This window comes from Mus musculus, chromosome 1 (assembly GCF_000001635.26).
Source record: "Mus musculus strain C57BL/6J chromosome 1, GRCm38.p6 C57BL/6J".
Taxonomy (NCBI): Eukaryota; Metazoa; Chordata; class Mammalia; order Rodentia; family Muridae; genus Mus; species Mus musculus.
The window spans coordinates 82,303,241-82,805,253 of record NC_000067.6 but is presented as its reverse complement, the minus strand read 5'-3'; the positions used below and the strand labels follow the sequence as shown (position 1 = coordinate 82,805,253).

The 502,013-nt window shown below is 42.5% G+C and overlaps 5 protein-coding genes, 3 long non-coding RNA genes and 1 pseudogene across 39 annotated transcripts; 5 read left to right on the top strand and 4 right to left on the bottom strand.

Moving 5' to 3' along the window:
- Nucleotides 27,899-29,043, top strand: Gm19257 (predicted gene, 19257; annotated as a pseudogene).
- Tm4sf20 (transmembrane 4 L six family member 20) lies at nucleotides 36,793-48,607 on the top strand. 2 transcript variants are annotated; one of them, NM_025453.4, is made up of 4 exons: nucleotides 36,793-37,019; nucleotides 41,262-41,327; nucleotides 44,935-45,086; nucleotides 47,543-48,607. In NM_025453.4, the coding sequence occupies exons 1-4, from the start codon at nucleotides 36,837-36,839 to the stop codon at nucleotides 47,820-47,822; spliced, it is 681 nt and encodes a 226-aa protein (NP_079729.1). In that variant the 5' UTR covers nucleotides 36,793-36,836; the 3' UTR covers nucleotides 47,823-48,607. The 2 variants fall into 2 exon arrangements, with proteins under 2 accessions (NP_079729.1, NP_001355181.1); NM_001368252.1 differs by lacking the exon at nucleotides 44,935-45,086.
- A 4,256-nt stretch (nucleotides 48,608-52,863) lies between these two features.
- Nucleotides 52,864-80,364, bottom strand: Mff (mitochondrial fission factor). 24 transcript variants are annotated; one of them, XM_006496557.4, is made up of 11 exons: nucleotides 80,170-80,336; nucleotides 77,918-78,026; nucleotides 77,016-77,187; nucleotides 75,818-76,038; nucleotides 73,972-74,141; nucleotides 69,747-69,835; nucleotides 63,278-63,436; nucleotides 59,698-59,730; nucleotides 58,112-58,171; nucleotides 54,650-54,734; nucleotides 52,864-53,669 (listed from the first exon to the last, which is right to left on the bottom strand). In XM_006496557.4, the coding sequence occupies exons 3-11, from the start codon at nucleotides 77,051-77,053 to the stop codon at nucleotides 53,538-53,540; spliced, it is 987 nt and encodes a 328-aa protein (XP_006496620.1). In that variant the 5' UTR covers nucleotides 77,054-77,187; nucleotides 77,918-78,026; nucleotides 80,170-80,336; the 3' UTR covers nucleotides 52,864-53,537. The 24 variants fall into 24 exon arrangements, with proteins under 24 accessions (XP_006496620.1, XP_006496619.1, NP_001359334.1 ...); XM_006496556.3 differs by having other exon boundaries at nucleotides 69,747-69,838; nucleotides 80,170-80,320; NM_001372405.1 differs by lacking the exon at nucleotides 59,698-59,730.
- On the bottom strand, nucleotides 60,466-63,271 carry Gm39668. The gene is made up of 2 exons (XR_865575.2): nucleotides 62,543-63,271; nucleotides 60,466-62,413 (listed from the first exon to the last, which is right to left on the bottom strand). It is a non-coding gene; the product is annotated as a predicted gene, 39668 (long non-coding RNA).
- On the top strand, nucleotides 79,333-113,727 carry C430014B12Rik. Its single transcript, XR_865578.3, has 4 exons — nucleotides 79,333-80,467; nucleotides 106,912-106,964; nucleotides 109,495-109,620; nucleotides 112,836-113,727. It is a non-coding gene; the product is annotated as an RIKEN cDNA C430014B12 gene (long non-coding RNA).
- Nucleotides 83,195-218,333, bottom strand: Col4a3 (collagen, type IV, alpha 3). Its single transcript, NM_007734.2, has 52 exons — nucleotides 217,823-218,333; nucleotides 163,759-163,815; nucleotides 161,956-162,045; nucleotides 156,632-156,676; nucleotides 155,454-155,498; nucleotides 154,631-154,693; nucleotides 153,947-154,000; nucleotides 153,067-153,093; nucleotides 151,876-151,953; nucleotides 150,238-150,300; nucleotides 150,093-150,128; nucleotides 148,362-148,403; nucleotides 148,031-148,108; nucleotides 144,968-145,030; nucleotides 144,369-144,428; nucleotides 143,008-143,052; nucleotides 142,305-142,358; nucleotides 140,636-140,677; nucleotides 138,649-138,733; nucleotides 138,324-138,359; nucleotides 136,170-136,334; nucleotides 135,493-135,582; nucleotides 134,984-135,079; nucleotides 133,877-133,947; nucleotides 132,475-132,657; nucleotides 131,107-131,275; nucleotides 129,253-129,345; nucleotides 128,487-128,588; nucleotides 126,590-126,687; nucleotides 126,025-126,175; nucleotides 125,592-125,705; nucleotides 124,407-124,574; nucleotides 122,879-122,968; nucleotides 122,417-122,551; nucleotides 116,049-116,147; nucleotides 115,179-115,268; nucleotides 114,594-114,733; nucleotides 111,709-111,835; nucleotides 108,918-108,998; nucleotides 108,476-108,574; nucleotides 107,467-107,514; nucleotides 104,831-105,016; nucleotides 104,367-104,497; nucleotides 96,592-96,664; nucleotides 94,383-94,454; nucleotides 94,170-94,295; nucleotides 93,316-93,414; nucleotides 89,800-90,012; nucleotides 89,065-89,242; nucleotides 88,842-88,956; nucleotides 87,249-87,421; nucleotides 83,195-86,454 (listed from the first exon to the last, which is right to left on the bottom strand). The coding sequence occupies exons 1-52, from the start codon at nucleotides 217,907-217,909 to the stop codon at nucleotides 86,370-86,372; spliced, it is 5,010 nt and encodes a 1,669-aa protein (NP_031760.2). The 5' UTR covers nucleotides 217,910-218,333; the 3' UTR covers nucleotides 83,195-86,369.
- Col4a4 (collagen, type IV, alpha 4) lies at nucleotides 218,220-356,835 on the top strand. 4 transcript variants are annotated; one of them, NM_007735.2, is made up of 48 exons: nucleotides 218,405-218,635; nucleotides 233,719-233,885; nucleotides 235,408-235,450; nucleotides 241,774-241,851; nucleotides 263,950-264,084; nucleotides 265,256-265,300; nucleotides 266,107-266,223; nucleotides 269,445-269,513; nucleotides 270,624-270,659; nucleotides 272,275-272,337; nucleotides 273,619-273,654; nucleotides 273,855-273,896; nucleotides 275,609-275,689; nucleotides 276,449-276,502; nucleotides 276,743-276,802; nucleotides 277,681-277,725; nucleotides 279,336-279,389; nucleotides 280,198-280,267; nucleotides 281,299-281,403; nucleotides 286,161-286,325; nucleotides 295,997-296,086; nucleotides 298,145-298,308; nucleotides 306,247-306,319; nucleotides 307,320-307,426; nucleotides 307,917-308,100; nucleotides 309,415-309,483; nucleotides 311,654-311,761; nucleotides 312,588-312,806; nucleotides 313,568-313,729; nucleotides 315,384-315,554; nucleotides 316,100-316,243; nucleotides 317,638-317,742; nucleotides 318,590-318,771; nucleotides 319,610-319,673; nucleotides 320,789-320,863; nucleotides 324,665-324,772; nucleotides 325,289-325,396; nucleotides 332,705-332,776; nucleotides 333,937-334,065; nucleotides 334,158-334,271; nucleotides 335,620-335,775; nucleotides 338,659-338,766; nucleotides 339,789-339,797; nucleotides 343,078-343,203; nucleotides 348,359-348,475; nucleotides 349,343-349,531; nucleotides 351,191-351,477; nucleotides 351,860-354,531. In NM_007735.2, the coding sequence occupies exons 2-48, from the start codon at nucleotides 233,839-233,841 to the stop codon at nucleotides 352,121-352,123; spliced, it is 5,049 nt and encodes a 1,682-aa protein (NP_031761.1). In that variant the 5' UTR covers nucleotides 218,405-218,635; nucleotides 233,719-233,838; the 3' UTR covers nucleotides 352,124-354,531. The 4 variants fall into 4 exon arrangements, with proteins under 4 accessions (XP_011236955.1, XP_030101290.1, NP_031761.1 ...); XM_011238653.3 differs by lacking the exons at nucleotides 349,343-349,531; nucleotides 351,191-351,477; nucleotides 351,860-354,531 and adding an exon at nucleotides 348,858-349,336 and having other exon boundaries at nucleotides 218,220-218,635; XM_011238652.1 differs by lacking the exons at nucleotides 218,405-218,635; nucleotides 233,719-233,885; nucleotides 235,408-235,450; nucleotides 241,774-241,851; nucleotides 263,950-264,084 and adding an exon at nucleotides 264,280-264,306 and having other exon boundaries at nucleotides 351,860-356,835.
- A 3,052-nt stretch (nucleotides 356,836-359,887) lies between these two features.
- Nucleotides 359,888-488,797, bottom strand: Rhbdd1 (rhomboid domain containing 1). Of its 5 annotated transcripts, none has more exons than XM_006496574.4 (7): nucleotides 488,578-488,725; nucleotides 464,424-464,935; nucleotides 462,392-462,524; nucleotides 436,874-436,962; nucleotides 434,864-434,920; nucleotides 427,550-427,693; nucleotides 359,888-362,391 (listed from the first exon to the last, which is right to left on the bottom strand). In XM_006496574.4, the coding sequence occupies exons 2-7, from the start codon at nucleotides 464,854-464,856 to the stop codon at nucleotides 362,300-362,302; spliced, it is 948 nt and encodes a 315-aa protein (XP_006496637.1). In that variant the 5' UTR covers nucleotides 464,857-464,935; nucleotides 488,578-488,725; the 3' UTR covers nucleotides 359,888-362,299. The 5 variants fall into 5 exon arrangements, with proteins under 5 accessions (XP_006496637.1, NP_084053.3, NP_001116157.1 ...); NM_029777.3 differs by having other exon boundaries at nucleotides 488,606-488,675; NM_001122685.1 differs by lacking the exon at nucleotides 488,578-488,725 and adding an exon at nucleotides 465,958-466,205.
- On the top strand, nucleotides 433,259-443,553 carry Gm46095. Its single transcript, XR_003947899.1, has 2 exons — nucleotides 433,259-433,536; nucleotides 440,470-443,553. It is a non-coding gene; the product is annotated as a predicted gene, 46095 (long non-coding RNA).
- Nucleotides 488,798-502,013: the final 13,216 nt, after the last annotated feature.

The window sequence follows — 502,013 nt, the reverse complement described above, 5'->3', positions numbered from 1 at the left end:
CCAGACCCATCATCAACTTTTCGACTGATGAAAACATTCTATATCTCCATAAGTACATCTCAAAAAACAAGGCTGAGCTTTTAAAATAGGTGTCTTATTTTTATTTATGTATGTGTTTCTGGGTGTGAGTATATGTACACACCATATATACACAAACACACATGTTTCCTTGAAGACAAGGAAAAAAAGTTATATTCCCCAGGCACTGGGAATAAAACTGGGGTTCTCTGTGCAAGAGAAACAAGGGTCTTAATCTCTGAGTCATCTCTTCCACCTCACAAGATTTGTATTTAACGTTCAGTTTGACATTGTGTATCTTGGTCTGTGAAATACAGGCACCACTCCAGTGCAAAACAACATAAGAGAACACCACAGTTTTTATAAATGGTGTTTAATATTGCTTATCGATTGGCTGATTGCCTGGCTGACACTTGGATTCAATGGATTATCGCTGAACTGTTACAAACCCTTGTTTCCCAAGATGCATCATTTTATCGCATCTATTTTAAGCAGGCTGATGCATGTCTCATTGAGTCTCCTGTACATCTTGCTTGTTTTTTTAAACAGATGCAGGAAGGGAAGACCCTTCAGGCCAGCAAGATGGCTCAGTGCTAAAAGATATTTGCTACCCATGACAAGCTATGCCCCCAGCCTACACCGGGTGACTTTTGGGATCTTGAGGTCTGTGATACGCATACATAGGTCTTTTCTAGTCCACAGTTTCTGACAGTTCTCCCCCCACCCAACCCCTGGTGTTTCCAAATGTCCTAGTATTATGGTGTTCGGTTGTCTAGAGTGCTCCATGGGACATTCTTTGTCTATGAGGAAATATGTAAATTATTTCCACTGTGAGTCTTGCTTACTGGGAGACACAAATGTCTCTCTATTTCTACCTTATTTCTTGGAGCATCCCAGAACTCCCCACAGCATGTCCAATAATAGACACAGAAACATCTAGTAGATAAAAATACTGACTGGGCTGGGAAGATGACTCAGGCGGTGAAGTATTTGCTATGCAAGTATGAGGAGATAGGTTTGGATCCACAGCACCCAAGTAAAGAGCTGGGCCCAATGGTGAGTTCTCCACTCCCAGCACCAGGGTTGCAGAACAGTGGCTTTCTGCTCAGCAAGTCTAGTTAAAAGAGCAAGCTCAAAGTTCAGTAAGAGACCCTGCCTCAGGGCTGGAGAGCTAGCTCAGAAGCTAAGAACATAGTCTGCTTTTCCAGAGAATCCAGCTTCAAGGTCATTTAACACTTTATTCTGGCTTCCAAGGGTACTCTTATGCACACATACACACACGTAACTGCGTGCACACACAGAAAGATACACATAAATAAAAATAAAATACATGTTTTAAAAATCAGCACTCATACAATCAGTGACAGGATGCATATATCAACAACACAACCCTTTGCAAGCCCATTCTCCGGGGATCTGTCGCCCCCTGCTGGCCAGTATGGACACTTCGCACACATGATGCACAGACCTGAATGAAGGCACCCCCACACACACACACACATACATAAGATCGAATGAGAAAAACACATCAATAATTTTAAAAGTGAGGACCCCCCCCCCCAAATATCACGGAGAGAAATTGGTGAGGGCACCCAACATCAGTGTTTGTCACACACATACACATAGACACACAAATGCATGTATGCACACACATACAATACACTGGTTTCTCACTGGTCTGTCTTTGAGGAACTTCTCAATGATCTAGTGGACAGTGGTCGGTGGAAAACTCTGCATAAAGAAGCCAAGACAAGATTCTCTTGTCACCATTTACAAATTATTAAGGATTTTAAAATGACTTGCTCGATAGGCAAACTTTCTTTGCTAGTTTGTAATCAGGAATGAGCAGAAAGAACCAGCCCAGCAGACAGCTAGTTCAAGCTCCGGCTTCAAAGCACACTTCCCTTCACGTGACGAGAAAAGCGGTTGTTTTAAGGCCAACCTGAGCTCCAAAGCTGGAAAGTGCTTGGCTTGAACTAAGGCCCGAAAACTAAGAAAGAAGAAAGAATCAGACCGAGGACATGGATCAGTCATTTAAGTGCAAAGCATGAAGCCTGAGGATCTGAGTTCAAGCCTTCGGAGCCCACAGCGGTAGAGGAAACAACTGGGCAGAGGCTGGTGAGATGGCTTAGTGGATGAAGGTGCTTCCCAACAAACCTGGGTTCACTCTCTAGGTCCTACATGATAGAAGGAAGGGGTGAGATGACTTCAGCAACTCTGAGCTCTCCACACTCATGGTGACATGCTCTCTCTCTCTCTCTCTCTCTCTCTCCCTCTCCCTCCCTCTCTCTCATGAATATAAAGAAACCTGTAAAATAAGAATCAATTTTTTTCTTTATCTTTTACAATTAGGTCTTTGCCCACGCCTAATTTAACAGCATTGTTGAAAAGCAAGCTGTAATTATCAAATCTCTCAAAGCGTGTAATTTAGTTGCTTTCCTTTTTAAAAACAACCATCGTATTTTGGTGTAATTTTAGAGTCACACATAAGCTGCAGAGCTAGTGTTGAGCTCTGGATACCCCCACCCAGCTTTTGGATGTTGCCATAGGCTTTCCTAGGGCCCTGTTGTCAAGACTGCACAATCAACAGTGGCCCACAGTCATTTACTAAACCCCAAACTTCATTTGGATTTTGTCGTTTTTCTGTTGTCCCATTTCTGTCTCGGGACCCAATTCAGGTGCTTCTCTGCATTTAGTTGCCCTGTCTTCTAAGAACCCTCTGGCCAATGACAAGTTTTCTTGTCAATTTTTTAAACAGCTTTGAAAGTCTTGAGGAACACCGACCACATGTCCTATAGGATGTCTTCCAAGCAGGGCTATCCCACACTTTCGTCTTGATCAGACTCAAGTTACAACTTTGAGAGAGGATATGACAGAGACAAAGCACACAACGACTACTGTGTCACTGTTAATAATGATCTTCCTATAACTGGGATTTTAAGGAAACCATCCTCACCCTTTCAACGACTAATGTAGTCAGAGATATAAATGGTGTGCACAGGATTGGGACACAGTGGGTTTCTGATCAGTTTGGGCTGGGGCATCAGCCAACCAGGCATGGATCAATGGTTTCCACGAGGGTACTGAAGAGCTTCATGTTTCGGTGATGGGAAGCTGCTGCGATGTTGGATGAGAGAGTTAGCGGTTGACATTAGAGCCCCTGTGCAGGAGTCTCTCTCTGTGCTCAGTGGAGGGGAGGCTGAGACTTCCCTCTCCTTGTTTACTCTTTTCTTCCTCACTGGGGGAACCTGGAGTCGGTCTGCCATAGTCATCACTGTGTCTCAGCACTCAGCAGGAATCTTGGCACTCAATAAACTGGTTCCACAGTCGGATGAACGTACAGTGCCAGCTTTAAATGTGCATCTGGCAGGGTCCAGTCCATAGATAGACGCTGCTGCATCAGTTGCTTCAGTAGAGAGGACTAAAGTCACAATAGCAGTCCTAAAGACAGAGTCAGCTATTATAGAAAGCAGCCTTCCATCTCCTCCGCTCACCTCGAGGGCTTGGGAACAAAAAGAACGAGCCGAGACAGAAAACGTGATACCAGGAAGAGATATTACAGAGGGCTTGGAACCAGTCTCAAGAGCGGAGCGCCAGACATCAGAGCTGATGCTCCAAAGGAGGTGTGCTGAGGCTTCTTCTGTACATGAGGAGTGCCGTACACTTGACTCACCGGGGCCACAGGGAGGAAGTATGGCAAGGTGCCATGAGCCAAAAGCAAGAAGACAGGATTGGGACTTTCTCCTCTTTAACCTTCCACTCTACTGTCCCTTACTCTCTGGGTATCTCTCTGTAGACAGAGCCTTACAGGGAGCCAATTGAGCTGCAGAGCTTGGATTGCCGGTCTTCCAGCCACAGAGTCTCAAAGCAGAATATAGAATACTGTAGTTGGGGCTGAAACAACTGCCTGGTGGTTGGCCCTGACTGGGATCAGATCCAAACGTGTTAATGCAGCGTTTAAGCACCCACAACCCCCTTCCTACCCACAGTCCTGTGGAGCTTTAGCCTGCCTGCCTGCCTGCCTGCCTGCCTGCCTGCCTGCCTTCCTTCCTTCCTTCCTTCCTTCCTTCCTTCCTTCCTTCCTTCCTTCCTTCCTTCCTTCCTTCCTCCCTTTCTCCCTCCCTCCCTCCCTCCCTCCCTCCCTCCTTCCCTTCCTTCCTTCCTCCCTTCCTTCCTTCTTTTTCACATATATATTTTGTTGTTGTTTGTTTGCTGTTTGCTTGGTTTGTGTTGTTTTCCTGGACACAGAGTCACATGTAGCCCTGAATTCCTGATTTCCTGCCTTTACATCACTAGTGCTTGGAGTAGAGATGTGTATCATTGAATCTGGACTTAGCCCCCATTTCTTGACTTGTTCCCTTTGTAATAGTTTGGGGGAGTCCCTGGAGGCATGTTGGGTACAGCAGGAATATCTTTGGGGTGTAGTTTTCAACACCAACTTGTTTCCTGGCCATTGAGCCAGGCACGATTGGGGGAGAGCTTGGGGTGGGGGTGGGGCTCATCTCACTCCCACCCATTAGGGAACAGCCCCACCTTCTCTTGAATCTCTTAAGGGTCTCCACACTTTGAGCTACTGACACACAATGAAAAGCATAATATATTTCTGACCCACTTGCCCAATTTCTCTCTTCCCTTTAAGATATTGGAATTCTTGGGGCTATTGAAGTCACTGTTGCCAGAAGTGCCAAGTGTGAAAATGTAATTCCAGCTAGGATCTGGTGCATGAGCTGGGTCAGCAGGAGGACAGACAGCCATACTTATAACTCTTCCTAAGCCTAGCCTGAGGTCTCTTGACCCAGGTCCCTTAAGATTGCCTGGGAACAGAAGAGCAGAGATATTAAGACCGACTTTAGGGGGACATCTCAGTGGTTAAAGCGTTTGCCCCACACATGTGAGAATTGGAATTCAGATCCCCAGAATGTACCCAAGTACCAGGTGGGTCTTGGCAGCCTGCCTGTAATTCCAGCCACAGAAAGCAGAAAGTGGACATTCCCCCCCGAGCAAGCTGGCAAGGGAGATTAACCGAATCATCAAGCTCTTGGTTTGACCGAGAGAGCCTGCCTCAAATGGTCAATGAATTATGTGGAAGGACATTGGAAGATGGCTCCCTCAGGCATGTGAGCTCACAAGTGCATGTGCAACTACACACATGAAAACACGAACACACATACATAAACCTCACAACAAACATACATGCACACACACTCATAAACACACAAATGAGGAAGGAGGAGGAGAAAGGAGGAGGAGAAGAAGAAAGAGGGGGAGAGGAAGGAAGAAGAGAAGGATAAGAAGAAAGATGAGGAGGGGGAGAAGGAGGAAGAGGAGGAAGAAGAGAAGGAGGAGGAAGAAGGAGAAGAAGGAGGAGAAGAAGAAGGAGGAGGAGGAGGAGGAGGAGGAGGAGGAGGAGGAGGAGGAGGAGAAGAAGAAGAAGAAGAAGAAGAAGAAGAAGAAGAAGAAGAAGAAGAAGAAGAAGAAGAAGAAGAAGAAGAAGAAGAAGAAGAGAAGAAGATTGTTATAGTATCAGCCATATCAGTAAACACAATGGAGCATATTATATCTGTAAACTTAGCATTTGGCAAATAGAGGCAAGAAGATCAGAAAGAGTCTCAAAATGTATGTGTGAAGACCACACAGGGAAGAGAAATCTTACGGTGCTTGTTTAATAATAAGCACACTTCCCTTCAGATCCTTTGAGCCTTCAACTTGGCAGTGTGGCCTGACCAGAGCAGGAGTCACCACAGGGGGCCCATGGCTCAAACCATTTCTCATACAAAGTATTTTCTACCCTAGCTGTACTTTATTTTTAAGGTTGAATCAAATTGGGTGGACGATGTAGCTCAGTTGGTAGAGTGCTTGCCTAGCACGCATGATACCCTGGGTTTGATCCCCAGTACAGTATAAACTAGGAATGGTCATCTATGGCAGGGACAGGATAATCAGAAATCCAGGTCATCTCCCTACTGCACAATGAGTTCGAGGTCGGACCAGGCTACATAAAACCCGATCTCAGAAAAATAAAAAATTGAATTAGTTGCTAAGATTTAGTGATTGGGAAATCTCTGATGCAATCTGGATTTCTGGCTTCCTGTGAAAAAGCAGAAGGCTTAGGGACAGCTGCTCACAATAGGCAGACTAGGGCTAGGGGGTTGGGACAGCAGCAGAAGCTTGCTCCACCTAATAGACTTTAAACTATCAGTCTGGATAATTGCTACACCCAGAAGGGGCCTTGCTGGGAAAGATGCTGGTGTTGAGAACGGCCCTGTGTGACAGAATTACACTAATGAACATTCCAGTTAGCTGGGACCAAGTGCCCTGGAGCCTAGGTATTATAAGCTGCAACAGGGTGTCACAATACCATAACTGTGTTGGGTGACTTCAAGATACAAGTGTCCATTCTAATAAGTAAGACTGATTGTTCCTCTCCTTGCTATGGTCTATTTGTCCAACTCTAGAAGGCAATGGAATGGCTTCATTTTCCTATCACATTTATCTCTGGGCCAAATGTCCAAGCAATAGTACATGTCTCCCACATTTATGAGTGATGACCAGTTTACCATAAACCCAAACTAAGGAAATATCATTATGAGAAATGGCTAAATTATGAAATCTGTACTTATTTGAAATACCATTTCCTAGTGACATTTCCCTTTCGGCTGCCTTGCTCGGCATTAATGTAAGAATTATTTATGACTTGGCATTTCCTCGCAGCAGCTGCCCACAGGTCAGAGCAGAACGGAAGGAAATAAAAGAGCCTTGCTGGCTGTACCCAGTGCACATCAGCACTCGTGGCCAAGGCCAGGCAGCAAGCTCCTGGGGAAGGGCAGGGTACAGGATGCTCTGGTGTCCTTGGAGTTCAAACCCTGACTTTGGAGTATACCAGCTGTATGACCTGAGATAGTCATTTTACCCAGAAGTCAGCCCATGATGTGAAGGGCCATCTGGGGAACACTTATAGCTTTGCTCACCATATAGCCTATCACCACTCTTCAGTCACAAAAATGCCACTAGCCTTCATGAGCATCCCCTTCCCCTTACACTGCTTATTCTGTGGTCCAGGTCCCCCTGCCTACCAAACAAGTACTCCAACACTAAGCTACACCCCCAGCCCACTAATCTCTTTTTATAAAGTGCAAAGTCTATGGGATCCGATCTCACCAGATGACTTTAATTACTTACTTGTCTAAACAACAACAACAAAACCCTACCATGGGGTAATGGTGGTCTATGCCTTTAATTCCAGCTCTCAGGAGGCAGAGGCAGGTGTATCTCTGAGTTCGAGACCGGCCTCATCTTCAGAGGAGTTTCAGGACAGCCAGGACTACACAGAGAAACTCGTTTTGAAAACAAAAGCAAAAGAAACAACAACAACAACAAAACTGTACCAAAGCTAGACATTGGGGACACATGCCTGTAATCCCAGCACTTTGGAGATAGAGGCAGGAATATCAGGAGTTCAAGGCCATCCTAAGCTATGCAATGTATTTATGGCTATATGAAACCCGGTCTCAATCGCCTGCCCCATCTCCTCAGAGTTCCTGAAGTAAGGATTTCAACTTATTAACTAGTAAATAACTAGAGTTAGTGATATATATTACGATTTGACTATTTTTATATAGACATTTTTATATATGCATATGTGTGTATACACATAATACACACATGCTTTACACATAAACTTGTTCTGCGGTGATTCAAGCTCAGAGCACGTTAGGGAAGGACTCTAGCACTGACATTATCACCTCAACTCACCTTTATGTTTCATGTGTGAGAAACCTCACCACCCAAATTCATGTTAGTTCTTTCTGGAGATGGGGGGCATTTGCTCAGATTGATCAGGTCTGCCCTCCTAAATGGATTAGCATGTTTGTGGGTCAATGGATCATTGGAGGAGTGACTTGTGTAACACTACCCAATATGTTTGCTGTGTCACCCTTGTGCAAAGCTTTCTGCTGTGTCATACTGCTGACATAAGAGGAAGGCCCTTCTTACCGGAAGCCCCGTGGATGCCGAGCCTCTGACATCGAACTTCCCAGCCTCCACCACCACAAAGTGATCTGAACCTCTTTTCTTAGTAAATTCCCAAGCTTTAAACATTTTGTTACAGTGTCAGAAAGCAGACCAAGACAACACAGAACATTTGCTAAGGGGACAGACAATAGGTCCTTCTACCATGCTCTAGCCTCTGTGAGATAATGGATGTGCTAGCTCAACTGACTCTGAAAACCATTTCGCCTGGGTAGATGTGAGAGGGAGCAAAGACATAACTCAGCTTCTTGCATAGCATGTACTCGCGAGTGCGTAAAACTTGCTCCTGTGAAGCTTGACAAAGGCAGACCCCCCATGGGAGCCGGGGCAACAAACCTGGATGCTTCCGCCATGCAGGCCCTGGGGTATGGACTGCAGGCCAACAACCTCCCTTCCCCTCCTTCCCACCCCCGTTTACCTTGCTCACACCTGATTTTTTTTTCAGATTTATTTTAATGTATTTGTATATACATATGGCGGGAGTGGTGGATGCGTACATGGGAGAGAGCACTTTGTGGAGACCAGAAGAAGGTAATACCCTTAAGGCTGGAGTTACAGGCAGTTTGTGCATCTGAGTTACAAGCATTGGGTGCATCTGTTGCGGATGCTCAGAGTTGAAGCCGAGACCTTTGAAGACCAGTACACACTCTTCACCACTGAGCCGTATCTTTGGAGCCTGACTGTTGGCTTTGGTTTCCTATACAGATGGAGTTTCACTATGCTGTAGGCTGGTCTCAAACTTCTGAGCTTAAACATTCCTCTCACCTCTGCACCCTCCCATCGGTCTTCCCAAGCCATACGCTGGGATTCCAGCTGTAGGCCACCACATCTCGAGTTTGCACAGGAGACTTCCTCCTGCACGAGCATTTCCTCCCTGGGCTGCGTCGTGGCCATGTGGCAACGTTTCTTCCTTTGCTTCGCCTGTCTCTGCTTGCTCCTTCCCTCTCCTTGTTGCTGGCACCGGCTCTTCTGAGTCAGACAGTGCTGGGCTTCTTCAGGCTTGGCAGATAATTCTTCCTAACGCTATCTCACCTCTGGCTCGGGTCTTGACACTCATGCCTGCTGAACACACGGTTCCTCCCATGAGCTCCTGGTTGAGACATCTTCCTGGACTGAGTACTTTCTGAAATTCCTATTTCGAGTCCTGGCGGTTTACTGTTTCCTTGGCTACTAAAATCTCCTAAGGTAAACTGCTCTTTCCTGTTTCTGCCCACAGACTAGGGGATTCTCTTATAAAGGACTCTCTAAACATACCATGTTCTCATTGTTTTGAATTAAAACAAAACAAAAACCTAAAATAGCACCTTAAGGAAGGAAGGGTTTATTCTGGCTCGAGGTTTGAGGGCCCGTCTATCCCAGCAGGGAAGTCACAGCTGCGGAATGCGAGGCAGGTCACACCTCATCTACAGTCAGGAAGTAGAGAGATGGTCCCTGACTCTCAGATTGCTTTCTGTTTCAGCATCTGGTCTAGGGTCTCAGTCTATAAGACAGTGCTTCCCACATCTGGGGTGAGTGTCTCCTGTACATTTTTTTTTTCACCTGAGCACACCATGGATTCTGCTACGCAGGAGGATTCCAACAAATGTGTACTAAATGGAAGACCCTTGGTTAATTGGACCCTCCAGGAGACTATGCATTGCTTCAGTTCAGTTCTGAGCACTTTGAACTGGGCTCTGGTTACTTACAAATGTCAAGGCGGCCTCCTCTCAAAGTTCAGCTGCTTCTCAAGTTTCCATTTCCCCATAACTGTCATCAGTTGACAAAACTGTAAGTCTAAAGCATAGTTATTTGATGAGTCATGAACCCCACCTAGAGTGTTGTTGTGGACACTGGGCCTCACATAGGTAGAGGTTTCCTAAGCTTTTAATAAATATTTTTAATACCTGCAAGTGAGGTCATGTTTTAGTAATCGGATATCTCTATGCTCAGGGAGCTCAGACCATTCATAGTCTGGGTTGGGTAGTTAGTGACACATATAAAAGATGGTAAAGATAAATTAATCCAGGAGCTGGCAAGGTGGCTCAGTGGTTAAGAGCACTGACTGCTCTTCCTGAGGTCCTGAGTTCAAATCCCAGCAACCACATGGTGGCTCACAACCATCAGTAATGAGATCTGACGCCCTCTTCTGGTGCATCTGAAGACAGCTACAGTGTACTTAGATATAATAATAAATAAATCTTCTGACCAGGGTGAGTGGGACAGACCGGAGCGAGCAACCTTCATTCCTAGCAATCACATGATGGCTCACAACCATCGGTACAGCTACAGTGTACCCATATACATTAAATAAACAAACAAATAAATAAATAAACAAATAGATCTTTTAAAAAAAGATAAACTAATCCAGGTGAGAGCATTGAGAGAAAGGGCAGGTCACATGACTGTTGAGCTATGGGGGTGAGGGAAGCTTCTATAGAAGACAACAGGAAGTAGGACCTGCAGTGTCTGGGAAGCAATAGGAAAAAAATGAAACTCTAGGAAATCCCCATTCTCTCCGATGGGCTTGAGAGAGGAGTCATTGAATTGGTTTTTACTTGGCCTGCCTATAGGGGTGGGAGAACTGATCAAAAGACAACCAACTTGGAATAACCAGAAGCAAACGAGCATATGTGGAAACTTCAAGGATCACACAGACACTGCATGGCAGACCTGTGCCCACAGGCCAAGGAACTACGCAGATAGGGTAACGGACCGATCTGTGTCCCAGCGACAGCTCCTTCCTTTCTGTACTGTGTCTTCTCTGTAAATATCAGGAGTGGTTGCTTGGAGTTCTTGCCCTCATAGGCTGGACTTCAGGAAAACTCTAAAGGCAGTATCTTCAGACTCAATAATACCTGCCCAGCAAAATTCTAAACACGATACCTTGGGCTCAATAGTATCTGCCTAGCAAGCTCATGTACCCCCTCATGGGAAGGAAGGAGCAGGCAAGAGGCACCGGTCTCCCACAGAGAATCCAGACAGCCTGCAGAGTCCATAAGCCCAAACACACGGGCTCCCCATCCCTTCCCACAAGCCCTCCAAGTAGAACAGCTTGCTGAAGGAGGAGGTGGGTCCCTGCTGTTACAAAAGACACTCTAAGCTGCCTGAGGCTACCAAGAATTGTCAACCTATAAATAAAGTGTTCAGACAAATGGCTCAACTGTGAAACGCAGTTGAAAAATTAGTGAGGGTGTCATACTAAGATTTAGGAAGCTGAGTTGGTTTTGTTGTTGTTAGTTGTTTTTTTTTTTTTTCAAAGCTTTTAATTGTTCATTAGACCCCAAGTTAACAGTTAGCTGCTGCCAGCACAGCAGGGGACATGCACACAAGAGTGGATCCCATTCTGTAAGCCAAGATGAGAAATTACACACTGTTATTCATGAACCAAGGCAGGTCCCTTACCAAAGGAATGAGACTCTTCTCTCAGACACCCAAGGGTGTCAGATTTGCACAGTCTAGTTTCCACTAAGCTAGTAAAACTAATCAAAGCAATTTTTCAATGCAGAAACTTTGCATTGTTTGGTGAACTTTTATTTACTTACTCATTTATTTGATATGTTCATTATGTAGTATAGACTAGCCTTAAACTCTAGCGCCTCCTGCCTCAGCTTTACACCATACCTTTCTTTGTAAAAACATCTAGGAAATCTCACAAGCTGTTGTGGGTCCAGTCAGCTCCTAGCTGCAGGAACAGAACACATGTGTTGTCTTCCTAGATCCAGCCAATGTCTTGATTGCCCAATGTGTCCTTGACTGTATTGTGCTATATGTCCAGTTGCATCTTCAACTTTTTTTTTTTTTTGAGTCTTCATAAGCAAAAATCTTGCATACAAAGGTCTCTGTCCTCTCATTTTCAGGACTGAGGCCCTTCTCAGTGTGAAAGGGAAAGGACTAGTGACTAATTGATATGATTCATGGAAGAGGAACTAGACAGTAAGGGACAAGAAATATGCTGTATCAGACTCTAGAGAACCGAATCACAGTGCAAACATGGTTCTCTTAGTCAGACTGATCTTCAGCAAATCCCTACAGAACCAGGGCTTTCCTTTCGTTGGGCCTAACAAGCTAATACACTTCGTACAAACTGATGTATATTTGATATATTGCTTTTAAGAATTCATTTGGATTTAAACAGGAAGATGGTCTCAAAGACGCAGACATCTCTGTAATCCTGGCACTGGGAGAATTGTGAGTTCAAGGCCAGTCTGAGCTGACTGTTGAGTTCGAGGGTGGAACGCTCACTTAACATTGTTCCCTAACTTATTTAGAGACAATCTTTAAAAAGGACTTGAGACCTAGCTATGCATGGTTGACACCTTTGGTAGAAATCAGGTGACTGATGAAAAGGGACAACAGAGCATCTTCACTGTACATTTAAACCTATGCGAAAACAAGTTTACAGGCAGTTGTGAGCTGCCTCATGTAGGTGCTGGGAACTGAACTCAGGTCCTCTGAAAGAACAGTGTAAACTTAACCACTGAGCCACCTTTCCACCCTGGTGGATTTTTATGTATGTGTTTGTATGAATGTGAGTGTATGATATATGTGTTTGGGGGTTCGCAGAGGCCAGAAGATGCCATTAGATCCCCTGGAGCTGGAGTTACAGGCAGTGATGCTGGGAACCAAACCCAGGTCCTTTGGAGAAGCGGTACTGGACCTTAACCACTGAGCCATCACTCCAGCTCAGTTTGAAGTCTTTGACATTTGTAGGAAGTGTGTGATCTACTCACAAATAAGGGACATTAGAAGTGTATAGAAGGCTGAGGAGATGACTCAGCAGCTGAGAGCAGTGTATAGAAGCCTGAGGAGATGACTCAGCAACTGAGAGCACTTGCAGCACAAGTATGAAGACCTAAGTTCGAGTCCCCAGAACCTATGAGAAAAGCTGAACGTAGCTGCCTGCTGTAATCCTGCACTGTGGAGAAGGTGGGCGGAAGATGCGAGGACCCATGGGCTTACTAGTCACGTGACCTAGCCCCAGGCTCAGTGAGAGACCCTGCATCAAGGGAGTAAGATAGAATGTAATAGAATAGGACACTCAAAATTTTCCACTGGTCTTAGTACATGCAAGCTCAGGCACATATACTGGTACATAGGTGAACATACAGCCACATACACATATACCTGTACACATACATACCTACATATATCACACATACACACCATCACCACCACCACCATCACACATAAGTGCACAAGGACAAAAAACCCCAAAACCCAAAACCCAAACAACCAGAACAGCTACTCATAGGATACATGAAGAATGATTTTAGTGTTTGAGGTCTGTAACCACAGCTACTGAGGAGGCCAGGACAAGAGGATGACAAGTTTAAGGCCTGCTTATTTGGTAGTGAGGCCAGTCTGGGTGAGTAAGTGAGACCTCTTCTCAAAATAAATGAGTAAGGGCTGGAGGGATGGCTCAGGGGTTGAGAGCACCGACTGTTCTTCCAGAGCAGTCCTGAGTTCAAATCCCAGCAATCACATGGTGGCTCACAACCATCTGTAATGAGGTCTGATGCTCTCTTCTGGTGTGTCTGAAGACAGCTACAGTGTACTCGTCTACATAAAATAAATCTTTTTAAAAAGGAAATATCTATTTTTTAAAAATCAGTGATAAAAAGAGAATAGAGGGTAGGTTCCGGGATAGGGATGCTTACAAATAATGTGTGAAGCCCGAGGTCCCCCAAATAAATCCGAAATCTTTACTTTTTTTTCTATTATAACTACCCTCCCTTCCCTCTAAAGTAAGAAATTCTTTGAAGGCCTGAAGAAAATGAAGAATTAAACTCTTCCTGACAGGGAAGAGGGAGTCTGGAAATTATGCTTGATGGGTAGAATGAGAAATCCTGGCAAGGGGCTGGGCGCTGACAGGCGAAGAGATGCATGTCTGACAGGATTTGGACTGTTCGCAGAAACTGAGACGGAGCAATTATGCAAAGCACGCTGAGAGAGCTGTCTTCCTCACTGTCAGCTTTCCGACGATCCCAAGCAAGGACTAGTCGTCACATCCAGCTTCCATCCCCATCCTGTGTGCGGTAGGGCCTTTTCTCATTTCTTTGGAATCAGCTGACACAACAGTCGAAAGTTCACTTACTCCGAAGAATATGGCAATGCCTGGGTTCATTTTCCTGATGCACTTTGGGTCCCTTGTGCATCAATGAGCTGACACATGGCCGAGGCAGGGCAGAACGAGGCAGTAGAGATTACCAGAGTGAGTCAGGATGGGTACTGAGGACTGAGACATGTGGCCACCTCAGTGGTTGAGAGCTTACTGTGCCTGCCTGTTAGGCATCTGCCTCAACTAGAACCAGCCATACCGACTTAAGAGGACAATCAGATACTCTGCAGGGCAAGGCTCAGGAGAGAGAGACTGGTGTTGAGGCAGGGTAATGGGAAGAATGAGGAAAGTTTCACAAAAATCAACATAATGAAAAAGAAAGTTGACAAACAGGAAGACTGTAAAATGCCTTCAGGTTCCAGGAGAGGGACTACATCCTACCTCTGGTGCCAGTGCACAGTCACCCCAGAGTGCAGAAATGTGACACACAGCTTAAATGCATAGCTCGAGATGGAGGCAGGAGGATCAGGAGTTCAAGGATATCCTCTGCTAATAGTAAGCTCAAAGCCTACCTAGGCTACGAGAGACCCTGTCTCAAACAAAGCAAAGCAAAGCAGCAAAGCAACACACACCCAACGTACAAACGCCCCAGCTGTGCCCCACAAATGCCCTGTCCTGTGTTCCGTGGGACCATTGAGCTAATACACTCTTTGCTCTAGCCTACTCCTCCCTTGAAACAGCACATTTTTTATGTGCTCTTAACTCATGTTTAATACTAGTTTCTGTCCTTCTAGGCTTTTCACACAATTCATTGTGTTTTAACATATCTATTAGCATATATTAATTGTACATAATAATGGGTTTCATATTTCCATACACATGCACAGTGTGGTTCGATCATACTCAGCCCCGTTTCTGTTTCTTTCCTTCCTCCCATTCATCTTTCCTCTTCCAACTATCTCTCCTTTTACTTTGATGCCTTGCCTTTATGTGTGTCTGACCCAACCAGTTTCAATAGGATTGCTTGCAGTAGGAGCAACGTCACCGTAGCAGGGGCTACACCATCCAGGAAAAAGTCTTTTCCTCCCCCAGCAACTGTCAACTGCCTATAGATCCTCAGGGAGGGGAGGGTCCTCATGAGCACTCTTCCCCGCTGCCTCAGGATGGGAGGTTGATTGGTCCAGTCTTCTGCCAATCTTGTTCAGGTATTCATACTTACTATGAATTCAAGATCAGAACAGACAGATTGTACTTAGAGGACAGGGTCCCCAACATCCCACCCCCTCCTCTGGCATTTAAATTGTTTTCTCCCTTGTTTTCATCATGTCCCCCGAACCTTGGAGGAGTTCATTCAAGCTATGGGTCACGTCAAGACACTCTGGAGTGACTGTACACCACCAGCACAGGGTGGGATTTAATTGCCCTCAAGGAACCTGGAGGCATTTAATTATCACCCACGCTCATTATCTTTATCAACAGTAAGTGTGCTGGTTGGCTTGTTTTTGTTTTTGTTTTTGTTTTGTTTTGTTTGTCAGTTTGACACAAACCCAGACATATGTGAGAATATTGTCTCAGTTGAGACTATCCCGCTATAAGATTGCCTTATAGGCAAGTCGGTGGGGCATTTTCATCACTGATGGAGCATGTAGGAGGATTCACCTCAGTGTAGATGGCGCCACCCTCCGGCAGGTAGCCCTCAGTTGTATAAAAACAGCAGGCCGAGCAATTCATGAGGAGCAAGCCAATAAGCAACTCCTTTGTGGTTTCTGCTTCAGTTCCTGCCTTGAGTTCCTGCCCTGACTTTCTTTCTTCAGTAATGAACTGTGATATGACCGTGTAAGCAAAGCAAACCTTTTCCTTCCCGAGCTGCCTTTAGTCATGGTGTTTTTATGTCAGCAGGAGAAACCCTAACTAAGATCATAAGGCTCTGTAGCAGTAGCTCTCAACCTTCCTAGTGCTGCAACCCTTTAACACAGTCTTCCTGTCGTGACTCCCAATCATGAAAGTATTTCTTTGCTACTTGAGAATTATAATTTTGCTACTGTTCTGAATCGTACTGTAAAGTCCTGATAGGCAACCCCTGTGGAAGGGTCGTCCCATCCCAAAGGGATCCTGACCCACAGGTTGACAGCCACTACTCTACAGTTACTGCTGCTCATTGCAGAAAGAAGTTGCTTTGACCAAAGCTGACAGCAGTCTATGAATATAAGCCTGATTCAGAAAACAATGCTCTCGGCTGCCAACAATTCATGTATCTTTGTCCAGTTCTTTGTTTCCAGGATATAAGGACCTTGAACTCCTCTGGAGATGCTCATTAAACATTGATATTCACCAATGTTAGTGATATATTTACAACCAAAAGAAAGTGTCCTTTTATGAGATGGGCACATATGTGTCACCATCTCATAGTGTGTGTGTGCATTCATGCATGTGGTGTGTGTGTGTATGTGTGTGTGTGTGTGTGTGTGTGTGTGTGTGTGTGTGTGTATACATGTGTGTGGTGAGGCTTGCTTGCTAAACAGTTGTTTCTGTTCTTTCTTGAATTTCCATTAAAAAAATAGTACTAGAATATTGAAAATCTGAGAGTGAAATAAAACACAGTGATATGGTCCAGTACTTAGGCCATTTGTGGTTCCTGCAACTGGGAGATGGGTTGGGGGATTAAAAGGAGCCAGAGCTTGCTTCTGGCTGAAGAGACTGAGGAGGGCTCCAATGGGCAGGGCTGTGCATTGTTTGCTGGGAACCCCAAATCAGTGAGTGAGACGAGGCCAAGTTAGAGGTATCAGATGGCCTGCACAGCCCTCTCTTCAGCTACACACCCTCGATGGGGGTGTTGGAACCACGACTCCCCACTCGATAGTCAGATAAACGGAAAGCAGATGGTACCTTTGAGAAGAAACATGGCTGGCAGCCATGATTAGAGAGCCGACCATATGATTCACATTTCCTCTCTAAGTAAGAATAGATGATGGTTCCTGCTGTCTGGGAAGGCTCACACAGAAAGGGAGAGGGCAAGGAAATGTGCCGGAGGTTGTGGATTTACACCCCAGGAGGGGCTCAGCCTTTGACTTTGCATGGGACTACATTCTGTGCCCTGGCCTAGCACACAACACGTGCATGGTCAGGTCCTCTCTAGTGGTCAGGGCAGTCTGTGATACTTCCCTTCCAGTGGTAGAGGATGGAATGTCAGAAGTTCAAGGACAGCCTGGTTAACATAGTGAGTTCAAGACTAGCCTGGTCTACAGGAAACTTTTCAAAAAACACAAAAGCCAATCCATCCAACCAAACAAGAAACCAATTCCCCTCCAGTGAATGATCAACTTTCTTTAAATGGAGGTTTTAGAGTCCAAGATCAAATGGCATCAGATTCTCTGTGGCTCAAAAGCTACCTTTTAGAACACCTTGGCACAGGGCAATCTCAGTGATGACTCCTGGGCTGGATCTGAGTGTCCACATTCCTCCCCATTCCTGGCAAGCCGTCTCTACATGCTGACTTCACACTGTGCCTCAGTGACTAGACTAGGGGGCTAACCACGCCTGTCCCAAAAGCTCTTTATCAATTCCTGTTAGGTCTGGGAGAGCAGCCAGACATTCCAGGAAGAGTGAAAAGCCTGAGCCACAGTGGTGACTGGTTAGCACACACTGCCCTCTTGTGTCTATAACACAGTTCACAGGATACTTTCCTGCAGGCTCAAGTTCAGTGAGAATCAATAGGATTGCTTTGCTTTATAGAGAAAGTCCCACAGTTGCCATAATGGTAATCCTCCCGCCTCAGGTTCCCAAGAGCTAAAACGACAAATTGGAGGGTCCATCTACAGTTTGGAATGAATCCTTATCTTTTCTTGTCTCTTTTTGGTTTCATTCTGAAGTTTTTCATAGTCCTAAGCCTGTAAGCCTCAGAAGCAGAGAAAGAAATGGAAGAGGGAGAGGGAGGGGGAGGGGGAGGGGAACTGGAAGGGGGAGAGGAGAGGAGAGGGTGGGAGAGAGGAGAGGGTGGAAGGGAGAGAGAGAATGAGAATGTGTGTGTGGAGTGCACATACACACTCACATGCCAGTTTCTCAGTTCAGGGTTAGTGAAGTTAGTTGATAGAGACTGATTCCAAAAAGTAGGTGCTGACCACAATGGGACCCAAGACTAGAATGAATACTCTGTTCTCCAGATGAAAGAAAACCACCATGGGGATCAGGGTCTGAGGTCTGTATCCAAACACCAGAGTATCAGAAAGCCTTAGGGGAGCTCCTAGAAAGTGCTGGGCTTCTGAACTGAGCTGCTAATTTCATCCTCATTTTCTGAAAGCTTTGGAAGGTGGTACTGGGGACATTCAAATGGCTGCCTCCTGCTCCACAAACATCTTCAATAAAGACCACTTATTTTTTTCTATCTAGTATCACTCAGACATGGGCTGTCCCTTTGGCAAGCTCAAGCCTGAACCTATACCTATGTTAGGTAGCAAGTGTTCTGCCTCTGCCTCTATCTATCTATCTATCTATCTATCTATCTATCTATCTATCTATCTATCTATCTATCTACCTACCTACCTACCTACCAATCATCTCTCTCTCTTCTCTCTCTCTCCCTTCTCTCTTCTCTCTCTCTTCCTTTCTTTCTTTTTTTCTCTCTCTTCAGCTTGCTTTGAGGAAGATGTAAGCTGTGCTCTAAGTTTGCGTACATCATAGTTAGTGACCCAGATGTGGCTTTGATGAATCAGATGGCCCAAGCCTGTATGCTTCACTTCTTAAAGTACAGAAACCAGAGTCAAAATTACTTTCACACGGCCTTCTAACACCACAACTGAGCATTCAACTATGCATCATATGAGGCTAGGGAGAACAAATAAGGGGTGGAAAAGATGCACTTTGCTTGGCAGGGAGGGCTATCCTCCTTGGATGTTTTTCACATCTGTGTCTCAGCCAGGTGTTCTGCCCCCGTAGGGAACGGCCATCAGGAGGCCCCCACACTGATAGAACTTTTTGTGCTCCTGTAAGTGTGTGGTGTACAACCTGGACAGCCTTTCCAAGCAGCTGGGAAGCACAGCTTCGTAAATAAAGGCACCGATGCCCTAATTATGGTTTTTGAATCTTGTGTAGGATTACTTTTCAATCTTTTTATCCCATCAGTGGCATTTTCCCTTAATGACATCAACGCTTTCTCTGCCTTGTGTTCTTGTGTGAACCTTGACATGATGGGGTCCAGTTTCTTGCCTCAAACACACAGAGACAGGTCAGCAAATTTACAGACCATGTTCACAATCACAAGATGAGGGGCTCTCGCTAGCCTGGCTTTGTTTTGTTTGAGACGGGGTCTCTTGTAGCCCAGGCCGATCTCAAAATTGCTGTGCAGCCAAAGATGACTCTGGGCCTCTGATCTCCCTGCCCCCACTGCCTGAGTGCTGGAATTACAGGCCTGCACCGCCACACCCAGTTTACGTAGTGCTGGGCGTGGAACTTGGGCATCAGGCATGCTTGGCTGTTTACCAAGTGGCTATGGCTCCAGCCCATAACCATGCTCTCTTTAGTTTTTTTTCAGAATTACATGATTTTTTATTTTGTGTGTATGCATGTGGAGTTCAGAGAACAACTTTGGGCTGTTGGCTCTCTTCTTCCAGCATATGGGGTCTGGGGACCACACTCAGGTTGCCAGGTTTGGTGGCAGCTACATTTACCCACTGAGCTATGTTATCAGCCCCATAAACATGCTTTCTGTCTGTCATTTATATTAGAAAAGTTTCTCTGTTTGCTTTTCCTGGTCCCCAGATCAAAGAACACAAGATACAACATCAGGAAATAAGTCTGGCTTGCGAAAGCATTACGCAGAGTTGTGATTTGCATAGTGATAAATGATTTGGCTACCTTTTTATTTTTATTTTTTTTTCTGGTTTTCTCTTAAGGTGAGGCCAAAGGTAAAGATTGGAGGAGCTAAGTTTGCTTGCTTTCCATTGTCAGAGATTAGTTTCAAACTCATCTCCAGCTTGGAGACCTTCCAGGTCAATTCCTGAGTGTCTCTTTGTGATCCCGTTCAGTGGTTCCATGCTCTGTCTTAGCATGGCAGGGACTCTTGGTAGAAAAAGTTCTCTTCCCATCTCACGCACTTATGTCTGCTGTTCAGCCCACTGTGACCTGGGTCAGTCACAGCAAATCCATCTCACTACAAACCCAAAGGCTCAGGGCACCCTGGTTGGCTACAGTCACTGCCTCCTCTCTTTTATACCCTGTCCTCATATTCTGTTTACTTAGTACCAGCGGGATAGTTCTACATTTGTCCTCCCTGTCAAGCTCGTTTGTGTGAGGGGTCCTCACCTAGACCCTTTCCTGAGCTCTGGATCCATCTTCCTAATGGCCTACGGGCATCTCCATGGGCGTGCTCACAAGTATCTCCAATTGAAGCCGTAGACTCTGACGTCACCATCTTGCTTTGCCACAAACAATCCTAGCAGCCAAAGGTTCTCTATCACCTGTGCACTCAGACCAGAGTCTGGAGTACTTCCTGACTGTCACTCTCCTCATGACCTCTCTAATCTAATCAGCCAGTAAGTCCTTCCTCAGCATATACCCAGGGGCTGGGGAGATGGTAAATGGACTGCTGCGTAATTGTGAGGATTTGAGTTCAAATCTTTAACACCCAAATGAAAGCTGGACACAGCTATAATCCCAAGTACTAGAGAACCAGAGACAGATATCTGGAGCCAGTTACTTTAGCTGAATTGGTGAAGCTCAGGTTCAGTGAAAGGATTGTTCTCAGAAAACAAATAAGGTGGAGAGTGATTGAGGAAGATGCTCAGCATCCTACAGGACCCACATCCACAGGCACACATATACATACACCATAGATAAAATGAATGTTTAATAAATAAATCAACATCCACCAAGTCCGTTGACTCCATGCAACTCTGCAGTTGCACCTGAATGTACTCTTCAGCAGCAGCATCTCTGTCCACTCTAGGAGCCTCTTCGGGGGGGGGGGCAGGGTCTCCATCTCCATTATTAACCCTTTCATCTCTTGGTCCTGACAGAGAATGCCTGTCCATCCCAGATAGAGTTACTACAATGTTGGAACTTCATAAGTCTTAGTAGCCATCCTTCCCTTTTTTCCCCTTGTAATTTACTCCTTTCTTCCTCAGCATCTCAGAGTTTGTTCTTGCCTTTGACCAAAATGCTCTTGTGTGCCTACATTTGCATCTGCTAGGTCTTGTGTAGCTCTCAGTTGTGTTTTCAAGAACACCTTCCTTGACCCAATGTAATGCAATCAAATATACAGCCAGGCTGGCCTTCTCCCCTCGATCCCTCTCCCTCCCTCTCCTCCTCCTCCCTCCCCCTCCTCCTCTCTCTCTTCTTCCCCCTCTCTCTGTTCCCCCCAACCCCCAGCATAAGTATCTTCCAAAAACAGTGGAAACTATTCAACTGAAGGACCATTTAGTCTCAAGAACCGTCTTAAGGAGCCTTTGAGTGGATGCTTACAGGAGGACCACAGTGTTCTTTCAAACAGAGAGCTTAGGAATTAACAGCAACAACATCAACTTAGTTTTCACCTAGACAGACCAGCAAAGGAGGAAAAGGAGATTGATGGGTGGCGTGAGACAGAAAGGTACAAAAAGGGTTTATGTGTACTGATTGAGGCATCTTTGTAGAACAGAATTGGCATTTCAAATGATGAGTTTTAGGGATGGGATGCTGCTCGATTGGTAGAGTGCTTGCTGCACAAGCATGGGAACCTGGGTTCAGTTCCTAGCAGCACGTAAAAGCAGCCCTTCACTATGGCATAAGCCTGTAATCCCAGCTCTTGGAAGGTATTGGCTGGAAGTTCAAGTCACTCTTGGCTACAGAATCTTTTCCAAGCCAGCCTAGGATATACAGAACCATGTCTCTTTAAACAAACAAACAAACAAACAAACAAATAAATAAATAGAATGACTTGTATTTGGGTATGGTGGAGGAAGCCTGTTATCCCAGCATTTGGATGGCTGAGGCAGGAGGATTATTGTGATTTTGATGGCAGTGTGGGCTACATAGAGGATTTCTAGGACAACAGGACCCCATCTCAAAACAACAGAAAACACCACCAAAAGCTGGGCTGGAGGAATGGCTCAGCAGTTCAGAGCACTTGCTGCTCTTACAGAGGACCTGGGTTCATGTGGTCACACACAGCTATCTGTAACTCAAGTTCCAGGGGATCCAGCACCCACTTCTGACCTCCTCAGTCATCAGGCATGCAGGCAGCATGCCCACCAACAAAACACTCACACTCATAAAATAAAAAATAATAAACCTTTAGAAAGTGTCACTGATAAGAAACACACCTGTCTGTACAAAAAGACTTCTCTTTTTGCTAATTCAGTTCCTCTCAAACTCCAGGCCAGGAAGGTCTTTCCCCTTCAAGTGCTGGGACCTTGTTGGGAAATGAAGGGTTTGTAGGAGTTGATTAGATCGAGAACTGTAGCTGACTGCCCCACCTGCAAGAGAGTTACCTCATCACTGTAGATCTGGAGAGGAAGGAAGTGCAGAGTAAGACAGGATTCCAAGGAAAAGAGTAGGGGAGGTTGCAGTGGCTGATGGAAATTGGGAGGGTGGGGGGGAGTCCCTCCTGGAATACTTCAGAATGGACTGGAGCCCAGGGCATTAGCAAAAGCTATAAATACCATCTTGGAAATTCCCCAGAATTGATCACCAGTTGGAAGTCCGTTCAATGTTCCTTATAAAGGGTATTTATAATCTCATCGACGTATTCTCAGCCACACCCAAGTAGGAACGCACCCCCAAGCACACACCACAGGAGCAGGGAAATAAGGACCCCAGCGGTCACAGGGCTCCCTGGGTTAGAGATGCCTGCGTTTTACAGGTTTTGGGAATTATTCCTGATCAACAACAGTCAATCTTTGTTTAGTTAAGAAGAAGAAGTCAAGCCTGATGACACATGCCTGGAATCCTAGCCTGGGTCACATGAGCTCCTGTCGCAGGAAAAAAAAAAGGTTTGGAGTCCATCAGCCATGTAACCATCAAGCCATAAACATTTGGGAAAGAGCCAGGCCATGAATCTCTCATGCCCGGCAGCCAGCCACCTACTGTGTCTACTAGATATATACACCCCCTTCCTCTCTATTTTCTTTTTCTTTGCCTTTCCTTTCTTCCTCTTCCTCACTCCTTCTCCTTCCCTCTAACAATATAACTCACCATGAGTTCAAGGACAGAAATGCTGACTTTAAAATAGGGAGGAATAGTAACTTAAAATGTATCTTTCATGTTTAAGGTATAAAACATGCTAGAAGATGCATACATATATAGTAAAGTGATTGCCGTAATGGAGCACGAGAACACACCTGTCACCTAGTACAGTCACCCATTTTCTCTCTGTGGAAGGATCGTCTACTCCCATTTAGTTAACGTCCGAAACACAGTGCACTGTTAGCTGAAGTCTTCGTGCAATGGGAGATCATTAAACGTTTCACTCTATACCGTTGTGTCTTCTGACTTACAGCTCTCTATCTCCACTCTTCTATTGCTGTCTTTATGTGTCCCCCTTGTTACAGTTAGCATAGAGACTCCCGTGTCCATCTGCGTCCTGGATAATGCTAGGGCTTTCATTGTTACTGTTTAGTTTTTCTGAGATAGGGTCTCATGTAGCCCAGGCTAATCTTGAATTTGCTGTGAATCTTCTACCTCTCAAGTGCTGAGATTACAGGTATATAAACCAGTAGGGCTTTCTTTTTCAGGAATTATCTCCTCCCCTCTGTGTGTGTGTGTGTGTGTGTGTGTGTGTGTGTGTGTGTGTGTGCACACGTGTGCATGCACAAATTCAGGTGCTCAGGAAGACGGTGTTAGATCCCATGGAGTTGGAGATGCAAATAGTAGTGAGCAGTCCTATGTGGCTTGGAACAAAACTCCAGTCCTCTTGCAAGAATATCAAGTGTTCATATCTCCATATTTCCAGTCACCTAAAATAGAATTCTATGTGTTTCTTAATACCATCATACATATGGGCAACATTCCTGGGGAGCTGCTATTGCAACGAAGACCTTTTGAAGACATACAGAGAAAAACTGATTTCAATGTAGCTGTGGGTGCAGAGACCATGACTGCATGTAGAGACCATGGCTTGGGGTACAGGGTCCAGTAGCCACAGCTGTGAGAAATTTCCTATTACTACGATTGTATTTAGTGAATGAAGGCAGAAATAAAGAATAAGAAGAACTGTGGCTGCTGGTCCTAGTAAAGATGTAGTATATGAGACCCAGGTATACTTTCCAGGGAAAGGCAGGGTAGGACACGTTAAGGCATCTGGGAAGGAAAGTAGATGTTGAACTAGAAACACCAGACGAGTTTTGTTTTTGTTTTTTCTTTGCAGGGTCAGGGGCTGTTGAGACAGTCTCCTTGTAACAGTCAAAGAAATAGCATTATATCAACTTGACACAAGCTAAAGTCATCTGAGAATGATGATCTAATTAAGAACCTTAGTTAAGAAAATGTCTTCATGCTGGGCGTGGTGGCGCACACCTTTAATCCCAGCACTCGGGAGGCAGAGGCAGGCGGATTTCTGAGTTTGAGGCCAGTCTGGTCTACAGAGTGAGTTCCAGGACAGCCAGGGCTACACAGAGAAACCTTGTCTCAGAAAAAAAAAAAAAAAAAAAAAAAAAAAAAAGAAAAGAAAAGAAAAGAAAGGAAGGAAGGAAGAGAAAAGAAGAGGAAAGAAAAGAAAAGATCTTCACAAGATGGGTAATAGGCAAGCCTGTAGGGCACTTTCTTAATTAGCCCACTGTGGGTGGTGCTATCCCTGGGCTGGTGGTCTAAGGTGCTATAAGAAAGCCAGATTAGTGCCTTTCCATGGCCTTTGCATCAGCTCTGACCTCCACTTCTTGTTCTGATGTCCCTCAGTGATGCTAGATAGCTAGATGTTTTTCGTGTTTTTTTTAAACCTTCCTGCTTTTCTGAGCCCTTGCTAAAGTGAACTGCCTTTCTGAGCCCTTGCTAAAGTGAACAGCCATCATCTTGTCCTAGTCATTAACTTGGTTTTCATCAAAGTCTCTGCATCTGGTCCTCTCTTTCAAAACCAGTCACTAGCCAGGCATTGTGGCACATGACTGTAGTCACAACACTTGGTAATCTGAGGCAGGGTCACTAGGAGCCAAGACAGACCGGGGTGCATAGCAAAACACTGTCTTCTCTCAAAAAGCATACAGACAGCATGCAGAAACACACACACACACACACACAATGTTACGTGTCCCTAAAATCAGATATAGCTGTTTATGGGTAATTTCACCTTATGTCAGTATGAAATTTTACCTTGCTTCTAATGCTATTTGTCAGTTACCCTCTGTGTTTTCAGATAGTCTAATATTCTCAAAGGGTGTAATAGCCAATCTTCAGTGCAAGGAAGTACAAAGTACACTCTATAAATACTCTGTATAACACGTCATAAGCCCATTAAACTTGAGCTTCCAGTGACAAGGCTATACATGATCTGTCATCATTATATTTAAAAGCTCACTTAGTGAACATGTGATGTATGTGTGATATAGGACGTGATCAAGAAAGCGGAGTGGCTCGGGAGATACCCATGGTTTACTGCTCCACTAACTCAGGCTCTAAGCTCGCCAGACCCAAGTCTCTATGTCAGGACAGTCAGTGTTATCATGAGGATGGATATGAGGCATTAGCTCTAAGGCCTGTTACCCATTGGCTGTGAGCCTAGAGGGAAAAGACTGGTCTTTTGAAACAGGTCTCATATCTGGAGGTGGGTTCAGGGGAACCTTAGAGGTCTGCCCTCTAAGTGGAAGTCCATAAAGCAAACCTGGAGTGCTACTTCAGGTCCTCAGCTGAACACAGTCAGAGGCCAAGATGGAGAGACAAGAAGGAGACATATAAAGGAGAGGTGGTTTGGAGCAACAGGGTAGATAGAAGAGTCTTTCCCCTGACTTCATGGGGGAAATAGACAAAGCCAGTCCCCTGGGGCCACCTAGACCTGGCTGAGAGTCTCAGTTTTCAGTCACTTGGGAGGCCTGAAGCAAAGTGCTGAAACTCAGACTCAGTATCATCATTTTTATCCCTTCCTTCTCTCATCCCTTCCTCTATCTCCCTCCCTCCTTTTCTTTGGTAGCCCTGGGTGATCTTGAATCACTATGTAGCCCAGGATGGCCTTGAGTTATCCTCAAGCAATCTTCCTGCCTTAGCTTCCTCAGGGATAGAACTGCAGGTGTGAGCCACTACACACCAGCAATAAGATCCCCAGTTTCAAAATTGAATCCTGGGTGTCATCAGTCCCAAGGAAAATGGGCGCAGGTAAACAAATGACCAAATTGTTAAAAAAACAGAAGTGATTCCAATTTAGACAGGATTTAAAGTTTCACAGCATATCATTTAGCAACATCTGACTAAAATCCTATCTTTAAACATTAGACAAGAACATAAGGATTTTCTTTTATAGTTGATAAAACATGGGTTATGATGGCAACTATGGTTTGTCCATTTTTAGAAGGCAGAATGACTCAGATCTGTGGCAGAGTATGTAGCCAGTGTTTGACAGCAGGCTCCATGCTGGGGGGCTTTGTCAGCTCGCCTAAGGTCTTGACTCACAGTTGACAGGCAAAGACAACTTTCCATTCTTAGCATCCCACTATCAATAGATTTCTTACAAGAACAGCCAGGGGATGGACAAAACCAATCGTTTCCAACTCTGATTTAATTCTGACTTTATGTAACACACACACACACACACACACACACACACACACACACACACACACACACACACACACACTTCTATCCAGGGAATGTGGTAAACATTTCTTCTCTCTCTGTAAAGACTTTAGAAATCCAGGTTAAAATGGAAGAAAACCTTCTTAAGGCAGAGACAGCTCAGAGGACAAAGGTGGCCATTGCAGAAGAAATGGAAAAAGGTTGTCCTTGTACTACAACTGTGCTCGTTGGATACAGGCACAAAGGACTAAGGAACAGACAGACACCTTCCTAGAAGGTCTATGGCTTCAGAGGGCATTGGAATTAGGTGAAGGGTGGACTTGCAGGCAAATCTTCTGGGACAAAATGGGATGCTCAGACTATTTGTAATGGTTCCATGGTTTTGGGTGTTCTCTGCAATCGGAAGCCTGGCTTGCAGGACCTTGGCACGGGGTGTGCAGATTATACCTCCTTCAGAAGCTCCCCCTTGCAAATGCCATCTTGTTCTGTAATTTGTCTTTCTACAACTAATCACTTGTATATTCTATGCCTTTGTCTCATTTTTCAAAAGCTACATATGAGTACATATTAAAGATGAGATTTTCATTCGAAGTTGAAAAACTACCCAAAGCCTTCTGTTTTCCTGATACTGCTTTGCACTGAAGTGTCTCTCTTCAGCATTCAAGATAACAGTATTTCCTGTTTTCTCCGGTGGGTAGAGAATCTTCAGAGACAGCCATGTTTTCAGTGGACTGAAATCTCACCAATTAAAATGAGCAGTGTTTGTTTTCTGTGAGCAGCGTCCACAGGCAATGAGATGCAGAAGCTTCAGGTACAGAATTTGCTCACTGATATCAAGTGCCTACGACACAGTAGATGCTCGATAAACGTTCACTGGGTGAAGTAAACCAACCTAGGAGCCTTGCTTTGTTCTTTGATGACGTAGAAATGTTCCCAGTTAGTCCTGAGCACTATTGTGGGAAGTTTTGGACATGTTCCCTCATTCACAGGGCAAACCTTCCACGTCAGCAGATTAGAAGTCGCATGGAAAGCCATCTCTTGAGCGATGGTCAAGTCAACTGGCTGTTATTTTACTCATTATTGTTCACTGTAGTTAGGTAAAAAGTGGCTCGTAGAATCGGTACTCTCCAGTGCCTGCGTGGAGCTTCCACGTTGCTACTCAGCCAACCTTATTCCTTACTCCTGTGAGCAGCCTTCTCCCGACTCTTCCTCCTGAGGATCTAGCAGCAGAAAGCAGCTCTATGTCCCTGCAAAGGAGCTGGGCACCATCGCCATGAAGTCCATGCTGAACTTCTATGTGCTGGGGGTCATGTTGACCCTGCTTTCCATCTTTGTTAGACTGATAGTGTCACTGGGAGGCTTATTAGAGAGCCCATTGCCCAGGAGTTCCTGGATCACAGGGGGTCAGCTAGCCAACATACAGCTTCTCAAGGGTCTTCCAGACCATCTATCCAGACCTGAGGAGTGCAGTAAACCTCCCTCCAGGCATCAGCCATACTTTGACACACTAGCATGGACAACATGTTCCATTTCCCAAGAGGCAGCATCAAGTGTCTCCAAAGGACTGTTACTAGGCCTAGCAGGACATTTTTTTTGGGGGGAGGGGGTCCCTTACCCTGAAAGAGAGCCTATTTACTGTAGAGCTGTGAGTGGGTTTTCTGCGGCTCTGGGATGGAGGTGTACCAGTTCCAGCTGTTGGGAGAATGGTTTTTGGTTGAGCTTGTTTCAGTTCTCTGTCCTAAAGGATTCCTTTGGACCTAAGTATCTTCTGTTGGTTTACTATTGAGTCTCTTCCACAGAGTTGTATGGACAGCATCTAAGGGGTTGTGCATTGGCTATGAAGACAGAGGGAGGACTATCCAGTGTCCAGGTCAAGTTGTACATTAAGTTCTTTCTCCAGTGTAATGCACATATGTTTGCATATAATGTCTAAAGGGCTATGGTATGATCAGGCCTGCTCAGGGTATGGGTGTTCCAGCCACTGTGTGGCTTATAGACATTTTTTCCCTTTTAGAAAAATTATTATTATTATTATAACTTCTATTTTTCTTCTCGCTCCAGCCTCAAGATTTATTTATTATATGTAAGTACACCGTAGCTGTCTTCAGAGACTCCAGAAGAGGGCATCAGATCTCATTATGGATGGTTGTGAGCCACCATGTGGTTGCTGGGACTTGAACTCAGGACCTTCAGAAGAGCAGTCAGTGCTCTTACCTGCTGAGCCACCTCTCCAGCCCTCTACATAAATTTTTCTAATACAATAAATGTGAATACACACACACACACACACACACACACACACACACACCCCACATACATATATGAATCACTACTCGGACACACTCCTTCGCTGCCTCAAAGTTTTCATCCTGCTGTACCATAAGAGGCCAAATGACTGATCTTCATTTGGCTTTTCCTTTGATTCTAATACAGTTATATTTTTGTTTCCCAGTGTATGTGTGTATGTGTGTTTGGGGGCTTCCATTATCATATATGGTATATATGATATATATCATGAGAGAGAAAAGTGTTTTTTTTTTTCCTTAAGGAAATGTTTAATGTTGAGCCTGAAAGACAAGATATGATGAAATGCAAGGTTTGCACTGAATATAGACTGAAATCTCATAAATTAAAATGAGTCATGTTTGTTTTCTATAAGCAATGTCTACAGAAAAGGAAATCTAGAACGTCACACAGTATCATGGGACAGGTTCTGGGGAGCTGTGTGCTCTTTTAACCCTTGTCCTCGGGCACCGGTCCCATGAGTACCTGTTCCACGATCCTGTGTGTTACTGTGGATTGAATCCCAGGCCTGCTGCATGCTAGGCAAGTGCTCTAACCACTGAGATACACACTCCTAGCCCCTCAAGGAACCATTAGTGAGAAAGACATACGAAGTCAAAAGGATTCACGTAAGCTGAATGTGTGTGTGGTGTGTGTGTGTCTCCCCTTGTGTGCACCACACACTATATATTTAAAAAGCAACATGTCATCCCTCTCGATGTCACATTCAATAACACCTCCCCAAATGGTATTCTATCTATAGCATCCTAGAAACAAGAGCAAAAAGAGTCTACACATTGCATTTTAAAGAACTCATTCTCCATCCTCTTAGTCTGTTCTTGCCTTGGATGTTTCAGGGAAGAACCATTTCCAGGACTCCGTTTCTAAGGCAGGGGCAAATTCTATGATGGTGAGGTTTGATCTGGATCTACCCAGACCACACCTTCCATTCCTCCGCAGAAGGGTAGCATCTTGGGGTTGCCTTCATAGAAGAGGCACTTTTAAGTGTGGTAGCTCAATACCCTGTTGACGTATATTTTCCATAACTTACTTTAATAAGAGTTCAACCTCCCAGCCCGGCAGTGGTGGCTCATGCCTTTAACCCCAGCACTTGGGAGGCAAAGGCAAGTGAATTTCTGAGTTCAAGGTCAGCCTGGTTTACATAGTGAGTTCCAGGACAGCCAGGGCTACACAGAGAAACCCTATCTCGAAAAAGCAAAAAAAAAAAAAAAAAAAAAAAAAAAAAAAAGAGTTCAACCTTCCCTCTAGTGCACCACCCACCAGAGGAGGTGGAAAAGAAAGGTTATTAGGATGCTGGGACAATGGACCTGCTAGAACTAGTTCTTTGGGTCAATTCCAATCTTCTTTGTTCTCAGTCCAGTCCACTAGCAAACACCAAACATGAATCAGAAGCTTTAGTCCAGTCAACTCGGCAGACACCACACACGAACCAGCAGCCCCTGCAATCCAGTCCACTTGGCGGACACCACACATGAATCAGCAACTGCAGTTCAATCCAGAAGAAACCATTAGGCTCCCAAAATCGGCTGGAATCCTTGGAAGTGGCAGAAGCTGCAGGGACCTCAGGAGAAGTTCTCTGGCGAGTTTCTCTCTATGAAGTCACCACAACCAAAGCTCAGCAATGCAATCTAAAATGAACCAATGCATGTGTGTTATCAGTGAAGGCTAGCAAGGCAGAGCAAAGCAAACCAACGCTTGAGCTCCCACTGTCTGCGGGGTCATATTTATATTCCTTCTAAACATTATGCATCCTTTCACAACATAGTTTGCTATAGCAAAACCTTTCGCTGTGTCTGCTCTAAGCAAAGTGTCCTTTAGCCTACATGCCCCAACAAAACAATACTTGCCATAATTGATGAAACCAAGTTAATATTTAAACTGTATAAAGTTTGCATCTATTTTCAAGAGGACAAGGGAAAGTGTTGGTCACATGCTTCAAAGTTACCTTCTTTAGGCTTGGCATGGCTGTGTGTACTTCTATTCCTGGCTGAGAGCAGAGGGTAGCCTGAACTCAAGAGTGTGGGAATGGTACAGGTAGTGGAATGAGGTCGACCCCATTTTACAAAGAGAGAAGGAAAAAAAAACACATAGAAGAAGTCCCCACTATTATGTACAAAGTTAAAAATCAAAGGTTCAAATTACTATTGGTGAGCTCCTAATTTTTTTGAGTACACATATACATGGTGTATGTGTGTGCACATATGTGTACGGGCACACCTGCCTACGTGGGCATGTGTGGAGGCCAGAAGCTGACATCAGAATGTCTTCCTCTCCATGAGAGAGATGGGGTCCCTCATACTGTTCACTGGTTTAGGTTTGGCTTCCTTGCACGGTTAGCCCCTGGTTTCTGCCTCCCCGGTGCTGAGATTACTGTGTGGAATTTCTTGTGTGGGTATTAGGGATCCCAATTCAGGTCTTTAGGCTTATATGGCAAGCACTTTACCCACCGAGCTGTCTCCCCATCCTCTGAACATCCAGTCTTTAAATAAAATAAAAATTGCTTAAGTGTATCCATAATATTTATTCACTCTTTAAAAATATACATTTTTCCCAAAATGTTATAAAGGCAAAAATATTCACACGTTTAGTGTCCATTTCCTGCTAAGAAAAGAATCAATGACCTGCTTTGTAGTGCCATATTTAGAATTCAATGTGAGCAAACCTAAGAAAAACCTAAGCTTGTTTCATATTCAAGACATTGTTCAGTGCTGGTATGCAGCAGCTCTGGTTTCTACATAAACACTGCAGCACCCCAGAACCACAGAGAAAATGTCAGCAGGCAGCAGGCAGGTGGATGGATGGATGGATGGATGTGCTCTGGCCACTGCTTACTGCAAACAGCCAGATACTACTCTTGCTTTAGGAAGGACTTGACAGCGCCCCCTGTCTCTCCTCACCTTTAAATATTTCTGTCACGCAGCGGGCTTGGCTCTGTAGCCGAGCCAGTGTGAGTGGTCTCTTGGGCTGTGCTCTGAGTGTCTGTGCAGGGAGCTTTGAGGAGAGCAAGCGTGGACGAGCTTGGAAAGCCACGACCTGAGGTGGATGGACAGCAGACACAGAGGTGCCCCTGTGATAAGTAGAGATGGGAGAGGAAGAGAAGGGAACGGTGTGTGTGCTCTGAAGAGAGGTAGAACTGGAGACAAGAGAGGGTGGTGACAGCCTGATGTGAGTAGCCCGTGCGGCCACCTGAGGCCATGGTTAGGTCCTGGCCAGGTCTGGTTACCACCGTGGTAGTAACAGGGGTCTGTATCAATGTTATCACCAGAGGCTATGCAGATGTCCCCGGTCAGGTCTTCCTCCTGGAGCCATCTCGATGTCCAAGGGCTAAGAGTTGTCTTGAACCTCACCAGCTTTGGTACTCAGGCGCTCCAGAGAGCAGGCCCACTCCTTATCTGGGCAACTTGAGAGAGCTGGCCCTCAGGGCATGAGTTAGGGAGCAGACCCTGTCCCTCACTGGCTGCACCACTTGGGAGAGCTGACCCTGGTAATATGGGAGAGCTGGCCCTCAGCCCTGAGGGTGTGAGAGCAGAAGAGCTGGCCCCACCCCTAGCTGGGCAGTGCTGGAGATCAGGCTCTGGTAGCATGGGTGCAGGCGAGCTAACCCTGACTGTATAGGAGTGGGAGAGCCAGCCCTTCCTCTTGCCAGCTGCCACAAGCAGAAATGGCCGTGGTTGTTTTCACAAAGAAGAACTGGCAAGCCGAACAACTCAGCTACCACCTAATCTCAGATTATTAAGAATCATAACACAGGCGTGGTGGCGCACACCTTTAATCCCAGCACTCGGGAGGCAGAGGTAGGTGGATTTCTGAGTTCGAGGCCAGCCTGTTCTACAAAGTGAGTTCCTGGACAGCCAGGGCTATACAGAGAAACCCTGTCTCGACCCCACCCCCCACCCCCACCCCCCAAAAAAAATCATAACACGTGGACACACCTGCTATTGCCTTGGTGACAGATGTCTCTAAGGTAGGGCTTAGTACTGGGCATAGAAGTTATCCGCTGACACAAATCCTGTGGCTATAGTGTAGGTTTCTGCAGGGGCGGGGACTAAGCTTTCCTTGTTCTTCACTCTTGGGTGTACTGCAAAGATCTTCTAACACTGTTTTGTTTTCTTATTATTCCCACTCTCCCACTTATGATCCCATAGAAAGGCACTGCACCATAGGGGATGACTGTCACTTACAACCCAGAGCCACAGGACCAAGGGCTGTCTATATGCATCATTTGTTCAGGTAGATGTCACATGGCAGATAGGACAACAGCAGCCATGTGTCATGGTGAAATTCTGGAAGAGCCCTCTTTCTATTAACTTTTGAGGAGGATATTCACTATCTCTCTTTAAAAAACAAAGCCAAGAAACCTTGCCTATTTATTCTTTGCCGGGCTGGGATCAAACCCAAGCTACTGCACATGTGGGCCAAGTGCACATAGATCCTGGAGATGTTAGTTGTGAGGACTCTGGCTGTCAGGCCCTCAAAAAGTATTACTTTGCATCATCTCTGCTGGGACCAGTGACGGCACAGAGAGGACTTGGAAAAGGGTTGGTCTCACGAGTCCAGTCATGCTAGGCTCAAATAAAAACTTCCTCCAGTGAGACTCTCCTTGGTTGTGCAGACAATAGTATGTTGGCAAACTATTCCAGAACCCAACTGTAAATATGTTTTCAGAACAAATAAACCCAGAGCTAAAAATAAGCTCTTTGTAAGGTTAAAGGTCCCTAAGAAGGAAGTGAACCTGAAGTGCTGAACAATGCTCTCAAGGAAGCTGAGATAAACAATAGAAACCATGTGGGAGATAAACAATAGAAACCACGTGCTAGGGTCATGCCGGCCCCAAGACGGTATATAAACCCCGCCCTCAGCAGAAGGCATCAGATCATCCTCTCCTCTCTCAAGTTGCTCTTCTGTTCATTTGATCCGAGTCCTCTCTACTGACACCATGGGTTGCTGTGGTTGTGGAGGTTGTGGTGGCTGCGGCGGCTGCGGCGGTTGTGGCAGCTGTGGCGGCTGTGGCTGTGGAGGCTGTGGCTGTGGTGGCTGTGGAGGCTGCGGTGGCTGTGGAGGCTGCGGTGGCTGTGGTGGCTGTGGAGGCTGCGGTGGCTGTGGCGGCTGTGGAGGCTGCAACAGCTGTACCACCTACAGGTGCTACCGGGTTCCCTGCTGTGGCTGCTGTGGTGGCTGCTGCGGTTGCTGTGGCTGCTGCAAGCCTGTGGTAGTCTGCTGCTGCCGCCGCTCCTGCTGCCGCTCCTGTGGCTGTGGCTCCTGTGGCTGTGGCTGCGGCTGTGGCTGTGGGAAGGGCTGTTGCCAGCAGAAGTGCTGCTGCCAGCAGAAGTGTGGATGCAAGAAGTGCTGTTGCTAGCATGGCTGCTGGCCCCCTGGCCTCGGGGCCGGTGATGGTTGGACCCAGGCTCATATACTTAGACTTTTAGACTGTATGCCCTATAATCCCTCCCAGTTCACCTATCAAGCTGTAAGGCTTAATAAACATAGCTGAGTAGAACGCGGAAGACTAAAATACGTCTGTGCTGTGCTGAAGATGCCTAGCCATGGATAAATAAGTCAGCCTCCCTGAATTTGCTCATTCATTGATGAAATAATGAAGCTGAACTCAGAATCTCTAAGGACCTCTTCTTCTTTAATAGCATATGCATCTTCGAGTCCTTAAAACTGAACTCAGGGCCCTTCCACCTTTACCCATGGAAGATTTCGCTTCTATTTCTGATATTCATAGTGCATGTATAATGTGAATACAGGGAGCATTATAATGTGTTTATATTTTAGAATCCACCCTCAGCCCACTATGAACGGCCAGTGATAATCTGCAGAAGACTCCCATTAAAGACCTCAGCTGAGTGAAAGCAATGTGAATATATTCTATTATTTTGAAGCACTTGCCTTTCAAGAGATGCATGTATTATATGTCTGCTTACATTGGCTGTATACACCACGTGTTTTAACTTTAAAGTGTTCCCTCCTTCCCCAATGTAATTTATGAATAAAACAATGGAAAATACTGTGTTTCACTGTCTTTGAATTTTTTTTTCAGACTATTGGAACTGATGTTTTGGCAACACAGGTTGCGAACTCCAGGAAAGTTTAAAAATTGAGTTAAAGTTTGACACTGAATATAAGGAAACGAAAGCTACTGAGATTGAGTCAATAGACTCCTGGGTTGTTTTACGTGGGCTAAGGGCTCTCTCCATTTAGTTATTCAGGAGATGGGCTGAAGAAGCTATTGACATGGTCAATGCATGACTTCTTAGATAGTTTAGTTGTTTCCGGTCTATGTGGAAAACAAGGTAGACATAGCCTAGTGCTTGCAAAGCAATGTGGCTTGAAAGTGACATTGTTTTCTTTCCCTCTCTTTCTACTGGTTTGAAGTAGTCACATGGTCTTACTTAGCTGTAAGTGGATAAGTGTGAATAAGTATGGAGATGAATTAATATGAGAGAAAATTCATATATCTTTATATATGTATACCAATATATCAGTGGCTACCTATGCACTATGTGACTCATGATTTTTCAAGACAGCTAAGGCAGCTTTACTACCTATTTATATGCCTTGGATTCTTGCTGGGGTAGTTCAACCAGTCAGGCAGCAGACTGCATGGTTAAGACCTGGCTTGTCATCATGTGAACCCTTTGCATGGGATGGAACTGCAGTGACAGAGGGTTGAGAAGATAGCAGGAGCTGGAGAGTCCTGACTTATCTTACAAATATTACCTGTCCTTCTAGATACAAACATACACATGGTTCAAACTGTTTTCAAACGATCTAATGATGGAACCTAGATACTCTAAAGAGTTTTCTCCAAACATTTGAATAAGACAGCAATAACTGTTTTGTTTGTTATTCATTTCAGTGTCTTTTCAGTTGTCCTCTCTGTAAACAAAGTGGTATTTTCCCCAGAGCCGCCTGCCTTTGAAATCTGGATATGCAGTGACAGGATGGACCTTTATGAGATACACAAAGCAGCACAAACTAAAGGCTTGTTCCTCTGTCTGCTATAGTTGAGGAGGACCATGGCAGACATGGAACCTTCGTCTCCCGTCTAGCCTCTCTGCCATTGCTTTTATCATAGTGTCCATATTTGATCACTTTCCTTCTGGTGCCATTAGTCAAACCTCCCACAGGTTGTAGGTGGGATGTGTACAAAGGATCTACTTTACAAGACTGGGAAAATTAAGGATTAAAAATGCTGCATGTGAGACAATAGCCTGAAATGAAACACTAATATTTAGAGTAATCAGGAATACTTGCAGAGAAGATTGCTTTCCCTAATCTTATACAATGTTCATATTCTTACTGAATAACTCCAAAATAAGGATACTTTATATATAATATCCTTGTATCGTCCAATAATATAAAACTATGAAAAGTAGTTTATTCTAATTGGATATACTTTTTGTCTTCTTAGATTTTTACAAGGCACATCAGTAGAGGAATATTTTAGGAGTTATGCCACACAAGCTTTTTTTTTTTTAAATCAGTTTTTACTTACCTGTATTCATGTGTAAGTTCATCACACAGCAACATTAGATTTTTTTTTCTATCTGTTTCCCTTCATCCTATCATAATATGATTATTGGTTCCCGTCATAATCCTCACAATAACATCCTGCCCTACTGGACTCTGAACTGCTTTCCACAACTCATTTTTCATAAGTGCTAAACTTTAACCAGAACGTTGGGATAAAAGGCCAGGCAGAGAGCTACACGAGCCCAGCCACCCTGAGGAGGTTTCTAACTGAACCAGGAAAACCATGACGTGCTGTGAAGGGTGGACATCCTGCAATGGCTTCAGCCTGCTCATTCTGATCCTGCTAGGAGTGGTTATCAATTGTATACCCCTGGGAATCAGCTTAGTGGAGGCAGACTCGACTTCTCAAAACCCCATCTCCTGCTATGAGTGGTGGTTTCCAGGAATTATAGGAGCAGGTCTGATGGTGAGTAATACCTACATGAACAGACTTGGAGAAGGGTGTCTGATGCCTTTAACTATGACTTTCAGCCTTGCACAGTTAGGAATGTGATTACCATCAATTTATAATGTTACATTGTGAAGAATGATAATTTATGTACAGAAAGCGATGGTCCATCTTAGGGACCTTAAGGCAAAAAGCAGGTTAAGTCGTTACCTATAGCATTTCTTCACAGGTGGGATGATACCTCTGAACTTTATTATTTAACATTAAGGAACTTCAGTTTTTCTTTTTTAAAACATGGTGCTGGCGATGGAACTCGGGGCCTTAACCACTCTGTGGGATATTGTTTAAATCTATTGCCTCTTTTTCTCTGCCCCATCCTGATTTCTAGGTATAGGGAACGTGGCAGCAGTGGGAACTTGCTCTACGGGAATGAGAAGCACCCCTGCGCATGGGTAGCCTTGGAGATGGCATAGTGAGGCTTAGCCTGCTTCTCAAGGGAGCTGGCCTAAGACATAGAGTTCGAAATCCTGGGTCTCTTTTATAAGATGCTTGGCCATGGTCATGGTGTTTTATCACAGCAATAGGGAAGCAACTAAGCCAGTTTCTGACCTCAACAACTTTTGGTTTTGAGTATTACATAGATCCCAGAAAGCTTCAGAGTTCTATAGTCTGATGATGGTGAATGGGTGTTCCTTGTTGAAATCTGATGCAAGGTGGGACAACACAGATTTCATGCGTTCTTAACAGTGAACTATCAGAGTCAGGTTCTCATTGTCTCCTAGAAATTGTGATGCAGCCAGTCTGGGTAGAACACATTTGTAGAATCCAATTTTCAGATCTGGAAGATGCACTCCTAGCAGTGCCCCAGCTGAGACAGGCCATTTAGAAAAACTCAGCTATCTCTAGATATGAATTTGCATTGCTGAAAACACAGGAGAGAATATTTTAAAGCTTTGCTACAAGTAGTAAAGAGCACGAGGTAGTGATGGTACCCATCTACATCTCTTGGGCTTTTTTTTTTTTTTTTTTTTTTTTTTTGAGAAACCAAGGAGCCAGAGACTAAACAGACCAGAAAGGACAGGAGGCATAGAACATTCATTTGTTGACATCTTGCTGGAAAGCCTAGTTTAGCGTACATCCTGCCTAGTTTCCACTCTACAATCATCTGGGCTGCAATTATCACTTGTACTTTATATACCAGAAAACAGAAGGCTGAGAATGTTAGCCAGGTCACACAATGGGTGTGAAACCCAGTGCTAGATTTATCTAATGCCAAAGCTAGTTAAAATACTGTCGTCCTCAATCTCTGCCTCAGGCTCACAGAGGTCAAAGATAAAATCCACAAAGTAAAAGGACCAGGAAGCTGAGTCACACAAAGGCCTACACACCTGGGAAACACTTGAGAGAATCTGGACTCCTTGTCTTGCCTATCTTGCTTCCCTCAATAAATATTAACCAAAGGTCATTAGAGCATCAAACTCATGGAGAAGTCTGATGCTCTCCATACGCAGACCCTCAAGCTGGAGGTTAGCCCGACTAGTAAACAGGTGCTAACAGCAGTGCTCGGAAGGCAAGCATACTTTCATGATCCTTGGCTTCACATAAAAGGATGAATCACATTTTTTTTCCGAGGGGAGTTATGTCCCTTGTGACATCTGTCAACTCACTTCTGCAGACACTTTGTAAAGAAGAATTCACTAAGTGTGTTGAGCATTTGTTTAGTCCTTAAAACTTTTGGCCAGTTGTTACATTTCAAGTTAGCCTCCCTTCAGAAATGGGAATTTTACAGGAAACTGCATATAACACAACCTCAGGGCTCATTACTGATTACTTTATGAAGTCATTTGTTTTATGATTTTATGACCAACCCCAATCAGAGGTGAACCTTTTTATCTTTTGAAACTGTAACCAAGTAAAACATTATGTAGTTAATCTTTAAGATTATCTACTAAGGGGAAGGGGATTGTCAATATAAATGTTACTTGATCAAGCATTAAAAGCATTTTAAAATGTTTGTTGTAAAATATAATCAGAAAGGCTCTTTTACTTTATATAAAGTTAACTATAAGCCTGGTCTTACTCATTCTTTTTATTGATTTTTACCCATTACATAAGGGTACTTTTCCAAAGCCAGTTATTAAAATCTTAGTGGAAAACAAATGGCTGTAAGTCAAACTGATTAGAAGACTGCATGCAAACCCTTTACAAAGCAGAGCTTCTGCACTCATGCTGAGCTATGGCTTTAAGTGTTGTTCTCATGTTCAAGAGGACTCCCCAGAGTTAGGCTTCTATCACAGTTTTTAACTAAGGTTCTTGTGTGCTTCCTTTATGAAAATGTACACTTTCTAGAACTGGAGGAAAGCCTGGGTTCCTGCCAGGAAAACAAACTGTAATTATTTATAAAAAGAAGAGAAGGAAGACTGAATTTCACAAAATCTTATGCATTCAAATATGTTTAGGAATACTCAACCCTACCATTTTAGTGCAAAAGTAGCCATAGATAATATGCAAATGGATTAGGGTTCCAATAAAACTTTATTTATAAAAATGAGGTGACAGGGTGGGGAGTGCATCCTTACCAGTTCTTGTCCTACTTCACTTGTTATATAAGATCAGAAAGCAGTGTCTTCTGGGAACAACCAAAAAAGCTTAGTGTATACATGATGACAAAGATTTCTTTTCCCTTTCCTTCTGGTCTTTCAGCTATGCACAGGGGTAGCTGGACATCCATACGTATGTGTGGCTTCTGAATTGGAAAGGGATCAGTGTTCAGTGTATAAACAAAGCTTAGCAACAACACGAAGTGACATGAAGTCAGCATGCGATTAGATGGGGTGATGTGTGCTGGGAAAGCTGCCTTGTGAGAGACATGAATCTCTTCTAGAAAAACCAGGCAGATGTGGCTTTGGAAGACAACGGGGGAAGGAACAATTAGAGGCAAATTGACATGAGCAAGGGTGCTGGGGTTCCAGGACCCAAGAGTGAGTGGCTTTATGAACTGTAGGTCAATGTGACACAGTGGCTTAGAGACCACATGTCTAGAATGGCTCTGAACTTTCCCTTCTTAGGCAAGTTACACCACCTGTGGTTTGACAGTGGCACAATAGGCCATACACCAATGCTCCATTCAAGGATTGTTACAAGGCTGGCACAGACCAAATCATGTCACGTTCTAACACCTGGTATGTAGTTACAGAGCCTGCTCATGTTAGCAGAGCAGAAGAGTGGGAGAACCATTCCAGGGTACCTAGGATGCACTGCCAAGCACCCATCACAGCTAAAAAGTCGTAAGTGGAAGGAAGCAACTGATATTCTATGTTCAACGATACAAAACTCTTAGTTAAGCGTTCTAGTCATAGCTGATAGATGTCTTTTTAAAAATAGAAAACTAACTCTTAATAATGTGATACCATTTACAGCCCTCCTCAGCAGTACAGAATGCACTATACACCAAGCTTTTGCCTGCCTTTAATCCCAGCACTCAGGAGGCATTAGGCAGACAGATCTCTGTGAGTTTGAGGCCAGCTTGGTCTACACAGTGAGTTCTAGGACAGCCAAGGCCTTATCTTGTTTGTACAAACAAACAAACAAACCAAAGACTCCTACTAAACATCAGAGTAAAGTATGGTCAGTACATATTAGGGATCCAGGAGCAGAGAAGGGCATGGGGGACCAATGGTCATTCTCAAATGTAGGCTTGGGAACTCTGGCAAGCTGATGGTTGTCTGGGATGTCGAATTAAGAGCAATTAACCAGCAGGAGTGGTGGTGAATTGGTCCCTGCCAAAGGCAGGCAAACAAAAACACGAATTTCCTTCTTCCCAGATTGACTTGCTTAATTTACAGGAAATAGATAAGGCTGAAGGAGAGGGAAGGGAGAGAACAGGGGAGGGAAAGGTGGAGGGAGTGGGAGATAGCATTAAAGGTAAATTTGGGTGATAGAACAAATTCTTTTAAGATTCTTTCCAAAACTCATGCACTAATAAGCCACCCTACTCTAAAATCCAGGAGGCTGCAGCCCACAGGGTAAACAGGAACGTGGACAGAAGGCTTCATAGCTGCTATCGACTCTTGCCCTCTCAGTCTTTACGGGTGAAACTGATGTTAAGGTTCACGATACAGCGATGTCAGATTAGATTTCCTCTTTCGTTCTCCTGGGCTCTGAATTCCCCCAACGGGCAATAAATGGAAGGTGGCGATGATTGAGTTTTTATCTGATGAGAAGAGATAATACTCATCTTTCCTGAAACTTCCATTCCAGGCCATCCCAGCAACAACAATGTCCTTGGCAGCAAGAAAAAGAGCGTGCTGCAACAATAAGACTGGGGTGAGTACCGTGCAGCGGGCTTGGAAGTGGAGGGACTGCCTCAGCAGCTCCTGCTGGGCCTCAGGCTTGGGTGACACTGTCGGGGTTGGTTAAACAGTCATGTAAAGAGTGACAAGAGAGCTTCTCTTCTCTCTAGAAGTTTAGCTTTGGAGCTAGCCTTTGATCCTTTCCTCAACCTTTGGTTCATCTAAAGTATAGGAAGTTTTGTTTTTGTTTTGTTTTTGTTTTTGGTTTGTTTTTTTTGAGACAGGGTTTTTCTGTGTAGCCCTGGCTGTGTTGGAGCTCACTCTGTAGACCAGGCTGGCCTTGATCTTAGAGATCTGCTTTCCCCTGCCTCCCAAGTGATGGGATTAAAGGCATATGCCACCATGCCTGGCAGATCTTGTTATTGACCAAAACGCTGATGGTTTAAAACAAAACAAAACAAAACAAAACAAAACAAAACAAATCACTAGAGTAGGATATTGAGTATTTTCTAAACCCAGCAGACGCCTCTGATTTTCCAGTCCTTACACAATGTAAGTCAAGAACTTGACACCGAGGGTCTAATTCTCTAAGGCCGGGATAGACCACTGACAAGCACCCAACCATCATCAATACATGGGACTGAGTTCAGCATAAAGGTTTTAAATCAATGGTTCCCAATCAGATGGGAACACACAGGTTATCTCAGGAGATTTCAAAAACACAAGTGCCTGCCTGCATGGTTCCCAAGATTCTGCATGTACAATCTTCCAAAGCACCGGGTGATTCCAACGTGGGGTGGGGTAAGACCCACTGTCCTAAAGGGAATAAGGAGGTAGGTTGTGGGCTTCCTTTTTAAATCATTACTTTATGTAATGGGTGTTTTGCCTGCATTTGTGTCCATGCCTGTGGAAGTCAGAAGAGGGTGTCGGATTCCACTGAGCTGGAGTTGTGGAGGGTTGTGAGCTGATGCGTGAGTGCTGGGGACTGCATCTGTGTCCTCTGGAAGAACAGCAACTACTCTTAACTGTTGAGCCATTTCTCTAGCCCCAGAAAATAAGTTTGTTCTTAACAGAGCCTGCTTCTGGCATTCTGTTTATTTAGGATTACAATAATCACTTTAGCCACAGTGTTTGTAGTCTTTGTTCCTAGTACTTTGGTTTCTACTGTCAGTCACTTTTGTTCCTAAACTACCATACCTTGGTGCAGTTTGACTTGACCTCACTTCTACGTGATACTCACAGGATCTCAAGACCTCCTGGTTTATTTCTGACTCTCTTAACTGGAAAAGTATCTGAATACTTAAACGTTTCTCAAATCTACTTTCTATTAAAATGTTTTTGAATATACCCTTTCAAGAAAATTGGTCCCTTTTGTCTCCCTTGAGGATACAAGCAGGTGGGAAGAAGCAAGCTATTTGTTATTTTTCAATGATGTTGTCTCTCTGTGCATATATGCATGTGAGTGCAGTGCCCAGGGATGCCAGAAGAGGGCACTGGACCCCCTGGAGCTGGAGTTACAGGATGTGGAACTGTGGATGCTAGGAACTAAATTTGGGTCCTCTGAAGAGCAGCATATACCCTTAACCACTGAGCTGTCTTTCCAATCCTTAACAGAGGAACTTTTCATGTAGATCCTGGCTTTAAATTAGGTTGTTTTGCTCACACCAGTTTTGAAAATAATTTGTGCATGCTTCAGCAAAATCATGGGTTGTTCAAAGCTGAGGGTCTTCCAGGGCTGCTGTGGAGAGGGGGTGGGGCACAGAGGCACTCTATATTATCTATGCCGTTAGCAATAGTTCTAGTCATTTAAATAGTGACTGCCTGCCTATATCAATGTCATAAAACCCCCTTACAATAGCTTTTCATTTGCTGGCAACCAGGTGTTCAGGTTACAGTTGGTGCCTTCTGGGTCAAGATAAGGCCAAGGTGGCATAAAATTCTCCTCCCTTCTCAGCAGGGCAGGAAGGGGGCAGCAGGGCCTTCCCGGTTTCATCCTTTCTTCCTTCCCCTTTTCTTTGTTTCCCAACATGGTAAGATTTTGCTCAACCACTTGAATGACTGGTCACTCAGGAAGTAACAGGTCCGGGGTAACAGCGGCTCTTCTTGATGAGAAAATTCGGTAACTTGTATAAATCACAGTAGTGCTGGAGAACCAGGATTGACAGCTGATCCTAGCTCCCATTTCTGTGTGCTTCCAGCTGAGGACACTAAGTGACAAGAATGGGAGCATGAGTATTTCCGAGATGAGTTTCCCAACAAGCTGTCAACCTTCCTTCCCCTTTCTCTCCGAAATGAGAATACCAGTAGATCTCTTTTAGGGTTGTTCGAAGGATTACATGAGATGCCACACATGAGGTCACAATCCTCTAAGGAGCTAATAAGGGAAGAAAAATGCTTTCCTATTTTCACTTTTGATTTTGAAATAATCATAATCACTAACAGCTTTGTAAAACACGGAAATTATTCTTGGGGGGGGGCACATTCAACCTTTTTGTTTTCTATGCCAAATTTCACAGAGTTTGTGTGACTAGGGTTCAGACAAGGCACACCCTTTCCCTCCATCATGGTCTTCTCAACTCTGGGCATATTTAGACCCTCCACCCGTATTCCAAATGGACTGTGGCACTGTTGAGATAGCTTTTAGTTGTCATTCTGGACTGGGAGAATATAAAGTGATCCTTGCATCTGATGGGCAGAGACCAAGGTTGCTGACACATCCCACTCTGCCTTGGAAGGGCCCAATAGCAACAAGTCCCTCCAGTGGGCCCAGCTGAGTTAAGCTCTCAACTCTGCTGCTTACTGATTACTTCAGGATGCTGGCCACTGTCCGCATACAACATCAGCCAAAAATGCGAAAGAGTTGGAAGCCAAGAGCCCAGAAATAAAAATTTAGGCAGACAAGGTCTAATAGAGGTTCAATGTAGGTAGAACCATATACCATAGGAAGAGGGAACCAGGTTTCAGTGGCCAGGAGGAATTCGTAAACCCAGGAATACACAAGTTGAGAATTTTCAGAGACATTAACAAGTGTAATTATCTTTTGGCAACTGTAATTCAACAGTGAACTTTGATCTCCGCCTCTTTAAAAAAATCCACACCTAATTAAACTGCACTTTCATGTCTCAGGACCACACAGGGCAAGGGAGATGGCTAAGTCAGTAAAGTGTCTGTCATACAAGCATTCGGATCTGAGTTTGGATCCCTAGGGCTCACATAAAAGCTGGGTCAGGTGGCACCTGCCTAAAAGGCTAGTGTTAGAGGTGCATCAAGGTAGATGCCGGAGCTCAGGGGCCAGCCAGCTTAGGGAAATGGTTCACTCAGTTCCAGGCCCAGTGACAGACAATGTCTCAAAGATAAGTTGGAGAATGAAAAGCGCTATGGGGAGACACTCCACATCAACCTCTGGTTTACACCCCTCATACACACGAACACACATGCACATACAGAATACACTCACACACACATGTACAAATACCATGCATGTATATACATCAACAAATAAGGGGGAAAAAGATCTAGGAGCACAGACTGACTGGAGAACTGCAGTCAGTAACTAAGACTGCTAAGTGCTACACACTGCTGCTGCTGGAAAACTTGAAACATACAATGACGCGTGCAAACGTTGCTGCTTTGTTTTCCAGATGTTTCTTTCATCACTCTTCAGTGTGATCACAGTTGTTGGTGCTGTGTATTGCATGTTGGTATCACTCCAGGCTCTCTTGGAAGGACCTCTAATTTGTAATACTCAGGCCAACAGTACTGTCACTTGTGAATTTTCATTGAAAAACTTAAGGTGAGTTGAGTTTTGTCACACAGTCTCCCATAGCTGTGGCTAACTGTGGTGTATAATGCTAAGCTTTTCTCCGTTCTGACTACTGGGACAAACATTCGTAGGGACTTGGTGAGCTGATACCAATATCTAATGTCTCACCAAGAAGTGGTGGGGCTGCTTCAGGTATGGTCTCATCTAAATGGTCTAGTTGATCTCAGGTGGCTTATACATGCCTGGTAAACATTCATGGATATATGCCTATGCCTCTTTAAAAGTTCTGGGAATATATACTTAATTTAAACCCTTGGGGTACAGTAGTGGGTGAGGGGAACATTTACTTTCTACAAATCTGCATTATTTTTGTTTAAATTTTAAGCAAAGGAGTGTTTTGCCTGCATGCAAGTGCACCACTCATGTGCAGTATCCAAGGAAGCCAGAAGAGGGCACTGTACCCATGGGACTAGAGTTATGAATAGTTTATGAGCCACCATGTAAATGCTGGGATCTGGACCCAGGTCCTCTGCAAGAGCAATAACAGCTCTTTTAACTGCTGAGCTACTTCTCTAGGCCCTTATTTTTTATCATGTGTGTGTGTGTGTGTGTGTCTCGAGTGTGTTTGTACTGTGAATGTAGAGTCCATTGAGGCCACAGGTGATGGATCCCTGTACAACTGGGGTCAAAGGCAGTTGTGAGCTGCTCCTAGTGGGTGTTAAGAACTGAACTTGGGTCCTCTGGAATAAAAGTATGTTCTCGGGACAGATGAACCTTCTGATCATCTGATATGAACCTATCCTATCAGTTATAAACCATAGATGGCTTACATTTTTTGTGTATGGTGTTCCTGTCTTTGTAATGTTTGCTGGTGCTGTGTGGATAGGCATGCATGTGTGCCAACATATAAGGAGGTGTCCTCCTCAATTTCTCTCCTTTATTTACTGAATTAGGAGCCTGACAATTCAGCTAACCGGCTAGGTTCAGGAATCCCCTTGTTTCTGCCCCATCTGATCCCCCTGTCCTGGGCTTCCAGGTGGCCACCCTGTCTCCTTCCTGCCCTCCCCCCCCCCCCAAGACAGGGTTTTTTTTTTTCTGTGTAGCCCTGACTGTCCTTAAACTCAGAAATCTGCCTGCCTCTGCCTCCCAAGTGTTGGGCTTAAAGGCATGCGTCACCACTGCTGGACTGTCTCCTTGGTTTTTATAAGGGTGCTGGGGATCTAAAGTCTGGCCCTCCCACTTTCATGGCAAGTGCTTTGTTCATGGAGGCACCACTCCACCCTTTGTACTTTCGAAATATCAATCAATCAATCAATCAATCAATCAATCAATCAATCAATCAATCGAAAGAGCAGCTAGTAGATTCATGTGGTCATGCTATATACTTATAGACAGCGATAAAAATATTTAAGCCATGCATTGGAAGTTACATACAAATGGTCCATTGAGAAAATTCTATGCCTGAATTTAGGCATACTTTTCAAAAACAGGAAGACCAATCTAATTTACTAGCTATCTTTAATTAGCCACTTAGTTTCGGAAAGCTACCAGATTTAACTTTTTTATTAAAAAAACTGTTTTCTCCTCCATTACCTACAGTAAAAAAAAAGGTCTTTCAAAATGTGCATGGTAGTTATTATTGTGGACTAAACAAAACCCAAAGAAATTCCTTTAATAGTAAGGAAAATTTGAACTCCCAGCCACAGTTACTGCACACATTTCACCCTCAAGGAAGCACCAGAGCTCACTGACGTAGTGGGCAGCAGGCGAAGCTTCGAGGGCAGCAGCACTGACATCCCCTCCTAGTCTAGTTGGGGAGGCCAAGGCAGCAGGGTCATTAATCCTGTGGTCTCAAGGAAACCAATAGGCTCATAGGCCATGTGCTGCAAATACTGTTATTCTCTCAGGTCCAAAGTCAGTTATTGGGATCTAGAAATGTGTTCTTCCTAAGAGTATTCCATTTTATTGGTATCCCCCCCCCCCCAAATCATCTTGAGATAGATGTGTTAGGACTAAAAGCTTCTTATTTTATGCTACAGGCATGCATCATTTTAATCATGTATTTGAAATGTTGTGAGTAAAAACTATCCACCTGGCCAAAGAGCAGATCTATGTTAGAAACTGCTCCTCCCCCCCATCTCTCTCTCTCTCTCTCTCTGTGTGTGTGTGTGTGAACTCATCTGCTTTCCTACCTTTGGCAAGTAGAAAGGCTACACAAACAGGTTCACACCTCTGAGGCTTTTGATATTTATTTCCATCCTGACATGAGAGAGCATCAGTTTATCTTAAGATCAGCTGTCCTATGGAGAATGACACAATGTGTTCAAATAGGGTTTTAAGCATTAGTGCTGTGCAAATGTGCTCAGCAAACCAGATCTTAGCTATGGTTTCTGTGTACAATCTTTAAGAATGTACATTGGGTTTTACTATACTGGGGCTCTTACTGTCTTAGTAGGCACATTTAACCCTTTTCTTTTTCCCTCCAGTAAATTTGATCCTGAATCCTTCAATCTGCTGTGGTTCTTCAATGGCACTTGTGTTTCTCCTACTGATTTTAAAAACCCCACCATCAATAACATGGTCAGTAACTGGAAAATACCCAACTCCAACTCTGAAGAAGACAGACACAGGATTTTCCACTTCTCAGTATTTATGAGTCTCCTGCTTGTTGGAATCCTGGAGCTCCTGTTTGGGCTCAGTCAGATACTCATTGGTTTCCTTGGCTGTCTGTGTGGCGTCTCTCAGCGACGGAGTCAAATTGTATAAAGGGCAATAAACTAGAATATCAGTACTTTGAATAATTTGAAAATTGCATTTAAAATATATACTTTTGTAAGTTCAATAATGAAGCATCTTCTAGAACACAGAGTCATTTTAGTGCAAACAGATGTTTTTAGAATCATCTCTGAAGCAACTTTCAAAAAAAAAATTAACCTATCAAGCTGGGCAGGGCTGGTACAGGCCTTCGATCCCAGCACTCAGGAGCAGAGGCTGGAGGATTCAGAGTTTGAGGCCTGCCTAGTTTACAAATGCCAAGACAGCCAGGACTATACAGAGAAGCTAAAGCAGAGGACTGGCATGAACTCGCACTAGCGCGTCCTGTATGTGCAGTGCACCTCCACTCCGGGGGGAGAAGTTACCAGTGGGTGACACAGGGGAGAAGCATAGGAAAGCTTTTAGGTTTCTTTTTTCCTATGTATGCCAAAAGAACAATTGTCCACCTCATGGTTACAGAAGTATGTGTCTTAGTTTTAAGAAATATATATTATGTGTTTTGGGAGGAAGACCATGTTTTAAAAATACTTTACCCTCAAAGCCAAAGTGATGGAAAAATGCTGTGTTTAACTGACAGGCACATGGCAATTCATCATACTCTATTTTTTTATGTTTGTATCTCTTCATGATATCTGCTAAGACTTTGGGGAAAAAAAATCAGCCTTTTAGAAGCTGGTTTTTATGTATGCTGATCTTTAAAAGATAGGTAACAAAATGTATTTATTGTATTAAAATGTTATGAAATAGAAAAAACTAAAAATCTACAATTTTCTGAATGTTCTCTCTCCTACAATTGATTTCAATCTCCATTTTATGGGGTGTCTTAGTCAGGGTTTCTATTCCTGCACAAAGCATCATGACGAAGAAGCAAGTTGGGGAGGAAAGGGTTTATTCGGCTTACACTTCCATACTGCTGTTCATCACCAAGGAAGTCAGGACTGGAACTCAAGCAGGTCAGGAAGCAGGAGCTGATGCAGAGACCATGGAGGGATGTTACTTACTGGCTTGCTTTCCCTGGCTTGCTCAGCTTGCTTTCTTATAGAACCCAAGGCGGTATACCAGCCCAGGGATGGTCCCACCCACAAGGGGCCTCCTCACTTGATCACTAATTGAGAAAATGCCTTACAGCTGGATCTCTGGAGGCATTTCCTCAAGGCAGGCTCTGTGTCAAGTTGACACACAAAACCAGCCAGTACGTGGGGCTTATGATTTGAAAGTGGGCTGGAGAGATGGCTCACTGGTTAAGCACTTGCTGTTCCTGCAGAGAACTGGACTTTGGTTCCCAGCACCCACACTAGCATCTCACAGCAGCCTGTAACTCCAGCTTCCAGGGAGCCAGTCCCTTCTTCTAGACTGCAGGGCAACTGTGCACACACAAATACGAAATAAACAAATCTTAGAAAGTGTGTTTTTTTGTTTTTTTCTTTAAGTGAACTGGACAGATGGTTCGGCATTTAAGAGCACTTGCTGTTCTTGCAGAGTTCCCGGCATCTACATGGTGGCTTGGTGGCTTGCAACTGTAACCTGAATCCCAGGGGATCCAGAACCCTATTCTGGCCTCTTTGAGCACTAGGCTCACTCACATGGCGGGACAAACAGACAAATACATAACATAAAAATAAATCTTAAAAACAAAACAAAACAACAACACAGTCATGATGGTAACTACACCACCAATTATAACTGACCAAGTAAATGAGTACATTAAGAACTTGCAAGTCTCTTTCTAGCCCAAACTGCACGAAGACATTTTCCCTAAACCACCCCTCCCCACACACCCACCAACACTTAAGGCTTATCTTTAGGATCTATTTAATAGTCTACATACAAGAGCACAACTCAGAGAACACTCACCAGAACAATACATTTCTCCTCAAACATGAAGGTCCTTCTGTCTGTCCTTCTGCGTGTCCATCCGTCCATCCATCCATCACAGACTGTAAAGATCAGGGACCGTCCCCTCCCACTCATCAGCCTTTCTCCACTTCTGCTCCTTAGTAAGAGCTCTCCCCCACCCTCATCAGATACGCCAACCTGCCTTACCTCTGGCTGAGCCGTTTTCGTCCCTAAGTATGTCGTGGCTCTTAAAGAATTTGACACTGACTTTGTCAAGCCATCTACTGTTGAGTAGGATTCCTTTTGCACTCTTGTCTGAGTTTCTCTTTCTGTTGCTGTGAGGAAAGTATCTTGACAAACGCTCCTTTAAGAAGAAAGGGTTACTGTGGCACACAGTAGCTTCCAGCTCAAGAGCCAGCCCATCACTGCGGAGATCAAGGCAGCAGGAGCTGGTGCTGGTGCAGCAGCTGCTCACACTGCATCCATCTGCAAGAAGCAGGTGGATGAATGCCCCTGCTCAGCCCCTTCTCCCACTTTATACAATCCAGGGCACCATGCTGAAGGCTGGGGGTGGAGGATGGTTCCTGCCCACAATTAGGAAAAGTTTTCCCACAATCACTTAACACAACCAAGATAATCCCCCACAGGCCCATCTCCCAAGTGGTTCTAGCTTCAGTCAAGCTGATAATTAACATTAATCACCATGACTCTGGTGTTAGTATTCCACAGGCCCATCTCTCAAGTGGTTCTGGCTTTGGTCAAGGTCAAGCTCATAAACACTGTCATGACTCTTCTCTGTAGAATGTAGCAAAACACTGTTAGCATTTTTCCTTCTTTTTAATTTAGTATGTATGTGTGTTTTGCCTGGGTGTGCCTGTGCACTGTGTGCATGCACTGCCAGAGAAGGCCATCAGCCTCCCAGGACTAAGACTACAGATGGTTGTGAGCCATCATGTGGGAGCTGGGAAATGAGCCTGGGTCTTCAAGCAGAGCGGCCATGCTCTTAACTAGTGAGCCATCTCTCCATTCCTGGTGCTAGCATTTCCTTCTGTGATTCTTACGCTGCTACATGGCACTGTCCTACACCAGAGCAGAAGCTCCGTGGGTGCCAAGGCACATGCATTTTACTTTCTCCTGGTGTAACCAGTGCATAGCACAGTACCTCATGCAGGAAGGGCCAAGGTATTGGTCTGCTGAATAAATGCTACCTTCAGCACTCAGACATGAGTGGCAACAATGCTTACTAAATTAATATGAAACTGCTAAAAGACATGAAATAGAAACAAGTTTAAAAAAAAAAAAGAATGCCAGCTCACTGTACTTGACTGAACAAATAAGAGAGCTAGCTAGCTAGGGATATCTGGGATAGATAGAACTTAAGACTTTTCTCATCGCCCTGGAAAGAGGTGACATTGTCCAGGTCTCTGCTCAGTCAGAAAAAAGGAGACCTAAGTTTCAAAAAGAAACAGCCTTTGACAGTACCACCACTGGTGCAAACAGACGGCAGATTATTTCTATGCTCTTTAGTCTTTAGGAGACTGCAGGCCACCTGAAGTTATCCTCTTTTGAGGGCATGCAACCTTTGATCTGGTATCCAAAGTAGCAAATGCTCGTCTGTATACACGCAATTGATGCACCAGGTCCCACCTAACACTAAAACACTACAAGGAGTCATTTGCAAAATCCGATGTTTCTCTCTTCCTCCCCACCCCACCCCTTTGGCCTTTTTTTTTTTTTTTCAGGACAGGGTTTCTCTATGTAGCCTTCGCTGTCCTAGAACTCACTCTGTAGACCAGGCTAACCTCTCAAACTCAGAGGATCTGCTTGCCTCTGCCTCCCAAGTGCTGGGATTAAAGGTGTGCATCACTCCAGCCTGACTTCCAATGTTTCTTCACTCTCACTCCTATCTCCAAGACCAATATCATTTTAGCACGCATCTGGACAGCTTCTGCCGTCTAGAACGCATCTCTCACATGCATCTGAAGCTTCTTTCCCTCAGGGAAACGTTTCATAATCCTCAGTCTTTAAGAGTTTTTACACTTACACACTTACTTGTGTGTTTATCATGTGTGTGGTTGTGCGTGTACCACCACAGTGCTTGTGGAAGTCAGAAGACAACTTCTGGGAGTTAGTTCTCTCCTTCAAACCCCAGTCCCAGGGCCTGATAATAGCACCTTTACCTGGTAGGTCATCTTACAACTCGCAGTCCTCATTAGTGTGCTTCATTCTCTCCCACACCACTGCCCTTAATCTGTCAATTCCTTAGGAACAGAAAATGCGTCTAAAATATTTCCAGAACTAGAAAGACAAATGTCAGAATTCTGGAAGTAGTGTGGTAAAATCTGCTGTTCTTAGTTCTTTGATGCTCGTTAGCCCTAATGCTATCTTTCTGATCCTCCAGGACCCAGATTTGCTGTTGTTGTTGTTCTTTGTTTAATGAAAAATCTGTGTCTGTTCAAGTACCTACAAAATATTTCTTGATTATCCTGATTAGGATTGAATTTGTTAATACTCATTCCCATGTCCGGCCCCCACACCTGTGCCTAATCAATATAGGACATTCTATCTAAGAATATTCAAGTCTTTGTATAACACTCATTAGGGAAAATAACAGCTTCTGTACTAACCTCTTAGGAGTTCCTTTTATTTCCACCCTTTTTATGAAATCTTTTCTATGCCTGCTCAGCAAAAGAAGTTATACATTTAATTTATCAAAGTCACATACTCAAAGTACAAGAAGGAACCCTCCCCCTGGATTAATGGAGACTCAAGAACAGTAATGTGAAATCTACTAAGCCTTGGAACTTTCCTCACCCTCTTAGTAAAAAGGAAACTGATGATGTGCAAAGAATATTGTAGCTGAAGTCTAACTGTTCTTGAAAAAAATACACTTTTGAATACTAAAGGCTCGATATTAGCAAGGAAGTATTACAATAGAAAAAAGGTACATAGGCTTATAAAGGTTTTGTTTTTGCTTTTTTAAAAATAAACCTGAATCATTCTCATAGATACAATAAATGAGCAAACCATTTACAGTGCTAGCAAGCCCTGTGCTGGGGTGGAGATCTGAGAAACCCAGGTGGCTCTTGTGACCCACAAGTCACTAATTCACTACTTGCCCCTGGGACAGGAGACTTGGATAAGATATTCAGTCCACAGCCCCATAGGATGAAATAAATCTTTCCATAGACATTGCTTTGGTTGACAGTTTATTAAATACACTACATTTATACCTTATTTTTTAGGTTTTTAAATCATTCACACATGGACTTGGTAAAAACATACTTGATAGAAAACTAAGATGAAAGTCAAAACAGCATTGCACACAGACAGACTGCTGAACTGTTAGGAGTTTTTAGCCCCGCCTGTGCAGGTAGGCGATGAAGCAGAGTCAGGTGGTTTGACTTCAGTCCTGCACAGCACTGTGACTTAGAAAGCATTACAGTTGAGATGTAGATACAAAAAGCATCTATCAAAGAAATCGCTTCATCATCTGAAAACAGGACAAAACACTTTTCTTTCACAGACAGTTTTCTAAACTCACTCTTTATGACTGCCATTTCTGTTTAGAGAATTAGCTGTACAGACTGGTGAGGCCACAAAAATTATTTTCTTTAAAAACAAAACAAACCTAGAGCCTATTTACAAGACATGCAAAAGGAGAGTGTATAGGTGCCACTGCACAACTGGCTGAACGCCCATCAGCAGCACCACAGGCCTTCACTCTACAGATACAGGGCCTTCCCTGCACTCTGGAGAAATACATTTTCAGGGCCGTCATACGATGATGCAAAGACAGAAACAATGAAGTTTGCAAATCCTTTATATTTCCAGGTGTTGAGACAATATATGTGAATGCTGAGGTTACCTCTAGCGTCGAAACCAGAGCCAGCTGTTAAGCAGCCAGAACGCTACAGTGATTGAATACATGACCATTTCTCTTTTAGCACGCTCTTTATTCTCCTCTTCCAGAAGTTGGAGACGTCTATTTAATTTGATTATCTAAGTGAAAGACAAATACAAAATACAAAATGGTACTATTGCATGCATACAGCAATCAGATTTTTAAAAAAGTCGTATATAAACTTGTCAAAGAAATCATTACATATAAAGTTCCATTCTGGATCAAAATGAACAAAATTATAAAAGAAAACAAAATACTACCCACAATGGCTTAAACTGATTTAAATACACTTCTTCATTTCCACTCTGTAAGTCTGAATTAGGGAGTGTGTGTAAGGACACTGTTGCACTAGGCTTTTCTGGTGGGAAACAGGACCTGTGTCTGATGGGTCTATCACAGAAGAAGGAGCACAGGATGCCTGCTCCTCTTTGGGCCTCCTCCATGAGCCTCAGTTGTGCATCCTTGGACCTGCACAACTTGTGATCTCAGTCCACTCTGATACCCGAGAGCCCCATATTACCTACGATAGTGGGCCCTCTGATATGCCACTCAGACACATTGCTATATGTTTGGTACACATAATCAGAATACTAAGCATGCCTTCTCCACATGGCAATACCTCTTTGTAAAGATAGACAAAAAGCATATTAAAAATAAGCACAAGAAGTGTTCAGACTGGGTTTACGGGTAGGGTCATGCAATATACTGCAGAGGTAGGGGGAAAATTCAAAGCAGTGTTTTCCAAAGTAAAGAAATTATAAACAGTAATAAAGGTTCCCAAAGTAACCACATATCAAAACCAAAACACAAAATTTGGAACTGGATTCATTTGTAAGTATATCAAGATTCTTTGATACTGTTGAGATTATATCAATCATTTTGGTAGCAATGTTCTATGCTGATCAAAATCATTTGAATGGTAGTTCAAAAATCTTTAAATCTGAGAAAAATCAATTAGGGTTTATTAGATAATCTGAATTCACGGAATCCACAGGAGAAAAAATAATGCAAACTATTAATCTGAACTATTTTGTAGAAATAGCTACAGGTTACTTTTTTTATTTGGGGCAGTAATTACCTGACGTCTTAATGAAGCTGCATCTACCACAGTCATGTCATCTGAAGCTCCTTCAATGGCTGCATCTAGGTTTGAAATGCCATACCTAGCAGATAAGATATTGAAACACAAGTTAAAACTAAGAGTAACTGTCGAGTCATGTGTTGTGTTGTATACTACTTAAAAGACTCATACCCAACAATATAAATTAGCATTTTTCCATTTGAATTCATACAAATAAGGAAAAGCAGCTTAAGATGACTATCTGCAATACTGGGAAAGCTGAGGAAAAACCTCTTACTATGTGCTTTTTTTCAAGCCAGAAAATGCAACAATGATAACGGGCCCTGTCTGAAAGAGGCAGAACTGCTACTATCTGACATACTGACACACAGCAATTATATATGAACCATGTCCATATGTCGTTCTGTAGGCAGAGACTCAATGGCAGGAAATGCACAGTAAACTACAAACAAAAACTGATCATTTATTACTCTTTCACTTCTGCCTTTCTTTTACTATTTTTTTTTTACTTTACTTCTGATTTCTAGTTGTCTCTGCTCTCCCACAAAAGTGAATACATGATCTTCTAAATCTTTTGCAACTACACTTAACTACAGAACTGTCTCAATAATATACCAACAAGAAGCTGCATATAAAACAGTACTGCTGGAAAACCACCAAGACAATGTAGAGAAAGTACATTCAATAGTACTTTTTGTTAAAATGCACTCACTCTTCTAAAAGGGCACGGACTCAGGAATATAGTGGCATTTTAGAGATGGGAGTCTTACATGACTGGTCTCAAACTTGCTATGTGGCAGTGCATGGCCATCTACTCTCGATCCTCCTACCTTAGCACCCCCCACACCCCGCACAAGTGTTGGGATTATTAGCATGTACTACCAAGCCTGCATGCAGACATAAAAATTTAAAAAGAAAAACAGAGAAATGTTCTGTCTTCCATTTGTCTAGGTTTCTACATTTTTAAGAAAAGAACCTGAAACGTTATGTGTCTGTGAGTGTGTATCTCAGTGTATTCTACACTTGTCAACAGGAAGCCAGGAAAGTGCACTAGATTAAGAGCTGCTCACATGGTGTTGAACTTGAGAACTGTGGATGAGCCATAAGAAGTCTTAACTGCTAAGCCATCTCTCCAGCACCAGGTTTCTACATTTTAAAATTCATTTTAATGAAGAACACTTTTACCTAGATATAGTTTATACATAATACAATTTATTTACACGTATATCTACTTTATGTTTTATATGGTTATTTTAGTGAAATGACATGGTAACCTTTCTACATGAGCAGAATGTAAATAAAATTCCTTTTATGTAAGCTACACAGGGTTGGTACATGAATCATCATTCTAATACTCCCAGTAACTCCACATTAGAAAACCTACATAACCTGACATAAAGGGATATGAAGGAGAATATATACTCCCTCACGCTTGCTAATATGCTGATTCACAAAGTTCTACTGTTTCAAATGTTAAAACTACCTCAAAACACTTTTAAAAAGCATGTCAAGTAGACTTTAAATACTAGAGGGCATGTACCCATTGTAGATAATCCACAGCAATCTCTGACTTGCAGTTTCTATTATGGCTAGGTCAGATGGCTTACACTAACCATGCCTTCCTCTTAAGAAACAATGTGTCTTGAACTACTCAAAATAAAATTTATAAGTTAGGAGAAATAAACTCAGTTCATAAGTAAATGCTGGAACTGTGAGTTTGTAAACCGAGCAAATTACTCTTATAAACACTAAAATAGAACGTTTAGGTCTAAGGGTGTAGCTCAGTGGCAGAACGCTTGCTTACCTGTGCAAGTCCCTGGGTTTGTCCCCTGAACCATAATAATTCAGCCTGCACTCCAAATTATTAAATGTTTAGTGAGGAAACTATGGGTCAATGCATTTTCTTTTCTATGTTTTATCTTCAAAATAATAAACAATTTCTACTTTCCCAAGATTACACATGAGATGAATAGTTGGAGGAAGGGGTTATCAAAGAATACCAGCAATTGCCTCAAAGGTAAACGGAAGGCTGGTGTGATACTCAGCCAGAAAATGCTTTCCGTCCAAAGCTGAGCACCTAAATTTAATCCCCAGAATCCATGTTAAAAATAGAAAAGCTGGGCATGCTGGAGCATTCTTGTAATCCCAGTACTGGGGAGGCAGAGACAGGAGGATTCCTGTGGCTTGCTGACAAGCCGACTTAGTGCAACCAGCAAGTTCCAGGCAAAGTGAGAGATGTCTCAAAAACCAAGGTGGCTAACACTGGAGGACTATCAAGGATAACTATTGGGTTTTCATGTATATGCACTTGTACCCACACAGGCAACCCCACCCCATCCCATCATATACAAAAGTAAAGGAACAGGGATGATCATACACACCAACACACAAACATGCACAGAGATAACTAGCTTTAACAAAGAAATAAAGCATACATGAAAAAAATTACCATTTAAATACTGAATCACCCTGTTTCAAAAACCTAAAGATAATCTTCACTTGTCATATACATATGACAAGATTTTATCATCAATTTAAAACAAAAAATATGAAATTAGTTTAAAAAATTTCTATTTCTCAGAACTAAAAACTCTTACAAATGCTATCATATCACTACAAACACATTCACAGTAAGTTAAGAGATAAAAAAAAAAAAACTCAAGGGAAACTAGTGTGGACTAAATGAAGATGCAGAAGAAACGAGTAAGCAGTGTTCAGGGCCACCAATGCAACATGGATAAGATTAACAAGAAATGGGTGGCTCCCTTTTCTCTTACTTAAGAATGTGTCTGCCTCTTCTGAAGAAGAGAAACAAGGCTGCCAATTTAAATCCTGCTGGGACAGTTAGCACAATTCTCTAAGCATATCTGATAGTATGAAAAGGGCAAATACAAGAGCAAAGGCTCAAATCAACAGGTGATAAAAAAATAGTTAATGGACATAAACAAGATTTAAGACTCTATACTTTGTTTTAGCATGATCCTCTATAAAGCTACTAAAATACTGCTATAAAGTATACTGGATGCTCTTACCACACCACAGCAGTTTTGTTTTGTTTTTTTTTTTTTTTTTTGGGGTGGGGTGGGGTGGGGTGGGGTGTATTGAGACGGGGTAGCTCTGGCTAGTCTGGAACTCACTATGTAGATCAGGCTGGCTTCAAAAATCTTAGCGATCCACCTGTTTCTGTCTCTTCAGTGCTAGGATTAAAGTCATGTGCCACAATACCCAAGCATAATTTTTATTATTATACAATGTTCTCATACTTTGGTGGATTTATGTCAGGACTAATTATCATCCCTGTTCTTAGCAAAGCACATCATTTCTTCTAAGGGAAAGCTACAGAGGCCTAAGTCGTATACATAAATATAATCACGGCTATGACATGCATCATGATGTCCTGCACAATACAAGCTCCATCAAGTCTGCGTGTTCTTTGGTAATCAAAGTCTCCAAAGTTACCTGACGTTGTCATGATGAGGATTAGAAGTGGCGGCAGCTGACCCACCACGCAACACAGGTCTAGGGCAGGTTTTTGCAGAAGACACAAGACAGAATCAGGAAACAGAGAAATACGAAAATAAAGCAAAAACAAGACAAATAAATGTCAGATAGGATTATATTGTATGCTTTAGTACAATATAATATCCCTCAAATGCTTTGAAAATCCTTATTTTCTTATGTCTTCCCCATTTTAAATAATTTTAACACTTCATAATTTTAAAAAGAGAGAAAAACATGACGGAATAGCACCAACATATCTATATGGTGCTATTTAAAAAATGTAATTCCTCTTTTCCAATTGAAAAATAAAACCACTAGCAACTTTAACAGCATATCCAGACCTGTTAGTAGCACCTGCATGATCATGGTTGCTCATAAATATAAACTAGGCATTTAAAGGAATACCCACTGCCCACAATCCCTTCCCTCTAGCTTCATTAATCTGATTAGTCAGATAAGCTTTAATGTCTTAAAGCAGCTGTGTCTCATCCCAACACTGAGCTGCAAACAGATGGTGAGACTACAGACATGCAGTCACTCTGTGAGTGCGTGTGTGGAGCCTGAGACAACCAGGAGTGACATACAGGGCTGCTGCATGAGGGCCAAGGTGCACTGGAAAACTTTGTGGGGCTCGTCATTTCGTCTCAGTACACGCACTGCTGAGAGAGGACATCAGCTCTACCTGAGTCAGCTGGAACCCTTCCAATTAAATTTGCTAAAAATCAACAGATTCTAAATCAATGTTTACTAATCAGAAAGATGAGAAGGTCCATGGATTAGGGATATTCTCTAAGTACCTGATCAGGTTGCCTCAATCTAAGTATAATGACAATCATCACAGGATCTAGAAACACATTCCTGTCTCTTTCTGACATAGTTACAGCTGTAGAATATAAACTATTTTCCTTTCTGTTTTTAATTCTTTCTTTTTCTTCTTCTTTTTCTTTTTTGACACAAGGTCAAATTTAGCACAGTTTGGTCTTAAGTTCTGTGGAACTGAGGAAGCCTCGGGCAGTTCTGACCCTCCCGCCTCTATAACCCTACTTCCTGTGGTGCCGGGGATCAAAGCGAGGGCCTGTTCACTCCTAATCAAGCACTTCACCTAATTTACAAATCTAAAATGACTTCAAAACAAACCAACTCAGTTAATAAAGGAAACATTTAACATTGAGTTTCTATATGCTCTGGAGTGACTACCATTACTTCGGGATATTTCTGGAGCCCAGAATACAAGGGATTAAGAAACCCGAGGGGGAGAAAGGCTTGGCTCATCCTGCTTGCTATAGACCATGGATGAATTGCATATCTTTTTTAAGATAGGTTTTAAAGTCTTACTAATGTCTAGTTTGCGAAATAAGGAAAACTATTACACTGCAGTTAAGTTATAAAAATATAAGAATGGCCAATGAAATGAAGCCATTTCTGTGTGCTTCAAGTTTTTTTAAAAGTATGTCTTAATAGGGCCAAAATGATCTGTCATATTGACTGTACTCCACCACAGAGATTTCCTTTACAAATGCAGAGCGAGAAAACAATACAGTTACCTTTCATAACGTATCTCATTTTGTCTTCTCACACTGGCAATTGATACATATAATATAAAAGTAAATTAGACAGATATTTGGAAAAATTAGAAACTTCATTCAAGCACCAGTTTCTACCATAAGAGTGATTCAATGTTAAAAGAAATTGTTCAATAGTGTATCTTGTAATTAGAATCACAAGGGAAGAAAATCTAAGGCTACCCAATTTTTTTTTAAGGCTATACAATTTAATTTGTATACTGACATTTCTGATTAAGTAAATGATCTAAATTAAAGGAATGCAATTCTTTTCTACAAAATTATCAACTATTACAGTAATTAAACAGGTTTATTGGAGGATCAAGAATTAAACATTTCTAAGAAGTTATAGCAGACACTGTATGAACTGTAGTCTTCCATGTTACAAATTTTATGGATACTTGCCAAAAATATAAACCATTCACACACTGGTTTCTTATTCCACTCATTCAAAAACTAGTATACCTTGTTAATGAAAATCTAAAAATAATCAAGCCACTGTCTCTCCAAATAAAGCCTCTGCACAACTCATACATTAACGCTTAGTAATGTTTTACACGTAACAGACCAAGCACCTCTAGAAGATGGTAGTATTTTACACTGGATATGAGATGTGCAGCTCTAACAACTGTAGAAGAGATGGGCAATATTTGCCCAGCAAAGGACGAATCTTAACAGTGCGTCACTGCTGCCAACTGACAAAGAACACCTGCTACTCCTTCCTGATGTTTTTTTGGTCAGTTTTCTTAATGTGCAGCACTAAATTGTATGTATGAGCTTTGTAACATCACCTAGAAGTCACTTGATTTTCATGCCTAACTCTGTTTAGATCACCTACACCAAGTTACCAGAGAATCAGAAAATCCAGTGCACTGTACAGTGCTCCTTGACCTATATACTAAAAGTTGTTCTTATGCTGAGAAACTAGGAATCTGTCATTTTACAATAAAAAAACAAACAGAAAACTCTTGCTTTTTCTGGCAAATAGTTTTGGCTTAAACTTGCTGTAATAATGTACAGTCCCCAAGTGCAAAGATATTGCATTAGCATGACAGCCAAGAGCAATAAAACAGAAAAGAAAAAAAGATGAAGAGCAAGGAACATAAATGCACTGTATAAGCGGTATTATTTTATAATCATGCAAGAACATTATCCAAATTTCACATTCCAATTTCCTTGAAAAATCAAGTCAAACTTTTCCATAGTAAAAACAAAAACTGGTTAGGCATTTAAGATTCTGATAAAGCTCTGTACAATTAAAACAAAACAAAACAAAAACCAAACTTTTTCAGTAATGAAAGCACTGGCCAGGCCAAGGAGAAACTCCCTCTTAGAATCCAAGGTCATGGACTGTATGTAGAAGCTACGTAGCCCTGGGTGGCCTGGCGCTCACACACATATGCGACTCTTTCTCCTGAGTGCTGCTGGGATTAAAGGCATGTGCTACCATGCCCAGCTCTTCCTTGCTTTTTTGACTCAAAGTTTTACTCTATACTCCAGGTTGGCCTTGAGTTCAAAGCAAGTCTCCTGTCTCAGATTTCCAAGTGTTGGGCATAAGGTGTGAGCCACCACACTCAGCTCTTTCTTGGATTTCAGAAAGTTTATTTGGGTTAATATGATAAATTCAAAGTCATTGAGATACTATAATGTAAAATTAAAAAAAAAAAATTCTACCTAGTATTCCAAATAGTTTTTCATAGTAAAAGCATACAAATTTTATATCAGTAATATTTCAGAATTTGAATGCTTGAACTTTAGACAACTTTTCCCCCCCATACAGAAAAAAACAAAAACAAAAACCCTCCACTTCTGCAAGTTCTACATCCCTGTCTCTGAGCCGTGGATGTGCTGGCAGGAGACGGGACAGTAACAATGGACTGCACCTGTCATCTGCCCAGGAGACTGCACCTACAGAGCACATGGAAATTGTTTTTCCTTCAGATGTTTTCACTACAATAACATCGGACATGATCTCTCCTAAGGAGTTGTCATAACAAAAAAGTTAAACTTCTTTAACTTTTATCCGGTGGGGGAAAAAATGTTTGAAAGAGAAAGGTGGAAACAGTCTTTACCGATTTTCGCTCCTAGGGCCAGGTGCTTTCTGCTCATTGCCTCCAAGGATTTCTTACTATATCAAGAAAATAACCTGAAACATCAGCCCACATCTGAAATAATAGTGAAGGGCAGAAGACTTGTCACAAGAATCTAACCAGCCAATTTACAACCTCCTTCTCATCTTCCTAACAGATTAGGAAAAGGAGGCCCGGAGAAGAGACACAGTTTATATACTTAAGGCCAACATGCAGTTAGCTGTTTAGTGGAGGAGTTAAGAATGAATCTGGAAGACTTCCTATGTCTGCACTGTTTCTTCTGAGCTCTGTTCCTGCTTACTGTTCTCAAACAGCCAGGGTTCATGAAGCTTCAGAGAGCAAAAACAGGACTCTAAACCCTTGGAGGAAAAGAAATAAACCACAACTATAAAAGGATTATCTATGAATACATGCATACATAAACGTGTCCAGTATTTAATATTCCCTTTTGATCCACAGGCCTCAAAGCCTTTCTCACTATAGTGTGATGTTCAATGGCCCAAATATACAGCGTTATATTCACCTAAGGAGACAGAGAAGGCCCTGGATTCAACAACGTGAGTAGTCCAGACACTCGTGGTGCAGGTGAAGAGCTGGGTCTGCCAGGACTAAAAGCACAAGGACAAATTTGTTTTGAGTGAGCCAGAGACACACCAAGTTAAGAATTATTGGGATTGCATGAAAAATGCAAACACTAACAGTCTAGTAAGAAGAAAACAAAACGCGAAGCCACTGACCACTGTGTAGAGCTGGCGTGAAGCTTATTTAACTTTCCCACAGATTCCAACAAAGTTCTGGGACTCTGTCTTTTTAAAACACTGTAAGGTAATGAAGCAAAGAACAAAAGTATTTCAAGTGATTGGAAAAAAAATTGCTTGTTGAGACAAGTTGAAGTGTAATTCTAATGATACTACTTGAAGATGTTCAAAAGTGAGGAATTATCTATGAAAATACTAAAAAACAGCATTATCATCCAAAAACGGTCACAGAACACAGAGTTCCTCACACGGCCGAGAATGCACAGTGGACGGGGAAGTGTGTTGGGAGCTACTGCAACATTGTCTACCTGCTCTGTTAGTTCACTCCTGTCACTAGTGTAGGTAGTTAACTGAGACTGAAGACTAGTAGTATGCTTCAGTTCCAGATGCCACACTCAGTCCAGCAATCCCTTTAACATATTTCCAAGTGCAACCAAGCACTTAGAATAGGTCAGCAAAGCCTTTGAAAAAAAGTTGTTACATTTCCTATGTACAGATCAAGTATCTTCCACAACTGAGGGAAAGTTATAATTTTGTGAAATGTGAATTTTGGACAATAATTACAAATTAAAAGAAAGCAAGCAAGCCATTTCAAACCATTGCAACCTTAGAAAGAGACTAAAAGGAGCAAAGAAAAAAGACAACACCACAGTCCACTAAATAAGGAGCCAAAACATATGCAACAAAGTGGCAAGGCCACTGCTGACCAATCACCTGCGGTTTTCATCCAGCACATCCAAGATCTGCTGGTAAGCCCTACGAGTAGAAGACTGGATAAGCGACAAAATGCCACGGGCAGAGGAAAGATTAGCTCCATCTTCAGGTAGCATATGGGGAGGACAGACCCGAGCCTGTGGTGGTGATGGTGTCACACTGTTCACATAAGCACAGCAAATGAAGAGAAAAACACTCAAGTCAGATTTCCATGAAACTTCAGCAGAGCAGTTTGTCATCTCTTTTCTTGCCCACATTTCCCACCCTTAATCTATCCCAAGAGAACAAACAGGAGGTGTTAAAAAATTCTGTTTTTAGAAAGCAGCTATGACGTAGGTAAGAAATTCTAAGTATCAATCCGAGCAGAGGGAAAACTTGGAGGGAAAGGACCCAGCAATGAGTGTGCTCAGGGCTTGGTATGGCGAGAGGAGGCAGTCTTTAGTCAGGGTTATACATACATGGCAATTCAGTAAAGCAAACACCTATCCATCACATGACTTACGGATGACACAGTGACATACTGAGTTCTGTTATGTAGACCTAAACACATGAATCCAGCATGATTCCATAGAGACACCATTTCAAATACTTCACAAAGACAACGAGGCAAGCTAACTTTATGAGAAATAATGATAAACTAAAACCTCAGAAAACTGTAGTTACATTTTGACTGTTTAACTTAATTTCTGAAACATGAAACTTCCCAGGTCTGAGAATACCGTGAAGGGACACAAGGGCATTTAAGTTACCATGGTGGCAGATGAGCACCTATTTCTTGGCTTCTGAGTGACAATAATCGAATTATTCCTTCACATGAGAGCGGAGATTCTTTCTTGTTCTTTTGGTACGCTGACCACATTTAGATAAAGCTATTTGTACAGTTCTGGCCTAAACACTTGGCATCTGTGTTGGTATCTTCAGAGAGCTGTTCATAGTGGAGCCTGAGATACTGACTGGCACATGGACGTGAGATGCATCCTTACTACAGAAAGAAGGCCATGACTCTGAGATGATGGCTCAGTAATTCCAAGGAGCAAAGCACGAGGCTAATAGTTTTTAATTTTTGTTTTGCTTTTGAGAAGGGTCTCATTATGTAACCCTGGCTGGCCTCAAACTCACAGAGATTTACCTACCTCTGCTTCAGCAGGAACTGAAAGCATGGGCCACCATGGCTAGACTAATCTTACATTCTGTGTAAAATATTCAAAAGAAAAAAGCAGAACCTTGGTGAATAGCTGTATACATGAAAAATTTTCTACGTAATATTTCCCCCCCTAACACACACTAGTCTGGAAACTAAAATTTTAAAAAGTAGGAATTTTTTTGAGAGGATAGTTACTGTCACTTAATACCTTCAGTTTCAAAAATGAAACAAAATCTCTAACTTTATGAGTAACTTTTAGTATCTTCATGATCTAAAGAGAAAGGTACAATAAATATAAAAACTGTGCTTTCCATAGACTACTTAGAAGAGAAAAATCTAAGCCAAATCTTGGCACATACAGAAATACTAAAACAAAGACTAATGATGTCAAGACAAACTAAAGTTTTTAGGTATCAGTGTGTGTGTGTGTGTGTGTGTGTGTGTGTGTGTGTATGTATATGTATATGTATATATATATATATATATATATATTTTCCAGACACACATGCACACACATCAATGTATAATCATACATGCATACAAAAATATATACATACATACATACATATATGAAAAAGTTAGTGTATAATCTGATCCATAGGACTTGGCAAATTCCATAATAAACACCCTAAATAAACTAGCTGGGGGCAGGGCCCAAGAACAGCCAACAGTGAAAACCAGAGAGGCTAGAGTGCAGTCCAGTGTGGGCCTGCACGTACACATCCTTTAGACACAACAATGAAGATCTGAAGTGTCTGCGTGCAAGAAGCCAGGCTGAGCTCATACTTGTTAGATGTCACCAGGGACAGGATTGTAAACTTAAGTTCTGGGTCACCACTATTCACTAGCATCCTGGAGATACTGGGGAGTGGGATGAGGGGGTGAGGTGAGGCTCATAGGGGAGAAAACCCTAATCAAGTCACCCTTCCCCTTTGGAGCTGAAACAAAGGGACAGATAGTCTGACAAAGATGGAAAGAGGCCAAGTCTATAACAAAGGAGGAAGGAAATTCCAATGCACAACACCTCCACTGGGTTACAGGTTTGGAAAAAACACACTTTTTATTAAAGCTACCAGCAAAACTGGCTAAATTTCATTAAGCAAGTTTTAAATTAGTACTGTTTCTTTGATTCTAGGGTTAACAAAGAACATTTTTGTGTATCATATTAACAAGTAACCTAGTTGTAGAATGAGCAAATTATTCATTTTTAGTATTTTGAATCTTCAAGCAACAATATCAATGGATGGATTCCGAATTTATACTAAAGTTTAATGGATTTTTGTCCATTAAAATAGAAAGAAGTTATTTATTATTTAAATTCAGAAGTAGGCCAAGGACACTGGTAGAGTACTTACTCAGCATGCCTGAGGTGAGCAGGTGGAAGGAATGGAAGGAGGGAGGGAAGGACAAAGCAAGAAATGAAAGAAGGAGAAAGAAGCTCAAAGCACACAGGAAATGAAGTGGTCACCTTATAAAATAACATAAACTAGCTTCAGATAAATGGCAAAGAATGCTCAAGATAGAATGAACAGAAGGTTTGATTCTAAAATAATCTACAGGTACTCATTATATTCCTAATGATGAACTTTAATGCATATCAGGAAAAGCAATAAATAAAAAAATAAATCGAAAATTTAAAAAAATCTACATATCTCTTCAAATTCTAAGATTCTATGATCATATGAAATGTTGATTCAGTGATAAACAAGAAAAAACTTCTATGATCCTCAACCCTTAACTTAATAGCACTATTTATATAGAATACTGAAGAAATGACATTAAGTCCTGCAAAACAAGAATACCTTTAAAAAGTTTCTCCCAGTGCCAGGGGTAAAACCCAGGGGACTAAACATGCCAAGCAAGTCCATCTTCAACTGAGCTACAGCCCACAGATCAAGTCATTATCAGTGTCAATACTATTAAAGATATTTGAACAAATAAAAAATGAAAGTTTCAAAGATTGGTAGGAAATTTAACTTTTTTTTCCGTCTACATAGCAGTCATCTAGACACAGCAAACACAGAACAGGGTTACCTGTAAGCTGATTAATTTATATTGTAAGGTGACAAAATTATCTTAATTAGAGACAATAATTTAGTTATTTTTATCTAAATTGGGAAAATAATTTAACAACGTTAGTACTCCTGCATACATTTTAACCAATAAATTTCATTGAAGAAACAACAAAGAAAAACAATGTAGCACTCTAACAGAAGTCAGGTCCTCTGTTGGAGTCAACAGTAGAGGGAGAGTGAGTCTGGGTATTCACCTCTGTCTACTCACGAGCAAACCAAGGCCTAGTTACCTACTTGTTTCCATTGTTTAATTTGGACAAGTCAACTATTGTAAAATATAAAAACATAATGCAAGGCACGGAGAGCAGGTGTTTAATTAGAGATGGTCTTATATATAACTTAATAAAAAGGCACTGATAAAACCTGTTATAAAACAGCAAACTGTCAGGTTTAGTGTTTAAATAGTTTAACAGCATCTGCAGAAGCACTTGTGCTTACATGGCATTTCATTAGTAACAGTTCTGCCTCATGCTCAGACTCCTCCACATAAGGCTTAAGTAAACAATGGCTGGTTAGAACTCAATGAAAATCAGTGACTGGCACAAACTATTAAGAGAAAAGTTCAAAGGAGGAGATCTTGCTCTCCCTAGGCTTTCATAAGAATGACAGTTCTCAAACTGTGTGCCTTTGCTGAGAACTAGCCTCTGAAAAGCAGTAAACAAACAAAACAAAAAGCCAAAAAAAAACCAAAAAACATTTTTGTTGAAAAACAAACTTTCTCTGGGACACTTATGTATGTATGTATATTTGCCCCTGGAACAATGTCTCAGCATACAATCCTGGCTAACCTGAAACTAGCTATGTATATCAAGGTTGGCCTTCAAGTGATCTACTTTCCTCTGCTGGATTGAATGTGTGTTCAGCACCCCTGGCCTCTTTGGGATTCTAAATATTAGAGAGAACTGTAACTTGCCGTCCTACAACTGAGGCAATTTATTGCGTCCTAGTAGCACATTAATGGACCAGAGCAAGGCAGGAGTCACTGGCCACTAGTGTGGTTTCATGCTGTCTGGGGACAGTACTCACTCTTCGCTTGCATGTGTGTGTACTGTGGAGGCTGAGTGCTGAAGCTAGAGGCTTGCATATGTTGCTTCAATTATTACACTTCATACCAAAATGTTCCACAGTCAGGAGTGGGCAGTCATTTTCATACTCTGTCATTTTTATAGAAAACAAGGGTTTAGTGATCTCAGAAGATGGCTCCAAACATAATTTTCTACAGAGGAACCAAACCAAACCAAATCAAACCAAACCAACTTCAATGACAATCCACACTTAAGACTCCATTATTCTCTGGGTTAAAATTAAACCAGAAAAGATGCTGAATGCAAAAACAAGATCTGGATTGCTGACCCTTGCTAAGTGTAATCTGCAAAGAACTCATAGGCCAAGCAAAGCAAAATACAGAAAATGAAAAAGATTTGGTTTTTGTGTGCAGAAATGATTTCATTTTCCTCTCATCTATATTCAAACCATATAAAACTTCTTTAGTTGTTGCACCAGCCCCATTTACTAAGTATATCCTGATAGTCTGAGAAATCCTGAGGAAGTTCTAGAACAGGCTGTTAGGGTATACATGTCAGTTACACGGTAACGTGGGTTAGTACTAACGTAAGCCTGCAGAATTAAAGCAGCTCTACTTGGGAAAAGTAGAGCAGATAAAATCTCACGTGTACTCCGGTGCAGAAATCAATGACTGGAACCTTGAAATTTTATTTCTTGGGGCAGAATCTGATCTGTGCCACCTTAAATAATAATTATGCTTCTTTTAAATATTCAGCTCTTTAAATAACAAATAAAATGTTACACGATTCTACTGTCACAACTCATTTTTGTGCCAACAGGCAACAACAATCAACCTCATTGCCTCTTTAAAGTAATTAAGAAAGCAAAGGCCCAGGTCCCTGCTCATTCGCACTTCTCTTCTTGAGCTGTGGAGTAAACCAGAGTGGAAGCAGACAACAGTTCATGCATAGTGGTCCATAATCAGTCTAAGTCAGAACGCTTTAAATAGAAACAATTAATAATGGCAGGAGAAGAATGGGCAAACCTTTATTAATATCAAGATCTTTCTTATTAGACATCTAGAAACCACCATGAAGGCAATTTAAACAAAACAAAGGAAAATCACGTGTTCATCAACCGCTGGTGTTAGGAACTCACACAGCCTTTTCCATTACCTACATCCAGACTCAGCCATCAACAGTATCTACTTTGTGAAAAGGTGATACAATTCTGAAGTAACCATGCTTTCATTTTAATGATATAAAAAGTCAATTATGGCCCTATACAGCAAATCACAACTTAAACAGCAGGAAAGCCTACTAAAAGATTCTGCTGCCTCAAAAACTACATAGTACAAGTAGAAAATATTGAATTAGAGCTGTTTTTTAACCCACATTAGCCATAAGCCTACATTGTGGAGTCTTTTTTACTGTTTGCATGCCTGGAAACAGTTTTAGAAAATCGAGTTTTATAGGTTGGTTGATATCTGAAACCTTAGGAAAACACACATTCAATCATTAAAAAAAATCAGGTTAATAATGGTTGAGCCTTCAGACAGTCTTTCATGTAGGAGACATTATTTATTTTAACCCAATTTCTCCTTATGTGATTGTTTAGAATAACTACAGCCACTGTGAGAGACTCTCTGCGCAATCAAAGCCCTCACAGCTTTCCCTTGCACCCAACATAAGAGAATGGAGTTTCAACAAAGCAAGCAAAAATTTACATTTGAGATAGAACCTCGATGACAGTTACAGACGCCAGGGAATGCGCTCATTAGGCCTCTTCCATCTCTGACTATTTACGCTCTGCTGCCATAAGAGCACATCCCACACCACTGTACCCTACAGTACCATGGTACCTGTAAGAATGGTAGTGATGCTGTCTGCGCTCTTGTTACTTTGTAAACTCTCAAAGGAGGTTGTCATCTCCTGATGCTTTTGAATTCCCAGAGAAGCTAACATGATGTTTGACATCACAGAGAGTTTCCAATGAATTCATGAAAACTGACCAAAAGTGGATGAGAAAGAATATTCACTTTACATAAATAAAAGTGCCAGACACACAGAAGAGAAACACAGGACTAAAAACTCTCACAATGAAGAGAATTGCCAGATTTTATGACTAATACAAAGTGATTTCCAGCACTGTAAACACATTTTAAAAACTATAAGAATTATTTAGAAGAGATACGTACAGACAAGATACAGAAGATCTATAATGATACAATGCCAGTTCTACTCACATGGAATCGTTTCTGACCAACTGTCCATTTTGGCGAACAGCATTTTCACTCATAGAACGCTCTCTTTTTAGCCTGCCAACTGCTCGGCTCTGCTAAGGTGCAAGCAAAGGGAAGGAACAGGATTAAATCGCTTAGAGGCCATTCTGCATAAAAAACACAAAGGACCCACCCCATCCAAGGCTACTCACAAAACTATAAGGAGCTAAGGAAAGCAAACCTAGAAGCAAAGCCTGGTCATTATGGACAGGTAAGACTTGTCAATTTTTCTCCCTCCACAGTATATGTGTGTGTGTGTGTGTGTGTGTGTGTGTGTGTGTGTGTGTGTGTAGATCAGTCTTGTGGCTCAAACCCAGGTGCTCATGCATACACAGCAAGCTCTTTACTAAGGAGTCATCTCCCCAGTCACATGTCCCATACTCATTATAATGCTCATAAACTTAGGAGTGTCTGCTTCTAAATAAAACCTTTTCTAGTTTCTTTTCAAGTAAATGTCAATCTTGGTTAGTAAAACTGTCCTTTCCTCTCTATAGAAACTTTTCTGTAAAAAATTATAGAAAAAAAACTGTAGAAAACTATAGAAATCCATAGAAGACTTTTCCAGGATACAGTTAATTATGGGATGTTCATCAAGTACCTTACACAGATCGGTATAATATTTTGCATATCTTTCTCTACATCTCTATACTTATGGTATATACTATTGGTATATACCGATGTAAATGGTGTGTAAATAGATTATGACACCTTACTGTTTAAGGAATAATGACAAGAAAAACATCTGTACCTACTTAGGTACAGACATAGCCATTCAAGGTCGGACTACATAGTACACACAGTCAGGGCACAAGTAAACAACAAGGAAGGACTGGGTGCTAAAGCAATATTGAGGGGAAGCCTGTCTGATAACACAGACATCAGTCTGGGGCCTCCTGCAAAAACCTTTTAAAGTTAACCCAAGAGTATGAAAAATGTAACACCCCATGAGCAAGTCTACTTTATTTATATATAGTGAGTAGTAGTACTACTATGTTGGTGGGTAAGGATCTGACTGGTGCCTGCCTGCCTGCCTGCCTGCCTGCCTGTCTGCCTGTCTGCCTGCTGTAGCAGTCATGGCTTTCTTTTCCACATGGCAGCATGGAAAGGAAAAGTTCCTTAGCTCCAGGCTACTTCCAGGAAGCTGGGCCACAAGTTTTTTTGTGTCTCACTATGTATCAGACAGGACCAGACAGAAGATGCACACATGCATTATTAGTCCCCTATAGTGTATTTAAACTCAGTTATACATGATTATTCACAAATAATAATTCAGGCTGCTGATCCTGAATACTACAAGAAAGCAGGCTAAGTGAGCCTTAGTAGTAAGTCAGTTCTCAGCATACCTCCATGGCCTTTGTATCAGCTCCTGTCAAATCCTGATCGGATCTCTTTGATGATGGACTACTATATGGAATTGTGAATGACAAAGCCCTTTACTCACCAAGTTGGTTTTGATCATGGTGTTTTATTATAGCAAGAGAAATTCTTGGACCAGGGCATCATATGGTAACTAAACAACAAATGTGTGTGTACTCCAATGCATCATCCATATTTATATGTGTACAGTATAAAACTACAAAGACTGTTCTTTTTAAAATTTGCTCTTTTCTGCTTCTGTACTCCCAGCTCCTCTTTCCATGGAGAGAAACTCATATTTGTGAGTTTTCTGATTTTGTATAAGCCACTGCAGGACATACTGGAGCATTTACAGAGTACCTGGGAGTCTTTATCATCAGTAAGTTCAGGGATATACTAGAGTGGCTTGTTATATTTCAGGTCAACTATGGTCTTCTGTTTCTCATTCTCAAAATGGTTTTATCAATTATATTGGGCCCTTCCAGGATACTGATAACCACCTGCTGCTTTGAATTACTGCTTGCTAGGTTACCTTTCTGACAGACATCCATAGCCTTCTGTGCTATCTTCAACCTCCAGGGCCACTACTTTCTATGTGTAATCCATGTCTGCTTTAGCTGGATACAGTTTCTCCTCATCTTCATCTCGCTGCTGTACATCTGAACAAAACTGATGTAGAACTTGGCACCTGTGGATGCCACTTGACAGCTGAGGTTTAAGCTGGTTGAACAAAAGTTCCCTTTCTGAAAACATTAATTCTTTTCTTGTCTTCCAAAATTGGGACATGGCTTACATAGGCCAACTGACATTGCTCCTTCTAGATCACCTGGCACTTCTGGCTATATTTGGGGTTCAGTCCTCTTCTGGTTTACTACAGATAGTTGACATTATAGTACTCTTCTTTGAGGTAGGAATAGCTAATTTCAGCAAAAGCTATATTGCAACCTGTCCTAGAGAGTCTGGTCTCTCTTTGTACTTCAGTGAAGTTTTCAAAAAGCTTTTTAGTAATTATAGCTAATCTTTTTGAAGCATACTACTGCTTGACAGATAGGATATGATGGGTTCCAAATCTCTCGCTTGAACATATTTTTTGTGGTATAAAATTGTACAGACATAACCTCTAACTGTTCTTTTCCTACCCTCTGAAAGCGCTTACACTGGCCTGAGCTGCCTAGGGAAAGCTCCTTTTCAGATATAGCCTCCGTGTGAAAGCCTCTGCCTCCGTAACCACACAGCCAGCTCTACTCTAAGAACCCTCAGAAGAGCCGTGACTCAGGCATGAAGTTTCAGGCCCTGTTCATGTGGCTTATTATACAGCTCTTTATTAATTTTAGTATGAAGAATTATCAAAGCAATGTTTTTGTTAGGGCTACTACTGCTGTAATGGAACACCATGAGCAAAGTCAAGTTGGGGAAGAAAGAGTTTGTTCATCTCATGCTTCCACATCACAATTCACTAAAGGAAGTCAGGACAGGAACTCAGGCAGGCAAGAACCTGGAAGCTGATGCAGAGGCCATGGAGGGATGCTGCTTACTGGCGTGTTCCTCATGGCTTTCACAGCCTGCTTGTTATAGAACCCATGACCACCAGTCCAGGGGTGGTCCCACTCATAATGGGCTGGGCCCTCCCCATCAATCATTAATTAAGAAAATGCCCTACAGTCTTGCCTTAAGAAGGTTATGAAGGCATTTCCTCAACTGGGGTTCCTCCCTCTCAGAAGACTCTAACCGTGTCTGATATAAAATTAGCAAGCACACATATTGAAAGAGTCCACTCATTTCATCCTGTGTGGAACAATGTCTACTCATCACCTCACCCCACTGTCCTTCTGAGACTATGCAGATGGAAAACTTCCAGAGGGCAGGGTATTATTATTTTTTTCTTGCAATGTAGAATCTCAAAAAATGGTTGCAAGTAAAAAAAAATTTACAAGTTACTTGACAATTTTTGACCATAATTAACATTCAAATGTAGTTAGTGCTTTTATATAAGCAAATACTCAGGATTTTTGTATTGGCACCTATGAACACATCACTTCAATTACCTAAGCAGAAACTAAACTTAAAAAACTGGCATGACCCAATACTAGGAATCACACCAACCCTGTTTACATGCCTACTCTTTGGAAAGGACTACATGGAAAAATCAAGGCAGACAGAGGAGTGCCAATTTTGATAAAAATGTATGCTTGCATATTGTCTTCAAGAACAGAAATTTCAATACTGGTCTCGAATCAATGGCACTGGCGAGACTTTAATTCCACTGGTAATACCTTTTACATCCATTTTCCCACCCAATTTACATCAATAGTGACATCAATGTTACCAATTCAGTAGAAACCTGTCATCAAGCAGCAGGACTAGGTGGTGTCAGGAGAAAACAGTTTTCTTAGCCTTGTCAGATAATTTTATAATAGAAAGACACATTCATTATTTCCTAGTACAAAATTTCCTTTCCAAGGAACATAGTGGTAAAGCATTAGCCTAGCATGTTCAAGTGCTGGTTCAATCTTCAGCACTACAGAGATCAAAAACACAACAGAAACTTTGAGGCTCTGTCTGCATAACTATAGGCGTGACAGTTACAGCTGTTCTCCCTTTAAGTCTACATGAATGGTAGCAATTCTTGCTCCAAGATTTTCACTTTCCTACCACATAACTGTTGAATTAGGAAAACAAACAAGCAAACAAACAAACCCATAAGACCTTACTTGGGGAATTGTAAAATCAACTAATAATTGCCATATGGAAAGCTTCCGTCATCTTAGGTTAATGTATGCTTAATCACTGAATTCTTTAACTTTCTAATGCAAGCAGTGGTAATTCTATTCACCTCTTCGCTTTGAGGAGTTGGAAGTGGTCTTTCTAAATCCAGGAAATCTAGTGGTCTCTCACTCAGTGTGAGCACGCGTGGTGGTGTTTTCAGTGCCAGAGGTTTAAAGGGAGTGGACTGGATAAGGTCAAGATCTGCTGGTCTTGAAAATGAAATGTCTTCATTATTTCCTAGGAAAAGAAAAGAAAAAAGGGTGTGTGTGTGGGACTTCACAATGATGTTTTTTAATCCTGCCAGATTTGCATTACAACCTACTGACAGCAATAGTTTCTTTTTGACATTTTTCATAAATATCTAATACCATGGTACAAAAATTATCATGTGTGTCCAAAACAAGCAACTCAAAAAACTAAGCCTATAAAAAATTCTCACAACACTGAACATTTCAAATTGGCAAAACATTTGAATAGATGCTTCAAAATGTGAAGGTTTGAATGACAAGTGTCTCCTGTAGTCTTGGTCACTTGAACACCTGTTCCCCAGCTGATGATGCTATTTGGGAAGTTCTGGATGCAGGGGTGTTGGAGGTGGAAGGATGGGGTGGGGGCTCTGAGATAAAAAGCCTTATTAGATTCCCAGTGTTCATTCTCAGTCTCTCTCTCCCTCGCCGTCGCTCTCTGTCCCTGTCTCTTTGTCACTCTGCCTCTGTTTGCAGCTTGCAGGTCAAGTTGTGTGTGCTCAGCTTGCTGCTTCAGCCACCATGCCTGTCCAGTACCATGCCTCCCCACAATGACAGTGATGGACTCCTTAGCCCTCTGGAACCATAGTCTAACTAAACCGTGCCTTTTCTAAGTTGCCTGGACAAGTAACAGAAAAATAACTAAACAGAAAAACACATGCACACATGTTCAAAACTATCAATTAGCAGGGAAATGGATATAAAGCAACTAAAACTCTCAAATGTCACAGACAGAAAAGAAACATGGCACACCATTTGTAATCTGTCAACATCTGAAAAAGTTAAATGTAACTCATCAGACAGCCGTTTCCCTTCTAGAGACATGAAGGTATATGTCCTCCTAAAAGTTTGTACATGAATAGTCATATGCACTCCATTCTATGAATCTCAGGACGTAAACAACACAAATGTCCACTATGTGAATGGATAAACCAATGATAATGTACCCACACAGGTTATTATTATTTAGCAATTAGCTGGAATGAATAGATAATACTTGCAACAATGTGGAATAATTTCAAAAATCATCACACTAGCCAAACAAGCAAGCTCAGCCTGCAACTGCAGCACTCAGGAGCCAAGGTGGGAAGATCCTGAGTACGTCCTGAGTGCACTAAGTCTCCGTCCAGCATAAAAGCAAGGTGAAGAGTTAACCTGGGTTTGGTGGGGCAGGCCTGTACCCTGAGCAGATCAGAAGGCTGGAGCAGAAGGACAGCAGGTATGGACAGGTGTGCAGGCTCTGCAGGGCAAATTCAAGGGCAGTGTGGGAAACTTAATCCCTGGCTCATGAATGAAAAATGCAGAGAGGGCTGCAAATAGAGCTCAGTGGGACAGCATTCTCCTAGAATGCACATGAAAAGACATAGAAGGAAAAATTACTCTTAGCAAAAGAAGGCAGGCAGAGCAGAGCCGAGTGTAGGGCTCCATTTAGAGGCGATTCTGAGACAGATCTATCTATTGTCTAGGTACAGAAAGGAGATCCATCTGGCTACTAGGAGAAGTCTTCCAAGGTGACAACAATGTTCTGTATTGGACTGTGGGGGTTACATACATTTGTTTAAACTTGTGAGAATACCTTTTTAAATAATATTTTGAAAAACCTAAAATGTTTATAAAAATAGACAACACAAAGATACATTGTGAGACTTTGACTCAAGTGTGAGATACCTGTAACCACGATCCTCTCTGGGACTTGCATTATCACACTGGCATTTGGAACTCCATCTTGGAACTCTTGCTCCAGGTCAGCATTTGGTGGTGCTACTTTTAATTTTTCCGGGACCCTCATTCGCTGACTAATACCTTCGGTGTATTCCATTTCATACTGAATTCGACTAATTTCTGCCATCTCAGCAGCAGTGGGAGAAGGAAATGCTGCCCCACTCACCCTACAGGAGGAAAATGTTAAGGTCAGGATAACCGAGTGTTGATGTCAGTCTCCTCTATGCAGTGATGTCAGAATACCTTACAGCAGAAAGAGCAAAAGGAACCCTCTCATCACTTGTGAGTAGAGGGAAAATAAAAGATCAAACAAAGCACTTTTCTCAACAAGAAGCTTCAGACTCATCATCTGAAAACGAACCCTGAAGATATCGGTAAGGAGCAAGTTTCTAAAGTATTCTACAATTGCAATACAAATGCACACACAAACATTCTCTGTGTGCAAGCACACATGCATGCTCCTTATAATTCAAAAATGCCTAAAATAAAATTAAAAATTCCCACTCAGGAGGCTAAGAGCATAGTTCAGAGGTAGAGTGCGTCCCTAACATGCATGAAGCCCTGGCTTAATCTCTAAAACTGCAAAGAAAAAAAACCCTTAATTATGAGGGAGAACCTTGCCTGGACTTAATAACAATGCAGTCAATCAGACTCCAAAGGTAAGTAAGGCTAAGGCTTAATTTACAAAAAAACAAAACAAACAAAACAAAACAAAACAAAAAAGGATAGCTCCCTCAAAAATCACAAAATGCAAATCAAAACTTCTTATTGAACATGAATTTGATGGAGATCCAATGAATACCAAATACATGGATTATATCAATAAGCCCTTAATGTACACATTCATTTTATGTGGTTAAATGTTCATATTCTTAACCCATATTTAATTTTGTATTTATTATACACATAGTTTTGAGAAGCATCAAATATCTTTTGAGGGAAAAAATAGTACAATTGCACTGAGTGAGCTTTTAAATTGGAGAGGGATCCATGACTCCAGGGAGATGTAGTTGAAAGCATGATTGCCCCCAAATAAAAAAATGCCAAGAAAAGCATTAAAAAGTATGGCTAGCTTATGGCAAGCAGCTTTGACGCTGTCTGTCAAACCTATGATACCAGCTCAACTGAAAAAAATGTCACTGACCTTCCTAGTGATGTCTCACTGCCCGTTTTCATACTCATTTTAACAGAGCAGACACACGTCTACAATAGCTACGGACACTGCTACCCTGCTGGTGTTTACTTTACACAACACTTCCCTACAGAGCTCAACTGTTTTTGGAGGTGTACATAACAACACGGGCACTGCTTTCCAGCTGTAAAAAAGAAAGAATAAAAATCAGTATTTCAACAATCATTTCATAAGAGAACTATGAATAAAGGTAGTGATTGACTTAAAATGGCTCCGTTTGAGAAACCATATTTTAAATGTTTCAACTGTCACTCCACGATACCTCATAGTCAGAAAGACAGTTTGAAGGACAGTCCCCATTTCATGATTCTGCAATCAGGGTAAATGAAAGTTCCATCATTCCATAGACAAATGTGTTGTCAGATGGGGAGAAGGATGGCTACCAGGAGACACCTTTAGCCATATTCCAATAGGTTATAAAAATACAAGGGTAAAAGGAAACCTGTTTGAGGCTGCCTAAAAATTTGATGTGTAAGTGATGGTTTCCTGAAAAGGAGGACAAATTACACCAAATTCCCAGAGAAGCATATTCTAAGTCAAGAGCAATACAGCACCACACACAGTACAAATGCCACTGTGCTGAGACAGAGGTATTCTGTAAACTTAAGGTTAAAGCAATATAGATGTCTTCATCATCGATTTAAAAAACAAACAAACAAATAAAACCAGAAACATACTCTATACCTTATGAGTATACTCCTTGGGGACTGCTTAGTGCGCTAAGCATAGTTGGACTATGACTCTCAACTAGTTTATTTCATTCTTTTTGCCCAAATGTCTGCTTTTTGAGGAACTGACACATACAGATGGCTTAAAGACTAAGAAAACAGAGACAAAGAGAAAATTTTACTTACAAATGTGAAACAACAGGCTTGCTATTTGGCACTATCTGCTTCTGTGCTTCATATTAACTCCTTAAATTGCTCCGATGCACATGTGCTAGGGTGAGAGCCACTTTTATCCCTGCGGGAGGAGAACAGCGACTGAGAAACTAGATGATACCGTTGTTAGGGACTTAGCTAGAAAATCTTTAAATAAAAGCCACAAAGATTTACAACTTTACACTAATAAACAAAGAATTTCAAAAGTACCAAATTTTGATGTCTTAGAACAGACAGTCACCATGTAAGGCAGCAGCTCTCAACCCGAGGGTCTCGACCCCTATGGTTGTTGAGTGACTACCACAGTGGTTGGACACTTTTGTGATATTTATAATACAATTCATGACAATAGCAAAATTGCAGTTATGAACTAACAACAGTAATAATTTTATAGTTGGTTACCACAAAATGAGGACTGTATTAAGACAATACTACTGCCTCAGTTTTTAGATTGTATGTTTCAATAAAACAGAGGAGGACCTAATTATTTTTTCTTTCTCATTAAAACTATGGTACTTTGGGTATTCTTTGGTAACAAATAAACTTAATTTGGGGCTAAGGTTTTACTCCCACGTCTTTGGTCATTACATGCTTGTTGTATACCTTGAGATAAATCTCCTTCAGACTCCTATCTGATACCACAGCTCCACTTTCTAGGCCACACCCAAACATCCGCAATGTTTTCCAATTTCATCGGGGTCCCGTACATTACACTCAATTTCTTCTTTAGGTTGGCTTTCATTTTTAAAAACACAAATCTATTTTTAAGGGACTATTTACCCTTAATTAATATTCACTACCTTTGAACCATAAACTTGCTGTACGCATATAAACATATGTAACAAAACCAAAACTATTTAAAAAAATTAAGTCGCAGTGAATCAAAGGTCTAATCTAAGAACTGCTGAAGCTCTGAGTCAAAACCTTGAAGATACACAGGCACAGGCAAGGACTTTCTGCAAAGGGCTCCGAGAGGCTGAGGAAACACCAGCAAGAACTGGCATCATGTAACATACAAACTTTCTGTAGAAATTAAGAGTAGAGAGATTCTACGGGATCTTTGTTGGGTAGTCATATGGCAGGGGGCTCACATCTAGAATTATATAAACAACCCAAAAACCTACTAAAGGGACCCCCCCCCCCCGTATCTATTAACAACAAAAATGTCACAACAGCAAGGAGAGAGTAACAGAAGAAACTTTGTAAATCTAAAATGAGGCAGCCCTATCAGACAGGAAGAGAGCTAACACAGTTCCTTCCAGTAGTTCAGTAAAAAAACATGTACTCAGAGACACCACTGAGGAGCTATCTCAATTCACAGGTCCTCGAAACCAAAAATTAGACAACCCGTTATCCACATATAAACACACATACACACCCCTCCTCAAGCAATCTAGTTGCGCTCAGAATACTAAATAGGGCTCAATGGTCCTACTTTCCCTAAAGGTTTTTCTTTGGGGAATCTCATTAGTAGCCAAAGCGACTGAGGGAGAAAGGAATGTTTCTCACCTGGGAAAAAGGGCATCCCCATTCACTGGCTCCCCGTGGGAGGCCTGCTTAGCATTATTGGGCACAAGTTTTAGTCTTCTGGAATTAGAGAGCACCACCAATTCAGAGACAGCGTTGCTCTTCCCAGAAAATGCGTCCTGCTCCTGAGCTAGTGGGACTGGGACGCTGGTTTGTTTGTTTGTTTCTTGTTTTTGTTTGCTTGTTTGTTTTGCAATGACAAGTTTTTAGCAAATGGAGGTCAGGGGCTATGGGGGACCTGGACCCCAGCTTAGCGTGGGGTGCGGGGGTATAGCCCGCAACGCCTCCAGCGAGCAAGGATGCTATGGCCAGCCCGGGGTCTCCCAAAGGCCTTTAGTTATACGGATTTTACACAAAACAAAGAGTTACTTTTAAACGCGACAGACTCAAGGTCAAACTGCGAGGTGCTTGGGCCCGTGGAAGAGATGCCCGAAAAAGCCCAGATCCAAACTCACAGGCTTCCTTCCGTTTCCTAACCCCAAACTAATAGGTGTTTTTCGTTTTGTCAGTAAAATTCGATTTTTGTTTCACAGAACAAGATGCGGAGGTAGAAACGGTGAAGAAGCCGGTCCCAAATATTTACAGGGCAGGGACCTGATGACGGGCCAAGGCCGGGGCCGCTCCGCCCAGTCTGGAGAGGGGTGTCACTGCCGCGGCGCTAGGCCCGGAGTCCTGCTTGGGGAGACTAGAGCACTCACCCTGGGCCTGCTGGAGAGTCCCCGGAGAGAGGGTCGCCGCCCGCCGGCTCCGGGGCACTCGGGTGAGCGCTCGCAGAGGCCGTTGACCGAGCGCACCGAGGCGCCCGGGCAAAGAAGCGGCGGAGCGGCCGCGACGGGCCGGGACAGACGCGAGAACGGCCAGGACTGACCCCTTCCAGGAGCCGTAGCGGAAGTAGGTTTCTGGTCATGTGACGAGAGAAGGGCGGATGTTGCATGCAGGCTCCTGAGACGTCGACGCGGAGCCATTTTTGTCGTGGGCAAAGTACTTCCGTCTCAGGTGATTCCTGTTGAGGGGGTTTCTAGACTTTGCGATCTTTAAGAACCTTGCGTTTGCAGGTAAACTGGTAACCTGTTTTAAAGGAACGCCTGAATAAAAATTCTTATGGTGGCCCGCGAATTTGCATATATAACTAAATATTGGAAGTAATTCTTCAGCAGTCTAATTGTGATTTCCCTAAAACTTACAAATTAAGAATCCGAGAAAAGGGGAAGCTGAATTGGGTTTCAAGATAGTAGGGGTCAGAAATCTCTTTCAAATCTAAACACCCAACTTGTGGCTCCCCTCTGGAAGGCAAGAACCATACTTGCTCATAGAAGGATAGACGGGAAGCCAAATCAGGAAATACGACGTGTGCCTCTATTTTCATAACCTAGCAACTTCACCCACTGTTTCTCATCCTTGGTGACAACCAACCAGGGTTAAAGAATTTTTTTTTTTACAATCTGTTCCATATTATAGTTGAGCCTGGTGCCACACTCTTGAAATCCCAGTATTAGGGACTTAGGAGCTAGAAGCTATAGGATCAAGAGTTCCAGACCAGCCTCAGCTAAGTATTGAGTGGAAGGCCTGTGTCATTATCTATATCAAACATACACACTCTTTTTTTTTTAAACAGTAAACACCTTGATACTTTAAAAAAAAAGATTAATTTATTATTATATGTAAGTACACTGTAGCTTTCTTTGGACACACCAGATGAGGGCGTCAGATCTCATTACGGATGGTTGTGAGCCACCACGTGATTGCTGGGATTTGAACTCAGGACCTTTGGAAGAACTCTTAACCACTGAGCCATCTCTCCAGGCCCATACATGCTCTTTTTCTTGTGGTTATTTCCTACTAATAGAGTCTAACATGTTTATATTGGTTTAAATATATGTAATCTAGAAACAGTTTTAAGTGTTTGTGAGGATGTGCATAGGTTATCTGCAACCATCAATTTTATATAAGAGACATAAGCTTGTGGATATGAGCTGTGATTCTAGAACAAATTTCTCACTCCCTTGTGCAAAGGAAGAGTATTTACTCAAGTGATATAGTCTTGAATCTAAAAATACTTCCAAAGTCAATCTTTGGCTCATTCTTATAACTACAGTTCTAAGGAACCAGAAGTAAGAGGGTGGGAGGATTGCCAGCACTACACAATGAACCCTGACTCAAAACAACAACAAAAACCCAAACAAAGAAAATCTCAGATGATCCCCCAGAAGTGTTATTTTCCTTCAAAATAATGTGTCAAACTTTCTGAATTTCATTCTTGTGTGTCCTTCCTAATATTGGTTTAAGATAAGCAAAATTTCCCTTTACCTTCTGAAGGTCTCAGTGAGACCCCAATTAAATTGGCATAAAACAGCAGGTGAACAGAATGGAAGCATACACTTTTAATTAGTAATTTTTGCTTGTATGTTGGAATATTGAAAAATGAAGACACAAAGAAGTTCTTAGGATCTATAATCTGTATCAGAAGCTGACCATTGTAGTAAATTGTAAAAATGTGAGAAGACACTTTTTAAGTGTCTTTGTCTCAAAATAATCTTTATTTCAAAGGGGCCTACTGTGGGTGGTGTGTCCTGCTAATTTATAGTGACAAGTAATCCTCCTTTACGGACAGATTAAATAACATTATCCTGTCATTCCAAGTCAAGGCCTTTGGGGGTAAGTATGGATAAGCTAGGTAAGCCATACATTATCAAGACTTTTAAATGTGTTCTCTCCCTCTCACTCATCCCTCTTTCTCACCCCTCTTCCTCTCCCTCTCCTTTTTTCCCCTTCTCTCTCCTTTCTCTCTCTTATCCCTCCCTTTCCCCATGGCAACTTCCTTGTCCTCAGTCCTTGGCACCAGTGAACTCACCCATTTGCCGGACAGCATCTTCCCAATAAACCTGTCTTTAATCTAATCTAATCTGGTTTAAATGGGTTGATTTCAGCAGCAGCAGAGAAATAACCTATCAAGGGTCTTATTGCTCCCTTACACTTCTTAAATGTTGCAGACTTCTTTTTCTTTTGTCCCTAGCCCTTTCTTTTCAAAGTTTTGAAATGACTTTTAAATAAAGATCCATAATTCAGTTATCAAACCCAGGTCTTCTTCTGTAACCCTGATTTATCATTTATCTTTGGGCATCATGTGAGTCTATTAAACAAGACAGTGTTTCATAGAATGTCAGAGCACCTAATAGTGTGTGATACAGTCTTAAATGAAAAGTTATGTGGCATGAATGGTGCTTCTTCCATGCACATGGAAGTCTATTCCTTCTTGTGTCCTGTATTATAGATTCATGATGGGTCTTCCTTTTCTTCTCTCACTCATGTGTACATTTCTGTTTGTGACTTAATGCCATTGGCTTTTTCTATAACCTCATAATATATAAAACCAAATAATCTCATCCACTTAGTTTAGCTTCATCCTGATGCATGACTTCTAGCCATTGCTACTTAGGTTTCCCATTAGGGATTAAACCCTGATAGGTTTTACCTTATTTCCCCTTTTCAACTCAGACATTCTTCAGTTACTGTTTCTCGTTTATGGCAAGGTTACTTTTTTAGGCATCAAGATTCAGAATACTATAGTTATCTCTTACTATCTTAATTTGATGGTTATTTTCGGTGAAAATTAGTATTCTTTGATATTCTTCTTAATTTCAAAGTTGTGTATTGCTTTATAGTGACTATTATTTTTACAGTCCAAAATAAACTATCTTCCACTAGAAAAAAAACCCAAAATATGATAGAATTGTTCCTTTTCTTTTATTTTGACAAAACAATAGAACTTTAGTTATATTTACAGAAATATTAGTACATTGTAATACATTATAATTTTGTCAGGATATAACAATATAAAATATTTGATATATTTTAAATAAATTTCAAGTGGTTATTGAGAAGAATATTAAATTAAGTTTAGTGGTAGCAAGCTACATTTGAAATATAGAAAACCTTTGTAAAATTAACAATAAAATTCAAATTTAAACATTTTTAATACTTTTATAAATAAATTAATAATGTGTTATCTTGCAAAAAAAGAACAATTGACAAGTTGGTTGTTTTAGCACACTGTGAAACTCCAAAGTTGAAGCACCAAAATTGAAACAAACGTTTTGTTAATCAGTTAAAAATGTTGAAAGATTTATTTGTATTTATGTGGCAGTGCCTGTGCTAGTGAATGCCACCTATATGTGGGTATCCTTGAATGCCACCTATATGTGGGTATCCTTGGAGGCCAGCGGGGTCCCTTTGAGCAGTCCTGAGCTGCATGACCTGGGTATTGAGAACTATACTTGGGTTCTCTGCAGAGAAACCAGCACTCTGAACTACTGAACCATTTCTCCAGCCACATAGGAAATTGAATTTTAAATGTATAATTTACTCATAAACATCTGGGAAGTACTATGCACGGGCTGTATTTTATTGCTCACTCTTAGAAGTACAAATGACTGACTGTTGATATGGCTTCTTTGGGCATTAAGGTGTCCAGTATTACCTGTTTTAAATACTGATAAGAGGACAGAAGAAGAAAGGGGCCTATGAGCAAATGAAGGGTAGCTGTTGTGACATCAGCACCAGTCTAGTAGTGAAATAGATTACCCTGAAAGTCACCAGTGAGTTTTAAAGAGAGACAAAGGTGAAAAGGATTGTGGCCAGTTTCTTGGGTGTGTGCCTATTGAGTGGAGAACATGAGAGGATGATGAAAACTTTGAAAACAAAATTCTGGGTGGCTGAGGCAGAAAACTTGTGGTGATTTGGGGGTCATCCTGGGTTGTACAATGAGATGCTTCTCATCAAGACAAGACACAGATTTCTGTTTGCTAGTTACAGTTTCAAACTTTGCAGGTTTAGAATGATCTACAATGGGCAATTAGGACAAGCTCCTGAATGCCACAGCTGCTACTCCTACACTGGCCAAGGAGATTAGTCCTTGTTTTCACTACTGGAATGTATGTGGGACAACAGGATATTTTTCAAACAAAAATGTTAGCTGAAATACATACTTGTAATGAGATGTTGCATGTCTCAGCTCAGGTGTAAAATGTCTTGTAGTGGTCACACGAATGGTAAAGAATGACAACCCTTGTCTGTGCTCTTGGGTCACATTTTCCAAATACAAAGCAGTTGAGTTTACAGCACCAGCCTGAACTTAAGTATCAGCACCATCACGTCCACTTCCGTGGGTCAAGAAATACACTCAAAGGTTTGCCTCACAATGCCTGGCCTCTTTGAGTCTTCAAATAGTACGACACTATCTGATTATTAAAAAGTTCCCGATTTCTTAATATTTTTCAGACATTAGCTTCTGGCATGCCTAAGAGAAGTTAGAGGTTTTGAACTTAGCCTGGACATAGATCTTATTTTAAAAGTTTTAAAACTTTTGTATATCTAGCTGAGCGTGGGTGCAGAGTCCAGAAGTGGATGTTGGGTCATCTGGAAGAGGCTACTGTGAAACAGTACCAGTGTGGGTACTAGGAACTAAACTAGGGGCTTCTGCAGAGCAACAAGTGCTCTTATTTTTAAATCTTCTCTCAGGCCTGCTGAACTGTGAAATAGAAGTAAGGGAAAACTAAAACAGCAACCATAGCTGAGACTCTTTGTTTGTTTTCCGTGTAGGGAAGGGGGTGAAGCAGCAGAGGATGGGCTTCCTGCCTGCGTGAGAGTCTCCACACACGGGGTTTGTTATCTCCTTTGAGGGTAGATCAGAAGCAAGTCTCTCTCACTACCCCCTGCACCGCCGGTCCAGTCCAGTATATGGGAAATAGTTTGGAACTGAAGAAAACAACTTGTTAAGCTCAATTAAGTAACTGTGGAATGTATCTGTATACTTAAGAACATGTTTTAAGACATATAGCAGCTGTGTACAGTACAGTAAGGTTTTACCCAGTGGTCTCTTTCCACATGGTTGCGAAGAATCTATAACATAAAAATCATGGCGTACGTGTGTGTTTTCCAAAGGAAAAGTTATAAAACTAACAAAGGAACAAATCTGTAAATCCATGTTATGTACTGTTTAGAGCAAAGAAAAAAATGTTTGCGTCGGATAAACCTGATTATTTCCTGGTGAAATTATTTAAGGTCGGCGTTGATAGGAGTGGGGATAAAGTGCACATTTAGTAAGCAGTGTCCTTGTTACTTGTGAAAACAATAAAGAGAAATGTTTCAATGTATGTGTATGCCATCCTAGTAAAACCTAGTTCCCCAAGGGTAAACGTTTTACCAGCTTTGAATCTATTGACATAGTAAAAAGAGCTCAGTGAATAAGCAAATAGACATCGTCAACAAAACAGAAAACAAAACTACACTTTATATACAAGCCTGTTATGATTCGCTTCAGGAAGTTTCCTTTGGTCCTAGCCTTGTGCATATTTAAATGAGTCCTGAAACATCATGGGGCCTCATTTATTCTGTGTTCTAGCCCTTACACCACTCAGCAGCTCTGACCCTCCAGTTCTCTTCACGGTGTGCTTGATGGTATACTCCCTTCTCCTTCTGTAGTTGAAGTCTAAGGTGTCAGGGAGGAGATGGAAGGAACCGCACTCCTTTGCTCAGGAGTGGGAGACAAGGAACACACCGTGCATCCACAGGACAGACCTCTCTTAGCTTGTAGTTCAAGTTCCACACAATCAACATTTAGTCAGCTCTTTGGGTACAACTGGAATGTGATTTCAGCGATATTCTGTGGCAAGCTGTTGCCTTTCCACAGGGAACTTTGAAACCTACAGGTTTAGAGACCCACATCACAGACTAACGAATGAAATGCTTTCTTGTGTAGTGAAACTTTGCACTACTACATCTTTAAGGTTAGAGAGAAAGACCTAAGTAAATTCATGTTCTAAGTCATGACTTTGTTACTTAAGAAGGAACAAAAAAAAAAAAAAAAAAAAAAAAAACGGTTCTGGTTTCTTTGATTTCGTCAATGTCTTTTCTTCATGCACACCTGACAGCGGCTTATGATTTTCTCTAAGTCTCCAGCTTTCACAGTTGATGGAATAGGTTTTCTGAAATAAATACAAATGAAAGGACTCATTGATTGTGGATAAAATAGAATACTTACTTGCTTTGGGATTTTTAAATAAACATTGTAGATGACTTTATTCCAGAAACACCCCTCCTTGTAGAAGAGGAGAATTTCTAGAAAGACAATTTTATGTTTGTATATATAAACATTTATTGGTATTTTACATTTTCAGTGTGTTTCATCAGAATTCATAGAACATAGGCTTTCCTGCAAACTTACAGTTAATTTTTAACTATTTCTTCCCTTTAAATACTCCTTTTTTATTTTATTTTTAATTAGGTATTTATTTCATTTACATTTCCAATGCTATCCCAAAAGTCCCCCACCCGCTCCCCCACCCACTCCCCCACCGACCCACTCCCACTTCTTGGCCCTGGCGTTCCCCTGTACTGAGGCAGATAAAGTTTGCATGACCAATGGGCCTCTCTTTCCACTCCTAAGTCTTCAAAGATAAGACTTAAGTCCTTAAGATCAGCAGGTCAGCTAGTATTTATTTTCAGTACTTTACTATAAATCTATACATGTGTTGAATATGTTTAGTGATAACAAAATCACGTGGACATTTGGTTTTTACTGACACAGTGAGAAACAGACTCTACTTCTTGACTCCAAAATACCTCTATCCTGGGAGGATGAAGGTAAATAGGATTTTATTGTCAGGACCGAGAGAGTTAAGTATATTCATACAGAAGTACAAATAAAAAGCACTTGTAGGCAGCCTTTCAACAGCTCTAGAGTTGAGTCATCAGATTAAGGCCAACATGGCATAATTACCTGAACATTCTTTCTGGGTTCAGCGAAGCCAGCCAGAAACTGTAGGAGTTTGAGTAGTAGTTACATGTCCCTCGTCCATGGCATTCTATAAATGGACTGGCTCGGAATTCTTCCAGGCAGGAGCCAGGCGAGGCAAGTGCTTGTCCAGCACCCTCAGAGCCTGCACTTGTGAACTATCACAACAAAAAGATCTCAATGAAAACGCTGCCTGTTGGGGCTCAAATACAAGTTTCCCACATTTTGGCATGGGTAGGAAGCAGTAATAGAAAGCAACAGAAAAAAGAAAAGCCAAGAAAACACAGATGTCTTCTCTTCTATCTAGATGTAACACTCGGGGCATCTTCTAGGAAGAGATACAGCCATCCGACATCTATTGCCTATGTTTACCACTGGGATATGAGCTCCATGAGAAGAATGTGATTCCTGCTAGCCATCCTACCCTGACTGGTTGGAGCTCATGATTGCTGTTTTAAAATTAATTAATAATTGAGTGGACAGCTGTGTGTAAAGAGGGGGAATAATATGTCACAACAAGGCCTAAGTATGCAGCGTGTAAGTAGTGACATGCAGAGCAGCCTGCACTGTAGATGGCCAGTCTCTCCCCCGAATTTAGCATTAATGCCAGAACTTTTTAAAAGAGATTCTTCCTCATAAGAATATCAGAGGGGCACAGTACAAGGCACATTTTGTCACTTCATAAATGTGATACTTTAAGATAATTCGGTTTTTATTTATGAATCCACAGATGCATAAAAATATTCCTGTGGTTATCATAATAAGCATTACAGACAATATAAGAAAAGAAGTCATCACAGAAATGAGCAAAGGGGCATCCAATCTCTGTCATAGAGTGGCTACTTCTCTCTTGAATGCTAGTCAGGGATTTGTGGGAAATCTGAGGAGTATTTCTAATTTTTAAATTATATTTACTTATTTATTTGTTTGGTGTGTGTGTGAGATATTGTGTGTGTGTGTGTGATATTGTGTGTGTGTGATATTGTGTGTGATTATGTGTGTGATTGTGTGTGTGAGTGTGTGTGTGTACATGCATGCCATAGCAAAGGTATGGAGGTCAGAGGACAACTTGCGGAAGCTGGTTCCCTTTCTACCATGTCAGTCTTAGGGACTGAGCTCATCAGGCTTGGTGTCAGGGCTTTTGCCCACTGAGTCATCTTGCTGTCTTTTATTCAGTGCTTCATTACTTATCAACAGCATCAAAGTCGTCAGTCTTTTTTAGTGTATTTATTTATTTACTTATATATTAAGACTAGGGTTCTTATAGCCCAAGTTGGCCACAAACTTGTTATGGAGCAAAGGATGATCATGCACATCCGACCCTTCTGCCCCTACCTCCTGAATGTTGGGATCACTCTTTCTATGCACTGCTGGGGAATGGAACCTAGGATGTTGTGCATGCTACGTAAACACTACTGAGCAGATGTCCATCCTCAATGTTTCTCTTTAGGTGTATTTTCAGATCGCCAAGCATCTATATATTAACAGGTAGGGGACCACATTGTTTCAACACAGCCCAAGATTCTATAGGCATTATTCATAACTTGAAATGGGCTGAGGATTTTTTTTTCTTCTTACCATAATGAAAGAAAAACCTTTCCAGAGAGAAACCCAGTCCTGGGGACACGGAGGGATAGCAGTAGTTTGACTGTGAACAGCTATGGCCATTGCTGGACCTTCACAGACGGTGCATCTGTAAAATGAGACCAATAGCATGACAGCCACTTTCTACTGTTGCATTCCTTACAAGTTAAGTGATTCACTTGACTCTCTTGTAAAACACAGGGATTGAGTTTTTTACCTGCTAATATAGGGTTCGAGAGCTCTGCCACTAATTGGAGCCATGTCCATTGGCATCAGAGCTGGTGTTGACAGCCAGTATGAATAATCATTTCGTGATGCAAAGTTACATACATTATTGATGTTACAGAATAAGAACGGCATTGTGGTGAATCGCTGCAGGCAGCTGCCCAGAGTACCTAATAAAACATGAAGCTGAGTATCACGTCAGGTAAATTTTAGTTACTCTATCATTATTTAGAAACAGGTTAATTATCACATGACCTGTGGCAAACCTGGACCAAGAAACAAAACAAAACAACAAACCAGAAGAATTCTGTGGTAATGTAAAGCTTTAGGATGGAAGCCAAAGTCTCAAATGGGTATGCCAACCCTCCCCCCTAAGAATGCATTCAGTGGCTCTTTCTTCCTTCTTGGATAGAACTTGGGACCCGATATTGTTCTGCTGGGACAATGTCTTTGCTTTAGCTACTTCCAGGTATGCATAATAGCAAATAGCCAGGGGGAAGCTTTAGAAAAGATGAATGTGAGGATTAACAAGAGATAGATGGTGAATCTAGCTGCATTTCCTCTAGCAGTTTATACATCAGGATGAAAACTAAACCTTGGACCACAGTTGCTCTCTCAAATGCACCAGAAGATGCTAACATTGTTTACAGTGACCTTCAGGGGAAGCTCGAATCCTATAAATAGTGTACACTCAGCATCGTAAACTGCCTAGAAATTAGAACCTTACCTAGGTCTTGTCCATGTGCACGTTTGTTTCCTTGTACAAAAAGAAGAGAAAACCCACTATAGAGTGGCTGTGTTCCTTCAGGGCATGAAGGAATGGCCGTGGTTTGACTGTGTCGGGTGAAGATGAAGCCTCGCATTCTTGTACCAGTGGCCGGCGTTCCCCTGTCACCAGGATTTCCCTTTAAGCCTGGCAATCCATCCAGACCAGGTGGGCCTTTGAAAAACAAATTATACAGGTTGCAACATGACCAGACTCTCAAACATGTTTTCTAAAGTACTAATTTAAGTGTGTTTATGTGGCTGGTAAGCCTCAAATATGAAAAAGGAATCTTAGAGACGAGTGGGCTATAAAATGACTATGATGTTTTATTTTAATTGTCAAGTGGATTAAGAAACACTTAGGAGACTAGTAAGACATACCTAGGCGTGTCTGTGAAGGCGTTTCCAGAGATGATTAGATCATGGGGTTCTGTCCTAATGAATGGACTAATTCCTTAATGGATTTGTAGATAATGACTTTATTGTAAGGTAGTGAGAGGTAGGAAGTAGGGGTTTGTTCTTGGATACTCTATCTTGCCCTGACCCTTTTATATGACCTGCTTTCTGTCCTCTATGTAGTGAGCAGTGCTCTTTTACATCACAGCATCCAAATATAGAGCCAAACAACAATGGACTGAATCCTCTGAATCCAGGAGCCAAATAAAATTTTCCTCTTGGGCATTATTTATATCAGGTTTTTTATCACACAAACATAACTGATACAATGGAAAATTAATATTAAATATTAACCAGTTTATTACAGGATACTTCTTCTTCTTATTATTATTATTGTTATTGTTATTATTTTGAGATCAAGTCTTTCCTCATATTTGAATTCCCCTGAGATGCCTGGCATAATGTCCTGCATTTGATTTGTTGTGCTTCATGTATAGTTTTTATGAGTGAATGAATGGCTTGGCTTACGTATGTGTGTATACAGGGGGCCTAGAATCAAATAAACTATGTACAACTTATAAAGCTGTTCAGATAGGTAATAAAAATTGCTAAGCTTTGGTAAATCAGAAAACAATCATGTAAAACTTTGAAAGCGTTTCCTAGAGGTACAAACTTTGAAGAAAGTTTTGGATCCATGAGCAAGGCAAAGACTTCTTCTAGTTTAACAAAGGTCGTTTCCTTTATCTATAGGAGTTGCAAACAAAGTGGCATTTATGCTTTGCCTTTTCTGTGCAGTTGGAGAAGACTGATTCTCTTTTGTCACTTCCTAACTAAGACTCACTGAGTTATCTCTTTCCCCCTTCTTTCCTGTCCCTTCCTCTCTTCTTCGGAGTCTCAAAAGTCCACATTTGCCTTGGCTTTAATACATAAGAGGCAGACATTACTTTTTCCATCCTCTCCCTTTAATGCACAGAGGCTGTAATCCACCCTGTTAAGGCCTGAACAAGAATGCTCCCTAGAGGCGTATGCCTTGAATGCTCAGTCCTTCCTTGGCTCATGGCAAAATGTTAAAGGCTGTGGGTCCTTAGGAGATGGGGCCTGACTGGTAGAAGTAGTCACAAGGGGTCATCGGCCTTGGAAGATTTTACCTGCCAGTAATTCTAGTTTTCCCTGCTTGCTGACTCACCAAGAGGTGAAATCTGCTTCTCTTGTCACAAACTGAGCCCTTGTCACTGCTGGGCCTTTCCTGTTGGTAACAAAGCTTTCCTCCCTTACGTTGCTCCATTTGAGGATGTTTATCCTTTTGAGGATGATGCAAAAATAACAAATATGGACCTTAAGCAACAGATGCTTTCTGGTCTCTCCATGGCAATTAAAAAAGGATTAGCTGATCAGGGTAGGAACTGGAAACAAGTGAAACTCATGCTCATGTGAAACTACGGGGCATTGCTGTGGATCTAAGCTTGAATCCTCGTATCATTCTCATGAAGCCTCCATAGCATTTGACTACTTGCTAATCAGTTCCCAACACAATTTGTATTATAGTATCCTGTGCTTGCTATCACCTGCATTTTAATATCCAGCCATGGTCATTAGAGTGTATAAATTAATAGAGCCATTAACAAAAGCACATTAGGAATGAAGCCAAATGGGTAGTCATTCTCTAACGTAGGTTTCTTGCCACACTAAATCAAAAGTGATCCCATGGATAATATTACAGTTAATAATATAGTACCATATTTGAACTGACATGTCTAACCTAGTTGGGAAATGATACTTGGAAGTTAGACTTTTTTCTTCTTATTATTTTAACAAAGTCTGTAACCTCAGGCAGTTACCATCTCAGTGTTTTCCAGAGGGGTGCTTTGAGACTTTTGCATTTGCATAAGCTAGATTTAGATCCAGGCTATCAAACTGACATGCATAGTTTATATTTCAAGTAGAGCATTATATTTTAAAGGCCTTGTTGTAGACCGTACACCCGAGTTGTTGACTTGTATGCAAACATACTATAGTTCATAGACAGCTGTCCTAAGTAAGGAAGCAAACTTGTTCTGTTCAATCCAGGGTAGTATTGAAAAAGCAAAACAAAACCAGAATAGCAAAAGACTCACTCATGAGGTACCACTGTTGAGAGCTAGACCAAGCCAAAGCATTCCCTGAAACTCTAATGTGTACAGAAAGGACAAGCTCCTTTTCTAAACTAGAAAAGGGCTTGGCAGAGACTCTAATAGCCTGGGGCCAGGGCTCTACCCAGACTCACCCCACCTTATATGTGCCCCTACCATCCATATGGAGAAGGAACACAGTTCTTTCTCTAAAACCGGATACATGCTTGCCAGAACCATAATGGCCTGAAACTGGGGCCTTAGGGGAGCTGTGTCTTAGGATCTTGAGACCCCAACACTTCCCACTCTAAGGGGCAATGGCTATCAGTCTGAAGGCAGCCCTGTGCTCAGTCCCTGATGCCCCTGAGATACCTCATGTTCTCTTTGTACTACATTGGTTGGTTAGCTTCCCACTCTCACTGACACTGTCCCATCTCTCCCTAGAAGTATTACGTTAGATGCTGTACTTCTTAAGAAGCTTGCCTGTCATAAGACATAGCTTACACCAGATCTCCGGATCCCAAATTTTCTATCTTCTTATCTTCTGATCTCCTGGCCCTCCCACTTAGTACCCTGTCATTGAAGAACCACTTGCTGATCCAGGTCATACTGTTCCTATAAGAGATTTTTAGCCAACATAATTGCTGTGGGTGATTAAAACACAATTTGCCTTTCTGAAAAATAGAATAGTAACTGGAGCTCTATTAGTCCTTCATCAAAGATTTTTGCCTTGATTAAAAATTAAGAATCTATCCTTAAAAACAGAATGAACAGTGCATTCCAGTCATTTGTGACTCCTCCTCCTTCCAAGTGAACATCTGGCACCCTGACTTTGTTCTAATTGAACAGTAGAACTAACTGGAAAACCCAGAGTACTTACTCTTCCTTGCGGCATAAGATCACATGTATAAACAAGTCCCCTTTGGATGCTGAAACAATATTGCTTCAAACAGGGAGGCAAGCTGGGTGTTTACCTTGCTGTCCTTTCAAGCCCTTGTTGCCCTTTGTACCAGCTGGTCCTGGAGTTCCTGGTTTCCCATCCTTGCCTGGTTTACCTCTTGGCCCACAGGGTCCTAGGCAAGAGGTACTGTTGTATTATATGCCATCATATTAGAAGAAAAGGTCACGCTGCCACCCATCTAAGTAAGCTCAGGACTTCTGCAGTTTCACCAGCCAAAATAGACATCCCAGAAAGGTTAACTGGCATGTTTGTCTACTAAATTCCCCCAAAGGCCTTAAGAAACCAGGACTATATGAAAGTGTGTGTTGTTGTATTTTATTCCAGAATTCATGATGCCCATGAAGTGATCAAACCAGGAAGTAATACCTCTCTTATCTCTCATGTGATTCAGACAAAGAACAAGAGTTGTATTCATAATTCTATTGCAATATGCTAAAACTATGTGAAGGGTTAGGTTCATTTCCAATTATCAGCAGTCTAGAAAGACTTTAAAAATCATTTTCCCCTAACGCTTCGGTGTACAAATTGCTTGAAGAGTCCACATTTATAGAAGTCAGTTATAACCAGACATTCATTTAAAAATTGAGCCCCAAAGCTGATGTTTGTCAAAGGAGATAGATAAGACACTTTTCTCCTAATAAAAATGAAATGCAGCACGTATTTTCCCTACTCTGTACTATGTCCAGATGGTTTTACAAGAGTCTAAGCTCTTGTTTGTTTGTTTGTTTGTTTGTTACTGGTCAGGGTAAATGAACCTAATCCCAAATTGGCCATTTTATGTGGAGTTCTATCAGGTGCTTCCAAACGCTTTATAGATTTTCTTCATTCACCCTTTATTAAAGATCTAGGTTAATGGTGTTACCATACCTGGGATTCCTGGCAGTCCCAGGGGTCCAGGGTCTCCTTTCATTCCTGGCTGTCCAGGTACACCAGGTGGCCCTGGGCTTCCCGGAAGAGAGATGACCTTAAGAGTGCCAGGTTTTCCACGTGGACCTATTGATATAAACACAATGCAAAGATGACTTCATGAAACTACTCTTTCTTTATAGAGAACAGCAATTGAGAAATAGATCTATTTACCTGGTGGTCCTTTGGGCCCAACTGGTCCTGGATGTCCAATTGGCCCAAGAAATCCAGGGTTACCCTTTTCTCCTAAGAAGGAGGAGGAAGAGTAAGAAAGAAACAAAGAAAATAAGCTTATATTTTAACATACACAGGGACATGTTTCTGAGAGATTACCTTTTGAGTTTGGGAACCAATGAAGTATTTTGGGAGAATTATGAGGCCCTACTGAACCCAGTACTAATACCTTTTGATGAGCTGTTACATTTAGTTATCTCAGTTAACTACATTCTTATTTTGTTGTTCCATGTGTACAAATAGCCCAGAGTTTATGTCAGGAATTTTCATATATTTATTTATGTAACAAAGTGGCAAACATTTCACTTTTATTCATAATGTTTTGTACAGATGATAAAAAGGCTACCAAGAAATAGCCAATGATTTAGACAATACTCATTCAAAGAGTATTAAGATTGCATAGACATGGCTGGGCCTGGTGGTGCACGCCTTTAGTCCCAGCACTCAGGAGGCTGAGGCGGGTGGATCTCTGTGATTTGGAGTATAGCCTGGTCTGCATAGTGAGTTCCAAGACATTCAGGACTACATAGAAAGTCCCTGTCTCAACAATAACAACAAAAATTGCATAGACACTAGATATAATTACTTAAAATACTTGAATATTAAACAGGGTATCAATAGATGAAATACAGTAAGGTTGAGCTTAGTGATGCAGGGCTGTAATGCCAACACTTAAGAGACAGAAGCAAGGGGATGGCAAAGTTCAAGGCTGTCTCAAAAAAGCAAAACAGAGAAGAAATAAAAAAAAACAGAACAAAATAATTACTGCACCAAAAGTTAATTGCCAACTACTCTAGAAACTACTCTGAGGACCAGAAAGAAGTATGACCGTTTACCTATGAGTATGAGAATATTCACCTAAATGTTTTGGTGATGGAAATTTTCCCAACTAAAGTGAGATCACCATCCAAGACAAGGATTTTTTTTGGAAGTCTAACTGATTGTGTCCCATTGGGCATATTTGTAGGGCTTGGTTGTGAAAATCCCCTCCCTGTTTACCTGTCAATACTCGGAAGCATTAATTGTTTGTCTTTACGGCAGCCTTTAGATGCTTTTCACATTGTTAATGTTTTTATTCTGAGACTTGGGAAGATGGTGTCATTAATCCAGGACAGCCTGCCTATATTCGCTGTCCCCAAGTCCAGTGAGAGTCCTCAGAATTACTCACAATGGTCTATCTTCAGCTAACTGCTCCTTAAAAGGCTGATGTTTGAAGAAATTGAAAATGTTGTTTTAAAGTCCACCTGGTCCACCTTTGAAGGTAGAAAGTTTTCCTTCATGGAAAACTTGGTTTTGTTCACATTGGATACAATTGTTATTCAGTATCTCTGCAGGCTGTGAGAAGAGATTCTGGCCCTTCTAAAACTCAGAATAGGGTAGTGACCAGTTAAACGACAAATCTAATAAAAATCTGTTTCTATTACATTATTACCTACACCCCCAGCCCAACAGAATCTCACCAAGTAGCTTTGAAAGGCCTAGAATTCACAATATAGAGCAGACTGGCCTTGAACTTCTATTGATCTTTTTGCCTCTGCCTCCCAAGTGCTAGAATTACAGGCATGTTCTACTAAACCTGATATATCACACTACATTCAATATTAAGAATATAATGGCATATATTTCAACCTTAGAACACTTGCCCAGTATCTATGAAGCTTTGAGTTCAGTCCCTACCACTACAAATAAATAAACCCTACAAAACACAAATGTATAAATCTGTGCATAAAAATCCACTTTACCTGAACTAATGGGCTGGAGACTGTTCTTTAAGATTTTTTTTAGCTTCCCAAATTATGAAGTTAAATGTACATGACCAAAACTTAAAAATAATTCCATCAGTATTGATGTCATTTGCTGTCCTCTATTCTCAAACATTTAAAAATCCCAAGGTAAACTTTCAATGGTCTCTAATCATCCTATAATTTCCATTCTTCCATTGCAGTTACCATCTGAACCCACAGGGCTTGCTGCTCTAGCCCTACACTGAAACCTGGTAGTAGGTCCTCACACTGAGGTCCTGTTTTTTTTGCTTCTACCATCTCTGGTGGCCATAGGAGTTCATCAAATGTGATATGAGGTTTTACAAATATGATTGGAGCAGCAGTTACTGTATTTGTATATAAGAACAGTGGTGTCAAAACAGTACCTTTTATGCCTGGAAATCCAGGGAATCCTGGATCACCTCTGACACCGGGAAGACCGGGGGTACCTGGTGCTCCCTATATTTTGAGTACAGGGGAAAAAGCAGAACCACAAAGTTTGAAAAATGTAAAACTCATGACAGATTATTTTTTAATAAAAAATATGACTTCATAGTGGATAAGAATAAGGTGAAATTGACATCATTTTTACATGTTAGTTCAGCATTCTGCCTACCTTTAGCTTTTATGCTCCCTAAAGCTCTTCCTAGGACCATTTAAAGCATGCCCCGCCCCCATCATGTGAATAAGCAAACTTGCCATCTGATGTTAATGGATACTGCTTGGGCTCTAAATGCGTTTAAATGGAACTGCCATGAATTTGGGGTCATTTCTGGAAGAATTAACCTGTAATTATTGCAAAGACCATAGAGCTATTGTTGAATCCAAGTGTCATTCTGCTAAGCTAGCAGAGTTCTAAAATACTCCTGATGAGGGTGGTGGGAGATCTACAGTCTAGAGATGGGACCAGAAAGAGCAGTAGGGAAGAGATTGTGCCTAATGAGTAGGAGGTGCTCACATTAACTGCTGCTGAAGCCTTGAGGCACTCAAGGACAGCCATGAGAGATGAGAGGGATCAGGGCTTCCAAAAAGATCAATACCTCAGATCCACTTTCACACTGTTCCTAGGAATTGAGACAGAAAGCTATTGAGAATAATGAACTAAAACTCATGAAAAAGTTGCCAAGAATTACAGGTTGCTTTAGAGCCAGTTGCCTCCAGAAGGAAAAACACAATAATTCAATTGGTGGGATGAACTGGTATGTAGTTAAAAGAAGAGGGAAAGGAAAGGGAGCCAGCCATCTGATCAGGGACTGTCTGGCTTCTGGTAATCGTCTGTTCTCTAGCAAAAGGCAGCTAAGGAGAGTCAGACACTAGGTTCAGCTCTTGGGTGGGAAGGGAGGTATTTTCTGCAGAAAGAGAGGACATTCATCAAGAAGAATCATCTTTCCATTGGAAATGACCACGAAAGCACCTGAAGGAGTAAGGGCAGTCTTGTTTACAGACCAGACTTTCTATCTGCTGGTGTCCTTGGAAGAACTTTAGGTGCAATCACTAGGTCAGTAACGACAACTTTCAAAGCACCAGCGAGTTACAAGGGTGACATCTACAGATTGGATGGAGGTGCACAGTATCTCAATGAGTAGATTCTATAAATCAAATCACAGAAGAGTTGAAAAGAACTAACATGCTTCCTAATATGCAGCCCACAGAACGCCATATGAGGGTGAGAAGTGGACTCGTGGGCTGGGTGATAGAGAGTCTGTATTTTCATGTGATCTCTCCACCCTTTGTCTTTGTGGTCACAGTGACTGCTACATAGGGCAATCAGAATAGGTTTTAAGCTTTGGTGAGTGGTCAAAACAAAGGTAAGTTATATAAAGGATTGATTTCAACTTGTAGAGGAGACTTGACATGCACTCATGAATGAAGAATCGATATACTGACTCTTTGGGTTTAACTTTTAAGTGTGTGTGTGTGTGTGTGTGTGTGTGTGTGTGTGTGTGTGTGTGTGTGTGTGTGTATGCACTCACACACACAAGAGCCTAGGTGTTGCCAGAAATGGGAAGTGTTAGATAACTTTGGAGCTAGAATTACAGGTGATTATGAGCTGTCTGGTGTGGATGCTGGGAACTGAGTCTAGGTCCTCTGGAAGGTGCTCTGAGACATGGAGCCATCTCTCCAGCGGTAATGTATTGCTTCTTTTTTTTTCCATTTTTATTAGGTATTTAGCTCATTTACATTTCCAATGCTATACCAAAAGTCCCCCATACCCACCCACCCCCACTCCCCTACCCACCAACTCCCCCTTTTTGGCCCTGGCGTTACCCTGTACTGGGGCATATAAAGTTTGCATGTCCAATGGGCCTCTCTTTCCAGTGATGGCCGACTAGGCCATCTTTTGATACATATGCAGCTAGAGTCAAGAGCTCCAGGATACTGGTTAGTTCATTATGTTGTTCCGCCTATAGGGTTGCAGATTCCTTTAGCTCCTTGGGTACTTTCTCTAGCTCCTCCATTGGGAGCCCTGTGATCCACTATTAGCTGACTGTGAGCATCCACTTCTGTGTTTGCTAGGCCCCAGCATAGTCTCACAAGAGACAGCTACATCTGGGTCCTTTCGATAAAATCTTGCTAGTGTATGCAATGGTGTCAGCATTTGGATGCTGATTATGGGGTGGATCCCTGGATATGGCAGTCTCTACATGGACCATCCTTTCATCTCAGCTCCAAACTTTGTCTCTGTAACTCCTTCCAAGAGTGTTTTGTTCCCACTTCTAAGGAGGGGCATAGTGTCCACACTTCAGTCTTCATTTTTCTTGAGTTTCATGTGTTTAGGAAATTGTATCTTATATCTTGGGTATCCTAGGTTTTGGGCTAATATCCACTTATCAGTGAGTACATATTGTGTGAGTTCCTTTGTGAATGTGTTACCTCACTCAGAATGATGCCCTCCAGGTCCATCCATTTGGCTAGGAATTTCATAAATTCATTCTTTTTAATAGCTGAGTAGTACTCCATTGTGTAGATGTACCACATTTTCTGTATACATTCCTCTGTTGAGGGGCATCTGGGTTCTTTCCAGCTTCTGGCTATTATAAATAAGGCTGCTATGAACATAGTGGAGCATGTGTCATTCTTACCAGTTGGGGCTTCTTCTGGATATATGCCCAGGAGAGGTATTGCTGGATCCTCCGGTAGTACTATGTCCAATTTTCTGAGGAACCGCCAGACTGATTTCCAGAGTGGTTGTACAAGCCTGCAATCCCACCAACAATGGAGGAGTGTTCCTCTTTCTCCACATCCACGCCGGCATCTGCTGTCACCTGAATTTTTGATCTTAGCCATTCTGACTGGTGTGAGGTGGAATCTCAGGGTTGTTTTGATTTGCATTTCCCTGATGATTAAGGATGTTGAACATTTTTTCAGGTGCTTCTCTGCCATTCGGTATCCCTCAGGTGAGAATTCTTTGTTCAGTTCTGAGCCCCATTTTTTAATGGGGTTATTTGATTTTCTGAAGTCCACCTTCTTGAGTTCTTTATATATGTTGGATATTAGTCCCCTATCTGATTTAGGATAGGTAAAGATCCTTTCCCAATCTGTTGGTGGTCTTTTTGTCTTATTGACGGTGTCTTTTGCCTTGCAGAAACTTTGGAGTTTCATTAGGTCCCATTTGTCAATTCTCGATCTTACAGCACAAGCCATTGCTGTTCTGTTCAGGAATTTTTCCCCTGTGCCCATATCTTCAAGGCTTTTCCCCACTTTCTCCTCTATAAGTTTCAGTGTCTCTGGTTTTATGTGAAGTTCCTTGATCCACTTAGATTTGACCTTAGTACAAGGAGATAAGTATGGATCGATTCGCATTCTTCTACATGATAACAACCAGTTGTGCCAGCACCAATTGTTGAAAATGCAGTCTTTCTTCCACTGGATGGTTTTAGCTCCCTTGTCGAAGATCAAGTGACCATAGGTGTGTGGGTTCATTTCTGGGTCTTCAATTCTATTCCATTGGTCTACTGGTCTGTCTCTATACCAGTACCATGCAGTTTTTATCACAGTTGCTCTGTAGTAAAGCTTTAGATCAGGCATGGTGATTCCACCAGAGGTTCTTTTATCCTTGAGAAGACTTTTTGCTATCCTAGGTTTTTTGTTATTCCAGATGAATTTGCAAATTGCTCCTTCTAATTCGTTGAAGAATTGAGTTGCAATTTTGATGGGGATTGCATTGAATCTGTAGATTGCTTTTGGCAAGATAGCCATTTTTACAATGTTGATCCTGCCAATCCATGAGCATGGGAGATCTTTCCATCTTCTGAGATCTTCTTTAATTTCTTTCTTCAGAGATTTGAAGTTTTTATCATATAGATCTTTCACGTCTTTAGTTAGAGTCATGCCAAGATATTTTATATTATTTGTGACTATTGAGAAGGGTGTTGTTTCCCTAATTTCTTTCTCAGCCTGTTTATTCTTTGTATAGAGAAAGGCCATTGACTTGTTTGAGTTTATTTTATATCCAGCTACTTCACCGAAGCTGTTTATCAGGTTTAGGAGTTCTCTGGTAGAATTTTTAGGGTCACTTATATATACTATCATATCATCTGCAAAAAGTGATATTTTGACTTCCTCTTTTCCAATTTGTATCCCCTTGATCTCCTTTTGTTGTCGAGGAATTTCTTTTCTGGTCCAGTCTATTTGGAGTTCTGTAGGCTTCTTGTATGTTCATGGGTATCTCTTTCTTTAGATTTGGGAAGTTTTCTTCAATAATCTTGTTGAAGATGTTTGCTGGTCCTTTGAGTTGAAAATCTTCATTCTCATCCACTCCTATTATCTGTAGGTTCGGTCTTCTCATTGTGTCCTGGATTTCCTGGATGTTTTGAGTTAGGATCTTTTTGCATTTTCCATTTTCTTTGATTGTTGTGCCGATGTTGTCTATGGAATCTTCTGCACCTGAGATTCTCTCTTCCATTTCTTGTATTCTGTTGCTGATGCTCGCATCTATGGTTCCAGATTTCTTTCCTAGTGTTTCTATCTCCACTGTTGCCTCACTTTGGGTTTTCTTTATTGTGTCTACTTCCCTTTTTAGGTCTTGGATGGTTTTATTCAATTCCATCACCTGTTTGGTTGTGTTTTCCTGCAATTCTTTAAGTGATTTTTGTGTTTCCTCTTTAATGTCTTCTACCTGTTTGGTTATGTTTTACTGTAATTCTTTAAGGGATTTTTGTGTTTCCTCTTTAGTGTCTTCTACTTGTTTAGCAGTGTTCTCCTGTATTTCTTTAAGTGAGTTATTTAAGTCCTTCTTGATGTCCTCTACCATCATCATGAGATATGCTTTTAAATCCAGGTCTAGCTTTTCAGGTGTGTTAGGGTGCCCTGGACTGGGCGAAGTGTGAGTGCTGGGTTCTGATGATGGTGAGTAGTCCTGGTTTCTGTTAGTAAGATTCTTAAGTTTACCTTTCGCCATCTGGTAATCTCTGGAGTTAGTTGTTATAGTTGTCTCTGTTTAGAGATTGTTCCTCTGGTGATTTTGTTACACTATATCAGCAGACCAGGGAGGCTAGCTCTCTTCCCTGAGTTTCAGTGGTCAGAGCAGTCTCTGCAGGCAAGCTCTCCTCTTTCACGGAGGTGCACAGTTATCTGGTGTTTGGACCTCCTCCTGGCCGAAGATGAAGGCCCAAAACAGGATCTTTCCCAGAAGCTGTGTTGCTTTGGCCTGCAGACTGCCCGCTGCGGAGTCCCAGAATCAAGGTGGCCCCCACGGAACGTGAGGCAGAAGCCTCCCGGGCTGTGCAGACACCTGTGCTCTGACCAGGAAGGTGGCCGGTTGTCTGGAGCCGGAAATGGCGCCGCCTCAGAGGCTCTGTGGCTCTCGCCCGTTCCAGAAGCTGCTGGCCTCTGTGTTCCACACTCTCACCCGCAGACCGCCCGCCGCGGGGTCTCGAAACCAAGGTGGCCCCCGCAGAACGTGAGGCAGAAGCCTCCTGGGCTGTGCGGACACCTGTGCTCTGACCAGGAAGGTGGCCGGTTGTCTGTAGCCCGTATTGCTTCTTTAGAGAATGAGACCTTTGTGACCTGAACTCTTCAGTCCTCTGGTCTCCTCTGGATGGGTTCTTATGCATCCTCAGCCTGCAGTTGTCCTCCTCACACACACACACAGTGAGCCTTTAGGCTCTGGAGAACTCCTCTCGGCATCCACTCCTCTCTCAGCCTCCACCTTGCCTCCCTTGTTTCCCTGGATAACTGATGTTTCTCTTTTCTGACTCAGGCCCTGAGCACATCCCACAGAGAAAAACAGGAGCCCTTGCTGTGTTTCTTCAGCCACCTCCCCATCTTTCCTTGTAGTACACAGCATAAGGACGAATTTCAGTATCTGTCTCCTTCATTTTAGACTAGGCTCTTTGAGAGTAAAGGACTGTGTTGCTTGGAACAGTGTGGATACCCTAGAATGAGTTTTGAACCACATCAATCTATTCACATCTGCTTCCAAGAGAATTCAGGTGAAGTGGTAGAGGGTAAGGGAGGGACTCAGAAATGAGAGGTCTTGGGCTGGGATCCTGGGAGTCTGGACCTACAAGAATAGCATCCTTGGAGGTAATCGTGAAAGTTCCACACTTAACATCTCAGACACCAACAGCACAATGGCTAGGCAAGGAAAATATGGAAGAAATACTGGTGTAAGAGAAACTCAAAGTAATAGAACTGGTGTTATGAAGGATTTATTAATAGATTTGCTTAGGAGACATTAATCACACAAAGTGGAATTTAGCTGGGGAAGTGCTGCCTCCAAAATACTCCAAAGATAAGTAGCTAGTCAGGCCTGACAGAGATAGCAAAGTTTATAATTTGAGGATGTAATTGTTCACCAGGACTGACCAGCTATCAGGCCTGTCCCCAAAGAAGGTGCCGCCAACAGGATGCTCACAGGGGAATACAGGGTCACAGCAGTGTAAGTCCTGGCCTGCCATAAAGCCCCTGGTTCTCTTCCTGAGAAAAACATAACTCTGCCAGCTGGACAAGATGAACCTGGGAGACAACTACTTAGAAAGAGGACACTGGTGTGCTTAAAATCATTCTAGCGATATCTTTGTTGTGAAAATCTCCCATTTGCCTAACTGGCTAGATTTATAGTCCCTCTGTCTCTGTTTTAAGTTGTTCAAAATGTAACCCGGAGTCGGGTCCTAAGAGGTTTACTTGGGGGGAAGGCAGGTGATAGCTTCTGTGACATGTATAAGCCTAAGGTATATGTAAAATAATAAAACATTCTACTAGAGGCTGGCTTCTCTTGGGTATTAGCCAGGGCTGCATGTGTGCTCTTAAAGAGTTCTCTCCTCTTCTTACTGGGAAGGCATGTGATTTCTACAATAACAAAGTTGAATTTTATGAAGAAAAGGCTCATGAGCACAGCTGACTCTAAGCACAGTGTGTCATTACCATTGTGGTCATGAGTCAGCTGAGTGGCCCAAGGGAAACTTAGGTTGAAGTCCCAAAATGGCAATGTTCAGTTCAGTTAGATACTTCCTTCTCTTAGACACTTGCTGGGGGACTTAGCTCTTATTTCTGTAAGTTGTAATGCTGGCTTTGTTTTAAAGGGAAATAGTGTCAGAATGGGGTATATTCACGGTAGAGGTAAGGCTGATGAACAAGGAAACTAAATCTGCCAGAACCAGGTACATAATAATAGGAATAAATTCAAGTTACATTTAAATATTAGATGATGATGATGTATGTGTGTGTGTGTGTGTGTGTGTGTGTGTGTGTGTGTGTGTGTATACACATTTACAGATAGCAAAGGTTGTTTTGAAAGCAAATTAATAGAGGGACACAATGACTATCATTTGAGGCTATTGGAGGACATTTATCAACTAATAGGTACTTAGATTTTTCCCTACAAGCTCAAAGTTTAAATAAGCAAGAGTCAGAGGTTTGTACCCATATACCCATATGTTAGAGGTGTTATAGAGGTGAAATCTTTGCAGCCCTTAAGTGTCTTTGATTTCCTGGGCTCTGTGGGACCTTGGATGTATCACAACAGTACACAGATGCATCATACAGAGTGAATGTGTGCTGCATTCAGGTGCAGCTGATCATGCACACCAGTCAGTTTGCCAGAGTTAATAGTACAGTTCACAAACAGTGAGCACGTGTGACCAGTGCTGATATATACAATATGACTGCAGCATAACAACAGCAAGGCAGAACTGTATTAATAACATTCCACACTCACCGGGAAACCTGGTGGGCCCATGTCCCCTACAGTTCCAGGCAGGCCTTTGGGGCCAGGTGGGCCCATAAATCCTTTGTCACCTTTTATGCCTTTTCCGATAGGTCCTGGAGGTCCAGGGGGACCTGGCTCACCTGGATTCACAAAGAGTGCATCAGAGTTGCCAGTAAGGGATTCTCGAGAGTTCTGTCATAGATTCTTTCAAAATGGAACACAAGCTCCACAGCTTGTTATTGCCCCAAACACCCTTTCCTTTGCTGCTGTGAGGTGAGGCTGTGGTAAGGATGGAAGGAGAGCATGCCAGGGAAGCACGGGGAGAAGCAGGAAGGAACGACATCTCCCTGAGGACAGTCAGGGGTATGAGAGAAGTGAAGAAGGACAGGGGCAACACAAGAAGCCATGAGGTAATGCAGAAAGAACACATGTGATGCCACTTCCATTCCAACTTGTGGAAGGAAGCGCTCTACCTGGATTTCCTCTTAAGCCAGGAAGACCTCTGTCTCCTTTGGGGCCAGGGATAATTGCCCCAGGTAGACCTGGTGGCCCTGGGAGTCCAGCAGTGCCTGGGGGTCCTTGGGGTCCAACATCCCCCATAACCCCCTTCCTGCCGGGAAGGCCAGACAAGCCTGGAACTCCCCTGTCTCCTTTGGCACCTGTAAAGAAGAAAGCTCAGCTGGGTTTACAGCAATATAGGCACTTTCTTTGAAAATGTTAAGATTAATAATGTATTTTCTTTAAAAAAAAAACAGCTAGAGAACAAAAATATAGATCTATAGGTCTTCCTCTGACTAGGTGTTGATCTAGGCAAAAATCACTACATTTTTTACAAATATGTTGTCTGATTTTATTTGGGATGTGTGTGTGTGTGTGCTCCTGTGTCTTATTTATTGAAAAATGCTCACTCAGTGAACTTGGAGACCATTGATTTGCCTGGTATGGCTGATTATCAAATTCCAGGGATCTGCATGTCTCAGCTTTCCCAGCCCTGATATTACAGATAGTGTATATTTCATACCATGGAGCCATCTCCCCAGCTCTTTCATTGTCTTATTTTATTTTAAAAGTAAAAATACTCCTGCCCCAGCTCAGCTATTTGAAAAACATTTATCTGACATTTAGCCAAATGGCATGCTATTTTAAGATCTAAAGTGTTGTGTGTATGTAAGCCACAGTTCCTATTTGGTGGACTTTAGAGTGACATTATTTATTTACAGATAATTCAACAGAGCAGAGAGAAGCTAAACTTCAGGGTAGTGATGTGGGCTTGGAATTGTTGCCCAGTTAGACACAGAGGAAGTTGTAATCCTGTTTAGTCTCCTGGCTGAATCTTTCCCACATCCGTGATACCGAGTCAAAGGGGGATCAGCCTGCAAGAGGTCTGAAAAGAGAGCCCAGATGTCACAGTGTAGTACCAGGTATTATTAGTCCTTTCAGAAAACCTTCAAGAAACTGTGCTTTGAAATTCCTGGATGAAAGCTGTCATATGGATTGGAAACAATCTCCCCTCTTCTTTCCCATGTGTGTGTGACTTGTTGATTTTATTTTATAAGTATGAGTGTGTTTTACATCCTCAACTGGTGTTATTCATGAGAGTAAGTGGCTTCAGTATAGGAGAGAGAAGAGTGAGGCTGCTGGCTGGGGAATGTTGTGGGTGGGTCACTGTTAGGTAGGTAGTAAAGGCCTAGGGTGAGAAAGAGAACCAAAGTATTGAGTGTTCCGGTGTTGTCCTCAGTGCATTCACATTCCTTAGTCTTATGGTGCCTGTAATTCCTGCTGTTAAAGGAAGTGCTCAGAGGATGTCAGCTTGTGTCGGTGCCTCAGTAGCACTTTGTCCACCAATAACCTCATGTACTCATGTCATGGGTTTTATATTACATTTTTGTTAAACTTTTATTTCTTGTTTTCTAATATGAGTTCTCTTAAGGATCTGGGAGAATAAACTAAGCAAACCAATCCACATCTTCCACGTTCTGATGAACTCTTCATGGTTTATTATCCCAGAAGCATCGAGATGTGCAATTACTTGCATAAGTGGACTATTTGTTATTTTTAAAGCTTTTGTTGTTGTTGTTGATGATGATGATGATTTTGATCTAAGGTGTGATTTTTTTCCCTTTGAAATGTTATTTGCAGTCAAATGCAGAGTAATGTAAAGACAGCATTTCCCTTCCAGGGACTTTCGAGCTTAGTCTAACGATACGAACTGAAGCTTTTCTTCTGTATATAATTCTACAACTAGACACTGGGATAGGGAAAGGCTCCATGCTCATCGGGGACAGAAGGCTCAGCGTATAAACACTGAGACTGACTAAAAGGACCATCAAGTCTTTAAGAAAGGACGGGAAAGAGCAGCTCCTGTCTGCTTTACACTCCAGCTCCAGTGTTGTTCAGTTCCAACATCAACTCATCTTCTGCAGGGTCTCATGTCATCATTCGTTATGAATAAAGCATAATTACTACCTTGAAAAACTCCTATTCATGCCAGGATAATAAAGATTGCTAAAAGGTGCAAACAATCAGCTGTTTCTCTTGGTGTCTTTCTCTACAGAAAAGAAAAGTGTTCAAGGGCTCTGCTTCTCCTATGACACTGGCTTGAGAAAGGTGGGTCAAGAAACATGCATAGACTTTGAGGAACATACTAGATAAGTTGTCGTGTCTCAGATGTTGATAGAGGTTCAGGGTAGCCCTTGACAATCAACATGAACTACAAACTCGGTGCAAGGGCTGGAGTCAAAGTGGGGAATGGCAAAACCCTTGTACTTCACCAGCAGAAAAGGGTGCCTACAGGGAAGCCACCTCTACCTGTATTCTTTCAGGAGCTGTGACACTGCAATAACAAACTAACAACAGCAGCAACAACACAAATACATATGAATATCTTCAAAGACTTGCATAAAAGAAAATCTGGTAGGCTAGGACACAGCTTTGAAAATGTTTCCTTCATTGTGATTATAGTTTAATTAACTATTAAGACTACATTTAGTCTTATCATTGGAGCATCTTTCACTTTGCCAAGTTACATTGCTTGACAAATCAAATCAAGAGAAGTATCTACTGCTCTTGGAAACATGCATTTTATGATCAGGGAAGAAGAAATGCCTACCTGGTACACCAGGGCTCCCTTTTGGGCCTGGGTAGGCCCCCAGCAAGCCTGTAAGATGTAATTTTGATATGTTAACATTTGATTAATCTCCTTACATCCTATATGTGAAGGAAATACAATTGATACATGCTGAGAATGTGTCAGAGACCATGCGTTCTATCAGTGATGACTTATTAGAGCCACATGGAATTAAATGTTATTCATAAATCAGTGGGTGAAACAATATCAAAGGCAACCAGTGATGTAGCTCTGTGGATAAAGGCTCATACATCTCCACTAGTGACGTGACCTCAGTCCCCCAGGACCCATGTGGGGTAAAGGGAAAATCAACCCCTGTAGATCATCCTCTTGCCTTCCACAAAATGGCTATGGCATGAATGACTCCATAAACATTTGCACACACACTATATTATATATATAATTATATATATAATTATTGTATATTTATATGTATCATATATAATAATTACATATCATACACATACATATCCTATGATAATTATTATATTCTATGATAATATAATAACATATAATATACACAATATATTATAATTATAATATACATATACAATAATATATGATATATTTATAATTTATATTATATTATATATTGTAGTTTATAAATTTATATATTATAAATAAATATATAATAAATATAAATTTAATTTATTATATTAAATATTAATTTAATTTATTTATAATATTTTATAATATATTATATATAATTATCTAGAATTTTATGTTATATATTTATATATTAAATTATATATAATATAAATTACATAATCTATATATACTTATACATGCTACATATTATATAATATATAAATAATATATCCTATATCATATACAATTAAAATATAATATATAGTGTATGCATATGTATATAGATTCACACACACATATGTGTATACACACACACACACACACACACACACACACACATATATATATATATATATATATATGATTCATTAATTTGGATATATAGATGAAGAGCAGGCTGTACCTGTTTCTCCTTTTTCTCCTGGAGGACCAGGAATTCCATCACGTCCTTGGTCACCTCTCATACCCATTGGCCCAGGAAGTCCTGGGAGTCCTGGAGGGCCTGAAACAAACAGAAACCTAAATCATGCCACTCAAAGACAGGGCCCACTTCTGATGGCCTACTGTGAATACCAGTGAGAGAGGTGGAAAGTGCTCAAAGATACTGATTTTTCAGAACTGTAGTTATGTGGAACTACATTCATAGTAAAACAAAACAAAACACCCAAAAACCTATCATAGATTAGTACTATCCTGAGATGACCATGATACTGACAGATACTTCAATTAGGGAGTGTTACCAATGTCACTATTCTGCAAGAGACAGAACAGTAAACTTGGTTGAATCTCAAGGAGAAAGTGTGTTTTCTCTAGACAGAGGAGTAGAATAAATTTTAAAACGGTACCTGGAGGGCCAGTGCTTCCTGGAGGGCCTGGGAAGCCTTTCTGTCCTTTCAGACCCAAATCACCAGCAGGACCTGGTTTTCCTAAAGATGCAGAGAGAGGAGAGCAAAAGAACACCAAGATAATAAGTAATTAGTTACATTGGCTACTCAGTCAGTTCCTCTGTCAGCCGTGCTCAGGCTGCCCTTAAGGAAATTCCTGACAGGTCACCTCAGACACTCGTTCTGAAAAGCATTCTCCTGGAAACCACACAGCTGTGATTTCCCTTCTATGTTGGAGTTCTAACACCCAGCTATTCAGAATGCCATTGTATTTAGCAATGTGTTTTTTTTTTTTTTTTTAATTAGGGCTGACAACATGGCTCAGTGGCTAAAGTTGCTTGTAGCCAAGCCCAACAACTTAGGTTCGATCCTTATACAAATTGCTCAATATATGACTAACTGCTAAAATCAGGAGCTAACTGCAAACCTATCAAATCCCTCACTTAAATGCTATATTCATGTAACCTGTAGCTGTAACTTAATAGTTTAGCAAGTTTTTGTGTGTGTTTTAGATTTATTAAATACATTTTTTTTTCAGGGCTGGAGAAGATGATGAGTGGTTAAAAGCACTGACTGACTGCTCTTCCAGAGATCCTGAGTTCAATTCCCAGTAACCACATGGTGGCTCACAACCACCTGTAATGGGATCTGATGCTCTCTTCTGGTGAGTCTGAAGACAGCTTCAGTGTATTCATATATATAAAATAAACAAACAAACAAATAAATATTTTTTAAAAATACATTTTTTTCTTTCCCTCCTCCTGCCAGGGCTGGGAATTGAACCTAGGACCATGTGTATGTAAGGAAATACTACACTACTGAGTTTCATCTCCAGTCAAGCAATTGTTTTTAATAAAACAAAACAAACACTTGTTATAAGTTAACACGGATAGCAAGAACCAGATCAGAATTATGTCATGGAAAAAAAAAGAATTGAAATAGCACTACAGGTGGAATTATATTCATCATAAATTTATAGACTAAAGTCCTAATCCCCAGTGCGTCAGAAAACCATTGTGTTTAGCGATATGGTTGTCAAAAATTGGGGCTGACAAGATGGCTAAGTGGGTAGTGGTGCTTGCAGCCAAGCCTGACAACCTGAATTTGATCCCTAGGATCCACACGATGGAAGGAGTGCACTGATTCCCACAAGTTCTTGCACGATGCCCCTGGATCTCCACATGGATGCTACTCACCACCCCCACATACAATGAATAAATAAATAAATGAATAAATAAATAAAGCTAAAAATGTATTTTAAATATTTTGTAAAGTTAAATGAAAGTGAGAACTCTAAACCAACACTAGTGGCATCTTTGTAAGAGATCAGAATGCAAAAACAAGGGGAGACAGGAAGAGGCGGCTCTAGCCAAGCCCAGAGGTCTCACAGGAACCAAGTCTTACCAGCACTTTGGTCTCAGTGTTCTGGTTTCCAGACTCTGAGAAAGCAGGCATCACTGAAGTCACCCCATCTATGTTTTTGTTAGAAGCTTGGCTATGTCGTTCTAACCTAAGATTTTGCAAGAAGTACTGTTTCACGTCTCTAGGCTGAATTTGTTGAGGCAGAACTTCAGACTTCTTGGTTACAAGAGCAGGTGCTTAGAATTCAGTTTGCTAAACAGTAAAATGAGGCCCTCTTAACTAATTCACCATTTTTTTTAGTGCTCTAGATTTTGAAGTTCAAAGTTGAATCAAAACAACTGTTGCACACACACTGGAAATTGTAGCTTTCTGTTCACGAAGGCGAGTCTAAAATGTAAGGGCCATCTGACACACTGCTGCCACCTTTCAGAGCTGAAAAGCTGGGGCTCACCTGTTGCAGGATAGTTGGTAACACTGTGAACCCTTGGATTGTGTTATTTACTGGGAAAACCTGTTTCTAGTTGTGGTGTGGCTCAGTATTTAGCACACACCTTTAATCCGTCTGGCTGGAAAAGCAGGCACGCCCTTAGTGCACACCTTCAATCCCAAACAACGAAGGTAAAGGTAGTTTGTAGAAGGAAGCCCCTGTGCTTAAAAGTGATGTCAGAGTGGCAGAAAAAGTAATGCTAGGCTATGCCCAACTGTCAGAAGAGAGAGAAAAGAGAGGCTATTTAAAAGAGGGCAGAGGGGGCTGGAGAGATGGCTCAGCAGCTAAGAGCACTGACTGTTCTTTCATAAGTCCTGAGTTCAATTCCCAGAAATCACATGGTGGCTCACAACCATCTGTAATGGGATCCAATGCCCTCTTCTGGTGTGTCTGAAGACAGTGACGATATACTCACATACATAAAATAAACAAATATTTGAAAACAAAAGTAAAAGAGGGAAGAGAGAGAGAGAGAGAGAGAGAGAGAGAGAGAGAGAGAGAGAGAGAGAGAGAGAGAGGATGAGGCAGCTGTATAGGGTAAGTTGTACAGGGGAGAGTTTTACAGAGACAAGTTGAAGACAGAATGAGCCAGAGAAGGAAAAGGATCCACATTGAGGCCACACAGAGCAAAAGTCAGAGGCCAATGGAGGAGCCAGCTTGTAGAGGAGTCAGAGGCTTTGAGCCAGAACAGTTAAGTTGAACCAGCCAGTCAGAGATCACAAAGAGCCAGGAATGGGTGAGCTTACTCAGCAGCAGGTCTCAGAGGCTGAAAACAATAGATTGCTTAGATTACATTCTATAGAGCCTAGAAGCTTCCAGCGCTAGGCCTAGGTTGGCAGACGGAAGCAGTAAGCCCTTGGAGGCAACAATTATATCAGGCAAATAAAAGTTATTCTCACTGACCTGGGTGACCAGGACTCCCAGGACTCCCAGGGGCTCCATCAGGTCCGGCAGGCCCCGATTGTCCAGGTGGCCCAGGTACGCCTCTTTCTCCTTTCTTTCCTTTGTCACCTGGCAATCCTGGATCGCCCTTAAATTCAGTCAAACACCTTTAAAGTTCTCATATAAGCAGGATATGTGGTTAGAATTAAGTTAAAACTAAATAACTAAATAAACAAACCAAAAAAACATGAAATGACTTATTGACTTATCAATCCCTGCTGTGTCTTTGCTACAGGTTAGCACCATGAAATGTGGGAGGAATAGATGAGCCTTGTGCTTTGTGAGGTCCAATGCAGAATGAAAACACAGCTCTCTCTCTTAAAACACACTGGAAGGGTTTCAAGAGAACAAGAATGGAACATTTAGCCAAGAAAGGATCCAGAACAGCCCCTGACCTATATAAAAACAGGCTGAATAGCATATACAATGCACACAGCCCCTGCTTTCATGGACTTCAGAGTCCAGCTGGGAGAGAGTTGTCAAACAATCACACAAGTAGAAAAATCTCAAACATTGTGACTGACAGGGAATAAGAAGTAGGCTAAACCGATTAAGTGTCCTGCAGTTACAACACTAAAAAAAAAAGTGTCTGTCAATCACGTTAAAAGAAAAGTTTTGGCTGACTTACTATTCATCACATCTGTATCTCAGATTAATGACAATTCGGATCATGCCTGGTTGATGGTGACTTATGCAATTTCCATCAGGGCTGATTGGAATATATTATTCTCATACGAGGACTCCCTATCCTGAGAAAAATCAGCCTGTGGCCAATGCAGAGCTCTAAACATGTCCTGTGGTTATTACCTGTAAACACCCGAATCTAGACAGAGCTGGCAATGGACTGAATAAGAATCCGATCAAATGGGGTTGCCCTGGAGAAGATCCCTCCCTCAGTGGAAGGTGTTTCCCTGGCTCTCTGAAAAAAACAATCTAAAGTTGTGCTTCAAGTAATGAAATCTTGTTTTCTCAGGTCTTTGCAGTTTCTAAAATTTTTCCTTCTTATTCTGATGACTACTGCAGAAAATGAAAATAATAATAATAGCAATTTTTTTTTGTTTATTTGTTTTGTTGCTGTCTTGAGACAGGATCTCATGGCTGGCTTCCATTTTGTGTGCTCAATGGTGACTGACACTCACGGCTGCTCATCTCACCTCCATCTCCCAGGTGCTGGAACTACAAGTGTGAGAGAAGATGCTACTCAACTGCCTCCAAAGGGACAGTTTCTGAAGCAACAACTACATATCTTGGATCCTTAAATCCTTGAATATCTGATAGAAAAATATCTTTTCCCTTTACAAAAACATGCACCCAAGGACTTTACATACAACTTAGGTTAGTGGGTCACTCGGGATGCTACAGATTTCTCCAGGAAGGGCCATGAAATCCCTCACTTAAAAGCTCTGCTTCTGGGGCTGGAGAGATGGCTTGGCAGTTAATAGGCTCTTGCAGGGGTCCAGAATTCAATCCCCAGCAACCACATGCTGGCTCACAGCCATCCATAGTGAGATCTGTTATGCAGGTGTAGATGCAGGCAGAATACTGTGTACATAGTAAATAAATAAATAAATCTTAAAAGAAAAAAAAAAGCCCTGCTTCCTAGAATGTCTGTTAATGACTATACTTGCACATCTCTGATTCTTAGGGTAAGTGCAGAAACAAAGGTTTGTAGGAAATGAACCTAGAAGAGGAGCCAACTCCACTGAAATGTCATGTGATTGCTACACCTGTAAAGATTTTTGATAGCCACCCTCAGTCTGAGGGAACACAGGCTCAGAGGGAGAACACTGCTACAAGGTAAAAATGAAGTGAAGACATTTCTAAATCTTCTAACACAAGGAGACATACAGGCAGCTTAGGAGTTTGTTTCGTTGCTAATGATGCTGACGAGCTCTTTTATTCTATGCCTTTTATTTTATCTTAATCAGACAAAGAGTTTTGCATGTACCATAATCAGCTTCCAAACGCTGACACCATTGTATACACTAGCAAGATTTTGCTGTAAGGACCCAGGTATAGCTGTCTCTTGTGAGACTATGCCGGGGCCTAGCAAACACAGAAGTGGATGTTCACAGTCAGCTATTGGATGGATCACCGGGCCCCCAATGGAGGAGCTAGAGAAAGTACCCAAGGAGTTAAAGGGATCTGCAACCCTATATGTGGAACAACAATATGAACTAACCAGTAGCCCGGAGCTCTTGTCTCTAGCTGATCTATGTATCAAAGGATGGCCTAGTCAACCATCACTGGAAAGAGAGGCCCTTTGGACTTGCAAACTTTATATGCCCCAGTACAGGGGAACACCAGGGCCAAAAAGGGGGAGTGGGTAGGTAGGGGATTGGGGGGGGTGGGTATGGGAGACTTTTGGGATAGCATTGGAAATGTAAACGAGGAAAATACCTAATTAAAAAAAAACAATGCAAAATCTCTGAATGAGAAACAGCAAGAACAAAATACTTTATATCTGGAGGAAAGAAACCTTGCCCTATCAGTTTTGGGGCCTGTCACCTCTGCCCCCTGGGCGAGCACACTTAAGCGGTAGGAATAGAGACATTTCTTAGTGGCTGAAATAGATTTTCCAAATTGAGAGCATGAGAAAGCTTCAATTGTGGAAATAAATAGGAATGTGTTTAAAACAAACAAGCAAACAAACAAGCAAACACATACCACCACCACCACCACCACCACCACCACCACCACCAAAACCAAAAACCATAGCTGCCTGAATGTACAGAAATTTCTTTTTTTTTCCTTTTTCTTTTCTTCCTGCACTGAATCTGGTCTTTGTTGATATTTTAAGGCTCCCCACCTTTGCCAAAATGTAAGTGTTTCAGTGGTCTATATACCTTTGGTCCTGGTGGTCCTGGTCTTGCACCTTCTGAATAACCCGGCTCCCCCTTATCTCCTTGGGGACCATGGATCCCTGTCAGGCCTGGTCTTCCAGCTAGACCTGGAAGCCCTGAAGTTCCTTTTCTCCCTTTAGGGCCTGTAACGAGGACAGATATCAGGTCAGAGAAGAGAAGCAGGGATCTGGAAGCATCTCATCTCCATGCTTGTATGAATCATTCTCCAAGAAGATGGTTTTCCAGAATCAGAAATATTGGGCTATATAACGTGTGATTGTTATACAACATATGTATCTCGTTACCACTCATGTTCAGGTTCCACATAGAACCTTTTTCTGAAAGCAAAGCTTGTTGACATAAACTTTTTACTAAATGAAAAAGAAAGAGAGAGAGAGAGAGAGAGAGAGAGAGAGAGAGAGAGAGAGAGAGAGAGAGAAAGGAAGGGAGAGAGAGAAAGGAAGGAAGGAAGGAAGGAAGGAAGGAAGGAAGGAAGGAAGGAAGGAAGGAAGGAAGACAGGAAGACAGGAAATCTACAGTTCTGACTTGTGGGCTCGCTGGCTTATAATAACAGGACGATAGCGTTACCTGGCACCCCCATGATCCCCATGCTTCCTGGCATGCCGTGTGGTCCTGGTCTTCCAGGATTTCCTCTGCTTCCCGTATCTCCTCTAGGGCCTTGAGAAGAGATAGAGTCACATAAACCCAGTCCCAACACATACCTTCTGCTTGCATGGGTAGATAGGTACAGAACTTTCTATTAAATGAAAAACCAAAACAATCCAAAGCACAGAACATCTACAGTTGTGATTTTGAGGGCTTATAATAACAGGAAGCCATTCGCTGGCTCACACGTGTTCCCTGTACGTAGGTAAGTCCAGAACTCCTAGGCTAGCTGGTTAAGGGTTAACTATTCTTTTGCCTTCGGCTTGGGCTCATTACATGACTGGGGACTTATGATGTAACTGGATAAGGTGAGAGTTCTATTATTAGGCCTGTTCAAAGCCACCCTAAAGCCAGCATCAGCAGAAAAGAGCGGCTCCTCTGCAGTACTCTCTGTCAGCATCCTGAAGGTTAATTACCATGTAAGTTACTCTGCTATTGAGGTGGCCTGGGATAGGAGACTACTGTAATAGCTTAAAATTGCTTTGGGAATAACTTGTTAACAAAAGGAAGACACAAAAGCAAAAATGACTAGGACATTAATTTTTTTTTAATATCTGACATGTTAAAAATAAAAGGTTTGAATATACAAATGGAATCACGTGTAGGATGTTTATCAGTCAATCGATGCCAGCTACCGAACACATTTCCTTTGCTGAATTTAGAACATATTTCTCCTGGAACACTTTCTGGGCAGATTTTATGTTTGACCTAATGAATCTAGAAGTAAACTTTATGATGTTTAGGTCTAGGGAAGCTTAGACCATGGAGTTTCTATTGGAGAGTTAGCCATACCTGGAGGACCTGGTAGCCCAGGCAATCCCTCGAGGCCTTTCGGACCTGGTAACCCTGGGTTGCCTCTGTTTCCTTTCTCACCTGGATTCCCAACAAATCCTAAAGGTAGAGAGCAGATTTTAAAGACAGATGTCAGGAAGTTGGAGGTAATGGCTCTGTGGTAAAGTGCGTGACTAACATTCCTGGGGCCGTGAGCTTCACCAGCACTGAAACAGACTGAAAACTCATCTGACTCATCCACACTCTGGTCTAAACTGATGCATTATTGCCAAACTACAGCATCAAGTGCTTATTAAGGGCACGGAGAGGTGCAGGCTTCTGCTTTTGTTAGAGGAATTGAATGAACCGAGGTCTAGAAACCATTAGCACAGTGTGCGGCTTGAGTCAGGCAACTATTGTCATGAGATGCATTCAAGCAATATTCGAAAGATTGCACTGTAGTTCAGTAGTAGATCCCTTCCCTAGCATGTGCAAAGCACTGAGCTCAATCCCTGAGACTGCAAACAAGCACAAGATATTTTAAGATTTAGCGGCTTAAATACCTCTTCTTTTTTTTTTTGTAGTAAAGCAGTGTATGACACAATTCTTACATAAACAATTCTACTCTCAATCCATTTGTTAAGATTTACTAGGCATTGGATAAGTCAAAGACCCAGTCTAGAACCATACTGCCAACCAGCAATAGCACTGGGATTTCAAAGTAGTTGTGCATGGCTAGGAAGTTCACTAACATCACAGGACACCCTTTTATCCCTAAAACTTGACTTTGATTGCGTTATTCTCCTGCTTACTTAAATTCACTAATGCTCCTTTACCAGCAATCAATGACAAACTTCCCTAACTACATGGAACATTCTGCCGTCTGTCCTTGGCCCCCGGTTTTTGCCTTTTCTTGTTTATACGCCTATTTACATATGCATTAAGCGTCTAATTAACAGACAGGTCTGGTGCTGTGCTCTGGAAACAAAAATAAGCCTTGTTCCCCTTCCCAAGTTTTCCATGCTTAATTAAGGAGACAGTGGAGCAATGAACAATTGCCACCCAGTGAGATAAGTTCTGTAATACAGTTGGGCACAATAGGTGACACAAGGGAGACCTTCTGGAAGAGAGATTGTTTTGTGGCTAAGCATTGAGATCATGTGGCTAATTGGATGAAGAAAGCCTAGGATGAGACCCGATTTCCAGACTAGACAATAGCCTGTGCAGAGGAAGGGTTGGTAAACGAGTTAGACCGTTCTTCACCTTTGCTTTCCATTTGTCAGCATCTAAGCATGTGTATTGTTCAGTGCGCACATTCGCTCTAGCCTGCAGGCTATGTATAGCGTGATTTCATCCATTCATTCAGGTTTATACTTAGTTGAGTCTTTCTTCCTTCACATGGACCAAATGATGAACTGAGGTCACTAGGTTTACATGGCAAGAATTTTTACTTTATCCATGGCATCATCTTACAGGCCCTGGGTTGATTTTATAAGGCTCTAGAGCAAAGGATGTTGTGAAAAAAATGTAACAGTATAACAATGTAAATTGTTAAAGGGTTACAAAGACAAACAAAGTCAAAGAAAAATATACAACAGAGACCTCATATGGCCTACAAAGCTTAACATTTACTGCTTGGATGGAAACAGGGTTTAGGTCCCACTACTGCTTCCTCCCCACTCCCAAACTCTTAAGTTTCACTGTGACCAGTAAGTGATGCATATGTATTCAGGACATAAAATGCCTAACCCACAGACATTAAAAAGTGTTGAACACATACGTGACACATGGCTGGAAACATGTATTCAGTCTAAGGAGGTTCAGTTTTTCCTAACACTTCATTATTTCTTAATTTCATGTATGAATACTATGTATTTAGATACTATCTCTTCTCCTTCACTTCAACTTCTCTTGGATATACCTACCCTTCCCTCCATAGTTCTTTCCCAATTTCCTCTTCTTTTTCCTCCGTTTCTTCCTTTTAAAACAATCCCTTGAGTCTAATTAGTGTTGTCCATACATACATGGGTGTATAGTTCCATGCCCTGGAACATGGGCAAGCTATCGTGGGCCCCACCATTGGGGGAAAAAAACTGTACTTCTGTCTTGGTTGTGTCAATTTGATAAAACTAGAATCACTTAAGAAGGGGAACCTTAACTGAAGAGCTGCCTTGATCAGGTTGGTCTGTGGCCAAGTCTGTCAGAGATTATGGTTGAGGGGGGAGGGCTCAGCCTACTGTGGGTAACACCAACCATAGACAGGTGGGCCTGGGTTATGTAAGCCAGGGAGGAACCAGCAACCACCATTCCTCCATGTTTTCTGCTTCAGGTTCCTCTTGAGTTTCTGCTCTAACTTCCCACAATGATAGACTGTAAACTGGAAGTGTAAGCAAAATAAGCCCTTTCCTCCCCAAGTTGCCTTTCTTCAGAGTAAACTAGAACACTCTCCTCCAGTGGCCACCAACTGCCAGTAGGAATGGGAGCCTCAGAAAGCCTTGGATCCAAGGGGCTTTTCTGAACCCTACTCACAAAGCCAACTCCTGGAGTCTCCTCTGCCTATCATGTTTGCCGAGTTCTCTGCTTCTGGGAATTATTGCCTCCAGGAGTTGTGGTCCAGACACCTGGCAGCATATCAAAGGAAGGACAAGTGTGACCACTGGAGCCAGATGCTTCCTCTCACAGTTACACTGTGTGAGTGACTTGATCTCTCAACACCTCTGTGGGAAATGAGATTAGCAAACGCAGGCCCAGCATCTTGGCTTGTGAGATTGAGTTGATATTCATCAAACGTACAATATTACTGGAACATGGTGCTACATAAGCCTTCGTGAAGTAGTATACTGTTTCGAATTTCTACCTTACATTTGATCATATTTTTTTTTGTAGAATTATCTGTTTTCCATTCAGATATTTCAAAGTAATGACGATTACTACTGACTTTTACCCTTAATGTCTCTTCCAAATTTGGAGTGAATTTCTCTGTGTGAAAAATTTGAATTCTCAAAAAACAGGTGTGTCATGGCACCCTAGCATTCAAGAGGTTAAGTCAGGAGAACATTGAATTTGAAACCAGACTGGCTACATAATGAAGTCAAGGCCAGCATGGATTATATAGTGAGATCCTGTCTCAAAAAATACTTTAAAAATGGATCATGCAGGTATTTGAAAGGCTTAGATAACACGTTCCCTTTTGTTGTTCAATCTGTGATCCTCAACTATGTGTCAAAAACACTAAGTGGCAACATATACCTTCACTTAAGTAGATTTTTTTTTCCCCTTAAGTAGACGATAGCTACTACTTCCTAGCTTTCCTGTATCAAAAGTAAGTATGTCCTATAAATTATCTTTTTCCCAAAGATCATTTTCTCTGTTGGCAAAATTCTGAGATTTGGTCTGCTTTCAGAGCTTGTCAGATGGTAATTCCAGGAAGCTCTTTGGTAGGCCTGGAGAGACTATTCTGTCTTTCTAACAATGGGCTTTGCGGAATTCGTTTTTCTTTGTTTTGGGATGGGGTTTTACTATGTTGTCTTGGCTGGCCTGGAACTTGCTGTGTAGAGCAGGCTGGCCTTAAACTCAGAGGTTTGGTAGCCTTTTTGTACCGAGTTAATGCTTGTGTGCCAAGCACAAATGTATACACACACACACACACACACACACACACACACACACACACATATTACAGTTTGAGAATTCGTAATTTTAATCCCATTTCCAAATTCATTATTGTAAATACTGCATAATATCATATTGTCTACCAGAATAAACTTTTACAGAAACACAACAATATTATTGATGAATAGCTGATTTCTTAAGTCACATGAGATCTTTCTCCACTATAATGTGGGTCTGCAGCCACAATCTTTTTTTTTAATGCTTTTTTTTGGTAAGAGTTTATCCTCAAAGGTAATTTTTACTCAGAAATTCTGTTTGTTTAATGTTGCTTGAGGTCCAATCTGATCAAGAGGATTAGATTTGAGCCTCTTAAGAATTGGCTTGAGCTAGCAACCCTATAGGTGGAACAACAATATGAACTAACCAGTACCCCCCGGAGCTCGTGTCTCTAACTGCATATGTATCAGAAGATGGCCTAGTCGGCCATCAGTGGAAAGAGAGGCCCATTGGTCGTGCAAACTTTATCTGCCTCAGTACAGGGGAATGCCAGGGCCAAGAAGTGCGAGTGGGGGGGGGGGGTTGGGGGGGAGCGTGGGGGGGACTTTTGGGATAGCATTGGAAACGTAAATGAAATAAATACCTAATTAAAAAAAAACCCACATGATCATCTCGTTAGATGCTGAGAAAGCATTTGACAAAATCCAACACCCCTTCATGATAAAAGTCTTGGAAAGATCAGGAATTCAAGGCCCATACCTAAACATAATAAAAAGCAATATACAGCAAACCAGTAGCCGACATCAAACTAAATGGAGAGAAAATTGAAGCAATCCCACTAAAATCAGGGACTAGACAAGGCTGCCCACATTCTCCCTACCTATTCAATACAGTACTTGAAGTCCTAGCCAGAGCAATTAGACAACAAAAGGAGGTCAATGTGATATAAATTGGAAAGAAAGAAGTTAAAATATCAGTATTTGCAGATGATATGATTGTATATATAAGTGACCAAAAAAAAAAAAAAAAAGAATTGGCTTGATACTGGTCGTATAAACTGTATAACAAAAACACCTGCAAGAGCCAGTGATTTGTAATAATTTGAATGGATTTGACTTTTAGTCCAATAGTCACACCTAACAAGTAACCATATGCTGAGAGACTAAAGCTCAGGACAAGAGATGTTTTCCCGACTGTTATTCTCCAAGGACTTTGAACGTGAGAAGATGTTTTTCGATGCAAGCAGAAAAAAAATCTATCCTGATAGTTAATAGAATAAAACAGAATTTGGAACAGAGGTTTCCATTTCCACCAGAGACACTGTTTTTGTTGCGGTTAATTTGGCTTTTCCTCCCTCTACTACAAGATCTTACTCTGTAGTCCAGGTTACCTTAGAACTTACAATCCTCCTGCCTCGGCCTCCTGAGTACTGAAATTACAGGCTTATGCCATTATATCTAGTTACCTGGCTGGCTCAGAGAATGTTAAAAAAGAAAATAATATTATTTATTCACTTTACTATAATGATTTACAGGAGGCCATTTCCATCCAAGAATATAATTACTTTGAGCAGAGTCCCCTTCAGACCCCTTTCCTTTTTTATCCCCCTGCTCCTATCGGTCTTCTGTGTTTCTTCAGACAGCTTTGCGTGTACTTCAATTTCATATACACTATATGATAGTGTTTATAAGCATAAAACTAGAATACACACATGGGAGAAAACATATGGTATGAAATACTAACTACTGTCCCCCGAGGCCTGGTTGCCCCCAGAGATGAGAGAATCTGCACATAGACCCAAGTGACACTATGTAACCTCTTCCCCTGCCCCCAAGTTATCCCTGATTGGTAAATAAAAATGCCTATAGTTCATAGCTGGGTAGAATTGAGAAATGTGGAATTTTTCATTCCTAGGCTTGGGGTCTGAGGAGAGACCACAAGGAACAGGAACAGGAAGAAGGATAGGAAGACACCATGGGGTAAGAGAATCCTAAGAACTGGCCAATGGTCAGTTGGAGTCAAGAGCGGTGCAAGCAGAACATGGCGAGCCATAGCTCGGAGTTATTGATAAGGGAGGTCAAAAACTAATAGCTTAGAGGGTAAACATCTGTCCAGCTCTAGTGCTGATTAAGGCTTATTAAATACAAAAGTTGTGTGTGTTTTATCTGGAAACTGAATGATCAAAGGCGGAGTAGAACCCCTGGTCTGAGATTAAGTAATTTCAACAACAATGCTATTCATCTGAGTCTGAATTAGTTAACTTTTTAGTTATCGTTGGTTGAATCCATTTTCCTGCAAGCATCCTAACTTTGTTCTTTCTCATCTTCTGAAAATAAGTCCACTGTGCACATGCACCAATTTTTGTCTGTCCATCCTTCTCTTGAAGGAAACACAGGCTGCCTCTGTAACTTTGGTGTCATTGTAACTAGTGCTGCAGTGAACATCACTGTGTGCATGTCAGAGAAACAGATGTACGTTTCAAACACTTCTCAAAAAATGGGGTGTTGAGGCTTATGATAAAATAATCAGTGACTATTTAAATTCAGCAACTAGGATATAAAACTAATTAGTTTTATATAAAACTAAATTATTATTTAAAAAACAGAAACAAAACAACAACAACAACAACAATAACAACAACAACAACAACAAAACGAATGTGTGCAGCTTCCAGATGGCTGTGTGACTGAGCAGGTGACTCAACCCAGTCAACTAAAAGGTTCTACTCTGATAGTCTTAGTCTCAGAATCGGCCGACTTTAAACAGGAACAGTTCTTTACCTTTAAGTCCAGGCTCTCCTTTGTCTCCCTTTAAGAGTGTTGTTTGAGAAGGCCCTGGTTTTCCTTTCTCTCCTCGTTCGCCTTTGGCTCCTGGGCGTCCTTTTTCCCCTTTCATTCCTGGGATTCCGAGGCTACCTGACAGACAGGAGTAACCACAGCAGGTCCTCATAGTGCAGCAGAATTCAAAGGTTAGTAGCATGCATATGCTATAGAACAAAAGTGTGAACAGATCTTTGAATCTGTGTGTTCCCGAGCGCACAGCACTCAACAGTGCTGGCATAAGTTTGCAGGGTGAAAATAAGATCAGGTCAAATGGGGGAAGGGAATACAGAACACAGAAAAAGCAAATGCATTCTTCACTGACAACCATTTTTTCTTAAAGAACAAACGCCATTTCTTTTGTGATTAAGTAAGTGAACGCTATCCATACCTCATACCACCGAGAAAGACATCCCCACTCACCTCGCTGCCCCTGTGAGCCTGGTTTCCCAGGAAGCCCCGGAGGGCCAGTGGTTCCAGGATAGCCCATCATTCCAACCTCTCCTTTCTCGCCTATGGCAACAAATCAACACAAAGCACTTCATGATGTATAAAATACAAAAAAACCAAAATATTCCAGAAAATAAAATAATGTAGACAGAGAAACTGGGAATGGATAGTCTTTTGTAAATAGGAAAATAACCAGGTTTGTGTAAGAGGTGGGTTGGTGTCTTTTAAAATTTCTTCTGTCTGAATGTCATTGTAACAAATAACACTGTGGTTGACAACAGAGTGCCCCGAATCCCTATGACATTTGTCCTCTTTGCTTCTTCTGGGTCCATCTTCTGTTTATTCTTTTGTAGACCTTAGTAGAATTTAGTTTTTATTTCCTTTTCTTTTTCTTTTTTTTTTTAAATGTGGCATACTGAGTGATAAGGTTTTAGTCTGACATTTTCAAGTATGGATGTCATCAGACTTTGTTCTTATCCACCCTAAAGCTGGTTTTAACATGCAGTTTTGATTGTTTTCTTATTGTGGGAGAAGTGCCATAGATTCTAGTATCAGGACTAGAGCGGACACACGAGAGAAGCCTACTAAGAGGAACCAGAGCATAATGCATCAGTTAAGCAGTTATCCTGGTCTCCTCCCCAGAGGACTGTTTTTAAGCATTATAAATTTACATTGAACTGATAATTATGTGTATGGGTGTCGGAAGAGGCTAGAAGAGGATGTCAGATCCATAGAGCTGGAGTTAATACAGGTGGTTATGAGCCACCTGATGCTGGTCCCTTGGGAGAACAGCAAGTGATCTTAACTGCTGAGCTATCTCTCCAGCCCCTGAACTGATAAACTTAAGGATTTTCACACACAAAAAAGGAATCTAGGTCCAGATGACTTTGCTGGGGAGTTCTATCAAGTAGCTATATTTTTCATAGATTGTTTCTGGAAATACTACAGGAGGACCCATCCCCAGCCTATTCTCTTATAAGGCCAGCACTGATCCAAGCAGGACTGAGCCATCACAAGAAAACTACTGACCAATGTACCTTGTGAAATTAAACGTGAGAACCTCAACAAAATACTAGTTGGTATCTCATACAACAATTACTCTACAGCCAAAATAGCCATAACCTAGGTAATTATAAAATGTAATGGTTCTACTTTTCCACCCTCCTGTCCCTTGATTCCTACTCTCTTAAAATTAATTTAGGAAGAAAAATATACTAGCTAAAAGAAAAGGCAGGGCCGGGAGTGGTGGCGCACGCCTTTAATCCCAGCACTCAGGAGGCAGAGGCAGGCGGATTTCTGAGTTCGAGGCCAGCCTGGTCTACAAAGTGAGTTCCAGGACAGCCAGGGCTACACAGAGAAACCCTGTCTCAAAAAACAAACAAACAAACAAAAAAACAAAAAAAAAAAAAAAAAGAAAAGAAAAGGCATACAGTGTGCAGAGTCGCCTGGAAGGAGCAATGTAGAAGGAGACTTAAGAAGACACTGGCAGAAGGAAGGCTACCTGGTGGTCCTGGGAATCCTGGAGCTCCCGGATATCCTTTTTGTCCAGGTGGTCCCATCTCACCAGGACAACCTGGTGTTCCTGGTGGTCCAGGATCTCCGGGGACCCCAGACCTGTCCATGCCTGGGATGCCAGGGTCTCCCTTTGGCCCGGTATCACCTCTTCGACCTATGTATGAATAGACAGATAAATGATTGTTTTAACAAATGCCTTCTCCCAACTGAAACTGATATATGCAATATTTTAGTGTTAACTGTTTTCTACATAGTGTTGGGTTAAACAGAACACTCATCATTATGTTTGTTTATTGTCTCCCTCTAGACATTTGTCTAGACATATTGTCTCCCAAATCCCCATTGCTCTAGTGTTATCCATTTCATAGGTCCTGCAGTGATGAAGGTAGGGCACTTATGTCTATTTCTCGGTGCTGCAAGTGCATTCTGGGACTGTGCTTTATGCCTGTTTCCCAGTCTTTCGCCTTAAACCTACATAGCAGCCCCTGAGAAGTGAGCTGCTATATGCTCTGGAAACAGTGTCACTGCAATGATTAAGATGTTGGCCAAGAGTTTATTTATGATAAATAATCAGGATGCTACTCTACAGACACTAATGGATGTCTAAAGAACTTTTCCCAGGAAACCAGGTCAAGTTGAAAGGGTCCTGGTGTTTCACAGCAGGCTGGCTCACTTAGGTCTATTTTCATAAACTTTAGTTTCATGTTGCTTATGAAGTAATCAACTACACATTTGAGTTTACAACTTGTTAAAGTGGAAACTTTCTGTACATCATCTCCATTTTAATCATTACAAAGTTACTATTTCCTTATCTTATGGAAGTTTTAAAAGTAAAATACTTATTGAAAGTTTATTCATATTGATGTATATTATTAACTCATATATTTGTCAATCTACCTTTATCTTCTAAACTGTTGATGGAGTTCATATTTCCTTACTTAAAATGAACAAATCAACTCACTATATTAAGTTTGAGTCTCTTCCTATAGCCATTACATACCGCTGTTTGGACCAGCCATAAAAGCCAGGCTTACATTTCCAAAAGAACATGTCTTGCTGAATAGTAGTCAAGACTCGTTGCTGGACAGTTGCCACTTTAAACAGCAAAATACAGAGCCAGAGGACTCATCACCTGCCTACCTAGTTCCTAGATGGGAAGACTTCCTCCTACCTGGTTGCCCTTTCAATCCATTCAAGCCGGGAAGTCCTTGGGTGCCCCTGGGTCCTGGTATGCACCTTCCTGGGGATCCTTTTGCTCCAGGTGATCCAGGCTGTCCTGGGTCTCCTGCAGTAGAGAATCCAGGAGTTTGCTTGGTTGCCAAAGCCCAAGCAAAGCCCAAGATAGAGCTGCTATCTGTTCATTTTCTATAACGTCACCTTCTCAAAGCAGCCTTACAGTCAATACCATGGGCATGCCTGTATAGAGGACACCCATGAAAAGGAAAGACAGAAGACAGAAGGAACATAGAACAGTCATACTGAATAAAAAAAAGAATTAGGCATTTTTACTGATTTATTCACTGAGACACAAATGCTTAGAGCCCCCCTAGAGCACCCACAGTGGAGTTCACTAAGGAGAAAGGTAATCACACTTGGTGTTGTACCTGGAGGCCCGTCAAGCCCGCCTCTTCCTGGAGTTCCAGGGAGGCCTGGAAGCCCAGGGAGTCCAATATCTCCATTTTCCCCAGCATTGCCTCTTTCTCCTGGAAAGCCTGGTTTCCCTGGTTTCCCAGGCCTGCCTACGGATGGTTCTCCCTGTAGCAGAGACATTAGGTTAGTAGTGTCTCCAGCACAAGGCTTCCCAGTTCTACTTGTTAGGGGTGCTCTACATTTGTCTGCTTAGACACTACAGTTCAACAAACATTTTCCTTTCAAGTTTGGTCAATGTTTTGGTACAAAATTCTGCTTAATGTTGCGTCAGGATATGCAGTCCACATCCATTGAAGAGAGTGCCCCAATATACTCTGAATGTTCATGCAGTCATTAATAAAGGGGTGGAATATGCAACTTTCCACAGGAACTTAAAAATTAGTATCTACAAGTAAACTAAAAAATTAATATCTTATTAACAAATATACTGACAATCTCTAGCTCTCAAGTATCTTGTCTGATAAGGGCCTTGCAGCTGCTGACTGCAACTGCCCCTCCCTGAGATTTTAGTCTGCTTACCTTGGCTCCTGGGATGCCTGGTTCTCCAGGACGGCCAGGCTTTCCCATTTCCCCAGGACAACCAGGTGATCCTTTTGTCCCTGGGAAACCTTGATTTCCTACAGAAAAGCAACAAGCACTAGAGATTAGTCTCAAAGGAAGTTTCTGAGCAATATTTTCTTCATTGATTACATTTATGAGGCATCCAGGTAGACAGATACTTGTATACAAGTTTGGATGATGATTAAAACCAACTGATAAATTAGCAGTTAAAAACAAAAAACTTCAACCAAGTTGAGTTTCAAGTCAAATTATATTGGCTTTGAAATTTGGTTCAATTGCAAAAGAAAAAGAAAAAGAAAAAAGAAAAAAGAAAAAAAGACAAACCTCAACCAATCAAAATGTAAGTTATGAAGCCCAGTCCCATGGATAAATCTATAACACAGTGTCCTGGTCCTCTAGCTCCTAAGCTAGTTCTGCTTCCCATACATTGGTGCCTTTGTCCAGTAAGTGAATCCAGAGTTGCAAAAGTAACATGCAAGTTATTGGTGGATGGTCCAGGAAGGACTAGGCAAAATATGAGCCAGGATCCATTACTTCATGGAGGAAGAAAACCAGAAAGTTAATATCAAAGCTGTTCTTGGGATTATATTTTCATTTACTAAGTATTTGCTCACATGAGCAGAACTGATGTGCACAAAATAGCCAACAACCGCTTATTAACAAGAGATAAAACATCAAAATGTTGATTATATGCTAACAATGAAAGCAATCACAAAACAAATGCAACAGTATCATAAAGCTCACAGTGTTCTATGTTATAGTCCATGCCCTGAGTTTTGTTTTGTTTTTTAATATGAATCTTGGACAGAATTTTGTTTGGTGTGCAGGATTTTGTTGGCTGCTCAGAGGAGCAGCTCTAGTTATTACTCAATATCTGCAGCTGGGATTTTTGGAATCTTTCATTTTTAAGAAAGACAGCATCTTTTATTTTTCTTACTTGTCAAAAATATTTGTTTTATTATTTAAAAGTTGTGTGTATGTATGTCAATGTGTGCATGTGAGTGTCAATGTCCACAGAGACCAGAGGCACCAGATCTCACTGGAGCTAGAGTTACAGGCAGGTGTGAGATGCTTGACACTTGTTCTAGGTATAAAACTCCCATCTTCTGTAAGAGCAATGTATGCTTTTTCTGCTCAGCCATCTCTACTGTCTCCCACCCTCAGCATCTTTTACTAAAGAAAAATAACTTTTCTCATTCATATCCAAACTCACATGGAAGTCTATATTTTTGTTTTGTTTGATGCTATGTAATGAATCTTAGCTTTTGTTCATGTTAAACACACTCTCTACTCCTATACTATATCCTCAGGCAAAATTGTGATTTAATAGTCAATTTCTTATTTAAAAATATGTGAAGTCCAGAAATATATAAACCTAAGAAGTATAGGATTAAATAAAAATTTCTTATGAGCAGAAAGAATTGCTATTACCTTTTGGTGAATTTCCTTCCAGGTGGGCCAGGTATTTTATTATTTTTTTTTAAAGCATGATTGATGTGCCTATGTGGTGCCTCAGTATATAAAGTTTCCTGCTATGAAGCCTGATGACCTGAGTTCGATCCCTGGGACTCACATGATAGAAAGAGAGAATGGTCTTTTGCAATTGTCCTCTGACTGCCACAACCCCATCCTTGATGGTACACAAAATAAATGAGTTAAAAAGTATGACTGAGACATTATCTCACAGATCAATGTGAATTCTGTCTCTTCACCTGGTATTGTCCCACGACTTCTGGAGATTCTCGGAAAGCATCATTTGGCAGCGTATCCTAGGTATTCCCTATTTTATTCACTATTCATAATCATAGCTTGAAATATCCACAGTGAACCTTATGTTGTATAGTCGTTAATTTACCCTTAGGTCCTGGAGGCCCTGGGCATCCAGCTTCTGGAATTCCTGGCTCACCATCAGGTCCAGGAAGACCAGGATCACATTTTCCCACCGGTCCAGGCAAACCTTAAAGACACATACATGCACACATCAGTGACTTTCCTTCATTTGTTTCCAAAAGAAATGTCTGTGTGCTCCGTGTCCTTCCAGTGCTTTCTGGAAATTATGAAATAATGTTAACATAACCTCAGCGTTTTTTTCCCATTCCTATGCAGTGGACCAGAGGTTAGTTAGGAGTTGCTACGACTTTTAAAAATATAACTTCGTTCTTTAAGAAGGATCCTAGATATCTTGAACTCTATGCCTTCCTCTGTAAATACAAAATTAAGTTTCAAATCACTTTAACAAAAAAAAAAAAAAAAAAAAAAAAAAAAAAAAACAAGTTTGAAATGAAGTTGCTGAGGGAAACACCCTGATTCAGGACGGGAGCCATTGCTTTCTCTTCCAGGAGAAGCCACGGGGCTCATTCTGCTCCACAACCCCTGTAAGGAACGGTAGCAGCTCGCTTTCGGAACTGTTAGACCCGCAGCACCAGGGGAGTGTGTGGGTAACCTCCAAGGACAGCGGAAAGCCCCCTGCCAGCTGGATATTTCAGGATGGTGCCCACTTGTACTCTTTTTTCCAGATCCAACAAATGTAATCTTTTCCTTATAAGGGGAGTCGTATTCTCTCAGGGAAGTACGAGCGCCATCTGATGTCATGGACTCTATTTCACAACAGGGATACTCACCAGGTAGACCTCTGGGGCCAGCCTGACCAGGGGGCCCTGGAGGGCCTGGGGGACCTAGATCTGGAGTTGATGTACTGGGTTCTCCTTTAAGACCTTAAAAAGAAAACATGATTGTATGGTTGGGTTGAGCATCACCGTGTTTTCACAGCAACAGGAAGTATTGTGAGGGAGTTATAAACACAGCACAAGGAAAAGGAAACAACCCCTGTTTTTATGGAATGCAAAAGTAGCTTGGGGTAACCCGTCTGCAGAGACATTTCTCATTGGTCTGCAAATATTTACAAGCATCTGTTTAAGCCCTGCTTTAGTCCATAACCCAGAAGACTGGCATATTGAATCAAATATTGTTCCATAAATAGACACTAGGCATGGAGTTGGGGAATGGTAGTAGGGTACCAGTGGGTATTTTTGGGTCATTGCTAACATGGAGAGCTAGTGTGGCTTATTGAACAAAATGGCAAGTGTGATTCAGCACACTGGGCCTGGGTTCAAGTTTGGCTCTGCTGTTTGCAAGTTTCATGAGTTTGGGCCTATTTCTTAGCCTCTTTGAGAAGTTCCTTATCTGTCACTGTGGAAATAACGATTGCCTGGCAGACACATACTGAAGGCAATATCAACACATGGCCAATATTAAGCCATGTTTGTGATTAGTCACCTTGCAGTCATGCGTCATATATAAACTTTATGCTTCACAGTGTGTTATGGGAAATTTGATAATGTATTTTATGATAATGAGCTCCCTCATTTAGGTTCATATTTAGAGAGAAGTAAGAAGGTTGGATGAAAGATTAAACGAAGTCAGATAAGCCACATAAAGGGCCAGACAGTAAATAATTTGGGTTCTGTAGCTATGATATGTTACAACTACTTAACTCTGCCATTGTGGAGCTGACAGAGAGAACACAGAGCACGGCTACATTCCAATAACCTCACTGATGGACACTTTAATTAGGAGGTCATACATTGTAATGTATAGCAGAATGTTGTTAAAATTGTTTAAAACACGTTAAAAATTGTTAAAAATGTTGTCTGTTGTTTAAAAATATCAGGACCATTCTTAACTTTTGGACCACATAAAATGCACTGATGGGCTAGGTCTGAACTTCTGTCCAGTGTGCTAAGTCCCTGGATTAAAGCAACAGCCTTCAAAGTCATGTGCTGGGAGAAATAAGACCAGTAAGTATCATAAATAAGCTTTACATACATGTGGATAAAAGGATGCATTCGCTTGATGACAGATATGAATACTATGGAATGGTACCGAATCTTGGTATAAACTGATAATATGGCAGCCTGCTAACCATTGTATAAAGTGATTTTCTGAGAGATAAATGACCACACCGGCATTGCTTGTTGAAAACTCTCTAAAATATGGACCTATTTCTCCTAGACAGAGAATTACTTTCAGTAGTTGTAGGTCCCAAAAGTCACGTGGACTTTAAAACTATTATCAATGATTGTTCATATAGCTTAGATATTTTCGAGTTTTGTCGGTACCCTGGAGTCACATGTGCAAGGGAAGACACTTCTTCAGATCAAACTGTTGGCTTTTGCCTCCCTCGAGTGTCTTGTATCTGAGTTCTACTCAACCCCTGGCATGGGCTCATTTTGGGTACTGATATCAGTCAGAGATATCGGTGGTTGCAGGAAGTTTCAGATGAGCTGCCTGTGATGTGGGAGATGGATTTTTTTTTTCCTGTCACGTCTTTACTTGCCCTTTCCCAGTCTCTGGGAAGACATATTTGCCAGGAACACATTTGCGTATGCATTCCTAAGCTCTGAAGAAGCTTTGTTGACTGTGAGAACTGTCCCCCCACTTCACAGAAAAGCTAGACTGGGAAAAAACTAACCAACCGGCTTCTCCAGGTGGTCCCAGGACGCCGGGGACTCCTTGGGCTCCCTTTGGACCTGGCTCTCCTTGAGGTCCATAGCCTGGTGGTCCAGCTGGTCCTGCAGGTCCTGGGGGTCCAGGGAATCCAGGAGGTCCTGGAGGTCCTTGGTCCCCTTTCCTTCCACTCAGGGCCTGTGACAACAGGGACATGTTTGCTGATGCCTCAGTGCAGTATCTCCTTACTACAGTTAATACTAACTCAAACAGGGGGACCAGAGAAGCTGCCTGGGAACCCCTGGTTCTGTAGATGGACCAGGAACAACTGTCTACTATATCTCCATGCAGAGAAGCCACGCTCATCTTGTTAGAGAGTCTGTAAATAAGTGTGTGTGTGTGTGTGTGTGTGTGTGTGTGTGTCCGTGTCCGTGGGTCTTCAACTTGCTTATCAACCTTCCCCAAGCTGTCCTGGGTGAGATCCCTCTTATCAGATAAATCTGATCAATCTTTGGGAAATGTGAGGAAACTGGCATTTTGTAAATCCATTTGGACAACCTTCTCCCAGGTTCATCGTGGAGAAGCTTGGTTTGTCACTCTGTGACGTTTTCGGGTGGATGTGTGAGAAAGTCTGTCTCATAAGAAGAATAAGACTCGAATAACCTGAAATGTCTTGAACATTTTATCTTTTTACATGACTACCACAGTCTTAAATATTGTATCTTTTATGCATTTGCTAGGAGAATAGGAATGACCCCAGAAACATTTACTAAAAATTTCCCTTGCTAGTCATATTCTGTTCTTTCCTTTTCCTTTCTTCCTTTTCAGCCCTATTCCTCTCTCCTTCTCTCTCTCTCTCTCTCTCTCTCTCTCTCTCTCTCTCTCTCTCTCTCTTTCTTTCTTTCTTTCTTTCTTTTTTGAGACAGGCTCACACATACCCCATGTTGGCCTAGAGCTTCCTATGTAGCTGAGAATGACCGTGAGCTACTGCTATCACAACCTTGGTGCTTGAATTACAAGCAGGCTCAATCATGGCCAGTTTGTTCACTGTTGATCAAATCCAGGCTTCCTCTGTGCTAGGAAGGATGCAGCCAACTGACTCATATGCAACTCTGATTTTTTTTTGTCTCTTTTCTTCAGATGTACTTGATCCACATATTGAGATAGGAGCTGTAAGCCAGAGTCAGGGTAGAGTCTCCACTGGGCTAAGCCACTAAAAGGAGCTTATTTATTTGGTCAAAATACTGTTGATATTTGCTTGGGTTATTACTGTTATTTTGAAGATGCCTTGTGTTGTCTAGAGTGGAAAACCATGTATTTTAGGCAATCACATTATCTCCTAATTTCTGAGGACTTATGACAGGGTGGGAAATGGGAAAGAAATCTTAAATACAAACCGGTTCGCCCTGAGGTCCTGGTGGTCCTTTCGCTCCTGGACCTCCAGGAGTTCCATCGAAGCCCTTTCTCCCGGGCAGGCCTCTGAGTCCAGGATCACCTGGATTACCCACTTGCCCCCAGGGTAGAGGTGTATCCCCTTTGTCCCCTTTAAGTCCTGGATGCCCTTGGTCACCTGGGAATCCCTATGGTGATACAAAAGTGAATCAGTCCACTGTTTTTCTAGAACTCTCCTTGGTCAGTCTTAAAAACATTATTAATAAGACCTTTTTAATCTTAATAAACATAGATTCCCCCCTAAATGCATTTAATATTTATATGTTGATAGACATATGTAATTGTATGTTTATATAAAATATAAATATAAAATATATACATACTATTAAATACATGTTAGCGATTGATTAGTTACTGTAACTCTGGCTGAGTAGACAGCTCAGTACCTATTCCACAGAGACTGCCCATGTGCCTTCCTTAGTCTCTAAGTCTTTCTTCTGCTCTAGAGGTTAATGCTAGAACATAAATATCTTTTAGCATATATTAATTTTGGTAGAGGGAGCTGCTTTTCAAAACAGGGTCTCAAACTGTAGACCAAACTGACATTGAAGACACAGAAATCTTGTCTAAGTATCCGGTGTTAGGATTACAGGCCTAAGCCACCAACCTTAAGTATTAATATAAACGTTTTGTCCCACAGATATCATGTCAAACATCTTATTTATTTTATTTTTTTAACTTCCCAAACTGAAAAAGAAGCCAGCTAGACAGTCCAAGTCAATACAATACAAATAATAATTACTTCAATGTAAGATATTAATAGAAATTCTACATGCCATACCATCATCATGATTCAGACTGTGTTTGAGGGTTAGTCAGTTCTAACATGCATCTCTTAGTTATTAAAATAACTTTCTAATTCACTATACTATTAGAACTAATAGCAGGATTATATATGATATAGTATAACAGCATGATTAGTAATTTTAATAGCTATATAGAGCTATAAACTACATACCATAAAATTGATCATATATCTATATCTGTATATATATTTACATCTATATATATATCAGTAAACTTCAATGATATTAACCATAATCAGCATGAAAACATCTTCACTGCTCCCCAAATTACCTCTAATTCATCTAATGTCAATTCTTGTTTTCACAGTCAGCCAGGGCAACAATCTAGTTTCTACCTCTGCTACCATTAAAAATGATGTATGGATACATAAATTTACTAATTTGCTCAGTGAATTGGCAAATACCTATGAAGCACCTTTCAACTTCTAAATTAAAGACCTACACTTTGCCACAGACTACAGACTTATGTGTGATGCAGTCACATTTCCAGAGTGCTCAGCTTTCCAAGGTGAAGCTAAAATTTAGAACCATGAAATCTTACTGCAAATCCTGGGAGACCTGCACTTCCTGGGGACCCTGGGTTTCCCTTCAGACCAGGCACACCTCGTCCTCCTGCAAAGCAATTTATTATGTGCTATTGAACAGAGCAGTGCAGTGTATGGAGAAAATATATTTTCTTGTGAGGATGAAAGACAATTTCCACCCTAAAACATCCATGCAGTCAAAATTTGTCAACTGGAACACTTAGGTCCTGGCTTCCTAGCCTCCTCCCATCCTTGTAATTTTAAGGACATATATACTGATTTTTCCTATATATGCTCATTGAAAGAAAATTACACAGAAGATGACGAAAACTGCAAATCCACCATCAGAAAGATAATAGTCACTAAATTCTGGACACTATTTTATATAAACACTATTTTAGAGTCATTCAATATACATGCAAATAAATGTAGATGTATAGATTCACTTCAAAGTCTCTTTGACTATTATCCAGCTAGCCTATCCATTGTGTTTTAGCTAACTGTGGCTTTTAGACTTCTAGGTTGTGTTTCCAACTTTTAGGTATTGTCATCAATGCTAGGCAAGTATCTCTAGATATTTAGCTCTCCAAATGTGCAAGTCTCCTATCTGTCTTAGATATGGAAAGCTAACATGGCTGATGATGTGTTTCTCATGAAAAAGGGCATATAATTCTGAAGAGTACAATAGGCTAGAAGAGACGGCCTAGCAGGCTCTTGAATGTGCCCTTCTGGCTTCCTTAGCACTGTCTCTCTCAGTGCTGCGGACATACATGGCTGCTAATTTTTCATTGCACTGGAATACTGTATATGTCCCCGAGTCTCTCAGATGTGGGACTGGAAGAGCTGTGTCCTTGGCAAGGTCATTTCCTTATTCTATCTGCAAGTCCGTGTAGGACTCTCTTTTCCAGCCCCAGCGGGTAAGAGTCTTGCAAGAATTCAGCTACCCAAATAAACATGGAAACAATAGCAGGCTTATGAGATTTTGGGCGACTTCATGGTAACACACTTCTTCAGAACTCTTTAAATTCATTATGATAGCTAGGCAACCTAATACTCTCTTAAATGTCTCAGTACACTTATTTTCTGTCCTTACAATGCTACCTTTTCATGCAAGTTGTCCATACCTGGGATTCCTTTGATACCATCTAATCCTGGAAATCCTGGGACTCCAGGGGGCCCTGGGAAGCAGTGACACTCGGTGCATGGACTGCCTGGTTCTCCTGCAGTGGGACAGTGCATGTGTTGCTTGCCAGCCATACAGAGTAGTCAGGAAGGGCAGGCACTCCCCACCCACCAGCCGTTATTTAAACAGTTTTGTTGTTGTTGTTGTTGATATTGTGAAACTAATCATTGTTTGCGTCAATTCACAATCTCATATATGATATGCTCTTGTGAGCTGAAACTTTCTGAGAGAGAAAAGTCCAAGAATCTTCATGAAGCATCCACTGTCTCAGTTTTTCCCTATGCAAGTAGGATAGACTCTCACTTTAGGCTTAGCCAGCAATTCACTGCAGGTTAAATGGACTGCCAATTGACAGATAGGTGAATACTTCTAGGTAATTTGTTTGGAAAAGAAGTCATTTTCTGACTGGGGGCTAAATGCTGAGAAGCAGTGATGGGCATGGGCTTTTACCTTTGGGTCCATCAAGTCCTGGAACTCCTGGAGGTCCTGTGTCACCTGGCATTCCATGCTCACCAGGGGAACATTTAAAAACAATGTCACCTAGGAAAAGACACCATCAGAGATCAGGGTTTTTGTTTTTGTTTTGTTTTGTTTGTTGTTTTGTTTTTTCTTTGTTTGTGTGTGTGTATGTGTGTGTGTTTGTGGATTCCTAGGGGGAGGTCTGGGGATGTAGCTCAATGGTTAGAGTGCATGTCTGATTCACACAAGATGCATGAGGTCCTGGATTCAATTATCAACAGTGATAAAACACAAAGCAAACAAACAGTAAAACCCACACCACCACCACCACACATACACAGGTGCGCATGCAGACACCCTCCATTAATTTTTATTTGAGCTTTTCCAAAAAGCACATTTTAAATACACATATAATTTTACATGCATCTCCTCCATCCTTCTGGTGGAAGATGAGCCTTTAGAAGTTTATCTACAACTGAGAAGACACAGGCTGGCCAGCTCTTACAAAGATGCATTGTTGTTTTATGTTCTATTTTCTAGGACTGTACTACAGGCCCATGCTCCTATGCCTGAGTATAGATGAGCTGGATGTAGTTGTTCATTGGAAGTTCTATTGCGCTGCTAACACAGGGAAACAGAAAGCTAACCAGCCCATTTTATATCTTTACCTGGACATCCTGGAGGTCCTGGAGGGCCTGGTGGACCTGGTGAGCCAGGACATCCCAGGGGTCCAGGAGGGCCCACAGTGTCTTTTCCAGGGGGTCCTCTCTCTCCTTTACTCCCTTTCAAGCCTGGCCATCCAATGGGTCCTCTGAGGCCAGGCCTTGACAGTCCTTGGAAGAAAGAGCCATTTGTAAGGTTTTAATTTTTCTTCTGATGAATATGTTTATTTTTCAGTTCAAAATAGAATGATAAATTCTTATTTACAAGAGTTGAAAACTACATAAAAACATATAAATCCAAACCATGTATATCCTTTCTTTCTCGGTGGCCTTGTTATGTTTTATTATATTAAGACAAAGTGTAAAAGCAGTCCCACAAGATGACTTATGTGAGTTATTACAAGGAGCCAAGACTGAGTCTGAGCTGTGATGTAAGCTTTATATACAAGGACTTGTGAAAAGTTCTTGCATGGGTGCTATTCTGTAGATTTATTATTTTAATTCGAGATTAGAGGATGCTTAATTTTGGTGCTCCCAAATGAGAAAGAACAAGTTGTAATTAAAATGTATTCCCACCATGAAAGGATGGGGAAGGCAGGCATATCTGCATACAGATGCTAAGTTAGACGGTATGGACCCAACTCTAAGTCAGCACTGCTTCAATTTTGAACTTCTGCCTCATAAACAGTTAAACTATTAAAAAGAGCGCTATCACTGCCATACCAGCTGAGACTCCAGCTGGGGTTGTTAGTGGAGCCTAAAGCCAAATCCTTCTGATGCTTATCTGCTTCAGAATCTTGTGATTTTCTGTTCACTGTCTTCTTTTATTTATTTTTAATTTTTTATTAGGTATTTTCCTCATTTACATTTCCAATGCTATCCCAAAAGTCCCCCATTCCCTCCCCCCCCGCCCTCTCCCCTACCCACCCACTCCCACTTCTTGGCCCTGGTGTTCCCCTGTACTGAGGCATATAAAGTTTGCACGACCAATGGGCCTCCCTTTCCACTGGTGGCTGGCTAGGCCATCTTCTGATACATATGCAGCTAGAGACACGAGCTCTGGGGGTACTGGTTAGTTCATATTGTTGTTCCACCTATAGGGTTGCAGATCCCTTTAGCTCCTTGGGTACTTTCTCTAGCTTCTCCATTGGGGGCCCTGTGATCCATCCATTAGCTGACTGTGAGCATCCACTTCTGTGTTTGCTAGGTCCGGGCCTAGTCTCACAAGAGACAGCTATATCAGGGTCCTTTCAGCAAAATCTTGCTGGTGTATGCAATGGTGTCATCATTGCATACACTTCACTATCTTCTTAAAGGAGGCTATGCTTTCCTTAGGGGTCTAGAATGGAGAAGGAAGTCTTGAATCTTTATCCAGATGTCTAAAACAATGCTCTGTTGCTCATTCCATCTTTGGGAGATGCCCACCGTTACAGTGTCTATGTGGGTGTATATACATGTGTGTATGTAGTGGGTATATATAGGCACAATACTTATCGATTTCTGTATCTATTACATTTTCTTCCTTTAAAAAGAACATGGCACAGTTACTGGGGATGGGCTCTTAAGAATCCACGTCTAATGCTATTCTTTATCTTCTGGAAGGTAAACATTCAAATGGCTCAGAGACAAAAATGTAAAACTTTACAAAAATAGTACCAGGTATGGTGGCACACACCAATAATCCCAGCACTCAGGAGGCAGAGACAGGTGTATTTTTGAGCTCTGGGACAGTCTGATCTACAGAGTGAGTTCCAGGACATCCAGGGCTACACAGGGAAACTCTTTTTTGAAAAACCAAACCAAATCAAACAACAACAACAACTTTACAGGAAAAGTATAATTTAAGTATCTTTGTACCTTGTATTATATAATGAAAATAATTACTTTCAACCAGTCTACTTGCTGTGACATCAGTGTTCTGTATCTTTGTACCACCTTTGAGGATCAGGGCTCGGCTCATACCCAACAATTATATGCTTGCACTTAAACCATTGAGAGTTACTTCATCAGTTTGTTTCAATACCTGCAACTTTTCCAACGTAGGCCACAAATATAACCAGCAAGAAGCTAGAAACTCTGTTTAGTTTCAATCAATGAAAATTTTTCTTTGATAAGTAACATGAACGTACAAGGACAGTATTCAAAGAAACACAGACATACCAGGACTTCCAGGGACTCCAGGGGGACCACTTGGACCTGGGAACACATCGTATCAGTTAATTGCTTGCAAAATTATAGATGTTCCCCTGTTCACTTTAAAATTCAAAGGCGATATCATTGTAGTTATTATTCAACTTTTTAGGTGTACCACTTACAAAATTCTCATGTAAAATATAAAAATTAGAAACACAAAAAATATCTCCACTGATGTAAAGAAAGACTTCCTCTTCCCTCCTCACCTGGAAACTGTCATAGTTCTGTAAACACTACTCATCATCTTGAAAGAACCATGATGGTAAAGGCTTTAGGAAGAAATATGTCTTACCCTGTGGGCCACGGGCTCCTTTGGGCCCAGGAAGGCCTGGCATTCCTCTCTCTCCCTTTTCCAGGTATGCGTCATAATATTCTGTCTTAAAGGAGAAGGCAAAGAATAAATAGGAAGGAGAGCTATGGGTGGAATGCTCGCCAACTCCACTTACTTCAGTCTTTTTATTTTGGCCGAAAAGAGAATTTCCTTGTTTATCTAAGTTCAAAGGTTTTTATATTAGCAGTTATTCGGAAGTCATTCCCATACCAGTGAATAGATGTATAGACAAAGGTGACCTTTCTGATAGTACCATATAGTTTATGGGCTTTCAGGTAGAAACTATATTTAATTTAATTACATTAAAAAATGGTTTTTTTTTTCTGGTTGAGACTCAAACTCAGGGCCTTATGCCTAAAAAGCACTGGACCACTGAGCTATGTTCTTAGCCCCTAAAAGTATATTTTAAACATGATGTGACTAAACTAACACATTTGTATATTTGTTGACTTAAAAAGCAAAGTAACAAGAACCTTTATTTAATCCTCATTTATCACAAACGTTATCAGTGAAGGCAGGTAGGGTACTTCACCAACGTTATCAGTGACAAGGCCATAATAGTGATCATCATAAATTCTACAATGTTATGTGTGCACTGGTGGGGTATTTGACTCTGCTCTAATTTATGATGTCATAGAAGAAAAGTAGCCATTCAAAATTTCCTAGCAGTTCCATGAAAGCTCTTTTTGGGGAGGGGGTGAGTTGCCTCTGAAATAGAAAGATACAGATTTTTGGGACCCACCTTCATTCAGTTATGTAGAGTGAAGTTATGTAGCTTGGTGAAGGGGGTCTGAGAACTGCCTTTAAAAAAAGACTTATTTTATGTATATGAGTATTTGCTTGCATATATGTATGTGTACCACTCATGTGCCTGATCCTCAGAGGTTTGAAGAGAACATTGGATAACCTGGAACTGGAGTAACCAATGGTTAGGAACCACCATGTTTGTGCTGGGAGACAAACCCAGGTTCTTTGCAAGGATAAGTACTTTTAACTGTTAAGTCATCTCTTCAGCAGACCACTGTGTGTGTGTGTGTGTGTGTGTGTGTGTGTGTGTGTGTGTGTGTTTGTATATGTGTGTGTGTACATGCGAGTGTAGATTCCCAAAGTGTTCAAAGCTTCAGAACCTCTGACACTGGGGTCACAAATGATTATGTTCTGTCCAGTGTGGGTGCTAAGAACTGAACTCTGGTCTCCTGAATGAGCAGTAGACACTCTTAACTTCTGAACCCTCTCTCCAGCCTTGAGAACTACACTTTTAACAAAATGAACCCCATGACATCCTAGGCCATTTTTACAGGCTGTACAACCAGACACAGAAACTCTGCTCAGCACATTGGATATGAGACCAACTGCTTTGGAGAAGTGAGAAGATGTCAGACCTGAGAGCCAGCAGTCACTCTCATCCTTCTTGTGAGTATCATCATACTCATGTCTGCATCGGGCCAGGCAGTGCTCTCTGGGTATGGAGCATGGGTTGTAGGGACTGGTCCTTGACGACCTGCACTAAACCTATGGCTGAGTTCTGGCTGCCTGCTGTGAAAAGTGGGCCATGCAAAGAGAAGGAACAAGCTCTTTAATTCCTCAGTACCCTACCTGCCTTCAGCAGCAGCCTTTTTATTCCACCCTGAGGACACAGGGTCACCTTGGGTAAACTGAGACTAGGCCATATTTTGTTGTTGTTGTTTTGCTTTTTGTTTTGTTTGCTTATTTTTCTTGTTCAGAGTTCAAGACAGACTATTAGTGCATTTTAAGGGCCAAACATAACAAAAACAAAATATTTATCCATTGTCAAATAGGTAAATAATGACCATAACTAATTTTTGCTTTGCCAAGATGTAAATGTAAATCTTTCATATTAATTATAACAGTTAATGAGAAATAGTGACTTAAAATTTGCTCAGAACTTGGAAGAACTTTTGATATCATTATCTCTCGTTACACTTACTGGACCAGGAAATCCTGGGGGGCCAATGTCTCCTTTCCTTCCCTAAATTGAAAGAGAGTTACAGGTGAGTATACAGGATCAGAATAGCATAGGTAAAGAACCAAATGCAAGGTTGCACAGTAAATTACTAGTAAGGTAGTGCTCTTTAGGTGTAATATTCACACCAGATTCCCCGGTTTGTAATTGCCTTGAAATCATCTTCCTGGAGAGCCATCGTCTACGAGTTTTGTCTTTCAAGTCTGGGAAGAAGTGAAAGTTAGCCAGCCTGTTCTACAGCTCTCCTTTAACTGCCACCCATGGTCACATGCCTCCCACGTCCGTCCACATTGTCACACAGATTGTAGTTATAGGGTAGCCAGGCTAGGGTTTCAGTTAAAGCCCAGTGTACCCGACCTCCTTTGTTTCAAGAGGGCAATCCAAAATTCTCCCAGGGATATTATTTAAAGACAAACTTTGAACCTGAACATCTATCTTGGCATATGTGAGTTATTTGTGAACATCTACAGCATATCAGAAGCAGGTGGTATAAACTATACAACTAGTTGACTGTGACTTTTTAGGGACACATGACCCAGATGGATTCCTGTTAAGGATGAGCCTTTTCTGAAAACCCCCTCACAGGGAGCGATTCTGCACTAGAGAGTCCTGAGCCAGCCAACCTTAGGTTCAAATAACAGCTAAGATTTTTTTTTTTTAATTCTCATTATTGTTTTACTTTCCAGCATTTCCACATAAAGAAATGTGATATTTAAAAAGACTACAAAGGTCTGTCACTTCTTTTCAGACTACTATCAATTATCAGCAAAGTAAATTTATATTACTCCATGGGGAAATCTGTTTAACATAACAGTCCCCAAGCTTGCTTTACAAATGCACAGACGTCACCATGGTAACCAGCAATGATAGAGGCAGAGGAAAGGACCCACGAAGAGGAAGCTTTTCCCCAGGACTCTCAGAATGTCTGGTCCCTATCAATAATTCTTGCTTCACATATTTATTGAGTCATTGCCTGAAACTGAGAACATCTCATTTGGTGATCTTCTTGGATTCCTCACCAATTAGTCACAGCTTTTACTCTCAATACTTGGTTAATAAAAACACGGTAAATTTTTTTAAAGCAATATATATGGGCAGGTGAGATGGCTCAGTTGGGTAAAGGGGCTTGCCACCAAGCCTAATTATCCAAGTTTGGTTCCTCAAACCCACATGGTCGAAGAGAGAAGCAACCACCACAAGTTGTCTTCCGACCTCCACAAGTGGACTCTGGTTCGTGTGCCTTCCCGCAATAAATAAACAAAAGTGATATGAAAAGCAACAACAACAAAAAAAATCTACAGGAAACTGAAATTTGCAGGAATGAATCAGACAGCCTGGAAGGGATCGGTGAGGAAGGAGGAGCACCTGCAAAAGCAGGTGATAGGTACCCCTCATAAGACAACCTTCTCGTCTGTGAAGTGGGACTTGCACCTGTTTTCCAGGAGTGACTTTGGGATCAAGTAGGAATATCTGAGCAGCATCCAGCTGGGCAGATGACAAGCTTAGCAATGCCGACAGCTTTCATTATATGTGCAAACCTCAGAAGACAGACTTGAAACTTTTACTCCAACTCAATGTCAACTAACATAGGCACTGCCCAACCAGTTGGGAAAGGCTAAAGGTGGGATGTTACCTTAATGCCAGCTTCACCCCTCAACCCAGGAAAGCCCCTGTTGCCTTTGGCTCCCTGTAGAAAAAGATAAAAAGGACAGCAGACCAGAAGACATGAGTCAGTTGTGTTTGCACTGAAGTATGTGCAGTCGGAACTTATTTAGCTCTTAAATATTTAAAGGTTATTTTCAAAGTCAACATGTAATAGCTGTACAAACATCTGGTATATAATGGATGTTTCCAGATCACACTGGTGGTGATAGATACAACCATACTGTATCTATTAGATTGTGTTCTTGGTGTATTGATCAGGGCAGGGGACTAGCATATCCATCCCTGCAATTGTTTATGATTTCATTACAGAGTTAAAAACCCTCTTAGCTATTTTCAAGTAGACAGTACACCAGTGCTGATTATAGTTGCCTTACTGTGAGACTGTGCCTGGAAGTAAATGTAACATCTGTACTCATAAACTAACCACTTCCTGTCCCTCCAACTAACCACACCTCTCAGCTTGGGGCATTCACACCGTCTCTGAGAGATCAGCTTCTGTGGCCACCATGTCTGAGAAGACCATGCAGTACTGGTCTTGCTGATTTAAGTGAGTTCAGTTTATCTTTCCACAGTGGGTCTATAGAAGCAAGTATAGTTTTTAAAAGCTGAAACTTCCTGATGACTCTCAGCTAACCTTCTTTGGCTATCGCTGCTACCGAGGCATGTCTTACCTCAGTGCCAGGGAAGCCAGGGGCACCATCTTTTCCAGGTTTGCCCTAAAACAAAAACACTTAAATTAACAAACATATCAAATTCAATAGACATAGAAAACATCTATGGTATAGTCTCCTTTAAACACAGGACAAGAAAGCCTTAGGGAGCTCCCTCACTGTTGGATTTTATAAGGTAAGACTTCCAATCATTGAACAGCAATGGGTGTCTTCTACCGAGGAAGGTAGAAGGTGGAAGGCAGGCAGGATCAGTGGTTAGAGTCAAAACGAGGAGAGAGAGAGAGAGAGATAGAGAGAGAGAGAGAGAGAGAGAGAGAGAGGGAGAGAGAGAGAGAGAGAGAGAGGATGTTAATTAAACCTTGAGTGGAGTTTATGTCTATGGGAGCCAGGGAAGCATCAAGCAGAGAGGTAAATAAAGAATTTAGAAAGAAGGAAGCGTTTGAACTGTATTGCTTTAAATGTAATTTCTTAAATCCTAGATAAATATTTAAATATATATGTATCTATATGTATCTAAAACATTGTGGTATCTCAGCAGACATGATTTTTAGATGAAATCCTATGCTATGAACCCTTTCTGATAGGAGTAAAAATCAGGCAGACGGAATCATTTTCCTTGAATATCTCCACTCTACTTTCTCCTCCTGAACGCATGCTTTTTAGAGTTTCTATATGCTATATCTGTGTAAGTTTTGCCAAATGGAGCTGAGCGGCAGAACTGGGCCCCATTTGCCCAGTTCTGTGTTCTGTGTTCTCATCATCCCACTTATAGACAGACTTTCCCCTATTTCCCGTGGGAGTGTTCTGTCTTCACTCTGACTGGTTCTGATGAGCTGTCACTCACAGGAGTTCACTGCCTAGGCAATCAAGGACCTTTCCCCTGTGGCCATAGATATGCTACAGAGCGAGACCAATGAGCAAGCTAGGTCAATCTGATCTTGAATCTCTGCGTACGTGTGTGTGTGTGTGTGTGTGTGTGTGTGTGTGTGTGTTGTGCGCACGGGATCATGATTGTAATTTTTTTCTTAAATGTCATTAGCCTAAAGTTGGCTGACGTTCTACCTCATTCCTCCCCCCTTTCACTGACGAGCATCATTTGCTCGTGTCCAGAGAAGATCAGAAGAAAGCTGAAGAGAGTCCTGCCCCAAGTTTCAGTTTCTGAAGTCCCTGGAGCCTGTTTTAGTCTTTCCAGATTAAAAAATAAATTGCACCTACCAAAACTTAAATGCATTAAAACAAACAAACAAACAAACAAACAAACAAACAGTCCCACAGCTAGTTGGAACACCTTACTCTGTAACCCAAAGAGCCCCAAGCTCTGCCTTTCCTGGGCTGCACACGCTGCTGAATTGCCACCTTACCCGAGGACCAGGCTCTCCAGGCGCACCCTTTTCTGATCCATAGGAGTCTCCAGGTGGCCCCTGTATAATTAGAGTTATGAAATGCTTTAGAAATGACTAATTTTTAAATTGATTAAGAATATGTCCCTTCTATTGGCCATATTTAAAACTAAATAATCTAAAAGAGAAATTTATTATAAGAATTACTTTAAAATGGATATTCAAAAGCCAGTGCGATAGGTAGGTCACACATACAAAATAGTGCAGAGGTTTCACCTAGAATTGGCTGCAAAATAGTTCTATAACATTCCTGGGCTTTGTGTTTTAGTGAATATCAATATTTAAAGGTGGAACATTCATTAAAATAAAGACGAGGATTGACCTAGCTGAACTCAGTGTGTTATTGATAAAGAATAAGGCATGCAGGTGGAAGAGGTGTGGTCAGAAGGGCGGGGACATGGTCAGAGGAGGGGCAGGAGTGGAGAGGGAAGTCATGGGTGGATATAACCAAGATACAATGTAGCCATGTATGAAATTGTCAAAGAATAACAATATCCTTAACATATGAAATAAAGTTCTGTTTTATGTCTCATGGGAACAAAAGGACGGAAATGACCTACCGAGGGTCCAGGAGGTCCGGGTTCACCCCTCTCTCCCTCATCTCCTTTCTCTCCCTTGAAGTCCTGCCATAAATACAGTTCAAGGCCGTTATCACAAACCAACCAAGTAAGATGAGACCAGTCCCATTTAGAAATACCTTCTGTCCAGTGAAATGAGGCCTGAAAACCAGCACTGGGCCTCATGACAACAGCCCAGTGGTTCTTCTTGTTTCCCATCATTCTGATTTTTATACATGATCTCACATTAATACTGTTGTACCCTTTAACCGAAGAAGTATCCTTTATGTATCCCCTATAGGAATCTACTTTGTCAGTTACTGTCACATCTGCCAGCCAATAAAGGTGTTAGGCCAGTGTTCTTCTAAACCCTGCCCCTAATCATCCGCTAGGGTAAATTGAAATGGATAACACAGGAAAAACCAAACATCATCTGGTATTTGTTAGAGCTCAGACTTCTAAACTTTATAAGGTCAGGATGTAGTTATGACTAGTTTTGATTTTCAAACATTTTCATCACCTTTGGGGAAGCTGTGCTATATATATATATATATATATATATATATATATATATATATATATATATATATATATATATAGCTGTGCGATATCCTTAATTAAAATGTGGTTTTGTGCTTGTGAGGTAGCTCTGGAGAGGCCCTGGGCCCTGGATCTGATCCCTGGCACCAGCACCCCCATCCCAAAGATCAGACAAGTATTCTTTCCATATGTAGTCAACCCTTAGACAACAGTACTAGTCTGGGAACTAACCTTAAATCCACCCCTTATGGAATGAAAAAGATCAAGAATATTCAAATAATCTACTTGATAGCCTGTTTCCTGTCTTTCAAGGGCAGAGTTGCTGTTGGTTGCTTTTCTGTGTACCTTCTGTGGTGTCACTGGTGCCAAAAGTGTACAAGATGATGTTCAAAGAATGTCACTGAGTATTTGAAGCACTCCAAAAGGCAGCTTCTTAATCTATGCATCTTGGGGGAGCAGGGAAGACATTTGATCCCTTGGGAAAGAAACTGTTATGTGAGTTGGATCTCTATACCTGTGTGTATATGTTTTTAACAATAAAGCGTGGGCTGGGAATGCAAAAAAAAAAAGTATCCCAGTGGTAAAATTACATAATATTTATTTACATTATTATTATATTTATTTACCTACTGAACCAACTTTCTATTACAGAACATTCATTTCTATTATAGCACATTCATGTCTAACACATTAAAATTGCTTTTATTGGAATAACACTTTCTTGTTCGGATGCTGTCATGATGACTTGACGCAGGTGCATGTGAGTCATTATTCCACTTAGTTGGTCACCTTCTACCTCCCCCAGTATCTGTATCCTTTTGAGGACACTAGTTTTTCCAACTCATTTTCCCACCAGGTCAAGTATTTAAGATATAGATTTTGTAAACATAAAAAGTATCATTTTTTTTAAAGATCTATTTTATTTGTATGAGTACACTGTAGCTGTCTTCAGACACACCAGAAGAGAGCATCAATCAGATCTCATTACAGATGGTTGTGAGCCACCATGTGGTTGCTGGGAATTGAACTCAGGACCTCTGGAAGAGAAGCCTGCACTCTTAGCCACTGAGCCATCTCTCCAGCCCAAAAGTATCAATTTTAAAATAATGATAGTTTAGATCTCATTAATTTACTTTACACTAATGGTCTCCGAAGAATTAAATTATTTTCTTCAGACCATTTGTTCCAGTTTTCAATTTGAATTTTTTTTCATATTACATCCCACCATGTTTTCTCTGAACTCCCTTTAGTTTTATTCTGGTCATTTAGACTATGTACAGTTGGATGGTGGTTATAGGGCTTCTTCTTAGTAGAAAGATAATATTCTAAGATTGGCAGAGGTGGTGGTTGTCCAACTAAGTGAACATTGAAAAGCCACCCAGTTGATCATAAATGAAGAAATATTATGGCCTATATATCATTCTACAAAAATTGTTAAAGACTAGTTATAATTAAAACCCATGGGGTATACTTTTTAAAAAGCATATTTTATATTTAAATCATGTCTCAACTAAATTATTATCCGAAGCAATTAAGTATAATTTTCAAAGAGGGGAGTTTGAGCTTCTCCATTAATTCAATACTATTTGAATTCTTTCCTTCCCCTTCCAGACTTTCCAAGTACAGGCTGGTGTGGTACTGTGTACTCATTTCCTAAGCACTCAGTTCAGCTCCATATCCTGGTCCTCCTAGCCATCCCAGTACAGGAACAAAAAGCAATCCATGTCCAAAAGGACATGGAGTAGTGTTCTTAGTGAAGACTAGGTGAGGTTACAGTGGCCATGCAAAGGGTCCCATTAGATTGTAGTGCTCCTCTACTCTGCCTGTGGGTCACTGCCATCCTATTGGATCAGAGCCACACATACTGTGTAAGGGACAATGAGAGACCACCCCACCTAGAGATCCATCCCTTCTGCAGAGACCAAACCCAGACACTATTGTGGATGCCAAGAAGCACTTGCTGACAGGAGCCTAGTATGGCTGTCCCCTGAGAGGCCCTGACAGAGACTGACCAATACAGATGTGGATGCTTGCAGCCAACTATCAGTCTGAATGCAGGGACCCCATTGGAAGAGTTAGGGGAAGGACTGAAGGAGCTGAAGGGGATCGCAACCCCATAGGAAGACCAACAATATCAACCAACCAGACCCCCCCCCCCCCAGAGCTCCCAGGGACTAAACCACCAACCAAAGAGTACACACGGCATGACCCATGGTTTTAGCCACATATATAACAGAAGATGGGAGGGGAGGCCCTTGGTTCTGTGGAGGCTCGATACTCCCGCTTAGGGTGATGCTAGAGTCATAAAGTAGGAGTGAGTGGGTGGGTGGGGAAGTACCCTCATAGAGGCAGAGGGAGGGGGGATCGGGTGGGGGATTTGCAGAGGGGAAACCGGGAAGGGGGACAGCATTTGAAATGTAAATAAATAAAATAACCAATAAAAAATTTGAAAAAAAAAAGAAAGGTTCAACTAGACGTCTTTCCAGAAACAAAGGCACAATCACAGTCACAGAACTACAACCTTACCGATTTGTTGTATGGCTGGGTGAGTGTAAAAATCACTGTTCCTGGTGGCCCAGGAGGTCCTGTTAATCCTTTCATACCCTAAAGACATGCATAGCAGAGAATGAGAGATACCAGGAATCCTACCCAGCATCACCCCCAGCATCATCCCCAGCATCATCAGCTCCACTCTCTCAAAGGTCTGTTTTCTCTTCTGCCCCATACACGGTAAAACAGCAAATGAAAGTGCTCATTCCAACATGGCCAGTGAATGAGCCAGAGGCAAATGCACTGGGTGGGGGTGGGGAGCTCACACTTTCTGACCCACTCACACATACTGCCGTGTGTCCATTACCCTTTCTCCTTTTTGTCCTATCACGCTATCGCCCATGTGGCCCTGAAAGAAAACATGAGATGCTATTGTTAGGTCTCAGGAAGCGAAGCTGTACTACAGAAGGATCTCTGGAAGTTAGACAGAAGCCAGAATCTCTCAGATACGTGTGAAATGTCTCCCAAAGGAGTCATTTCCCCAGAAGGGGACATATGGCTCCACTGACATGCAGCACTGGTTTCCTATTAGAGCCATCCCTCAGGCTCCCTCAGTCCCTTCTCATAAGTGCTTACTATTTCCAGCCCCCCACAATAGCCCTGGCCCTGCTCACCGCCCAAGGCTTTCCTCTTCCCAGATACCTGTTTGTTCTCTCTATAAAGACAAAGTGTACTGTGTCTTCCTCCTTTCCTCCCTCCCTCCCTTCCTCCCAGCTATCTCTTGCTATCTTCTTTCTTCTTTTTCTTTCTCTTTCTCTCTCTCTTTCTTTCTTTCTTGCTTTTTTTTTGTTTTGTTTTTGTTTTTGTTTTTGTTTTTTTTTCAAGACAGGATTTCTCTGTGTAGCCCTGGCTGTCTTGGAACTCACTCTGTAGACCAGGCTGGACTTGAACTCAGAAATCTACCTGCCTCTGCCTCCCAAGTGTTGGGATTAAAGGCATGTGCCACCACTGCCTGGCAATCTTACTGTGTCCACTATTCTCTCCAGAGCTCTCTGGTTTGCTATCTTTTTTTTCTCCACTCTGGGCTATTTCAGATGCCTCTGGATATTTTGTTTCTGTTATGCAAAAGAAACGCTCCCCCCCTGCACACAACCACTATGCTTAAAAAATATGAATAATTGGAGCTCATTAAAGTTCCAGTCCTTGTAAGGGAAGTCTTGTAGTTTCGTCTTAGTTTTGACATCATAAAGTTATCTTACTATTTTTACAGAAAGGCGATGTGTTTCTTTCAAAAGTGGTGGTTTTGAGGTACAGGAAACTGGAGACTTACTGAGGATAACAGATGACAGAGGTGTTGGGGATGAGGAGTGGAAGCCAGCCCAGAGAGAAGTTTCCCAACTAAGCCATTGTCTGCTTTTGATCTTATTGGCTGGCTACTTCCTGGTGAGCCTTAGCTTCCTAGCTACCTAACTTCCTGTGCTGCTTCACTTCCTGATGCCCTAATTTGTCATGCTAAAAATAAGCAAGATGAGTAATTGAATGTCAAAATTCTGAAATTAACATCAGAAAAGCTAAGTATGGAATACAAGGGAGGGACAGAGAGACTGCTTGTGTGCATCTGATGATGAAGTAATAACCGTGAAAGCCCACTGGGAAGTTTACATCAGGTCAGTAATATTAGTAAGGAACACTGTGCTTAGTAATAGTTCCTTGGCCAGGTGAGGCTCCACTCAATATTTTTTATCCTGAAACAACAGCTTGAATTTTGAGTAGAAACACCTGAAGCATTCAGATTAAAGATTACAAGGAAGTCAACGTTCATCTAGTCACGTAGATTGCATGGATCTTGCAAAGCAGCCCATTGCAAGAATTGGGATAAAGCAGGGTTACCAGAATTGGAAACCCATGCTTTAGAAACTCTTGCTGTCTTCTATTGTTTTGAGTCAGGGATTAAGTTACTGCTGGTCCTGTCCCCTTTCCTGTGGGTGCTCCTGTTTTCCCAAGGAGGTACTCACTGTGCTCTGCTCAAAGAAGTAAGCTAGACTTTTTGGACTGGCTAGGGTGCTCTGACTGTTACAAATTAGGAAGTTAGACTTACTTTGGGTCCTCTGGGTCCCATTGCTCCTGGTAAACCCTAGAAAAAGCAATAAATAAAAGTTACAGCAGGACTCTCAGCTAACCAGAGAATGCTCAAAACCATCTGCTATCACCAATGTGCGTAACAGCCTTGACTTCATACTCACAAAAAATCCCGGAGGTCCTGGTGGACCGGCAGGCCCTGGAAAACCTGGGAGTCCCGGAAAACCCTTGAAGTTACAAAAGAAAGAGAAAGAGTGAATTTAACGTACTTGTCAATTAATGCCAAAGTTAGACACAGTGATGTATTAAGGAAATCACAAGAGCAAATTGCCTCCCCTCTAAGTGACTGCAAACGACTACAGTATGTTCCAAACATACTGCTATCAGATACAGATGCCTGGGACATCTGATGCTACTGCATACAGGGGCATGGCCAGTAATTCTTCTTTATTGGGACAATTTTCAGGGATTTTTCTCTCTTTCTCCTCCCTGTCTTTCCCTCCCTTTCTGTATTGGACAGTTGTGTTTCTTTAGAGCTGTCCCCTCCTGCAGTTCTCTTGCCTAGTTTTCCTTCTACCTATATGACCCACTTCTTTCTGCCTCCTATCTCTGTGCCTGACCCTCTCAGAAGGATGCTCTCTCTGCTGGACCAGTGTCTCAGCTAACTGACTATGCCACGGTAGCCCTAGGCTTCCTCTCAGTCTACCCAAAGGTTTTTCTTCCAGGTTGATATTTCTATCCCCCTTCGCTGCATTATTTTTCTCAGCATTTGCTACTATACCTAGAAATAACCCTGTCATATAACTAGCATTTAAGAAACCTTTCTTACATAAATACATCGTGCTGTCTTCAGCGCTGCCCAGTAAATAGCTTACAGAAGTTGTGACAGGAGACCCCTATGTTTCTGGGTCACCACTCTCGTTTCTGCATGATTGATTCCTAAGCAAAGGATCAAGACCCATCCCTTTCCATGCCGCTCAGAAGCCTATCCCAGCCCCTGGCCACATTCCTACGACTGTTCTGCCCCTAGCCAGACGTCACAGTTTACCATCAGTTAGCCTAGGTCACCATATGAGTACATCCATAGGTCCAACTCCAACTCTGATTCACTGAGGCAAATATACAGTCTTTTCTCCGAGATCTCCACCATTAACTCTGAACTAAGTTAAGTTACCTCTGGTTAATCAGCCTGAAAATTTGCAATTAGAGAGTTTATCTACCCAAGGGGCCTTCTGAATCACAAAATATACACAACCCCCAAAAAGCTGTGTCTCGCTGAATCTATGATGGAATACCTCCAGGACAGCTACAGATGAGCTAGTGAAGCAAACTGGTTAGTGTTCAAGAGGAGGGAAGCTACGCTTCAATAAAGCTCTTTAAAATAATGTGTAAATATTGAAACCAGGGTGTTCTTTAACACTCCAGTTTTAAGTGGTAGTTGATGTATGGTGTATGCCCACCCATGGTTTCAGTGAGTACAGAACAAGTAGAACTCTTTTCTGAGGATTCTTAGGTTTAGGAGCTGAGTGACAGAGACTTCCAAAGAAGTTAAAACACACACATAATGTCATTTTTGCATAACAACATGTTCCTTCTCCTAATGAGGTCAATGTTAGAATAACACCCAAGGGGGAAAGACTGTGGATTGGGAGAGAAGAGAGAAAAACAGGCAGGCAGGTAAGAGGGAGGAAGGGAAGAAAGGAGAGGGGATGGGAGGGAGGGAGGGAGGGAGGGAGGGAGGGAGGGGTAATCTGAGGATGAAGATGAAGATGACTGACCACTCCTTTTGAGTACAACAGTACCTGGAAGCCTGGAACCCCTGGAGGCCCAGGGTCACCTTTTCCATTGAATCCCCTGTCTTCTCCTTGAGCAGGCTCACCCTTAATAGCAGAGACAGTAATCAACACCAATCAACATTATATTTTCAACCCCTCCCCCGTAAACACTTATTGAAGGTTAAACTTCCTCAAAGATGAGAGGGTTTGGGAGGTATGAACTTGGAGAAGTGTTTTAAAAAATGCACTTTGAAGAATTAAAAAAAACTTTAAAAATGTATAAATGATGCATAACGAGTTTCATTATTATGTTTATGTGCTTGTATATATAATGCAGATAAAACTCATCTTTACTTCTCACTACTCCTGTCCCCCTCTCACCTCTGCCACTGATTAAATCTCCCCCATAGCTTACTTTCATGTCTTTCTCTTCTTTTCCCTTTGTGTGTGTGTGAGTGTGTGTGTGTGTGTGTGTGTGTGTGTGTGTGTGTGTGTGTGTGTGTGGTGAGCCGGTGAATGTAATTAAGGTTTCTTAGAGGACCATGACTGAATGCTGTTTATAGAAGCATGAGCTACTACTACTGAGGAAAATGCCTCTCCTTCCTCAGCCACCGTTAGCAGCTTGCAGATTCTTAGGTAGGGGTGGGACATCACAAGCCCCTTCTCCATCGTTTGTACTAATTTTTACAACTAACAATTTATTAGGAATAATAAAGCATTTCCCGCTGGGCAGTGGTGGCACACGCTTTAATCCCAGCACTCAGGAGGCAGAGCCAGGCAGATCTCTGAGTTCTAGGCCAGCCTGGTCTACAGAGTGAATTCCAGGACAGCCAGGGCTACACAGAGAAACCCTGTCTCAAAAAAACAAAACAAAACAAAACCAAAACAACAACAACAACAACAACAACAAAGCATTTCCCAAGACACCCAAATTGGTAGCAATTCTTGACCTAGAACATGGAGTCTGGAACATGAGAATAATTCCCTTCCCCTAGACCCCCCTTCCTTAAAAGATGACATAATTGGCCCTCAGACCTATCTATGACAACAGCCAGAGGAGAAAGTGCTGTGTTTTAATTTCTGTGGCATCTGAATTACTATACCAACGACCTGGTTTATGATGTCTGTTTGTAATGTTTATATTTCATGAATTAATTGGAGTCCTTTTTATATGTGTGGTTAGAGACCTTCCATCACAGTAGTTGAAAAAGGACTCACCTTTTGTCCTTTCAAGCCATCAGGACCCTAGGAAAGAGGCAACATATCAGCCATTAGAGGTTGAACAATCCATATACTTGACCTTGTTTCTACTCTGTTTCCTGGCCCCATAATATTCTTGTGAGTCACTTTTAAGATGCTCCAGTCTGCACATCCGAGCATTCCAATGGTTTCTTCATCATCTCTGCCTTCATCCAAAACAACCAGTCTCTCTCTCATCCTGCCTGCAAGTTTGCATCCTATTCTCCCACCCATTCCTCACTTCCAGATAGGCCTCCCTGTTCTTTCCTGCCATGGAAACATTGCTTTCCAAGGTCAGCAATGACTTCATGATGCCAAGACCAAGACACCATTCCTTGTGTTATTAGACTTTCTTGGCAGCATCGGGCTGTCCCATTCTTCACTGAAGTACATCTTCCTCAGGAGTTCCACACCACACTCTTTCTGGTTTTCTCTCTGCCATTGGGGCTTTTTCTCCTTTTTCTGTTCATTCCCCTTGACTTAGAAGTTGCCTGCTGGAGTAAAGTCTGACATCTAAATCCCTGTTCTCTTTGCTCTCACTCTGAAGTGCTAGAATCTTGACCTCATGTCCTCTCCTCCAGCCGGCATGCTTACTCTACATCTTTATGTGAAAAGATCAAATGTAAAACAAAATCTTCATTTCTAAATTTGATCTTATAATTCATTTCCTCTTCCTTCCTCTCTCTCTCTCTCTCTCTCTCTCTCTCTCTCTCTCTCTCTCTCTTTCTTTGTTTTTCTTCGGTGTCTGATAAAATTTCAGCCTTTCCAATATCCTGAGAGGCATGTTCATAGCACATGGAATGGACTACTTTCATTCGTAATCTACGTCTGTGATATGGAGTTAGAGATGCAGACTTACTGGGAGCCCTGCATAGCCTGGTGTGCCGGGAAAGCCCGGGAATCCTTGTTCACCCTAGAAGACATGAGAAGTTTGTCAGCACTCTTAGTTGTGCTAGAATGGCTCATGACAATCCCAGTGTCTTCCCCCAACCCTGTAGTGACAAATCTAGGCAAACCAATTCAAATTCCTGATGGCTACTGATCACAGAAGGCAGAGGGCCAGAAACCCGTTATCTTAATTGCGAATAAGATCAGGGTCTACTGCTTCTCAAATTGTGCATAAACGGCAGCCTAATTGCGCCAAGAACTTTTTAATTGCTGCTTCTTGGAGCTTTAGTAATTCATTCACTTGTCCCACTGTTCTAGGGGAGAGGAGGGCTCAGTTAGGACAAAAAAAGTGGGGAGTGGGCCCTGCAATCTCAGACTTTCCTTTCCAGACACCAACTTTGTACTCAATGCTTTAGTCTCTGATTTTGATATCTACAACCTCTGATGCAAGTAGTTGAGAGTCTGTGGGAGCTGACTGGAAAACTCCCTTAAAAGGATATGGAAGGAGAAAGGAAGTAATTTCTACTCAAAACCATGCCGTGGATCCTGACTAAATGAATGTTCCCGGAAAGTCGACTTCCATTTCAGTCTGGTTTCACCTTGACTTAGTCATTCAGCAACACTCTCATTGGCCATCTGTGCAAGCAGGACATACCTTAGATCCGTTGCATCCTGGTAAACCAGCCAGCCCACGAGGCCCAGGGTGGCCTGGGAGGCCCTAGAAAAAGAGCAAGACTCACTGACAAAGACAGAGGCAGCATCACAAGGCTCAGGATCTGGCAAAAACATCAGGACTCAAGGGAAATGATGGATGATTTGAAAAAGCCATTAGCTAGAAATGGTGGCCTAAATGCTCACATAACAAGTTTAAATGGTAGATTTTTAGATATAGTTTAAATAAAACACATTAGCTAGGAGAAAGATTGTTGGATAAGGTGTGGGTATTTTAGATAAAACAAAAATATAGAAAACAGAAAATGGAATTGTGGGACATGTTCCTCTGAGCAAGAGATTGGCGGGTGGGATGGGGGAAGATAGACACAGAGGTTAGATGCGTTGCTTGTTCTTTAATCTATTGCTTCAACTCAGTTCTGCTCATATATCATACAGAGCCACACTCTGCCATGGCCAGTCCTGGAGTGTAGCTTCTTCTTGTAAAGAGTGTATCAAAACTGGTTCCTTGGGTGAGTATCTTAATGTCTTTATTACATAAGCATGAGTGAGAGTACACATACATATTACACACTTATACACATTACACCCATATACATATACACAATACACATATACATATACATACAATTACACACACATACTCATATGCATACATAAAGACAAACATGCACACATAGAAATATGCAAACACACAGACACACAGACAGAAACACAGACACATGCACACACACACACACACACAGACACACACACACACACACACACACACACACACAGACACACATACACTTCTCATTACTTACTGGAAGTCCAGGAGGACCTGCAAACCCTGGTAATCCAGTTATTCCCTAAATATAAGCAAAATAAGAAGGGGATGGCGAGAAAAACAATTAAAATAATCATCCTATAAACATAAAATTATTTGTCATGTCAGTGATCATTTGTTTGCAAGTATGGACTGAGTATATAAAACCGGTTAGGAAAACAAACAAAACAGGCTTGACAAATCTTTGTAGAACTTGCTTTTACACAACTTTTAAAGTTTTTATTTTATTTTGTGAGAGTCAGCCTTGCTATGTATATTGCCTAGACTGGCTCAAATGCACTGCATACATATCCTAGGCTGGCTTGGAGCTTATGGCTTTTGTGCCCCTGCTTTCCACTTCTAGAACTGGGGAGTGTGTGTGTGTGTGTCTGTATGATGTATCTGTGTGTGTGTGTGTGCATATGTGTGCTGTTTGACATGCATGCCACAGTATACTTGTGGAGGTCAGAGAACAACTTTTTGGAAGTTTGTTCTATTTCTTCACCTTGTTGAAGCAGGGCATCTCTTGATATTTCTGCCATGCAGCACACTCCAAGCTACCAGCACATCTCACCCCCCTTTCTAATATATATATCCATATATCTCCTAATATATAAATATTAGGTTCCTAGTATTGCACTCAGGTAATCAGACTAGCATCTCAAGCACTTTACCCTGTGGGAAGTTTTTCTTTATAAAACCTTTAAAAAGGGGATTGCTTTGGTTGTGAGAGATTCTTTATTATTTGTTCTTTCAGACAAGGTCTCACTCTATAGCCCAGGCTAGACAGCCCACCTTTGAGCTTATAGCAATTCTCCTGCCTCAGCCTCTTGAGTGCTAAGGTTGCAGGAGTGAGTCACCACACCTGCTGCATTGTCACTGCATTGTTGGGATGCTACCAGTGCGACTGGCATACTTACGTCACTTCTTAAGTACCCCCACGCCGATGAGGATCAGCACCCTCCTCTCCCTACAGTTCTCATGCACCTTTCCCCCATCCATTCACATCTGTCTCTAAGGTAGCGAGCATTATTGTGGCCACAGCCAGTGGGTTGGCATCCCTGTTCTCAGACTCTATCTGTGGAGCAGACACGAGGCACCTGATGTTTGAATGGTGTTTACCGTTAGAAGAAGAGCACTCAGCCAACAATTGGAATGGATGGGTTGAATACTTACCCTGATGCCTTTGGGGCCAGTGAGTCCCGGAAGTCCTGGGGAGCCCTAGATCCAAGTGCAAAGAGGAAAAGTCAGTACCGCAAAAACCATTTGGACTTTGTCTAATCTCCACGCGGAACAGCTTTGCTATCGTGGTTATTTTGGTGTCGATAAAGTTTGATGATCGCTGGCTGCTTCTAATCAAGGGACAAACAAAACTGCATGGAAAACTTTGCTACTCAAAGTGGGATCAGGAACCAGTGAGCAGTGCCTTCCGCATCAACCTGGGAGCTTGCTGCAAGTAAGAAAGTCTCAAACAGTCCCACCCGTTATCCTCCTCCCAGGCATACTGATTCACAAGCTACGTTTTAACAGGATTCTGTTGGGGTTCTCCTGCACTGGAAAAGTGCTGTGAGCCTGTAAAAGACCCACGTTTGCCAAGCAGCTGCTGAGTTCTGATAAGGAAGAATACCAGAGTTACGATAGCAAAGGAGACTGGAGATCCTGTGCCGCAGAGGCACTTCATAACGAGATGTGCCAGGCACATAAGAGTAAATAACTAACAGTGAGGACTGCGTGCACCAGAGACGATACTGCTTCCAGCACGTAGTGAATCTTGGGTTGAGGCCCCCTTTTATAGCAAATAACCTTAAATGGAGAATATTTTAACTAAGCTGCTTGTTGTGAAAGCGCCATTGTTCAGGAGCTATTTTTGTCGTCATTGCAGTTTCAGGTTTTTCTTTTCTCTTCTTTTCTTTTCTTTTCTTTTCTTTTCTTTTCTTTTCTTTTCTTTTCTTTTCTTTTCTTTTCTTTTCTTTTCTCTTCTCTTCTCTCCTCTCCTCTCCTCTCCTCTCCTCTCCTCTCCTCTCCTCTCCTCTCCTCTCCTCTCCTCTTCTTTTTTCTTTTCTTTTCTTTTTCCTTTCCTTTTCCTTTCCTCTTTCCTTTTCCCTCTTTTCTTTCCTTTCCTCTTTTCTTTCCTTTCCTCTTTTCTTTCCTCTCCTCCTCTTTCCTCTCCTCTTTCCTCTCCTCCTCTTTCCTCTCCTCCTCTTTCCTCTCCTCTCCTCTTTCCTCTCCTCTCCTCTCCTCTTTCCTCTCCTCTCCTCTCCTCTCCTCTCCTCTCCTCTCCTCTCCTCTCCTCTTCTTTTCTTTTCTTTTCAAAAGGCTGTTACAGAGTCTTCTGAGATTGGACTGTCAGGGCCAAAGTGAGCCATTCCCTTCTGAGGTGGAATTCCTGGGTGCAAGATCATGTCTTCCCCCTCCTCCCGTCCCCCGATGGGAGCTGTTTTGTGTTATGCAGAGGGCAGACAAGAAGACAGGGTTTCAGGATTTACTTCCCAGTTGTAAATCTTCTCATGCAGAAAATATCACGTAGAACGGAAGCTTAGAAATCTGAAAAATATTTTGTCAAGTTTTGAATGGTTTCTGTGTCAGATACTCCTTTGGAGCTGTATCCATAAGCTCTGCTTGAAAATAAGATTTCATGACATAACAGGTGTTTTCTGCGTTGGTTTTATGGGATATTTGCACATCATGCAATCCACATGAAGCACTACGGTGATGACAATTACCATTGCAACTGAGGAATTTAGGAATTCCTAAATTCCTAAAGAGTATTCCTAAAGAGGCACTGAGGGCAAGCGAGCAGAGTAAAGTATAGAAAATAATATGGAAGAGGAGTCCTTGCTGGGCTTTGGTGGTGCACACCTTTAGTCCTAGCACTCTGGAGGCAGGCAGATCTCTGTGAGTTCAAGGCCAATCTGGACTACACAGAGAAACCCTGTCTTAAAAGTAAAATAATGTTCAACATCCTTAATCATCAGGGAAATGCAAATCAAAACAACCTTGAGATTCCACCTCACACCAGTCAGAATGGCTAAGATCAAAAATTCAGGTGACAGCAGATGCTGGCAAGGATGTGGAGAAAGAGGAACACTCCTCCATTGCTGGTGGGATTGCAAGCTTGTACAACCACTCTGGAAGTCAATCTGGCGGTTCCTCAGAAAATTGGACATTGTTCTACCGGAAGATCCAGCAATACCTCTCCTGGGCATATATCCAGAAGATGTTCTAACTGGTAATAAGAATACATGCTCCACTATGTTCACAGCAGCCTTATTTATAATAGCCAGAAGCTGGAAAGAACCCAGATGTCCCTCAACAGAGGAATGGATACAGAAAATGTGGTACATTTACACAATGGAGTACTACTCTGCTATTAAAAACAATCAATTTATGAAATTCTTGGGCAAATAGATGTATCTGGAGGATATCATCCTGAGTGAGGTAGCCCAATCACAAAAGAAGTCACTTGATATGCACTCACTGATAAGTGGATATTAGCCAAGAAACTTAGAATATCCAAGATACAATTTGCAAAACACAAGAAAATCAAGAAGAAGGAAGACCAATGTGTGGATACTTCATTCCTCTTTAGAATAGGGAATAAAATACCCATGGAAGGAGTAATAGAGACAAAGTTTGGAGCTGAGTCGAAAGGATGGACCATCCAGAGACTACCCCACCCAGGGATCCATCCCATAATCAGCCACCAAACGCAGACACTATTGCATACACCAGCAAGATTTTGCTGAAAGGACCCTGATATAGCTGTCTTGTTTGAGACTATGCCAGTGCATGGCAAATACGGAAGTAGATGCTCACAGTCATCTATTGGATGGAACACAGGGCCCCCAATGGAGGAGCTAGAGAAAGCACCCAAGGAGCTAAAGGGATCTGCAACCCTATAAGTGGAACATCAATATGAACTAACCAGTATACCCAGATCTCATGTCTCTAGCTGCATATGTAGCAGAAGATGGCCTAGTCGGCCATCATTGGGAAGAGAGGCCCTTGGTCTTACAAACTTTATATGCCCCAGTACAGGGGAACGCCAGGGCCAAGAAGTGGGAGTGGGTGGGTAGGGGAGCAGGGCAGGGGGAGGGTATAGGGAACTTTTGGGATAGCATTTGAAATGTAAATAAAGAAAATGTCTAATAATAATAATAATAATAATAATAATAATAATAATAATAATAATAATAATAAAGAGTTCTCAGTTAATCTACCTGCAGGTTTCCCATGCCAGAGATCCATTACCAGTGAAGTAAAGCCCAATTCTTCAAAGTAGTCAACGGAAAATTCAGACTCAGCCCACAATCTGAGTTTTAAAAGTGTGCACAGTGTTGTGTGTGTGTGTTTTATACATGTGTGCATGTGGAAGCCAGATTTGGCGGCAGGGTGTCTCCCTCTATCGCTCTCCACCTTATGTTTTCAGAGTCTTTTACTGAATTAGGAGTTTATTGACTCAGGCTGGCCAGCCATGAGCTCCAGGACTTGTCTGTCTCCCTGCTCCCATCCCAGGGGTTGCAGAGGCTCAGTGCTGTGCCTGATTTTCACACAGGTGCTTGGGATCTGAACTCAGGCCTTCATGCCTGTGCCATCTCCCTATCCTAGCATCAGAAGAAGAGAAGGAGAGAAGGGCCCTGCCATGGGTGAGATAAAGATGGAGAATGCCAGGGAATCAGACTTGTTTCGCAAACCCCAAGTATACGTTTAGTTACTGTGGTGTAGCAAACAGATTCTTGGTTCTGTCTTCAGAGCTTCATTTATTCCCCCTAAGCGCCTTCACTCTTCCAGAGAGATAAGGGCACAAAGATTTTCTCTCGCCCGAATATTTGACTCCTATAGAGTTCCCAAATCCCTTGGAATCCCTCATCACACCAAGAGACACATTGTTTTTTTGTTTTTTGTTTTTTTTTTGTTTGTTTTGTTTTGTTTCGTTTTTCGAGACAGGGTTTCTCTGTATAGCCCTGGCTGTCCTGGAATTCACTTTGTAGACCAGGCTGGCCTTGAACTCAGAAATCTGCCTGCCTCTGCCTCCCAAGTGCTGGGATTAAAGGCATTCACCACCACCGCCTGTTGATGAAGGGGTTTTTGATGGGCTCTTGGCTGGGGTGGGGAGCTGGTCACTCCCCCCCCCCCAGAAGCTTAAAACTCCAGCCGCAACCCCATTGTCTAAGGAGCAGGGGGAGCAGAGGCCGGCTTAGGAATGGATCCTGTTTCCTAGAGGAAAGCTCTGCAAGCATTCCAGCCTTAAGGTGATTGCAGAGAGCTTTGGGCTGATGGGTATGTATGTGCCTGGAGAGTGAGGTGCTTCAGTTCCAGGGGATGGAGGTGTCTGCCAGAGCACCTTCAGTGCATCCTGTGACCTTGCCTGTCTGTTCATGTGCATCCTTTACAATAAAGTGTTAAACACAAAGGTCCTCTTGAGTTCTGTGTACTGGCATCGTGGGGCCGAAGTGAGGAGAAAATGAAAAGCAGGGAAGGATGACTGGGCCAGCGCTTGGCAGGTAGAAAATACATCGTTTAAGTGTTGTGTGTATTATTCTAATGTGCATGTCAATACAGCATGGGATTTTAAAAGACTCCACAGAGATCAATTATAATTATTTTTTATAGCTTATTAGTTCACAGCTTGTTGGAGGTCAGTAGTCAGGGGAGTGAGTTTGTGTGCCTGACAGCCCAGGTGTCTGGCTAGCTAATGTCCCCAGTTGGAAGGAACAGTATGCCGACCTAGTGGTTCACAGTTATTTAGTAAATCCTCTTGTGGAGCCCGGCAGGCCCTGCTATAAACCATAGTTGCCCGGTGCTCAACAGACCCCACAAAGGAATGGGTGGATGGGGAGACAGGAATAGAATCAGGGATAGGGGACTTCCAAAAACAAAGGCAGACAGATCCACACAATCTGAAGTAAAGCAGAGGTTTATATCAGGTAAGGACCCCAAAGCACACTTCACAGTGGTCATTTGGAGGTCACCAGTGAAGTTCGCAGGATTGTTTTCAGGGAAGAAAGCCAAAGGCAAAGTGGCTCTGGCTGAGGGGAGAGAAGCAGGAGAGCCACAGGTATCACACGAACTACTCTTTCAAGAACCCGATGAAAAGAAAAGACAAGGAGAGGATGAAAATCCTTTGGTTTGGGGACCTAAAAAATCTAGATGGAGTTGTGTGCCAGCAAACCTTGTATGTTTCAACACTAAGATAGGTAAGCCAACACCAAAGGGGTTCCAAGACCGGGGTGGGGGAGTGTAAAGGGCAGAGGTGAAAGGGCAAAAGACCGCCTCCCCCCCCCCCCCCATGTAAGAGGTGTTTGGATAGACTCCTAGGCAGAAACTACACAGGGCCTGGGTGGGTGAGCTGGGTGAATGCTTAGCTAGGACAGGAAACCAAGAATTTGTTTTATATCTGCCAGATGGGAGATTCTCTGTACGGTCTCAGTGGCCTATGTGGTGGGCATGGAGATGGGTTAGGTGGACAGAGGGTTTGTCAAGCTTGCAGGCCCACATACCTTGGGTCCCTGTGGTCCAGGCAAGCCTTCAGGACCTGGAAATCCTTTCTGGCCAGGAAATCCAGGGGAACCAGGAACCCCTTTCTCCCCCTGTTAAAACCAAAAAGAATCCAGAATTAAGCGGCAGTTATCCAGCACCACTCACTACCACAGCACAGCCTTCTCCTTTCAATGATGCTCTTCCCTTGCATCAAGGGGTCACTAGTTAGCACTCAGCTCCAAGGGTAGCCACTGTCTACTAATATATGTCCATAGGTTTCAGAGTGATGCCCATATCCTTTAGAGACTTTTGCCAGACAGTAGACCTACTCAGGATAGATGTTAGAAGGACAGGGACCGAGAATTGAAAGAGCAGTTTTGATAGAAAGTTAAGATTAGTGGAATGTGTTTATTGAAGGATAGAGATGGTGAGGATGAGGAGTAAGCTGTATTTTGAGATTTTAGTAATGATGGAAGGAAAATAGAATACCATGGAGGCGTGGACTCAAAAGCGTTCTTGTTATAAGGGAATGAGTCCCTCAACCAGCTGTTTTCATAGGAGTTTCAGGAGAGGCACCAAGGGCAACATAGCAGAAAGTCTGAGCGGAATGACCGTAGATGATGCTGTGGGGAAGCGCCTGGTAGAAGTGAGTGAAATAGAGTTTCACCAACAAAAAACATCCTCTTGAACCAGAATACTGGAAACAATCCTCAACACTCAAGGCCATTAGTTAGTTTGATCAAGTTTGTTACAGTGGGCAAGTACAATAAATAAATAGATAGGTAAACAGATAAGAAGGATGGATAGATAGATAGACAGACAGATAATAAATAATAAACCAACAGAAAAGATCAGAAGTCTGCTACTTTACGCTTATATAAGTCAAGCACAGCCAATAAACAGAAAATAAAGAGATTTACTAGAGCTTTCTTACCATTTAGTTACTCTCATGTTTTAAATTGGATCATGCATACAACTGGGACTCAACATATGCCTGGATACAAGTTCAAGTACAAAGAGAGACATTCCAGAGTAAATATGAACATGCTACATTCATTCACAGCTTAGGTGGAGAGGGGCGGACCCTAGTGCAAGTGAGTTATACATATATTACCTATAGATAAAATAAGTATTGAAATTATCCTATAAGTATATATATATATATGTATATATATATATAAATGTCTTATTTAGATAGCTCAAAATGTGCTTTCTTTGAAGTAATTTTAAGAGTTACTTTTCATATTGTTGAACGATTAATTAATACCTCCGAGGAAGAAGAGGTTTGTAAACAAAAAAATACTTTAGCTCTGCCTCTGCCTTAATTGTCATAAATTGTGAGTTAATGGAGCGAACTGATGAGATTTCACAGCCTTCTTTTTCCTTGAATTCTGCAATGGAGCTTTGAATTTTTGTTTCAACAGGGCTGCTGCCAATTTCGCCACCAGGGGGCGGTCTTGTTCCAGTGCAGCGGCACAGCGTTGCGGGTTTCAATGTTTACATCGAAGCGAGAGAATCAAGTTGTTTTAATTTCTTCTCTCATGTTTAGCAACATTATAAATATAGAGTATGCTAGGGAGGCTTTCATAGAAATGTTCTTTTTCTGCCAACTTGCTACTTATTCAGCCAAGAGAGTTACAGTCTGGCTGCCAGTATTTACACAAGGTAGCCGGAGGAGCTTTCAACATTGTTTAAGGTTAATGTTTATATACAATTACTTTAAAGGTGGATTTAGGGGACTGGATGATGATCTCCACTACAGAAGGGCGAAGTGTGACCGACTCAGGCATCTGTGAAGAGGCGGCGAGAAGTTCTCTTCTTACCTTCTCCCCTTTGGTCCCCGCGCAGAGGCATTGTCCTTTGCCTTTGCAGACACAGCCCTGGGAAGAGCAGAAGAGGACAGTTGGTGGATAGCGAACTGTTTTCTGTGCTTTGAACCTTGGACACCAAAATCATGATCCGCATGACATTATGGCAATACTTCAACGAAAATGAATAGAGAAAAACATCACAGAAGAAATGTCAAATGACATAAAAGTGTCACTTTTTAAAAATCAGACTTAGGAAGTTAGGCAGTTTAGTTGTGGGAAAGGTGAAGTTGGTCAACCCTCTCCCTTTTCCATGATAACAAAAAGATGAACTATATGAAACTGCCATTGTTGTAGGTGAGAAGTGGCTTAACGTTGGCATATTTTTAGATTCAGCAGAATGTGTGTGTGTGTATGTGTGTGTGTGTGTGAGATAGATAGAGAGAGAGATAGATAGATAGATAGAGAGAGAGAGAGAGAGAGAGAGAGAGAGAGGCAGGCAGGCAGATAGATTTGGATTCAATACCTGGCTTTCCTGTGTGCACCATATCTCATATGTGACAGTTGAATGCATACCATTTTCTACATGTGGTTCTAAGCTTTGCTTCCCTGAAATAGCATTCAAGATTTGTATAAGAATATTAATGTCCAGATGCCGGGCAATGGTGGTGCACACCTTTAATCCCAGCACTTGGGAGGCAGAGGCAGGAAGATCTCTGAGTTCAAGGCCAGCCTGGTCTACAGAGTGAGTTCCAAGAGAACCAAGGCTACACAGAGAAAGCAAAAGCAAAAGATGTTGATGTCCACTGTATGTCTTTATGATGGTATCAGAATGATGTTTCTTTTATAGAAAATGAGGCACATCACTGAGTTAGGGAACTTCTATCTAGTTACTTTGACACATACAAATCAACTCTAAAAAATATTAGCCATCTACAGAAAAGCAAGGAGAAAAATAATTGTAAGTAGTAGATTTAATATGTACTTTAATACACCTGATATATTCTAAGGTCATACATGAATCTTTATCAATATTAACTACCAATTAGTTTGCTCCTATAGAAAAATATAATTGGTAATTGACAATATCAACTGGTAATTGATGAGCTATTGAGGAGAATGGTAGGGAAATTTGAAAGAAAACAGGGAATTCTACTTGTGCAACTTAAAGGAAAAAAGGTCTCAAAATCTAATGAACTGAATGTATTTGCTTAGGTTAGGACAGGAGGCTTTTCTGCCATTCACAGAAGAGGGTGAGAAATGATTTCCACACTTCCTGCCCTTACCCCATTCATGCATTGTGATCTCTTGGATGAAAAGTACCTGGCTGAGACACCCACAGTCTCCAGGTCACAGGCGTCTGTAGTGATAAGAACCGATTCTAATTATTTCAACCTTGCCTTCCTAGTGTTTTAACTGTCTATATTCCTATCAGTCAAGTATTCAACTGCACTCTTCTTAGGAATGGGTTGCCTGAACGCCCTTGTCATCTGGCAAGCTGTCAGGACGGCAGATTCCCATCTCTGCCCCATGACCAGCTGAATCAGAAACCTTGGGACTAGGTCTCAGGAGTCTCTTTCATCAAGACCTCTTCGTTGCTAGTGATTTCTTTCTCACGGCTGAGAACCCTGTCTCTGAATGAACTTGACATCATAGGCTTGGAGTTTCCAAGCCACTGTCCTCAAGTAGAGTATGCCAGGGGGCCCTGGCCCCTGTCCTCAAGCGATAGCAAGAAGTTCTGCCTCTCTCAAGCCACAGATGCCTCAATCCTCATCTCATTTAGGGAAAGGGGAGGGGACATGTTGGCCCTCCTCTAAACCTGAGACTATTAAATGGGGCCACAAGGCAGGCTTAATTCAATCTTATTTTGTCTATCTATCTATCTATCTATCTATCTATCTATCTATCTATCTATCTATCTATCTATCTATCTATCTATCTATCATCTATCTATTATCTGTCTGTCTGTATATCTACCTATTATCTATCTATCTATCTATCTATCTATCTATCTATCTATCTATCTATCTATCTATCTATCTATCTACCTATCTACCTATCTACCTATCCATCATCATCATCTATTTGTTTTGAGTAAGAGTTGTTCAGCCTTCACTCTGGAAACCTTTCGACTCCAGCTTGAGCATGAGTGTCCATGCTGAACTCCCTTGGTCTAGGCTACAACTCCTCTTGTATCCACTCTCATAAAGCTTCTATAGTTTCCTGTCGTGTTTAATGTATCTTTTTCTGATGGCTCAGTGTTCCAGGAGAGAAGGAACTTCCCAGTGTCATTCATGTCAATGTCCTAATCGTGCCACATATTCTGAACAAATGCTGGGCTCATTGGATGGAAGTTTATGGTTTCTGCTGTGACCGAGGTGCTTGCTCTAGGTCTCTGTGGTTCATGGACAATTATGATTACGGTGAAGACAAAGCCGTTGGCAACTCTAACGTGTTAAGACCGACACAAACTGAATTATTTGTTACTTGCTTGGACTGAGAGATTTTTATCAAAGCAGTAAGACCTCTTGAGAGTTGAAAGGCAGTCCAGTAAGCAGTCTTACATTGTCCCATTTAAGTTTAACTGCTGTTGATGCAATCTCCACATACCCTTCATTTTCCTTTGGCTCTGTTGATCTCCCCCTCTTTCTGTCTTTACCTCTACACACAACAGACAGACAGACAGACAGACAGACAGACAGACATCACTCAAAACCAAATGAGCATATATTTATTTTTATCTAATTCCAGCATTAAAAGTAGGAAACCGAAATGAATCCTTGCTTATTAGGAGATTGTTGCTTTATTTAAGGTTCTTTTCTTTTTTTAAAAAAGTCTTATTAATTTATTTTATGGGTAGGGTACTCCATCTGCACGTACACTTGCAGGCCAGAAGAGGGTGTCAGATCCCATTACAGATGGTTGTGAGCCACCATGTGGTTACTGGAAATTGAACTCAGGACCTCTGGAAGAGCAACAGCCAGTGGTCTTAACCACTGAGCCATCTCTCCAGCCTCTCTTTAAGGTTCTTAATGATGGCAGAAGTTAAAAGCTGTCTAATATCTAGGAGATCTTTGATTTTATAGTAGAGCTATCATCACTTAAAAAAAGACATTTCTATGTGTGTATATATGGACACGTATATGTATATATGTGTATGTAAATGTATGCTACATGTGTGCAGGTACCTTCAGAGGCCAGAAATATACTCCCTAAAGTTAGAGTTACAGGTGGCTATGAAGTCCAAACATGAGTGCCAGGAGCTGAACTTGGGTCTCCTGGGAGAACAAAATGTGCTCTGGACTGCTGAGACATCTCTTCAGGCTTATGATTTAATCTCAATTGATATGTTTTTTTTTTTTTTACTTTAAAAAAGCTGTTTCAGACACATCTTTTGGAAGAAAAACTTTCTTTCAACTACAAAATTATTACAAAAATAATATTATATAAACATTATTAATGGTAACTATTATTGTGTTGCTATGTTGTAGATGGTACTGGAGTCTTGAGTTCTAGGACTGAGCCACTCTTCTAGCCTTCAATTTTATTTTCATTCTTTTTTTCTATACTGTTTTCATAGAAATATATATTTTATCCACTTATTTAACCAAATTGTTCCGCACCATCTACTTCATTACATCCCTGCATGCTACAGGCAGAAATTAGAGTAGGAATAATGGACTCTTGGTAATCCTAACACTCATAGATGGACACAGAGTCTCAATTGACTTGCTGACTAGAAGGTGTGGAGAGAATTTCTAGGAGCCAACGCAATGGACAGGCCTTTTACGTGAGCCCACCGCAGCCTCGCTTCATGTGTCTGCCCTATTCTTGTCTGCTTGTGGCTGTGCCTCCACAGCTGGGCCAACAGCTGTCTCTCTGTGCCTGGGTTATCAGAACTACTCCAGAATCAGCCACACAGTTAGGGTGTGTCCTGCCTGTGTCTGTACGCTCATGCTGGCTGGGACTTCAGAGTACGTGATCGTCTGCAGACTACTGGATTCTCCACCTGACTGGATGAACTCAACATTACAGTAAGGGCAGCTCTGTGGCAGCTTTTCAGGAGCCTGTGATGATGGAGAGGGCCTGGCATGGGGCCCCCCAGAGGTGATCTTGCATGCAAGCTACAGTCTTTTCACTTTTGGCATTTTTCTTTAAATACAATTTAAAATTTGCAAGTATGTTTCAATCAATGGATCACTAGATTATTGGACTAAAGGGTGCCGAGGCCATAGTTTCTTTGAGTATTTTGAACCTATTGTCGAAACACCATGACCACATTAATGATACAACCTATTAATTATTATTCAGAAGTTAAGTCCTTAAAAAGCCCTATGGCCAGAGGCCATCATTAAACCAACACAAGCGATGGTTATTTCTCAAACAACGTTTTTATGATTTTTCCTTTTCGACAGCAAAGTACTCCTCAGTGGCCTCATATTGAGCCTCCAGGAGGTTAAGAATAGGAAGGTCTCAGTAATACTCTCTCTCCCTTGGAATCAGAAAGCTGCCAGAATTATGTTGTAGCATGTTGAATATTAAATCGTTCACCTGGAAGAATCATTCTTTTGAGGGCCTCAGAAAGCAAGAGAAGCATTCCCAGTGGAGAATCCAGATGATTTAGAACTTCATTGGCCACATGTATGTCCTGCGGGTTATCAATTCAGGTTCTAACCGGAGCTCTGGGTCAGTTGGCAAGGGCTTCCTAGTTGCCTCACTCGAAAGCATCAGGATTTGTCTTGGGGCATGTAGCAATTAGTGAACAGAGAGGCCATGAATTTGTAAGAGAGCAAGGAAAGGTATATGGAATGGTTTGGAGAGAGGACACTGAAGCGGGAGATGATGTAGTTATGTTACGACCTCAAAGAATAAAAGAAAGAAGATCTGCCTTGTGGTGGTTTGCATAGAGGAAGAGGGATCAGTCAAAGGTGGCCTGTAGAAGGCTGTGCACTCAGTAAAGCCTCAGGCATTGGGGACTTCCCCTCTCTCTGTTCTACACAAGACTGTGTGCCAAAGGACAGCCATGTGACTGTCTGGTCTTATCCTCAGTCGGTCTAAACTGGCCATGTCCTCCCCCCCCCCCCCCCCGACATTTCCTCCCAAGTTTATCCAGTGCCAGAGAACTGGCCTTGACTTCTAGAATAAAGATGAGACTGGAAATTCTTTGTTAATTCCACAACTGAATTATAACATCTGTTACCAGTATCCTTAGAGAGCACCATGTATGTTAGTTGATTAACCGACTGTTATTTGCACACAAGTGCAGATACTATACAATTTTATTTATTTAATAAAATGCTGGCTAGACATCTCTGTGGTAATATATGTAACAGATGGACAGCTTGGTCCTCATGTGGGACCTCTAACAGCAGGAGCTGGGGCTCTCTCTGACTCTGTTGCCTGCCTTTGGATCCCTTTCCCCTAACTGGACAGCTTTGTCTAGCCTCAATAGGAGAAGATGCCCAGTCCTGCTACAACTTGATATGCCAAGCAAGAATTTTGATATCCATGGGAGGTCTCCCCTTCTCTGAGGAGAAAGGGAGGGGGGCATAGGGTAAGGGCTGATGAGAGAGAGGGTTTAGAAGGAGAAAGGGAGGGGAAGCTCTGATTGGAATGTAAAATAAACAAATTAATCAATAAGAAGAAATCTCTGTGATATTTGACGCTCATACTGATAGGTGGCAAAGTGCACGAACAAGTGTCAATTACTTCTCGGCCGTTGCCTAGGTGGCACGGATGGTCTCTGCTTCAACTTCCACAGTATTGACATCTGCACTGCAGATCGGCTTCCGAACCCAATGACATCACACATCGGTACAGGAACCCCTGCCACCCCCCCCCCACCCCGCACATCTGTTGCCAAGGCAACCACCCACATTCCCAGAATCCACTAGGCTCACCTCTCACCTTTACCTGCAAGCAGCTACGCCAGTATCCAAACAAAAGGCAGATCCCCTTTGACGCCCCCCCCCCCCGCCCCCGATCTCTCTCTTCTCTCCTTCTGAAACCTCATGTGGAACTGTTTGGCCTGGTGTAGGTCCATCTGGACGTGAGCCGCGCTTCTAACACAACACACAGTCCACCTATACATTGTTAAAATGAGCAAGTATTTGGGGATGGAGAGATGGCTGAGAGGTTAAGAGTCCATGCTGCTCTGCTAGAGGATTTGAGTTCTGTCCCCTGCATCCATGCTGGACAGCTTACAACCACTCGGAACTCTAGCTCCAGGACATCCGATACTCTCTTCTGTCCTCTGCCAGTACAGCATACATGGGTCATCCACCCACACAATCATACACGTAAGGGACAAAATAATAAACAAGAGATCTAACGAGAATGTGCATACATTCTTACCGTTTATTGAAAGGCCTTTTTTTTTTTTTTTTTTTTTTACCTTACAGCATGGGGTATTCCCAGGCTGTCTCCCATCCAAGTTCTAACCAGGCCCGACCCTACTTAGCTTCAAAGATCAGATGAGATCGGGCGCGTTCAGGACGGACATTTTTCCTTTTCATTAACAGAAAAGAAATTTCAGATCCTCCTCCTCCTCGTCTCTGACCATGGCATGCCTCATTTCTGCTGGCTCATGATATGGAGGTGGCCTCCTGACCCCTCTGTCTCTCTGAGCATCCAGCTAGCCTGGGTCAGTGGGAGGGGAAGTTGGCATCTTCGAAGCTGGTTCACACTCTACTGAGCAGGGCTGTTGATTTTGCATTAAAATGATTGACCGTGCCAGTCTCTGTGCCCGGCCAGTGGCCCGAGGCAATGGTTTTTGTATGTGAAAAGAAGAGCTGAGCAAGTCCAAGCCGAGCGGTGCCAGACAGGCCCTACCAGCTGTTCTCCGCAGCCTGGCCTCCACCCAGTGACCCGCAGCCTTGGCAGCTTGCCCTCGGGCAAGGAAGGACCTAGCGAGTGGCTGTCTGCCTCACCCACAGCCATTACCACTGAAGCTGCCACACTTCCCATCCTTCAGCTCCTGCCTGGGGAGATAGCTCTCGTCTAGACAGCTAACCCAGGCACCCGCTTTGGATTTTCTGGTTGACAGCAAGCATGCAGATGACTGATTCTGACAAAGAAGGTAGCAATCTGAATTCGCCCACACTTTGGTAAAAACGCGTTGGTCCTGCCCTGTGTTACTGCAAGGGGTGAGGTGTATGTTGTTACTGTGGGCTCCAGCTTCTCTTTCCCCTAAAACATTTTTAAGATTTTTTTTTAATTTTAATTTTTTAAAATTTCTTTTAAAAAATGGATATTTTCTTTATTTAAGTTTCAAATGTTTTCCCCTTTCCAGGTTTCCCCTTCAGAAATCCCCTATCCCATCTCTCATCCCCGTGCCTCTATGAGGGTACTCCTCACCCTCTCCTGCCTTCCTGCCCTGGCATTCCCCTACACTGGGGCATCAAACACCATCAGGCCCAAGGGTTGCTCCTCCCACTAATGTTCAACATATGCGGCTGGAGCCATGGGTCCTTCCATGTGAACTCTTTGGTTGGTGGTCCAGTCCCCGGGAGTTCTGGTGGGGGGTGGGGAACTCAACTCCCCCCATGAAGGTGCAAACCTCCTCAGATCCTTCAGTCTCTTCTCCAAATCCTCCATCAGCAGCCCCCCCCCCCCCCCAAGCTCAGTCCAATGGTTGGCTGCAAACATCTGCCTCTGTATTTGTCAGGCTCTGGCAGAGCCTCTCAGGAGACAGCCATATCAGGCTCCTGTCAGCAAGCACTTTCTGGTATCCACAATAGTGTCCGGGTTTGGTGACTGTCTATGGGATGGACCCCAGGTGGGGCAGTCTCTGGATGGTCTTTCCTTCAGTCTCTGCTCCACACTGTCTCCATATTTCCTCCTGTGAGTATTTTGTCCGCCCTTCTAACTAACTGGCATGCTTTTAACTATGGACTTTTCAATCAAATGTTGTTTTGTTGATTCTGTGTCCCTTCTTCCTCAACCTCTGTCACCTCCATCTCCCTGTACTCCTCTGTCTGCTCCCACCCATTCCCCACTTCCTGCTCTCACATCTCCTGTGTCCTCTAGGTCTTTCCATTTCCCCCAAATCTCTCCTCTTCTCCTTCCTAGTTTCATGGTCTATACCATATGCACTCCCCTACACACACATGCATATAGGCTTATAAGCTGGGGTCCATATATGAGAGAAAACATTACATGTTTTTCTTTTTGAGCCTGTTGCTTTGGTTAAGAGAACACTTTCTAGATCCATCTGTTCTCTGCCATTTTCATGACTTTAGTTTTCCTCACAGTTGACCATAATGCCTGTGTGCACATGCGATATGGTTCCAACGTGCACCGCATTGTCAGGATCCACCCATCTTTTCCATTTCCTTAGTCTCTCGAACCATGCAGCAGTAGATGTGCATCTGCAAGCCCATGTGTGGTAGGACATGCAATCTTTGGGGTATACTATTCTCATAAATGGTACAGCTGGGTCTTACAGTAGTTCTGTTTTTAATTGTTGACAAATCTCCGTACCTACCGATCTCCATAATGGCTGAACTAGTTTAGATTCTCACTAGCTGTGGGTAAAGGTCCCTTTTGCCCACATTTTCACCAGAGATTGTCACTGGATTTCTTGATCCCAGCCATTCTTAGTGGGGCATGTGGAGTCTGAAGTACAAAGAGTCGGTGTGTTGTTCCTTTCTCATTTCCCTCAGTCTAGAGAAAGTCCCACTGGCCAGCACAGGTTAGTCTGGGGGGAGGGGCCATAGTTGCTTTCCCTCACCTCCCTAGCTCTACTTGTGAAACACTATTGGCTTTATCATCTATCGTCTGAGATTCTTTTTTCTTAAGAGGTAAAGAAAGCTCATGTACTATGGGGTTCATGAAAAGAAAATCTACCATGTTACTGACACTGTTTTCAGGAATGAATAAATCCTAACAAAAATTTCCTTGAATGCACCAAGCAGTAGAAAATCCAAACTAAGGAGTGGATTTCTGGGGATTCTGGTTCCTTAGGTCTTTCAGAAAATCCTTTAAATAATGCCCTTTAATCCTTTAAAGTGTACCTATGTGCTCCTTTGCACTGGTCAGCTGCTAAGGAAACTTTGCTTGTTGACCAGGACTAAAGCATCCAAGTTTCTTGAGACACTCTAGGTCTACAGGTGTGTCCAGCCCACAGTCTGTGAGCTGCATGCGACCCAATGCAAAGCCATCTGCAAATGCACTTAATATATTAAGAGACCTTTTTGAAGCTTTGTTTGCTAGCTTGGTTGTACAGTTCTCCAGTGTGAATTTTATAGATGAAAACATCATGTCACAACGTCAAAAGGCCGAACACACCGTCAGTCTTCCTCAGTTGTTGATCCTGAGTGTAGTAATACTGACTGGCCAGGCAGGATGGGCCCACTGGTATCACAGAAGCAAATCTGGTATGGTGGTAACCAGCTGCTCTCTGGTTGGATTTTATGCCCACTCATCACTGGAAAGAACTCATAACTGTTACTGTAAAGCTAGCCTTAAGCTTGTGACTTGAGAGATGACAGCTCCTGATAGGAAAACTATTGCTATTGTTTTGTTAAATGGACATGATGCAGCTGATCAATTGCCTAATGGACAGCCAACTTTATGCTTATAGAATGGTTTTGTTTTTTGTTTTTTGTTTTTTTGTTTGTTTTTTTATTTGCTGTCACCTTTGATCAGCCATGATGGCAGAGGCTTATAATGAGTCAGATATAGCGAATATTTAACTGTTAAACATTCCACCATAAATAGAACATCTTTATCACTCCCTCCAAGGCTCGAGGAACGTTATGGAGAAAGGAACAGAAGGAATGAAAGAGTCAGATGGAGTAGGGTGTGGAGCAGTGTGGAACGCTGACTTCTGGGCATGTCAGGGCTCTTCCAGTCTTGAACTTACAGAAGCTGTGATTACACACACAAGAGCTGCACAGGGGCCTGTCAGCACCCTGTCATGGAAGGGAGAGTGGCTCCTCAGGTCTCACCCTCTCTGAGGATTATCTACAGATAAGTGGAGAGAGAGAGGGCGGGGAGAGAGAGAAAACAAATCAAATGGAGGTAAAATAGCTGTGTGGAGGTGAAGCTGGCTTCCCCCTGGAGCAGAACTTGGGAAGGAGCAGCCAGGAGGAGTGTGCTTTAGTCCCCTGCTTTTCACGCCAAGGGTATTTTATTATTATGTTTTCACTCTGTGCAAGGTTTACTTTGCTAAAAATTAACCATAAAAGTTGAAGGTCCCATCTAGGTCAGTTTTTCTGAAAAATCAAAATTAGCACTCCAAAAGCAAGCCCAGAACAATAAAATGTTTATCTCAAATAGAGAATATGTCTTCTACTTTACATCCGAAGTCCCATAGTGTATTGCTTGTTTTCTAATATGACTAAACAGGCTAAGTTCATCTTAGAAGGTATTTCTCTCCATTTGGAAAACTACCAACTCCGCTTTGATTTCCTAGCAGAAAAAAAACATAGAGTCAGAGCAGACAGAGGAAAGTTTTAAAAGGAAAACGATTAAGGCACTTGATGAAGAAGCCTTAAAGCTCAAGAATTTCTACAGACACATCAGATTTGAGGGGTCCCTCCGTGGCTGTTGATGGGAGACAGTGGCTTTGAGATATTGGGTGCTGAGATGGCCTTGACATCTCCCATCTCCTATTCATCCCAGGACCAGTCCAGATCTTCTTTGGAGACTGGATCTTTCTATTTGTCTTTTGGAAACAAGCACACTGAAGTTTGGAGGAGATTTTGGAAAGACACTGACCTTTCTGTTCAGGGCTTGGCCTGTGTAGAGACCCAGGGTGCATCCGTACATTTGTGTCTAAACTGGGCTCCATCAAAGCGATTTACTACACTGCCAAACCTCTTCTTCCCGAAGAGCATAGGTGATGTTATCTGAGTAGAAGGCTGTGTAGGGTTGGGCACAAGCCAAGAAATTGTGGGCATAACTCTTCATAAAGGACAAGAAACCCTGAATTAGAATTAGAATACATTCTATTCATATGTATGTATGTGCACTTTGTGTGTGTGTGTGTGTGTGTGTGTGTGTGTGTATACTATTTCAATGTCCTTAAAGTTTCATGTACTCTAGGCTTGCTTCAAACTTCTTTACCCACCAACTCCACCTTCTAAGGGCTGGGGTTACACCTGTGCACCACCACACTCAGTTTATGCGATGCTGGGAATGGAACCCAGAACTTCATACATGTTAGGCAAGCTAAATCCCCATGCCCTGAATTTTGCCTTTTATTATATGTGATATACTTTGTTGAGATGATTTGTTCTAAGCAACATGCTTGCATGGTAGCATTGGTTCATATAGATTTAGTATATGAACTATATAGGTATAGGTACTATATAGGTACATGCATTAGTTCATACAGAATTGTGACTTAGAAAATGCTCCCTCTTTTCTGATAGTTTACTCTCAGCCTCATTATACTTGAGATATAGTAACCTTACTCTTCTGGGATCCATTAATGACATGCAGGTTGAGTACTGCACTTGAATAAATACTTAGAATATTCATCTGCCAGGGATCCCCCCAGATCACACTTTGGTAAAATTCTTCACATATCAAGTATTAAGAACAAACAGCTTCATTTCAAAAAGTGTTACTGTTAATCCCTGTGATATCTGTGAGACGGTAAGATAGTAATTAAGTTTGAAAAGCATGGCCTAGCTGGAGATAGGGAGCAACCCAAAATGAACTCTCCAGATTGAATCATGCCACTCCTCAATTAAGCATATTTGCTTATCATGATCGGCTGTTAGTGCCAAGTCTACCCTCATAAACTGGGAGTGTTATTTTGTGTCTTGGTGGCTTGTGTCCCCATGGAGTGTTGTGTGCTGTCCCCGCCCATGATGCTGACTGCTCAGTCACATTCCTGTGCTTTTCCACATGGTACTTTGGCTGCGGCAGCCCCTTCACCCCGTCTAGTCCTCTACTGGGATAAGTTTGCATGTTTGGGAGCTGTTCATAGCTCACCCCTTTCTTCTCGAAATCCTCAAAGCAGTTGCTACCCCCCACCCTTGTCTGTTTGGTGCATAGCTGCACTTAGAACATACACGTATTGACTGCAAGTCTCTCTTGGTGTGACTCAGTTCACCTTCTCAGGGGAAGTCATACACTTACACTTCTATGTTCTGACCAGTTTCACAGTATGGGGGAAAGACGGAACTGGGAAAACCATCCCCTTAGCTCCCACAACTTCATGGGCCCAAGCAGTTAAGGAAGGAAGACCCTGGAACATAGTGTGGATGGTGGGGGTAGGTCTGGCAAAGAAATGTATAATGTGCCCTATGGAGAAGTGGACAGGGATTGCAGCAAATGCATGTGGCCTCAGAGAGAGAAGCTGGGCAGTGAGATGTGAAGCAATCTAGCTGGCAGGGGCTCCTCTCTGTGCTTGAGGGTGCTTTCGGGGCTTTTAAACAAGATCTTGGAAGAAATCACCTGCTGGGACCAATGACCTGATGACAGATATTCTCAGTTTAAAAGTACTTCCTCCCAGCCCCCACAACACACACACACACACACACACACACACACACAAACACACACACACACACACACATACACACACACACACACACACACACACACACACACACACACACACACACTTTCCTACTTTCTGACTTCACATTTGTCAACAAACCTGGTAGCAACATCATCACTTATTCAGTTACTATTTACTGAATGTATATTGTGTGATAGGGAATATTTTAGATATGAGCACATGTAATTTATCCCAGCAGGAGGAAGCAGTCAACAGACATGTAAAGGTGCCCAGCACATTCACCATAATCACTGAGAAAGAAAAAACCAGAAGCAGGGAAGGTGGAAATGAGATGCGAGGGTGAACTGGGAGACATTCCATAAGGAGTACAGAGTTCAAGGACCAGAGGGAGGCAGCCTCATTTGGCTGCATGGAGATTTTGGGAATTTAAGCAAGTTTATTTTTCTAAAGGAGCAAATCGAGAGAGTGGAGGGTGCATATTATTGAGTACACTGAAGGCTCATTGAATGAGGGATAAAACTAACAAGGAAGAAGAGACAGGGACACCAGGAACAGGGGACAATGTCAAAGGGATAGATGAAGGGATGGCAGGGATTGTCCCCTCAAAGGGAGAGAGGGAGAGGGGAAGGGGGAGGGGGAGGGGAGAGGGAGAGGAAGAGGGAGAGGGGGAGAGAGAGAGAGGCAGGGATTGGTAATGCCAAGGTTGAGAGTGGTACTGTGCCAGGGAGTAGGTGATTAGATGGCTAACTTGCTGGGGGTGCTGATCCCTTGTGCTGGGGAGGACTATTCACCTCAAAAAGCACATAATGAAGAGTTCTAGAATGACATCCACCCACAGTTCTCGTTTGGGCAAAGAGCTTATCTCTTCCAAATACCTGGCAACTGTTCTGAGAACATGAAACGGAGGCCACAGTTTATTATGAGTGACAGGACATTAGTGCCAATATTTTAAACCAATCTTCTTGTGTACAGAAAGTGGTCAAGATAATGTCACCATCACTCCACATTGATTACGTCTGTGAGATAAGACCTCCCAATTCTAGGGAGAGTGAACGAGAGGCACTCTACCCCACTCAGACCCACGAATGAAAGAACAGTCATGAAAAGTGAAATGTTGGCAAATATTGGTCTCCTGAAAAAAAACCAGAAAACCCTCAGAAGATACTGATAACATATCAGCCTAGAGACAGGCAGAAAATCATGGGGAAGCACATGGGCTTCCCCAGATGGAAGGGCTGCCATCATGGCCATAGCATGGCCAAGTTTAAAATAAAACATACAAGTAGGCAGAACAAAAAAAAACAAACCAAACGAAACCTACCCCAACCCAACCCAACCCAACCCAAATCAACCCAAACAACTAAACAACAACAAAACCCCCAAACCTGCAGATAACCTAGAACATAAAGCAGCTGAACTTCCTGTCACCGGGCTTTTCCATATGCAGCATATCTCTGGGAGTCCCCTGGAAGGTTTGTATTTTCATGTTTTCCATATATTTACTTTGTTCTTTTCTTAATATCAAAAATATTTTGTTGTCATTGCTAAAATAGGGATTGATTGCTCAAGTTGGCTCAGAAGGTTAGGCGTTACTGTTAGTTTTGGAAGATCCACTACAGAAAGAACAACAAAGGCACACCAAATTGTCTTCTCGCCACAGAGATGCCATCACTGTTGGATTTGAAGGCATATGCCATGTTTTTATCTGACATCTCTCCACATGTGCAGTTGCACTTAGAAGACCTTTAGAGAAGGTTAGGTTAGTGACTAGGACAGGTTCTAGACATCACAGTCATTCATGAAAGCCGATCTGTAAAGATGGCGAGACTCTCCCTGCTCCGTTCTTCAGAAGCCAGGGCAGCTGCATGTCTCAGCGCTGAGGACTGCGCTAACTTGCAGTCCTGCTCTGGAATGTCCAAATGCTCTGGGCACTGAGAGTGGAATGCGTATTTTAGTGATCACAGTGGTGCTGAGAGCTTCTCTACCCTCCAGCAAGCACTGCCTCCTTTGCAGACATCTCTCTAGGACACCGCAGGCAAAATCCACAATGGTAGACTTGACTTTTAAGGCCGCTACATTTCATCTCTGAAGAAATGGTCCGATTCTATCACAGGCTAGGAAATCTCTGGAAATGGGAGTTTGCTGACTTTCGTATGAAGTTTACTATAGTTTCTTGAATTGTTTTAGTCACTTTAAGTGCCAATTACATTATTACTGCTACATATCTTATGTTGTGTCAGGAAGGACATGGGGCAATAATGATGGAGTGGTAGGATGTTGGTGAGTCGATAAAAGTACAAGATAAAATGTGTGCTGGAGAGATGGCTCAGTGGTTAAGATCACTGGCTGCTCTTCAGAGGTCCTGAGTTCAATTCCCAGCAAACACGTGGTGGCTCACAACCATGTGTAATGGGATCTGATGCCCTCTTTTGACCTGTGGATGTAGATGCAGCAGATCATTCATACATTAAATAAATAAAAATTTAAAAAATATTTTTAAAAAATGCATGTGTTAGGGTTAATTTCTCATCTTGCTACTGTGTCCTCAACCAACTGAACAGAAACCTCAAACAAGTATCAGACATTCAAGAACAAGGCCGGCTGAGAACCTTCTCAGGTACACTTTTCATTCTTGTGGGATTGGTAAAGACTGCCCTTGGTAGCTAGCCCTCAGGGAAAGATTCGATAAGAAGAGTGTTCTTAAGCCAGACACCCAGGCCCCAGAAGCCGGGGAGTTTATAAGAAGCCTCTTCAGAATATGGGACACAAAAATCAATGAGACAGCAGCTGACATTTCTAGCTGACTGTGTTTCAAAGTCTGGGTAGTGAGTCTCTTGTAGGTACGCAAATCTCTGAAATGTTCTTCACTTTCTAATGCTAGTGTCTATACCTTGTAACATGTGGTATTTGAAGAGTAAAAGCCCAGGTAGAAAGCCAGAGGTAGCATGAAGGCTGTGAAGTGGGTTTGTGGATTGTGACCTATAAATTTTAAAGAAAAGATATGAGGGCAGAGAAAATTGATCAGAGGGAAAAGGCATTTTCTACCAAGCCTGATAACCTGGTTTTAATCCTCATGACCCACATGGTAGGAGAGCACCCACTTCTACAAGTTGTATTCTGACCTCCTCATGCTTGCAATGACACATGTATCCACACATGTACACACACACACACACACACACACACACACACACACACACACACACACACTCACACACACGAATAAATGTTATAAATTTCAAAGAAATGGCTTTGGATATATTCTTAGTGATTTGTGCTTAAAACAGGAAGTAGAAAAAGATAACATGTTTAAGTCATGAAAACATACTTCAAAATGTCTGAGTCAAACAGCCTGAATAGGAAAGATAAAAGTGAGAACAGTCACACTGAAGAGAACCTCTCTCCTAGAGCCTGGAGTTTTGAATGATGTTTTAAACTGGAGTTTTAAAGATATTCTCACAGCCAAACTTTACGTGGGTTGTCAGAAGCCCCAAGAGCTATACAGCAAGGGCCTTGGGTCCTCACATGTAGGGAATGAAGAGAGCATCTTCATAACTCTTTCCTCCCAGGGTACCTGTGTCAGGAGCTCCGTACCAATGCGGTGTTTACCACATTACTGAGAATGCTCATGGTGCTTTCCATCCCTATCTTTCAGACTTGGTGCCAGAGTTCCTGTGAGAACTCTGGCACCAAGTGGCTTGCAAATTTCAGAGTTCTCACACGAACTCTGAAATTTGCAAGCCACCTTCAGAGCTGAGCATTGATGCCTACAGCATAAGTAGTTTCTTTCTAGAAGCAGTTGCTCCTAATCTGCAGTCAGAACCTGTGGCTATGGTGGGGGTTCTCCGCGTGTTGTGTTTTCCTTCTGCCTTTTATCACCAAAAATGCAGAAATGAGGGTTTCCACCTCTGACACATGGGCTCCAGCAGGGTTTGCTAAGTTAACATCTGCTGGGGACATATGATTTGCCCGTCTGGGGTTACCTGATTTGCTTATATGGTCCCTGAACTGAGAGCGGTCAATGTTTTTAAATGATGATATGTCAATCGAGACTGTTAAGTGTTCCAGCAGGGTACCTGCTGAGAGAATTGCCACAGTGACTCAGCATTGGTGCAATCTATTTGCTCCTAGTTCTTTAAAAAATTTAACAAATTACAATTTTAGTCTTAAACCATATTGTCAAAAAAATTCTACAGCTGTCTGGGATTATTTACAACTGTAGAAATAATTTCCAATATAAAATATCAATTCATAGCTATGAGGTACAATTGAAAATATTGTGTGTCCAAGGCACTGGAAACAAATTCTCTTATGTCATTATTTTCGGAGCACTGGAAGTGGTTCTCGTGGATTTATGCACCAGGCAAGTTCTACCAACAAGTTACACCAGCTCTTCCTCTTCTTCATTCTCCTCGTCCTGTTCTTCTCCCTTTTTGTTTTTATTTCTCTGAATTACCACATGTATTTCTAATTAGAACTTATTTTTCTTGAGAATTTCACACATGTATGATTATGATTCTATCAAACACCATTTCCTCTCCTCACGCACCCAACCATATTGCCTCAACACATATCTTCCTTCAATCTTCTTGTAATATTTTTTATAACTTGCTAAGTCCAATTAGTGCTTGCCATACATACAGGGTGTGGTATCATCCATTGGAGCATGGAAAACCCACCAATGGCCTTACCCAAGAAGAAAACTAATTCTCCCTTTCCTAGTTGTTGTTGCTATTGTAATAGCTCCCCTCCTCCTCCTCCCTCCTCCTCTTCTTCCTCTTCCTCCTCCATCTTTTCCTCCTCCTCTTCTTCTTCCTCTTCCCCTTCCTCCTTCTTCTCTTCATTTTTCTTCTTCTTTCTTCTCCATCTTTTCCTTCTCCTTTTAATCCAAACTCTTTCTTATAAGGGAAAATCATGATGCTTGATCTTTGTAGAGATTGTTATATTGGAATAATAGAACTTTGTTGTTGATCTTCATTTTATAATTTAGGGAGGCAGGGTCTCACTCTGAAGCTTGCTAGCACTGGATAAAACCTTCATGGCTTAATTTCCTGAGTGTCTTGGTGATAGGCGTGCACTGCTGTGTCCAATTTACTTCTTAAATTACATTTTTGATTGACAAATTATCCATGCTTATTATATGAAGCACAATGTAAATGAATGTGTATTCCTGGTGGAGTGGCTCTGAATGTCCTCATATTTTTGGTAATATTTATCTCAGAAGTATACATAAAATTCTCAAAACTGTAAACAGGGACTAGGGATACAGTTCAAGTGATAGAGTTTCTGCCAAGTGAGCACAAAACTCTGGGTTTGGTGCTCAGTGTCACATAAACCAGGCAGAGTGGCACACAGCTGTAACCCCAGCACTCTGAAGGTAGAAACAGGAAGGCTAGAAACTCAGGCTCATTCACTTTTCACAGTGATTTTGAGGCCAGCCTGGTCTATGCTAGACACAGTTTGCAAACAAACAAGAGAATGAATTGAAAGAAAGACAGAAAAAGGTGTCCACCATCCATATTTGTAGGTGGCTGATGGAGGCATCACATACCTTCTGTCAAGTAGGCAGGTTTTACATTTCTTCTTGAAGAGATTCTGCTCCCAAAATGTTGGTTGCCTTTTTGTCTTATTGACAGTGTCCTTTGCCTTACAGAAGCTTTGCAATTTTATGAGGTCCCATTTGTCGATTCTCGATCTTATAGCACAAGCCATTGGTACTCTGGTCAGGAATTTTTCCCCTGTCCCCATATCTTCAAGGCTCTTCCCTACTTTCTCCTCTGTAATTTTCAGTCAATCTGGTTTTATGTGGAGTTCCTTGATCCACTTAGACTTGAGCTTTGTACAAGGAGATAAGAATGGATCAATTCGCATTCTTCTATATGATAACCGCCAGTTGAGCCAGCACCATTTGTTGAAAATGCTGTCTTCTTTCCACTGGATGGTTTTAGCTCCCCTGTCAAAGATCAAGTGACCATAGATGTGTGGATTCATTTTTGGGTCTTCAATTCTACTCCACTGATCTACCTGTCTGTCTTGTACCAGTACCATGCAGTTTTTATCACAATTGCTCTGTAGTACAGCTTGAGGTCAGAGATGGTGATTCCACCAGAGGTTCTTTTATTATTGAGAATAGTCTTTGCTGTACTAGGTTTATTGCTATTCCAGGTGAATTTGCAAATTGCCCTTTCTAACTTTGTGAAGAATTGAGTTGGAATTTTGATGGGGATTGCATTGAAACTGTAGATTGATTTTGGCAAGATAGCAGATTTTACTATATTAATCCTGCCAATCCATGAGCATGGGAGATCTTTCCATCTTCTGAGATCTTTTTTGATTTCTTTCTCCAGAGACTTGAAGTTCTTATCATACAGATCATTCACTTCCTTAGTTAGAGTCACACCAAGATATTTTATATTATTTGTTACTATTGTGAAGGGTGTTGTTTCTCTAATTTCTTTCTCAGCCTGTTTATACTTTGTGTAGAGAAAGGCCAGTGATTTGTTTGAGTTAATTTTATATCCAGCTACTTCACTGAAGTTGTTTATTAGGTTTAGGAGTTCTCTGGTGGAATTTTTGGGGTCACTAAAATATGCTATCATTTTGTCTGCAAATAGTGATAATTTGACTTATTCTTTTCCAATTTGTATCCCTTTGCTCTCCCTTTGTTGTCTAATTGCTCTGTCTAGGATTTTAAGTACTATATTGAATAGGTAGGTAGAGAGTGGGCAGCCCTGTCTATTCCTTGATTTTAGTGGGGTTCTTTCAAGTTTCTCTCCATTTAGTTTGATGTTGGCTACTGGTTTGCTGTAGATTGCTTTTAATATGTTTAGGTACGGGCCTTAAATTCCTGACCTTTCAGAGACTTTTATCATGAACAAATGTTGGATTTTGTCAAATGCTTTTTCAGAATCTAATGAGATGACTATGTGAATTTTTTCTTTGAGTTTGTTTATAAGCTTCTGTAAGACAAAGGACACTGTCAATAAGACAAAAAGTCAACCAATAGAATGGGAAACAAGCTTTACCAATCCTAAATCTGATAGAGGGCTAATACCCAATATATACAAAGAGCTCAAGAAGTTAGACTCCAGAACCAAATAACCCTATTAAAAAATGAGTACAGAGCTAAATAAAGAATTCTCAACTGAGGAATGCCAAATGGCTGAGAAGCACCTAAAAAAATGCTCAACATACTTAATCATCAGGGAAATGCAAATTAAAACAACCCTGAGATTCCACCTCACACCAGTCAGAGTGGCTAAGATCAGAGCTCAGGTGACAGCAGATGCTGGCAAAGATGTGGAGAAAGAGGTACACTTCTCCACTGCTGGTGGGATTGCAAACTTATACAACCACTCTGGAAATCAGTCTGGCGTTTCCACAGAAAATTGGACATAGTCCTACCAGAAGATTCAGCCATACCACTCCTGGGCATATACCCAGAAGATGTTCCAACTGTAATAAGAACACATGCTCCACTATGTTCGTAGCAGCCTTATTTATAATAGCCAGAAGCTGGAAAGAGCCCAGATGTTCCCACAACAGAGGAATGGATACAGAAAATGTGGTACATTTACACAATGGAGTACTACTCAGCTATTAAAAACAATGAATTTATGAAATTCCTAGGCAAATGGATGGATATAGAGGATATCATCTTGAGTGAGGTAACCTAATCACAAAAGAACACACATGAAATAAACTCACTTTTAAGTGGATATTAGCCCAGAAGCTCAGATTGCCCAAGATACAATTTGCAAAACACATGAAACTCAAGAAGAAGGAAGACCAAAGTGTGGATATTTTGGTCCTTCTTAGAAGGGGGAACAAAATACCCATGGAAGGAATTACAGAGACAAAGTTTAGAGCAGAGACTGAAGGAATGACCATCCACAGACTGCCCCACCTGGGGATCCATCCCACAAACAACCACCAAAACCATACACTATTGCCAATAAGAGCTTGCTGACAGGAGCCTGATATAGCTGTCTCTTGAGAGGCTCTGCCAGTGCCTGACAAATACAAAAGTGGATGCTCACAGCTATCCATTGGACAGAGCACAGGTTCCCCGATGAAGGAGCTAGAGAAAATACCCAAGGAGCTGAAGGGATTCGCAGCCCCATAGGAGGAATAACAATATGAACTAACCAGTACCCCCAGAGGTCTCTGGGACTAAACCACCAATCAAAGAAAACACATGGTGGAACTCATGGCTCTAGCTGCATATGTAGCAGAGGATGGCCTAGTTGGTCATCAATGGGAGGAGAGGCCCTTGGTCCTGTGAAGGTTCTATGCCCCAGTATAGGGGATAGCAAGGGCCAGGAAGTGGGAGTGGGTGGGTTGGGGAACAGGGGGAGGTAAGAGGGTAGGGGGTTTTCAGAGGGGAAACTAGGAAAGGGGATAACATTTGAAATATAAATAAAGAAAATATCTAATAAAAAAGCAAAAGAAGAAGACGAGATTCTGTTCCTCGTCTGGGATGTAACTGGCTGTTTCCAGTATTTCCACTTACACATCTTTGAAAATGAACTAAAAGGACAAGTGTATCCCATGTTTCATTAACTAGAGTCACATCTGTGTGCAAGTACATGCCTGGGTGTATTTCCACTCACGGAATCAGCCAAGGGGCGCGTAGAGTAGAAATGACAAAGACCTGCCCGATTCTGGAGTTCCCCAAGCACACATGTACATGGGCACGGGTGATACCACAGGTTGTCACTCTGAGGATCTCAATGTAGGAACCCATTGTAGGAACACTCAGGTCTTTCTGGTTAAATAGGAAGCTACACATGAGCAGCTTAAGCGAGCTGGCCGAGGCAAATCTAGAGATAGAATTTGAAAAATCCCTGGTCACTTGATCCCGTTTGCAGCTCAGCAGTTGTTGGGTTTAAGGATTAAGCTAAGAAAAGAGGCCTTTTCCAAGAAAACACCAACAAAGAATTCTGTTAGTTTGTCTTTAGAAATGGAGAGAATTTTTGGCTTGTAGGCAACCAGTTTTGTGGAGCTGCAGACATCTAATGTGCAACACACCCAGGACCAAATGATGTTTGTGAGAGTTCCTGGAGGGTTGTGGTAAAGGATTCAAGAGAAAACAGGATTTTTCAAATAGTGAAGGAGTAAGATGGAAGTGGAGGAAAGGGCAAGAGGAGGAGAGAAAAGATGCAGGACCGGGCAGAGTTGAAGGATTTTCCTAGGGCTCACACAGCAGGTACTGTTGGTTCCTCTCCATTGCTGTGATGAAGTATTCAGCTAAAAGCAACTAGGGAAGCAGAGGGTTTGTTTGGCCCCCAGTCCCAGCTGATAGTAATCTATCATTTTCAAGGAAACCAAGGCAGTCAACAGTTTCCTTGGGTAGCCTAGGATGCCCCCAAATTCCTAGACTCAAGTGGTCCTCCCGACTCAACATCTGGTGTTTTGGGAACTATAGACACACCCGGCCCAGATAGAGTGATGGTTGATGTATGAATTCCTGATATTAGGGCAGGTGCTGGGGATCCAGCAAAGAACATTAGATAAAGCTTATAAGGTTTGTATTGGAGAGGGATGTGCTTGATGTGTGTCTAATAATTATAGAATATTATATATGTGTGTGTGTGAGAGAGAGAGAGAGGGAGAGAGGAGAGAGGAGGGAGAGAGGGAGAGAGGAGGGAAAGAGGGAGAGAGGGAGAGAGGGAGAGAGGGAGAGAGGGAGAGAGGGAGAGAGGGAGAGGGAGAGGGAGAGAGGGAGAGAGGGAGAGAGGGAGAGAGGGAGAGAGGAGGGAGAGAGGGAGAGAGGAGGGAGAGAGGGAGAGAGGAGGGAAAGAGGGAGAGAGAGAGGGAGAGAGGGAGAGAGGGAGAGAGGGAGAGAGGGAGAGAGGGAGAGAGGGAGAGAGGGAGAGGGAAAGAAACTAGAGTACACAGCATATTACAAATTTGGGTGCTGAAGACAGCCATAGTTATAGAAGGTAGGACTTCTGTACACACAAGGTATATCTAAGGGTAGCATTCAGTTGGAACCACAAACAGGAAAAAGAAAGATGTGAAGACACCCACAGGAAGCTATTGATGAGTCCTCATTCCGCAGCTCTCTGATCACAGGCGACACAGACAAGCTAGGTCACACGATGCTGTGTTGTTATCATACATTGGAAACAGCAAGTTCCACTGAGCTTCATTTTTTTCCATATAATACCAGGGAATCGGGAAAGGAATTTTGCACCTGGAGTTTCATGCTGCTGACCAACCTTGAAATCAGGCTGCTAAGTGGGACTTAGTGCCTCGGCATGTTGCCTAAGTCCTTTTACCAGCATTCAGGTTAATGGTTAAGAGTTGGCATTTAAAGCATATGATAATTTCCATTCAGTACTTTAGTTAATAATACATCTTTCTACAGTGTCTAAAGGATCTGTCAAAACAAGTAATGGAAAACTAGACCAGTGCATTTAAGAGATGTTTTGTACAAAATATCCTGGGCTACCTATTCCCAACAGACAAGCATCACTAACACACACAATTGAAGCCTGACTCTCACAGAGCGCTGTGGTCTCTGGTTGCATTTAGAAGCCTTCCTGCTTCATAGTTGAAAGGTGGGTAGTTTCTGGTTGGGGTTTGCAGTAGCATCAGGTATTCCTCGGATTTCAGAAAGAACCATTTGTCTCACTAAGCACAGGGCCTCGACCCTTGGATTTCACAGTCTATTGAAATCAAGGTCAACTAGAAGCATACACACGCCTCCTGTTCTTTTCCTACTCCCAGACCTAGGTACGACCACTGCCTGACAACTGAGAAGTCATCCTCAGTCTGGAATCTAACAAATTTTCCTTTTCAGCCCCAAACATGTTGGCTTTTGGCTTTTGCCTTTTGATCCTGCAAAACTGGGTCAAGTCCGGTTAAGCTACTGTAAAATTTTACCAACAGAGGAATTTTTTAGTTGTTGCTTCTCACTGGAAAAGTTCCATGCCTTAAAACTGTTCATGAACTTGTAAGTAAGCATTTTCCCCCATCACAGAGAATAGTCTTTGTTCTTTAAACGGAAACTAAGCAAGTGTTGCTTAGCTCTTCCTTCCTTGGTTCTTCCAGGGGTTGATTGTTCCTAAAAGGATTTATGGGCGCAACATTGTAACCCAATGAAAACAGATAGTTTAAAAAGGTTCCCAAGGTAATTTGTTATTTTTACAATAAAATCAACTATGAAATGTGTGCTTTCTAAATTAAGCTTAATTGAGTTTAACAACAATTCTTTCAAATGATTGCGTATTTTCACTGTAACGTTTTAGGAAAAGAAGCAATAAAAAATAAAACAAGCTAAGAGAGGTAAGGGGATTGGCATTTGTAAAAGATAACAAGATAACAAAGGCACGGACTTTATTGTGAATTAGTAATAGACAGAAACAGGTTATGGGGTCAAGTATGAGAACTCAGAGACCTGCTTTTGGAATTTGTTCATAGGCTTCTAGAACTTACAGTGGAGGCTAAAATCTTCCACCCTGCTGTGCTACCAGAGAACCATCTATGAATGGCTTTGCCAATCTGAGCAGCTTTGTGAGTCTTAGTTTCAGCACATTCTAGAAACTTCCAGCAGCACTTTCTTGTTTCCATCAGTTGTGGAGAGCCACATTATGAGGGCTGTGGAAAATCCCTTTGTGTATTCATGGAACTAATGGCGTGGAGCAGAAGGGGATGAGAACAGTCAGGGCCTACACTGTCAGGGAGAGTGGAGAAGGGAGAGTGCCCCAACTAATGGCATCCAAGAGGGATTTGGAATACAGTGGGGCTGAAGAATGCTCTAATGGAAAGGAACCATAGGTTGCAGATAAAGCCCTTGTGTGGAATTGTACATACAGAAACAATTTCATTTCTTTCTTTCTCTACAGTCCACGTCCAGATCCTGGGAAGTTAGCTGTGTGCAGCTAGAAGATCTGTTTTAGTTCTCTCTGGTCCACTCTTTGATTTCTTGTGCTTTCAGATTCTATGAAGAGGTGAAACCGTGCATGTGCCCCTAAGTATCTCCAAGACATAAAACATAAGCCAATGTATAGAATAGAAAAGCAAACTACTAACTGCTTACTTGGAACTTCCTTTTCTCTTGGACTGCACTGAAGGCACAGACTGTTCTTTGAATAATAATTTCCTGACATTTTTATGTACTTAAGAATTATCTAGGGCAGGGCTGAGGTTGTAGCTCACTTGCAAGTGTTTTCTTAGGGTAGGTAAAGCCCCGAGCTTGATCAGCACCGCAGAAACTGGAAATGATGGCACACTCCTATTATCCCAGCATCCCTTGGGAGGTAAGAGACAGGAGAATCAGGAGTTCAAGATCATCTTTGACTACATAGTGATTTGAGGTCACCCTGGGATGCATGAAACATCAGAACAAAACGACACAACAAACCTCCCCAGACCTAAAAGTCCAACTGAAAGAATCACGCAGGGAGTTTGTTGAAAGCAGCCACCACCGTCTGCATGTCTCCTGTTCACCACCTGTCCTTGCTTGGCTTCAGGAAAGTCGAACAAGAGCCGGGGTGTGAACATTTAGTCTGAGCTTCTCTCAGTAATCTGAATGCTTCAGTTCTGTCAGGTGACTTCCGTGGGTCACAGGTGACAGTTCAGGAATACCAAAGCAACGAGTTAATCGCGACTCCTCGTCCTTGTCAAGCTGAGGGCTTGCAGAGACTTTAGGGCAATTTCAAGTCAATCTCTTTGGAATGTTTCAGCTTAGAAATAAATCCTGGATCTGTTTGATCCAGTCACAGGCCCTTTGAGCCAGAGCAAACAACAGGCCATGGATTACCTGGCTGTATTTGAATTTCTAAAATATTTCTTTTTCCAGAATGAGGGCTTCCTAGAGGCAAGACTCTCTCTCTCTCTCTCTCTCTCTCTCTCTCTCTCTCTCTCTCTCTCTCTCTCTCCCTCCCTCTCCCTCTCTCTCTCTCTCTCTCTCTCTCTCTCTCTCTCTCTCTCTCTGTGTGTGTGTGTGTGTGTGTGTGTGTGCACGCACATGCTTATGTGTATGAGAACCATCAAGGAATCTTGTCACAGACTGCGGTATAAGTGCTGACACCACTCTTCACTTGCTGGTTGGAGCTTCTCTGTGCCAAACCCAAGCTGTACTATTTCTTATGTCTCTTGTTCCTTTTGGTGAACTGTTAAGAGGGAAAGCAACTGCATTCTCCAATGGACTATCAACAGAGAGAAGAATTTGACAGCACAGACACTGTACGGTAACCTGTGAGGTTCGTCCTGAGAGTTCCTCTCTCCCAGTTTGTCCCATTCACCTCATTGTAACAATGTTTCACTGGTTTTGAATCATTTGTATCTACCACTCTGATGGGAATTTTTTGAGGTCAAGGAGGTCTTCTCTTACTTATTTTGATATCTAGTGTTTCTGTTAGAGGTTTATATGAGAAATATGTGTTTTATATTTCAAATATATTCTCTCTATGTTATCTAGGTGCCTCTGTCCTCAGCCTCTGAGTTCTAAAACTGCAACCATGTCTCATTCATTGCTTCTGACTTTATTAAAAAAATAGAATCTTCGAAAGAAGAATATGTTGGCCATGCTTGTCTTAAAAAACAGATGTATCTCACATACTTGTTGAAAATTATAGCATAATACTGATTTGCGGTATTGGCTCTTGCTTTATTAGAAGATATTTGAAGTTAAGTCCTCATTCTAATCAGACCCTAGCAGTCATTCACAAATCTGAGTTCATTAAACCCTGATGCAGGAAATGGGTGTCTGGCTTCAGGGCTGCAAGCCTATGCAATAATGATAGCGGTCCTGCGATCGCTTACAGCAGATGACCCACATAGATAGCTGAGCACTGAATACACTCAGTTCTAAACTCGAGGAAAATACAGCATTCCCCGAGCCAGAAACTAACCCATAGGTCCTGATGATGCCCACGGAGAGCCAACATGGCTACTTCCAAGAGAAGCAGCATTTTAAGTCTTCTGTGTCCTTGCATGAAAGTGACTGACATTGCTTGCAGAGGACCCAGGAAAGGCTACATGTTTCAGGGGTCCCCCTCAGAGTTCTAAGACCAGATAGCTAGATGAAAACCCTAGTTCCACACCAGCCAAACAGGAGAGTCACCTGAACTTCATATCATCTTCTCTGCTATTTATTAGTGTCATGAGCCAATCACTGTCACCTACCCTGTGGGAGTGTTGAGGGCATTCTCATTAACCCATGAAGTGCTGAGCTCCACCCCTTGGCTCAGCATGTCTTAACCACAGCAATTACACTCTTGATTTTCTATTTTATTTTTCCATTTATAGTCTATGTTTTTTCCCTGAAGCAGTTTAGGGGAGAATGTTTTGTTTGGGTTCACGGTTTGAGGGTACAATCCATCAAGGTGTCCCGGGAATCAAGGTGTCCCGGGAAGGCACGATGGCAGGAATGGCTGTAACTGTAGTCAGAAAGCAGAGGGAGAGAAATGCTGGCGCTCAGGTTGCTTTTTCCAGGGTGGTTTTTGTTTTTTTGTTTGTTTGTTTGTTTATTTTTTGTTTTTTTGTTTTTGATACTCTGGAACTGAAGTCCATGAGATGCCACTGATATTCAGGGTCCGTTTTTCCTCCTCAGGTAAATATCTCTGGAAGTGCCATCATAGTTATACCCAAAGTTACATCTATTAGATGACCTAAATCCTGCCAAGTTGACAACGAAGATTAACTACTTGGCTCTGTGTGTGTGTGTGTGTGTGTATGTGTGTGTATGAGTGTGTGTGTGTATGTGTGTGTGTATGAGTGTGTGTATGTATGTGTGTGTGTATGAGTGTGTGTGTGTATATGTATGTATATGTGTGTGTGCATGTATGTGTGTGTGAGAGAGAGAAGAAACTTTGCAAATTGTTTCTAATACTGTGAAATGTAAATTATAATTTTTATTTTGACCTAAACATACCCAGTTTTATAAATAAAAGCATTAGGACAACTTTGCACTTCTAGAGACTGATACCACTGGCTGTGTTGTTTTATTCTTCGAATATCTTGAGATTTTTATTTTATTATTTCATTCTGCTGATATTTTACTCATAACATTTTCATGCATGAAGCTGAATTACAATGATATTTTTTCTTTGATATCTTCCTTGATTTCAGAAGTAGTTTTTGATGCTTTGTAAATCACAAAAACAGACATGAAAAATTCAGATTTTATCTTTCCTACGTAGGTGAACCATTTAATACCCCAAAACAACTGTCTCTAAAAACTATGGGCAAAATATCATTCGTGACAACTTTAAGACAAGTGCTTCCCTAAAGAGTATTTAATAGTGGCTTCTTTTGTTTCTTCCTGCCTTATTCAGATTTTCTCTCTAAATTTTTGTCTTCTATTTTATTCTACCTAAAAAATATCATAATTTTTCATGTTTTCAAATTCATTATCATGGACTATGCACTGGGACCATATTTTCATTTTGTATATCATTGGATTTTCTTTGACTAGGAGAGCTAACATTCTTCCATTTACACATATTTTCCAAGCACATATGCACTGTATCTGTGAACGTACAGTTTTTCCATTTTCTTTTGCAGTGAGTCTCTTTATGTTTTCAACACCCTCTCTTTTGATTAAAAAAAAAAAGTATTCCAAGTTGACTGTTCACAGTATTTTTTTTTCCTTGATTTTATTATGAACCCTCACATTTCCCATCACCTCCAAGATCTCTCTGTACATCTCAGGTTAGCTTTAAATTTGCAATACTCTTCCTGTCTCCCCAGAGCTAGGATTACAGGTATGAGTCACCACCCTCAGCCTAGCCATGAATTTCTTAGTGAGGCTCCAGCAGTACAACAGCTAAGTATTTCCATAGAACACATCTTGCTTGTTTGTGCTACATTCAGATATGGGACTCGAACCCAGAACCTCATGTATGGTAGACAAGTGTTCTACCACTTCTATATACGTGCCCAGCCCATAGAAAATAGTTAAACTTAGCTAATATAGTCTTACTGCCATTTTTCTCATCTAGAAATACCTTGCCATCGTGACCTTGAGTGTTTCCTTAAACTGAGAATTATTTAGGAGAGAAACTTAAAATATATTGGTGGTCTTTTCCTAGTTCCTTCTGACTTCACTACACTCTAAATAGATTTGCTTCCTTCATCCTATCAATGAATTTAATTTGCAGAATTTCTTCACTTGCTGTGATCATTCTCTGACGAATCTCCATAAAACTTCTATGAGTGCCAGGGAATATGCGTGTCTGTATGTGGGAGACAGACACAGTCAGTCTCTTTAGATGATGCTTTATCAGCGAGGTCCTCCAAGCCAGGGGAACTTTAAGCATGTGCGCCAGCTTCTCACAGGTCAGTGGTGAAAGTACAGAAATGGATGTAACAGTTTATGATGCTCAGCGCAATCCGAGGAGGCAGTTTTATACTGGCTGAATCCAAAACAATTTGGCTACATATTTTATATCATTTTGTTCTATCCTTTGCCCTGAAAAGAAATGAGCGGATTTATCCCAGAGGTTTTGTGCTTTAGAAGAACTCTTTAAATGTTTTATTATTGGTGTTCCGGAAATGAATCATGCCAAAAATCTTTATATTTAGCCTTTGTAATGACCAGACTAAGAAAGCCATTTCCGTTCAGCGTAACCTGAGACCTTTCCAGTAGTTGTAAGCACAGTTGGCTTCCATTAGAACTGTTGGGATTTCTTGGTGTCGGAGGGAGTGACTGTAACATTCGCACTATTATTTATCTCCAGAATGAGTTATTTGACAGACCTTGGAGTCCAATCCATCTGATTGGCTGAGTTGTCTTCTATGGCAGGCGTGCAGCATGTCTTTTGCACCTGTGCTTAGTGGTTCTAAAACCACATCTTGTGTGGATCTGTCCCACAGTCTTTGATGGCTCACACACTGTAGACTGCTTCGCAAAATACTCGTTGCCCATTTTCTCTTTAATTCTCCTCCTCTCCCCCCAGCCCTTTGGCCTAAAGTCTGAATTCATAAAATGGGTCATTTGTACACAGCATGTCCAACTTTTGTTTCCTCTAACACACAAGTTTTGTTTCTGTGGCCCTATACAGAAACAGAATCCCATACTGGAAGCGCAGTGTCGTATGCAAATGTGATTACAGCGGCCTTAACAAGATGAAGAGATAAGGCTGTGCTTCATGGCATGCTGCTGCAGTCCCAGCAATAGAAGACTGAGATAGAAAGGCTGTGAGCCTAGGACAGCCTGGTCTACAAAATGAGACATGTCCCAAAAGGAAAAAAAAAAAAACCCTAAATATTCTAAATAGCTACAAAATACTTAGAATAGAAATGGCCAAGGACCGGAGAGATGGATCAGGGGTAAAAGCAGTTGCTGCCAAGCCTTACAATCCAAGTTTGATTCCTGGGACCCAGGCAGTGGCAGAGGAGAACAAGGATGCTGATTTCTCTGTTGACTTCCATATGCATGTCATGCCATGTGCCCCTCCTCCCCATCAAAAAGCAAATGTAAAAAAAGTTAAAGAGATGTTTAAGAAAGGCTGAATCTCTAAATATTCAAAATCACAAACTGATAAAGCTTGAATATTAAAAATTATTTACAAGATTATATAAATATTATTCGTGTTGTCTATTTGTGAAAGAAAAAGTTACAGAATTGTATATAAAGTGCCCTTTATATCTATATTCTAAAAAAAATCGTTTATATCATAAAACTGCTAGGAGAAAATCTTGGAAACATTAATGGTATTGCCTTTATGTAGTAAAACTAAGATTTCTTTCTGTTTTTTAATAGAAAGTTTCCTTAATGAGTTCATGATTTTTTTTAATCACACATCACCAGTATAGTTTGTTCTAAATTAATATGCCCATAATATGTTACTTCCTTAAGGAATGTGCAAAATCTGGCAGTTACTTATCTGTTGTACAATCTTATCTTTTAGTCTAAAATAATATGCCCGTGCTTCTAAATCATACATAAATTTAAAAAGATATAGATAGGAAAAGAAGAAGGCACTAATGCTCACATTTTAAAGGGGCGGGATCCAGGAGTGAGAGTTGGCATGCTTCCATATTCAGCAGGGAGATTCAGAAAGTGTCAGAGCCAGTAACCCATCGCAGAGTGAAGAGAAGAACCTCTCTCCACTGTGCCTCTGTTTCCCATGGGACCTGCATTCAATATATATATATATATATATATATATATATATATATATATATATACACACACATATATATATATATATGACTGAGAAAAGGCTCAGTGTGTGCAAGTATGGAGACAGAAGTTTGGGTCCCCAGTACTTATATAAAAGTCAGGCATTTGCCTAAGAATTTCATGAATTCATTGTTTTTAATAGCTGAGTAGTACTCCATTGTGTAAATGTACATTTTCTGTATCCATTCTCTGTTGAAGGACATCTGAGTTCTTTCAGGCTTCTGGCTATTATAAATAAGGGTGCTATAAACATAGTGGAGCATGTGTCCTTATTACATGTTGGAGCATCTAGGTATATGGCCAGGAGTTGTATAGCTTGGTCCTCAGGTAGTACTATGTCCAATTTTCTGAGGAACCGCCAGACTGATTTCCAGAGCGGTTGTACAAGTTTGCAATCCCACCAACAATGGAGGAGTGTTCTTCTTTCTCCACATCCTTGCCAGCATCTGCTGTCACCTGAGCTTTTGATCTTAGCCATTCTGACTGGTGTGAGGTGGAATCTCAGGGTTGTTTTGATTTGCATTTCCCTGATGACTAAGGATGTTGAAAATTTCTTTAGGTGCTTCTCAGCCATTTGATATTCCTCGGTTGACAGTGACTTCATGAAATTCTTAGGCAAATAGATGAAACTAGAAAATATCCTGAGTGAGGTAACCCAATCACAAAAGAACACACATGATATACTCTTACTGATAAGTGGATATTAGCCCAGAAGCTTGGAATTCCCAAGATACAATTGACAAACCAAATGAAGTACGGATACTTTGGTCTTTCTTAAAAGGGGGAACAAAATACCCATGGGAGGAGATACAGAGGCAACGTATGGAGCAGAGACTGAAGGAAAGACCATCCAGAGACTGCCCCACCTGGGGTCCATCCCATATACAGTCACCAAATCCAGACACAATTGTGGATGCCAACAACTGCTTGCTGACAGGAACCTGGTATAGCTGTTTCCTGAGAGGCTCTGCCAGTGCCTGACAAATACAGAGGTGGATGGTATCAGCCAACCATTGGACTGAGCACAAGGTTTCCAATGGAGGACCTAGAGAAAGCACCAAAGGAACTGAAGGGGTTTGCAGCCCCATAGGAGGACCAACAATATGAACCAACCAGTACCCCCAGAGCTTCCAGGGACTAAACCACCAACCAAAGAATACACATGGAGGGACCCATGGCTCCAGCTGCATATGTAGCAGAGAATGTCCTTGTTGGACATCAATGGGAGGAGAGGCCTTTGGTCCTGAGAAGGGTTGATATCCCAGTTTAGGGGAATGCCAGGACAGGGAAGAGGGAGTGGGTAGGTTGATGAGCAGGGGGACGGAGGATGGGATAGGGAGTTCAGAAGGGAAACCAAAAGGGGATAACATTTGAAATGTAAATAAAGAAAATATCTAATTTTTAAAAAAGATCAGGCAGATATGGCATCTCTGCCACCCTTATTACTCTGAAGGCTAGACAAGGAATCCCTGGACAAACTGGCTAGACAGACTAGCCGAATTGGCACACTCTGGGTTCAAAGGCAAGCCTTGCCTCAAAATAAAAGTTAGAGAGCAATGTCAACACAGCTTATTTACCTATAGTAACTACAGCTAACATGTAAGATGCAAACAAACAAAAAACCAAAAAACAAACAAACAAAATCCCGATTTCCTTTGCTATTCTCCCTATCTGAAAGATTCTTTCTTCCCCTGCCCCATCTCAGCTTGCACTTTGAAGAGCTCTGATCTGCCCCTTGCTCCTCCACGGGCATCCACCTCCTCATCTGCTGGTTTAATTCTTACTCGACTGTGTGCTCTGAGGGAACACGTTCCCTGGCCCATGACGTTCCCTGGCCTATGCTCATGTCTCCAGCTGGAACCCAACATTTGGCAGGCAGTACCTACTGTGAATAGTCATTGAATGAGTTAATTAACCCAGCATACAATACCACAATAGAAAGGTATCCTCAGCATGTGTATATGTGTGTCTGCTTTGGAAAAACAGTTTTACTTTTAGATGAGTTAAAATATTTCATTCAAAGTTGGATCTCATGAATCACAGAAACGGTGCCAATTTTGTAAGCAAAGTGCTTTAACTCTGCTACATGAGCTGGAGTGGGGGAGAAATGCTTTAAAAATAGCCAACCGGATATCCTCTTGGTGGCTTGGGTTATGTAAAAAAGTATTCTGGATTAAGCCAACGCCTCACACAGATTGCCGAGCTTTGAGTGGGTTAAATGTGGTCTCTTTGAGCTCTGTTTGTAAATAAGATCAGACCAAGAAAAAAAAAAGTAATCCCAAGAAAATGATAAGATTTTGAAATAGATGTGGTTTTTGAATTTTCGATCGGAGGACAGAGTTTTGGCAGTTTTAGGCCATCAGTTGCTTTGGGCACGTGGGGAGACAGTGCATTGTGGCACGAGCCTATGGCTGGCAAGCCGCTTGTCTAGTGGAAATCAATAAACAAATGAGACTTGAGAAGTGACTGGGCTCCGAGTTCTCCTCAGTACCACATCTACCATGGCAGAAAACTATATGTGGGGGTTTAGAGAGGATTTTTTCAAAAGTGTGTTTCGTAGATGCTGTTCCACACCCCACCCGACCCCCATATACACCTAAATCACTGTTCAGCTGGCCCTGCCCTGGCTTCATGCATGTGAACTTTAACCCCAAATCTGCCGTTCTGCTTTACTAACTCGATATGTTACTATTTTGCATTGTAAGCTATTTGGAGACATTACATTATTACTGGTAAGGAGAAAGGCAGAAACCCATAAACCATTACACCAATAAATAATGCCCTTGGAAATGAACACTAAATACAGTAGTTCAGGAAAAAAAAAAACGCTTTTTAGGCCTTTCTTCAGAGGAAAGGCAAGAATCCCAGCTTCTGAGGCAGGTGCTGAGCCCACGCAGGCACACGTGAAGCCCTGATGAACATTCTAGGTCAAGTGGCGATTCCAAATGACATCTCTGGGGAAGATGACACATAGTTCCTTCCCTTTATTTTTGTAGATATATGATTAAATGTTTTTCCGGACCAGCACTCCTCCTAACATAGGCAAACCTGGAAATGCCACAGGTGGTAAGCTATTAGTGACCTTAAACATTCCCTAGTTCAGCCCGGGACTCTGCCAGGCTCTCTTCCCAGCACCCATGTGCACTTTCTGCTCCGAGTTTGTTGTTCCTGAAGCTACCTGTTTGTTCACATGGTAAGATGAGGCTCACTGGCAGGGGTAGAAGGCTGCTGGCCCAGCAGTCCTGTTGGCCAGACTATACTATTGTATGGTTTTCTGCCCCCGCCCTGCTACTGTGTTTAGTAACGAGAAATAGGAATGATTTGGGCTCATGAAATAACTTCTTAAAAAGGAATCTATTTGAATGAAATGGGGAGGGGGAGAGGGTGGTCCACAGATATTGAGGAAAAGCTAAACAAGCCAGCCTCTAAATAAGAATGGCTGTGAGGATAATGGAATAGGAACCAACAGAATGGAGTATGTGTGTGTGTGTGTGTGTTGTTTTGCTTGTTTGTTATTGGAGACAGAGTCTTCTACAGCCTAGGCTGGCGCTAATTTGCTGTGCAGTTGAGGTTTTCCTTGAATTCCTGATCCTACTGTCTCAGCCTCCTGAGAGTGGATAATCAAACTCAGATCTTCCACAAGAGCACTGAGTGCCTTAACTATGGAGCTGCCTCTCCAGCACAGGTGATGCTTTCTCAGTTGTTGCCAAACACAGCTGCACACCTCTGTGGCATCAGCTGAGCTCCTGGCAGGTGCCAAGCACAGTGCTAAAGACGGCTTCATTGCAACAATCGGCTGATGTTATCATTTACAAGTACAGGAGACAATGCTCAATAGCTTGGCAAAGGCTCTCCACTCTGGAGTGGGCTGGGATGAACTTTTTAAGTATCTCATTAAAACAGGTTACATCTGTAAAAAAAATATGTTTTGTATGAGTTAAAAGTTTCTACAATTAAAAACTTTTTACAATTAAAATTAATTATGGATTTAGAGTTCAGAGGAGAAATAGCAGACTTGTATTTTAAAGCAGAACTGAGCAAGCTTTAGAGGTGTGGTTTACACTGCTGCTAGGGTGGACATTGTCCTAGACTGCTTACTGCTGTAATTAAACACTAACCAAAAGCAACTTATACGAGGAAGAGATTTGTTTGGCTTATACTTCCAGGTCAAAGTTGGTCACTAAAGGAAATCAGGGTTGAAACAGGAACTTGAAGCAGGGACCATGGAGGGGATGCTAGCTACTGGCTTCTTCTCTGGCTGGCTCCCTAGCTTGTGTTTAGCTAGTTTTCTTATATAGCAAAGAACCACATGCCTAGGTATGTCACTGCCCTGAGTGAGCTGGGCCTTTCTGCATCAATTAGTAGTCCAATTAGTAGTCAAGACAACTCCCCACATGCATGCCCACAAGCCAGTCCGACCTAGGCAACTTTGCACTGGAATCTTTCCTTTCAGGTGACACTAAGTTATTTCAAATTGACAGTTAAAACTATCTAAAGCCAATGTCATCATATGCAGGTTGCTCACCTGTGAAGCCATTCACAGGTGAATAGCTATTCAACTCTAGCAACAAAACCCACCACCCTCATAGAGAATTAAATAGGAAAATTAGGGGCTGAGAAAACTTATAAAAGCAGAGCCTGCTCTGTTTAGACCAATTCAGCGATTTATCCAACAGAAAAGAGCATGGCAGGTTCGCAGGTGAGAGCAGGGGAGAACTCAGGGAAGCTTCCCTATGGGTTTTTTGAAGGTGAACTTTGTTGAACAGATTCCCAAGTAAATCATTTACCGTGTGCCAGCTGGTGCATGCCAGAGCAGTTGGCATTTGCCTTCTGCGTTCATATCAGAAGGTGGAGAACGTATGTTCATGCCAGCTTCTTGGAGTTCTTGGGCTGTATCTGTGGTACCTCAAGAGGGCGGGGGGATCTGGGTCTGACAGATACTTTGCTTCAACAGGGACAAGTCGTGACTTCCCACATTTTCCTCTGTCATGAGGCCTTAGGTCTCAAGGTCCTTTCTATTTCTAGTCTGTTTGATTTTCACCATTCTTGCTCCTGAGCAGCCATCACATAATCACTTCGGAGGTTAAGACACTCTCAAACTATCAACTCACTGTGCAGTGTGACGTATGGAAGTCAGGCCTATCCGGGTGTATGCACATGACTTATACCAGGACAGCATTAAAGAAACCTAGAGAAAAGTGTGAGACTCAGTGTCCCTAATCATAAAGATAGGGGAGGGGAACACTGTTGGCGTTAAGATCAGCCTCTGAATCCAGTGATGACATCACCCGTAGGTGACAAAGAGCCTCTTGCATCTGTTGCCCTGGCAACTGCCACACACTCCGGGCACCCACCTCACCTGTGTTCCTCAGTGGTGTGCATGATTACATCATGACCCAAATATAAGATAAAGAACCACTCCATCCCTCTCCCCTTTTCCCTCCTCTTCCTTACTCACTGCAATAAACCTCTTCTCGTGGGACTGTGATGGTCTGGTTTGATCTGTCCGGATACAACCGATCTCTAACACAACAAATACGATGGGATAAGAGGGAAGTGGTAGGCAAAGAGAAAATTGCTTGGTGAAACACTGAGAACTGTCTTCTAGCTGTTGGAAGGATTTAGAACCAACATCATCACCCTGCCGTGATGCTGCCTTTGAGCCTAACTCATTCCCAGTTCACAGCTGTCACAGCTGGGCAGGGACACTTGCAATAGCGGGCTGATTGAAGCATCCTTTCTTACTACACTTGGCTAACTCCTGATCATCACAAAGGGCATAGTGAATAGAGTCCATGCTTTTCTGTGGCCTTTAGATTTGTGTTTCATCTCGAGACCGTGTTCTAAGAAAATACTGGCACCACTCAAGATACTTCTTTGGCTTATTTTGGGTCAGAACTGAGACAAGTTTAAAAAAAAAAAAGGATAGACAGATTGTTCCAGAAGTAATATTGGACAGATCGGCCACTGGGGATTATTTTTACTTACTGAGCCTCACTATGTTTATTTTGGGGATTTAAAGAGAAGTTTCATCTGTCAGGTCCCAGCGAATCATATTTTCAGCAAATATAAAAAGAATACTAACTATGTATATGTATAATATTAGTTATTGGTGTAGTTACAAGATAGGACTTTCAGTAATTCTTCAGTAATACTTAGCCCCACTAAAATTGTATTATTTGACAAATATAACTTTTTACACAAATGATTTTATGCTAGTTACACTTAATTGTTTTCATTATATTGATCTATTGCAAAAGGCAGACAGGAGGCAAGAAAAGTTACCATTGGTCTCATTATTAAAGCTGTACTAGTGTATAAACATGATAGAACGTGATACATTTCTTTTTAAGAAATATTTAATGTTGAGATAATGTTCACAATACAGTATAACTCACAACAAAGGTGAGGCTTAGGGCTTGTCTTGCTAATCCCATCACTACAAAAAAAATCAAGGTACTAAATGTGATATGCCATGTGATCTAATTTGTAAGTGTGATGTGTGTGGGGTGTATGATGTGTGTGTGATGAATGTGTAATGGGTATGTGTGAGATGTGTGTGGATATGTGATTTGTGTGTGTGTGATATGTAAGTGTGATTTGTGTGGCAGCTATGTGGCTGTGGTGTATGTGTGTGTGATGTGTGATAGCTGTGTATGATAGCTATGTGGCTGTGTGTCAAATGTGTGGATGTGTGACGTGGGACGTGTGTGTATGTGATGTGTATGTGTGTGATGGGTTTGTGTGTGTGTGTGTGCTATAGCGGTATGTAAGTGTGTGCCTGATAGCTCTGTGTGTGGGTTGGGGTGTACATGCCCATGTGAAGGGGTAAGGAAGCTAGGTGCTGGGGTTCTCACTGTATCCAGAGCTCCGTGATTTTCAGCTAGGCTGGCTGTCCTAGCAATTTGTCATTCTCTGTCACTCATCCATGTCCAGGTCACATGCTGAGATTTTAGCTATGTATGGGCATGCTCGCCTCTGTTAGTTCTTTCTTTAACGAGTGCTGGGGATTTGAGCTCAGGTCCTTATGCTTGCATAGCTAGTGCTCTTACCCACTAATCCATCTCCTAGGCCTCCAAATTATCAACACTAGCTATCAGTCAGGACTAGCTTTGTAATCAACAAGGATGTTAGTTGAAGTAGTTGAAAACCCATGAAAGTGATGACATCACTGGCGGGGCTTTAGCAACAATGTTTGCATGGGATGGTGTAAGGGCAATAAACTTCTCACTCCTAATGGGGACAGTGCCCAGGGAGGATGTTGTTTCTGCTGACATTTTCCAATGAAGTTATTAGAAAATACCAGCAGCAAAGAATGCACTGGATAATATTTTTGAAAGTAAGAAACTCCTTAATACATTCCAGGAAGTCCTGGTCACAAGACAACAGGGGCATTTCAGGCACTTGAGAAGTGCATTCAGACGGCTGCTTCACTGACCTGTTGAAGCTTTCTTGTCTCGGCAATACCTGGCATCTGTGGAATGCTTGACTGGGCACCAAGTGTGCTTAACTGCAGTGTTTCTGTAGATAAGGGGGAGCAAAATTTTATCTGCCACATTTTATGACTGAGGAAATGGAGAGCCTTGGAATTTGAGTGACTTGCCCAAAGTCATCAGAACAGTCGTCCTCTCCTGGTACCCTATGAAGGACTCTTCCCAAGGCTGGATGCTACCTGCCTCGTAGGTCACAATGCCTTGGATGCTTCTACCTGCATGATTGCCTCTGTAGGTCTGGGGATGAAGCACCTTTGGGTCACATGCTGTCTATGCTCTGTCTCAGAGAGGCCTGAGCAGGCCCCAGTGAGTGGAAAATAGCCCATGGGCTCAATCCCAGGTACATGCAGTATTAAAGAAATCCACAAGCTGGTCTCCACCAACTGTTTCAGAGCAGCTGCCTGGAACACGGGTGCAGTCTTTCTGTGAGTGGGAACCTTCATGAGCAATTTCTTTCATGAGATTTCAGATGTGACACAGCCCTAGTAGTAAAGGTTTGGGAGGAATTGTGCAATCTGTGTTTTCTTGGGGTGGCCAAAGAAAGAGGGCCCAGCCCACAGCTGTATAAGCTACCAGCACGCGTTGGAGCTGGAGCACAAGCTTTGGGGAGGGCATGCAAGTGCTGCTCAAGGATGCTGCTTACTGCTCTCCAAACTCACTGATACCCTACGTACCTAACTCTGAAGATAAACTATAGTTTTTAAGTCAGTAAAATCTTCCTACTTTTGGCTCCTGCACTAAACAGGCTGCTGCTCTTCCACAGAGTTCTATGTTCACTGATCTCCATTCTTTCTCCTAATTTCAAAACCAACTGTACTTCTCCATGTTTACCCTCTCAAGGAAAGGATCATTTATTGTCTAGGTGCTTATCCAGGCCTGTCTCTTAGGCACACACTCCCGGAGGATGAGGGGGAAACATTTTAAAACTCTTTGTTCCCAGCATGTAGCACTCTGCCTAACACTCAGTAAAGATATGAGTATTCGAATTGTTGAAATAATAAATGTCTTGTTCATCTGACAAACATAGTTCTCCTAAATGGCAAAGGATTTGAAGAACTAGTTGTTCTTTGCGGATATCTTGGTTTTAGCATTTGGTTGAATAGTGGCCCAGTTCCACAGCAGCCCATTGAAGGGTAGGGATAGCAGCTGTGAAGCTAAGAGCTGGGATTGCCAGGACAGGTAAAGCATGACACCTGTCTTCAAGGAGGTCCGTGGGACAGCGGCGTGGAGACAGGTTAAACCATCTCTACGCTGCAGACAGAAATAATCATATTTCAGCAAATAAAAGGATTTGGATGCTGATTTCGATTAAAAGGAGGAAACGGTGTCAGGGATAATTTACTTCGACAACAAAGCATTTTAAGTTCCAATTTTACCTCAAACATCCTGTAGTTATTTAAGTGATAGACAGGCTGGTATCTGATGCTCCTTTTTGGTTATCTAGAAAGACTCCTCAGATAGCCCCATTACACACTCACTTCCTCTATCAACCGGGAATGCTCTTGGATCAGATTTTTATCTGTGAATTGGAAATGATATTACTTGGCTATCTGGCTATCAGAAATGCAAGATATGGTGTTGGGTACCTACTTTATTAAATGATCATTATCATTAAGAGATAACTTTAGTAAAGGTTTATCTTCATTTCTATTTTAGCGTTCTTCCCACCGTGTGTGTGTGTGTGTGTGTGTGTGTGTGTGTGTGTGTGTGTTTGTGCGTGCGCGCAAGCACATGTGTGCATGTGCATGCAAATTGGGGGCCAGAGGTGAATACTGTACAGGGTTCCTCAAGTACCATTTACCTTGGTTCGTTACACATGGTCTTTCCATTGATCTGTAGTTTACCCACTAGGCTAGGGTGGTTGGTATACGAGCTCCAGGAATCTATATTTCTCTTCCTTCCTCATGCTGGGATTGTAAATGCATGTGCCCATACCTGGCTTTCTTAGGTGGTTCACAGGGCTGCAGCTTGTGTTTTGGTGCTTGCAAAGTGAGTACTTCGCAGATTAAGCTATTTCTTTAGGCCTTACTTCTAAATAACTGGAAATACACAGTATGCCCAGTGGCATAGCTTTCTTCAGTAAAACATGACATCAGTCTACAGTGAAGTCTTCTGTAGAAATTTGAAATGTGTTTTCATAATAACCGACAACACAAAAAAATATATAAGTTGACTGTTGGATGGAAAAGTAGGCAAAGAAAAGGTCTGGAAAGGAAGAGACCAAACCAATAGCAATGTCTTCTTCAGAAAATATGATTACAGTGGGTTTTGTTTTCACTTTTTAAGCACATTCAACTTATTTTGAAATCCAAGATGCAAACTCACTTTCTCAATATTATACATAAACACACAGCATAAAACGGTCCCCTGGTCAAACAAAGATAATAAACATCTTGCCTTGTTACTTTGACTCCTCATGAAAACTTTGTCATTTGATCCAAAGGGTGAAGATTACAGACTTTTCAACTTCCTACTTACGGAACCTTTTCCTTGGGAAGTTCACATAACAACAAAAATATCATGATGGGAAAAAAATTCCAGTGACCTGACTGTTTTGTCTCTATTACGACAAATCTCCCCAGTGTTTCTAAACACACTTGAACTCATTTTTAAACAGTAGAATAGGTTGTCTGAGAGTCCAATTTGGAGAGATAATCTAATTAAAAAAATGTAGATCTTAATGGCTAAAACTGGAAACTTTCTGACTTACTCCCTGTCCTAGTTAGGGTTACTATTTCTATGATGAAAGACCATAAAACACATTGGAGAAGGATGGGTTTGGTTGGCCTATACTTCCACATCCATCACACGCCATCACTGAAAGAAGTCGGGATGGAAGCTCAAACAGGGCAGGAAGCTGGAGGCAGGAGCTGATGCAGAGGCCATGGAGGGGTGCTGCTTACTGGCTTGCTCCTTATGATTTGCTCAGCCTGCTTTCTGGGAAACCCAGGATCATCAGCCACCAGGCTGGCCCCACCCATAGTGGGCTAGGTTCTCCCTCACTATCACTAATTAGAAAAATGCCCTCCAGGCTTGTCTACAGCCAGATGTTATGCAAGTGTATTCTTTATCAAGGATTCCTCCTCTCCAGTAGCTCTAGCATGTGTCAAGTTAACATTAAACTATCCAGCACACTCTCTAGTCTGCTACCACGATGATGAAGCATTTCTATAACTACAAGTATCATTTATTCATTTGTTTGTTCTAGTTCTGGTATTGCACCAAAGCTTTAAGCATAGTAAGAAAGAGCTCTATGATTGAACTATATCTCTCAATTTTATATTTTAAATAACTCCCAAGACTACACATTTTAAAACCAATTCTACATTGCAATGAAAAAATATTGAAAAAAACTTTAACCACACCCCATATATGTGTATGTATGCCTATATGTGTGTATATGTATGCATATATATGTGTATATGTATGCATATATGTGTATATATACATATATAGTATACAATACCAATTATGACATATGGAAATATTCTTTACTTTTATTTTATGTTTATTAGTGTTTTGCCCATATGTACATCTCTGTACCACCTACTCTCCAAAGAAGCTAGAAGAGGGAATCAGATCCCTTTGAACTGGAGTTACAAATGTTTGTGAGCTACCATGTGGGTGCTAGAAATTAAACCCAGGTCCTCTGGAAGCACATGCAGTGTTTATAACTGCTAGACCATTTCTCCAGCCCCAGTGGAAATACTTTCCTTAGTGTGATATTAAATGCACAGAGCTGAGCATTTAAACTTCTTTTCTCTGTGTGTAGTCGTTATTGTTAACTTCAGGGGATACAGTGGGAGAACTGGATTGGGCAAAGCTATGCTGATCTAGAGGACTTCTCCTTTATTCCTCTGCTTCTAAATGGCTTTTACTCCCTCACACCTCTCTAATGGCCTTTCATCCTCTCTGCTTTGGTGCCATGTTCAGCAAATTCAGATCCTTCCCAATGAGGCTGAAGAGGCATAGGCAGTGAGTGATGTGTCAGCTAGACAAAGGAAGGGCACTGTGTGTGACTCATTCATAAGCTACTCTGCTAGTCACAGGTAGTTCAATAGTTGTTGTGTCTGCCACATAAATACTCTTCATTGTCTGCATTTTTAGAAAGCTAGATAGTTATGTGTAAGCATTAATCTTATCCATAGTCAGTCATGCACAACCCTGTGGACTTACCCCACCAAGTTAGGGTTTGAATATGGTTTGTTACCCAGAAATCATGGAAGAATTTGATACCCAGGCTTATAGTAATGGTATTAATGATAGAAACTTTATTTATAACTTTGACAATGACTTGTAATAAAAACAATCACACTATTCTTCCCATGGGTATGACCATATGGACTGAGCCCTACTTAATCCACTAGAAAATGTATACAGAAGTCACTTCCCAGGTCAGTGGCTATAAATAGAAATGTGTCTTGTCTCAATTAATATGTCCTACTCACAGTGTTTGAAGTCATGATCTAAAGAACACTGTAAAGTATCTCATTGATGTTTTTATAGTAATTGTATATTTAGATAATATACATGCATTGAGATATATGTTCAAGCTAACTTACAAGTTGCCTTGGATATTTAAATAAAACTTAGAAAATTGCAGCATGGTTTTACATGGCTCATAGGAAATGGCTAACATCATATTCCTGTTGTCTAACAGACACACAGCTGTTTATAGCTCTGAAGTTCTCATTCTGTGTGAAGTGGAAACTTACCAAGTAATGAAACCTAGTTCAGTCTTAGCCAGAACAAACACCTGAAGCCAGAACCTTAATTAGCAGATGCAAAGGGGGAAACTCTGGGGAGAAGGAAAGATTGACAGTGATTACACCAGATGAATGCAGAACTCAGAGTAAAAGCCTGCCTTAACAAATCTATACATACTTCATCACAGGAAATTCGGGCTTGTCGGATGCTGTGTGCTAAGGTCAGCAAACTGTTTTCTGAAACACAGAGACTCTTGTTATAGATAGTTCCCAGCTCCTAAGGATGAATAACACTGAGAATTTTTGTTATAGAAATCGTTTAAAGCTAAGGTTTTACACTGATTGCTGCAGAAGGTTCACGACCTTCTAAGCATCATTGATAGCTTTTCATCTATGTCAAGTGTTTGGTCAAAGGTCAGGGCACACTATTCACAAACCTTCAGACAAGGTACAAGGTATTATGGAGAATCTTTATATCCCCCTCCCTCCCAAATCTTTGCATGAGAGCCTTTAATGTGGTAGTGCTTGAACCATGAGAAGTCCTGTGATGGCAATTGTACCCTGGCAAGATGACAACAGACATCTCTGTCTACATGAGGACACAAGAAGTTGGTAGTCTACAAACCAAGAGTGGGGCGTTCACCATCCTTTAGCCATTGCGTACCCAGATCTGGGACTTAATGATCTCATAGAACTACGAGAAATAAATACCTATTTATAGTAGTTTGTCAAAGCGTCCCATGGTGACAAAGACATACAGAGACAGATGAATTCTACAAAACATGAAAATATTGCAAATGTGACTTTTCCCTCCAGCCTATACCTTTCTCACGTTAGGCTTCCTATTCTTTGTAGGTATGTATAGGTTTGTGTAGGACAAACATGTGATCGCCACAGGTGCCTCTTAGGTGAGTTCCATGTGTGCCCAGGGCACTTATTCACTGAACACAGCACCAGGAGTTCACCTGTGTTTGTCTTAAAAATCTCTCCATAGCCTTTAGGCCACTGTGGCTTTTAGAGATTGAGACCCTCTGAGTGCTTAAGTAGAAATTCAGGGATACTGTGAAAGGGCCACCCAGGAAGATGGCTGTTCTGTTAAAATGGTATCATCCTAGTTTCTCCTTAAACTGAAAAGGGAGTTGAGGTAAATGAGCTATGGTGAAGGTATGTTATGATTAAGAGTTTAGGCGGAAGCCTCATATAAACCTTGTGGAACAAAAATACTCTACACACTGTGTGTTTTCACAGGGCTCGGGAAGTCTTTTACTCCATGATGGATGGCTGCCCTTTTGGCTGAATGCCACAGTGCGAGTATGGTCAGCTCCAGAGGGATGCAGGAATGCAGGGCGTTCTCCAGCTAGACAACCCTGCAGTTGGAAGAATACACTGGCTAAAGCTTCAGGGCCCTTTGTCAGCTGCAATACTGAGCAAAGCTAGTCTCACATTTAACATCAGGAAGTCCATATTGCACACTGGTAAGTACAGTCAAAATGATAGAAGTATGAGGATAAACTCCATTCAATTCACTGCTTTTCCTAGGATCCTACTCAAAGCAACCAATGGCTTATCCTCAGGAAAATCCTCAAAGAGAAAGACCTTCCTTGGCTTGGTATGAGCAGAGACTGGGCGGCTGTGCTGTGTTGATCTTGACCTCTGTCTCACCAAACAAAACCCTGCTATATTTGGAGAAAGCAACAGCAGGAGGAGCTGGAGGAAGGTGACCCTGGGAACATGAAAAGAAACTTGTTTGTTTCCTAACTAGTTTATTTGGACTGAGCGAATAATATACCTTGGTCTTGGTAATTTGTAAATAATAAAAATTTATTACTCACAGTTTGGAGACTGAGAAGTTCACCATGAAGATGGTAATGGATTCAGTGTCTGGGGACACCTTGCCCTCTGCTGCGACAAAGGCATTCTCCATACTGTCTTATACAGCGGAAAGCAGGCAGGCCTCCGTTTTAAAAGGACACTAATCATACTCATGAGCTTCTTCCCTCATAAGTAAATCTCCTCTTAAAGGCCCCATGCTCCAATATTGTCACCCTGGAGCAAGGTTTTAGTATATTGCTTTGAGGGGGACATAGACGACTGATAAAGATGCCTAGGAAGCTCCAGTACTACTTTGTTCTGTAGCTCTAACCGGCTGAGACAGGCTGAGTGATGAGAGGAGACACTTTCCCCCCTTTGCTCTCCCTCACACTATCTCCTCCTGAGAGAGTCAGCAAACAGAAGACTCAGGACCTTGAGATAAAGACCAAGAATCAGGACAGTGCTGCAGAGACTTGTAAAAATGCTTAAGATGCAGCAAAAGGCACTATGGGAAAGACAGATACATAAGAATGGAAACCATGCAGAGCATAGAGACTCAGGTAGTCCCTGAAAGTAAGGTTTGGTGAATATCAGTAGTCACAGTTAACTCATGGAGAATGGTCACCAACATGCAAAGGAAAGCGTGAGTGTTAAATCAACCAGGCTCCACAAAGTCACAAGGCTCAAACCCATTGCCTTCACTTTAAGATGAGCAGCTAAAGCAGAAACTAAAGGCAGAAATCACTAGAGCTGGGTTTTAATGGGCATGCCATACGTTGAGTTCATGATCACTACAAAGAAATTACAGTAGAGGAGAATCTTCTGAACGTTATAAACAGCTGAAAAGAGAATTAGAGAACTGGAGGGTGAATGTGAGGAATCTGGTTTCGAGTCATCACTTCTTCCCTTTTCTTAAGACTTATCCAAGTGCTTATCCAAGTCCTCACTGGCACTTTGCCCGAGCTGAAACTTCTGTATCTAGATTCACAAGCTATTATGCTTCTTTGGGCTCGTCTTGTTTCCTTCTGACTTTCCATTGTGACGGATCTCTTGGTGGCTTGGAATGGGATTTCACACAAACCATGGGGTGTGAAATGTGGGGAACAAGGAGATTAAAATAGAAGAAGTAGCTTGGCTTTGATCTCTCCAGAAGTATCTTGTGAGACAGCATATGTATGAGTGAGAGTGATTCTCGCTGGACCATACAGAAGGTCTGTGTGAGGCTGTGTGGGTAGAAGAGGACTTATTTTATATCTCCCATTGCCCACTGGAGAAAGATTGGCTCCAAAGGCATGGAAACCATTAACTTTGAGGTTCAATCATGAAACAGGAGAACAAAGTCACAGGAGGCCATCAGAACAAGCCTGTGTAATGCTGGAGGTGACTGGAAGCTGAAGATAAAGATTTCAGACTCAGGCAGGCCAAGATTTGCAGAGCAATGTGTTTCACTTAAGAAGTCAGGGCTAGTGAGATGGCTCGATGAGAAGGGCACCGGCCAGTAAGCCTAGTGACTCACATCTCTGGATCCCACCAGCTGAAGGCGAGAAGTGGCTCCCCAGTCTGCCCTCTGACTTCCACAGGCATGCCGTGGCTGTGTGAACAGATACACAAAATAAGTAAATGAATAGAGAAAGAAAGAAAGAAAGAAAGAAAGAAAGAAAGAAAGAAAGGAAGGAAGGAAGAAAGGAAGAAAGAAAGAAAGAAAGAAAGAAAGAAAGAAAGAAAGAAAGGAAGGAAGGAAGGAAGGAAAGAAGAAAGAGAGAAAGGAAGGAAGAAAGGAAAGAAGGAAGGAAGGAAGAAAGGAAGAAAGGAAGAAAGAAAGAAAGAAAGAAAGAAAGAAAGAAAGAGAGAAAGGAAGGAAGAAAGGAAAGAAAGAAGGAAGAAAGAAAGAAAGAAAGAGAAAGGAAGGAAGAAAGAAAGGAAAGAAGGAAGGAAGGAAGAAAGAAAGAAAGAAAGAAAGAAAGAAAGAAAAAGAGAAAGGAAGGAAGAAAGGAAAGAAAGAAGGAAGAAAGAAAGAAAGAAAGAAAGAGAAAGGAAGGAAGAAAGGAAAGAAGGAAGGAAGGAAGAAAGGAAGAAAGAAAGAAAGAAAGAAAGAAAGGAAGGAAGGAAGAGAGAAAGGAAGGAAGAAAGGAAAGAAAGAAGGAAGAAAGAAAGAAAGAAAGAGAAAGGAAGGAAGAAAGGAAAGAAGGAAGAAAGGAAGAAAGAAAGAAAGAAAGAAAGAAAGAGAGAAAGGAAGGAAGGAAAGAAAGAAGGAAGAAAGAAAGAAAGAAAGAAAGAGAAAGGAAGGAAGAAAGGAAAGAAGGAAGGAAGGAAGAAAGAAAGAAAGAAAGAAAGAAAGAAAGAGAGAGAAAGAGAGAAAGGAAGGAAGAAAGAGAGGAGTGTCATCATTTTTAAAAAGTAAGAGAATGGGGAGGAAATCCAGTAAGGCCAAGCAGATGACTAATGAGAATGTTGAATTTAGAGAAAAGAAGAGGAGAAAATATGAAAGCAGAGATCTGAGAGTGGTGGTGTTGAATATGTGGTCTGGGCACTAGGGATGAAGAGGCAGCGGGATTCTGAGCTATAGACCAGCCTGGGCTACAATAGACCAGCCTGGGCTACAATAGACCAGTCTAGACTACATAGTGACATCCTGTCTCATATATTACAATTTAGTGGCATGATCAAAAACTTTGACCTTCACAAAAAATTTAGAAATCAGTCTATAACTGGCACTAAAATTTAAGAAAAAATATAACCAGGAAAAACTTAACACATTTGAGAATTAAGAAATAATATTTTGAGCCAGGTGTGGTGGCGCACACCTTTAATCCCAGCACTCAGGAGGCAGAGGCAGGCGGATTTCTGAGTTCGAGGCCAGCCTGGTCTACAAAGTGAGTTCCAGGACAGCCAGGGCTATACAGAGAAACCCTGTCTCGAAACAAAACAAAATAAAACAAAAAAACTAAAACAACAACAACAAAAAAGAAATAACATTTTGATAATCCACACAGCAAGGCTATCACAATAAATATTTTTAAAAGTTTTGAGATTAGTGATATTAAAACGTTATTAATTAATTTTTGCCATGCAATTAAGGCAGAAAGTTTTTTTCCATTAAATCCATTTGCACTTTTCAAATTGCTTGCACACTATTAAAATACCAAATTCAACTGGGTTTTATTATGTTCTTAGTAGTCAGATCATCTAAAAGTTTAACATATATTGTGTATAGTAGCACCAGGAACATAAAATACTTAAATATTAGGAAACAAAAAAAAAACCTCAAAAATATTTCAGAACCTCATAAATAAAGATGCATGTGATATGATAGCATTACATGTAATGGCTTCAATTCGGAAGTCAATCCTAGATAGAGATGCTGCGTTTATTCAAACCTCAGAACACTATCCAGTGATGAAAGTGAAATCCCATTCCAAGCCATCAAGAGATCCGTCACAATGGTAAGTCAGAAGGAAACAAGACAAGCCCAAAGAAGCTAATAGCTTGTGAGTCTAGATACAGAAGTTTCAGCTCGGGCAAAGTGCCAGTTAGGACTTGGGTAAGCACTTGGATAAGTCTTAAGAAAAGGAAAGAAGTGATGACTTGAAACCAGATTTTAGTATCTTTATGGCAGAGAGTTGGAGGAGTGACTTTTTGGTCCTGGTACTGCTTTGTGCCATGACCAGTATAGCCTTTACTGAGGTGTTCAACTGGTGGCTGGCCACACTTTACATTTGTTGGTGTGCTCTCCTGTGTCATCTTCAATAATGAGTGTGTTTTAAGAAAAGGCATTGTGAAAGAGTGCATCCTACAGTAATGCAGGGATGGTTTGACTTTCAAAACATATTGACTTACTATATTGCCTAACTAAAGATTATGGTTTATTTAACATATATGCAAACCAGTAATAGCATGAATATAGATTTATTTAATAAAATAGAAAACATAAGATTCATGAGAGAATGAAACTCTTTATTTGACAGACAGTACAAACTATACAGCAGATACAGCGTTAATGGAATGTTAGAATCATTCTCTTTAATGTAAGTAATGAGACAAGATCAAAGTGCTAATTATAGTTAGTGCAGTATTAAAAGGAAAAAGAGGGGCTGGGAAGATGGCTCAGTCAGTAGAGGGCATGAGAACTGGAGCTCACTCAATAGCAACCACATAAAAGTGAGGCACACACCAATACAATTCCAGCACCGAGGAAGCCAAAACAGGACCATCGCCGGGGCTTGCTAGCCATTCCATTTAGCCAGTTTCAAGATCAGTGAGAGAGTCTGCCTCAATACTAAGGAGGAGAGAGATTGTAGAAGACACCCAAATGTTGATCTCTGGTCTCTATACATATGTGCAGGAACCCCTCCTCCTATAAATACACACACACACACACACACACACACACACACACACACACATACAAATTATATATGTATATATATATATATATATATAGAGAGAGAGAGAGAGAGAGAGAGAGGACAAAATATAAAAAGAATAGAAAAAAATAAAGTTATTATTCACTGATAATATGACTAGCTGACTAGCTACATGTGACATCTAAACACATAAGCTATTTGAAATAGTAAGAGAATTAAAGAAAGTTTCTAGACCCACATTAAAGTTTGAAAATCAGTAATCAGTATCATTTGTATGAGACAGGCACATGTTTATGCAGCAGCATAACCCATATATTACATGCAATGCATGTCGGAGAATTTTGGTAGAACTTTGCTAAGTGGATGCCAGACCTCAGCTAGAGGGACATAGCAAAATGGCAGTGACAATTTTAAAGAAAATAATGACAGCAGGCATGATTGTTCTGTCTGTGACTTGTTCTAGAAGATGTAGTTTGAAAACAAAGAAAGCAGCCATAAAGAGTGTGCTATTGCCATAGAGGATAACACAAAACAGAACCACACAAAGGAAGGATCAGTCGGATTGAACAGAGAGATTACATACCTTATATGTTTACAGATGTAACTGGGAAGCAGAAACACAATGCACCATTGAAAAGAAGATGGGATAATTTGTTATCTATATGGGTGAAAATGAATCCATATACCATAAATTGAAGACGGTTCCAGGATAAAGACTTTTAAACTATGAGGCTTTTTTTTTTCTTCAAATAGAGGAATATAAAATGATGTTTTCATAATTCCAAGAAAGGATTTCTTTGACAAGGAGCAGAAGACAAAATGTTAAAGAAACATGGGTAAGTTTGAAGTTATGTTGGATGAAGTGGTGTACATTAAGGCATCAATAACTAAATGAAAAAGTAAACCAAAGATTAGAATCACCTTCTTGAAACATTTAAATAGCGTAAGTTTGATATCCAAATTCACATATCACTTTAGATATTTTAGTAAGACAAAGGCAAAGTTTATAGCAGACTCAGGAGCAGAAAGTGGTCCAGGCAGTTCACAATGGGGGAAGTATAAAGAGGCAATCACGGATGAAAGCTTACTAGTTAAAACAAGGTCTCTCTCACTCACTAACATCCAAGCACATCAAGTTTTGCCATTGATGAAGGAAAAAGTAAACATGATGTAACTTCACTGTAGATTAATGTAACAATACTGAACAATTACTGTAACAATAATGCAACAGACTCTTCTTTATGTACCCAGGAATTTCAATTCCAGTTGTCACAATGTTACACACAGAGAGGCACACATGGCAACTTTGTAAAATAAAAGTGTGCAGCCTGGCTTACATTGTAAGGAAGGGGCTAACAAAATAACCTACTTTATATTACCAAAATGCTATGAAATGGGTTCTTCTACAAAAATATGTCAATATGGATAAAATCCAATGACATACTAGTCAATGATTTTAAAAAGCAAGTGTGTAATATGAAACTATTATATTTGAAAAAACATGACACACACACATACACACAAACACCCCTCCCCCACTTGTGTGGAGCATAAACACAAACTCTTTCATGAGAATGGAATACTCCTAGGCTGAAACAGAGTTAAGAATTATGACATTCTGTATTTTCCCCCTAATACGGGGAGTCTGAGAGACAACAAGCCACGTTTTATTAATATTTGCTTAGTCTCAGGGGTTAATAAATTTGTGCTATTACATTACATTACTGCTTTGTTTGTTTGAAATGTTTACTAGCCCAACTGAAGGTTTTGCTTTTGAAAATAAATTCAGATGAGAAAGCATCTTTGTGTGCTATGTGCATCTTAGAGTTGTTCCTGGAACTTAAGAGAATGCTAACTTTTCTGGTAAAACCTTATCCAGGGGGCAGAGATAGGCATGCTCACCCCATCGCCATTCCCCACCCACTGCCTGGAGTAACAGCAGAAGGCTCTTGCCAGTTTGATATGGGTGAACTGAGCAGAAGGCAGCAGTAAGCCCGTAGGTACAGTGAACAGCTAGGCAGCCCTTGGCTTCTCAGCCAAGCAGCAAAGTCCTTCTCCCTGGGTACTCGGGGACAAACTGTGTGGGCAGGCAGTTTCTACCTTGGCCAAGGAGGGCATGCAGGGTCAGCACTGCTGCTAGTTTCCTGTTTGGGGAAATGCTAAAGTACAGCTGGAGACATCCAGCTAACATAGCACAGAGATTAGACACATGATAGCCCAAACGCTGGATGTATCTCTCACTTGCAGGTTGTTTGATCCACAAGTGATTTGCTTGTTTGTTTATTTTTTCCTGCTTGTTATTTTGCTTCGAGTAAAATTGAACTCAGTTGCTTGTTAATATTAGTACAAGACATTTATGACTAAGAACTAGATTTCTAATGTCTGTCCTAGAAGGATGCTGGTACATTGGGCCACATTGTCAACAGCTGGTTGGGCCTGAAGATTGTCCCCTCCCCTACTACTTCACTCATTATTTGCTGCCTACTGGAGAGGTGTCAACTCTCCCAGGTCAGAGATACAAAGATTGAGATTCAGAGTACTGCCTACTTTGCTCAAGGTCACAGCTGGTTTGTAGGTTCAGCCGTGTTGGTACATGTCACGCAGGTACCAGTTAACTTGAGATATCTTTTCTCTGTAATATGGATCATTTTGTAATCTTTGAGGACACTGGTTCTGTTTCCTCAGAAGGTGCAGTGAGAATGATAATTCTGAATGTTTTTAACAAAGGCTCACTTGAAGCTTCAATAGGGACAGAGCAGATGGAGTCACTTTGGTAGTCATTAACTTAAGTTGTAATGTTTGACCTCTCCAAACTCAAAACAGAAATAATTTTACACGCAAGCTTGCATGATTGCAACATGATCGCATATGATATTAGCTGGAAGTTCTCTGGTCACAGGGTACCACATTTTAAAAATGAGATTTATATATTGTTATTTTATGTGTGAGTCTTCTCTCTGCATGTAGGCATGTGAGCATGTCTGTGTTGGTGTTTATGGAGGCCAGAAGAAGACACTGGATCCCCTGGGTCCTGAGTTACAGATGATTGTAAATGGGTTCTGGGACTCGAACCCAGATCCTGTGAAAGATTCACAACTGTTCTTAATTGCTGAACCATCTCCAGCTCCAGCTCACCCCTTGATTCTTCTGAGAGTCCCAGGTCCCTTCATAACCTCATTGCTTTTCTTCTAAGTCTGGAAAGATGATGATGATGATGATGATTACTGTTCTGGAACGTTCTTAGGCCTTTGTATAACATGACTTACTGGTTTCTGATAAAGCTGTTAGAGAATCCACATCAGTTTGCATGAGTTGTAGCCATCCTGTCCAGCAGTATTTAGTCACCTAGGTCAGTCAGTCCTTTTCATTCAGTCATTCACTCACTCACTCTTCATGTATTGTGTGAATATAGGCAGGCAAAAGACGCAACTTTCAGGAGCTGGTTCTCTTAATCAATTTAGGAATTGAGTTCATATTGTTAGTTTTCATACACTGAGCCATCTCACTAACCCTGAAAACTATTGTCTTTTGAGAGCCACTTTATATAGGTTGCAAAATGTTTTGGAGTATAAAGGCGAAGACACTAAGACACCAGCACATGACTGAAACGGTGGGTGACCAGATCAATTAACTTTAGCTCTCATTGAAAGCTGTGCAGGAAAGTGAAGAGATGAAAGAGGGAGATCTTAACCACAGATGCAGACAGGCCTGGAAGTTGCCAAAGGAGACATTTAATCTGAATATAGTTCTGCTAAAAATACAACTCTATATTGCTGTGGGTCCGTAGTTGTGGATCTAAGTGCATAGAAATGGAAAGAAACACCACAAAAAGCTGGGCCTGGGTGATTTGTGGGAAATGGGAAATCTAGAGGGATGGGATGCAGAGGAGTGTTAGCCTAGCTGTGATCCTGTAATGCTTCCCTTAAGAGGGAAGTGCAATGGAAACAAGCAGAGTAAATGCAGCCATAGGTCCTTAAAGTGTTCCCCGGTGACACATAAGGGAACACTAATCTCCAGTCACAGCCTCGGTCCTGTAAGACGGAGACACCTGCTCATCATCATTGGAGATGAAGCTCACCATACCCAAGACCACACCCAAGTCAACAAACAGCATCAAGCATCTGAAAAGTTAAATTTCTGATTCACAAACTGAAACCTAGCCAGCTCCTTCTAGGCTCCTCGTAGTTTCAAGGAGATTTTTATCTTTAGTGGCAAAAAACCAAGCATTATGGAGTAGATTCAAGTGAGCACAGGGTGACCCAAATTCCAAATAAAAACCAAAATCATCACAAAATTGCTTAATTCATCCTAATGTAAGTTCTGTGTCTTGATTTTTTTTTTTAACCGTGATGGCTTTTGTGTCCAGAGAGTCCAAAGAAACACTGAGCCCCAGTGAAGTCAGAGTTAAGGTGAGGTCTGGAAGGAGCAGAGCTGAGACTCCAAGGAGGAATTTCCTCCCAGGCTGGTGCACTTCATTCATTCACCATCCTGACATTACACCTTCAGAACCTTGGTCATTATTTTCATCTATCTATCTATCTATCTATCTATCTATCTATCTATCTATCTATCTATCTATCTATCTCTACCTACCTACCTCTCTATCCATCCATCCATCCATCCATCCATCCATCTACTACCAAACTCATCTATCTGATCATCCATCTATTATCTATATACCTCTTACCTCTGCCTTTTTGCTTATCATCATCATATACCTTATATCACTTACATTATATTTATTATCATCAGTTATCTTAGGTCCATCCATATCATCATCTGCCTGTCTGTAACCTAATTATTGCTATCCATTTTCTGTTCTCTGTAAGCTTTTGTTCCTCTATCTGGGACTCCTGGGGTCTTGGACCACTAACTGGCTCTCCACTTCTTCCAGCGCAGCACATTCCACCTGTTCCTCAGAGTTGTGTGCTGCTAGCCCATCCTGGGACTCAGGAGGAGCCCGCAGCTGAGCAACCCTCCAGATAGTGACTCAAAGACAGAACCCTAGTGAGTGGCACTGGCTTGTCTCACAGGAGACAGGCATAGCTCTGCTGCGGTGGGATCTGCACAACCTTTCAGGCACTCACCTTGCTAGCCACAGGAGAGGCAGCCAGGAGTAGCAGCAGGGTAAGCAGCAGGAACACCAGGAACCTTGGAGCAGTCTTGGAGTGCATGACGGTCCCGAGTCCCGGTGTTTTCTGTGTTCTGTGACCTACCGGACCCACGGGTTCTCAGGCGTCCATGTCCCCGGCGGGACACAGATTGGAGAGGCCCCGCAGTGACGCTCGCCTTGCTGGCCCACTGGGGCGAGTTTTGTAAGGGCTCGACCCACTGAGGTCTGTTTGTCCTCACCCAAGCTTTTGATTGTGACTCTAAGGGAGGGGAGAAGTGGCTGAGGTTCCGCCCTCGTCCCCTCTCCCTCCCAGTTCGCCAGGCACTGTCCCTTCAACCGGGCATCTTGCCCAGGAAGTGAGAAAAGGTTGGGCGCCCGCAGAGCAGGCAGGTGGGCGCAGCTCCAGGGGTCAGAGTGAAAGATGTGATGTCCCTGAGATCCTGGGACTTCGGTGCCTAGCGGGTGCAGGTCAACGTGAGGAATTTAGGGGTGTGCGGTAGGGAGGTGGCTGCACAGGGTGGGGGGAGTGGCCAGCAGCCCTGCCCAGATTAAGCGGGAGGCGCGCGGGAGTCTGCAACTCCGGAGGCCAAGTTTGCTGGCAGCTCTAGGGACTGCCCATCGGCTGCCGGCCTTCAACTCGCAGCCAGCACGCAGACCTGAGGCTGGACAGGCTGGGGAGAGGAACACGGTCACGGTCACGGGTGGATTCCCTCCAGCCATAACCTCGAGGAGCCTGTCTGGTCTGCCTGCTACCCTGCTGTTCCTTCTTTGCCCGGTTGCTCCCCAGGTAAGCCGCCCTCAGACAGGCACCGCCCCAGCGTCAGGGCACCTGCCTGGGACCAAAAGCATTTTAGCATCTAAGGGGTGGTGGCTGGGGAAGTTGTGGCCTTGGGGTCAGCAGAGGAGAGCTTACTTGGCTCCCGGGCTTCTCTGCCAGGGCTTGAACTGGGCACTATGTGTTTTGATTAATTTGGAAGCTCAAGTTACTGTCCTGGCAGTCTGGGCATTCCAAAATGCCAAGAGCAAGAGGCAGATGAGGGGAAAGAGAAAGCTCATCCTATTCTCTGAGTTGAACTGCTTTTCAGGCTAAACCTTATCTGCGGAAACGGAGGAGAAAATGAGAGCCAACTCTGGTCCAGGGTGTCCCTGCCTGGGAGGGCCTTGGATGCAAATGTCACTTCTGGCTTGGTAGGGTACATTGTTGCAGGGCTCTTACACTATCTCGTGCGGCAGACCACACTGAATGGAGTGTATCATTTCAAATGCACAGGCTACAGTAAAATCACAGTTTTGCTTAGATACTATCATCGCAGTGCTAAAGAAGAGAGGTAGTAACAGGCACGGAGGGTTATAATTACATGGCTTTGCTAGCTCTTTAAGGCACCCATAAAACAACCATAATATCATCACAGTGGTAACTGCGAACAAGGTCTTATGATAACCATCCGAATGTCATGAACGTATTAGTGGGTGGAAATTCAGCCACCAGCACTTCGGTGGCCTGTTAGCTGACGCTCATCACTGAAGAAAGGGCCCAGCTTCCATGAAGAAGCATCGAACATTTACTTGTCTCCGTTTTCTTGTACAAGTTCACTGGCCATCCTAGTTCCCTCTCCTTGCCCCACCACCCTCAGATTGTAGAGTGAAAGGGGCATCTTCCATGACATACAACCATGGCTATTCATTAGAGTCTCCAGAGGAATATCTAAAAGTTCCAGAGCCCAATGAATTCCAAACCACTTGTATCAGACATCTAGAGGACAAACTTAATGGTGCATGGTAGAACCTCTTGCAAGTTCTTTGTGCAAACGTGCTTTGTGGTCACTACTTTATTTTATTTTATTTCTTCTCATACATTACACTCCCACCACAGTCATTTTGGTTAGCTGTACTGAGTTAGGGTCTCTTTAGTAAAATAACAAGAGGACATTAATTAAAATCTTTATTAAGATTTAGGGACATTGTAGAGTTTGTGCCCAGATCATAAATGTAATCAGTCACATAGTGGCTTTAGGAAAGTTCTTGGGGGAATTTCTGTCATCCTCGTGGTGTAGGATGCCACTACTCTGATGTCCAAGAGACCTGAGAGGCATATGATTGCCTTTTATAAATTGATACTGCTTCTTAAAAAGAAAAATCAAGATCTTAGACTTGATATCAGATGTTTCTCCCCTTTGCAGGATTATAGAAAATTTAAATTTTAAATGGCTTTTCTCAAGGCCTGGTAGTTTCTTCCTCTCCTCTCTATGTATGATGTATTTGTGTGTGCATGTTCATGTGTGTGCTTATCCTTATGTGGGTGAGCAAGAGCCACAGAGTGGTGTGTGTGTGTGTGTGTGTGTGTGTGTGTGTGTGTGTGATAGAGTTGGTCTTCTGTTTCCACCCTGTTTGGGCCCCTTGCTCCCCTGACGTGTGAGCTTCCAGGGATTCTTCAGCCTATACCTCCTGTCTTGCTTTAGGAGTGCTGGGTTGATCGTTGCACACATCTGGTTCTTCATGCATCCTGGGATGGGAACTCAGGTCCTCACCTCCACAGCAGGCATTTACTCATTGAGCTGTATCCTCAGCACAGAGCCCTGGAGTTTTGATGGAAGAAAAGACTGAGATTATGAGCATTGGAAGGGAAGGGCAGTCACCTGCCTTATATTTCTGATGCAGCGGCAGAAGAAAATGAGATGTTGCACAGGAGGGAGGAAACAGATGCTCAGGAGCCTGGCATCTGAATTACCCCTCCGTTCTAAATCCTGTTGTACATACTGGTGTGGATTAACTTCTCCAGGGTGAACCCTTACTTTCTATAACATTGGTCTAATCATGGTGCCAGCTTCAGGGAGTTGTAGGACTCCGATAATCCCTCAGATCTGTCTTTTGTACAAGATGCTCATTTAAGCACCATTCCCTGCATTCTGACTGGAGCTGCATATGGGAAGAGAGATGGACATGGTGAGAGATGGTGGCTCAGTGGTGGCATGGTGTAGGGATGCTCTTCTGAGTTCAATGTGAATGAACAAGAACCAATGCAAAGCCCCATATTAACACCAGATTAGCACACTTTCAAAGCACCTAGACCCCTGCCTTGGCCTTCCTAATACCAGCAGCGTTGGCACACCCAGGAGCTGTTACGATCTGCAATCTCAGCAGCCAGCCAGGCTATCGAATCAGAATGTCATGGCCCAAGATTCAAGCTCTCTAGCAGATTCACTTGCAAATGAAACATGAAGAAGTGGCTTGTTTGGAAGCTAGACTTAAGCATCCATTCCTCACATACACTTCACTACACTGGCATTCTCTTCACCTATGGTTAGAATTAACCAGGTCTCAACTAGAGCCCATGAATTAAAAACAGAATCAAAACCAAGAGAACTAGTGTACCATAGTTTACTCCTTAAATATGAAAACCAAAAGTGTACTGGCTGTTTTGTGTGTCAACTTGACACAGGCTGAAGTTATCACAGAGAAAGGAGCCTCCCTTGAGGAAATGCCTCCATGAGATCCAGCTGTAAGACATTTTCTAAATTAGTGATCAAGGTGGAGGGGGGTAGCCCATTGTAGGTAGTGCCATCCTTGGGCTGGTAGATTTGGGTTCTATAAGAAAGCAAGCTGAGCAAGCCAGGGGGAAGCAAGCCAGTAAGCAGCATCCCTCCATGGCATCTGCATCAGCTCCTGCCTCCAGGTTCCTGCCCTGTGTGAGTTTCTGTCCTGACTTCCCTTGGTGATGAACAGCAGTATGGAAGTGTAAGCTGAAAAATCCCTTTCCTCCCCAACTTGCTTCTTGGTCATGATGTTTTGTGCAGGAATACAAACACTGACTAAGACAAAAAAGGGAAAGAAAAAATGGTTCATTTTGTATAAGATTTTTTTTAACACTTGATACTAGATGGAGGTTTTGAGTACAATTGTCAATGTCCTTGACAACTCTATATAATTATTTAATCTGCCTTTAAAATTTTAATTAATACCATGTCTCTTCTGTTTTCTTTTTAAATTTTTTTAAAGGATTTGTTTCATCTGTGTAAATATTTTACCCATGTGAGAGTACATGCACATGCACATGTGTACAGGAAGATGTCAGGTATCCTGGTCTCCTCTGTGTAGCCTTGTTCCCTTAAGACAGGGTCTCTCTTGTATTTTGGGTATTCTAAGTTTCTGGGCTAATATCCACTTATCAGTGAGTACATATCATGTGAGTTCTTTTGTGATTGGGTTACCTCACTCAGGATGATGCCCTCCAGGTCCATCCGTTTGCCTAGGAATTTCATAAATTCATTCTTTTTAATAGCTGAGTAGTACTCCATTGTGTAAATCTACCACATTTTCTGTATCCATTCCTCTGTTGAGGGACATCTGGGTCCTTTCCAGCTTCTGGCTATTATAAATAAGGCTGCTATGAACATAGTGGAGCATGTGTCCTCACCCAACATACAAGATACAGTTTGCAAAACAAATGAAACTCAAGAAGAACAAAGACCAAAGTGTGGACACTTTGCCCCTTCTTAGAATTGGGAACAAAACACCCATAGAAGGAGTTACAGAGACAAAGTTTGGAGCTGAGATGAAAGGATGGACCATCTAGAGACTGCCATGCCCGGGGATCCATCCCATAATCAGCCTCCAAACGCTGACACCATTGCATACACCAGCAAGATTTTGCTGAAAGGACCCTGATATAGCTGTCTCTTGTGAGGCTATGCCAGGGCCTGGCAAACACAGAAGTGGATGCTCACAGTCAGCTATTGGTTGGATCACAGGGCCCCCAATGGAGGAGCTAGAGGAAGTACCCAAGGAGCTAAAGGGGTCTGCAACCCTATAGGTGGAACAACAATATGAACTAATCAGTATCCCCAGATCTCGTGTCTCTAGATGCATATGCAGTAGAAGATGGCCTAGTCGGCCAGCATTGGGAAGAGAGGCCCCTTGGTCTTGCAAACTTTATATGCCCCAGTACAGGGGAACGCCAGGGCCAAGAAGTGGGAGTGGGTGGGTAGGGGAGTGGGTGAGGGTCTGGGGGACTTTTGGGATAGCATTTGAAATGTAAATGAAGAAAATATCTAATTAAAATAAAAAGACAGGGTCTCTCACTGAACCTGGAGTAAGGCTGGATTGGAGGCCAGCAAGCCTCAGCAATTCTGTTTCTGATCACTAGAGATCTCTGTTGGGGTTGCAGGTGAATATATGTCCAATCTGGCTTTTCCATCCATGCTAGGGATTTGAACTCAGGTCCTCAAGCTTGTCAGAAAGTTTTTTTTCTTTCTAAATGATTTTTACTGGTGTTTAAATATGTGTGTCCATTTCACCAATTTTCAGTGTAAGCCCCACTAGGGAAGAGGCCTTTTGGGGGTTCTGCCCTCTCCCCTTTATGACATAGCAATCAATCACTGTCAGACTTATGTCTCCCAAAGTCCATGAATGTCAATAGCCTCTACTGCACTGCACACACAACATATGTGCTTCTGCTTTTGACAAGATGTGCAGCATTAGGTTGCCCATGGAGCCTTCTCTGAGTTCTCCAACTCCCCTCTTAGTCTTTCCCCCCAACCCCACCCTGAGAACATTCTCTTCTCATCATTTTCAGATGGCTTTACAATTTCAGACTCACAACCAGTTTATGCTAGTTCTTGCTCCCGATTCCTCTGTTGCTGTTCCATATGCACAGCTCCTACACTGGTATCCATGTTTATTATCCATAGACCACGGATGCCTTCGAGCTGGCTTCCTCTCTTGGAAGCCTTGTGAAATCAACCTCTGGTCCTGTTATCTGGTGACATTTAAAATTGCACTCGGGGCTGGGGGGATGGCTCAGCTGGTTAAAATGTTTGCCATGGAAGCTCAGGAGTGGAATTTGGATTCCCTACTTAAAAGCCAATGGGTGTGGCGGTCCACTTGTGTTTCCAGAATGTGGGAAGTGTATTATACAGAATGTTTGGAGCAAGCAGGCTGGCCACAACCTCAGCAAGATGGCAGGCTCTGGATCAGCAAGGGATCCTGCTCCCATATGTAGGGTAGAGACAGTTGAGATCAGATGCCAACCTTGGGCCTGCAGATGCACCTACACACATGCAAACATGCAACACATGCACACTCACACATGCACTCCATGCATATAAAAATATTATAAAATATTAACCATAGAAGATAGACAAACAGTAATGGATAGTTACTTCAGTTCCTTTTTTTTCTCTATCATGTATAGCATGAGTTAGTGTAAACAAGAACCAGATAGATACTTCTTGAGTTAATAACCATAAATATTTACATAGCATTTAAAGTATATGCAGATGATACCAGAAATAAATACACCATCAACACCAACCTAATTTATAGAAAGTTACCTCATATTTTCATGACCTATTACATTTAATGATTTTAACTTACAAATTATTTTTCATCCTTGTTATATATAAGCTAGATTGAATATTTTGTTCTTATTTATTTTTATTGTAAAAGTGTGATATAGACTTATTTCTAGCTTTATTGACTGAGTTCCCCCCCCCTAGGTTTTTTATTTCCAAAGTTCATGATAAAAGAGCAAGCTTACTTTAATTATAATCATGGAAATCTTTTCTGATGATATTTTCAGCTGCTATTTTTTTTAAAGACTGATTTATTATTATGTAAGTGCACTGTAGCTGTCTTCAGACACACCAGAAGAGGGCATTGGACCCCATTACAGATAGTTGTGAGCCACCATGAGATTGCTGGGATTTGAACTCAGGACCTTTGGAAGAGCAGTCAGTGCTCTTAACCGCTGCTGAGCCATCTCTCCTGCTAACTATTTTGGTCATGCTGTCCACTGGTAACCTTGTACATACATAGAGCATCCCCTTCACTCTGCTCAGAGATGACAGCTGTGTGTGGTCCATACTGAATGTGATGCTGAGATGCACAGTGAACCGTGGGAAGTCCGTGACTCTGAAGCCATTTTGTTTTACTGTTGCTGTTTACACTTATTTATTGAGGAGGGGGTATACCTCAGTGCCTATCTGGAGGTCAAGAACAAGTTCCCAAGTGTTCTCTCCTTGCACTCTGTGGGTTCGAGAGATTAAGCTCAGGTCATCAGGCTTGGGGGCCAGCTCATTTCACTCACCCAATGAGCCATCTTTATCCCTGAAGCCCAGATTCGGACCATGCCCTTGAATCATCTCTTGTTACGTTCCTGAATGGCACAACAGTACAATGTGGAGTCCTGTTCCAGGTCTTATCCTTAAGGAAGAGACATAGAAAGGAGATTGCAGATCCCTAGGGATCAACTCCCCTAGGAAGCCAAGATGACTTAGAGGCTGGGCAGAAGACAGGATGTAGCCACGGGAAAGGCCATAGTGGAGTTCTTAGGAAAGAGAAGACCTCATACAAGCCTGGTTACTCTTCTCCAAGATAAAAGCTTTCCTACTCTCTCCCAGATGCACACTCTGCCCACCTTAGCACTTCTGCCTAACCTTAGAGTTCATTTGGATACTTTTAATGAAGTCTTTCTTTTTGCTTAAACACTTAAATATAGACCTCCCCTCTTTCTTGTTTAGAGAGAGAGAGAGAGAGAGAGAGAGAGAGAGAGAGAGAGAGAGAGCCCTTTGACCTCTAGAACATGCAGATTTCTAGGCTTCCAAGCATAAAAGTTTGTACAGGAGGATCCTGGCTTTCTGAGATTCAGAGGGAACAGAACGTCCTTGCGACCCTGAGCCACTCCATTTATAATTAATTTTCTGTGCTCCTGAAGTCTTTCTTCTCAGAGATCAACTTCCTGAAACTCACTCAGGAGTCCTCATGAACGATATGAAGTCTGCACAGAGCATGTGGCCTAGAACTTAGTGTATGCTTAGCCTCAGTCAGCCCTGATAATTGTTATTTGTAATAGTGGGATGGACAGGAGAGATGATGATGGAGAAATCGAAGAGGGGGAGGGAAGGTGGAGGAAAAGAAGGGAGAAGAGGAAGAAAGTGGCAAGAGAAGATGGCCATGAGAGCAGTCCCCTGACCCTTACCAAGTCTTTTCTTTGTATTTCCAGGATGAGCCATTTCTATAATATTTCAGCATGACCTAACTTTGTAACCCAACCTAGAACTATCCCACAGTATGCTTTCCTCTTCCACACTCACTGAAGAGTCACCCCTCTGCATGGTTACCTTTCCTTGATGTTTGAAAGTTTCCTGCCTCCAACCCACAGAACAAACATATAGACCCAACTCTGTAGGAGGCAGAGGCAGGAGGATCACATGATCTCAGGAGTTTGAGATTAACTTGTGTATCATAACAATATCTCATCTCTAAACTAACTGACTAACTAACTAACTAACTAATTGACTGACTGACTGACTAACCAACCAGCTACCCAACTCCCCATTCTCCACCTAAAGGCAGCTGTATCCCAGGTCCCCCTTCTTCCTTCTCCTTTAAATCAAATAATCTCTTATTCTGCCCCCACGTTCTATTTGTATATCCAACATGCTGGGAGTTGTTTTTGTTTTTGTTTTGTGGTGCTCATGGTAGTGTGTATGCGTGTATGTGTGCATGTGTGTGTGTGTGTGTGTGTGTGTGTGTGTGTGTGTGTTGGACTTTATTATTAATTAGGAAGGGGGTAAAGAATGAAGGGTATAAGGGAACAGTTACTGAGCCAGGCACTGTACAGTCATTCAGACTCATTTTGGCTCCTCAGATATTAATTTTCCATACTGAGAAATCCTGAACTCCAAGGAATTACAGAGTTGCATAGGGCTACCCTGACTGAACGTTCTAATTACATAACACATTGACCGTGTGAGAGTAATGAATGTCTGAACCCCAGCCTTTACAACTCTCATCCCCTGACTAGTTGAGTGCACAGCCGGCTGGCATGCAGGGAAGCAGACTTTCTCTACCTAGGAACCACGAAGGCTTTCCACTTGGGAAGTCAGCTTTCCACTGCCCAGAGGAATAGCCCTGCCCAAGGAATCAGCTGATGTTATTGCCAGAGGCTCATTCCAAAGGCAGAGCTCAGAAGCCTAAAATGTCCAGGAAGCTGAGATAAATGAGCTGCCATAGCCAGGGAGAAAACTCATAGATGAAGGGAGAGCTGGAGTGTAGCATTTTCAGCAACACATCTGAGAACATTAGGAACTGAGACACCACCCTGAACTTGGAGGTAGGAGGCCAGTGTGATCTGAAGCTTAGCCCTGCATCTTTATAACCTGTATCGTGTTGTTCTTAGATGTGACATTATTGTGGTTACTGTCAAGTTTTCTGTTGATATTGGGAGGAGACCTCACAAAGGAAGTGATAAAAGAAGCCTGTGTTGCCAGAAGAGTGGGTGAGCTGAGATAGGGTGCACTTGGCTCTGGCTGGCCAGACCCAACTTCCAGTGTCATCTGAGGACTGCAGCGTTTACACACTCCAACCAGGTCTACAGGGTAGGAGAGGTGGAGTGGGCTGGCTCGGGGCCAGGGGCATTCTGTTCCAGCAGGAATGCAGAGTAGTTCTTAAGAATGCACTTGAGGACTTGTCAAGTTTTCCCCTCTCAGAGAACATGAAGCTGCGGCCACATTCCGAGGGTCTTTGGACCACACAGATGCATGACCCAAATGAAAAATCTTGTGTGGAATGAGGTCAACTGTTTTTTTGTTAAAGAACTCAAACAAACCTGGTGTGTGCCTCTCTCTCTCTCTCTCTCTCTGTGTTGTTGTTGTTGTTGTTGTGGTGGTGGTGGTGGTGGTGGTGGTGGTGGTGGTGGTGTTCTAGGAGTAGAATCAGCTTAAGTAAATGAAATCAACAGGACTGGATGCAGCTCACTATATTAAGCAAAATAAGCCGGACAGAAACACTCACACCTTGATCTACCTCACTCATGTATGGAATTCGGAAGAAATGCACTCCGTCGACGTTCCAGGCAAAAGGTGGGGGGGGGGGGGTTGGGAAAGTCGAGAGAATGGGATGGTGCAAAGTGGCTGGCTAGTGGGTGATAGGTCCTATGAGACAAGAGTGAGAAGTCCTGAGTGACAGGAGAGAGCCATACCCTGTATGTTTAGAAACGTTACAACAATGCACTTTGTACACTTTCAACGTAAAGAAATGATATACGAGTACAGGTTTGAGGAAATCGAGTTTTCCTCGATTTAAAAATCACAGTGTATGTGCATGTGTGTACCATGTAGTTCCTTATTAACATGCACTACTTTCATGTTTTCAAATGTATCGGTGAAAACCAACCGGAACCTAAAAATTTTATTACATTTTATTTAATGTGTATACATGTGTGTGCATGTATGTGTGTATATGTGTGTATGTGTACGTGTGCATGTGAGTGTGCATGTGTGTGTGTGTTCGTGTGTACAGAGGTGCCTTTGCATGCTTATGGAGATCAGAGAACAGTTTTGGGGATTCAGTTGTCTCCTTCCAACAATGTGGTTCTCAGATTGCACTCAGGCCATTAGACTTGGTAGTAAATGTCAGTAGCCACTGGACCATCTTGTCAGCCATGTTATTTTTTTTAATCAAAATAGGAAAAAGTAATTAGCTTGTATATTGGAAAATAGTTAACTCTATCCATCCATATATCCATCCATCCATCCATCCATCCATCCATCCATCCATCTATCATCTATCTATCTATCTATCTATCTATCTATCTATCTATCTATCTATCTATCATGTTACAGGGTTTTATGTATCCCATACTGGCTTTGAAATCATCATGCCATCAAGTTGGACCTTGATCTTTTGGTCCCCCTGCCTCCACATACAAAGTTTTGGGATTACAGAAATCCATATCTCAGCCTACTTATGCCATGCTGAGGATTGAACTCAGGGCTTTATGCATGCTAGGTAAGTACTCTGGCAAATGAAGTACATAAAACCCAGCCCTGTTCAGCTTAATACTTAACAGGGAAGGTGTAGGTCATTAAAGGAAGTTCTCCAGTGGGCTGGGGTATATAAGGCTCCCCTACACATAACTGGTACCAGTTTCCTAATCTCAGAGAGACTTTTATTAATTAAAAAAATTTATGTGCACGAGTGTTTGCTTGAATGTATGTCTGTGCACCATGTGCATGCAGTGCCTGAAGTGGCCAGAAGGGACATCAGACTCCCTGACACTAGAGTTACAGATGTATGTGCGTCATCATGTGTCTTTTCAAAGTTGGTCTCCAATCCTCTGGACAAGCATTCAGTGCTCTTAATCACTGAGTCACCTCTTCAGTGTCCCTCATACCTCCTTTAAAAATAAAATCTCAAGCATAGAAAATTCTAGTTTGGAAAAAGAAAAGTATACAAGATCATTGTCTATATAGTCAGAATGATTTATCATGGGAAAGAACCTTCTGATAGTGTGTAGTGTTGAAAGCACATGTTCTCATTGAGTAAGTAGGAAAAATTTTCACAGAAAGCACAAAACCTGGGCATTTAACAGAAGTAACAGATTTAGTGGCACCAGTGGGAGGAAAAGACATAAACTTCTATAAGCATTTCGTGAATAGAAAAGTCCAAGTTTCAGTCTCTTGTTTATCTGGTCCCAAACCTTGGCCACTAGTCCACATTGATGAGAACACAGCAGGGCGTATTTCAACACAAGAGCCTATTGCAGAGAAAACAAATTTCCCATGGTGGGACTCATGGAAATCTAGAAGACCTTGGATCTTGTTCCCAAGTAAGATTGGAACATTTGGAAAACATCGAGCAGAGATGTGTGAGACATCCCAGGGGTAATTGGAAACCAAGAATTCTCATTTCAAAACAAATGAAGTGTGGTTAGTAATCACAAACAGTTAGAAGGTAACAAGGTGGCATTTTCTGGTCACATGTCCTAGAAAGGACTTCAGTTTGTATGCTGGGGAAAAGAGCCTGGAGACCTAAGAGAGGTCTCCAGTGAGCAGATGCTTGGAAAAGCATTGACGTGCTGAGATGGATCCCCTCTCCTGCAGGGCAGGTGAGTTTTCTGTGAGAGTGAACCAGCTTTAGAACCACAGGAAGAAGAGGGCTCCCAGCCACACTTGGTCTGCACAGATTCATTGATCGCTCATAGAAATCACAGGAAGGAATGGGGCAGCTTCCGTTCTGTCAGCAGATTGGCTCACTGCTTCTCTCTCTCTCTCTCTCTCTCTCTCTCTCTCTCTCTCTCTCTCTGACAATTGCTTTTGGGGGCTACTTAGCATATTTTTTCCCTCTGAACTCAAGGTTACTCTTCCCCTGGGCATCTCTTGACACATCTTCTCCCATGTCTTTTCTTCTCATTGTATTTATCTCTGCTCTTCATAGAATCTCTCTTTGTTCTGTTCCAAGCTCAGAGTCTGAGCTCTCTGTCATAGAGACATGCTTTTAGTTGGGTTGCCTTGAATCCAGGACTCATTGTGATTCTTTCTATGGAGCTGAGGTGGTGGGATCAGATAATAGAAAACTTGGCCATGCCCTCACAATGCTAGGGTGAAGATGGAACCTTGATGCTACCATGAAGAATGTTCCTTTTATCAGTCAACTGTGGCAAAGCTCTTCCTTCAGAAGTCACATAACTTTGCCAGAATTTGCCTGTGTAGAAGGTCATCTAATGTTGTTGTTTGCATATATTGTAGTGTCCTAGTACTTCAGCTATTCAAGTTATGTTTTAGCAATGATACACTCAAACAGAAACATACTGTCTATCTAATTCCACATAATGTCAGCCATTGATGAAAGATGTTAAGTTAGAGGGTGGTTGTTGTGAGAGATAGTGTAAATTTTTATGTACTTGGAATCTGGACCAAAGCACACATTTTAATTGCTTAACACTGGCCATTGCAAAAGAGAAATTCCTCATAGATTGCACATAACATAGATGGTCATGTCATGCACAGAGTATGTGTACATTGCTGTTGACAGTGTCAGGAAGACAGTGATGTCAAGGTCCTGCTACTAGCAGAATCACCACCACGAAGGCAGAACATCTTTGTGTGCCTGTCCTGTGGACTGCAGAGACGCACACATACTTGTATGCCCACCCATGATCTGTTTCTGATAAACACACCTTTTTCTCCCTTTGGCAACTCACTTAGAACAGGACTTCACAGTGAGGCCTATATGTCCTGGGGAATCAAAAACTGCTTTAGACTTATATAACTCATTTTAGAGAAAATAAAAAAGAATCAATGTCCAGATTCTCAGCTGTGACATGCATGGAGTTCTGTCTTTGATCATGATTCTCATCTCTCCTTTAAATAAATTTCCTTCTTATACTTTTCTTTCTTTTTTAAATACTTTTTATTAGGTATTTTCCTCATTTACATTTCCAATGCTATCCCAAAAGTCCCCCATACCCTCCCTCCCACTCCCCTACCCACCCACTCCCACTTTTTGGCCCTGGTGTTCCCCTGTTCTGGGGCACCTTCTTATACTTTTCGAAAGAAGCACAAATTCTCTGTGTTAGTTAGTTTTAACCTTCAACTTGAAACAACCTAAGATAACCAAATATTAGGGTTCCACCGGAGGAATTGTCCGCTCTCGTCCTGTGTCCGTGTATGGGGAAGGTTACCTTGGTTATTAATTGATGTGGGAAGACCCAGCCCACTGTGGGCTACACCATTCCCTACACAGAGAATCTTGAACTATATAAGACAAGGAGAAGCTTCAAGAGAGCAAGCAGGAAGCATGGATGTACTCATTCCCTTTGCTCCTGACTGCAGATGTGGGGTGACCAGTTGTCCTGTCTCTGTGACTTCTCTGTAGTGATGAATCATAATCTGGAATTGCAAGCTTAGTAAACCCTAAAGTTATTTTGTCAAGATATTTTGTCACAACAACAAAAATGAAACTAGGTCATTCCCATCCCCAGATCATCCCAGAGATCCCTCGGGGTCACCAGTCAGTCAAGGCTACTTGGTGAACTCCAGGCGAACCCTAGACCCTTTCTCAAGGAGCAAGGTACATGGCATCTGAGGGACAACATGAGTTTGACCTGTGACATTCACATGCGCACACATGTGTAGCTGCACACACAAACAGTAGAGTATATATGAGATAAATACTATGTAAATACTATTTCGTAATTATCACTGAGCAGCATAAATTTCATTAATGAGTATTTCTACAACATTTTTAGCTGTCAGTGATGGTGTGGTAACACAGGGTATTTCTAAAATGGTGCTGTAAGAGTTTTATTTTGAAGTCTCCAAAAATCATCCATCCAAGTGTATTGAGAAACTCCAGATGTTTGTTAGGACAGTAGTCAAACTCCAGATGTTAGGACAGTAGTCAGGCATCCTTCTTCCACAGTTTAGGAGCATTCCTCTGTGAAAACTTCTTCACAGAATGCCTACATAAGTATGGAGGTAAATTGCATCAATTAGTTTTAACTGGAATACACATATCTCCACATTTCCATAATTTTGGACAGTTTTCCATTTGTTTACAATATTGAGTAGTTTAAGTGATTCAAAGAAATTTGCATTTTCTTTCCAAAATAGTAGTTCATTTTATTGAGACTTGTTTCTAGAATGTAACTTTAAATGACAAAGCTATTTAAAGTGATCAGTTTGGGAATAGAAAAAAAAATCAGTGTGTTCTCCTTAATTGTATTTATTTATACTTGGTTTTGAAAGAATCACAGAAGGTGGTCCCATCACTCACCAGAAAAGCTGGTCTATAGTTAAGACACTGTTGAATTCATCTGCCTAGCTTTTATGCAGACATTTAAAAATAGCTTGTAATAATGGACACAACTGGTTTTCTTCTCCCTACCAGTTCCCATAAGGACAGGGGCTCAGAAGAAACAAACTCTTAAAATTGAGACATCTCCAGTCATTGTGCCAAAGAGACTTTAGATCAAAGTAAATAGCTCTTCAGGTCAATTTTAAAAAATAAATTTTCTCTTGTTTACAAATAAAATTCAAAAAGCAAAGTTCACCATTTTAACTCTTTTAAAGTTTGTAATTGAGAAGTCCCAGATGCAGTCATGACGTACACCGCGTCCACTCTCTAATTCCAGAACATTGTTGTCATCTCCAAAATAATCATGTGCTCCTCAATTTTCCATTTGCTCCTAACCCTGACAATTGCGGACCTATATTCTTTCTCTGTGGATTCTCCCATTGTCTATGTGCTTCAGACACTCACAATGAGTTCAAGGTTCATCTGTGTAGCAGTACATATCATATCCACGTTATTATAGCTAAATAATATTCCATTGCAGGATATAACATTTTTCTTTTCCATTAATCAATTAATGGGTCTTTAAGCTTTGATTACTTTAATTATTGATGCATAAGTATACTGTGAAATGTGATTTCTCTTAAATCTTTTCATTTTTCAAAAATATATTTATTGCATATAGAGGATTTGAGAATATTTCAATTTCTATTTTATTTCTTTTTTATCTTTTCTAGTTCACTTACATGGGCTGAAGAGTTGCCTCAGTGGTTGAGACCACTAGCTATTCTTTCAGAGGACCTTGGTTCAATACCCAGAACCTATAAAATGGCAGACAGCTCTTTTGAACTCCAGTCTTAGGGTATCTGACTCCCTCTTCTGGCCTCCCCGGGCACTGCATTCATATGCACAGATATATGCAGGCAAAACATCCATACTTGTAAAATAAAAATAAAGGAAAAACTTTTTCCTAAAATAGCCTACAAAGTCACAGATTTCTTTATGGCATTTTACACATGCCCCATCCTTACCCCTGACCACACCTTTTTCTTCCTTTCTATGTCCCTGTCCCTTCCCACCACACCCTCTTGCCCTTAGTAGGATTTTCCCCCCATTTCTAAAGATGTTTATTCAGCATAACAAATACCAAGAAAAGATTGCTATGTTAACAGCCATTGGGATTGTTTAGAAAATGTTTTCATCATGGATAGAATAACGGAAGCCATTATTCTCAATTGTGTGGCATACTGCTGTCATAAAAGTCATAAGTATGACTTTTATATTTCACACACGCAGATTCTAACAGGACACTGACTCCCGGCTGTCCATGAGAGTCTTCTGGAAGAGAGGAGAAGGCTGGAGGAGTATTTTGGGCACAGAGGTCACCCCTCGAGGGCACCAGTGCTCCAGGTCTTCATGAGGTGCTTTTTCAGATGGACCAAGTCCTTTGTCACAGCCCCCTGGTGAGTATCCTTGGTGCGTTTATGTCTTTGTGGAAGACATGTATTTATGTGCTGCCATTTAGGACCCATCCTGACTGTTAAATACCAACATCTTTCCCATAACGCATTCACATCTTGACCAAATGTGAAGCTGTTCTATACAAATAACAGTGCCCCTCCCCTCTCCCCATCCCATTCCTGCTATCTTAATTACTAGATTTGAACAGCAAAAGCATTAAATGCCCAGATTTTCAGGGTTCCTGAAACTAGTAAAATGAAATCTAAGCGCTTCCACAAATGCAAAGGACAGATCAATGACCTCAAAGAAGTCTACATTCTAATCTTTGTTTATATGTTATTTACACGAGAAAAAGAATTTACAGTTGGAAATGGAATCTAGAATGTCAATCAGGTGATCTTGAGATGGTGGGGGGAATCTTGACAAGTTTGGTGGACCCAATATCATCACATGTATTCTTAAACATGAAATGGGGGCGGGGAAGGAAGCCAGCATCAGTGAAGGAGATGTCACTAAAGAAGCAGAGGCCAGCGAGCACTAGTTTTGAAGGTAGAAGAGACTGTGAGCCAAGGGACATGGGCAGTTCTAGAATCTGGGGAAGGCAAGAATCAGACTCTCTGTGTTCAGGAACATAGCCCTCAAGTACCTGGTGTAAACCAATAAGATCCTCCAGCTTCTGGTCTCTTTCAGGATCGCAGTGCTTTGTCACTGTCTATGTTATTTCTCCAAGAGAAAGGACTACATGTAGAGAAAGAAGGCTCACTTAGCACACGATTCCAAAGGAGGAAAAGGCTGTACATAAAACCAAGTCCAAGGCCTGGCTCCCACTCTCCTACCTCTGAGGGTGGGGGTGGGGGGTGGGGACTATGACCAGGAGCACCAGCTCACCATATATGCTCAAGAACCAGATGTGATGGCATATATGGTGACCTTTGATGGAGAGATGCAGCATCAAAAGTTAGCTTGGTGTCTCTTGATTGCATCCCTGCTCTGTTAAAATTTGCTTATAGCAAAGCCCTGGGTAGATTCAGGCTGTGGGTCACTTTCTTATTCCCTAATGATTCCATACTATCCCCACACACCCTGATCCATTCCTCTCATTCAGGCAGCTTTCCAGATACCACTCCTTCTTGCATTGGTTCCATTAAGTGACACCCTGGATGTTGCTCGTCTCAGGTGTGTCCCTGGCCACAGCTGCCTTCTGCATCCTTTCCTCTTGCTTTCATGGAGAGTCATTTCTTCTCTCTTCACTCATCTATCCATTCAAGCCTCAAACTCACTCTTGGTGCCCCTACATTTTCCTACACCATGGCCTTCAGTATGTCCATACAGAAGGCCTTCAGTATACCTTCCTTGACTGATGGAGGAGAGGTGATGTTGGCAGCTAGAGAGAAAATGACATTGATTGTGTCCGGTGGTAGCAGTCAGAATCGAGAGTTAGCCTTCCGGAATTGGTACTGTAACTCTGTCTAGATTCTTTCCCCTTAAAGCAAACACTTAGTATATATTTTTGTTTTTCCATAGGTCACTAATATTTATCCTCTTTACTATACAATATGAATATGGGGTAAGTATGTTAATTTATTCTGTACATAGAAAATTCATGTTGTTGTATATATAATTTATTGCAGTGTGTGTGTGTGTTTTAAAAAAGAATGTTTAAACTAGGGCTCGGCCTTCATGTCCCAAATAAAACACAACCTGAGCACTTAGATATCCTTGCAATCAAAGCTGCTTATAGCGTTGCCCGGGTGTTGGAGAGGTCTTTATCTTATAACAACCACAGCCCTTCCTTAAATTCTTTTTATTTGGAACAGAAAAGAAGTAGTTGAGACATTTCAAGATTAAACCAAGAAATGTAAGATTCAGTCTGGACGCTTTTTAGCTCTAGAGAAATCTCAGCCTGTAACAAGCCTTCTTTCTTCTGCTCCCTCAAGGAAGAATCTAAATTATGAACCCACCCTCAAAAGTTTTAAGGTGCCCTGTAAGGGCTGCCTGCCATTCCGGGCTGAAGACTTCTTGAGTGACAGTGACCCAACTCAAGTCTCTTGATTATCAGAGACCTTTGGAAAGTAATTGAAAATGATGTCTACTCTCCTTTACTACCTGGGTCAAGCGATGAGAAGCCCTGGCTTCTTGGCTCTCCCAAGTCCCTTATTCTTTAATTCAGCTAAGAGTCAGTGCCTGTGTCATGTTAAGCAGGGAGAATAAGACTTGTCCATTTACCTCACATTCATTAGAGAACGCCCCCCCCCCCATGATGCTGGCTTGAGAGCATTTTTCTAGTTAAGCTTATCTGATTTTTTCCAAGCTTGTTTTTGTATTATATTCATCTACTTTTCTATTATAAAAGTCTGTATCATCCTAGAATTCACTCCCCTTGCTCTTTATATCCATGTGAGCAGTCATGATTCCTTTTTTTATACTTTTTATTAGGTATTTTCCTCATTTACATTTCCAATGCTATCCCAAAAGTCCCCCATACCCTCCCACCCACTCCCCTACCCATCCACTCCCCTACCCACCCACTCCCACATTTTGGTCCTGGCATTCCCCTGTACTGGGGCATATAAAGTTTGCAAGTCCAATGGGCCTCTCTTTTCAGTGATGGCCGACTAGGCCATCTTTTGATACATATGCAGCTAGACAGTCATGATTCCTAAAACAAAGACAATTCAACCCTGGATGCTCCCATCAGCTTGTGCTGCAGAGAGATTAGAGAGTCTTCACACAGGGGGTAGCCATATGATGACAAGGGTTTAGGACAGAGGTGTGAATTGACATATTACCCATAGAAGGCAATTTGCATTATCTACCAAGATTGTGAAAGTACAATCCTTTTGGAATGCATTTTTAAAAAAACATTGGTCACATATTTTTATTCTGGCATGGGCAAAGATGAATACACGGGAAGATTAATTGCAGGGTGATGTTCAGCAGCTAAGGAAGGGAATCACCTAAGTATTCATCAGTAGGGAGTGGATGCTCCGCTCCGATACTGTATGAGATGGACGGCTTTGAGGAGCTTGTCAGAATGAACGTGGACACAGCAATTAGGTGGAAATGGCCAGGTAGTCGGCAGCATGCCACTTGAGTGTCAATGAAACAACCCCAAATCACCAACAGTGTGTGTGCATGTGGGTGAATGTACTTATTAATACTTAGATACCAATCTAAAGAGTTGGATATTGCCAGGGTAAGGAACTTGAGGCCAGGACAAAAAGAGAAAGTGACTGCTATTATTCTTTTATACAAATTGATGTCTTGGTTTTGTATCTGTATTATTTGGTGTTGTATCTGGAGACAGATACACAATAGAGTTAACTTTATAGAAGTTCATGTTTTACCTTCTGTAACTTTCTACTCAGTAAGCATCCGTCTTATGAGGTAAAAAAGGGTGGCTTCTCCTGGTGTTACTTTTGGAGAAAGATAAGTAGGCTTGAGTATAGGTGTGTTCTCAGTGAGTGTGTGAGTATAGGTGGGTTCCCAGTGAGTGTGAGTGTAGGTGTGTTCTCAGTGAGTGTGTGAGTATAGGTGGGTTCCCAGTGAGTGTGAGTGTAGGTGTGTTCTCAGTGAGTGTGTGAGTATAGGTGGGTTCCCAGTGAAAGTCTAGAGTGTAATTGTGTTCCTGGTGAGATTATGAGTGCAGGTGTGTTCCAAGTGAGTTGAGTATGGGTGTCTTCCCAGCCATCCTTTCAATGGATTTGCATGATTCTCTCTCTCTCTCTCTCTCTCTCTCTCTCTCTCTCTCTGTGTGTGTGTGTGTGTATTTGTGCAAACCCATGTGTATTCAAGTTAATGCATATGTGTTTGATGGATTAGATATTGGTCTTTAGGCATCATCTGCCTCATGTTGTTTGTTTTACAGACAGAGGCTCTCACTGTCCTGAAATGTGCTAAGCAGGCTTTCTTGTGGGCCCTGGGGATCTGCAAGTCTCTCTGTCACCCCAGTGATGGAGTTACCAGCCTGTACCACCATCAGCTGCAACTTTACCTGGGGTCTGGGTATCAAACTCCGTATTTCTGCAGGGCGTGGTGGCACACGCCTTTAATCCCAGCACTTGGGAGGCAGAGGCAGGCAGATTTCTGAGTTCGAGGCCAGCCTTGTCTACAAAGTGAGTTCTAGGACAGCCAAGACTACACAGAGAAACCCTGTCTTGAAAAACCAACAAACCAACCAACCAACCAACCAACCAACCAACCAACCAACCAACAAACCCCTCCATATTTCCTCATCTTGTGTCTTTATTAAGTGCACACTCTTCCTTTTCAAGTTCACAACCCCATTTCATGTGTCAGTCAATGTTTTTTTTCCCTTAGAATCTGTTAATCTGTTTTAAAATGACTCCTGAAATGTAATCCTGAAATGTATCATATAAACAACCTGCCTTTGTTATCAAGGCATCTAATCTACTGACTCCATTTTTTGCCATCTCTATTTTGGTATTTCACTCAGCACAGTAATGAATTCTGACCTTAAGTGAATCCAAATACTCAGACTAGCTACTGTGTTTGCTCGCTGTGCCAGCCAAGCCTGAGCATTTAACTCTTAGTGTTCCAGGATTTTGAACTCCTGCATTTACAGAAAACAATGTTAATCAAAAGTTAAGAGTCATAGACTTCATAAATTTCAGAATCATTTATGTGTGGCTTCTGTGGTCTGTGTATGTGTTCACATACATGTATGTGGAGGTCAGAGGTCAACATTGAGCATGCTTTTTTACTGCTCTCCACTATTAACTGAGACAGAGTTTCTCATGAATGTGGAGATCACCAACTCAGCCACACCACCTGGCCACCAAGCCCCAGGGGCTCTCTTGTCTTTTCCTTCTCAGCATTGAGATTACAGACAAGCAATGCTGTGCCCAACCTTGTATATGGTTGACAGAGTACTCAAGAAATCAAGTACTCTTGCCCACGTGATAGGCCTTTACAGATGGCACTATATCTTAGCCCCCTAAGCCCTCAGATTCTTCAAAACTTTTCATACACCTTTTGTTTCTAAAAGATGTATTTTTCATTTAATGCTTAAGGATATTTTCCCTTTGTTCCTGCCTGTCTTCGTCAGTGTTCTATTGCTGTGAAGAGACACCATAACCACAGCAGCTCTTATAAAGGGAAACATTTAATTGGGGCAGGCTTACAGTTTCAGAGGTTTAGTCCATTGTCATCATGGTTGAAAGCATAGTCGCATGCAGACAGACATGGTGCTAGAGAAGGAGCTGAGAGTTCTATATCTGGATTGGCAGGCAGCAGGAAGAGAATGACTCTGGGCTTGGCTTGAGCATCTGAGACCTCAAAGTCCATCCTTAGTGACACGCTTCCTCCAACAAAGCCACAAGTCCTAATCCTTTCAAATAATGCCATTCCCTATGAGTCTGTGGGGGCCATTTTTCATTCAAACCACCATGCTGCTCCTTTATGGAAGTGTAGACTGAGTGATTAAAAAAACAAACAAACTTTTAAGTAAACTCTTTGTCTTTTCTCACACTCACTGACATTTATGGACATATTCTTTTATTTGTGAGTGCTTATGAATATATTCATATGTACTATTCATAATACATATTAATATGTATACACCTACTTACCAATCTTTCACCAGGACCATAACTATTGGCTTAGCTTCTGTCTGTCTGTCTGTCTCTCCTTCCCTCTCTCTCTTCCTTTCCTCCCTTTCTTCCTTCTTTTCTTTTCTTTCTTTCTTTTTTGACAGTGCATCTTGTATCCTAGGTTGGTCTTGAACTTGCCCTGATTCCCTCGCCTCCACCTCCTGAATGCTGCAGTTATATAGGGAGCACTTCTCTATTTCTTTCACTTTACATTAATTATTCACATTAATAATTGCCTCAATTATACAAATAGGCAAAGTTTATCTCTGTTGCATTCTTGGTAAGCTTATTTCTGCTGGTAGCTCTAGCACCTAGCTCCCCTTTCCCATCCGAGCCATAGCCTTAGTGTGTGAGTGAAAGTAAATGCTTGAAGGTGGCTGTTCTTTGTAAAGCGTCCACCTGTGGAAATAGGAATTCTTGGACTACACTTGGTATTGAAGTGGCTGATGGCTCTGGCTATGGAGATGTGATAGATGACAAGGTGCTTTGTCCCACAAAGGGCAGGAACTTTCTTGTGTGAGAGGTGTGCATGAATACATACAGCGTCTTATGCATACAGTATGTGCATGTGTGTATCTCTGTGTGTGTGTGTCTGTATGTATATCTCTTTGTGTTTGTGTGTGTATGGTTGTCTGTGTTTATATCTGTGTGTGTGTATGTATGTATGTATGTATGTATGTATGTATGTATGTATGTGTCTCTGTGTGTATGGTTCTCTCTGTGTGTATGTGTGTCTGTGTGTGTGTCTCTCTCTTTGTGTTTATGTGTGTGTGTCTATGTCTGTGTATGTATGTATATATGTATGTATGTAAGTATGTATGTATGTAAGTATGTATGTATGTATGTGTCTCTGTGTGTATGGTTCTCTCTGTGTATATGTGTGTCTGTGTGTGTGTGTCTCTCTCTTTGTGTTTATGTGTGTGTGTCTATGTTTATGTCTATGTATGTATGTATGTATGTATGTATGTATGTATGTGTGTGTGTGTTTCTGTGTATATGGTTCTCTCTGTGTGTTTTTGTGTGTATGACTCTCTCTGTGTGTATGTGTGTATGGCTCTGTTTGTGTGTGTGTGTGTCTGTGTGTGTGTGTCTGTGTATGTGTGCATGGCTCTGTGTGTGTGTGTGTGTGTGTGTGTGTGTGTGTATGTGTGTATGGCTCTGTGTGTGTGTGTGTGTCTGTGTGTGTGTACGGCTCTGTGTGTGTGTCTGTGTGTGTGTGTATGTGTGTATGGCTCTGTGTGTGTGTGTGTGTGTGTGTCTGTGTCTGTGTGTGTGCCTGTGTTTGTGTGTGTGTGTGTCTGTGTGTGTTTGTGTGTGTTTAAAGCAGGAAAAGGCTCAAATGACTCTGGTTCTGGAGCTTCTGACTGAGGGACACATTAGACCCCCGGCACTTTCTAACCTTCCTAATGCTGTGACCCTTTAATAAAAATTCCTCATGTTGTGATGACCCCCAACAATGAAATTATTTCCATTGCTACTTCATAACTGTAATTTTGCTATAGTTAAGCATTTTAATGTAAATATATCATATTCAGAATATCTGATATGTGACCCCAGCGGGGTCATGATTCACAGGTTGACAACCACTGCATTAGAGGAACCCACCTTGTAGAACCACCAATTGCAGGAAGAAAAAAAATAAATAAATCCAAACTGGGAGACTTTTTCTGGAGAGTTGCCTTAGGAAGGATTTGTCTGGTGAGGGTCACTTATCCTGGCTGATCTGGGAGGCCCAGCAAGGAGGCCATGGGGAGGAAGTGAAGCTGATCGTTGAGACCAGATTCTGGGCATAGCTTTTCTAACTGTACCATTTACATACACCCCCAGATGGCTCACAGCTCACTAATGCAGTCTTCACAGGAGAGAAAAGCTCTAGGTGATTCTGGCTCTGGTGGTTTTGGAACACGGTTCCTATTTCTCCAGTGTCCTCTGTGTTACAGGGTTTGACTCGTGTAATCAGCCCCCCCCCCGCCCCCCAGGATTGATTACCCCGCCTCCTCCCATCGGGCTGGGGCTCTGCCCTTTTACGTGTCAGTACTACTCATTACAGCCAGGTGTGATGCTGACCTTGTGAAGCTGAGGCAGGAGGATCAAAAGTTTGAGTGCAGCCTGGCTACATAGCAATAACCTGTCTCACAATAAATAAGTTAGTATTTGCTTTTCCTGGATCCAAGTGTTCTGTGGGATTTGGCCATGCTGGGCTTGTTCTATTATATATTCCATGAACTCTACTAAGCCCTGAGGCCTAATATACTGAACAACTGACTTCTTTTTCCAGAGTGGCAAGAAGTATGGCGGCCCCTGCGGAGGAAGAAACTGCTCTGTCTGCCAGTGTTTTCCTGAGAAGGGATCTCGGGTGAGTGACACAGAGGTCAAGACTGACAGTGTACCTGGGGTTTGAACTGCTCTGAGTATGTTAAATGCTTCCACAGCCTCCAATCCTCCAATCCTCCAAAGGACTTGTGAGCCTACCGTGCTTATCTTTTATACACTCTTCACATTCTTAGAGAGAGGGCTGCCATGAATTGAGACTCTGTGTGAAGATGAGAAAACAGCCTGGACCATGCAGCTCACCTGTGTTTTACGCAAAACTAGTGTCATGACTTCCCTGTAAGGGAAGCCCTGTGATGTCATTTCAGGCCACCTCCTCTAAGGTTTATGTGTATAAGTATTTTAAAGGCTCTGAGAAGTGTGTGAAGAAGAAAAAAACTTTAATTTGGTTTAAAGCCATCTTTCCAGACATTTGACCATAATACCCTTTCATGGATAGCACCCTATTGAAGCTTAATTATTCCCGTTAAGGCGATAGCTCTGTTGCGTGTTCCATATTGCCTTGACTGTTCTATGTGCATAAAGCACCTTATCTAGCTCTCCGATTCCTCATTTTAATTTCCCAATTCTGCTGTGCAGAGGACTGAGCCGGAGGCCAGTTTCTAGTTCAAGGCCACCCAGAATAGTTCTGTTGGCAACTATCTGTTTTGTAAAGCGTGCAGACCACGTTGGCCACTACGTTTTGGGAAGTCACAAACATGTCCCCGTGCTCTGTCAGCTGCACTGGACAGCTTGTTAATTCATGAATGCTGAGGCTCAGATGAGGTTCTCTGTTTCAGAACCCTCTCATAATTTTTGTAGACGTATACTGAAATATCACTGTTTACACCTTCAGTACACAGTTGTGTGTCAATTAAAAAGGATGGGAGTGGAGAAACCACTATAGAAATATCCCCACAGCCCAGCAAGAAAGGTTAAGGTTGGTTGTCTTTCTTAAGCTTCGGATAATTTTGAGGTCAAACTGTTGCATACGCCAGCAAGATTTTGCTGACAGGACCCTGATATAGCTGTTCTTCTGAGGCTATGCCAGTGCCTGGCAACTACAGAAGGGGATGCTCACAGTCAGCTATTAGATGGAACACATGGCCCCCAATGGAGTAGCTAGAGAAAGTACCCAAGGAGCTGAAGGGGTCTGCAACCCTATAGGTGTAACAACAATATGAACTAACCAATACACCCAGATCTCATGTCTCTAGCTGCATATGTAGCAGAAGATGGCCTAGTTGGCCATCAGTGGGAAGAGAGGCCCCTTTGTCTTGCAAACTTTATATGCCCCAGTGCAGGGGAACATCAGGGCCAAGAAAGTGGAAGTGGGTGGGTAGGGGAGCAGGGTGGGGGGAGGGTATAGGGAACTTTCGGGATAGCATTTGAAATGTGAATAAAGAAAATATCTAATAAAAAGTTTTTTTTGAGGTCAAAATACAATGATTTTTTTTTGACACAATACTCTTCATGACTTTGGAAACAATATAGTATATTGGGGACCTGTCTTAGTCAGGGTTTCTATCCCTGCAGTGAAACACCATGGCCAAAAAACAACCTGGGGAGGAAAGGGTTTACTCAGCTGACACTTCCACATTACTGTTCATCACTAAAGGACAGCAGGACAGGAACTCAAGAAGGGCAGAAACCTGGAGGCAGGAGCTGATGCAGAGGCCATGGAGGAGTGCTGCTTACTGGCTTGCTTTTCATGGTTGCTCAGCCTGCTTTCTTATGCAACCCAGGACCACCAGTCACAATGGGCTTGGCCCTCTACCATGGGTCATTAATTGAAAAAAGGTCTTACAGCCAGATCTTTCCGGGCATTTCCTCACCTGAGGCTTCTTCCTCTCTGATTACCCTAGGTTGTGGCAGGTTGACACACAGAACCAGGCAATATAGGGTATGGATTAACTAAAATCTGTTTCTCACTGTTCTGGAGGCTGGGGATCCGAGTTCAAGTTGATCACAAACCCTGTGGCTACTGAGAGCCATTTCCTGGCTTGAGGATGGTATCCTTGGGGGTTGGAGAGAAAGAGAAAGCTCTCTAGGATCTTCTCAGAAGGGCTCAATGGTGATCATCAAGTCATCTCCCAGGCACCTCATTGCCTACTCTTAGACTTCCCATCTCCTAGTCTTGGAGACCCATCCCCTACTCTTGATGCACTGGAGCTTGGGATTTCAACACAAGAGCAGGGAACCTAAAGAAACATTCAGTCCAAACAACATCCATATCAACCCCACAGGGCTAGACATGACACTCAAAGTGCAGGCTTGGCTGGTAGTTAGCCTTCAGGGCAAAACATTTCCTTCTTCCCACTTCATGGTTTTATTGCTGTATTCATGTGTCTTTAGAAATTTCAGTCTCCTTAATTCTGCATTTCCTTGCTGGGGATCTTTTTATTTCACCCATCTTTCTAAAGACTCTTGAGAAGTTTTAGTCATTGAAACTGGGTGGAAGGAGCTACTGGTGTCTAGTGGGCAGGGCCCATGGTACAGCTCAGCTTCTTGTAGTACAGGGTATATTCTACACCAGATACTGATCGGTCCCCAACATCATCAGAATAGAGAAGGCCTGTTCTTACTGCCATAGCTCCATGGGGTGGGTGTAATTATTTGTGTTTCCATCTGATGGTGTAAGGAGCCCAAATGAGAGCCAGCAACCACACCCAGGTGCCTGGCCTCACCTCCAGTACTTGCTCCACAGGCATGGAAAGGTATTACACGTAGGTTCCAACACCTGGGTCTACTGTCACTGTGTGAGCTCGAGAGAGCCCTCCATGAGATCAAGCCCTTTACATTTGCTACCTGGATCCTGCTTCCTTTTCTTGAGCTTCCCTATGATCACAAGCCAATGACTCTGTACAGAGTGTGCTTTTTGGCCTCCAAGGCTGTCTGTGGACTGCCAGGGTTCCCGAGGCTGAGCTCCTCTCGGCTATGTGTGTGTCCCTGGTACTGGGTGGCCAAAGGGACTGTGTGTGCAGCCCCAGCAACCCCCACCTTTCCTGATGGCTGGGATCTCCCTGTGAGGGCTACCGGTGGGGGTGTCATTTTCCAGCAGAGAATGTGGGAGGAAGACCATATGTCGCTGGGAGGAGATAGAGATATAGGCTCTCAGTCCTTAGCATCTGGACAAGCTCTCACTACAGAGGCAGCTCCAGGTGGACTGCTGAAAAATAATAATGAGCTGACACTGAATTCCAGGGGCTAGAGGTGTCTCCCTGAGGCTACTCAGCCCATTTAGGAAAAAGCTGGTATCCCTAAAAAGGAAGTTGGGCCTTTTTATTACTTGATGATACAAAATGAATTGTGGTCATTTTAAATCACCATGACCACTTGTCACTCCTCACACCCCTAACTGAAAACTTTCTTCTTCTTAGCAAGTCTCTTTCCTACTTTGATCTTTCTTCTTTCTTCTTTCCTCTTCTTTCCTCTTCCTCTTCCTCCTCCTCCTCCTCCTCCTCCTCCTCCTCCTCCTTCTCCTCCTCCTCCTCCTCCTCCTTCTTCTTCTTCTTCTCCTCCTCCTCCTCCTCCTTCTTCTTCTCCTTCTCCTTCTCCTTCTTTCTCCTTCTCCTCCTCCTCCTCCTCCTCCTCCTTCTCCCCTCCCCGTCCCCCCTCCCTCTCTCTCTCTCTCTCCTCCCCCTACCCCATTTGTGTGTGTGTGACATGTGTGACTCTTTACTCATTGCATTTATTTAGGGTTGCTTGTATGAGCATGTGTGGAAGGCTGCTACTAAGGCAATGTCACATCATCTGTGAATATAGCACAGAAGAAAGTGACACCTCCCCAGCAACCATCCCTTGCCACGAGTTCCTTACAGAGGAGCAGTGGTGGCATAATGAACTCTTCCCCATCCTTGGTCAACAACTTGTACCAAGCACTTAGACTTTCACCTCATAACTATGGCTTCAGGACAAGCACTATCCACCCGAGTGGGAGGCTAAAGCAATTCTTGACAAGCAAACCTAGCTTCTTGTTAATAGCTGTGAGTCTGGAGCTACATGAGGTGAAAGCGGGGACGTGTACTCTCAGTGATTCAGCATCATCTTTCCATCAGTTTGAGTAAGGCTGTGCCTAAATTCCCTCATCAGATAAGCATATACTTGTGACGGGTCATGTAAACGGCCCCTTGATTCACAGTCCATGCCTTAGAGGAATGAGTTGTTGCCCATTGGTTTCCCCTTTGAAATAGGTGTACTTTATCGTACTGAGTTGAGTGAGTAGGTAGTCTGCATGCATCAACCAACAGATTAAAATCCAGAATCTAGCCTAGAGAGGATGCAGAAGCCTTTTTTTTGTAGCCACTGTGGATCCATAAGGAGACTGTTTCCAAGAGAGAGAAACACAGTTAGCAGTCTCTCCTCTGCCCCAGACTTCCTATATCACACTGGCACTGCTAGGAAGTGAGTAAGCTCTCATAGCTCAAATCCCTGTGACCTTCAAGTGTGGCCAGAGATGTGCATCATCAGAGCAAGTCAACTCTGACCACTGTGGCTCTAGGAACTTTCCAGGTCAGTGGTGTTGGGGTCGGGGCAGGAGATGGGAGTGTCCCCTTGATGGCTGGCTTGCAGACTCAAGCTCAGCCTAGGAGAGAAAGGTTTGTCTAGAGGATTAAGCCCATTCCCCAGGGTGTGGGTGTCCCTTGGCTCCAGGATGTGAGGTGTGACTATATAGCTACTGAGTTGCTCCACTACATGATCTATGATTCTTCTCCATCTCCTCTCTACACTTGCTGTTAATCTCTCTGTGAGGAGATGAATGAGATAGCATTGAGCAGGAATTTTCCTTAGTCTCTGTCAGTCTCCAGGGAAGCAACTCCATGTAGTAAGTGGGTCTGTGTGTAAGATGAAGAAGTCATGTTCTTATGAACCAAATTGGACCTTTTGTGAGTTTTGGTTACTGACTGGGGGGTCAGAGAATTCTTTTCATTAATTTATTTTATTCATTTTATATCCCTATCCCAGTCCCACCTCCTTTGCTCCCAGTTCCACCCTCACAAACCCTCCCCCATTACTCCTCCCCCTTATCCTTAGAGAAGGGGAAGCTCCCACTTGGGTACCATCCTACCTTGGGGCACCAAGTTGCAGCAGGACTGACTGTATCCTCTCCTACTGAGGTCCAACCAGGCTGTCCAGCTTGGGCTATGGGATCCAATGGTAGGGAACAGAGTCACAGAGCCCGATTCCTGCTATTAGAGAGCCCACATGAAGACCGAGCTGTACATCTGCTACAAATATGTAGGAGTCTGAGGTCTAGCCCCTGCATGCTTTTTGGTTGGTGGTTCAATCTCTGTGAGCCCCCATAGGCCCGGCTTAGTTGACTCTGTAGACTTTCTTGTAGTGCCCATGACTCCTCCTGTTCCCTCAAACCTGTCCCCCATTCTTCCACAAGACTCTCTAAGCTCCATCTGATATTTGGCTGTAGGTCTCTGCATCTGTTTCCATCAGCTGCTAGATAAAGCCCTTCAGGAGACAGTTATGCTATGCTCCTGTCTGCAAGCGGAATATCATTAATAGTGTTAGGGGTTGGCTCTCTCCTATGGGATGGTTCTCAAGTTGCACCAGTCATTAGTTGGCCTTTCCTCAATCTCTACTCCATCTTTATCCTTGCATACCTTTTAGGCAGGACAAATTTTGGGTTGGAGGTTTTATGGGTGGGTTGATGTCCCACTCCCTCCACTGGGAGTCCCACCTGGCTACATGAAGAGGAAGAAGTCTCAGCTAGGGTCCCCATACACTCCTGGGAGCCTCCCCTGTCCCATGCCTCTGTCTAGTCCATAGAGGGATAATATTACTAATTTAATCTTCTTTCTGTAGCTTATTTAAACATATGGGAATACATTTTATCATCTGAAACAATGAAACAGCCATGAAACCACCATATCTTTGTGACTTGGTTTTCTGCACAGGAGGCAAACAGCTTTAAACTCATCCTGTCTTCAAGTTTTTGGTTTAAAACCCAGGTCCAATATTAGTGAGCCTCTCTTTCCTTTGGGATTGTAAATCACTGAATTATGCTCAGTCAAGTCCAGTCTTGTGCTCTTGCTCACCCACCCCTTATACATTTATCAGCCTGCCTCCTGTGATTAAAAAGGAGATTTTACTTGGGTAATTTTAATTATTCTTAGTATTTCTCTTTCTCATGCCCTTAACTTACTTGCACGCACAGTTCTAACTCTCACTCCTTATCATCACACAGCTGCATTTAGGACACTAGCTTCAGCCTGGCAAATGGTTCCATGTCGTACTTTTATGTCTCCAAATTCTCAGTAGTCAATAATGTTCTCTTTCATCGAAACACCACCCACCAGCAGCTGAAGGTGGATAAAGCCAGTCTGTCATCTGTTCCTTGGCTTTGGAGCTGCTTTCTTGTCCTGTTACATCCTGTTCCTCTAAGGACTCAATGGCTTATTACTAGAAAATTCTCTGATCAGTGATATATACGATGGATGCATGTGCTTTTAGGGTATCAGGTAACCTGAGGTCAGATGGCTGGGACCATTCTCATCAATAAACATGAGGTTCATTCATGGATCTCACGCCTTTGTCCTGCAAAAGCAGGGGCATTCAGAATCTTTTTGAAACTGGTGCTGCACTGTCATGTGTTTTCAGGTGGATTCCAGGCTGCCAGGCTGCAGGCTACAATGTAGGCTTAGGTTGCTCAAGTGTTTATTTTAGAAATGGTAACATGGTTTTTGAACACCAAAACACATGCAGAAACAAAAGGGACACATTTCCAGGTTGGAATTTGCTGTGTCTTGGGGTTGAGTATCTCTGAGAAGGGTTTTGGGAGTCTGTGGTTAGCAGAGCTCTCTGGTCTACCTACAGTGTGGCTGCTTCAATGTAGATGGCATCTATCTGAAGAATCGCTGAAGGTAACTAGCATCAATTTCGTATGCCACCAAATCTCCTTGGCATCTAGCATTTGTGTATATGGATGAAGGAAACAGAATAGTTGCCTCTAGCACTCTACAGTCTGTCATGTGTTTCCCATCATACCAAGTGTACATGTTCTAATATAACAGGACTTCTTCCAGGACTCAGGTGTAGTGTGTTTGACGGTGGGTTCCACGTTTCTGTTTACATCCATCGTCTCCTTTGGTGCAGTGATTTCTAGTAGGGCTTCAGGTCTCCCTACATGGAGTTCAAAAATTTCGGTCACTTTGTCGTGCTGTCTTAACTACAATGAATAGCAATCCCTTCCCATTTGTTGGACAAATAACTATCAAATACTTGTCAGGCAAAGGGCAAGACCATGGGATAAGAAGAAATCAATGAGAATCACCCTTCAGCCACTGTTTCTGGGTGCTTGAGGGTGTCTTATGGGAAAGAGGATACAGCAAAGACCCTTGTGTCTCCCTGGTGGGTAAGTTGGTGCCCTGGCCTGGCCTCGCATAGAAGCACATGGGTGGCAGACACATTGGATATGCTCTTGAATTTGGACCTGCTGGAGTTGGAGGGCAGCCAGCCCCAGCATAGAGGAAGAGTCACATTAACACCAACAGCTTCTGTGACAAATTAGCACATGCTTGGTGGCTTGTGGCAACAGAAGTGCATGCTTCCACAAACACTTGAGACCAGCTGTTCAAAGGCAAGGGGTTGGCCCTGCCAGGATGCAGCTGGAAAATCTGCTCCAACCTCCATCGTTCTTCCCCTGGTTCTAGATGCATTATCCCAGCTTCCTTCACATTGCTTATTCTCTGTGGTGTCAAATCTCATCCTGACATACGGCGGCAGACATGGGAGAACTGCCCTTGGGCAACCTATGATAGCTGAACCCAGGATACCATCCTAATAGCATCTCATCTCCAACCATCTTATAAGTACAGTGGGGATAGGGTCAGTGGATACAATAGTCAGGGAAGATAGCGTGTTATTAGGAAAGCCTGCTAACAGGCTACTACACTAGCCAGGTGGGAAGTCACAGAGTCTTAACAAGGAGTGGTCACGGAGGTGGGTGGGTAGGCTCAGAAATTCCTATGGCTAGCTCGACTGCAGAGGGAGGCTCATGGGAGCTGTTGGGCGAGTGCTCAGGGTGATGCTATCCCCCAAATGAAGGTGTACATAGTGTAGATTGACAGCAAGTATTTCAAGAACCACATTTGAGGGAATAACATGGGTCTAGCTTTGGACTTGTATAGCGTGAAGTCCCCTGCATATGTAGGAGGTGTTGAGAAGGAGTGGTCTTGGCTGGGGAGGGGCTAAGGGAACTGTTTAACTGTGGTTACAGTGGGCTCCATGGAAATACAGTCTCCGCCATCAAGAGCAGATAAGAAGGGGTCAAGGCATTCCTCCAGAGCTCCAGGGTCACTCCCACAGGCGTAAGAGGAGCTAAGACACAGCAGGGAGAAAAACACAGAGGCTAGGGTGAGGCAGAAGGCCAGGGAAGAAGGGGGAAATCACAGGAGCAGCATGCACAGAGCCCTACCTGGTGTCCTAGGTCTCCACAGCACATGGATCACGTCAGGCTGTTCCCAACACACATGGGAGAACCATTCATTAGGGACTGGTCGAAGAGGTGACCTTGTTTTCCAAACGGCTAAGCTTTTCCCTTTGGTTCTCTGTGCAGGGTTTTCTCCTTGTACAGGCATACTGCTTCTTGAGAGCATAGCTAAAATCCCTAGTGCTTCCAAGGCAGACTGATAAGTGCATCCGCACGCTTGTTGTTAGCCGGCAAGGTTATCTTAGGGTGCAAGAAAACATTCTTTACTACTGCACTCCAAGATCCTTGGACTGTTCACTGCCTCTTCATTCTTTGGTTTTAAAACACTTCCTGATGTCCAGACTCCTCCCTCCCTCAACAATATGGGGATGGGGGTTGGGGGGGGGGGGTTCTGAAGGTTCTCTGTACCCAGGGGACTCCAGCTTCCCACCGGGCCCAGGGTGAGGGTGTTTGTGATATTGCAGTGCCACCTAGTGGCGTCTTCTCTGAATTACATCTCAGCATTAAAAAGAAGAGGGAATTTAAAAGGAATGATAACATTAGAATAAATAGACGCAGCAAAGGGGGAGGTGTCTTGGACACAACATTCATTTGTACATTTTATTTTCAGAAGTATTTATGAAGCATGGGAACACACTAAAAATTTGTATATTGTGAGACAGTGACCAAGGTAACTGGGAATGAATCTTTAGTCTCAAAGACATTCTAAAGGGTATTATCTTAACCAGATTTTAAGTAATAAGCACAAAACATCAATGAAATGAAGGTAGTGAATTGCTTTGGCTGTTATTTTCAGGTAAGAATGATGGTTTGAGGGAAATGGGGTTGGTGAGGTCTGGAATGGAAAATGAAGCAGACACCTTGAGATGGGAAGGTCTGAGTTCAGACTTCTACATCCCCAGGTCCTGTCTGTGTTGCCTCAAGCACATTGCTTCATCTTTCTGAGGCTAAGTCCTCCTCGGAGAATGAAGAAGCATGCAAAGGTGGCTTTCTACTTCCTATTTTTGTAAAGAGCCCATGAGAAGAAAGCAGAACACCGTATTGAGCTTAGAGCAGAGGAAGAGCCTAGAACATGTGGCTTGGTTATTATTTTTTTTTTTACTATTCTAATTTTTATCAGGTATTTTCTTATTTTACATTTCAAATGCTGTCCCAAAAGTTTCCTATACCCTCCCCCCGACTCTCCTACCCACCCACTCCCACTTCTTGGCCCTGGTGTTCCCCTGTACTGAAGCATATAAAATTTGCAAGACCAAGGGGCCTCTCTTCCCAATGATGGCCGACTAGGCCATCTTCTGCTACATATGCAGCTAGAGACATGAGATCTGGGAGTACTGGTTAGTTCATATTGTGGTTCCTCCTATAGGGTTGCAGATCCCTTCAGCTCCTTGGATACTTTCTCTAGCTCCTCCATTGGGGGCCCTGTGTTCCATCCAATAGCTGATGCCACTGCCATCAACACATTTTTGATGGGAGGATGGTAGGGTTTGAGTGACAGATGAAGAAAGACTATTGTCATTTCTGGCATACAAATGAGAATGGCACATGAATACATGGATCATAGGGGACTGGTGGGTTGGGGTCCGGGTGGGGGCACAATATGCCATCAGAGGTAAGGCATATGACCCAAGGGAAGGGCAGGCTGGAGGGAGCTAACAGATCTGTTGGGGAGAAAACTGAGGTCAAGGGAGTGAGGGAGACTGACACTTGGATAACCTGTGCAACAAATGATGTGACTGTCTTGGGGCTTGGCAGTGAATGGCTCTGAGCTAGAAGTACGGCAAATGTGCATACAGTTAGAGCCAGCCTAGGCTGCAGAGTGAGACTCTGTGTCCAAAAACTGCTGCTGCTGCTGCTGCTGCTGATGATGATGAAGTAAATGAGGAGGAGGGAGAGAAAAGCCAGAAATCTCACTGCAGACAACATAGGAGTCAGTGAGGCCCTACACTATGCCAGTAGAGTAGTGGGAGGCAGAGGGGTTTGGAGAGAGGCTGACCATCCAGGTAAGGATTCAAGGCAGCAAGGATGTGGGCTTGAGTAAGTCATGATCTTGAGGCAATTTTCTCATCTCTCAGTGTGGGGACAAAGTTGCACAACTTTCAGTGTTACTGGCTATGTTCCATGAGGTAGGGATGGAGGGTGGTTGATATATCGCCAAGATTAAGTTTGTTTAAGCCTTTTCTCCTTCCTGTGATAGTTTGATAGCTAATGCCATGGTCTCACAACCCAACGGGTACTGAAAACGTTTTCTTTGTTACTTCATTTGTGTTTTGTTTTGTTTTTACATTAACTAGATGTTTTGCCAAGAAAAACCACAAAAAGGTCATAGTAGAAAATTGGACACACACACACACACACACACTGTCCTAACTTACCAAGGCTCTTTGTTCTGGCCTTGGTTGACAGTCTCTCTCTCTCTCTCTTTTTTTAGATGGATTGTTTTATTTTTTTTAATTTTTTATTAGGTATTTTCCTCGTTTACATTTTCTTTTTTTTTTTCCATTTTTTATTAGGTATTTAACTCATTTACATTTCCAATGCTATACCAAAAGTCCCCCATATCCACCCACCCCCACTCCCCTGCCCACCCACTCCCCCTTTTTGGCCCTGGTATTCCCCTGTACTGGGGCATATAAAGTTTGCAAGTCCAATGGGCCTCTCTTTCCAGTGATGGCCGACTAGGCCATCTTTTGATATATATGCAGCTAGAGTCAAGAGCTCCGGGGTACTGGTTAGCTCATAATGTTGTTCCACCTATAGGGTTGCAGATCCCTTTAGCTCCTTGGCTACTTTCTCTAGCACCTCCATTGGGAGCCCTATGATCCATCCATTAGCTGACTGTGAGCATCCACTTCTGTGTTTGCTGGGCCCCGGCATAGTCTCACAAGAGACAGCTACATCTGCGTCCTTTCAATAAAATCTTGCTAGTGTATGCAATGGTGTCAGCGTTTGGATGCTGATTATGGGGTGGATCCCTGGCTATGGCAGTCTCTACATGGTCCATCCTTTCATCTCAGCTCCAAACTCCGTCTCTGTAACTCCTTCCATGGGTGTTTTGTTCCCAAATCTAAGGAGGGGCATAGTGTCCACACTTCAGTCTTCATTCTCCTTGAGTTTCATGTGTTTAGCAAATTATATCTTATATCTTGGGTATCCTAGGTTTGGGGCTAATATCCACTTATCAGTGAATACATATTGTGTGAGTTTCTTTGTGAATGTGTTACCTCACTCAGGATGATGCCCTCCAGGTCCATCCATTTGGCTAGGAATTTCATAAATTCATTCTTTTTAATAGCTGAGTAGTACTCCATTGTGTAGATGTACCACATTTTCTGTATCCATTCCTCTGTTGAGGGGCATCTAGGTTCTTTCCAGCTTCTGGCTATTATAAATAAGGCTGCTATGAACATAGTGGAGCATGTGTCCTTCTTACCTGTTGGGGCATCTTCTGGATATATGCCCAGGAGAGGTATTGCTGGATCCTCCGGTAGTACTATGTCCAGTTTTCTGAGGAACCGCCAGACTGATTTCCAGAGTGGTTGTACAAGCCTGCACTCCCACCAACAATGGAGGAGTGTTCCTCTTTCTCCACATCCTCGCCAGCATCTGCTGTCACCTGAATTTTTGATCTTAGCCATTCTGACTGGTGTGAGGTGGAATCTCAGGGTTGTTTTGATTTGCATTTCCCTGATGATTAAGGATGTTGAACATTTTTTCAAGTGCTTCTCTGCCATTCGGTATTCCTCAGGTGAGAATTCTTTGTTCAGTTCTGAGCCCCATTTTTTAATGGGGTTATTTGATTTTCTGAAGTCCACCTTCTTGAGTTCTTTATATATGTTGGATATTAGTCCCCTATCTGATTTAGGATAGGTAAAGATCCTTTCCAATCTGTTGGTGGTCTTTTTGTCTTATTGACGGTGTCTTTTGCCTTGCAGAAACTTTGGAGTTTCATTAGGTCCCATTTGTCGATTCTCGATCTTACAGCACAAGCCATTGCTGTTCTGTTCAGGAATTTTTCCCCTGTGCCCATATCTTCAAGGCTTTTCCCCACTTTCTCCTCTATAAGTTTCAGTGTCTCTGGTTTTATGTGAAGTTCCTTGATCCACTTAGATTTGACCTTAGTACAAGGAGATAAGTATGGATCGATTCGCATTCTTCTACACGATAACAACCAGTTGTGCCAGCACCAATTGTTGAAAATGCTGTCTTTCTTCCACTGGATGGTTTTAGCTCCCTTGTCGAAGATCAAGTGACCATAGGTGTGTGGGTTCATTTCTGGATCTTCAATTCTATTCCATTGGTCTACTTGTCTGTCTCTATACCAGTACCATGCAGTTTTTATCACAATTGCTCTGTAGTAAAGCTTTAGGTCTGGCATGGTGATTCCGCCAGAAGTTCTTTTATCCTTGAGAAGACTTTTTGCTATCCTAGGTTTTTTGTTATTCCAGACAAATTTGCAAATTGCTCCTTCCAATTCGTTGAAGAATTGAGTTGGAATTTTGATGGGGATTGCATTGAATCTGTAGATTGCTTTTGGCAAGATAGCCATTTTTACAATGTTGATCCTGCCAATCCATGAGCATGGGAGATCTTTCCATCTTCTGAGATCTTCTTTAATTTCTTTCTTCAGAGATTTGAAGTTTTTATCATACAGATCTTTCACCTCCTTAGTTAGAGTCACGCCAAGATATTTTATATTATTTGTGACTATTGAGAAGGGTGTTGTTTCCCTAATTTCTTTCTCAGCCTGTTTATTCTTTGTATAGAGAAAGGCCATTGACTTGTTTGAGTTTATTTTATATCCAGCTACTTCACCGAAGCTGTTTATCATGTTTAGGAGTTCTCTGGTAGAATTTTTAGGGTCACTTATATATACTATCATATCATCTGCAAAAAGTGATATTTTGACTTCCTCTTTTCCAATTTGTATCCCCTTGATCTCCTTTTGTTGTCGAATTGCTCTGGCTAATACTTCAAGTACTATGTTGAAAAGGTAGGGAGAAAGTGGGCAGCCTTGTCTAGTCCCTGATTTTAGTGGGATTGCTTCCAGCTTCTCTCCATTTACTTTGATGTTGGCTACTGGTTTGCTGTAGATTGCTTTTATCATGTTTAGGTATGGGCCTTGAATTCCTGATCTTTCCAAAACTTTTATCATGAATGGGTGTTGGATCTTGTCAAATGCTTTTTCTGCATCTAACGAGATGATCATGTGGTTTTTGTCTTTGAGTTTGTTTATATAATGGATTACATTGATGGATTTTCGTATATTAAACCATCCCTGCATCCCTGGAATAAAACCTACTTGGTCAGGATGGATGATTGCTTTAATGTGTTCTTGGATTCGGTTAGCGAGAATTTTATTGAGGATTTTTGCATCGATATTCATAAGAGAAATTGGTCTGAAGTTCTCTATTTTTGTTGGATCTTTCTGTGGTTTAGGTATCAGAGTAATAGTGGCTTCATAAAATGAGTTGGGTAGAGTACCTTCTACTTCTATTTTGTGAAATAGTTTGTGCAGAATTGGAATTAGATCTTCTTTGAAGGTCTGATAGAACTCTGCACTAAACCCATCTGGTCCTGGGCTTTTTTTGGTTGGGAGACTATTAATAACTGCTTCTATTTCTTTAGGTGATATGGGACTGTTTAGATGGTCAACTTGATCCTGATTCAACTTTGGTACCTGGTATCTGTCCAGAAATTTGTCCATTTCGTCCAGGTTTTCCAGTTTTGTTGAGTATAGCCTTTTGTAGAAGGATCTGATGGTGTTTTGGATTTCTTCAGGATCTGTTGTTATGTCTCCCTTTTCATTTCTGATTTTGTTAATTAGGATTTTGTCCCTGTGCCCTTTAGTGAGTCTAGCTAAGGGTTTATCTATCTTGTTGATTTTCTCAAAGAACCAACTCCTCGTTTGGTTAATTCTTTGAATAGTTCTTCTTGTTTCCACTTGGTTGATTTCACCCCTGAGTTTGATTATTTCCTGCCGTCTACTCCTCTTGGGTGAATTTGCTTCCTTTTTTTCTAGGGCTTTTAGATGTGTTGTCAAGCTGCTAGTATGTGCTGTCTCCCGTTTCTTCTTGGAGGCACTCAGCGCTATGAGTTTCCCTCTTAGAAATGCTTTCATTGTGTCCCATAGGTTTGGGTACGTTGTGGCTTCATTTTCATTAAACTCTAAAAAGTCTTTAATTTCTTTCTTTATTCCTTCCTTGACCAAGGTATCATTGAGAAGAGTGTTATTCAGTTTCCACGTGAATGTTGGCTTTCCATTATTTATGTTGTTATTGAAGATCAGTCTTAGGCCATGGTGGTCTGATAGGATACATGGGACAATTTCAATATTTTTGTATCTATTGAGACCTGTTTTGTGACCAATTATATGGTCAATTTTGGAGAAGGTCCCGTGAGGTGCTGAGAAGAAGGTATATCCTTTTGTTTTAGGATAAAATGTTCTGTAGATATCTGTCAGGTCCATTTGTTTCATAACTTCTGTTAGTTTCACTGTGTCCCTGTTTAGTTTCTGTTTCCACGATCTGTCCTTTGAAGAAAGTGGTGTGTTGAAGTCTCCCACTATTATTGTGTGAGGTGCAATGTATGCTTTGAGCTTTACTAAAGTGTCTCTAATGAATGTGGCTGCCCTTGCATTTGGTGCGTAGATATTCAGAATTGAGAGTTCCTCTTGGAGGATTTTACCTTTGATGAGTATGAAGTGTCCCTCCTTGTCTTTTTTGATAACTTTGGGTTGGAAGTCGATTTTATCCGATATTAAAATGGCTACTCCAGCTTGTTTCTTCAGTCCATTTGCTTGGAAAATTGTTTTCCAGCCTTTCACTCTGAGGTAGTGTCTGTCTTTTTCCCTGAGATGGGTTTCCTGTAAGCAGCAGAATGTTGGGTCCTGTTTGTGTAGCCAGTCTGTTAGTCTATGTCTTTTTATTGGGGAATTGAGTCCATTGATATTAAGAGATATTAAGGAAAAGTAATTGTTGCTCCCTTTTATTTTTGTTGTTAGAGTTGGCATTCTGTTCTTGTGGCTGTCTTCTTTTTGGTTTGTTGAATGATTACTTTCTTGGTTGTTCTAGGGCGTGATTTCCGTCCTTGTATTGCTTCTTTTCTGTTATTATCCTTTGAAGGGCTGGATTCGTGGAAAGATATTGTGTGAACTTGGTTTTGTCGTGGAATACTTTGGTTTCTCCATCTATGGTAATTGAGAGTTTGGCCGGGTATAGTAGCCTGGGCTGGCATTTTCGTTTACATTTTCAATGCTATCCCAAAGGTCCTCCATATCCACCCCCGACCCCCTACCCACCCACAGTCTCTTTTAAAGTTCCCATAGAAAGATCACCTCTCTCTCTCATTCTCTCTCTCTCCCTCTCTCTCTCTCTCTCTCTCTCTCTCTCTCTCTCTCTCTCTCTCTGTGTGTGTGTGCACACGCGCGTGCATGCATGTGTGTAGAAGCCAAGAGCCAATCTCTGAAGCCCTTTCACCTTTAAGGGTCTCTTAATTGGCCTGGATCTCATCAAGTAAGCAAGGGATCTGTCTGGATCGACATCCTTGGATACACATCTCAATTCCTTCCTCAAACCTATGCCTCCCACCTCAGTTTTAAAACATGGGTTCTGCATACCCAAGGAACTAAAGGGATCTGCAACCCTATAGTTGGAACAACAATATGAACTAACCAGTATCCCGGAGCTCTTGACTCTAGCTGCATATGTATCAAAAGATGGCCTAGTCGGCCATCACTGGAAAGAGAGGCCCATTGGACTTGCAAACTTTATATGCCCCAGTACAGGGGAATGCCAGGGCCAAAAAATGGGAATGGGTGGGTAGGGAAGTGGGGGTGGGGTATGGGGGACTTTTGGGATAGCATTGGAAATGTAATTGAGGAAAATACCTAATTAAAAAAATTAAAAATGGGTTCTGGAGCTTAAAAGGTCTCCATGCTTGCACAGTAAGGAGTCATCTCCTTAGCCCTATGTTTGTAGTTATCAGTTTGCAACTAAACTGATAAAAATCACAAGAGTGCTGTGGTTTTTTTAAAATCATCCCTCATGGGTTCTGGTCTCAGAGAAGCCAGATCAGTGGCAGCCAAAAAGGCTAACTTGAAATTTTGATTTGTGTTCTCAAGAAAGGTATAATTTTGTATCTTTTGCTTTCTTCTACCTTGTAAAACAGACGTAGTTTTCTTACTCCTTAGTTAACCAGGGACAGTCTTAAAAATGTCCTCAGCTCCGAGTGACACTGCGTGCACTCTGGTCTCCCTTCTTTGATCAGCTGAGCCAGGAGCCTGTGCTGCTGTAAGGAAGCCGGTAACTGCTATGATGACCCGTGTCAGCTTGGCCCTGGAGAAGAGGGAAAGGGATAACCTGGTGGTTTCATGGGGCACACCCAACTTGCCCAGGGGTCAAGCTGATCGTCTTTGGATTCTGCAGCCAGTGACTTCACTGTCTTATAATGAACATCACAAACCACAGAGTCAGTTTTGTCCACATAGGAGGAGTACTATAAACCACAGCTGTTCAACCCGAAACTTAGCTGAAGGTCTCCATGTGGAACGGAGTTTAATCATGGTAGGTGAGCGGGATTAAGGCTTGCAATCAGGTATACCTAGAAAGAGAGAGAGATTCAGATACAGATAGAGAAATTACACACACACACACACACACACACACACATATGTATATATGTGTGTGGGTGTATGAAAAGCCTTGTGATGATTGGTTTTCTAGTTTTGAAAAATAACTTTCATAGACTGTTACTTTTCTCTCTTCACTCTGTCTATTCTAAGATAGCCTTAGAGATAAGCAAGCCTAAATATTTACTTATAAGGTTTTCTTCCCCTGACCCCATTTTTATGCGAACAGATTTAATGAAAATAGACATTCTTTCTGTGTTACCGTAGATAAATTATTTATTCTAATGGAATGAACTGGCAGACCACTATCTCAAAGACTAACGTTTGAGGGGATTTTTTTCTGAGCAGCTTTTAGACAGATTTAGTACAGTTAACCAAGGTTCAATGTGATTCTTTTAAAATTTTTATCATATAACAAAATAGCTAATAATATTAAAAAGCACTAAAATGAAGTCATAACGTTCATAGTCTTCAAAGGGGGACATTCCAAATTTTATGTGAGTTTTCCACTTACAAAGTTACTGTTTAGGGAGGTTGGAATCAAGGCCTAACTGCCTCTGTCCAATAGTTTAAGACTCCAGCAGGCTTGCAAGTCAGCTCGCTGCTCAGCAGGTGGCGGGGTGCTCTAGAGTATACAGTTCCATGGAAGGGTCCTGGAGCTTTACAGATGTTCTGAAAGCCAGAGTTCTGGGGACAGTAGTTTGGGGCTTCAAGGAAATATTTGCACCCATCTTTCCTTGAAGTGGGGCAGGGCTCACCTTATTTTGTGAAACATTTTTTTTTGTCCTCTGCAGTTACAGTCTGAGTGTGTTTTGTCTCCCACAGACTCATGATGCGGCTCAATCCCCAAAGTCATGTGTTAGTGGTATTAACGGGTATCAAGAAAAGTACAATTACCGTAATGCTTAGAGGTAGGGACGCTGTGAAGTAAATAGATTAGAGGATTAGATTGGAGCCCCCAGGATTAATTCCGATGGCTAATTAAGGATGGGGCAGAAGCTAGCCCCTCCCCCTCTCTTTCTCTCATCTCTGTGTGGTATAGCTTCCTGGCCTCTGGCCAGAGCCTGTACTGTGACATTTATACTTTGCTTCTACTTTCATAACTATGAGCCCAAATAAAAATTTCCATCCTTTGTTTTATCTTTTGTTGGTTTGGTTGGTTTTCTGATGGTTTGTTTGTTTGTTTGTTGTGATACTGGAGATTAAACCTCATGTACACCAGGTGTGTGCTCTACCATTAAGCTCCTTCCTCAGCCCAGCTTTTTTTTTTTATAAAGCACTCCTCCTCTAGGTTGTTTAATTGTAGTAACAAAAGGCCAGCCAACCCATCTCTCTTGCCAGCATGGTCTTGGATACCTAGGTTCTGTCTCCCAGGAGGTCCCAGTTCAGTGAGTATAGGGTTAGGAAGAGGGCATGGGTACGAGGTTGGTGGAAACGGGTAAGAAGTGTTCTTTAGCACCTTGGAAAGACATTTTATTTTTAAGGGCAAGGGCAGGAGGTCAGGGTGAGATGGTCTCTCCATGGGAAATTTGAGGGCAGGAATGGAGGGCCCTTGTCAGTGAGTAAAGACAGCATGCTCAAAGCTTTGAAGACAAGAGCTTCCCAGAAACGGCTAGAAGTTGGTGTGCTTGCCGTGTCCGGGAAGGGGACCTTGGAGGAAGGTTTGCTTTCCCTCAGTAATGCAAACAGCTATTTTCTGCTCTGCTGTTTTTTTCTAAGTATTTTTATGGTTCTTTCTCTAATTGGGACCCATTCCCACAGCATACTAAATAGAATTCCATTAGGCTTACCATGGTGTTAAACATTTCCACTCCCCCACCCCTGCCCCCCCTTATTTTCCTCTGCAAAGTCCCATTAGCTTACTGGATTCGGGATTGCATGTTTGAAATGAAACACATTAAAGAGATTTATGGCCAGTTAATTGGCTGTCTCTTTCTTAGTTTCTCTTTTATATGAGAGTTCATCTTGCTGTGTTCTCAATAGCACATTGTTGCAAAATACTGTATTCAAAGAAGGTCATTTGGGGAGGTGGTGTACAAATTGCTCACAGGACAAAAAGATACTTCTAGACTTACTATAATAGCAATTGTTTTCAGATTTTCATATCTAGGGAAAAAAGAGAACTTTTAAATGTCTGTTAATTAATCTCATTTAAAAGGTTAATATTAGATATAAGATTAATTGACACAGGCTAGGAAGGTCTTTTCAGGTTGTGGTCTAGAATGTACATGCTATGCATTATAAATTGATCTACCTTCCCCACTTCCCAGAGTCTCACAGTCCTGCTTCATTACTGCTATTTGGTCACACACACAAGTTTCAAGCTTTTCTAATTCTCAATTAACTGTAGCCATTATGTTGAGGATGGAAAAGATGAAGAAACAGAAAATACATACAGAGAATAGTTTTCAATTGCACGGTCCGGGTAGATGTTAAAGGTTGTCAGTAATGCTGTGGACCTGGTGGCTTAATGGTGACGCAGAAGTGGCAATTTATCTTTATTACAAAGGTCACAGTTGCTGATTGTAGGATGCACCAGGAGGGGAATGTGACATGGCCCTGGCTTGTATTTTTCCCTCTCCTCATGCTTGCATACCATCTAGAAGCCTTCATTTGTAAACAGATAGCCAGCCATAGGCTCTGTCCTGTTTCTTGAGGGTTGGGAGCATAGGGCATACTGTTCTGTGGCTTGTTTTTGTCGTTTACACATTTGTCACAATAGCACGGAATAACAGCGGTTAGCATTTATCACAACAGGTGCTCTCTTAAATAGCCTTACAGGTTTTATTCTTTTTGGCCCTAAGCTGTTGACAAAGATGCCGAGCATGAGAGAGGTTAGAGATGTAGTCCAGAAAGGTGGGAATGAAGCCCACTATTATATATAATTAACATATGCTAATGAAATAGTAAGTGTGGCCTTGAGCTTTGAGACCATTCTGTCCTGTTACTTAATCACCGTCTTCCTCATGTTCCCTGTCAGCCAGAGTGCGTCTTTGTTGCTCTCTCCAATGGCTGTTTATAAATGCTGTCAGTGTGGCACATTCTCCTTAGACCCTCACTGCAGGTCTCTCTCTCTCTCTCCCTCTGCCACCTTCTAGGCTACTTACTTGCCTTCCATGTTTTCTCTGATACTTGTTAGCTCAGGAAGGTGGGTCTAAATTGTGCTTTTTTGTTAGAAGTCACACAATGTGTTCATCGTATCTCAGACTGGTGGATTTTTGTAAGACTCTGTTTTTCCCGTTATCCAAGTGATATTGTATTGATTTATTCTTGTATTCTTGTATTGTTGCGAGTAGCTCCTTCACCAGGTCCCAGTTTCGTCCTTTACATCATCTCCCTTTGCTTGGTTGGGCCTGCCTAAGTCAGCATCACTGTGTAAACAGGGTTCAAGTGTGGTAATGGTTGGGTCCCACTGGTGTTAGGCATCTGTGCTGGTCTGGTTGGAAGAGCTGGCTATTGTCCTGCTTTTAGGGGAACATCTGGTTATTAGATTTTTCAGCACACAATACTTCCTTCATGGGATCACACAGACAAGGTACCCAAAAACGAATGGGCTAACACCTTGATTTGGGATATTTCAGAGTTTTAAACATATAGGACTCTGCAAGAAATAGTTTCCCAGAATGCTGTACATCTCCGAGACCATCCTGCATTTGTTCTAGAAATCTAAGAGATATGATCTTAGTCGGTAGCTGCCAAAATTTATCAAGCGTTTCTGTCCTTGTCGCAAGACATATTTGATCATTGAATGCAGTTACAGGGCAGCAAGATGGCTCAGTGTTAAGTCATTTACTGTCAAACCTGAAGACCTGACCTGAGTTCTATCTCTGGGGCTTGCATGGTAGAGGGGGGAACTGATTCCAACCTCAATATACATCTCTGGGGCAAGTATGTTGCATACACATACACAACACACACGTGCATGTGCACACACACAGACACATACATGCTGCAATACAACAATTTAAAAATGTTTGTTTGTTTGTTTGTTTGTTTGTTTGTTTGTTTCTTGAGACAGGGTTTTACTGTGCAGCCCTGGCTGTCCTGGAACTCACTCTGTAGACCAGGCTGGTCTCAAACTCACAGAACCCCACCTGCCTCATGCCTCCCAATTGCTGGGATTAAAGATGTGCACCACCACTGCCCAGCTAAGATGTTAATTTTTTAAATATGAAGTTATGAGTGAGTTTGGGGGCAAGAGGCTTTTTTTCTTGATGGATTTTAGAAAATTTGAAGAATCACTAAACCCCATAGCCCAACTGTGAGTGAATTTGAGGAGGGTTTTCAATTCTAGTGAGAGATAACAGATGATGAACAATGTGGTGGCAAAACAAGCTGAGCACATTTGTCACCCCAGGGACAGAATATTGAGACACAGTGTCATTTGGACAAACTGATCCTATATTTCTGTGTCCACTCAAATAGCTTCTTTGTTGCCATTGGTTGATAATCTTATAAAGAAATCAATGATTGAATTTCTGCAAATCAAAATTATAATGTGAAAGAATTATTTTTTTTCCAAGTTCAAAATCACTAACTGTACAGGGGCAGAGGAGGAGGGCAGCTACAGGACATAAAGTCATTGTCCCTATCAAGTCTACCAGGCACTTTCTCCGTCATTCATAGATAGCTCTGTTCCTCACATGGTAGCAGCAAGAGTTTGATATTTTTAGTTCTATGATTCATAAACCATCTTAAGACCTACAAATGCAATTGGCAGTGGGCAAAAAACAGAGCCTTAATCAACCCATGTCTGCAAACATATAGTCTCCTTGTATATACACACATGCATATATGCATACATAAGCACACATACATGTACATATGAATGCATTCACACATATGCATACACACATATTTATGTGCACACACACAATAATGGGCAGTTAATACAGAGCTTAAAAATCAGCTTGAAAAGGCAATGCTATATAAGCTACTTTTATCAACTGATTGTTTGTGGTTTTTATTGGAATTTGCCCAACTTTAATGTTCTGATTTCTCTATACTCACAGGGACGTGCCTGTGTTAGCAAACATTATTTACAGCTTATTTGGCTCTTCTTTCCATTTCAGGGTCACCCAGGACCACTGGGACCACAGGGACCAATAGGGCCCTTGGGACCCCTGGGACCTATTGGGATTCCAGGAGAAAAAGGAGAGAGAGGAGACAGTGGCTCACCTGGACCACCAGGAGAGAAAGGAGACAAGGTGAGTGGGTCACTCAGTATCCTACCAGTCTCTAGTGCTCAGGGCTTGTTTATTTGTTTGCTTAGTTTAAAGTCTGAGGATAATATTGGTATTTAGAAGAAAACTTTGGCCTGGATCAGCAAGCTATAAATCTCTGTAGCTGCTTAAAGGAGTCAAAGAGAAAAAGAAGGGAAAATCTATGCAGCTACAGTGGCCTGGAGGCACAGAGGCATGGACATAGAGGTGAGACGCATGGCAGGTAAGCAGCTACGTGACAGGCAGGAGAAGTTTGGGGAAAGATGAATGGAACCTAAACTGTCTGGGAAGTCCAAAGTCTTAGAAGCATGCTTAGAGAAGAGGAAGGTAGAAAGGTGCTCTTCTGAATAATCTAAGGCAGTGGGCAGATTTGTGAAGCTGCTTGCCCCTAGCCTGGTGGGTGGGGGGTTTGGAAAGGAAACAATACATTATCTCATTAAAGGCCAAATTATTCCACCCATCTCTTGATAATGCTCAGGCTCAGGAATACTACACAACTGCACATGGTCAAAAACTAAGACTGTGGTAACCAGTCTTTTTCTCGGCCCCTCTCCTGAGGAGTAGGCCCTCCTAGAACATTTCTTTAATCTCTAAATGTGCCCAGGGAAGACTGTTGTTGTTCATCTGCTTTCCAAACAATCCAAGCAAAGCATTTTGTGTGCCAGGCTGAACCTTGCATTTCTCAGTCAACCGCAGGTCTTAGAGATCATCCTGTGTTAATTTCTTAACCCACATTTATGTCTTGAGAAAATACCATGGGATATGCCACTCAACGTGTCAAACCGTGGCTTATTTCCTGTTGGTGAAAATATGAAATGATTTCATAACTCTATATAAGCCAGGATGTAGATCTGTCAGTTGCCGTTGGTCACATTAAGGTCCTGTTGTCCTGGGAAGGATTCTGAGGGCTGGAGTTTGGCACCGTGACAAATATTTATTCTGGGTTGGTTCTGCCAAGTTGCCTTCCTGGGTCCATAAAACAGAGGGGGAAAGAATGCTTCTTAACTGCTGAGGTCTTGACCAATCAGTGAACAACACGTGAAAGTGACTGTTAAGGGCTTTTGATGTGGAACCACTGTTAATAGTTTCCAGTAAACAGACTTGCCTATCTAATAATTAGTCATGTTTACATCTTTGTTTTATATTTTGGAATTAGGGTCCAACTGGTGTCCCTGGATTTCCAGGTGTGGATGGTGTACCTGTAAGTGTCCTCTCACGTTGCTCCGTCATTTTAAGGAAGAAAGAGTCACTGGAAGCCTTAAAGGGAAACAGTGTGGTGGTGCACACATACCATCTGAGTACTTGGGAGGTTGAGACAGAGGGATTACACATTTGAGGCCATCCAACGGTTTACATAATGAGAGCCTGTCTTAAAAGGGGGGGGGGGGAAGAAAAGAAAAGAAAAGAAAAGAAAAGAAAAGAAAAGAAAGAAAAGAAACACCATCATAATCATAAACAAAGTCCCGGAAAAAACAGATGTTCCAAAAATATGTATGGTTAGTTTTTACTTTTAAATTCTGTAGCTTATTCTTCAATCTTGTGTAATAACTCTCAAACCAAAGCATTTCACATGAAGAGCAAAGCCCTCAGACAAATTAACAAAGAAGAAATTGAATCCAAAATAGACTCTAGATACACCTGTTTCTTCATGCACAGTGCTCTGGAATGAAACGTGTGTCCATAAGAGAAGCCTCATTTTCTGGTGTGTCCCAGCTTTGCAAGTAACCTTTTGAGAGTCATCCAGCACAGACGACCTGTGAAAGGAGAAATCAGGGTTTGGGAAACTTTAGAATGCAGTAGATACCTCCAAAGCAGGAGAAGAACTCAAGCTAAATTAACTTGCCAGACAGACTGCATGCACTTTAAAGCTGTAATTTTGCCAGATAGCACGGTTAGAGCGCCTCACAAAATGAAACAAGTATACAAATGGGTCATGGTTTCTGCAGATCAAGGTGCATGTCGGGGGTTTTCTTGCAGAAATGTCACTCATAGCTTTGTCATTCCTAGGGTCACCCAGGGCCTCCTGGACCCAGAGGCAAACCTGGTGTGGACGGCTACAATGGCTCACGTGGTGATCCGGGCTATCCAGGAGAAAGAGGAGCTCCAGGCCCAGGCGGCCCCCCTGTAAGACACCATTAGCACAGCCTAGAGGGATCCTAAGTGAAAAGATTTTATGAATTGCAGGAACCGGCTTGGTATACTCGGGAACTGGAACTGGCCTCACTGCACTTTTGCCTGCAGCATGGTCAACAAAACCGGATGCTTGGAGGAAGCAGGAGGGGAGGTGGGCAGAACCAAAACATGTAGGGGTTTAAGTAGGCTGGGGAAAGGGAGGACACTGAGTGGCATTAAGATGGGATGTGAAATAACTGACTTCATTAAGGCAGTTCTTGCTCCTGCATGAAGTTAAAGGAGGAGGCAGTTTACCAAAACTTACAATCCCACTACTCAGGATGAGTTTGTTATTTGAAGATAGCTTCTACAAGGGGCATCCCTTATTCTCACCACCCACCTGTCCAGCTCTCTCCCTTGAGTAAAAATCAGAAGTGATTTGGCCTGAGTCAAAATGCACTGTTAAGAAATTCTCAAAGAACTAATAAAAATTGAGAAAATTTTAAATAAAAATTATTGTTTATATCATTTATATATTATTATATGCTTTATATATTTTATATGTTAGTTACAAAATTTATAAAATATAAGAATTTATAAAATAAAATTTATAAAATATTATTTATATTAAATAGATAAATAAATAAGAAAATATTAATTAATTAATTAATTAATTCTTTCCCTTAGGAATCAAGTTTCACTTTCTATGTATGGTTGTCTTTCAGCTTTTCTCCTTTGCTATTTAAATATTTTCTTAAACCCTCCCAAGAGGTTTCTTTTTGGCACTACTAGAGCCATCCATTTTCTCTTCAGTCATCTTCCCTGTGCTCTCGACTGAAGGAGAACTGTCTGAACTTAGAACTCAGACGGAATTCCAGGCTGCCACCATTCTTCACATCACATATAAATCATCTGTGGGTGTCAATGTTCTTAGTCAAGCACACCCTTCTCCAAGTTTCAAAGCTGTGAGATGAAGACACACAGAGGAAGCCCCTCCCCCTTCCACTGAATCAGGCATTTCTGAGGTCAGGGGCGGGCAGGGGCAGTAGCTTTACCATAGCAGGCAGTGCTGACCACAGGGTTGGGATGTACCTTTGTTAAGCAGCATTCTCTTTGTCACTTCTGATCACCCTGCCTGTAAATTGAAACTGTCCTGAATGCTAAAGCTACCCAAAGCAACTCACATATGGATGGGATGGGCAAAGCTACTACTGTCTTGTGGCCTTTTAGTGTTTCATTACTCTGTTAAAAACTTGCTGTCACTTATAAATCTATGAAGTGAAAAAAAAATAGAACAAATATTTATGTAGTACTTTGTGATTTTAAACATCTGAGAATCAAAGTGTTGAGTTGTATAATAGAAAAAAAATTCTCCAGGCTGTTTTGAATGGTGTTTTCCTTTTCCTTATCATGTAATATATAATACCAAATTAACCTTTTTTCCATGCTGTGACAAATTGTCACACTCTTTCAATGTTTGGGTCAGTTTTCATTATTGAGAAATATCTTTATCACAGTCTGTGTCTCCGTGCTTGAGCCCACCTGCCCTAGGTGCTGCGGTGGCCATGATTTCTCTAACTCCACTTACACTCCCTGAGTTGCACTGGCAACATTGTAAATGGCTCTCTTGTGTTTCTCTTCCTTTCATCTTCCGAGACTAATTTCCTCTTTCAAGTAGTCATTTTTGTAAAAATGTCACTTGGGTTTATATGTGAGAGAAAAGGAAGCAACACATCTATGTGTTTTGCTGTGCTTTGCTGTGTGTGTGTACACACATGTCTGAATAAAAAATGTACAGTCGCACTCCTGCAGACAAACTCCCACCCACGTTCCTATAGAGAACTTTACTGAAACTCACTGGGTCACAAAACACAGACGCAAAAGCAAAGGGGACACTATGTGGGAACAGGGAGATCAGCAGAAGTGGGAGGGGACAAGAGAAACTGGGTGACTATTGAAGAGATAAATTATGCACACGTATGTAAATGTCAGGACAAAAGCCCTGATTCTGCATAATTAATATATGCTAATAATACAGTGGACCAAGAGGTGCAGTGATCAATCATGGCAGGCTTATGCTGTGCTCAGTCACAATAAGCTTCGAAACACATGCCATGATTTGTCATTGACCATGACCAGTCTGTTATTCATGTGGTGATCTGTGGACTGAGGAGCGAGCCGTGAATTCTTTTTTGTTTGTTTTAAATCTGGGGATCAAGCTCAGGTTTGCCAGACAAGCATTCTGCCTCCAAGTTTCTGCCTTAATCTTTGTGCAGCTATTCAGTCTATTTCCACTTGACTCATTAACTGATCTAAGTTAGTGTGGAACTGAAATCCATACAGACTGGATGTGTAGGAAGCCACAGCTGCCTGAGAAAGCTAAGCGGATGAGTCAAGGAAACAGTTGATATGATGTGCCAGGAAGCCACTGAATATCTCTCCCCTCCCCCCAAAAACCAAGTCAAGCCTTTTTTATGAATAGGATCAGCTTGAGAAATTTACACCCCTTCACTGAGCTTGCTAATATGATGAAGGCAGAAATTCTGGGTTAATGCAAGCAAGTTAATGTGTGTAAGATATTAACTGGGATTTTAAGTTGTTCTATAGGAAAACTATAATGGAATTCATTGAGCTATTTCACTTACTGCCTAAAAATGTTCTAAACAGCAGGGGCATAGTGGGGACATGCCTTTATAGGAAAGAGTTTTAGGCAGGCAGGTTTCTGAGCTCCAGAGCAGCCTAAACTAAATAGCCAATTCCTGGTTAGCCACTGCTACATATTGATACCTTGTCTCAAAAGTCAGCTAGCTAGCCAAGCAACCAGCCAAACAAAATGGGAGCAGTTTCACCAAAGGGAAGCTGCTGTGAAGTTTGAAAAAAGCCTTAGAAGATCATACAAGCTCTTCTTTGATACAAATACCGAAATGGGCCGAGTAATTAAATTGAAAAATTACATACTTTTAAGAGTAATGCCTTGTATTATAGTATGAGAAAAACGTAGTCTTTCTACCCCATAATTAGTAACTGACCATTGGTGAGTGGTTGGTCTAATTGAATGGCTGAGTACAGGTGTATGAAAACCTTGGACCTCAGGCTGATAACAATCAAGGAGACCATAATTCCATCCCAGTGAAATGGCTACAGTGCTTTTTACTGGTGACTAATATTTCATATAGAAGAGAAAATACTGAAATGGCAGCCTACTTTTTCCTAAGTGAATGTCTCCTTTTCAGGGTCAGCCTGGGGAAAATGGAGAAAAAGGAAGATCTGTGTACATTACTGGTGGCGTTAAAGGTATTCAGGTAAGTTTTATGGCCATTGTGCGTTTGACAAAGCCATTTTCCCAATAGGAAACACACGGGCAGGGATTTTCTATAAAGTATTATTGGATGTACTGATTTATTTTATTTTACTTTGCCATTAACCTCATACAACAGATGGCTCTGTTCCCCTTGTGGAGAGGCATGGGCCTTAGTCTCTGGCTGTAGATTGCCTTGCCTCTGAGACATTCAGAGTTATAAGGAAGGACACATCCATTTCAAGGCTCCTTGGGATCATCATTGTTATTTGGATCAGGTTGTCAGTTGCTATGGACTGACCCAAGGCTCTGAGACACTTGAAGAGGCTTTGGTTGAACAGCCATGTGAGACTAATACCACAGAAATGACAACACCTAAAAGTGTAAGGACAGTACCTTAAGTGTAACTTGTGTTTAGAAAGAGCCTGCATCTAAGAGCATGCACACACTCTGATTGTCATGCAAAGCAATCAAACATCAACACAAAGCTGATTTTTAGATCTGGACTGGACGCCCTATCAGGGAGGGTGTCCTTGCTATCTCTTCCTGTCACTCTAGAGAGGTGGTTCTCAGCCTTCCTAATGCTGTGACCTTTTAATACAGTTCCACATGTTGGGGTGACCCCCAACCATAACATCATTCTGTTGCTTCTTCATAGCTGGAATTTTGCTACTCTTACGAATTGTAATGTAAATATCTGATATGCAGGAAAGCTGATATGTAACCCCCAAAGGAGATGAGACCTACAGGTTCAGAACTATTGTTCTAGAGCAAGATCTGGTGAGGACACTAGATGAGAGATAGGTATATTGTGGAAACAGGAATTTTAGATTTACCTGCTACAGTAAGATGAGCAGAAATACAACCCACATCTTTCTTCTATATTGTTCTGACTCTACCAGCCTTGTTTTGGTCTCCATTAGATAGACAGAGAATAAAGAAAGAAATCCACCATAGAGCCCTTACATGGTTGTTTTCTCAATAGTGACAAAGTGCATAGGTTGCCTGCCTGGGCTAGTACAGATCTGTCACGTTGCACTTCTCTCCCTCTGAGGCATCTGTGTCCTAGAAAAATGTCCTCCTCTTGTAAAACAGTATAATGATGTCATTGCAGGGAGACCGTGGGGACCCAGGACCACCCGGCTTACCAGTAAGTTTTCTGAGAAGACCATGGACATCCATCTTCTCTTCAAACAGATCTTTAGATTTTCAGTCCAGCATAACCAGCTACAAAATGTGTGGGGCCTATGTCATATCAAATAAAAATGTGGTCGCATGTCCAATCTTAAGAGTTTCATCTTACTGGGAGCAGGGTGTTGAGTCCATGTGAGGTGGTGTTCAAGTTCACCCATCAGGAAGCAACTGCTGAACCCAGCAAGCTGCCTCTTACACCCTGCCCCCCTGCCCCCACATTGTCTGGTCATAATCATTTAGCACTGCTAGGCATTTGCAGACCTGTGTGTGGGGGAATATATATATGTGTGTGTGTGTGTGTGTGTGTGTGTGTGTGTGTGTGTGTGTGTGTGTGTGTATATCTTCCTACATGAATATAGCAAATGGAATTTTGTACCACTTTTGTACATTTTTACCTACCAAATTCGTAACTGTTTATTGCTATTTTACCCCACTTTCGTCTCCCTGGATTTTGTATTTCAATAATCATATTAGCCTTTCTAGCTTATTAGTGTTTTCGAGATTGAAAGTAAAAGTAGCTTTGCCTCCCAGTGATTAACTTGCAATTCTGCTTTGTGGCTCCCGGCTATCCACAGAGTTACTCTCCCAGGTCAGTTCCCTAACTGAGCAGAAGCTCGATTTCATGTAATAAATGAGATGCTTTTGATGTCACTGCTGAAATAAATGCCTGTTCATCCCCCTAAAGAGGGCAGAGCGTCACACTCATAAGTCACTGGATGTGAGCTATAGAGCAGGGGGCTTCTCTCTGCACCTTTCCAGGGTTGCCCAGCCACCCCTACCATCTGCCACTGATGGTCTGCCACAATGCTGGCTTATGCGAGATGGAAAATTGCTTAAGTCTAAATAATCTTGTGAGACAGAAAATTGCTTAAGTCTGAATCATATTGATCCTGAGCTCGGGATAGTGTTTTATTTAGTTTGGTCTTCTAAACTACATTTCAAGAGTATTAAAAGTATAAATATATTAGTATTTAAATAAGGGAGAAGGAGAGATTGCTCATTGGTTAAGAGGACTCGCAGCTCTTGCAGAGGACCTGATCTTTGTTCCCAGCACCCACATGGAGGGTCATAACTGTTTGTGACTCTAGGTCTAGGGGATTCAATGCTCTCTTCTGGCTTCTGTATGTACATGGTACACCGACATATATATGTACAGGCAAATGGTTATAGGCATAAACTAAAAATGTCTTTAAATATACACATTGCCCAAGACTAATATGAGCATCTTGATATGCATCAAGTTGTGTTGAAATTGGGAAGAGCTAATGTAGTTTCTTCTTTGTGATTTTTATTATTACAAGATTTGTTTGTGAGGTGTTGATTGTTCTCTTGACCTGAAGGGAGCCCTACAACAAAGTGGTCACTCTTCCTGGCCTGGTGCTCCTAACTGCTAAGGATGTTCTCACTGACCGTGTGTGTGTGTGTGTGTGTGTGTGTGTTGCGTGGGCGACTGGCTGTTTCACAGGTTTTCTATCTACTTGGGCTTACATGCCATCCTTTCTGTGAGCAATGATTGTGGTTTTCACAGTAAATGTGCTGATCTGTCTCTCTCTCTCTCTCTCCCTCTTCAGGGATCTAGGGGTGCACAAGGGTCACCAGGGCCCATGGGGCATGCAGGCGCACCAGGGCTAGCAGTAAGTATTGCTGCTGACGTTGCCCCTCTGTAGCCAACAGTGCAGCAAAAACTGGGTCAAGCTGAAGAACCGCCTGTGATGGTTTGTATGTGCTGGTCTCAGGAAGTGGCATTATTAGAAGGTGTGACCCTGTTGGAGTAGGTGTGGCTTTGTTGGAGTAGTTGTGTCACTGTGGGTGTGCGTTTTAAAACCCTCATCCTAGCAGCCTTCAGATGAAGATGTAGAACTCCCAGCTCTGCCTGCACCATGCATGCCTAGATGCTGCCATGCTCCCACCTTGATAATAATGGACTGAACCTCTGAACCTGTAAGATAGCCCCAATTAAATGTTGTCCTTTATAAGACTTGCCTTGGTCATGGTGTCTGTTCATAGCAGTAAAACCTAAGACACCACCTTTATTGGCAGAAACCCATCTTGATGGACAGGTTCCCCAGAAAAAGCCACTGTCTACACAGAAAGATAGCCCATCCATGTTTAAAAGTGTACTGTGTGTCCTTATCATTTTTGAATGACACATAATAATACATAGAACTGAAGAGATAGCTTTCCACATGAGTCTGAGGTCTTGAGTTCTATTCCAGAACTCACATAAAAAGATCCAAGCATGGCAGTACATGTTTCTAATACCAGTCCTGGGGAAAAAGACGTGGGTGGAACTCTGGGCCTCCCTGACCAGTTGGCCTAGTCTAATTATTGAACCCCAGATTTCAGTTGGAGATAACTGTCTCTAAAGAAGAAATGACATCTGAGACGGATCCTGGTTTCTACGTGCATCACAGACACATGCACCTACACCCATGAGTGCACACACCTACTTGCACATACACACAACTATATGAACACCATGATAGTTGGACACATGTGGGTAATATGGAGTGATCAAAGCAGGATAGTTAGCACATCCATTGCCTGTAACTCCCATCATTCCTTTGTCTTGGAAGCATTGACCATCCTTGCTAGCCATTTTGTAATGTGAATTGTTGACTGTCACCTCACTGTGCCATAGGCGTGTAGAACTCAATTCTTTTGACTAACTGTATGTGCAGTCTCATTAGCTGGCTCTTCAATCATCCCCCTCTTCCTAGTCAGCCTTTTCAGGCTCTGGGAACCATGATTTTTCTCCTTACTCACATGAGATCAAATGTTTATCTTCCTCATAAGAAAGAGCAGTGGCATGAACAACCTTACAATCAAAAGATTTTCCTAATTGAAACTTGGGCGACTAAGGGAGACATTCTGTTGACTATGACTAGAGTTGATTTTTTTTTTTATTGATTTAGGGACCTATAGGTCATCCTGGAAGCCCTGGGTTGAAGGTAAGTTCTTAATACATCATGAGTGCCTACCCTCGGGTAGGATAACTGGTCACTGACACTTATTGTCAGTCACAGATTCCCTCTTAGGAGACTTCCCACCTAAATAAACCTCCATGAGTTGCATGGTTAAAAGTCTTAATTGCTTGTAGTTGCATTTTTAAAACTAAAAAGCATTTTGATTTATTTTCTTTTCCTTTCAGGGAAATCCTGCCACTGGACTGAAGGGACAAAGGGGAGAGCCGGTAAGGGTTCCTTGTGTGGAAGAGCAGATGTTAGGATTTGTGCCTTCTCTAGTAATAGAGGCCGTTGTGACCATTTGTGTTCACTTTATAGACGCTGTCCAACTTCACAGCTCATAACTTCTGTTTGCTGAATTATCTTACCCTTGCCTGTAAAATCTCAGTTCTGACAAACATAATACCAGGGCTAGGAAAGTAGCTTCTTGGGTGGGGCACTCTAGGAAAGTGATTTAAGGTGGTGGGTTATGTGGACTTCACCTGAATGTCCCAAAGGAGGTAGGCTGCTCTTTCACAACACTGGAGAAACAGCCCTTGAGCATCTACTCCATGGTAGGGTTAGGGTTAACATTAGCAAGATAGACCTGTTCCCTGCTGACATGGAGTTCCATGGCAATTAAGTTATAATACAGTTGTTTAGCAGGAGTTGGAAATATGGAGGAAGACTTCATGATGTAGGAAATGTCCATGGTATGACATCAGACATAAAGGCCAGCAACAGAGCTAGAGACCAAGTTTGTAAAAGAGAGAATAAAGAATACGAATGTCAGACATGGGGATGCATGCTTGCAATCTCAGTCCTTGAGAGGATCAACTCCCCACCTCTCCCTTTATTAGAAAAGTTGGGCAAGGTGGTGCATACCTTTAATCCCAGCATTAGTGAGGTAGAGGTAAGAGGATCAGGAGTTCAAGGCCACTTTACTTTTTGGCTGCACAACACGTTTAAGGCACGTTGGGCTATATGAGTCATTATCTAAAAATAAAAATAAGATAACAAGAATGGAAACAGCGCCCTTTATGTTTGTTACTTAGTATTGTGGGTGATGTGATTGTGGATCTTTTATGATTTATTCTTTGGGCTTTTCTTTGTACATTTGACTGTGCTAACTACATGATACTTTTTATAATATGAGAAGATAGCATGGCTGAGTTTTGAAGACGCTCCCGTTTTGTTGGTCTGTATAGGCGTGTTTGGATTTCAGCTATGAGGATAAACATGGTTATCATTAACAGTGCATAGTGCTCACCCTGTGCTGTTTGTGTATTTGTTCGGTCATCTATTTACAGAATGATGCCATCAATACATCAACACTGTTAGCCAAGAGGGTATAAGAAAAAAATCTTGAATATTCCTAGGGTCTGAGCTCTTCAGTAGCCTCCCTGGTCTGAGCAGAAGCTGGATCCCTAGTTACACTATTTTCAGTAAACTTGAAGTGATATCCTTACTGAAGAAATACCATCTATCAGAAACATAGACCTACACTAGGCAGTCCAAGCTTCAAACTTGTGATTCTCCTGCCTCAACATCTTATTTGCTTAGGTTACAGATGTATAATGTTTATCTTGATTATAGTTTTACAACTGAATTTAACAAGATACTGTTCACTTGTATATGAACAGGCATGTATGTATGTGTGTGCATACATTGTGTGCGTGCCATACATAAATAAACATTACAAAGCACTACCCCAAATGTCTTCAGTAGGTTGTCCCCAGATAATAACATTCTGGATCATTTATTTTAAAAATTTGTTTCAAGCCATATTTCACAGGAAACAATAAATATAATTTTATATTGCATAGTACATTTTTCATGAATTTCATTTTCAATCCAGGATACACAGAATTGGAAACACTGTATTTTTTGTGGGTTTAAGTTTTCTGTGCTTCAAAGCATAAGTTAAAATGAAATTCCTATCTTCTTGGTGTCTTTAAAGGGTGAAGTTGGCCAGCGTGGTCCTCCTGGGCCCACGCTGTTGGTACAGCCGCCTGATTTGAGTATCTATAAAGGAGAAAAGGTAAGCCCCAGGCACCTCCCAAGCCACCTTGTGAAGCACTAGTAGGAAGCTTTTCCTGCACATGTGTAAGGCTGAGCTCCTGTGGACCGGCATGTGACTCCCAAAGCTGCCTCAATTGGCTGACGCTCACGTCAGTCCCGTTATGAGGCTCAGAGCCTTACAGTGTTCTCAGGTTCTCTCAGCTGCTGAGTGGTAGACCCAGCATAGTCTGAGTTAAGTCCTCCAGAACACAGTACCTCAGAGTGTTGTTCCAATGTGCAGACAGCAGCGATCATGGGGAGTCCAGTTATCCTTTTGATATCAGAGGTGGGCTTTGTGTGTTGATAACTGAAAGGCTGGCATGTGACTAGAGCTGGATATGTTATAGACTTTGGGAAAATATTAACTGGGCTACCCACCTCCAGCACAGGTCTTCCCAATGCCAGATGCATCGTCTACAGTTGTTTTAAAATGATGGCTTAAATTCTCCTATGTTACCAAAACAAGCTAATTCTCTCAATGGCTATATTGCCAACCTTGGATTTGCAATCTGGTTCCATAGTTCTCCTCCATGCCCCATATGCTTTTCCCATGGACCCAAGTAATACCAGGGATACAGATGTACTTCGGTCTTAGTTGCTGATTTGACCCCTTACTTTTACAAAAAAAAAAAAAAAAAAAAAAAGTCTAATGAGAAACAGGTTGTCCAAAGAAATAATTTATGAAACATATGGAATTCAATGAATACTATGTAAACATATTATGTATCATAATTTTTAGGGTGTAAAAGGAATGCCTGGAATGATTGGTCCCCCAGGACCTCCAGGTCGCAAGGTAACGTTTTCACCAATTTTTTTTGGGGGGGGGGTGGTATGTGGCTTTACCATCACTTTAACAGCCAGTGTTTACTACTGGAATTTTTTCATTATTGTACTATAATCTTATAAACCTCCATTCTAAGGAAGTTGCTCTCTTTAAACTGTTGCCAATGTTTTTGCTTTTTATTTTGTTGTTGCTTTCCAGACTAAGCAAGTGTTGTTCCTTAAACCCTCCTAACACTGTTGTCCTTTAAAGGGAGCGCCTGGTGTCGGGATCAAAGGAGAGAAAGGTATCCCTGGGTTCCCAGGACCCCGGGTAAGGATCCTGAGCCTAAGCTTCCAGGGCTTTGGAAACACTGCTCATTCATACCCCGTGAGACTAGGCCTGCATGCCTATGAGCTAAAACGCAAAAATGTCCCATGTACAGCAATGTATTCTGCATAAGAGCTGAGGTGTACCCTTCCACTTATGTCCTTTAAATACAGCAGGCATAGAGATGACAGGACAGCCGGGGAGGTGGGCGGGTGACAGGATTGTGGCTGTTCCTGTTAGTTCAGTGTCAGTGTGGCATGCATGTGTGCCGGTTAGTTTAAACCTATTCATAAAGTAGGTGTCTGTGCAAGGGTGCCTAGCATGGAAACACTGTGTCAGCCTCTAGATGTTATCTCACACCTGTCAGTAATGGCATGCTCTGTGGGATCCCTGGGGATGCCAATTTCTAGTAGGGCTTAGATAACTCTCGTTTTAGTACTGAATGGTCCATTATTGGCTTTTATGCCATTTTTTTTATTGTTAAAGTTGCCCAGAGTAACTATTCATTTCCATGCAAATGAATGCACTGTAGATTTTAAAGATATTCGACCCAGTGCAAGCTTCATGCTAAATAATTTAAATTGGAAGAGGAGAAACAGCAAAAGCAAGCGCTGTCTTAATTAAATGCTGGCAATGACGTGAATTTTTTAAATAAGTCTAAAGATCAAGTAGGATGGCAAGTGGCAGAAGTACATGGAACCTGTTTTATGTTTATCTCGTCTTGTTCTGTTGAATATCAGTGCATATCGTGATGGCACATTATTATTCCACTGCATATTAATGCATATCCAAACTGCATAACAGTACAACAAGGTTAACAAAGATTAAAAACATCCTGCCTGGTGTTTGAATTCTGCTTGTTGGTTTTCTGTAATTATTAGGGTGAGCCTGGTTCGCATGGGCCTCCAGGTTTTCCAGGATTCAAGGTACGTGTACATCCCAGCAGAAGGGAAAAATGGATTTTCAGTAGCGAAGGGCTCTTAGCACCATGGAGCAGCTGTACTGTTGTTTGTGAATGCTGAGAGGAATTGGAACGGCAGATGAATTCTTTTTTTTTAAGCTCTTAAATTAATTTTACTACACTTTATTTATTTGTGATGTATCTGTGAGGGTGTGTGCACATGCACACGTGAACACTCATGTGTGCATAGACATACACATGAAGCTCAGAGGACAATTTGACAGAGTCTGTTCTCTTCTGCTTGTGTTCTGGAGATAGACCCTCAGGTTTTGTGGCAAGAACCTTAACCCACTGAGTCATTTCACCCTGTCTTAGTTAGGGTTTCATTGCTGTGCAGAGACACCATGACCGTGGCAACTCTTAAAAAGGAAAACATTTCATTGGGACTGGCTTACATTTCAGAAGTTTAGTCCATTATCATCATGGCAGGAAGCATGGTGGCATGCAGGCAGACATGGTGCTGGAGAGGTAGCTGAGAATTCTATATCCAGATCCCCAGCAGATCCAGAAAAGAGCTTTGAAACCTCCAAGCCCACCCAGTGACAAAACCACACCTACTTCAACAAGGCCATATCTCCAATAATGCTTTCCCTATGAGTCTATGGGAGCCATTCTCATTTAAACCATTCCACACAATAACCATGTTTTTGTTTGTTTTAGTTTTTAGAAAATATTTATTTTATTATATATTTAATTTATATATATTTAAATTATATGTTTATACTACATTTATAAAATTTATATATTATAGATCATATTATATTTTACACTGTATTTATACAATTTATCTAAACATATATTTATAAAATTTAAATTATATCATTTATCTAAACATGTATTTATGTAATTAAAAAATATATGCAGTTATATGCATATATGAGTGCAGGTACCCACAGAGCCCAAAAGACATCGACATTTGTGAGCCACCTAACATGGGTTCTAGGAATCTGACACCAACCCCCTGCAAGAGTCACACATGCTCCACACCACTATACCAGTCCCTTGGGCTCCCCTATTGGGTTTTCTGAGATAGGGTTTCAGGTACTCTAGGCTGGCCTTGAACTCACTACATAACCATCTAATTGAGGCCGGTCTTGAACCCTTGATCCCCTGATCCTATTGCCATTCCATCTTAAGTGCTAGGATTACAAGTGTGTGTTACACACTCGGTTCAGACACTTTCACTTGATGAATATCTGCAGTGGTTCTCAATCTGTGAGTCATGACCTCTTTGGCAAACCTCTGTCTCCAGAAATATTTACATTACAGCTCATAACAGTAGCAAGATTATAGTTACAAAGTGGCAATGACGATGATTTTTATGGCTGGTGGGGAGAGGGTGTCACCACATGAGGAACTGTATTAAAGGGTCACAGCATTAGGGAGGCTAAAAGCCACTGAGTTACAGGATTGTGTTGTTGATTTTTAAAACTGAGTTACAAAACTGATACTATCCACGAGTGGTTGAGACTGCCCAGAGTCTCAGTGAGTGTGTGCTGTTCATGTTAGATGGGAGTGAGAGGATGTTAGCCTGAATCAGTGAGCTGTCTTAAGCCTCTCTGTGCTTGTTTGTAGGGGATACAAGGAGCAGCTGGAGAGCCTGGGCTGTTCGGATTTCTTGGTCCAAAGGTAAAAACACAAGCCATGCCAGAAAAAAATTTTTTTTTAGATTATTCTGTTATCAAATTAAGGTTTTAGAATATTGCAAATAACCAAACAATGTAACTCTCAAAGGAGGATAGATGTAATGCAATAAAAATTATTTTAATACACCCTGTGTAGGATGTATAAGAAGTATATTTTCATGCCATTATTATAAGTAGACCATGAAGCATAGTTATGCTTATATTCAAGAAGCAATTCTTTTGAAAGTGGATAATAATGTGAGTTTCAAAACTCTCACAGGATCATGTGAATTGAGATCATCTGCTTTTGTAGCTTTGTAGCATGTTTTCCTTTGTTTTGTAACTTCTGGGACCCGATATTCAGTGCTTGTTCAGGGCAAGCCCGGCTGCTCTCGGGGGACATGATTAAAGGAGAGGCAGTATTTTGCTGCCATAATGAAATGCAGTTTCAGGTCTTCTTACAAGGTGAATAAATATTTGTGCTGGATTGCCTTGCTAGATACTATGTTCAAAGTATACTTAAGAAACTGGGCATCTGTCATGATCCTTAAACTATGGGCACACTGTAATAATTTCTCTTCAGTTAATGATTTTTCTTTTGCTATTGCTTTGTCCATCCACTGTTTACTTGTGAGTGTAGGTGAGAGGCCAGGTGCCTGTTGGTTCCTTCTGGAACTCTCTGACTGACTGACTTCTCTAGTCAGCCAGTTGTCTTTCCTTCCCCTATGGAAGTACCTGTGGCATTCCAACCTTAGCTGAATGGCAGGAAGTGTCGTTATTTCCAAGGAAAGTTAATAAATGAATGATTTCAGGGGGATCTGGGAGATCGCGGGTACCCGGGACCACCAGGCATTTTGTTGACTCCAGCTCCACCACTCAAAGGTTTGTGTTCAATCTAATTCCTCCATAATTTATAGCAAAATAGACTAGACAGGTCTGGAAAAACCTGTTTGGTCCAGTATTCCTGTAGCTTGCACACTGGGGAGGATAAAAACATTAATATTGATATTTATCTACTTTTCTTGTTGCTGTGACAAAATCCCAGGCAGGTTTATTTTGGTTCATAGTTCCATGATGCTAGGGAAGGTGTGGTCAAGAAACTGGTGGGGGTGGAGCAGGCTTTGGCAGAGCGAACCAGGCTGTGTATTTCTTTCAAAGTTCCTTCCCTGTTGTCTTACTTCCACCACCTTGGTCTCTGTCTCTGTCTCTGTCTCTGTCTCTGTCTCTGTCTCTGTCTCTCTCTTCCCCTCCATCTCTCTCCCTCTCCTCTCCCTCTCTCCTTCCCCCTCTTTCTCCCTTCCCTCTCCCTCCCCCTCTCCCTCTCTCTCTGAGGGCTTTTGAGACACCGTTTCTCTGTGTAGCCCCGACTATCCTGAAACTTGCTTTGTAGTCCAGACTGGCCTAGAACTCAGAGATCCACATGTCTCTGCCTACTGAGTGCTGGGATTAAAGGTGTGTCTACCACCACCACTCAGCCTGGCCTCACTTCTTCAAGACTTAGTAACCTTCAAACCAGTGACACCAAGCCGAGCTGGAGTGTTCACACTCATGAGGGACACTTCAGCTTCAAGCCATAACAGTTACTGTGAAAATGTTGTTTAATATGCAAGGAGAGCCTTTCAGAAAGTAGTTTTTCTTTAACTGTTAAAAAAAAAAGTGTGAAGTCATTTGACTAATATCTCCCAAGATGCTTGTAAAAGAAGAAGCTTAAATCAATGTCAGAGAATTATGCTCAAGGCTTGTGTGTCTGCAGAGGAGAGACAAAGGGGCCCTAGTCTGACATCTCCCATTTAAAATGTGCCAAGAAAGTTCAAGTGTCTCCTACTTAGACTGTACCAAGACTCACAAAAATTCCTGAGTTTTAAGATGTGTGTATACATTTGCCTTATTACATCTGTTGTTACCTTTGTCAGGTGTTCCAGGGGACCCAGGACCCCCTGGCTACTATGGGGAGATTGGAGATGTTGGATTACCAGGTCCTCCAGGGCCCCCAGGCAGACCAGGGGAAACTTGTCCAGGTATGAATGTACCATGTGTTACAGTGAATATGCTGCATTGTACCTATGCATACCCATTGCATGAAATATATAGATATATAAAAAAAGCAACCCACGCTAGGACCGGCGAGGCACTGGCAGACAGGCCGACCTGTTCTCAGCCTGGCAGACTCTCTGACTCAGCTCCGAAATCGCTCTCTCTACCCAGCTCACTTAGCTCCCATGGTTGGCTGTTGCCATGCCCTCCCCATGCTTCCGAATTCTCAAGGCTGGCTGGGTGTACTCTTGCACACCTATGCTTCTTTCTCTCTGGAACCCAGTTGAGTTGCTGTGTGAATGAAAACACTACACAATCTTAGTTTAGAATCAACAGGTAACACAGTCGCTGGATGCAGAACCTAGCATCATAAGTTTTATGTTAGAAATTCTCCAGTGTCGGATCCTAATGGATCCACCACTGGAATGGACGGCCTCCGGCTACCTACATTGTGCATCCATGCTCTCTGCAGTCCAAAAGCGAGGCTCCTTTCTCCTGCCTCCTCTCCTCGATCCAGAAGTCCTCCTCTTGCCCAGTGATTGGTCCCTTATAATCTTTATTCATTAGGGGAAAATTCTACCACACATACCAGCTGAAATCCTCAATTCTAGCAAATCAGGAAGTGTCCTTAAGAGTGTTTAGGAAAGACAGATACCTGTGTCCTCTCCAGGACCCCAGCACTAAGCTCTACTGTCACAGCAACAGCCCTGGATTTCTAATGTGTTCAAATTCAAACCAACCAAGGGGAGGGATATAAGCTCATTTTTACACAGGTATGCACACACACACACACACACACACACACACACACACACACACACACACACACACACACAGAGGCACATACTCATACTATCTTGATCAATCAGAACTGTCATAAAGCAAGCATTTGTGTGACAGACTTTCTATCAGATTTGCACTTGCAGAAAAGATCTGAAACTTTTTGCTAGGACTGAAGTATCAGTTGTACTTAGTTGTTCTGGAAGATTCTCTCAGTTGATATCTATTTGCAAAATTCCATCTATGTACCCAGGTTCTAATATTCTATGTGAGATGTATAAATAAACACAATGATTTAAAAAAAAAAACCTTTCATACAGCCTTACTTAATGTGAAAGGCTCTTCCTCCTCCACCCATAGAAAAGGGAAATCAAGGAAAGCCAAGGTTATTTGACAGAAGCCTAGGGAAGCATTTTGTGGCCATTAGGACCAAGGACCCCTTTGGGAGCTGTGCCGGTCAATATTCCAGTGAGATCAGGAATAGGGGGGTTGGAACCTTTTTCTATTTTGTGAACCCAGAAGACCAGACTTGAGTAAACGTTTTGCCCAGCCCGTGTCTCTTGTATTAATCTGCGAAGTGAAAAAGTTTGGTAAGCTACACAACCACTAGCTACCAAATTCATGTTCACTGCTCCACAAAACTAGCTTCTTCCTTTTTTAGGGTCTGACAACAGCAATGCCAAAATTCCTGGTCAGGATCAGTCAGACAGAAGGAGGCTGCAGTCGGGAGTTTAAAAAAATCCAGGTTTATCTAAGCCAGGGAAAATATTCTCTTGGTCAGAAAACATTGAACTCCAGTCTTAGCTTTCTAGTTGGGGCTTGTTTATAATAAAATCATATCTTCAGTGGATTGAAATAACCCACTGGGAACAACATATTCAAACATACAGGGATGCTCTTAATTCCTTTTGAAAAAAATAAATTGATCCTGTGCTTGGAAGATGGCTCAGTCAGGAAATTGCTTCTCACACAAGCAAGAGGGCTGAGTTCAATTCCCCAGATCCTACTCAGGTGTGGAGGTGCACTCGTAGAATCCCAGGGCTGGTGACACAGAGACAGGCTGATCCCTGGGGCTCAGTGGCCAGACAACCTTGCCAAATTGGTGACTTCCAGGCCACTGAAGGACCCTGTCTCATAAAAGAAGATGGGCATATCCTGCAGCTGAGCTCTGGCCTCCATGTGCATACACACATACCTGCATATGGCTCCCCTCACTTGAGACACGAAGTAACACAATCCAGTAAACCCAAGGACTTTTAAATCTGAATATGGGCCATAGTAGACATTTTATTTTGCATTGTATTCATATTGCATTACATAAGTGTATATACATACCCACACTGGTTAAAATTCAGACTTTATAGGATAATTTTTGAGATATGACATACTCTATTTTCGTTTTTTCTTCTTTCTTTTTTGGGGGTGGTTTCAAGTCCAGGCTGTCCTGGAACTCACTCTGTAGACCAGGCTGGCCTTGAACTTAGAAATCCACCTGCCTCTGCCTCTCAAGTGCTGGGATTAAAGGCGTGCGCCACCACTGCCCGGCTCATACCCTATTTTCTATTCCATTCTTTTAACCTGAAAAAATAAACAAGTTAATACTAGCCCATTTACTTGATTCTGTTGGGTGGCCAAGCTAGATGTATACATTCTAGCCCAGTGCCTCTGTTGAACAGGGTTAGGTATTGCTCCTGGTATGGGACAAAGCAACAAATAGTACCTGGGCTATCCAGTGTCTGTGGTGAGTTCTGGCAGGTCAGGAAGGGTGGGAAGATAGATGATATCCAAGTCACAGAGACGTTTTCCTTTGCTGTCAGTATACCAGTGTATACAGATTGTTCTCTTTAATTACCCACTGTATCTTGCATGGGATAAGTGGGCTTCAGAGTCAGACACTCACAATTGAATCAAGACTTGTTACATAGTGTAGTGGAAGAAAGTGAACTATTTCCAGTCGATAGTCTTTACAAACTGTGTTGTCCTGGACATTTACTGTGCCTCTCTGTACCTCGGTTTTCCCATCTATAAGATGGGGTCCTGTTAGGATTGGAAGATGTGGTATGTGTAAAGGATTTGGGATCCAACCTGATGGGCAGTAAAGAATCAGTGTGTGAGCTCTCATTACGACTACTGACACTATCTGTGCCTGCTCTACCATTGCTGTACATAGTAGAGTGATCACTGCAATCCAGCAGACATTAGTTAAACACACAGTCATTGTGTGTGTGCCTAGAAGACTTTTAAAAATAAAAGATTTATCCTTCGTAAGTGATTAAGAGAGCAGATATTTTGTCTAATAGATGTTCCAATAGGTTTGTGTGGATTAATTTTATGAGTTTAGTAAAATGGAATGATTGGAGAATACAACAAGTGAAATATGTTGGTCCGAGTAAACCTAAAGAATGGGAGAAAGGTAAGAAAACATGATCCCTAGTTCTTGTGGGCTTGCACTTGCAACTTCTTTCAAAGGCAGCAATGCCTGTTGGTGTATGGGAGAGTCAAGTTTTAAAAGATTTTTATCGTTTATTTCTATGTGAGTGTGTGTGTGTGTGTGAGTGTGTGTGTGTGTATGTGTGTGTATGTGTGTGTATGTGTGTGTGTGTGTGTGTGTGTGTGTGTGTGTGTGTGTGTGTGTGTGTGTGTGTGTGAACTGATGCTCTCAGAGGCCAGAAGAGGGCATTGGCTCCCTGGATCTGGAGTTACAGGCTTTGGTGAGCTACTTGATGTGGGTGCTAGGAACTAAACTCTGGTCATTTGGAAGAGCATCAAGTGTTCTTAAACACTGAGCCATCTCTCCTGTCTCAAGTATTTTTGTTGTTGTTGTATCTGTATCAGTCTCTTTTTTTACTCTAATGCAATTTACTGGGATTATTCTGGCATGGCTCCTGCTTTCTAATTAGCAATCAGCCTTGTGAAAAAGCAGGGCTTTTGGTCTGTTTTTCCTTTGGCAATATACTCTATGTAGTCCAGGCTAGCCTCAATCAGTGATCCTTCTGCCTGCATTTCCCAAGCCGCTCCTCCTCTCTCTCACTCTGAAGCTTTGTTGACTAGCTGTTCACCTAAAATTGTGTCTGTATAAAGTATACAACTCGATGCCCTGCACATGGCCAGGTGATTACCAGAGTCTAGTAGATAAATGCACTGGCCATGCCTGCACCCTCACTATTGGTTTGTGTGCACGTGTACCTGCACGTGTATGGAAGGAGGATTTTACTTAAGATCTCCCTTCTTTGAAAGTGGGTGGGGGAAGAATTGTGGGAGAGGGTGACCAGGAGGTGGGCAGTGAGCCGGATGTCACATGAATAAGTAAAGAAAAAAAAAGCAAAAAACAAACAAAAAAACTTAAAATGAATGCAATAAAAATTCAAAAGATTAAAAAAAAAAGAAATTGAAGAATATAGTATAATGTGGAAAGATACCACGCTCGTGGATTGGAAGAATTAATATTGCCAAAATCTCCATACTTCCCTAAGAAATCTAAAAGATTAATATAAGTGTCATCAAATTGCCAATGAGATGTTTCTGTGAAGGAATGGACCTAGTAAACATAATGTTGAATATAGTAACCCAGACCCAGGAACTAAAAAAAAAAAAAAGGTCTCTCCTCTCAGTGATTTCCGGTACGCAATGTGGCTTGTTCACTACCGTCTGCTCTGCATGCTGTATAGAGGCTCTCCAGGATTTATTCAGCTCACCGGAAGTCCTGTCCCTTGGTTCATCACCTCTCTACTCCTTACTTCCTTCTTCCCCAACAACGGCCATTCTGCTCTCCTGTCTGAGTTTGATTGAGTTAGAGTCCACATGTAAGTGAGGTCACGGGGTGATTCTCTCTGTGTCTGGCTTGTTTTACGGTGTGATGCCCATTTCCAGACATTTTCCTCTAAATGTGCTGATTGTAACTTCTACCGAAACATATACTCTTGAGAACATGGGTAATTTCCACCCTTAATTTTCCTTGTAGGCATGATGGGACCTCCTGGACCACCAGGGGTTCCTGGTCCTCCAGGATTTCCAGGAGAAGCTGGGGTTCCTGGAAGACTCGACTGTGCCCCAGGAAAACCTGGGAAGCCAGGGCTACCCGGCCTGCCTGGCGCACCAGGACCAGAGGGGCCCCCTGGATCAGATGGTAAAATGTTCCTCCTTTATCATTATTAGCTCTTATGCTGCAATTCATAATTACAGGTTTATTTAGAAAGTATAGTTTCTAAGTACTTAAAAACTTACATAATATTTCATTAGTCAGGTTAGTCCTATTAAGATTCTTTTTATAAATATGAAAAATGATGTTGAACAATCAGTTAAAATATGTGCAATTTATTGTGAGTTTAAGCATGAATGACCCAAGTTCATAAATTGTGAGGTTTTTGTTTTGTCAACATAGGTCTTATTTTTTATTTTTTTGGATTTGTATATAGGCTTGGTTCAAAAGTCAAACTGTTCTTCAAAGAGGTGTGAGGCTGTGTCTTCTGTTCAGTCCTCCTCAGGGACCACTGTCTGCACACACGTAGCTGGACCCTCGGATAGTTCTGCATTGCCATCCAGCACGTGTGCTTCTGTTGCTAAGCTTTTTGCCTTGCTCATTGGCTTTTGACTCCTACAGAGACTCCCACATCCCACTCTGTATGTACACATTGTTTCAGTCCCACTGCCTACTGGGAGTGATACTCTCATAATTAGGGTTATGGAAATATCCAGTGTTTCCATAGAATGGTTTAAAAGTGCTACCCACAAGTTTGGCCCATAGTCATACATTTATTATTTTTTATAACAACATTTGGATAACTCTCTCTCTCTCTCTCTCTCTCTCTCTCTCTCTCTCTCAATCTCTCTCTCTCTCTCTCTCTGTGTGTGTGTGTGTGTGTGTGTGTGTCCGTCCCCTTCTGTGTTTGACTGGCTTTTAATTTAGTCATTTGAAATTAACCTCAAAGCTTCCAGAATTTTGTATCTGTCATCATTATATATTCTAACTCATAGCTTTAAAATGTTACTTGTTTTGTATTGTTTTGTTTTCTGAGACCATGTTTCCTTATGTAGCCCTGGTTGTCCTAGAACTCACTCTGTAGACTAGGTTAGCATCCAATTCAGAGATCTGCCTGCCTCTGCCTCCCAAGTGCTGGGATTAAAGGCCTGCACCACCACTGCCCAGCATTGGTGTTACTTTTAAAACAAATGTTTCCTGGAGCTTTTTGACTTTTCAAATTAGTAAGGCTGCACTTTTTGGCTCATTGCTGAGATACTTGGAGTTTTTCATTCATTGTTATTTTAAAATTATTTTTATAATATCTGATCGCATTTAAATACACTGTTATAGAAACAATGATAAAAATGTACAAGTGATTGACGTCCTTGGCCTCCTTTCCCACTTCTGCTTTCCACGCTCTGATCTTCCCCACAATAACTCCCTTTTTCTTTTCACACCTCATGTATTCCTTTGTCCATCCCATGCCTTCCTTTAAAGCAATTGTTCTCAACCTTCCTAATGCTGAGACCCTTTAATACAGTTTCTCATGTTGGGGTGACCTCTAACCATGAAGTTATTTTGTTGCTACTTCATAACTCTAATTTTGACACTGTTATGAATTGTAATGTAAATATCTGATATGCAACCCTTTAAAATGGTCATTGACCTTGAAAGAACTGTTGCCTTTAAGCATCTTTCCCCTTCTCATGAACTTCTCTCCTCTCTGTTTCTGTTTCTGTCTCTGTCTCTGTCTGCCTATCTGTCTCTCTCTCTCTCTTTCTCTCATCTCTTCTCACTTGAATATACATGTTTAACCTTTAGAAGTTAGAATCTACATATGAGAGAAAACACCACATTTGTCTTCCGGAGCCTCCATTACCACAGTATTATATTTTCTAGTTCTATCCATTTGACTGCAAATTTCATAATTTCATTGTTCTTAAACATGGAATAAAATTCCATTGAATATATAAACCACATGTTCATGATCCATTTATGTGTTGATTGATATGTAAGCTGATTCCACTTAGTTGGTACTGTGAAAAGAGTAGGACTAAACATGAGTTTGTTATTCCTTCTGTATCTCTCTGGCTATTTACTTTCTACTAGTTATATTTTTTTCAATAGTTTACTGCCATACAAGACTTCAAGGAAAAAAACTAGAAATATGAGAGAGAAACAGGAGAATCACACTTATCTGAAAATAAATTTGTTCTACTGTGTTGTTTGATGGATAGTTTCGCTGAGTATAAAATCCTAGTTTGGATATCTCTCTTCTCAGGATTTTCTTTCTTTCTTTTTTTTTTTTAATTAGGTATTTTCTTCATTCACATTTCCAATGCTATCCCAAAAGTCCCCCATGCCCTCCCCACCCCACTCTCTCCCCCCACTCCCACTTCTAGGCCCTACCATTCCCCTGTACTTAGGCATATAAAGTTTGCAAGACCAATGGGCCTCTCTTTCCACTGATGGCCAACTAGGCCATCTTCTGATACATATGCAGCTAGAGACATGAGTTCCTGGGGGTACGGGTTAGTTCATATTGTTGATCCAGCTATAGGGTTGCAGATGCCTTTAACTCCTTGGATACTTTCTCTAGCTCCTCCATTGGGGGACCTGTGATCCATCCAATAGCTGACTGTGAGCATCCATTTCTGTGTTTACTAGACCCAAAAAAGGCCTCACAAGAGACAGCTATATCAGGGTTCTTTCAGCAAAATCTTGCTAGTGTATGCAATGGTGTCAGCGTTTGGAGGCTGATTATGGGATAGATCCCTGGGTATGGCAGTCTCTAGATGGTCCATCCTTTCGTCTCAGCTCCAAACTTTGTTTCTGTAACTCCTTCCATGGGTATTTTGTTCCCAATTCTAAGAAGGGGGTAAAGTGTGCGCACTTTGGTCTTCATTCTTTTAGAGTTTCATGTGTTTTTCAATTTGTATCTTATAACTTGGGTATTCTAAGTTTCTGGGCTAATATCCACTTATCAGTGAGTACATATCATGTGAATTCATTTTTGATTGGGTTACCTCACTCAGGATGATGCCCTCTAGGTCCATCCATATGCCTAGGAATTTCATAAATTCATTCCTTTTAATAGCTGAGTAGTACTCCATTGTGTAAATGTACCACATTTTCTGTATCCATGCCTCTGTTGAGGGCATCTGGGTTCTTTCCAGCGTCTGGCTATTATAAATAAGGCTGCTATGAACATAGTGGAATATGTGTCCTTCTTACTGGTTGGGACATCTTCTGGATATATGCCCAGGAGAGGTATTGTGGGATCCTCTGGTAGTACTATGTCCAATTTTCTGAGGAACTGCCAGACTGATTTCCAGAGTGGTTGTACAAGCTTGCAATCCCACCAACAATGGAGGAGTGTTCCTGTTTCACCACATCCTCACCAGCATCTGCTGTCACCTGAATTTTTGATCTGAGCCATTCTGACTGGTGTGAGGTGGAATCTCAGGGTTGTTTTGATTTGCATTTCCCTGATGACTAAGGATGCTGAACATTTTTTCAGGTGCTTCTCAGCCATTCGGTATTCCTCGGGTGAGAATTCTTTGTTCAGTTCTGAGCCCCATTTTTTAATGGGGTTATTTGATTTTCTGGAGTCCACCTTTCTTTATATATATTGGATATTAGTCCCATATCTGGTTTAGGATAGGTAAAGATCCTTTCCCAATCTATTGGTGGCCTTTATGTCTTATTGACAGTGTCTTTTGCCTTACAGAAGCTTTGCAATTTTATGAGGTCCCATTTGTCGATTCTCGATCTTACAGCACAAGCCATTGCTGTTCTATTCAGGAATTTTCCCCCTGTGCCCATATCTTTGAGGCTTTTCCCCACTTTCTCCTCTATAAGTTTCACTGTCTCTGGTTTTATGTGGAGTTCCTTGATCCACATAGATTTGACCTTAGTACAAGGAGAAAGGAATGTATCAATTTGCATTCTTCTGCATGATAACCGCCAGTTGTGCCAGCACCATTTGTTGAAAATGATGTTATTTTTCCACTGGATGGTTTTAGCTCCCTTGTCACAGATCAAGTGACCATAGGTGTGTGGGTTCATTTCTGGGTCTTCAATTCTATTCCATTGGTCTACTTGTCTGTCACTATACCAGTACCATCGTACCATGCAGTTTTTTTTTTCTATCACAATTGCTCTGTAGTACAACTTTAGGTCAGGCATGGTGATTCTCCCAGAGGTTCTTTTATCCTTGAGAAGAGTTTTTGCTATCCTAGGTTTTTTTGTTATTCCAGATGAATTTGCAGATTGCTCTTTCTAATTCATTGAAGAAATGAGTTGGAATTTTGATGGGGATTGCATTGCACCTGTAGATAGCTTTTGGCAAGATAGCCATTTTTATTATATTGATCCTACCAATCCATGAACATGGGAGATCTTTCCATCTTCTGAGATCTTCTTTAATTTCTTTCTTCAGAGACTTGGTATTCTTATCATACAGATCGTTCACTTCCTTAGTTAGAGTCATGCCAAGGTATTTTATATTATTTGTGACTATTGAGAAGGGTGTTGTTTCCCTAATTTCTTTCTCAGCCTGTTTATCCTTTGTGTAGAGAAAGGCCATTGACTTGTTTGAGTTAATTTTATATCCAGCTACTTCACCGAAGCTGTTTATCAGGTTTAGGAGTTCTCTGGTGGAATTTTTAGGGTCACTTATATATACTACCATATCATCTGCAAAAAGTGATATTTTGACTTCTTCCTTTCCAATTTGTATCCCCTTGATCTCCTTTTGTTGTCGAATTGCTCTGGCTAAGACTTCAAGTACAATGTTGAATAGGTAGGGAGAAAGTGGGCAGTCTTGTCTAGTCCCTGATTTTAGTGGGATTGCTTCAAGCTTCTCACCATTTACTTTGATGTTGGCTACTGATTTGCTGTAGATTGCTTTTATCATGTTTAGGTATGGGCCTTGAATTCCTGATCTTTCCAAAACTTTTATCATGAATGGGTTTGGGATTTTGTCAAATGCTTTCTCAGCATCTAACGAGATGATCATGTGGTTTTTTTCCTTGAGTTTGTTTATATAATGGATTATGTTGATGGATTTCCGTATATTAAACCATCCCTGCATCCCTGGAATGAAACCTACTTGGTCAGGATGGATGATTGTTTTGATGTGTTCTTGGATTTGGTTAGGGAGAATTTTATTGAGTATTTTTGCATCCATATTCACAAGGGAAATTGGTGTGAAGTTCTCTATCTTTGTTGGGTCTTTCTGTGGTTTAGGTATCAGAGTAATTGTGGCTTCATAGAATGAATTGGGTAGAGTACCTTCTGCTTCTATATTGTGGAATAATTTGTGAAGAACTGGAATTAGATCTTCTTTGAAGGTCTGATAGAACTCTGCACTAAACCCATCTGATCCTGGGCTTTTATTTTTGTTGTTGTTGTTGGGAGACTATTAACAACTGCTTCTATTTCTTTAGGGGATATAGGACTGTAGAGATCCTTAACTTTGATCCTGATTTAACTTTGTTACCTGGTATCTGTCTAGAAATTTGTCCATTTCATCCAGGTTTTCCAGTTTTGTTGAGTATAGCCTTTTGTAGAAGGATCTGATGGTGTTTTGGATTTCTTCAGGATCTGTTGTTATGTCTCCCTTTTCATTTCTGATTTTGCCAATCAGAAAGCTGACCCTGTGCCCTCTAGTGAGTCTGGCTAAGGGTTTGTCAATCATGTTGATTTTCTCAAAGAACCAACTCCTCGTTTGGTTGATTCTTTGAATAGTTCTTCTTGTTTCCACCTGGTTGATTTTTCCCCTGAGTTTGATTATATCCTGCTATCTACTCCTCTTGGGTGAATTTGCTTCCTTTTGTTCTAGAACTGTTAGGTATGTTGTCAAGCTGCTAGTGTGTGCTTTCTCTAGTTTCTTTTTGGAGGCACTCAGAGCTATGAGTTTTCCTCTTAGAAATGCTTTCATTCTGTCCCATAAGTTTGGGTATGTTGTTGCTTCATTTTCATTAAACTCTAAAAAGGCTTTAATTCCTTTCTTTATTCCTTCCTTGACCAAGGTATCATCGAGAAGAGTGTTGTTCAGTTTCCACGTGAATGTTGGCTTTCTGTTATTTATGTTGTTATTGAAGATCAGCCTTAGTCCATGGTGATCTGATAGGATGCATGGGACAATTTCAATATTTTTGTATCTGTTGAGGCCTGTTTTGCGACCAATTATATGGTCAGTTTTGGAGAAGGTACCATAAGGTGCTGAGAAGAAGGTATATCCTTTTGTTTTAGGATAAAATATTCTGTATATATCTGTTAAATCCATTTGTTAAATACCTTCTGTTAGCTTCACTGTGTCCTTGTTTAGTTTCTTTTTCCATGATCTGTCCATTGATGAAAGTGGTGTGTTTAAGTCTCCCACTATTATTGTGTGAGGTGCAATGTGTGCTTTGAGCTTTACTAAAGGTTCTTTAATAAATGTGGCTGCCCTGGCATTTGGAGCATAGATATTCAGAATTGAGAGTTCCTCTTGGAAGATTTTACCTCTGATGAGTATGAAGTTTCCCTCCTTGTCTTTTTTGATAACTTTGGGTTGGAAGTCGATTTTATTAGATATTAGAATGGCTACTCCAGCTTGTTTCTTCAGACCATTTGCTTGGAAAATTGTTTTCCAGCCTTTCACTCTGAGGTAGTGTCTTTTTCCCTGAGATGGGTTTTTTGTAAGCAGCAAAATGTTGGGTCCTGTTTGTGTAGCCAGTCTGTTAGTCTATGTCTTTTTATTGGGGAATTGAGTCCATTGATATTAAGAAAAGTAATTGTTACTTCCTATTATTTTTGTTGTTAGAGTTGGCATTCTGTTCTTGTGGCTGTCTTCTTTTAGTTTTGTTGAAGGATTACTTTCTTGCTTTTTCTAGGACATGGTTTCCGTCCTTGTATTGTTTTTTTTGTTTGTTTGTTTGTTTGTTTGTTCTGTTATTGTCCTTTGAAGGGCTGGATTCGTGGAAAGATAATGTGTGAATTTGGTTTTGTCTTGGAATACTTTGTTTTCTCCATCTATGGTAATTGAAAGTTTGGCTGGGTATAGTAGCCTGGGCTGGCATTTGTGTTCTCTTAGTGTCTGTATAACATCTGTCCAGGATCTTCTGGCTTTCATAGTCTCTGGTGAAACGTCTGGTGTAATTCTGATAGGCCTGCCTTTATATGTTACTTGACCTTTTTCCCTTACTGCTTTTAATATTCTATCTTTATTTAGTGCATTTGTTGTTCTGATTATTATGTGTCAGGAGGAATTTCTTTTCTGGTCCAGTCTATTTGGAGTTCTGTAGCCTTCTTGTATGTTCATGGGCATCTCTTTCTTTATGTTTGGGAAGTTTTCTTCTATTATTTTGTTGAAGATATTAGCTGGCCCTTTAAGTTGAAAATCTTCATTCTCATCAATTCCTATTATCCGTAAGTTTGGTCTTCTCATTGTGTCCTGGATTACCTGGATGTTTTGTGTTAGGATCTTTTTGCATTTTGCATTTTCTTTGATTGTTGTACCGATGTTCTCTATGGAATCTTCTGCACCTGAAATTCTCTCTTCCATCTCTTGTATTCTGTTGCTGATGCTCACATCTATGGTTCCAGATTTCTTTCCTAGGTTTTCTATCTCCAGCATTGCTTCACTTTGGGTTTTCTTCATTGTGTCTACTTCCCTTTTTAGGTCTAGTATGGTTTTGTTCATTTTCATCACCTGTTTGGATGTGTTTTCCTGTTTTTCTTTAAGGACTTCTACGTGTTTGGTTGTGTTTTCCTGTTTTTCCATAAGGACTTGTAACTCTTTAGCAGTGTTCTCCTGTATTTCTTTAAGTGAGTTATTAAAGTCCTTCTTGCTGTCCTCTACCATCATCATGAGATATACTTTTAAATCTGGGTCTAGCTTTTCGGGTGTTAGGGTGCCCAGGGCTGGGTGAGTTGGGAGTGCTGCGTTCTGATGATGATGAGTGGTCTTGGTTTCTGTTAGTAAGATTCTTATGTTTGCCTTTTGCCATCTGGTAATCTCTGGAGTTAGTTTTTATAGTTGTCTCTGGTTAGAGCTTGTACCTCTCGGTGATTCTGTTAGCCTCTATCAGCAGAACTGGGAGACTAGATCTCTCTTCTGAGTTTCAGTGGTCAGAGCACTCTCTGTAGGCAAGCTCTCCTCCTACAGGGAAGGTGCACAGATATCTGGCGTTCAGACCTGCCTCCTGGCAGAAGATGAAGGCCCAAAACAGGGCCTGTCTCAGAAGCTGTTAGCTTCTGTAGTCCACACTCTCACCCGTGCAGACTAGTCTCAGAGGGATCCAAGAACCAAGATGGCGCCCCCAGGTGCTCCAGCAAAGCCCTCCTGGGCAGGGCTGACCCCTCTCCTATGGCAGGAGAAGGTGCCCAGATGTCTGGAACCAGAAATGGGGTCTGCCTCAGAAGCTGTCCTCTAGGGACCTTAGGGATGTCTGCTTACTCTGTGTCCAGGTGACCCAGTGCTGGTGTTGACCGGAAGGGATTTGTGATCCTGGTCAGGCCGGCTTTTCTGCTTCCCTAATGCTGTCTCAGGTCCCGCAGGATTGGATTGGAACAGAAGTTGTGTTCCACTCACCAGTGGTCTAGAGATGGAATGGAGAGTCCTCTAGGGGACTTTGGGGGTGTCCACCAACTCTGTGCACAAGGTGACCTGGTGCTGGCGCTGACTGGAAGGGATAGGAGGATTTTATTTTCTAGATTCCATCAAAAGCACTGAAAACTTTTGTATGGTTTCAGTGCCTGGTCATATGCTTGAAATCGATTTCTATTCTAGAAGCTTTTTACAAGTTTCATCAACTCCGTTTCCCAGAAAAAATTATAGATTTCTTCCTGCCATAATTCCTGTGTGTATTTTTATTTCTGAGAGTTCAGTTGATGTTGTTTTCTTCTGATGTTTCTTTTGCAGCCACCTGTTCACTTATTAGTGTGAAATAGTTCCTTTTTCTACTGTTTTAATTACGTCATTTTTTACATTATTTTTCTTGAAACTCTTGTTTCCTATATGTTTTTGAAGGGCTGTTTTATTTTCTGCTACAATTTTTTGAGAGGGGTCTTCCCATCTAAATATTTCATTATCAAATATTTTTGGGCCTCACTGACATATTTTAATGTAAGCTTCAGGGGAGATTCTGGTATAAAACTTGCTTCTTAATTTTTTTTTTTTATTTTTCTCTTGTCATTTTCCATTGATGCTTTAATCTTTAAGGTCTACTGGAATTTTTTTTAACCTTCTATTGCTGTTGTTATTTTACAGTCTTTTATCCCACTGAAATTTCAGGAGAATATAGAGTGAATCATTTGAGTTTATCTGTCATCGTTAACCAGATGTCTCAAAATTCTTGCTTTTGCAAGCTGTGCTATGTGTTTTCTTCATTATCTGGTAATTGATAAATGAAGGAGAAAAAAATATTCATTGCCATATACTGACTCTGCTTTTGTTGTTCATGATTACTTTTGCTTTGCTATTTGTTGTTGACATTTGTTGTGTTATTCTGGGGCCTACTAAAGGATGACTTTATCAATGGTGGTGGTAGAGAAGCACCTTATGACAATTGCATTGCCTATATGTGTAGAGAGAAAGGGAAAAGGGGAGGGAGGGAAGGATGGAGAAAAAGAGAGGAAGAGGGAGAGGGGGAAGGAGGGGCAGAGGGAGAGGAGAGGAGAAAGAGAGAGAGAGAAAGAGAGAGAGAGAGAGAACTGGGAAATAGGAAATCATGGAAGCAGAGACAGGAAACAGAAGGAAGAGACTGCAAGTGCCCCACATTGGTATCCTCTGGGAGACTTGAACTAAATCATGTGATTCTGTTTGCCAACTCCTTGTCTCCAAACAGTGATATACTGTCGCCCTGGGTGCCCTGGGCCAATGGGTGAAAAGGGAAAAGTGGGTCCTCCAGGAAGAAGAGGAGCCAAAGGAGCAAAAGGCAAGTATGCATGCAAGGTAGAATGCATACATGGCAGCCACATATAGAGGGCCAGGGCAGGGGTGTCTATGAGAGAGACAGTCTGCCATGCAGTTCTGGCTTATTACTCACCTCTGTTACTCTCCTCAAGGACTGCATGTCAGTGTGTGTTCTAGTATGAATAAGTCCCCACAACTTATGTCATGTTATTCTGTCAGACCGGAGCTTCCTGCCCTTTGCCATTCATAACCCACTTTCAGATGAGAATTTTTTTTGTGTAGCTTCAAGTATATGGGTATATAAAATAGGCATACACATCCAACCTCAGCTGAAAATAGATCATCAAGAAAGATGCTTCAAAATAATTCTTTAATACATGTAGTATTATTAATATGAAAGCAAGTTTGCTTATGAATGGTATAGAGATGTTTATTTGATGTAAAGAATTAAATCTTGGCTGAATGTTTAATGCTATAAGATGTAGACCTTCTTCACTGTTTTTTGAGAGTTGCTATGAGAGTAAACCACTATTTTGATATTATGATCAATGCTGAGGACATTGCTTTGCATAAATGCAAAGCCTACACTACAGAAGTATCATTAGGCTCATTTTAACAAACTCTGTCCTAATGCCAAGCCAAAATTTATTGACAACTTTAAAAAAAAACTCAAGTCAGAAACACTAAAAGAACTTTTAAAGTTAAACATTTTAACATAATCTAACCCAAAGATGCATCAATTGAATATTTAGATGTTGAGGCATGATGGTAAAATGATAGTAAAAGGTCTTCCCTCCACAGCTAAACCACTGTGTTTGTGTAAGAGGAGAATGCTTTGTGATTATTGTGTAGCAACACTGCAATTCCCGGAACAGAACACAGAGGAATCTGAGATGAGGGACTTCAGGCAGCATGCATTGGTGTGCCAAGGCATGCAAAGTGCACATGTTGTGTGTTCAGAAAAAAATGTCACAGTAAAGTCATGAGGTCCAGCATTGGCGAGCTCTGGCACAGGCACCTTGGACTCCGTTGGGATTATTTTTTGTTGCCTTTCACCATTGCCAATTTTGTGACCTCCCATGTTTGGTTATACAATCTCATATAGGGTTGATGCTACCAGTTTATAAAAGCAGGGTTTTAGAGTATAAAGGCTACACATTGTTTTCTTCATAAAAAAATTTTGCTCACAAAGTTGTTTTATGAAGATAAGGCGTTATTGGTGTTTTAATGGAGTCCTCTGTGGATCTCATGTTTTCTTGACTCACCAAATGTCCATGGCTATGTCTCTCCTCTCTAGCTTGTCAGAGCCTTTTTGACAACTGAGTTAGACAATATGAAATCATGGACACAAACCAATTTATCTTTCCCAAACTTTATTTTTCAGACTGAAAGTCCTGATCATTAGGGGATGTTCTGTAGTGAATTCGCACTGATAATGTGCCATCCAATCAATAATCTCTTCATGCATTGGGTTTCTTTGATTATTCAGGGTCATGCTGTAATTAATTTATCCATATATTTAATGCAATTTATTTAATGTTGTTTCCTCAGTAATTGATAAAAAAAAAAAAAAGGATCCTCAATTATTCACCAGAACTGTATGTTAGCTTTGGTTGCTTAAAGCATAATATATGTGATTCTGTTCACTTAGAAAGTGTGTGCCTACCCCACATAGACCATGTGACAGATGTATCCACCCCATGCCCAAAGCTTCATTTCAGCCTTCCTGGAACATGTCATCACCCCACATATCATCCACCTCTCTACCCCGCCACATGGTGTGATCCAGCCTCTTGTCACACCATCTCCTCTCATATAGACCATGCCACAGACCCCACCCCCACACCCCAGCCACGTGCCCTACTCTAGACCCTATTTCATCCCATACAGACCATGCTGCAGACTCCATTCTGTCACATGGTACACACCAGCCACATATCACATGGTCTCTATTTTCTGTAATATGAATTGTATACTGCAGACCTTCTCTGGTCATACTATTTTTTGTAGTCAAGAGCTTACTGGGGGTCTTATCAGGAATTATGTAAATTATGTATTATGACTTTCTACCTCTGTCTAGGAAACAAGGGACTCTGTACCTGTCCACCTGGTCCCATGGGACCCCCTGGTCCCCCAGGACCTCCTGGAAGACAAGGAAGTAAAGGAGACTTAGGGCTCCCTGGTTGGCATGGAGAAAAGGGCGATCCAGGTCAGCCTGGTGCTGAAGGACCGCCAGGGCCACCAGTAAGTAACTCTTCCTGATCATAATCTCTCCAGTTAAAGAAGATGGGCACAGAGAGAACCTAGTGTGCCCCTTTCTAGTTTTATGTGTGATATACATTTATGGTTTGAACCTATACACATCTTAATTATCAAACGCTTTCTTGTATCTGTCCATCCATCCTTTATTCATTCATTTATTTAAGTATTCATTTATTATATGTCTACTGTGTCCCAGGCATGATTTTAAGTTTTTAGGGATACAACAGGGACCAGAATAAAATATGTGAAGTTCTGGAGCTTTGGAGAAGCTTTGTAGTAAACAAGTTAGTAAATATGCAGTATAGTTAGGCTGTTATGACAAAAGGCCACAGTCACATGGGGAGAAGAGCGGAGAGAGTGAGTGAGGGTCAGCACAGGAGTTCCCAGGTTTCATCTCCCATACACAAATGCACGTGCGCGCACACACACACAAACACACATGCACACATACACACACATACACATACATGCACACATACACACACACACACAAACACACACACATACACATACATGCACACATACACACACACACAAACATACACACATACACATACACAAACACACACACACATACACACATACACAAACATACACATAATGCACACATACACACACTCACAAACATGCACACATACACATACAAACATGCACACACACATGCATGCATGCACACACACATACATACACACACATACATGCACACACATATGCATGCATGCACACACACACACACACACACACACACACACCCCTTGGGCTTTGCAGGTGGGTCAGGCTTGAACCTTCATCTAAAAGGACATGAACAGCCTGGGGAGTCTTATGAAGAGAGAGGCAATACTCTTTAAATATTCACTGTAGATGAATCACCAGTTACTCTGTGGAGATGAGACACCAGGCAATGGCAGACACATGGAGATTAAGTGGAAAGTAACAGATGTTATTAGACGCGTTCTCACGACCGGCCAGGAAAGACGCAACAAACCAGAATCTTCTGCGGCAAAACTTTATTGCTTACATCTTCAGGAGCAGGAGTGCAAGAAGCAAGAGAGAGAGAAAACGAAACCCCGTCCCTTTTTTAGGAGAGTTATATTTCGCCTAGGACGTGTCACTCCCTGATTGGCTGCAGCCCATCGGCCGAGTTGACGTCACGGGGAAGGCAGAGCACATGGAGTGGAGAACCACCCTCGGCATATGCGCAGATTATTTGTTTACCACTTAGAACACAGCTGTCAGCGCCATCTTGTAACGGCGAATGTGGGCGCGGCTCCCAACATCTCCCCCTTTCCTTTTAATAAGAGCAAATAGGCCACCCATATTAATGAGAGTGGAGATAGAGGTCAAATCCCCAGTGTGTAGGTAAAGGAGCCATGTACAGGATTAGCTCTTAGGCTCACAGGCTTTTACCCAGAGCAACCCTGACCTGCTCCCGTGTCGTTTTGCCTGGAGAGAAGGACACTTGGACACTCAACCTTCTTGAAAGATGACATGTCTCCCTAGAATAGGCTCATATATGCCGCAGAGCCTTTCTACTGCAGTGCTTAGCCGTGCAACTCTCTCGGGCTGCTGAAGCACACTCACTCTATCCCGTGCAATGAGTCTAGCCTCGTGAGATGTAAGAGCTGAGTGGCCAGCGACCTATTGCCTAAGCATAGATAACCATATATCAGGGGGAGCTCCATGTTCTAGTCCTGCAAGCGCCTGGGCAATAACCACCTTGTCTCTCCTAGTTTGGGCCTTAAGCTTACAGACCAATCAAAGAAGCAACACTAATCCACAGCAAAGTGTATCTCCAAATAATATTAATCCCACCCATTTTTTAAAGAAAGAAAATGCTGAGGAGATCCAATTGGGTAATCCTTTGGTCAGCGACAGGTCCAAGCGCGTGGAGTTGACCTGAAGTCTCAATTCCCGAAGGATCTGTTCAAATTCAGCCATCCAATTCTGTAACATATACTGAAAAAGACTTTTTGACAATTTAGCTGCCCTAGTAAATTTAACATACTGAATGGAAATAACACACAATCCCGGAAACTTTTGTTCACAACCCTGCTGAGTTATTTGTCATAATACATCTAGTTGTATCTGGACAAGATCTATGAGTTGATTAACCAGCATGAGACCTCTCTGTATCTAGACATTAGTTGAGGCCTGTTTATCTATGACTGTAGTCACTGAGGCTGACAAAGTGTTAATGGTGTCAGTCGTCTGGACCTGTCCAGACAGAGCCAAGGCTGTCTGAATTAAGGCTAAACCCAGTTCCTAGTTAGTGGTAAAAAAGCAAGAGAATACTTGAGCATTATACATCACCGTCATTGGGAGTGGAAATGTCGACATTATCCCCCAACGCTGCTCTCTTTTTATTATTGACGCCCTGGACATCACCAAGACGAGGGACATCAGTATTCCCTTGGACACAAAGGTATAGAAAAGAAACAATCTTTAATATCTATAATAATTAAATTCCAGCCACGTGGTAAGGCGGAAAGTACAGGGAGACCCCTCTGTACTGGGCCAAATAAGTTCATTTGCTCATTAATGGCTCTGAGGTCATGGAGCAGTCTCCACTTTCCTGACTTTTTCTTAATTACAAAAATTGGAGTATTCCAAGGTGAGGTAGAGGGTTCAATATGGCCTAATTTTAATTGTTCCTCTACCAGTTGAATCACAGCTTCTAGTTTTTCAGAGGATAGGTGCCATTGAGGAACCCACACTGGATTCCCCGTTTTCCATGGTATGGGCCGTGCTGCCCCAATGGCCACTAAGGAAAAACCCAGACCCTGTCTGTCTTGGTTTCCATTAGGTAAGATAGGCTCTATCCTTCCCTGTTCTTGATGTCCTAACCCTTTTCCTTCTTTATAACCCATCTTTGCCATGATATTTTTTGCTTTAGTTGAATACCCTCCCGATGGGGCGTTTTCATTGGACAAAATAAGGCCCAAATGCTGCATAATATCCCTTCCCCAGAGGTTAACCGGGAGTGGGAGCACATAAGGTATGAATTTCCCTTGCTGTCCTTTAGAGGATTCCCACGTCAAGGCAACGGAGCTTATAGTGGGACATGATTGATATCCTAGGCCCTGTAATGAATGAGATGACTCTGTGGTGGGCCATGCTTTGGGCCACCAATGTGTAGAGATTATACTTTTATCTGCTCCGGTATCAAGGATGCCTTCAAACTCTTTTCCATTAATCTTAAGGCGGAGCTTAGGTCTATCATTTAAAGATACAACCAAATAGGCAGAATCATTTCCTGAGGAGCCCATTTTCTTTATCTCAGGTCCTGCAAATTTCTCCCTGGTATTATCAGGGAGGAGCAGCAGCTGAGCTATCCTATCTCCTTTACTAATAGAAAAAACGCCTTTAGGGCTTGAGCACAGGACCTGTATTTCAGGGGAATGTTGACAATCCATAACTCCAGGGTGGACTACTAAGCCCTGCAAGGTGAGTGAACCCCGGCCGAGAATAAGGCCCATGGTTCCCGGGGGCAAGGATGGTATAGGCTCCACTGGCACCGGCTGAATACTCATTTGAGGCATTAATAGGAAGTCGGAGGCGGCACGCAGGTCCACCCTTGTGGGTCTTCCTGGGTCGCCTCTCTGACTGCTTCCTGGGTCCTGACAAACCGGTTCCCATATCTTTGAGGGCCCTGGGACCGAGGGCCCAATGACCCGTTTTTTGGCACATCAGTTGATTGACTATCAGGTGGGGGAAGGACTCTGCCCTTTATATCCCTCACAGAGCGACACTGGTCAGCTCTATGATAACCCTTGCCACACTTAGAGCAAAGAGTGAGAGTCCCTCCCTGTTTATCTGGAGCTCTGCAATCTTTCTTAAAATGCCCAGGCTTTCCGCAATTAAAACATGTCCTCTGATCATTTCTGCTCATGGAGCGGTTCTGAGATTGGAGGATGGCGGCCGCTAAGCCTGCATTGGTGAGAGGTCCCCCAAGCTCTCGACAGACCCTGAGCCAGTCTTGTAAGCCTTTGTTCTTTCTTGGGGCTATGGCCGCTCGGCACTCCTTTGTGGCTTGCTCATAGATTAGCTGTTCTACCAGAGGCGCAGCTTGCTCTGACTCTCCAAAAATACGCTCTGCTGCCTCTGTCATTCTGGCCACAAAATCTGAGAAGGATTCCTGAGGTCCCTGGACAACTTTTGTTAATTGACCAGTGGTTTCACCTGCTCGAGAGAGCGCCTTCCAGGCCCTAATAGCCGTGGAAGAAATCTGGGCATAAGCTCCCCAATGGTAGTTTGTCTGATCAGCAGAATAAGCTCCCTGACCCGTTAACAAGTCAAAAGTCCAATCTCTCTGCTCTGGAGTCAAAGCAGCTGCGTTTGCTCGGGCCTGCGCTTGTGCAGTTTCATGCCAAAGAGCTCTCCATTCCATATATTTGCCCATACTAGGGAGAGCGGCTTTTACAACCGTTTGCCAGTCGGCAGGAGTTAGTGCCATGCCGGCAAGCCTGTCTAACTGCACCAAGGTAAAATTAGCATTGGTTCCGTATTTACGGACCGACTCGGCAATTTCTTTAATTTGTAAGTATTCTACCGGAGCGTGGACACGCCCACCCTCGGCTCCTTCAAAGACCGGAAATGCCTGTTGTATTTTCCTTTGTTCCTCTCTGGGAATGAATGAGTCTGCGCACTGCCTCTCTGCGCACTGCCTCTCTGCGCACTGCCTCTCTGCGCATCTCTCTGCGCATTGCCTCTCTGCGCATTGCCTCTCTGCGCATTGCTGACGCACTACGCAGGGCGGGGACTCCGCATAGGGCGGACCTTGAAGCCGACTGCCCTGAGGCCAATCAGCAAACTGGCCTTCGCCAGCCGCTTTTGGCTTCCTTAACTGATTAGCTAGCACTTTACCTGGCTGGTACCCTTTTTTCTCATAATGAGCTGCTTCTTCCTCCCAGTCTGTTTCTTCAGAGGAGAATTCTTCATCTGCTTCAGAGCTACTAAGAGCTGGCTCCCCGAGCCCATCCAGCGATGAGCACAGGCTCCTTTTCCTAGAGACCTCCGCTAATTGATCTTTCTTCTTTTCCCTTTTTCCTCTTTTTCTTCTAATCTCTCTCCAGGTATTCTTACCTGACCTAAACTTTTCCTCAGGTTCAAGACCCTTGGAAAGGCCTGTATACTTATTTTGTGTACCATATTTCCTCTTTGTTCCTACTCTCTCTCCCCACTTTACTTCTGATAGCTTGTCCTGAATTTCCTCTAGAATCAGCCCTATCTTAATCACTTGATAACATGTGAAAAGGAACAAAAGGGCTCCTAACACCAGAAAAAATTCAAGGCCAAACATATTCCACTTTACTTCTGATAGACTGTCTTGAATTTCCTTAGAAAGTTCAAGATCAGACTTACCTCGTAAAGCTGTACTCACTGGTACTCTCGTTCCCCAGCTGAAAAGTTCTGAATTCATACAGTTGAATCCTTCTTAACAGTCTGCTTTACGGGAACCTTTATTACCGCGACCCGCAGTTCTGGTTCTGGAATGAGGGATCTTCCTTGCGCCAGTCCCGAGTTTTTTCTCGTCCCGGGTTTCGGCACCAATTGTTATTAGACGCGTTCTCACGACCGGCCAGGAAAGACGCAACAAACCAGAATCTTCTGCGGCAAAACTTTATTGCTTACATCTTCAGGAGCAGGAGTGCAAGAAGCAAGAGAGAGAGAAAACGAAACCCCGTCCCTTTTTTAGGAGAGTTATATTTCGCCTAGGACGTGTCACTCCCTGATTGGCTGCAGCCCATCGGCCGAGTTGACGTCACGGGGAAGGCAGAGCACATGGAGTGGAGAACCACCCTCGGCATATGCGCAGATTATTTGTTTACCACTTAGAACACAGCTGTCAGCGCCATCTTGTAACGGCGAATGTGGGCGCGGCTCCCAACAAACAGACTGAAGTGTGGTAAAAGGAAGTCAGCTCTGGACAAAATTTGACAGGAAGATGCAAGGATTGGCTAACAGGTCAGATACACAACATGAGAAAAATGGAAGCAGATGTGAAACTATGTCCTTTGCCTGGGCCACACTGGAAGAAGGCAGTTGCCTTTGACTGAGATGCAGACTCTGGGAAGATGGGCATTTGGTGGGAAATAGCACACAGTGTTTGAGATATTTTAGGGTTGGGTGCTAATTAGACAAATGAAAATGCCAAGTGTAAATGCCAAGTGTCTTGGGGTGGAGGGTGATAGTCAACTCAAGGACTCAGAGGAGAGGACTAGGTTGGAGGTTGGGAAAGTGGCTTTATTGGAGTCTATGTGATGTTCAGTTCTAGAGAGGAGATGGATGTGGGGAGTCACACAGACAGAATCCTACACAGAATGAATTTATCAGAATCACTCTGGTCCAAAAGGTCCTTGAACTGGATGAAAGAACCCCTAGCTGTGGTAACCTAGATGGACAGTAACAGTCAAAGATCCCTGAGAAGCTACTCCGCATGAATCTGTCCATCACAATACGGTGCTCACTTGTTGACACACTGCTCCCAGGAGTCCTCCCCTGTTGTTGACCATCACTGCTCCCAGGAGTCCTCCCCTGGACTCTGGAGACAGCCCGCTCTTCCTCTATGCTGGGGTGACCTGTGACTCAATTCCGAATTTCCCAAATCATTCTCCATCTCTTCGAAAAGAATCAAATGAAAACGAAAATCTTATCTTCAGTGAAAATGATGATTCAGAGCTCCAGCCTTACCCTACCCGCATGCCCACAGCACACCTGCAAAGCTGGCCCAGAAGGAAACTTAAAGGATAAAGCTCAGCGCAATCCTTAGTGCATGGATAGGGAATAATCATGCTGAAACCATGCTGTAATTTATATATTACAGCTCATTTTGTAAAATTTAATTTTTTACCACAGTTTATTTTTATTTGTATATGTTGCTACCTAATCTTTTTACTGACTCTAAAATATTGTTGTGGCTTTGTGTTTAGTTGCTTCTAAGGGCTAACGTTTTTGCATCGTGGACTACTAGTTTGTTCAGGGCTATTATGGGTAAGGTATTAATTCAGTTGTTCGATTACTCATTGGGTTGAGGATATTTCTGATGTCTTCTCTCTATATTACATTCATGGTATTGTGCTTAGAGATGGGGGACCAGGATAACACCATGGGGGGAAATCTCATCTCCCTTTCTCTTTCTTACCCACTTTCACGAACACCTCTGTATTCCCTGGCCACTTTCCCCTCCTTGAGCTCTGTGGAAGCTTGTATGTTACCCTCCCTCTTTTTGCTCTCATTTCCACAGATCAAAGGCTAAAATCATTTAAAACAGTATTGATGATACATATTTATTTAGGATACAATTTTATTTAAGACTCGTGGTGAGGTTGCATATCAATATAGAATTCTCATGTATAATTTCCCCAGCTTTAAAAATACAATTATTTTTAAAAAGTGTATGTGTATTTATTATGAGTCCCTGCATGTAGTTATGCACATCACATACAAGTATGTATGTGCATCAAGTGCATTCCTGGTGCATGGAGAGGTTAGAGGAGGAAGTAGGTCCCCTGGAACTGGAGTTACAAGGTCTTCAGCGTCACCATGTGGATGCTGCTGACCAACAGTGTTCTCTGCAAAGCCAGCAAGTGCTCTCAGTACTGAGCCATCTCTCTAGCCTCATTCTGATATATTAAGCATGGTGAACTGCTAAGGTAGGAGAGTCATGGATACATTGTTGCTAACCCAGATACAAACTTTACATAGATCTTAGCACCAAGAACTTGTGGTTTTTATGCAATAGAACCACAAGAAGGTTCTGGAAGGCAGGAAAGGGATAAAACAAAGATTTTTCGAGGCAGAATCTTTAAACAGAGATTTAGAGAAAAAGAGAAGGTGTTAAATAAACAAGAATATAAATGACTTCTGTCCTATTAGAATTAATCTAATGCACTGCTCTTGTTATTATTTTTATTTACCAAGGGAAGACCTGGTGCCATGGGGCCCCCTGGTCACAAAGGGGAAAAGGGTGACATGGTCATATCAAGAGTGAAAGGTGAGTGTGACCTATGACATGGTCATGTCAAGAGTGAAAGGTGTGTGTGACCTATGACTTAGCCCTCTGACATTTTATGAATTATCTATGGGCATCCACTTTCATTGATTTCCCCCTGTGACTGCAGATTAATTGTATATAGTTTAGGATTCTTGAGATGGCCTAGAAAGTATTTCCTGCCCTTCATAGAATGGCATGGCTGTTAAGCACTAAATCTCCCACTTCTTATTTGAAATCATAAATGTTACTTCAGTGACATCCAAATCCCCATTGTGGTGAACTTGAATCTGAAGCAGAATATCTTTTAACTTGCCTTCTGCCTTGTAATGGCCTTTATTAACCAGTGGCATTTAAATTACAAGTAACAGGTGCTTATCTTGGAGTAGTCTGGGGGAATAATATACTTTATTGACTTACTAGAGAGAACATGAAGATCTAGGTGTAGGGTTCATGTTGTAATGATCATGTCTACCACCTTGCACAGAATCATGCCACTGTCTGAATCCTCCTCTCCATTGGTCTATGTCCAGTTGCTCCCATAAGTCTGACTTTCTCTGGCTACGTGCCCCAGGATTACCATGCATGAGGCAGCTCTGAGTCCTTGAAATTAGAGATTCCATGTCAGCTGTAGCAGAGGAATAACTTTAGAAAGGATTGTGTAGCTTAGGGCAATAATCAACTGCCAACTCCCCCAGCTGCTAAGATCAGGGATAGAATGTTCACACATTGTCACTGAGGTAGGAAGTTTCCATGACTGGTCACCTCTTTGCTAAAATGGGAGAAGGAGTATTTCCTAGGTAAAGAGAACCAGTAGTTTTTGCAACTGCCTTTCTGCCCTTTGTTCTTGTAACAGTTTGGGTGACTTTTGACAACTGAGTCACTCAGGAATCTCAGCCAACCTTCATAGAGTGAAAAGCCATTTTTTTCCTGGGTCCTTTCCTCTCTTCTATTTCACTCCCCATGTACAAGAGCTTACAAGGTTTTTGCTTCCTTTTCCCAGGGCAAAAAGGAGAAAGAGGACTGGATGGGCCACCAGGATTTCCGGGGCCACATGGACAAGATGGTGGGGATGGACGTCCTGGAGAAAGAGGGGATCCTGGGCCACGAGTATGTGAAGTTCTGCTCTAGAATTTAATTTTCTGATACGTGCACACAAGCAAGGCAGGCAACTATAGGTCAGACTTGCACACAATAGGGGTAAAGATACGTTGTATTTGTATTTTTAACCATGGGCACAAAGGGTGGCAGAGCCTATCTGGCTGGATACCTTCTCCTAAGGCTATAAGAAGCTGACTTCACACAAAACACTCATTTGAGTTTTTCATTTGTGTGTGGATCTACCAATTGAATTACTTATTTTATATGTTATATCTGATGTTAGTGCATCTACACATAAGTTTCTATTCTGTACCTTAGGTATAATACAATTCATTTTCTGTGTTTGAGGCATAGTATAACACATCCATATCCTATATATATATATAAGCATACACTCGCTGCATCTGTCTTTTCAAATCTGGGATTTTAAACATGTAGACTGCCTTGAATACATGGGCTTTGAAAGATCAATAATAGACATGTAACCTAACATCCCCAGGGGGACCATAAGGATGCAGCCCCGGGTGAGAGAGGGCTTCCCGGACTGCCAGGCCCTCCAGGAAGAACAGGACCTGAGGGGCCTCCAGGCCTGGGATTTCCAGGCCCACCAGGACAGCGAGGCCTACCCGGAGAGCCCGGGCGTCCGGGCACCAGAGGCTTTGATGGCACGAAGGGGCAGAAAGGTACTTTTGGATATTTGCATGGGAGGATATTAAGTGGAATTACGAACACTGTAATGCCTTTGTGCTGAGCACAGGGATCTCTCTGGCAGGCGGGCTAAATGAATGTCGTCCAGATGCTGGGGAGAGCTTGCAGGCTGTCCATCCACTATAGCACAGTCGATATTTACAACAAGTCGGCAGAGCGCGACCCTCTCTGCTGCTTCATTTGTTTGTCTTGCCCAAGCTGCTTTTTATTCATTTCTCACTACCAGCTCATAAAGCCCAAATGTAGTTAGAGCATTTCTATGCATTCAAAGTACATTTTAAAATATTTTAATAAAAGATCCACTAGTATTTCATTTAACAAAATAGTGTCCATGAAAACACACTTTGGAGCATTTCGGGGAGAGGAAAAATGATGGCATTTTAGCATATTTGACAGGCATATGAACTTCAAAAAATTACTTTCAGGGTTATGGCTGACAGAACAAGGTTTATTTAAGTTTTTTTTTCCCTTTTGTCACATTCCTTATACCTTGGGCTATAGCATTAATTTTGAAGTTTGAAGATAAAATACTGTCTTTGGCTCTTGTTTTGACAACACATAAAGACAAGTACCTTTATATTTGATAAGAAGTAACTCTGAATCTCAGACAAGTGTAATATCATTTTTCTTTAGCTCTCTTAGTTTAGTTTAAAAGTACATGAAGCAATAACTATGAGGTGTTGTTACAAAAGTGGAACTTTTGATTTTCGTAGGACATGAGCCCTCAGAGGGACAAGCTTTGAGTTACTTTACCAGTTAGATTGGCGATAATAGTACCATCATTGCTGAGCCATTGAAAAAACACGAGACAATGTAACCTATGGACCTGCCCATAGAGATGTCAAAATGGCTGTTACTCATACCCAACCCAGTCTATTCATTTGTGTAGCTCCCTGGTGTCCAAACCAAGAGGAAAACCAGATGAATTCAGTACCAAGTGTCATGGCTTCCCTATGATCTATCAACATTTTCTCTTCATTCCACTAGAATCTGTGAGCCTATAAGCTGCCATTTATATTAACAATTCACATTTCCCCAGGTTATTAGAACTGATACTTTTTAGACTCGATGGCTTTTCTTATAACTGCTTGTTATAAGAAACAGTCACAACTCCTTATAACTGTTCTGACCGCTGAGATTTGGGTTTAAGGACAGATCTGGAATGTTTGTCTAATGATGCTTGGAAACTTCTCTTCTGGTGAACTCTAACCCATCCAATGGAAGTCAGCACAGAGCCTTGTGCATCCCTTGCTCAGTTATCTGTATGTCGTTTTTCTGTTCCTCCCCAGGTGACTCCATTCTGTGTAATGTAAGCTACCCGGGAAAACCAGGTCTGCCAGGTCTTGATGGACCTCCAGGTATTACCATGCAAAGTTCTTGCCCAAGGGCGGGGTGGGGGGAAGATAAGCACACAGCAAATCCCCGAGGGACAGGAGACTAGGGAAAGCCTTATAGTCATTAGCTCCTGGGCCTTCCCCACTTGTCTTGATACCCTTGAGTGTACTTTTCCAGACTCTGTGTCTTGGTTTGATCACCCATCAGTTCATATGTTTGTCCTTGAGAATTCTAAAGCTATGTACTTTATCTCTTCCTGTGGAGCAAGAGTGGAGAATGCCACCCACCTGTGGACTCTGCCTTCCAAGAGGGACAAGTTCTGATTAGACAGAGCCTGACAAATGTCTCTGTATCAACATCTCTGAATACATGTTCATGCATCTATTCCATTTGAGTTAGTCCCTGGTGTCTAGCTGAATCAAACCCCAAATCCATGTAACTTCTTTAAAGTTAATTTCAATTAACTTACTACTAGCATGGTTAGTAAACATGGCTCTTCTGGTCCAACACAAGGATAGAAAGGGCAGGAGCAGATTGCTCGATCATAAAGAGAACCTGAGCTCAGACCACCAGCACCCATGCAAAGAGCTGAGTGATGCAATGTATATCTCAGGACTGGGGAGGTGGATACAAAGAGGATCTTTGGAACTCTACGAAACCAGTCTAACTGAATCCGAAAGAAAGAAAGGGTGGGGAGTGGATGGGAAGGATCTGGGAGGAGCTGCAGGAGAAGTAACTGTGGTCAGAATATATTGTACGAGAATTTTTTTCAATTAAAAAGAGAATAAATAAATAGGTAATAAAAGGAATAAGAGGGAGGAGATCATTTGACATTGCTCTCTGATCTCTGTACTCATGGTTGCAAACACAACACACAGATGACAAACTATGTACAGGTTGAGTCATGTGAGACTGGGCTGCTGTCTTCTGGAACCATTTATATCCATCACGGGGTTTCCGAGCAGTGTTGGAATCTCAGCGAGCTGCAGACACACCCTTGTTTCCTCTCTTGTGACCCTTAGGAACGGTGGAGACTCAGCTGATCCATGGCAATGTGTGTTGGTGTGACCCTGGTCCTAGGTTAGGTTCAGATCATTCATGGGATTTCAGGAATGTAAGAGGCAGGGCTGCTCTCTTAGGATCACCTCACCCACTCATATTTCATGTGTGTGTGTGTGTATGGACTAGGACTAGTTCATATTCCTAAAAAGTAAAATCCCATTGGATAAACCCAGTCATGCGACCAAGATCCAGCTCAAGGGCCAGGGTGGACTATTGCACTCACCACAATGCAGCTCTGAGAGTGTAGAGGCATCATTCTACATCTGCAGAGGGATGGACTATACTGATTAATTCATTGAATATCCATTTCTGCTTTACTGTCACCGTCCTGGGGAGGAATGAGAAAGATTGATTGTTGGCCAGCAGCGTTAGCTCACAGGAAGGAAACTCCCATGCTGTGTAAGTGGTTGTGCCTCCACCTAACCTCACAGTTCAGAAGCTGTGTATGAGCTGAGCTGACTTAGGAGGCCATCAAAGACTTAAGGTAAAATCTCGATCCCGTTAGTGGCTCACCTGCCTGTGCCCTGTATAATGTAGGGCTCCTTTAGTGCTTTCTCAGCAGGATGGGTTTTACCCACCATCTTGGACTCCTAATGGATAGGCTAGGGCTATGGGATTGTGTTTCAGACATGCCATAGAAGGCACTAAAGTTTAGATGAATGGTGGTGGTGTGTGTGTGAAAAGCTGCCAGAAGGAATTCTTCACAGTACAGATTATAAGAAAAATCACTCTGACACATTTACCTGGAGCAATGAGTGCAGAATGCTTCTTTAAACCACACTGGAAAACTTTTGGGGGACAGGGAGGAAAGGGTCTTTTCGGCTTATACTTCCAGATCATAGTCCCTCACTGGAGGAAGTCAAGACCAGAACTCAAGCATGACTAGAACCTGGAGGCAGGAGCTGATGCAAGGCCATGAAGGGATGCTGCTTACTGGCTTGCTTCCCATGGCTTGCTCAGCCTACCATCTTACAAAACCCTGGCTGGTTGTCCTGAAAACTTTTACTTCCATAAAATCAACATAACTCCAAAAGGACAATTAACACAGGCATTTCAAAATCCCTTTTTCTGTTGTTCCTCCTTGGTTTGTTTCTGCTCGATTGAATATTCGGTTTATTTGCTCTTACTTAGGTCTGAAGGGGTTTCCAGGCCCCCCAGGGGCTCCTGGTATGAGATGTCCAGATGGGCAGAAAGGCCAGCGGGGCAAACCGGGAATGTCTGGGATTCCAGGTCCACCTGGTAAGTGAAGGCTTTCTCTTGCCTTGGGAGCATCTGCATCAGGAAATTTTGCATATTCTTAAAGATGGATACTCTTAAGAAAACAGACAGAGGGTCTGGGGGATGATGGAAGAATGGTTCTCTGGGGGCGGTTGGGGGACACAGACCCTCAGCTATGTGTGACAACTTGTAGATGAAGAGAATCCTACGCAGGTGAGGCTCCTGCTGCAGGGAAGCCTTTGGTGTTGGCTGGCCCAAGTTCATTGTGTGGCTGAAAGCACGCAATCGAGAGCAGTGCCTGTCAGATAAAGACAGTGGTCAGGGGGCTGGTCACAGTGGAACTCAGCTGTAATCCTGCAACACTAGGTGTGGAGGCAGGAGAACCACCTTCAGTTTTAGGCCATCCTGGGATATGTACTACGGTCTAAGCAGCTTGAGTTACTCAGTAGTTACTCAGTGAGACACTGTCTCAAAAATACAAATAAATGTAAAAAAATAATTTTTAAGGGAGGATGGCAGCATGGCTCAGTGAGAAAAAATTGCTTGCTACCGAGCCTGATGACCTGAGTTCCATCCCTGAAAGACCCACAAATTGTCCTCTGACCTCCAGGTGTGCACCGGCCTGCCTCCACAAGTAAATACATTTATACAGATAAAACAGCAACAATAAAATCAACTGATGTCACTAATAGAGTGCCAAAGGCAGTATTACCTATTGAGTCTCTGAAGCAACTGAAATGTTACTTATTAAGTACCTCTTAAGAGTGCCTATAGTTTTCAATGAATTGCACTTATATTATTTGGCCTATATTTGTACATATAGCAGTTTGTTATTGTTGTTAAATAGGTTTTCGTGGTGACATGGGAGATCCAGGCATCAAAGGTGAAAAGGGGACCTCCCCTATTGGACCCCCAGGCCCACCTGGGTCTCCTGGAAAGGATGGCCAGAAAGGAATCCCAGGAGACCCTGCATTTGGTGACCCAGGACCCCCTGGAGAGAGGGGTCTTCCAGGAGCACCAGGCATGAAAGGACAGAAAGGTCACCCAGGGTGCCCAGGGGCTGGAGGTATGAGGTCTTTGCTCTCTCCTTGTTACAGGGTGCCTGCTTAGCTTTGGCCCAAGCCAAAAGGAATGCTTTGTGCTTTAGGTACTGAGTGCATGTACAGTCTATGCTTGCAAATGCACTGATGACATTGGATGAACCTGCATCTACTCTGTTGCCCTTGCACTTTACTGCTTGTTTGCAAATGCAAAGCCACAGTGGCTCAGTGCACTCCATTCTATCCAGGCTATATGTGTTTGTTCCAAAAGCCACCAGCAGCTGGCCAACCTGTTGCTGACATTGCCAGGCTGTGGCAGTTAGTATAGACTGTGTGAGGTCTAGCCACTCAGGGGCTTAGCAGTGAGGCTTGGAGCTTAGCAGGCTCCATGACAGTCCAATAGAAATCTGTAAGGGTAACCGGTAAGCCCTCCCAGCAAATGCACATTCATACAGCACACACTGGGGGCATCTTATATCGCTGAGTGTAAATCTGCTGCAGAGGTGGAGGGTGGAAGAATTAGGAAAGCCTGTGGTCTCTTGTTTGCCTAGGTAACTTCTTTGTCCTCTGTTTGCTTATCAAGTAGCCCACATAGCAAAGCTTAGCTTTTCAAACTCACTTGGATCTGTATCTTAGATACGAAAATCCATGCTGAGTGCTGTTAGTTCATGGAGCACAGGGTCAGAATAGAATTGTTTCTTTCTAGAATTGACATGCGTGGGGGATGTGATAGGCCATCTCTACAGTATTAACTCCTGCAAGTGCCAAATGCATCTTATCATTTCAGGCCCTCCTGGCATCCCTGGATCTCCAGGTCTCAAAGGTCCCAAAGGTAGAGAGGGAAGTCGTGGCTTTCCAGGGATCCCAGGATCCCCTGGCCATTCCTGTGAAAGAGGTGCTCCCGGGATCCCAGGACAACCGGGACTTCCTGGAACTCCAGGTGATCCAGGTAAGTGCCAGCAGGTGTCAAAACAGGAGATGCCCTGGTGTTCTCTGCTAACAGTCAGAAAGTTTGCCTCCTGCTCATGGAGGGATGGATGTCCTCAGAAGCATGAGTCTAAGTCAAAGAACCTTATTATTCATGAGCTTCACATTAGTTTGGTCTGTGTCATTTTTTTTTCCAAATTCTGTTTGTGCAACATGTATGGAGCTGGTTAGTGGCTACACATGTGGTGGGTTGCATTATATGCATGCTTAGAACCATACTTCCTAGTGGCCTTCAAGCAGGCCTGCTTCAGATCCTGAGGAAGGTGCAACAGCATCTGCCCATCAAAGTCGTTCACTGCAAACATGACCTTGGGAGATGCCCAGGTGGAAGTCAGAACCTTGTGCTCTTGGCATCCTCAAGGAGACAAGAATGAGTAAGAGGCTCACGAGCATCCACTTTCTCATACAGGCGCACTGGGGCTCCTTCACTCCACTACTCCGACTACAACAAAATACCTTTGACTGAGTAATTTATAAGCAACATAATTTGATTTTTAGAAGGCTAGAGAGTCCAAAATCAAGGTACCAGGAGTTGGTGAGGACCTCTTCCACATAGACAAGAAGTTCCAATGCTCTCACACAGGCTACCCCAGACCTCTCTAGCATGTTCACACTTAACTCACCTTCAAAACTTCCTTTTAATCCTCCCACACGGGTGGTTAGGGTTCCGCATAACCGTTTTGGGGAGACACGTTTTTCACAGCAGGAGCTATCTCTAACATGCTCCTCACTTTGTCACTGGGGCCATTCATTCTGTGCTGTGTTTGTTGCTGCTTTTATCCACATGCAAGATGCCCATTGGAAAAGTCAGACAAGTTTGGGACAGAATTAGCTACTACAGTGTCATTGCAAACATCAGGAATCCTAGCCAGTGATGTTCTAATTTGTAGAAATCTTTCATCATGGTTAACAGTTTAACTGAAGTTCGCTTCGGGAAGTGGTCAGAAGGCACAGGACACTTATGTTTCTCCTTCTCTTCTTCCTCCTCCTCCTCCTCCTCTTCCTTCTCCTCTTCCTCCCCTCCTCCTCCCCCTCCTCCTTCTCTTCCTCTTCCTATTCCTCCCCCCTCCTCCTCCCCCTCTCTCCTCTCTTTTTCCTCCTCTTCCTCTTTATTTTCTTCCTCCTCCACCTCTTTCTCTCTCTCTTTCTTTCTCTCTCTCTTTCTCTCTCTCTCTCCCCCCTCCCTCCCTCCCTCCTTCCTTCCTTCATTTCTTCCTTCCTTCCTTTCTTACCCTTCTCCTTGTCCTTTTCTTTTTCTCTCCTTGTCTTCCTCCCTGCTCTTTCTCATCTTCCTCCTCTTCTCTTTCAAGAGTACATATAAGTACAAATTTTTGTTTCCATCTCTGTGCTTTTATACTAAAAAGTAGCAAACTGTATATTCTTCACTCATTCCTACAAAGGTAAATATTCAGATGACCTGCCTTCCTTTTTATAGCATTCAGAGAAATATATTCTTAGGCAAATGAAAAGTTACTCTGACACTTTAGCTAATAAATATTTTGTTCTTGTTTAAAGTATCACAGGTACATAATTTAAGCTCTCTGGAATGTGTTTTTCCTGTACCTGTTTGAAGAAAAATTTAAGTTTTCCTGCTTAATAGTTGTGCTATGTCTCAGGGGCCCCAGGTTGGAAAGGCCAGCCAGGAGACATGGGTCCCTCTGGACCAGCTGGGATGAAGGGCCTCCCTGGTCTCCCAGGCCTACCAGGAGCTGATGGTCTCCGAGGGCCTCCTGGGATTCCAGGCCCCAATGGGGAAGATGGTCTACCTGGTCTTCCAGGCCTGAAGGGTGAGTATTGTTTTCCCGGTCATTCTTCCAGTTTTACAAACTCAAAATCAACTGTCAGACAAACTGGTTAGGTAAGACTTATACTAATAGGACATACTATTTAGCCTGATTGTGCCCTCTCTTTTGGATATATCATTTTGTTTCCTCTGTGTCATCCTTTCTAGTGGCAAAATGTTGTGGTGTCAGTTAATTGGCAAAAGTCCTTGCGTTCACAGGACTCCGACACCTCAGCTCACAGGACCAGGCAGCACCGATGATGTCATTAGGTCTGGGCTAACATATCTCACTTTGGATAGGCCTCTGTTCTCATCCCTTCTCTTGGTGCTGTGGAAATATGATGGGTGCAGGATCCCTAAAACATCAGCACTTACACGTTAGGTCTGTAGGATGGGAAATAGGAGTGGGTGGGGGAACACAGCTATTTAAGACCATTGTTCAGCATAAAGTGTTAAGCAGGGATTTGTATCACGGAATGTCCAGGACCATGAAAGAACCACACTAGCCTTAAAGCGCTTCCCCAAAACTTCATGTTCTCATTTTATCAGGACTCCCAGGGCTGCCTGGCTTCCCTGGTTTTCCAGGAGAGAGAGGAAAGCCAGGGCCAGATGGAGAACCTGGAAGAAAGGGAGAGGTTGGAGAGAAAGGCTGGCCTGGCTTGAAGGGAGACCTGGGAGAGCGAGGCGCCAAAGGTAAGTGGTTTCAACAACACAAGGGGTACACGAGCTTGTTCCCCGTATTTAATCCTCATATGTCTCTGGATCCCTTTAGTTCTATGACAGCGTAGGAATTCGTTTTTCTTGCCTTTTGATCTTATTACATGTAACTAAGGTAAACGGATCGCTCTGTTGTTGAGATGTGAATGAGTGCACCTCACTATACTGATTTACAGACACGGGCTTCAGAGACCTTGCTCAGCTGGTGGTAAAGACCTATAAAGAATGTTCCAGGCTTTGGGGGCCCATGTGACCTCGGCTACAGTTACATACATTGGTCTTGGCACCCAAAAATGACAACATACAAACAAGATAAAATTAAAAGTCGGAACAGAATTTTAGTTGTAAACAATGAAATGTGATTTTCATATAATTTTCCCAAGTTCTTAATTTTCATAAAATATTACTTGAGGTTTTACCTTTGAATCTTGTCCCCCTTAACCGTTTACAGGATAAATGTTTCCTATCATCTCTCAGCTACTGATACAGGAGAGAAATTAATATTTCTAGCAATGAAAAGACAGCCTTTAGAAGGAGTATTTTTAACTCTTAAAGAGCTCTGTGAAAAAGACCTCCGATTTCATTCAAATGACCTTTTCTTCTCGGCTGATTCTATATTTGCTTTTGAGTGGTGCTTGTTTTATTATATATGTATTATTACTTGTAAATTATAAGTGTCAACAATCTCTTTGCTACATAAGATAGCCGGTGTTTGCAGATAATCCATGTTATACTATTAAACAGTTATTCCACCGAGAATTAAGACTTGGATCAGTGCTGCACTGCAGTTGTAAACTAGCTCTCCCATAATGGTCCCTGAGGAAAATCCTATCATTACAGCATTTGCCGATTACAGTTGTGTAAATATACCCACAGCAACATAAACACTCTCATGACTACTGACATCACACAACTCAAGCTATAGCAGTTAGTTCCCAGAATTCTCTGTTAACAATCAGCTGTCGCCATGTTGGTCTGCCGAGCCTGTCTCAGCACATTACTCTACTCAGATCGAATAAGCTGGAGTATAGGATATGGCTCCTAGTTTTTGGAAGTCCGTATGCAGAGAATCAGGTTGAAATATATTTGTTCTTTTAGTGTAATTCTGAATGTCTTAACTGACGGAGGACCCTGAGACCTTTGGGTTGTATACAGAAATTTCACTAAGTACATAAACTGCTCCTTGTCCCAGGGATGGATAAGGGGTGATAGGAGGAGTGTCTTAATCCCTGATACTGATAATGATGGATCCATTAATACAGCTTAATGGAGGTAGATGGAGTTTATTAATGAGGTGACATTGATAGGAGATGAGTTGCATGTGTATTGTGTCTGTGTTTATGTTCCTCTCATATAAATAATATTTACAGGAGACAGAGGACTTCCTGGTGATGCAGGAGAAGCAGTCACTTCCAGAAAGGGTGAACCTGGGGATGCTGGGCCTCCAGGAGATGGTGGGTTCTCAGGAGAGAGAGGTAAGTGTTTGACATTTTTCAACTTTATCATGTAATTTGGCTTCTTATAGACCATTCAAGCAAGGAAATATATATTATGCAACTTTCCTTCCAACAAGGAACTAGGAAATATAATTTCTTAAATATAATCATACCCTGCTAAGCATTTTTAGTAATTTTTTGGCTTTTCCATGCTAAACATAGTTGGAGGTCATCTGTATTTATAGAATCATGTATTCCAATCTAGGACCAATACAAGGTATACAAAAATAACTGTTTTCCCTCTGTTTGGGGAAGCTGGGGTGACTATCTGGGCCTGCCTGTGTCTTTTTACCCAGCCCCTCTTAAACATCATTATGTTCGCGACCTTGTCTAAATGCAGATCATCCATCTACAGATTTGGGGCTACCAGGGACCCCACTCTTCTAACCAGCATCCTGAAGGCATGCTGCTGATACTCAGAAACATAGCAGAACAAGGATTTTGACAACTAAATCTGCATTTTTCTCAACTTCAGGATTAATCCGCATGGGTTATATATCCTGGGCTTCTCTTTAGCTAGCTAGAGGAAAAAAATGTTTTAACTTCTCTGGGTCAAATTTTTTCTCATCTGTAAGGTGTGCATGCTGGAGCAAATGACCTTGCCTGCTCTCTCTTTCCACGAGTGATTTAGAGTCTTTTCCTGGACAGCTTCTTTCCTAGTGAGGTTGCCAAAGACAGGAACCACAGAGATGTGGCTTTGACTAGAAGCCAGCATCCCAATTTCATTGTCTTCATCTCTTACAAGTGGAATCAAGCCATTCAATACAATCTTCACTTAGTCTTAAGATTTTGGCCGAGTGGCTTGTAACACTGCTGACCTCAACAGGTGATAAAGGAAGCTCAGGGATGCGAGGGGGAAGAGGGGATCCCGGAAGAGATGGACTACCGGGACTCCACAGAGGGCAGCCTGGGATAGATGGGCCTCCTGGGCCTCCTGGGCCCCCTGGCCCTCCAGGATCACCTGGACTGAGAGGAGTCATTGGTTTCCCAGGATTTCCAGGTGACCAGGTGAGGAGATGCTCCTGCAAGGGAGAAGAAATAAACCCTGCTCTCAGGATCCCTTAAGACATCCCTTAGAATTAGCCAGTATGTGCCCTTGTCATTTATGGCTATTTGAAAGTAAGGTGACATGAAGGAAGAATAGAACCTTCTGGAAGGTTATGAGATTTCTGACCAGTGTTTAGAACTGGCTGTCCTGCTGCAGAGGAGCAAGTCAGGTGATTCACACATTCCAGCCCGCCCATGTTTAAATAACTCACAGAGCCTTTGCCTCGTGACTGATGCTTTATTGGAAAAGAAAAAAAAATCCTGAACACTGACCAGTTTCTGGTTTCTCAGCCTTCCCATCTGCTTGGGGATGTCATATTTTTTCCTTTAAAATACACTTGGCCTTTATAATCATGAGTAACATCCCCCTTGAGAAACCAGAAAACATAATGTAGCGACATGTATCAAACTTCTGGAAAATGTATAACATAGTTTTGGCTTTCCATCTTTTGGAATAAAATGGATCTTTAAAATTTATGATACAACACATCTTTCAGTATTTCATTTTATATCAAGTGGTTTGCTCAAAGCTTAAATTCAAGTTGTATGACAGTTACTCTTTGGTAATTGTGTATAACAAAGTCTATACTTCTTGCTGGGAAGAACATCTCTAATTCTGGAGGAGTTTTACCCGCTCATAAAACATAGACATAGTTAGTATTATGCTTACAAGACACTAACAGTTTCCTTCACCATTGCCAATTACAAACACTAACTTGGCTGCAGAAAACTGTAATGTCTTTGTGCCACAGCATGGAAAACCCAACGAGGGTCTTATTTTTGTTCCATTAATTGTCAGGGTGATCCAGGTTCTCCAGGACCCCCTGGATTCCCAGGAGATGATGGAGCAAGAGGACCTAAAGGTATGGCTTGGAAAATGTTCCCAGCTAGCAAATTCAGAGTTCCAGGAATTCTAGCGTTGAGAGTGAGTATCTTGTTAATGATAAATTGCTTCACAAATTAGAACTCAGAAGCGACTCTTAGACTCTAGGCAGTGAGACACGGAAGCTTCAGAGAGTTCTTATTTTCCACACAGGTCAAAGGTACCAGATAGGATCTGGCATACGTACACATATCATGACTTCCTCTCCACGCATGTTTCAGAAGCCGTCTATGTCGTGATCGAAGCATCTCAAATTGCAGCTGGTACAAATGACCAGACCCACATCTCTAGAGAGTGTCCCCATGTTCCATAAGAACCAGTCATTCAATTAAGGAATTCCTATGTCGAGCTACTGGGATTCTACTTTCTTAAAAATCTCCACCAGATGTTAATTGTTTCCTTAAGAATTTTCCAGCCAAATGTAACTTATAATTGAATCATTTTTTTATCCTTAGCTAAAGGTAAATTTCTTTTCTAAAGGGTCCTATCATATATTTTTTTAAACTTTGTGGGGCATACAGTCTCAGCCACAACTATTCAGCTACATCCCAATAAAACTTTATTTGTAAAATAGCTTCAGGCTGGTCCAATAGACCTGAGTCTATCTTATATCCAAAACCTTATTGCCTTGTAAACACAACTGAAATTATACTCTTAGCAAGTCAAGATCTATATAAAAGAGGAGTTTTATTTACCGTTTTGGGCAGAAACATGCAAATAAACCAAAGTCATGATACGCTAAACGATTGCACACAACCGTCAAAAGTTTAATTACCTTGGTAACCTCCACAGGTACCAGGTATAACATGGTACACTTACACACATGTGAGCAACACCCTCACCCACATAGAATAAACCATTTTTTAAAAGTCATAAATCTCATCTTTCACTTGTATTTCCATTGTCCTTCTTTGTGAATAAAATTAGTTTTTAAAAAATCTCTTTGAAAACATGAAGCTAGATTATGAAGACAAATACCATGGAAGGTACTTGTATGAGACCAAATGATATGTTTGTTTGTTTGTTTGTTTGTTTGTTTGTTTTTTCCAAATGATATGCTCTTAACTAATGCTCTCGGTATTCTGTCACTCACAGGATACAAAGGTGACCCTGCCAGTCAGTGTGGTCCACCTGGTCCAAAGGGTGAGCCAGGTAGTCCTGGATACCAAGGTATAGCTCCTGATTTTTCTTATTTTAAGAAAGAAAACCTAATTTGAAACACAAAGTAATTACTTATACACCTATCACTGGGAATGGTTCTATCAACATTTTCTTTACCATTTGCCCATTCAGGTGTGTACCAAAATGATTTTGGGTGGCATTGTTATAGCATCCTTCACCCAGAACGATACCTGGACCAGGCACTGGGGACTTTCAATGTATCTCTGCTCAATGTATCTCTATAATGGCCCCTGTGACCAATGGCATTGACACAGCAATATACACTCTTGTGCTTGTATAATGACAAAGTGAATATTCAAGCAATTAAAATTCAGATTATCTTGCCATCTCTGTCATTTTAGATGGCCACGAGTTATTGAGGAACACCTCTTTCACCCATGGATAGCAAACAGCATACTAGCAGACATGGAGAGTTCAAATTTGCACTTTTGCTTTGAACCCTGAAGAAGTATGCATCAATATTTAAAATATGCTTGCTTTTTTTTTTAATGAAGGGATTCTTCTGCTAGGAACACATCTGAGATTAATAACCAGGGAAGTATAAACAGGTGCACACACAGGCTATACACTGCATGGACAGCGCAGACATCTATCTACAGAGACTTGATTATGTCTACCTATGCCCAAGTGCAGTAAGTCAGTAGGGGTAAGACTTGAACCGAGACTTGGATTGACATAGCTCTCTGATAAATTGAGATTTTGTATTCAGAATGCTATTGTCATACTTTGCTTTCTATTACTGTGACAAACACCATGACCAAAAGCAACTTGCGGAGGAAAGGGTTTATTTCATCTTCTAGTTTATAGTCCATCATGAAAGGCTGTCAGGGCAGGAGCTCAGGCAGTCACCTGGAGGCAGGAACCGAAGCAAGGGCCATGGAGGGGTGCTGCGTACTGGCTTGCTTCCCATGGTTTGCTCAGCCTGCCTGCTTTCTTGTACAATCATAGACCATCTGCCCAGGGGTGACACCATGTACAGTGGTCTGGGTTCTCCCACAGCAACCATTAATCAAGAAAATGCCTCCGGCCAGGAGTGGTGGTGCACGCCTTTAATCCCAGCACTTGGGAGGCAGAGGCAGACGGATCTCTGAGTTCGAGGCCAGCCTGGTCTATAAAGTGAGTTCCAGGACAGCGAGGGCTACACAGAGAAACCCTGTCTCAAAAAAACCAAAAAAAAAAAAAAAAAAAAAAAAGAAAAAGAAAAAAAAAAAGAAAGAATAAAATGTCTTCATAGTCATGCCCTCAGGCCAGTCTGAAATTCCCTCTTCCCACACTACAAAAATATGAACAACGACATCCATGCATCACCCTGAAATTCCATTTGGCAGGAACCATGTTTTGTTTCCCCAAATAGAATGTCTAATTAGAACACCAAATGAATGTCACTGTAAACTGAAAACTCCATACACAGCGTCACAGATGACCTCAGCATTGTGACGTCAGTAACAAATGTGCTCCTGCTTGTGGGTCTTTTTGTTATAAACCCCAATGATATAAACATTTCCATGCTCAAAGTAGCACAAACTGTGGGCATTTTACATTACCTAGTATTTAAAGTTGGAAATCATAAGTCTGAGGCTGCTTTGTGCTGAGTCAAGCTTTTCCAGATATTTTTTTTTTTTTTTTTTTTTTTTTTTTTTTGCCTTACCCTGTTTGATCCAGTGTCCCGTGGCCATCAGTGTTTAAACTGTTCTGGCTTCTTATTTGCCATGGCTTAAGCTTAGAGTTTCAAGAGCTGTTCTGTTACTCCTCGGCACAGAGTTTAGATGCTCTGTTTGCCTTGGCTAGGAATCCGTGCTCTGCACTTGCATGAACTCAGTGAGGATGTATAGAGAGAGCATAGCGTGTTGCCTTCCAGGATTATGTAAGCTTGAACCAGGTCAGTCTAGTTCCACCCGTCCACACCTCCTCCAAGGGGAATGGGGTGAAGATCACTCCCGAAAAGGCACAACCCTAACTTTGAGGTATCGTTCTGAACCCCTGCTCTGGCATCTGGAGCTGCAGTGAGGTGCCATGTGTCCCTTGCAGGAAACTGTTTGGGAGCAATTGGATAATACAGGTTGAGAAGCCAGTACATTTGATTAGTTAATAGGCATGGGCATTGGTTACTTTAGTGTTGTAATGAATGCTACTTCTCTATGGATTTGGAAATACAAAGCTCTGATTTTGTTTAAAGATTCAGCCATTGATTTCTCAGTGTAGACTATTGGTTCACTATAACTTTGAATTAAAGCCACACATGTAAGGTCATATTTCTAGTAATAAAATAAATATAATTCAAAGTGTATCAGGGTTCTCTAGGGGAATAGAGTCAATAGGTTATATGTAATATAATATAATATAATATAATATATATAATATAGTAAATATAATATAAAATGATAATATATATTGCAAAAAATGATTTAATTGATTGGCTTACACTGGAGAGGCTGGGTAGACTAACAATACCTGTCTGATCTTTGAAGAGTCTGAGAACACCTTAGCTGCTCAGTTCATGAAGGCACCGAAGGCCTGCAGGATACTTGGAGAACCCTCATGATTTCCTCCTGTGCACTCAGTTGAAGAACCAGACCTTCCCTGAGACGGAGGACTGCTTTTTAATCAAGACTCTATGAGTAGCTGTGTTCCCTGCTCAAACCTCCAGACTAGTGGCAAATTATCAAAAAACAAAAAACAAAAAACAAAAACAAAAAACAAAAAACAAACAAACTAAAAAAACCACAAGACTACAAACCCAAAGTCTTTAGTAAGAACATGGCTTGATCTCAGGCTGCTGGCTGCAGTGTTGTTGGTGGGAGATGGGGGGCGCTGTTTGCAGGTGTAGTACTTCCTCCCAAACACAGGTGACCCATGTCAAGAACCCAGTGCTGAATGGCTTATTCTAGAAGACCTAGAGAGCAGCCAACAATTCCTTAGGAAGTCTCACTCATGAGAAATGACTGTTCGAGACCTTAATTTTTTGAAATGTTTCATTATTTTAAGAGGTACACACACCCATTAGGTACAATGTGCAGCTCTTGTGTAGAATTTAGTGAGGGACAACAGGGCAGGGGTGGGCCTGGAGTCAGGAGAGAGCAGATGGCTTTATGGATTGTTATTAATTTTCTTGGCTACCACGGTATATTTTTGGCCGCATGAGAAGGGTTAGTTTTCAGGCAGATGTCTTGAAGCCTTTTGAGATGGCATCCCACAATGGTTATGTTTTACTTTACAATCTTCTGGCATTAAAAAATTAAACATATTTTAAGATAAACCCAAACATCACACTATTTATCAAGAAATTCTGCTCCTGTGAAATTTTTCCTAAGGAAATAGTTCAAAAGGAGAGAGTGTGGTTAACAATCTACAAAGGGGGGAGGGGGAGTGGACATGATCAATACATACATGTATGACATTATCAAAGAATAAGTAAAAGATTTGCATAGATATCATTATGCATAACAACAAAAAGAATTACAAGCACTTTATGGATTCCCCCTACTGCTGAGTACGGGGAAATTAGATTGACTAGTTAAAGTAAGCTTGATTTAAAAGCTACAATCTAAAAAAGATAAACCACTGCAAACTTGAAAACTGTTTGTGATACAATAACAGTTTTAAAAACAGATAATTTGGTCATCAAAATTTTCTCAATGGTGTCTTCCTTACCGATCTAACACAGTGTAAATATGAAACCAATAAAAACACCCCCACATGACAGATAATGAGGCTGAGGTTGGCTTTTTGAGAGTCACTGTTTCAAAGAGCAATGTACAATGAATTGAATTTTGGCCCTTCCTTCTTTAGGACGTACTGGAGTCCCCGGAGAGAAAGGCTTTCCTGGAGATGAAGGACCCCGAGGACCACCAGGCAGACCTGGACAGCCTGGATCTTTTGGACCACCAGGGTGTCCAGGTACCTTGCCAGAAAGTGTTGAAAATCCCTGTGTTCATGTGACTTGGTGTACCAGAAAGAGCCACTCTTCATATAGAGCCCCTTTGTGTCTCCTTCACCCCAAATGCAGCCCAACTTCACAGGGTTATAAGACTTTAGCTCAAGCAGCATTGGCAAAGTGCCAGCTCTGCACCAGGCAGTTCCGCTGATAGCCTGTCATTTTTCTGTCTCCCATCCCTAAAGCAATGTCACATATACAGCTCATGGTTTTAAAGATCCTTTTCCTTTCAAGTCGGGGGTTGGGGTGCGGAGCGGAGGGGAGTGATGGGGGAGACAGGGCAGGCGCTGGCAAATTAGAATCATGATTGGCAACTTCAATTGTTTCTAAGTGTATCTTTTCGAAATTAAGTGTTTGTTTCCTTAGGGTTAAAAATATCTAGAAAGAAAAAGTAATGCAACTGTGTCCCTGGTTACTCACGCATTAAGAGCATGGATGACTCACGTGTCACTATCTGAAAATTTCTCTCTTGTCTCCAGGTGACCCAGGGATGCCCGGACTCAAGGGACATCCAGGAGAAGTGGGAGACCCTGGGCCAAGAGGTGATGCGGGAGATTTCGGGAGGCCAGGTCCTGCTGGAGTGAAAGGTAAGTAGGGAAAGGTTCTAGCCCTCTAGAAAGGTCCAGCACACTTGGGGCAAAATTGCAGTTCCTTTCTTGGATTTGTGACTCTGCTCGATCAGGCCTGGCTCTCAACAGTACTATCAGCAGCTCCCTCTGACCACCCCCTCCCCACCAGGGCTTGAGGTCACACCCATCTTTGCTTGCCTTCCCTTGAGGAAGGCCCAGGATCTTGTGTTTCCATGTTATTTCTTCTGAGGGCGTATTGTTTGTGTCTGTCATGATGGTCTCTCATCAGCCCATTTGCCTCCACTGATTATCAAGCTCTATTTATGCCCTAGATTCTGTTGGGTTAAGTGTTGAGTATCATTTTTAAGAAAATGTATATGATTCCAGTCTTCATGAGCTATTTCATAAGAAAGACAGGCGTGGCCTTGGACACAATAGTACATGGGGTCAGCTTCTGGATGCTTAACGCCTTACGCGTAAATTATATTTTCACAAATGAACCCTAGGGGGACACGATCCATGTCTGAACCATGGCATCAGGGCTGGCAGGCACTTGAACCCTGAGAACTGGCAAGGAGGGCATCAGAGAGTGATCCCCGTAAATGAAACTTCAGAATTAAAGCATGCTTGCCTGTATTATGTTATTATAAATAATTTTATAATAGATAGATAGATGGTAGATAGAGAGACACACAGACAGATAAAAAAGAGAAAACAAAACGTCTTTAAGGTCAGCCTTGAACCATGCGCGTAAGTGACTCGAGGGACAAAGCAGAGCTGTTGCGTGATGGAGAGAGAGAGGGAGACATTGCAGAGGCCCTAGAGTCTCTCATCCAGATGTGATAAGGGCATCCAGTCACACAAGGCAAGCAGCCTAGCACTCAGGTTGCCAGGGAAAGCTTAACTCGCAGAAACAGCTCTACCATCACTCAACTCCTTAGACACCAGCTACAATTAAAAACTTGAAATCACACCAATGCCCATTTCTTGAGTTTCCAAGGTGCTATAAACACTGTCTGTCGATCACACTTATGGAGTATATAGATCACCTCTGTTTGCATGTATATAATATCCAAACACCATTTTTTAACCTAGCTAGTCCATGATATGAAATAAATGCCCAACAACAGCAAAATGTTTTCAGCATTGTGGGTATTGATTAAGATAACGTTCAGAAATAGGAGAACAGTGAACTGCAGATAGACACAGAAGAAAGTGACAGACTTTAAAGTATCTGTATACATCAATGTATGTGTACTGATTGAGGTAAGGGGTAGGAAGATAAGAAGGCTTTCCAGAGAAAGTACCTGCTCAGATTATCTGCACTGTCTTTGCTAGACATAGAAATACTTGTCATGGTTGTCGTTTTTGGCTTTTAGAGGCAATAGTGGTCTGAGTATTTGTCTGGATAGGCTATAACAAGGTGCACCCCAGAGTGCTTACTGCTAACAAATATTCATTTCCCTGTGTTCTTTTGTCCCCCTCCCCCATTGGTCCATTTCTCCTGTTCTAGATAAATGCTTTTTCTTTGTGCTCTCACAATAACACCTACACAGGACTTTCATACAAACAGAATGGGACTTTTTGAAAAGCAAAACCTTTCAATAATGCCCTTGGTAGCAGCTGATACACAATAAGTATTTTGGTTGATGAATAAGTAGTTATATAGTTATGAAGTCGGGGGATCAAACAGCAGGCAAGAGGCCACACTTTCTTTGTCTGCCTCCTGACAAGTTAGCTCCATATCCTCTTTCCCCTCTTTAGCCCCAGCCATCTCCAGGTCATTGGCGCATACGCACACACACACACACACACACACACACATACACACACACACACATACACACACACATACACACACACATACACACACACACATACACACACACATACACACACACACATACACACACACATACACACACACATACACACACACATACACACACACACATACACACACACACATACACATACACACACACATACACACACACACACACACACATACACACACACACATACACACACACATACACACACACACATACACACACACATACACACACACATACACACACACATACACACACACACATACACACACACACATACACATACACACACACATACACACACACACATACACACACACATACACACACACATACACACACACATACACACACACACATACACACACACATACACACACACACATACACACACACATACACACACACATACACACACACACATACACACACACACATACACACACACACATACACATACACACACACATACACACACACATACACACACACATACACACACACATACACACACACATACACACACACACATACACACACACACATACACACACACACATACACACACACACACATACACACACACATACACACACACATACACACACACATACACACACACACATACACACACACACATACACACACACACATACACACACACACACATACACACACACATACACACACACATACACACACACACACACACACACACACACACACACACACACACACACATATAAAATGTTAGTAAACTCAAAGTACTTATTGGAAGAACTAGAAACCATGTCTGGAATTAAACATTTTATTGTTTTGAAAAAAAATCCAGATTCATTTTTTTTCCCCCTCAGCCCTTCTGCTTTTCCCATCTCAGCTTTTCAAGACTCCTAGCCTTTCAACAGGCCGTGGGTCCGTGTGCATCCCTCCGAGAGCAATGCTGAAGGAAGGAGCACTCTTCCTTTGGAAGTTTCCAGCACCCTGGAGCACTTACTGGCAAGGAAGTAACCTGACGGGAGTGATCGTTAGAACAAATGGTCTCTTGATACTTTCTCCATAGCAATGTGAAAACCAGGCGACCCATGACGGAGTTAAGGTTTCACACAGCACAATGATACTGTTGTGCTGAGATTTTCCTCTGGCGGCTGTGGACATTTCCTGCCTCTGGCAACCCCTCAGCCCTCCCGGCCTTCTCTTTGACTTCAACATTCTTCCAGTCTGGAAGGATTTGGGAGGAATTCAAAAGAAAACATCTGACATTGTTAAGGGCTTTCTCTTCACAGTCTTCCAATTCCACACAACAGGGAACATTTCCGAGTGCCTGCAGGTGCTTGTAATATATTCTTCCTTTTCCCTTTGAACATTTATCAAATAGCCTCACAATGACATTGCTTTTAAAAATCCTCATAGATGTGATAATAAAATCACTTTAAAAGTAATTGCTAATTGCCTCCTAATGTGTGCACCGAAACAGTTAAGTTTCCTGGGAGGTATTGGAAGGGAACAGATCAAAGAGCTTTTCACTCGCTAGACACACCCTTGCTGCAATGTTCCTTTGCTACCACTGGGGGACGCTGTTTCATTGCACACGGCACAGCAAACGGTCCGGCCAAATGTAAAAACAAAACCAAACAGTGGGATACAGTATTAAAACTCAAAACATCTCAGGATAAAACCATTGTTGCGGTTTATCACGCCGATGTAAAAATGAAGCCCGATCCAGCAGAAACACTTTGAACTGAGAAGCTAAATATTTGAAATATGTTCCGAGTAAGGTAGGGAAACCAACTTTCGTGTTTGAACAAACCAGCTGCTGGACTCAGATGGGTTTGCTCTGCTCATACTGACCCGATGGAGTTTTGAGTCCTGCTTGGGTCTCAAAAGGAAAGCCCCCCATCTCTAGTTGTACATCCACATAAGATGGGAATGACAGAAACCTACTGAGAATCACCTGCTGTGTGTGTGAGACAGTCTATTGTAGAAGGGGTACCTGGGCCAATGGCAAGTGAAATCATTCACTTTTGTGTCTCTTTGTGTGTCGGGGGTCGGTAAGTGTGTGCACATGTGTTCATGTGTATACTCCTCTGTCTGTGGGCCTGTGGGTGCCTATGTAGGTCAAAGGTCAATGCCGGCTCTCTTTCTCAATTGCTTTCCACCATGTTTGGGTTTTGGGTTTTTTGAAATAGGAACTTTTACCCTCAATTGATGTTCTTCTTCCATGGTGATTTTAATTTGTGTCAGGTTGACAAAAAACAAAAAGCAAAAAACCAAAAAACCCAAAAACCCTAACTGGACACTTATTGGAACTAGAGATCCCGAATTGGGTTATAATAGCTGGGGTTACATATACGCACCCAGTTCTTTTTTCAGTATGAATGCTGGAGTGACTGAAACGCAAGCCCTCATCCATGTATGGGGAGCACTGTCTGAAACATCTTCCCAGCCCTGCTAGTTTACTTTTGAAAGGTACTTGGCGATGTCTTCTATGAGGAAGGAAATGCCTTCTGTCACAGAGCTATGACAATCAGAGCAGCATCCCCCCCAGTTTCTGTAACTAAATTATTCTCCTGTCTCCCAGCACTTAGCACGCTGGATGTCATTGCCTCTTTGTCTTGTCAGGTTAGGGATTGTGTCTTTCTTGTTTCCCATTGTCTCTTCGAGGCCTGTCATGGGATACACTCCCGGGGTGTGGAGCTCTATGCATTGGGAAGCCATATTTATCCTTTCAATAGGTATTTGTTTATTTGCTAAGGAAAAAAAAATGTTTCTAGTTTAACTCTTATTTTGGAATCTTTCGTTGATAAGAGTTCTCAAGGGTTTTTTTCAACCTTTGCCTAGAGTTGTGAAGATTTCACTTCTCCATCGACTTTAAAGTCAGGGTGGCCAGCTGCTTCATTTTGCGTGGGATTCTCTCAGGATGTGGAAACTCTAGCGCTAAAGGCTCCAGCCCAACAGGGACAGACAGACAGTCACCCTATAAAAATGTAAATCTGACCAGTACCCTGGGTGTGCAGAGTAGCCTTTTTCTAGCTTTAGAACAAAACCATAACCTGAGGGTGGGAAATTTGTCACCAAGAGTGGGCTATGTGACACAGTGTGCTAGGGTGGAGGTTAGAGTCACTGACCAGAGGAAGAACACGCATACTGGCCCCTGAGTGCAGCCGGGTGCAGCCTTAAATGATGGTTGTTAAACAGAAGGACTATCAGAGAGGTGAATAAAAATTCCTCATTACCCAGGAATGTGCTTTGTTAGCCTAATTGCCCTTCATCTGTACTGTATATATTTTATGCATGAACAACTTCCTGATTTAGAGATGGGATTGATAAAAGCTTTCAGTAAAAGGGGAAAATTATGCTTAAAACCCTGCCCAGATGTAGCTGCATTCAATTTAGAAAGATAACATTGGGTCACATAAGGGTCGGCCAGTTCAACAATGGCAAGGGGCTGGGCTGTGACAGCCCAGGATCTGGATGTGTCGATGTGACAATGGAGAGTTGGCAGAGGCTAGGGCAGCCTTTCTTTAGCCAAGTCCCCAGGCCATCAATCTTGGTGGCCAACACTGGAGATCAAAACATGTAGAAACAGCAATGTGGTCTCGAAAAATTTATTATCATTTTAGATAGATTGCAATAAATATCCAGATTTGGCAGATGAAGAAGGTCGTTGTGTTCTTTTGGTGCAAACTTGAAATACTGGCTCATAAAATAGGAAAGGAGATTGGAAAACAAACCCAGCCAGGACTGTGAAAAGTGGTTAGAAAATAAAAGATTTGGGGAAAATAAGGACACACTCCCACCCCACCCCCTTTTTCGGTGCAAGAAAATATGGCTCATTTGAATGGATCTAAATTTGAGATCTTAAAAGGAGAATAACAGTTGTCTATTTCAAGTACTGCTGATAAACAGATTGGAGCCAGTAACCAAGCCATCCTCCAATAAGGACTCTCCATGTGAATTTGCTTTACCTAACAAAGAGCAATTAGCATTCAAGTTATTTCCCTATAGGTAGATGTCTCTAACGTCTCTGAATCATACTCATCCCATAAATGTATTAGAGAAAAATGTGGCATGCAAGCAGAAGCTGTAGTGCATTCTTTAGCTTTCACCCCATCTCTCCAGCCCCTGCTGTCCTTTCTTCGTTCTCTGTAATTCACTCCTTGAGTCAACAAGCATTTGTTCAATGCTTGTAAGGCATAGGAACTATGTTGGGGGGGGGGACTAGTGTGGGGATAGCAAGACTAAGAAGGCCTGGTCCTGCACTGTTTCCCCTTGATCCAGGGAGGCAGCTGCCCAAAGACACAACCATTGCACAGCCAGATATAGGCAACCTATCCAGAGAGCCCTATGGAGGCCCTGTGGGCACCCCAGGAGCCACTTTCTGTGTTTGGTCATATGGGTGTGTTGTCACCTAGTGCTAATCTGAGTGATGGTGCACTGTGTGGAGAAAAGCTTAGTTCTGTGTGAGAAAGAACAGTTACTGGGGAGGGGGAGTCATTGGGTTTGGCCAAAGGCTGTGATAAGCTTCCTTCCTAGAATCACACAGTAGGACAACAAGACACATGGGACCATTTGTGGCTAGGCTCTGCACCCATGAGGGGATGCTATGATACCTGCTTGTTTCTCTCCTCTCTGCTCCTTCACTTCTGCCCCCCTCAACTTAGTGCTAGCCAGTTAGGAAACTCTCATTTGAAAAAGTTAAGCACAACCCAACTTCTACTGATGGAGAGCCCAAAGGAACAGTTCATACCAGATATGTTTGATGACAATGTAAGTGATTGGCTGCTTAGAGAACTCTAGGACGCCTTTGGTTAGTCCAATCCCACATGCACTGACACCAGTGGAGGCACGAGGTCTGGTTTTCAGATCCTGGGTTGGAATTCAGAGATCACCAGAGAGCCGGTGCCTTTGCTGTAAGAAGGTATCAAGTGCTGCTCTGCAGAGAAACAGCTACATCTGAGCTTGACCCACACCTCTGTTTCTCAGCAGCGCATGCTTAACACAAAAGCATACAAGCACATGGTAGTCCCACACACCACAGCAGGAATCATCTTGTTGTTTTGCTTCGTTACCATGACTACATCTGGAAGGAGTTAGGACCAGCACACCCTGGATGGAAAGGGAAGATTCAAACTGGGAAGCAGAAAACATTCGCTTTACTGTCATCCATCCTCTATCCTTGTCCAAAGAGATTGTATCCTCATCAAATCAAAGGTCACTCCCTGCATGCAAATATGGCAACTCTAGACTCTCTTCCATCATGACATAGTTACAAATCAAGTTAAGTCTTCTTGTCAGAACCTCTTCACCAAATGAATGTGCTGAAAACCTCTCAGGCTGGGTTCTGGCCCCTCAGGGGTGGCCTCCAGACAGAGATCTGTCAACCTTCCCCGCCTTGACTCATTCTCCCATGGCCTAGGCATGGGATGGCAGCCAGAGTAGGAACCAAGAGCTGGTCTAACCTTTGGGACACAGAACGTGTGTTGTGTTTCAGGGCCTCTCGGGTCTCCTGGTCTGAATGGCTTACATGGTCTGAAGGGTGAGAAAGGAACAAAAGGCGCCTCAGGTAAGACAGGCGCATTGGTGATCAACTCTGATCAATGGGACTGGATGAGGTGGGGCCTCTTCCTGGTGTTTCTTAACATCTTGAGAACTGGGGGTGAATCCAAAGGGATCGCACAGGGTAGAGACAATGATGGAGCTACTTCTAGTTCCGTGAATGATTTATATAAAAGGGACACGTAAGAAAACTTGACACAAACGAGTGGCAGTTTCTTTTTATTGTTTAGGTCTGACATTCCTGTACCTGTGACTGTCAAAAAAAATTACTTGAATTATTTCCCACTAGTTTTTTTTTTTTAAGATTTCTCTTTATAATTTTCCATTATGTGTGCCTATGTGTGGTGCATGCATGTAAGCACAGGTACTGGACACGGACAGAGCCGTTGGCTTCTCCTTGTCTCTGGAGCTACAGGCCATTATTTCTGAGTGCACAACATGGCTCCTAGGATTGAGACTTGGGTTCTCTGGAAGAGGGCAAGTGTTCTTCACTGACTAATTATCTCTCCAGCTTCCAACCTGCCGTTATTTTTGATATCACAGAACAACTGTGTTTTAGCTTGCTCTTTTAAAAAATGTCTATTGTATTATTGTCTCAATGAAATAACCTATAATCAGACGTAGTAGCTAAACCCAAACTGTATAAACTTGAATAACTGTTAGAAAAGGGATTTTACAGCTAGGTATGATGCTACTGTCAGGGACAGATAGAATCGTTATGAATTTTGGGTGTTCAAAAAAGGAACTTAGGCCACCTAAAATTTGTTTGGTGGCTCTTTCAATGAGACTGATTACATATGTAAGTGACCCTTCCAAGAAACCAAAGATAGTCTCTCCTCTTTCAGTGGGAAGCTCCTGAGAACAGGAGTTCTTATGGTAGACCTACTTCACTCAGATTTCTAGGCCATCTGTTCACAGTTCTTAAAGGTCATCTCCTTTGTTTTTGCTTTGTGAAACTGCCCCTAAACTAACGTTTCTTAAAAGTCTGTGATGTCATTAATTAAAAAAAGGGGGGGGACTCAAGGGGAATCATCAGAGCCAGAATTTTCTCCCTGCAGAACCAGCCACCTTCTCTGACACACCCCTGCTAGGGGCTGGGTCCTTTTAGGCTCTGTGACAGTTATTAACAAGGAGTAGGCACGATGTTGATGCTGTTTTCTCATTAAGGTTTGCTCGAAATGGGTCCACCTGGGCCAATGGGGATGCCTGGGCAAAAAGGAGAGAAAGGAGACCCTGGGAGTCCAGGGATTTCTCCTCCAGGTCTTCCTGGAGAAAAGGGCTTCCCAGGACCCCCAGGTAAGAAGCAGCATGCTTTGATATTTACTCAAGAACTAGTTTTGAACATTTTAGATGTGGCGGGGCTAACATATGAACACACGCTTCCACAGGGAGACCAGGACCACCTGGTCCCGCAGGTGCCCCAGGAAGAGCTGCTAAAGGTGACATTCCTGATCCAGGTCCACCTGGAGACCGGGGACCTCCTGGCCCCGATGGCCCAAGAGGTATGATGACATTGTGATCGAGGGTGACAGTGGTCTCTTCCTTAGAAATTACCAGCTAGAGGTGACTGTAGCATCTCACAGAGAAGTCCCAAAGCAACGTCTCTACCAACTTAGAAGATGGACAAGTGAGATGCACCTGTGTGGGCAGTATAGGTAGCAGTATTTCCCAGGACCAGGAAGAGTAGAGCATATCCCCTGACTCTTCTATGTCAACTGTATCAGTCCAGGTACCAACAGAGGTGCAACAAGCATTTCTGATTGCCAGATCGACACTGCCTGTCACAAGGGCCCACCAGGAAAGAGATGTGTTCTCCTTGTTATCTAGAACCTATCCATGGTTCAGAGATGCAGCACCCATGCCTGTCATGTACACAGGAAGTCTGCACATGGGGCCGTCAGCAGCGCATGGTGCCTCTCTCATTGCTTCACATGGAGGGATTCTGGCAGGGCAAGATTCTAGAAATTATAAACAGCTTTTTAAAAAGAAAGCAATGACAGGCTAGGTTGATCTAAGAGTCAGGGGAAGAGCAAGGGTTAGTGATGGATTCTGCCTTGCTGATAGCCACTAGGTGCATTCACATTGCTCATACAGTTCTTACATGGAAAGAGAGACCTGCCTTTTTTTCACTTTAGTAAGGGTGGGATTGTATATTGAAAATAAAAGCAATAAAAACTGTGCTAGGAAGTATAGACGTTAAGTGAGAATAGAGTTCAGGCCAGCTCACTCCTATGTATAGATATTTGTTTTAAAATAAGATTGTAATTTGGAGTCCACATTTCTTGCTTATTAGCTACATTTTATTAAAAATTTATTCATCCATCTACCCACCCATTTATTCATCTAAGCTTCAGCCCACGTACCCATCTATTCATTCAACCATATATTTATTTATCCACCCATTTATTTATCCATCCAAGCATCCACTCACTCACCCAGGCACTCATACACTCACTCATCCATACACACACCCACCCATCTCTCCGTCCATTTAACCACTCATTCACACACCCTCCCTCCCACCCATCCATCTACTTTCATTCATCCACCCACCCACTTACCCATCCATCCATCCATCCATCCATCCATCCATCCAACCTGATAAAACAATGGGGCTATTGCAGATACAACCCATTAGCTGATACTTCCCAAATGGCTCAGAAGGAAAAGAGGTTTAGTATTAGTCTATTTAGTTTAACTTTTCTCAGCTTGGATCCTGTAGCTTCTTAGGGAAAGCATCCCTTGTTTGCAAATCACTTTATTGCTTTCCCTAAGAAGCTCTCAAACCATCAGTATTCATTCACCTTTGTCTTTGACTGAAAGCATGCCTTTGCCTCCTCTCTGTGTCAGGAGTACCTGGGCCTCCGGGTTCCCCTGGGAATGTTGACCTTCTGAAAGGGGACCCAGGTGACTGTGGTTTGCCAGGACCACCTGGCTCCCGAGGCCCACCAGGCCCTCCAGGGTGTCAGGGTCCCCCAGGATGTGATGGCAAAGATGGCCAGAAAGGTATGAATGTTGGTAAATTTTTTTTTCCTTGTGGTATGTGTAGACTTTCCTTACCTTAATTTAAAGGTCTGGGGTACTGTCTTCCTTCCAATAATGCCACTCCTATTTCTTGTAGAAATGATGATGTTATTTCTAAAATGTCTTCGTTTCCTCTAAAAAGTCATCAGGTTCAAATAAAACTTGAAAGAAGGGCACACAGGGGCCAGACCTGGCAGTGTGCCCTGTGTTTAATGTCCAGTGTGTCGCAGACTGAGTGGCAGTGTTCTTGTAATTCCAGCACTTGAGAGGTAGCACCAGGAGGATCTTCGGCTCATGCTAACTATTGACTAGATAGTGAGTGTGAGGCCAGCCTAGGGTGCACGAGACCTGTGTTAAGTAAATAACAAGTTGGAAACGAAAGAGAATGACGCTTCTGCACCAGAACTGAGCAATAGAAGTAAAAGGAGCCTCACAGGAGTGAATTAAGAACTGCAGAAACCACATTTAAGAAGTGAAACTAGCCAGGCACAGTGACTCGTATGCATAATCCCAAGGCATGAGAATTGCCATGAGTCCAAGACCAGCTTGGATTGCATAGCACAAACCAGGACAGCCTAAATTATAAAGCAGGGGCCTGGCTCAAAGAGACTCACTCCCCATAATTCTTTTTTAAAAACACAAACAAGTGGAATTAACCTTTATTCAAGAAAACGTGTTTAAATATTGTTTCAAATAGATAAGAAGCATAAAATCACCAAGGAGACATTGCCGTTCAGTCTTCCAAACCCAGTACCTCTCCCCCGTCCCCCCCACACCGTGCCCGCCACTGAAACTCAGCGTGTGTTTCAGACTTATTACAGCCCAGCCCAGTGTGCTCACTAGACATTTGTAGCCTGGAAAGAACAGGTGCTTCCCGGAACATTTTTGTTGAAAAGGGACTAGTGAGTAGCTTTTTTCAACTTCCTTATTTATAAGAAAAAGGTCTGGGTTTTAAAATCCCACTCTGAAAATTTTTTTTCATCTTATTTTAATTAGATATTGTCTTTATTTACATTTCAAATGCTATCCCCTTTCCTCATTTCTCCTCCGAAAACCCCCCTATCCCATCCTCCTTCCCCCTGCTCCCCAACCCACCTGCTCCCACTTCCCTGTCCTGGCATTCCACTACACTGGGGCATCAAGCCTTCACAGGAATAAGGGCCTCTCTTTCCGTTAATGTCTGACAAGGTCATCCTCTGCTACATATCTAGCTGGAGCCATGGGTTCCTCCATGTGAACTTTTTGGTTGGTGGTTTAGCCCCTGGGAGCTCTGTGGGTATTAGTTGGTTCATATTGTTGTTCCTCCTCTGGGACAATTCACAGACCACATGAAGCTCAAAAAGAAGGAAGACCAAAGTGTGGATACTTCAGTCCTTCTTAGAAGGGGGAACAAAATACCCATGGGAGGAGATACAGAGACAAAGTGTGGAGCAGAGACTGAAGGAAAGGCCATTTAGAGACTGCTCCACCTGGGGATCCATCTCATATACAGTTACCAAACTCAGAAACTATTGTGGATGCCAACAAGTGCTTGCTGACAGGAGCCTGATATAGTTGTCTCCTGAGAGGCTCTGCCAGTGCCCGACAATAATAGAAGTAGATGCTCACAGCCAACCAATGAACTTAGCACAGGGTCCCCAATGGAGGAACTAGAGAAAGGACCTAAGGAGCTGAAATTTCCAAAAGAAGCCTAGAAATCAGAACCTTGCTTTACCTCCAAACCCAGTATGAGACACAGTATGAGACACACAAAAAAAAAAAAAAAAAAAAAAAAAATAAGCAGAGGGGAAGCCAGACTTATCCTGAGGCTGCGGTAACCACAGTGCAAAGGCTATCTGTGGGATTGTGAAGTGCATGCCTGTGAACAGCATGCAGCAACCTCTTTATCTCTATAAAATCTCTATAAAATCAGCTATAAAAATCTCTATAGGATCTATAAAGTCAGCTGTGATGCTGTTACTTACATCTGCAAGCCTGTGGGCCTCTGCTCATTGAATATCAGAATCAGTCAGACATGCCATCAAAAGCAGAAAGGACACCGAGACAGCTAGAGCATGCACGCTTACCTGACCGTAAGCTTCAGATCTGGGGAAATAGCATGCCAGCTTAATCCTGACGACCCAGCCCAGGACGGAGGCAAGGTGAGAAATTCTGGTAGATGAGACTGGTGAGATGGTTCCGTGACTGCCAAAGCACTGGTTGAACAAGTGTGATGAACTCAGCTTAATCCCGGGAAATAGAGAGCTGACTTCACCAAAGCATTCTATGACCTCCGCACATGCAGTGTGGCGTGCACATGTACCCCCTCTCTCTCACACACACACTTGTGATAATTTTTTAAGATTAAAATATTAGTGAAACCACTATCTATGCTTCTTGCTTTACTCCATTCTAGGAGGCACACCAGCCAGCCCATGGTTTCCTATAACAAGGGTAGGGAGATCTACTAATATGTATTGGGAACCTACTGGAGGTTAGAGGGTACCATCTACATGGGCCAGCAAGGGAAGGACGGTGGGCATGACTCTAAGATATTGAAGGTGGCGATGGGGGGATCCCCAGCTCTGCAGACATCTTACCTCCAGGTACCTCTTCTTCCTTTCTAGTTCTAGTCCTTTGCTGTCCCCAGAGAAGGTTCAGGATACAGGGCTTTTTATTTTCATATAGTTTTGGTTTTATAGCCCTTCTCATTGACCGACCGGGCTCTTTTGCAGAGGGGGTTCTAAGCCTTCCAAAGGGAGGCAGAGTTCCTCCCTCACACCTGCTCTGCCCTGCTGTTTCTTGGAGCAGAACTCTACAGATACCCAACCAGTTATAGTGACTGTAACACTTCCTTCTGTTCCCTCATCTTTATCTATCCTTTAGGACCAATGGGACTTCCAGGGTTGCCAGGGCCACCTGGTCTTCCTGGGGCACCTGGCGAGAAGGGATTACCTGGCCCTCCAGGCAGAAAAGGGCCAGTAGGTCCTCCAGGTAAGCTCTTGGTGGCCATCAGCTCCTACGGCATGTCCACACAGCCCCTCGTCTTAGCAGTTACTGTGAGGGTCAGCCTTCATTCAGAACTACTGCATACTTGTGAATTGAGCCCTTCCGTTACAAAGAGTGTATTTGTTTCAGATTGCCTCATCAAATCTCAGGTCTGAAAAATGATCAAAACATTTAAGAATTAATAGCTGATGTTGAATATATTACTTATAAAGGAAGAAATATTTGTGTGTTTTTCACTCATGAGACAGAAGAGGATTAAGTTGCTGTTAGGATTTTATGTGTACTTCTTGTCCCTAAATTTCCACAGACATCTTGTCTAATTTCTGAAAAGTATATTAGTTCCTTCAAGAAGAGAGGCCATTTAAACTAATTATTTAGCCAACATTTTTTAAACAGTAAGACTGAATCGGGAAGAGAAAGAACAAACGGACATATGTGGAAGTCATGTTTTTTAAAACCCCAAAACAGTAGCATAGATATTCAGCAGCAATTCAAATTGTTTTGCAACATTTGTGGTACCATAATCTAAAGGACAAATATAGCACACTCCTTCATTAGGGGTCACAGTACAGTAAACAGAGGGCTGCTATTTGGATTCTTCTTGCTTCCTTTCTGTGGCTATAACCTATCAAACATGACAGGTGAATACAGAATTTTCAGGAGACTTTAAGTGCCACAATTCCTATACGCACTCACTCAGGACAAATGTACCATGGAAAAATCAACTAGAATTGTCTGTTTCTCAAGAGACTTTCCTTTCAAGTCCTTGGAAGGGTGAGAACTCCATTAGTACAGAATTGTAGCTGCTCATGTCAATCAGTCAATCACAATGATGCAAACGCCTTATGTAAATACATCCACACTCTGCTTGTCACCGATGGCCCTCACACTATTATTTATGTTCTCAGCCATTGCTTTCCCCTTTGTCCTCACTCACAAATTTAAATTTTCTTTCCACCACATGAAAATCATCGCCTGGTTTTGCATCTTGCGTGGCACCTCTCCAGGCTGCAGAGGTAAGAGTTACTGTGAAATGGATAATCCCCCCGCCCCACCCCCACTCTATTTGCCTGTCTTTCCTGCACTTACCCTCCCCACTGTGTTTGTGACTTAAGCTGCTGCATATTTTTATAAATGGGGTCTCTGGGGTCATTGAAGGTTTTAATGTCTTGGCTTCTTCACTGCAGCTATAGTAAGTAACCTCATATTAGTGTCCTGGTGATGACCCTCATTACAGGTTGTCAGGGTGAGGTAGCTTACAGAATTTTAGTCCAGGCAGTAAGTGTAAGTGCTCTTGTTACCAGATGCCACAGAACACGATAGCGTAGCTTCTTTTTTTAGGGTTCCCACAAGGTAAACATACATGACATCTCCAAAAACAGCAATGCCAACGGACCTAAACAATGAGCCTTTCCTTACACTTATAAAAGACATAAGTGCATTTTCAAGAAACAAATTTGTTTTTGTGTTAAAAATAAAATATTTACATAATACTCTGGCATGCAAAAGCAATGTGTGATTTCGTATTAAAAAATGTTCCCCAAAGGATAAAGGCAGGCATGTGTGGTAGTTCATATTGGTAATCCCAGCTTTGGAAACTGAGGTAAGAAAGTTTGCCATAGGCTAGCCTGGGCTGTCGACTGAGGCGATTTCTCAAAGATCCACCAGAAGCTAAGCAGACTGCTGAGAGGGGTCATTAGCTAAGACACTGGCTGTGGTCCAAAGGACCAGGGTTTGATTCCCAGTCCCCACAAGGCAACTCACAATTTTCCAGTTCCAAGGAATATGATACCCTTTCTGACCTTCACAGGCACTAGGCATACACATGATAACCAGACATACATGCCATCAAACACCCATACAAATAAAATTAAAAGAAAATTTAAATCTATCCCACCCCAAAAACCAAAAACAACAACAACAACAAAAAGAAAACAAATTACAAAGACACGTGTTTCTTTCTTTCTAGGTATCTGTTATTACACTAAAGAAATTTGCCCTGAAAACAGGTCCACATATAGCTTTTAGGGAATTTAGAAGAGATATTTTTATGCCTTTTCTTTCAGCTTCTGCACTATTAAAAGGTAAAGGAAAACAGAATTAAAACCAAAGTTGGCTGTTTCTGAATTTTCTGTGTGATAAGTTGAAATTCACAATCCTTACCTAAAATCCACCAAAAAAAAAAAAAAAAAAAAAAAAAACGGGTGAGGTGTCTCACCTCTGTAATCCTAGCACTTGGTGGACCAAGGCAGGAAGGTTCTCTGACAGAAATTGCCACGGGCTATGTAGTTTTAGTGAGATGCTACCTCAAAAAGCCAAAATAACTAAAACAAACAATAAACCAACATAAATAAACAAAGAAACTAACTAACTAACTAACTAAGCTCTCCCAACTTGCCCTCTTGGAAAAGCCCAGCTTATCCTGGGAAAATAGGAGAGATCCTTGTGCATCCCTCAATAGCTTGTGGCAAAGTCAAGTTTTATGTTAAGCTGGACATACTGTGAACAGTTCTCTGGGTCCATGTTGCTTATACTTTCATGCCATATGTTATGAAAGGTTAAGTCTCAATCCTCTTACAGACTTCAGGTCCATTCTATAAAGGCACAGGAAGTATTGTGCCAGTTGGTACTCTGTGGTCATGGCCAGAGTTACTCAGATTTTTCCTTCTCCTTCATTATTACTATTTAAAATTATTAAGCACATTTGCATGAACTTCAAGAAAACTGTAACTAACCAAATGGTGAGTTCATAAACATTTCTTTCCTTAGAATATATGACACACATGAGTTCTTTGCCTATGGATCTAGCTCAATGGTAGAACTTATGAGTATCCCTGGGTCCCAGGAACATCACACACACACACACACACACACACACACACACACACACACACACGCACGCATGCATGCACATACACACAGAGACTCATGTGGTGGGGTGGGGTGGGAGTGGGGGACAGAGACAGAGACACAGAGAAATAGAGACAGAGGGAGACACACAGAGAGACAGAGAGTGAGCTTAAGGCAGTATGATAGAAAGATACGCTAGTAAGGAAACGATGTTTGAAATCAGAGCCTTCTGATTATAATCTGGACTCTGAAGTGTTCGGGCTGTGTAACTATAAATATATAACGTATCCCTGGGGTTTTCTTACCTCTGATAGTTTGAAAACATAGCACATGGTATGGTTGTCTAGAGAATGGAGTGATAAAGCCCTTAGCACAGGTCCGGATACAACCAACGCTTTCAACATCTCTTCGCAGTTCTCAGTGCTGGCTCAGTGGTGTTTGTGGCCTCTGTGGGATGTTTCAGGGTGAATGACTGAAGCTTATGGAAGCAGACTGTCTTGATGTAAATATAAGCAGTATTTTAAGAGTGTCAGCCCCTCTGTGTGGGGTTCTCAAGGTCAGATAGCTTGGTCAACACTACTCACCTCACTTGGGAACGTTCTACAAATACACATGTATTCCACTTCAGACCTCCTGATTCAGAAACTGTTTTCTAACCAATTGGCTGAGGATTCTAATGAGCTGGAGTCAGAACTCAGCTCCATAAGGGTGCCTTCTCAGCTCTGGCTGACTCTGGAACTCGCTGAAGAATCAAAATCATTCTAATAAGCCTCTGGTTTCACCTCAGAAATTCCCAGGGGTCCCATCAGCCAAACATTTGAAAAATCCCTTGTAGCTGGCTTTATCAAGTCCATTGTTGAGGGCACTACCAAGACTAGCAAGGACCACAGTATTCTGTGGGGTAGGAGCACAGGTAACAGGTCTGTCTTTGTGACCCTTGTAGATCATTACAACCTTGACTGAAGATAGAAAAATCACTGCATGAGAGCCTCTGGCCATCTTGAATTATATAGGGGTAACTGATCCTAGGCAATCCACTTGGCTTTAGTATAATGAAGAACACCCTAAGCTGAGGACCCTGGGTTCCTCTTGCAGTGACAACTATGGCTAGCTCACAAGTAAAAAAATGGCACAAAGGGTGAAAATCTCTTGAAGGTCATTCAAGCATTGTTACCTCAGCCAAGAGCCAGTAATCTCTATTTCTGCTTTTGCTGGGCCATCCATCCCTCATTCCAGTTGTCACTCAGTCACTTACTCCACAAAGGCTTTCTAGAAGATTTGTGTGCGTCCCTGCAGGGAGCAAGGCAAGTTCCCACCATTGCGGAACTTACACTGGACAGTTGAAGATTTGTGTTAAGATTTTAGCACTAAGTCAGGAATCCATCCTTTACCAGAGAGTGTAGAGGGAGCTGTGAACCCATTATACAACAGTGATTCCAATTGCAGGTGAACCTGGGCCTCCTGCAGACGTGGATTCCTGTCCTCGAATCCCAGGACTTCCTGGAGTGCCAGGTCCCAGAGGACCAGAAGGAGCTATGGGGGAACCTGGACGGAGAGGCCTGCCTGGACCAGGTATGAGCTTCTCTGAGTTCACTGTCAAAATGAAAATCTAGATGTTTTAAGATGTTCTTCAAAAGGAATCTAAGTAGCTCATGATAGCAAATCTGTGAGAACTTTCTTCCTCCTTTGTGTGTGTGTGTGTGTGTGTGTGTGTGTGTGTGTGTGTGTGTAAACACAAAAGAAATTGGGCTCACGATCTACACATCCTTTCCTATTCTTCTGTTGAACTATTGAAATCTTTTATATTTGGCCAGCTTATGGAGGGTGTGCTTGGCAACCCCAGGAGTAGGTGTCCTGTTCTCATTAACTGCTGGCTTGGTTTTGAACAACAACAACAACAACAACAACAACAACTAAAAATAAAAACCCAGCCAACCAAGCAAACAAGAGCAATGGAATTGGGAGCTGGGGGAACAGGAACAGCTCGAGAGAAGAGAAAAGGAAAGGAGCCGCTCAGAAGATGGAAGGAAAACACAGAGTGTTTCTATGTGTTGGCAATGGCGGCATTATTCCTGGAACTGAGCTGATGAGCGCTGCTCGGTCATTATCGGGCTAGGAGGACCGTTGTTAGCACACAAACCAAACCATCCTGACAAAAAGTCTTCTGCATAGAGTTTATTTTCTTCTTGCAAATCCTGCCCACATTGGGTAATTTTATGCTGAGCTAGGGAGCCCTGGACATCTGGAAAGCACAGACCTCTTCAGACCAGTGGCAGTGGCTTTGAGCTCAGCATCTGTGTGAAGAGTACCAGAAGGGAGGCTCCGGGCCAGCACCTCTCTTCTTTCCTCCACTGCCTGGCTGTGACATGGTTCTTTTCAGTGTGGTGCCAAAGGCTGCGGAAGTGGAATGGAATTTTGTATCACTTGTTTTCTTCCTGCCCTAGAGACCAGAGCAGCCTGGGAGCACAGGCTTCTCATTGCTCACTGTTGGATCTCCACAGGGTTCGGGGTCATGGGAGGTGTCTGCTAAATGCTTGATGGAGAAATACATGATGCCCTGAGTGCCCACTGCAGCGGAGAGCAGCCTTTCTCAGTCGAGTGCTATTGACCTGGGGGCCAAATAATCTGCTCTGTGAAGGGCCACTCATTGTGGGGAGTTGAGTAGTGTCCCTGGTCTATCCTGGTGTTGAGGATATCCTGGATCCTTAACTTTGTGACAACCAAGAACATCTGGCTTCCAGATGTTATCAAATGTGCCCTTGGGAAACAGAAACACCTAAGGCTGAGAACTGTTTGTGGAAAGATAGGAGGTTATCTGAAATCTAAGAAGTTTAAAACACATACACACACGCACACGCACACGCACACGCACACACACCAAAACCCAAAACCTTATTGTAGGACTAGGGAGATGACTCAGTTACTAAGGATCTGTGCCTCCCCAATCTCCCTCTCTCCCAATCAATCCCTCCCTCCCTCCCTCCCTCCCTCCCTCCCTCCCTCCCTCCCTCCCTCCCTCCCTCCCTCCTCTCTCTCTCTTTCTCTCTCTCTCTTTCTTTCTTTCTTTCTTTCTTTCTTTCTTTCTTTCTTTCTTTCTTTCTTTCTTTCTTCTTTCTCTCTCTCTTTCTTTCTTTCTTTCTTCCTTTCTCTCTTTCTCTTTCTCTTCTCTCTCTCTCGCTCTTTCTTTCTTTCTTTCTTTCTTTCTTTCTTTCTTTCTTTCTTTCTCTCTCTCAACTTCCTTTCTGTTATTTTTTATGTTTGTTTTTGAGGCAGAGTTTCTTTGTATAGCCCTGGCTATCCTGGAACTTGCTTTGTAGACCTGGTGGCCTTGAACTCACAGAGAGATCCCTGCCTCTGCCTCCTAAGGCGTGTGTCACCACCTTGCTTGGAAAGCACTCTCTGCATAAGTATGGGGAGCTGAGATGTATCCCCCAGAACCCATATAAAAGAGCTGAGTGCAGCAGCCAGTGTGCTCAGAACCCAGGGCTGGGCAGCCAGATCCAGTTAGGAGCCCAGGGACTTGCTGGGTAGTCAGTCTCGAAAGACAGTGAGCTTCAGGTTCTGTGAGAGACCCTGTCTACAAACCAAGCAGAGGGTGACTGGAAGGAAGATGACTGTCAAGGAAGACTTCAACTTCTGGTCTCTGCATAAATGCATACTTATGTACAATGATACACATAAGCAGGTGAACACACACACACACACACACACACACACACACACAAACAACAACAAAAACAACAACAAACTTATTAAAGGTGTTTAAACATAAAAGAAAAACAAAGTAAACTCAGCCTAAAAAGGCACAGCTGGCTGGCTGGCTGCCCACCCTTATTTCTGCACGTTTGTAAAAGAGTCTATCCTACCCCCCTGTTTTTGCAAACTGGTGGTCTTAGCATGACATCAGTTCTGTGTCATTACATATTTTCCAACAGTATCGTCTGTGGTGTGGTGGCTGCAGAGTATTGCATTATTTGATTGTGCCATAACTCATTTAACCACCACTTTCATGAACTATTTATCGAATGCTTTGGTGCCAGCACTCTGCAAGGAATAAATGAATCCAGCAAGGCTCTGCACTTGGAGCAGCAGGCCAAGGAAAAGAGAAGGTCCTGACAACAGCCCCGAAGTCCTGAAGGTTAGCCTGGTCAATGGAACTTATCCAGAAATAGGAGAGAGCCTAGGATTTCAAGCCTTTTGGAACTTCACAATCCTTCCCTTTACTCACCCCCCGCAGAGAGCATTTAAAAAATACATATTACTGGTCCCAGCCTAGACTTTCTGGCTTCTCAAGTGTAGACTGGGCTGTGAGGTTCGTTTTTCTTAAGAAAAATGCTGCTGCTGTTCTGGGACCACCTTAAATGCATTTAAGGTGGTCTTACTTTTTCACTCTGATCAGCAGCTCTTAAAGCATGTCTGCCTGGGTGATGGACATTTCATACTTAAGCATCCATGATTATATCAGAGGGGAAGTACGGTGGCTAGGAAGGGACACTCTGAAACTTGACTGCATGCACTCTGCTCGGGTTCTCGGTCTCCTCACCTCAGAGACTTGTATGTTAACTGCCATTGATGACATCACAAAGGAACAGAATGAGCAGGACATCTCTTTGCTATCGTTATTGCAGGTATTGGTTCCTTACTGTAAGTTCCTTGGGTACCATTTATGGTGTTAAGAGTTGGCAGAAAGAGGCTGGAGAGATGACCCAAGGGTTAAGTGCTTGCTTGCTAGGAGGCAGAGGCAGATCTCTAAGCCAGCATGGTCTACAGAGCAAGTTCCGGGGGAGAAAGGGCTATAAAGAGAAACGCTGTCTCAATAGCAAGCAAGCAAGCAAGCAAGCAAGCAAGCAAGCAAGCAAGCAAGCAAGCAAGCAAACAAGCAAGCAAGCAAACAAATAAACAGAGTTATAAGGACCAGAGTTCATATCCCAGCACCACCCATATTGGGCAGCTCAAAAACACCTGTAACTCCATCTTTGAAAAATTCATCTTGAGGACTCCATATGCTAGTTACTAGAGCAAGGGTACAAAACCCAGGCAGAGCATATACTGGAGCAGCAGAGGGAAGTGCTCTAAAGGGACAGGTTTTAGAGCCACCCAGGGTAGGAAGTGATGTCTCTCATCCCTGATGTTGCTTGCTTGCCAAGCCCAGGCCCTGCAGCCTTCTTCAGGGCAGGGCTGATGCTCGGATGGAACAGAATTTGGACAGTGTCTTTGGTCAGTCCCTTTGTTTTCTAGGATCAGCTCTGTCATCAGCAAAGTGACTTCACATTCCATCGCCTTTGGCTACAGGGCTGGTGTCAAGCTATGTTTCTGTTTGCTCTGGCAGCCATAGCAAATGTACAGAGCAAGAGCTATACAAACACCTCATCCTTTGGCTCTGGAGGGAAGTCTCAGATTAAGGCAGCCATGGGATTGATTGGTTTCTTTTGAGAGTCCTTTGCCCTTGGTGGCCTTTTCTCTTTTCCTATAGATATCCCAGCCAGGTTGGGTTTGCCTGCCCTAAGGACCTTGAGATGCCTTGAGCATACCTTTAAAGATATTGTTGCCAAATACAGACATTCTAAGCCACTGGGGGTAGGAATTCAATATGAATTTGGAGGAAGGGTGGTACACAGCAGCCAGTGATCAGTTTATTCAAGGAAGGAGTTTAACAAGTAGCATCTAGAAACATGGAGAGGGCAAATTAGTCAGCTAAATGGGTCTAATGGTATAAACGGCCAGACATGGGTGCTGCCATGACCCCATAGAAACTTCAGTTAAGGAACAAAAGGAAGAAAAAGGATGCCAAGCAGTTAAAATACTCTGCAGGACTAGTGAGGCTGTGCCAAGATCCATAAGGATGTATCTGAGCCTTGTCAAGGGTGGGGGCAGGGGGCTGATGGATACCACCTCTGTCCTTGCTGCCAGCCAGGTTAGTCCATGTGACACCACCTCTGTCCTTGCTGCCAGCCAGGTTAGTCCATGTGTGCTCTCCATGCCTGTTGAAGTTTCTCTCTCGGAGTAAGTGTAGTCTGGGCCATATGTGGCTGCTATGAAGACTCAGTTGATAACTTTTATGAAGGGGTTGGTTAGCTTGAAATGAGTACATCATAAACCCTTGATAACAATCCATTCTTGGAAACCAAATCCTAAGCCAGGCAGTGGTGGCACACACCTTTAATCCCAGCATTTGGGAGTGAGAGGCAGGTGGATCTCTGAGTCCAAGGCCAGCCTGGTCTACGAGCAAGTTCTGGGACAGCCAGGGGTACAGAGAGAGTGTGTCTCAAAAGAAAAAAAACCAAAAAACCAAAAACCCAACAGCAGCAGACACTACCAACAAAATGAATCCTAATAAATTTATCTCATTCCTCTACTCATCATGAAAGAATATTTGAACATAAAGGCATTGCATGTTCAATGTTTTCTAAAAGCAAAAAGCCAAAAACCAACCAACCAACCAATATTGAAGAAAATGGGATAGGCTCCCTCTCAACCCTCCCTGGTCTAGAGCTACAGAGATGATCTAGCCCTTTACTAGACCATGTCATAATCTAGGTCAATTTGTTGTACTTCTCAGGACCTCCATCGCCCCAGTTGCTTCGTGGAGGTCATAAGCCAATGCCATGTACTTGTGCAAACCAAATGAGTAGATCCAATGTCATGGGGGGGGGGGGGAGGCTCAGAGTCAGCCCATAGGATGCATAGGCAGTAGTTACCACTACCACTATCATGAACTTTCATGCAGGGTGCAAAGGAGAGCCTGGACCGGATGGCAGACGGGGCCAGGATGGCATCCCTGGATCTCCCGGGCCTCCTGGACGCAAAGGTGACACTGGAGAGGCAGGGTGTCCTGGAGCACCAGGTAAAGGTTCCCTTTCTTCTCTTTCCTCTGTCACTACCGTCTGTACTGTCAGCAGCATCTAATATGGATGCACACACGGCTTTACCTTGAATTCCAGCTCTGCAAGTATCGGGAGAGCTTTTCACATTTCTTATCTTTTGCTAAGAAATCCCATTCACCCAGGAGGCGTTTTTATCCTTAGTAACTGTGGGGGAGGGGCTTCTAAGACACCTCTTCTTCATATGGAGGTGAAAATCTCGGACTGCTTTAAGCCTCTCTGATGAGCCCATTTGCATATACCCTTGCACACTTCCTCCCACGTGCTTAGCGTGTATGCGTGTGTGCACATGTATGAGCATGGTGGCTCTTCGGCAGTTGCTCTCCACCTGGTTTTTCATCCTAGGTTTCTTACTGAGTCTGGAGATTGCCAACTGGCAAGGCTGCCCCAGCAAGGAGCTGCAAGCATCCTCCCGTCTCCATGCCGCCAACACTGGGTTCTGGATTCAGTGGGCTTTATTGGGGTTCCTGGGGATCTGGACTCCTTGTTTTACCGAAAGTGATACCAGCCCTATGGGGGTCATTGGTATACTGCATCATTTAGGGAAACTGTCAGGGAACGGAGACTACATGCTTAATTCAGAAGCAATTAAAAATTATATATTTTTCAGTTCTCAGTTGAGTGATCAGCCTTGCAGAAGCACAGAGGCTTTGCTGGAGGAGTTGTGTTTTTGTGTACTATAGACAGACGAGGGTGGCAGTCTGGAGGGGCAGGCTGTGTCCTGCTCCCCTCTCTTTCCTGATGTTGAGTATGATGCTGAAACAGAGATATTCGAAAATGCCTATTAAATGTGGGCTTCCCCCACCCCCTCTTGTTTTATCTTTCTCTAGGCCCTCCTGGTCCAACTGGTGATCCTGGGCCCAAGGGGTTTGGCCCTGGATCGCTCAGTGGCTTCCTCCTGGTTCTCCACAGTCAGACTGACCAGGAACCGGCCTGCCCCGTGGGCATGCCTCGGCTTTGGACAGGGTACAGCTTGTTGTACATGGAAGGACAGGAGAAGGCGCACAATCAAGATCTTGGTATGGATACCTCAAGAATAAGCTGTCATGTGCTGTAAGGGGTCATTCATGCTCTGGCTCAGAGAAAAAAACCTAGGAGTTAGCCTTTACACTTTCATCAACTTCTTAAGCACTTATCTTCCACAGCTTTATTACTAAAATAGGAAAAAATGAAGGAAGAGCAAGCCTGCTATGCTAATTCTCATGACCCTGTTATATGCCACAGAGGCTCATTCTGGTGCCTATTTAATCCTGGTTTTTGTTGTTGATGTTGTGGTGGAGTTGGTTGTTTTGCTTGTTTGCTTTGTTTTGTTTTGTTTTGTTTTGAGACAAGGTTTCACTAGGTAGCCCTGGCTGACCTGAAACTGTGTAGACCAGGCTGGCCTCAAACTCACAGAAGCCTGCCTGTCTCTGCTTCCTAAGAACTGAAATTAAAGGCGTGGGATACCACAAGCATGAGCCTTGATTGTTCTTTTTTGTATTTGTTTTTAGTAGTCTTCTGCAATGGGATAGATATAACTTCGCTATAGAATTCGACTTTTAGTGTTACTAAATGTAAATTATTTAATTGGGCATGTTGAGTCCCCATGATTAGGTATGGACTGGCTGAAGGCAGAACTTGTTGGGTTATGCTACAGCACTGGCAAGCACTGACTTTTAACCCTGTTCTGTTTTGTTTGGGATCACTAGACTAAGCACCATCCCTCTGTGTTCCTTCCCATCTTTCAACAGCAGATTTGTAAGCTGCAGGACTTGATGTCAAGGCATATAATGACAGTGACAGGGATGGTGGATACAGGGAGTGTGTCAGTCAATGGGTCAGTTGACAGTTAGGTGGGTCTCACTGCCTTCACCAGGCTGGTCCCTAGCTAGTAAGAGGATGACGATGTGGCAGCCCGATGACTGACAGATATTCAGACACCCATCTTTGTTTTCTGCTTGGTACTGCCACCACACTACCTGGCTTGGATTCCTAGATTCCTTCAGGATGGGGTGGGGGTGGGTGGAGAGAGGAAGAACTATTTATCTTGAACCTGCTTTCTTTCTCCTCCTAATATCAGGTACTTTCCTTGCCCTGGTTGGGCTGGAACACCTATCTAAAAGTTCTATAGAACTCCCCTAGGTAAAATCAAAGCCCCTTGACAAGACTGCCGAAGCCCACATCCTGTGGTCTGAATTCTCTCCAGATACCAAGAGATGAAGTCACACATATGCGCTCTCCCTGGCTCCCACAAGCCACCACTGAGCTCTAAGCTGATGCTCTGTGTTCTCTGGCTCTCTCCATCTTAGCATCCTCTTTGAATGGTCACCACCATCTCCAAACCTGGTTCCATCATTTTCATCTTTGGTATCCCAGTTTAGAATAAAGTCTAGTCACCCTTATGGGAGTTTTGGGCAACCCTCACCTCTCATCCACAGGGATTCTCTGTCTCATCTGTGACCATCTGTTTGCTCATTTGTACTGAGAAGACAAATGTATCTGTGCTCATCGCTAGCCCTTGGTGGGTTGTTGGGCTCCAGGGAGAGGAAAGAATGATGGAGGCTGGTCCACAGATCAGGGAGGTGGCCAAAGCGGCAGTCAGCTCAGGCATGGGTCTCCATGGGCGTCTGTAAAATGCCACATGTGGCTGCTTGCATTCAACTAGCTGCTCATATACTGTGTATCTTCTTCTCTCCAAGGTTTGGCAGGCTCTTGTCTTCCTGTGTTTAGCACTCTGCCCTTTGCCTACTGCAACATCCACCAAGTGTGCCACTACGCCCAGAGAAATGACAGGTCCTACTGGCTGTCCAGTGCGGCTCCTCTTCCTATGATGCCACTCTCAGAGGAAGAGATCCGCTCTTACATCAGCCGCTGTGCGGTGTGTGAGGCCCCAGCACAGGCCGTGGCGGTCCACAGTCAGGACCAATCCATCCCACCGTGTCCACGGACATGGAGGAGTCTCTGGATTGGGTACTCATTTCTGATGGTGAGTCTCCTGCCCTTGAATCTTATTCCTGTCTAGATAGTAGTACTGGGTAGAAACCAGAAGCTATGAGGCCATGCAAGCTACTGCAGACTATGGACTGGTGAGATTTAGGGCCATCATTATTGCTTTTATCTTTTCTCATCAATTATTCTATTGGTAAGTCTGGTAGAAGATGGATTTATTTCAGCCATCAGTGAAATTGGCTCCATTTGGCACACACACACGACACACTTCCTACTGCTGTTCAGCAGATTGTAAATTGTTCTTTATGGAGTGACTTAAGGAGGGATTTTAGAGTAGAGCCAGACCTGGGCATGCCGCTGGTTCTGTCCTGGTGGTCTTGAGTACCTGAGCTCTAATTCTTTATTCCTTGTCTGGGTAGCACACTGGAGCTGGGGACCAAGGAGGTGGGCAGGCACTGATGTCACCTGGCAGCTGCCTAGAGGACTTCAGAGCTGCACCGTTCGTTGAATGCCAGGGCCGACAGGGAACCTGTCACTTTTTTGCAAACGAGTACAGCTTCTGGCTGACCACCGTGAACCCAGACCTGCAGTTTGCCTCTGGCCCGTCACCAGACACCTTGAAAGAAGTTCAGGCCCAGCGCCGGAAAATCAGCAGGTGCCAGGTTTGCATGAAGCACAGCTAAAGAATTCAAAACATGCCAACATGCCAACCCGCATCAAGGCAGACATCCAGTGGAAGACAAACTTCCTCAACTATTCCAGCAAATTCAGTGGTGCTCTCTCCAGACTTCTGCCATGCCTTGTTCTCAGCGTGGTTATTCCCGGCCTCTCCTCCTCCTCCTCCTCCTCCTCCTCCTCCTCCTCCTCCTCCTCCTCCTCCTCCTCCTCTATGGATCAAGCAAACACTGTACATGTGGAGTTGCTCCCCCTTCTCCTTTTATTGAGATTATAGAGAACAGACTTTATTTGAACATGTGTTAATTCCCAAAAAAGCAAGCGGATGACAAAGACCAGATTATAAACTTCATTCATTGGTCGATAGAGTCTCAAACAACTGAAGTCAATTATTCTGTAATCTATTGGGCTTCTGGCTAGATTTTATAGGAAAAAAAATATAAATAGGCCAACAAAGGAAGCGATGAAGTAGAGATTTTTCAGTGTTTCAAAATGATTCCCTCTATAATCTTTTTTTTTTTTTAAGCCAGGCACTTTAAATAATTGTGAGACCATGGCCCAAAGAGGTTTTTAAAAAGGAGGAAGAAAAAGAAAACCAACCTTTCTACACTGCCAGCATTAGCAGATCATTTCAAAGCAGAAATGGGTCATTATGCAGGAAGGCCTGCAGTCCTGTATTCCAGAGCCTCGAGATTAGCATAAACACTTCACAGATGAATATAAAACATTATGTTCTCTTCTGCATTTTACAGAGAATGGAAATGCCTACTTTGGCAACCCCTTTGAAAAGTAGCAATTATAGAAGAAATATATTCAATAAGGGATTAGGGGCCTAAAAGCTATTAATGAATATTAAGGTAGTGATTCACAAAAATTGACTCCCCCGTCCCAGGGAACTCGCAAACAGACCACTTTTCCCCAGTCGGGGGCCAGCATGTCCTCCTGCTAATGGGACTGAAGCCACATGGGGCTTGCTCAGGCAAGGGAGAGCCTGATGCAAAGCCACTGGCTTTCCTTCCCAGGAGAAACTGTGAGGCTCCTCCTCCAGATGGATAATGGTGACTCACTCCGGAAGTGACAGGGCTATCATTATGCACTTGGGAGAAAATTAAGGGCTGACTTAATTAAACTTAGGTAAGAAGATTCGTTTATGTCAGGGTCACCCCACCAGGAAAGCATGGGGCTCTCTTGAACAGAAACAAAGACTATAGCCAATCTGAATTTTGTGTCCCTGTGATTTTTTTTTTTTAAATTGGAGAGCATCTGTCTCTCCAATTTTCAAACATTCTTTATATTGTATTAGCATCATGGCAAGACAGTTGTTTGACACTGGTACTTAGCAGCTCCTGTACACGGGTAGGATCTCTGTCAATTTGCAGTGACTTTTCTGCATACCAAAAGGTCTGCTTGCTATCAAGTTGGGGATGCCTACAAACCACAAATTGAAAGGTTTGCTAGGAAAGATTTTTTATTTTTTTTTGAAACTCACCTTCCTCAGCCAAAGTAAAATTGCCATTTTAATGGAAAGGAAGGATTTTTTCCCCACTGAGAGAGACACTCATGTCAGAGCTCACTTTTCAGTGCACTTTAGAATAATTGAAAGAAAAACTCAATTAAAATGTGGTTTCCGAGGCTGGGGGGCAGGGGGGCGACTCGGGCTAACAGCATTTACTGCTTTTTCAGAGGAGGATCTGAATTCAGTTCCTGGCACCCAGGAACTGGCTCCCAGTCACCAGGAACTCCAGTCCCCCTTTCTGGCTCCTAGGGGCCCTTCTGTACCCATGCAAACGCCCACCCACAGACATACTCATACACATAGAAACAAAAGTAAATAATGATACTTCTAAAGAGTGTTTGCCTTGCCATCATTTGGCCAATGATGAATTCCTTCATGCAGAATACATTTAGCATTTTTATCTCTGTAGGATGTCTATGGGATGGCATTTTAAGATAAGTTTCTGGTAAATAACATTTTATTTTATTATGTTTTAAGATAGCACCCCAGTCTATAGTTCAAGTTGGCCTGAAACTTGCTACACAACCTCACATTGGCTTCAATATCCTGGCAATTGCCTGGCGTCCCAGAAGTGTTAGAAGCCCAGCCTTTAAAAAAAAAAAAAAAAAAACACGGTTTTTGTTTTGCTTTGAAGACGTTGTCTCTGCTTGGTCTGGAACTTGCTATATAACCAGGGCCAAACATCTCTATTTTAACATAAGATATTTTCTCGATGTAACAGAAGTTTTTCTATTGACCCATTTGATTCTAAGTTCAATGCTGTGCATGTTAAATATTTTTTGAGTGTCCATTTCTCCTTTATTTACATTACTCTTACGTTTCCAGATTCTACATTTATCATTCTAAACCAGGCCTGAACTTGGCCTGAGAACATGTTCCCGGAAGAGGTGGTTGGGAATATATGAACTATTAGAACACACGTGCCTTGCTACATAACAATGTTAAACCCCCTTCAGCCTTGCTGCTAGAATATTAACATGCTTCAAGAAAGTTATGACTAGTTGAATTAAGAGAGCAATTTAGCTACTCAAGATAGTGAGCATGAAACACTTCAAAGTATAGACCCCACGGTCCTCCTGTGAATAGCACAAGGATTACCGATGTATTTAGAAATGGTCCAGAAGGCAAAACAATAGGAAAAGCACTCTTGGGACAGAAGAGCGTGTCATCTTAAAAAGTTATCATTTCTCTTTCCACCTGGCTGTATATCAATGTTTTTGGAACAGCCTTACTCAGTGGGGACCACGAACAAAGGTTTGCATATATACTAATCCATGACTGTGCTGGTCTTATCTAAATGTCCTTTTCAAGACCCCCACCCTTGACTGGCTGGAATGTGCTAGATCCCTAGTGGGAATTACTTTAGGGCTCCGTACTAGAGCATAGATGGGGTGTTTCCTTCCGGCAGAAGCCACCAGGGATCCAAGCTTCATGTGGTTGGCTCCCCAGACTGAAACTCACGTCCCTGCTTGTGTGGGTTGCTATCCCCTCTCCATGCTTCTTGCTCTCACACAGATTTCCACCTAGCCTCTCACAGGAGATGTCTCCAGTTTGGAATTCCAGTCGTCCTCTAAGTTCCATCCAAGTTCGACTGTTATCTTTTGGCTTAAAATCCTGAATGACTACACTGCCTATGCAGTCCAAGATGACTTCACATGGGGTAAGAGGTCCATTGTGGACTGAGGTTTATTGTCAGAGAGTGCCTCTTGTTAGCATGAGCTGCACACAGCTCTGCAGACACTCACATACCTTTGTCTTTGGCTCCATTTTTGTGCCATCAGCGTCCTCCCTAGGACCCACTGGTTTGATAGACACACTGGTTTGTCCTAACACAGTGGATTAGTGGCAGGTATATGAACTTCCTAAAGAGATTGGGGGGGCTGTCTCCTCTCTGTTCCTTCTCTAATATCTCAGACACTTCTTTCATTCCGTAGGTAAAAACTGAAGCCCCTATGGGGCAGGGACCATGCTTTGCTGGTGTTTGGGAGCCCATTAGTAGCACATGAATGAGCTATGATTGGCTTGATTATTTCATTCAGTAACAATTTATTAAGTCTCTGATGTACAACTCGCCATATAGGATCACACTGTAAAACGGTTACCAGCATTAGCCTGCTTTACTTCAGAATAGCAGAAAGTTAAACAGCTACACACCCATAATCTCTTAATACAATTATCACCATAATGCCAACCGACAAGCATTGACCCTTCCTCACTTCTCTGGCTACAAGAATAGTGAAAAAATGACTTGTGAATGGGTTGGACCCAGATTTTAATCCAGCCGTGTCCCCTTTCAGCTGCGTTGCCTTAGGTGAGTTCTGTTAAATTTCCCTCTTTTATAAGGTAGGACATTAACACTCATTTTGAGAATTAAGGTTGGATTATTACCTACCTAGTGCATAGAAGTCACTGTTCAATAAGTATGGGCACGTCTTCTATTTAAAATAAGGTGTTTTAATATGAAAATTATCTCCTGCTCCCCCCAATCCCTACAGCAAAATGACGTGTTGGTTTTCACAGCATATAGATTGCTTATTAGAATGACTTATACATAGCCAGTCCTAACGTCTGCTTTATTTCAAGTCACAAAGTTACTGTCCCACGGAAAGGATCCCAATCTCCTGCAGGGACATTATGAGTAAGGTCTGCAGGGGACTAGCAATCCACGTTTAAAAAGATTCAGCATTCTGCAATGGTCACTGCTGTTATCTGCAAGGAACTCTGCGAGGTGCATTTTAAACCAAGCTGTCTGGCTGCCACACCCATGTGAAATGCTTGAATTTTATGGTGCTTAAATATTTAATGATTCGTTGGAAAAAATGTGAAGCATGTCCATTTAAATTGCATCCATGTCTCTAAACCATGGTTTTAAAGTAAAAAAATTTTATTGCGTCACTTTTGCCAAGATGCCCAATCTACTACTAAAGCATACATATTTGCTGTATTGTCACGTACAATGTGGCTGATTATATATAAATCTCCGTGGCAGCTTCCAAGACCATTGTTGTTGATGAATGTATTTTCTTTTAAGCTAAAGTTGGTTTCCTCTTACATGTGTATGTGTTCTTGTGTACAGACACATTATATGAAGTTGTGTGTATGTATGTATTACGTGTATGTAGGAACAACTCTAAATGGTTGTTCCTCAGGTGCCATTTGAATGAAAAAGAAATAAAAGGAAAGAAAATGACTGCTTATAAGGTATGGTGGAGGAGAAAGTTTATTACAGATTATTATGTGGGAGACCATAGCCAGAGACCGGGACATCTGGGAGAGACATGGTAGACATGGCCAGACTGAGATGGGTCATGGTGGGAGAAGGGGAGGGCAAGGGAGAGGAGGGCAGGGGCAGCCAGGTGCAGAAGCCAAGAAGCCCAAAGGTACAAAAATAGTGGGTAACCAAAACAGTTGGATTATATAGGGAAGAGCAGCCCTGCCCTCTTGGGCTGGAAAGTTTGGGGCAGGGGGTATGGCAGGTAGGAGGGCCCTATAATAGGTAAGGACTGAGAGATGCAGGGAGAGCCTGGTTGCCAGCATCTGAGGCTGTGTGTTAAATAGGACCTCAGTCAGGTTTGTAACCTAACACCATCCACCTTGTTTTTTTGAGACTGGTTCTCCAGGGACTCTAAATTCACCAAGTAGGCTAGCTTGTTGGCTAGGGAGCTCCAGGTAACCCATCTTTGTCTCTGTCCTCGATGCTGGGATTACAAACATAAACCACCATGCGTGGCTGCTTTAATGTGGGTTCTGGGAGATTTAACTCACCCTCATGGCAAACACTTATGAAAGAGCTATCAGCCAAGCACCTCCCCACTCCCTACTTTAAATCTACCCTGTGGTCTACCCTTAGAACTGGCTTAGGAGATAAAACAAGATGATCTGTAGAAGGGGGGGGGGTGGCAGTCAGGGCTGGGGAAAGTAAGACTCAGGATCTGTGAAGCATAGTTCTCTATTAGTGTTAGGTGGGCAAATGAAACCAGGCCTTGGGCAAGAGGGATGCATCAACCACAGGCCTTGGGCTGTATGGGTCTCAGCCTCCCATTGGCCTTAGTTGTTATGTTAGTTAAGCAAGAAGAGATTGCCTACTTGCAAGGTTATTTGCAGGGTGTGAAGGGTGACTGTAGAGCTATATAATGAAGTCAGTGTTACTTGTAGCCTCCCTGTGCTATGAGCTTTTCATTGCTATGATGGATGCCTGAGAGAAACATAAAACTATAGTGTATCTGGACACGGATAAACTGAAGTCTCATACAGTGGGAGAGGTAGCAGAGATGGCTCACCTCCTGGTGGATAAGAAACAGACCCAGAGAGACCAAGCCTGGCTGAGGCATACAGCCCCCAAGCACATGCCTGGACTGGCTTACTCCAACTAGGGTCTACCTCTGAAAATTCCCATCACTTCTCAGCAGCAACACAAGCCTGCACCCATCAGCCTGAAGTGGGGGACAATGAACACAAGGATCGTTTCGTATCCAAACTGCAAGTGTGTACTGTAAGGCATGGGTAAGTGCCTATGGCACAGGAATGATGATCTTAGTTTGGGTCCCCAACACCTGTGTATGATCAAGCTTGGAGCAGTCCTGTATGTCTTAATCCTAATACAGGTGGATCCCTGAACTCTGGCTAGATAGTCTATGCTCATCAGAGTGTCTGGTTTGGTGAGAGACCTTGCCTTGAAAAATAAAGGGATGATACTGGAGGCTGGAGAAGGGGCAAGGACACCGGCTGCTCACTTACAGATGAACCAAACTGGAATTTGTTTTTGTTTTACATTATCCATGTTGAGCAGCTCACTAGTCTCATGGGGATCAAATGCCCTCTTCTGGTCTCTCTGGGCACCTGTACACACACACACACACACACACACACACACACACACACACACACACACACACACACACATGATTGCAATGCACGGTCACATTCATGCATTTGAGAAGCAGTTTGCCTTACTACCCATCATGATTTGAATGAGGTTCTTTCCACTTCATCCCTTAAGTATTTACTGGTTCAGAGATTTCAAAGTACTGCTGAAGGCCCAGTGAGGTCAGACAAGAGGATTACAGCCACAGCTCCTGCCCTGGAAAGGAAAATGTGCTCTCATGGCACAACCAAGTATCTCCAAGTCACACGTGGATACCAAGAGACATAGACCCAACCAAAACAGCAGGTCTGTGATGGGAGCCGTGGTCTCTCCGAAAGGTTGTCTCCGGAAAGGATGGCATGAGGACAGAGAGGGCTGAAGGAGAGGAGATGCTGCTCCTTACACAACACTGAAAGGACCCTAGCATCCAGGCACTCACAGCCTGGATGGTGAGACCGGTGTGCGAGGGCTGTTAAGAATAAATGGGATGAGGTCCAGGGTGGCTGGAAGCCCAGTGGTTGAGGTTAATGGCTCTGACCTTTCCCATTTGTCAACACACAAACAATAAAAGATATCCGGGATGATGAGTGGTATTTCTAAAATGGGTTCTGGAAGCCCAACTGGCAACAGTGGTTGGAGTTGAATGAAGAGGTATTTTAAGTATTGAACAAAGCAATGAATCGAAAGACTTCAAGGTCCTTCCAAGCTTAGAGTTTATGATTCTAAAATACTGACAAAAAAAAAAAAAGTTGGGGCAGTGAGAATTAGGTTCGAAAATTTCTGCAGTGACCCACGGGAAGGAATAGAACGATATACTTACGAGTAATTGATGCATTTCTTTCCTGAACACCGACTCCTAAGAGAGGTCGACTATGTGCTGGGGTCACCTCTGTCACTCCACAGCCAACTCCCCTGGTCAGATACTACTAAGCCTAGTCATTTACGGCTTCCTTCCAGCCTCAGCAGCAGACATTCTCATGAACAACTTTGCAAATCACAGGCAACGCCTGGAAAGTCGTCAAGAGGACGCAGTTTTACCTGGTCCTTCCTCTTGAGAGCCAGGGAGGTGCTGAATGAAGAGATCTGTGAGGCTGACTGACCGCACCAAACTGGGGGAACTGGAAATAAAGGACAGTTGGAAGATTGCTGGTAAAGAACCAAGTCTAAAAATCAGCTCTTGGTGCTTACTCCCTGTTGGAAGCAATTCGCTTCTGCTACTCTTTTTCAGAGCACTTCCAGTTTGTTGACATAACTTTGAGCATTCCTTATGGTGGATGGGGCAAACACAAAACAAAAATGTGATAGCAAACAAACAAACAAAAAAAGAATTCCAGACCCAGAAAACACTAAGCACTGGCTATAGGCAAGCCCATGACTCGAGCAACACACTGATTATCATTTCCAGACCATCTTTATTCTGGAAGACATGTGGTTTTCACTTATCCCTAAAATGACTTTTCCCACATCTGTAATAAACATTTGGTGACATCCCACTCCATAAATAAAGAAAAAGTGCATTTTATAACTACACCATCCAAAATTGGGATTTTCAGTGTCTTTGACCATCAAGTCAAACAAAGCAACCAGGTACTGTTACTACATTAAAGCTACATGTACAAGCTAGCAGAATTCTAATAACAAGTGAATAATAACTTTGGTGGGAAAATAACAGTTACTGAGCCTTTTGAGTGTGGAGGGAGGGAGACTGGGAAGGTTGAAGGTCAGTAACAGGCCGTGGTCTAGGGTCACTCAGAACCACAGACATGACTTGGTGCAGGTATGCACAAATAAGAATAGTGACATAAGAGTGTTAGGGTAGAATTCCCAGGTGTTATCAAAAGGTGTCAAGTAGAGAAAAGGTTGTTTCTCATTGTGGTATGGAAGGCAAATGTGCAGCCTGAGAGCCAGGGATAATTTACCTTGACCATTATAATTTAAATGTGTTTGGAGGTACCAGGCTCATGGGCATAATTTATAATATCAACTAGGTGTGGCTTTCCACCAATTACAAATTAAACTAAGGTGCTCAGGCACCATTGTCTGAATGCTTAGACTCCATGGATTTGCTTAGTCCATTCATATGCACGGGTTACAGACATTCCAGGTGGGTCCATATTAACAAGTGGGCATGGAGCTACACAGATGGCATGCACCAGATGTGTCAAATGCATACAGCAGAAACTGAGATGTTAATAGCCTTGAAATGTTGGCCTTGGGCACCAGTGCCTTTTAAAAATGAGCAGTTGTACCTTTATTTAAATACTGTGATTTCTTTCCTTCCTTCATCATCTTCCTTCTCCCCCCCCCACTCTTCCTCCCTCTTTTTTGAGACAGGGTTTTGGTGTATAAGGGTGTGTGTGTGTTCTGGCTGGCTTAGAACTCCATATGTAGACCAGGCTGGCTTTGAACTCATAGATCCTCCTTCCTCTGAATCCTGAGTGCTGGGATTAGAAATGTGTGCCACCATGCCCAGTCTATGATTTTTCTTAATGGACAAAGAGTACTTAGCTTAGGGTTTGTTTTACTGACTACATGTTTCTTGATTCATTGTATAAAGTAATCTTCTGAAAGCAGCAGACACTTGCACACACGCTTTAAAAAAATAGAATATAAAACTGTAAACAAAGAAAGTCAGGTCCTATGTGCCTGTCCCCCAGAGCTGATGGGTATCGCCACTTAGTATTCCATCCTAGGTGTGTGCGTTGTGCATAGGAAAGCCTGTCTACACCCATTCTCATTGGAAACTATGCAGGGAGGGTGCATAAGAGTCGGAGGAACACCATTTGTTGCTCCTAACTCCCTTTGATCTAAATCCTCCCTGACTCTGAGGAGGTGGCAACATCCTGTCTTTGCCTTTTTATTCTCAGAACACAAGAAACAGAAATGCCTTAAGTGACTCGGACACAGCACTTCCCTGGGGCATTTTTCACACACTTGTTTATGACCAACTACAGCCAGAGTAGCCAATGAGAAGGCACTTTCATGAAGGAAAAAAAAATACTTGCTGCAAGGGGGATTCCCTGTGAGAACCCCAGTCAACACGTTGGCTTTGCTCTGTGTGTGTGTGGCACCTGTTGCCGCTCTGTGGAGCAGTTAAGTCGCCCACTCCTGGAGGGGGTGGCTCTGAACCCAAATTGCTGGTGCCACATGATATCTAATGAGTGAGTTGGGTTCTTTTCCTACCTTAGATCTTTCTTATTCCCCTCCTGTTAGACATTCTACATGTGGAATAAGGCAGGAGATGTGAACATCAGGCAGACTTGGTAGCCTGAGCACCCGGAGGAGCCTGCGTGAAAGAGAACGGAACGCCCTGGGAAGGTAGCCACATCCTCTTCCCGCATCACCATGGAAACATGGTGGGAGGACCAGGGGTAGCACTGCCCCTCCTGCTAAGCCAAGAACCTGGCATGCCAGGCAGAGTGAGGGCTGATCCACTCACCTGGTGAGATAAAGAACCCACTTCCTATTAAGGGCCCAGGCTTTACCGCAGTGTGGATAAGCCACTGAGTCTGGAGGGAAGGAGAAAAGTGGAAATTGGTCCCATCTGAAGAGGTGACCTTTGGTTTAGGAGCGATCACGGGGCTAGACAGGCCACTCTGGGAAGGCTGTGGGCTTCCTGGGACATGTCAGCTGGGCTTGTGCATCTGGGCACACAGGGGCCATGGAGTACTTGTTCATGGCAGACAAGAGTGACCTGCAACAGTAACCCTGTGCTCTTCTTTTGTTTAAAACCAATTAGGGGCTTGGGGAGTTAAGTGAACGGGCTCCAATCGCACAGCTGGACTTCCCCTGCATGGTGCCATATCACTGGCCATCAAATCTGTGAAGACGCTGTCTCCTCATTTCTTCTGGTGGGAGCCGGAACCCATATGGCATTGGACCATTTCTGGTATTTCCTGCAAAGAGAAGGCAAACAAGGGAAATGACACACTGCCTATCCATTGTTCTGACATTTACAAGGCGCTGTGCTCCATAGGATACCAAGAAGAGAAAACCAGCTGTTTTGGTGTCATCTTTATTACAACGTTAAAAAGACACATAACACAGAGATTTCAACTCTAGCTGTTAATACTAATTTCGACACAGAGTAAAAGTTTTTAGCGTGGTTCGGTCCATGAGCTTAACTTGATTCAGTCTCAGTCCACGCTGACTTTGTTGTTCTACCATGCTCCATGATATCCATCGTGTCTTAAGGGCTGCTTTCATTTTTTTTTTTTTTTTAACGACCAACTCAACTAACTCCTCCATAGCCGACTCCTATCTATGCTGGCTGGCCTCCCCTTTCCTCCCTGTAAACTGCTGGTACTGCCAGTCTGGGCATCAGAAGCACACCTGGCTGAGACACTTGAGTCCTACCTCTCTGGAGGTGAAGGGTGGTACACACAATGGAGATCAGGAGCAGAGTTAACTGACCCAGTGGCAGTGTGACACAATGTCTCAAGCCAATAGCCTATAGCAACTCATTACACCCTGTGTCCCTCCCCTACCAAACACACACACTTTGCTAGCTGACACACACAATATAAGCACAATAACTACATGTCACATGACTGAGAGGGAGGCTCTTCAGGCTGTAGACATAGAATACAGTCAATGAGTGTCGAAGCACGTCAGCTGGTATGTGGAGGCATGGTCTGAAAGACACATGCTCCTTGATCTTAAACCCTCATGGTTTATCCAGCGGAGGATATGAAAGTGCTATACCTTTTCACTCCTGGATCTGTGAGCCCTACTAACTGGCTATGAATCTTTCTCTCATCTCCTGTACCTCCAGAGTCTCATTCCCTCTTCCAACTTTAGGTCAGCCCTGAAGTCCTCCCCTAATACCAACTTTTTAGCGGTCAGCCATTCTCTGTTAAATTGTCTTCATTCAATAGCTGCCACATTCTGCCAGATAGTGTTGGCATCTGTGCGCACCTCTGCTCTCTCCTATCAGGGACAGAGGCTCTTGAGGTGATAGGGGACATCTCTGATACTTCTCACCCCTCAGAACCCGGATCAGTCCTAAATACATAGCTGCTGTCAAATAAGCAGGGTCTTAATAGCACTTGCTTATGATTTCCAGGGCGATGTTGTGGCTAGACATCATCCACCACAACTGAGGGCTGACGTGGCTGATTCAGGGAGCAAAGGCTTTGGACTCTCTGGCCAGATGGCAGGGTTCTTAAGAGGGACAAGTGTGCCCTCTGAATGAGCAAGTGGGCATGCACTCAACCCTTGGGCATGTGATCCTTCCTGCTTATTCTCCACAAGTGGGTGTTTTTCAAAGACATCTCATTTATGTTCAAGCTGACAAAGCCGGGGATGGGGTGGGGACTATCACAGCTATAGTGAGGTATAAGAGAAATCGGGGAAATTGATGTCTGAAATCAGGGGTTGAAGAGTCAGTTCAATCCATGACTGGAATTTCAGTTGTCAAAGAGAAGTTCACAAGAGGAAGTCAAGACACTTGTATGATTTTGTGTCTGTATTGTTCCAGGGATGCCAATGCTTACTTCTAATGGTCCTTCCTCTCCTGTAGAGATACTAAGACCATTGTCTTAAGCCTGTGCATTACATCTTGACGTGAACAACCAAAGCGACTAGGAAAGGCCGTGTACCCATCTCATCCCTGACAATGATCCTTTACTTCATGGCCTTTTAGTACAGCAGAACATATGTCACTGTCTTAACCTAGACCAAAGATGACAGAGAATAAACACACTTAGGAACTTTCACCATCAACAGTTTATGAATCTTCAGGATTTAAAGTTTCACAGGATACAGTTTTGCAGTCTTTACAGAGGGATTTGTCTTTGTTCAAAAGGGTGCATTTTTGAAATGGCAAATACATGAATCAAATCAACACCACTTTATTGCTTAAAATTGCTTTGTGTAATCAGATCCAAATCCTACTTTGCTGTTTATGGCTGCTTTTTAACAAGGAATTCTTAATTGCACTTATGAACACAGGCCAATCAGTCTTTGACAGCGCACTGCACATGGAAAAGGACCCAGAATGAGCTGTGGGAGAATCGGGAGCAGCTTCAACGTGGCAGAGCTGCCACCAGGCCATAGGCCACAAACCAGAGCAAGTGGGAAGTTCTTCAAGGAAACCAGTGTTCTCTGTTGTATTTCTATGGGAGGATCCATAATTGCCTTTGGGAGGACTAATGTTTTCATGACAGAAAGAAGAAGCAAAGAGTTAGCGGGCAGAGGATGAGGGTTCCACAGGTGCAGTGCCCTCCCCTCCCCTCCCCTCCCCTCCCCTTCCCTCTCCCCCTCTCTCTAGACTCATTTGCAGGGCATTCAAGGATAACCAAGGCTTAGCCAACAGAAGAAATGTCACACACTGACTAGAGAACTCCCAACCCTATCCACTCAGAGGTATGAAAGTCACTCCATTTATTTATAGAGCCCTTTCAAGGGCTCGTGTTTCACTCAGCTTTTGTTCCCAATCTTGTCATTCCAGTTCCACTGATGGGCCAATTAAAAGACAGTGACATGTTAGCAAGACAACTCAGGTCACTTGGCCAGTACAGATGGGAGCCATGCTGGAGCCAAAGTTTTCTGACCTCTTACAACCTACCCAACTGCCATCACTTCTGAACCACTGAACCCCATGCCTTCTCACCATGTCTGACCTGCTTCCCTTCATGGATATGTGGACGCACTGCTATGTGAACACAGAGGAACAGGGAGTCCAGTCTAAGCCCACAACACTCATAAGCCCTAGTTAATATCAAAGACACAGGTCTAAAATACCACCTCGTGTTTCATTAAGTTCCAATACAAACCAGAGTAGTTTGGTTCTATAAGAACACCACAGTGCTATAGTTCCTATCAGCACTACAGTATCAACTCAGGCCTCACGTTCTGTGTAGTTTTAAAAGTCCTTCAAACTCAATTTCTGGTAACTACCCTCCTATCTGAATTACTTATTTCAGGATCCACACACTGTTCCACTCCTGACAATATTTAGTTTTTAAAGCAGCTTTCAAATGTAAATAAATCTCTGATATTCTAAGAGGAATTTTAAGTCAGGTGTTACTTATCCATCTGCTGCTTGCTGTGTGTGCTGCGGGTCAGCACGGTGCCGGGACAAGGCTCTGGTCCACTCTGCCATCCAGTCCCTTCCTTTGCATTGATTTTTAAGCACGATTCTGTGGTTTCCAACCACCTACATAATCTACTACTGTTCTCTCTGTTCAGGGACCTGCGGGCATGTCTCAAAGCATCTCAGTCTCTGGTATAAGCTCACATTTCTTAGGGATAAGCACAGGGCCTGGGCTTGCTTCATATGGGTGGAAGACGTCTCCAGTTTCATAAAGGGAACTTGCTAGTGGAGATTCAGAGCTGGTTGCCTGGGTCTGTCTGGGATTCATGGACATGCCCCACCTAAGACACTTCATGAAGCAGGCCCTGGTTGGTTCCTGTATGAGGGGAGCTGCTGACCAAGGGGGCTGTTGGCCTTCCACTGCTCTGGAATATAACAGGCCGACAAGATCCTTTCTCTTTCATATCAATACAGTAATCATACAGCTGTTCTCAACATGAGGGCCGTGAACTGCATATCAGATATCCTGCATATCAGTTTGCTCCATTACAATACCAGTAGCAAACGTACAGTTAAGGAAGTAGTAACAAAGTCATCTATGGATGGAGCCACCACGATGTGAGGATCCGTGTTAAAGGCCACACTGGGAAGGTTGATGATTTATAGCTACAGAAGCTTCCCTTATGTTGGTCTTAGTTTCCCAGTTTATGAAATGGGATGGTGAGGGTGGCTTCCTTGGGAGACTTCTCAGAGCAATGGACGGTGCATATACATTACTTAACAGCATGTAATAACCGCTTGTCAAATCCCTGATACCATCAGGAATCATACATAATGTCTGTGTTTGAAGAGAACTGATGCCATACACAAAATAAAATCTCAAGATTAGTTAACTTTAAATAATTAAAAACCATATTAACTTATCCTTTGTGCATCGATGTCTTGCCTGCATACATGCCCGTGTATGAGTGGGGTACCTCTAGAACTGCAGTTACAGATAGTTGTGAGTTGCCATGTGGGTGTTGGGAATTGAACCTGGGTCCTCTGGACAAGTAGCTAGTACTCTAACCACTGAGACATCTGTCCATCCTCAATTAGTAACTTCTTAATGAAAGAGTCCAGTTGTGTTTGGGAGTGCTTGTAGCAGTGATTTGTAGATGTATGGAGCTATTAGCTAGTAAACTTTGCTTTCTAAGAAATGAATAGCAAGAGGTAACTAACATACATCACTGAGCAGTACATTTTTGGAAGATGGAGGAGCCTTGGGGCTGTTGGGAAAGTCCAAGTGTCCTGTATGGACCTTTCTTCCATTTAGTTAAATCACACATTGACCATTTATAGGCCCGAATGAAATGGTCCGGCTCTGAAGAGCCTGGCAAAGAATATTAGTATTTATGAGACTCACCCCATGTCCCTGTAAATGGAGGTCAGACCCCAATCTTACTCAGAGAAAGAGTAGGCATGCTTCAAAGAGCCTCAGGAACACTGCTCAGTTTAAGATGACTTCGCTAGATTACAGCACCAGTAGTGAGTTCATACAATTTATTGATCTGTGGTTCTTGATGGAAAAATTTCAGTTTTCTACCCTTATGTATAATGCAGTAACCTGTCTATTTTATGGCTAAAGGAAGGGAAGCAATTTTCTCCGGATCAAAATTGCTGAAGAGGCTTGTGAGTTGACTGCCATTCCCCTACTAGTCACCACTGGTGTAAACAGGGGTGTTTAGTTTGCTGGAGTGCACAGATCTGCACATGAGCCAAGCACTCACGCCATTCAAATTATACTACTGTGAAGTCACGGGATGGGATCATATCTTTTCCTTAAATTGGAGGGCTGGACGGGGGGGGGGGGATGTAAGGGGGGGAACTAAATAAACTGCTGGCAGTCTGTGGTTTATCTGTTGAGAAACTATAGCATGAATTTCTTTGCTCTCTTTCAAGAACGTTACTTTATTAGAATTGCAAAGGCTCCTGAAAGGCCAGGTGCGAAGTCATTTACTTAAAAAGACCAGAAAGGTCTGCATGAACCCCCCACTCCAACAGTTTAGAAAGATGATCTTTGAGGGGGGGTAGGTGCTTAGGTACAACTTTACTTTTGGGGTTGTTAATTATCATATGATCTCTGTCAAAACGGCCAGTAGTCCACCTAAAACCATGTGACTTTCATACATATGTATATTTCATGATGGCTTGAAAGAAGGGTAACAGATGGTCACAACTTCAACACTGAGATTTCCATCTTGCCAAACAACCAATCAAGGCAGCCAACTGTAAACCTCATTCGGCACTTGGGATCTCAGAGTTAACAGCTCTGAGATGGGGCAGCATGACTCTGCTATTATATAGTTCTCTTCCCATCAGATGGTTGACGTGGTGGCCATTTGACACAAGTGACTTGACTTGGGAACAACAGGCAAGAAAGCTACTGAGTAAACTGTCAGGTGTATGACGGTTATTGTTTTTTTTTTAACTAAAGATTCAGCATATAGTTTAACTCAGCTACATGCCCACCTAAGCATTAACATCGTTCTTTTGGGAGTATACGACTTGATCAATTTTTATGAACTGAGTATGTGAAACTAAATACATAGGAAGAAACACAAATGTCCAGAGCTCAGAAGCTCCCATCCCTTCCTCCTAGAAGGGCATGTGGCTTCCTCTCTTGTTTTATCAAGTTTAAAATACTCTGATCTCTTCATCCTCGGGTCCTCACAGCCATGTTCTTTCCTTTAAAGCCTCTGGGTTGCCTAGGAGTCTTCGCCTCCCTACCTCGTCTCTAGCTTCTCTTCCCTTCCTCCTGTCTTGTATTTCTGTGCCAATTTCAAACACACGGGTTCATTTTCACCCACGGCATCCACAAAGGAATTCATAAAATGCAGTCCGAGGGGCTTCATTCTTTACATTTGTGACAGTCATCCACATTGTTCTGTGTGGTCTTGGTCCTACATCTTTTACAGGTGAAGAATTGAGACAGTAGGATTTTATGTGACTTACCAAAGACACAAGGCTCACACCTCTTTCCCTCTTGGTGCCCCAGGCATGTGCTAGTTCCTCAGTTAACACCATGATCTAAAAAGGAGGATGCCATTGTCTTATTGGCAGCTAAGGTACTGGATCTGTTTGAAAGCAGTGGGGACCCTAAGATTCCCCACAAATGCCAGATTTTATTCAGGACTCCTGAATGTACCTCCTGAAGTTAATATCCCCTTTGAGAAAGATTAAGGCACAACACTACCCAGCCCGCATAGGTAGTTCACCATGGTTTCTGAAAGCACTGAGTACTTCTGACTTCCTATAGAAACATGGAGGAACAAGAAGGAAGCGGCTGACTGAAAGCTTAACAACAAAGTTCCATTCTCTCAAGGACTCACTACAACAAGAGAGATTTATTTTAAGTGAATGGTTAAAGATTTTAATGTAAAACATACAAGGTAAAAATCTTTAGAAACTCTGTCTTAAATCTCATCAAACTTTTATCCCTTTAGTGGTTTACTGTGAAGAGTTTCAGTGAATTTGAGAGTGGCTTGTAAAGGCTTTAGGAGCTTCTAAAGTAGCTTCCACCTGTAACGAGATGGTCTGTGTTAGCCATCCGGAGGTGCCTTGCTTTATCCAGTCATGTAAACTGAATCTGGAGGCTCAAAGAGACTGCTTGCGCCCAGGAAGACCTTTTCTTCTTCTGTTCTTTTGGACTTTTCGTTTTTATTACTGGAAATCATTTAGGGACATTCATTGGACAAATACATACAGTCTCCTAGAAAACCAGCCATAGACCCAAGGACAGAAGCCATGTTGTGTCCTTCACTCTGAGTGGCTAATACACAGGAGGCTATGGAGACAGAGAAATGGATACACATCTTCAGACATGGGTGTGAGGCTGTAAGTAAGAATGGAAAATAGAAACTTAAAGGTAAAATAGAGAATTCAGCTTTGTGCTGTGGGTCTATGAGGAGTAAAACATAAGAAACACACCCCGCCAATGCCGGAGGATGAACGCCCTTTAGCATTCTAAAGTCCAGTCCTCTCAAGATGCTGTGGGGTTGGGCTTGGCTGCGGTCACGGCCTCTCCTGATGTTCAGAAGGGTCCAGAGCAGATGAGAGGGAGCACAGGAGTTTGGCTGCTCTCCATTGCTTGCTAGGCTGCCTTTGCTCAAGTCCTAGAGGCCCCTGAGAATTTCCTGATGCCTGATCCAGACTTCTCAGGTATTCAAGGCCTCCGTTTATTCTGACATCTGCCTGGAAGGGACAGGGACTTTCCACTGTCTGTTTAGAGCTGGTTTTCTTAAAGGTAGGTCTCCGGTATGATGGGTGAGGGCAGGCAGTGAAGTTCTAGTGGTCTCAGGGCCTAGAGGGGAGGTCTCATTCTTAATTCCTGCCCCCTGATCTTGGAACTGTATCCAACGAAGACATTTCATTTTCACTATCAAGGAAGAGGATAGTTGCAGGGTGTAATCCAGAGTATAGTAAACTGAGTTAAAAATATGTAATAACATTAGGTCCTTCTGAGACACAGTGAAGCTGGGCCCTGCTGCTGCCTACCTCCTGCTATGTCCTTCATCTTCAAAGCATGGTGGTGGTTTTAGCAGCCCTGGACCTAGGCACAGCAGTTTCCAACCAAGAGGGACCAGTTAGCCAGTGGAGGCAGACTCAAGCTGAGAACCGAGCCATTCAACAACATCTGTAATGCAAGAGTTCTGAACAAAGCTAGATGGTCTTAGGCATGGCATGGGCTTGCTATGACTCTACCAGGAGCTTACTCTGGACCTCATCCTCTTCCTGTATAACTGTGAGGGCTATCCCAGCCTTGTGCTCCTTCCACACTGAGGTTCATGTGCCCATCACTGGTTTCCAGTGAGTGTTCAGGGCTGGCAGGCCTCCCTGGATAGCACAAATTTGTCCTGTCTGCTACCTGCAGCCGGGGTTGCCTCTCTGAAGAGTGGTGCTTGGTTCTGACTTTTGGTGGCTGGACATGAAACTACCATGCTGTGCTCTTTGGCAGTGTCCTCTAACTCATTTGGTCTCATTCAGTGCCCTGCTCCAACACTCTGTAAACATTTACAATTACTTTATATTTTTTTATTGGGATATTTGGTTAACACTGCCAAAGGTAATAGAAAATTCAATTCTTATGACGTTAATGTTATATTATTAAGATAATTTGTCAATACTAAGAATCAACCATCAAAATATTACCAAGAACTCAATTCCAGACTACATTTGGATTCTGCCAATTTTCCTAAGGTTTTGTTCCATGGACCAATCCAAGGGATTACAGTCCACTTAGTTTCTTGGTTTGTGGGAGTTTCTTAGTCATTCCTTTTTTTTCCTATGACCTTGACTGCCTGGCTAGACACCCAATAGATATTAGGTTTGCTTGATTAGACAGAAATTCCAAGTTTCAACAAAGGAAATTAAAAAGCCACAGAAATAAAGCGTAGTCTGTGTACACATCAAAGACATATGTCACTAACAGGACGGACCACTTGTGAGGCCAAACCCTAAGGACTGTTTGCCAAGTACAATTCTCCATTGTACATTTTGTTAGGATTTTATTTTTATGTTTTATTTATGTGTATGTATGTGTGTCTGTCTGTGATTATCTGCACACATGTGCAGATGTCTGTAGAGGCCAGATGAGGGTGCTGGCTATGCTGAAGCTGGGGTCACACGGGGTTCTGCAGTGCCCAAGATGGGTGCCGGGAATTGAATTCTGGTCCTCTGCAAGCAGCAAACACCCATAAATGCTGAGCTGTACCTCCAGCCCCATTGTAAAAGCTTCGTTTGAGTTCCAAGAGGATATAGCTTTGACCTTTGCCTCTACCAGTGCCCTGGGTAAGCTGGAAGTGGGCAGCCAGGGCACTTCACACGAGACTTGCCATCTAGCTACCCACGCCTGGGGATGAGCAGCGGTGGAGCCACATAGAGCCTTCACTGAGCTCCATCTCTGATGTCCCAGTGTGGTCACTCCTTCCTGCTCTCTGCATGGGACTCACCAGGGAACTTGGTTAAGAGATGAATTTAGGGTTGGTAGGGCTGCCAGTAAGCCCATACACTTAATGTTTACTGCGTTCCTGTATGGCTATGAATGTGAAGTACTCTAGCCATTGAGACCAAACATCTTTGTACTGAAAAGAGCCAGTCGGTTTCTCTCAGTGCTTACAGTTGCCAGCAGGTGGAGGCAGAGGCCTACAACACGGTGTCTGTAGACGAAAACTAGGACACATTCCAGTCAGCAAAGCATTCCACTTTGTAAGCAGAATCAGGGTCATTTTGAACCAGATGGGCTCTACAGAAGACGCTGCACAGAACATTAGGGAGTTGTTTACTGTCTAGATGGTCTGCGGGTCATCTGCCAGCACCTAGCAGGTTCTGTGTCACATCACAATTCTTCCCCAGGAAAGACTCACAAGGTCCTGGGAGAGAGGACACAGGGGTTTCATATCAGTTCCAAAGTCAGAATTCATTTTTGCTCATGTGCACATGCCTTGTGCTTACTGCTCCAGTCCGTAGCCCCCTTACAACTCTAACTCCAAGTCAGAAAGATGAAACTATGTAATGTGCGGTGACTGTCAAGACTGAAGGCTGTAAGGACTGCAACAGTGCAGGATGTCTAACAGTGAAGGATGCCTAAGTGCAGTGGTTCCTGCTAACTTGCACAGCCGCTCCGACCTGTAGCAGTTACCGTTCTCACCGCTGTAACCGCATTACTGGCAGAAACGATTTAAGGGAAGGTTCATTTTGCTCCGGGCTTCAGAGTTCGGTGCAGGGCTGCTTGGCACCACATGCATGGGTAAGAACATGGTAGCAACAGGAGTATGAGGCAGAGGACCTTTCCTCCTGCTGGACAGGAAGCAGAATAGGGCAAAACAGGAAGGGGCCAGGTCAGGACATAATTTCCAAAGACACACTCCGGGGACCTACTTCCTTCAACCAAGGTGCACCTCATACTTTTTTAGTACCTTGTAACACTGCAGTCATATTATAACTTCCGCAGTCCTAGTTTAGATCCACCAAGGGATTAAACCACTCAGTTATGCAGCACACACACAGGTGTGTTATACTAATGTGGAAATTTCCTTGGCTAAAACTGATCTTTATTTCTGTGCATCTGTGTGAGGCTTTGTGAGTGTATGTGCACCTCTTGCATGCGGGGCATTCTCCAGAAACAGGCATTGGATTGCCTGGGCCTGGAGTTACATGTGGTTGTGAGTCACCCTGTGAGTGCTGGGAACTGAACCTGGGTCCTCGGCTAGAGCAGTAGGCATTCCTAATGGCTGAGCCATCCCTCCAGCCCCAGATCTAGGATTTTCTTAATTTAAACACGTTCACAATCAAGGTTCGCTGTCACACCTCTCTCTGTGTATCCTTTCTCGGACCTCCTACCTGGTCTGGTCCCAATCCTTGTCCTAATCCAGAGGGATGTCAGACAGAAGGAGAGGAGGAAGAGAGAGCAGGTTAGACTGAGTTGCTCAGCTCTCACTGTGGCAAGGCCTGATACCGTGGTAGTTCAGGGAATGGACAGCTGTGTAAGGACAGTCAGAATGTGGCCTGACTTTTTTTTTTTTTTTCCTTTGCAAAGAACTGGACTGACCAGAACTTCAGAGCAGAGTATTCCATGAGTTTTAGAAATCTACAAAGCCCCTTTCACACAATGGTTTTTGCCAGGAGAATTCATTGGCTTAACCTGCGATCTCAAGTAGCTGCGGATGTCCTGCCTGTTGGTGCAAGTTCAAGGCATCTGCCCTGGACCAGATGCCTGTCCCTTCCCCCAGTCCAAATGATGACACCCTAATCTTTACTGTGGTGTATTTTCAGGTGAAGGCTTTTGTAGGTTGTTAGAGGAAGCCTCTACAACGGGGCTCGTGCCCTTGTAAGGGGCTGAGGCCAGAGCTTGTTGTCTGCCATAGGCACAATGGGGATGTTATCATCCTAGGCAGGGGACCACACCAGAGTCCAGTCACCCTAGCTCTTGGAACTCAAATAAGGGAAGCTAGGAAGCCACAGACTTTGGAAATACAGCTCGGTCTATTAATGAATTTTATGAATTTGCCAGGACCCTAGATTTCTTGACACATTTAGGAGCAAGAAACAGACTGACAGATGAGATGTCATGTATATGTATATGTATGCTCTTAAAAGCCTTAAATACTCAACACTAAACATTCTTCGAAGACCACAAGCCTGGGCAGTGTATAACTACATGTCCAGATGTATTGATATCAATGCATAATTATGGAGATAACCCCTGACCTGGGAAATTGTCCCTGACAGTCTTACTGGACCAGAGAAGCAGGGCTGTTGTTCAAATCCATCATTAAAGCTAAAAACCCTCTGGGCATTCATCTCTTTCAGGTGGAACCCTGGCCACGACAGTGACATAGTCAATCACAGGGCTGGGCCAATGGCTCTCAGCAAGGACAGTCCAAGGTAGATCCACAAGAAAGAAAGCAGCTTCCACCTTAGGGCCTCATTCTTTGCTGGGCCAAAGCAGCAAAGAAAGAAGAGCAAAAAAGACACTCGGTTAGGAGGCTGAAAACCAGCCAAAGAGGCACTCTGGAGACAGTGTGATGTCCACAACTTTGAAGTGGTAAGACCTGGCAGACAACTTGGAAGTGAGGACGACCCACGCCTGTGTGGATAAGCTATGAGATGAGTAGCCTGAGAGGCCTTCGGGAGAAGCACACAAGCAAGCAGAAGCCTTAGTCCTTGGTCCCTAGAGCTCTGCCTTTCTGTGCAGGTCAGTCAGCCCAGAACCGTGATGGTTAAAGCCAGTTCTATGATGTCATAAACCATCCTAGAAGGAGCACGTGCTTCTGCGTGCGATGGCGTTGAACCTAACCCTGAGTCTAATTCCCACTTTCTGTGTGGCCTTCTAGATGGAATAAACTCATTCTTACCCAGAATTCTGACCTGGTGTATGATAAGACTTGTGCATCTGTGTGCATCTCTATGTATACACGCATGTTCTTGCACGTACTTGGGTCTGCATGCGTGCATTCTACATGTGTATGTGCGTTAGCACACATAAGAAGAGGCTGCCCTGAGACTAAAGCATAGCACATTCAACAGACAAATCCTCCCAGGGGTTTCCCAGTGGCTCTTATGTGCTCTTAAGATAGCCTGCTTCTAATTGCCTCAGACTGGGGAGAATTCATCTCAAAAGTTATTTTGAGATGTTCTGTAGTATTGAGATTTGACAGCAAACAATGCTACTGAGTTACTCCTAAACACCTACTCATTATTATCAGAAAAGTACAGTGTACATTATGAACAGAAAGGAAAAAAAAAAAAAAAAAACAGACCTTAAGATTCTAGACAGCTGAAGATCTAGATAAAGGGATGGTAAATTACCCCCTAAGCATTTTTGGAAACGTGTGTGGATTTGGAAAGGTGTGTCCTACAGAAGGTTAGTACTGGGAGGCCTCCCTACAGTTTCAAGGAGAAAAAAGGAAGATTTGATAAAGTTTGTGAGGTGTCACTGTGCATGCTTAGCCCCAGGGGAAGCAGAGGTTACAGGCCAGCCTTGGTTACACAGCAAGCCCCAGGTGTGCCCCAGCAAGCCACACAGTGGGTGTGGAGGCACAGCTGAGTTTGAGCACCGGCTTTCCCTTTATGTTTGCCCTCAGACGACTTTTTGGTGCTGGTCCTTGGCTTACTTATTTGTACAATGAAGAAATCTAGGGAACGCACAAGGGCATTCTGAAGGCCAAGTGAATTAAAGGAGTCTAGCACCCAACCTGTTTCTCTGATAATTCCCTTCCATGGGCGCTCTCCTTCTGCTCTCTCCCCTCCCTCCCTCTCTCTCTCCTCCACCATCCACTCAGTCACACAAGCCAAGGCACACCCTTGATACACCTTCTACCTCAGCATCTTTCTATCCTACCCGCCACCAAAGCTTGGTGATTTTAACAAGTGGTCTCACAGCCCCCGTGCAGCATCAGGTTTCAGCCCACTGTTCTTCTGTTGCTTTCAAACCAGGAGCACAAGGCTCTTGCCTGAACTTCCCTCACTTGGACCAGTGGCTCAACAAAATGTTACTAAAAAGCAGAACGTGAGGAGGGTGCATAGAGAACATACAGAGAACATTTGAGATAAAAAAGAAAAGCAAGAAGGCCAGGCAAGGTGGTAAACACCTTTAATCCCGGTACTTGGGAGGCAGGCAGATCTGGGGCAGCCTGGACTATGTAACCAAGTTCTAGGCCAGCCATGGTGACATAGTGAGACCTTTATTCAAGAAAGAAAGCACAAGCAGACAAGAACAAAATTGATGGGTTTGTTGCTGCAAATGCAACAATTTCCAAGCGTTTCCTTGGATCTGAAGAGAGCCAGTAAGGGCATTTGACTTGGCTAAGGGCCCACACCTGATTTCAAGATAACTCTCCCAGGGTACAAAGACTAAGGGCAGTTAAGCCCCAGTGAGGAGAGCTGCCAACATGACTGATCTAAATGGAATGTGAGCCTATGAGTCATTTGTAGCTTTAAATACTATAGAGAAAAGAATTTGTAAAACATGCCCAAACAGCCTGGCTTTGATGTGGTGAACTCTTTCAAAACCACATTGTTCAAATTTATGCTAAAATGCAAAGCCCTCATGTTTACAATGGTGTTATTGGAGGAACATGGCAAAAAAAAAAAAAGTACCACTGTTCAATTTAAAGGCAAGACTTAAAACTTCAGAGCAATGGGGTGCTTCCCAGTACTAATTCCGAGCTGTTAAAGCCCAAGAGGCTAGCAGTGAATGCTCTTGCAGCATCTTGGCCTGATTGGGGAGTGGCTCTTTATATATTTTTGATCTTGTTAATTATGCCGTAGGGCTAGGGTAATGTCTCAAGGGTCACCATTGCCCCTGGGGCAGGCTACAAATGACACATAATGCAATGCTCTGTACCTGATGCTGTGAGCCTGGCTAGCCTTTCCAATACAAAACACCCACGCCAGAGTGATTTTATTATAAAAGACAGAAGGGCACTCTTTGGGATTATAAACATCTGAAAACAACATTGTCATGGATTGCACTCAGCTATTTTGGATACACAGGGGCCGGGTACAGCTGAAGAACCTAGCAAATGCACTGCCATGCTTGTATGCAGGAGGAGGAGGCAGAGGCAATCATGGCGGCGAGATCACACCGAGTGCAGAAGAAAATGAACAGTCAGCTGCAGGCAGAGTCCAGACACCAGAGGTGCAAGTCCCAGCAACAGTCCTTGACCCCTGTAGCTCAGTTACCTTGTTCTGAATGCAAAGGTACATAACTTTATAACCACAAAGAGCCAGGAGCCAGACTTGACACAGCCTGATTGTTCCAGGACCCACCCCCGCCCCCCACCATGTCTCCTACCAAGCACCAGGTCTCCCACTGTGACCTTTTTTGATATATCTTAGAGAAAGAGACAGATCTTCAAGAAGACAGGTAGGGTCCTTAGTGTGGGATAGAATCATGAGGGCAGAATCATGGATGAGGATTAGCACCACCTTCATGCCTCAGTGCCCGGGGGCTTACATGCTAGATGCCTGTGATGGATCCGACCTTGTCCTTTAGCCACTAGTACTGATAGCCACACCTTGGCACAAGTGGATAGTTCTTCCCATTCCCTTCCCTTCCAAATGAGACAACAACCCAATGTGTGAATCCAGCTGGCTGTTTTCCTTCCTCTTACACAAATGGAGAGAGTACGTGGGAAACAGTTTTGAACTCCAGAGAGCGTGTCAGTGTCCAATACAGCATACATGGACAAAGACGGAAAGGCAGAAGGGAGTATGATACGGACAAGGGTCATAAATCTTGATAATTTATTAAAACGGTCACAGTACTGGACACTGTTCCTTTAATGCTGCTGCATGTCAAAGCAGCTCAAGCTAGCTTGTGTTGGATCAAGAAAGGCACTGAGTAGGCATGGCCATTTTTCCCTGTCTGGGGTACCTACTATCAGGGGTGGGGGATGGCACCTCTAGGTCTAAGTGTATCCAGGGGATACAGATGAGGTTAGAGACAGGGGATCTGCAAGACGATGAACAACGGCTCTAATCACACTCCATAAAGAGAACACCATCCAAAGCTCTACGACCCGTGCAATATTAAGATGCATCTACAGTGTTTGGAGCTCATTGAAGCAGAGGGGCCACCCAGGCTCCCCTTTGTCTTACAGATGCTTAAGCAGAGGCAGAAGTTAAGAACACAGCTAGCTCTGACAGTGTCTGAAGTGAAACCAGCTCCCTGGCTTCAGTGCCTGTAGTGGCTATTCCTGGTTGTCAACTTGACAATATTTGGAATGAACTACAATCCGGAATTGGAAGGCTCACCAGTGACCCTTATCTGGAGGCTTGGAGATCCTTATCTGGATCTTGGTTTGAAGATCTTGAGCCATAGTGGCTATGGATTCCAGAAGATTGAATCTCCGAGTTAAGGAACACACCTTTAATCTGGGCTACACCTTTTGCTGGAGACAATATAAGGACATTGGAAGAAGGGAGTCTAGCTCGAGCTCTTGCTCCTTCGCCTGCTTGCTGCGTGAGACTGAGTAACTGCTAGATCCTTGGACTTCCATTCACAGCTGCGACTGAACAATTGTTGGGAATTGGGCTGCCGACTGTAAGTCATCAATAAATTCCTTTACTATTTAGAAATTATCCATAAGTTCTGTGACTCTAGAGAACCCTGACTAATACAGAAGTTGGTACCAGGAGTGGTTCTAGAGTAACAGAAGTACAAGGATGAATCTTTTAAAATTCTGGAATTGGCTTGTTGATCCACCAGCACTTTCAACTATTGAAACCTCTCCAGATTCTCTCCCTCCTGGGAGCTCAGAGAATTTTGAAGACCCATGGTTGAAACTATATTCCGAACTTAAAGAAGCTAATGCCCTTGATTTTCTTAATGAATTAGGTGATTCAGTGCACAAAGCTTTCTACAAGATGGGGAAAAAATCGAAAAATGATTTTACTGGCTGGCTGCTCTTAGTATCTGTGGAAAAAATGATGAATGAAAGGAAGGAGTTGTGTGATAAAATCGAAAGGCTCCAGACACAAGTAAACGATCTAAAAGTTGCTAAGTGTGTCCTTGAGGAGAATCTTCTCTCTTGTAGCAATAGAGCTCAAGTTGCAGAAAATCAAACAGAAACTCTCATTGTAAGGTTGGCTGAACTACAGCGAAAATTCAAGTCTCAGCCTCAGAGTGTGTCGACAGTTAAAGTAAGGGCTCTAATTGGCAAAGAATGGGATCCTACAACATGGGATGGGGATGTGTGGGAAGACCATGTTGAAGCTGAGAATTTTGAATCCTCAGATTCTCAAGGGTTTGCCCCACCTGAGGAAGTAGTACCCTCAGCCCCACCTCTTGAAATAATGCCTTCCCCACATGAGGAAATTAATTTTGCAGAGTCTGCTCACGGCCCACCAATAGTTTCTTCTAGACCTGTAACCAGACTCAAAGCAAAACAGGCTCCTAGAGGGGAGGTAGAAAGTGTAGTCCATGAGGAAATTCGCTACACTACTAAGGAGCTTAATGAGTTTGCTAATTCATTCAAGCAGAAACCTGGTGAATATGTGTGGGAATGGATTTTAAGGGTGTGGGATAAGGGTGGAAGGAACATAAAACTAGAGCAGGCTGAGTTTATTGACATGGGTCCTCTGAGTAGAGATTCTAGGTTTAATACGGAAGCTCGCATAGTTAAAAAAGGTGTCAAAAGTTTGTTTGAATGGTTGGCTGAGGTGTTTATCAAAAGATGGCCTACTGGAAATGACTTGGAGATGCCTGATATTCCATGGCTTAGTGTTGATGAAGGGATTTTAAGACTTAGGGAAATTGCAATGCTAGAGTGGATATATTGTGTAAAGCATAATTGTCCACAATGGGAAGGTCCAGAAGATATGCCTTTCACCAGCTCTATAAGACGCAAATTGGTGAGAGGGGCACCAGCACATTTGAAGGGTTTTGTTCTTTCCCTTTTCCTTGTGCCAGATCTTAGCATTGGAGATGCTTCTGCTCAATTAGATGAATTAAATTCACTGGGTTTAGTTGGATTCCGAGGTAACAAGGGCCAGGTGGCAGCATTGAATCGCCCGAGACAAGGTGATTCTAGTTATTATAATGGACAGCGTAGACAAAAGAATGTTTATAATAACATACCCAGTAATGGTCAGCACAGGAGAGGTGAAATTTATAATGGCATGACTCGGTTGGACCTTTGGTACTGGCTAACCAATCATGGTGTTTCCAGGAATGAAATACATAGGAAGCCTACTGCATATTTGTTTGATCTGTATAAGCAGAAAAATTCTCAAACAAATGAAAGAAAGGCTACATTAGATCGTGGTAAACAGCCAAATGAAAGAAAGGCTACATTAGATCGTGGTAAACAGCAATCTCGGCCAGTGAATCAATTTCCAGACTTGAGACAGTTTGCAGATCCAGAACCCCTTGAATGAAGGGGTGGCCAGGTTCCACTGAGGAAGGATCTTGATAAGACACTCAAAGGTTTTGCTGTTACCCTTTCTCCAGTTCTTCCCCAGAGGGACCTACGGCCTTTTACAAGGGTAACTGTACACTGGGGAAAAGGAAATAATCAGACTTTTCGGGGTCTGCTGGATACTGGTTCTGAGTTGACACTGATCCCAGGGGATCCCAAGAAACATTGTGGCCCTCCAGTTAAAGTAGGGGCTTATGGAGGGCAGGTGATTAATGGAGTTTTGACTGATGTCCGACTCACAGTAGGTCCAGTAGGTCCCCGGACACATCCTGTGGTGATTTCCCCAGTTCCAGAATGTATAATTGGGATAGATATACTCAGAAATTGGCAGAATTCTCATATTGGTTCCCTGAACTGTAGAGTGAGGGCTATTATGGTTGGAAAGGCCAAATGGAAGCCTTTAGAGTTGCCTCTGCCAAAGAAAATAGTGAATCAAAAACAGTATCGTATTCCTGGAGGAATTGCAGAAATTACTGCCACTATCAAGGACTTGAAAGATGCAGGGGTGGTGGTTCCCACCACATCTCCATTTAACTCTCCTATCTGGCCAGTGCAGAAAACAGATGGATCATGGAGAATGACAGTTGATTACCGAAAACTAAATCAGGTAGTAACTCCAATTGCAGCTGCTGTACCAGATGTAGTTTCCTTACTTGAGCAAATTAACACATCTCCTGGCACCTGGTATGCGGCTATTGATCTGGCAAATGCCTTCTTCTCAGTACCTGTCCATAAGGACCACCAGAAGCAATTTGCTTTCAGTTGGCAAGGCCAACAGTATACCTTCACAGTTTTGCCTCAAGGATATATTAACTCTCCTGCCCTGTGTCATAATTTAGTTAGAAGGGATCTTGATCGTTTGGATCTTCCACAAAATATCACATTGGTGCACTATATTGATGACATTATGCTGATTGGACCAAGTGAGCAGGAAGTAGCAACCACTTTGGACTCATTGGTAACACATATGCGTATCAGAGGATGGGAAATAAATCCAACCAAAATTCAAGGACCATCTACCTCAGTGAAATTCTTAGGAGTCCAGTGGTGTGGGGCATGCAGAGATATTCCTTCTAAGGTGAAAGATAAGTTATTGCACCTGGCCCCTCCTACAACCAAGAAAGAAGCACAACGTTTAGTGGGTCTATTTGGATTCTGGAGACAACACATCCCTCACTTGGGTGTGTTACTTAGGCCTATTTACCAAGTGACTCGGAAAGCTGCTAGCTTTGTGTGGGGCCTGGAACAGGAGAAGGCCCTTCAACAGGTCCAGGCTGCTGTGCAGGCTGCTCTAGCACTTGGACCATATGACCCAGCAGACCCGATGGTACTTGAGGTGTCTGTGGCTGATAGAGATGCTGTTTGGAGCCTCTGGCAGGCCCCTGTAGGTGAATCACAGAAAAGACCTTTGGGATTTTGGAGCAAAGCTCTGCCATCATCTGCAGACAACTATTCTCCCTTTGAAAAACAGCTCTTGGCCTGCTATTGGGCCTTAGTGGAAACTGAACGTTTGACAATAGGACACCAAGTTACTATGCGACCTGAACTACCCATCATGAGCTGGGTACTATCAGACCCTGCAAGTCATAAAGTGGGACGCGCACAGCAGCAGTCTATTATCAAATGGAAGTGGTATATACGTGATCGGGCCAAAGCAGGTCCTGAAGGCACAAGCAAGTTACATGAAGAAGTTGCTCAAATGCCTATGGTTTCTACTCCTGTTACAATGCCATCTGCTCCCAAACATGTGCCTATAGCCTCATGGGGTGTTCCCTATGATCAACTGACCGAAGAGGAGAAGACTAGAGCCTGGTTTACTGATGGCTCTGCACGTTATGCAGGCACCACCCAGAAGTGGACAGCTGCAGCATTACAACCCCTTTCTGGGACAACCCTGAAAGACACAGGTGAAGGGAAATCTTCACAGTGGGCAGAACTTCGGGCAGTACACATGGTATTACAGTTTGTTTGCAAGAAGAAATGGCCAGATGTACGATTATTCACTGACTCATGGGCTGTAGCCAATGGATTGGCTGGATGGTCAGGGACTTGGAAAGATCACAATTGGAAAATTGGTGAGAAAGACATCTGGGGAAGAAGTATGTGGATAGATCTCTCCAAATGGGCAAAGGATGTGAAGATATTTGTGTCCCATGTAAATGCTCACCAAAAGGTGACTTCAGCCGAGGAGGAGTTCAATAATCAAGTGGATAAGATGACCCGTTCTGTGGACAATCAGCCTCTCTCCCCAGCCATCCCTGTCATTGCTCAATGGGCACATGAACAAAGTGGCCATGGTGGTCGAGATGGAGGTTATGCTTGGGCTCAGCAACATGGGCTTCCACTCACCAAGGCTGACCTGGCTACAGCTGCTGCTGATTGCCAGATCTGCCAACAGCAGAAACCAACACTGAGCCCCAGATATGGCACCATTCCTCGAGGTGACCAGCCAGCAACCTGGTGGCAGGTTGACTACATTGGACCACTTCCTTCGTGGAAAGGACAGCGTTTTGTTCTTACTGGAGTAGATACTTATTCTGGTTATGGATTTGCCTTTCCTGCACGTAATGCCTCTGCTAAAACCACCATTCACGGACTGACAGAATGCCTCATCTATCGTCATGGTATTCCACACAGTATTGCTTCTGACCAAGGAACTCATTTCACAGCCAGAGAAGTACGACAGTGGGCTCACGATCATGGAATTCACTGGTCTTACCACATTCCCCATCATCCTGAAGCAGCTGGGCTGATAGAAAGATGGAATGGCCTTTTGAAGACGCAGTTACAGCGCCAATTAGGTGGTAACAGCTTGGAAGGCTGGGGCAGAGTTCTTCAGAAGGCAGTATATGCTTTGAATCAGCGCTCGATATATGGTACAGTTTCACCCATAGCCAGGATTCATGGGTCCAGGAATCAAGGGGTGGAAAACGGAATAGTTCCACTTACTATCACTCCTAGTGACCCTCTAGGAAAATTTTTGCTTCCTGTCCCCATAACTCTAGGTTCTGCTGGCTTAGAAGTTTTGGCTCCAGAGAGGGGAGTGCTCCTACCAGGAGCTACAACAAACATTTCATTGAACTGGAAGCTCAGACTTCCCCCTGGTCATTTTGGGCTTCTAATGCCCTTAAACCAACAGGCTAAAAAAGGAATAACAGTGTTAGGAGGGGTGATAGATCCAGATTACCATGGGGAAATTGGATTACCTCTTCACAATGGTGGTAAGCAAGATTATGTCTGGAGTGCAGGAGATCCCTTAGGGCGTCTCTTAGTACTACCATGTCCTGTGATTAAAGTCAATGGGAAACTACAACAGCCTAATCCAAGCAGGATGACAAAGGACGCAGACCCATCAGGAATGAAGGTATGGGTCAATCCTCCAGGAAAAGAGCCAAGACCTGCTGAGGTGCTGGCTGAAGGTGAAGGAAATACAGAATGGGTAGTAGAGGAAGGTAGTTATAAATACCAATTAAGGCCACGTAACCAGTTGCAGAAACGAGGATTATAAAGTAATATGAATGCCCATTGTAAATTTACTAATGCGTTTGCGATTGTACGAGGGATAGTTATATCATGTTAGGCGTATTTACAACCTTGTTATTGTTTCATGTGAACATGAGATATTATTTGTGTCAAGTTGACAAGGGGTGGATTGTAGTGGCTATTCCTGGTTGTCAACTTGACAATATTTGGAATGAACTACAATCCGGAATTGGAAGGCTCACCAGTGACCCTTATCTGGAGGCTTGGAGATCCTTATCTGGATCTTGGTTTGAAGATCTTGAGCCATAGTGGCTATGGATTCCAGAAGATTGAATCTCCGAGTTAAGGAACACACCTTTAATCTGGGCTATGCCTTTCATCTGGGATTAAAGGTGTGGTGGAACACACCTTTAATCTGGGCTACACCTTTTGCTGGAGACAATATAAGGACATTGGAAGAAGGGAGTCTAGCTCGAGCTCTTGCTCCTTCGCCTGCTTGCTGCGTGAGACTGAGTAACTGCTAGATCCTTGGACTTCCATTCACAGCTGCGACTGAACAATTGTTGGGAATTGGGCTGCCGACTGTAAGTCATCAATAAATTCCTTTACTATTTAGAAATTATCCATAAGTTCTGTGACTCTAGAGAACCCTGACTAATACAGTGCCCAACCCGCCATCTCTCAGCCAGGACTCAAGAGAAGGGGTCGCTAAGGTGGCCAATTCAGCCTTATTCAGGTAACCCATACCCCGTTAGAACAGAGGTCTGACTACAAGGACTCAAAAGTGCAGATAGCAGCAGCTAACCTTCCACCAAGCAAGCCCTTTACTGATTTCTCTCTTCCTCTGACTCACACAAGCAAAAGGCCTAGGTGATCCCAGACTAAATCTCAGTCTGTTAATTGATAGCAAAGTATGCTTAGAGCTGCAGCCAAAACACAAGGTTTGGGAGGCTCAGAATTCTAATTATTTACATCCATGCACTCAGTACTGTGTTTGTAGGATCCAGGGATGAGGAATACACTGGCCATGCCTGTATTCTCATACAGGGCTGTGAATCTGGGCAAGAAAGTGGGCTTGAGAAAGTTCTGTGAGGCAAGCCAGCGCTCCAGACCCTTCTGTTGCCTCAGATAGACTGGCCCTCCTGCTACAGGTAGGCCAGATGTGCCAGATGGGAGTGCCTAGGAGTGGACAGCGAGTTGGATAAAAAGGCAAAGCCACAGGCTCAGGATGGAATACTGTTACTTACTGGCTGTGTAGTTGTCCACCCCGGCTAAGAGAGCGACTGCAAGGTAGTACGATGAACCAGTTCTACCGGTGAGAGAAGCAGGTCAGGACTCTTCCCATTGGGATATTACTTATTCATATGGTAAAAATGAATGCTAACCCAAGGCCTGGCCTTTGCAAGAAGGAAAATCTCTGCGAGGAAACAACTTGGACAATACAAAGTCCCTGCTGACAGTGGCTATGCATGGAGAGTGAGTGTGAGAGGTTATACCCTAGAACCAGTCTATGAAACACTCCTGAGGTGCTGGAGCATCAAGTTTAATAACTAAGCACTAATCCCTGAATGGGAGACAGGTTTAAGTTAATGTCAAAGCAAAGGGGAAGGTGTAATACAGAGAGAACTAGGAACAACGTCACCACCCTCGGAGAGTGGAGCCAGTCCTCTCCGCTGCCACTCACCCACAATGACACCAGTGCCTCTAGCACAAGAAAACATCTCTATGAAGCTCTAATTGCTGCCTCCAAGTGATTCCAGGAAAATCTTATTCTCTCCTTGGGGGAAAGTACACTTTGGATTCCTGTCACTAATTAAATGGTCTAGATGAGTTTATCAAAAGATCATCTGAGGATTGTTTTATGAACACACACATACACATTTATGTGCTACATAACACTGCCTCAGTGACAGACAACACATATGACAGCAGTCCCATAAGATTACGTTATCTACTGATGAGCGCTTGACCCAGTGACACCAGAGAGACAGTCCATCCTTCTCTAGGGAACATGTCTGTCTTATTTGTGTGGTACCTCTACTGTGGTATTCAATAAAGGTACATGGAATGACTGAATCCCAAGGAATTTTTGGGAAGGGAGAGAAAGTCCCCTCTCTTGCCTTGACCCAAAACCTTGGTCCATGACGCAGTCCTGAAAGCTTTGAGTTTAGCCACTAGAGATGCTTGACTTGGCCGCCAGTGTCCTTTTCAATTGGCTACCTGCTTTAAGGAATGAACTGATGCTGAGCATAGAAAGGAAGGTTCTTCCACTTATGGCATCTCTGCTTCCCTTCCTTCTTCATATCTAGTCTGTCTTAGTCAAGGTTTCTCTTCCTGCACAAACATCATGACCCGGAAGCAAGTTGGGGAAGAAAGGGTTTATTCAGCTTACACTTCCATAATGCTGTTCATCACCAAAGAAAGTCAGGACTGAAACTCAAGCAGGTCAGAAAGCAGGAGCTGATGCAGAGGCCATGGAGGGATGTTCCTTACTGGCTTGCTTGCTCTGGCTTGCTCAGCCTACTCTCTTATAGAACCAAGATTACCAGCTCAGAGATGGTCCCACCCACAAGGGGCCTTTCCCTCTTGATCACTAATTGAGAAAATGCCTTACGGTTGGATCTCATGGAGGCATTTCCTCAACTGAAGCTCCTTTCTCTGTGATAACTCCAGCTGTGTCAAGTTGGCACAAAAGTAGCCAGTACATAGTCTCTCTGTATCCTTCTTCCACAATGGGCCTTTCCCTTAGCTTCCCATCCTGTTCAAATCCCATAGCTCTGCAGAAAGGCCACACAGATTCTCCTTTGGATTTTTCAAGAAGATATCACATTCTGTGAAAAACCTAGAATTCTAAATTACGCAGAGAAACAGGCAAAAAGTACCTCTTCGATTCTGCCAAGGAGCTTAGTTAAATATTCAAATATTACTAAGAGTCACATTTATTCCATGAATGTAAGGCAAATCAGAGTAAACTATAGCAAGACGCAGAGAGAGAGAGAGGATTATGACTTGAAGTTAGGTATTATGCTGTATAAGCAAGAGCTCCCCAGGGTCCTGCAGTCTGTCCCCTCTGTCTCCTCTGTTGTAGAAAAGACAGTGGTTAGAGAGAGAACAGTGAGAAGAAACACAGAAACACAACTGTTGTTCACAGGGCCTCTTTGTATAGAACAGACTAGTCTGAAACTTTTGATCCTCCTGCCTCAGCATCCTGAGTGCTGGGATTACAGCCACGTACCAGGGTACTCCCCACTGTACTTGGAATAGTTTGCAGAATGTCCTTTTAGCTTCCCCACGACTGTAAAATAAAATAAAATAAAATGAAGTGAAATAAAATAGAAGCTGGATCTTTTGATAAATATCAGTGCTAGACTTCATGATCCAGCTATTTGCGTGTTTGCTAATTCTTTTATCCCTTCCCTCAGGCTTTGGTCATTCGACAAGTATTTGCTAAGCACGTGCCTGGCCTTTCTCCTAGCTTTCCATCTGCAGGGACAGTGCTGGGGGACTTCGGGTGTTTGAAAGGATTGTGAAAATGCCTGAGACCTAAGTAATTAGCTGACTCCAAAGTAAAGAAGCTATAAAAATTATAAAGAGTATTCAATTAAATGATTATGAAAAGTACTATTTCAACAACTTATAATTCAGTTACACGGATGGTTACCTATGTTTCTATCCTATATATTTATACCCTAACTTTGTATTTAAAAACTAAGGGCAGGACTGTATAGGTTGTAGTACATTTGAAGGGATATGGAATAGGCTTATAAAACTTAAAGTCCTCAAAGACCCTCCAAGGTCAAGTATAAGGGACAGGACATGTATAACTCACACGGAGATTAGAGTTTGCTGGAGGCAGGCACCTGTCCATAGCCACAGCTGTGTTATGACATATCTGAGAAAGTATATCTCAACTCCCATGTGAACGCAAGAGAAGAACTATGGCACACAGAAAAGGTTTGAGGACAAACATCTAAAAAGCAGATGGAAGGACATCCCAGAGGCTGGCAGAGCCCAGGAGGCCATGTGTCAACTGCTTGACACCCTATCTCTGCAATAGGTGAAGCCTCTGGTGGAGGAACCTGATTGTCTGCACAGGGAGTCAGTATTGATCCAGAGCCCAGACACACAACCATGGCTTCTTTACTGCCTTGTGTGGTCAGCAGTGATCTTGACATACAGACCTTCACCTGGATGTTCAGGGACTGACGAAGCCTGGCCCATATCCCTGGCATCCAAAGACTTTCTTTTTAAAACTTCAAAAGAAGAAAAAGAAACCACTTTTCAATTAGCTCCAGACAAGGAGATCCCACTTTCTATTTTGCTCTGAGAGTAAGAAGCTGGGGATTGCTCCTAATTCAATTCTATTTCTCCCTTTTGTGGGCATTTTTATCAAACCCCTTAATCCTCCTGGCTGGCAATGGCACTAGGTAAAAGAGGAGAATGAACTCAATTTTGAAAAGAAAGGATCACGTGACAGAGCATAGAAATGGGCCTTAGGAGTCAATTTGATTTCATTCTTTGTCCTTTTTCACCCTCCCCCAAGTCCTCTTCCTTGTGCCCCTGTGGGGAGCAGGGTGGAGAGGGCTGGGACGGTGATATGAACACCCAGGGTACAGCACACAAAGTTGAAGAGGGATAACAGTCCTGCACACAGACACTGAATGCTGCAAATGTGCCATGTTAGTACACTAGACTTGCTGGGCTCAAGCCTTCCCTTCGCCATAAGATGTGTTGAGATGATGCACAGTGTGTCAAACAAGAAAACAAACTGAGAAAAATTAGCTTTGCAAAGGATGAAAACCTACTAAAAATACTTTTAAGAGACTTCAAACATTAAAATACATTTAACAAAATAACTTCTTAATGACTTAGCCAAAAAATGATTCAGGAACACATGGATTAAATTGCCTACAAAATACAGATGGCTTTCCAAACTAGGGGAGCGACTTGCATGGCAGACTCAGCTCAGCTCACAGGGAGCAGCCCTGGGAGAAAGAGTTCGGCCTGACCTCTCTCAGCTATGCCTTTCTCTGGTGTCTGTCAACTGGTCACAGCAGTCGTTACCTAAGCTTGGAGCAAGCTCCTTGCAAATGGTTTAACTCTTTTCCTATTTAGATGTTAGGCAAAGGATTCAATACTTCAAAGTATCAAAAATATAGTGTGCTTGCTTCTGTATTAAAAAGGGAATTTACCTTGTCTTAGGCCCAAAGCAAAAAGGCTTTACAATAACTGGATACAGATTGATACAAAGGTTTCTCATCCATCTTTAGTCATTAGGAAGTAACATTAGTCAAGAGAATGATAGCTTGTAGGTTTTTCTTTTTTTTTTTTTTTTTTTTTTTTTGGTTTTCCAAGACAGGGTTTCTCTGTATAGCCCTGGCTGTCCTGGAACTCACTCTGTAGACCAGGCTGGCCTCGAACTCAGAAATCCACCTGCCTCTGCTTCCCCAGTGCTGGGATTAAAGGCGTGCGCCACCCGACTAGCTTGTGGTTTTTAGCTTAATTGAAGATGTATATTTCAGACAAAGCTCGTTACAAGAAGCTCTGTTTTCCCATTAGCCCTTTCTTTACCACACCAAATTTCAGCTCACATCGACTCAACATCACCACCATCACTACTATAAAACATCATATTGTTTCTTGGTGAAAAGTTTTGACAAGCACGGAACCTATTTTTGGTTTTTGTTTGTTTGTTTGTTTTAGATGAGAAAATGGAGAACTGAAGGTCAGAGAAAGACTGTGTAGCAAACCCAGCCATTCCAAGTGCCCGCTGTCCTTTCCTGGTGAGGCATTTTTCACTGTTTGCTCTGGTTAGGTTTTAGTCATCCGGCTGCTACTGATGCCTCTGCCATTCTTCAAGGACCAGAACAAATACAAGTCAGGTGCTGCTGCATAGGTATGTGATGGGGTCGCTAAAGTCCACAACCAGTGACTTTCAAGGGAGATTATCTTGGGCCATCTGGACGGGCCTGAGTAAATCAGCTGAAAGGCCCAATAGGAGCAGCAGAAGACATTTTCTTACAGGCTCAATCCCTAGGCATGCCTCATCTTTAGCATGGTCTGCCTGCTCTTCTGAATGGCCTACCCTACAGAACATGGACTTGCTTTCTCAGTTCCCACAGCTGGATAAGCCAGCTGCTTGCCACTCCTGATCCCATCTCTCACTCTGTTTCCCGTTTGAACACTGACTGACACACAGGATAATGTTCCAGCAGTGTTTCTATAGTTATTTATAGTGTTCCCTACCCGTTTGCTGGTACTACAAACTTTTTTTGTTGTCATACTTGTACACTTATACACAAGTGTAGTTGATTTGTAATTTTACATATCAGATGCTCTTGCAAACTCACAGTATATAATCTTATATGTGAATAAGTATGTGCTAGAAGAATTAAATCACATTATATAAGAGCAGGATAAGACGGTGTTCCACACTCCTGAAGGACCAGTAAACCTCATACAGAAGGCTCACAGGAAATACACCAAGCAAAAGTGAGTCACAGCTCCAGAGGTCATGCCACTAAGAAGCTATTGATGTTTTAAGGTTAGGTGGCACAGGATAGTCCTATAGACGGAAAACATTTAATGGCTCTAGACCCCAGGTCCTGAGCAATGACTGTATCTCGCTTTACCTTTGGTTCCTGTGACTGTTACTATGAAAAACCCTCTACGTACACTTGGCTAAGTGCCCTCCAAGCACATACCACACCCATATCTAACTAAAAAACAAACAAACAAAAAAACCCCACAAACAAAACAAAACAAAAGCAAAACCACTTTTTACCATTATAACACATTTATCAAGCTACAGAATAATGACTTCCAACGACATCTCAAACAAGTTGCCAAAATATGGATCAGAAAAGTGGAAATTGAACATAATAAATCATAAGGGATGCCAAAACCAAGATAGGCAGAAAACATTAGGTGGGGTTAAGAACTTTGAACTCCAGACATTTAATCTAGGTTGATTTATATAAGGCTTTTTACTAACTCAACAGGTATTTAAGAGCTCCTTTGTTACTCGATCATGAGATAACACTGAAAAATAGTTTCATAGAAAGTACGCTTGGGACATTCTGACTCACAGGTTTATTATGTGGCATTTATGGTATATACTCTTTGGGCTCTGGGGTGCCTCACAGGGACTGGACCCACCTTCTACATTTGGTTCCCAGAGTAACTCCCAGATGGGTGGATAAGCATATTATATGACTCCAGCCAGACCTACCACATCAGGAGCTCAGGATGGGGCCTAGCAATAGTTCCTAAACTGTAGTGTGGATTTCAGACTAGCCCACAGAGCTTTGGAAACCCAGGCAGAGCTTCTAGCTGAGTCTGAGCCAGGGTCTAAACATTTATATATCTGGCAAATTCCTGGGCCACATTTTGAGAGCCAGTGTTCTAGATCTGCATTCTGCAATGGCCACTGGGTGCCAGGGCTTTGTTATTTTAAATGATCTTAAATGGTGGAACACATAAACAAACAAACAAACAAATAAATAAAGTTGTCCTGTTATTTTAATATACATTCTCAGGACTCAGGACTTTGACTGCCATATTGGATGGCAGAGATACAAAAGTCCCTCACTGAAGAAAGCTGACATGCAGTCAGGCACTATAAGCAGAGAAAGCTGCCTGCTGAAGAGCCCTAGGAAAGATGGCCTAAGGCAAGGTGTCACTGTGGTCAAAGGCTTTTCACCCACTTGAGCAGCATTAGGGATTTCTTCAGCTAGCATCAGTTGAGCTACTCTCCAAAACAAAGCAGGAAGCACTAGAAGCAACAACAGAGCCCACCTGGCTGCTGTGTTTCCTCTTTTTACTCTAACTGGGCTGCTACAGGTTTGGAGCACTGAGGAACTCAGAGCCTCTGTGAGATGGATCAAGAGACAACATAGAAATCCCATAATGAACCAGTGACGGTCTATCTGTCTTTTGAAATAGCTCGTCAAGGCTACTGCTTTCTTCTACAATGAAAAAGCCACCCACCCATTGGTCATCAGTTCTCATCTTAGCAGAACTATCTATCTGGAGCATCTTCAACTCTAGACTTATCTTCTAGAAGCCCCTTCTCTTTTCCTCTCAGTTTCTCCACCCTCTTTCAGTGGTCATCCTCTCTCCTCTTAAGCCTTCTTTTCTCTGCAACCAGTCAGTAGCTGCTCTAGTATTCAGCTCAGGAGCCTCTTCTATATTCTCTTGATGACTGCAAACACACCTATGAGCTTCAATTATTACACCAAGCTGGGGTTGTTATAACACATCTCTAGACCACAACCCTTTCCCAACCTCATACCAGCCACCCATTGACCATCCCCACGTGGAGCTCACATGGGCCTCTCAGGGTACAGACAGCCAAGATCTCCTCCTCCTATGACCTCTTCTAGCTCCATGTACATAAAAATGATGACAGTCACAACCACTGTCTACAACCCCTTAGGCTCTGCTCCCCAGTTCATCTAGAAGTAGAGCCCTTGGCACATCTGCTGCTGTTGTTAGGTGGGGATCACCCCTCTCTTATTGCTTGATTTCTGCTGTGGATTCTGAAGCAGCCTTTCTGCCTCTGCCCTTGATGGCTGTATTCAATTCCTAGGGCTGCCCCAATAAATGACAATAGGCACAGAATCTAAAAACAACAGAAATGTATTTCCTTTCCTGTTTGGAAGCCACAAATCTAAACTCAGGGTGTCAGTTGGGTTGGATCTCCCAGGAAGAGCAGAAACAATCCATCACATGTTGCCAGGGGCTCTCCTTGAGATTCCTAGCTTTTTGTCTACACCATCACTCTCCCCCCTCAACCCCCCTGGGAGTTTTACCTGTTTTCCTGTGACCCCTGCTTCTCTGACTGTCTTCTCCCTTCCTTTCTTTTATCAGGACACTTGTCATCGGATTTAGGATGCTCAAAACCCTGTGTACAGTACTCACTGACTCCTGACAGCAGGCGTGAGAACCCACCCCTCTCACCTGCCTGATCCACGTTAATGTCACTTTGACAGTCTTTATTATATTGAAAAGATACTTGTTGCACATTAAGTCACATTAAGAACTTCTAGGTGGGAATATCTTCTAGCAATTGATATCATTCAACCTAGCAGTCTCCTGTAATCCTTTCAAAAGGTGGGTGTTCTAAGGGGGCCCAACTCCTTTATGAGCCAAACTATGAGGCTGTGTGACTGGGCTTCATATCGCTTCATTTTAAAACTCTGATCATACAGTCAAAGGTAACGAGGCCTCTACCAGAGGTGACAAGAAGTGGAAACACCAGGACACTCAGGGAGAGCATCAGCAGCACTCAGCTACTGACAGCAGCCAGGAGGTAACCTTTGATTGACAAACTGGGGAAGGGGAAAAGAATAACAAATCCAGTTGTACACAGCAGCTTCTGAGATGCTCTTGGGTAAGCTTATATATCATTTCAGAAGTTCCCAAAGAGTTCTGCACTGAGGAGACAGGCGTGAGAGTCACTGGCCTATAAATAGAACTAAAGCCTCGGGAAAACACAGGATGTCCTAGAATGCAGCCATGAGGAGAGGCGATTTAGAGGTGGACAAGAGAGAGAGCATACAAGAGAGCATGCAGGAGAAAATGCAGGGAGGCTAGGATGCAGCGAGGAAGGCAGGAGTTCCTGGTATTAGGAGGGCAGGAGGAGTAGAATGGTCTGGGGAGGGAGCAAGTTAGCCCCATAGGTAAGTCCAGGAAGGAAGCTGGGCCAAGGCCTAAGCAACACTGAGATGGCAGGACCTTAGCCAGATCTGTTTCCTTACAGGCAGCCACTTCCTGATGGCTGGAGGACTCAGAGTTGGTCAAGGCAGCAGGGCAGCTTTTCTGTGAACTGCAAATATAAACAGAGAAGTATGGAGGCTGGAAAGCAGTCATGGGTATTCTCTGCTGGGTCTGCCCCTCCCCCATACTCCAGAAGGGGAGCTCTGTGGAGATGAGGGCACCAAGGAGACATCAACAGTAAAGGAATTTCCTGAGCAGACGGGCAGGTGAGAGGGGTGGGTTCTCCCAGCCTGCTGTCAGGAGGCAGTGAGTACTGTACACATGGTTTTGAGTCCTCAGGAGGGAGGGGAAGGCGCTTCCTAAGGTTCCCATGTTCTCAGGGATGCTCATAAAGCGCTTGGGGCCTGCAGTACATCATCAGCGCACACCTATGCCTTCCTCCTGCCTGCCCTCCGTCTTCTTGCCTATTTCTCTCTAGAAAGATTAGCATCTCTGATCTTTACCAGTTCCTGCACAGTGGAAAATTAAATTCCAACCATGCATTAATTTTGATAAGTGCCCTTAGTGGAAGTAAAGCTGAAAGAATTTAGTAGGATGGCCCTCTGCCCATATACAGAAACGATTAAAGACTAGACTGCAATCAGATTCAGAGCAGAGTCACAGAAGAACAAATGTATGAATGGGTCTTCTTTTCGCAGTTCGACTGTCAGGGCTAATTAGTTGTATTAATTAGAACTGTCAACACATGAATATGCTTGTGGAAACCACTTCCTATGGTAAAATATGAGACTTGTAAGTACCGAGACACGTGGAAAAGGCAGACACATTCACTTGTTAGCGACTCTAAGTTCTGCACAGTAGGACAGCACAAGGAGCCCTGGGAACCTACAGCAAACAGGTGCTGGCTAGCTGGGCTGCGTGCTTCCCCCTTGCTTAGGTCATAGGTTACTGGAGAACTGGAAGGATTAGAAGCTGACCTGCGAGTGTGCCTGCCTCTGATCTGTCTGAGCTTGACTGCAAAGTAAAACCCCACTGCTGAAGTGATAGGAAAAGCTGCTGATTTTCCCCCGTGTGACCTCGGCTAAGTGGATAGGTTACTTTGCTTCTCAGAGACATGGTTCCTTTTTCTGAAGAAATTCAGTCAGCAAGGACTTGAAGAGCCTGTGTTGACCCTCGAGTGTGTTCACTGTGTAAGGTCAGGGAAGAGAAAGGAAAACAAGGTGGAAATATTATATGGGCCTTGCATCTCCACTTCTGACATGCAGTTCAGATGCACCAGGAGGGCATAACTCCCTGTCCACAACCCCCCATAAATCCTGCAGTGTCTGTCTGGCTGGAATTCCAGTCTGGGCTTGGTTGGCTGCAGAAGGAAGGACTCACCACAGACTTCCGTGACGCAGATGCTAAACTCCTCTAGGTCCCTTTTCCATCTCACATACATCTATTAAAGCACAGTAATCAAATTCTTAATAGGTAGGGTTGATTTGGCTGGCAAGATTTCACTTGATAACTATCATAAAATATCTAATGCAAAACCCATTTTAAATTAAGGCCAGTTAATCATGATATTTCAGTTTTAATCCTTGTAACAACTTGGCAACCTATCTCTAAAAGACAGAATTATTCCTGATTTATAATCTGCTTTGCAAGATGTCCAGAGACTCATAATTCTGTCAGCGGGAAGAGATGCAGGAAATACCTACTGATTGCTGACAATCTTGCTGAGGTCCCTTCCAACTCAAAGCCCTTATACCCCAGAAAATAGCAAGACATCCGTATTAGAGTCACAGACTAAGAATTCACTTTTGTAAACTAAACTTACAGAGTTGGTCAACTAACAAGAGGTTGATTCTTCAAGTCTTTTCTGAAAAGAAAATACCCTGAGCCATATAAACATCCATCTGGTCAAATTTTCAGAGCATCAAAAATAATTAGCACAATCTGGCATGGTGGATCACACCTGATTTCCTAGCACTCGTGCGGTAGAGCTGGGAGGGCAGAAAGTTCAAGGCTAGCCTTTGGTATGTAATGTTTTATTAAGACAACATCAAACAAGGGCCAGGGTACAGCTCATTGTCTAGCACACTCAGGGCCCATGTGCAATCACTAGCACCTAGCTTCCCCACTCTGTGGTGGCTTCTGCCATTTGTCCTTATAACATTTCCGAGTCCAGTCTTCCTGCCAGCTCTTTTAGGTCAAAATAAGTAAATTTGGCGATTATAATCTGTAATTAAATGATTCTAGGTTGCAAGTAATCCCTGTATTCTGATTTTTAACAGAAATGTAAGGCTACAGAAAATGTAGTAAAAGAAAATAATACTGAAACTAAAAGAAAAAAATAAATTGTTCTATTTCCCGGTAGAATGCATGGCCTACTCTGATTTCCTGAACCGAACAAAGCTCTTTGGAACTGGCAGGTAACCCCCACAACACCCAGGCTCGACTCTCCTTCGGAGCAAGGGAAAAACACAACATTCCCTGCAGATATCACTAAAGAGAAGTCCAAGAATGCACACTGGCAAAAGGAAGGGACCACTCTGGTGCTAGCCGTGACTCCTAGACAGAGCTGTGTGGGTCTGAGCCCTTCAGCATGGAGGCTCAGCATGTGGAAAGCTCAGGGCACAGGCTACTGCTGAGTACTGACTCAGATTGGAACTCCTGGGGAGAGCACATGCGCAAGGTGGACTGGCGCATGCGCATGGTGGACTGACACAGATTTTTTTTTTTTTTTTTTTTGAATTTTGCTTGCTAGCCACATGCCCACGGGAGTTATCTCCTCTCTCCGTGTTTCCCAGATCTTTGAAATGGCACGTTATGGGGTTATTATGAGAACTGCATTCTCCTTTATTATAGTAAGGGATCCAGAGAAAGCACTAGGGCTAGTATCTCTGCACGTGGTGAGCACTTAGTAGATGGTAGCTATTTGATGGGGAATGAGCAGTGTTCTTCCCAGTTTCATCTGTGGAAGCCCTAACCCTGTGCATTCCGAATTGCAGAGAAGACCCTAAAAGCAGTAATTAAGGGTAAGTGAAATCATACGAGTTCAGCCCTAGCCTGGTACCAATAGCATCCTCACAAGTAAAGACACAGGAGACACGTACAGAGAACATGTGAGAACTAAATTCGAGATCGTGCCATTAAACAGAAGGATATCAAGACAATCCAGAGGTGCTGGAATGCCTCAGGGATGCTGTGCTGGTGTCATCAAAGGTAGAGCGCTATTTAGTAGGCAAACCATGCATTACTTTTTTTCCGGAAGAACTCAGCTTATATTTGGATTGAATATCACGCCGGAAAAGTGAATCTGGACCATGGTAAAGCTTAGAATGTTGTGTGTGTACTCCCCACGCCCCAGAGCTGTCTGCATTGAAATATAACCTCCAATGCTCCCATTGTGAAGAAGGCAGAAACCTAAGCTAACTGTAATGTTTAGAGATTCAACCTTTCAGAGGATGATTAGAATGAGAGCAGTGGCTCTCAAACTTCCTAAGGCCTCATGGTGTGGTGACCTCTACCACAGAATTATTTTTGTTGCTACGTCATAACTGGAAAATGTCCTAATGGTACGGATTGTAATGTAAATATCTGCGTTTTCCCATGGTCTTTGTTGATGCCCGTGAAAGTGCCATTTGTCCCCCTCCTCCCAAAGGCATCAGGACCCGCAGGGTAAGAACTGCTGAATTAGAGTGTTACTCGGCATGCTGGGATCCCAGTGACTTTATGAAGGAAAGGCAGGAGCTACTGTACCAGTGTGTGCCTTGTGCCACCTGGGACGGTAGGCAGGAGACCGTCACTAGATGCAGGCCTTAATCTTGTGCGTCTATAGCTACAGCCCAAATAGACATTTCTTCTTTGTAACTCCACCCAGTCTGTGGAACTGCATTATTGCCAATGGCAAATGGAGGAACCCAGGTGATGTGGCAGAAACAAGTCTGTAAGGAAAGGGGAACAACACGATTTCAGGATAAACTTGGGGACTGACAGTAGGTATGGCTCTCAGCCAACGGCAACCCCTCTTTCTAGGGTGCCCTGAGCCAAGGTAGTCTGGATCAACCATCCCCAAGGCTTTCACAGAGTGATAGTCCCAATAATAGTTGTGTTAATGAGGACTTTGTGTAAATTTACAGGCCAAACTGCTGCCAAACAGCTCATAGACAAGTCCTTTTTTTCTGAGTCTAAGTGTCAGCTGAGCTCTTCTTAAATGGCACAGCCCAGCCACCACGCTATAGCCAGCTCTAATTAGGGATGAAAAAATTTCATTCCTCTCTAATAAGAAACATGTTAAAAGGCAAACCTTTTTTAAAAGCCACTATAAGCAATAATCATTAAAATTCACTATGTTATGTTAACATTCTTCAAGTCTTAAGCCTAGAGCATAGCATTCGTAAAAATCATGCTATTTTATAGTTTCTTAATTGCATAAATTTCCATAAGAGCTGGAATGTGATGAAAGTTGGTCTTAATGGAATCTTTGTCCCACATGGAGATATATAAGGAAACTCTCTCTGCATGTGGAAGGGGTTTAGAGAAACCTACATTATTCATATCCTTGTACAATATGGGTTCTCCACATACTATTTTAGGATAGCCAGGTAATTGTTAAGGTAGGTAGTTTTATGCATACCTTTAACTTTAAAAAGCAAAACATCAACAAAGTGCATACTGGCTGTGGTGGTGCACAGCTGGATGTGGTGGTACACGCTGCCAATGCCAGCACTCTGGAGGAAGAAGCAGGCAGATCTCACTGACTTTGAGACCAGCCTAGTCTTCATAGGGAAATTCAGACCAGTCAGGGCTGTATATTGAGACCCTGACACAAAGAAGCAAAGAAACAAGCAGAAAAACCCAGGTTCCTACTCTGGTTTTTACAGATGCAGAGGGAAAGGAGACAGTTCTCAGCTGAGCCTCGGGGAGCTAGCTCTGTGGCCCACAGCAAAGCTATGCTTGAATCACCAGGGAAGCCTGGGATGGAGCGCGGCTCCTCCACCACACTGCTCTCTGTGGACACTCACTTGCCCCTACCACCTGCTATGGACTCTGACTTAAAGGCCAGAGCACTTTATGAAGCTCTGTGGCTTGACTCCCAGAGGCAACCAGTATGGAGCACTCCTAACAGCTCTGGGGAAACAGCTCACCTTCCTAACTTGAGTAGCAAACCCAATCCTTGCATATGCCCTAAGCATACGGTTGCCACTCACACTCACTACAAATCAAACATTATTGTCTGTTGGCTGGAAATCAGCAAAGCCATTGCATTGTGCTCCATGCTCTTGAGGTAAATTTGTGGCTGATGAAGTCTTCCCTCCTATTCTTAATATTGTCTATAAATTCTACCTTTTCATTAAACTGGAAGGCTACATATATAGTTGGATGGATATTCTCTGTAGGCTGGAAAACATTTTGAGATTTTTATATTCCAAAGCCTTTTTCCAGCTATCCATTAAAAAGACTAGGAAAAAAAAAAAAAGCACCACAGAGCCTGTAGTAGAAATTTCTATAGAAAACTTAATATTAACCAAGATACTAATACCCAACACTTTATAAAAACTAACTTACATTTTTAAACGAATGTTTCACACACACAATAAAAACACCCCCTGACACTAAACTTTTCTAATTTCAATCAACTTGGAAAGAATGAACAGAGAACAAAAATGAACTAAGCTAGTAAAACATTTATAGCATTTAGCAAAAAAAAAAAAAAAAAAAAAAATCAAATCTATTGTTAGTACTGTTCTTATAAGGGGCTGAATTCTTTCCCTACATGTGTATACCTTAGAGCCCTAGATCTAGAACCCCTCAGATGTGATTAAGTTAAATGAGGCTTTCAGATATCCACACATAGAAGAATGATTTTATACCTGCATTTCATATCATAGATGCACAAGGCAACTCAAAGCAGGTGGAAGAAAACCTAAGACCTAAAAACACAAAACTACTAAAAGCAAAACGAAAGAACCAGAAATTGTGAGATAAGCTCCACAATACTACTTGGGAAAAATATTATAAACAAACAAAAAAATAAACACACACGCATATATGTTGGGATATGACCTCCAATGCATAGACTTTAACAATGTCAAAAACAGATAAATGTTATTTCAAACTTAAAACAAAGAACAAAAAAGAACAACAAAACCTTCCATAACAAACAATTAATGAGATGAACAGACAACACAGGAATGAGGGAAATGTCCAGAAACCATGGATATAAGGGGTTAACATCTACAATATATATTAACATCTGGTACTTGACCAACTCAACATTGAGAAAACAATTGGCCCAATGCAAAGATGGGAAAGGATCTGAGATGTCTCAAAAACAGACATGCAAAGCAGCAACAAGTATTTGAAAAAAATCGTTCAGTGTCACAAACCATAAAGAAAATGCATTAAAACAAACCACCAATGAGCTCCAACCCTGCCTGGTAACTGTGGCAGGGATGTGGGAGGGAGCCAGTTCTTGTGCTGATGGGGTACTGGTCAGTGGCTCACTATGCAACAGTGTGCAGCTGAGCATGGATGTTAACCGGCTTGCAGCACTCCTGAAAACTTAAGGACCCGAGTGTGGTCCCCAGAGCACATGTAAGAAGCCAGTGCACTCTTTCCTATAGAAATCTTGGCCCGAGGGAGGTAGAGAGGGGAGGATCCCAGGTGCCTGTTGGCATGTCAGTGTAGCTGAACCAGAAACTTGTACATCAACAGGGAACCTTGTCTCAAAACAAAAACAAACAAAACAGAAATCAATAAAAAAGCTAGAGGGCAACAGTGAAAGCAATCTGATCATGACTTCTGGCCTCTACATCTGTAAGCATGTGTGCACAGCCAAACATGTATACATGTATACCACACACCTAGACACCCCTACAGCCAGACACCACACACATATGTATAACACACACACACACACACACAGAGACAGAGACAGACAGACACACACACAGACACACACACACACAGAGACAGAGACAGACATACACACACACACACAGACACACAGATACACACACACACACACACACACACACACACACAGTTGTCATGTTCAGACTCACCTAGGAGACAACATCCATGAGGAATTATCTTGATTTGGATTCTGGCCCCCACTTTGGGAGATTACCTTGATTAGTTTCACTGAGGAGGGAAGACCACCCTAGAAGTGGACAGCACCTTCCCTGGGCCCCAGTGAGTGCTGGACTGCAGACAGATGACAAAGGTGGCTGGGTTCGTTCATCCGTCTCTGCCTCAGTGGGGCCCTTTCTTCCTTAAGCTGCTTTGTCCGGGCATTTTATCTCAGCAATAGGAAAAATAACTAAGACAACCAACACAGAGGTTACCTACAAAGTTAAGTAGAACTAAGGTAACAATCTAGATGCTCTACTACTGGGTGTTTATGTAAAGACACGGCACTCGGTATTTTGAAGAGACATCTGCACTTTTACAGTCTGGCAGTATTCACAACAACCAGCATGGAATCAATCTAAGTGCCTGTGAATGAATAAAGGAAATAATATGTACATAGAGTGGAGCAGCAGTCTCCTTAAAAGGGGAACCCTGGCATCTGCAGCACCACGATGGACTTGGACTGTATTAAATGTATAAGTCAGGCCAGAAAGAGAAAGGAAACCTGATTCTCTAGGTAAAACAGTGGCTACCAGGAGCCAGGGCATGCTGATCAACAGGTAAAATATGTATGTCAGGTAAGGTATGCTAATCAGCTTAAATGAGCTATTCCACACTATCTACTTACTTCAAAACATCATGCTGTTCATGAATAAACAGATTCAACTTTCACCAATCAAAGCAATTAATTTCTAAAAAGAAGCTCTTAGAGCGAGTCCTTATTCAATCTGAATGTTTCCTGATGACAGGGAGTTTGTACCCTCAGAGACCCAGGAAGAGAAGAAAGGTCACATTAAACGTGGGAGATAGGTCACCACCTGAAAGCCAGCTAGATCATTCTCAGGAGAAATCCAGCCTATTGACATCCTTGCTCGTGAACTTAGATTCAGAAGATGTGAAAGAAAGAATTTCTGTTCTTTAATCTATTCAGTCTGTGGTATTTTATTATGGCAGCCCTGGAACTCTCATTAAATTATTGCTGATGAAAACACCACAATTGTTAGCTCCTAAGATAGGTAAAAGCAAAATAATGTAAAGATTAAGTACATAGTTCGGGCTGGACACTGGGTTCCACTGTCAGCTTTATTCCAGTCAGCTCTAGGCCTCGGTCAGCTCAGCTTCATGTGGCACTCAGGGGCATACCCATGCACACATCCCTGACAATGGTGCCTGGCGATCTGCCCATCACTGAAGTCCCACTACCCTCCACATGTAGCACAGTCATTTTCAAACACATTTTATTTTTTTCTTCCCTTAGTTCTTGCTCTTTGCTTGCTGTTTCCTTTGCTTTGGGTATTCCGTGTTTGTTTTACTACATTTTGAGATAGGGCCTAAGTAGCCCAGGCTGGCTTCAAACTTGTAATCTTCCTGCCTCAGCCCAACTACAGGTTTGAGCTACCATGTCCAGCAGTGATTCCCCTACTCTCAATAACTTGAATAGTGGTTTTCAATCTGTGGGTCTCAATCCCTTTGGGGGTCACATACCAGATATCCTGCCTATCAGGTACTTACATGATTACTACTCATAATAGTAGCAACATTACAACTAGGAAGTAGCAAGAAAAGAGTTTTATGGTTGGGGATCACCCCAACATGTGAAACTGTATTCAACAGTTGTAGCATTAGGAAGGTTGAGAACCATTGGTATACACTATCCTCAGGTTCACAGGCAAAGTCCTTAGCCATATACTAGAATCTTCAAGGCCTGGCTCTTACTTTTGTCTCAATCATGGTAATTTTTCACCCTAGTCTCCACACTGCAAAGTTTATTAGAGCCACAGTTCCCCTCATCCCTCCAGTAGCCCAGCTTCCCACCATAGCTCTTACCCATTTCCTCCACTGTGCCCACGCCTGTGTTCACACCCTTCTCCCAACTCATTATATCCACAGTGTAGTGGTTATTCCTGGTTGTCAACTTGACTATATTTGGAATGACTACAATCCGGAATTGGAAGGCTCACCAGTGACCCTTATCTGGAGGCTTGGAGATCCTTATCTGGATCTTGGTTTGAAGATCTTAAGCCATAGTGGCTATGGATTCCAGAAGATTGAATCTCCGAGTTTAAGGAACACACCTTTAATCTGGGCTACGCCTTTCATCTGGGATTAAAGGTGTGGTGGGACACACCTTTAATCTGGGCTACACCTTCTGCTGGAGACAATATAAGGACATTGGAAGAAGGGAGTCTAGCTCTTGCTCTTGCTCCTTCGCCTGCTTGCTGCGTGAGACTGAGTAACTGCTAGATCCTTGGACTTCCATTCACAGCTGCGACTGAACAATTGTTGGGAATTGAGCTGCCGACTGTAAGTCATCAATAAATTCCTTTATTATCTAGAGACTATCCATACGTTCTGTGACTCTAGAGAACCCTGACTAATACAGAAGTTGGTACCAGGAGTGGTTCTAGAGTAACAGAAGTACAAGGATGAATCTTTTAAAATACTGGAATTGGCTTGTTGATCCACCAGCACTTTCAACTATTGAAACCTCTCCAAACTCTCTCCCTCCTGGGAGCTCAGAGAATTTTGAAGACCCATGGTTGAAACTATATTCCGAACTTAAAGAAGCTAATGACCTTGATTTTCTTAATGAATTAGGTGATTCAGTGCACAAAGCTTTCTACAAGATGGGGAAAAAATCGGAAAATGATTTTACTGGCTGGCTGCTCTTAGTATCTGTGGAAAAAATGATGAATGAAAGGAAGGAGTTGTGTGATAAAATCGAAAGTCTCCAGACACAAGTAAACGATCTAAAAGTTGCTAAGTGTGTCCTTGAGGAGAATCTTCTCTCTTGTAGCAATAGAGCTCAAGTTGCAGAAAATCAAACAGAAACTCTCATTGTAAGGTTGGCTGAACTACAGCGAAAATTCAAGTCTCAGCCTCAGAGTGTGTCGACAGTTAAAGTAAGGGCTCTAATTGGCAAAGAATGGGATCCTACAACATGGGACGGGGATGTGTGGGAAGACCATGTTGAAGCTGAGAATTTTGAATCCTCAGATTCTCAAGGGTTTGCCCCACCTGAGGAAGTAGTACCCTCAGCCCCACCTCTTGAAATAATGCCTTCCCCACATGAGGAAATTAATTTTGCAGAGTCTGATAAACCAGCAATGACTTTCACTACTGATGTTTCTCAAGGCCCACCAATAGTTTCTTCTAGACCTGTAACCAGACTCAAAGCAAAACAGGCTCCTAGAGGGGAGGTAGAAAGTGTAGTCCATGAGGAAATTCGCTACACTACTAAGGAGCTTAATGAGTTTGCTAATTCATTCAAGCAGAAACCTGGTGAATATGTGTGGGAATGGATTTTAAGGGTGTGGGATAAGGGTGGAAGGAACATAAAACTAGAGCAGGCTGAGTTTATTGACATGGGTCCTCTGAGTAGAGATTCTAGGTTTAATACGGAAGCTCGCATAGTTAAAAAAGGTGTCAAAAGTTTGTTTGAATGGTTGGCTGAGGTGTTTATCAAAAGATGGCCTACTGGAAATGACTTGGAGATGCCTGATATTCCGTGGCTTAGTGTTGATGAAGGGATTTTAAGACTTAGGGAAATTGCAATGCTAGAGTGGATATATTGTGTAAAGCATAATTGTCCACAATGGGAAGGTCCAGAAGATATGCCTTTCACCAGCTCTATAAGACGCAAATTGGTGAGAGGGGCACCAGCACATTTGAAGGGTTTTGTTCTTTCCCTTTTCCTTGTGCCACATCTTAGCATTGGAGATGCTTCTGCTCAATTAGATGAATTAAATTCACTGGGTTTAGTTGGATTCCGAGGTAACAAGGGCCAGGTGGCAGCATTGAATCGCTGGAGACAAGGTGATTCTAGTTATTATAATGGACAGCGTAGACAAAAGAATGTTTATAATAACATACCCAGTAATGTTCAGCACAGGAGAGGTGAAATTTATAATGGCATGACTCGCTTGGACCTTTGGTACTGGCTAACCAATCATGGTGTTTCCAGGAATGAAATACATAGGAAGCCTACTGCATATTTGTTTGATCTGTATAAGCAGAAAAATTCTCAAACAAATGAAAGAAAGGCTACATTAGATCGTGGTAAACAGCCAAATGAAAGAAAGGCTACATTAGATCATGGTAAACAGCAATCTCGGCCAGTGAATCAATTTCCAGACTTGAGACAGTTTGCAGATCCAGAACCCCTTGAATGAAGGGGTGGCCAGGTTCCGCTGAGGAAGGATCTTGATAAGACACCCAAAGGTTTTGCTGTTACCCTTTCTCCAATTCTTCCCCAGAGGGACCTACGGCCTTTTACAAGGGTAACTGTACACTGGGGAAAAGGAAATAATCAGACTTTTCGGGGTCTGCTGGATACTGGTTCTGAGTTGACACTGATCCCAGGGGATCCCAAGAAACATTGTGGCCCTCCAGTTAAAGTAGGGGCTTATGGAGGGCAGGTGATTAATGGAGTTTTGACTGATGTCCGACTCACAGTAGGTCCAATAGGTCCCCGGACACATCCTGTGGTGATTTCCCCAGTACCAGAATGTATAATTGGGATAGATATACTCAGAAATTGGCAGAATTCTCATATTGGTTCCCTGAACTGTAGAGTGAGGGCTATTATGGTTGGAAAGGCCAAATGGAAGCCTTTAGAGTTGCCTCTGCCAAAGAAAATAGTGAATCAAAAACAGTATCGTATTCCTGGAGGAATTGCAGAAATTACTGCCACTATCAAGGACTTGAAAGATGCAGGGGTGGTGGTTCCCACCACATCTCCGTTTAACTCTCCTATCTGGCCAGTGCAGAAAACAGATGGATCATGGAGAATGACAGTTGATTATCGAAAACTAAATCAGGTGGTAACTCCAATTGCAGCTGCTGTACCAGATGTAGTTTCGTTACTTGAGCAAATTAACACATCTCCTGGCACCTGGTATGCGGCTATTGATCTGGCAAATGCCTTCTTCTCAGTACCTGTCCATAAGGACCACCAGAAGCAATTTGCTTTCAGTTGGCAAGGCCAACAGTATACCTTCACAGTTTTGCCTCAAGGATATATTAACTCTCCTGCCCTGTGTCATAATTTAGTTAGAAGGGATCTTGATCGTTTGGATCTTCCACAAAATATCACATTGGTGCACTATATTGATGACATTATGCTGATTGGATCAAGTGAGCAGGAAGTAGCAACCACTTTGGACTCATTGGTAACACATATGCGTATCAGAGGATGGGAAATAAATCCAACCAAAATTCAAGGACCATCTACCTCAGTGAAATTCTTAGGAGTCCAGTGGTGTGGGGCATGCAGAGATATTCCTTCTAAGGTGAAAGATAAGTTATTGCACCTGGCCCCTCCTACAACCAAGAAAGAAGCACAACGTTTAGTGGGTCTATTTGGATTCTGGAGACAACACATCCCTCACTTGGGTGTGTTACTTAGGCCTATTTACCAAGTGACTCGGAAAGCTGCTAGCTTTGTGTGGGGCCTGGAACAGGAGAAGGCCCTTCAACAGGTCCAGGCTGCTGTGCAGGCTGCTCTAGCACTTGGACCATATGACCCAGCAGACCCGATGGTACTTGAGGTGTCTGTGGCTGATAGAGATGCTGTTTGGAGCCTCTGGCAGGCCCCTGTAGGTGAATCACAGAAAAGACCTTTGGGATTTTGGAGCAAAGCTCTACCATCATCTGCAGACAACTATTCTCCCTTTGAAAAGCAGCTCTTGGCCTGCTATTGGGCCTTAGTGGAAACTGAACGTTTGACAATAGGACACCAAGTTACTATGCGACCTGAACTACCCATCATGAGCTGGGTACTATCAGACCCTGCAAGTCATAAAGTGGGACGCGCACAGCAGCAGTCTATTATCAAATGGAAGTGGTATATACGTGATCGGGCCAGAGCAGGTCCTGAAGGCACAAGCAAGTTACATGAAGAAGTTGCTCAAATGCCTATGGTTTCTACTCCTGTTACAATGCCATCTGCTGCCAAACATGTGCCTATAGCCTCATGGGGTGTTCCCTATGATCGACTGACCGAAGAGGAGAAGACTAGAGCCTGGTTTACTGATGGCTCTGCACGTTATGCAGGCACCACCCAGAAGTGGACAGCTGCAGCATTACAACCCCTTTCTGGGACAACCCTGAAAGACACAGGTGAAGGGAAATCTTCACAGTGGGCAGAACTTCGGGCAGTACACATGGTATTACAGTTTGTTTGCAAGAAGAAATGGCCAGATGTACGATTATTCACTGACTCATGGGCTGTAGCCAATGGATTGGCTGGATGGTCAGGGACTTGGAAAGATCACAATTGGAAAATTGGTGAGAAAGACATCTGGGGAAGAAGTATGTGGATAGATCTCTCCAAATGGGCAAAGGATGTGAAGATATTTGTGTCCCATGTAAATGCTCACCAAAAGGTGACTTCAGCTGAGGAGGAATTCAATAATCAAGTGGATAAGATGACCCGTTCTGTGGACAATCAGCCTCTCTCCCCAGCCATCCCTGTCATTGCTCAATGGGCACATGAACAAAGTGGTCATGGTGGTCGAGATGGAGGTTATGCTTGGGCTCAGCAACACGGGCTTCCACTCACCAAGGCTGACCTGGCTACAGCTGCTGCTGATTGCCAGATCTGCCAACAGCAGAAACCAACACTGAGCCCCAGATATGGCACCATTCCTCGAGGTGACCAACCAGCAACCTGGTGGCAGGTTGACTACATTGGACCACTTCCTTCGTGGAAAGGACAGCGTTTTGTTCTTACTGGAGTAGATACTTATTCTGGTTATGGATTTGCCTTTCCTGCACGTAATGCCTCTGCTAAAACCACCATTCACAGACTGACAGAATGCCTTATCTATCGTCATGGTATTCCACACAGTATTGCTTCTGACCAAGGAACTCACTTCACAGCCAGAGAAGTACGACAGTGGGCCCACGATCATGGAATTCACTGGTCTTACCACATTCCCCATCATCCTGAAGCAGCTGGTCTGATAGAAAGATGGAATGGCCTTTTGAAGACGCAGTTACAGCGCCAATTAGGTGGTAACAGCTTGGAAGGCTGGGGTAGAGTTCTTCAGAAGGCAGTATATGCTTTGAATCAGCGCTCGATATATGGTACAGTTTCACCCATAGCCAGGATTCATGGGTCCAGGAATCAAGGGGTGGAAAAGGGAATAGTTCCACTTACTATCACTCCTTGTGACCCTCTAGGAAAATTTTTGCTTCCTGTCCCCATAACTCTAGGTTCTGCTGGCCTAGAAGTTTTGGCTCCAGAGAGGGGAATGCTCCTACCAGGAGCTACAACAAACATTCCATTGAACTGGAAGCTCAGACTTCCCCCTGGTCATTTTGGGCTTCTAATGCCCTTAAACCAACAGGCTAAAAAAGGAATAACAGTGTTAGGAGGGGTGATAGATCCAGATTACCATGGGGAAATTGGATTACCTCTTCACAATGGTGGTAAGCAAGATTATGTCTGGAGTGTAGGAGATCCCTTAGGGCGTCTCTTAGTACTACCATGTCCTGTGATTAAAGTCAATGGGAAACTACAACAGCCTAATCCAAGCAGGATGACAAAGGATGCAGACCCATCAGGAATGAAGGTATGGGTCAATCCTCCAGGAAAAGAGCCAAGACCTGCTGAGGTGCTGGCTGAAGGAGAAGGAAATACAGAATGGGTAGTAGAGGAAGGTAGTTATAAATACCAATTAAGGCCACGTAACCAGTTGCAGAAACGAGGATTATAAAGTAATATGAATGCCCATTGTAAATTTACAAATGCGTTTGCGATTGTACGAGGAATAGTTATATCATGTTAGGCGTATTTACAACCTTGTTATTGTTTCATGTGAACATGAGATATTATTTGTGTCAAGTTGACAAGGGGTGGATTGTAGTGGTTATTCCTGGTTGTCAACTTGACTATATTTGGAATGACTACAATCCGGAATTGGAAGGCTCACCAGTGACCCTTATCTGGAGGCTTGGAGATCCTTATCTGGATCTTGGTTTGAAGATCTTAAGCCATAGTGGCTATGGATTCCAGAAGATTGAATCTCCGAGTTTAAGGAACACACCTTTAATCTGGGCTACGCCTTTCATCTGGGATTAAAGGTGTGGTGGGACACACCTTTAATCTGGGCTACACCTTCTGCTGGAGACAATATAAGGACATTGGAAGAAGGGAGTCTAGCTCTTGCTCCTTCGCCTGCTTGCTGCGTGAGACTGAGTAACTGCTAGATCCTTGGACTTCCATTCACAGCTGCGACTGAACAATTGTTGGGAATTGAGCTGCCGACTGTAAGTCATCAATAAATTCCTTTATTATCTAGAGACTATCCATACGTTCTGTGACTCTAGAGAACCCTGACTAATACACACAGTGAAAGTGAAATCCACACTTGGGTTATGGTTTGGAATCAATTCTATATTTACCCTCTGATAGCCAATCTTTGGTGCAACTTGACTACATCTGGATTCAAGTGAAACCCAAGCAGCTGGGCTCACCTGGGAGGACTTTTCTTGATTGGATTATTTGAAGTGGACCCTAAATCTGGGCCACAGGTTCTGCTGGTATTCCATATGAAAGGACACGGGAGAAGGAAACTTTTGCTTTTGCCTGCTTGCCCTCAGTCTCACTGGCAAGTTCCTCCATCCTGCCGCTGAGGCATTCCTTCACTGATAGTAGAAGCCACTTCTTAGGGATCCTAACATAGACTAAGAACAGCTGAGACATCCAGCCTTGTGGACTAAAAACCTACCAAGTTCTTGACCTTTCTATTAGGAGAGAACTATTGATGGACCGCAACCTGTAATTCACTCTAATGTCTGTCTGTCTGTCTGTCTACCCACCCATCCACCTACCTACTTATTCATCTACCTATGTATCTACCCTATCAATTCTGTCCCCTTAGAGAAACCTGATTAATATACACCCCAACTTTACCTTTATGCATTCATTGAGAAAAGGCTGTTCAGCACCTAACTAATTCGTCTGGCAACATTTCAGATAAATAAGGGGACAGATGTTATAGTATCACTTTGGCCATTCATGGGGGGGGGGGGATCTGCATTCTGCACTTAGAATAGATGATACGGAGTTCACACACTTCTCTCTGCTGTCTGTTTTACATTTTCAGAGTTAAGTGTTTGCCTGTCTTACAGCTGCAGAGAGCAGAGAAAGCATGGGTTTTAGAAAATACAGGCCCTGCCGTTTTTAAGGACAGGCTTATTTGGTCTCATTAGCAGGCTAGTTAACTGACAGGGAAGAACATCTTAATTGCTCATTAACTCTGATGATGTTCCTCTGTCTGGTGTCAAGGTCTGAGAGAGAGCACAGGGCATTTACAGAAATGCTGATTCTTTGGGGACAGCTGAAACACGTTTTAATTCTGGCTTTAGAATTCCTTGCTAGGGTAGTTATTTTTTACTCTGGTTAATAAGATGAGCCATGCTGGTGATTCAATATTATTTTTTGGAGCCACGAGGTCTTTCTCTGTCATTGATTATGGAAACCACCCTTGGTTAGACTGTAATCTGCAAAACCTGACAGCCGGTGTAAAATCCATTTGGAGAACAACAGCTTTTGCTAGGTCCCTGTTGCCTCTGACCACCCAGTCTTCCTGCATGCAGGACTGAGCACTAAATGTCAACATTGTTCCATGGCTGCTTGGGTTCCTTCCTCAAAGCACACAAAGAGATCCAGGGACTCCACTAAGCATGTGTCTACACATCAAGAAGTGCTATCCACACAGTTGTCTATGTGCTTCATCATGTGTGCAGTGTTTATGACAGACATTAAAAATATCAATTAGCAAATACTTCAGGCTACCAAGAGGTAGGAAACGTCACATTCTTTGAAATGTCACATTCTCAGGGGTAGGCTTAGCATGGACTGCTGGACACACATTGTATAAGTCAGGGGCTTCTGTCCCTCCTCGTCCTGAAGCATCTTCCACACAACAGTAAATTACCAGGGGTGACATTATCTTCGTCACAATGCAGTGTGACAAAAGCAGGTACCTGCTTGCCCCCAGAGGCACAGTGTATTGAAAGGTATAATGAAGACAGCAGATGTTCTAGACAGATTCTGCTTCTAGAAGACACTTATCAGTTTCTTTCCCTCACTGCCTACCAGCTAGCTATGGTTTATTTCAGCATCACAGTGGGGAAAGCAAACAGTTTTCTTCTAGACCCAACCCAACTGAAAAAAAAAAAAAACAAATAAACAAAAAACAAAGCAACCAAAAAAACCTACCTATAACAACAAAAGGATTGAATTATCTTTTTAGTGTTTCAGCTTGGATGGTAAATAATTCCAAATGCAGCAATGTTAACAGTCAGCCCTTGCTGTTTTCTAATAACACACACACAGACACAGACACACACTCAAACACATAGACACAGTCACACATACACATACACACAGTCACAATTTGCAGTGCAAATATGCTCTTCCACAGAGTGGGTCAACTCATCTGCCCCCTCAGCATCCTGACCTCCTAAGCACCATGGGGCCCTTCAGTGAGCTGAGTCAGAACAGGTAGGAAAATGCCATGTTCAGGAAGACGACTTCTTAGGCCTTACATTTTTGTATGCTAGAGGTAGACAGAAACGGCCCATGCTAAGCTAAAACAACCTAAGGGTCAGTCGGGTGTACTCCGGAATCCTCAGTAAAGATGACTGTGCTCTCCCCAGGTTTGTGCTATTAAGAAAGAGGCTCAAGATCACTCTTTGTGCAGAACTACGAATCTCTTACGTGTATGTAGGCACAAGGAGGCTAGGCTATGAGGTATCTATTATTTAACTTCACTAGAAGGGAGGGGCTAGGCTTCAGACTCGCACTCCCTCAGATGGTCTCTAGTAAGGTGCTAGTTCCCGGCACCTTCAGCAGCAGCATTTGGCATGGTCTGCCTTTTAGACTTTAGCCATTGTAATGTGCATGTGCAGCCTTGTAGCATTAACTAATTATATGGTGTGGGTTTTTACATTTCCATGCTGAGCGGTGACGACAAGCACTGTGAACTAAGGTTGATGGACAGTGACCGGAGGGTTATATGGTTACATACAGATGTGAAAAATCACTGAGCTAATAAATGTCTTTGTAGGGGAAAGGAAAGAAAAATCAATGAAGCAAGCAGAGACAGGAAGACCAACCTAGGCTTCACTGTGAATTCCAGACCAGCTTGGGAAGACTGTAAAACCTTGTCTCCAAAGAACAAAGAGAAACAAAGAACCATATAAAATAAGCAAGGACAGTGGTATGGAGAGATCTGGCGAGGATGTCCTGGGCTCTGCTCAGTCTCCTTCATCATGCTACCTGGCCACAAACACCATGTAGAAACTACAGATAAATGGATACAGTACAATTTCCTGAATTTATGAGATTGTGGAGATGAAAAAAAATTTAATATTTTGGTAATGCACGGCTTTACTTCAATAACATTTTCTTTATAATTATAAATATTATTGGCAGAAGTTTACCATTGGACACAAGCCAAACAAGAAAGCTTAAGTCACTATTGTCACTGTATCTTGTTTCTGAGGAGTAAAGGTAATTGACACTTTGTTATCTATGATATTAATTGGAGCTGATGACATTTTACTAAGGATACCATGGGCAATGTGCTTCTCATCAGACACACCCTGAATTTGCTTCTTTGTCCTTTTAAAGGCTCAGTACTATTCTCCAGCATGACTTATTTAACTTGTCTCCTGGTCCTGTACCATTATGCTATTTGAGATTTTTCCAATGCAAATGATTACAGTGTCATTTAAAGTAGCTTAATATTTATATTAATCTCAGTAACTTTGTGAAAGCTGGGTCCTATATGACCACAAAAGTGTATTTAAATAGCATGGGTGTGCTCTACCTGAAGTTGGTGAAGACATGTAAACACATATAGTATTACCCTCACATCTCGCTCTTTAGAGTCTAGTGCAGTGGATATAGGACAGTTTGAACCCTTAGACAACTGTCATGTGGTGAAACAGGACTCTCTGAAAGTAAATTGTGGTTCCACAACACACAGAAACCAACAATATGATTCCTGGTTTTTTTCATCAATGGCACAACACAGTCAAGCAGACATCGGGTACAGCAGGTAGGAGAGAGCACACACAGGTAGGACTGAAATCATAGGAGAGGCTGGACGAGATGGAGGAAATGTTCTCGTGTGAACACTTGGTGTCATGAGATTATCACATGTGGATTTGGGGAGGCCATCTGAAGGCAGACTTCGTGTAAGGCTCACCTGAGCACACAGACTCCTTTCATTATGAACAAGTTCCAAGAGGGAAACTACTAAAGTCAGGTTGAGCCCTATTTAAATCAACAATTTACATAGCCTTAATTCAAATGATATATATATATATATAAAATTTCCCCCCAAGCAAGCATGCTGGGATATAGTCTTGGTGTTTAGGAGGACTACCTGAGAACTGGTTAAACAACAGAGTGAGACGGAACTAGAAAAAAGAAAGAAAAGGAAAGAAGAGAAAAGAAAAGGAAAGGAAAAGAAAGAAAGGAAGAGAGAGGGGGGAGGGAAACAGTATTTTCAAATGCTCATTGCAACGATTTTTAATAAAAGTCAATGAATGATACCCTAACATCTCCCATCTGACTTGACATTGTCCTATTTAAGATGCATCCTTCTCATGTGTGATGGTAAATCCTTCCCAACACAAATAATTTATTTTATGACTTTTAAATTCTTATCAGGAATTTTTGCTCAAAAATAAAACAAAACTTTCAAACTATCAGAACTATAGAACTGAGCCGGATGTACAGGGGCAGGAGTCCCGATGTGTTTTCCACTGCTGTGACAGAACCTGAGACTGGGAACTTACAAAGGAGAGGTATGGTTGGCTCATAGTTCTTAGCCTGGGAAAAGCAAGGGCAAGGCATCAATCAGAAAAGCCTTAAGACTTCACATCATGGCAGGAGGAGGAAGGGCAGCCAGGCAGACGAAGAGGATGCAAACAGGAAGGGTAACCCGTACAGCACCTCATCTTCTGCTAACTAATTCAGTTATACAGGAACAAGAAGTCCATCCTACTAGAAAAGCACTGAAGTTGGGATTTTTAAAATTTTTTTATTTATTTTTTTATTTTTTGGCTAATATCCACTTATTGGTGAGTACATACCATGCATGTCCTTTTAGGTCTGAGTTACCTCACTCAGGATGATATTTTCTAGTTCCATTCATTTGCCTACAAAAGTCAGGATGCCCTCATTCTTAATAGCTGAGTAGTATTCCATTATGTAAATGAACACATTTTCTGTATCCATTCTTCTGTCATGGGACATCTAGGTTGTTTCCAGCTTCTAGCTATCACAAATAAGGCCTCTATGAACATAGTGGTACACCTGCCCCTTTGGCATGGTGGGGCATCTTTTGGGTATATTCCCAAGAGTGGTACTGCTGGGTCTTCAGGTAGATCTATTTCCAATTTTCTGAGGAACCTCCAGATTGATTTCCAGAGTGGTTGTACCAGTTTGCAATCCCACCAGCAATGGAAGAGTGTTCCTCTTTCTCCACATCCTCGACAACATGTGTTGTCTGTCACCTGAGGTTTTGATCTTAGCCATTCTGACTGGTGTAAGGTGGAATCTCAAGAGTCATTTTGATTTGCATTTATCTGATCACTAAGGACTTTCAACATTTCTTTAGGTGTTTCTCAGCCATTCGAGATTCCTCAATTGTGAATTCTCTGTTTAGTACTACACTCCATTTTTTTTTTTTTTTGATTGGGTTGTTTGGCTTTTTGGTGATTAACTTCTTGAGTTCTTTATATATTGTACATATTAGCCCTATATCAGATGTGGGATTAGTGAAGATTTTTTTCCTAATCAGTACATTGCTGATTTGTCTTATTATGTCCTTTGCCTTATAGAAGCTTTACAGTTTTATGAGGTCCCATTCATCAATTCTTGATCTTAGAGCATGAGCCATTGGAGTTCTGTTTAGGAAATTTCCCCCTGTGCCAAGGCTCTTTCCCATTTTCTCTTCAATTAGATTCAGAATACAGAAGATACAGTTCACAGAATTCAAAAGGCTCAACAAGCTGAAGTGCCAAAGTGAGGACTCCTCAGTCCCACTTGGAAGAAAAGCAATCACAAATGGGGAGGGAAGGAGGGACTTGGGATGAAGGGTGGGCAGGTGGGGGGAAACTGGGGGTGGGGGGAGAGGAGTACCTGATCTGGTATTGAGTGAGGGAAAAGGACTGAAGCCTTGAGGGCCCGCAGAAAGAATGTAAACAGGCAACTTCAGGAAATAGGAGGTTGTGGGGACCCCCAGAATGCACCAGAGACCTGGGGGGTGAGAGACTCCTAGGACTCAAAGGGAGGGCCCTTAGATGAAAAGCCCAACAGTAGGGAGAGGGAACTTATAGAACCAACCTCAGCAGGAAGACAGGACATCAAGTGAGGGCTAGGGTTGCCATCCCACAGTCACACCTCTGACCCATATTTGTTTCTGTCTGAAAGAATTACAGGGATGGAAATGGAGAGGAGTCTGAGGAAAAGAAGTTTCAGTGACAGGCCCAAAGTGGGCTCCAGCTCAAGGGCAGGTCCCAAGGCCTAACACTATTACTGAAGCTATGGAACACTCACAAAAAGGGATCATGACTGCCTTCTGGAACCTCCAACAAGCAGCTGAAAGAGTCAGATACAGATATTTGCACCCAACCAATGGAGAGAAGCAGCTGACCTCTGCTGGTGAATTAGGGAAGGCTGAAAGAAGCTGAGGAGAAGGGCGATTCTGTACCAGCAGTCTTAATTAATCTAGACCCCCGAATTCTTTCAAACACTGGACCATCAAACAGATAGCATACAGCAGCTGATACGAGGCCACCAACACACATAACAGCAGAGGACTTCTGGGTCTGTGTTTATTCAGAGATGATGCACCTAATCCTCAAGAGACTGGAGACCTCAGGGAGTTTAGAGGTCAGGTGGGGTGGGTGTTGGGGACATCCACATGGAGACGGGGTGGGGTGGGGAGGAGGTGTGGGATGTGGAACAGTTGGAGGGTGGATGGGAAGAGGTGGGGAAAGGAATATGGAGTGTAAAAAATGAATTACAAATAAATTTTTTTTAAAAAAAGAAGAAAAGCACTGAAGTTCTTTAACAATCTAATAATCTCCCATAGGCCACACCTCCTCTGATGACGTTATACCCAGAATCAAGTATCAACTTGATCAGCCCCGGTAAACTACATCTAACCTACAGTGACAACTAAAGATGAAAGTCAGACATGTCACCATTCTCTCTGTAAATAATGAGTTCGTTTCTAAATTAGTAAAGAGCTGTCCAGAGGCGATGATGCACAGTGCTGAGTCTTTGGCTTTCTGAATCTAAGGCTGTGATAAATAGACCATGTGACTGAAGATAGGGAAATTCCACTGGTTCGGTCCTGCAGACTGAGTGCGCTGAGGGAGACAGACAAGTACGCTGCTCTGTGTCTCAAGTCACGGCTCAGCAGCAGCCTGCATGGTTCCTCTTTGCCTGACTAGCATATGGGTATGTGAGCCTTCCTAATGTAGTAGGCATGATCTATATTCACCAACCTGTAATGAGCTTCACCAAAACGTTTACAGGTAGCTTCAAGGACACACCCCAAGTATGGAATAGGTTTTCTGGGTGGTAGAGTTACAGGTCACTGTGTGTGTGTGTGTGTGTGTGTGTGTGTGTATACACAACATTCTACAAAATCAACTCCAGTCCCAGGTTACCTTTTAAACACCGCTTGTTTATTTGTATTTCTCCACAGTGAGTATGTTACTTTCTAACAATAATAATACTACCACAAACTGGAAAGACCATAACAGATAAGTTTAGGTGCCCCTCATCTCTTTACGCATTTAGCAAAACCAACCTTGGTGCTATTTGGAAGGAAGGTGGGACTCCTTCTGGCACAGGAGTGAGTGGAGAGGTGCTGATGAGAGGAATGTCACATGGTGAGACAAATGGGACATGCACAGAAACAACAGCATGTGTGTAAGTGTGCCAGTGAATTTGTGCCAGAACATTGTTTCTGTGGGCCCTGGAAGGCTGAATCGTCCCACAGAGTGTGGGTCTAATCTAGCTAGCACCTTCCAGAGAGGCATCTTACTGGGCCACAGGAGGCCAACCCCCTCCACACCTGCTCCCCGCGCAGGAGCTGTCAGCAGGATACAGCACTGCATCATTACCAGACAGACAGATAGATGGAGGACATTGAACCTTTTGACCTCTCTGCCTCCCCTCCCCATGGTTTAAAACCAACATGTTAGTGTTGGTAACTTTTGAAGTCAGCTTCCATTCTAGAACATTCTAGTTCTGTTTGAAATGATACTGCCCGTTTTGTTCCCCATCTTCTTGTCTAGAAATAAAGTAAATATTTTACCTTTTTTAATTAAAAAGAGCCAAAAAAAATCACAGCCTTAATTACTTGAGGGGTGCAATGACATCATGATATATGTTCAGCAATAAATTAAGCAAAGGATCATATTAATACTATATCTCCAACCCCCAGACTTGAGTGGCAGTTACATGCTTAATATAATCAACAGCACAGCTCTTTATGAACATTCAAAGAAACTGCAACTCAATTAGGAGATAAAATATTAATATACTCCCTTGAGATATGCTATATATTATTTTGAAATGTGATTATAATACTTAGAAAGAAATCAGAAAACTTTTAATAAAAATACAATTTTATTTGTTTAAAGTATCAACTATTGAGTTTATATATTGAAGACTAGAACCTTTAGTTTAAAAACAAAAACACAAGTACAAGGTAAAATGGAATACTTACTTATTCTATGTCATTATTTTAGTCCCAACACAAAGTTCTGAAAACTTCTTCATATCTCTTAATCAATGAGACTACAAGATGTAGGAAACATTAACATACTACCTGATAGATCATTTTATAAGCTAATGCATTTTTAGAGAAATGTTAAGACTCTGCAACAGGCCAGTAATAATGGCTTTCTCAAAGTGTCTTATGAAAGACCAAATATACATATCAATAACTTCTTTGCATAAATAACTGGAACATCCAAACAACTATATTAGTAAACCCCTTGTTCTATTGGTTCTTACAACAGCTCATGGTTGTTGCAGCAGGAAATGTCATAGGTTGCCACCTCGCTTAAGTCAAATGCTTCTTACTGCCTCTCTTTCCTAAACCTACTACCCAGCTCAGCTGAACTACAGTAGGTCACTTAACTCTTCTGTTGCCCATGCAGAGTAGTCTTACCTCATAGTAAAAACCAAGATTTATTCACAATTGCAGCCTACGGTGCTTTGTCCCTGGTGCTGCTGGAGTGAGGGCCTGGGTGAGGCTCCACTGAGGAGCATACTGAGAGATCCTGGACCCACAGCAACAGGGAGTCTGAAAAGAGACTAGGCAGCTCAATGAGTAGTCTCAGGGTGGAAGAAGAGGGAATATGGGAAACTAATTTATTGGTGTTCCAGCTGTACCTTTATTATCAACTTGCTCATTAGCATATAAATGGTGCCTTTCCATACATGGCAAGTGTGGGCTCAGAAAAATTATAAATTAATTCACATACAACTTTTCATGTCAATTTCCCAACATGTTTACATTGTTTATGGGACACTATAATGCTTTTAAATGGTGGTCCTAAATAGAAGCCTCCTACTTTCTAGAAGGAACCCACACAGAATTCTGATTTCTCTGTTACTCCTCTTCCATGGTCACAGATGAACAGTCATATGCAATACTTCTATTTCTTTACATGCACAATTTCACACCTAAACACGGTCTTAAAGGGAAAACTTTTGTCATTGAAATGAATACCCTGGACATGAAGAGAAGCGAGAAATAGCCAGTAATTTAAGGCAACCGTTGTTCTGCACTGAAATTGCTTTGAGACAATCTGGCAGATGGTACTTCTTTTTATTATTACAGGGAAGAAAGAAAGAAAGAAAAGCTAAGTGGTCATGCAGAATTAGCCTTAGCTATACATCTCTGTCCTAGCTGCAGTGCTCCAAAGCCAAGCAAGGCAGCAGCTGGAATTTGCATATGTTATAAATCACCAACTGCGTATGACTGAATTAAGCCAAGAAAGGCTCACATAGTCGCTCAGCTAAGATATTACCACTTTGTGTGTACTTATCAAAAGCAGGTCTTCCTCAAAGAGCTGTGTGTGTTTATCTCCCAGGAGTCCTTCATTTGTACAACAGGAGCCCTAACTTTCAAACACTCACCTCTCTATTCCACGGCACTTCCTGGCCATGCTTTCCTCCGACTGGAAATAACAAAACTATGAAATAACAGAACTGGACTGAGCAGTGGGGTGGGTCAACATCATCAAAGTGCTTCTGTAAATATGAGTATGTCACAGTGAAACCTTTTTTGTTTTTTTTTGCAGTAAATATAACTGATTTTAAAAGCACTGAATACAATTTAGTCCACCTTTCTTATAATTTCCCATACAATAAAATAATCAAGACAAACACTACCTTTATGTGCCTTCATGGTGCCACATAGAAAGGAGAAATTTGCAAGTTAACCACAACACCCCCCCACCCCATTTAAATCACACCTCAGCTGATCTCCTTGAATATATGGTTGGTAGAAACAGGACTCAAAGATATCAACAGCAAAAGCGCTAGATATTAATTGGGAGTCTATTTCTTTTCGGTCATGGCAGCCTGTCTCACTGTCAAGCCAAGGCTTTTGGAGTGCATTTTGCCTTGATTTCACATATGGCTAAGGAGCAGCCCAGCACACTGTCTGGTGTAGCGCTGCCCAATCTTCACAGGGCAGCCAGTGTGGATGTGGCCGTGTGCTTTTCAGAAACTTAACAGAAGATATGCACAAGCACCCCACACATCAGCAAGGGGTTCCAGATTTCACCAGCCCCAGGCCCTAGGTGGCAGACAAAAGTTGGAAAGGAGAGAAAGAACTCTGTGCCCAGTGCCAGCTGAACTTGGTGGCAGGCCATTAAAGAACAACAGTGGGGGAGGGGAGAAGAGATTAGAGAAGGCATGGGGTGGGGAGCAAACAAAAAACTCAGCGAGCTACTGTTCCTAGCAGGCGTCTGCCTTTTGACTCAGAGATGGCTCTTAACCAAGGCTTTCCTACTATGGTATGGTATCAGCTGCCTCCTGGACTCCTTTGTTAGTGCTGACTGCCAACAGGACAAGACAAAATTTCAGTTAATAGGGAATGAACTAGTTCTTGGAATAATAGCGATCTCTCTATTTCTTCTACAAAGGCTGCTTTGGCCGTGTTACTCCTGGCATGCACGTTAGGACTTGTAATTATGGCAGGGTACTGTTTGGAAATATTAGAAAACTCTAAGGTTAAAAAGTTGCTACTTTAATCCCATAACTTACCTTACAATGTGTTTAACTGAAGAATAGTATCAAACTAATGGTGTGGGTTTGTTATTCTTTCTCCCAACGAATTTCTCTTAGCTGGCTTTTTTTTTTTTAAACCCAAAACCAAATCACAACTACTAAACTAACATTCCTTATGGTAACAACAACTCATGAATCATAGAGAAATAAACAAGCACACAGCCTTTGGAACTACTGTTTCTAAAGTATCTTCAGTCAAAAAGTAAAAATAAACACAACGAATAATACGAAGCTTCTAAAGCAAACCCCTAAGGGGTGGTTGGCTCAGACCCCAGAGAAGGAGACACTACGTGGAATGCTGAGAAGTACACAGAACACCAGGCCTGCCCCAACAATAAACACAAGGGCCGGGCAGTCTAAACAGTAACTCTCCTCGGGTACAGACAAGAGCTGAGGAGTTAAACCACCAAACCCTAAGCCGAGAGTGGTATGTGGGAACTTGCTCACCGCCTCAGATTCTGCTGCCAGGAAGAACTCAGGAAGGGTAAAGCTGAAGACTGGGCAAGCGGGAGATCACAGAACCACGGGCACAGACACACTCCCTTTCAGACACTCCTAAGGGGCTTCAACTGGTCTCACAGAAGAGGAACCAGAGGAAGCAGCCCTGTCGCCTTAGTGACAAATGAAGAAGACATCGCCTGAAGGTGTGTATCTAACACCTCATAACCACTGTAAAGGACTTAACAGTAGTTATGTCATCTTCCTGCTAACACTGGCTAGTCCGAGTCTAACGAGCTCCTAATGTGACTGATTGATAATATTTAGTAGATAGAGAATAGAGAGACGCATCAAATGCCCCAGGAAGAAATAACCAGATAAAATGTAGACTTCTTACAGTTCAATGGGACTGGTGTTTGTGCTGGTTAGATTTATGCTAACTCGATACAAACTATATTCATTTGGTAAGAAAGAATTTCAACTAATATACCCAGGGCTGGGCAACCCTTAAGGGCACTTCTTGATTATCGACATAGGAGAGACCAGTTCATTGTAGGTGGTGCCACCCCTGGATTTAAAAAAAAAAAAAAAAAAAAAGCATACTAGATAAGCTGTCAGAAGCAAGCCAATAAACAGCACTGTTTCCTGGCCCCAGTTTAAGTTTCTGTCTCTAGGTTCCTGACTTGAGGCATGGTACCACCATGTGGTAGGGACTGAATTATTGGAAGGGAACCCAGGAAACACTACTGGTGAAAGTGTAGCTCACCTGCAGTGGGCATCCAACATTTTAGAGATGCCAGTATCATGGGGCAACCACGAAGGGCAGCAGCCCCTGTGGCCTGGTGCCAGCCTGATTCTCTGAGACAAGCTGTTGTCGCCTGCTGCAAAGGCAGAGCTGGAGAAGTAGAGCCCTTTGGAGACCAGAGGATTGTGAGTGAATCCCAGATTGTACCCTGGATCTTCCAGTGGAGGAAGAAATGATATAACTTACTTTTGATTTTACAGGAGTCCACACTTAAGAGAATTAGGAATTTTATAGAGACTTTGGATATTTTTAGAGACTTTGAATATTTTAGAGAAACTCTGAAAGATACTTTGAATGTTTCAAAGGGGCTGAACTTTTAAATCATTTGAGTTTGTAAAGATCATGAGACTTTTTAAAAAGAGTTTTGTGTACAGTGATATTAATATTAACATGCCATCCTGGGGATAGATGAGAAAGAAAAGGTTCTAACTGAATAGTGTGTGTGTGTGTGTGTGTGTGTGTGTGTGTGTGTGTGTGTGTAAAGTTGATGCAGGGCCAATTGTGTTGGCTGGTTTTATGTCATCTTGATATAAGTTAGAATTATTTAGAAATAGAGAACCTCAATTGAAAGAATAACCCTACCAGATTGGCCTATGGGAAAGCGTGTGGACTGTTTTCTTGATTGATTATTGATGTGGGAGTCCTTTAGGCTGCTGGTCCTGGGTTCTACAAGAAAACAGGTAAAGCAAGCCATGAAGAGCAAGCCAGTAAGCAGTACTCCTCCATTGTAGAGGGATTTTAATCCAGCAACTCGGCTACTCTGGCTGGAATACAGACACATCCTTAGCACACACCTTTAATCCAAACAATGAAGGTAAAGTTAGTTTGTAGAATAAGGCACCCATGTTTGAAAGCTATGTCCAATTGAGTGGCAGACAAAGTGATGAATTAGAGAAAGATATCACAGGATAGGATATGCCCAACTCTCATGAGAACAGAGAGGAAAGAGAAACAACACAAGAGGAAACAGGAAGCATGGTGGCCCACGCCTTTAATCCCAGCACTTGGGAGGCAGAGGCAGGCGGATTTCTGAGTTTGAGGCCAGCCTGGTTTAAAAAGTGAGTTCCAGGATAGCCAGGGCAATACAGAGAAACCCTGTCTCGAAAAACCCCCCCAAAAAAAAAAAGAGGAAACAGGAAAGACAGAGAATTATAGAGATACAGGTTGCAGAGAGAGAACAAGCTAAACCCAGGGGGAGAAGGACCAGAAGATTAGGAAAAAAATGGTCAAAGTGGGTATGAGCGATTCAGTCAGAGGCCGAAAGAGAAGTCAAGTTGAATCAGTCAGCTTGGAGAGGAGTTTGAACCAGAACAGCTGACTTGAACCAGCCAGTCAGAGTTCAGAGACCTAGAAAGGGTGAGCTTATTCAGCAATCGTCTCAGAGTTGAAAGCATTCTAGGCCTGGGTAAGACTGTGGAGGCTAGGAGCTTCTAGGACTAGATATAGGTTAGCAGACTGAGGCAGTAAGTCTCAGAGACAACAATTACATCAAGCGAATAAAGTTACATTTACCTGCCATGACCTCTGCTTCAGTTCCCACTTCCAGGTTCCCTCCCTGACTTCCCGTGTAAGTTGAAACAAAAGGCTGATGGCCTGTGTAAGGTGAAACAGACCCATCTCTCCCCAGGATGCTTCTGTTCATGGTGTTTTACCACAGAAACAGAAACCCTAATAACAGTCTCTGGGGGAAAAAGGAAAACAAACAAACAAACCAGGGAGTGCTTTTCATACAATAAAGAAATAATAAAATACAACAATGGAGACCTCAAAAATTAGCCCCAGGGCTGGTGAAGGCTCAGCCTGTAATGTGCCTGTCAATCAAATGTGAGACCTGCATTCCATCACTGAACTTAGGGTGGAAGGACAGAGGCCACTTCCACAAGGGCCTTCTGACTGGTGTATACACACACACACATACACACACACACACACACACACACACACACACACACAGATACACAAATAAAAAGAAAAATTAACTGTAAAAATACTTTTTAAAGAAAACTGGTAAGTTTTGGGTTGGACTACGTGTTAGATGATGGGGAATTGCTCATTTTCTTGGATGTGACAATGGGGTTGTGTGTAGCAGATGCCTTCTGTTCTTGAGAGATACACACCATAGCAGTATGGAGTAAAGTCACAGGATATGCGCAGGTCTCAGCCAAGACAAAGCTCCCATCTGCCTTCTCCCTGGCCCAAAGAAGCTCACTGGAAGCTGCAATACCATAGACGGCCACCATGGCAATGGAATACTAATGATTTTAATTAGTTCTGCTCCGAGGGAACTAATTTATTAAATTAATTTTCTCTAAACTTGCTTGACCACAGAATTTTACTTTCAATGAATGTTCTAAATAGCATATGGAACTAATTTCAAGAAAAGTGATCTAAAACAACTTCCTGCACAGTAGTGACAGATACTAACAAGACTTCTGCCTTTATAGAATGCTTAGATTAACTCCAATTTTGTTTTCCTCCAAATACTTTATCATTGTTTTATTAAGATAAAAAGGAGATATTCTGAAAGGGCTTTTAAAAGTTTTTTTTTCTTTTTTCCCCTGTGGGAAAATGCTTTATTTTTTTAATTATATAAAATACTGATCATATGATACAGAGGGTTTTGTACCCTACTTGACTAATTTAATAACATCATAATCATACCATTACCATTAGACTTTTCAATAATGTTGCTTTTAACATGTATATAATGTCTTCATGGTACAATAAAACTATAAACCATTTATTCTTCATTCAGATTACTGTATAAATTTCAATCTACTCAAATTTATGACACATAAATTATGGAACTAAGTAGATGTACAATTACTGGACTATTATCTCTTCAGGAAGATTGGTTCTCTTTATGAAATAACTGGGCACATGCCTCTTACTTGATTCTTTCCCATGCGCCTTCCAGAAGTCAGGAAACTGACACCCTCATCAGCTACTCTTACAGAGGCCCCTGGTAGGAGTCCAGGTGGCTCACAATCATCTACTGTAACTCCATTCCTGGGGAATCCAAAACCACCTTCTGACCTCAGTGAACACTGAATGCATGTGACACACAAGCACACATGCAAGCAAATCACCAACATAAATAAAAATAAATAAAATATTTAAAAATACAGAATTAAGTATATGACATCTCTAAAGATTTATGTATCCAATTTCCCAACCATTACTAGATATTTACATATTTTTGTTTATTTTCTGTTAAATATTAGATTTATATTAGATTAACAATAGAGATTTATAAACAAAACATTCTCAAAGGCTAACTCTAACTTCCTTTTCTGTTCCACAAAATACAAAAACTTTCCTCTGCAGTTACATTCAAGTCTCTAAAACTACTCTGAAGTGTTAGACACATCTTAGGATGCTTCTAGCTAAACAACCCCCTAAATCAGCAGTTTTCAACCAGTGGATCTCGACCCCTTGCAGAAGGGTGTCAAATGATCCTTTCACAGGGGTAGCCTAAGACTATAGGAAAACACAGATATTTACATTATAACTCATAATTAACAATGTTACAGTTATGAGGTAGCAACAAAAATAATTTTATGGTTGGGGGTCACCACACCATGAGGAACTGTATTAAAGGGTCACAGCATTACGAAGGTTGAGGACCACTGTTCTACCCACTTGTCTCTGAAGGATACAGAAGGCAATTACTGAAGGAAGCTGCTCTCTTTTTGAGAAATACCTGCTATAGTTTGGATCTGATATCAGTTATTGTGTGGAAGGCTTTGTCCTCGGCTGGATGAGTTCTTAACTAAATGAGCTACTGGGAGGTGGGATCTTGTCAGGACAAACAGGTCACCAGGAGCCTGTTTCTGTAGGGTCTGTCTTGCTCTGGGCTTCTTCTTGTCTCTTGTCCTCTGCTTCTAAGCAGCCAAGGGATGAGCAGCCTGACACAAGCTCCCAGCATGATGCTGTACAACTTTAGACTCAAAACAATGATCCAGACAACCCTGGACTTGGATGACTGAAACAGAATTATGTCTGCATCAGAATTAAAGCATTGGTCCCTTAGACGTTCTGTCTGTGGTGGGAAACTAAGAAAGCACCTTCACTACTGACTCCTCTAAAACTGAGGGGAAGGCGAGGGACATCTGTTAAACCCGAGAAATGGCACTTTACCTATTCACTTAAGATTGACTCCTTTCTCTTACAAGAATTCGACAAGGGAACTTTCTAGATCCCATGTTCATATTCTGACTTAGATTCCCTGAGTTTTTCCTCTGACCTTTAATCATTTTTGAAGGGTTGCCATGGGCAGACACATTAATAATAAAAATAAAAAGATGGTGATGATCCAATGTTGCTCCCTCAAAACCCTAAATGTTAACCTATTCATCACACAGGCATTCTATGGCTCCTGGAATTTAACTGAAGTCAGTGAATGGGAAGGGGATGAACTATTCCCTCTGTGCATATGAGTCCTGGCTTGCCTCGCTAGTCCATGATGCATCATGATCAGCCATATGCACGGGAACATCCACGTGGATTTGTTATGACACTGTCAGGGTTATGACACCAAGTCACACTTCTAGAGTTTGTGATGCTGCACACAATGATTTAAAATAATGGCCGAGCCCCTCTTTGCCATTCTGAGATAGAGTATCCATTTCTCCTTTCTGTTGACTTGACTGCCCCTGTAACGTGCTTTGGTAACACAAGGCCATGAGACTGACAGTTTGTCACCTGTCTTCCTGGTTTCCACACTCTGTCTTTGGAAGCCTTGTAACCAGCCTGGGCCAACCTGTTGAATGAGAACAGGTGGGTTTGCAAGGCCATTGCAGAATGCTCCAAACTGACCACTGCAACTTGCCAGCCGAAAGTCAGGTATCCTGGCCCTGCTGACCCATGCTCTGATAAGCAAGAATGTCCATCACCTTCCATCACCAGTTTCACAGTGACTTGGTATACAGCAATAAATTACCTATGTATCACAGCTCACAACCCCGATACTCATTACTCCAGTTAGTTATAACACACTATTTCAGCTTGGCTGTCTGCTCATTCTTGTCTGCATCTCTGCAGACTGCTGCTAGTAGGCCTGCCCTCCTTAAATCCAAGGGCTACACTATTACACTTTGTGTGTTCTCATCACAAAATGCCATCAGATACCCGGTCAGTTCTCAGTTCTTGTTTGCAGAAGACTGCAGCCAGATTCACAAAACTCAGGTCACCCCCTTCCCCTCCCCCATGCGACCCTACTGCCACCTGCACTGGTGTCAGTTCTGTTCTCAGGGCTGTGATCAGACACCTGACAACTGGAGGGGGGATGTGCTTATCCCAACTTACAGTTGAGGCGGGCGACACAGCCCCTGGCAGGGAAAGGCTAGCAGGCAGGTGAGGTGGCTGGGCTCACTGTGTTCAAGGTCAGGAGAGAGAGAGAGAGAGATGAACACGGGGGTTCAGCCCGCTTCCTGTCCATTCAGTCCATGGGATGTTTAAAACTTCATAGATGTGAAGGCATCAAGAAGATTTCAAACCTACTCGGGCTAACCACTGAGATAAACCACCATAGTACCATTCCATCGGGGCTATTTAGCTGCAGGGCTTCTGCCCAGCTTCCCAGGATTCTTCCCTCCTCTCAACGCTCAGTTCAAAGGTGAGGGCTGGCTTGGACATACCACTTACTTCTCTGTTCACAACAACACTCAGAACAGCTCTATGGAATGTTTCTGACATCTCTAAAAATTCTGAAGCCCCATTGTTTCTGTGTCTGTGAAGGCCTAAGGACATTCCCCATTCCTCTCACACCCACTAGCCACTCCTGGATAGTTGAAATTATGATTACTTGTGCTGCACAGTATGTAGCACAGAACGCTTTATAAGATATTGTGAAACTTTTGAGGCAGATCCCTGATTTAACAATGACTCCTGGAGAAGGTGATATCAACTAAGTATATACACAATCAGAGACAGGGATGTTTTCCAGGAAAAATCCCATCTTCTACCTTATGTGTACTCTGTACCTGGGCAGTGAAGTATACTTATATGATGTATAATAATGTCTGTATATATGCTGCTTCTTAGTAACTTATACCAGGACGATAATTAAAGTATCTGTGTCCAATTTCATACGCCAAACCCAGAGCAAGGAAAGCAAAATAAGAACACTGATTCTTAGACAATAATTTGTAAAAGAATCTTCCAGAAAGTGGGTTAAGACTACAAAACCATAGGCTTTTTCCCTGGAGGAACTGACTCAGTAGGATTCGAAGCTGAGTCCACTTGAATCCAAGAGAAACCTATGTGGCCAAGACTTTAATATAAGGTGATACAATGCCTACTTTACAGTCATGAACTCCAAAATAAACTTTTCTCATGTACTGAAGTTTGTTTGTTTTGTTTTTTAAAGCCTCCTGACTTTAATGTTAAGGCACAAAGCACAGTGGGCCTATAAAAAGAACAGTTAACAGTGCATCCAGTCTGGCACCTTGGGAGCTTAGGCTGTGGGCCGACAGCATCTCATCCCCTTCTTTGAGATCACAATCTGCAGAGTTTTCACCTATATACCCTTTTTATAAAGTGTTCAAGGCTTAATTTGCTGCAAATAGTCCTTCTTCAGACCACCTCGCCATGAGGCTGGTTTTAAAATAACTAGAGGGTACAAGGCTCCTACCTCGGTCCCAGATGCTGGCTCTTAATGCTCGTTCCAGCTGCTCCTCCTCGCTCAGGCCCGCTGTGTAGACATCATAGTTCCTGTAAGTTGCATCATAGGTCACTGGTCTGCCATCTGCATAGTGATTCTGATATCCGGAGGGGCCTGTGGGCATAGTCAAAAGGTTATAGACCCCAGTAATAGACTTGTCTTTTGCTTCAGAATTCTGGCTTTGTAAATGCAAAGACAGGCCCATAATTCATGTCACTATTTTGAGTGTAATAAGCATCTTCTAATCTAGAGAAGATGGCACATAGAGAAATCTCCCACAAGAGTGGGCAATTATGATCCCTTCACAGGCTATTAAGGTCCAACACAGGCCTGGACATAAATAAGATCTTAATGCTAATGATGAAAAGAAAAAAATAACTTAGAAGGCAGCTAGAAGTGTTGGAGAAGAGACTAGAATGGGCTTTATGGAGGATGTTTATCACCATACATCTGTTGACTGCTAGACTATTTCCCACGAAGTCCTCACCTGAGTGGGGACAGTGCTAGGAAGCAGCTGAGAACGCTTTTCTGTTTTGTGGCTCCATCCAAAAGGACACAACCATTGCTTTTTACATATACCAGAGTGCCCACGCTGAGTACTCTATTTCAACAACTAATAACAAGACTGAGACAGATGAGTCAATTGCTCTGACTGTAACTAGCAGACACTATACTTCCAATTAATATCGCTTTCAAAAAAAATTGGTTACTCAGCAGAACAAGAGCTAACATGGTCATTAAATAATGCTTTACACACTAAACAGACAGCAATTAATAAAAGACAGCAGAGAAACACGGAACGCTTTTGCAAAAATAATTCCATACCATTTGTGTCAGTTTGAGTCTAGTCCTTGTGTCTTCTTTTCATTGTCAATGGTTACAGAATTAGTTTGAAGAGATTTTTGTTTATAGAGAATGGTCTGGCATAATGAGAGGCTCTATCTTCTGTTCTTTGCTCCCCTCGAACCTGTCATTATCATAGCCTTTGAGGGGGATATTTCTAGTCTTAATTAACCACGTACTTGGTTGTTGATGAAAATCTTAAGCTACAGTACCATGTATCTTCATGGCACCCTACGTAGAACATGCGTGTAGTAAAACTACACAAAAGCACAGAACTTGGTTGAGTGAAATTTCACATTCAGAAATCTAGAACAAGCTATTTTGAAATTTACTTTTGAATTTATTATTATAAAAATTCATTGATAATGTATGACTTTCTGGCAAAAAAATTAATTTAGTTTTTAATTATGATACAAAGGCTTCTTTATAGCATTTGTATATGTACTTTGTTTTAGTTGAGCCTTCTCTTCATTTCCTCCATCTCCCTGTCCTCTATATCCAGGACTAAAAGGGAAGTTTTCATAACTGGCAAAACTCAGATGACCGGAAGCTCTTCAGCACTCCTGCATTCAGATACAACATGTGCCTGTAGATTTCTACAGTCTAGCAATGCTTTAATGAAATGAATTGACAGCTCTGACCATATGAATATTATAAAATCTTAACTTGATACTTGAAAGACAAAAGCTGGGACAAAGAAGGAAGAAAACCATGGTGCTTTAAGTGGGAAGGTATGCTAACGGTCCTGTGCTGTCAATCAAAAATTAATTAAAAGACCCAAAATGCCATATCTAATATGATAATGGGTCCCTGAGAAACAACACGTTTCAACAACTGTTCTTCTAATAGCCCAATCAGATGTATTGAAGTCTTTATAATAATCAAGGACAGAGGAATCTAACAACCAGTGCTAAGGATAAATAAGTTTAAATTATATCTTGTGATGAATACTTTTTAAGTTATATACTTTGGCTTTGTAATAAAAAACAAAACAAAACAAAAACCCAAAGAACTTTTCTGGTTATCATTACTCTGTTAACTGTTCCATCTGGTCCTTGTACACATTCCAGGATTTCATACCAAAGAGATCAAGGAAAATGACACAGATTAGAAAGATTGGTAACAGCTTTAAAAACATTCTTTGACCTCTAAGGAGTTTCTCAGATGAAGGTGGCCATGCTAAGAATAAATCACTACTTGCAAGAGATACATTCGCTCGCATCAAAGATGCTTAGATGACCATTAGCCTGGCCACCTGGGCCCTCTGTAGTGCTGTCTTTGAAGAAATCCAATCACTCCACAGGAAAGAATATAAATATGTTAATCTCGCAGGATATCAAAAAGGAAGGTTAAAAAGGAGCTTGGATTTCTGCCTTGAATTCTCCAGTCTGTGCCAATGTCTCTGACAGAGGAAGGGAGAAAGGGGCATAGGAGAGGTTTCCTTCTGTCTTAAAAAATGTAAGTAAATGTGGCAAGGAGGGAGAGGAGAAACAGAGAGAGAGGGAGAGAGGGAGGGAGGGAGGGAGGGAGGGAGGGAGGGAGGGAGGGATCAGAGTTAATTTATTTCGTAAAGTTCAGTTGTCAAAGTGCAGACCTCACATCCTCACACAACAGAAAAGCAGGGCAATGAATCACAGACTTGCATCCTGTCCCAGCCTTACCCTGAGCTTCCTGTATAAATGATGTGACCAAATTACCCAGCCTTCCTGAGCTCCGTCTTCCAGCTGTCAGGCAAGACGTCTGGACCATGAAGTCCACAGCAAGTCATGTCTGTGCACATCTGTGTTTGGTAGTGCTAGCCCCTTCACCGAGAAAAAGGCTGCTGGTTTGTATGCACACAGTGCATAATCAACTGTGTGTGTGTGTGTGTGTGTGTGTGTGTGTGTGAAGGCCAGCAGAAAACCTCAGTGACCATTCCTCCTCTAAGTGCAGTGTTTTCAACACAGTGCCTCAGTGTTCTGGGGTTTGCTAAGCTGGCTGGTCACCAAGGCCCTAGGATCTAATAGTTAGTGACTCCTTAGAACTTACAGGTATATGCCACTGCGTTTATGTGTGTGTGTGTGTGTGTGTGTGTGTGTGTGTGTGTGTGTGTGTGTATGTTTGTATGTACTTGTGTGTGTGTGTGTGGTTTTTTTGTTTTTTGTTTTTTGAGACAAGTTTCCTCTATGTAACAGCCATGGCTGTCCTGGAACTCCATCTATAGACTAGGCTGGCCTTGAACTCAGAGATTTGCCTGCCTCTGCCTCCCAAATGCTGGATTAAAGGCAAGCACCAACGATTGCCTCTGTTATTACTTTTTAAAGTTGAGTTCTGGGGATCAAACTAGGGCCCTCATGCTTGTGCAGTAAGAACTTTCCTGACGGAGCTTGCTCCCCAGACTCTACTGTTAAATTCTGGGGAGATTCACTAAAGTGAACCAGAGGAGAAACTCCCTTTCCTCCAGTAACATCAAGCTGTGAGCTTCTTTGTCCTAGGCCTCCTGGAGAGTTGCAGTCAACCAGAGGCACCACAATGGTAGGTAGAACTTTGGTGGTTTTCCTGACCAGCTCTGCTCCTCCTGGCTACATAGGCCAGGGAACACTTCTCTATTACTCACTGCAAACTGGTGTTGACAAGGGAAAGACAACATGCTCTTCCAGGAACTACAGTTATCATCTCTGTCCATAATGGCTGGTCAACCACGTCATATCAGCTCACCTGATAACCACCACTTTATCCAGACCGAGCAGAGGTAGAAGCCTCAGACAAAAAGCATCGTCTCAAGGCAGAGACAGAACCCTTGTTTATTGCTTTCATGTCTAAAGCCCCAATCATTAAGGCCATAGCTTTAACTCCTAATCTTATGACCTGAGTAGTTGGTAGTGGTGTTGGTGGTGGTAGTGTGTGTGTGTGTGCGCGCACGCGTGCGTGTATGTATGGGGAGGGGCAGTTGATCCCAGTCTTCCCCTTCTGACCTCATTATCTGGGTGAATTTCAGGCTATTCAGGTGACTCATACAGGATGTAAGCCAGAATTGACAGTCATGAGCCAAGGCTTAAGGACTATGGGGAATATGGAGTCCAATTACTTCTAAGACTGCCACACTACGGACTTAATACTTCAGGACCTTCCCAGCATACTCTGGACAATCCCCAACATGCCATTTCTGATTCGCTTCCTCTCCACAAGAAGTCCTCTCTGTGAGTGCTTTCGTTAACTTCTAGTTTCCTGTCAAGACCCAGCACTCTACTTTCCCTCTGTGCAGCCTCGTGGACAGCAACGCTCCCTCCTTCCCTGGGCACTGGCACCTGCCTGCATGCCAATACTGCTGTCTGGACCTCTGCTTGGAAGGCATTAGAAGGGGATGGGTGAGCCCTCAGTGGAAATCTAGTAGCAGAGTAGGGGAAACGTGTGAAAACGAGCCTTGGCCGCTATATAGTAGGTCTACTGGATTGTGCTTGGCCGCTATATAATAGGTCCTACTGGATTGTGAAGGTTTAGGAAAAGGAAGTAAGGGCACTTTCCAGGCTGTGTGGTGCATCGAGAAGAGCAGAGCAGAGCAGAGCAGAGCAGAGCAGAGCAGAGCAGAGCAGAGCAGACTCCCTGAGTGCAGAAGTCTTCCAGGAGAGCAGGAGGTGCAACCTGAGCAGCAGGGGTAGGTGAAAATTCAACAAAAGCTAGCATTATTTGCTGTCCACCTACATCACACCACGGCTTGGCTCTCATTCTCACCTAATTAGTTTTATGGCCTCTTTTGTTCCATCTCCTCGAATATACCCAACTCTATATACCCATCTATAAATATCCATATCTCTATACCCATCCTATATATCCACACCTATATACTTACCCCTCCACTATATACTCTAAGAGAAGGACAGCTGGGATTTTTTTTCTCTTATAGGGTCCATAACAGCACTCTCTGCATGTGACTTTCGCAGGGTGCCACTGAATAAAACAGTCTGTGACTTAATTAACATTGTATGGGAAAAGAAACCCAAAGTAATATGTATGTATGTATATATGTATATATGTATACACTACATGGAAAAAGTGTTAGCTTTTTCATCACCGTGGCAAATACCCAAGAGAAGAGCACCTTAAAAGGTCAGAGGTGTTATTGTGACTCATGGTTTCAGTGTGTGTCTGCCTGTCCCTATTGCTGTGGACCTATGGGAAGGCAGAGCCATTGTCATGAAGAAGGAGCAGAGGAGCTGAAATGCTCACTTCATGGAGGCCAAGATGCACAGAGGTGGAGGGGGGAAGAGAGAGGGAGGGAGGGGAGGGAGAAAGCCTATCCTGGTGGGCTTCATTATTTCTCTTCTTTTATTTCAAGGGGTCTTTAGCCTACTGGACGTTAACACCCACATTCAAAGAAGGTTGTGCTCCTTCAGTTAATTGTGTATGGACATGACCTCACAGGCATGCCTAGATATGCCCTTTACTGATCCTTTAGGCAGATCTCAATTGAGTCCGACTGACAGTCAAGATCAACCATCAGATATGAATTAATAACAATTCTTTGTATCTGTTACAGGAACCTAAGTAAACCAGGAATCAAAACAAAACTAAACTACAACCCACTGTCTGAATCCAACACGTGGTTTACTTTCATAAGACAATGCCTGCTCTCATGATATAAGAAAAGGGTGGCCAGTTAGACTAGAGCCACATGGACAATAAAGCCTAAAATGTTAGCTATTTGGTACTTCCTACAAAAGGCTTCCAGCCTCAAATCTAATCTATGGCCATTGTTAACTGGTATGACTAAACAGTATACAATGTGAACACATGCTGTGGCGAGAATTTTGATTTTTTTAAAGCCACAAAAATCTTATGTGATTATGTTTGTGTTTTGACCCCAGGTGTCTGGTGTGGGGCTGTTTTTGTAGCTAATTATGATTTGTCTCATGCTCTGGCAGGGGTGTGATTTTGTCAGCTGAAGATAGTTTCCATTTGGAATTCTGGGGAATTCTGAATTCTTCAGAGGGTATAAAAATGTCAGAGCCCTGAGAGGCTTGACTGCTGCTCCCCCTGCTGTTGCTGGCTAATGCTGTAGCAGTTTGTCCAGTGGTCTTGGCCAAAGAGAAGAGAAGAAGAAACTGCATATCCTGACTCGACTCTCCTCAGCAGCAGTAAGTAGCCTGACGAGATTGGTGCCCCCTTTCCCTCTAACCTTCTTTCTCTCCTACCTGGTGTTGGGGGGTTGGAAGGGATGCGGTAAGGAAGGGTGGTAAAGATAAAAGAACCCGATAAAGCAGCACGAGTCTGGTTAAAACATGCTGCAGTCATCCAAGTGAAGATGTCAGCTTCAGTTTTGCTGAGAATTGTCTTCCAGGCCACTGACTGCTGCCAACTATATACTCAAAGAGCAAACATCAAGTGAGTTCTCTAGAGTCCTTCTAATGTGGGCAAAGAACAGGGGCATTGCCTTGTGGCCATTTGATTTCATACCAAAGGACCCACTTCTAAATACTGTCAGGGTAGGGGCTAGGATTTCAACATAAGCATCTAAAGGGAGACACGTTCAGCCTCCTGAATTAGGATACCCAGCACCTGTTACTGAACTACCCACCCAACCATCCGAAACACCCTTGTTCTCCTTTCATGCAGGAGATGAGTCTTCAGTTATAGGGATAATCGATATGAAGAGGCTAGATGGTGAATCTGACTGAGCTGCGTGGAGACAGGACCTCTGCAGTGTGTGCAGCTCACCATCCAATCCTACTGGATTTACAAAACACATACACACACACACACACACACACACACAATCATATTTGTTCCTGTCTCTGGCCAGTGAGATGCCATGTACTGCCCCAGGACTCCTCTGTCAAAGAAGAGCATCACCAGACCTGGGCTGAGGCCAGGACCGTGTTCTTGAATTCAAAGCTGTCAGCTAAATAAACTTTTTCTTTAAAGTTGAGGTATTTTCCCAGGCTGGGATAGACAGGTTATAGCTGGAAACAAGTCTTAGGTATGGACAGGAAGTCCTTTGCATTTTTTTTTTGTAGAGAAATCCTGAAAAACATATTCTATTCTTTAATTTGAACACTATTAAAGCCCATCTTAGCATAATAGGGCAAGCTAGAGTCTTCCTGAATGCAGAGATGGGATATTTAAGGAACCGTATCTCTGTGACAAATCCTCACACTCTGCCAGTGGGACTCTAGGGTGACTTGGGAGTAATAAGTACCTTACTGTACACAAGAGGCCTTATACCAATCAGACAACTGGACCATGCCAGAGTTACTGTCTTCCCTAGTCTTCCTTAACAATCCATCTGATGCACCCTGGTTTATCAGCACCCCATCCTGCTTCCAGGAAGAATCAAGGTACTGTTAGTTGTGCGCCACGTGAGCTATTCCACATCCAAAACAAGTGCTGTCTTAAAGCAGCCTCACGTTGTTAAATGTGTAGTTTTTACAGCCAGTGGAAGTGTGCTGAATGACACGGACTTACCTGCATTGTTAAAGTGGTTCTGCTGTCCTGAAGGCCCAGCGTGGGAGATAAAAATGCCTAAACATGAAGGAAACCGGCATTTAAATAGAGGTCATCAAGTTTTAATGGCTAATCTTCCAACAGGCATGCAGTTCCTCATGAGAAAGCCCACGGTCACTTCAAATGATTTTTAAACAACTGGTAAAACAAACTTCATTTGTTTAGAGCCAACCCTTTAGGAAACTCTGTGTGTGTGTGTGTGTGTGTGTGTGTGTGTGTGTGTGTGTGTGTATGTGTATGTATGTTGGGGGTGGGGGAGCAGGGTGTTAAAACCCTAATTTACATACACAGGGTTCCTTAAAGGGCCTAGGTGCCTTCAGCTTTGCAGGGCACCAGGTTTGGGGTCTGAAGTCACTGTAAAACCAGAGATGTTGTGGTAAAACCAGAGATGCTTTGGTGGGAAAAAGCCTTCTCCCAACAAGGGTACTAAGAGAACCACATGCCTACCCTTCCTAAGGGCTTTCTCTGACATAGGTAAACCAGACAGAGAGGCCAGGAGGCTTACTGTCAGGATGACCCACTTCTTTTGGGAAGCATAAAACAGCAGGCTCCACATTCTTGGTCATTTTCTACAAGTTCCTGGGTTACTTTAATTCTAGGCTCACTATACATCCTTTCTCTGCTTTCGCCAGAAAACAATTTGCAGGCTGTTTTCCAAACTTAATTTTCTTTTGTGTCACTTAAAAAAAGTTTGATGTAAAAACGTCTCCGAAGAAAACAGCAATTATCCTCGTTCAATAATAATAATAATAATAATAATAATAATAATAATAATAATAATGAGTAAAATGTTATAATTTTGGGGGAAAATCCATTTTGAAAATTAAAGTAACCATGTGTCTAAATTTTGTAGTTTGTCCACAAAAAGATTCAAGAACCACTAAATGTAAAAACTCAGGAAAGTGGATCAAGACAATGCACTTCCCCCTTTATCAGCATTCATTACGTTGGAGGCACTGTCAAACTGTGCAGAGGACAGGATAAAGTGGGCACTGTTAGCAAAAGCAACTCCCGTTGCCTCCTTGAGCTCACACACACAGGCTATGGTAACAGGCAAATGTGTGGAAATGGGAATCTGTGTAGATGCAGCCCAGCCTATAAAAACCACCCCAAAGTGAACACAACCTGCCAATACAGGCCGTGGAGCAGTACCCTGGAAGCTTTCAAATGCCATGAATATTATATGGTTCTCAAGAACAACACTCATCCGCACAAACTGTGAAAACAAATTATTTATGGTTCAAGAAAAGGTAAAATAGTCTCAGAAGATTTCCTATGAATAAAAGATGAAGTATTAGAATGCACATGGTCTATAAAACAAGTGTTTGCAGAATGGTTGCCTTACAAGTCAAAATCAGTACAGTATTTTATATTAAAGGGTCTGAATGCATTCACTACTAAATAAAACATTTTCATTGAACATCAATTTAGAGGGGGAGAAAACAAAGAAAAAGGGCAAGGAAAATAAAAAGCATGGAGCAAATCTCAAGAGATTAGTGGCACAGCTTGGCCTCTGGTGAGTGGAGTGCCTTGCCCACCAAGGGCCTAGTGGTCATTCAGTACTTTGCAAATTACTGGCCCTCCACTCCAGTCTAGGCCTGGTTTCTTTCTGTAACCTTACCAGGCAATCTATTAATTCAAGAAATATTATAGACAAGTATGTTATTGTCAACTAACACTTTGAGGAAAACTGTGGTTTTCTGTTAATACATTAGGGCTGAGGGTATAATTCTATACCAGCATTTGCACCTTAAGAATACTTCAGAATAGAAACTTGGAGTTCCATTCTCGTTCATGGAGCAATGCGAGATACATGACAGTCATTTTGTTATCTCTTGGTTTAAAGAGAAATCTGAGTATGTTTGGACGTTTCTAAAATAAACCACAAGGAATCCTGGGGCTTCTTCTGTGCACATCAGAGGGAAGATGAGCTTCCACCTGCTGCCAGCCCAAAGGTGCTTTGCTCTGTACCTGCACACGTGTCCATGATTTTCTTCAGAGGCCCCTGCGTGTACATCAGTCCAACCAGAATGCCGGCCAGGTGCCCAGCAAAGGAAGTCCTAGGAGGGAAGGGAGCTTTTGTGAGTGTTTGCTCAGTTGCTGATTAGAGACATTCTGTCTTGTCATTAGCCCAGTGTGTGCCAATTAGTCACAGACTGCATGCTCTGTTCCACACCAAGCTTCTTACACTGAGTACCATCTAACTCAGCCCAAAGAACAGCATCGCCTACCTTAAAAGAAAAGAAAAATGGGGAAGCAAACAGGACAAATACTAATGTCAAACATTTAAACTGCAGTACCCTTGCTTAAATCTCTGCGACTCCGCAATGGAAGTCTTCTGTCAAGACAAGTCATTAAGTGACATCTGCTGGCTTCCTTAGAGAACACCTCCACACATTCCAGTTTTTGCGTTGGCCATCTCTTCCCTTCAGCCTCAGGACCCACCACTCATCTCCCTGCATGCAAACACTCCCGGTGACCTGTAGTTCAAGTTCTGTCAGAAGTCATGAACTCCCCTCTTTCCTCTGCCTGCCCCACGGCTGTTCCTTCTCCTTCATTGTAACATACACCCAGCTACACTCATTGCCTAAGAGGCTGTCATTTTCATCAAGAGTCTACATCATGGTATTTATAACCTGATAATACAAATGTGGGATTGGTCATGTGTTCTCCGTGTTATGGGAAGGACAGGAAGAACTGAGCTTTTTGTTAGGATGCTCCCACCCGTTTGTGATAATTTATTCAGCCATCAACAAGGATAACACACAACTCCACCTAGTTAGAAGTGAGAAAGTGGTAGTTTAAAGGTACAAAATGAAGCTGGCTTTGATTTCAAAAGAAAATGATTTCAATTTAACTGAAAAGGACTTAATTTTAAGGAATCAGTAATTTTGAAAACCTTTTAAGCCAAGCTTCATGGTCAATCATATAGATATAAAACAAAATGGGAGAGAGTTTCAATTTAAATTCCAACCTATTAGACAATTAATCTTAAATCTCATTTACAGTTTGGAGCATAATACAGTAAAATGAACTCCTTATCTTTATAATGGGTTTTCAGAAGTTTAAGTTATAATCTAATTGCTCTCATATCATTAAAATAGCAAAGAAGACCACACCGCATCATCCAGCAACCATGAGCAGTGACACAAAGGTCCTACCACAAGAAAATTAGCTATTGTTATTACTCCATTCATGCTATAAGGAAGTGTTAATTTTTAAAGTCAAAAGAAGAGATCATTATCTTAATCAGACCTGGGAATCTCACACCACACTCAAAAGGGAGAAATTTCCCACAGAGGAAGAAATACAGCTTGTCTTAAGGTACTGTGACTCTTCCTTGCAGCTTGTCACCATTCACTAGAGCATCTCCTTTTACTGAAGACACGGGCATCCTGAGTGGAAAAGACTGAGCTGGGGGCTTACCTTTGGGAGGAGAAAGGGAGCCTTGGAATTAGGGAAGGGAGACAGGAGAATCTTCAACTGTACTGCCCACTCTCAGTGAAAACACAGTGTAATGACTGTCCTCGTTATTGTCCTTGGTGCTGAGACAAAACTCCTGCCTGAAGCAACTTAAGGAAGGGAGAGCTTATTTCTGCTCATACTTTGAGGGAACAGCCAGTCATGGTGGTAGGAGTTTGAGGCAACTGCTCACAATTCAGCCAAGAGTGACATAGTCAGCGTGGGTCTTTCTACTTTAATTAACCTAGATAATTCTTTGCAAGCATACTTGTCTCCTGGTTGAGTCTAGACCCTATCAAGTTGGCAATCAATATTAACCAATCACAATCCTTCCCCTTAAAATTCATTAGAGAATGTATGCAGGAGAGAAACATTTCAAATATATTGAAGGTGTGAATACTTTACTTTTGGCCTATCTCTTAGGATGTAACAGAGAATATATACAGGCCAGAATCTTAACAAATATAACGTGTGACGAAAAATCTTTGACTTCATTTCAGTTCAGAGAAAACATGTAACAAATTTTTGTGGGGAAAGTAGTTCTGCTGGGAAGAATGTGGCGTATGTTTTATTCAGGGTGTATTCTTTGCAAAAATTAAGGCTGCAAACTACAGAATTATTATGATGATGAAAAACTTTTGAAAACCTTCATGCAATGTTTAAATCTTAGACTATGTCAACTTTTAATGCTGGGAGAAACTCTGAGTGTGTGATGATGTTGGAGAGTTTTCGTTAGACTTTTACTTGTTCACCCTCACATATTACAAGATGAAGACATGTGGGGAAGCCAGAAGAATATGATGTGGTGTATCAATTCATGGAGTCAGAAATAACCCATTCCAAAGGGAAACTAACTAAGGTGTGTACTACAGCCCTCAAATGTCTAATACAACTGGCAGCATTCTGTATATTTAATTCAAGTGAAGAAATTCACACAAATAATACTTGAAAGAGTATTTGACAAACTGAGCCACCAAGACTCCATGTTCTTTTTCCTATAAATATGTCTACAGATGTGGAGTGTGCTTCGAGTATCCAGTATTCATAATTCTTATCAAATGCTGGTTTCATGTTTCAGGATAATAACTGACTATGAGTGCCTTGCGCTCTGGTCTACAACTCCTTCCCCATTGTCCTATAAATAATGCTAAATGATTCAACAAGAAAAAACATTTTACTCAAACACATTACTTTTAAATTCTAAGCTTCCCATTCTTGTCCTCTTAGATCATGGCCATTTAATCCTGCAGAATAAATACCCTCTGTCCCACTTGGAAAGCCCACATAGTCTTTTGATTCCAACAATGAAACTCCAGGCAGTCTCTTGTCTGTAAGGCTCTATAAAATAAACCAAGTGTCACACTTGAAATATTGAGTGGCACAGAGCACACACCCCTATCACTGCTGTATACTTAGAAAACAGAAGAACACCGACAGAATATCATACAAATGGCTGTCAAGCCAGTCCCAGAGTGCATGCTTGTTCCCTCTCGAGACCTCCAGGGCTGGGCCACCTCAGTACACATTTCTCTTCAATATTCCTGTATTTCAAACACCCACAGAATGGTCCACTAATCCCTGCTTTCAGTACCCAAGGGCTTTCCTAGTCCCAAGTCCCCAAATCTTCCACAGTCCTCTTTCAAACAAGTTCCAAAGGCCCGAGACTCACATGAAAAAGTCGAGCTTACCACAGCAATGGACCCACTTCTCAGTATCAGTTTGAAGTTAGCTACTTTCTCTACTGTTGTGATAAAAAATAAATACATAAATAAATAAACAAAAAGAAAAGAGAAGAGAAAAGAAAATAATGATGGAGAAATGGAGAAAAGGTGACTTTTGAGCAAAATTAAGATTAAGATATGACAGATTTGTGTCAGTGATATACAGACAGCATTAATACCAATGTGTTATTTCCTACGGAGCAAATCACCATAAGCTAATTGCTGCCCTGTAAGAGGACATTTGTAAGGCTGAGCTAAATTGTTATGTAAAGACACTCCTGTTCTCATGTGCCACTGTTAAAGTATCAAAATCTGAAGCTCTGACTGAAAGCTGTGACAAGCTATAGAAGTCTTCCCCTGTTAAATGGCAAATTCTCTCCACAGCTAGTGTGTTCTCAAGCAAGCAGGAGAAGTGTGTTATTACTAAAAATGCCATCTCACGGTGTGAGCAGAGCTGATGACATCGTTAAGGACTGGAGCTGATGGGAACACAGTGTTGGACATGATAAGGGAAGGGGCCTGTTGTCCTTGCCATAATTTCTCCTGTAAAAGCTATTAACGCCAATCGGGGACCAAGCTGATCAGAAGCTCTGGGGCTCAGGGAACTGAATAAGTGGTCTCAGGTTAGCGGTGCCTGAGCGAGAGAGTGAGGGTTTCTGACAGTTTTGAATATTAATGACACAGGAGAATATTTTACAGTTTCTTTCCAAGTTAAACTGTCCCCAAATGGCCTATTTTCTGTTCTTGATGTCTTCCCTGCCCACTTAACCAGCATGTATTTTTGGCCATGGAGTGTGGGAAGGACCTGGTCTGTGAACAGCTTTACCGTGCTCCCTACTACCTTCGGCACCACAGGTACAGTCACTCCCTTTTGATGTTCTGCAAAGGCGGGAGCTACACAGGAAACATGCCGTGCTGGCTGGTTTGTTTTATTCAACACACTGCAGACACGGGACTGGCAACACACCACTACTAAGGAATTCTACTTGAGGGCTCATCAAATGTGATCTGCATAGAAATAAGTGTCTACTGAGAGCCGAGGGGAGACTGCTTGGGAGGTGGACAAGAGGAGCAGCAGATGGAAATGAGGAAAGGATGATGACATATATGTGGTGTACGGGAATGGCAATGGCCCACTGACTCATGTGCTTGAATGCCTGGTCACTAGGGAGTGCCACTATTAGGAGGTCTGGTCTCGGTGAAATGTGTCACGGGGGGTTGGGGGGGGATGTGTGACAGGAGGCTTCAGAAACATAAACCAGGCCCAGTGTCTATCTGTCTTCTCTCTCTCTTCCTGCTGCTTGCCTGTACAGATGTGGACTCTCCTCCTCCAGCAGCATGTCTACCTGCATTATGCCATGTTTCCCACCATGAGAATAATGGACTAAACCCCTGAACCTATAAACCAGGCTTAATTCAATATTTTCCTTTATAAGAGTTGCTCTGGTCATGGTATCTCCTCACAGCAACAAAACACTAAGGCAACATACATATACAAAATTGTCATAATAAATCTTGTGTAGTACATTAACAACAACAACAACTCCTAAAATGGGAGCCCTGCAAAGGTAGAAGAGCCTTTCCAAGATCACGGACGATGCCTGGAAACTCCCTAGCTGCAGATGCCACCTGCCAATGCCAGGTGACAGGATTGATTCCTTAAACTGGGCCAATAAGAAATTATTCATTTACTCAAATATTTATCGACTGCCTACCATATAAACAAGATAAAACAGTCACTGTCTCCTGAAGCTTATAATCTACTGGGGCAGATAAAAAGATAAATGGAAAGGTACAAAGACAGACACAGAAACCATAAGTGGCAAGTGTAAGGAAACAGTTTACTTTCCACGGAGGGGCGTGGGGTGCTTCTTCAAGTGTCATTTAAAGTGACATTGTAGGATTTAGAGCTGGCACTCTCAGAGGTAGTATACTGGATAGTTTTTTTTTTTTTTTTTTTTTTTTTTGAAAATGCCTCCAAAAGATTGGGCTTCAGGCAAGCCTGTAGGGCATTTTTTAAATTAGAGATTGATGGGGGGGGGGGGTCCAACCCACTGAGGGTGGTGACATCCCTGGGCTGGTTGTCCTGGGTTCCATAGGAAAGCAGGCAAGCTGTGAGGACCAAGCTGGTAATCTCCACCATGGCTTCTGTGTCAGCTCCTGCCTCCACGCTCCTGTCCAGTGGAAGCTCCTGCCTTGGCTTCCCTCAATAGACTCTGACTCATTTTATATTAAAACTATGCCCAGAAAGCTCTCTGTGTTATATAAGAAGCACCATTAAGGTTTTGGCTCAAATAATCATAAGCAGGTTTTTCACCTGTACAAGTCTCTCAACAGAACGTAAGTGTAGGGGGAATGATGGTGCGCATGCATGCACACTTATGGGACCATTCTTGCAGGGGCTGTCCTACAAGCTGTGAGATAGATAGTACCTTTGGCCCCATTACAACAAACATCAGTGGCTCCCCTACTAATCATTATGACAACTCAAAACAGCCCTGTACATTTCCAAAACCACTGTTCCGATGGAAAACACTGGCTTACCACCTGGAATATGCTTATTAAATGTTTCTTTTAATTCATGACCTTTAATCATGAGACCTCAAAAATGTTTCTTTCAAAGCATTTCTCATGTGAGTGTACTGTGCCCACATTCCTAGAATTCTTGGTAACGCTACAACATATTGAACTGATATAGAGAAAAACGTCCCCCATCACTGAATCACACATGGGAATGAGAATGTCTGAAAGAGGCTATGATCACTTCCACACCGTGCTCTGGTAGTGTAAACTTGGCTTGGCATGAAGAAACGTTCTCCCATCTGCTCTCACTACAGACAGAAACACTTCTGGAGCCCACATGACTGAGACTTTTCCCCATCACCTCCAGAAAGTAAATGCAAAATGAAAAAATGAGTAGGATTGTTTACAGCCTGATCTCCGCGTGTGCTACTGTGATGAAGCCAACAGATGATGCTCTCATGAGCTCAGCCCTTTGAAGGGATTTTCAGAATGAGCAATGACTGGTCCTTTGGTACCTGTGTTTGCTGCAGCTGCAGGAAGAAGCTGACATCCATGAATGGGAGTTCAAGATGATGGGGCGACAGAGACAGATTCAGCAATGGGGCGGTGGCAATGATTTCTGCATTCCCACAATACACATGGTAAGATGTGTGGGTAAGCAGTCCTTCCCAGGTCCACGTCTTGATCTGCTGGTTTTCAATTCTAGCGGCATGTGTGACTCTCATGAGGAGGATTCTAGAAGTTACTTGGACCTTGGTGGTGTTTTGTTTGTACTTTTGGTGTTGTTTTTACCACCCCCCCAGGTGATTCCAATGTATTAAAGATTGTTATCTTAACCCCAAATTCTAATTCCACTGGATAGGCATCAGCTGATATATTAGGCCAGTTAAGAAAATATTTTAAGAGTAGCCAAGATTCTACACTTCATAAATTACTGAATAGAAATGACATCTGTTTCTTTTCCTGCTAAGTTGGTTTATTGAATGTATTGTCTTGTTACATGAGTAGATATAACTTGGCAAATGCCTGTAAGGAAACATGAGCTTACTTCAAAAGATTTACAAGTTCTTTGGACTTAGAAGAATCTAATAAGAGGCTAGAGAAATGGCTCTGTGGTTAAGAGAATTTTTGTTTTTACAGAGGTTTAGCAGGTTCAGTTTAGAGCACTTAGACAACGGCTTACAAGCAGCTGTAACTCTAGTTTCGGGTATTCAACGTTCTCTTCTGGTCTCGAGGCACTGCAAACATGTGGTGCACATAAAATACTCAGGCAAACATGCAGAGCAGATGGAAGGGTTTATCAGGGCTAATGGCCAGGAACATTCATTCATAGAGTGAGGGGGGTCAGGAATAAGGGGCCATGTAAAATAAAAATAAATACCTGGAACCCTGTTGGGCACCACTGGCAAGTTTAACTATACAGAGACGATAGTCATCCTCTTGTTTTACCAAGTTCATGGGGTTTCCTTGAATTGTGGCCAAAAGAATCCTGGCCAGGATGAGAAAGATGGCATAGGCAACAAAGAACCGTTGAGCCTCACAAAGGATTCTGCTGCAGCGCAGTGCGTTCAGTTCCTATGCGGGCTAAGACTCCTGGGAGACTTAGAAAGAGGTGGTACCTCGCGGAAACAATAATCAAGGCATTACTGCTGCTGCGTTCATCCCACAGTGTGCCCTCTTTGGTGAGATGCAGTGCAAAGGCTCATGCGTGGGGTATAGTAAGGGTCGTTCTGCACGAATGGGGAGAACACATGTAAAGGAGTCCGCTGAAACAGTGGATGCAGAGGTCAGAGCACAGCTCCTCACTTTAGAACCCCACTTCTAAGTATGGTCTCTTTTCAAGAGCTCTTTAACAGCCACATGCAGAATGTTGTTAGCTGATAATTTCCAAAGGATCCCACAACTGATATGCTACCAGAAAACCTTTGTACGCTCTGACTGGCCTGGGCTTCACCATCAGGCATTCCACCAGCACCCATAAAATGACAGCACACAGACGCTAACGTGGCAGCGGGGCATTTTCTGGGTCACCTCTCAATAAGCTGCAGTCTGAAGACAATCACCGTCCCACTTTACAGATAAGCAACTAAATTTGGAATGTTTCTGAGCCCAGCGCCCCTGGCAGTGAGAAGCAAAAACTGGGTGTGGCGCTCAGTTCAGGGACCTAGAAAGGTGAAAACTGACTAGTAAATCCATGCCTGGAGGCTAAGGAAATGCCCTTCGCAGCCTTGGATGGATTTGCAGGTTCCTGGGAAACTTTAATTTGGATTCATAGTTTGCACAGAGGAACAAGAAAGCAACCACAGTGATGACAATCAGCCACAAAACCGTTCATGTAGCTCAAGCCTAACGATATCATACACAGGTTTGAACCAGAAAACACTTCCAAAACATAATCTATGCTGCTGATCTGCAGTGTTCAGCGAAGCATTTCAAAAACAAAAACAAAAACCAAAAACAATGCAGGACTTCTTCAACTCCTCTTTGATAGGGTGTCTTCAATCACTATCACTATTTTCTATACCTGTTTCTGCCTTTTCTCTGTTAGGTCTTAGCCTAACCTTAGAAACAATTACATAAAAACAACAACAACAACAACAACAACAACAAAAACCTAAGAAATCCAGATCAAAAGGGTGCTGGGGCCAGTCATTAAAATGAGCTCTGAGAATGCCCTTGAGCTATGTGTAGCCAGTAAGGAAGAAACCCCCCCAACCTCCCCCCCCCCCCATTCACCAGCCCAGCATCTCCCACTGGGTGGCAGTAGCTTAGGGTCCATGTGACAAAGAGGTGGAGCACTGTGGAGTGTCACTGCACAGTGTGTGCTAAATAGTCCATGATCAGTGAGCTCCAAGCACCTGATGGCTCTCATATGCAGTGTACTCTCAGAGACAGCAGGGTAGAATTTATAGATTTGGGTGTGTTTCTCACAGTTAGTTTCTTAGGGCAAACCCTTAAAGTTAACTGTAGGTACCAATGCTTCAGGTTTTCAGCACCGTGTTTGAAGACCAGTGCATTCCGCTTCACTCTACCGACCAAATTTCTCTGTGGGTTTCAGTCACTTCCCAAGCCCGAGAAACACACATGAAATATTCCATTATGAAAGCCACTTAACTCCTCAGAGATATGCAGATCAGAGAGAGGTCCAGTCACTCCCATTCTTATCCCCAGAAAACACCCACGCCAGTCACAAGCAGGAAGCTCCAGAGAAAAAAACCGCTTGGCCTTCAGAAAATCATAGTGCTTTGCTACGCTCTGCCAGGAGGGATGTGCGGTATTAAACTTTCCACCTAAGAGTTTTCACAGGAGGAAAAAAAAAAAAAAGGCTTTCTTTGTCACACCTTAAAAAAAGAAATGGGACAGGAAGAGCAAGAGAAGGGTGACTAATGATCCAATGATACATGTGGCTAGAACTCCCCGTGACTCTTGAGCGCCGCTTTCCCACTGCTGTTCAGCGCTTGAACACAGGAGCGACTTTGATTAGCTCCTTTCCAGTGGAGTTCTGCCACTAAGGGAGAGCTGGCGAGCACCGAGCAATCTATTGCTCACTCCCAAGTCCACTATCTCCCGTGTCTACTCGGTCGGCACTTCTGAAGCAGCAGCGCTCAGGGGAAGCAGAGGAGAGGCTGCCACCACAGCAGAGCCATCCTGTCAGACAAAGCAGGCAGGACCTGCTGTCAGGAAGCTAGCTAGCACTCTGTACTGTTCAGTATCTGTTGGGATAACTGCACCACAATTCTTTAATGGGAAAGCGCGAGCAGCAACAACAAAAGTCCATTCACACTGGTTACTGGAACCTGATGGATGGAAGGCAGAGTCCATTTTTAATTCATGGCACCTTCCTGTTTATGTAATACAAAAGAGGACTCCAAGTTTTTAAAGTCATTTTCAGCTGCCTGCATAGTGCTGAATTATTTAAAACTCATTTCACACACACACACACACACACACACCTCTGACAGTTTTTAAAATACTGTTTGACAAGAGCATTTCAGCATCTATAAAAGTGTGTGCTGCGAGAGCAGGTTCTGGGCACACTGTCTTTCATTAGCAAGTCCGAGTTATTTTTACCCGTGGTGGATCACACCTCACAATGCTGCTTTAGAGAAATGAGGAAAAGGAAGCCCCTGCCCAGAGTTCAAGTCCCTCAGTATCTATTTATACCACCTTCTAAGTGAGAGTAACTGGTTCATCAAAGTCCAGAAGGTAGGTAGCCTGGGCAACCCTCCCTGGAAGGGTACAGAGCCATGAACTCCCAACCGACACCAGGACTGAGTGTTCTCTAAGACCTCACTGAATAAAACCCAAAACTCTGAAGAAACCTAGGGATCTGGTTGAAAACAACAATTTCACCACATCAGGGAAACGCCAGGGTCTCGAAAAATTATATTCTAGCCTTTGAATCATGAAAACTCGGGCTTTTTCTTTACAAGAAAGAAAAAAAAAAAGAGGTTTGAGTAATAGGTATCTAAGTGTTTTTAAACAGTGTGAGATGTCTTAAAGCAGCAAACCGTATTCTCCCACAAAAATACAGCCCTAAGATGACCAGTCTCCTCCCTGTCTAGAGTGACAGCTTGGCCTTCAAAACTATTTACTGAAGTTTTCTTTCTACTTTCTTTTTAAAAGACTTTTTGTTTTACTGTTTTGCTTGCATCTCTGAGTATGTACTATGTGCATGTCTGATGCCTGTGCAGGTTAGAAGGCCAGACTGGATCCCCTGCAACTGGTGTTACAGATGGTTGTAAGCCACCATGTGGGTTCTAGAAACTGAACTTGAGTCCTTGGGAAGGGCAACAAGTGCTTTTAACACTGGACCACCTCTGCAGGCCTCACCCACCTTATTTTCTTGATAAAAGTCTGCCACAGGTTTGTCCACTTGATTAATCTCTTTCTCTCTCTCTTTCTTTTCTCCTTCCTTCCTTTCCTTCCTTCCTTCCTTCCTTCCTTCCTTCCTTCCTTCCTTCCTTCCTTCCTTCCTTCCTTCTTTTTTTAAGATAAGGTTTCTCTGTGTAGGTCTGGCTGTCCTAGAACTCACAAGCCCTGCCTGCTTCTGCCTCCTGAATAATGGGATTAAAGGTATACACCACCACTGCCTGGCAATGAATCTTTTCAAAACTGTAATTCTTCGTTTATCAATTCCATCATATTTGGCGCCTGTTTTATTAATTTTGTCTTTCCCTGCATTTGACCAGTTGTAGTCTTCTGTAGCTGTCTCTGTCTGCTGCAAAGGGAAGCTCCTTTGATGTGTGATCAGGGCTACACTCACCTGTGGGTGTAAGGATAAGTTTGGAATGCAGTCAGCGGTTACGCTGGTCTAATAAAGTGGTGGTACTACGTTCTCCTCTAAGATCCATGACCCTGGTAGCTGGCTAAATTTCTAGTACTAGGAATGATGTTCCTCTTGCTGAGTAGTTAAATATAATTGTACAGTTGTTAGTGCCACTGTTGTACCTCTACTGATAGCAGGCCATGCTGGTCACTGTCATGGTTCATAGGTGTCATGGTTGTGTAGGACTCCTGGTTGTTTTCCTTCCATGGTAGTTTGCATAGAACTTTCTGGGATTATCTAGACCTCAGGGAAGAGACTTTCAGGTCAGATCTAGCTCAAAATCTTCCCTGTGTCTAAAGTGTGTGGTGTCTTTAACAATAGGGGCTACACTTAAACCAAGGGCAATTGTGATAGCCTATATTGCCTTGAAAGTCTCTTGGAGGATTCTCACTAGTTGATTACACAAAACCAAATGATCAATCTTGAAATCAAATACACACAAGTAACACTAAATAAACTCAGCAGGTGATATTTATTACACATATTTGTATATAAGAATAACAAAGTAAAGAGGCCATGAATTTTAGTGGGAGGGAGCAGATCTGGAAGGAACTGGAGGGAAGAGACACTGGGAGAGGTTGGAAAAAGGATATTTTAACTACATATGTGAAAACTTAAAAAAAAAAAGCTTTTCTTATAATCAGTCCTATCTCCTCTCATTTCTTATGTTTTTCCCCCTGTTTGAGCTTCTTATAGGTTTAGTTACTTTCACAATTTTCCAGCTATAGAAGAAAATGTGCTTATGTACTGTCGTGGCCACAGGTTTAAATACAATGGTTTTTCACTAGCCGTCTGTAATGCCTAATTTCTCCTAACCAGAAACCTAAATTCCCAAGTGATTCAGGGTTCCTACTATTCTGTGTGTTTACATTGAGCATGATCAAGTCACTGTGGTCACCCTGTGAGCAGAGAACATGGTCTACTGCATCCTGCATTTGGTACAGGACTGAGGCAGCCTCTGAAGGTCCTCAGCAGGTCTCTCAGCTAAGCAGGGGCAGCCATTTGCTGGCCCAGGGCAAGCATCCAGCCCTGCTCACCTGTTGAGACATCAACTCCTCTACTGGATCAGACTGCCACTTCTCAGCCGAGTCCCAGACAGCACCCAGTTTTCCATTGTGGAAATGGACCACATTTTCTGTATCCATTTGACAGTCGTGGGATATCTAGGTTGTTTCCAGCTTCACAAATAAGGCCTCTATGAACATAGTGGAACACATGCCCCTGTGACATGGTGGGGCATTTTTTGGATATATTCCCAAGAGTGGTATAGCTGGGTCTTCAGGTAGATCTATTTCCAATTTTTTAAGGAACCTCCAGATTGACTTCCAGAGTGGTTGTACCAGTTTGCAATCCCACCAACAATGGAGGAGTGTTCTTCTTTCTCCACATCCTCTCCAACATGTGTTGTCACCTGAGGTTTTGATCTTAGCCATTCAGATTGGTGTAAGGTGGAATCTCAGGGTTGTTTTGATTTGCATTTCTCTGATCACTAAGGACTTTGAACATTTCTTTAGTTGCTTCTCAGCCATTTGAGATTCCTCAGTTGTGAATTCTCTGTTTAGTTCTATCCCCCTTCAGCCCACCTGTGATTTCCAGCCTTGGGTGGCAAACTTTGATCTTCATCCTGCTGGGGCTGGCTCACCCCAAACTCTGATTTTATTCAATTAAGATTTATTATGAAACTCCAATGTACCAACCAGTGTTTCAGAATAACTAGATGATAAGATACACAACAGATTAATATTATGAAATAATGCCACTGTCTAGTTAGATTTCAATGGCTTGGCTTTTCCACTATAAATAACGTATTCCCATGAAAGAAAATTTGGGAGAAAAATATTAGAAGAAAAAACGATAAAATAACTTATACTTCCTCTAAGTTAGCCACTCTTAGTGTTTTGGTATGTTTCTCTTTAACTCTTTATGCATGGGAAGTTTTTACATTGAAGGAAAAGACAAAAACAAAAACTGGGGGTAGTGGCTTAGCAACAGAGCATTTAGTCAGTATGTGTGTGGCCCAGGGTTCTATGCCAGGGTGTAAAATATATAAAAATAAAGTCAAACCATATTATAAATAATGCCTAGTACTAGGCTTCCCACCTTTATTTTACCATGAGTATTTTCCAAATCTATTAAACTAATCCCTAGCAATATTTTAATAGCTGTATAATATTCTACTGTATAACAATTACTGAATGAGCATTTAAATGGCTCCCCACAGTCCACGTCAATACATAGACTGATGCCAATCATTTCCTTTATTTTTTTTTATTTATGGATATTTATAATTCTTACAGATTCTCAGAAATGAAGGAACATAATCCCCTTTTCTGGTCTGGAAACTTGTTATCTATGCACCGTGCAGACTGCCCGCCCAAGTGTACCATCTACCAGGTCACATCAAACACCCAGGTGAATACAATACTGAGAGCTTTTTTTTACAAGCTCATTAACTTACTGAGGAAGCAGGCTCATGGCTTTAAGGTCTCGTTACTTAAACAATCAGTCTTTATGCCATGCCTTTAGCACGCACTGACGAACCTCTGTCAACAGAAGCTTTTAACAATCGACCTGCTGGGATTTCTCTTGAAGCCCACGCTGCTTCATTAAAAAGGAGCCATTTCCTGTCATTTATTTCTAAGGTTTTGGTATTCTATTTTGGTTTATAATGCGTTTGGACCTGAAAATAAAAAATCTGTTCCTCTTGTCTGCATCGAATAGTATGCTCACAGCTTTTAAGCTTAGCAATGTAAATCCCAGCCTGGCACCATGAGACACTTTATAATCCCAGGGACACTGGAGGATGGCCAACCTCAAGGCGAGACCTCCATCCCCAAAGCGAGAAGGATGACTTCCTTCACATAGTCAACATTTTCAGATTGTTTTTACCAGATTTTCCAAATATCTCAAGTCCACGAGATGAAGCTCTGGCTTTTACAAATAGCAAAACAACAGCAGCAGCAGCAACAACAATACAATCCCTAATTAAGCAGTATTCTTACTAGTCTGAGGATACCTGATGTTGTTCTCATTGTATTCGTTGCCTGTTATAAACTAAAAAGATGAGTGTCTTAGAATCAAGGAATCACTATAAATTATAGCAGTGACATATACTTTTGGGAATATGATTTGTTATTTATTTGACCTGTGTACTATAAGTGACTACAGCATTAAAATGCTCTCCTCTTGAATTCAGAAGGGAACAATGTCCATTTAAAATGAAATAAATTAGAATGAAATTATTTTCTCTCTCATATAAGCTAATGAGAACCTAACTTTAAATGGAAGGAGCGCTTATGGAGTCTGCAGCCTGTTCTCAGCTGTTATCACAGAATAATTGATGTACTAATGATCTCAATTCATAGCACCCACTGTCTTCACTTTGCATAATTCCAACTAAATCGGAATATAAATGACAAACAGTCCTCTTGCCTGGTAGTGCCCATGACCTTTAAGTAAAAATCACTTCAGACTGCAGGAAGGGAATTTAGCAAATAGAGGAGACTCTATTTTCAAACATTCATCCTCATACAGAAAGGGAAAGAATGAAGTAAAAGTATCCGAAAGACCTGGGCTGTGATTTACTGTCTTATTATTTGAGAGTGAATAATTAATTAGAAACATTTATAACCAATAATGTCTCCTGAAGGAAATTCTAAAAAAGCCAAAGCTTATATTCTAAGTAGGCCAAAGGGGGAGGGGGAGGTGTAAGCTTAACATGTTTCATTATTTTTCCAATGAGAAAAATATTACTATAACAATTACATTTCCTGTTTATAAATCACGCTGCTTTATATGGCTGACGGTGGGTTAACAGCACTCCAGTGGAGGGCCACACATGGGTAAATGAGGGGCCCAGCGCTGGGAAGAAGTGGGTCACCTGTTGGACCAGGAAACATGACTTTATTTTTCAGTTTTCAGAAAAAATTAATCTGCAATCATGCCCTGTGACATACAACACAGAACAGTGAAGCCTCCCACCTGTCACCAAGTCACCAGAGTGACTCCTTAACAAGCCCGCTTAGTTACATATAGACTGAGTAGGTGTTACCATCCACACAGCAATAGTCTCATCACAGCATGATGGCCAATTAGTTCCAACCTCCTTCCTTAGCAAAAGGCATTGCAGGCAACCCTGTGTTCACCCAGAGAAACAGCTGCTTCCTGAGTCTACCCACTGCTTACTGATACTCTGGTTGATGAGGGAGAGAGCCCCTCAAGAGAACCTGACTCACTTGTAGATAAGGGTCTTCCAAAGCTTACATCCTCAGGATGCTACGGAAAATTTTCACAGGTGTATTTCTGACTCTGTAACAGATTTTCAAATGGAACCCCAGTAGGCCTGTCCAATTGCCTAGAGCGCAATATGGATTCCTGTTACCAAGTTAACACTCGCTTAGAAGTAATGCTCTGTGGCTGACTGAACATGGCTTTTGAATTACACAAAGACAAATGAGAGCAAATGCTCATACACAGATACTCAGAAAAAATTTTAAGCCGTCATTATAAAATGAGTAAAAAACATAATGGGCAACAGGAGCCTCTGTGGTCAAGCTCTGTCTGCCAATGTAATACTGTAAAATGCTACCACCCAATGGGGAGGTGCCTGGAGACAAGGCCCTTGAGAGATAATTAGGTTAGGATGGGGTCATGGAGGGTAGGCCCTTGAGGATGGGATGGGCGCCCTTGTAGAAAGTGTTAACACAGAGTTTGCACATGTCTGTGACCCATGTTTGTCCTTTCTCCTCACCCACCCTCCCTCCACATCCCTTCTCCATCTGTGTTCCTCTCCCTTCACTTGTGACATGAGAACTAAGGACTCACTAAGAAGGTAGCCAGCAAGATTTGCCTAACAAGGAATTGTTACTCTCAGGTTTCTCCACTGTGAGGAAGAGATTTCTACTGTTTATGTCACGGTCCATGATGTGTTACGGCTGCCAGAGCTGACTTAGCTGACTGAAGGAAAGAATTTAGTCAACAATAAAGTACCGAGGCCACCTCACTGCTTCTAGCTAATGCACCTGTTAGTTTATGTACAAAGTGTCACCTCAAAAGGCTCATGAGTGAAGGCCTTGGTCCCCGGAAGGTGGTGTATTATCTGGGGAGGTTATGGATTTTTTTTTTTTTTTTTGAGACAGGGTTTCTCTGTATAGCTCTGGCCGTCCTAGAACTCACTCTGTAGACCAGGCTGGCCTCGAACTCAGAAATCCGCCTGCCTCTGCCTCCCGAGTGCTGGGACTAAAGGCAAGCGCCACCACTGCCCGGCCTGGTTATGGAAACTTTAAGAAGTGAGTCTCCAGGGGCATGTCCTTACAATTCTGTCTTGTCCTGCCCCAACCACTGCTTTTCATTACCATAATGAGAAGCCATAAGCACCTGCTGCCTCAATGTTCAGCCTCACGTGGGCCAAGAATCAACTGAAATCATCAGTGGAAACATAACCTTCTTTAAGTTGTATGTCAAGGATTTTGTCACAGTAATAATAAAGCCAACAGAAGAACAGATTACTAATAAAATGTTAACTATAGGCAGAGCTGGGTGGAATATAGGAGCTTTTTTTATATATTCTTTTGTAATTTTTTTTTTTAGTTTAAAACCATCTTAAAACAGAACAGATTTAAAGTAGTTAAATAGACCCATGTCTTTAATTTCTACCTCAAACAAAGTTATATCTTTATTTTCAGTGTAAAAGATTTCCTAGAGCTGTGGAGAGATGGCTCAGTTGTTAAGAGCATTTACTGGAGTTCAGTTCCCAGCAGCCATGCGGTGGCTCACAACTGTTTGTAACTCTAGTTCTGGAGGATCCAACTCTCCCTTCTGGCCTGCACAGGCACTGCATGCATGGTGCACACACACACACACACACACACACACACACACACACAGAGAGAGAGAGAGAGAGAGAGAGAGAGAGAGAGAGAGAGAGAACATCCATAACATAAAATAAAAATGAAACAAACGACAGAAACTCCAAAATTGTTGTTGAATTCATCAGTAAAGGCACCTCCTGTTAAGCTTGACTGTCAGAGGCTGACTCCATGTAAGGACAGAGAGAACTGGCTTTTAAGAGATGTCCTCTGACCTATACACACAAATAAATGAAATGTACAACCGAGAAAAAGGCATCTTGGTTTTTCTCACCACTCACTAACGTAAAGGATCAAACCCTTGTGTATGTGAATGTGTGTGTAAGAGGACACAGACCAATCGCAGTCAAGGAAATGTCATTCTGGGAAACCGCCCTATGAAAGTGTTCAGTCTGGAGAGCCAAGCCTTACAAATGAGACTGACAAACACCACCACCTGTAATCTGCATCAGCGTTAAGACCGGTCAGTAAAACCAGTGAACAGGAAAACAAATTGAGAAGCCTCAGGAGAAAACATTATGTAGCCATTAAATCAGAGGCTTCTGCAATTCTGGGATTAAGTTAAACGTAGAAAACATAAGGGTAAAAACTGCACGTTGACGGAGTAAATAAATAAATAAATAAAGTGTATAGCAGGGTCAGAGGTAAGCCACAGCTGTAGGATAGGGCTTTTCCTGGGTGGACAATGAAGGGAACTCTCTTAATTATCACACAGATATGTTTTTAACTTTTCTGCAGTGAATATGCTAGTCTTTCAATTTGAATATGGAAAATGAGCAGCTTTTCCTTTTGTTATTGGTTTATTTTCAGCTTATTTGTAATGAACTCTGTGTGTGTGTGTGTGTGTGTACAGCCAGTGCAATAAGCTCCTGCTGCTATGACGTGTAGCTTCATGTGTGTGTGCATGCACAGTATGTATGATTGCTTGTGTGTGTACGTGTGTGTAGAGACCAGAGTCTGTATCAGGTATCCTCCATCACTCACCACCTTATGTCAGACTCGGTATCTCACTGACCCAAAGCTTGACCACTGAGCTAAGATGGCTGTTGAGCAAGTTCCAGAGACCTGCCTATTCTGCCTCCCCAGAGCTGGGGTGTCTTGGTCAGGGTTTCTATTCCTGCCCAAAACATCATGATCAAAAAGCAAGTTGGGGAGGAAAGGGTTTATTCAGCTTATACTTCCACATTGCTGTTCATCACCAAATGTAGTCAGGACTGGAACTCAAGCAGGTCAGGAAGCAGGAGCTGATGCAGCGGCCATGGAGGCATGTTACATCCTGGCTTGCTGCTTTCTTATAGAACCCAAGACTACCAGCCCAGGGATGGCACCACCCACAATGGGCCCTTCCCCCCTTGATCACCAATGGAGAAAATGCCCCACAGCTGGATCTCCGGGAGGCACTTCCCCAACTGAAGCTCCTTTCTCTGTGCTAACTCCAGCCTGTGTCAAGTTGACACACAAAACCTGCCAGTACATGGGGTTACAGACTTTCACCAACAAACCCAACTTTTATTTTTTTTTTTACCAATTATTATTGTGTGCATAGATGGTGCACACATGGATCAATTATTATTGTGTGTACAATCCATGTATGTAAATGCATGCACACATGCCATGGTGCACACATAAAAGACAGAGGAAAATCTTACAGAGTTGGTCCTGTCCTTGCACTTTGTTTTTGAGGCAAGTTTTCTCTCATTTCTGCCACACTAAGTACTTCAGGCTACCTGCCTGGTGACTTTCTCTTCTCTTATGTCTGCCTCCCATCTCCCTGTACAACTGCAGGTTTATAGATGGGCACCACCATATCCAAATTTTGGTGTGGGCTCTGGAGATTGATCTCTGGCCAACAGGTTTGAGCAGCAAGTGCCTTTGTCCACAGAGCCAGCTCAGTGTCTCCATGTTCCCAGCGTCTCCATGTGTCCCATGACTCCCTTTTACTTGGGATTCAGGGATCTAAATCCATGTTCTCATGCTTACATGGCAAGCACCTTACAGACTAAGCCAAACAAGTGATTTTTTTAGAAGTAAAGGTTACACTCAATCACAGGAAACAGTAACTAAAGACAGCTTAGCAAGCTTGGTTCAACTGTCCTCTCTGTGTGGAGCATGCCTGACTTCTACAGCTCGGGGAATAGGTAGATTAGAGCCTAGCTATTCAGGCCTGGACTGGACCGTCTCTTTTTCCACAGGCTTGGATTCCATGGTCAGGGAGCTGATTTATATACCACCTTTCCCTCAATGAGTTCCACCTGTAGCCTACGGGAAACTATCCTGCTTCAAAAATTCTGTCTCCTTGAATAAAATCCACCTCCAGGGAGTCTTGGTTAGTGGTGAAATACTGTTCCCACTTGAAGTTCTGTCTAACTGGAAGCCCTCCTAGAAGGCAGGGTGAATCTGCCAACTGCTTTCTGGGAGCACATAAGACAAAAAAAAAAAAAAAAAATCAGAAATACATAAACAGACATCCAAGGAATACAGAAGAAAAAAATCTCGCCTAGTCCACAAATCTTCTCAGAACACTTCTGGAATGGTGATTCGAACGAAACGCTCAGAAAACAATTTCCATGCAATGAAGCAGGAGGACCAGCATTCCGCATGCACGGGCCGGCTAAGCTCAGTAGAAAAAGGGGAGGTGACTCAGTGGGGAAAGGGCTTGCTTCGTGAGCAAGAGAATCTGAGCTTATGTCTCCAGGAGCCATGTAAAATGCCAGGTGAGCTACACGTGGCTGTGATTCCAGCCAAGGGGAGAGGTAAAGTCAGGAGGATCCAGGTGAGCCTGGCTAACTCAGCCGCAGGCTTAGTGAGAGAGCGAAGAAAGAAAGGAAGAAAGAAGGGAAGGAAGGAAGGTAGGTAGGTAGGTAGATGTGACAGAGGAAGACAACCGATATTAAACCTTTGGCCTCCACATATATGTGCACACATGTGCAGATGTGTGCACATATACACTCAGAAAGCAATAAAAAAGGAAGAAAAAAATACAACAGCTCAGTCAGTATAAAGATAAAATATATGATCCTACAATATAATCACAATATAACCAGATAATGATATGTATTACAGAAACATGCTTATCCTGATAACAAACAAATGCATGTCACCACACAGGGGCCACTCTGTGCTATACCCAACAAAAAGAATGGCACAAATTGAATATTTCTTGAAAAACAGAGTAAGCCATTCTTGAAAATCCTGAATCCCAGAAAGCAGGCCTTGGTCCTCTCTTAAGGACCTACAAGAATGCTGACCAAAACCCCAGAGAACAAGACGCATTCTGGAGCTTCTGTCTGACAGGCTGTTGTTAAAAGGCTTTCTCTTCAAAGCTTGATTGGTTCAAATATGGCTGGACTGGCATGCTTACCAGCTGCCTGTCTGCTTATGCAAACCCTTCATCTTATCTCAACTCGGTGCCCAGAGGTTTTGTTTATTTTCTACTATGCAGTTGGAAACATTTTACTTTTCAAAAAGTTTAGAAGGAAATGTGACTCTAGCATCTGGGGACTATGTTAACCTTTACACCTCTTCTTAGTCTTTGCTCTCGATAACCCTGTGTGTTTTTCCAAAAGGGGTGAGTTAACAACTTTGCTAACAACTGAACAACTGCTATTGGCGTTTCTGGTTTAGGTGAAGAATGAATCACACATTCCACAAACAGACACATTGAGGGCTGGTGGCCATTAGGAAACCTTGTGGGCAAACAGTCCTTGTCCTAACAATATACAACAGTCTAGAAATCTGGAATCACAGACGTCTTCTCCTGGCCACCAACATCCTGGTCATCGGATGCACTCTGCATTACAGACTGACACTATTCATGTTATCAACTCTAGTTGAAGAAATTAGTGTCTGGTTTAAAATGGAACTCAAAATTTTTACAATCTATTAAAAATACTTTTTAGACTTGGCTGAGCACCCATATATGAACTGAAACCAAGGTCCTATGAGATAGTATTTAGCACCCTACCCACATGCTACATACCCCCATGCATCCTACTTTTGTTTACTATGAAAGCTGGGCTGGTTTAGAACTCAACTTGTCATCTTTTTCCATCTTCTGTCTGCAGTGTGCTGGGGACAGGGCACGAGCACCCATGTCCAGTCACAATTTTTTTTTTTAAAGATTTATTTTATTTATATGAGTACACTGTAGGTGTCTTTAGACACACCAGAAGAGGGCATCAGATCCCATTACAGATGATTGCGAGCCATCATGTGGTTGCTGGGAATTGAACTCAGGACCTTTGGAAGAGCAGTCAATACTCTTAACCACTGAGCCATCTTTCCAGCCTCCAAGGAAACTCTTTTTTTTTTTTTAAGATTTATTTATTTATTATATGTAAGTACACTGTAGCTGTCTTCAGACACTCCAGAAGAGGGTGTCAGACCTTGTTACAGATGGTTGTGAGCCACCATGTGGTTGCTGGGATTTGAACTTCAGACCTTCAGAAGAGCAGTCGGGTGCTCTTACCCACTGAGCCATCTCACCAGCCCCCCCAGTCACAATTTTTAAAGGTTTCAAATCACAGTGGAAACTGTTGCTCTGAAGCCTTGCTGTGTGACGACTCTGTTCAATACAAGCTCACTGCGGATCTGTCCCTCTCTTTGGTTCTCCTTTCCTTTGGCTCAGGTCTTCCTGATTCTCTTCCCAAGACATACTCCTCACACTCCCCTCTTCCCCTTTCCTCCTGTCTTTTGACTCACTGCTGACATCACACCTGCTGAAGAAAAACACTCCCCAACATAATAGCACAGAACGACTGTCATCTTAGACACAGGTTCTGTAGGTCAGGAGTCCAGAAGGACAACCACCAAGGCACCTCTATCAACAGTGTCTGTAGCCACAGCATGAAAACCTGAGACTGCACCTAAAGTTAAGGGCTCAGAAACCTGCTTATTGACACCATTGGTGGCTGGGATAGGGAAGCTACATTTTTTTTACATGGGCTTCTGTGGTATACTTTAACTCATAAGATGTTTTTGGTTTTGTTTTTTAAAAAAGCTATGGCCTTAACATAATACAAAAGCTGAATTCTATTGAATAATGTGTCAAAAAAATCTATTAGTAAAAAAGATAAGAGAATTCACCTCTACCTCTTGGAGATTGAGTGGCCTAATTATTAAAGAACAGATGGGACAGGAGATACTACATATAGTCACGCCCCCAACCTTATTCTTCATCCCAGAGGAGAAGATAGAACAATGTACTATATAGCTAGAACCCTGTGTGTTGACTGGCACTTCAGATAAAATCTGTCCTAACTGAACTCACCTTCCTCTCTCCCCCCCCCCCCCCCAGAGAACAAAGGGCAGGCATAAGGGACAATGACAAGAGATAAGTGGATGAGGGAAAAGGGAAAAGGTATTTGTCTCTGGATAGAGAGAAAACAGCATGGCCCACAGACAAATGGTGGTTAATAAAAGGGAAACCCCGTGTTAGGATGAGGTGTTTAATTTTAACTGGGCATGTTAATTAGAGGAGCCAAAAGGGGCTTTTGATTGTTGGACTTTAATACTTTCACAGCTGGACCTAGGTAGTTAGTCTCAGGAGGAAGAACTGGCCAAATAAAGGAATAGTCCTTGGGAACTAGCTTTAGGAATGGAATCTAATGGTTTTTAGCAAGGCAGAGGGAATGGGGGAGAAGGGCAAGGCCTGCCACAGCCATGTTTGCAAGCCGGCTAGAGCCCCTTCAGCAATTTCAGTGTTATTCTAATTTTACATTCTCCTGTCTCTGTGGCCTCTCTTGGAAAATGTTCTATGGCCTGGGTTCTGCATCCCTGGATTTTATTTCATAGATGCTAAGAAACCTCACAGAGGAACTAGTGTTTGAAAGAACATACTTCGGGGAACAATGACGGCTTTATCTCCAAGGATGTGCCACAGAGTCTTGCTATGTTTCATGATTTAGGTATTTCTATTTCCTTTCCAAAGGAAACCACACCTCAGTGTGCAGTATTTCCTAATACTGAATACATACACCTTCTCCTTCATACACATACTCTCCCCCTCTATATACATACAGCTCCCCTTCATATACATATGCCTTCCCCTGCATATACATACACCTTCTCCTCTGTCAGTGTAGTTATGGTTTATATTGTTTTGATGAAACATCATGACTATAAAGCAAGTTTGGGAACTGGGTTTATCTGACTTTCATTTTCACATGGAGTCCATCATTGAAGGGAGCCAGGACAGGGCTCCTCCTGGCTTGCTCAGCCTGCTTTCTTATAGAACTAAGGGCAGCCCAGAGCAAGAACCTCCTCTAGGGGCCTACCCTTCCATCCTGAGCTGCAGTACTGTCCCCCAAGCTCCCAGCAAGGACACCTCTTCAAACACAGACATACCAGGGTCCCAGGAAGAGAAAGGAAAGTGACAAGTGTGTCAGGTTCAGGCACTGCACAATGCCCACTGGCTGCCTTTTCTGAACCTGTCCCTTTGTAACACCTAAGAGTACCTGGGGGCAATTACCATCCATGGCTTTATGAGACCCAGATAAGCACCAAATGTTTGCTCTGCAGACTTTCTATCCCTCCCATATGTAGTAGAGCAGCCCACACAGTGCTAACAAGAGAGACAGGCTTTGATGGAAAGACTTAGCATGTCTCTGCAGCTATTTGAGAACCATCAGAAGGTGGAGGCTCTGGCTCCCCCATTCTTTTTCTCTCATTCTCCCCCTTCCCCTGCTCTATGACAAAACTATTTCTGTTAATTTTTTGAGATTATCTGTCTTTAAGAAGAACTTGCTTTTTCAGTTCTCTAGGCTAGTGGTCACCTTAATCTGCATTTGGACACATGCCTAAGTAGATGCTTATATATTAGAAGTTTATCATTCATCTTACAAACCAAAAGATTGATTCTTTTGTGCTTCGGAGACAGGAAGTTCCACTTAATACTTGGGCTCAGACTATCCCATCCCTACGCACGGAATGGGGCTATTTATTATGCAACCATCCCCTTTCCACGTAGAGACCCTCAAAGGAACGCATGGTGAGCTACACAGAAATCACTCCATGAGAACATTTAAAGCACTGTTTTTCAGTGATTGTCATATGAATGTTGAGTGCAACCTGGCACACACATGAGACTATTGGGGACTCAGAGAGGGGGCTGCTCAGATGAGACACAGAGATTACTAGACTCCTTTCAAAGAAAACTTTGAAGATTTTTTTTTTTTTTGAGCTTTCTTCCTTGACCTGTCACAAATAGCAATGCAATTGTAAATGAGTGGTGTTCGGTGCCACACATGTGCCATTTATACACCGGCTGTCAATGGCTACAGTGATGGAGAATTAGCATAAAGAAGGATCCAAGTGTGTAGACTACCATACACCATAGGGAAGTGTGTTCTCCTTTGAGTACATCACAAGTCATATAAAGTAAGGCCAAAATAAAAGCTCCCAGCTGAACAATAATAACATGAATGAATAAATGAGTAAAGTCCTCCTCCTTTCTTTCTTAATCCTGAAATCTCCCACTGTGTAAACAGTGCCCAGGTCTGACAGGAAAAAGCAAACAAGCGGTGTTTCCAGCTGCATAATACAGATTGTGTGAGCTGAAGGTGGTAGGAGAAATGGGGCATATAACACAATTCATCCTCCTCTGTCCAAACGGCAGAGAAAGAACCAAACTTGGAAAACTCAGCGTGGAAATCAGGAGGTGAGATCAGAATGAGTCTAATGGCTCCTGGAACCTATGTATCAACCTCTACATCTTTACGTCCTCCCTCAACAATCCAGGCAAAGACCTGCCTGGATTAGCAGGTCCAAATGGTATTCTTAGAACCCTGGAGGGTTCTGAAAGCAGCCTCTGATGAAACCACATTAACAAGGGAATAAGAGCAAAGGAATACAGTCAGGCTTCACAACCCAAATGGTTAAGAGTTCCTTGGCATTGTCTTATTTTGGAAACATAGCTGAGGCTGGCTTCTAACTAACAATCCTTCTGCCTCCATCGCCTAAGTGCTGAGATTACAGCCTGTACCACCACACCCAGCAGAGTCCATCTATTTACTGTGCAGAGGTATTCTATTTAAAGAGCTTTATAACCAAGACGATTTCTAATTTATCATGACCACAAAGTATTAGGCCAGTGTGCTTGTTTTGTTTTGTTTTTTTTTTAATTCTTTCTGTGGTATCTATGTTGATCTCTACAATATTCTTATTAGAATTCACCACTGACTGGCTAATAGTGATTCTCAAGTCTATACACTATGATCTCTTATTCCTAGTTACAAGAGAAGAAACAAACTCCTAAACCACACAGTTTAGTAGATGACAGGATTCAACCCGAGGAACATCTAATGTCAAAATAGTGGAACTCAAATCTGTCTTCAAAGTTGAAAAATAGGCTTCATTGTAAAAAGAAAATAAAAGTTTTAGTTTCTGAGACAGGGAGTCTCTCTATAGCCCAAGCTGACCTCGGGTTTCTAAACACTGGGGTTGCAAGCCACCACTATATTAAAAAAAAAAAAAAAAAAAAAAAAGAAAAAGAAAAAAAAAAAAGGTTCCCTTATTATTATTTCAACTCGTTCTCCACAAGAATCAACACACTCCTCTGTTTATTCCCTGAGAGTAAAGACTCACTTACCCTGGGGTGCAGAAGTGAATGGCCACCAGCTCTGCCCAACAAGCAAATCTATTAGGGACAGGAAAGCCCAAAATGTTGACAAAGCCTCCGGGGCAGTAATGGTTGCTAAGAACTTTCAAGGCAAACAAAACTCCTGGAAGAGAATAAAGAACACACTGATATCAACAATCTGAACAGGGAGACTAGGCACAAAGAAAAGTAATTAAATATGAAAACAATTAATTATTACATCCAACTTTATGCTTTGAAACAAAGTCCATAGGGCAATGGAGCATAGTGGTCATCCCTTCGATGGATCTGACACGGAAATTCAAACTGCTTCCAAGCATATGACATAGACAGTGAGAATGGGCCACCAGCAATGGTATCAAATGCCAGGGAACTGGCCACTTTAAAGCAGCTAGTTTTATGATATATGAATATGAACAATGAACTATTACCAGTAATGTGTGTTCTGTAGCTTCTATGGAAAAACACTGAAAGCAGGGTGTATGTACTTCATAATTACACACAGAAGGCTGCAGTCGGGAAGGAAGGGCGGGACAACAGCAGGGGAACGGGGGGGCGGGGGTCTGTCTTCTTGTTCAGGATTACTACTCTCTCCCTCTTCACATCTCATACTTAGCATGCCTAACTTAAATCCTGATGGCAATTTCAGCCCCGTGAAACATCTGTAAAATGAGATGCAATGCCCATGGAGAGAGAATCTCCACTGGGTTCAAATCCCATGTCTACTTCTTACTAGCTGAGCTAGCTACTTTACTACAGTACCAAGATGACACCATTCCTTCTGGGTCTGCAACACACACACACAAAAAAAACAGTGATGGTGAATGGCTATGTGTCTCCTCCCAAGATACAGGGCGCATACCATGACAATGGTGGCTCCCAAGATATGGGGTACATACCATGGTAATGAGTTGGACACTTATATTTTCAAGATTCATTTTTATTTTAAATTACGTATATGAGTACAGGTAAATATATGTGACTGCAGGTGCCCAGAGAGGCCAGAAGAAGGCAACCTCATTTTATGTTATATAAATATTAACAACAAATAAATACCAATAACATGGATTCCTGTAGCCTCTATGGAAAAACACTGAAAAGAGAATATATGTATTCCAGTGGAGCTGAAGTTACAGGTGACTGTGGGTAGCCCTACAAGGATGCTGGAAATCAAACTTGGATCCTCTGGAAGACCAATCAATATGTGTTCTTCATGGCTGAGCCATCTTTCCATCATGATTGGATATTCGTTTCAATGAAATTATTGAGAGGCACAAGCCACATCATTCTCTAGGTAACCTTGAACCGATACAGATCTCCCAATTTCATGCTACTGATTCTTAAGCATTACTGTGGAAGATACGAAATGCAACATGAGACAGAGGCAGCACTGGCTAGGCCAGTCCAGGGCCAAGTCAAGCTTGTCTTTCGGGAATTCCTATGGTCATTGGCTGTACTGGGGTAAAGGAAGGCTGACTTCTAGAGGCTTCATCTGAAAGTGGAATATGTACAGTCAAGGTCTCATCTGCCTTGGGAAGCCATCTGAACCCTGGGGAGCAGTTCACAGTGACCCCAGGCTTTTGTTGCCCCTTGATGCCTATCTGTAAGTATTTCATTTGCTTAGTGCCACCTGCTGCATACAAGTGTTTTGTGTTACACTGACTCAGAGAAGTTGGTAACCAGGGGACCCCCCGAGTCTGCTTCCCAGGTATAATCTTGTTTTCAGAACATCCTTTTGTAAAGATACCCTCGACTCCTTCCATAGCTCTACCATGAGAAAGCCTGCTGCATGCTTCTGGTACCCCAAACCACATTCTAGCAGACCAGGACCCTAAATGTCCAAGAATGAAGATGCAGCATAATGTGGGGCAGTCCAAACAATGCTTTCTTTTATCCCACTCGGTGTGCTCTTCAAGATGCAGGCCCCAGCAGCCATTAGCCACTCAGGATCCTGACCCCGTATCAACTAGCAAAGGAAACAGCCACCTTCCCTCACAGAGCCCTCAGAGAGCGTCTGCCTTACCTGAGAAGCCCACAGCACAGTTCCTTTTGAAGTCAGGCTGATTCAAGAGTTCGGCAACAGTAAACTGCAAGAGCAAATACACCACCCCCGTAAGCAGGGAGAAGGTGGCGATCACGTAGGCAAACCATCGGCTTCCCAGCCTTCTCTCCAGCTTCACACCTTTCCAGAGCATGGACACCATGTTGAAATACAAATGCCAGTCATCTCCGTGGTGCAGGGGAGAGAGCAGTAAACGCTGCCAGTCTTTCTGCTGGTAACACTTTTCCACGCTGATGCAGGAATGGTACAGGGGCTTCCAAGGATTCAGGAAGAACCAGACGTTGACAGCCAAGGTTGCGAGGGTAACAGGCGGAATGTTGTTGATCCCAATTTGGAACACTTGAGAGAGGAGCAGGAGGAGGCCGGTGTTGATCCCTCTCGTTCTCCTCTGCATGACTGCAGGATATCAGGAGCGTGGATAAGGATCTGTGCTAGAGGATTAGGAACCCAGGGAGGTACACGGAGAACTGCACCTGAAACACACAGGGCATGCAAAACTCATCACCTGAGAACAGCCCGACTGCTCAGACCCGCGCTAGAAGATGGGCACAGGCTGGCGTGGCCTCGCATGCCTGAGTCCAACAGGGATATTACTAACTTCTCTTTCCATTTCACATTCTAAAATAGAAATTTTATCCCAGATTCAAGTGAACTTAAGGACAGGTATGCTTTCCTTGACCATAATAGTCATGAACTTGTAATGCGTCTTTCTCAGTAAAAGAAACTAATTTAAAAAAGGGGGGGGGGGTCAGCCTGGTAAGCTAAGGACCCACAAAGGTGGGGGGACCCAACTCCACAAAGTTGTCGTCTGACCTTTACAGATGCACCGTGACATGCATATCCACAATCTACACATTATACATACACAGTAACAACAATAGTAATAATAATGGGAAAAAACAAGACAAGGGAGAAGGCTCAGGGTGTAAAGCTTGCTGTGTAAACATGAAAAGCTAAATCCAATTATCCAAAATATATACAGAGCGGGCATGGCTGCCTGCATCTGTGAACCAGGGCTCCCGTGATGAGGGCAGGGACAGAGACAGCAGAGTCCCAACTAGCCTGCTGTAGACAGCAGGAAAAACAGTGAGAGACCCTGCCTCAACCAAAGGGACCAACATCTGAGGTTGCCCTCTGACCGTTAATTTACATGCATGGCATGGCACACGTGTGCTAGCACTCACAGATGCTGTCATACACACTCATCATATGCATGTACACATATCATACAACCCTAAACACACATCGTATACACATAAAAAGGATGAAAATGATAAGTCGGACTCTGATAGTAAATTTACAAGGAGAGTAGACAAATATTTTTTTATCAAATCCCTGCCAAGTCTCCTTATCTCTTCTAATATTTTCAGCAGAAACTCTCAAAATGCCAAAAACTAGGTTTTAAGATTTCTGAGCATGTTATGGTCTAATCCAATCTTCATACTAACAGGTGTCCATGCCCCCAAATTCTTAGTCATGGCTTATAAAAACTTACGTATGTGCCAAATCCTACATTGAAAAAAAATGTAGTCCTTGTTTTTTATGCTCACTTGTCACCAGGAAGTAAAACACCCACTGGCTCAGGGTGTTGTAAGCACAGAGAAGGAACGCAAGAGCAGGGATACACAACTGTGCAGAAGGTGGTGACGGGACTACTGTCTGACAGAGTTCATTTGAGTTAGTGACAAGGAAGAGCTCCATGAGGCAGTGGTCCTCCTCTCCACCCTCTCCACTGGGGCTGGCATTGTGACACGCTTGGGATGACAGAGCAGAGGGCAGATAATACAAAAAGCCTAAACCTAGCCCCAAGATGCACTGCAGGCTTCCAGTATGGGCTCGAGTCTGGGCTAGTTTGCACAGGCTCTGGTCCTCTCATGATCCCTGGTCCCAGCCACCGTCAGCTAATCCTCAGACTCAACGAAGTCTAAGGTGACACAGATGTAAACAGGAGTCCCATGGGCCCTTCCTAATTTGAACCAAAGTGAGGGTGGTTCTGGAGTGGTTTGGTAGGCAGCAATTACTAATATAGGGGTTGATTTTGGACAGGGATTGGTTCCTGTTCACAAGAAGCAGGTAGTGAGGAGTTGGGGTGGGGGAGATAGGGACAGTCTAACAGGGCCATAAAAAGGATCAAGTGTTTGAATAAAAGAACCAGAAGGTGGGGGGGGGGGGGGAGTAAGGTACAGATACTGGAAAAGTAGACAAGGGATTTGAAAGATGTTCCAGAAAGTGCTCATTTACTAACATGTATTTTCCTGTGGCAATTTCTCAGCTCCCAACTCCAGGTAGCAGTAACTGAGCATACTAGACAATGCAAAAGCTTTATAGAAAATGATGGAATTATATTTTAATTACAAAACTTAAAAATTTAAAGAACATTAATTTTACAAAGTGTCTTCTTAGGAGTGCTATGAATAGCCCATCACTTAATGCTGCTGGTTCTCAGGATCCTCATACTAAATTGGAATAACTAGTGATATCCCAGGCTTGCTAGAAGTCCTAGGGGCAAAGGAAATGATGGTAAAGTGCTAGTATTCTCATTTCACTATCAGCTATGTTGAAATCAAACCTGCAAAAGACAATTCTCACAAAGCTCAAATATACTCTGGACCCCCAAAATGCACTTCTTCCTGTTTTTTATTCTTTTATATATTAAATAATGGATTTTAGTCATTTTTACCAGCTTACTCCTTCCTCTCCCACTGGCACCTTCCACACAAGTGCCCTTCACTTGTACTTTCATGTTTTCTTCTTGTGAATTTAGAGCTGGGGCGTGGGACAAAGCTATTGAATGGATCAAGGGCCACTTTGTGGCTACACCACTTTAGAAAGAGATACCCCTCCCCCCAATAAGCTTTGACTGCTGATAATCCTTTGCAGAGGGGTGTGGCCTCGTTGGTCCCTCTTTCACCCATGAGGAATGGTTGATCAGTCCAATCAAGCCTTGTGTATATAACCAAGGCTGTAGTGAGTTCATGAGGGCATTGGCTCTCACATCCAGAAGGCATCCTTTCTCTGCACATCTCCCTCCCCACCCTCAGCTTTTACCTTCTTTGCTCTTCCCTTTTCTGAGGCGTTCCCTGAGCCTCTGATGGTGTTGCAGTGGTTTGAGTGGCTCCCATAGGCTCACGTTTGAATACTTAGTCCCAACGTGGTAGAACTGTTTGGTTAGGGTTGGGAGGTGTGGCCTTGCTGGAGGTGTGTCACAGAGGGCTAGCTTTTAGGCTTCAAAGGAATCAAGCCATTTTCAGTATGCTCTCTGCCTTGCTTTTGTGAGCTCTCATCTGTTCCTCCCACACTGGCTTCATTCTGTCATCATGGACTCTAACCCACTGCAACCGTAGACCCAATTTAATGTTTTCTTATGTCAGTTGCCCCAGTCACGGTGTTCTATCACAGCAACAGAGACATAACTAATGCAGGTATTACAGTTGTCCAAGTTGGGGCAGAACATTACCCCGTCACTTACGCTCAGCCCTTTGGACAGTAACTGATTTCTCCATTAACCAATGCCTGCTACAATACACAGCTTGTTTGAAGAAAGTGTGTTGGCTATTTTCATGTCAACTTGCCATAAGGTATAGTCATTTGAGAGAAAAGAGCCGCAAATAAAAAAATGTCTCCATGAGACCTAGCTGTACCCAAGCCTTTAGGACATCTTCCTAATTAGTGATTGATGGCAGAGAACCCAGCTCATTGGGTGTGTCACCCCTACACTGGTGATCCTGGGTTCTATAAGAAAGGAGCTGAGCAAGCCAGGGAAAGCAAGCCATTAAGCAGCAGCCCTCCATGGCCTCTGTATCAGCTCCTGCCCCCAGGTTCTTGCCTTGCTTGAGTTCCTGTCCTGGCTTCCTCCAATAATTGACTATAATGTGGAAGTGTAACCTAAATAAACCCCCCTTTTCCCCAACTTGATTTGGTCATGGTATTTCATTGCAGCAACAGAAACCCTAAGTGATGGGGGTGGGGTGAGGGGTGGGGGGTGGTATTGCTGTGATAGAGCTATGTTGCTTTTGGGAGGACTGTAAAAGGGCTTTGGACTTGAGGCTAGAGAAGCTACTGAGTGTTGAGAGCTCAGTGAGCTGTTCTGTAGGAACTTGGAAGAATGTTGTGAGCAGTTCATATAATGGAGGCCTGGCTTGTGATGTTTTAGAGGGAAGCAAAAATTCTCCTGGGCCTCTTGTGTGAAGAATCTGTGATATCTGGTCAGATGGAGCGGAAGTATCAGCTGTGATTAACAAGGCACCAGAACCACTAGAGTAAAACTTTACTTTGCACAGCCAATGGATGCTCAAGAATGAACAGAGATGAAGAAGAGGCCAGCGGCACTGAGATGAAGCCTTCAGGGAAGTGTGTTCTCATGGTCAGCACATAGCCGCTGTGTTCCAGAGGCAACCTAGGCTGTACCTTGAGCTGACAACTGAACTTGGTAGTGTAAGAATCACCCAAGTGCTGCTGGTTTTGAATGCATGAAGGGATCATGAAGAACAGCTGAGGTTTGGTGCTGTGTGGCAGGGTTATGATTCCCCCAAGGGAGCACAGAAGAGGCTTTTGGTGAAAGTGCAGCCCAGCTGCTCTGAGGGACTCTGGCAGTTTTGGACATGCTCACCAAGATCAGCAGTTTTGGGGTAGCCACCTAGAACAGCAGCAGCAATTGAGCAGAGCCTGCCTGAGCTTAGAAGACATTCTATGTATGCTGTAAAGGACAGAGCTGGAGAAGTGACCCAAGGCCTTGAGGAACACAGAAGATCATGAGTGAATCACAGACATTGTACATTGAGTTATTGATACTGTTGGAGTTCAGTTTTGCTTTGGGTCACAGATTGTGAGTGTGCCCTGGTTCTTCCTTCTTGACGTAAGGATGAATTTAGTTTATTTTGTATTTTATAGGTGTCCACAGTTGAGACACTGAATTTCTAAAGAGAATTTTTTAAAAGAGACATTGGATTTTTAAATAGACTGATCTTTAAAATGTTTTACTTTGTACAGGTTGTTCAAGACTTGGAATATTTGTTACTGTGATATCCGTATTAATACGTGCCCTTGGGAATAAACAAAGGAAAGGCTACAGCTAACAGTGTTGTATTTGTATGGCAACTTGACAAGAGATCAGCTGTGCTGGTTATTTTTATGTACCTTGACATAAGGCATAGTCATCTGAGAGGAGAAAACCTCAATTTTAAAAAAATGCCTTCATAAGATCAGGCTACTGTAGGCAAACCTACAGGGCTGTGGTTCTCAACCTTCCTAATGCTGTGACCTTAAATACAATTCCTCATGCTATGGTGAACCCCAATCATAAAATTATTTTTGCTGCTACTTTATAACTGTAATTTTCCTACTGTTATAAATCATAAATATCTTTGTTTCTCAACGGTCTTTGGTGACCCCAGTAAAGGGGTCATTTAACCTAAAAGGGCAGGAACCCAACCCACAGGTTGGGAATGGATGCTTTCATGCATTTCCCTAATTAGTGATTGATAGATCAAGTCTAGCTCATTGTGGTTGGTGCCACCCCTGGAGGGTTGGTGATCCTGGATTCTATAAGAAAGCAGGCTGAGCAAGCCACAGGAAACAAGTTAATAAGCAGCACCCCTCCATGGACTCTGCATCAGCTCCTGCCTCCAAGTTCCTGCCCTATTTGAGTTCCTGTTCTAGCTTCCTTCAGTGATAGACTACAATGTGGAAGGGTGACTCAAATAAAGCCCTTCTTCCCCAACTTGCTCTTGATCATAGTGTTTCATCTCAACAATAGAAACCCCAACTAAGAGAGCGATAAGGACAACACTTTGGGGAATGAACAAGAGTACCTGGAAAGCAGTTGGACAACATGGTTGTTTAGCAAAATCAATAGAAGAATCCCCTACTCAGCCTCCCCAGCCAAGGGCTCCTGACCAGGTCCAGAGAAGCAGGCATGAGTCTCCTCCTGTGGTGTGGACCTCCAATCTGACCAGAAAGCATGAGTCTCCTCCTGTGGTGTGGACCTCCAATCTGACCAGAAAGCAGTTTGTGGAAATCCTTAGCAACCTTGTCAGCGTAACACCTACAGTAATGATCTCAAAGGTCATGCACTCGTGGGTGATTGGGCCCAGTCATATGTGCACACACACATGCACACACACCCCCACACACATACTTAACACATCAAGTGTATTTATTGCCTTGGCCTTATCACTATTATTATAGCTCTGTGGCTACAATAAAATAAAAATAACCCGATTTCCAACAGAAAAGCTGCCAGACAACCTTGTAGAAATGGCCATGGTTTCCCACTGGGAAACTTTCAATCCTCTAGCCCCTGTGACTTCATGCAGCTCATCTATTTCTATATGCATGGTGAAGCAAGGTTCTATGGATGACCGGTCACTTGCAGCAGCAGCTGATGATGATGTCTTGACTTAAGAGGCAGCTCTCCTGCATTAGAATTCCCAGTGACCAAGAAGACACACGAAAGGCAGAACCTCCTGAGTCTCTGCCCTGTGTTCATGCTCGGGCTGGGCTTCAGCTCCTCTGGTCAGGCTGAGCCCCTTCCTGTGCAGCCCTTCCCAGCTTCATCTCCCACAGGCCTTCAGCTCCCACTCCATGGGTACTTAGCTTTCCTGTGCCTTCATGGTCCTTCTAACGATTAAAAGTGATTTTCAACCTCCCTAGTGCTACAAACTGTAAATGCAGTTCACGGTGTGATGACAACCCCCCCCCCCCAACCATAAAATTAGTTCACTGCTACTTCAAAACTGTAATTTTGCTACGGTTATGAATCACAATGTAAATATCTGATATGCAGATATGTGATACGTGAACCCCAAAGGATTTTAGTCCACAGGCTGAGAACCGCAATCTAATCCCTTACTCGGGGGGTTATTTTCTTCTATCCTTAATGTTTCCTATGAACTCCAGATCTTAATCCTGATGATTCTTTTTATCATGATTTCCAAATTCGGTTTGTTCAGCTTTGACTTCGCAGCAAGCTCCCAGGTCATAATTTTATAGGAGGACTCCAGTGTGCCTGGTGTCTTGGTTGTGAAAGGTGAAGTCTCCTTTCTCACAGTAATGATTCAGTCACTCCACCTTCCATTCACCTACTCCAAATGTCAAGTGCTAGGAGGACAGGAAAGAACAAGACGCTTAGATGCCCAACACCTAAATCACCACTTATACTTATCGAAAGACATGAAGATACTGGTTCTAGGAAACTAGAAGAACAAACATATACAGCATGCATCCCTCTTTTAATGCACCAGGCATGCAAAGGTGGACACAGCCAAGAGAGAAAAATATCACTCTATGGGTCCCTCTCCCATGAAGGCTAGGATTGCACCCAAGGTGTTTTAAGTGACAAAGAGAACTCTGTCCTATAACATCTATATTTCAAAAATTTCCTCAGATAAGCTATGGAGTTATTCCCAGAGGAAGAGAGGTATAAAGGGGGGAATTCAGCCATGTTTAAGTTCTCTCTCCTCAGAAATCATACTGTAGCCTTGAGTAACATGAGTTGAATCCTTAGTAATAAGCCTTCAATGGCTCAGTATCAGTGAGAATAAAGGCCCAAGCCTTTATCCTAACTTGACAGGGCTGACACCTTCGATCTGTCAGCACAGTCTCTGCTTAGTCAACTCTGCTTCTCCAGTGTCACAAGTCCCTACAGGTGCAGCTTGATGGCAGAGGGCAGGGGCAGCCTTGTTGAATGTGACCACAATCAGACAGAACTAGACTGTGTGATCATTGTGAGCACAGTGACCTATGGTCTGTGCTTCCAGTCTCCCAAATGAGTTAAGGTTAGCATTCTGAATGAGCTGCCACTGCACAGTAAGCAAGCATGGTTAAGCAAATCAGGACACCTCCCTTTCATCTCTCTTTTTCCCACGGCTGTAATAATCTCCCAACCATGTGATGTGTATCACTCTATCCTCGAACACGTCATCAACTTCATAGAAATAAATCTATGGTTCACTTAAAATGTGTTGATAAATTGCTTTGCCAAAACTATTTGACAAACAAAACACCACTTTAATTATGTAGTAGTACACACTAGACAGCATTATATCAAGGTTGTGGCAGAGACATGGAAGATTTCTTGAATATTGATGGGGAAATTAGCCATATTTACTTTTAATGAGAAATTAAAAATTAAACAGGTATGTAATAAGAAAAACTACATGGCTAGAATAAACAAAGAAACTGGATTCATAACCTGAGAGACCAGCGTATCCCAAAGGGGAGAAGAAAACAGTAGAAAGGGAAAAGAAACTAATTACAAGGATTTTGAATTCTACTTGCAAAGCAGAAAATATTTCACCATTATCACTTACCAAGGCAGTATGCATCTCAATTTTCAGATTTAAACGTTCAATAAGAACTGAAACCATTAAATTGCAAGAATAAATATATACCAGCTGTAAATTCTATTCCCAATTTGGTATGTGATACTAACAAATTAATTCCACAAGAAACACAGACATGATAGAGTCTTAATGGGAGTAATTAAAAACTGCGCTGAAGATTGGGGTCTCCATATTATTATAAGCACAACAAATTTACTGAAATCATCTTCCATTATATGGCTTCCTCTCCAAGAAATTGTTTATTGTTACATAGTTTAGAACGATCAACGGTATGACATCACTACCATTACTAAGTTTCATTTAACAGTTTTACATAGTTGAGTACACATTCTTTTAAAAATATCACAGAGAAATATAATAATTCACAAGTATTTATTAAAGGCCTGCAATTGCCTAGGCTGAGAGCTTTCTAAACATCCAATTTTTCAAATACTTAAGTTTAGAATTTTTTTAAATGGCGACATAATCTTCATACGATAATAATCACACCCTTAAAGCATACAGCTCAGAATATTTTAGTATATGTATAGGTTGTATAGCCACTACCAGTATTAATTCCAGAACTTTCTTGATGCCAAAAAGAAACCCCAAACCATTTAGTAGTCCCACTACCATTCTTTCCCTAAGACCTTAATAATTATCCACCTAATTCTGCCTTAGAGTTTCCCCTACTCTGGACTTCTCACGTAAGGAAACCATCCATTACAGAACAGCAGACTTTGAAGATCACTGATATTACACCAATACTTGATACGGTCAAGTAATAGTTCACTGCATGGGCACGCCACATCCTGTTTCCCTATTCACCTGCAGATGACTTTCCCAGTGTCTGCAGCCTGGCCCTGGGATGCATGACGCTCACGTGATCCCAGTGTGCTGTTCTCTGTATGAGCATGACTTCCAGGAGTAGAGTTACTGGAACAGCAACTCTGTCTTAACTATTTAACTTTTTGAGGAACAACAAATTGTTCTTCAAACTCCTGCCCTCTGGTAGGATGCAAAGCCTCTGGCTTCAGCATCATTCGAGGATTTTTGCTTTTTTGTTTGTTTGTTTTCAGAGACAGGGTTTCTCTGTATAATAAACAAATACACTTCTTTTGTTTTTGTTTTCTTTTTGTTTGTTTTGTTTTTTGTTTTTGAAGACAGGATTTCTCTATGTAGCCCTGGCTGTCCTGGAACTCACTCTGTAGACCAGGCTGGCCTCAAACCCAGAGATCCACCTGCCTCTTCCTCCTGAGTTGCCACCACCACCCAGCTTGAATCTTTGCTTTTTATTCATTTTTTATTCTAGCTTTCCTAGTGAGTATGAAGTGGTGTGTAAACCCCTCTCCATAATGTAAGGCTAGTGATACTGATAAAATGAACTTTACATTGTTGAAAACGCAATATGAACTTAAACATGTTCACTGCATACAAGTGTGCTTACCTCAGCCCTTACCTTCAAGAAACCACCAACAAGCTCAGTTTAGGAGAAAGCACCAGAAAGAAAGGTGAAATCACAAAGACAGTGCTTGGCTGAACTGCAAACATCAGCACCACAATTCCTTGGGGTACAGCACATTGAGAGGCCACTTGAATGCCCTTCAATAGCATGGCATGGTTTATGTGAACACATCAGTGTGTAAACACCACAAAATCCTTTCAAGAACACACAGAGGGCTGGCGTTTCTAATTACTGCAAACTGTGCAGAATGCTATGGAAAGAGCAAATATTCATATTGAACATAAAAACATTTCTTCTTTCTTAATTGCAAGAGCCAGGCAACAAAGTGAGCCATAACAAAGAGCACAGTAAATGAAGTCAAAAGACCAAGAGAATGGCCAGATACCAGTGTACCTTGCTCCTTGCTCTGCTCAATGAGCCTACTTTTTCTGAGACAGGATAAGCTGGCTAGATACATTCTTAGAAACCATATCATTCTTGGTTTTTGAAGAACAAACTTAAAAGACTATTTTCTCTACTTGCCACTGGAGTGTCAATGAAGGAAGATGTTCCCACCCAGTGTGATATTTTATTCTGATACTAAAATTTCTTGGTATGATTTCATTTTTGAAATGGTAGTAGTTTCCTTAGGTCCTAGAAGATCCCAACTATAAAGCAGATACTCAAGATATTCCTGAAAATTAAAGAAAAGTATATGATGCATTAACAATTAGTAAAAAACAAGAATTTTCCTAACTGAATACTTATAAACAAATCAGGTCTACTTTCAAATAAATAAATACATTTCAAAAAAACTCTGCTAAAAGTTTTATAAAATGACATAGAAATTATGCCTTCCAAACTTAACACTTAATTATTAAATATAATAGCAGATGGCATGGCTTCACATCATTACACCCTGTTCAATTTACCAGAAAGCATCATCTACCTAAGGTGACTGGTAAATAGGGAGTCCTAGGGGAGGCAGTGTAGAATCTTCATCAGACTCCATGATCATCTGGTGACAAGCTGCACACAAACAGCAATTTCTTCTAGCCTTCTAAAATCTGTTAAGTGGCTTCATGAACTGTACTAATGATACAACCAAGGGGAATCAGAATGGAGCTCTGTTTTCTTACTTCCCATTAAAGGGAGGAATAAAAGGAGATGGAGACAATGAAATGAATAAAAATGGACCTCATGAATAAAACATGAAGACTGGAATCAAATTATACTAAGAAGGTAATGGGAGTGTGGCCTTCATGAATATCATGATACTCTCAATAATTACATTCTGGTATCTATACATGGGAATGCCTACAACTTGGATTCTGCTCCAGAGAACGTAGAAATTAAGAACCCTGTCTTCTTTTAAAGTTCGAGGAGACCTTTCCTACAAATGCAGAGAGTTCGTTATTACAGCCACTCAGCCTGGGATGCCAACTTGGAAACTGCCTGATGCCACCAACTGTGTCTTCTGCTTTTAAGTGAGAAAACTTAGTTCTTAGCACACAGGCTCCTCTTTCTTTCTTTTTGCCCATTCATAATCTTCACACACACACACAAAAAAAATCCTCGCCCATTAATGGGATGAAGCCCAACTGTCTTTTATAATAGCTTGCCTTTTTTTTTTTTTTTTTTTTTTTTTTTTTTTTTTTTTTTTTTTTTTTTTGCAGCAGGGATTTTGTTCTTTTACAATAAAGTTTCAAAAATAAAAAGAGAGAAATGGTTTGCCTTAATGCCAATCACATGGAAGGCTTATACAGGTAAAACATAGTAACTTTGAGGAGTGGGGACTTTAGAGCATTAAGTGGACATAAGAATATCCAGACAAGTGACCAACCATTAATAGCCACGTATTAATGTGGTGACACAACCCACAAAGGTCAGGTCTTCAGCACACTACACTCGCCCTAATCTATTTACAAAACGTCTGATTCAATTTGCTTAAAACACAAGTCCATCCACCACCTTCCCCAACAATTCATCAAATACCTTTCTGACCTTGTGAAAATCATGAAGTGTGCATGGTTTGCAGGATGGAGTTTGCAGCCAAAAGGCCAGCCTTAAATCACGACTTAATGCTGATACTGTAAGCTCTTGAGTACATTCTTTTTATTTCATTTTTTAAAATTTTATTGTTGTCGTTGTTGATGATGATGATGTTGTTTATAGGGCAAGATTTTTCTCTAGATAGCCCTGGCTGCGCTGAAACTTTCTTTGGAGACCAGGCTGGCCTCAAACATCAGAGATTCACCTGCCTCTACCTCCAAGTGCAGGGATCACCACATCTGACTCCTGAATAAATTCTTAATCTATGCTTGAACCCCTCACCTTTGAGCCAGGCACTAATAATAAGGCCTCCCTTCCAGAAGTGATAAGTAACAACGCCCGAAGCTTAAGAACTCTAGGTGCCTGCTGATGACACAGCATCGTTATCATCGTCACTGACCGCTGATGACACAGCAAATTTATCATCATCACTGACCCACCTAGGCTCAGACCAGGAACTAGTCTTACTGTATTCTATAACATCTTTTCAACAGCATCTGATAGGTACACATCTAGTTTAAAAGTGGTTATGTGTAACTTGTTTCATTTCACTTAGTTCTTACCATCTTTGTTTCATATACCATCAGGCCTACGGCACTCATCCTGAAAACTGCCTGTTTTGGAGCCCTCTCTAAAGCTGTTTTGCAGTTGTCCACAGATAGGTTTGTGGTGCTTCTGCCTATCACCCTTAAGGATGTCTGGCCTCCACTTCTCTGTCCAAGGTGCTTAAGACACAAAGCCATCTAGTGGGCGGTCACATGTGGTCTGTTGTTTCCACAATGGACAGTCACATGGGCTCTCTTACCACCCAAATGATAAAAACATGATACACTATGTACCCAATTCCAAACACAGGAATCTGCTCCAGTTGAATACCCTTTCAGCAGTCCTGGTGTGAAACTGAAAAAGAAGTTCTATATTCCCTATATAGATAAGAAAGGTCTGAGGGACAATACACATAAACTGGACTATTAGGATCACAGCCCAGCTCTCAGGTAGACCCTTCAGCTTTTGTTTCTCACAACAGCAATACTGACTTGCTACTGCTGATGCTTTCGAGACGCCCCAGCGGTCCCCCTGCACATCACACATGAAAGCCAAGTTCCCCAATCTGCACTTGCACAGCAGGTAACAAAGGCCTCAGATACCTACTAATTACACAAATAAAAACTGTTGAAGCTGTGCCTGGGGAGCAGGCCAGGAAAGGGTTCAATGTTCTACTGCACAACTGGGGTCTTCCAACCTAAGCCACAGATGAGAAACACTTTTTAAAAAGTGTTACACCTAATTCTCTTTCAGATGAATGCTTCTTCAAAGATAAAACCTCAAGCAATTTCTTAACAGGACTGAAAGGAACCAATTTTTGCTTAATTTTAGATTAACATTTATTCATAATATACCATGAAGTTTAATTAGAACTTAATGAGGACTGTAATTAAAAGTGAGATGATGTCAATGATTTTAAAAGGTTTCCTTTCATTAAAAAAATCTTACCAAAAGAAAGAAAAGGTAGAAGGAAGGGAGGGAGGGAGGAAGCAAGGGGCCCTATGTTAGATACTGCTTTTGGGTATCCCTTAGTTTCAACGGACTATAAGCAGGTACCATTCACTGGGCAAAAGAAAATTCACTCCTCAAAGTTTTGACCAGAAAGCAGAGACTGGAGCAGTAGAGTGATGTCACCATAAGCAGTAGAATGACGTCACTGGTGAGAGCCAATTACAGATGGTAGGGAACAGACCAGAGGGATTTCCTGGGCTTTTTAAAAGGCATGGCTCCAATTCATGCCTCCTACCACATGGTCTGGTCACTTCCCACAAGACCTAACTCCAAATACTATCAGATGGCTTTTTCTCGAGTCAGGAGGATTTCTGGGGCTCACCGACATGCAAGTAGCCTTCTCTGTGTAAATAAGAATTATTGAAGCAAGAGGGAGTTGGGAGCTCCAAGAAGACTTAAATATGAAACAATGTTTCAAGCTAGGTGGTCCCCTATTCTGATCCTAGAATGTGAGACAATAAAGCCAATCAGGGGTGGAGACCTGTCAACAACGGGGTTCTGTCCTGTGGCCTTCACAAAGCCTAAGAATCAGTTTTAACACTGAGGCAGTGTAATATGTAAGGCCAGTGGCACCTGGTCAGGAAGATGGCAGAACAGAAAGGTCAGATGCCAACAGGACTCCAACCTCTGCCCTGACCTCACCACTGAAGAGGGAGCTACAGGCAAACAAAACCCCTACTCGCTCATCAAAACCCAAATGTTTCTATTCTGGTGAGGACTAGTAGTTGAGAGTAAAAGCTCTGCGTGAACTGAGTTGGCTTCAGTGAGAGCATAGCAACCCAGAAAGGAACTGAAGAGTCAGGAAATGCTCCGAACTTACCAATAGCAGGGGCAACCAAACAGTATATGAGCCAGAAAAATATTAAACAGGAAAAAGAACGATTCAAAAATGACACTCTACAAGTGAATAGGCACTATCTTAGGGTTTCTATTGCTGTGAAGAGACACCATGACCATGGCAACTCTTATAAACAAATCATTTAACTGGGGCTGGCTTACAATTCAGAGGTTTAGTCTGGGCTCCCTGACTGAAAAAAATATATACGAGAGCTGAACCACAGCGCTCAGCTGCCTGCTTCCTGACAGCAGCTGCAACGTGACCAGCTGCCTCAAGCTCCTGTTACTATGCCGTCTCTGCTATGATGCGCCCAGGAAGCATGAACCAAAAGACACCCTTCCTTCCTTCCTTCCTTCCTTCCTTCCTTCCTTCCTTCCTTCCTTCCTTCCTTCCTTCCTTCCTTCCTTCCTTCAGCTGTTCTTCTCCAGGATTTTGCCAAGGAATGAGATAAGTAACTAACACACCAGGCAACATGGATTTTGAAAAGTAATGAATTGGAATGACTGCCACACAGGCCACAGTACATACACGCTGTTCATGCTAACTGGCCTGCATCTGCCCAGGTCAGGTTAGCCCTCATCTTTGTGGCTCTGGATACTCCAAAACCATCAACTTCTAGATTGATCGATTTCTTGAGCTGAAACATCAAGCTGCTTTGCAGCTCAGACTGAAAACCCAAGTCTGGTATCTGTTGTTTTAAATGAGTGAAAAAGAAATACATTTCTACTCTGATATCTGGTTATTCTAAAAATACAAATCAAAACCAAGTGAGACCACTGGCCAACCTTACACACATACACATCACTAGTTAATCCTCAGTTATGTGCTCTCTCCAAAAGTATGACTAGTCTGTTCAACCCTGTAACCATGATGAAGTAGATCAACCAGTACTCATTTTGTGGACATGCCAGAATTTAGCTAAAAATAAAATCATTTCTTTAAAATGAGACCATGGTCTAGTTTGCAGAAAAGTTGGAAATTTCACCTCTCAAGGGTCTCTGGCTTAGTTCCCACACAAGGAGCCATCTTTGTATTAGTACACAGCACCGCTCAGCCTTTCTGCTCCTTCTGAAAAATCTCAGCAGAGCCAGAGAAGTAGGTATCTTTCTTCTGTTGATAGCCTCGGCAGAGTTTAGTGCTGTCCTTTGTCACAAGCTTGTGTCTCATGTCATCTAATACACATGCTTTTGAGCTATGTGCCATTAATATACAAACCTCTCAATGCCATGTTTTCTGCAATATACCCACATTACTCACATTTAGTGCATGTAAACCATGCTACCATTACATAAGGTTGCCATTTTGTTCTCCTGACATTACCTGTCTCCAAGCTCTTTATAGCGTCATGATTTCTAGGAATGGGAATGCCGTATTCTAGTAGGGCTGACAGTACAGATAGCATGGAGGAGAGTAGGGTGGCTAAGCCTTGGGAACAGCTGTTAGTTGGCCACTTCTGGTCTATGTGTCTTACAGTCCTATCTTTAACAAAACTCACCAAGGGATGAAGTTCCCATTACCCAACTACTCTGCAGTACTCTTGACTTACTTGATCAAATTTCAATATAGAAAAACATCTATCAAGTGTGCCCCTATGTCCATCCATCAAAAGTTGTCTTACCTTCCTTCACACAGACTTAAAAAACCCAGATTCCTTTAATTTTAATATTTGCTTACTGGGATACACACACACATACACACACACACACACACACACACACACACACACACACACATATCAAATTGCCAAGGTCTCATATCTGATTACAATTCTTCAAGGACACAGACATTTGTGTTTGGTCAGATGCCTTTAGTGGGAGATGTATAACATCCAGTTTGGGACTACATGCCAGGCCAGCAGTTTCAACAAAGAAGTAATGAAAGAAGGAAACTAAGAGCCCAAGATCAGACACTCTGACAACACCCGAAGCCCAATGAGCAAACTCAATTTACATTCCTTGAGCATGTTTCACTTTCAGACAGTACACAAGGTCAAACTGCTAGCTGTCAGTTACAATAAGCTTCTAAACTCCTGGCCAATTACCTGGTTAATAACAAAAGACAGGGCTATGACATCATTACTGTTATAATTAATTTACACAGATCAGCTTCCTGTTAATCAAATACATCTTTAAAAGCACTTAATTATTTTTTTTTTCACCTACAAAGCAACATTTCAGTTTGGTTGCTGAAAAGCAATCTTGCTGAATTCCACATGAAAGGCTGTCAGGCTGCTGGGAGACAGGAAGGACAAAAGGCTTCACAGGGACTCATTGCTGCACTAGAGAGCGGCTGGCCCAGGCGCAGTAAACAGAAGCACAAGATGATGGATAACACAAGGATTCTTAACCGTTTCAGAACATAAAAGTTGTCAGGGGATGGGGGTGTTAACAGACAAGCTTAGGGGAAGAGGAATGGACCAATCCTCTCTGACAAAATTGTATCTAATGTTGGCAATATCAATGCACACCTGTACAGGGCAGTACAGTTAAGGGCATGGTCCTCAGCAGGAATTCCACAGCACACTGACCAACTGGCCTTGGGAAAACTGTCAGGCTTTCCCCTGTACCAGGATAACAGGCTCATTTGAGTTTGGAAGGACCAAGTGAGAGATCAATCACACAGCACACAACCATCATTTGAGAAGTGATGGTGGTTTATGCGCATAAACAAATAAATTGGGAGACCGTAAGAAAAACATTGGAAATACTTCTGAGTATTTTTATAAGATGGTGGTGACTAAGGTTTTCTAAGAATCCTATCCCACATTTTTAAACTGTTTCACGAGACTCAATTATACACATGCCTTTTAAACAGTATAGTACACGAAAGTGGAAGCAGAATTATCATTTTCTATTATTGTGCGTGTGCATAAAGGTGTTGGGGAGGAAGAGCACACAGCACAGTATTCATATAGACATTAAAGGACGACTTTATGCAGCTGGGTTTTCTCTCCACCTGGACATGGGCCCCCAGGACTGACCTCAGACTTTCATGGCGAACATCATTACCCATTGGGCCATCTCACCAGTCCCATAAATTACTTTTTAATTAAAATAAACTGTATAATAAAATCGCAAGCCACTCTTTGTTAAGGCTAGCCAGTACTGTGAGAATTTAATGACCCTTCCTTTATAGAGATTAAAAAAATTTTTTTTCATGATGTCAGCTAACAAAATTTCCCCTTCCTTTAAAAAGTGCTATTGGCTATTGGCTCAACACCAGTGATCAGACTATATTTACACATGAAAAGTGACTGAAAAATTGAAGCTACTAGATTTTGCATATAATCCTTAGTGTTGTTCCACAACTCTAGGTGAGTTCGCGCCAACCCCACTTCTGTCCTGTCAACACGCATGACTTTCGGGATCAATCATAAGCCAGTTCTGCCTCCCACAGAGCACAAGTTTTAGTGTAATGAGAACTCATTAAGTTCCCCTACTGACAGCAGGTTTTAAACCAGGGTGCCATGGGGACAAAATGCAAGCATACCGTGATCACGCCCTTCTAGAGGAGTTAAGGACTTCTACTCTCCTCTTTGCTCTAACCAGATCTCTTTGTCTATCCCAAGTCAGTAGGAAAGTGCTGCCCACCACTGCCACCCCTCATTTCATCTGTGCATGAACGAATGCTGAATTATTTATGGAACTGAATCAGCTCTGCACAAAAATTAAGTCAAGTGGGAAAAGCAGTCAAACTTCAAAGACGGGGTCTGCTCCTGCAAAGAACACAGGACATCTGTAAATTACCTGTGATTGGGACAGGTTGGAGATTTTTGCCTATCTAGCATAAATACCCCCATTCTTTCTCTAACAAGAATCTGTGGCCCACCCCATTTAGTGTGACCTCCAGGGAAAAGATGGGCTTTCAGTCAAAGGACAGCGAACTTGGAGTAACAACTCTGCCCTGGAACTCAGACCTGAATAGCGAGCCTAGAACTAATGAAATCGGGATTGATAAAACTGTCACTTGAAGGAGCTCATCAAGGTGGCCAAGACTACAGAAACCCAGAGAGCTTCCCTTCTCAATGACTGTTACTGAGGCATGGCCATTTGGATTTTCTATTGTATGTGTGCTCATCTGCATGGGTCCCAGTAAGCTTCTTGTCTTTAACTAAATTAAGTGGATCATATATATTAGATAGTTTTGCTTCTGTTTGCAAAGATGTCAACCCATAACACCATACATTTACAAAGGTGCTCACAAGCAGGTTTATTTCCAGCATCACTATCTCCTTTAGACTGAAAAAGCTCTAGCCCATAAGAGAACCAGAATATGGAGGTGCAATAGGTTGTATTGCAGGCATGGTGTGCTTAGAGACAGGGGAGCATAAGACAAGGATGCAAGCAAGAGCAACTTTTGCCGGAAGTTCTCTGAAATGTTCACGCTCATTGAGTACTGAAATGACAAGTGTATCTTAAAAGGAAAAAACAAAGGGTCCCACTTGTGTCTTTATTTATGTGTCTGTTTATACCACGGTAATGTTTTTAAAAGAATGTGTATTAGTAATTACACAAATGGTTTTCTACTGCATCTCTGTGTCTCTGTTCTTCATGGAAAATAAGTCTAGAATACACACATCAATGAAGTGTCACTGGATACAAAGGTCTACCTAGAACTTCATGGCAAGCATTGCACTCATCCACTAAAAAAAAAAAAGCCAAGAAAAAAACGGAACAAAGGGAGGGTCTGGCACTTTCTAGAGATTCACCTATTTAAGTCTCCTTTTACCCAATGCATTAAGGAAAACACTTCTCTAATCGTGGGGCAGTCAAGGTATGTGTCTGAAACTTCATGAAGAACATGACTGTATCAATCTATACTGTTTAACTGGCTAGTCCTTGCAGAAAGCTACAACCTCCAAAGGCAAAGCAATCAACAGCAGCATGGGCACATGAGGAACTGCTTCAAAACTGCACAGAACCATGCATGCATGCACAGGAAAGAGCAAAACAAGCTTTAAGGTTTCTATGGCAACCAGACACTAGGATAAGCATTGTCCTTAGGCAATGAGGGAGAAGGTGAAATGATTCCCCCACCCCACCCCTCAAAACAGCAGCAGCATCTCACAAAAAGTAAAGGATGGAAATTGAGAAGCCTAACAGGCCTCTTACTAGTATAAAATTAGCATACCTTGAAGGGAAGAAGAAAAGTTGTGGAAAAGAGACTATATGACCAGTATATAGCCTTTCTATAGTTACTTAAATTTGGAACAATTCATTCATTACAACACCCCAAAGTACAAAATCGCTGTTACCAGCAATATGAAAGGTGTCAAAGTTTGAGTGTTGCCCAAAATACTTTGTTGGGGGGCGGGGTGTGGAGGGCGGGAAGAGGAGGGACCAAACAGGATTATGCATAGCTCCAAAACACATGTACAGTACATATTACTTTTAAGACTGAGGTCACTATAATACGTATAGAACTTTCACTCATTGCTATCCTAATACTGTGACTCTGGATGAAAAGTATGCCACTTAGCACCATGAGGAACAGCTGAGGGTGCAGGATCCCTGAAGTTAGTCGGGAGGGGTCAAGCATGGCATGTTGCCTGGGACAGACCACATCCTCCGTCTTGCTGAACTCCTCTTTATCCACTAGACAAAGAAACTCACACTTACTTCCTAAGGCCGCGGAGGAGAATGGATAAAAGCGCATAGCACGTGAAAGCGTGTAGTACACCACTGAAATTCCGTTTTCATTTTCCCTTCCTGTCCATAACGTAATGAGACGTCTCCCAGTGGAACCGGACTTTATTGCTTTGTAATTATGATGTGCATGTAACAACGTCCAAGAAACTAGATGGTAAATAACACCGACATGCAAGCCTGAATGCACACTGTCAGTTGGCTATCATCTGGATCCCAAAGGGCGCTTGCACACTATCTATTGCATCCCAGAAATATGACACATTTGCTTTTCTGAATACAGCCAGAATTACCCACCAGCTTTGAAATATCATCACCATGATGCTGCAAGCAGCAGCTGCGTGATTGAAAGTAACTCCCCTCCCCCACTCTCCAGCTGTCCCCAGGAAAACCCTCTCAATGTGTGAAAATGACAGTATTACTACTACCACCACTAATAATAACAAGCTAACAAATGGTTAGATTTGAAATTATTTTTCTGAGGATCATTATTAAATTAACTTTAACCCCCCCACACACACACACAAATCTACTTCACCATATGAATGAAAACCAGATGCTATCATCCAACAAAAATCACTGTGGGTTGTATACATAAGTATCCTTCTTTTGTAGACTTTGTTCCTCTTCCTCAGTCACTTAAGAGACTGAACAAAAGTTGAAATCCTAAATAGCTTTAACAGTGGTACAGCTGCCACAGTGTCAGGGATTGTTAACAAGCTGTAGGGTTCGTTGTTGTTTTTCTGCACAGAATCCCGTTTCTATAAAATATGGGACAAACTGAAGACTGTATGTGTTTGGGAGCCTTATGTTTGGTTTTTAATCATCACCCAGGACTCTGTATGAGAACCCAGACATATGCTTAGCCCAGAGACAAAGCCAGCAACTCTGCAGGGCAGGGGATCCCCAGTATCTAGACTCCTACCATCACAGTTTTAGGTACAGCTCATGCTCCGAGCTCTGCCTCTGACAGTTAATCATACACAGGTCCTCAGAACCCCACTTCTCTGGACACATTCTGGACCAGGAACCTGTGTACTCCAATGTCACTGATCTTAAAGCCTCCCAGCTCTTGAACCTTCTGGGTAAATTTCTGCTTAACAAGCTCCAAGTTAAAACAAAATAAGTCAACAAAGAAACAAACAAAACCCTGAGAATCACTGCTTGGATGCAATAATGGCAACATTAAAGAACAGCAGTTAATGGTTTTTCACAATAAATTTAATGTATATGTACATAAGTATATAACTTTTAATGTTTGGTTCCCTACCCTCATATAATATACTACAAAGTAAACAAAAGTATGGTCTGCTATGAATGCCTTTATGCATATGCCATTCATACACTCACAGTTAAATGTAGAAGCATGAAAAAAAAAGTAAGAACTTTGACATTTTTAAAAAGTTGAACACACTTGTGTTCTATTGTAAAGCATATGTATTGAAAAAATTACTTCAGGGTTAATAACATTTTTATGCATTTATTTACAGAAGTATCTTCTATAACATAACAGCATCACATGACACAGCTGACTGTATCAAATGAAATTGGCCATAGGACAATCAAAGATAGTTTGAAGTTAATTATCTCTAATTTGGAAACTATAAAAACAACGTCTAGAAATCACTGATTATGAGAGAACTAGTGTTCTTCTGGCACGCTGAGCTGTAATTTTCTCCAGTGTTTGCTTTTTCCTCACAGATTAGGAAAGCTTTGGTTCAGCATCTCCATCGCTTAAAAAGCAGTGAACACGTCATAAAACAACCTAGTACATAAAAGATGGAAATTAGCCGGGCGTGGGGGAGCATGCCTTTAATCCCAGCACTTGAGAGGCAGGGACAGCCAAGGCTACTCAGAGAAACCCTGTCTCGAAAAAGAACCAAAAAAAGAAAAAAAACAAAACAAAAAACAACAACAACAAAAGATGGAAATTAACAGGGCAGTCAGAATTAAATGTTAAACATTATATCTTCCCCTTTCAAAAAGAGACATTACCTAACATATAATGTAGTAGTAACAGTTAACACAGCATCTCATTTAACTTAGGTAGCTTCTACTTTACAGGAGAAATTAAAACTGGAAGGAAGCTAATCTGTCTATGGGGCATAATCAATACACAGAGGGAGGAATTCAAGCAGGGCTTGCCTGACCCAGAACCACAGCTATCTATCTATCTTACACAGAAAATAATAAAACATTAGGAGTCTCTGAAAAACAATCGCTTCATGATGGGACAGTATCACTTTGGTGGTAAGGTTAACTATTATGGATAGAAACAGGTATCACAAGTGATATATTTACATGACAATTTATTGCCCATAATATTCTGGAGTCTCAGCATGGCCTTGGCACCAGTGCTCTTTAGTCAAAGCTATGTGTTACACAGGCCACCACTAGTCACTGACCCTTTTTAACACTGTAATGAGCCTAGACTCAAGAACAGTAGCTTCAGACCCCAAATGATTATTTCTTCCTCTAGGTGAACCGTTGGAGAAAGGAATAGTTCTTAGAAAATGTTCCATGTAGTAATTTGGAGAAATAAAATAAAAATCATCCCGTTGGGAGCCTGTCCACTTAACTGTGACCGTCCCCAATGGACATGAGCCCTTCTTTGCTAAGATGGAGCCATACCATATATAGGGACAAAAGCTAAGGACAGAAACAGCTTTTGGTGGCGGGGTGCTAGCCACCACTGTATGCTTCTTTGTAACTCTGGTCTGGCCTTTACCAAACTACAGGACAAACTTAGGTATAACTAAGTTGAAGAAACAAGAAGGGCAAAGACCTTTAAACCACCTTGGCACAATTTCTAATAGTTCATTTTCTAAAATACCACAATGTAAATAAAATTAGTGGCATAACGGACTGCTGTAACTTTCTCGCTTGATGTGGCTGTTTGCATAGGGTCTCATGATGTAGCTCTGACTGGACTCCAAACTTAGGATATCTCTTGCCTCAGCCTCCTGAGCATTGCTGTTACAGGTGTGAGACATCCATAACTATCCTGTATCTAAATTTTTACTATTCATAAGTAGTTGGGATAAAAGTCTTTGCAGCAGTCATAAAATCATGCACTCCAACTGCTCTCTAACCCTACACCTCGTCCTTCCTCCACGACCTGTGCGCTTTCTTCATGCAGGTCTAGTAACTTCTCTTGGAGTGTTTTGTATGGGTTATTGCTACCCACTTGTTTTCACATGTCAACACTTAGTACTATGAAGTCACAGTTAAATGATTCGGTCAAGATTCCAGATCTAGAAAATACCTCACCTTACTCTAACCTCATTATGTATAAAATTCCATAACGAGTGAGTACTTTTTACGCTGTTATTCGTCGAACTCAGTACCCGGAAGTGCTAGAATGGACCGAAAGGCTTGCTCAAAGGGGTATGACACTAAAATCTGTACTGCCAACAATTCCCTCAGAAGATGCTGTTGATGGAGAGCAAACCCAGGACCAAGGCAGGAGCACTTGCTCTCCTGGAATGTACCAGAACACTAGAAGATCCGAAGCAGAATCAGTAATAGAAGCAGGAAGAAGGTAAATGAGGTTAGGACGTTGGGATGAAAAGTAGAGGGGGAAAAAAAAAAAAAAACAAAAAACCTGGCACCATGCCCCCCCCCCCAAAGAAAACCTGGTGTCATGAAGCTACTGAAAGGGACTTTTATAAATGAGTCTGACAACTGAATCTTAACCGTGCAATAATTAGATATTACAGTTGTTATTGTTGTTGTTGTTGTTTTAAATAATGCCTGTTTTGGAAAAACGGAAAGGCATGTGTGAAAAGAGAAGAGGTGAAGTCCCTCGGGTGTATGTCTGTCCTCTATTCTGTGGTACAGACAGCCTTACAGAGGTTAGGATGGGTCTGTGTGTTTGAGACAGAAGTGGCCGCCCCCCCAACCACCTGCCACTGCAAGCTCTGTGCAAGCTGATGCAACTTCGCCTCAAACTTCCTGAAGTCGGAGGAACCTCGCAAAAGCCTATCCGGGCAGCCTAGATCTCCATGAGCCAGGGAAGCGGTACCGGTGCGACTGCCCCTGCGACCCCATCCCGGCCGGCCGGAGGGGAGAAGAAGACCCGGACCCGGCGGGCCGGCTCCTCCGCCCGGTCCCTAAGCAGCACTTCCGCCCAGCGGACCCTGGCTGGCCCCATAGCAGCGCTTCCGCCCGGCCCGCAGCGGCCCGGATCTCAGCCCCGGCCCCGCCATCCGTGGTCCCGGGAAGCCGCAACACACGCCGCACAAAAGCGATGCCATACACTCAGCTGAAGAGACGCGGAAACTCACTCTCTCTAAGACCCGCTTGCGTCCTCACGTACTCCCGCGCTCGTGCGTCACTACGTCTGGACGCCGAATCCGGAGACTCAACTTCCGGCACGGACGCCGATTCCGCAGGCTCCACTTCCGGCGGCCTAGGGAAAGGAGCGGCAGTCTGCGCATGCTCCGTGCTTCGTACTGCCTTTTCGGCTTCCTCTAGCTAATGCGTAGCGCTCATCCTATTCAACCCTTAGCAACAAGGGTGTCGGTGTGCTTTTACAGCCATAACTAACTAATAATCACTTACCACGCGCACAGCGCATGAGTCGCCTATGGCCAGCTCCCTCAAGGCCAAAGTTTCTTCCCGGTGCAGTGTAGTCTACCAAGTGGACGGTGGAGACAGTAGCTGTTCCCAATGGGCCTCAGGAGAGCTGCTTATCCCAGAAAGTAGGCCGGCGAAACAGGGCCACGGTGTACATTTCATTCCCCAAGCACAAACACGAGGCCACACTGCTTAGCCTGTTTACTGCTTTAAGGGCTCGTGAGAAAAGGTTTTTGTGACTTAGGTCGTTTGATGCAATTTTCTCCTTCTAACGTGGAACCAGTTTCATGGGCAGCTTCTTCTAAAGGCAATGCTGCATTTGTGTCCTACAAGAAAACGATGTTTGGTGTAATTATTTTTCTAGTAATTAGAGGAGAGCTCCACCTTTTCAAGGCATGAATTGGGTGCAGGTATATTTACCAAAAGGCTTAGTAGCCACGTCTAGTTAGCATATTAAAAACTTCCCAGTCCCCCAAAAGTTAATCTTCTATTGTATAACAGAAGAAATTCTCCTAAAAAATTTTCCCTTGTAGTTGGAATTTGAATGAAAATTTCCCACACTATTAGGAGATATAGATGAGAATTTCAAGTGACAAAATTCTTAGCAAATTCAAGAATGAATTCTTATAATTTAACCCCTTTCAGGTATAAAAAAAAGTGGGGGGGTATGTAAGTCCAAGACTGACATTGCGAAACTGCATTCCTGGAAATGGAACCCAAGTGAGTAGGGGGAACTAAATTGCATGTAGAAATATATCTCCTTAGGAAGAAAACATGAATGCAATTTCTCAAAAGGAGAGGTCTCTATTTGTTCTTCCCACCAATTCTATGCATCCATTCCATTAATATACTCTTGCTTTATATTCTCTGTCAGTCTACCCCTTTCTATACTTACACTGTTTTTGTTATTATCTTGTTTTTAAGTGCAGAAGTGACTTTAAAAGAGCCGCAAATCAAGTCTCAAATCAGTAATCTCAAAAAAAATGCAATTGTAAATAGACAGGGCTTAGGAATGTTCTTGGGGAGCAGGCTGTGATGGTGAACACTAATGACCCCACAGTTTGAAGGTAGAGACAGGAAGATTGGGAGTTCAAGGACAGCCTCAGCTATATAACTTCAAGACCAGCTTAGTCTATATGACATCCTGAATCATAAAAAGTAAAGAAAAAAAACATTTTAATCCTATTTTAAATATGAGTAAAATGTTTCATTGGCATATAAGAGGACAGAGAAAAACCATTTTTTTAATGACCTCACCAGACATAGGGGCAAACACCTGTAATCTCTCCACTTGGAAAATAGATGCAAGAATATCAGGAGTTCCCATTATCTGGGTAATAATTTCCTAGCCTAAACTTTAATAGAGGGACAGTCAGAATTCTTACATGTAAACAAAGCTTAAAATTACTAAAGACTCAAAGCCAGACTAAGTCCTCTAACGTTTTTGTAGAAAAGCAAGTCATTGTTACATTACCTTGTAAAAATTATAATTTTTAAGTTCTCAAAAGTATTTTACTTGTCAGCTAAGATATTATTATGCATATTCCATTTAGTATATGAAATATATTTATGGTGTGCAGTTTTAAATTGTATCTAACCCTTGAGGGACAAGCAACAATTCTTAGCCATTTGACTCAAATTAATGTTCATAAAATATGGTGCCTGTGTTGAAACTGGGGGTTTGGTTACCTCCTTTGAACATTTCATAACTGGGTGGAAACTAGCAGAAAGGCAGATAGACATTCCCACCTTCCAGAATCCACCCTGAAGGAGAAAAGATGCCAGACAACAACACAGTGTACCAAAAAACTGGATTATCCTGTAAAGGAGGAGTTTGTTGTTATCTCTCACAGCTTCTAATGAATCAAATATATTACACTCAAACTGTTTCAAAAGATGGGTTACGTTGATTAGAGATTGTCTATCATCCTTCTTATGGAACAGCTTTCAAATTAGATGATTCGGCTATGAGAACTATAACAGGGCAAAATTGGGCCAAGTGTCGTGATAAGATTATCAACACTTAATAGTAGACTACACACACACACACACACACACACACACACACCCGCACTAACCCTAAGAGACTTATAATGGCCATAGAAAATAGATGTTACAAAACTAAAAGGTTCGTAGTGAGGAAAAAAAGATTTCACTGTGATAAGATAGCCAAAACATTAAGAAGAGACAAGAACTGTAAATGTCTACATATCCAACAATATAACTCTAAGGTCATGAAGATAAAATTGGTAGCATTGGGAATTTAGGGTGTATCCAAATGTTAGAGTGCCTGCCTAGCAGGAACAAGGTTCCAGAGCTGCGCAGCGGGGTATGTCAGAGGAAATGAATTAAGAAGCACACAGCAAAAGTCTGATATTTAAATACTCTTAACAATGGGTAGGAAATTAGACTGAAAACCATTAAGTATATAGAAACTTCAAAAAAAAAATACTACCAAAATAGTAAGTGCAGACCACTCTACTTAATAACAGCAGAATTTATAGCTAATTTAAGATATCTGTTCTCCAGGATAGCCCCATATGGTGCATCATAAAACAAACGTGAATAAATTTAAAATTAACGGCATCATTCAGGGTATCCTCGATGGTGACAATAAAATTAAATTAGGAATCAACAAAAGAAATACATTTGGGAATTAAAAAATTTAGCCACTGAGTAATGCCTAAAAAGGCAAAGAGAATTAGAGAGCAGTTTTAACTGGACAAGAAGGAAATGCAGAGATGTCCCAGTTCCATTAAAGTGATGATGTTGACCCACATTAACAGTGCTGCTTTAAAGCAACATAGTGGGGAAATGTCCCAATAGCTTAGCTTTAGGAGTAGTTAAAATGAGCAACACACACACAGAGAACATAAAAGACGAATTAATACACATAAAAATGGAGGAAAATCAATAAAAATTAAAATCTGATTTTAAAAGATTCAATTTACCAAAAGGAAAAAGAAAACCACACTAAATGTCCCAAACGAGGCATGAAATGACTATATCACCCAACCCATTCTACAGGAATTTAGATGACAAGAAACTGCATAAATTTATGTTAATAAGGTAAGTGTTGTAAATAAACTAAACGAGGTCTTAGATTTAAACTGATAAAACTTGTTCAAGAAAAAAAAAAAGACTCCATTTTCTAGGATTGTTAGAGAGAGAGACAGAGACAGAGACAGAGACAGAAACAGAAGAAAAGGAAGGAAGGAAGGAGGGAGGGGAGGAGGAAGGAAGGAAGGAAGGAAGGAAGGAAGGAAGGAAGGAAGGAAGGAAGGAAGGAAGGAGGGAGGGAGGGGAGGAGGGGAGGAGGAGAAAGAGACAAAGAGGACAGAACAGAAAAGAAGAGAAGAAAACTATGACCTGGGTGACCTAAAATATCAGCTACACAACTGTTCAGTTTTAGAGGCTGCAAGTCCAGTATCAAAATGTTGGCTGGACCATGTTCACTCCCTGTGAAACCTGGAGGAAAAATTCTTACCCATTTCTAGCTTCTGGTACTTGCAGCAAACTTTAGTCTTCCTTGGTTTCACAGGAACACAGTATCTGTTTGTGTTAAGACATAGTGCTCCTCCAGAAATGTGTGTGTGTGTGTGTGTGTGTGTGTGTGTGTAAGGTGCTTTATCATAATAACTTGATACAGTATAAGAAAGAGCTACAAATAATATTCTTCATATACATATAAGCAAGATATTAGCAAAACAAATCCAACAATATACATAAGAACAGTATAAACATAAGTTTGCTTTCACTTAAAAAAATCAACATAAAACATGATCAATAGACTAAGAAAAAAATACTGAGAGAAATGCAGACAATTGTGGCTTGTAAATTTTAGAAGAAAGTTTGGGAGTATCCCCAAACTCTATTAACGTGTATGTGTGGGGAGATGGTGATAGTGGTGGTGTGTGATATTTGAATGTCTATGGAATTAAAGCCTTTATATTACGGGGATAATGGATGTTGTGTTAGCTGGGGCCAAGAAAATTAGCTGTGACTAATAGAAAATCATTGAGGTGCTATCTTCTGAGTAGTAGTTCCTCCCAGTCAGCACGTGGTAGCCATGTTCCAGGGAGCCAAGGATGCATCTCAGGCTAGCAGTTGATCTCAGTAATGTGTAAGAGTCTCCCACATATGGGTTTTATAGGCACATGCTGTTACTGAGTTTGGCTGAGGCTTGACTCCATATGGCAGGGAGAAGTTCCTGAAGAAAATTCAGGAGAGGCCATTGATAAAGATACAGGCTCAGTTGCCATGCAGAATGCAGGATACTGTTGTAACCTATCTTTCATTCTCCTGTAATAATTGTCATCTCAAAGGTTTATTGTCTCTCTCTGGGAGTCTACTTTTCATATATTTCTTTTTGTATTCTCACATTGGGAGAGAATACAAAAAGGCATTGGTCTTAGCAGTCTCTTTTATAAGTGTTAACAACCTCATTTATGAAAGCTCCTCTCCTATGACATAACCACCCTCCAGAAAGGCTGCACCTCCTAATAACGTTACCATAGGGAATTAGTGGACTGGACACAAAATTGCACTTAGTCTAACTTCAGAGGTCCCATTGTCATTATCCTATCACTGTTCAAAAATCCAAAGTTTCATTTGAGACTTGAGATGATGTCCTAACTTTAGGTCTCTGTATTGTCAACAAGTAACTCCCATACTTCCAATATACACAGAATAAATATTCATATTCCAAATGTGAAGAAGGGCTTAGCAAAGGCAGATTAGATTAAAGCAAGACAAATGTCTAGCGGGGAGACACTCTTCCTGGAGCTGCATGTCACATACCAGGAGCATGTGGTAACATGATCTGAACACAGAGTGGCCTGGACTAGACCCACCTCATGACTCTGCCTCCTGTAATACCCTCTCTCCAGAGCCGGCTTTCTTCGGTACCTATACTCTATATTTTTAGCATCTCTGACATCCCAGACTAAAGGAATCGGAAATTGAGATGTAAGGAGAGTGGGAAAGCTAGAGTGTATGTTTAAAAACAGATACTATTAAATTCTACTTGGGAAATAAGTGTCATTTAACAATGGAATCCAACTGATTAGCATGTTTTAGAAATTGTTATAATGGTCGTTTCTCTGAGTGTTATACAGAAATGTGTGCTTTAGGACTCATGGTTGTCCATTGTCTTGGATGAATATAGAAGTAAGAACCCATCACGGTTGAGTTATTTTTTACAACCAATGCAAAACATCTTATCAGAAATAAAGGATAGCCCAAACCACAAGTAGAACATTGCCTTTACAAGAAGACCCATGCTTGTTAATTATCCCAATGTGATTATGGACATTATTGTAATTGCATATCAATTTTCACTAATCAACTCAATTAATCTAATGGAGTGGAGGAGAACAGTGATAACAGTAAAATAATTTGTGCTACTCCACAGGTATTTTAACATACTTAACAATTTAATGTTTAAACTCCTTCTCATATATCAAGTGTTTCTTAATTTCCAATCATACCATAAACATTATTTCCTATATCGGGACATTAAACAAGGAAACATTTTATTCTCCCATCATGGATTACATTTCCCTTCTAGAGAGTCATCTCCTCCCATGATGGAAGATAAGCCTCATCCTCTCTGACCCAGTGTCCCCAGGGAATAATGGTCCAGCATAGAATCTGTTAATCAAAGGCTATCTCTGGGACTTTGACTGGGTGCTTTCTGGAGGTGACAGACAGTCAGAGTCACATTAACACCACTAGAGCTTCAGTGGAGAGCTTCAGATTCTGTGCCCACTTCCAATGCAGGGAAAATGGTGCTAGTAGAGCATCCAGGAGTCTCTAAGTTTTAACACAAAACTCGAACCTCTTCACTTGCTAAGACCTCCAGATTCAGACTATTTCCTTACAGCTCAGTGTTATTTTAGCAGTCTTAAAACTCTTTCTTTTACTCACTGGACACTCTGTAAGATCTTCTGTGATTATCAGTATGACCTCCACTGTACAATTAAGATCATGAATTTAGAGCTTTTGTTGAAGTGGTAGGAGCTCGATTAAAGGGGGAACAAGTTAATTATTTTCATTGTTTATTACCTCCAATTTTAAGTGCCTGCTATATGCCAAGCACCAAATGTAAATAGCATTTTATAAATAAGGAGATAGATGATCCGATAAGACTAGCTTGTGTGGTTTTCTCCTTCTGACTATTAAATGTCTAGTCCTGGATGACATTGGATTGTATCAACCAAAACACCAGTTACTGTGTTTTAATCAGGTGCCTGTTTCCACAGTTTTGTTTCATTGTCTAAGGTGCAAATAGGACAAATATACTTACTAGCTGAATTATTTTCTGAATTATTTTCAATAATTTTTTTCTACATTTTTTCCATTTTAGGACTTTTTTTTTCTCTAACCACTGTGCTGCAAAACCTTCAACTGTACTTTACCACATCATCATCTCCAACTTCAGTTTAGAGACATCCCACTGTTCTTCACATTCCCAGAGTTCCTATTTCTTTGCAATAATAAATCTTACCCACCACATTTTAATAATCATTGCTTTAAAAATGTTTGCATTTAAGCCACCGCTTCTATTTTTATATCAACGGAATCCCCAGGCTTCCTCCCACAGTGAGAAATTTTGACTTCAACTGCCGAGTTGCTTGTTTCATGTTCCATTGGCAAGCTCAAAGAAAGTGTCCTAAACCAGGTTGCTAAAATCTGGCAGAATGTGTCATGAACACTAAAGGCTGTATGAGAAAGAAATTCAGATGATACGTTCTTGAGACAGGAAGAGCTATGCATGTGCCTTCTGGGAAAAGTGTGTAAGTGGAACTTGCATCGAAATCTAAAGAGTTGGGCAGTGTTTGCACTAATCAACGCTGCAGGGTTTTAGCTTTTCTGCTAAGATGTTGTCTGAAAGTGAGTTTAAGGCCTCTTCTAGGCAATTGTGAACATATCCAAACACAAATGTATCACTACCATTGTTTGCTAATAGATAAAAATCCCTTCAGAGCGGTCTTTCCTTCACAGTTTAATCTGATGTCCCTGGAATAATTAAATTGGGCTAGTGAAATGGCTCCATGGTGTGCTCCAGGATTTTGTGAATGGGAGAAGTTCAGAGCAATCACCTGTGTTCTTTGGCAGAAGAAACATATAAGCGGCAGTATGTAAAGTGTTCTGTGGTTTGTTTTGACCAACAATGATAAAGTGGGAGAAGAGAAGAAGAGAAAAATAAAAGTGAGAGAGAAATGACTAGTGGCAGATATATACACACACATATCGCACACACATATACATACATACATATTTTAAAAGAACTATTTTTTAAAGAAAAAATATTATTCTTGCTTCCAAAGGTAAATGTAATGCATTATTCTATCCTTAGGTTATCCACATTCAGCTGCCTTGGGACTCAGTTATCAGAAAATGTAGACAACTGCTCCATAGTCAACATCCAAGTACCCAATAGAATATAAACTAGAACTTTGAAAATGAAATGCAGATCGACTCTATTTTAGACCATTTAGGACACTGTAACTAAATATCATAGCCTAGGCAGTTCTGTGGCAGCAGAAACTTATCAATAATGTTGCTGTAAGCTGGGAATTCCAAGATCAAGGTCCCAGCAGACCTGATGTCTGGTGAGAAAAAGCTCTCCGCATTATCCATGATACCCACTTTCTGTTCCCTCATTTAGAAGGTCAGAAGCAGCAGCAAAAGACCCTCCCTCTGGCCTTTATTATGAGGGCACTGGTTCTATTCATAAGGTTCCACTCTCATGGCCAGGTGCAGTCTCTGAGACCAACACATTCTGTATTGGCTTTCAGCATTGTGTCTTTTGGGAGCACACACATATTTATCCTTTGATTTAAGCTGCTGACATCACTTATTTTTTATGCATAAAAGAGCAAGGCTCCTAACAAAATTAACTCCTATTAAGAAGTAGCCAATAACCTTAAATTTAATTAACTGAATGGATACAATATAATTCAAACAAGCAACAACAAACAGCAAAAGACAAATTATCAGAGAATAAGTAGACGGGGGTTAGGAGGAGGGAGCTTTAGCTGTTGTGTCTGTAACAGGCTATGAAAGAAATTACTGTCCCATGAAGCTAGAAAGCTATTATTTATGGGACTAATAGAAGTCTTTGTTTCTAATGCTTTTGCCATACATTGAGTAAGAAAGCACAGAAAATTGGAAAGTGAAAAAAATATGATTTTCTTCTCTACCAAGAGCTATGTACCTTGATGGAAGCTCTGAAATATATTTTTCTCCACCAAATGGTTATGGAATAGCATTAAATTATTTCTAAAGCTCCTTTTAAATTTTGGGCTCCTAAGATCTAGAAGAAAAAGTAAATAGCATTCTGGGGGGAAAAAGGATTAAAGAAGATGATAATATATAAAACTAGTACTGGAAGTAAGAGCTACTGAGCTAAAGGACATGTAAACATTTGAAAGGCAGGTAAGAGTCTGTCTGTCTCTACATTTATTAATTTATATTTTCATTCCCATCTTAGTTACTTTTCTATTGCCATGACAAAACACCATGACCAAGACAACTTACAAAAGAAAATCTTTATTAGAGTTTACAGTTCCTAAGGGTTAGAGTTCACAGTCAGTATGGCAGGGAACATGGCAGTGGGCAGGCAGCAGGCAGGCAGTGGGTAGGCAGCAGGCAGGCTTGCAGGCAGGCAGGCATGGCACCATGGTAAGAACTTATATCTGATTCCCATACACAATTTTAGAGAGAGCTGTACACTGGGGACAGCATGGGCTTTTGAAACCTCAAAGCTCACCCTCAGTGAAACACCTTCTCCAACAAGACACACTTCCTAACCTTTTCCAAACAGTTCCATCAACCCAGGACCAAGCATTCAACTCAATGAGCCTGTGAGAGCCAGTCTCGTTCTGAACCAACATAATACACTAAACAAGCACTCTATCACTGAGCTACACCCACAACCATGAAATCACCTGAATTTTCAACATTTATATTCTCATATATGTATTAAAGTTTGGTAGTATAGAAGAACAAAAAGAACAAAATACACAACTTTGTCTTAATGAAAAATAGAACAAAGAAGTTTGAGATAAACAGCAGCTACCAGGTGCTTAAAAATATTGATGTCATGATGTCTGTAAAATATGGTTCCAGTTAGAGAAAGTCCCTGTATTATATGAACATGCATGAGTATAAAACGATGAAAGAAGTTTACAACATTTGACTTAAGTGAACGCCAGTCAACAGTTTATAACACACACACACACACACACACACACACACACACACACACACACACACACAGAGGCATACACACATGCACAAAGAACAATGTTTGTTTGTTTGTTTGGTTGGTTGGTTTGATTGGTTTGGTTTGGTTTGGTTTGGTTTGGTTTGGTTTTCAAGACAAGGTTTCGCTGTGTAGCGCTGGCTGTCCCGGAACTCTCTCTATAAACAAGACTGGCCTCAAACAGTCACTTTTGAATTTGGTAGGAAAAGATAGAAAAAGTTAGTTTGTTGATTTTAAAGAATGTAAAAAGCACTACTAGTTCGTACTGCATTAGGAAGTGGCTTGAGGTCAGACAAACTCCAGTCCTGTCTCAGTCACAGCTTTGGAACTCAGGGAGATGACAGCCTCCAGTGTTGGGCAGTTGCCTTTTTTTTCTCTGTGGGCTTTTGTCGGAATCGGTTAAGGTAAAACTTTTGAACATTTATTAGTCCAGCACCCTGACAGCCTAAAAGTGCAACAAAAGTAAACTGCAAAAGCAACCTTGTCACCATTGGTCGTCCATTTTCTATCTTAAGGGGAAAACCAAACACTGAGAGCTTGAGTGACAGGCAGAGAAGGCGGGAGTAAGAGAGGCCAAGAGGAGGAGCCTTCAGGATAACTAATGCCAAGAAGGTTGCTTGTTCAGCTCTCTGCTGCAGTTACAGGCCACGTGTCTTCAACATTATTCCTTTACACACCAGCTAGCTTTCAGGCAACCCCTCTCCCCGACTCTTTGTCTTACTAACTTTTCCAATATTGCTTTCAAAAGAAAGAGTCAAAAATAAACAGTTTCCGTTCTGTGAAACTCTTTATCACATATATCTGGGAAAGACCAGTAAGATGGAATTTTGGGCAAGAGCAATGATTAATGGTTAGCTTATATGGGCTCTGTCATGGAAAAAAAGATAAACTTTTCTTCTTTTTTGTTGAGTGAATAAAATGGCAGAAAAGAATGAGTGGAAACAGGAGTTTAGTGCTTTTAGTCTTAAAGAGTCTTTTCTTGGGATCCTTTGAAGTCAGCACAGAAAAAAAAGGTGCCCTCGTTAATAAAAACAAGGGCTATTCCTTACTACATACTCTATCCATCATATTACATGTGTCCTTTGAATGTAGCTATGATATGGAATTATTATCAAAATTTTACACATAAATAAGGAGCCAGACACAGACTATTTCAAATTCATACAGCCCAAAATGTAGAAATATGAAAAAAAAACCCTAAAGAGGTGTGTGTGTGTGTGTGTGTGTGTGTGTGTGTGTGTGTGTGTGTGTGTGTGTGTGATGTAATCAGGTATATGCACATATGCAAACCCTGAGGCCAGAGAAGGATGTTGGGTGTGCTGCTCTGTCACCCTCTACCTTATTCCTTGAGACAGAGTCTCTCCTTGAACCTTCAGCCAGAAAATCTTCAGTCCAGCCCAGAAAGCCCCAATACTATTCCTGCCTATGCTCCTCAAGCACTTGTGTTACAGTCATGCGCACAGCCCCAGGTGATGGGGATCCTAACTCAGGTCCCCCTGCTTGCCCAGCAAGCACTCTGACCTCCTGAGACATCTCTCTAGCCTCAAAGCCTAGGAAAACATCATGAATTATGCAGAAATCTTCAGCTTATCCTAGCCAATAGGTAGAGGTGAATTACAGGAGAAACAACACTAGAACATGTAATTTGAAACCTAAACCTCAACTTAGTATTATTTTTATAGTTTTTTTTTTAATCCTCAAATTGTCTCGAGGTTTCTTGTCAATGCGTATAGTCAAAGGAACAATAAGAAGAATGAGATGAAAGGTTTGTTTTCTAGGGTCACGATTCATTCCATTCTGTGGGAAAGCAGAATGGCGGGTTTTCAAGTCCATACTGAGAAATAACATAAAATGTTAGCTGTTTATATTTTTATGGGATTGGAAAACTACAGGTTTCATTGGATATTCTTGGGCTATTAGGCACATGTGATTGGCCTGAAGCAAAATGTGCAGTTTACTTTTTTTTTAGAACAGTTTCAGGAGGTGTGAAGCCCTCCCGTGGCTCCCAGCCCTTCATACACAGCCTCTGCCATCATTAACCCTACCACATGGACTACAGATGATGACCTTACACTGACACATGATTACCCGAGTATGAATTTTTTGGAATGACTTTTAACTATTTCATTTTGCTACAAAGTTTGTAAATAACCATCTCATAGAAGATATAATCATCTGTGAGCAATGTTCTGTCTTTTGCTGCAGAAAGGCAAAGTAAAATATGCACATCCATTAGATGAGGCAAGTTGCCTAACCTCTTAGAAAGGCTGGTGCTAGATTGGACCTTCTTTTGATGAATGGGCATTCTGTAAATGAATTAGTCCAGAGTCTGCCCAGGAGCATAAAAAGGGTATCCCAGGGGAATGCAGTAAGACAAGCCTGAATGTGGAATATCCGTCTTCATCACCAAATAGTGCTCAAATGCAATCGGCTTAGAAGCACTCTTCAGACAGGGGTCATAAACTCAAGTGCCTAGAGGATCCAGGCAGGTGATATAAATGAGTCAAGTGGGCCAGCTGCAAGAAGGCATCCTGGTGACAAATGGTACCTGACATTTGACCATAGTGTCAGGGAGATGAAACTGACCGTTAGGAGGGGCAGCTGCTTTTCTATTTTAGCTGACAGAGCCCAGGCAGACGTCTGGGGCAGTGGTCAGCATGTTATTATTTATTAATGCATACTAATTGCATGTGTTAGTGGGGTTTAGTGTGATACTTGCACACATACTTTACAATATGTATTTATTGTACCATCTTCTTTCTACCTGTAGGTCCCATAACACCACCCCCATCTCTAGTGACCATTATTCCATTTCGGTGTCAACATTTTTGTGTTTTCTGACTACAAGATAGAACATGTGGCACTTGCCTTTATGTGGCTTATTTCACTTAACATATTTTTCCTAAATTGTGATTATTTTTCAGAGAAAGGGAAACACTACTATCATATTTTGATGTATTATCATCTAACTTTTAGTGTTAGCATTTAGTGAAAAATTCTATTTAGTTCCATTTAAAAAAAAAAAAAAGGCCACCAATTACTCAAACATACCCCCATCAGAAGGCCACCAGTTTGCAATTTACAATTGCAAGAAATAAGACAACAGTGATGAAAACAATGTCTGTAAAGACCCTCGTCCTCCTGGATTCTTACACCTCTGAACTAACCTTTAGACACCATTACAAATACACTTGCCACGCTGTACCAAAACAAACAAGAGAGGCTCAGGAATCTATGCAAAACCACAAACCATTTCCCAATATTGACGTGCGCCCTGCCTGCTGCAGGAGAATCCATTTAAAAAGCATGTATCTGGTCTCCTGTGAATCCTAGCAAGCTGACGTCGTGCAGGCGATCACCAAATGGTTGTAACAGACATTAGTAGAATTTCTCCATTGAGAACACACTAACGATATGGTAATTTCCCTGCCACCCTTAACTCTTGTCTCTTTCCAATTCTTCCAGGCAGAAACGGCCTCAATTTTAAAATCAGTACATTTTGGATCTTCCGGATCCGTGCTTGGCTGGGTGATCCTGCTTGTAATTGCATGTGGGCCACCCAATTACGCAGGTACATGTTGACACTTTATAAAGACAAATGTCTACCTCATTAGTGTCTAGTTTATGGTTTCAGTTTATGTCTTCATTTAGTTAATCCCTTCCAGGGTTGTTTTCCCTGGCTCCCTACTGAGTATCAGCGTAATGTACCTGATGGGCGCTCACTAAGTAATTTTTGATTGACTATTACAATGCATTAATTAGGACACTGTCAATGGGGCCTACCGGATCAACTGTCTGTGAACGAACTGAACAATCATTTACTTTCACCTACTAGGCATCTTAGG

What these genes read in the sequence shown, in the direction of transcription:
- Rhbdd1 (XM_006496574.4), bottom strand. Translation starts at nt 464,856, where the DNA reads ATGCAGAGGAGAACGAGAGGGATCAACACCGGCCTCCTCCTGCTCCTC. An exon ending in ATTCACTTCTGCACCCCAGG is followed by an intron (nt 436,963 to 462,391) that starts GTAAGTGAGTCT and finishes CTTCCCTCCTAG; the next exon opens with GACTTCCTTTGCTGGGCACC. An exon ending in GAACCACTTTAACAATGCAG is followed by an intron (nt 427,694 to 434,863) that starts GTAAGTCCGTGT and finishes CTATGCCCACAG; the next exon opens with GCCCCTCCGGATATCAGAAT.
- Col4a3 (NM_007734.2), bottom strand. Translation starts at nt 217,909, where the DNA reads ATGCACTCCAAGACTGCTCCAAGGTTCCTGGTGTTCCTGCTGCTTACC. An exon ending in CTGGCCCCAAAGGCATCAGG is followed by an intron (nt 155,499 to 156,631) that starts GTAAGTATTCAA and finishes GCTTATATTTAG; the next exon opens with GGAATAACTGGATTACCAGG. An exon ending in GGGGTGAAGCTGGCATTAAG is followed by an intron (nt 140,678 to 142,304) that starts GTAACATCCCAC and finishes CTTTCAATTTAG; the next exon opens with GGAAGGAAAGGAGACATTGG.
- Tm4sf20 (NM_025453.4), top strand. Translation starts at nt 36,837, where the DNA reads ATGACGTGCTGTGAAGGGTGGACATCCTGCAATGGCTTCAGCCTGCTC. An exon ending in TTATAGGAGCAGGTCTGATG is followed by an intron (nt 37,020 to 41,261) that starts GTGAGTAATACC and finishes CTTCCATTCCAG; the next exon opens with GCCATCCCAGCAACAACAAT. An exon ending in TTTTCATTGAAAAACTTAAG is followed by an intron (nt 45,087 to 47,542) that starts GTGAGTTGAGTT and finishes TTTTCCCTCCAG; the next exon opens with TAAATTTGATCCTGAATCCT.
- Col4a4 (NM_007735.2), top strand. Translation starts at nt 233,839, where the DNA reads ATGAGGTGCTTTTTCAGATGGACCAAGTCCTTTGTCACAGCCCCCTG. An exon ending in CTGGGTTCCCAGGACCCCGG is followed by an intron (nt 276,803 to 277,680) that starts GTAAGGATCCTG and finishes TGTAATTATTAG; the next exon opens with GGTGAGCCTGGTTCGCATGG. An exon ending in ACCAGGGGAAACTTGTCCAG is followed by an intron (nt 281,404 to 286,160) that starts GTATGAATGTAC and finishes TTTTCCTTGTAG; the next exon opens with GCATGATGGGACCTCCTGGA.
- Mff (XM_006496556.3), bottom strand. Translation starts at nt 77,053, where the DNA reads ATGAGTATGAAAACGGGCAGTGAGACATCACTAGGAAG. An exon ending in AGAGAGGATCGTGGTTACAG is followed by an intron (nt 74,142 to 75,817) that starts GTATCTCACACT and finishes TTCTTTTCCTAG; the next exon opens with GAAATAATGAAGACATTTCA. An exon ending in AATGAGATACGTTATGAAAG is followed by an intron (nt 58,172 to 59,697) that starts GTAACTGTATTG and finishes AACCTGCCCTAG; the next exon opens with ACCTGTGTTGCGTGGTGGGT.